Here is a 571,909-nt window from a genome sequence, read left to right as displayed (position 1 = left end):
GCTGTCAAAGTAAATAAATGTGAAACTGGGTCTCCAGTCTCTCCAGCTCACATTACCTTCCTAGAATTACTCCCGGCGGGGAGGAACCACTGCTGGGGGCCTCCCACAGAATTATCCGGTTACTAATGAAGCCCCTTTTCAAGCCCAAACCTTAGAGGATGCCTGCCGGAGTCTCAGGTGGGGGAAGGATGGCAAAACCCACCTCAGAGGACCAGATGACCGACCGGATCCTCTTAGTGACCAACGGGAGCTGAAATGATGACATTATGGATGCCTGGTACTAAACATGGCCACAGAATGGACACTTGTAAAAGTATTCGTGTTTAATGTGTGGTTAATTGTCACCCCTGAGGGGTAAAAGCCCCCACTTGCAAGTTGGCAAACTAGAGTTCTGACAGGCAAAGTGACTTGCCCACAGTCTCCTGCAGGAGGAGGGTGGCCATCCTGTCAGAGCAGACTAAACGAGTTGTTCTAAGTTTGACAGTCTGGTCTCCTTGTGCAGCAGGAGCAGAGACTTATGGGAAGGAAAATTTCTTGTCCAAAGTGATTTCATTTACTTCTTTGAAGTTGGGTATGCTCTGGGCTAGAATACTAGGTCTGCAGCTTCCTTGGGTAAGTTGTTCAGGAGAGTTGCTGATTATTTGGATCACGCCCTGCCTATTCCAGAAAGAATTTGAAGTAGTACCCAGTAAAATAAACACCACAAAATCTGGTGGGTCTTTGCCACAGTGACCCTCAATGTTTATTGGCTGGTTACTGTGTGGCAGGCATTTTGAGTCATTGGCATAGAAGGTGGACTCTGTTTTCATGCCCACCTCATAGGTGAGGAAACTGAGGCCGAAGAAGCAAAATACGTGTCAGCCTTAATAATAAAGGGGGCAGTGTTAAGATTAGTGCCGAAGCAAGCTGCCCTCAGTCCCTGGACTTCAGTGCTGACAAGTTCAACACCTCTTAGTCTAGTTTTGATCTTTTTTTTTTTCTTTCTGGGGGTTTAATCAGAATCCAGGTGCAGAACTGCATACAGATAAGAGTTTCTGCTCAGAGTTCCAAAACTCAGTTTATATTACAGTAAACAAGAGCACTATGTCATTTTCGTAGAGTTGCTAGGAGGATTGAGCGGGTGGCGCATGCAGAGCAAAGCTCTGTCACATAAATGGGAGTAATCATTGTCATGACTCTGGGAGCATGTGCTTCCAACTCCTCCTCGTGCGGTGGTGCCACCTGTTTGCTCAGCCACTGGAACTTTGCCCGCATTTCTCTACCTGGCCCCCAAAGTATGTAAATCTCAACTGCCATTTCGTTTTGTCTGGCCTTCCCTTGCCTAAGAAGACTGTGTACTGGCCTCTGGACTCTCCATGCCATTCAGAGGAGAAGAGAGAAAAGTGAGGAGAGGAGGGGAGGGGAGGGGAGGGGAGGGGAGGGGAGGGGAGGGGAGGGGAGGGGAGGGGAGAGGAGGGGAGAGGAGGGGAGGAAAGGACACAGTACTGCTGTTATTTCGTCATTGCCCATGAGCCAGAAGTCATCCAGGGCTTTTGGCAAAATATGGAAAGTGTGTGTGTGTGTGTGTGTGTGTGTGTGTGCGTGTGCGTGTGCGTGTGCGTGTGCGTGTGCGTGTGCTCACCATGAGTGATCATAGCCATGGGTATAGCCTAGAAATCAGGGTCAAAATCTCTGTAGGCAGTTATTAGTCATGCGGCACTATGAGGGGTGCGGTCTCTCTAAACCTCAGGGTAAAATGGGTAAAATGGGTACCAATAGGGAATGCCGCCTCACAGAGGAAAATGAGATGATGACTGTAAAATGCTTAGCATTTTAATGTCTGGCCCAGATTAAAGCATCCAAGAATAGTTGTGTGTGTGTGTGTGTGTGTGTGTGTGTGTACATATGTGCGCATGTACACACTTCACTTGCTTCCCCAGTGTAATCTCTTAATAGAAAAGACTGGCTCAGACTCCTTTTCTTTAAATGTCTGTGCCCAAGAGCAACAAAGTACTGGACTGCCAGGGCCGATGCCATTAGCTGGCACTGTGTTCTGCCTGCTTCTGTCCCTAAGGGTTGGGAGGTGGGTTTTCAGTATTGTGATGGTGTCTAGCCAATGTTGTCTACGTGTGTTTCTGGCTATGCCTATTTGTGCAGATGGAGACTGACAGCTGGAATGCTCTTCTTTGCAAAGGTGTGTGTTGTGTCCTCGTAAGGTGCCTGACTCACCACCTGTAGGAGATGCCTCATAACAGACAAGAGGTTACAAGGGGAAGGGGGGGGCTGGAGCTCTGTGGGAGCCTGGATTCTCCTGAGTATGGCTGTGTGTACACGTGTCAGCATGGTTGAGGGATGCTGTTTACATCTGTAAATGAAGGCAATTACAGAGGTGGTGGTCTGTGTGATGGGTGGGCTGTTGTTCTATGCAGGACTGGATCTAAAGCTGAGTGTGCAGAGTTGTTTTTTTTTAAGAAGGTGCATTTTTATACACTTCTCCAGCACAGTTTGTGTGGGGAGAAGAAAGATGAGTAGCTATAAGCGTCCATTTGTGTTTGTCAGCGTAAGGACCTCTGAGTTTGAGGGTTCTGTGTTTGTGGGCTGTGCCTCCCAGCAAAATGTCTGGGTCTCTGCCTTTCCCTCACTCTCGTCATCCTCAGAGCCCTATAGAAGACGGTAGAAAGCGAAGCTAAGTCAATCTTGAAGTCAAGGTGGATGTTCCAAGCAAGTCCTTCCGAAAGAATCCAGGGGAACTACCTTCCCACTGCCACTAGCAGTCTGCCCTGACCCCAATTGTATTCAGCACTTAGAAGCTGGTACACACTCTGTTATCGAGTGGAGATAATCTTTGCCTGGAGTGTGAGGGGTGTGTAGACGTCTGGGTCCTGGTCGGGGGTTGGTATGAACAGGTTACCATTTGCGCCCATATGTACACGAGTGTGCCAGGCTCAGCACTGCATCAACAGAATGTGGCTTCACATGGAATCCAGTCCTGCCAATGGGCTGACCACGGATTCCTCTCGCACTTACGAACTGCTGTGTGAGGGCGATGGGTGCCCTTGAGGGAGGGGCGGTAGCAGGAAAGGTTGTGTACCAGCCAGTGGCTTTGTATGTTAGCATGCTCCGAGAGTCTCTCTGTAGCGCCGAGTTTCTGTGTGTCTCTCTGTATGTGTGTCTCTGAGTCTCTGCCTCCTTGTGAGTGTCTCGCTTTTCTTAGCGGGGAGGGGATTGGTCACGCATGACTCATCTTGAACGGAGCGGGGCTCCAGCGGCAGGGCGGTCGTCGCTGCAGCTGGAAGGGGAGGAGGACGAAGAGGAGGGAGAGGAGGAGGAGGAGGAGGAAGAGGAGGCGGCGGCAGCCGCAGAGGCAGCTGCAGAGACCTCTCCAAGTTTGTCGGGACCTTCTTCGGAGGCAGTGGCGCCTACAGCTAGGGAGGCCCGGACTGCGCTCAGGCCGGGGGCGGGGGCTGGGGCTGGGGCTGGGCCCCGGGCGGAGGAGCCGGAGCCTCGGTTCTCCCGCTCACGCTGCAGCCTCTGCCCCCAGGGCGTCGGAGGCCCGGCTTTGCGCTGCTCTTCGCGCAGCGCGCCCACCGAGCCCTCCGCTCCTGGGCCCATGTACTGGAAGCATGAGAGCGCCGCCCCGGCGCTGCCTGAGGGCTGCCGATTGCCGGCGGAGGGCGGCCCCGCCACCGACCAGGTGAGCGAGCCGACGAGTCGGTGAGCCTCCGGGATCCCGGGGCCAGCGGGAGCCGGGATTTAGCTGGGCCCGGACCGGTGGCGGGCGGCAGTAAGGAGGAGGGGTGCTGGGTGAGCCTGGGAGTGTGTGTCTGCAAGTGTGTGAGCGCGCGAGCGGGCGGGTGGGGGTGGGGGGTCGCGGAAAGCGGGAACACATTATGCAAATGTTGGAGGAATTTCTCAAAAAGCGATTTAGCAAAGACATAGGCGAATCAAGAGGAGGCGAGGCCAGTATTGTCCGTCTGAATAGGCGCTGATAGCGCCGATGCGCCACGGGTTGTGCCGGCGCAAAGCTGAGGATCTCGATGCGGGGCCGGTCCCGGGCGCTCCAAGAGTCTGGAGGGTTCTCTTTCCTCCTCCAAGAAGCCTTTCTTTTCTCTTTTTGGCCTCATTTCACTCGCTGTTCTCGCCCTCTTTGGTTTGGGGCTTCCCTTGGACTGGCCCTCCAAACGCGTTTGAATCGGTGTCAATACCCCCGCTTCAATTTCCCGGCGCGTGTCGGGCGGGCGGGCTGATGCTCCCCGTGTTCTGGGTTTTATTTTGCTCAACCACCACCACTACCACCACCACCCCTGTCTCCTTTTTATTTTCTTTCTTTCTCTCTTTTCTTCTTTTTGCATTTTGTGCCGAGAGTAGGGGAAGGGAGGGGGTGGAGGGAGAAAAAATTCGATTTTTAATTACTACCATTAAAAAATCAAATTTGCAATTCTTTGGGCGGCCTGATGGATCTCACTGATTGACAGTTGGAATTGACACTCTGGCTACCTCTTATCTTGGGCATTCACGACAATTTCTAATTGCAGGTAGTTTGTGTGTGTGCGCGTGGTTTTTTTCCCCCTCAGAGGCTTGGATTGCAAAGGAACTAAGCGATTACTTCAAGAGCCACGGGTTAAGTGCAGGGAGAGGGGGAGAGAGAGGGAAAAAAACCCAATCCAAATTCAAATTGCTTCATTAGAGAGACACCGCTTTTGTGGGGAAGGGCTTTAAATGCCCACTACAAAGTTAGGACTCATTGTTCGGCGCCGGTTTATATAACAGGCGCGGGGAGGCGCTGGGCTCTGACAGCTCCGAGCCAGTTCAGCAGCCGCTGCCGCCTGCATTCCCTCCCCCTCCCCCAGGTGATGGCCCAGCCAGGGTCCGGCTGCAAAGCGACCACCCGCTGTCTTGAAGGGACTGCGCCGCCTGCCATGGTGAGTCCTTTCTGCTCGGCTTTCTGCCCTGAGTACCCCCAACAGCACAGGCCAGGGCTTCTTGCCCAGCTTTCCGGCTCCCAACCTCTGCCCTTGCGCGGGAGAACGGCCTCTAAGAACCGCCTCTCGCAGAGCCTTGCTTTTTTTTTTTTGGCTTGGAATGTGAGCTTTGGCTACTTCCTGCACCAAGGATGCGGTGTGTTAAAAGTTGGGGGCCGTCCCTTCTTCTCCAATAGGTCCTTTCGTTCTTGTCCTCCAGCCTAGGGCGCGACATTCCCAGCACATTTCGTTGTCAGTTGGTGCGCAGGCAAACCAGATTTGTCTTTGCGGCAGCAACTCTTGAGTACGGGACTAAGCGCTTCGCCATTCCTCTCTCCCATTTCAGGCTCAGTCTGACGCCGAGGCCCTGGCAGGCGCCCTGGACAAGGACGAAGGTCGAGCCTCCCCTTGCACGCCCAGCACACCGTCTGTCTGCTCGCCGCCGTCTGCCGCCTCTTCGGTGCCGTCTGCAGGCAAGAACATCTGTTCCAGTTGCGGTCTCGAGATCCTGGACCGGTATCTGCTCAAGGTGAGTCAGGGTAGGTGTTGCCTGCATGTCCGCGGGTGTGGGTTGCATCCCGGAGAACCGTAGGGAAGCAATGCCCTTGCCAGGTCCATTTTATTCGGGCTCCTGGTTCAATCGCTGACCCATCGCACAGCTTTGGGCAAGTGTGTGAGGGTCTCTTTTTGCCCCGAGTTCCAACAAAAAAAAAAAATGGAAAGAGTGTATTTCAATTTCCCAGCGCTTCTGTATTATAGAAGAAAACTAGGGAAGCCACGCGCCCCTTCTGAGCTTCAGTGTCTCTTCCTGCAAATGAGTCTGGGGAGACTGGGGGGGGGGAGGGCGTGAAAGAGGCCCGCGTTGAGCCGACCCCCCACCTCCGCCCCCTCCCCAGGTCAACAACCTCATCTGGCACGTGCGGTGCCTCGAGTGCTCCGTATGTCGCACATCGCTGAGGCAGCAGAATAGCTGTTACATCAAGAACAAGGAGATCTACTGCAAGATGGACTACTTCAGGTAGGCTGCGGCCGTCGGGCCTTGCACATGCGTGCCTAAGACATTTGTGCGGCCTACGGTCTCCTGACTCCAGAGCTCTGCGGTCCCGAGTGCACTACGTGGCTCGGCTCTCTGGCCCAGCCTCCTGCTCCGCGCGTCTTACACAGAAGGCTCTAGGCGGAGCGCCAGTGCCAGCACGAGTTCGGGCGGGCGATCTGCCGGCGGTCGGACTGGCCCTGTCCACGGGTCTGGCTCTATCTCTGGTCTGTTCTGAGTCTCAGGCTCCAGTTGTGATCTGTTGAGCTTTGACGTCCGAGGTTTTGGCACGGGTCGGTTCGGATCCTAGCCACCACCCCGCTGCATCTCTAGTGAGCTCAGCTCCAACTTGAACTCCAGTTGTGGCACGGCACGGCTTGTCCTGGGAGGGATCCTAAGCTAAGCTCAGGACTCTCATTTTCAATTCTGGGCTCAGATCTGCTCCAGCCCCAAGCGCCAACGCCACATCCGACTTCGGCCTTAGCCCAGATCCTAGCGCTCAGCCCAAACACCAACATTGATCTCTGCCTCCGCCTCATGCTGTGGCCGCCTTTTAAATCTGGCGTCATGCCTCGGTTCCAGGCTCCTGTTCCCGCCACTGTGGGGAGCCATCGTTTCTGCCCAGGTCTAGATCCTAGCTTTGGGTCTGCAGGACCCGCTCTCGGAGCGCAGTGTTGCGTTCCACTGAGCTACACTCTGAGTCGCGGCGTGTAAAGCGTGGTCCCCTGCAGCTCACGATCCATCTTTGCTGGTTTCAAGGTTCCGCTTGGCCCTGGCCGCTCAACATCTCGCTGGCACCTAGCTTCTAGCCGCGCAGCAGGCGCCTGCTGACCCGGTCATGGGGTCGAGGTCACAGCAGAGCCCAGGGGAGCTGTGAAGGATCTGCCAGATCTAGGCGGAAAGCCGAGAGTCCACTGGAGAATGGTGTGGTATTGGTTCTTGCAAGGAGCATTGCGTTCTTCCCAATGCTTTCTCCGGAAGTGGAGAAAGCTGCCCCGTGGTGTACAGTCTCCCTACACAGACAGACAGACAGGCAGGCAGGCAGGCAGGCAGGCAGGCAGACAACTGCATGGACGGACACACGGACACACACACACACACACACACACACACACACACACACACACACACTTCTTCAGGAGAAGAAGTCCTGAGTCAGTCTTCCGGAGAAGACCTCAGCCCCAGAAAGCTTGCGAGTCAGAGAATATAGTGGGTGCCGACCCTCAACCTCTTTGAACCTCCAGGGACCTAGGAAGAAGTTGGTATGTGTGAGTGCAGTTCTCTGAGAAACCTGGAGAAGCATGGTTAGAAGGCAGGCTCTTCCTGTCATGGGGATGCTGTGCTCTCCCTGCCGGTCCTAGGACTCTGTGAGCAAGCAGCCTGAGTGTCTATATGGTCTGGAATCTCCAGTGGCAATGGAGATGTGTCATGGGGCAGGGTCGGAGCATATGGACAGTGGGCATGGTCCTTTATAGAAAGACGTGTCTTTCTATTCATGTGTGAGTGTTGATAACACAGGTCTTACATGTGACTGCTGAAACTTTGTGGGGTGCATGTGTGTGATTTTTCCAGGTGCTCTTGACATGCCTGGACCAAGATGTGGGAGGGCAGGTTGGGGTGAGAGGACTCTAACGTTATTCTCTGCCTCCGCCTTCTTCTGAGGTGGTGAAGGGTGTGGTGTGAAGACAGTGCCTTTGGGCTGGCAACTGCTGTGCATGAAATAGACAAAGGGAGGTTATGCCTGTGTGGTGTGCAGCCAAGAGTACCAGGTCTCCTCCCACTGTCTCATCTGACAGTTTTATTGGTTTAGTTTAGGCAGGAAATGGATATTACAGACATTTGCTACTCACCTTCTACTCTAGGCCTAACTTCTAGGGACTGGGAGACACTGTTTGAGGGTGGGGAGGTCCTTTTGCAGGTGTCAGCTACCACGGAGATCAACACAGTGATATATATACACATACATACATACATACATACATACATACATACATACACACGTCCTTTTTTTTTTTTTAATGATAAAAGCCCAGGCAGCTTCATCGTGTGTCCAAATTCCTTTCCATCTCCCTCCATGCTGGATTGGGACTCCTGGAATGCTATGCTTTACCAGGCCATGAAGGACTAGTCAAAACTGGGCACTTGATTCCATCATTTAGAGCCTTCAGTAGTTTCCCGCCCCACTGCACTCTTGTGGTGGACGGCATGTGCAGCCAGCCTGGGAAGAGGCAGGAGCCAGAGCTAAATATGACCTTGGGCAAGTCACAGCATCTCTGCTCTGGATGTTTCTCTCCCAAGACAGTCTCTCTGAACTGCCAAAGAGGCCCCCAAGAGGGAGCAGTCTCCATAAAGGCTCATAAATGGCAGTGAATATGCTTGGGTTATCACTGTTCTGATCATTGAGAGGGAGGGTACCAGGCATGAACCTGTGATGGCATTTCCCCAGGCATCCTGGGGGGCTGGACCTGCCTGTCCAGCCGGGCCATTTTTGGGAAGAGGTTCAGACTGACGATCCTCTTCTCAACCACAGGAGATCTAGAAAGTTGAGTGAATAACAGTTCACTTTGTCCAACGTGAAGGTAAAAAATTTGAATTTTGTGAATGTTCGGGCCCTTTCTCTCTGTGCCCAGTCTCCAAGCAGGCATAAGTCATCTCTGGCAGCCTTGCCGCCAGTGACAAAAATAATAAAACCAAAGAAAGGGAAAGAGAGAGCCTGCAGAGCGTCAGGCAAGGACTATTGTCTGTCTGCCTGAGCAGCAACACAGACTCTTCCCAGAGAGGGCTGAATAGTGGTGTGTGGGAGGCAAAGTTCCCACTCAAGGACTGTGGCTTAGAGAAGGTGCCTATGCTTCTCCCGGCCTCTGCTTCCTGAGGCAGGGGCCAAGAGTCTGATGGGGTGTGCACTGAAGTACTCTGCCAAAGGGAAGCAAGGTCTTCCAACGGGGTGGAAGAGAGAGGTGAGAAGAGACGGCCAGGACTCCAAGGAGTGGACACTTTGGTCTCTCAAGGGCTTCTAACCTCTGACCTTGACCCTACAAAAGGGTGTTATCCCAAATTCTACCCTCCCTCCCTCTCTCTCTCCCTCTCTCTGCCCTAACCTTATCTTGTAGATTCCCCCCCCCCCCCCCCACTCCCCATTGGCCAAATAAGTGCTGGTGGCTTAGAAGTTAAAAGATTGGAAGAAACTCCAAGTTTAGCAGGGAAGGAAGTTGCAAAGCATGGAAGAAAATGGGGGTGGGGTCTGGTGCTACTCCCAGCTTATTTGCACTTGTGGGGGAAGGGCCACTGGTTCCCCCATTATGTACCCTTGGCCAGATTTCTGGACATTTTGCCTCTGGTTTTCCAACTCAGGCTCCAAACAGGGAACTCACCAGCCATTATGAGCTTAACTTGATTTTTCTGTCTGCCCTCTACTCTTGGCAAGTCATGGCAGAAACATAAAATCACCAATAGGGAAGGAGGGTTTATTTTAATTTCTTTACTTTCTCGATAGGATCATTTTCCCCATGACACCCCCTCCCCACCAAGAACTGAAGAATATTTTGGGGTGTGTGTGTGTGTGTGTGTGTGTGTGTGTGTGTGTATGCTCCTTTTTGGAGCATTCGCTGTTTTTCCATTGCCATCAGCAACCACATCCCAAGGCAGTGCTTTTAGCCCCTTGAATCTGCCTACCTGTAGCTATTGCCTGGTAGCCTCTTGGCAGTGCCCTCAAGGCTCTCTTGGCCTCCTAGAGCACTGTGCCCATTGTGTAGTAGAGAAGACCTGTGTGCCAGGTGGGGGAAGCCCCAGGGTCACCCAGAGATTGAGAGCACCCAGCGAGGCTATCAAACCCTTTATCTGCTGTATCCTGTATCTTATTTAATCACGTGATCCACCCTGTATGATCTTGTCAGCATCCCCATGTTATGGGAGGGGAAACTGAAGCCCTGAAGGAAAAGGTCAATGGGCCAATGAGTGGTAATGCTCAGGTAAGCCGGCATGGCCACCTGGCTCCACAACCTCTTCCCCTAAAGTCCCACGCGGCTTCTTTTACAAGTCATGATGCGTCTTGCCACTCTTTTTGCAACTGTAAGGCATATGGGATGACAAAGACTCTGCTGTTCCTATGGTTCTCGCCCAGTTTTCCTGATTCACACAGAGAGAGCCCACTGGATGCTCTGATGTGTCACTCTCCTTGTGTAGCTCCAGGGACACTAGGACAGAAGAAATCTCTTCAGAAGTCCGTAAACTAGCAACTTCCCTAAGACGGGGAACCAGGTCCCTATTCCTTTTCTCTTTGACCATGGGAGTGGGGAACAAAGAGTTATAGGGAAAGGGTTGGAGGCCTCAGAGCTCCGGGACTAGCTAAAGTTTCTGTTCCCTGCTTGGCTCACAACAGGAGACCAGGCTTAAGCCCTCCCGCCTTCTCTGGCAGTCCACCTTGAGTCCGAGCTCTGTCTCTGGGCTTTAGCCTTTCCTCAGAGCTAGGGTCCCAGGGGAAGCTGAGAGCCTGGAAACTAGCCCCCCACCACCACCACCACGTGCAGAGAGGCCCAGAAGCAACCAGCTGTTGGAGTGGGGGGGGGGGACAGCGATGTTGGGGGAATGGAGCGGAGAGCTGGAAAAGAGGGAGCCTCAGGCCAGGACCTGCAGACAGGCTTAGGCTGCTGCTTAACCTCTTAATTGCTGGTTCTGCACCCCTTTTCTTTTTAAGGGTTTTGTGTAGACAGGAAGTGGGGGAGGGGGACTAGGAAGGGCTTCAGTTCCAGTGTTGTTTGCCTCAAGAAATCTATGACTCTCTATCTTGAGTGTCTAAAACCCCAAATAAGTGAACCCTAGTTTCTTTCGTCTTAAATGTAGGAGACCCTACCCTGAACTTCGTTTCCCTATGTAGAACAGAGCAATTTAGCTGGCAGCGGCAGTGGCCAGTGGCTGGCCGGGATGTGGGGAGGATTCCAAGGGGCTCACTTCTAGAGGCTGTTTCACCCAACAAACAATTATGAGCATCTTCAATAAGCCTGACCTGATCAATGGTGCAGTTCCGACTACAAAACCCGCTTTCCGGATTTCTACTCTCCACTGTTGGTCTCTCTTTAACACTTCCTAGGATTCGCGGCATCGGGTACCTTTCCGTCCTCAAAGTGCGTTGCCCCAGCGTCTATGTCTCCGCCTCGTGGTATGCGCGCGCTGGGACCCAGACAGGGACGCGCACAAAATCCAGATTCCACAGCGTGAGTGAGGGTGCCAGTAGAATGGTCCCCCAATGCCTTTGGCAATTTCTTCACAGTTCCCAAGCATCCCTTTCTTGAAGTTTCGTTGTCTCCTCCAATGACGCTGTTTTTCGCTGCTCCCGGAATGGAGCGCGGCTGGAGCCTCTCAGCTTGTCTCGACAGTTTTGTCAGTTTGTTAGCCCTGGACGATAGCTTTCTTTCACTCTTTGTAAACTGCCAGTCCTGAGGACACTGTTACCTACACGCGTAATGACACTGCCACCTTTTCTCCAAGGATCTAGTTCGAGGAGGATGACTTCATTGACTGGGCCAATACAACTTAAGGCAAATTGAGATGATGTGCCGAGGGAAAGAAAGTTGCTGGTTACTGGCAGCACTTACTTAGGAGCTAGGGGATGGGAGCTCTGTGCAGGTAGGAATAGCAGGCATTCTCAGGGAGGCTGGGACCAGGGATCCCATGGAGTCAAGCGTGGGGACCGAATGTTCAAGGGTGCAGCATGGAAGCCAAAGGCTGCTGATCTGAAAGCCAACCCTTCCCTTCTCAGCTTTTCCTTCATCTCCCAAGCTGCACTTCTCAGGATCCAGGCCAGGAGTGGGCCAGCACTAGACCAGGTCCCTACTGTCCTCCAGTGGGGTGTCCAGTGTCCTCGGCTCCATTTTAGATGCTCTCAAGCATGTTCTAGGCCCTTCAGCACTTCCGGGGGACCTCAGGTCCCACCACACACTCTGTATTGTCTGGAATAAGTCATTTGCTGTTTTTGAACCTCTGGCTCCGGGTGTGAAAAAAAAACACGAGTTTCTGAGTCTGTACCTCACCAGTTTCAGCAAAGATGATGAGATGCAATGAAGGTATTGATCTAGGGGGCCATAATGGGAAGCCAAGGCTCTGGGAAGGGCTGGATGCTTGGCCACCCCAACATACCAAAGAACAAAAAAATGGAAAGCTGACCTCCCATGCGCAGCTAGAAACTGGTTCCTTTGGGGTTACCACCACCAGGGCTGGGATGTTGGTACAGGGGTATCATCTCCATTTTCTGAAGGATTAGGAACAGAGACCACAGACTGGTCTGAACTCTCCCAGAGGGAAGCCATGATTTCTGAGGCCTTGGAAAGCATCTACTTGAGTGGGCAAGAGTGTTTGACAAGGCAAAGGGGTGAAGCTCAGTCTGAGAAAAGCTGGGTCCCTGGGCTCTTCTTTAATCAGATAGGAGAGAGTGGCATTGTGGAGTTTGTGTGAGAGCCTGAGCTGACTGAATGTGCTGCATTCCAACACACACACACACACACACACACACACACACACACACACACACACAAGAAATAGCTTGCAAAGGCTCAGGGTGGGGGTGGGGGTGGCCTGGGACTCGGGTGGGAGATACTAAGGATTAGGAAAGAGGTGGGTCTGAGGAGGATGTGGTCTGTTGGGTTTTGTAAATCTGAAGCATCTTGGATAGCGTGGTCCCACCAAAGACTATAAGCAGGTGAGGGAACAAGATGCTATGTGCATGCTGAAATTTTTGCTGCAAACTGCGCTGTCAGTGATACATTGACAAACCAATACCAAAAAGCAGGAGGCATGGGCCAGGGTCATGAGAGGAGCCTGATGGCAACTAGGCCTGGAAGGGCAGCAGTAGTGAGGGAGAGAAAGGAAAAGGCAAGAGTGTAAGGTTCTGATAACCTGTGCTGGGTGGCTGGGCAAGTGGTGGCTGTGCTTCCTAAACAGAGTGTGTGCCAGAGGAAACAGGCTTAAGGGTTAGGACAGTGGCTGGTGAGTCAGCCACAAGAGAGCAAAGTTCCCTTGGTGCTCAGGGTCTGACCTGAGCATAAGGAGGAGTAGGCTCTGCTGCTTCCTGGAGGGGCTCCCAGTCTAGAGACCTAGGCTGTGGCTGCCTGACAGCCCCTTACAGAAAGGAGAGAAAGAAGGGGAAGAGACAGAAACAGGCAGAATGGAAAAGGAGGCATAAGAAACTGGGGACATTCAATCTAGGCTCCCTTCCTCCCTTCCATCCTTCTAGCCTTCCTTCCTTCCCTCCCTCTTTTCTTTCTTCCTTCTTTCCTTCCTTCCTTCCTTCCATCCTGCCATCCTTCCTTCCTTCCTTCCATTTAGTATTAGGATGTCATAGGCACCAGAGTCAGGGCTGCTTGGGTCCTTGGTTGACAGGCACTAAAATAGTGGCAGTCACTGCTGTGGTCATCTTCGCAGCTCAGGTCAAGGAAAGTAGAAAGTCAGAGCAATTCAATGATCTGTGTGAGGTCACAAAGCCAGTGAGCATGTGGAGGTTTATTCTAAGGAAAGCTAGGATCCTTATCCTTGTGATGTGTGATGGAGCCAAACTTATTCTTGGTCCTATATTCCCAATTTCCTCCTCTGTAGAATGAGAAATGAGATAAACTCTGTGGAGCGATAAAATCCTACAAGGCAGGCGATGTTCAAAATTTTCCGTTAGTAGTACTGTTGTGTTTTCCTAAAACTCGTGGTGTATTCTAACGAACAAGTATACAAATGGTAAGCGATTGTTGTAGAATATTTGAAAAACCTAGTAAAGCAAGAAAATAAATAAATAAATAAAAATCTCGCTCCCAATCATCTTCTTGGTGGGACTTGGATGCACAGCAGTAATGGATTCAAGTGTGGGGTAATGTGGGGGCGTGGGTGCCAGGTGAACTCTGGGTAATGCATGCCCTGAGCGATAGAACAGGAGAAAGACACCCCTGTTCCCTTTTGTTCTGCAGCCGATTTGGAACCAAGTGCGCCCGGTGCGGCAGACAAATCTACGCCAGTGACTGGGTGCGGCGGGCGCGCGGCAATGCCTACCACCTAGCCTGCTTCGCCTGTTTCTCCTGCAAGCGCCAGCTGTCCACCGGTGAGGAATTCGGCCTGGTTGAGGAGAAGGTGCTGTGTCGCATCCACTACGACACCATGATCGAGAACCTCAAGAGGGCCGCCGAGAACGGTACCCGCCCTTCCCAACACCAAGCCCCAGTCCTTCCTCCACCCTCCCTAGCACCTCTGTACGTGGTGCGGTTTGCGGTCCGGGGGGAACACTTTAGGGCAGCTGTGGTGGGGATGGAGCATGCGCTCTGGCTCCGTCATCATTTGTGTGGACCACTAAGTCACTACCGGTTCCTGCAAGGTTCTCACAACTCTCAGACAGCCCACAAGCTCATTGCCTGCGGGGTAACCCCCTACCACACCTCACCCGCCTGGGCAGTCCTGTAGCCCGCATTCTTCCCACTTCCTTATGAGGCACATCAAGCCAGAGGCTAAGGGTGGGTCATCCTGGATCAGGGGACCTGAATATCAAAGTTTAAAAGGGACCAGTCTCCGAGTCAACCAAAAGGTTTCCTTCTCTTTGGGCCTCTTCCTGTCCTACATCTATGTAAGATATCTAGACGTTGGATTAGAATATTCCTTGAATCTCCTCTGGCTCTGACATGATTTTCCCAAGACAGTTATCCCAGGGTCAGGGTGAAAGTCTTCCAGCATGTCGGGGTGGGCGGGGGGGGGGTGCCATATAAGGGAAAATGGGGAGATCCTAAAAGGGAGTGGAGCTGTGGGCACAGGAAGCAACCCTTTCCATGGCTCTGCTGTCATGATCTATAGATAGTGCTAACTTGCCTGGAACTTGCCTGGATGTATAAATTCTTACAACACTTTTAATTAGGAAAGAGGAAGAAGCTATCTGTGTCGTGCGCCTTGCCAGTAGGTCTGCTGGGGAGGCAGGGGTGAAGCTCAGTGAATTAACATACCATACCATATCGCATCACCTCATCCCTGTGCTCCAAAATCCCCTTTAACAGCCAGAAGGCTCCTGGGATGTGGCTGTGTCTGAGTTCTATCTGTCCGTCTAAAAAAAAAAAAAAAAAAAAAAAACTAGACACACCAACCCTTATCCTGACTGCTTTTCTTGGAATATTACTATTGCACAGCTCCTCTGGTGGTGGTGGTGGTGGTGATAGATCACCCTACCTCAGTTTCTAAGGCATCAGTAGGAGAGCTAGTCAGGGACCAAAAGGGTGTTACCGGCCACGGGCCACCCCAAGGTCCTCACTTTCTCCTACTAGGATCAGTAGTTAAGTGGGGAGCAACTGGACTTGGGCCACACTGAAGTTGCATGTATTGCTTGGCAAGTCAGCAGTGGGGCTGGGCTGGGAACTCAGGAGGCCGACTTCCCCTAACTGTGGGTAATCAGTGAACCGCAGGCTCCTTTCACTCCGGGACCACCCAGGGCCACCCTTAGCCCTGAAGGGGAACTCGAATACTTGGGGCTTCAGGTCACTGACCATCAGTATTAGCTATTGCTTTTCCTTTAAACAAAAACAACACACACACACACACACACACACACACACACACACACATTCATTATAGAAAAACAAGGAGAAGTGGTTTTTAAAAATCTTGAGATTGTTCCAAATGCCATAATCTCCCTGTTTACATTTCCATTTTCCCCTTTGTACATGTAGTTTTTCCTTCTGCATAGTTTTTCCCCCTAATTAAAACATCCCAACACATTGTGAGCAGTGGTTATCCCTGAGTAGTGGCGTCAGTGGCGACTTTCCTCCTTTTTTGTGCTTGTCAGAATTTTGAGCTTTTAATAAAAACAGTGTAACTTTTTTTTTTTTGAGACAAGGTTTCTCTGTGTAGCTTTGGCTGTCCTGGACTCACTTTGTAGACCAGGCTGGCCTCAAACTCACAGCGATCCCCCTGCCTCTGCCTCCCGAGTGTTGGGATTAAAGGCCTGTGCCACCACCTGGTTTTTTAATTCAGAAAAAGCCAAGAGATAAAAATGGCAATATATTTGCTGGTTTACAGTGCTACAAAACGGAAGGACAACATCTAAGATATATCCCAGTTAATAAATTACACTTTGGAGAAGGTAAAATGTAATTGTTTTAAATACTTCAAAAGTTGCCAGGCACACGCCTTTTGTCCCACCCAGCACTACAGAGACAGAGGCAGATGGTTCTCTGAGTTCAAGGCCAGCCTGGTCTATGGAGTGAGTTCCAGGACAGCCAGAGCAACACAGAGAAACACTGTCTCAAAAAAAAAAAAAAAAAAAAAAAAAAAAAAAAAAAAAGGAAAGAAGGAAGGAAGGAAGGAAGGAAGGAAAGTTACTAAAATAGTAAAAGTAAAAAGTCACCACAATCACATTCCTTGAAGGTAAGCCGTGTTACTAGAGCGAGCTACAGCCATAGCCATTTCCCTCCAGTTTAGCTAGGACAGACATTAGGGTCAGGCAGGTTCCAGATCTGAGACAAGGGATTTGAGCTTCCCAGTCAGGAGCTTTTTTTTCTCTCTGAGCCTTAGTTTCCTGTCTTATAAAGTGGGTGGTAGTACCCAGAGGAAGCTCTGGGCTGGGGACTAGGGCCCTGGAATCCCCGCTCCCTGCCACCTCGCTCCTGACCCTTCCAGGGACAAGCTCCCCCCCACCCCGTCCTTTCCAGGCTGCCACTAGAAGAGATGGGGACGCGTGGTCAGCCGCTTCTGTCGCCCCCCAGGGAACGGTCTCACGTTGGAGGGGGCAGTGCCCTCGGAACAGGACAGTCAGCCCAAACCGGCCAAGCGTGCGAGGACATCCTTCACCGCAGAGCAGTTGCAGGTACCCCTGCCCCTACCCTCCCTCCTCCCCCAGCACAGAGATATGTGGGCGGGGCCTCTGGATGGGCGGGGCTGTGCGGGACTTTTGACTCCACCCCCTCCTGCTGGGACCTGCGGGAGGCAGCACCCTTGGCTGAAGCTGCCTGGGGCGTGGCCTCGGGCCCAAGCCTCTGATTGGGCGGAGGTCTCAGGGACCTTGTGCGCCCCGCAGGTTATGCAGGCACAGTTCGCGCAGGACAACAATCCGGACGCGCAGACGCTGCAGAAGCTAGCGGACATGACGGGCCTCAGCCGAAGAGTCATCCAGGTGGGGCTCCCGGGTCTCGGCCTTTAGGTCTGGGGCGGGTCTCGGGGCAGGGTTGCGGAGGATTGCGGGTGCATGTGGCCGCCCCTCTCCGGTGTGGCCTGAGGTTTCCTGGAGGCAAGGAAACCTTTTTCTTGATTACTGAGACTGCGGAGGCTGTCGTTCCAGGTGTGGTTTCAAAACTGCCGAGCTCGTCATAAAAAGCATACACCACAGCACCCAGTGCCGCCCTCGGGGGCGCCCCCGTCCCGCCTTCCCTCCGCCCTGTCCGACGACATCCACTACTCTCCGTTCAGCAGCCCCGAGCGGGCGCGAATGGTCACCCTGCACGGCTACATCGAGAGTAAGTGATGGTGATTCTGGGGGCGCCAGGCCTGCGGGGAATGCCCCGGGGCTTTGTGGGCGTGCGTCTCAAGGAGCCAGCAAGGTGGATGAAGATGTGAGGGCGGGGTCAGTTTCCCTCCCTCCCCCAGAGAGTCAGGCCCTTGGTAGAGGGAACAAATAGTAAATCTTCAAGCAGCCAGTGTATACGTGCGTGGGATGAAGGGTAGGGACCAAGGACCCTGCATTCTGATGGGCAAGACAGCCTAGGACGAAACTCAGGTGTGCGTATGGTTTTCATGGCGATGATTCCTATAGGAAAGATGCTGGGTAGGATTGTCCGGAAATGCTGGGACCCGCCTCGGGGCAAGCTGAGCTCTGTAAAGCACGGGGGCGGGGGGGGGGGGGGTTACGATTTTCTGAGGCACATGCATAGAGTGAGGGAACTGAAAGAGGGCAAACCCTGGCTCAGAAGGCATTCTGACATGGGGGAACAGAGGCCAGAGTGGCATGACCACTTAGGGCTGTGATGCCTTTCGACAAGTCACAGAATCTCCTTCTGTTTCCTCATCTGTGAACTACTCTAGTAACCAATGCCTTTCAAAGGATGTTGAGAATTGATTGACAAGGGCATCCAGCCTCTGAGTACCTCCTGTGTCCTTAGCACTGAGATACAAGAGTCAACAACGAGGTCAGAATTGAACTGGGCTGGGAGACTCATTCACATTCCAATGGAGAGACAAATTCCTCTGTTTCAGTCTGTCTGTCTAATACCCCTTCTTCCCTCCCTCCCTCCCTCCCTTCCTCCCTCCCTCCCAGAGTCCATGTGGGCACGATAGTAAGTGCTATGGCCCAGTAGAGACAGTGAGCAGGAGGATGGATGGGTCTTGGATGAGATGATCTTAAAGCTGGAGCCTGGAAGAGTGAAGGCTCCGCCTGGATTCTGAGGGATGAGAAGCCAGTGACTCTGTAACTGACCAGGGCTTAGTTCAGAGTCTCTTTCCCTTGGGGGTTTGTTTTTGCAAAGCTGGATATGACTAAAAAAGGGGAGGCGGGGGACATACACACTCCTACTTTTCCAAACAATCATCTGTGGCTCCAACTAAAAAGGGGAAAGCAGGGGACCAAACCGTTGCTTACGGAGTGCCTGCCCTGTGCCAGAGACGATGCCACCAGAATCTCTAAGCATCACACAGACCAGGAAATCAAAGGGCCCACTGTAAGTTGCAGGGGCTCTAATGATTGAGTGTGGGCTGTGGTGTTATTGGCAGGGATCAAATTCCAGCCCTTGCCACTTCCTAGCTTGGTGACATTGGGCAAATTTCTTAGCTTCCTAGATCATCATCCAGGGCAGTGAGAGCAGCCACAAGGCAGTATTGCGAGCCTTCAACGAGATGACTGATTTGAAGGTTCCATTTAGCTCGTACAGGCTAAGGATTAGCTGCTTTGGGATGTGCTGTGGGTTTGTTTGGCAGAGCAAGGAGCAGGGTCCTGTCAGCTGCCCCGGCTGCCAGCTGGAACTGTCTCTCTATGCAGTTCCATTTCTGAACCTTCTGCTCATCAGGAGGGACATTTTCTCCCTTTTGTTTATAAACAATGACTTCATGTTCTGCCTGAATAGAACCTATTAAATACTGACTGAAGGTGCCAAGGACTAGGGACTCTGGTTACCAGGGGTCTTGGCAGCTAGCTAATACTTGGTATGGAGTTGGTAATGGGTCTAGGTTGACTTCTTTTGGGTCTGGAATAAGGAATCCGTTCATATAGTCTGTTGATCAAGCCTAGATCTGCTTTTGCTTCTAGATCCTTTCTTTCTCCTCCAGAGTCAGAACATACCTCTGCTGGGTGACTAAAGGGACAATGCAGCAGTTTGCTTTACAGTTAACTAAAGGCATGGAGGCTTGGGTTTCCTGAAATGTTAAAGCTGTAAACTCAGTACAGGGTTTAGAAGTAGATGGGGGGGGGCAAGGGGGGGCAGGAGCAGGGGGGTGCGGGGGGAAGTGGCCTTCTACTTGGCAGTCAGCTAAATTCAGTGTTTAGAATCTGATTTAAAATAATTTTTAAAAATCTTTGGAACTAGTCTCCAGAAAACGTGCAGACAGTTATCTGAGTAATTTAAAGCTGTTCAGAGATTTCTTGAACACCCAGGGAGTTAAGAATGCTCAATTAAATACAATTGCCTTACCCTGCAGAAGAGAGAATGACTTGTCCCAACTTACTTGTCACTTGCAAGTATCTGTCTAGACTCTCTCTGTGGGCCAGAAGGGCAGTCTAGAGCAGAGAGAGGCAAACGAATGCTTTGCTAGAGTGGAGGAGAGGCTGACGTGTGAGAGATTTGGATCGGAACCGATGATGAACTGTCCTCAACAGGGTTTTGGGGTTTTGTTTTGGTTGGTTGGTTTCGTTTGTTTTGTTTTGTTTCTGTTTGTGTTTGTTTGGTTGGTCGGTTTGGTTTTGGTTTTGGCTTTTCTAGACAAGTGTCCTAGCATTCACTCTGTAGACCAGGCTGGCCCTGCCTCTGCCTCTGGAGTGCTGGGATTAAAGGCCGGTGTCACCACTGCCTAGCTTTCCTGGGCAGTTTTAGTTGTTGGAATAGGGAACAGAAGTTCATTCAACAAATCTTTAAAGCGTGCCTTGCAGGGGCTTGGAGAGATGGCTCAGTGCTTAAGAGAGCTGGCTGCTCTTTAAGAGGATAGGGCTCAGTACCCAGCACCCACATAGCAGCTCCCAACTGTCTGTGACTCCAATGCCAAGGGAGGGATCCAGTGTCCATTTCTGCTCTCCATGGGCACAAGCAAGTGGTGCACAGATATACATGAAGGCCAAGCACCCATAATCCTAAAATAAAATTTAAGTTAAAAAAGAATGCCTTGTATATCCCATACCTCATCCCAAGTACTAGAAAACCAGAAAGGCTTGGGGGAGGGGACTGTCTGTCATAGAGCCTGCATTATAATTGATGATGAGACACTATTGAGTAAACAGTGAAATTACATGTAAGTCAGGTGATTAGGGCTAATCAAGAAAAAAATGAAGCGCAGGAGGAGGACGGGGCTGTTTGTTGGGATGTAGTTATAAGCAGGGTGGTGACACATAAGAACAGGATGTCCTAGGAGACAGTTCATAAACTGTCTTGGTGATGCTCTGGAGACCAAAATGTGTGGATAAGGATCTGCCTAGGTGGACACATCCTTGTTTGCAGGAGGGGGCTCTATACCTATTCATATAGGAGTGTTGATTTACCAGTGAGCTGGGCCACAACGCCCCGATAAAGCCCTTCACATGTACAGTACTGCAGCCAGCTCAATGGAGACCTTTCCCAGAGCCATCCAGGTGGCAAGCAGCAGAGAAAGAGCTCTGGGTTAGTGACTAGGCTTCAGCTTGTAGAGCATACAACAGGTGGGGATCCTGTGCGGAGCCTGGGCAATGGGCTCCAAGGCATCCTCTCGTCCACAGGTCAGGTACAGTGCGGGCAGGTGCACTGCCGACTGCCTTACACCGCGCCCCCTGTCCACCTCAAAGCCGATATGGATGGGCCGCTCTCCAACCGGGGTGAGAAGGTAAATGGAGCCTGGCTGTGTCTGGTGGGTCAGAGCCTTCCTGCTGGGAATGGGTTTCTGGCAGCATTCCCTATTACTGAGTGGCAATCATGCCATGCTGTGGCAGATCACTCAGGCCCCCAGTGTACCCCCAAGGCAGTCATCAGAGCAGGTACTTGTGTGGTTCATGTGCCTGACTTCTCTGCAGTCCTCTTTGTAGGCCAGCCCCCCCCCCACCTCTTTGCAGTGAGGCTTTCTTATTTATTCATGCTTTGAGGTTGAGAGGCTGGTTTCTCGCCCACACCAGTCGACTTCCTATCTTTTTCTTCATTTATTTCTGTCTGTAACTATTAGCAGTAACTGTCTAGGGCTGGTAGGTCCCAGGAAGAGCAGTTCATCTGTGACCCAGGGTCAACTGGAAGGGCCTTCTCTGTGGACACGAATCTGTGGATGCTCCAGGCATTATTAACAAGTATCCTGAAGGGTGTATAGCTGTACCTGGTCTGGTGGCTTTGTTAATCTTGTCCACATGACAGTTGAAAGTAGCTGAGTCTGCCTTAGGTGTAACCAGGAGTGGGTAGGAACCTCATCGCTTCCGTTCCGAAATACCACATAGTCCTCAGAGCCGTTACTCCCAAGCAGCTTTGTTTCAGATGTGAAAAAAAAAAAAAACCAGAGGCTCATACAGTAATTCAGGCACAGATCCTGAGTGAGGAGAGCGTGGTAGGATATGAAGCCGTAGGGATACTGGGTGGGGCGTTTGGACTTTCCCAGAGGCAGGGACGTGGTGGTGGTCCCCGGTGGAGCTGAGTGGGGTGATCACATGGGAAGCAGGGAATCTGAGGGGCCATGGCTCTCAGCAGCCCTTCACTCCAGCAGAGTCCCAGAGGAGGCTTGGGAAGGTAGAGCTCTCCAAGCCAGGGGAAATGAGGAACAACAGAAGTCAATGAGAGTAACTCTGGCTCTTTTAATTCTGGTGGGCTGCCCTGGGAAGAGGACATGCCTTCAGCATAGGCCTTCTGCCACTGTTTGCTTGTTCTTTCTTTCTTTCTTTCTTTCTTTCTTTCTTTCTTTCTTTCTTTCTTTCTTTTTTTTTCTCTCTCTCTCTCTCTCTTTCTTCCTTCCTTTCCTTTCTTTCTCTCTTCTTTTAGATGTATTTATTTATTATGTGTGCAGTGTTCTGCTTGCGTGTACACCTGCACACAAGAAGAGGGCATCAGATCTCATTATAGATGGTTGTGAGCCATCATGTGGTTGCTGGGACTTGAACTCAGGACCTTTGGAAGAGCAGCCAGTGCTCTTAACTTCTGAGCCATCTCTCTAGCCCCTGCCATTGCTTTCTGAAACCTGCTCTGCGCAGGCAGGGCCTGCTAGGTCATGGGTACCATGGAGCAAGGGCTGGAGGTTGGAGGTCCAGGTAGCCCAGTGGGACAGTATGGAAACACTGCATGAGAGTCTGGTGAGCAAGCTCCAGGAAGACGCCCTCTGAGCTGCTCAATCACAACGAGAGCTGCTGCTGCTGAGCGCCTTCTTGGTTTGAGGCTTTCATTTTACACACACCGGTTGATACCCCCAGCCACCTTTGGTATGGACATGACCTTTTCATTGGAAAAACCGGAAAATAAATTCAGAGAGGTGGCACTATTTGTCCTGGGAGAACCACGTATTGGAATCTGAAGTTTAGCCATTGCTGCTTTTGTGTGACACTTTACAGTTTATACTGAACTCTGACCTCATCTTCCTCAGCCTCCCAGAAGGGGGGGTTATAATGCTCTCCATTTCAAGTCCGTAGAAACTGGGGCTGAAGGCAAGCTCGTAGGAAGTGTGGCAGAGCTGACCGGGAACCTAGCACTGCTGACTTAAGGCTGGAGAACATTTGGTGCTGAGGAGGGAGAGTACATAACCTCTGTCTCTAAGGGCTCTGTGGTTGGGACCAGGGTTTGGGAAGTTATCCTATAAGATGATGGAGCAGAGAGAATGAAGGATGACCTTGATTCTGGAGGATTCAGGAGAGGGAGGGACAAGTAAGGGGAGAGACAGGGGAGAGAAGGATATCCATGTCAAAAGAACAGCAGGTGCGATGGCATGGAGGAGATGTGGGGAGGGAGGGGACTGGCAAAGGCCATGCCACAGAAGGCCTTGTCCGGGGAGGGAAGGGTTTGAGTCCAGAGGGAGCCTTGGGCACAGGGTTGGGCTCTGAGGAGAGCCTTTGTTTCTCAGATGCTGAGCTGAGCTGAGCTGTGGTTGAGTCTGGTTCAGCCTGAAAAATGAGCCAGGCTGGGTGATGGCAGCTTTGGCTCTGGGTTCTTGGCTTCTAGGTTTGTCTGTTGAGCCAGAACATCTCTTGTTGGTCTGTGTCCCCAGCTTTATAGCAGGAGCTGTGGTACAGTCTGTGTCCTTCCCTCATGACCCACTACCCTGTGCTGCTAGGCATGCTTGCCAGGTCCTAGGCACCTCTGCCAGCCACATCTGCTTACATCTGCATGTGAGTGAGGTCTGCTGGGTCATTAGTGTGGGGTGGGACAGGCAGCAGAGGAAGATCTTAGTTTTCTCCCAAGGCCTTCTGGGAAACCTGTGAGGAGGCTCAAAATCCCCTTGGTGCTGGTCCACTCATCTAGAAGTCTGGCTAGCGCTGATGCTGGGGCAAGGTGGAGAGTCCTATCTCCATGACAACATTTGGCCCACAGACCTGTTACGTGTTTCCAGAACCACATTTCTTCCTGGTCATATACGCTGTTCCCACAGCTCTAGCACTGAAAAGGGTCTTAGAAATCAGGGCAAAGCTGGCCCCAGTCAGGTAGAAAGAACACAGCCCTCGGCAGAGAAGGGTCTGATCAGAGTCATGGTTTTATAAGAGCTCACAGCCCAAAGGGAAACTATATCCAGGGTAGAATGTAGTATGAACTTCTGGAGTCAGGTGACCCAGAGTTCCCAGATCTGCCACCTCCTCCACCTAAATAAGACCTTCAAGTACGATCAGCTTCCTGCAACTCCAGTTTCTCTCTCTGCTAAGTAAATAGTCTCCGTCCTCCTGTGATGCCGGAGAAATGGGAAGCAATGTGTGTCAGGAGCCCAACGCCAGTGCCTGGTGCACAGGAGGTACTCAGGAGCTGGTGCTTATCAGCATCTTCTTAGTGGTCCTCTGTATATGGGGGATATGGATGCCTGAAACTGTGACTGGGACTGAACCACACACACATAGGCCCGTGGCAAAGCACAATCCATACCTGGGCACACTCAGAGAGTAATCAGTGGCAAACAAGGAAACAGATCAGTTGCAGTGTGCTGTAGTAACCGCGGCATAAACGTTCACGGGGTCTGGAGTGCAGTCCATGGTGGGGTCTCTGCTGCTGTCTTCTCCTGGGAGATTTTTGCCATCCCTATTTACACATGAGGACATAGGCTCGGAGAAGGGAAGTGAGCCATCAAGGTTTCTCAGCAAATAAAGTGAGAGCTGGGACTTAAGCCCAGATCCTAGCTCTGATCCCACCATTGCTCTCCAGGCCTCAAGGTCCCCCAGGGCGAGGATGGGGTGGGTGTGTGTGTGGGGGAGGCACCAGCTCAGCCACCTCCATTGCCCTTCTCTTCCAGGTCATCCTTTTTCAGTACTGACGCTCCCGGCACTTGCACATCTGTCCATGGGCACCGCACAGCTGCCCCTCAGCCGCTGAGATTCAGCATCCAGCTGTGGCCAGGGATCCACCACCTCTGCATACACCCTCACCCGCTGCCATCCTACTCTCTGCCAGTGGCCCCCTCGACCCAGGCGCGGTCTTTCCCTCTCCTGCTGAAAACCAGAGCCCACCAGGAGCAGCAAAGTCCATCTCTGGGAAGGCAGGCTCCCTGAAATGTGACATCGGGCGTGAAAGCAAGCAGCCTGTTTTTCCTCATCAAATGGGAGCCATCCTTAACGTCAGCTGATCACAGCAGCAATGGCTAACTCAATCCAAGTCACCAACAGCCTCCTACTACACAGGTTTTCTTCTCGCCCCCACATTGGCCTTTATTTGCTACTTCCTTGGAACTATCTCCGAATTCTGAATAGCCAACAACCCCCAACATTATATACTCTGTTGCTTTTGTCTGGAAAACTCTACAGTGTTTGTGGGATGTCCCCAAAGGAAAGCTGTGTTCTGACTTTATCATTTCCATCTGTCTGGTTATGTCAAGTTAACTCAGAAAAAGAAGAGACACTGACCAACCCTGAGAGGCCCGACAGGGCAGAGATGGAGTCCTGCCCAGATGAAGAGGCAGACAGACAGGCAGGGATGGGTGCCAAAGACCCCCCCCCCCCGTTGGCTTGGAGGAGAGGGACTGGGTATGCTGGACTTGGAGAGGTGATGACCGTTTCATGGAGAGAAAAGAGGAAACTTGGGGGAGGGAGGGGCTCCCCCACCTAATTACCCAGCAGGAGCCATGGCAAGGATGGCATCTGATCTGCATGGTGACACCGCTGAATGTTTGGGTGGGCTAGTATTTGGGACCCTTGTTGGCTACTTTTCAGTCCTGAGAGGAGGGCCTGAGCCAGTCTTTCTCTGGGGGGTGGGGTGGGACTGCTCACGAGGACCAAAAGGAACAGAGCCCAGTGAAATGGCAGCCAGCATATTAGTTCTGACTCGTCCCCAAAGGAAGAGGGGTGCCCATGGCCGATTCCAGCTGGCACCCCTGCAGTTTCCCCACCAACTCCGCACAGACCCAGCTCCACCCATTCCTGAGAGCAGAGGCCAACTCCAAATAAGGGTCTCAGGTTACACAGGTCCCAGACTTATGCTTTCAGGGGATGCCCATTTGTTCCAGGCTTATCCTGTAATTCTAGAACTACCTGGTGGCCAGATGCTCTTCTCAGTAGAGGCTGCCTAGCAGCATGTTTTAGCCAAAGTCCTCTTCCTTGCTTTGAGAAGACTCCAGGACAGGGCAGGCAAGTTCATAGAATGTATGGAGTTGCTGTCCCTGCTTCACCCATGGCAGACATCACTAATCGATCACAGCACTCTATCACACCGGAGCCTGGATAAGGTTTCAGAATTCCCATGCTTGAAGTTGGCACTTATGAGAACCACTGTTCTATTTGTTATGGGACCTGGAGGAGGGCTAGGTATGGTCGATGACCCAGAAGGGAACTTGCATCTTTTCCCTTCCAAAAATTGTCAACTGACTGAGGACAAATGAAAGCACCTTCCAGAATGCTGTGAGTGTAATTCAGTTAAGAACTCCAATACCCTGTGCCAGGCACTGACTCAAGTGGGAGGAACCTGGCCTGATTCCTGGCTTTGGGGAACCCAGATCTTTCCTTTGATTTTTGCTCCTAATGATCAAAACCCCAACGGCAACCATGTGGGAAGTGGCCAGCTGAGCCCGGGTCACTGAGCACCCACTCTGCCTTGAGCCTTCCTCCAGGGCCTGTTTCTTGCGTGGATCACGTGGCAGTAGCATGTTGCAGTTCAAACGTCTCCACTACCCTGTCAGAACAGCCTGGGAATGTACAGGCCACCAAGGCTATTTATTTAAACAGACACACACATACATGCCCACACACACACACACACACACTCACACATGCACACAAACATGTGCACTCACTCACACATACACACACAAAGGGGGGAACACACAAATGGAAAAATTGTAAGCACTTTTTTTTGTAAAACCAATGTCTGTTTTGTTACATACCTTTCATGTTGTGCTTTGTAAATGTCTTATTTGTGTAATAAATAAAGTTAATGCAGTAGAAGTCTGGCGCTTAAACCCAGAACACGATGGGGTTCCATTTCTCTCTTGCTCTTCCGTTAAGGGCTTAGGTCCCGGGCTTAGGCATGAGCTGTCGCATGGTGCAGTCCTAGAACACTGGTGCCACATTCCAGGCAGGTGGCTATCTGAGGCACAGTGATGAGCTTCTACTCTAATGCTCTGTTGTCCCTATGTGCTGACTGCTTGGTGGGAAGTCAGGCTGGTCTCTGACCTCTCTTATGCTGAATACCAACTTTCTGCTGTGTCTTGTGCTGCTCTGCAAACTCAGAGTCCTGCCCTGCATCAGAGAAGCCCTGCCTGCCAGTGCTGCCAACAGACATCCCTCTAGCATGTTGGGGGACTGAGGGGAGGCATGTGAGCTGGATCCAATCCAATAAGATACGCAGAATAGGTAAGACGGGGGAGGGCGTTGGGGGAGGACAGAGAAGAAGGCACAGGGATCTGTTGGGGGAAGAATCCAATATGATGGCTCCCGCTTTAGCACAGGACTGATTCTTATGGTGGCTTTGTCAGGTTCCAGGGTGGCCACATATGCTAGACAGTGGTCTGGTGCCTCTCTGATTAGTCCTCTGTAAAATCTTTTGTTCAAGGCAAAGCCTTGGGTGTGGAGAGTAGAGCTGCCTGTAGGGTATGACGTCATTCCCACCTCCCATAGCCCTGGGCATGTTGCTTGTAAACATTGCAGGAAAGCTCATGAGTGTGCAAGCATGCCCGTGCGTGCGTGCGTGCGTGCGTGCGTGCGTGCGTGTGTGTGTGTGTGTGTGTGTGTGTGTGTGTGCGCGCGCGTGCGCGCACATGTGTGTGCATATGCTGGGTGTACATAGAGGCCCTTACTTTCCTCAGTAGCTCTCCACCTTGTTTTTTGAGACAGTCTCTCCGTGAACATGGAGCTCACCAATTTGGCTAGTGTAGCTAGCCAGTGAGGCCCAGGGAACCTCCTGTCTCCATCTCCACCCTGGAATGACAGGTACACACTGCTGTGCTTGGCTTTCTACCCGGGTGTTAGGAATCTAAGGCTAAGGTCCTTGTGCTCGTGTGACAAGCACTGAGCCATCTTCCCAGCACCTTTGTTCTTGTTCTTCTCATTTTGTTTTTTTTTTTAATCTTCCACCCCTACCTTTGTTTCTGCCTCTCTCTATATATTCTATATTTTACATTCTATTTGTATATGATAGAGACTGTTCACTTAGCTGCATGCGTACATGAATATGTATGTGTGTTTCTTTGCTGAATGTACCTTCTGTTTTGAAAACCCAGTTTCAGACGCACCAGCAGAGCTCCACCTCATTGGTTTTCTAGGGCTCTGCTCCACGGTGCAGCCAGTTAGGGGGACCTACCCCCTCCCCCAACTTCAGCTGCTGGTTCTCCCTGAATCCTCAATTCCTAGTTTGAGGTTTTGGGTGTTTTTCTCCCCTCTGTAGATCTCAGCAGATTCCTCCCTAGCTTGACCCCTCTCTTCTCGCCACAGGGTAGCTCAGGGAAACAGGTGATCATAACCTGGGGTCTAAGGAGGAGGATTGGGTAGACTCCATGGACAAGTAGTCATGCAGCAAAGACACAGGATGCTTGAGGCCCAAGAGTGGCCCTGGGACATCCAACCATCCCCTCTTCTGAATTTAGCCAACAAATGTGATCTCTGGTGGTGATTATATGCACAGCGAACAGACTTATTTTTATTTCTATTTCTGATATTGGGCCTTACTTTGTAACCTTGGCTGGGCCTTGAGCTTGTGGTCCTTCTGCCCTACTCGTCCAAGTGCTAGGATTACAGTGGCACAAACTGCTCTTTAAAGTCAACACTGATTGCCTGCCAGGTGTCAGCTTCTTGAGCTATCTCATTTGACTCGCTGCCATGCTGTTGCTTTAAGCATCATTGTAATGGCTTTATAGCTGTGGATGCTGGGGCTGAGGGAAGTGGCTTGCCCAAAGTTGCCTGGTGGGTGGCAGTGATAGAGCTGAGATTTGAACTCCGTGTAGACAACAAAGCACCTTGAAGATCCAGTGCCCAGAGGGAAGGTGCCAGTGGGAAGCTGCTGAGACCTAGTGAGTCGCCCAGCAAGTCACTTCCAAGCCAGATTCCCATCTGCAGAAGGAGGCTTTCACCCCCTCAGTTGCTCATTCAGTTAGAAATACATGTCATAAGATAAGGGTTCTTGAGCTTTCCCGTGCATAAGAAGCAATTGGGGATGCATTTGCTAAGCCCCGTTTCCAGATATTCTGACTTGCAAGTCTGGCCTGGCCCCAGGACAGCCTAGGTGATACTGAAGCAGGTGACATGGGGGCATCTTCAAAGAAATTCATCTAAAGCACTCACCCTTGGGGTCATTCGGTGCAGAAAACCTTTATTCTGAAACCGAAGAGCTACATCCAGTTTCCTAGGCCAGCTGAGGGCAGAGGGAACTCCCTGGTGAGATGCCGAGGCCGGGATGCACGCAGCTAAGGCTTCTCCGGTGATGGTGATGCGGGTTTGGCCCAGCCCTTGCGGCAGGTCCTGACGATCCACTCATGCTCGTCATCGTCTGTAGGGAGAGAAGCCACTTACCCCTGGTACTCACGAGGACCCTCCGAGCCCTGGGAGCCCCCCAAGGGGTGATCTTGGGACCTTCAGTGCCTTCCAGCACAGACTGCTGGCCTCGGTGTTTGAGCCAGAATGGTTGAAGCCAACCTTTAACTCTGATAGGCATCCCTCAGCCAAGTGCCTAGGCGTCGGGAAACTGACCACTGAGTTAAAGAGCCTATGGTTTAAGAGTGGAGCCGATGAAGACAGCCTGAGAGTGTTTGGCCACCTTGAGTTGCTTTGATCCTGACAGGCAGAGTGATGGCCTTACACTCAGGCATCCACCTGCTGACCTCCCATACAAGCAGCAGCTCCAATGCACGAGGCCAGACCTTGGCAGAAGTACTAGGAGGCACGGAGGGAGACCCCTGATGTAATACTCTCAGAGGCCCAAATACATTCCTCTCCCTCCTGCACTCCATCGTCATGACCTCCACACACAGTGCAGATGAAAAGAGGCTCACGAGAGATCTGACCACTTGTGCCCAGCCTCTGGGTTAGCATGTGGGAGAGGCCGGGAGGATATGAGGCCATGGCTGCTGCTTTTCCAAGCCTCACAGTTGAGTGAGCCCCAATCTTCAGTTCATCATGTAGCATCTTCAGCTCTCTGTATGGGACCCTCTGTGGGGTTTTTACATTTTCTCCTTCCTTCCCTCTTTCACCTCTACACACACTTCCGACCCCTCCACAAGCACAACAGGGACCTACTCTAACATCAGGGCATGCACCCCTAAAAATGCATGCAGCTCTATAAAATATGCCCTCTTGTTTTGTGTGCAAATCTGTTTTTAATTTACGAAAATGGCATTGTGCTGTGAGCCGCATTGTGTGGGACTTCTTTTTCTCCATGGTATGGTTCACTTTGCCTGTTCTTTGCCTGTTACCGATGATGCCTCGTTGTTTCATAGCTGGCTGCACTCACAATGGACTCTGTCCTTCCAATGTTGCTTCTAACAGAGTTCAGGGGCTCCTGTCTTTGTGGATACATGGGAGAACTGGCCTGGCGTTTGTTCTGAGAGCAGCACCATGGGAGCCGCACTGATTGCACTCAGCCATGCTCCTACCCTAATGCCTTCCTTCCTGCCCTCTCTTGTCCCCTGGTCTTTCTGTGCCAACCCATGTGGACCCCCCCCCCCCCCATTTTCTTCAGGTGACAAGTGCTGGACTACTAGGGCATGGCAGAAGGCTAGTAAAAGCCTCCCCCAGCCGCCTCTGTGCAAGGACCGTGGCTAGAGGCGCCCTCTTAAGAAAAGCACCACATTGGGAAGAGCTCCGTGGATAGCTGAATGTGCCACACAAGCCCTGCATCTCACTGGGTCTCTGTGACAATCTGGCATGACTTGGGAAGATCACACTTACTTCACAGAACTTGTCATAGGTCTCCTAGGTCTCTGGTCTGTGAAATCTGAGCAAGGCCTTCAGGAGCTGCAGCCTAATGTCTCATCCCCGGGCAAAACCGATGATGCGAGGACCAAGGTTGCCTCCAGAACAGCTAGCCCCTACCAGCCCTCATTATTTCTTTGCACGGGACTCAAGGGGGAAAAAAAGCTTGTTGTCGAGCATGCTCTGGCCTCAGGAGACTGACCTAAGCAGCCAGTGGACCTCAGTTTCCCCTAGTAGGCTGCCCGGTTGTCCTAGCTGAGGCTGGCTACCCAAGTGTGTGTGGTGGTGGCGGCGGCGGCGGCGGCAGCAGGGGTGGGGGGTGGGGGGCGCTACGCTGATGTGTCAGCACACAAGGAGTTAACCGCTGGTGGAGCCCACTTTTGCCACACTGTGAGCAGCCTGGTTGATAATTACAGTTCTGAAGTCTCCAGGCTATTGGAATCAGTGCAGCTGCAGCCTCTTCAGCGGTAACCCCTGAAACCAGACAAACTGGGTGTATTGTGCAGAACCAGTGCTCGGGCCCCTCCCTGATCGTTACAAATTGACAGCAATGGACTTAACAGCCCTCTTTACTACCCTGTTCACTCTCTACCTGGCTGCACAGCCACCAATTTGAATCACAGATGCCTTCCCTCGGGCAGCTGCTCCTCCCCACCCTCCCTCCACCTCCTCGGTGCCTCCTCCTCGGCTCCTCCGCTGGCCCTGCCACGCCAGGGTGAGGCTGCCGCGGAGCACATTTCATCAATATTTAAAATGGAATTAAACCTGTAGCTTTGATTAATGCCTCCTGGAGCCGGGGAGTAGTGATTACTATTTTGCAAATTGCGATTGTTGGAATATGTTAATATGATTGTCTGAGAACATCTTCACCTTCTCGGGCAATTTTCCTCCTTTTTTGGCAAGAGGGGGAGGAGGAGGGGAAGAAAGCAAAAAAAAAATAATAATAAAAATAATAAAAAACAAAAAAATAAAAATAAAAACCACACACCCCCACGAACTCTTTAATCAATTGTAAATGATCAGCTTTGGCAGAGTTGTGGGTGGTGAGAGGGGAAGTGGGAGTGGGAGGGGCAGAGGGGAGGGACTGCTGGGTCCCTGCATTTAGCATCGTCCTAAGTTTTTGCTTCTCGTTGGCCTGGTAATGCCACTCTGGGACACTATCCTAAGGAAGTAATCTAGTTCTCTCCATGGCGTTTAGAATCAAGAGAACAGAAAACGACGTGCATTTCTGATGTATGGAATGGTGACTTTGTCTAGTCGTCATTCAACAAATGATTTCTAAATACCGTACACGCCAGCAACCTCCTGGCCCGGAGAGGAGGGCAGTGGCTCACAGTAAGCCACGGGGAGGGGATAGTTAGCAGTCAGCGAAAATGATAGTTGTGAAGTCTGTATGGGAACACAGGGGAAATGCTTTTGATGAGATAATAAACCAGAGTAAATGAGATGATCCCCCAAAACAACAAAACAACTCCCCCCCCCCCCCAGCAACAACAGTCATCCATGGAGTTTTTATAGATGGGATGCTCTGTGTAAATTTGAGGCTCGAAGAAAAATTAAAGGTGATAAAGTGAATTGTGGCAGCTTAGCAGTGTGATGAGAGGTTTTCCTTCCTGCTCTTGGTGTTCCCCAAATCTTCCTTCGTTTATGTGTATTGATTACAGAAGAATTTAAAAATAATCGTTGGCTTTTTAATCCTGCCTTCAGTGTAATGTCTTGGTGTTTTTTGGTGTGGTTTGCTCATTGAAATACAAGATTTCTAGGTTCCTAAAATACTGCTTTTTTTACTTCTAAGAAGTAAAAAATAAAATAAAATAAATTTAAACCCCTCCCCAGAAAAAAAAAACTAGTATAAAAATATTGGAAAAAACTGTCCTGCCATGTGCAGAGTGACTGCCTCCCAAAGGATGGAAGATGAAAACACAAACAAAAGAATAACTTTGTGGTGGAGAAACCTGGCCTCAGCCAGGTGTTCAAGGCTCAGTACCCTCAGGTAGCCTGTTCCCTTGCTGTGTTTGCATGAGAAAGGCCCTTCTCCTTTGTGGTCTTCTTCCTGGAACCTACAAGCCCAGTCCATTCTGAGAGAACTGGCTGAAGGTTCTGAACCAAGGTACATACTACAAAGAGCTGACCAGTGCTCCTTAAGTCTGTCTCCCCAAACAAGGGAAGCTGCACCTGGGGTGCAGCATAGTGGTAGGAGCACCAAGCCCAGTTCCTAGCGCTGAAACCCAAACCAAAACATGAGAAATCCTTGCCAGGCGTGGTGGCACATGCCTCGGTTCCCAGCACTTAGGCAGTGGAGGTAAGTGCATCTCTGTGAGACTGAGTCTAGCCCTGGGCTCCTGGTGAGCTCTGCACTAGCCAGGGCTACATAAAGAGATCCTGTCTCAAAACAAACAAACACAACACACTAAGTTAAAAAAAAAAAAGAAAGAAAAGAAAAAGAAAAAGGGGCAACATCTCACACCTAAAAAGAGCCTGTGAAGACACAACTACATATCAAATGATGTCCCAGAAGAAATCCTGGAACAGAAAGTGAATGTTAGGGAAAGAAATGGGGATTTGAATACGCCCTAGGCTTAAGTTAAATTAGCTCCCCAACATTAATGCCAATATGAATGCACCATTTCACCAAGTGTACCACACAACAGTAGCTATGAATAAGAGAAAGTGAGCATGGGGCGTACTGAGAAACACTGATTTTTGTGACTGTAGCTGCTCTAAGACAAATTGTGTTTTCAATGCATGAAAACCCAGTGTGCTCCTTGCAGATCAGACATCACGCTCTCCGCTCTCCAAGGGAAGCCAAAGCTCTCCCCACAGCCAGCTGTCTAAGCGGAAAGCATTCACTGCTTTTGTCTCCCATGGCCCCTCAAACCATGCTTCTTTAATCCTTTCTTAGACAATGCCTTCCCTCCCCCATTAAAGCAGCGGTTCTCAGCCTGTGGGTCTCAGTCCCTTCTGGGGTCATGTATCAGACACCCTCCATCTCAGATATTTACATTACGATTCATAGCAGCAGCAAAATTACAGTTATGAAGTAGCAATGAAAAGAATTTTATGTTTGGAGGTCATCATGACATGAGGAACCGTATTAAAGGGTCACAGCATTGGGAAGGTTGGGAGCCACTGGCTTAGAGATAAGTTCTCAGTGAGAGACCCCTCCACCCAGCATACATAAGTGGCCAGGTGGATCTGAAGATTTGCCCCAGAAGTCTGAAGCCAGAGAGTGAGGAAATTCCTGGCTAGCCTGGGCTACATAGACCTTCTATAAGAACAGACCAGGTACAGCTGAGTGGTAGAGCACCTGTCTCATGTGCTCAAGGAGAACTTAAATTCTGCCTTCAGCAGGAAAAAAAAAAATCAAGAAAGGCCTAAATGAGCTAATATCAAACTGTGCTATACTTTAAAACATTGAAATTTAATTATTCCTTTTAATGCAAACAACAGTTAATGTAAGTGTGATGCTTTGAGATTTCTTTCAGAAAAAGTCTAAGTTTCTATAGTAGTGAAATCTGTGGGGTTGGCAAAGGGCCTATGGATGTACTTGTCCGGAGACAAAGGTCTCGCCATCTGTGGAGATAGGGCTCTCCTGCCTCACAGGCCCTGCCTGGATGAAAGTCTTCCCTGATGAGGAAGCCAAGGTTAGGGTTGCTTCAGACAGAGTGGATCAGCCATGTCATCATGGGCTAGCACAGATCCAGCACATTTAAAGAACTTAATAACTATATGGTGAACTAATGAATAAAGAAATGTAAACTTGGGGACATAAAAGTGATACATTGACTCTGTGGGACTGAGATCAAAAGAGAAGAATATCCTCCTCCTTGGGCAAGCTTCTCAGAGGGTAGGGAGGCATGCCTAGTGCATGTCCAGGAGTGCCAGCTGCCGCCACCTTTGTGTCCTGGGGCAATAGGTTGGGCACCTTAGCACCTGGCCTGGGATCTTACCTGAGGTCTAACCACTTGCAGGAGGCTCCAAGCCTGGCTGGCCCATGGCTTGCCTCACAGCAAAGATAGAGAAAGGCCAGCCTGCATAGGTCAGATCTGGGCCAGGCCTGCCAAGCTGTGCCCAGGTCACAGAAGGTGACAGTGGGTCAGTCTTCAGGTCAGCATGACATTGAGGGAACAAGAGGACTGTGCAAGTAAACAGTCACTGCGCAGGTGGCCAGCAGGAAGGGAGGCAGTATGGCTGTACACTGGCTAAGAGTGTGGCCATTGAGGGCTAGAGCGATGGCTCAGTGGGTGAAGTGCTTGGTACACAAGTGTAAAAACTTGTGTCAGACACCTAGCTCCTGTGTAAGAGCTGGCCATGGCGATGTGTGTCTGTACCTTCATTGCAGATGGGGTAGACAGGTAGAACCCCAGGCTTGTTGGCGATGCAATTTAGATGAAGCTAGCTTGCCAGCTCCAGGCTCAATGAGAGACCCATTCTCAAAATTAATAAGGTTAAAAGCAATAAGTCACTGAAGTTGATCTCTGGCCTCCATATGCGCAACACAAAGAAAGCACACACATACACACACACACACACACACACACACACACACACACACACACACACACACCATACACATAAAGTGGCTTTGGGGCTCTGTGCCGCTACTTTGGGCAAGAGGTTATCACCTCCTTGGGTCAGTTTCTCCATCTACAAATGTCCCTGCCAGGCAGCTTTGCCATGAAGTCATTTTTGGAAACACGCTTAGAACAGCTCTTGGTGCACAGGAAATGCCAAAGACCCAGAAAGGAGCCAGAAGTTAGTTGTCCTCACAAGGTGGGATTTCTGGAGCCAGATAGACTGGGGGTGGGGGTGTAGGGGTGGGGAGAGGGGGGGAGGGAAGAGTAACCACCCGCATGCTGGGTAACCAGCTCTTCCTCATCTAGAACCAGGATCCCATCTGTCTGTGAGCTACACCAGACCTCTGTAGGAGGCATGGGAGGCCTGGCCAGGAAGAAGGATACTTCATGAGTCCCTAGGAAGTAAAAGCAAGGGCTGCCATTCTGATGGGCCTTTAATTCCCAAACAGGATGACTGCAAGGGAGTGTTCCTTAAGGGACTCACCAGTATGCCCATGGGATTTCTGGATTCCTGCCAGAGATAGGGTGGGGGAGCCCCAGGGAGGAGCTCCTTATATAGGATGGGCACCATGAGGATCAAGAGGCACAGCTCAGCTAATGGGTTCTGTTCAAAGCCAAGAGAACAGGCCGGGCAGGTGAGCCATGGTGGACAAACAGACAGGTTGGAGTCACTGGGTCTCCACAAGCTGGGCTCTTGGCACACCTTTGGGCTAGGCAACCCTGTGGCCACCACTCCTATGCAGATCCCACTAGGATGAGGGGAGGGTGTGGGCTGAGAAAGGGAGGAGACTCAGAATGAACAAAGCAGGGAGGGGACGAGGCTCCCAGCCCAGCCCAGAGCCTAAGGGGGCTGTGCCGTGTGTGTGTGTGTGTGTGTGTGTGTGTGTGTGTGTGTGTGTGTGTGTGTGTGTGTGTGTGTATTCATCCTCCCATAAGGATAGCTTAGGAGGTTTAATGATTTCCTTCTTTGCTCTATTGGGGCAGAGGGGGAGAGCTCAGTGAAGCTGCTAGCTTGTGTATGGGCACAAAGCCCATTTCTACCCAGGTATTCCCAATGTACAGTTGTGCGCCTGTGAGTGTGCCATTGGTTATGTTTGAGTGCGCAGTGTACTCACTGTAATGCCCAGAACTCTGCTGTATGTGTGACACACTGTGTGGGGATGGCTAAGTGTGGCAGTGGGTGTGTGTCTGAAGTCTAACCGTGTGTTATCACAAGTACCAGGAAGAGGCATTGCCAACGTGAGGAGCCAACCTTGTCATCCTAAAGGCCAGGCTGGCATCAGGTCAGGGCCAGACTAGGCTCCCAGGGGAAGGAAACTTCTGCCACGGGGCAGTACTCCTTACCCCTGGGGTAAGTGCAAACAGGAGTCCAGGCTGGGAGATACACATCAATTCAGACTTTAAGCCCATGGCAGGTGTCCACGCCATAGCTCTGCCCCACCTTCAGCACAAACGCACAAATGCCCTGGCATTCTTGTCCCAACTCCCAACAAAAAGGAGGCTTTGAACTTTTCTGGCAGTGGTGGCCTGAGGCAAAGGCCTCAGCACTGTCAATATTGACTAAGAAGTCTGCCCAGGCAGAGCATGCTGCAGGCAGGTGAAGGGCCTTAGGCTGCTCTTGTCTCACTCTGTAGTGGAATACCACCCTCTTGGGAGTGGATTAGGAGGAGCCATGCCACCCCCTGGGAAGCAGAGCTGCAGAACCCAGCACCCACAAGCTTGCCAAGGCCCATTCAGATGGGAAAAAATAAAATGGTAAGACTGAAAATAAAATAACTATTACAATTAATGCATTCAAACTTGATTAGTTATTAATTCTAGAAAGCAAAACAACTTTATTATCCTTGAAATCTATTTGCAGGCTCTTTTTTTTTTTTTACTTCACTAGAATTCTCTGCTATATATACTCCTCCCAAGAAACTATAGCCAGTGTAACAGAATTGCAGTCACATAACGGCCCAAGTAAAGCTGGAGAAACCTCATATCAAATTGATTTTGTATTTTGTTTTAATATATTGAAACAGTGATGCTAGTGGCAAGGTTTAGGGTGCACTGGGGGCTATCACTGGGAAAGGATGTTAAGAATTTTAGAAGCACTTCTGGGGTCAGGTTTGTAGCACAGCACGCATGCTGCATGCCCGACCTCAGTGGACCTCATGAATGCTTCTGAAAGCAAGCATGGCTGGTGCTGCCTGTGGTGGAGTTGTGGGTGCTCCAGTCGCTGGGCAAGGGGGAAGGTGCCCAGAGTCAAAAGGAACCTCAGAAGTCCTTTAGGAAGGCCCTAGGCCTTAGGGACACCTCACTGAGTGCCACACAGTCAGTGTTTGACATTGTTGGAACGAAGAACAGAACCCGTTGCTGAGGTGGCAATACACAGGTGACTTGGGCTTGTGGGTGATGCTAATCTAGAGCCACCATCTGCACCCCTTCAGGAATGGAGGCTGCTGGCCTGGCATCCCTACCACTCCAGAGGAAATGCATGCTGAATAGTGGGGTGCGAAACCCCAAACTGTTGGTGCCTGTTCCTACTCTTGGTTCTTACCATTTGAGGGCTGATAATCGGATTTGTGTTTGTTAGCCACATGCAGGCTGCCTGCCACAGCAACAAGACAATTCAGAGAAACTCAGTGCCATAGCCAAAGTCACTCTGTCAGCCTGATTTCACAGTGTCTCTTCATTTGCCCTGGTCCCTGGCTGTACATGGATGACGGAAACCAGTATACACTTGGCATACACCAAAGGCTGGATTAGGCTGGGGTAGTGGGGACATCCAGGAGGGATGGGACGTACTCTTTAACACTGGCTTTTGTAGGTCAGCTGCCATCTCTGGATCACAGGGAGGGGAGCGAGGCTCAGAGAGCAGAAGCCTTGCCCCAGGTTCACAGCGGTGCAGGGACAGAGCCCCTCCTGTCTTTCTCCACAGCTGCAGCCTGTGGCTGTGCGTCGTTTCCCAAGAAGTCCTTCTGCAGCTCCTGACTGACTGTTCGCTGTCTTGGGGATCAAAGCCAAACCCCCGAACCACTCACTCTTTTCACTCTGTCCCCTGCTTGAATGCACAGCTCAGAACCACTTGGACACACCCATCAAAGCCCTTAAGATGTCACTGCAGTGGGAAGCCGCCTTGAACTCCTCCCCCCTAGCCTCTAACACACAAAAAAAGTCACAGAGCTCCATCTTAGGGACCTGGCGTTCTGTGCTCCCACCCTATTGTTCCTTCTCTTACACTGAACAAACCCCATCTCTTTGCCTTTAAGGCCAACCTTACACCTCATCTTCTGGGCCATTATTCTCAACCACACAGGTGGGTCACAGGCGTATATCCAGCACACTATAATCCCAGCTCTGGGTACCAGAGAAATGAGGGCATTCCTGGTTTTGTAAGAAAGAATCTCATACTTACTATTTTAAATTAAATGTGAACATGGGCATCACAGGCCACGTGGAAGCATGTTGGACTGCTTTCCATATGTCATTTGTGCTTTATTTGAGCACTTGGGCTATCCTGAAGGCCCCACGCTTCCTGTGCCCGCTGTGTTGTCAGTACTCGTCTCTACTCTGCATTGGGGTGTTGGGGAGAGCTCTGTGTCCTATGAAACCCTCATGTACACTGGGGCTCAGTGAGGGCCTGAGTCTAGAGTATCAGGGGGTCTCTAGGTGGATAAAAAAGGACAGGGATGAGGGGCCCATGTTCCCAGACCAAACGCTAAGAAGAGATCTGGAAGCTGCAGGCTACTGGTTCAGTTTTGAACATAGCATCAAAGGCAGGTGGGTTAAGGCCAAAGAACAGCCTACCAAGGGGAGCCTGGGTCATTGGGTGTGTGGTGTGAAGGACACACTTGCTTTCGACTTTTATCCTTGGTACAAATAATCACCATTGTGGTGATCGCTGGCATGCACTGTGCCATGGGCAGAGCTATACTCTGTTCCCATTATACTGTCTGTATCAGCCTCATGCTCGCTACATGCCTACAAAATAAGTCCTCTACTATTCCCAATTCTCACATAAGGACTCTGGACATAGGGTGGGGAAGCTACCGGCTCAGAGTTGCCCAGCTTGTAAGTTGCAGCTCCAAGAGCTGACTGTGGGTCCAGCCGTCCTCAAGCCTGGGTCATTAGCCTGCTCTGCCTCTCTTGGGCCTGAGGTAGGGAATGGGCTTCAGCTGTGTCCCCGACTTCCAGAGCAGAACTGAGGAAGAGAAGTAAGGCTTCTGCCCTTGGGCTATGGCCTTGCACTTACTTCTACTAAAGGAGACAAAGAAAACCATGCTGGCCAGGCTGGTTCCAGCTGAGGAAAGGGAAGCCGCTGTGGCCTCTGGATGCCTCCAGGAGACTGCCATGGGGGCAGGAAGGTATTGTTACCAGGGTCCAAGAGGCCTGCAGCTGGAAGGGGGATTTCCAAGTCCTTTGAAGTGATGAGGTGACAGTGGGCAATTCTGCAAGCCAGGAAAGAGACAGCAGCAGGGCTGTTGTTACCAAGCACGGGTCTTGACAGGGACCCATGGATGGCTTCCCGATGGCCAATCTTACCCTTTTTAGGCCAGTTTCTCTTGGCAGGTTCAACAGTAACTTTCAGGGGAAAGGGTCCATAGCTTTACCTATAGTATTGGAGAGACCTGGGTTCAAATGCTGGCTCTTCCCTTTAACGGAGGCAATTAGCAGCAAGTAACACACTTCCTGAGCCTCGGTTTCCCCATGTGTTAAGCAAAGGCCAGGGATGGGGTAAGCTGCTGGCACAGTGGAGGTTGCAGTGTTCCTATGCCTTCTGCTGAGGCAGATACCCACGTCTGCAGGGAGGGCCGTGTGATCTGTGGGGGCATTTTATCTGGCAGTCACAGGAGTGATATTATCCCTCCACAAAGCCCTCATTACAGCGCTGCCGACAATACCACAGACAAAGCAGGGATGCCCCTGCATGCCAGCCTCCAGGTGATTATAACATTTGGGTAAATTGCCTTTTGTCTTGCTAGAGAGCTAGCAGTAGGAGGGGCTGTGCGGGGAGCCTCACTGGCCATCTTACAGAAAACCCCAGGGAGGCTCCATGGAGAGGTAGCATGGGTTTGGGGCAGGAGCTGTGTGATTGGCAGTGGGGAAATCAGGGTTCTAGCCCTGGCTGGACCACAGCTGGCGATGTGGGGGTCATGCATGGGATGGGCCCTCTTAGGGGAAGCAGCTGCTTTAAGATGAAAGCAGTCTCAACTGTCCGTAGCACTGGAGGAATTGCTTTCTGAGCCATATTGTGAGCACAACGCAAACAGAGGGCCCGGCTAAGTAGAAGTAGCCATCTGTAGTTCAGACTGTTTTTGTCTCTCTGGTGCTGGGAAGGCCCTTGGTCCTTTCACTAGCAATCCCCACTTTCTCACTCAGAGCCAGCCTGAATGCCATTGTTATTTAGCTTTGGAGCCAACTAGACATGGGTCTTGCTTCCAGCTCTGCTGACCTTGAACCAGGGATTTCGCCTCACCTGAGTCTCACCATCTGCAGAGCGGGCAACGGTCGGGAGAGCCACAGAGCTACTTATCAAGGCTGCTGGTGTCATCTGAGGTGGGTGCTCGGGCCTGAGACAGCAGGGGCGCTCAGTCACACCGTCACAAGAACATCCCACGCGGGTCCCCTCCTGTTGGACAGTTAGGATGTTTACAGATTTCAACTGTTTAAACTCCAGAAGACTAAAGTGGCCTTCCACCTTCAGGTATGCAGTCTGCAGTGGGCATTTTCTGAAGTTGGCAGGGGCGACTTGCCCGGGCCCTGTGAACAGGCCTGGCAGCATGGAAGGAGGAGAAGGCAGATGAATCTAAGCATGACTCCTGCGCATGCTGAACTTCCTGGGGGAAACTCCTTAACCTCACTGAGCGTTAGTTTGCCAATACAGCTGAGGGGAGGACCGCCCTCCTACAAGATGGTAGATTTTCAATCAGCTCACATCACTATCTTCATCTCCATCTTCCTCCCAAGGGCTCCAGACCACACGAGCCGGGTCACAACCCTTCTTCCCGCTGCCCACGGACCAAGCGTGCATTCAAGTGAGGTTCGTGGTCTTAATTTTGAATTCTGTCTGGGGCCCAGAGGTTTAAGAGTGAAAACGGTCCTCACTGGCCTGTGATATTTTTAAGAAAGCAAAGCCATTGTTTCTGATTGAAGGAAAGTCGGTGCTATTTTGAAGAGTAGCGCGATTAAGCGGTGGCGTTCTCTTTCACCACTGGGAATTAGATGTCGTTTGAGAGATGTGTGAGCTCCAGGACATTTGCCAGATGTGCTTGATTCTACATTTCAGACAACAAAGGGGATAATGTTGGCGGGAATCTTGACGGCACTGCTGATGATCGGGATATTCTTTGAGGATGGTACCGAGACCTTTCAGGGGAGGATTTCAGCTTTTACATAAACTAATTTGGGATGCTCACTCTCTGTCTCGCACAAAGCAAATTTAGTTCATTGTTAGCTGTATCTGCTAAAATGGTTACGAGGGTTTTTTTTCCTTGAATATTAATAATGTGCCTTTCATTGGAGATGCTCGCATGGGGTGTCATTAATTGGGGGGAGGGAGTAAGGATTAGTGGCACAGTTCTCTCGAAAGTGATTCCTACTAGTGCTGTGGAGGCAAGCAACAGCTACATGAAAGAGATACAGGAACAAAATGCCGACATGGCTTTGGCCTATCCTTCCTGAGAAGGGTGAAGGCATCATGTGTGGATGGGGCAGCCTTAGTTAATCTCTTGATTTTTCATCGTATTAAAGGTAATTATCCCGAATATCTTCAAATGCTCCCATATTGGATCACAGTGTATAAAGGACCTCTTTTCAAAATAAGGTTATGTTTAATTTGGGAGGCTGTGGTGGTTTTGTCTTAAGACTCGAGAGTGAGCCTTTTCATCCGTTTAGGAACCGCACTGAGCTCCAGGTGGGTGCCAGTGACTGTGTTTGCTAGAGGAACAATTATGAATCAGGCGTGTCCTTGTCTAAAGAGGAGACTGATGAGCACAAAATGAATTAGTGCACCAACTGGCAAGAAGAAAAGAATAGCGTAATTAACTAGCTTCCTGTGACTATAACAAAATAACTGAGGCAATTAACTTATAGAGAAAGAAAGTCTGTTTCGCTCATGTTGTAAAAGGTTCCAGTTCAAGAGTAGCAGCCTGGTTGCTTTGGGCCTCTGTTAAGGCTGTGAAATTGCAAGCAAGCCAGCAAGCCAAGCAGAGAAACTGGCATGGAGGTCTCACAGGCCCTTTAAATGGCATGCTCCCAATGACCTAAGGACTTCCCTGCGGCTTCACCTCCTGAGAACACCTGGGACACAACCCTTCTACATGTGTGTACATCTACATGAGGCATGATGTTCACATTTGAACCACAGGAAACAGGCTTTGGGTTTGGGTCTAACTTCATCAAAAGCTGTGTGACCAACCAGAAGCAAATTCTGTTCTTAAAGGCTTATTTTTATTTATTGTTTATTTATTTCTTTTTATTTTATGTGTATGAGTATTTTGCCTGCCTGATGTCTGTGTTCCGTGTATGTGCCTGTTGCTCACACAAGCCAGTGTTGGATTCCCTGGAACTGGAGTTACAGAAAGGGCTGTAAGCCACCATGTGGGGCTGGGAATTGGACACAGGTCCTCTGCACGAGCTGCAAATGATTTTAGCCACTGAGGCATCTCTCCAGTATGCCATAAGGAAGCTGTTAGTCTGCCAGACCCAAGGTATCACATTACAGACTACAGGTCATACAAGTTATCCACTTAGAGCAGATGTGAGGAGAAGGTCCCAAGCACAGGCCCTGGCCAGGCTCCTCCCCAGTGAGCACTCTTTCCCAGCCTTGTCACCCTGAGTGCTGCCTGTACAGGTGAAGCCAGTATCAGGCAGACATCTCGGCCTTTGGCTCTTTGCTAAGAGATTAGGAGGCCAGGGGCACGTGGAGGGAAGAAGGAAAGGCTGTCTGTAGATGCTCACTGATGGATGGCTGATGGCTGGACTTGAACACGGTGTTAGAACACGCAGGAGGGTGCGAGGTGAGCCCGGAGGGCTGAGTGCTGTGAATGAGGAGCTCGAGACCCTCAGCTCTCAGCAGCATTTCCTTTCCCAAGCAGAACCCAGGAGGCAGCAAGATTAGCATAGCCAATCACACTGGCTCCCAAGGGACTTCCTCACTCCTCAGCACCCAGAGAAAACAAAACAAGCCCCAGGGCCCACCTTCCTCCTCCTCCTGCAGACTGAGTCAGTAATCATCTCACTGATGGCTGCCTCAGGAGGCCATCCCTGAGCACATGGCTAGGCCAGGTGCTGGGCTGTGAAGTCATGCAGGTAAGCTCCCTTCTCCCCACAGCTCCTCCAGAGAGGTACTGTTGGCATACCCATTATATGGATGAGGAAACTGAGGCTCTTAGAGGAAAAGTGAGTTTTCCACGACCACACAGCCTATCTGTGGGGGGATATCAGCCCAGGGGTTCCAAGCCCTGAGTTCTGAATCACTGCACCACCTCGCCCAGACCTCATGCCTCCCATTGGACAAAAGGTCCTAGACGTGAGCCTGTTTTGTTGCATTTGCTATGCTTAGAGGGGTATACAATAACTTCGTCCAGTGGCTGTTGCTTACAGCTTGTTGTCCCCAAACAGAAATCTCCAGGAAAGAATGGAAAGATGACTGACGGGGGAAGTGGAACAATTGTACCGTTGTCATCCGACACTCTGAGACCTGACGTTCTAATCTCAGGACATCCCCATTCCAGACACGCGGCTCAGGGCACAGGAGAAGGTTTTAAGGTGGACAGACGTGATTGATGCCAGGAGGTTACACAGCAGGGACCTGAGTAGTGCGTGCCTCACCCAGGAGCTCAAGCCAACCAAACACAAGCTCTGCAGATCAGATCTGGCCCAGGAGCCACCTGTGAAGGCAGGAAAGATGGTCTGAAACCTTGGCACTACATAGAAATACAGTAGATTGTTTTTATTCAAAGTAGCACATTGTCTGTCTATTGTGTACAGGGAATTGAACTTTGAGTTTTTGTGGGAGACTATGTGAGACGTGTGAGGAAGTGCTCCGCCTGTCTGTTTTTCCTTTTACAAAGACTTGATCAGATTGCGGTGCCTGTGAGGTGCTAAGAACAGTGATGAGTTAGGCATAGTCACATAGATCCCGACCTCGTGAGCTCCCCAGTAAAGGAGCTCACGTCTCTGTCCCAGGCTAAGCCCTGCTTCAGAAGCTTCTGAGGCCACGGAGGAGAGGGAGGCCAGGAAAGGCTACCTCCAGCAGTCCTTGGAGAGAGCTATGGGATCAGCTTAGTGCGTGCCAGCCAGCACGTAACAATGAGCACAGTGGAAAATGCTGAACATTGCATGTGCAGAGTACACGCATGCACCCAGGCTTGTGTTATGTGTCCGGTCATGAGGAAAAACACTCCTGATGTGCTCATGGGCATGTGCCTTTCCTGTTGCTGTGATGAAACACCCTGACAAAAGCTCCTTAAGGGAGAGAGAAAGAAAGTATTTGGCCCACAGTTCTGGCTTATAGTCCTGGAAACAAGGTAGCAGGAGCTTGAGAGAACTGGTCGCTCGCATCACACCAAGTCAAGAGCAGAGAACGGTGAGTGAATGCATCTGCGGCAGTGCTCAGCTTGTTTCCTCCACTCGTACATAGTCCTGCCTAGGGGATGGTGCCACCCACAATAGAAAGGTCTTCTTATCTCAATGGCTGCAGACGTGCCCATAAGACAACCTGATCAAGACTACTCCACTGATACTCTCTTCCTAGGTGATTCTGAACTGTGTCAAGTTGATACTTAAAAGTAACCAGCACAGGTGAGGAGCCAGACTCAAGAGAGCCCAGGCTGCCTGCCTGACCTGCTATACTGGAGGCTTTCAAACCCAGTTTAATAAAAGCAAGGATGGATTTAAATTATCGCTAAAAAGCCTAGAACAGGCTTGCATGTCTGTAAAGCTAGCTACTCAGAAGGCTGAAACAGGAGGTTTGTGTGAGCCCAGGAGTTCAAGGCTAGCCTGAGCAACATAGCAAGACTTTGTCTCAAAAGCAAAGTTAATTTTCACAGTAATCCATCAATGCAGGTGCCACGGTTGTCAGTTAAGAAAGGTATCTCTTAGGGCTGGTGAGATGGCTCAGTGGTTAAAAGCACTGCATGTTTTCCCAGAGGACCTGGGTTCCATTCCCATCACCCTCAGTGGTTATCGGCAACTATAGCTCCAGGGGATCTATTGCGCTCTTCTGGCCTCTGTGTGCACAGGCAGGCAAACAGTGCACAAACGTACAGTGCTGGCAACACACCGTGCACATTAAAAAAGAGAAGAAAGGTATTTCTAAAGTCCATGTCCAGACAATGTGGCTCTTCATGTATGTTCATGGTTTAGCAACAGCTGGGGCCTCCCAGTGAAGCCTGAAGCTTGCTTCAGAGACAGGGAAGGAGCCAAGGCAAAACAAACAAAAACCAACCAAAAACAAACAAACAAACAAACAAACAAACACAAATCCACAGTCTTTACTACTGCCCTAGGCTATCACTTCCTTCAAAGTAGGTGTCCATAGAGGAACCAATTTCAAATTGAGCAGGAAGTACTTTTCCTGCTGGCTAGCCTAGATAGTTCCAGAGGGTGCTGGGCAGGCTGCAGGGGGAGGGAGGACAAGCCAGACCCTGCATGTCACAACACTGACCTCCCTGGGCAATGTGCCCTTTGGTGCAATAGTGGAACGAAGGCTACGGGGAAACCCGCCTGCTGGAATTCATACCTCATGCTGTAAACCAGATCAAAAGTCACTTCTGAGAGGATCGTGAAGCCTGGGCAGTGGCCGGGGGGGGGGGGGGGGGGTAGGGGGTGAAGGGGCGGGGGTTGTCGGTGACAGACAACATACAACAACACTACACGGAGGGTGAGGAGGACTGTGGCCTACAGCTGTTGTTTCACTAAATGGTCACGCTGTCAAAACTGCATCTAAATATTTATGTTTATACTCACATATGTGTGCTGCTCTCAGCTTTGGTCAGAGAAGCTTCTTTAAAGACTGGGTGGGTAATGGTTAACACATAGACTCATAACTGGTCCCTGTGCTGGGTATATGTAACTCTGAGAGCCCAGCTGTAGGTGGGTTGGTGATACCAGCCTTCAGCCTCAGGAAACTGTGTGAGACAGGTAGATGGCCACATCAGGGCCATAGGCCAGTAGCTCAGGCCCCAGGCTGCAAACCGGGAGCACTTTTTGGGGGGGGGGTTGTTTTGTTTTTTTCAAAACCGAGCTTCTCTGTGTAACAGCCCTGGCTGTCCTCAAACTCTCTTTGTAGACCAGGCTGGCCTTGAACTCACTGAGGTTCATTTGCCTCTGCCTCCTAAGGGCTGGGATTAAAGTGGTGTGCCACTTTGGAATGTAGGGAGAGGGGCCCCATGAAGACAAGGTGGACAAGAGCACATGTCATTCCTCATATGGGGAGGAGGGTCAGGCTAATGGCTAGTTGGCCAGAGAGATTCCCCCTTTAGTGGTTTTCTGGACACTCCAAACTTTATCTGTCTTATATCAGGACCAAAATACTCTTTGGTTCTCTTTCTTTCTTTCTTTCTTTCTTTCTTTCTTTCTTTCTTTCTTTTTTTTTTTTATTCTATGTGCATTGGTATGAAGATGTCAGAGTCCCTGGAACTGGAGTTACAGACACTTGTAAGCTGACATGTGGGTGCTGGGAACTGAACCCGGGTCCTTTGGAAAAGCAGACAGTGCTTTTAACCACTGAGCCACCTCATCAGCCCCTTTGGTTCTGTTTCTTTCCATTACAGACTCTTAAGGTAAGATGGACACTTGGGATTATCCAGCCCAACCATTTCATTTACAGACAAAGAAAACAGCCCCAGAGGGAAGGTTCCAGCATTCAGAGGCCTGGGGCTAGAACTTTAATGCAGGTTTGTGGGCTACCAGCCTGTGCCACCCAGGCCCTGTCAGTTGCCTACCCCTACCCACCGTCTTACCCTGCTGTGCTTCTCTCTTGTGTTGGCTTCAAAGATGCACTGTGAAGCTTCCCTGGCCCTGCCTGCCTCTGGGTTTGGTTAGGACAACTTTCTCACCTGTCTTTCCTGCTCCCTGGGAGAAGATTCTGCTATCATGCACACAGCCCAGATCCAGACCCACAGAGAGTGTCCGTAAACACCTGCCAAGCAAACCACTGGTTCTATCCTCCAAGTGCCCCCAACGTTTAAGTACATCACTGAGAATGGCTTCTTCTAGAACTTTCTGGTTCTCTGATCATGACATTCACTCTGCCTGGAATGCTCTCCCCTGACTGGCTCATGTAACCACTATGTATCCATTGCTTGTGTGTGCTGGCCAAGTCACATCTGGCCAGGCCAGCCTCACACTTGCTGTATACATGAGAACCATGCCCTCCTGGTGCTGCCGCCACCTCGCAAGTGCTGGGATTACAGGCGTGTGCCACCACATCTGGCTTATGTGTACTGTGCATATGAGAGGAACAGTCTACCGCCTAAACCACACCCCGGCTGTTCATTCTTTAAGACCCATTACCTCTGTGAGCCCTTTTCTCTACTTCAATCTATTTCCCTCTCCTCCATCTCCCGCTTACCCACTAATTCTGCCCACTACGGTCCATATCCCATCATCTTGCCATTGTGTACTTCTGTGTCTATCTTGAAAGTTAGGTTATGAGTCTTCACTGGACCAGGATGCCACTCTGGGGAGACAGGACTGGAACGCAACTCAAACCTTAAAAGCTTCAGATGAATCACATGCACTCCCACCATAACTTTACAGAGATTTAACTGCTATGCTGTGCTCCAGAATGTTCCAGAAGATATGTCATACAGACCCATTTCTGCCAAACGTTCTCACTGCCCCACTTCCCAGTGAACTTCATAGTCAAACACATTTAAGACGTGAAAGAAATACACGCACCCTCACCCCCAGTTCACAGTTCCTGTTCCTTCCTTGCTCTACCTGGGTCACATAGCCTTACTTTTCTTTGTCACCCTCAGGCCTCATGCACAGCAGACACCAGCCCAGCTTCCTACCTGCTGTGTGCTAGGACTGGGTTTGGTGCTGAGGTATGCCCGGGCAGGGTGTCGGGCTTTAGGGAGACTTTTTGCCCTACAGCTTTGATCTTTACTGGTTTAGAGGTCTCAGTTCTCTGGGGGTCAGAGGGGTGGGGTGAGGTGGGGGAGGGTCCTGTCAGGTGATGTAATGGTGGCTCCAAGGAGCTTAGCACGGAAGAGAGCACTAGACAGGCTGCAGTGACTGCTCCTGGCTGCTGGACTAACTGGGTTGCTGTTATAAAGTCAGGCAAAAGAACCACTATTGGGAAGCCAGGCGTTAACACTTTCACTGCTGGTAGAAACTTAAAAACAGAGCCAACCACTGCACAGCCAGATTGGTTCTGTTCAGACTTTTTGGGCAGGACTCAGATTCAGGCCCCTTGTAAATGACAGTTTAGGTCACCTTGCTAGATTTCAAACAAACAAAAAAGTAGGCCAGAGGGAAAGTAAAGCTGGAGGCTAATAGGACGTTATGTGAAAGCAGAAGAAAGAGTTTACAAGTGTTATCTTCAGCCTCATGGCCGGGCAAGGATGCAGCAATGGCAGCTCCTGCACCCCTCCCCCTCTGTGCAGGTTTATTTGTGCCCACAGCCTTGGTCTTTCTGTGCATTCCCCTAGCTCTGCATGCGCTTCCCCTGTCGTGTTCATAGAAGGACAGCTGACAGTGGCAGTGACTGGCTGGTTATAAGTTCTTCAGGCAGGACTGATTAGAAATTATTAGCTGAACATGGTTGCAGGGTGGGCGGGCTTTTATATCCGCTGAGGGGATGAGATGCCAGGTTCTTTGTATTTCCAGGAAGGACACTTCACCTCATTGACAGCGTGTGCTAGCCCTGTGTTTGGAGACGAGGCACAGATCTGGGACACAGAGGATACACCGATACTGGGAAGTTCTGGCATCTGTAGAAAAATGCACCTGCCCCAGGAGCATTGTGAGGGGTGGCTGGGCCAGGCAGGAGGCACTGCTGTTCAGTCTGCTCTGTGTGCGGTGGGGGTGGGGGTGCGACAGCAGAGGCACAGTGTGCTCTGATTCCATCTGTTTTGCTTGCTAGTGTTGCTCAGCATTGGCATTTCACATCCAGTGTCAGTGTGTTCTGCGCATCCAGAAACAGCATCGCTGCACTCCTCAGAGAGCCCACTGGGCGCTGCCCCTCAGGCCAGCTGCGGCCCAGGGGTGCCCCTCGCTGCAGCTCCTTAGTGCTTCCACTCAGTTCCTGTGACTCCACTGCCGCCCTGGGCCCTGGGCCTGGAGGTGCAGCTGCTTCAGATGTGACTGACTTTCTCACCTGGCCTCTTGGAACTTTCTCAGTGCTGGCCATATAGCCCAGGCTCTGACAGCCGCTTCTTCTGATTTTCTTGACCAGTCCTGACTGATGACACAGAGTTCCTTCTCACATGGACCTGATGGCCATTAAGCAACCGCTGACAGAATTAGGTATTCAACTACAGTTGATATAAAAGTGGGCGGGACATTAGCATGTGATAGGCCCTTTGGGAAATAGCCCTGTTGAGCACGGGCTGAGGTAGCTTTCTGAGGCTAACATCATCCTGAGACACAGTGCCTACAGAAGAAGGGACGTCACCAGGGAAATGTGGGCCTGAGCCCCTGGATCTAAGTAGTCAGCACATTCCTTTCAGAGAAGTTCTGAATTCCAGCTGTAGGATCACCAGATAGTTGCCTCAGCTCTCATGCCAGCCCTACAGGCGACGTTCTGACATCCCCACTGACTGAGGCAAGGGTATGCTGTCTACTGCCACTGGGCCATTGTTCCACTTGGAACTTCCTCCCCACAGAGAGGCTTCCCCACAGAGACTATAAATTCCTTTAAATTATATGCAGATCTCACTCTTGTTCTGTGTCTCTGTCTGTCTCTGTGTGTGTGTGTATGTGTGCACGCATGTGTGCACACACATGCCTGTACATGTGTGGACAAGTCTCTGAGGAGGCCCATAGCTGTTATTACCTTGAAGGGCCTATGACTCCAGGAAAACAAGTGTGACCCCACGCAACATAGAAACATCCACGTTCTTGTTTGTCCACTGTGCCCTGGGAGTCAGGTCACTGTAAGGTCTCATCAGCCTTGGGATTCTCTCACTCAGATGAAGTTCTGTGTCTGCCAGCTAGCTGAGAGCAGCCAGGCTTCCTGGACTACATGGAACGACTCCTCTCTGGCCAGGTCTATGCTTTTCCTCTGACAAACTTCCTCCCCATGTCCAAGGTCAATTTCTAGGTGCCAGCTGAGATGCCATGTTCTTCTCTAAACCCCTGATACCTTGGATCTGGACTAGGGACCCTAAGCCACTCCTTTATGGTGCCCCCCACCCTTCTCTTCCAGGGCCATGCCTTTCACTGACGGCCTGCTCCAGGATGCAGTCAACTATTTACAGTCCTCACGTCAGAGTATCAGCCCCAGTGGGAAGGGGCCAGGGGCCAGCTTCTCTCTGCTCTACCCAGCACCAAGCATGGCGTCTAGAACACAATAGGAGGCCACTAATGCGAGGTGAAGGGATCCATACAAAAGGCCGTGCCTTACTCTCTCAGCAGCACACTTAAGTGCTGTCACAGTTAAGCTATGAGTGTCCTTGCTCTCAAGCTGTGGCAGCAAACAGACTTGCCAGCCATGAGTTCAAGGAGACATCCAGATAACCCACATTTGTCTCTTTCTTACTAGATGCACAAGCACATGCACACATGTGTTTAGCCATCCCTGTAGGTGAAGAGAAAAAGTGTCCATGGTGTCAGCATACACCTACCAGCATTTCTCAGAAAGCGGTTCCGGTAGTCCTTGATGATCCTGGTGACGGGGTCATAGAAGCCGTCTCCGCAGTCATAGCAGCCTGGAGGGATAGTTCTGGGTGGGTCCATATTGGTGAGCTGAGAGATACCTTGAGGAGGCACAAAGGACATCAGTATATCATATGGCCACTCGCAAACCCAGTGCTCAAATGTCACCTCTGGCTGATGTGTGGCTGGCACCACTATGGAGCCAAACATTCCCTTAGCAGGGCCAAGAGAAAAGTCAGCAAGAACAAATCCCAGGGAGCTTTTGGCAAAGGGACTGTGGGAAAGGCCTCGGGAACTGGACCGTTGCCTTCTCTGCCTTCACCCTCATCCATTTCTTGGGCCACCACGACAAAGTTCTGAGGTCAGAGTAACCCTGAGGCAGACCAAGCCCTGCATCTGGACATTTTCCAAAATGGTCATGACGGTACCATTCACTGTTTCTTGTGTGCTAGACATTTGGCACCTCCAGTCTCAGGTAATCCCCAGAGCAGCCCCGTCTTACAGAGAAAAGAACTCAGGTCGAGTAACAGGCTCAGTGCTAGGAAGCTAGGAAGCAGTCTGGCCCTGGGACCTGGGGGCTAAGTGGGTCTGAGTCTGATTCCTAAGTCAGGGCTGCTGAAACCCCAGGAGGGAAAGAAAATCATATAGACATTTTAGGGCTTAGCATGTCCTGGCTGGAGTAAAGGGGGATGCTGGGATTTCCCATTGTTATCTCTTTTTAATTGTAAATTCTGGATTTCCCTTTCTCTGAGCAGAAAACTGAATGGCCCCCATGCCGTGTTTACAGGTCTGTATCCTGCAAAAGCAAATCCTCTAATCTTGTCTAACTGTACACTTGACCCTGACTCTAGACAAATCACCTGTGTATGGGCAGTGATTACTGACCGCCTTCTCCATGCCAGTGGCTTTGAAGCCATTCACAGTGCCTCAACCTCAGGCCAGTGGCCATCTTAGAGCAATGTGGAGGCGGGGGTGGTCATGTAGGGCACCCTGGACAGTCAAAGAAACAAGATAGGGACTAGAGAAAGCCTCGGCCAGGACCCAGCCCACAAAGCACAGCTTCCATCAGCCTCTCTGCCCGTTTTCCCACCCTCTTGCTAGCGCTTACATATTTTTAGCATGGCAGCTGTATGTACCCAACATGCATGTAAAGCACTGTTCTAGGTTCAAACTCTCTTATTGCCAATGGACTCATAAGGCAGAAAACACTGCTGCCCTGATTCAGGAGGGGAAAGATGAGGCACAGAGAGGCAGAGTCTCTTGGCCTCATCTCCAGGTCAGCCTGGTGGGGCTGAGGTGTGAGAGCTCTGGCCTCTGTGGCTCTCCTGGGTCTGTCTTCCCCTTGAGATGGTTCCGCGAGGGCCAGGGACGCATCCCTAACACCGCTGGTCTCCCACTCAGTGTAGGTGTGCTACCTGAGGGCTTCAGGCCGAAGCAGATCTCCGTGTAGAACCTCCGGTCGTAGCTGTCGCAGTAGTGCCAGTGTTTGTCCTCGTACTCCAGCCCATCCGTGAAGGTGTACTGGCCCTGGGAGGAAAGAAGCAGGCGGGCACCAGAGGAAGCCCAAGCCAAGGCCCTTCCGGTTGTTGCCAAGGCAACAGTTGGCTTCTCACTGCCACAGGAAAGAAGTGACAACTGTCATGGTGGCCCTGGTTGTGAGGATTAGGGGAGACGGAGACAGCACCGAACCCTGTGCTTGACACAGAAAGCATGGGGGCTTTGCACCGTGCTGGGCAGGCAACCTACTCTCTTGGCTCCTTCGTTTATAGGATTAGGATGATAGAGCCCGTCTATAAAAGGGGTGTCTGGGGATTTGGTGAGATAGGTACATGCCAAGCTATGCTGGGAGTCATGTGTGTGTGTGGGGGGGGGGTATGTGTGGTGTGTGTGTGGTGTGTGGTGTGTGTGTGGTGTAGTGTGTGTGTCTGTATCTCTGTGTGTGTGTGTATGTGTGTTTCCCAAAGAGATTAGCATCTGAGACAATGGACTGAGTACAGAGATCACTTTCATGCATGCGCTGTCTGTTCTGTTCAAGGCCACCTGATCAGAACCCAGGGCAAAGGAGGGACCACTGTGCTCTCAGCTGTGCTGGCATACCCATTTCCTCCTGGCCCTGGGCATTGGCATGGCTGGCCTCTGCCTGGCGCTCACCCCATCACCTCTCTAGGTTCTCAGCCTTTCCATTTGGACAAGAACTACAGTGCTGGCTTCTCCTGGGCCTCCAGCTTACAGAGGACAGACTGTGCCCCAGCTTCCACTAGCTCAGGAGCCAGTCTCTTTCTGTGTATCTGCTGGTGCCCTTCTCTGAGTCCTTAACACACACAGGAGAAGCACTCACACGTGCTGTTATTTTTCTCTTACTATTGTCGTAGCTAGAAAGGTCAGAGCCAGGAGCCACAGCCTCTTGTTCGGGCACGTGCTTTCTGTTCTTGTTGTTTCAGTGCTAGAGGGAGACTCAGGATGTAGGAACTGCAGCCGCAGAGCATCAGGAAGCATGGCTGGAAACTCCCACCGCACTATTTGTTCACTGTGTGACCTTGGGCAAGTCACATCCCTTTCCTGAGGCTTAGGTTCCCCGAGCTATAAAAGAAAAAGCACTAGCCTTTTTTTAGGTCATGAGTCAGGCCCAGCACACTCTCAGGGAAGCTCACGAGAGTGGAGTCATTTTCCCATAGAAAAACCACAGTTTCATATCCACGGGGGCTTTTCTTGTGTGTGTAAGTCAGGAGGTTCCACTGACCCCAAGTTGTGCTCTGCTCATGCCCTATATCTGCTCATGCCCTATAAACCCCAGGATCAGAACCTTCGAATTAGATGGCTTAGGAGACAGTGATACTTACTGAGTGCCCACCGTGTGCTAGGAAATGGCTCAAAAGCTGAGCACGTCTGCAGGAATCTGTGTACGTGTTCCCACCCTCCCTAAAAGAACTTCCCTGGAGTCACCCATTGTGAGCATCCTTACAAGAGAGAGGTAGACAAGTGAGAGGATGAGATGGCGGGAGCAGGGGAGAAGAAGCAACTGGATGCTGGAAGCAGAGTGTGGAGTGACTGCTGGTCGGGAGCCAAGGCATGCAGGCAGCTTCTAGACACCAGGGGAAAAGGCGAGGAGCCGGATTCTCCCCTGGAGTGTCCCTGCTGGCTCTGTTTAGACTCCCAGGCCCAGAACCATAAGATGGTGAGTGGAGGCGGATTTGAGATGCTGAATTGGGGTGTAACCCGTCATGGCGGCACTGGGTAGGCAAGGTGATTGTCTCCAGTTTAAGCGTGAGGAGCATGAATCTTAGAGAGGTAGAGACAGTGGCCAAAGATCAGACAGTAAGCAAAACAACAGGGGGGAGGAGAAGCCTAGACTCTTGGGAGAATGACAAGTGGGGAAAGGAGAGAGTGGAAAGAGGTGAGCAGTGGGAGAGGAGGGTCAGGTGCTACAGCAGGCAGCGGGGCTCTTCCTGCCTGGGGACCTCCCCCAAACCCCAGCTGCTCACCTTCACCACCAATCCCTTCTCCCAGATGGCATCGAATCGGCTACCACTGGGGAAGAACAGGGTCCCTTCTCCGTGGAACATGCCGTCCTTCATCTCCCCCACGTATCTTGTGTCAGTAGGGAGGATGTATTCTGCATTGCCCTCCATCCTGGAAGGACATGGGAAGCCACTGAGCTTGGCATGACAGCCGGGGGACAGAGAGAAAAATGTTCACACGTTTACCCTCTACATCTTCAGAGGTCATTGTCCCTCAAGATTCTGTCAGAGTTTTTCTGTTGCTCTGTTTTCATCAAAACCTCAAAACCTCAAAAAAAAAAAAAAAAAAAAAAAAGTGGGGCGTGGTGGCACATACCTTTAATCCCAGCACTTGGAAGGCAGAGGCAGCAGATCGCTGTGAGTTTGAGGCCAGCCTGGTCTACAAAGTGAGTCTAAGAGAGCCAAGCCTACACAGAGAAACCCTGTCTTGTAAACCTAGGGGAAAAAAAACTAAAAAAAAAAAATTTTTTTTTTTGTTTAAGATGGGGCAATTTTTGGTCGGCTCCTCTCCCCTCCCTAAAGCCTGTCCTGTAGTTTATACTGTTCACTGAAATACCTCCTCGCTAGATCAAAGCCACAAAGTAGACACTGTGAGAGACCAGCAGCTAGGGAGCAGATTCTGTGTCTCCTGGGTCCACTATGACTAGCCTGGCCTTGCCCACAAAGCCACAGCAGTCTTGCCTTTTAAAAGTCCTTGTTCTGTCAAATGTTACTTTGGGCAAGCTCTGCATCTTACCTTACTTCTCTCGTGTGTCAAATGGGAGTCACTGTGAGGAGGAGATAATACACAGCGCCTGCTACAAAATATGGATGGTCTTTCTTCTTTCCCTATGTTCTGAAACAGAATTATCTAGAACTCAACTGTGCAGTGCTCCCAAAACCAATCATGATCAAGAGGTCAGAGATGAGCGTTGTGGTGCATGCCTTTCATTCTACCACTCAGGAGGCAGAGGCAGGCAGATCTCTGTGAGTTCAAGGCCAGCCTGGTCTACAAAGTGAGTCCAGGACAGCCAAGGCTACACAGAGAGACCCTGTCTCAAAAAACCAACCCCCCTCAAAAGAGGTCAGAGATGCCATACATTATATCTTTATTTACTTATTTGTTTATTTTGGAGACAGGGACTCACTCTCTAGCTCATGCTGACCTTGAGCCCATGGCAATCCTCCTGCCTCAGCCTCTCAAATGCTGGGATTATAGGTATAAACTGCCAAACCAGGTTTTTCATTTTTATATTTAGATATTGTACAAGCAAGTCATGAATTTAATGTTTTGTTAAAATAGCTGTATGAGTGCCAGGCGCAGTGGCACACGCCTGTAATCCCAGCACTCAGGGAGGCAGAGGCGGCCGATCTCTGTGAGTTCGAGGCCAGCCTGGTCTACAAAGTGAGTTCTAGGACAGCTAAGACTACACAGAAACCGTGACTCAGGAAAAAAAACAAACAAACCAGCTTTATGAAGCATAGTTGACATGCAAAACTATATACATACTTAAAATGTACAGTTTGTAAATTTTGAGACATATCATGGAAACCATTATCACAGTCAATATAATTAGTATATTCACCACCCCTGGATGCTGGACACTCTTTCTTTAATCTTTCTTGTTTGTTCCTCCCATTCCTCATCCCTAAGCAAATACTGACCAGTTTTTCTGTCACCATGAATTAATTTATATTTTCCATGATCTTATATAAAGAGTATCATATAATACGATCTGCTTTTTTGGCAGGGACTGCTGATTCCTTTCGTTGAATATGATTCTTTTCAGGTCCTCTCGTGGTATTGTTATGCGAACCAGAATTTTAATTGCTGTGTACTATTCCAGTGAATGGATGTACCACACTTTTTCATCTACTCACATGTTGTAGATGTTTTGGTTGGTTCCAGTTTTCAGTTATTACAAAGTTTCAGTTATATAAAGCTGTTAGGAACACTCAAAAACAAGCTTTGTATGGAAATATATTTTCATTTATACCAGGTTAATACCTAGGAGTGAAATGTCTGTCTTACTTTTTTAAGAAACTGCCATGCTTCCCCCCCACCCCCACCCCCCGAGACAGGGTTTTTCTGTGTAGCCTTGGCTGTCCTGGACTCACTTTGTAGACCAGGCTGGCCTTGAACTCACATCGATACGCCTGCCTCTGCCTCCCGAGTGTTGGGATTAAAGGCGTGCACCACCACCACCCAGCTCTGCCAAAGCTTTTTTAAAGCACTTGTCCAGTTTTATTTTCCCACCAGCAATGGGGAGTCTACAAAACCAAATATCAAGTATTAACTTACCCTACATAAGAAGCACAGCCCATCATAAAGACACATGTGGGTTCTCCAATTTCTTTGACTAAAATGCCCCAATCATTCATCTACACCTGACAAAACTTTTGCTGTAGCAAGGTCTTGTGGGAAGAAATGATGTGGTTTAGGCACAAAACTGGGTAGAAATTCTTGAATCCCTCACTTTTTAGCTGCATATTCCAAAGAGTGAGCATGACATTCTGCTGAAGCCCAGCCACTTATTTGCAAGAACAGCCTGAACTGACTGTCACGAAGCAGTTACACACACCATCGTTGCCACTTCCTGACGAGTCAGACAAGATCTCTTTCCTCCTCTCTCCTTGAAGTTCAGATCATGCCATCTACCTTGAAACGCTGACTGAAGGTTAGAGATAGCATCCCATAAATATTACTACTGCTCTTTCTAGGAATCTATCCCTGTGCTTGGCTAGACCACTGGCCCTGCTCCCTCAAACTCAAAGCACACCACAGTCCCTCTAGCATGTGCGTACAGACCCTCCCGAATCAGGCCTTTTGTTTCCTCATGGTGTGCTTTACAACCTGAACAACTATCACTCATCTGTCAATTTGTACCCCCCTTTCCACCTCTGAAAAATGTTTATGCCATTTTCTTCATTCAGTGCTTCTGGCGAGGCAAAGTGGCCACCTCCACATATGCTCTGCCTCTCTTGATCACTTGTCATAACTGTGTTGTGCTTACCTGTCCCACTGTGTTTGCATGAGCTTTTTGAGGGAAGGGATTATGACCAGGGTCAAAGCCAAGATCTGGACATCGTGAACAATCAGCATTTGCTGAATAGCATTTTCTATTTTCCTTTGTGTGCATAATTTTAAAAATATTTACTTAATTTTTATTATTATTATTATTATTATTATTTTTTTTTTTTTTTTTGAGAGACAAGGTCTCTCTGTGTAGAGCCCTGGCTGTCCTGGAACTCACTTCGTAGACCAGCCTGGCCTTGAACTCACAGAGATCGCCTGCCTCTGCCTCCCAAGTGCTAGGATTAAAGTCATGCACCACCATACTCTGCTATTTTTATTTATTTAATGTGTATGTTTGCTCTCATGTATGTATGTGCACCACGTGTGTGCCTGGTGCCCACAGAGGGCAGAACAGCTTTGGCTACAGATGATCCTGAGCCACCATGTGTATGATGGAAACACACGCGTGAGTACACACACACGCACACGCACACGCACACGCACACGCACGCACACACACACACACAGGAGTCCCATCTATGTGGCTTAGTAGATAGGTGTGCTTGAGGACACCTTGAGTTAAGTTTTTGAAAGCGCTTGCCACAAGGTCCTTGGAAGAGGTCAAAGGGCAGCTGTCTCCCCAGCCCGAGAGTGGGCACACGGACGAATGGGTCCTTACCTCCCATTTACGTACGACCCGATATATTTGCTCCCGGTATACTGCATGTCAGCTAGTGTCCAGCAGTTAAGACACTAACTTCAGGGCCCTCCGCGTAACTATGACAACCAGAAGATGTGGGCGGAGCCTTAGATGGAGCCCCGCCCTGTGCTCCCGCTTGACTTCCTGGAACGGTGTACGCTTGGTCTTTCCCGGCGGCCACAGAACAGTGCGCTTGCGCGACGCCGGAGACGCATGCGCAGTTGGTGCTGAGAGGTCTGGGAGATCCAAAGGGGAATTGAAGGAGACGGGCGACACGGCCGAGGGCACCTGGTCAGGGTCGCGGCTGCCGCCGTCATGCCGGGGATAGTGGAGCTGCCCACTCTGGAGGAGCTGAAAGTGGAGGAGGTGAGGCTCACCCTGAGGGCAGGCGGGAGGCCCGGGACTGCAGCTGCCGAGTGGGCCCAGGCTCGGTCCCGGCCTCCGCGACCTGCAGGACCACATCCCGCCGTGGCTCTAGACACCCACACACACAACCTCCTCCCCGTGCCCCCCGCGACCCGCCTCTCCTCCTGGGGATCGGGGTGGTACTTTCTATTTAGTATCACCTAGCTCCTTGCTGTACCTCCCCGCGAGGCAAGTATGCCTCCCCAAGTGCTCACCTTCCAACAAGTCTGTCAAAATCTGCTTGCAGAGCAGGCCTGGGAGCCGCGGCAGCTTACGGTGCGTGGTTGGACAGTGAGTCTGGCACGGGCCAGGGTGTTTGATAATTGGACACATGTAAAGCATTTACTTCGAGAGACATTTAAATATTCGTTATCTGCACATGCAAGTAAGCGACAGCGCCCTGCTTTTATAGTTAATAGTTTTATAAGGAGACAGGTAAAGAGGCTGTACAGCACAGTGCATAGCGCTGTGAAAAGTGACGTAAAGGTGATGTGTTATTGTATTGCAGACATGATCAAGCCATTTCTAAAGGCCAGGGTGCTAATTACCCGCAACACACAATAAGGTAGGGTAGAACTGTTCTTCTTCCCTTGTAGACCAGAGGTAGGCCCCAAGAGTAGAAGTGATTTGTCCAAGGTCACATAGGCAGTGTGTGGATAGTTGTAATGGGAACCCAGATCTGTCCTGAAACCTAGGCTGTAGAAGCTATGAGCCAAAGTGCAATAGTGTGACGAAGGAGGCGTGAGCCATGTGTGTTGAGGTGGAAGCTGAGAGCGATTTGATGTCGGCCTAGTGTTATCTGTGCTGAGCCTTTAGAGAAGTTTGGCTTTATCCTGTGAGAGGCTGGGAAAGGATGGATGTGTTAAGGCAGAAGGACTAGTAGAAAAAACAAACTGGCAAGGCTAAGTGATATGCCGGGAATTGCACAGCAGGCACTGTGCTAAGTGTTTTCCTCATACTACTTCATGTACTCTCTTAGAAACCTGTGAGGATGGCAGCTGTTGCCGTCCTCAGATGAAGAAACTCGTAGCTGTACTCTTGGGCTTTATATGAAAGTGACATTTACTAAGAGGTGACAAGAAGGCTATTCCCGTGAGCCAGTCTTTTATTCTTGTCCCACCACGAAACTGGCTAAACATGAGTTGACATATTTTGTTACATTTTTAAATTTGGCTCAGCAAACATTTCATGCAAGAGCTTTTCTAATAAATTTATATTTAACTGGGCATGGTGGCACGTGCCTTTAATCCCAGCAGGAGGCGGGCAGGTGGATCACTGTGAGTTTGAGGCCAGCCTGGTCTACAAAGTGAGTCCAGGATAGCCAAGACTACACAGAGAAACCCTGTCTTGAAAAACCAAAAAAGAAAAAAGAAATCTTTAAAGTTTGCACAATATATATATGTAAATAACTAGTTTATAATAACTGATATATTGATTATGTAATTGGTATCTATAATTATGTAAATAACTAAAGATTATGAGACATAGATAAGCCCTGGTGATGTGATGTTGGATCAGAGTTCTGACCCTTTAGCTTAGGTCACTCTGAGTAGCACAAGGGTGTTTGGCTTTCAAGAGGAGGTGACCCTGGCTGTACAACTCTCTATGAGGATATAAAAGGGATAGAGAAAGCGCGTTAGGCGTGAGGCCTGAAGGTTGGCGTTGTTAATGGGTAGAGATGGAGAGAAAAAACATTAGCTAGAAGCAGGAAGTGAGCAAGATAAAGTCATGGGGGGGAAGTCAGGGGCCGAAAGTGCATTCTAGAACCAGTGAGTTACGTTGAGAGAACATCACAGGCTCCTTTGTGAAGTCAGGCGGGAAGGATGGGGAGATAGTTTGGGTCCAGAGAGCTGTGAACAGCAGCTAGGAAGCAAATGAGATGATGAGGCTTTACGTCTTCTGGGAGCTGGTTTCTGATCTGTTGTAACAGCAGAAGGGAACAAGAGCTGTCTGTTTAGGAAGGTCCCCTCAGCAGCTCTGCGGACACTAGGTGCAAGAGCAAGAAATGTAGGAAGACTCGCTCCAGGGGCTCTTACAGTAACCCTGGTAACCGGCAGCTGCGCTTAGTGGAGCCAAAACTTAAGTACCTCATCCGGAGTGAGTCCTACTCAGTATGGGCACAAAGGTTGAAGAATCCAGGTCAGGTTTGCAGTATGACAACAGACCGGGGAGGCCAAGAGCAGCAGCGGCTTTGCAGGGAGGTAAAAATCCATTCTGGACTTCGTTGACTGAGGAATCATGTCGCACCCCCATTGGAAGAACATTCAGAAGCTTTGGATTAAAAATTCCGTGGGTGTGAGCCAGGCGTGATGGCACAAATGCCTTTAGTCCCAGCACTCAAGAGATCTCTGTGAGTTTGAGGCCGGCCTGGTCTACAAAGAGAGCTCCAGCTCCAGGACAGCCAGGTCTATTACACAGAGGGGGGGAAGAAATTCCTTGGGTGCATTGATAATTTAGAGTAAAAATTAAACAGCCAGTGTTGATGTTCATTTTATGTGTCAGGCACATTCTTAGCATTTTCTACAAATATGAGCTCAATGGATCCTCAGGAGATCCTATGAAATAAGTACATCGTACTCGATTTTACACAAATAAGAAGACAGGCCTGCCATAAATCCATAAATTAAGTACTGTAAGAAGGGGTGTGGTCATGGTCATGGCTTATAGAGTCGGGACCAGTAGTAGAAGATTTGGGAGCTTTGCTGTGACCGTGCCTGGCTCACTCTGCACACTTGCTGTCTATAGCAGCTGGTCCTGCAGAGTGGCTGTGTGAAGGCCAGTGAGGAAGGATGCTGAACTCCTGTGCTCTGGAGACAAGGGATGCTGGATGTATTTGAGAGGGGACTGTTGGATATCAGCTATGAAGCAGCAGGTGAGGGGACACGGCTACATCCCTCAGTGATGGTGATGCCGTGCCAAAGGCCTGAGGAGAGGCCATGGCTTCTGAGGATGGCTGGCAGGTCATCTCAAGTGTGTCTGTTTATCCGATGTTTAGGAATTGGCTCCGTGAATGTGTCTCACCTTTGTTTCCCTATGACAGCATGAATTGTTCTTCATTTTGATAAGCTTGCCACCTGTGTAGGGAAGTAAAATAACAAATACTGCCAGCTTTGGGGGCCTGCTGTCTTGAGTATTTAAGTAACCAAATCAGCCATTTAAGGATATTTTGAGGCATTTGGCAAGCAAGTAAAATGGTACTCAGTTTTTTATTTAAATATTCCATTTAAGTTTATTTTATCGCTATGAGTGTTTTGCCTGAATGTGTGTATGTGCCCACACTTATGCCTGGTTCCCATGAGAACCAAAAGATGGCATTAGATCCCCTGGAACTGGAGTTACAGACGGTCGTGAGCTACCACATGAGTGCTAAGAATTGAATCCTGGTCCTCTAGAAGAGCAGACAGTCAGTGCTCTAAACCACAGAGAATTCAAGTTTTTAAATGTAGTGACCTAGCCGGGTGCAGTGGTGCATGCCTTTAATCCCAGCCTTCAGGGCAGCAGAGGCAAGCGGATCTCTGTGAGTTCAAGGACAGCCTGATCAACAAAGTGAGTTCAGAACAGTCAAGGCTACACAGAGAAACCCTGCTCGGGAAACAAAACAAAACAAAATAAAAATGTAGTGACCTTAAAAAAAAAAACTACTGTGAAGCAAGATTGGCAGCACATACTTGTAATACTAGCTCTAGGGAGGCTGAGGCAGGAGGATTAAGAGTAGGAGGCCAGCCTGGGCTACCTCAGAGTGTCTCCAAAACCTAGAAACAAAACAAAAGGGTTGACTACCTTTTATTCTCCCAACTGGCTATGGGCAGTAAAATGGTAAATGTATACTAAACTTAAATACAAAAATATACATATTTGGGATATAAATTTGTTAGAGTTGCCATGGCAAATTTCTCTTATTGTAAGCTTATCTTTGCTTTGATAGCTGCAACAGTACAATGTTGGTAGGCAGTACTAGCTCTAGTCTCCTTAGGGCAGCAATTCTCAAGGTATGGGTCATGACCCCTTAGGGGTGGAATGATGCTTTTATAGGGGGTCGCCTAAGACCATTAGAAAACACAGATTTTATGTTACAATTCACAACAGTAGCAAAATTACAGCTGTGAAATAGTAACAAAGATTTTTGTTTGTTTGTTTTTTTGGTTTTTGGAGACAGGGTCTCTCTGTGTTAGACTTGGCTGTCCTAGACTCGCTTTGTAGACCAGGTTGGCCTCGAACTCACAGCGATCCACTTGCCTCTGCCTCCTGAGTGCTGGGATTAAACGCATGTGCCTGGCTTAACAAAGATAATCTTTGGGAATTTTATGGTTGGGAACCTGCTCATATTCTGTCATGTTTCTCAGTTGATCAGGAATCGGAAATGTCCCTAGTGGGGAAACAGCAACAGTAAATAAAGCAGAAGCACACAAATCAGAAAGGCATGCCCCGAACAGGACTATCATGCAGCCCCGCCCAGGTGCCAGCCGTAAATACCCTGCTCTTTAAAGTGTAGGCTGAGGAAGTTACCATGGCCCAGCTGGTCATCAGTGTTCACCTGCAGGCTGTGGTAGAGCTGTAAGAAGTATTAGAAGAGAAACAGAGGAGCCAAAAGGAAAATGAAAAGTGAGAATAAAGATGAATTCTCCCAGATACCAGAACGCTTTGCTGGAAGTAATTGAAAAATAACGGCTTTGGCGTAGGCTGAGACTGTAGGGCAGGGAGCTGGGGCCTGGGCTCTGCAGTTCTGTGCTTGAACTGTAGGCTGTACCTACAACCGCACTGGGATGCTTCTCAAGAAAGTGCTGGAAGGCAAGCAAGGGAGTCTGGCATGGTCACAGTGCTGGAGTTAGCATCAACATGGGCAGATTCCAGGACCTTATTCTTAGTAATAATTTGTCAAGCTTTTAGCTCTTCTTTTCCCTCTTCTTTCTTTCTTTTTTAAAATTGTTTTGGTTTTTCTAGACAGAGTTTCTCTGTGTAGCCTTGGCTGTCCTGGACTCACTTTGTAGACCAGGCTGGCCTCGAACTCACAGTCATCCACCTCCCTCTGCCTCCCAAGCACTGGGAGTAAAGGCGTGTGCCACTACACCCTGCCTTTTTTTTCCCTTTTCTTACTCTATGATGCCCCAGCTCTCTGGGAGTTTTGGGTGTCCTTGTATGATTCATTTCATTCCTGGAGAGAAACTGTAGCAACATCGACAGAGCTGTTTTTTAGCAAGATCGGTAGGGTTTCCATCTTCATCTCTAAGAGAAAATAGGGATGGTTCTGTCAGCCTAGGAAGACACATGGGAGAGCTGGCTAACCCCACGGCAGTAGTACTGCCTCTGTGTCCCTCTGTTCCAGCCAGCTCAGGTGATGAGGCAGAGGTACATGGTGTAGTGTGTGACTCCCTTTCCGTTGCTTTCCAGGTGAAAGTCAGTTCAGCCGTGCTTAAAGCTGCCGCCCATCACTATGGGGCTCAGTGCGATAAGGCTAATAAGGAGTTCATGCTGTGCCGCTGGGAAGAGAAGGACCCAAGGCGCTGTCTGAAGGAGGGCAAGCTGGTCAACGGATGCGCACTGGACTTCTTCAGGTAAGAGGCACTTGAAGGCAGTGCCTATGTGAGTTAAACATCAAGGAATTCTGAAAGGAGCTTAAATGAGGAAGTGACTACCAGCCAATTGTTAAAAGTGTTCAGGTTTTGAAATCAGAGAGACCAAAATCAATTGTTTTTGTTGTTGTTTTGGATTTGGCTTTATAAGGCATGCTCTGTAACCTCCACGAATAGCAGTTTTCATCTGTGAAGTAGATATTTGAAAAGGTGTGTACCACCATCTCAGCGCAGTGCTTGTTGGCAGACAGTGGGCAGCTGTGACGGTTAGGAAGGTATTGAGTTTGACGTTCAGGTAGGCTGCTGTGCGCACTAAGCACAAGCCTGTGGAGGCAGGAGGCTCAACAAGGACAGCCATGACTACACATAGGGAGTTTGAAGCCTGTTTGGGCTACCTGAGATGCTGTCTCAGAAGAAGTTTGGTTTGATGCAGCCAGCCTAACTCACTGTGTGGGCCTGGAACACACAGCCCTGCGTCACCTGCCAAGGTCTGGACCTACAGTGTGCACGCCCTCACTCAGCCTTATAGAAATTCCTTTATACTTTTATTATAACAAAAAGGACAGAGCCTGACTCAGAGAGAGCTAGCTGCTTAACCATGAAGTCCAGAAATAGTCGTGGTGCCAGGCAGAGCTGGAGTCAACAGAACTGTGTGATTCTTTTTTCCTCTTCTCTGCACAGTCTCTTGGCTCAGCATTTTTCTGTTGACCACTTTAAGCTGTCTACCTCATGCCCCGCTAGCATAGGCAGAGTCCCCACACTGAGCTGATTAGCAGTACTGTCTGTGGACTTGTTTTGAGCCTTGGGAGGTAAGTACTCTAATCGGTCAGGCTGAAGTCAGCACCGCATCCAAGCTGCATCACTGCAAGACAGGAAGGAAAAGCAGAGGGCTGTCAGTAAAGCAAGGGACTGACTGCTGTCTGTGCAAAGATGCCACCACAGTGATGGCAGAGGAAAGAGCAAAATGCCGCAGAAGTGGCTACCGTTCTCCCTTCTCCCTGGGCTGTCACTGTGCGCATGCGAAGAAACTGGTGGTTATAAGTCTAGTACATATAATTTTTTTATCTGATTTACACTTGAAATTATTGGATACATTCCTTTGAACCTTAATGATTTTTAATGGGTTCATAGTAGTTCACTAGTAGAGGGGCCAACTGTAATGCATCCGGCCAGCTCTTCTTAGGGAACATCCATCTGTACTGTTTAGTCTGCCTGCCTTCCTTCCTTCCTTCCTTCCTTCCTTCCTTCCTTCCTTCCCACAGGGTTTCCAAGGTAGCCTGGCTGGCCTGCAACCTGCTGTGTAGACCAGGGCGGCCTTGAACTCACAGAGATCTGCCTGTCTCTGCCTTCTAAGTGCTGGGATTAAAGTCATATGCAGCTACATCTAGCTTTTTTACCCCGTAATTAATTCCTTGGTATACATTTTCTAGCAGTGGTGTCTGTCTGTGTGTGTGTGTGTGTGTGTGTGTGTGTGTGTGTGTGTGTGTGTTTAAGGCTTTGATCATTATTTTTGGCTTCTGAACTTTTATTGCTGTATTTAACAAAAAAGAAAGAAAAAAGAAAAAAAGAAAGAAAGAAAGAAAAGAAAAAAAAATGCCAGTTTCAGGAATTAAACTCAGGGTGTCAGGCTTGTGGGCAAACAGTTGTGTGGTATTTTTGTTGTTGTTGTTTTGTTTTTTGGGTTAGGTCAATTTATCCTGCCCTCAGCACTTAGATGGTGTGCATGTCATTTAAATATTTAATAAATAGAAGATGGTGTTTTGTGATGCATGAATTTATGTCCGTTTGACTGCTAGCAAGTTTGAATAATATTTCTTTACTTATTTGAGGGGATAAAAATGATTTTTAAAGAGAATATTGGCAAAGTAGTTTTCCTTAGATGCAGAGATAGAATGTTTTAGGTGGGAAATGAAACCTCTTGGTTCTAAGCTACACACACACACACACACACACACACACACACACACAGAGAGAGAGAGAGAGAGAGAGAGAGAGAGAGAGAGAGAGAGAGGGAGGGAGAGAGAGAAGCACTCAGTGCTAGAGCTGACCGCTGAGCATGAGAGTGGGGTCTGCAGGCATAGTGAGCAGAAGCCAGGCAGGCTCTCCCACTGCAGTGCTGGGCTGTGCAGCCAGGCTCTCCCACTGCAGTGCTGGGCTGTGCAGCCAGACTCTCCCACTGCAGTGCTGGGCTGTGCAGGCAGGTTCTCCCACTGCAGTGCTGGGCTGTGCAGCCAGGCTCTCCCACTGCAGTGCTGAGCTGTGCAGCCAGGCTCTCCCACTGCAGTGCTGGGCTGTGCAGGCAGGTTCTCCCACTGCAGTGCTGGGCTGTGCAGCCAGGCTCTCCCACTGCAGTGCTGGGCTGTGCAGCCAGGCTCTCCCACTGCAGTGCTGGGCTGTGCAGGCAGGTTCTCCCACTGCAGTGCTGGGCTGTGCAGCCAGGCTCTCCCACTGCAGTGCTGAGCTGTGCAGCCAGGCTCTCCCACTGCAGTGCTGGGCTGTGCAGGCAGGTTCTGCCACTGCAGTGCTGGGCTGTGCAGCCAGGCTCTCCCACTGCAGTGCTGGGCTGTGCAGGCAGGTTCTCCCACTGCAGTGCTGGGCTGTGCAGCCAGGCTCTCCCACTGCAGTGCTGGGCTGTGCAGGCAGGTTCTCCCACTGCAGTGCTGGGCTGTCCAGCCAGGCTCTCCCACTGCAGTGCTGGGCTGTGCAGCCAGGCTCTCCCACTGCAGTGCTGGGCTGTGCAGGCAGGTTCTCCCACTGCAGTGCTGGGCTGTGCAGCCAGGCTCTCCCACTGCAGTGCTGGGCTGTGCAGCCAGGCTCTCCCACTGCAGTGCTGGGCTGTGCAGGCAGGCTCTCCCACTGCAGTGCTGGGCTGTGCAGGCAGGTTCTCCCACTGCAGTGCTGTGCTGTCCAGCCAGGCTCTCCCACTGCAGTGCTGGGCTGTGCAGCCAGGCTCTCCCACTGCAGTGCTGGGCTGTGCAGGCAGGTTCTCCCACTGCAGTGCTGGGCTGTGCAGCCAGGCTCTCCCACTGCAGTGCTGGGCTGTGCAGCCAGGCTCTCCCACTGCAGTGCTGGGCTGTGCAGGCAGGCTCTCCCACTGCAGTGCTGGGCTGTGCAGCCAGGCTCTCCCACTGCAGTGCTGGGCTGTGCAGCCAGGCTCTCCCACTGCAGTGCTGGGCTGTGCAGCCAGGCTCTCCCGCTGCAGTGCTGGGCTGTGCAGCCAGGCTCTCCCACTGCAGTGCTGGGCTGTGCAGGCAGGCTCTCCCGCTGCAGTGCTGGGCTGTGCGGGAAGGCTCCCCCGCTGCAGTGCTGGGCTGTGCGGGCAGGCTCCCCCACTGCAGTGCTGGGCTGTGCGGGAAGGCTCCCCCGCTGCAGTGCTGGGCTGTGCGGGCAGGCTCCCCCGCTGCAGTGCTGGGCTGTGCGGGCAGGCTCCCCCGCTGCAGTGCTGGGCTGTGCGGGCAGGCTCTGTCACTGCAGTGCTGGGCTGTGCGGGCAGGCTCTCCCGCTGCAGTGCTGGGCTGTGCAGCCAGGCTCTCCCACTGCAGTGCTGGGCTGTGCAGCCAGGCTCTCCCACTGCAGTGCTGGGCTGTGCAGCCAGGCTCTCCCACTGCAGTGCTGGGCTGTGCAGCCAGGCTCTCCCGCTGCAGTGCTGGGCTGTGCAGGCAGGCTCTCCCACTGCAGTGCTGGGCTGTGCAGCCAGGCTCTCCCGCTGCAGTGCTGGGCTGTGCAGCCAGGCTCTCCCACTGCAGTGCTGGGCTGTGCAGCCAGGCTCTCCCACTGCAGTGCTGGGCTGTGCAGCCAGGCTCTCCCACTGCAGTGCTGGGCTGTGCAGCCAGGCTCTCCCACTGCAGTGCTGGGCTGTGCAGGCAGGCTCTCCCGCTGCAGTGCTGGGCTGTGCGGGAAGGCTCCCCCGCTGCAGTGCTGGGCTGTGCGGGCAGGCTCCCCCACTGCAGTGCTGGGCTGTGCGGGAAGGCTCCCCCGCTGCAGTGCTGGGCTGTGCGGGCAGGCTCCCCCGCTGCAGTGCTGGGCTGTGCGGGCAGGCTCCCCCACTGCAGTGCTGGGCTGTGCGGGCAGGCTCTGTCACTGCAGTGCTGGGCTGTGCGGGCAGGCTCTCCCGCTGCAGTGCTGGGCTGTGCGGGCAGGCTCTGTCACTGCAGTGCTGGGCTGTGCGGGCAGGCTCTCCCGCTGCAGTGCTGGGCTGTGCGGGCAGGCTCTGTCACTGCAGTGCTGGGCTGTGCGGGCAGGCTCCCCCTCTGCAGTGCTGGGCTGTGCGGGCAGGCTCTGTCACTGCAGTGCTGGGCTGTGCGGGCAGGCTCCCCCGCTGCAGTGCTGGGCTGTGCGGGCAGGCTCTCCCGCTGCAGTGCTGGGCTGTGCGGGCAGGCTCTCCCGCTGCAGTGCTGGGCTGTGCGGGCAGGCTCCGTCACTGCAGTGCTGGGCTGTGCGGGCAGGCTCTGTCACTGCAGTGCTGGGCTGTGCGGGCAGGCTCTGTCACTGCAGTGCTGGGCTGTGCGGGCAGGTTCTCCCGCTGCAGTGCTGGGCTGTGCGGGCAGGCTCCCCCGCTGCAGTGCTGGGCTGTGCGGGCAGGCTCCCCCGCTGCAGTGCTGGGCTGTGCGGGCAGGTTCTCCCACTGCAGTGCTGGGCTGTGCGGGCAGGCTCTGTCACTGCAGTGCTGGGCTGTGCGGGCAGGCTCTGTCACTGCAGTGCTGGGCTGTGCGGGCAGGTTCTCCCGCTGCAGTGCTGGGCTGTGCGGGCAGGCTCCCCCGCTGCAGTGCTGGGCTGTGCGGGCAGGCTCCCCCGCTGCAGTGCTGGGCTGTGCGGGCAGGCTCTCCCGCTGCAGTGCTGGGCTGTGCGGGCAGGCTCTCCCGCTGCAGTGCTGGGCTGTGCGGGCAGGCTCTCCCACTGCAGTGCTGGGCTGTGCGGGCAGGCTCCCCCGCTGCAGTGCTGGGCTGTGCGGGCAGGCTCTCCCACTGCAGTGCTGGGCTGTGCGGGCAGGTTCTCCCGCTGCAGTGCTGGGCTGTGCGGGCAGGCTCCCCCGCTGCAGTGCTGGGCTGTGCGGGCAGGCTCTCCCACTGCAGTGCTGGGCTGTGCGGGCAGGTTCTGTCACTGCAGTGCTGGGCTGTGCGGGCAGGCTCCCCCGCTGCAGTGCTGGGCTGTGCGGGCAGGCTCCCCCGCTGCAGTGCTGGGCTGTGCAGGCAGGCTCTGTCACTGCAGTGCTGGGCTGTGGGGGCAGGCTCCCCCGCTGCAGTGCTGGGCTGTGTGGGCAGGCTCTCCCGCTGCAGTGCTGGGCTGTGGGGGCAGGTTCTCCCGCTGCAGTGCTGGGCTGTGCAGGCAGGCTCTCCCGCTGCAGTGCTGGGCTGTGACTCCTCTTCTTCCACAGAGTGTGGAGAACACAGTAGAGGAGGAGTGGGTGACGGTCACACTGGTGAGTCCTAGGAGGGAAGCTGAGGAGCAGTGGGGCAGGCATGGGAAGTAGACTTTGATATGTGATTAGATTCTCTGAAAGACTTCCTGAGACATTTTGAAGAGGGCCATTCATTGAAGATCCTTGGGTTCTAGAATAAAACAGGAAGCAATTTCAGTCTTTAGTCTATTGGTAGAAAGGTAGTCTGAGTTTTTTCCACTGCCTTTAGCCTTTACTTGTAGGTTTCTAGGACCCTCTGGACAAGAAAATCATTATGACGGGCAGATCTGGGCCCAGGGATCCTGTTCAAACTATGGCACCAGCCAAAGACAATACGTGCAGTAAACTTCAAACCCCTACCCAGATCTAGCCAATGGACAGGACATTCTCCTCCGTTGAGTGGAGAGTGGGGACTGATTTTCACACAAACTCTAGTGCCCCATATTTGATCACGTCCTCTGCATGGGGAGGCCCGGTGGCACTCAGAGGAAGGATAGCAGGTTACCAAGAAGAGACTTGATACCCTATGAGCATATACAGGGGGAGGAGGTCCCCCTCAGTCACAGTCATAGGAGAGGGGAGTAGGGGGAAAGTGGGAGAGAGGGAGGAATGGGAGGATACAAGGGATGGGATAACAATTAAGATGTAATATGAATGAATTAATAAAATATTTTTAAAATTTTAGCCTTTACAGAAAACTGTGTTATAGTTTGCACTTGCCTAGCAAGCATAAGGCCCTGGGTTTGTTTGGGCCTCAGCTGGGGGAAGGCAAACGTGCATAAAGTAGTGCTATTTTATTCTTCCTTGAATTTGTATTTATTTAATTCCTAACATGTTTGAATGGAAGGAAAGGGGAATTTTGCTTTGCCATTTTCTCTTCTCTTCTCTCCACCCTTCCTCTCTCAGGATTGGGGGAAATAGGGTCTCATGTAGCCCAGGCTAGCTTCAGATTTACTCTGTAGCTAAGGTTGTCCCTGACCTCCTGGTCCTCCTGTCTCCACCTCCCACATAGTGGGATTATGGTCCTGTGCCCCACACCCAGTCTCCTTAGCCATGTGGGGTGTTTCTTGGGGGGTCTGTTTTTGTGTCTGTGAACATGTATGTGCCTGTATGTGCACATGTACCCACATTCACATAGAAGTTGAGGTTGATATCAGGAATCTTTCTTCTTTGAGGCAGGGTCGCTTAGCAACATAAGCTTAGCAACATGGCCGGCCTCAGCGGCCAGCTTGATTTGGGATCTCATCCTCATCTCCTCATCCTGCTCAGAGGATGGGATTATAGCAGGCTGCAGGGCAGCTTGGCACTGTATGTCGTCCTGGAAGCCCCATTCCAGCCCTGTTACTTAGGTGGCAAGTGCTTTAGCCACTAGCTGCCTCCCCAGCTTCCTCCAGCTGTTTGCTGCCCTGCTTCCTAGCAGCACCCAGCTCTTCTGCACAGAGAGGACTGCTTCTGGCCGGAGCGCTTGTGGGACGGAAGCCAGAGCTCTTAGGCTGGTGTGTTCACTTTTGAAGGTGTGTCCCCTCTGCGTCCGTCAGCATGCCAGCTCTGACGGCTCCCTTCTCTGCCGAGTTGCTCAGGCTGAGGTGGAAGAAGGGACAGGCTCCCGAGGAGCTCTCTTGAGTAAAAACAGGTATCTCAGGCCGTAGTCTTTTATTCTTGCTGGATAAAGAACAGCTTGTTCCTCAGAAGTCTTTCTGTGTTTTACTTTTCCTACTAGTTCTTCAGGTTCTTTTTTTCTTTTCTTTTCTTTTTTTAACTACAAAGTATATAGAAAATTAGTTTTACCCGGTGGTGGTGGTGCATGCCTTTAATCCCAGCACTCGGGAGGCAGAGGCAGGAGGATCGCTGTGAGTTTGAGTCCAGCCTGGTGTAAAAAGTGAGTCCAGGACAGCCAAGTCTATGCAGAGAAATGAAAAAGAAAAAAAAATGGCATTGTGTATATGTGCCACATTTTCATTACCCAGTGCTCTGTTGATGGACATCTAGGGCGATTCCATGTGCTTGCTTCTGTGAATGGAGCAGCAGCAGACAGAAATGATCTCTGGGTCCACTACAGAGTCCTCTGGGTGCAGGCTAGGAGTGGTGTAGATGGGTCGCATGATGCTCCTGGTTTACCTTTTTGAGGGCCTTCTTTCTACACTTGCTTTGACAGTTGCACTAGTTTACATTCCAGCAGTGAATAGGCCCCTTCCCACAGCCTCAGCATCTGCTGTCGTTTTCACTTGAGGTGGCGCATGGCCTAAGACTGTTAGTTTGACATCTGTGCCTATGGCCATCTCACTTTTGTGACGAGCTGTCCCTAACCTCCAGCCCTCCTTTCCAGGCAGATAAAGCGTCACTGCGCGGAGCCTTTCACAGAGTATTGGACTTGCCTTGATTATTCCAACCTGCAGATGTTCCGTCACTGCCGCAAACAGCAGGCTAAGTTCGACGAGTGTGTCCTGGACAAGCTGGGCTGGGTGCGGCCTGACCTCGGGGAGCTGTCTAAGGTAAGGCTCCTCCCGGGCCTTGCTCTGACCTGGGGTGGGCTTGGGTAGAGGAGGCAGGCCATGGCGTCCAATGAGGATGGAGAGGATTTACCAGACAGACAAAGGAACTTGGCACGTGTTAGCTAACAGGGAGCAGAGTTGCTTAACATGTTAGTGAGGTCCCGCCAGGTGAATTCACTGGGCCGGTACGGTCAGGCTGTGCCAGAGTCTTGGAACAATAAGAATTGAAAAGTCCCTGCCTGTAGTGAGAAGCCTGCCCTCCCTTCCTCCTGTGCTAGTGAGTTTGCTGACAACTCAGCTGTGGGTTGAAGCGTCAGCGGAAGCCTGTACTGCTATCTGTACTCTTGTGCTCTTTGTGACTGTGTGCTGGCGCAGTAGCATCTGAGTGTCATATCCCCCCACCCCCACCCCCACCCCCGCCAACCCACCCTCCCGCCCTCCCTGCTGTTACCTTCCTGGAGAATTCTTGCCGAGCTGCTTGTTTCTGGGGGGGGGGGGTTCAGGGTGCGTTTACTTGGGCTTTGAAGAGAGTTCATTCTGTGAAAGTGAAGAATTTAGAGCTAAAGCTGTCTTCACTGTAGGGATGATCTGTGTGGGAAAGGAAGACACATCCTTGAAACTTAAAAGGGCCTGTGGGGCCTCCCACCTGCTCCCACGCTGAGTGCTGGCTCCTGCGGCCGTAGCTCAGGTCCTTCACTCCCACTCCACAGAGCTTGGAGAGAAGGGCGAGACGGGATGGACACAGTAGTTCTGAATCTTGCTTCCTCACTCTCCTGTGTAATCTCAAACTATCTTAACTTCCTGCTGGCCCTGTCTGCCAGTACCGCTCAGGATGCTGGCTGTCCTGTAAGGGCTGTGCCCGAGAGCCTGTGTGAGGCCCTGTGAGGTACCTGCAGGCTGTTCATCTTAGTGCCTTTCCTTTGGGGCCAGCATCCATGAATAGCTTCACAAATAGACTGATAGCCCGGCTGTTTCTTCTTCTTCTTTCTCTTCTTCTCCTCCTCCTTCTCCTCTTCCTCTTCCTCCTCCTCCTTCTCCTTCTTCTCCTCTTTCTCCTTCTCCTTCTTTTAATGTGGCATTCTTAGTTTTACTTCAGACACATTCTTTTATTAAACTGAGGGAATTGTTTTAAATAGTGGCCAACTTAAAGTTGGAAAATAACAGGACTTCCACACTTAACCCTAAAACTGCCTTTTCTTGTTTCTACCTTACCACAGGGGAAGCAGTGAGCCAGGCTATCAAGACAGTGTGTTTATTCCTGAGTCTTTATATTAACATTTTTCAATTCCTCCCCCCACCCCAAAGTTACCATTTTAATGGCCTCAAAAGTATATTACTTAACATATATAATCAATTTTAGTTGTACTTCAACCCATTATTCAGTCTCTTTCTAGAAAGGTCATAACCAGCCAAGAGAAGCTTAAAGTGCAGCTTCACTGTCCTTTGATTCTGTCCCACCCACTCACTTCTGCCTCTGCAGAGCAAGCCGGGCCCCAGCCCAGATGCCCCGCCCTCCCTAGGCAGAGTTACCTCCTGCTCACACTCAGCAACTGACCACAGAGAGAGCAAGTTAGGGGCCTCGGCATAGGCATCTTAGTTCTAGGAATGGCTCTGAGGCGTTCTCGTCCCTTCTCTTTTGGGGCATGATACAGAAGAGGAAGTTGCTTTTTTCTTCCCTCCATCAGTTGTTCTTTCACGGGGGTCACTGGTTACTTTATGTTTAAGACACATATTTTCAAAAACAAGGAGTAATGGTTATCTAGATTGATTTTTATAAATATCTTGAGTGAGGCATTTGGAACTACTCTGTCATGTAGCAGGCACCTTGAGTGACAGGGACAGGGATCTGCGCTTAAAGGCTTGGGTTTTATCTCTAGCTAGGCAGCACCTGGGAGCTCTGGCACAGACACATGTGGACCTGGCTCTCATGCGTGCAGACGGCTTAGAGCTGAGACCACTAGAGTGAAAGCCAGAAAGTGCTTAGTGACTGGCCCGCTTGTAAGCGCCTGCTTCCTTAACTCTCACAGGGCTAAATTCTGAGCCACAGTTACTGCAGAGTAGCATAGCATTTACCTAGCATGTACAGGGACCAGAGTCTAATGCTCAGATCCACAGCAAAATTCAAAAATTAAAAACCAATTCTGGTCGCTTCCCAGCTGAGATTTTGGTGGCCATCATGGGGGCGGGGGTGTGGGTTAGTGGGATGGTGGTAGTGTAGACACTTCCATCCCCTCTCAGCTGCAGTTTGGAACCTACCATCTCTTTGGCTGTTGGCTCAGCTCTTCCTGCCTCCCGGCCTGCATGTAGTGACTGGTTGCTCTCCTCTAACAGTAGCACGTGTTGCCATCATGCTAAATCCAAGCATCACTGCACAGCACAGCATAGCCCTGTGCCCTAGCTGTGTGGGGCATTTATAAACAGAGCTGACAGACCTGGCTTTGTGTCCTAGCAGGGTAGCCTTAGTGACCCTCCGCAGAGTCACCTGGTCGGAGCTGGTAAATAGTGAGTAGGAAAGCATCTCAGCATGAGCGCTGTAACACCAGAGCTTGTCAGGGTGCAGTCTGCTGCTGCGCTGACTTCTGTAGATGTTCCCTCTGTCTTCGTTGTCTCTGCTCTCTTGCACTGTCTTCTGTATTAATCTTCCTGGCTGGTTCCTGATTCTCCTCAGAAATAGCCCAGGCTCCAGCCTTCAGTGTGTGTGGTTTATGCAGGATTCACCCTTGTCTGTTGTCATTGGGCAGCATGGTAGAAATCTTGCTTGATGGCTCAGTCTTGCTCACTCGCCAGTGAGTGAGCTCAGAGGACAGCGTGTGTCTTCTCCCTGCTGTATCCTCAACTCCTACCACACAGAGAGACAGAAAGGAGGCTTTCGGAAGTTTACCCAGGGGTTAACTGAGGATAGGGCATCTCGCCGGGGTTTGAGACTGAGGAGGAGTAGATGCAGCAGTAACAGAGAGAGGAAGTCCCCCCAGCCCCCCAGCGGGCTCAGGGTCTCTACTGCTACAGAGTCCCTTTGAAGCTCAACTCCTTTCTTTGCCCTTTCCAGGTCACCAAAGTGAAAACCGAGCGCCCTTTACCAGAGAACCCTTACCACTCAAGACCGCGGCCGGAGCCCAACCCTGTGATAGAAGGGGATCTGAAACCTGCCAAGCATGGCAGCCGCTTTTTTTTCTGGAACGTGTAAGGATTGGTCCACGGCCCACACTCAGTCGTACGCCCAGACGACAGACCGCCGACGAGAACACCGCTCTCGTGTTCTTTCCTGGATCACAGACATTAACAAAAACGTTAATTTATGTGACTTGGCAGTTATTCTATACATTTCCTGCCCATTAAACATTTTCAAGGAAACAGTTGTGTTTTATTATACTCTGTGTAACCTTTTAGCCTTTAAAGATGACTTCCCCTTGTTCTTTCTTGCACTCCTGACTGCCTTACTCGCTTTGCCCTAAGGAGTGCTAGTGTAGCAGGAGAGCCACGCTCCCACACGGAAGGATGGCCTGAAACAGCTCCTCAGCGGTGCCTGCTGTACAACTAGAAGCCTCAGATCTCTCTTCTCATTCAGCTTTCCAAGCAGATTTCTATAAAGTTATTCCAGAGAAACATCCAGGGCAGAGAAAGAAAGGCTTGAGCCTGTGACTCAGGCACGGGAGGGGCTGCTGGCTGCATCTGAGGCAGTGTTGCTTGAAGTTCCTTAAAGAAGCTAACTTCCACCATTTCCCCTTGCTAGCCCATCGTCCGGGTGTTGTAACCCAGATGTTTTTCCTGATAGACAAGGGAGGTGGAGGCTGAACTCCCAGCTCCAAAGCCAGGAAGTTGGAGGTCTGAGTGTCAATTCCAACCTTGGGTGTGTTCCTTAACCTCTTGTGAGGGGTTGAGTTTGAGGACAAACCAAAGGACACAGGCTTATCTACCTCCCGGGCAGGTTAGGGCCCTGGTGTTTATAAAGCTCCGGTTCAAAGCACTGTCCCCCCAAGACCCTTCGCCCCGTCCAGTTCCCTTTCATTTACTCGGCCATTTCCTTCACAGCTGGCTGGGGCTCTGCCCTTTCTGCTTGGGTAAGTCATCGGAGCCCTGTGGGCTTTGGGCTGCTCCGCAGAGCTGTGAAAAGAAGAGAGTGGGACAGTTGTCTCCTTCAGTTCATTACTCTCAGTGGGGAGAGTGAGGCATTAAGACAAATAAGGGGCAGGGCTGCTGTCCAAGGGATGTGAGGCCACTTCAAAGGATGTGGCATACCTCCCACCCCACGCTCACCCCACCACTGGGGGCCTTTGCACTGAAGCTCACACTTGGGCCACCCAACTTTCTTACTTTCCAACTCTTGAATGAGCTCTTGAGCTTTTATTTATTTATTTATTTATTTATTTTTATTTGTTTTTTTGAGACAGGGTTTCTCTTGTAGTCCTAAGTGCTGGGATTAAAGGTGGGTGCCACCATGCCCAGCTGCTCTTGAGTCTTCAAAATAGCTGAGGCTGAGTCCGTTAACATCTTGGTGGCTAAGTAATTGGAAGTAAGCAGGGCATGGTCACAGCTTGAAATGTATGTGGTACACTGCCACATTTTACGCCCTCAGTCCCCTCTTAGAGGAAGCTGGGTCTTGCACAAGTAACAGCACTCGCTGAGCACAGTGCTGCGCTCTTGTCCACTCCTCTGTTCAGAGCCATCTGTAAGGGACACAGTTGGCTGGAGAACACGTTGCCCTACCACAGGGCTCAAGCTTGGTTTCCAGCACCCACTTCAAGTGGCTCGCAAGCATCTGTAACACCCAGGGACCCCAGTACCTCTGGACTCCAGGTGCTCACACATGTGGCATGCTTATGATTTAAAATAGAGTTTTTAAGGAAAAAAAAAAGTGTCGGCCAGCCCATCTCATAGATAAAAGAACTAATGCTCAGGAAGAAGTAGAGAGGGCCCTGCCCCACTCGAGAAATACACACAGGGTAAAGGGCTTTCTCATTCTCGTGGCCATACTCGTCCATTAAAGCCATTAGTGGGTCATAGCCGTGGGGACACAATTGCACCATCTAGAAACCTTTAAATATTGACTGATAGCTGGATCACCCTCAGAGTGATTTCACTGCTCTGTGGTGTGGACTGACAGGGTTTGAAAGCTCCCTGATGAGCTGAGTGTGGTGGCGCACTCCTATAATCCCAGCACTTGGGGAGCAGAGGCAGATGGTCTTGGTCTACAAAATGAGTCCAGGACAGCCAAGGCTACCGAGATAAACTCTGTCTTGAACACCCACACACCCACTCCCACCCCTCACCAAAAGAAAAGAGAAGAAAACTCCCTGATGTAAAACCAAGATGGGAGGCTCTGGGCTGATTTTGTATATGAAGAAACCAGCGAGCAGGTCACACTTAAACTGAGTGGTAAGTGTCTAAGCTGAGATTTGAACCCAGTTGCAGCTGATAACAAAGCCTGTAACCATAGTGTAAGGCAGTGTGTATGCACCTCGGGGAAGCTCAGTAGTGAGACCTGAGGTTTATAATAAGCTGTTAAGCAGACTGCCAACTCCTTATTGGGTAACAAAGGCATAAACCACTTGTGGGCTGCAGGAATCTGACTGATGTAGCTTGCTTCAGTTGATCTGTGCTGTACCAATCACACCCCGGATGCTAATCCACCTTTGTAGTGTAGCCTTGGCTGTCCCGGACTCGCTTTGTAGACTCATTAGTGATCCACCTGCCTCTGCCTCGCAAGTGCTGGGATTAAAGGCGTGCGCCACCACGCCCAGCCTGGCCTGAACTGTTAATGTCTTCAAATTCAATTCTAGGATGTTTTAACTTTTACCCAAGTTGGACCGCAGCTGTGTCTTCCACCCTCCCTCCCCACCTTGCTTTGAATTCCTTGAACAAAGGAACCAGCTTTTGGCTTTCCTGTGCTCCTCTTGATGGGATCACACGGCACCATAGCCTTCTAGGTCAGAAGGGCCTAGGTAGCTAAAGATAATAACTTCTTACAACAAACGCATGTCTCAGTGTCAGTAGGTAAAAAGTTTGAAAGCAGCTGGCGTGACGGGCCTTGAGTAGGACTTCAAATAACAAGCTCACTCAGCTTAAGGGTAGTGAGACTAATTCCTCGCACTCACAGAGGAAACATATCTGCCCCCCCCCTCCTGCCAAGCCCGTTCCTGTCTTCCCTATCTGAGTCCACACTGTCTCCATCCTCCCCCTGTCCTTCCGCTCATCCCTCTTGCTCTCACAAGCCAACACCAAGGCCCCGTTGAGGTTCTTCTGTGGCATCTCCCGTTGGCTTCCTCTTTATCAAACTGTCCTCACCCCAGGCTGCTTTGTTTCCCTTGCCTGCATTATTAAAACAACTTCTTAACTTTGGTCCACTCCATCTCCCAATCTGCTGTGCGTGCTTCTGCTCCTTAAAACCTTTAGTGGCTCCCGAAAGCCTGCCGGGAAAGCCTAACTGCTGGCGTTCGGACACTCCATAATCTAGCTTTAGCCTAGCCCATTTCCCCACCATGAACCCTGCACTCTGTAAAAGGCCAATCCCAGATTGCTTTCCTTTTTTTTTCCCCTTGATGCAGTGGGTCAAAGCCAGGGCTTCCTGCATGCTGATTAAGCTTTCCCACCAAGTTACGTTCCCAATCCCATTTTTACTTTTCGTGTTTGAGACGTGATCTCAACTAACTTGTTCAGGCTGGCATCGAACTCACTGTAGCCCGAGCCTGCCTTGAACTTGGTGACGTTCCTGTCTCAGCTTCTCCAATAACTGGGATCACAGACATGCCAGTGCCCAGATAGTTTCCAACATTTAAGTCTATATGTCTGCTATCTTGACAGGAAACCATCCTTCTCCTTCCTCTGCCTCTTGAACTTCTAGCCATCTCTCAAGGAAGACACTAGTCCTGTCTTCCCCAGGAAGCGTCGTCTTCCTACATCCGGCCCCATTGTTCTCGTGGCACAGTGTATAGCGTGATAGCTGAGCACAGAGCTCTGGAATTCCGTTGTATGGGTGGGAATACAGACTGTACCACTGAGTGGCTGTGTGACCCTGTGCAAGGCCCTCAGCATCACTGGACTTCAGCTTCTTCACCTATTAATAAGAAGTGAGGAGCACAGAGATGGTACCTGATGTCTGTTGTGACCATGAGTATTTGCTGAACTACACACTAAAATGCAGCCCGCAGGGTGGACAAGTGGCAGCAACATCCTAACACATCCTCTGGGCATGTGTCACCAGTCACGCAGCACTGGGTATGTCTTACTCCCTCCCCACATCCTGAACTGCAAGGGCTAGGTGTCTGTCCTGATGTCCGCTGTATGACAGACATCTCAGAAATAACTAACTGACCACTACATTTATCTTTCCAAAGCTCAGCCCACCCCCTGTAACAAACAAATTTCTTTCCATGTAGAAATGTGCTTAGCTCATTCATATTAAATTGTTTCCTTATAGCTGGGCGGTGGTGGCCAGCCTGGACTACAGAGGGAGTTCCAGGACAGCCAGAGCTGTTATCCAGAGAAACCCTGTCTAGAAAAAAAAAATGTTTCCTTATAGATACCAAATCCTGGGTGAAATGCTCTGAGTGTAACCAAGGTTGCATTCTTAGGCCATGAAACAGGCTGTCAAGTCCTTGAGCTTTAAAACATTGTTTATATAGCTGAGTCTGGTGTCTCGTGCATGTAATCTCAGTGTCATGAAAGCTGAGGCACGAGGATCACTGCAAGGTTCACGTGTGCCTGTGCTGCAGGCCTTATTTCAAAATACAACACCAATAAAAAAACAAACTAACTAAATAACAAACGTTCCTTCTATCATATGGGAGAAAAAAAAATCTCAGTTTGGAGCTGTGATGTTCTCATGGGTCTTAAGCATTTGTAATAGAAATTCCAAGTCTTATATTTATTTATTTTGGTGATAATGAAGAGCTAGGTGTGTTGGCGTGTGCCTCGCATTACGTTACTTTGCTATTGCTGTGATAAAACACCACGACCAAGGCAACTCATAGAAAGAACAGTTTATTTGGGCTCACAGTTTCAGGGGCTCAGAGTCTGTCACAGCGGAGAGTCATGGCAGCAAGTGGAAGCGAGGTGGCAGAAGCATTAAGCAATGTGAATAATAACCATAGCGAAGCTTTGACACTGGGCAACATTGAGGCTTTTCTCCATCAAGGAAATTAGTCTGTCACTTATTAATTCAGCCTCGGGCGAGTTCTAAGGACAAGGCAGGAGACAGACAGGTCCTCTGCCAAACTATCATGGGAAGAATGCTGTACCCAGCTGCTGATAAAGTCCTTGCGTCCCTCTGAAACCTCTTGACCAGGTCCTCTTTGTTCTCAGCACTGCTGCCTTCCAGAAGCCTCCTATGATGGCCTGTGAAGTTTCTGCTTACAGTATCCAACCACTTTTCTAGTCCAAAGTTGCAAAGTCTTTCACATTCCTCCAACAAAGAGCATGCTCAGGGTCTTCACCAGGCCACTCTGGGGCGCCCGCATCTGTATTAGTTACTTTCCCACTGCCGGGATAGAGCACAGCGACCAAGGAAGCTTGGGGAAAGGAAGATTTTCCATGGTGGTGGAGAGGTGTGGCAAGCAGCAGGAATGTGAGAGTGAACTGGGAGTGGCCTGAGGGTTTAAACTCTCAAAGCCCTGCCCCCCAGTGACAGACTTCTCCCAGCAGGCCTGCACCTCCTCGGCACCTCTCCACACAGCTTCACCCACTGGGGCTCAAGTGTTCAAAAGCCTGAGCCCATAGGGGAACATTTCTCACTCAAGTCACCACCCACCTGTAATCCCAGAATTTAGGGGTTGAACACAGGAAGTGTACTTGTAGACAATCAAGGCCATCCTCAGCTGCAAGACAAGTTCAAGGCCCAGCTAGGCTAGATGAAGCTCTCTCTCTCAAAAAAAAAAAAAAGTTACTGAAATGTGCAAACATGTGGAATTTGCATCACATCCACAAAGTGGTAGATCTGAGAAGCCATGCTGGGTGTCTCCTTCCCACGGTCACACTCCTGCCCTTTGGAGTCATTTGGCTTCAAGCCCGGGGTTCACATTAAAAGCACCTTTTCCTCATCTATTCTGCCCTCCACTGTGCTACATGAGTCTAGGCTGTTCCAAAACCTCCAGGGGTTCATGAATGCACCCCACACCCCCAAGATAGTCTATCTCTTATCTTTGCCCATTTACCCCTCTCTACCTTCTACAAAACACCCCTTTTTGGAATATTAATATCTGTTTCCACCCCCTGAGATTCGGCTGTACTTGGTCTAGAGTATGGCTTGGACGTACGAACTGTGATTAAATGATGCCATGCCTGCTCATTTATCTTCATATATGCCCCGTTGACGACAGTAGAGTTGCAGCAGAATACATTAATTATTCCCCCAAACCACTGCTTTACAGTCTGCTGGTTGCCTCGTAGTCACTGGCAACAGACAAGACAGGCAGGGCTCCTGTTTCCGTGTGCTGGAGGCGATGCACAGGTAAACACGGAGACAAGATGGCTTGAGGTTAGGATAGCTGCGGAGGAGAATAAAGTTGATGGTGGGGAGGTTTTGGGGAGCCAGGGAAGATAGTGTTTGAGAAAGAGCTGGTAGAAAACCCCACCGCAGTCTAAGGGAGCAGCAGGAAACAGCCTCTGAGGCAGGAACTAAAAGTCCCTCTGACCGAAGAGTGGCCTGGCGTGCGAAACGCAGGTACGTGGATGTGCCTTCAGCTTACTTGCTTGCACTTTTATCCCGACAGACATTTCCTGTCGTGGGTGTCTCCATAGTCTGCTGGACAGAGGCCACATGCAGTGTGTGCCTGCTAGTGTCCCCGGAGTCAGACTGAAAACCTTCTGCCTCAGCCCTCCCCGCGGCACCCCGACATCCATCGGTGCCTTTCCATTCGCTGCAGCCTCTCCGCCCAAAATGTCTCTCCAGCTCTTCTCAGGGGACGATTCCATCAGGAGTCAGCTCAAGCCATGTCCTCTCTGTGAAACGCCACCTTCCTTCTCTTCAGGAACACATTGCACATGCTGCGTCCTCCTGCTCTGGATGGAGCCTCGATCATCAAGAAACATGTGCCATTCTGCAGGATATACACAGGGAAAGGCCCGGCATTGTAACTTATTAATTGGTATCACTGAAGAAGAGGGAACTCATTTTTTTTTTTGTCAAAGCCTAGAAATCCCCATGGCAGTCTCAGGAGAAATGCCATCTGTGAACCGAAAGAAGGGATACATAAAAGGTCAAAGTAGGCTATGGTAATAAGAAATATAATTGCCTGCCAGTATTCCTTTAATTTGAGGGTTGAATGCAAATGAAGCAGACATGGCCTTTCCGAAAGGCTCATTTTAATCAGTTCTGTTGCTCGGCTGGAAGGGTTGATGTTTAAAGGAAAAGGATCATAACACTCCTTTCTCTTGCCATCCAGGATGGGGGTGGGGACATTATATGATATGACGGCTTGATTTAAAGACATTGTTTATCTAATCGTCTGTTGGACATACAGCTCATGCTACTGTGGTCGAAGTCGAAGAATTCTCAGGAAAATTCTTTAATGCCTGACCTACCATAGCAGAGTGACAGACAAGGCAGTGAAGAGGACGCGGGGGCAGGGACTGTTGCCCACTTCCTCTCTAACTTTAGAACACGGTCCTAACAAAGCTACTTTCATCTCTAAGTCTTCACCTACAGAATGAAAGCCTGGCAGAAGCAAGCATCTGGGATTTTTTTTTCTTTTTCTTTCTTTCTTTCTTTCTTTCTTTCTTTCTTTCTTTCTTTCTTTTTTTAGTTTTTGGTTTTTTCGAGACAGGGTTTCCCTGTGTAGCCTTGGCTGTCCTGGACTCACTTTGTAGACCAGGCTGGCCTTGAACTCACAGCGATCCGCCTGCCACTCTGTCTCCTGAGTGCTGGGATTACAGGCGTGCGCCACCACATCCGGCTTTTTTTTTTTTTCCATATCAAGTGATTTGGACCTGGGGAAGGGAACTGGGGTTTCAAAGGCTTAAGCAAGCATGGGAGGCAGGGTACGGGAAAGGTTAACCAAAGCTAAGGATATATGAAAAGGCATTATGGAAACCCATTTCTGTGTGAGCCAACTAAAACATCCGCCTTTTTAAAAAATGAAATTTGAGTGGAAGTACTCAGCATGGATGGGCAGTGCTTCTCCCCAGAAGACATGGGGCTAGCAAACGAAAATCATAGTGCCAAATGTGGGATACCCCTATGAGTATTGGCCAAGGAGGTCCCAGAGTACCACACCCCGATATAGGTCATTGCCTAATACCACTCTTGGTTGCCCCCCCCCCCGAACTACACAGTAAGACCCAATTGCTGAAGACACAACACACTCTGGTTGTAGCATGTTGAGAAATCTAGTTGGACCTGACCTAGAAAGTTCCTCTTTGATGGTTAGCTTCTAGAGTGCCAAAGGATGTTATATAGGCTGCTGGTGGAAAAATGTCACCAACTGACTTACATAGTGATGAACCCTGTGCGCCATCTTACCAACCTGCCAGGCAAGATGTGCCTGCTGATGTAATAGTGGCACGGCTGTTACAGAGGTAACCAACTGTTTCCTGATTGTACTTGACGTCTGCTCCACAGGGAAGAATTCATGTCTCATACTATACGTGTGGTCAAAAGCTATGATTCAAGGGGCCTTAGGCGGGGGAGGGGAAGCTATTGCCTTGCTAACCAGACATGTTTGTCCAACTGCCTTCTAAATATTTATGCTGAAATCTGTAGATTAGTGTTGCTCTAAACTTTGGTTTGGAGAAGCTTCTTTATTTTTGTGTGTAGTGAGCAGCAGTCAAGGCAGAGATTTGTAAATGGCCACATGCAGAGACTGTTGCGTTCTTAGCTCTACATGAGATATTTATGTCGACCTCTACAAGGCTCGGGGACTATTGTGAGGAGCGGGTAAAAAGAATGTAAGAGCTGGAGGACAGGGCAGAGTGTGGAGAAATGCTGCCTTCATGGGCCCAGAGCAGCTCTGGCTTTCTGCACAAGATCAAGCCAGTCAGTAGTTCCAATGTGGGGCTGGAGAGGTGGCTCAGAGGTTACGAGCACTGACTGCTCTTCCAGAGGTCCTGAGTTCAATTCCCAGCAACCACATGGTGGCTCACAGCCGTCTATAATGTGGTCTGATGCCCTCTTCTGGCCTGCAAGTGTACATACAGGCATAGCACTGTATACAGAATAATAAATAGTTAAATAATGTGGAGAGGGAGGAGCTCATGAGGATCCACACCCAGCTGTAGGAGGGGACAACAGAGACATGAAGGCAGAAGACAGGAGCAGATGTGCGTGGAGGTTCACAGGTGTCCAAGAGGAGTGGAGGGAGGGTGTGACCAAGCTACATTGTATATAGGTGTACAATGAGTAAATAAAATATTTTCAAAAGGAGTTTCATGTAGCATGTTTTGTCTTTCAGCTAACCTGTTAGAGCTAACTGTGGGGTTCTGATGATTTTTCTCAGATCTAATCACTTGGGTGATTCATTTTGGAAATTTAAATAAGATAAGAAAGACATTTGGGGCTGGGCGTGGTGGCGCACACCTTTAATCCCAGCACTCGGGAGGCAGAGGCAGGTGGGTCTCTGTGAGTTCGAGGCCAGCCTGGTCTACAAAGTGAGTCCAGGGCAGCCAAGGCTACCCAGAGAAACCCTGTCTCGAAAAACAAAAAACAAACAAGCAAAAAAAAAAAAAAAAGACATTTGGGTGGCCATTTTATTTTTACGTGTGTGCACATGTGTGTGCGTAGGGAGGCCAGAAGACAACTTTGGATGTCATCCTCAGGGACACCATCAACTTCCTTTGAGATAAGGACACTCACTGGCCTGGAACTCACTAATCAGGCTAACCAGCAAGATTCACAAGTGTGTCATCTTGTCTTAGCTCAACAGAGCCAGCATCACAGGCACATGTCACCATGGCCAGCATGGCAGAGCCAGCCCACCTTTAATCCCAGCACTTCAGAGGGAGAGGCCGGCTGATCGCTGTGAACTCAAGGCCAGCATGTTCTACAGAGTGAGTTCCAGGACAGTCAGAGCTACATAATAGAGAAGCCCTGTCCCACAAAACCAAAGGCCCAAAACTAAGACAAACAAACAAACAACCTGAAAACACAAAATAAGTGCATGCTGCCATGCCTGGTGTTTTTACATGGATTCTGGAGATTAATTTCAGGTCCTCCAGCTGTGCTGTCCGAGCGTCTCCCCAGCCCTGCGCCTTGTTTAAAGAGAGCACCTGCCCTGGCATTAGAAGGACAAGCTGTGGCAGGATTTCTAACATTCCAATATCCGTTTCCCTCACTGAGATTTCATGGAATTTTGTTATTGTTTGAGGTTGGGTTGGTTTAGAACATTACTAGAAAGCTTTCTTTCTTTCCTCTTTAAAATAAAGGTCCTATTTGGTGGGGGGGAGGAACGGGAAAACAAGTGAGGGGAAAACAATTGAGATGTAATCTGAATAAATTACTTAAATAAAATTTTAAAAGAGATTTTGTTTTTGAAATGTCATGAGTGTATTTATACATATGAATGTATGTACACGTGCATGTGGGTGGTCATGGAAGCCAGAAGAGGGTGACAGATCCCTTTGAAGCCTCTGTCTTGTGAGCTACCTAAAATGTGGGAGCTGGGAACCCCACTCGGCTCCTGCAAAAGAGCAGCAAGTGCTCTTAACTACTGAGCCACCGTTCCCGCAAGGACGCGTTGGGCCTTAAAAGCCAACAGAGGAACTTCTTGGCAATCACCCCCTGCTTGAACGGCTTCTCACTGAGCAAAGCTGAGTTAGAGAAAGCCTCTTGGCTTCTGCAGAGGTGAGCCTGGAGGCTGGCACTCTGTGCTTTGGGAAGACGTGTGGCACAGCACATGAGGCAGCTAGAGATCTAGGCACAAGGAGCCAGCAAGGCAGGTGTGGGATCAAGAATGTGAGCGAGATCATGTGTAGGAGATAAATGTGACAGAGAGACATCCACAAAGGCTGCAGGCGAGAAGTTCGCAGCTCAGAGTGTTCAGCTCACAAGCAGCGTGCGAGCCGTCTAACCAACAGTCAGAACAATGCTTGTTAAAGCCACACGATGCCATTTTATTTGTTCAGCAAAACCGTAAAAACCTGCTTGCCTTGGTTTGGGTTTCATTGCCGTGAAGAGACGCCATGACCAAGGCAACTCTTATAAAGGAAAACATTTCATTGGGGCTGGTTTACAGTTCAGAGGTTTAGTCCAGTATAGCCATGGTGAGAAGCAAGTCAGCACACAGGCCAACATGATGCCGGAGAAGGAGCTAAGATTTCTACACCTTGATTTGTTGGCAGTAAGAAAAGACGGTAAAGCACACTGGGCGGAGTTTGAATATATATATCACACACACACACACACACACACACACACACACACACACACACACATTTTACCTTAAAGCCCACTTCCACAGTGACACATTTCCTCCAACAAGGCCACACCTACTCCAACAAGGCTGCACCTTCCTGATAGTGCCAGTCCCTACGGCTAAGCATTCAAACACAGGAGTCTATGGGGGCCACACCTATTCAAACCACCACACTGATAACATCACATATTGACCAAGATAATAACAGTCGTAAATGGATATATTGATGCATTGTGTCCAGAAGGTGCAGCTATCAAAATACAAAGTAGGCATATAATTCCACATTCTGAAATGCTGACTGATGTGAGCGTGGAGATGCGCTATGTGGGATTTGATGGAATATTATTGTTTGTAGGAACTAGAGGGGACCAATTAAAGGCCCACCAATAGCAGAACAGCACTCTGACCTGCAGTGGCTCTGTTCAACACGAGCCTGCATGTCCCTGAGAAGCTCCAAAGTGACTCTGTGTTGACACAGGAGATGTCTCTGGCATTTAGGCCTTGTCTGTGTTCATTACCCTGTGATTGTCTGTGCTGTTTGCCTGTCTTTATTCAGTTGGGTTTCTTCTGTCAGGGGCTATGTATATTTTATCTCTGACTTCACGCTCCACTCTTGAGTTGTGGGTTGTGGGTTGGTGATAGAGAGACGGGGAGGAGGGACCAGCTGGACAGCAGGCAAATAGAGAAGGAGGTGACTCACCCAAGATCGCACAACTCTAAGCTCATTTAGCAAACACGATCCAAATGGCAGTTTTCCTGGTGAGTAATGAGATGGTTTTATGTCCTCTGTGAGCCTTGAGAAACATTTCTCAGAGGTGCCGTTGCCTCCTCTGCAGAACAAGGACAACAACAACGGTGCTTTCCTTCTGGGTGGCTCTGTTAATTCAGCAACAAGAGGATGGCACACTGCCTGGCGCCAAGCACATGTGTAACAAATGCGCCCTCATCGAGGTGACAGGTGCACCCCAAAGTGGGGTGAAGAAACTACCTACAAGAGCAGCGGAGTGGAGACTCTTGAGGGGACGGGACACAGGGTTCACAGAACACAATGCTGCAGCCACAGGCCGCCTGAAGAGCGAGGGCCCCCAGCACTGTGCTCCCCGTGAGTCAGGGCTGGGCTAATTGGCGGACAATAGCGTTAATGAAAAGGCCATGTTTCTTGACAAAAGCACCCACCCAGCTCCCGAGCCTGGACACAGCTTGAACCACTTGTGCAGCTCCCTTCTTTTGCGGAGGATCCAATCTGGTGTTGGAACTGGGGACACCACCGCTGTCTAATGCTGGGTGTAGGCTCCAACTCACTCACTGGTAAGTTCAGCCTCAGGAGGACCAGAATGGCAGCACCAGAGTGGCCAATAAAGTCCCATTGTTTTACAGTGAGGGAGCTGAGCCCCATAGGTGGGAGAGGGTCTCTATTCATAGTGAAATTAGGATTGAACCTAGGTCCTGTCTCCCTCCCCCTGGACAATGTGGGCTGTGACTAGATAATCTTGTGTATAGCATGGGTGGGGCGACAGAGAGGGAAGGCTTGGAGGCAGGGGAACCCTAGCAGTGAAGACTAGAGAAGGGGGTTGTGGAGCCACTGGGGAAATAATAATAACAATGTTTTGGTGGTGGTCACAATCGCTGACATTTATTAGGTACTGGCCTTTTGGCCAGGGACTGAGCCGAGTGGCTAACACATCTTGTCTATTTGTCCCTCACGGTGACACCTAATGGAGGGTATTGCTGTTGCTACCTGACTTTGCAGGTAAGAGAAACTAAAGCTCAACCAGGACACATCATTGTTCCAGGCCACATGCTACCCCATGCCCTGGATCGCACCTACTCTGTTTCCATTTCTGTTGCTGTGATGAAACACCCTGACAAAAACAACTTTAGGAGAGAAAGGGTTTCTCCCAGTTTATAATCCCGCATTGCAGTCGATCACAGCCTGGGTAGGCCAGTGGCAGGAGCTTGCATGACACCCACAGTTATGCAGAGAGAAATGCATGCATGCTTGCTTGCTTGCTTGCTTGCACACACTCAGCTCAGTCTGTCTGCTCTTACACAGCTCAGGGGATAATGCTGCCCACAGTGGGCTGAGTTGCCCACAGGCCAACCCAGTGTGGACAATCCTCATTAAGACTGTTTCCCTAGGAAATTCTGGGTTGGATTGAGTTGCCAACTAAAACTAACCATCAATTTTGTTTGACGCTTAAGCTTTAAGTCTGACTCAGTCTTAACATAGAGCATACATGGATGATCACGTGGACACGGTTGGTAACAGTAGCCTTGAATAATGGCTTGACCAATCCCATCATTTAGAGCTAACTGGAATTGTCTGAATGACCACAAAAAAACCAGTTTCCAGAACGTGTTACCTGTGCCTACTGTGGTTAGCTGCTCTTGCTCTTCCTGTTTCTGTCCTCTGATGGCCACACCAGATCTGCTAGGTGAGGATATGTCCCCTAGTCTTCAGATGGGAAGTGGAGGCCCAGAGAAGAAGTAAGGCAGCTCATCCAAAGGAATGCAGCCTGGCTGGTGGCAGAGTGGGACATCAGACTCTAAGAGATAAGCGTAAAGGATGGCCTGGCCAGGTCTCAGGAGGTGGGGAGGGATGGGGCAGGACCAAGCACAGGGCAGCAGCCCCTTCCTGGCTTCCTGACAGCGCTATTGTTTGAAGCCGGGTTCTTGGACATCCAGGAAATGGGCGACATCACTTTCAACAAAGGAGAGGAAACTGCCTGAATGTTTCAACTCCACCTCCCAAGCCGGCCCTGGGGCTGGAGATGGGAGCTGGGCCAAAGCAGCTTGACCTGCCACTTGGCCAGACCACTCAGCCCCCACCCTGTGTCTGCACTGCGCTCTCTGCTAGCCGGTTCCAGACTCTGACAGTCTTGATCGTCAGGCCTTCCTGCTCTAGAAGCATCCACAAAGCTCCATCAATTCCCTTTCCTCTGAGAGCTTTGGCCCTCCTGTCTTGCTGGGAGAACAGGGCCTTCTTTCCCCTAAGCCCCATGGCTGGACAACACTGCCCATTCATTCTAGATGCCAGGTTGCAGGTTCCCCAGCTGTGCGGAGGCAGGACACACCAGGCAGGCCTCTTCAGCCTCTTCTGGGCTCCTGTTAGCTGTGAGCATCTTTCCTGAGGGAATAAAGAAGAAGAAGAAGAAAAAAAGAGGGGTCCCAGCTACAATTGAGGGTAAAGCAGAAATCAAGGATGGCTTCTCTAGGGGCTGTAGAGGCAGAGAGACCTGGGTTCAAATCCAGGCTCTATCTCTTATTAGCTATGTGACCTTGAGAAATCACTTTACCTCTCAGCTTTTGTTTCCTTTCCCGTGAAATGCGGGTTGTAAAAAAGCTACTTGGCTGAGCTATAGGGATTAAACGGGGTCTCGGGGACACAAGAATTGTAGCAGCGTCCAGTTTCTTTTTTCCATGCCTGGGCAAGAACTGGGGTGGGGGGGGGTGCAGGGGGGGGAGACGGAGAACCAGACATGGAGGGGTCCTGATTCAGAGAACTAAGGGTCTGGTGGAAGATGAAGGCAAATCGCGTTTACAGAACGGGTAGGAAGCAGGACCCATCACACAGCTGCCGAGGTTTGGGTCTGCTGCCACTTGCCTCACTTGCAGGTCCCCATTGTCCACCCCTGCAGCCACCGAGAGCTTGGCTGGATCTACAGTAGTCCCCAGGACCCAGGCTGGGAGCTGTGCTCTTAGAGTCAGGCTCCTGCAGGCCCAGGGATGGCAGGTGCTGCCTTTCCTCTGGACAAAGTAGGTCTTGTTCTGACTTGAGGGTCTTCCCACTGAAGGTCCTGGGATGTGAGAGGCCCCACCCCTGCTTTCTTGATCTAACCTAGTACTAGAGATCCAGGAAATAAAAGGGTGGCTGGGTCACCTGTTGGCTGGTAATACATGTTGCCCCTCCTTGGCAGCCCTTTTCCTGGCCATGCCAGCATCTCTGGTCATGCATAGCTGGTGGTCTTGGGTCTTTTCCTTTACCTCTCTGACTTTAACTTCTTCTTCTTCTTCTTCTTCTTCTTCTTCTTCTTCTTCTTCTTCCTCTTCTTCTTCTTCTTCTTCTTCTTCTTCTTCTTCTTCTTCTTCTTCTTCTTCTTCTTCTTCTTCTTCTTCTTCTTCTTCTTCTTCTTCTTCCTCTTCTTCTTCTTCCGGACTGATAGTGAGCCATCCACTTGTTGTAACCGAGGTAGGAAAACCTTGAAGCCTGATGAAAGCAAGAGTTTATCCTACACCCTTCCATTGCACAGAATATTAACAGAGCACGTGAGACATGGGATTTATTGCCCGACACTCTACAGAGACGCAGCAAGGGAGCATCGCAAGCGTGAGAAAATGAGGTGCAGAGAGGGGAAGGGATGTCTCTACCCAAGACCTTGCAAGGTGTGGGTGACTTATGCGGGGAACCAGAACTTGGTCTCTCAAGCTCCAGAGTATCTCAAGCCTGACTTGAGGATCCAGGAGAGGGAGGTCAGGCAGGGAGGGGCGGGATGGGGGGGACGGCTAAGAGGCTTCCCCATACTCCCCGTCCCCCCCCCCTCGCTCGCCCCTCCGCCTCCCACCTTCGGGAATGTATCTCCAGGAAGCCCAGCGGGTGTCCGGGTCCCAGCGCTGATTGCTGGAGATGGCACGAGGGCCCGACGGTTGCCATGGCGACTTCCTGAATCACAGAGCCAGTTCCCGCTGAGGCTCTGGAAAGTCAGACATACCTGGGCGGCCCCTGAGGCCCGCTAGGTCTCTCTGAGAGAAGGAAAGATTGGTGGAGACGTGGCTTGCCTGCTCACGGGGAGTAGGCACGCGCGCGTGCGAGCCACAGTGGCTACGGGAGTACAGCTGGGGCACACTTTTAGAGACACATGAGTCTGGGCGGAAAGCTCCCCAAACCTCACAGGTTGAGAACAAGAGAGCACAGGGGGGCGCTAGAGAGCAGGCCAGGGACGTGCCAAACACCCGGAGGAAGTTGGCAGAGCCTGGGATCATGCCGGGTTTTGCACGCCCAGCTAAAGAACTTGACCCTGAACCTAGAGGTGTTGGGGAGCCAGGGAGGGTTTTAAATCAGGAGATGGCCTGGTTAGACATGAGATCCCTCATAAAGGATGAGTCAAAAGGGCGAGCCTGAAGGAAGGGGTATCAGTGTAAACGGTGGTCTTCCAGCCTCCTACAGTCTTGTTTCTATTAGTGTTTGCCCTTCTAATACAGCTCCTTTGTTGCTCAGAATACCCGTGTCTTGTCTATCTTTTCTTCTAAGATGCGAGCTCACAACAGCATAGGCGCCGATAGCCTCTTTCACTGAGGTACTTACGAAGCTCCAAGGAGACACTTGGATACAGTGCCTAATCGGCGTTCCCTGGGTGAATGAATGGTGCCTCCGTGAGGGTAGTGACCAGTAGAGGAAAGGGAAGAGGTGCAGAGACGTGTACACAGGCCCCAGTCAGAAGGGAGATGCGTGTCCGAGGCCTCCAAGGACTCCTGAGCTGGTGGTTTGGGTCCCACTCAGAGGAGACGTCCGGTATCCCAGCAGGACGAAAGTGGAGGGCTGGAGAGGGTGACCAAGGCAGAGACCATAGGCCCTTCCTCCTGGACCTGAGTGCATTGGGAGGGCCACAAAGGGTGACTTCAGTGAGCAGAGGGGAGCTTTCCTGACCCTTCTGCAGCAAAGGTCTGTGGCATCCTCCAATAGAAATTCAGCATAGGCCTCAGGCAGCAAGCACTGGGTTTGCTTACATATTCTAGCAAGGGCTAGGGATGTAGCTCGTTGATGGAGCATGAACATGGTCTTCTGCATAAATGGAAATATATATATTTTTTAATATATATATATTTATGAGTCAGATATGCCAGATTAGTAACATATTTTACTTCATCCCACATGGGCCACGTGATCACCTCAACACGTTATCAACGGAATCACCCAGAAGCTATTCCACCTGCCTCCTTCGGAGTAGAGTTGTACGCGTGCTGTGTAGCACTTCTCAGTTTCCAGGAGTCACAGGCCAGGTCCTGGTAGCCACATGATCTGTGCTGCTGTATCAGAGAACACAGGCTTGCTCTGGAGGCTCTGGGTGGGGCTGAGTGGGCTGAGGGCGCTGGGGACACCGGCCTGATTGGGGTGTAGGCAGGTCCCATGAACCCCTCAGAACCCTGACGTGTTGCTTTCTTTGGCTCAGTCCTCATGTATCTGCTTGTGTAGCACATTTCTATCGAACCTTTGGCATGTATGAGGCGATGTGCTAGGCGCTAGGGCTGCAATACAGAGTACAGGAATTGTTTACTATTCGTGTGTGTGTGTGTGTGTGTGTGTGTGTGTGTGTGTGTGTGTGTGTATGTGGTGTTGTACACAGATGTGCATGCCCATGTGTAGGTGCTATCAGGTCCTCCGTTCCTCTCTGCCTTGTTATGGTTTTTTTTTTAATTAATTAATTTAGCTCTTGACAATTTCATACATGTACACAATTGCATTCTGGTTACTTCCCCACCCCACTCGCTCTCCCATCTCCCTGCACCCCCACCCCATTTTACCTCCTGTCGCTTTCCCAGATTCATGGCTTTTGGTTTTGTTCCATGACCCATTTAGAATAGCCAGGGTTAGCCCGGTGGCGGCGGCGCACGCCTTTAATCCCAGCACTCGGGAGGCAGAGGCAGGCGGATCACTGTGAGTTCGAGGCCAGCCTGGTCTACAAAGCGGGTCCAGGACAGCCAAGGCTACACAGAGAAACCCTGTCTTGAAAAAAACAAAACAAAAACCAAAACAAAACAAACAACAACAACAAAAAGAACAGCCAGGGCTACCTGGAGTGAGGCCATGTGTTCAGGTCCTGACTCCTCTTCTTCCTAGCAGGTGACCTTGGGAGAGGTGACCTGACCTTCTAGGCTTCAAACTGTACCTTGGTAAATGGGCAAGCCAGCCTGCCTCCCGTTGGGGGCACATTGACGGGCACAAAAGCACACGGTGCATTGGAAAGGGTGGCACAAAGCTTTGAGGAAAGAGCCATTTTCTAGGAAGTACAGACTATAAGTTTTACACTGAGAACGTGACTCCTGACCTCCAGCAAGCAGAGACCTGGCAGGGCTCCCTTGTAAATGGACATTGGGGTGTGTGTTGGGGGTCTCCGGTTCAGGGGTGCCGTCCTTTAGGCTTTCCTTCATCTTATCATGCCAAACGGATTGAACAGCTTTTCTTCACGCACAGAGAGCTGTAATGACACACTCCAGCCAGGAAGTAGCCATGCAGCTTTTAACCTTAGCTTCCTTGTTCAGAGCCCTCGCTTCTGTCTTCTGTCCAGCACGTGTGGGTGACAATCTGTCCCAGAGGTCTCGGGCTGGGGTCAGCATCATGCATCCAGGGATACTGGCAGGGGCAGGGAGGCTGCTGGCCAGGCGAGGCCGGATTCCCAGGTTGAAGACTGTTCCTCTGGGCTTCCGGACTCTGCCTCCCACTGCAGCCCCTTCCCTGGGCCACCTCCCTTCCTGGCCCGGTGCTGGGGGTGACCATCGGGTGGAGTAGCATCCGGGGTAGAGCTGTGAAGAGAGTGTCTGGGCGGACTCTTGATGGCCTGTCATCTGGCTGCCAGCACATCCTCAAATTCTTTGTCTCTTCAAGTGGAGACTGTTGGGGGTGGGGACAGAGACAAAGCAGAAGAAATTAGGAGGTTGAGGCAGCGTATATGGGGTTCTGGGCATTTCTATCGCCGGCTGCTGCAGTTGTTGGGTGCTGGGTGGCTCTGTGTGTGTGTGTGTGTGTGTGTGTGTGTGTGTGTGTGTGTGTGTGTGTCTGGTGCGGTGCTTGGGAGAGTCAGGTCCTGCTCTCCAGCTCTGAGGACAGACAGAAGGATGTATATGACTCTAAACCCTTGCCTCTGATCCTCACTGGCAGGAGCCCCTCCAGCCAGGCTCTTTCTGGTTTCTTGTCCCAGGCCTCTGTGCCTCCATCCAGGCAATGGGCCGGCAGATCTGACGTGTGATCCATGTAAAACTACAGATTGGAATATTTGGCCCTGGCATTCCAGAGAGACCTGGGGCGCTCTCTCAATAGTGTAGCGGGTGGGGGTGGGGGGTGGGGGGGGGCTAAATCACCCTCTGAAGGAAGAAGTGAACGGCTGGGACAGTGTTCTCCAAAAAACCTGGGAGAGGTGGAGGAAGCCAGGGGGGCAGCGCTGGCAAGGGGTAGACAAGGAGGTGAGAACAAGAGAGCAATGATGTGTCTTGACAGGAGCCGCCTACCTCTACACATGGTTCCCCTTGGATTTCTTGGACTCAAAGGTCCCCCTCTCCCTGGCAATCCCAAAGCCTAGGTTCCCGTCACAGCCACAGCTTGGCAGCTACAACCACCACCGCACCTTTCCATAAGCATGTCTGCACCTAGGCTTGTGTGGACAGACTTAGTCACGGCACATGAACACGGCCACCCACAGGCACAGGGCCCTGTTGGTATCAATGTCACACGCCAATTTGTAGAATTCCAGGCCTTCTAGGGAAGGCTGAAAGGCCACCAAGCACAGGACCCCCTCGTGCAAGCATTCCCCTTTGTGGGGAGTCTAGGACCCGGCTCAGTTTTCTCAGATTCCCTTGGGTTGTCAGAGGTGTACAGTAGCCCAAAAGGCTGTCTTGAGTGAGCCTGTGGGGATGAAGGACCCTCTGCAGGTCCCTGACACCCTTTCAAAAAAAAAAAAAAAAAAGAACTAGCCTGCCTGGCAGCATTCCCTAGCTCCCAGAGCTTCAGCAACAAACGCTGTAGCCATTTTTATTGTCTCTGAAGCTGCTCTAGTGCAGCCCACTAGTATGGGTAAACTGAGGCTTGGAATGGGGAGCAGGAATAGCCGTAGGGCAAGCCTGGGGGTCAGAGGCAGATTCAAAGGCGTGCTTGTGGGTTTCCCAGAGGCATGCTGTCAGGGAAGCCTGCGCAAGCCCCCTTCCCCCTTCATCCCATCACCCAAGGGCTCCCAGGCACAAAGCCACTTGGCGGCGCTCGAGAGGGCGCGCGTTGGAGCGCGCGCGACGGCCCGCGCCTTCGGCCAAGATGTTCCCTCTTGGCATGATTGACAGGCTCGAGTGCCGAGAAACAAAATTGTTTATGCGCTAATGAATAAGGCCCTGATTGCAAGATCCTGTTTGGAAAATTATAGTGCGGCGGCGGCGGCGGCGGCCGCGGCGGCCCAATTACAGCCCGCGCTGCATATTCATTTCGTCTCTCCTTTGCATGGAGATGAACGGGCGGCCCCGAGCCCTGCAAAGGCAACGCCAAATTTAGTCCCAGGTTCCGCACTCCTCCGCGCCATTGTCTGCCCGGACCACCTGCCTCCTGCCGGCCTGATTGCCCGCAAGGGCGCGGAGAAGGAGGCCAAGAAAGTTCTCCCGACTCCCTCCTCCGGGCACCGCGCACCCCCCCACCCCCAGCCACAACACTCACTCTCGTCGGGCTTTCCGCCCTGCCCTGTCCTAGACTTTCCTGATGTCTTGTCCCTCTCCTCCTTTCTTTCTCCGTGTGCCACACACTTTCTGACTCTTTTCAGCACTTGGACTCCGTGTCTGCCTCCCCTAGGTAGAGAACGCGAACTCTGACTGGGATGTAGCTCCACGGTAGAGTCCAAGCTTCGCATGCACTAGACCTGGCACCAAAAGGATGAGTGTGGAACACGTCAAAGAATGTCAAGCATCTCTCCTTCTTCCAGCTGCAGAAATTCCCTGGGTTCCCAGATTTCTGGGCCATAGAAAAGAGCAGGGGCAGTGGGAGGAGGGGATGGCTTTTCACTGCTCTCCGTCATGAGGCACATGCCAAGGCTTCAGAGGTCCCTCCCTGCCTGGTGCCTCCTTGTGTAGTCAGCCCCATCCTTTCAGCGTAAGGCACCCTTCCCGACACAGCTAACTTAGCCTTTTTTTTCCCCACAGGCAGAAGACAGCTCCCTCCGAGGAGCACCCTGTTTCCAAGCATAGAATACCTTCATGTCCTTTCTCCAGATCTGACCTGAGAGGCTCCAGGGCTGGCTGAGGAGTAACCAAGCATCCTGGGATAGGGCTCAGGGCTGAGAAAACCAATGAATCCTTTGTCATGTGGGCACATGAGCACCCACCATCTGTACTGCTGGGTATTGGTGGGCTGGGCTGGGTGTGAGACTGGGAAACAACACCTTGAGCCTCCAGCCTTTGTTGGCCCCATCAATCAGGTCAGCCTGGACTCTAGTCAGTGACGACTGCTTCTTCTTCCTCTTCCTCTTCTTTTTCTTTCTGCTAGGAATTGAACTCAGGACCTCTGGAAGAGCAGCAAGTGCTCATAACCACTGAGCCATCTCTCCAGCCCTACCTGCCCCCACCCCAAACTGGTCTGTCTTAAGGTCATTGCTCTGATAGACAGGTGCCTGAGACCTGGAAGTAGTCAGTAAGGCTCCATCACGTGTGTCCAACTTTTTTTTATTTTGGAGGTAGTCTTTTGCTCAGACTGGCTCATACTCCTTATGTTGCTGAGGGTGGCCTTGAACCGCAGACCTTCCTGTGGAAAGCTGGTATGGTATGCGTCACCATGCTCACACCATACTGGGTGAACAATCTACCAACTGAGCCACACTCTCAGGCTCCGCCCCCTTTAAAATAACATTTTTATGTGTGTTTGTGTATGCCTTCATGAGTTTAAGTTCAACACCCGTGCGCAGCTGCTCAAGGAGGCCAGAGGGCACCCAGTCCATCGGAACTGGAGACACAGGCAGTCTTTGAGCCACCTGGTGTCGGTGTTGAGAATGGAACCTAAACCCAGGTCCTCTGAGAGAGCAAAAAGCGCTTTTGACTGCTGAGCCGTCTCTCCTTTTCACATAGCTTCTGACACTGACATTGTCTGTCCTTTTGACATTGCCATATAACACCATTATCAACAAAGTTCATGCGCAAAATCACAGACTAAAAAAAAAATGTAGCTGCTGTGTGATGTGAGCATTGCTGCATGCCAGTCAACTCTGGAATGGCTCCTTCCGGTGAGAAAAAAAAAATGTAGCAACCACCTCCTCCAGGAGCCCCTTCATAATGTTTTAAAGACGTTTATAATTTTGTGTCTCTCTTGGTCACATGCAGCTTGCAGGCCAGAGCTGGACACACTTGAAAATGATGGCGGCACAGCCTCTCATTGCCTTCCTGCCTAGAAGTCCACAAAATGACCAGTGTTATTCTCCTTCCTGGTGGTGGGATTTGGAGGCACTGACGTGAGCAAAAATGGACAACACAAAGACCTAAACCAGGAGATGCACAAAGTAACACACACACACACACACACACACACACACACACACACAAACACACAAACACACACCTGATTCTCCTCAAAAGACCTCAATACCGAGACACAAAGACGAGCCTTCCCAGGGCAGTGCGTGGGGCAGCACTGCCCTCTGGTGGTTTTTCTGGAGTTCTGCTGTGATCAGACGGGCTTTGGCTCCCTAGAACTACAGAGGTGCCTGAGGTACCCAGATCCAGAGAACTAGGACTCCCGAGATCAAGTTCGGAGGGGACCAGGTACTTAAGTGCCTGGAGACTACACCTGTTCCTCTCATTCCAATTCTTTGCTGCCACCCCCTCAGGCACAGGACTTGCTCTTAGCCAGCCCCACTCAGCGGAAGGGCTCCCATCCCAGAGACGCTTGGTGAGTTGAGGACCTGAGCCCCAGTTTTATTGAGAAGCAGCTGGGTCTCAAGAGGGCCAACAGTGTCAATGAATTAATACAAATGTGGCTGTATAGGTGAGTGGGCTGTTCAAAGCTAGGGCATGGTTGGATAGAGAGGGCCACCATGGAGCGAGCAGCCTTCTTCCTCCATACCCTCTCGTCAGGACAGTTCAGCTCTGCCGTGGGCCTACAGCAATGGAGGCAGCCGACCATAGACTGAAACCATGTGCCCAAAGGGCTTTGTAGTTTTCAGGTAATTTGTTACAGTGATAGAAGAAGAAGAAGAAGAAGAAGAAGAAGAAGAAGAAGAAGAAGAAGAAGAAGAAGAAGAAGAAGAAGAAGAAGAAGAAGAAGAAGAAAAGAGAAAGAAAGAAAGGCAACTAATATAGGTTGTGTCTGGAAGGCAGGTGACGTCAGGCCTAGAAAACTCTAGAAATGTGCTGACAGGCTGCTGAAGACAATGAGAAGTCACTTAGGCTGTGTCACCAAATGTCCCAAATCAAAGACACTGACAGCTTTGGTGTTCTTGGTCTGAAAGTTCGATGTAACACCTGCCTGCCCGGCGACCCAGCTTCCAGTGTAAGTAAGAACAGTAGGCCATAGGCTCAGGAAACACCTAGAGGCAGGACAACAGAGAAGGACCAACCAGAGAGGAAAGAGGACAATCCAGGAGGCCAAGGACACGGAGGGTTCCAAGAGAGCCATGTCAAGAATAAGCGGGTGAGAAGACACGAGAGTTGGGGATCTGAGTCCTGAAACAGCAACTCTAAGCTGGTCCGTCTTCCCAGTTTACCTGCCTAAGGGGGGCAGCCTTGGGGGAGGACATTTGGGCAACTTTTGTCTTTGGGGACACTTCAGAGTAGGAAACAGGAAAGAGATTGGACCCTAGGGCAGAAGTTGAAGTGATTTAAGGAAGCCAACACAGAGATGGCAGGACAGACTGGGCTGACAGACTGAAGTTTACCCTTTGACCACTAGAGGGCAGAAAAGACAGGTTCTGCCTTGACCTGAGTTTCTTTAAATAAGGACTAGGTGGGTGGGTATTCAGATCTTGCCTTCACCAGCAGTGTGGCTTTGGGCTGCCTGAGCCTTTCCCCCCCACCCCTGAAATGTGAAAGGTGAAGCACTTGGACATGACGAACCAATCTGAAGCCTTCATTCTGCAGCTCATCTCTTCACTCAGCTCAGCCGGACAGCCCCACAGTCAAAGGCACAGATAGTGTGGACAAGAACAGAGCATGCTAGCCTATGGGCCCGTGCAAGCCTGGTGAAAAAAGACCAGATAGTCCGACGAGTTCCGGGTAAACCTATGGGTGACAGCAGTCTCCGAAGGTGCCTCTGGCTCCCTTACACAGGAGTTCTGGGGAAACGCCCTCCAGTGCTAGCATTCTCTGTGACAAGTCTACATTCCTGCCTTCTCTGGGCCTCGGGGCCTATCTGAACAACCAAGAGGTTTTTTTTGCCAGAATCCTCAGGTATCTGAGGTACCCAGCCCTATCCTTGGAGACCTCCCAGAGCTGCCTGTGTGTTCTCTGATGCCTGCTGAGGACAGTGGCATTGCCAAGGGTCAGGATGGGTGGTCCTGACCACAGCCTTGTCGTCAGATCTTCAGATGCTGTTGTGCCGGGGGCTTCTAGTGGCCTCACTAGAGATGAAGGGAAGGGATGGGCTCTCCTTGGTTGATCACTACTGATGACGGTGAAGTCACCAGAGCCAGCGTCTCCTCATGGGGAGACAATGCCTGCCTGGAGGGTGATGTTCTCCTCACAGAAGCTAACCTAGCAGAGGGCAGCCTGGGTAGTTGGCTAGTACCAGCTTTCCTGCTGTGTGACCTTGAACTGGTGGATAGTCCTCTCTAGCCTCTGCAAGGGAACATGTAGAGGATTCTGAACAGCATCTCTGGATAGCCTTAGGACTGGTACGCAGAGGGCCAACCCTGACTCAATCCTTTTCTTACAACACACTGGGGTTCCAGATTCGGGAGTGATGCAACATTTTGGTTTGAAGGGCTAATCTGACGACTGTAATCACAAGAGTGTGGCTGCTCCTTTTCAAGTGGCCTCAGGCAAGTACCTGCCTGTCCCATAGCAGACACTTCCACCCATGACCAGGCCATACCTCTGACTACCCCCACCATCCTCCAGGATCCACGTTGAGTTGGACGTCATGCCCTGTGTCCCTGAGAGTTGCTCTAAGCTTGTCCCTGCACGACCCCGGCCGGAGAAGGGAGCTGGTGGGTACTGGCCCTTGTGAGTCCCTGCCTCGGGACTCATCCGAGCTTTGAGAAGCACTCTGAGGGCCTAGGCAGCCGAGGTGTGGTGGGTGCTCTTCGGGCATCTAACAGCTCACTTGCTCACTCTCTGTTCTCACAGAAGCTTCTGCCCCCCAAGTCTACTGCTCTGGTGCCTGAGCCTAAGATGCTGGAGCCAGTTTGAGCTGCTCCACACACAGGAGGGAAGCAGTGCAGCCTTAGTCCACGGCCAAGGAGTTGGTGATTCCTCAGACCGGAGGCTCCTCTTATGGCCAGGCTGGTCCCGCTCACATTCTTGCACCTGGGCCTGTGCACACGTGGGGTACACCTTCCCCATCTGAGGCTCTGCACACCAGGAGTCCTGGGAGAGTAGATGTTGCCGGCTTGACATGGGAGCGACGGAGCACCCTCATGCTGCGCATGCTCCTGGGCTCACTGGAGCATCCTTATGCTGCGCATGCTCCCCGGCTCACTGGGTCACCTTCGAGCCGTCCCCTCTCCCTCTGTGTCCTTCAGGCTCTGCAGGCTCCGGAGCCTGTGGGCGGCAGCCTTGTTTTCTCTGCTGCTCACTGGTGCCATCTGTCACATGCGGTGGGTGCTGAGTTTGTGCCCAGATATGCCTGCAAGGCCTGGGCTTCACCACAACCACCGTGTACTCTGGCTCTGTGCCACAGAAAATATGTGTGTGCTGACTTGAGTGCAGGAGAGCCCTTTGGGCTAAGACACACACACACACACACACACACACACACACACAGAGAGAGAGAGAGAGAGAGAGAGAGAGAGAGAGAGAGAGAGAGAGAGAGAGAGAGAGAGATGGGGGGGGGGGCTCAGGCATACAGCTGTACCCCCAGGGTATAAGTGTAGTCAGAGGGGAGTGCATGCCTTTAATCCCAGCACTTGGGAGGCAGAGGCAGGAGGATCTCTGTGAGTTCAAGGCCAGCCTGGTCTATAGAGAAAATTCCAGGACAGCTAGAGCTGTTACACAAAGAAACCCTGTCTCGAAAAAAACAAAAACAAAACAAAACAAACAAACAAGAAGGCTGGAGAGATGGCTCAGCAGTTAAGCTCACTGACTGCTCTTCCAGAGGTTCTGAGTTCAATTCCCAGCAACCACATGGTGACTCACAACCATCTATGATGTGATCTGATGCCCTTTTCTGGGCTACAGGTGTACAGGCAGGCAGATCATTGTATACATAATAATAAATAAATAAATCTTTTTTTTTTTAAAGTGTAGTCAGAGACACATAGTGTTTGAGAACTGGTATATCTATCTATAAGGGCAGGTACATGTGGTCAGAAGCCTGGTCACCGATGGGAAATCAAAATTATACATGCATATATACATGTATGTATGTATATAATTATACCTATATCTCATTTGTCCATGCTTATACATGAGTGTAGGTGCCCAGGAACACCGATGCTAAGAGGTGCTTACAGGAACATTCAGGAACCAGGAAAACCTAATTTATTTGCTCAGCCCACAAAATCCTTCCTCAGGCCACTCCCATAGGCCTCCCTGGTGTGGAGTAGACAGGGAACTTTACCTTCCTTGGTCCCATAACAGCAGAAGGTGTCTTGTTCTTGCCCACCAGCTTGGGTAATTTGTCTGTGTCTTCAGGGCCTGAGGTTGTGTCACCCATAAAAGATGCCAGAGAAGACAGAAGGGTGAAGGACTGATTCTTCCCCAGAGCAGTCAATGGAGCAAGCTGGGTGGTCAGGGCTAAGGCTAGCCAAGGAATCCATACCACAGATAGAGTTGTGCAGCTCAAAGGCTGAGTCCTCTCTGCCTGACCTCTTGAGAGGACTCAAATGCAGAGCTTATGGGTGCAGCCCCCTACAGGCTATGGACAGACCCAGGTGAAAAGCATCATGGCTAGGAACACGGACTTGCCCAGGGCTGAGCTCTCTATGGGCCATGAGGGCCAGCTGTTACTCACAGGGAAGCTATCTAGCCCTGCGCTTCCCTGATGACTCCTTGAACCCAATCAGGGCAAGCTGTGGCCTTTGAGAGTAAGAGGACCCCAGTCAGACCCTGATCAGAGTGAGTGGGAAGGAACCTGGACCACAGCCAGGCAACTGGCACATACTTCAGTGGGGTTTTAAGTATAACCACAAAGTTATATAACCATTACCACCATCTAGTTCCAGAATGTTCTATCACTGCAAAGGAAGCACCCAGACCCATGAGAAGCCCCGCCCACCCACCATCCCAGTGCCCCAGGAATCTACACCCAAGTCCTATATTTTGATCAATGCAACCACACTGTGCATGGATTTCAATGTCTGGCTTCTTGCACAAAGGATTGTGTTTGCAGAGTCTGCGTTCCCGCTCTGTAAATAGGAAACTGTGGTCCAGACAGATGGAGTAACGACTCCAGTCAAACAGGAGCCCTAGGCAGGCTCCTACACAGTGTTACTCCCCCCCTCACCTTTTTTCTCTCATTCAAGTGTTTCAAGTCTCAGATTTTCATTTTTTAATTTGTGAGATATGTCTACGTGTTGGTATCTACCAATCAGAGCAGGTGCTTAAGGCCAGCAGAGGGCGTCATATGGCCTGGAAGCTGGAGTTACAAGCAATTGTGAGCCTCCTGGCTGGGTGATGCAAACAAACTGGGGTCCTCTGCGAAAGTGAAAGCACTGAAAGCGTTTAACTGTGGCACCAGCTCTTCAGCCCCAGAAGTCAGTTAAGCGTGTTAGCCTGAGCAGGGCGTGGTGGCGCACACCTTTAATCCCAGCACTCAGGGAGGCAGAGGCAGGCGGGCCTCTGTGAGTTCGAGGCCAGCCTGGTCTACAAGAGTGCAGGACAGCCAGAGAAACCCTATCTCAAAAACAATAAACAAAACAAAACAAAAGAGTGTTAACCTGGAATTGTGGGGCTGGGAGTTGGGGACCAGAGAAGAGCTCTCGGTCCATGCAAAGGGGTGGCCATTGTTCAATCCCTATTACTACAATACTGTGTGTGTGTGTGTGTGTGTGTGTGTGTGTGTGTGTACTTCCCACGTGTGTGTAAAGGCCAGAGGTTGACAACAGTGTCCTCCACGGTCATCCTTCACCTTAGCTTTTCAGACAGGGTCTCTCACTGAACCTGGCTGGCTAGCAAACCTCAGGGTCCCACCTGTCTTTGTGCACACCCGACTCCCCGCAGGCACTGTGACACCTGACGTTTCCATGGACACTGGGGATCAAACTTGGGTCCTTGTGCTTGTGCATCAGACACTTGACTCACTAAGCCACTTCCCTGGCCCCGTAGCTTTGTCGCGGAAAGGGAACGTGAAGTGAGCGCTCTCATGCTGCTCCTAGTCAGCGTGAGATAGGACCAATAGCTAACAACCTGAGCGCTTCTCCTGGACTTAGAGTGTCTTAAAATTTATTGACTATGCACATATGAGTGCACATGCATAATGTATGTGTGTGGGGGGTTGTGAATGTCATAGTGCAAGCACGGCAGTGAGAGGACAATCCTGTGGGTTCAGTTCTCTCCTTCTACCTTTACCTGAGTCCCAGGGCTCGAACTCAGATCACTGGGCTTGCACTACAAGCACCTTCTCCTGCTGAGCCATCTCACTGGCCCTAGAGCACTCTAAAAATGCGCTCTGTGGGTATTTTCTCATGCACTCTTCATGACAGACCTGAAACAAGGCCTTTTCTATCTTCACTGTGCATCTGAAGGAACCAGAGCACAGAGAGGCGAAGCCACTCAGCCAAGAACACACAGCAAGCTAGCGACAGAGCTGGCATTGAAACAGCCTGTCAGAGTCCTTGCTCTTATGCAACCACAGAGGTGCACCCCCTCCCCTCAGCCCATGGAGGACAGCAGGAGCGCAGGGCTAATGGGAAGGTCACAAGTGTTGGCAACCCGACTCAGTTTTTTGTTTGTTTGGTTTGGTTTTTTTGTTTTTGTTTGTTTGTTGGCACCATTTAGCCTGCAGGCCCTGAGCCGTCACAGCTTGTTTTAACACAAGTCCCCTCACCTCTGGCTTCCTCCTCAGCCTCACTGCCCTTCTATCAACTTCCTTGAGGAATTTTCTTTTTTACAGGAGTAAAGAGAGCCTGTGGCAGAGTTCAGGGTGCAGCTGAGGGCCATGCTACAGCGACCAGCCCCGTAGCCCAGGGGTGGTCTCCTGTACTTAGCAGGATACTGCACTAGTCCCCTTCCCTCCATAACTCTCCATTGTAGCCTGGGGAGGGGCTTTCTCAAGAGCAAGTGCTCATGTGACAGTGACATCGCTTTGAGACGCCCATACAGGTGTCCTTGTGTGTGTGTGCCTTTTCTTTCATTCAGAACAAAACACAAATGTGCTTGCTCCCTTGAACCCCAAGCTATGCTCAAAATGCTGGCACTCTGAAATGCTGGGAAATATTCATGGCTAACATTTGGGTAGCGGGGGTGGGGGTGGGGGTCGGGGGCCGTCACTGAGGCCACCACCACAGTCCCCAAGCATAGAGACAATTTCACACAGCACCGGGAGGGCCCACGTACCGCCTCACTCAACCTTTAGTCACCTAAACCAGGGGCCTTTCTCCAGGCGGCCCCTTCTGAACTCAGCTTTAAAGGCCTCTCTCTGCCCTCACTTGGTCTCGCTAGTTTGGTGGGGAAGAGAGCAAGCACAGGGGGGCTGGAGAGCTAGGTGGCTTGCTGACGGGGTCTCCTGCACTTCCTCTGCTGCATGTGGATCCTTCTAAGAAAGCATGCTCCTCTAGCACATGGCGCACCCCTGCAATCTCCTGGCCTCTCCTCCCCTTGTGCCTGCAATCCCCTGGCCTTCCCCCCTAAAACCCACCCCTGCAATCCCCTGGCCTCTTACCACCCCATACACCTACCCCTGCCCTCCAGCTGCCCCCCCCAGCTACTCCTGCAATCCCCTGGCCTCCCCCAAAATTCACCCCTGCAATCCCCTGGCCTCCTCCCCCCAAAACTCACCCCTACAATCCCCTGGCCTCCCCCCTAAAACCCACCCCTGCAATCTCCTGGCCTCCCCTTTAAAATCCACCCCTGCAATCCCCTGGCCTCCCCTTTAAAACCCACCCCTGCAATCCCCTGGCCTCCCCCCACTAAAACTTACCCCTATAATCCCCTGGCCTCCCCTCTAAAACCCACCCCTACAATCCTGTGGCCCCCCCCTCCCAAACCCACCCCTGCAATCCCTGAGCCTCTCCCGAAGCTGGAGGAACAATTGCTAATCAATCAGCTTGTGAGAGCGCTGGGAAGACAAGGAGCCAGTGAGCATCAATTACTGGCAGCTGGTCTGCTCTGACTGCCCAGCCTCAGAGCCTCTCCCGGTAGCCCTTCCCTGCCCAGTTCTTCCTCGGCCCATTTCTTCATGTCTTGGTGGAGCACCAGCCCATCTCCTAATCCTTCGCGTTATTTCTCTCCTCCCCCTAGCTAGCCAGTCTCAATGTCACCTCTGAGCTGCCATGCACCTCACCCTTTCTTCTACCTGAGAGTCTGTTGCCCATCTCCCCAAGTCAGCTTCCTGCTTCACGAAGCCCTCCAGGCCTTTGGTCTCCTCAAAGGCAGGGTCCCAGCAGTGTGCCCTTGTTTCTCTTCCTGGTTTTCTCAGCAGATCCCACCCACAGTCTAAACCCCAGTGCTCGGCTCTTCCCTTCCTATTATGACTCACTCAGTGTCCCTAGGCGCCACAGGGCAGCCGTCCTGGCTGCATGGCCACTGCTGCAGCCTCAGCGTAGGAGAGATCAATGAAGGAAGGAAGGAAGGAAGGAAGGAAGGAAGGAAGGAAGGAAGGAAGAAACGAGCATTCATCTTGAATGGGTGGCTCGGAAGAAAAAGTTCCTCGGTACTCTCTGCTCCCCACAAATCCTGTACCTCAGGTTGCACTCAAGCCATAACTACCAAGGAAACAAATGTGAACACAGGATTAGGGTGGCTTTACCAGTGAAACTGCAGGCCAGGCTGCAGGGGCGTGGCCCACCAGGGCTGTGGGTTAAGACCTCCTCTGTGTTGCCAGGGCCCATGCTGCTCCCACAGCCTAGCCCCCTGCTGAAACAGCCATGCCCACCTGGACAAGTTAGCAGATGGAGAGGAAATACAAAGTGTCCAAGGTAAATTGCGAACGTGTTTGTTGGTGATTGTTAAGAGTTACTATAGCCAGATGTGTGATGGCCCACACCTTTAATCCCAGCATTTGGGAGGCAGAGGCAGGTGGATTGCTGTGAGTCCAGGCCAGCCAGGGATACACAGATAAGCCTTGTCTCGGGGTGTGTGTGTGGGGGGGAGTTACTGTTGATGCCTGGTTCCCTCTGCATACTGCAGTTTTATTGTTTAGAACATGTTGACACTGGGAGGCGGGCATCCCTCCCAACAGTGCTCCCATGTGGCCCTCCCAGGAGCAAGGCTCTCCTGCCACCACCCCTGTTCCTGTCTTTTCTGAATGGTTCTCGTCATTACTCAGACTTCCAGTCATCCTTGACTATCCATCTGTTCCTGCCACCTACTGCTGTAGTGACCCCAAGCAGGCCACCGAGAATCAGAGGATCCAATACAGAGGGTCGGGGCTGTTATGGAACAGCTAGATGCCCCAACCCCATGGGAGTGAAGGAACCAGCCTTCCCCCAACTCCTTAAGGACCCCCATTAAGGCCAAAGTCTGGGAAAAATCGGCCTACCCAGTCCTCCCTTAAGGACCCCTATTAAGGCCAAAGCATGTAAATTTCTGGAGGGTCCAGCTTGACTCAAGGACAGCCAGCTTGTGTAAGGTCCAGCTTGAACCAAGGACAGACAGTGATATCAGATCACTGTGTGTGTGTGTGGCAGGGACAATAGAAACCTTGAAGAGTCCAGCTTGACTCAAGGACAGCCTGTTTGTGTTACAGCTTGTGTTTTAAAATTTCCACTACCCCCAAATTGTACTTACCTTTCCCCAGCTAAGAAAGTCCCAATGCTAGTCTATTAACCAATCAAGTTTCTCTGCTAAGTCTGCTTCTGTAAAAGGGTATAAAAAGCCCATGCTTCTGCTTCTTGGCATCTCGGAAAAAGCTTGGCAGACCTCATCACACTGGCTCAATAAATCCCTGTGCATTTTGCATCGACATCAGACTCTCACGGGGGACTCCAGGAGTAGACTAGAGATCTCTTCGGAGGTCTGAGTCTTGCAGGAGGTCCTGCCCTCCTTCTGCAAGTCTCTTGCTTCCTCAACAACTATAACTCGAATTTCAGGTCCTACCAGGCTGCAGACACCCAACTCCCATCCCCACGTTCCTCCTGCCCCTCTCCCTCCACTGATCCCTTAAAGACAACCTCACCCAGTGTTCTGTTAAAGGGAAACACAGCAAAACTTCCTTGGTCTCCTCTGTAAATAGAATGTGAATTAACCACAACAGAACTAGGTCTTTAGTCAGTCACAGCTGCTGTTGGGTAACAGTTTCCTCCAAGATTGAAACACTGCATCCTTAGGCTCCTTAAGCAGGAAGGTAACAATTCAAAATAGCTTCAGGAAGTCCCTGGAACCCACTAGATTCACACAGGCCCCCTCCCTGCCAGAGTAAACGGTAATGACTGAGGGTGGGGCAAAAGAGAGACCTCAGGACCTGCCAGACACCCACGCTGACGGCCTATTTCTGGGGGTAAAAGGATGTCTCCAGCTTAACTGGAACTCTTAAACAAGTATCAGGGTGCAGATGTAGCTAGGACATGCAGCCTGGCCCAGACAACTTAACCACCACAGTCCACGTCAGCTGGTCCTGGCTTAGAGGCTGACTGTTCCAAGACCTGTGAGGGAGGTCTGTAGGAGGCAGACCTGGCATCAGTGGTGTGTGCAGACGGGCAAATGGCCTGCCTCCTGTTGTTGTTGTTGTTGTTGTTGTTTTGAAGCATGGCAGGAAAGTTCCAGGCTGTCTCAGGTTCTAGCTCGTCCTGGGACTGGTGGCCTACTTTCCCTGTTTGTCAGTTGAGGATGGTCTGCGTGGCAACCTCACTGGACTCAAGTATAGATTCAGCAAAGGAGAGCGTGCCACATGCTAAGCAGAGCAGCAGGCGTGCAAGAGGCGTTCAGCATTGCTGCCTGTGCTGTGACTCACACATAGGTCTCCACGCAGGAGCTCGTGGCCATATTGGGAAGCTCCTCTACTCATGCCGTGGGTAAACCTGAGATCAGCATTACACGAACCTCTCCTTGGCGATAGGTGTCTGTTTACTCAGATAGGGTACCAATGACAGACCCAAGTGATGGTCCATCCCACTCCAGCCTGGCAAACGAATGAGCTTATTTGGCTTACTTAAAAGGCACTGGCGAGGGATTTCTTGCACAAGCATGGGTGACCCAAACCACTGACATCACTAAAAGGTCTCACCCAGCGTGGATGAGAACTCCTGCATAATGGCGTTCATGGAGTCCCTGCGCCCCCCCCCCCCCCCCCCCGCTTCAGATAACCTTCTACAATCTACACACTTTAGCACCTCCCAAGACCACGGGACCATGTGCTGCCAAGGCAGAGTCCATACAGATGGCAGGGAGACCCAGAAGGGAGGGACTGCAATCTCGGGTGAGGGTCTAATGACCCATCCGGAGCCCTTGCTCTGTCAGGGATCGTCAGCGGGCCTGATCTTCAGGGTGGCTTGTGAGTAGTCAAAGCTGCTGTGATAAAATGTAGGACAGCATTCTCCATGATGCGTGTCAGAGGAAGGAATGTGGAAGCTCACAGGAGGGAGAACATTCTGGTCCAGGCGGGTGTAGGGGAACATCAGCCTTAAAGAGGAGGAGGCCATAGCTCAGGCAGACGTTGGTGGAGGCTCCCGGGAAAGTGGTCTTGTGATGCTTGGGTGGACAGTGTGAGCTGCAGGTCTTGCCTGTACTCCGAGGGCCTAGCCCAGCCTCCACCTTTGGGGTGATATCTTTGGACCCTTGGTGTGCACAGTGAGAGCGAGACACTGGAACAAGACTTGGTGCTGTCTCTGTCCCTCGGTTTCAGAAAGACTTGGTGCCTGGTCAGCTGGCTTGAGGCAGGGGATCATCGTGATGGCTAAAAAGAAAGGAAACGAAGGGGCTCTGGCTGGCCCGAGCACGGCAAACACGGCTCTGGCCGACTTGCTCTTCACGCCCACTCCCTCTGCCTTGCTAAGCTGTGAGGTTACAGTGCTGAAGCTAGCCCCCAAGGTCCAGTGCTTTATTTGGCCACTTCCTCCTCTTGAGGCCGACTGCCAAGGTCCAGCTATCAAGGAATTGAAGTCCAGCAATCAAAAGCCCCCTTTGGCTCAACTAGTTAACATGCCCAGTTAAAATTAAACACCTCGTTCCCAACATGAACTTCCCCCTTTACCTTTATAAACTGCCATTTTCCTTACGGGCCACGTTGTTGCCTCTCTAGCCAGAGGCTGGCCTTTCTCTCCATTCCAGGACAAATACCCCTGCTCCCTCTCCCTTGTGCTCCCCCACCAGCCCCCCTCACCCTACACACACACACACACACACACACACACGCACACACACACACACACACACACACCCTCTATCTCCTGCCTCCTGTATCTCCTGTCTTTGAATCTTATTCCCCTTATTTGTCCCTTTCAGGCAAATAAATCTCCTTTGTGCTGAGAACTTGGTCTTGTGGGTCCTGAGCCGCAATACAGACCCTCTCAGGAAGGGACCAAGGACTAAACATAACCTTCCAAAGCACACCTCTACCAGGAGCCTACTTCCTTCTGCTGGCCTCACTACTTAAAGTTTTCACCATCTCCCCAAATCGCTGGCACCGAGGCTCTAACACGTGACCCTGCAGGAGACATTTCATGTTTAAGCCAAGAAGCCTCGGAAGAGCCTCTCCCTCGGGCTGGAGTTAGGAGTGGGATGGGAAGAGGGACACAGAGAAAGTGATAGGGCCCAGGAAGGAGGCATAGGCCTTTTTTTGTCACTAGCATCCCCCAAGGAGGAGCAGCCTGTCCAGTACCACCCACACAATTATAGTTTGAATCTGAGATGTTTCCATGGGCCATGTTTTGATCACTTGGTGTCCAGGTGTGGGAGGCTGTGGTGTTTTTAGAAGGTAGGAATTAGCTGTTCGAAGCCCTTGTGATGAACCCTCGTGGCCTCTCTGCTTCCTGACCCAGTGGGATGTGACCACTTTTTCCACCACACGTTTCCAACCCTCATGAACTGAGGCTTTTCACTATGCTGTCCCTGCCCGCCATGGTGGCCTGAAACAGAGACCATGGGCCAGAATGAACTTCGGTCATAGCTACACAAAAGGACCTGCTACACATACCGCCTACAGCCTGGCAGGTGGGCAGTGCTGAAGGGGTTTCAAACGCCACTACTGAAGGATTACGGCCCGTGCTAGCCCTGGAAGTTAGGGCCAATCTGCAGAAGACCTGCCTGCATTCCTAGTTTCGGTGGTTTCCTTTGGAAAGCTGCTTTGCCGTGATGGTAGAATACTACTGACCTAGCCTATGTCTCCCAGGCAGGTAGCCTGGTGAGTAGTGGTACTGGAGGAGCCCCCGTTCTCATTGTCTGGACCAGACTGACTAACACAGAATCAGGCAGGGGCAAGGCCAGATGAGGCTAGACTTGGCCTTTGTTCTAGTTTGGGTTTGTTTCTATTACTGTGATGAAACCCAATGACCAAAAAGCAAGTTGAAGAGGAGAAAAGGGTTTATTTGGCTCACACTGCTATATCATGGTCCATCATCACTGAAGGAAGCCAGGACAGGAATTCAAAACAGGGCAGGAACCTGGAGGCAGGAGCTGATGCAGAGGCTATGGAGGGGTGCTGCTCACTGGCTTGCTCTCCATGGCTTGCTCAGCCTGCTTTCTTTCTTTCTTTCTTTCTTTCTTTCTTTCTTTCTTTCTTTCTTTTCCGAGACAGGGTCTCTCTGTGTAGCCTTGGCCGTCCTGGACTCACTTTGTAGACCAGGCTGGCCTCGAACTCACAGTGATCCACCTGCCTCTGCCTCCCGAGTGCTGGGATTAAAGGCGTGCGCTACCATGCCCGGCTCTCAGCCTGCTTTCTTATACAACCTAGGGCCACCAGCCCAGGCATGGCCACACCCATAAGGGGCTGAAACCCTCTCATCAATCACTAATTAAGAAAATGCCCTACAGGCTTGTCCACAGCCCGATCCTATGAAAACACTTTCTCAGTTGAGACTCCCTCCTCTCAGATGATTTTAGCTTGTGTCAAGTTCATATAGAACTGACCAGCACAGCCTTTGAACAGATTCCTAAGTAGAGTTTTCTGACTCACACAGGGATCAGGTCTTTGCCTGAAGGATCCTGCCTGCAGGACAGGGACCAGCGGACAAGTCACCATGACCTGGAGGACTGCAGGCTTCTAGATGTCACACGCTCCTGTGCTTTCACAGAACCCATGCTGGCTCCCCCCTTCATTCTCCTGCACTATCTTTGACCTCAAGCTCCTCCTCTCCCTGGTGACCAACTGGCATCCTCACACCGGGGACCATCCGTTGTTCCCTTTCACCCAGTTGGTATCAGTTCCCTCAAGGGAGGGAGGAGGCCTTGCCAAGGGCTTGAGGAAGCACGGGCAATAACAGCATCTAGCCCCTGTGCAGGGCTGGGGACAGTGAGTGTCAGCCAGAAGGAGACGGTCTGGGGGATCCACTGCCTGTCCCTAGTGGTCCACATCTGTCCCTCGCGCCTCTGCTCTGACCATCTCCTTTTCCGGCCTCCCTCCAGCCCAGCTCCTACCCAGCTGACAGGCCTGGAGCCGAACAGGCTTCCCATGCCTTCTGCGGTTGGGCCCTAGTTCTTTCTTCAGAGTCCAATGCACTGGTAAAAACCAAATATATCACTTAGTGACTGACAGGTTACAACTGGCATGGGCTTTTTGCTAAGAACCTGACTGGACCTGACTGGTTTAGTCCTCACCAGCTTTACCAATTTTGAGACAGAAAATGTTCACAGGGGTCACTTACCTCCGTTGCAGGCATGCCCTGGAGGATGTTGCAGCCTGTGGAGTCCTCCCACATGGCTCCATATTCCTCTCCACACCCGAGTTCCCCTGACCTCTAATGTTGCTGAGGGAACAAATTCACACTGGTTCTCCTAGCCCACCATGCACACCCTTTCACGTCTACACCACTGGGCTCACCTGGGGACAGGACGTTCAGAGCTGGGAAAGTGAAAGACAGGGCTCCCAGCTGTCCCATGTTGTTGATGGAGATCCAGACCAGAAGAGTGTGGTTCTCCCATTCCTTGGGGTGGGGGGGGGCAGGGGCAGGCTGTTGGCCACCAGCCCACCAAGGCAGGAGGAGCAGAAGACAAGATGCAGGGCCCAGAAGGCCAGAAGCACGATGGAGATCAAACACTCTGGGAACCACTTCAGGAGACAGTGCAACGTTACTCAGGGAGAACAAAGGCTATAAACCCTTAGGGGGGCTTCCGGGACAGGCATTCATAACTGGTTGGAACCAGGCACTTTAAGGCTGCTTATTTTACATTTGGCAGCATGCTCCTATCATATGAATGGAAACACAGTACCTAATTATCCTATAGGCGCAGGGAGGGGCCATATAACAAATAACTTTTCCAACTGCTCAGCCATTCTCCCAACCTTTTTTGAAATGGAATACAGAAAGAAAGAGGAGGAGGAGGAGGAGGAAGAGGAGGAGGAGGAGGAGGAGGAGGAGGAGGAGGAAGAAGAAGAAGAAGAAGAAGAAGAAGAAGAAGAAAAAGAAGGAGGAGGAAGAGGAGGATGAAAGAAAGAGAAAATCCCCTCTGGGAGCAAAGCAGTAGAGAAGCCCATAGCAGCTTCTACTGCTGATGTCCTGATGTCCTGATGTCCTGATGTCCTGAAACAGAGTATCCCTTCCTTGTACCTACACCAGATTTCCCATTATGCAGACCCCCATGTTGGGCACTACTTGTCAGCATACTTTTGGGGCTACTTTATTGTGTTCCTATATCTACTACCTTCCCAACCCTTATTCTATCCTAATCGCTCACAACCCAACACTAGGCAGGAGAGAAAGAAGGTCAGAGGGACAACGGCACATAGACCTCTTCAGACTACTTCCTGCTCATTAGGGGTGTTAGGTCTCTCGGGGGCCAAGTGCAATCTTCATTGTCAGAATATCCAGCAACCCAGCAACCCAGCAGGAGAAACACAACAGCAAGAACCAGCAGCAGTGGGGGCAGCAGCAGGCGGATCAGCAGCCGCCACAGGCCCTCTCAGAGCTCTCCTATTTATACCCTCTCTAGAGTCCCCAGAATTAAAGTATCTGCAGCTGGCAAAAAGCATGCCCCTCCTAGAGCATGAGACAATCATAGTTAATGGCTGTGGACAAATTGAAGCAGCCCCATATCCCACACCTGGGATTAAAACAAAATCATATTCATATAACATAAATTATTATTATTATTATTATTATTATTATTATTATTATTATTATTATTATTATTATTGGTTTTTTAAAGACAGGGTCTCTCTGAGTTGCCTTGGATGTCCTGGACTCACTTTGTAGACCAGGCTGGTCCTGACCTCACAGCAAGCGGCCTGCTTCTGCCTCCCAGAGTGCTGGGATTAAAGGTGTGTGCCACCACAACAGCCTCATAACTGGGTTTTTAAAGGCATAAAAATTCTCGCTACAGTATGAGTTCTCCCCCCTACAGCACAGCTCCACTGATGTGTTTAGAATCCCTTGCTTCCATGACTGGGTGAGGCACCTCTTCTGAGTGGCTACAAATGATTGCTCCTTAAAATATTTTCAAGCTTCGGCAGTTCTCCAAGAAAGAACCACGTGTTAGGAGAGTGCATTGGCTTCTAATTTCCCTTGCCCTTTTCAGAGAAGTGATTTGAAATTTGATGTGTATTGTCTGCTTTCCCATAGTGTGGAGACAAAAAGGTCCTTGGGGCCAGCTTAAGCTAATTTGTGAGCCCTGGGACCCAGTGAAAGTCCCTGCTTCAAAAAACCCAAGGTGGATATCTGCTGAAGGATGACATCTGGGGCTGACCTCTAGCTTCTACATGTGTGCACATAAGCATACACATGTGCATCAACACACATGACCATGTTCACCTCATAAAGAATAATCGTGGGGCTGGGCGTGGTGGCACACGCCTTTAATCCCAGCCCTTGGGAGGCAGAGGCAGGTGGATCGTTGTGAGTTCAAAGCCAGCCTGGTCTACAAAGCAGGTCTAGGACAGCCAAGGCTACACAGAGAGACCCTGTCTTGAAAACAAAACAAAACAAAAAAAACCCAAAACAAGAAGAATAATGGTGGATGAGTTTACTACCCACCCTCACCAACAGGCAAATCATCCTGACTTAACAAATAGAGAAAAGTATTTGAGTTAGAAGACTCACTCCCCCAAAGCCATGATTCCCCTACAACGATGGTCTGTACCCTAAAAAAAACCTGTGTGAGCCAAAACAACCCCTTCTTCTCTCTCTAACTTATTTTGTCAAACCCTCCCTTCATCACAAGAATGGGAGAAGTGACTAATGCACACACGTTCCATTAAGTTGCAAATTTTAAAAGAAAAGGATGGATTTCTAGATGCACATGACTTACCAAAGTTAAGCCAAGTCAAAGTAAACAATTTCAAAAGCTCTATAACGGGTAATAAAATTGAGGTTGTAGTAAAAATCTCCCAACTAAATAGAAGTTCAGTCCCTGATCTGTTTATTGTCCAATTCTAGCAAATCTCTGAAGAATTTACACCAATGTTTCTTAAATTATTCCTCAAAATTGGAAACGAAGAAATGCATTCAAACTCTTTTTACAAACCAATTTTGCCCTGCTACAAAAAATTAGACAAAAACACACAAAAAAGAAAATTATAGGTCCATCTTTATGATGAGTACAGATAGAGAGTACTTCTCAATGAAGTACTACAGATTTTATCCAAGGACATAAAAAAGGTCACCGTTCACATGCTCTAGCTGACTTCATTCCAGAGATGCTGGCTTAGCTCAGCACACACCAATCAGATTCAAGGACCAAAATCATGTGGTTATAGCAATAGATTCAGAAAAGGCCACAGACAAAAACCCAATCCCCCTAATGGTCAGAGCCCAAAGACAGTCGGAACCGAAGGAACACACCTCAACGTAAGGAAGGATGATGGTACCATGGAGCCAACATCACCCTAGATGGAGAAAAACAGGCCAACAGGATAATGGTGGTGTATGTCTATAATCTCTGCTCTCAGGAAGTGAGGCAAAAGGATCAGGAGTTTGAGGCCAGCCAGAAACACAGAAGACCCTGACTAAAACAAAGATATTCGTCAGTTACTGCATTGAGCACTGCTGTTGTTGAACTGTCCTAAATAAGCCTGTTGTTTGTTTGTTTGGTTGGTTGGTTTTGGTTTTTCGAGACAGGGGTTCTCTGTGTAGCCTTGGCTGTCCTGGACTCACTTTGTAGACCAGGCTGGTCTCGAACTCACAGCGATCCACCTGCCTCTGCCTCGAGAGTGCTGGGATTAAAGGCGTGCACCACCACGCCTGGCACAAACCTGTTTGTTTTTAATGGAACAAATGGATATTAAGTCATGAGCAGACTAAGAATGATTTTAGAGAATCCGTCTTTGGGGATGAGAGATGAAGGACTCTAGGCTTTGGCGGTGGCCAGAGAAAAGGAGTTACTGCCAGTACGTAGCTAAAGTCGTGGCCAGCGTGAAGAGGAGAGAGTCCTTGTTTGGGGACTTGTATGTGGTACTAAAGACAGGTAAGACTGGATGAGGAAGGAAAGCGGTGAGCAAGGGGTGGCTGGGGAAGCCTGGGCTTCGGAGCACGCAGGAGTAGGAGGGTAATCGCCAAGAAGGGAAAGGAGTGGGTTGGAGATGAATTGGCGCGCCAGAACAGCTCGGCTTCAGGCAGGTCTTGAAGGGAGCTGAAATGGGTGGGCATGTGCTGGGAGTGATGAGGGCAGGGTGTGGAGGACATATTCTGCAGAGGCTGGAAACACCAAAGCGCGGCAAGTCTTGACTCGGTTCTGGAGGAAAGGCTGATGCCGTAGCTACACCGTGGGAACGCGGGAGGTGCAGCGAAGGAGGCTGGGCAGGGATCTAGCTGCTAGGGCATCACCTGAGCAGTCGGGATAAGGCAAGGGGGGCTTTCGAAGTCGGGGTTCTCTTTGTGGGAGGAGGGGCTGCGGAGAACCTGTTGTGAGGTGCCTGGTGAGAGAAGTCTGGGCAGAGGCGTGAGGAGGCCGGAAAGGGCTTTGAAGGGGCTCGCTGCTCACTCCTCGCCCACCTCCTGAGCCCTGGGGTCCGAGGTAAGTAGAAATCAGCAAGGAAGACGGTTCAAGGTGCGTGTGCACCACGCAAGTGTGGAGGACTTGCTCTGCTTGCAACAAGCTGTAAGACGTCAGGCTGTCAAGGTTCAACAGAGTCCTCTGACGTTTCTCAGTGACCACGCCTTCTGTCCTCATCAGCCAATGGGCTTGGAGACTCCACTTCCCCTGGCTTATCTTGGCCTAGTTTCCCTGCCCAACCCTGAGAAGTTGGGCGGAGCAAATATTAAAAAATGCTCCTCCTGGTTGCGGGCCCCTTGATCCAGTCCAAACGCCCCCCCCCCCCAGTAGCCAGATCTCTGTTGGAGTCCGAGTTACACAGGACCCTCGGCACCAGGGACCCCCTTGGCAACCCAGCCCTCGCCCTACACAGTCGCCGCTGGGTGACTCTTGGGTCTTCCAGTTCGAGGCTTGACGCTCAGCTTCTGCCTCCCCAAACCGGTGTTTTCCCCAGCTTCTGCCTCCCCAAACTCCCTGGGTGTTTTCATTGGTCATGGCCCAGACGTGTTTATTGGTTGAGTTGTTTGAAGGCAGAATCAAGAGTACAAAGTCATCCTTGTCTACGCGTCGAATTCAAGGCCATCCCGGTATATCTAAAAAACAAACAAAACAAAAACAAAAACAAGAGACCAGCGAGCTTGCTCAGTGGTTAAGAACATTTACTGCTTTGCAGAGGACTCGGGTTAAGTTCCCAGCACCCACAACCATTTGTGACTCCAGCTCCAAGTCGGACGCCTCTTTTGATCTTGGCGGGTACCAGGCATAAACGTGCACATACAAACACACGGGTAGGCAAACATTTATATATATACAAATGAAATAAATCTTTTTTTAAAAAGCCTGTTGTTTATATATTTTGTGTTGATTTTTTTTGTTTTTATTTATGTGTGTGTGTGTGTTTTCTGAGACAGGATATCCCAGACTGTATTCTTCCTGCCTGCGCTCCATAGTGCTTGGAATTGAGGATGATGCCACCACATCCAGCTAATTCCTCACTTCTTAATGTCTCACAGCCAGAAGCTGAGGCCCCGTCCACATCACAGGGCCGGACACGTCCATGCAACAATCCCCACCCTCACTTCTATCCTGGGAAGACCCAGGAAAGTAAGCCACACAACCTTCCAGCTCAGCTGGCTTTCCACGGCAAGCTCCGCCCCTCGTCAAGCCCCGCCTGTTCTGACCACTCCCACACCCAGGTTGTAGTCTCAGGACCCAGGAGCGCTCTTTTTCCTCTCCCTAGCTCCTGGCTCCGGTAGTTTGGGATCATGTGAGCAGTCCCTGGTACCTGTGTCTGGCCGGTGTGTTTTGTACCTGCAGGCTGGAGTCGTTCACTGGGGACACGGGCGGGCCGACTGGTCCCGTAGAGGTCTGTGATGACGCTGAACCCCTGCATCAACGCAAGGCTCATGAATAGCATCTACCCGCGGCGCGGCGACTGTTTTGTAGATTCCTTTATCAATGTGTTCTGGTCCCGTCAGAGTTCAAGTTGGCCAATGGCTTTGAGAAGATGAAGCCTTTGGTCAGTTGGAGGGCAAACGTGGAAGAGGTTGGAAGCCGATGCCAATGTCACCTAGTTGCCCACCAGAGCTTGCTGGGACTGTGTGCAGAACTGAGAAGCGAGTTTTTAGCGTCTAAGAACGGGAGTCACTTGATACCTAAACTCGCAGATCTTGAACCTCCTTTTCTCAGGCGAGGTTGAGGATGAGGAAAACCACCTGCGTGTTGAAAGTTGAAAGTTAGTTTTCATTCTTCCGTCTTCCACAAACAGGCTCTTTCTTGGAGCAAGTATCAGGCCTGCTGAAGTTCTGTTTTTTACTCTGTGTCCCCTCAGTGTCCTCACGGGGTCTCCAGGAGATTTCCCAAGACAGAAACCCTCCGGAGAGCCCCTGGTGACCAGTCATCCATCTGAGATGGAGGGAGGCCAGACTCCAAGTTAATAACGCCAGGCTCATCTTCCTGAGAGGGCACTGTGGAGAAAGAAGCACAGGAGAAGGGGTGCTGATGGCCGGGGACGGTCACTAGAGAGGGGCAGGATCCTCAGGGCTCCTAGGGACCCTCCTATAGAGGGTCCAGGGCCTCAGCTCAGAGACCAGAGCTACGGGATCCCAGCTTGACTGCTCTTTCCCAAGCATAGTCCTTGGGTGAGCTAAGCCTTGAAAAAGCTGGGTCATTTGGGGGCAGATAAGGAGGAGATGGAGTCTCATCGTGGGCTGGAAGATGCCTGGAGAGCCGGTGGTGGTGGTGGTGGCTGTGGTGGCAGCAGCAGCATTCTTTACCAAGATAGGAAAGGAAGCAGGTGAAACTCTAAAGCTTTTCCTTGGTACCTCCTTACATTCTGGCTTCCTGGTAGAAAGTGTGGCCCGCATTCAGTGCGGCTCTTCCCACTTTAATTAAACTAATCAGGATTATTCCCTGCAGATGTTCCCAGAGGCGTGCCTCATGGCGACGCTAGATCTCATTTTAGATCCCTTCAAGTCACCATCACAGTGAGCCTTGACTTCCGGCTTTCCTGCTTCCTTCATCTTTCTGGAGAAGAAACCTGACAGGTCAGTCTCTCACTTAAAACCCTCTCGGGACTTCAATCTCTGTGCAGAGGGGCTTATTTTGACCCTGGCCTTGCAAGCCTCACCCACCACATCTTAATATCACCACTCAAGCCCTGTCCCCAAACTCGCTTCCATCCCTAGTCATCGTCCTGGGACTTCTCCAACCCGATTGTCTCTGCCAGACTTTCCAGTCCTCATCTCTGTCCCCTCCTCAGGAGCTTCCATCCTACCCTGCCTGCTCCCAGCATGCGGGGACAGGAAGAGTTCTTTACTGTGCAATATGGCATTTTGCGAGCCCCTTCCCTGAAGCAGGGGCCACCCGCTGTGGACTTTTGCCTTGGGAACATTCCCCATTCTCACATCAAGTAGAGAGTGGACAGAGTGGGTCCTTAAAATGTGACGTCGTTTAAATTTTACTTTATTTTAAATAGTGTGTCAGGTGTCCTGCTATATCCTAAGGAGGTTTTGCAACCGGACCTTAACAAGCTTAACTAAGTCTGGAACTTAAGATGCTTAACCAAGTAGATGAGTTAAGTACAGTGAAGGGAGAGTGTGTGCCAGGCAGAAGCATTACCACCAGTCCCAGAAGTCTAGCGTGTGTGCCTTTGTGCAGAGACAGGTGGAAGCTGTTCATGGTACAGGCTACAGCGGCTGCCTTCCCTGTCCATCAACCGCTAACGCTTCAAAAGTAGGACCTTTAGCGCCACCTGGTGGCAGACCTTGACAGTAACAGAAAAAAAATCTGACAAAAGTGGTCCAAGCGCCACTCCCCTATACAGCCTCTTCCTGGTTTTCCCCTCCAGAAATGGTCGCGCTGTAAAAGTGATATAATAACAATAGCCAACCTTTATCTAACATTTTATTTTCCAGTTGTCAAAGGAATTTCATGCTTTTTGCAGAAAATTTGGAAAACATAGAAAAGAATAAAGAAGACATATTGATACACTTAATGGGTACAACCCAGAATAATCACGATTAATATTTGGAAATATTTACTTCCAGTGAACCTCTGTTTTGGTTTTTCGGGACAGGGTTTCTCTGTGTGTAGCCCTGGTTGTCCTGGAACTCGCTTTGTAGACCAGGCTGGCACCTAACTCACAGAGAAATCTGCCTGCCTCTGCCTACCAAGCGCTGGGATTAAAGGCGTGTGCTAACAAGCCTGGCTTGAATATTACCTCTCAATAGCTAATAATTAGTGTTTTTACATCTCCTACATACACTTTCTCAGGTGCTGGGAGCTAACCCCATGTTACAATCTTGTCTTTGGCGTTACTGAAAGTGTGATTTAGGCAAATGAGTACTCTGAGGGGCGATTTCTTCCACCATCTGTGAAACATGGCCCCTGGAGCTGTCCCAGGGATGACATGACAGGACATCTGCAGTGACCATCAGTCCCGGGCTTGTCACAGAGCAGTTACTCACCAATAATAGGTTATGATGCAAAGCTTTGTCTTTTTCTGATTCCTCGAAGCGGTCTCCAGAAATAGAATTGATTTGGGGGTTCAGGGGCATGGAGAGCCACGCTGCTACAGTTTTGCAAAGCTGAAAGGAAACACTCAAGCAAGATCTCATGTCTCCAGTGCCACAGCTGTTCCTATTTGTCTCCAAACTCTTTCAGGCTCTCTTTATGTTGGGCAGTTTTTAAACACAGTAATTACAGAGCTTTTTGCCGGTTCCCTTGATGTTACATCACTGACATTTTCCTCTAGGGCTAAAGCTGTCACAGATAGCATTTGCCAAATGAACTTAGCTGCTTCCTCAGGATAGAATATCTGAACCATGTAAAATTTCATTCATTCATTCACTCATCTATCCATCCATCCATCCATCCATCCATCCATCCATGCAACAGTTCCTGAGTACCTTCTCTCTGCCAGGAATTAGTCTAGGCACTGTGGCCAACAGGAACAGTGCCTTCCTCACTTTTTGGCTACTAGGCTGGCAAGACAGTCATGGAAACAGACAAGCAAAACTCCCACGATGGAGTTGTGAGGCATTCCCTCACCATGACCTGCTCTTTGCTCTCAGTAGCCACAGTGGACACTTCCTCCTACAGGTCTGGAATGGCCACTAACATATTCCCAGGGCTTTCCTGAGAAGTGATTACTATCTCCTGTTCTGACAAAAGCCTGGCAGTGGAGATCAAATAGGCCTTTTGTGCTCTGCTCTTCCTTCTCCAAGGCCTGGGTTTTACCTGGTCCAGTCAGGTCCTGGTGCACTGACCCCGGAGCATCTCAAGCAGAGCCAGGGGGTGTCCTCAGCTATTGGACGGAGCCTCCGTGGCTGTGGCTCAGTGGGCAGAGCATGCACTTGGTTCCTGCTTCGCTGGCTCTGGGCGTGGCCTCCACCATGGCCACACTGTCTAACTTTGCCTGCCCCGTTCTCAAGACTCAGCTTATAGTGGATGTGTGATGTGGAGCGTGCCTTTTAATTCTCAGAAAACTCATGTGGCCTCGCGCTTCATCTTCCATAACTATCTCACCTGGAAAGGTTGGCTTTAGATTGGGAGACCAGAGCCAACGTGTAAACACTGAAAGCTGAAGAGGTGGGTGGAGGTGGAGAATGTTCTAGGCAGAAGGAAGGGCGTGGGCAAAGACCCTGAGCTGAGGCAGACAAGATCATGAGCCTACAACTAAAGCAGGCTATCTCTGTGGGCTGCTCTTTCCAGATTGGATAAGTTGCAAATAATTCACAGTGCTTCTTGCAGACCACTATTTCTGGCCTCTTACAGAGAGAAATCAGTTCAACTTTGTCCTTGCCTAGACTGATGGAGGAGGCAGAGGTGACTTCTCAGTGGTGTCCTGGTCAGGCTGCGGTGGAGGGCTATCATGTACGCCATCAGTACAGTTCAGTAACTACTTCTGCCTGAGGGTATTGAGAACAGCTGCTCAGAAAGACAGCCTTTGAGATGAGTCTGAGGTTCTTGGGCAGAGGTGCAAAGGAAGGGTACATCCAGGCAGAGGGAACAGTGTGTGAGAAGTCACAGAAGCAAAGAGACTGTGTGATTCCAGACATGGGCACCAGAAAGAGTCTTGAGACAACTAACACGTTTGGAATTTTATCTAGAGATGCTGGGGAACCATAGGATGTTACCAAGCAAGGAAGGACCAGTTCTGGCTGCAGTATGAGTGGCTGGGCATGTAAGAGGGATACAAAGGCAGAGCCTGACCTGACAGGGAGGTAACAGGGAAGAGGCAGGAGGAACACTATCTCAATGTAAAAGCCACAGACAGGTCTTTAGGGTTGGACTGGCTTTAGAGAAGGAGGGAGGTGGGGCATTTTAAGCCTCGGCAAATCCCAAGCATCACGGAATGAAGGTGGTGACAGCTACTGAAACCAGAGACACCAGGATGGTCAGGACTCGGGGTGTAGAGGGAGAGAGACTGGCTGGGTAGAGAAGACCTCTTTCAGGTACCACGGACAGCTCCAATGGATTCCCCCCCCGCCCCCCCCCCAATGGCCTGGGGCAACACTCTGTCACGGTTCTTGACATTGGTGGGTCTAGAATCAACAGAGCAACTTTAATAAATCTCCCCCTATCCTCACCCCACCCCTAAACTACACCTAGAGGCTCACCCCTCTGTTCCGTGCCGCAGTCTATGGAGGAGGGGCTCAGGATTCCACTTTACACACAGCATTATAACTGCTACTACAAAAGCCGGGTGCTCCTGAAGCCACAGGCGGGCTTCTTGGCAGCTTGTTCACCCACTGGGGTTCCGGGCCAAAGACGTGAGAGAAGAGGCCGTTTTTCTCCAGAACCCACCCAAGTGCAGCCATGGTCACTGGTCAGTCCCGGGTTCTGTTACAACTTTCTAACCCCATTTCCTGAAACCCCCAATTAGCCCAAATGTGGCTCCCTCAGTCAGGGGAGCAGAGCCCTCTTCTTGATCAACTTTAAGTTTTTCCAACCTTAATTGGCTCAGTACTCGGCAGAAGGCAGAAGGCAGACAGATGTTTGTGAGATTTTGTGAGGCCAGCTAGTCTACATAGTGAGTTTCAGGACATCCAGGGCTACATAGAGAGACCATCTTAACAACAACAACAAAATGATGGCAGCCAAAATTGAGAGCAGGGGCACAAGGAAATACTTGTACATGAATGTTAATTTCGCTATTAGTCACAAGAGTGATTTTGGATTAAAATAATCCAAAGGTCCTCGGATAGGTGTATGGAAAATCCATGCATATGCACACACACGATATTTGTAAGTTTGAGATGGAGTGAAATTCTGACACCTGATATGATGTAAAAAAGAAGTCCAACAAGACAAACACAAGATGTACCCCAGTATTTAGATTCAAAGAAGAAACAGAACTGTAGTGGCTGGGGCTCGGGTGGGAGTGGGGACCCCAGGACTTAGTACATCAGTATGCTTTCAACGTGGAAAGTTCTGGAGTTGAGTGGTACTGATGGCTTGCGCAACAATATGAATGCACTGAGTATCCCTGACCTATGTATTAAAAGTAGTTAAAGTGTGGCTGGAGGGACGGCACGGTGGTAAAGAATACTGTTTCCAGAGGACCCGGGGTTCATTCCTGGAACCACGTGGCAGCTCACAACCATCTTGTCACTCCAGTTTCAGGGAGTCTGATGACCTCTTCTGGTCTCCTCCAGCACCAGGCATACACACGGTACACACACGTGTGCAGTCAAAATATACATACATATAAAATAATAAAAAAATAGTTAAATGGTAAAGTTTTTAATATATTTTTTACTATAATAAAAAAAAAGTTGTTGATGTCCTTCACACATCTAGCAATCTGAAGGGCTTCTCCATTCCGGCAAAGGTGGCCTCCTGTCTCTCAGTCTGAGGCACAAAGAAAAAGTGGATGGATGTGGGTCTGGAGTTGCCCAAGTATGTGTAGGGCTGGGGAAACTGAGTCTTTTGTTTGAGGAAGATGTCACTCCTCCTAAGTCCTTCTTCTTCCAGGTTCAGGAGGCGGATTGGAGTGCAACACCCTCACCATCAGGCACTCCTAGTCAGGCCCTGATGGCTCACAAACTTAGCAGCTTCTGAGAGTGTCAGGGCCTCAGAGGCTTGCTGCCCTCTTCAAAGATGGCCGCCGCCGCCTCTGTGACAGGCCTGGTCACGTGTTGCGCGCTCGCTTGTGAGGTCGCCGGGTCTTGGCAGGCGATTGTCCCTTGCCGGGCCCCGTCCTGAGGCGGTGACTTTCCCTGTCAACCGGAGCCTGAGCGATCATGGCAACGGGCTCGGGCGGGGAACGCGTGGCGGCGGCGGCGGCGGCGGCGGCAGCAGCGGCGGCGGCGGCGGCAGTTTGGTTGCGGGCCGGGACGGCGGAGCGGCGGCGGCGGCGGCGGTGGCTGTGGCGTCGGCACCGGCCCTGAACGCCATGCTGCGCGGCAGCCCCGAGCTGGAGCTCGCGGTGGAGTGGGAGGCGGCGGCGGCGGCGGCGGCGGCGGTAGCGGCGGCCGCGGAGAAGCAGCTGGGCGTGGACGCGGGCGCAGCCGGGGAGCCCGAGCACCCGGCGCGGGAGGAGCAGCAGCCCAAGGCCGCGCTCCCCGCCCGGGCGCGATCCCGCGTGGCCGAGGAAGGTGATGTCCGCGTCGCCCGGCGCCTGCCGCCCACGCTGCCCCTGCCCCTGCCCCCGCCGAGGCGGGCGGCGCGCTCCCCCTGCCAGTTCGCGAAGGCCCGGAGCCGGGGCCAGGGCCAGAGCTACTGGCGGAGCTCGGGCTCGGTGCGACCCGTCACCGTGGACAGCTCCAAGGCTCGCACCTCCCTGGAAGCTCTGAAGATCAGCCTTCGCCAGCTCAAGTGGAAGGAGGTGAGGCCCGGCCCCGCCGCGCGCGCGGGCACAGGGGGGCGAGCCACTTCTCAGGTCAGGTCAGCCGGGCCCCTGCCCTGCTCCCCCTACAGCTTCTAATGTCTGTAGCCGTGACCTCTTCAAGCTGTAGATCCTGGTTTCTATGTCCGACTTCTCCATCACTGACCCCGGGGCGAGGAGCCCACCTTTGATTGTCTTCATTTAAGTTATATGTAAAGTTTAGTAAACGTCAGTGCTTAGCGTGCCACGCTCGGGCCAGGGGTGTACTCGACGGGCAGGCGCCTCACTACCTCTTCTACTTAGCTGTGCGACCTTGAGCAAGCTGCTTTTCTTCTTTGGCCAGATAACCTCTGTAAAGTGAAGCTGGTTCTTTGCTAACAGGGGGCTTACCGCCTAGTGAGCGCACAAGTTTTCAGTAAGTGGCAACCTTTTCTCACTCTTGCTCACCGCCACTGCCGCCGCCGCCACTACCACCACCGCCACCACCACCACAGATACTGATGTGTGATTCAGGGGATGCAGCAGGTGACACTACGTGGGGGACGAGGTGCATGAGTGAGGAGATGAGTCATTCACCCTTGAATTCATTTCAGTCCTTTTAGAGTGGGGGCAAAGCACCAATGAAGCCAAGTAGTTTCTGTTGTCATTTGGCTGAGTAAATAAATATATTTACAGCCTTTGGGAGTGGCGCTGCCACAGAGAGTGTGAAGGCTCCGGTGCTGAGCCCTGCACTGAGGGAGTGGTCGAAGTCGTTTAATGAAGCTGGAAATTGTGGAGAGATGACACAGGAAGGTCCACTATGGTCAGAAAGTTGACGTCCCAGAGGAAGAGTTTGGTTTGGAGGGAACTGAAGAATCATGCGGGGAGGGGCACAGGTAGCTCCTAGAAATCCCAGGTGTCAGAGCCCCCCTCAGTCTTGACTTTGACACCCTGAAAACTGGGGGAGGATTGGGAAGGTTCTACAGTGTCTAAATTGGAGATCAAGTCCCATGACCAGGCCAAAGATAGGAGGACCAGAAAGACGAGCTTGGATTTGTCCTGGCGAAAAGAGTGCACGGATAGAACCTGGCTAGGAACGAAGGTTAGCCAGCTAGGCCTGTGCTCAGCTGAGCCCCGAGAAGGCTTGGTCTCGCTCAGCCAACCCAGCACAGATTCATTCGCTGATTTTGTCAATATCCACCGTGCTGATAGCAAGTTCTGTGCTGGGCCCAGGAATCACACTTAAGAAGTACACTTCAAGTGTTGATAGTTCAGTAGGGGGCATGAAACACAGCAAGCAATTCCAGTCCCCGCAGAACCACTGCTGTTGCCGCCTTACATCCCCCTGTCCTAGCTAGCTGCTGGCATGGCTTTCTCTGTCGCCTCTTGAGACCTCTGATCAAATGCCACATTCTGAGAGAGAGCTCCCAGACGATGCTCCCAGCCATCTCTAGCCTTTGCTGCCATTTGCTTCATAGCATGAGCCTCTACCTGACAGTGTGTTGTATCTGTTTGTTGTCTGTTTTGCTCACCAGAATGTAAGCTCTTCAAGGGCAGGCATTTTGTTTTGCTACTGCTGTACTCAAAGTTGTCTGGCAAACGGAAGTTGCTCAATAAATACTGTTGAATGCATGAACACACGTGGATGAGTGTTTCTATGTGCTGGGAGAGGCAGAGGAGGCCACCTGCAGCACACCTTCCTGGGGGAGGCGAAGCCCAAATGAGCCTTGAGTGTTGACCGAAGTTATTTAGCGGTGTGGACTTTGGGTAGAGGGAGTGTCTTGGGCCAAGCCGAGTGCGCTCCGTGCTTTGTAGTAGCACTGGCTGGCTGGATCACAGAGTGGGAGTAAGAATAGTGAGAGACAAGGTGGTAGAAGTGAGCCAGGGTCAGATAGTGTGATGGGCCTTGGGCCCGTTCTTGAGAGGAAACCTTGCAGGTCATTGCAGAAGCCCGAGTCTTCAGTCCTTCAGCTAGACTGCTGTGGGCAGGCGAGTGGGGTTCTTCAGGCCTCAGTCCGCTCAGCTGAACAATGAGGGCAGGCAGAGCAAATTCAGGCTCCCAGTCTACCACTGTAAACCCAGAATGACAATGCTAAACCCTTGCACCAGTGAGCCCAGAAGAGTAGGCAGTTTCGAGGATCCTACCTCGGCTGCCCCTCCCTATCCCAGGCGTGCCCTCTGCCACTTGTAAAACATGTTGGCGTGTAGGTAAAGATACTCATTCCAGCAAATTTGAACAGAACTCACTCCCAACAAAAAGCCTTCACTGTGACTTGATGACTTACTTAATGTCACCCTTCCTAAAGGCAGGGTGGGGTTTGACTTGTGACCCTGGTGTCCCTGCTCAAGAGCTACCCATCAAATGAAAGGTGGGATGTTCGTAGCACAACACACACGTCATCAGATGCACTAGGATGCGGGTTTGAAAACACCAGTGTCGAGATCCCTGCTGATCCTGCTGACTTTATCCTATGATCATTGTATTCTTAGCGTCTAAGACAAACCCGGATGCCCGACGGGTAACATACAGATGAACTTGGTACCAACGAAGTACAAATAGACAACCTCTGTAGGCTCAGTCTCCCATCCCTTACGGGAGGGGGCGGTGCTGGGAAAGATCCTCTCTAACTGGAGAACTCTACTTGGATCCTGTGGGGGGACTGCGCAGCAGTGTCCCTTGAATGGTTAGCTGTGCTGCTGAAGAGTGTGAGACTTCCCGCCGGCTGCCTTCGGTGGAGGTGAGTTGGTAGCCCAGAAAAAAAGATAGGACCATGGCCAGGAGTGGTGGCACGCGCCTCTGATACCAAGGCTTTGGGGGCCAAGGCGGGAGGGCTACAAGCTCAAGGCAAACCTGGCCGACATAGCAAGACTTTGTTTCAAAAAAGAAAACACAAACGAAGAAAGCCATGACTGCCAGTCAGGGTGAATGTTCCCTCTCTCCTTGCAGGTGTGTAGTAAGAGCTTGCTCATTGTGGTCCACTTCCCAGGGGCCTTGAGCTAGCCCATGGAGTCAGAAATATGCTCCGCTACCGAGCACATGTCCCCTGCTCCTTTTGGTTTCTTTTTAGTTCTGCGTGTATCTAAAACCACAGTGATGCCCACAGTCATAAACCCTTATGCAGCTCTTGCTCCATACCAGACAAGTATTCGAGCCTCCTAACCACACACTACAGAAAGTGCACTATTGTACCCATTTGATAGATGGGAAAACTGAAGCGCACAAAGGTTAACTTACACAGGGGCACAGAGTGAGGTAAGAGGCAGAGCTAGCGTCTGAAGTAGGCATACCAGGCTTCCGTTCTCTGCTTACCTGCAGATGGCAGTGTGGGTGTGAGTAAAATTAGGCCCCTTGTGCAAGAGCTCTCACCGAAGAGGCCCAGAGCTGCAAACAGATGGCCGCAGTCCTGTCTGGGATCTGAGTGGGTGAAGGACCAGGCAGGGAGTCTGGACCAGGTTTCAGGTACAGGAGTGACATGCTGGTGGCTTAGGGAACATGTGGAGAGCAGGGAGATGCAGAAAGGACCAGCTCAGCCAGCCAGCTGTAGACCATGCCAAGGAGCTTGCATTCCTGTCAGCACTGCCCTGCATCGTTGGCTGTATGTAGACCTTGCTCACTGTCCCTCATGCTAACGCCGATGGTTAAGTTTTCAGTCACCCAGTTCTGGGCAGGTCCAATTCACCTGTGTCCATAGCAGGAATTCGGTTCGTTTCTTCAAGCGTGAGTCCACAGATGGTAGCACTGTAAACGTGTAGGTGCAAAGAAAGTTATTCCAGGCTAGCAAAGTCACGCATCCAAAAATCACCACTGACGAACTGGGATGCTTCCCGGCTCACATTTGGAGGTTCCACAGGAAACTCGCTTCCCTTCTCCTACACGTTCTGTTTGCTTGCTTTTTTACTTGCCACCTTCATTAAAGGAGACCTTGGAGGAAAGACACCACAGAGAATAGACGCTGAGCATGTGACTGTCTTCCTTGGAGAGAGCAGTTATGTATGGGTGCCACGATGCCATGGACACCACATAACATGAATAGGGGCTCTGAGAGATTTGACAATAGGACATTTGTTGGCGATGATTTGCACAGCTCCCTGTCCCTGTCCGGCACTGGCCTTTCTTCAGCACATGCACTTGTATCATGTGAGTTACTATTTATTAGGAATATGTACTAGGTATGGTACCAAGCACCTGGTGCCCATAAAGATGGACTGGGGAGCTGTAGAGATGACTCAGCAGTTTAGAGCACTGGCTGTTTTCCCAGAGAACGTAGGTTCAATTCCTAGCACTCACATGGAGGCTTACAAGTGTAACTCCAGTGCAAGCAGAACTGGTGCCCTCTTCTGGCTCCTGTTAGCACTGTGTGAGCACAGTGCATAGATAAACATGCAGACAAAACACCCATACATATAAAAATAATGAATAAACACACATTTTAAAAAAGAAAGAAAGAGTGAATTGAGGGGCTGGCGTAATGCCTCAGTGGGTAGAAGTGCTTATCTCCAGGCCTAATGACCTGGAGATTGATGCTGGGATCCACATAGTGGAAGATGAGAACTCACTATTGACACCTGTAAATTGTCTTCTGTGTTCCACATAAACACCCGGGCCCACCCACATGTACATATGTGTATGTGCACACACACACACACACACACACACACACACACACACACACACACAGAGAGAGAGAGAGAGAGAGAGACAGAGAGAGACAGAGAGAGACAGAGAGAGACAGAGAGAGACAGACAGACAGAGAACAAATGGGGTTGGAGAGATAGCTCATCAGTTACGAGAACTGACTTGTTTTTTCCAGAGGACTTGGGTTCAATTCCAAGCATCCACATGGTGACTCACAATTGCAACTCTGGTTCCAGGCAGTCTGCTGCCTTCTTTCGGCTTGCATGGGCACTATGCATTCATGTGGTAACTCAGACAGACATGTGGGCAAAACACCCATATACGCAGAATAATAAAATAAATAAAATGAGCATAATTGTAGTAAAACATTTAAAGGCAGTGTATAGAGCACTTCCTGTCGCTCTTTTATCCCTTCCTCACAGTAAGCTCAAGCAGGTGCTATCTATCCTCACCTCCAGCTTAAAGAAGAGAAAGCTGAGATCTGAGAGAGATTAGTAAAGGCTAGCCCAAGGCTACCTCGGTGACAAGTGGCAGAGCCATCCAGGACTAGAGTTTGCCACCAGTGAGCAATCCTAAAGCACCTCTTTCGCTACTACTTTGCTAAAAGGCATCCTGCAAAGAGTTAGGCCCTAGCCCCACCATCACTCTCCGCAGGTAACATTGGAGAAGTGAGGCAGGCTCAGCATCTACGCAAGAGAGTCAGGTTAAGCAGCAGTTAGCAGCAGTGTTACAAAGCTCCTTCTGCGGGTGTTTCCCAATTCTCCACTTTCTTCCCTTTCCCCCATCCAACCTGTAACCCTCCAATGACAGCAGAGTCACTCAGAGCCAGGAGAGCAATATTACAAGCAGCACTTAATAAAACATGCTCAAGTGCACCCTGCTTGGCCGATGAACACTGAACGCCCACACTTTCCGAGTCCTGCCTTACCAAGGCACAGAGGCAATCCCCGGGCTATCTAATGGCCCCTCTGTGGGATGTTATACTGTCTGTGATTTGCATCTCTTTCTCCGAGTCCTTCTGGAAAAAGGCAGAGTACAAAATGAAAACCAGGGTGCTTTGCCCTCCCCCTCTCCTTTCCAGTTTCAATGATAGTGCAATTTATGTCGTATTTTTGAAAAGAGCATTATACTTGAGAACAGTTTATACCCCACTCCATCAAATGTTCTCCTTCAGCAGACATGTTATTTTAACGTCTAATCCACCAGAATTTCCCCTTTGCTAGTTAAACTTGTCATCACATAAAAATCACAATTCGCTACTGCTGGTATTTGAACAATACGTATAATAGCTTCGGCATCTAGACTAACTTCTTAAACAGCCCCTTCAAGACAGTAAATTCCAGGGTTCATGTTCAGGGTCTGTAACTACTGCAGATTAATTTTTTAAAAGCAGGTGCGGTATTTTCTGGGGCCGTTTTCTAAGGTGTAGAATGCATGCTGTGCACTGTCCCTCCATCTTGCCAGCATTTCTGGGTTCTGGTTTTCTGTCAGCTGATGTTGAATGCAAAAACCCACCCATATGTTTTAATTCCCTTTGATATCTAGTCCTGAAGAAGAGCACAGCGTAGAAATAATTGGCCTCTTTCAACTGTCTGCTCTAAGGGGAAGGAGCAGGTGGCCAACGGTTAAAATATTTGCCACTAGCTGCTTGGAGTGTGGACTCTTTATAGAGTCTCCCTGAGCCTCCTTAGCTGTGATGACACTTGCCCTGCCAAGTGTCTGTGAGAGGCCCTGCCAAGTGTCCGTGCACATCGCCGTGGCCCTCTGTTGGGCACACTGCTGGTTTTCAACTAGAGTTCTTTTCCTTCTGTGGGGCAATGAAGAAATCGGTCTGCATGTGTGCTGGTTCTTTGATCTATTTCATTAACTAGAAGACAAAACATGTCAGTCTGCTGGTTAAGCTTATCCCAAGCACCTATTCATCATTTCCCAGATATTTGTGACCCATGTGTAGCTCTATTTGGACTTTAGGGATGTGACAGCAGATCTGGGATTGTGACAGTGGCTGTTTGCAACACTGGGGATGGAGTGCAGGGTAATGTGCAGGGTAGTGTGTGTGTGTGTGTGTGTGTGTGTGTGTGTGTATGCATGTGTTATGTGTGGGTGTGCATGTGTGTGTATTTGTGCATTGTGTGCATGTGTGTATGTATCCATGTGTATGTATGTGTGCATGTGTGTATGTGTCTGTGTGAGTGTGGACATATGTGTGTATGTGTGTGTATATGTGTATGTATGCATGTGTGTATATATATGTGTTTGTGTATGTGTGCCTGGGTTTATGTGTGTATGTGTGTGCATGTGTCTGAGTATGTGTGTGCATGTGTTCATGTATGTATGTGTTTGTGTGTGTGTATGTGTTGCTCCATCCCTGACCTTCACACTCAGCTTCACAGTAGGTAACAGAACACTCAGAGGCTATGAAAGGAGCAACAGTTACATTTTGGGTAAAGGTCAAGTGGTTGATTTAATGTGGGATTAAAGGTTTTTAAGTAGTGTTGATTTTAATTTTTCAGATTACTTATATTTTGGGGGCTACAGGGTGCTTTCAGTCTCTAATTTGGGGTTCTCCTTTCACAAGCCTTCCCAAGGCTGGGATTAGAAGCACGAGCCACCACTCCTGGCATCAACTGTACTTTTGAGGTTTTGTGCATTCCCTCAGAATCTGGCTTTTAAAGACTCCATTCTGGACTAAGTGTGGGTCTCGGGCTTTGTGGATCATAGCAACCACCACAGGAAACTTACTGTAGCGTCTGTGCAGCGTCTGTCCCCTGTCTTTGGGTTCACAAACAAGTAGGTGTCGTCACCGGGGAGAGTGGAGGAATCGTGCATTTCCTGGGCTGGTTTTTGTTTTTTGTTAGTTTGTTTGTTTTGCTCCCTTCTTTCAGACCTTGCAAGGGGTCTTTAAAAAAAACCCAACAACCCATAAACATGGATTGGGATGTTGCCTCTATCACGTGGCTCTGCGCCCCCAAACAAGCTGTTTCCCCTCTCTGAAGAGGCCCCTCATCCCTAAAAATGAGCGTAGTTGTGAAGATTGTCACACAGCCTCAAGAACTAGGTACTTTGAACACACGAGGGTGGGATTAGCTTCTCTCTAATGAATTTCTGACATCTGAAATACACTTTATAGCAAATGTTGGCGACTTGAACAGGTGCATAAGCTTCCTGTTCCTTTTATTCATGTCGGGCCTCCCTTTTCCTCGTGTCTGTCCCCAGGGGCCCCACCACAAATGCCATTTGGGGCACTGGAGGGTACATTCTCTGTGTTTCTGTCCCTCTGAGTTGAAGGGGCATCTTTGAGCCCACCTCCGTGCCTTGTGCCCTCAGCTGCCTGTGTGCGTGTGCTTCCCTGGGCTAGACCTGCCACACAGTGATGTTTAGAAACGAGACCCAGCAGACCCCGTTTCCTCACTGCTTCTGTCATCTGAACAAAACTGGTTTTGTTGTCCCCCGTGCTGCACTGTCTGTCCTGGGTAGAGGTTTACATTTGAAAGTCAGTTCCTCATTTCAAGAGAAAAGTAATGAAGATAGCAACTCTTATAAATATTCCATGAGCGCTCGAGAAAATTGTGCATTCTTTACTTATTGAATGTAATATTTCTTACATGACATTTGATTCATTGGGAGTTGCACTATATAAATTTCATGGCTTTCATTTTGTGTCTGATTTATTTATTGAAGTTATGCTAATGTTACTCCCTGTAATTGTGGATTTCCTATCGTTATTTTTCTTTCCCCGTTTTCTTGCTGTACTTGCCTGGGAGTTACACGTTCTATTTTCATTCTTATAAAACTTTATGCTAGAAAATTGGTCATGCATGTAATTTCACATAGTTTAAAGCTAGAATCATGATGCTCTTTTAAATTTAGAAAAGACTTAATTTTATTAGTTTAATTTTTATTTACTTAAAATACAAAGAATTGAAGTAAATTGCATCACTTACCTCTTTTCCTTTCCTGTCTCCAATGTCCTTTAGCCCCTCCCATGTCCTCTAGCTCCTCCCATGTCCTCTAGCTCCTCCCATGTCCTTTAGCCCCTCCCATGTCCTCTAGCTCCTCCCATGTCCTTTAGCCCCTCCCATGTCCGTTAGCCCCTCCCATGTCCTTTAGTCCCTCCCATATCCTTTAGCCCCTTTCATGTCTTTTAGCTCCTCCCATGTCCCCTCTCCACTCCTTCTCAAATAGATGGTCTCTTTTTCTTTGATTATATATGTATATGTAATATATATGCACGTAGCAATAATGTACATGCATAAATACGTAGCTATAACCTACTGAGTCATTTTTGCTGCTTGCGTGCATATAATTTCAGGGCTGGTAACCAGTTAGAGGTTCATCCCTGGGAGATGCCTGTAATTCTCTGTCTAAGGTTGAGATCCTGTGAGATGTGCCTCTTCTATATTAGTATGTCTGTTGGTAGTGTCATTGTTTAGGTCATAGTGTTGTGGTATCATGAATGTAGTAGTTTCCCTGCCATTTCTAGGAGGCACAGCTTCACAGCAGACTTCCTGGTCCTGCCTCTTACAGTCTTTCTGCACGCCCCACCCCCGACCCCCCAGCTTTCTACTGTATTCCCTAAGCTTAAGGTGCAGAAGCTGTGTCGTAGGTGTATCCATTGAGGCTGCGTTCCCCATGGTCTGTTGATTGATCTCTGTGTTATGACCAACTGTGAAGAAAGTGATATTTTTCTATGGGTATAACGGCATGGTTATACCCTACCGATCCCTAAGATCTGTCACCTCACTAGCCCCAGGCAGTTAGCTAGGTTATTGTTATTGTTTTTAATTATGTGTATGTATTTGTGTGGGGGTTTGTGCATGTAAGTGCAGTGCCCACTGAAGGTAGAAGAAGGCGTTGGGTTCCCTGGAAATGGAGGCAATTGTGAGATGTCTGATGTGGGTGTTGGGAGCACAGCTCTGGCACACTGCTACATCTGTGGTGCTTTTGGTTGCTGATCCATCTCTCCATCTCTTCTTTCTCTTCTTCTATTATTATTATTATTTTTTTTAGTTTAATCAGTTCACAGCCTGACCAAAGCCGCCTTCTTCCTCTTCTCCCAGTCCTACCCTCACACCCGCCTCCCCCTCGGCCCCTTCTTCAAAGGGGAGGCGCCTCCATGGGTACCAACCCACCCTGCCACATCAAGTCACATCAGTATTAAGCACATCCTCTCCCACTGAGGTCAGACAAGGCAGCCCAGCTAGGGGGAAGGGATCCAAAGGCAGGCAACAGAGTCAGAGACAGCTCCTACTCCACTTGTTAAGGGACCCACATGTGCTATTTATATGTAGGGGTTCTAGGTCCAGCCCACGCATGCTCTTTGGTTGATGGTTCAGTCTCTGTGATCCCCCATCAGCCCAGGTTAGTTTATTCTGTAGGTCTTCTTGTGGTATTCACGTTGTTGTTGTTGTTGTTGTTTTTGTTTTGTTTTGTTTTTGGAGACAGGGTTTCTCTGCGTAGCCTTAGCTGTCCTGGACTCGCTTTGTAGACCAGGTGGGCCTCAAACTCACAGCGATCCACCTGCCTCTGCCTCCTGAGTGCTGGGATTAAAGGCATGAGCCACCATGCCCAGCCTCTTGTGGTGCTCTTGACCCCCCTGGATTCCTCAAACTTCGTTCCACTCTTCCACAAGACTCCCTGATCTCTGCCTATTGTTTGGCTGTGGGCCTCTACATCTGTTTCCATCCACTACTGGATGAAGCCTCTCAGAAGACAGTTATGCTAGGCTCCTGTCTTCAAGCATAGCAGAGTATCATTAACAGTATCAGGGATTGGCTCTTTCCCCTGGGGTGGGTCTCAAGCCCCATCTTTGGCCCTCTGCTTCTTGTAGGCAGGACAAAGTTTGGGTGGAAGGTTTTGTGGATGGGTTGGTATCCCCCTACCTCCCACTGGAAGTCCCACTTGGCTACTGGAGGCTCTGTATCCTCTGCCCTGTGCTGCTAGGAGTCTCAGCTAGGGTCAACCCCATAGCCTGCCCCCCCCCCCGCAGAGATGTCCCTCACCTATTTCCATTTTTTCCAGTCTTCCTCTACCCCACCCCACTCCCGCTCTCCCACACTTGATCCCCATCATGTTCCCTCCCACCACTTATTTCATAAGTCTGTTTTATTTTCCCTTCTGCATCAGGTTCAAGCATCCTCCCTTGGGCCCTCCTTGTTACGTAGCTTCTTTAGGTCTGTGGGTTGTAGCATGGTTATCCTGTACTTTGTGGCTACTAACCATTTATAAGTGAGTATACACCATGCCTATCTTTCTGGGTCTGGGTTACCTCACTCAGGATATTTTCTAGTTCCATCCATTTGCCTGCAAATTGCATGATGCCTTTATTTTTAATAGCTGAGTAGTGTTCCGTTGTGTAAATGTGTACTACACTTTCTTTATCCATTCTTTGGTTGAGTTACATCTAGGTTGTTTCCAGTTTCTAGCTATTATGACTAAAACTGCTATGAACATAGTTGAGCAAATGTCCTTGTTGTATGGTAGAACCTTTTTTGGGTATATGCCCAGGAGTCATATAGCTGGGTCTTGAGGTACAACTATTCCCAATTTTCTGAAACATTTCCAGATTGATTTCCACAGTGGTCATATAAGTTTGCATTCCCACCAGCAGTGGAGGAGTATTTCCCTTTCACCACATCCTCGACAGCATGTGCTGTCACTTGAGTTTTTGATCTTAGCCATTCTGGCGGTGCAAGATGGAATCTTAGAGTCATTTTGATTTGCATTTCCCTGGTGACTAATGCTGTTAAGCATTTCTTTAAGTACTTGTCAGCCATTAGAGAATCCTCTGTTGAGAATTCTCTGTTTAGCTCTGTGCCCCCATTTTTAAATTGAGTTATTTTGTTGGATGGTATTTAATATATATATGATATTAGCCCTCTGTCCAATGTAGGGTTGGTGAAGATCTTTTCCCATCCTGCAGTGTCTTTGCCTTGCAGAAGCCTTTCAGTTTCATGAGGTCCCACTTATTAATTGCTGATCTTAGTGCCTAAGCTGTTGGTGTTCTGTTCAGGAGTTGTCTCCTGTACCAATGCATTCAAGGCTATTTCCCTCTTTCTCTTCTATTAGATTTAGTGTATCTGGTTTTATGTTAGGGTCTTTGATCCACTTGGACTTGAGTTTTGTGCAGGGTGATAAATACTGGTCTATTTGTGTTCTACATGCACATGTCCAGTTAGGCCAGTTAGCACTATTTGTTGAAGATGCCTTTTTTTCCATTGTATGGTTTTGGCTTCTTTGTCAAAAATCAAGTGTCTGTAGGCATGCAGGTTTATTTGTGGGTCTTCAAGTCTATTCTATTGATCAACCTGTCTGTTTTTATCTCAGTACCATGCAGTTTTTATGACTATTGCTCTATAGTACAGCTTGAGATCCAAGATGGCTATCCCTCCAGAAACTCTTTTATTTTACTGGGTTGCTTTACCTATCCTGGATTTTTTATTTTTCCATATGAAGTTGAGAATTGCTCTTTCAAAGAATTGGGTTGGAATTTTGATGGGAATCACATTGAATCCGTGGATTGCTTTTGGTAAGACGGCCATTTTTGCTATGTTAATCCTACAAGTCCGTGAGTATGGGAGATCTTTCCATTTTCTGGTGTACTCTTCAATTTCTTTCTTCAGAGACTTAAAGTTCTCGTCATACAGGTCTCTCATATGCTTGGTTAGAGTGACACCAAGATATTTTTCTTATTTGTGGCTATCTTGAAGGATGTTGTTTCCCTAATTTCTTTCTCAGCCCATTTATCATTTGTGTAAAAGAGAGCTACAGATTTTTAAGAAATTAATTTGTATCCAGACATTTTGCTGAAGGTATTTATCAGCTGTAGGAATTCTCTGGTAGAATTTTTGACCTCGCTTATGTATACCATCGTATCATATCATCTGCAAATAGCGATACGTTGACTTCTGCCTTTCCAGTCTGTATCACCTTGATCTTACTGTCTTACTGCTCTAGCTAAAACTTCAAGTACTATATTGACTAGATATGGAGAGAGCGGTCAGCCTTGTCATGCCCAGAATTTCAGTGGAATTGCTTTAGGTTTCTCTCCATTTAGTTTGAATGTCAGTTATTGGCGTGCTGTATATCACCTTTACTGTGTTTAAGTGTGTGTTTAATGTGGGTATTGAGAGCAGAGCTCTGGCTCTCTACTAGATTGGTATGTGCTTGTAATTGCCGATTCACCTCTCTAGCTCCTTTTCTTCTTCTTCTTCTTCTTCTTCTTCTTCTTCTTCTTCTTCTTCTTCTTCTTCTTCCTCTTCCTCCTCCTCTTCCTCCTCCTCCTCCTTCTTCTCCTTGTCCTCATCTTTATCCTCCTTTTTGTTTTTTGAGGGTTTTTCTGTGTAGCCTTGGTTGTCCTGATACTCACAGAGATTCCCCTGTCTCTGTCTCCCTGAGTGCTGAGATTACAGGGCCTTTGTTGTACTTCTTAGTCTAGACACAGTATGAATTTTGCCTCCAGACTCTTTCGAAGGAAATTTTATGATAGGCGTCCTGAGGGAACCTTTTCCCTCTTATTTCTCCTTGCTTTCACCAGAGCAGGTTTTCTTCTAGTCCACCCACTGAAGATGTGACCTTCTAGGGGGCCTGGCTTGTATGAGAGGTTCTGGTCTGCTCACTTTGCCAGTGGGCATTTGGAAGCCAGAGCACATTCAAAGGCCAGGCCATCGCCTGAGCGCACAGAAACAAGACAGTTACTCAGTTGACTCTGCTGATGGTGGGGAATGGATTGCGGGGAGACTGGACGCAGAGAGGTAGGTTAGGATGCTATTGTGGACTCCTCAGGGCAGAACAGCTGCGATGGGTGGGAAGAATATCAATTAAGGGTGTTTCCCTGGACTCTTGGACGTTCCGTGGCAGCGAGGTCATCATGTTCATCTGCCAGTGCCTGGCACAGAGAGGCATTGGCAGTGATGCTGGGCTTGGACTGGCGTCACTCATGGATCTAGTGCTGTTTCAGAAGGACAATTCTTCTGGAAGGGAGATGACATAGAGAGACCCCAGGCAGTGTGCTCATTCCTGTCTCTGGCACTGCAGGGCTCAGGCAGCTGTTTGCGAGCCCTAAGAGCTTTGGGTCTGAACAGACTCATTTTCCATGATCACACAGTTTTCTTTAGCTTGTGGACTTGTCGCTTTCATTAGGAGTCCCAGGCTCTGTCTGAGCACGCTCACACAAAGCCTTACCATCTTCCTGGATTTTTATGACATTTTCTCAGAAACAACTAAACTTTATAAGTCTCTAGGCACCTTTCAAAGCTGTTCCTCTATTGGGTGTTATTGCTCGGAAAACTCCCCACTCCTAAGCGTTTTTGTTGGAAAAAGTGCCCTGTGTCTGGGGATCAAAGGGAGAGGCAACCGGTCCCTGCTGTGTGACAGTTTAATAAGCCTCGCATGGCCGCTGAGGGCTGCTGCTGTAGGAGTTTACGCAATGGTGTTCCATTAGAACAAGCAGAGCATTTCTAGGAAGTGGGCTGAGATAAAGGATGGAAAGGCAGCTTTTAAATCCCTGGGCCTGGACATCTTCAGCATCACTCAGCAAACATGGGTTGGATGTCAGCTGTTCCCCCAAGGTCTTTAAACCAGGACCAGAGTTATCTTATACTGTCATTTTCGGGAATTAGATGGGAGGGGGGAACTTCCTCAACCAGAAAAAAAAAATACTAGTCAATATACTATTTATTTTATTATTGACAAATTTATTAGAGTGGTGGGTTATTAATAAGTTAATCTTGGTTGTTAAATAATATTCTGTTGTGTTAACTGTTAATGTCCGGCTAGTGCTCTGGAGAGGGTCCAGGGTAGATTCTCTCTGGGGTTGGATCTGCGGATGCCCTTCTTGTTGACTTTATCTCTTGGGTGGCCAGAGCTGATGGCTCAGGCAACCGATCAGGATTGAAAGAAGAAAAAGGAAAGAAAGGCGAAAAAGAGCCCAAGGTTTCTTCTCTAGGGACTGGCTGTACTGTGGCTGAGGAGAACTTAAACTGACCACCTTTTTTCCTATGGCTGAGGCTGTAAAAGCAGCTTCTGGCTAGAAACTGCACGGGGTCGTAGAAGGAGGCTCTTTGATCTGTAGATAGGCCTCTTTACGGAGATCTCCAATAAGTTGGTGTAAACTTAGGCTTATTAGCTGTAGAAGGCTGATGGCCCTGAGTCTGCTAACTTATTTGCGAATCTACAGAGAAATAAGAAGTAAGAGAGAGATAGAAAATAAACCACTCACACACATACATTCAAGAGAAGAGGATCAGGAGAAAAGGTGGATGAAGTCAGGCATCTTAACTTCAACTGAAGTTGAGCTGCTCCATTTTTTCTCTCCAACTTTTCTCTCTCTCTCTCTCTCTCTCTCTCTCTCTCTCTCTCTCTCTCTCTCTCTCTCTCTCTCTCTCTCTTTTATTGTAGAAGACCATACTTATACTTCTGAGAACAGGGAATGACCTCATAGTCAAAACAGTACCACTAATCACAAAACAGATGAATTCTAAATTACAACAGGTTACATGTTTTAAATCTAAACATTTCTTATCTATGTATCCATTACATAAGTTCATGGTTAGTTCAGAATGACGAAGATTGACAGGGTCTAAGGTTAACAGGGTCTGAAACTTACAAGAGTATACAACTTATTGATTAGGATGGACCTGGCTATACATTATCCAGCTATCTCTTAGTTCATTATGAGCTCAGGACAATAATTTTGTCTGTCTTTCATTCTAAGAAACAGAGTAAATTCAGACATCTCTAGGTAACTTCATTCCACATAGGTACACATGGAGTTTAAACAAAGTTGGCTATATTTATGGTGAAATACCAGGATTCGTGGTGCCATCTGCGGTGGAGGCTTAACTGAAGCCACAAATCTGCTGGTAGGCTATCCTAGTGAGGCATCTGGAGGTCCACAAAGGTATTTATTGCAGCCATAAACTAACTTTAACTTTTAAAACTATTTGAGCCAAATCAGGAATTCCATAATCAGGGATTAATTCATCTAGATAACAAAAACTACATCTTCAATAAGATCCTCTAGGAAGTTTGCTCAATCAGAGCTGATCAGTACCCAGAAAATAACAATTCACACCAATGCCAGATGTATTTATTTTTGGTTTTTCGAGACAGGGTTTCTCTGTGTAATCTTGGCTATCCTGGACTCACTTTGTAGACCAAGCTGGCCTTAGACTCACAGTGATTCACCTGCCTCTGCCTCCCTGGGTGCTGGGATTAAAGGCATGTGCCACCATGCCCGGCTCTAATGCCAGATTTTAGAGAGATGCAGCAGTGCACAATTGACAGGGCAGTCACAGGTTGGAAGCAATTCTGGGGCACATCACGATACAGACTTTGCAAATATCGGATCACTTCCAGAGATCTCTCATGCCTCCTGGACTTTCCCAAATCAATGGCTCCTGACAGCATGTCAGAGGCTGGAAGCAGTTTCGAGGTACATCATGGTATAAGACCTTGCAAACACCAGATCACCTCCTAGACAGCCCACATGCCTAGTGAGCCCCCTTAACAGGGTGGCTCTTGGCAGTTAACTAAGGGAGTATTTGTTGATTTGAACTTGAAATTCAGAGGTAAACAAAAGATGATTGAGTTGAAATATAAAGTTTCAAACTTAAACCACTACACTGATTCTAAAGAGGGAGTTTTGAACAATTTTCAGTGTACTCCTCAGCCGTCTCTCACCTGGAAAACCTGGCCTCTGGGAACACGGGCTGTAGTTAGATCAGTAGGTCCTTCTGCTTGTCAAACCTGTCGTATTAGTTTGTTACAATAAGATACTTGATTGGCATCTGCCAAAAAAGCCTCAGTATAAATATCAAATCACCGAAATGGAAAATAATCTTGTTTGCTTACTAAGACGGAATGTTTCTCGGTGTGAGTTTAAACTAAGAAATCACTTTATTGTGACAACATGTCAATACTACGTAATAGCTATTGGTCACAAGCTACACGCTGTAGAGTTAGAAATAAAACAAAGTAAATTCTAAGCTGGTCTTTTTGGCCTGAGCCCATAGACTTAACTTTTCTGGATGTGGAGACAGGATGATCAGTTGAGCCTGGAGTTTAAGATCAGCATAAGCTGCTTAGGGAGAATTCCCTTCTCCAAAAGCAAACAAGACAATTCCACATTAACAAAAAGCCCGCACAGAAACAGTATGCTGAGAAGAGCCACCCAGGCCGGTGAGGCCAGTGATTGGTGCTGAGTTCTCTCCGCAGTATTAAATGTGCTGGGAGATAGGAGGGTGGCACAGATTGGCCTATAGGTATCTAGAGAGACTTGTGTGAAAAAACGGAGGATCCTGGGCAAGTGAGGTGCGCAGTCTTGTTGACAGCTTTGGCTTCTTTCCTGGTTCCTGCTCTGGTCTGGATTCATGGTGTGCTGCTGTTTTAGAGTTTGCTGCTCTTGGCTCTAACTCACACCTCCTTCCGGCTTCAGGTATCAGCTGAAATCTCACTTTCCAACGGAGAGGTGCCTGTCGAGGTGCCTGTCCGCAGTGGACGCTCTCTCTCTGGGCTTCTCTTCCGTAGCATGCGTCGGCTTTATTGCTATTGCTCGTTGTATTTTCTCTTCTCCAGGAGACTTCAGCTAGAGCAAGGGCCAGGCCTGCCTCACTTACTCTTGTTTATTACTGGACCCTCACACGCCGGTGCAGAACCCCTGCGATAGTCTAGAATCAGATTTTGATAAATATTGGCGGGAGTAACTTTTCCATTCCTTCCTCAAACATTTCCTCTGCCTTGCCTTTGTGCCACAGACCCTGCTTGAGCCCTGGGCAAACAAAGCTGTGGTACACTGTTGGCGGGGGCGGGGGTAGGGGGTGGGGGGTGGGGGGCTGTCCTTCAGGGAGCATGGTCTACTGTGAGACGGAAGGACAGGTAAAGGCAAGGGCGCCCTGGCTCAGGCTGGGGTCAAGAGAGGCTTCAGCTAGGTGACATCTCTGAGCTGAGCCAGCTAGATGACATCTCTAAGTTGAGCCTGGGGTGTGGGAGAGCCAGCTGTGAGCGGACAGAGCTGAGATGGTAGCTGTGCTTGGTGACAAGGTGATGGCACTGCGGAGGGGGACTGCAGGCACCTGCCTCAGTCTGGAACACAGGATGTGAGAGGAAAGTGACATGAATTGGCCTGAGATATATTCAGGAACCAAGGCAGAGACATGTGAACGTGAACTTCAGACCGAGAGTTGGGGGATCTGCTGGACCGAGGACTAGGAATAGAAGGGTGTGCGCATGCGCACGCGCATGCACTCCTGAGTAGTCAGATCCGTAGATTTGCAAATGAGAAGCACCCCCTGGCTGTGCTGGGGAGGTATCTTTAGGGGTGCGATGGTGAACAGAGTGAGTAAACCTTCCTTAGGGACAGAGAGAGTGGTCTCTTCCTAACATCTGAACAGTGGAGCATGTAGAGGAAGCCCTAAGGTGACATTTGGTGACAGAGCCAACTGTTGAGACTGGTAGAGGAGGATGTGTGTCCTCAGTACAAGGGGGACTTTATTGAGCCTCCATGCAAGTTAGGCATCTGCCCTTAGCTCCTTTTCACAGTCTGTTAAAATGAGGGAAAGCCAGAACTTACACCCAGGTCTTTGCGTGGTGCCAACCCAAGCACACTCTGACCTGCCCTAGTGTGCCTGGGGAGCTCGGGAGAGGCGGCTCCTCTTCAGAAATCGCTGTCCTCCTTTCTGATGATCCCAGGGCTCAAAAGAGGCTTCTCCGCCATCCAGCTGCAGAGGGCTGTTTCCCATGTCCGCTTCAGGCTGTGATGTGGTCTTTCCTGAGTGTCCTTTAAGAAGGCGAGGAGAAGGCGCAGGGGGCCAGCTGAGCGCTGTCTTCCCCGCCACAGTGGGGAGAGATTTGTGCCCAGCTCCCGTCCTCAGTGCTGGGTAGTTGGCTGCTGTTTAATAAAGGCCTCGTTGCAAGAAGGACCATTAAGCACCCAATGATGTATTTCATCTTTACTGGGGAAGAAGCTGCAGAATTAAATCAAATTCAGACCATGTGGAAATAAAACAATAAAAATGCTATTCACATGCATGAGCCTCTTCTCTCGAGGCGAGAGGGACCGGAAGGAACTACTCAGAGTCCACGCTGGTGGGAGGGCTGGGGCCGCTTTCTTACTGAATACTTGTAGACAGGCTCACTCCGATGTAGTGACACGTGTCCTTCTCCAATGGCCCCATGCATGCACATGTGCATGCGTGAAGGCATGTGTGGGTATGTGTGTGTTTGTCCATATGCATTCGTGCACATTGTGCATGCAAGTGTTTGCACAAGTATTCACGAGTGTGTGTGTATGTGTGGAGGCTAAAGGTGTCTTCCTTTGGTGGCTCTCACCTTGTCTTTTGAGACAGGGTTTCTCACCCCCTGGAGCTAGCTCATCAATTTGACCAGGTTGCTTAGCCAGTAAGCTCCAGGAATCAGCTTGTCTTTGTCACCTCCACCCCCTAACCCCCAGTTACAGCCACACAGAGCCACAGCCCTCATGCAAGGGCTTGACAGTCTGAGTCGGCTCCTCATCAGCCACCGCCCATCTCCACCACCTATTGGGACACTCCTGATGTTTTCCTGTCATGTGCAAAGGGCCACTTAAAAGCATTTTGAGTTCCAAGGCAGGGTTAGGAATGCTGCCAACCTCTCACCCAGAGCCTCCACTGTTCTCCAGCTTTTCAGCTGGTGTCTCCAAATCTTGGATTAAATTTTGATTCCGCCTACTGTTTTACCAGGAAGGGACTCATTTTTCACATGCATCTTTCTCTTTAAAACAAAACGACATCTTTATTAACTGTTGGTTTCCTCCTGCCATCATCTTTCTCTCTTATTAAGCTATAAATTCACTATTTCATTGTTTGTTGGCAAACATCTGTTAAGGGCCCACGTGTTGGGCCACCACCTTCATTATCTCGAGTTCCTGAGAATATTCTGGAAAGCAGGGCTGATTAGCCCCTTTGCAGTTGGAGAGAGTGAGGCCAGAGAGGCCCGTGGTTCATCTGTAAGTGCTGGGTCTGGGATTTGAACTTGGGTTGTTTCCAGATCCATGGCCTCTCCCCACTGAAGCTAGTGATTTCTTACGATCTGGCTGCTTCTGTTCCTCGATCCTGAGCCCTCGGTGTGAGGATGGGCTCTGTTCTGAGATGACATCACTTAAGCTAGAAAGAGGGTAAGCTCCACAAGGAATGGGAACAGGAAAGCAAGCAGCCTTTCTGTTTTTACTGTTGGATAGCTGCTCTCTACAGGGCTCTTTTTTCCCCTCCTGTTTGTTTGTTTGTTTCTTTGTTTGTTTCTTAGAAAGCTGAATGACTTTAAGGAATTCCAGGAGACTGGTGCTCAGTAAACTCTTAAGGTGCTGGGTCTTAGGTTTTCTGAAGACAGGACCTAACATTCCCCCAAACTTATCTGACATAGGAATCACTTGGGGGTCTTGTTAGTATTTAATTCCCCAGTAGAGGTGAGTTCTGGGGACCCTCATTTCTTGTTTGTGACAAGCCCCCTAAGGTGACTGTGAGCATCAGATTAGGTTGGGGCACATGCTGTCTGTGGTGTGCACTCTTTGGGTTTGAGACAGAGTTGGTTTGCTGGACAGTAGGAAGCATAAATCCTAAGGTCAGCATGGCACTCAGAGGCCAGCCCACTATCTAGATGGTGTCAACTCTGTCACCTAAGGTCAATATGGCACTCAGAGGCCAGTGCACCATCCAGACAGTGTCAACTCTGTCCCCTAAGGTCAGCATGGCACTCACTCAGAGGCCAGCGCACCATCTAGACGGTGTCAACTCTGTCCCCTAAGGTCAGCATGGCACTCACTCAGAGGCCAGCCCACTGTCTAGACAGTGTCAACTCCATCACACCTCCTTCTCTCAAGGCCCCTGTGCCATGGATTCTCTGTAGAAATGTTCTGAAGTCTCCCTCACTTTTCTCCCCTCTGTTTTCTGAACCCCAGTTGCCCTAAGATCATCAACATTTCTGTAAGAGTTTGCCTGTTAGTCCCTAGTGGACTCCAAACTCCCTGAACAAAGAACCAAGCCCCTCACACTTACTGTTCTGTTCCCAGCAATGGACACAGTAGAATGTGAGGGAACTCTGTCTTCATTTCATTTTTAATTTGTAAAATGGTGTCTATCAGCAGGAGTGGGCAGGAGGTGAAGGCAGTGAACACGGAAGCGGTCGTCGCTCTTTTGGTGCTGACCTTGTGCCATCACACGAGCAGACTAGCTCCTAACCAATGCCTCACAGCTGGCTGCTTAGCCAGCATTCTCAAAGCTTTATAACGTGCTTCCCCCCACACCTAACACACACCTCAAAAGACTGTCCTCCAGCGGTCTTTCCACTTTGTTCTGGCTGAGCCATTTTGAGGTCTCCAGTAATTCCACCTGATCTTGTGGCTAGCATAAGCTGAAGATTTCCTTATTCAGTTCAGCGCTGAGAATGAAAACAGTAGGATTGTAGGTTGGACTTAGTGGTTTAAAAAGATTATGGGTGGTAGGAAGGATTTCAAGGTAGCTTTCAGAAATCTCTGCCTGGAATTCTTTAGGAAGGGGATGCGATCACGGCTGAAGATGTCCTCTAAGCCGTTGTGAGATCCAGGCAGATGCTATTAAGTGATCTGAATTCAAAATTGTGTCTCCCTACCCAGTTGGGCATGAGTACCCAGAGCAAGGACTACAACTCAGAATTCAGGCTTACAGGAGGGACTTGGACAAGTGGAAGCAACAGTTCTTGCTGACTTGGCACTGGAGAGACTTAAGACTGGGACAAACCCTGGGCAATTAGTTGGCAGTCTGGCCCAGTTCACATGGTAGCTTGTTCAAGGAAGAGAGGTGACTGTGGAGCAAACATCAGTATTAGCATGCATCCATATGTGCGTGCATGTGTGTGTGCAGGTCAGGAGACAGTCTGCAGGTGTCAGCTTTCCTTTTACCAAGTGGGTCCTGGGATGGAACTCGGGTATCAGCTTAGTGGCAAGTACTTTTACCTGTTATGCCACCTCTCTAACCCATGAACATGTTTGATTTTTTAAAAAAAAACACGTGTTTTGGATTCACGTACCACATGTGTGTCTAATGCCTGTGGAGACTAGAAGAGGGTATTGGATGCCCTGAGACTAGGGTAACACATGGTTATGAGTCATTATGTGGGTGCTGGGAATTGAACCAGGGTTGCCTGGAGGAACAACCAGTGCTCTTAACCACTGGTCTATCTCTCCAGCCCAAAGAGTATGCTTAAAATGGCAGTTTTTCTATATGTGAATAGTGAGACCTCATCAGTTTGTGACCCATTTTCCAGCAGGAATTTGGACCAATGTGTTGTGGATAGTTTATTTTTGCAGGAAACATTAGTAGCAGAACTGATAATGCTTGAATCTTGAAAGCAATTTGGTTTTGGGTGTTTTTTTGTTAGCATATATTTTATACAATGATGGGCTTCATCATGACTTACTCATACATGAATATAATGCCCTTTGGTCATCTTTACCCTATTGCCTTCTCTTCTCCCTCTCCTATTCCAGATTGTCTCCTTCCTCTCTCTAATTAGCCCCTCTTCTACTTTGATATCTCTCTCTCTCTCTCTCTCTCTCTCTCTCTCTCTCTCTCTCTCTCTCTCTGTGTGTGTGTGTGTGTGTGTGTGTGTGTGTGTGTGTGTGTGTGTGTGTGTGTAAAGATGGGGGAGGGGGAGAGAGGGGAGAGAGACTTAGCGCCTACAACAGTATGGGTGAGGGCTATTTAGAGGCACATGGATGCTTCCCCACTGTCCACATTACTGAATGCCTGTCTTCACCAGCATCATTAACTGCCTTTAAGCCCTAGGGAGGGGGCTCCTCTCGCTGCTCCATGACTGTGAACCCAGTGGAGGTCTGTGCAGACCATCTCAGCTGCTGTGATATCTGGAACCTTCCCTAACATTCCCCTCCTCACGTGAGCTCTTTCCTTCTTTCTTTCTTCCTGCCCCCTCCTCTGTAATGTTCCCTGAGCCCAGTGGTTGGAGTTTCGTTTTTTATCCCAGCATGTAGCCCAGAAGCTAGCACATGCTAGGCACTTGATTAATGTTTCTTGAATGGATAAGTTAATTAGGGCTGGAGTCTTGGTCTGATTCTGTTTCCTACTGATCATCATTGGTAACATGGTACAGGTTTTTCCTAAAGTGACTTTACTGGCCAAGTTTCTTGAGGCTGCTCCAGGAACACGCCACTTCTGTGCAGTGTTACAAACATGGTGGTGTGTGTGCCACAACAGACCTGCATGCTGGGAAGGCTGACTGAAAGCCCTCCTGGCCTGGCTTTGTCTTACTAATTCCTGTCACTGATTGAGACGACAAAACACAACGCAACTGCCTCATTATCTGGTCATCAGGGAAATGCCAGCTGTCATAGCTGACTGAGCCGGGCTGTCAATCATGTTGTCCCAAGTTCACTGTGAAGTGAAAGGTCCTTCCTAAATGCTTTGCTTGGGAAAGGGCTGGGCGCGAGCACTCTAAGAAGTGAGAAGGTGGGGACCGGACCCTGTGGTTCCTCGTCAGGGACAAGGCATGGCTCCAGCAGCTGGCTCTGCCCTTCCCTTCCTGTCAGGGGGTTTATGATGAGAATTCCCTTAAAGTCCTTAGCAGAAGAGGGGCCTCAGTCTCAGCATCCTGGCAAAAATATTTCCGTCTTCACAGCGGCTTTGTTTGCCTATGGAGATGAACAAGTCAGTTCTTATCAACTATTAACAGGAGAGAAGAGGGACCAGGCCTGCTCATGACTGCCACACAGCCCAACAGCTTCACTCTGTTTTCTTTAAACAATTATTTTTATTGTTATGAGTATGTATGTGCACCATGTGTGTGCAGTGCCCTCAGAGGCCAGAAGAGGGCATCAGATCCCCTGGAACTGGAGTTGCAGACAGTTGTGAGCTGCCACGTGGGTGCTGTGGGAGGCTCAGCCCTGACTTGATGCATACCGATGCTAGCTTGAAAGAAAAAGCGAAGGTGGCTATTTTTATATAGGGTGTGTAGGAGAATAGAGAGTGAGGTGGGGATTTAATACAGAACAAAAGTGCCTTGTTTGTTTGTTTGTTTGTTTGTATACATATTTATTTGGGATATTGAGACAGGGTTTCTCTTTGTGGACCTGGCTGTCTTAGAACCAGCTTCAAACTCAGAGATCCACCTGCCTCTGCCTGTTGAATGCTGGGATTAAAGGTGTGCGCCCCCACTGCCACACAGCTAAAAAGTGATATTCTTACATCTTTCTCACCATCAGGAAGGAGAGATTGTTTATAAATATCCAGCTCTGTAGTCCTGTAGGCTCCCTGGTCTAAATTGCTGGCGAGAGGCTCAGGGCCTGCCCTGGTGACCTCTCGGTTCATTCGGAATACTTTCACTTCCACCAAGAGTCTGGCCGGGAGTAACTTGAATCTCTCACCCCATAGTTGAACAATTTCAATTTTTCTCTTTGCTGTGATTTTTCTCAGGGGGCAATCAAATTCAGCCCTCCCCGAATTGAACACAATTAGTAGAAGCATACTTTTGTGCACCCGTGATGGAAAAAAGTATGACAGTTCCCCCAAAATTGAAAGGTTGGCGAGATGCTGGCTCCATGGCTAAAGGCCCCCAGCACCAAACACGCCAACTTGAGTTTTGTTTGCATGTCCACAATGGAGGGACGGACAGATACACACAGTGGGATAGTGTTTTGCTAAAGAGGGAGTTAAAAATCCTAGCAATTTCCAACACTGTGGGTGGAACTGGAGACAACTGTACTAAGAGGAAGAACTCAAGCCCAGAAAGACCACAAGAACCTAAAAGCCATCTCCCAGAAGCTGAGCGTAGAACAGCAGTTACCGGAAACTGCCAAGAGTGAAGGATGGACGGGAAGGGTGAACAGCGGGTGTGAAGTTAGTCACAGAGGGACAGGACACTGGGCGGTTGTTGAGCAGGGTGGTGACTATAGTTAGCAACAGCGTGCTGGACATTTCAAGAATCTAACAAAAAGGATCTGGGAAAAAAAAACCACCATAAACAGTGTTTTGGGTGAGAGCTATGTTTAGCCTGATTTAAGTATTATACAGACAATACATGGCTCCCTATTTGCATGTATGATTCCTATCTTTTTATCTCAGTTGAAGACACATAAAGCGTGGTCCTTTCTGAATACCCTCGAGTGCAACGCGGGGCTGAGAACTTACTTGTTCCCAGCATCTGCCACCCCGAGTGGCTCGGAAGACATGCCTCTCCTTCTACAGCTCTGGCCTCCTCTTTCTCCGTGGCCACTCCAGGAAGGCGCCCTCCCACCTTTCAGTCTCCCCTCTGTACTTCCTGCTTGCTGCTTCTTCTTCTTTCTCCTCCCGTTCCTGTCTTCCAACTCTGGAGATTGGCTCCACTAGGGTGTAAGTTATACACATCAGACAGCCACGCAGAGCCAGATGCAGGCCTGCCCCTAGCACTCAGGGGCTCTGCTGGCCACTGACACCAGGGGGCGAGGGCCAGGCCAGGCAGACCCACTGAGGCAGAGATGCAGGTGTGGTGTTGATGCTCAGTTCTGGAGAGCTGCTAGGAGGGGACAGTCCCACCCCTGGTCCCTCTTTTACCTCCTAGCCTTTTAGCCTAGGCACTCAGGATAAGGTCACTAGAGTCCTATAGTGGTGGAAGGAACCCCATCTCTTTATTCCTGAGCTTAGGGAACTAAGGATTTAGTGGGACTGTCCTTATTCTACCCCTATGGCTCATTACAGAGGCTTGGTTGTCTAACTACCCTGAGTTCTGGTTTTTTTCACCGCTTAAACAGAAATATTTCTACACATTTCATAGCATTTCCATGAAGGTGAGATGAAATAGTACATGTGAACCACACAGCAAATACCATGAACTCAGTATGGAGTGGCCACTGATTTTAGTCTAGGAATTACTGGTGAACCGTTTATTCTTCTTAACATGTGACCTATGACATCACAGTGGGATGTCTGTGATTTGGGCTGACTTTTAGGGTCAGGAGGAGGAAATAAGCCCACTTACCTTTCTCTAACGAGTCCTCTGGGGAGCATCCCCCCCCCCCAGGGACATTTTTTGACAACACTGGGTGCTTTAGAATAAGCCCAAAACATCTTCAATTATTAGAAAGGAAAGGAAGAGCAGAGCTTTGCAGGTCCATGGAACACTGAAGACCTGTCTGTGGTGGGAAGGTGCCGGGTAAAGGGGAGTGGCAAGCCTGGCTAGGAACGCTCCCAGTGACCCTGGAGGGTGGCCTACAGGTTTGGAACCCCAGCTCATACTTTGCTCGGGCTTTGTTTCCTCCTGTGGGAGCTTTTCCATCTGTTTTGTTTTGCTTTTATGGATTTTTTTTTTTGAGATAGGGTGTCTCTGTGTGACCCTGGCTGTCCTAGACTCACTATGTGGAGATCCACCTGCCTCTGCCTCTGGAGCTAGGATTAAAGACGTGCCCATCACCGCCTAGGCCATCTCAGTTTTCTTGACAGCTTCCCTCCTCCTAAGAGATGTGCCCTCGAGCTCCTCACTCGCCAGATGCCTCTGCTGTGAAATGGGAAGAGGGTGGCTATTCCTCAGGCACTGGCCTGGAATTTGCCTAGTGGGCTAGGCTGGGGGGCCAGGGAGCCAAACACTAGGAATCCAGTTCTCTCTGCCTCACTGTAGTGTTGACAACTGAGCACCAGCATAATGATTTCTTACTTTCAGTGTGTGTATGTGAGTGTGTGTTACAGTGTGTGTCTGAGTGTGAGTGTGTGTTACAGTATCTGAGTGTGAATGTGTGTTACAGTGCACGTGTGAGTATGTATGTGTTACAGTGTGTCTGAGTGCTACAGTGCATGTGTGAGTATGAGTGTTACAGTGTGTGTCTGAGTATGAGTGTTACAGTGTGTGTCTGAGTGTGAGTGTGTGTCACAGTTCATGTGTGAGTATGTGTGTGTTACAGTGTGAGTGTGTGTATTTCAGTGCATGGGTATACAGTGTGTGTGTGTGTGTTACAGTGCCTGTGTGAGTATGTGTGTATATGAGTGTGAGTGTGTGTCACAGTGCATGTGTGTGTTTGTGTTACAGTGTTTGTATGGCTGAGTGTGAGTGTTACAGTGAATGTGTAAGTATGTATGTGTTATAGTTTGTATGTATATGTGAGTATGTGAGTGTGTGTGTGTGTGTGTGTGTGTGTGTACAGGTAGCAGACACTTTTGGGTCAGTTCTTTCCTTCTGCCTTGGGTACCAGGACTCAAACCTCAGCCGTTGGTAGCAAGTGTTTCTTCGTGTAAGCTCATCAGCCCCTGACATTTCTTTGTGAACATCAGTTCTGGGACAGAGCTCAGGTCCTCATGCCCGCAAGACAAGTGCTTTACCAACTGCGCCATCTCTCTGGCCTGCCCACACTCTCCAGACAGAGCAGGCTGCTTCTGGGAGCCGCTGCTGCCAGGAGAGTCCTGAGCAGCATGGGTCTGACTTGAGACAAAGCTGTTTCCTGGCTGGGAGGAAAGTGCTCCTGGAATGGAAACTTCCTCTGCTCCGTCTCCATCTCAGTTAATAAACACATTTAAAGTTCGGGTGAGGACGAGACTCAGTAATGTGGGACCTAGCAGTGAACTGATAGCTCAGCAGTGTGACGGAGTCAGGAGAAGAGAGATGGCTGCGGATGGCTCGCAGGGCGTAATGGACCACCTTATAGTTTATCACCGGTGTTGGATCTATGATGCGGCAGACTTGGAGACATTTAGCATGGTGGTTTTGCTGTTTGTGTCACCCTTGTAAATTGGAAAGTGGAGAAAGAGCATAGTGCTAAATTGCTATCTAATCTTTCCAGAGCTATTTGCTAAATAAACTGGAATTTTAATTAAAACTGTAAGTCAAGAGGTAAATCACTATGGAAGTTTGTGGACTTTTTTTTTTTCCTCCTGCCTGATATAGTCACCACTAATAAGATTCTTCATGGGCGGGAAAGTAGATAGTAGAGCGCGTATCCTGAGGGGAAGGCTGACATCGTGGGGGTGCAGGGCCACCCCCTCCTACTGACAAGGTTCCTTCCCACATTTACACAACTTGGCAACAACATTGATCTTATTGAAAGACTTGGGACCAGAAGTAGAGGTGAGGTAGATAGCAGACCCCACTGCAGCTCTGCCCACAGTAACTCCTGGGAGCCGATGATAACACGTGGGCTTCACATAAGATGCACCAAGAGGCATAGACTTGGCGAGCGATGAATGACACACTCACCCAGAGTGTCATAGTGTATCTGCAGTAGCCAAGGGGTGATCAGGAACAGGAAGCTCCATAGATCACAAGAATTGCCACTTTCCAGCAAAAGGTTGTTAATTACCCATCCTCGCACTGTATTTATTGGCTCTATTAGAGGGTTGAGTAATTGTTGTGTTCCCGGGAACACGCTGGAGCAAGACGACACTGTTATTAAATTGGAAGGCTCCTCAGAGCACTAGTTAGCAGAGTGAGAGCTTCTCCTGGGGAGTCTCAGCTGCCTGCATCCTCGGGGGAGGGGATGCAGGAACGGCAGGTCATGGGCACCTGAGAAGGGCCTCAGAGAAGCCCTTACACACCAGCCTGGGACTCCTCCGTGACTTGCCTTCCCCTCTGCCCAGTACATGCCTGCCCCTTGGCCCAGTCACCACACTGCCTTCCCTTTCTTCTCCTAGCTTTCTCATGGAGTCTGCTCCTGCATCTGTCTTAGGCTACTTTCTCCTTCCCTCCAGCTTGTACCCCCCGCCCCCCCCCCCGCACCTGCAGAGCCAAGTTCAATAATGGGTGCTCAGCAGCGTTGATGGGGGGGTGGCTGTGTGGCTCTCCATCCGTGTCCCTCCGTGCTCTGAGCTCCAGGCATGCAAGTCTCCCCGCTTTCCATCCAACCTCCCTGACTCTGACAGTATCACCTCACACTTGCCTCACACTCACCTCCTTGTTTAAGTTTTCCTAACCACAGCCATCAGGACTCACTTGCACAGCTGTCATCAGATGGCCCTGCTTCCTGGTTTCCTCAGAGGACTCCTGCAGGGGCATCTTCCCCTGTCTCTGTATGGCTAGGGAGGCCTTTCTCACCAGGGGACTTCATTAGCGAAGAACAGCCAGGGAGCCTTGTTCTTCACTGTCTCTACCTGGGCTAATTCAGCTCCTACTATGAGCCAGACCTTTGCTTCAGGGGTGTCCTCCCCCCACCCCCGAGGGGTTGGTTCCATCTCTCTAGCACCCCACTCCAGGGACACCAGTGCTGCTCATCTTTCTCAGATGATGAAACTGTAATCCATCACAGTTGGCAGGGCTGAGACTTGAAGCCAGGTTCTCAAACTCCAGGCAAGGGACTTGTCTGCAAGTCCATGCTCCCCAGAGGCCGCGCTGTGTGATGTCCCACCCACCTCCAGGGGTTTGCAAATCAGCCCCATTCTCATAAGTGCAAGGGAGCCTAGAGTCTCCTCGTGGTCCTCAGCTGGTTGCTGGTGCATCTCAGCTGTCTCGGAGGACTACAGGGCCATTGGATGAGATTTAAGTGGCTGAGAGAAGGCTGGGTGAGCTAGTCTTCCTCTTTCAGGCCTTGCTTTGACCGGCTTTATGTTTAGCCGATACAGCTCTGTTCAGGATTTGATATGACTGTAGGTTGGATCTGAAATGTCTGCAGAGAGCCATGCGGGAAAGGCCTCATCCCCAGCCCTTAGCCACGTTGTAGAGTGGTGGAACCTTTAGGAAACGCAGCCCAGTGAGAGAGAGAGTGCGTGTAGGCCATTTGGAGTGCACCCTTGTACATCAGTACCTTGGCCTCCTTTGCTTCCTTGCTAAGAGATAAATGGATTTGCTTCAGCATATGTTCCCTTGTCATAAAGTGCTTGTCTCACCTCAAGGGCAAAAGCAAGGCTGCTAGCCAGCCATGTCCTGAAACCTCCATGGCTGTGAGGCAAGATAAATAAATACCTTTCTCCTTAACGGCCATCATTCCAAGTATTTGTCAGAAGGACGGGCAGTGGACTCACAGACGTCTCCCAGCACTGCCCTTCTTGAAGGGTTTCTGTGCTACATTCTTTTTGGGGGGTGGGTGGCAGCGGGGGCGAGGGGGTTGAGACAGGGTTTCCCTGGGTAGCCTTGGCTTTGTAGACCAGGCTGGCCTCGAACTCACAGAGATCCTCCCGAGTGCTGGAATCAGAGGTGTGTGCCACCACTCCCAGCCTCTGTGCTACATTCTTTTCTTACCGAATGAGGGAATAAAACAAAGTGAACAAAACAGAGGCACTTATTACAGAAAGGGCAGGGGTGCCACTGGGGTTCAATAGGTACCCCGAAAGCTGCAAAGAACTGTGGGTGGGAGAAACCAAGGAGAAGACAGTGGGACCATTCCTTTCTTAAGGTCTATGGATTTATCCTCTAGGCTTTCTGTCCCAGGCTGTAGATGGGCTTGTTTCCAGAGACCAGGTGAGAAGGGTCTTAATAATTTATATTACCCCGATTTTGCACAAGATTTTCTGACCAGTTGAAGATGTGTTCTGGCTTTGGGTCAATAGGATGAAGAGCATGCATGTTACATCACAGACAACCAGGTGGGATGGCAAGGTTTGGTTAATGCAAAGGTGTCCAGGTACAATTCATTGGGTTTCACATTTATATCAGACCTAAAAGCTGATGCCAGGGCTGTAACTATACGAAGCACATTTATGACACCTTCCTTGAGATCCTGGGTGCTCAGTTTTGACGCAGGTTATCTGTCAAGCCATCTAGCTTAGTAGAATTAAGGAGCACAACCTTTGGAGAGAGATCAGCATGGCTTCCAATTCTGCCACTGGAGTTATATTTCTTTTGCAGAATGGGACAGATATGCAAGAGATCTGCCATAACTAGTAATGTTACATTCACTATAAGGACACGTTCAATTTTAAAGATTTTTTTTTTTTTTTGCTTTTTCAAGACAGGGTTTCTCTGTGTAGCTTTGACTGTCCTGGACTCGCTTTGTAGACCAGGCTGGCCTCGAATTCACAGGGACCCACCTGCCTCTGCCTCCCGAGAGCTGGGATTAAATAAAGATTTAAATTTTAATTTATATATGTTTTTGCCTATATGTGTGTGTGTGTTCACCATGTGTGTGCAGAGCCTGTGGAGGCCAGTAGAGGGCATTTGTTCCCCTGGAACTAGAGTTGAATTGTGAGCAACCGTGTGGTTGCTGGAAATCAACCCCAAGTCTTCTTCAAAAGCAATACACGCTCTTGGCCATTGAGCCTCCTCTGCAGCCCCTGACCACCGTTTAAAGCACCAGATTGGATGTACACAATAAAGCTTAAGACATGATTACATCAGAACTCTTCGTAAAGTACATATGACACTTTCCATAAAGATGGGTTCTTATCAATCTCCTGAGAAAAATGAGCTTGGGATGGGGGTGTAGGGAGGACCCAGTGTGGTCTCAGCCACACAGATAGTGCAAAGGTCTCCCACCATTTGCAAGACTGTTTTGGCCAATTAGAGATTCTTGTCATTCCATTCAGTTATAAAATTATCTTTTCTATTTCTTGCCCAAACCAAGTCATGACTGTTTTGGGTAGAGACACTGAACCTATAGCTTGCTTTGGATAGTATTGAGCTCTGAAATGATATCGTTCTCCAATCTGTGAAATGAGATTTCTTTTCCTTTATTTGAACTTCCATTAATTTCCTTGAGGAACATTTTTCAGTTTTCGCTGTACGAGCATATGCTCCCTTCCCAAGTCAACTCTTAAGTATTTTATTCTTTGAGTGTCGTCGTCGTGGTGGCTCTCTTCATTTTCTGTAAGCTTTTCATGCGGGCTCTAGGGTTTCCTACACATGGGGGCCTACCCTCTATAAACATAGGTCATTTCCCTCTTCACTTCTAGTGAGAGTGTCCTTCATTTCATTTGCCTGTTGCTCTGGTGTTGTTAACCCTGTGTTGAGGAGAAGGAAAAGACGGGCGCTCTCGTCTTCTTCTCAGTCTTAGAGGCTTAGACTGCACCTTTTTGCTGCTGAGTGTGTTCAGGCTCTGAACAGAGGGCTTTAAATTTGTGCATAGAAATTGTGCTCCTGCATAGAATCTGGAGCATGGTAATTATTGAACGAATGGAGTCTTTTACAACTTAGTGAGCTAACGGTATTTGTTTTTATTCCTTTCCTTGTTTTGTGCTTTTCTTGTTTTCTTGTTTGTTTTGTTTGCTGTTGTTTGTTTTTGTTTTTTTATAAGAGCAGGTCTTACTCTGTAGCCCAGGCTAGCTTGGAAACTCACTGTTAGCCCAAGCTGGCCTCAAGCTCATGATAGTCCTCCTGCCTCGATTCCTCAAATGTGTGTGTGAGCCACCATGCCTAGTTTTAAAGATTAGAGAGCAATGGCATGGATGGAAAGTATCACCAGGCAGCACACTAGCAAGGGGCCAGTGTTGGTCACTAACACTGGGCAACAATGCCACTGTAGTTACGGTCCAGTTGCTTAGACAGTCTGTATTTTAGATCCCCACCCAGTTGTTTTTCCCTTTTCTTTTCTTTTCTTTTTTTTAAAGATATATTTATTTATTGTGTGTACAGTGCTCTGCCTGCATGTACACCGGCAGGACAAAAGAGGGCATCAGACTGGATTGTAGATGGTTGTGAGCCACCATGTGGTTGCTCGGAATTGAACTCAGGACCTCTGGGAGAGCAGTCAGTGCTTTTAGCCTCTGAGCCATCTCTCCAGCCCCATTTTTCCCTTTTCTATATTAGCACTTAACAGCTGGAAGAAGGCAGCATAGGTTCCAACTCTTCGTGTTTATGGCTACTGAATAAATAACTTGCCATCCACTGGAAGCAAAGAAAATGAACAAAAAGCTGTAAATTATAGATAGAAGTTGTTCGTGCCCACAGATGTAATAGCACATGCCTCGCTGCGGCACAGTTTCGAAGCTACGTTAGCCAATTTAAAGGGCCTGGGCCTGCTGACCTTGGTTTTAATTTGTGATGGTTGGAAGCATCACTTACCGCCATTTCATTAGTCATGAGTGTAGCCCCTCAACTCACAGCAGATAAAAATTCTGATGAGGTGTAGCCTCGAAATGGAAACATGGCACGGTTTTAATGTACGGCCGTCTCTCTTCGCTTGGGCTTTTAACAAGCAGCTTCCAAATGGGAGTTAGCAGGTCTTCAGGCTCCCCTTTAACAAGGTCACCTGGGTCTCGTTTTAAAGAGCTTCATCTGCGGATGCAGAGCTTGCTAATGACATTAAGGGTGGCTGAACAGAGCAGAAGGAAGGACAGGCCTTTTTGTCTCAGCGAGAGGTTCTCTCCTTGAAAATAATTGAAAGCCTGGAGCATATGCCAAAGAGGGCCTTAAAACAGTGGGATGAGGATGTCAGGATGCAGGATGGGTAGCCAGGCTGGAGGAGTACAACAGGCCAGAGCGCCGGGGTAAGACATGGTCCTCACCGGTTCCCTCCACAGCTGCCCCTTGTCTCAGCAGACTGGCTGTCCCTTCTTCCCCCTACTCAGTCATCACCCGCTGTTCAGCTTTGTCTTTTCATTACTTGCGGGTCCAGGGGGCAGCAGAGGTCACCTGGCATCTCTGACTTCCAAATTCCCAGAAGGCTGACTCTCTGTTAGCTCATTTTGAATGAGGTGACCACGCATAGCTCATCCATTTATGAATTCAGACATCTGCACTGAGGACCAGGAGCTGTCTCAGCCACTGAGGATGCATCCTGCCCTGTGGGGGAAGCTGTGTGTGAGGCAGGGGAGATGAAGAGACGGGATGACTCTGGCTATTTGGGGGGTCAGGTAGAGGGTCCCCATTTTCAGAGAAAGGGAAGGAAATGTGAACTTAGGATTGGGGTTGTTTTATCCTAGGTTAAAACACACACACACACACACACACACACACACACACACACACACACCAGCTCTGCATGAACAAGGTCATATTAAGCAACTCCTTTCATCCTTTTAATCAGTCAACTAATCTTTTATAAAGCAGTCATAGCAAAACAATGCTTGCCAAACCAGGAGCGTGTTCACTACAACCCCAAGCAACACGACCAGCCCTGTGTGAGTCTGTTTCTCTACTTTACACGCTTGCTTTGAGGATTAAACTGTGGGGTGGTTACCAAGTGTCCTTTGTAAGTCTTGAGCCCCCAGGGCGGCTGCTGCATCTCTTTTTCTTACTATGAATCACATTTTCCCCTCTTTTTCTAGTTCCCATTTGGCCGGCGCTTGCCTTGTGACATCTACTGGCACGGTGTTTCATTTCACGACAATGACATATTCTCCGGTCAAGTGAACAAATTTCCAGGTATCTGCTGTTCTTATTAGCCTTTAGCAGTATTCCTAGGTCTGAGTGTAACAATAGCCCTTCGGCAAGAACACAGCAGTGTTTCTAGGGCAAACTGCTTGAGGACTCTTTTTTTTTTTTTAAATTATTATTATTATGTATACAGTGCTCTGCCTGCATGTACACCGGCAGGCCAGAAGAGGGCATCAGATGGTTGTAGGCCACCATGTGGTTGCTGGGAATTGAACTTAGGACCTCTGGAGGAGCAGTCTGAGCCATCTCTCCAGCCCAAGGGCTCTTAATTGAGAATCTCTGCCCATGCTTTGCTGTGCTGCTGTTGCCAAAGGGACGAAGTCAGCTGGGAGTCCTGAGAACTAACTCCTGAGGGTCTGAAGATGGAGACTGGCCTTCGCGGGTTACAGATGCGCTTTCTCCGTGTCGTTTCCACTGGCACAAAAACATGAGTTAGGGGATGAGGAAGCGGCTCAGTGGGTAACGTGCTTTCTGTGCAGACACAAGGATAGGAGTTCAAATCTCCAGCACTCCAAGCATGGTGGTCCACCTGTAATCCCTGCTCCCTGGGACTAGGGACAAAGGATCCTTTGGGCAAGCTCCTAGCCAGACAAGTTGAATGGGTGAGCTCTGGGGGGAACCTAAGTAAAAGAGTGAGGTGGAGAGTAATGGAAGAAGATGCCATTTAGTAACCTCTGGGCCTCTGCACATGTGTGTATACATATGCATATTCATCAGCACACATGTGCAAGCACACACATGCATACCACACACATATGTAAAAATATACAAAAGAACATGCTGTGAACTCGTTGAATTAGAGCTATAACAGGAGTCCAGTGATGGGACTACAGAGTCTACAGAAAGAAATACAGGTCTTTTCTACCAGGAAACCAGAGTTCTGTGACTGGATCACAGAAAGGAAGACCCCATCTGCTTTCTCTTCATGTGTCATATTGAAGGTGCCATCAGAGTGAGCTCCCCTGGTCTCCACTCCAAGTACCATAGGCTGGGAACAGCCTCTGCCCTTTACCCAAGAGACTCCTGGTGAGACTGACCCTGCGAGGCCTAGGTGGCGAGAGATGGTTAAGGCCACCTCTATGTCTGCTTCCTTTCTGTCTTTCAGCCTCTTCCTTCATTTCCTCTACAATCACTATTCCTGATGGTTGGGTGACAACGGAGACATAAGATAGTGGGATTGCTTAGGGAGGAGGGGACATTTGGTTGAGCTTTTAGAGTCAGGCCCCACACTTAGTTTGTTGCTGTGTTGTAACCGCAATTGCAGTGTTATACTCTAACACAACAATACACTTTAAAATATCATCCAAATTCCATCCCACAGTTAAGATTATATTTCCTCCCAAAGTTTGATATCTTTATTTTTATTTTATGTATATGAGCCTTTTACATGTATGTATGTATGTATGTATGTATGTGTATGTACCATGTGTGTGCAGTGCTCGTGAAGGCCAGAAGAGAGCATCAGATACCCTGGAATTAGCCTTACAGATTGTTGGGAGCCCCCATGTGGGTGCCAGTACCTGAACTTGGGTCCTCTGGAAAAGCAGCAAGTGCTCTTCCCTCCTGAGCCATCTCTCCAGCCCCAGTTTTCCCTGACTTTAGCCCTGGCTGTCGTTTTTACGCTGCAGCCTCCCAGTGCAGTTCTTGTAACAGAGCAGAGTGCCTTCTGTTAGTGTCACATTTTGTGATCTTGTCTTGAAAGAGAATCAGTTTTTCCCCTTTTCTTTAGTATACAGTCCCATATCTTCAAGAAACCCCTCTCAGCTAGCCAGATGTGGTGCCTCAGCTAGCCAGATGCGGTGCCTCATGCTTGTAATCCCAGCACTAGGGAGGCTGAGACAGGAGGATCACCATAAGTCTGAGGCCAGCCTGGGCAACATGAGGTGCAGGCTAGCCTGAGCCATGGAGTGAGACCTTGTCTCAAGAGCCAAAGAAACAAACACCCACCAGTCTTCAGTGTCCACATAGCACACACTGGGGAGTTTTGTCGCATGCCCCAGGGTTTAACTTAACCTCTCAGACACACAAAGCAGTTCACATGCAGGGTAGAGGGTCGAAAGCACAACATGGCGGCTGGTCAATACAGAGCATTTCTCTTTAGTAGGATATTTGCAAAAGTTCCAGGGACTTGTCTCTGGCCCTCAGTAAAATATGAGACTCAAGGGGACAAGCTCCGCATCTGTCTTGTATCTCTGGTAACTCCGCGGGCAGCATGCCCTGTTTTTTTGACAACACAGCAGATATCTCACCTTTATTGGTTTTTGAGGGGAACAGAGCTGGAAGTTATCCCAAGGCCAAATTCACCCTTCAAGAGAAAGGATTTTGTTAGAGAGCGAGTGAGCCTTGCAGCCAGGGCCTTTGCCCACTGCTATAGCAGGCTTGTTACTGTTATTTGTTTTTCTGTCTGGCAACTCACAAAAAGGCTACGTTTTATAAAAAGGACTTCTTGAGGTCTTGGGAGAAAACAGTTTGCACACAAACAGCATTCTGCACGGCACGGAGTTCTTGAGACACAACTCGCAGTCCATCCAGTGTGGCTGCGTCCAGAGTCTCTTTCTGCTCCTGTCTCCCCTGATTGCTGAGAGTGAGCGAGAAATAGCCGAGGGTCCTCTTCGGGGAACACGAGGTAAAGAGGAAGAAGGACCAGCTTTATCCAAGAACAGTCACTCCAAAGCAGCAGGTGTGCCCCATCCTATAGTCAACATTGCAGTGACTTTGCAAACTGCAGTTAATTAACAGTAATGACACAGCAGCCTTGGGAACCTCCAGGTGGGAAACAGTGTAGCCAGCCACACCCTCCACCTTGGACAGACAGACCCCACCAAGGCAGCGGGGCAATTCCAGTCACAACTGACTGACTTTCGGCTCCTGTTGTGCCTGGGTTTATCTCCTGCCCCACACACAGCCCATTATTCTAACTGTCTTTCCCGTTTGTGGCAAATGCCCCAGAGTAAATTCTGGTGGATGCTCCACAGAGAATGTGCTAGAAACAGCACAAACTGAGAACTTCAGTATATTCATATGAGATTTATCTTGTCTGTGTTACTGTTTTAGATGTTATTTGCTTTTCTATGGGTAATTTTCTTTTTCAAAATACATTTTATGTCACGAGTGATATATTAAGATTCTTTCGTTGAAATATTCTGGTTTAGATAGGTCTTTGCTTTGGTGAGATTTTATTTCTGTTTTTTTTTTGTTTGTTTTTGTTTTGTTTTGTTTTCAAGACAGGGTCTCTGTGTAGCCCTCACCATGTCAATCAGGCTAACCTCAAAATTGCTGTGATCCTCCTGTCTTTGCCACTACCCGCCCTCCCCTCCCTCCACCACCACCCCCCCCGCCCCCCCACTCCCTTACCCCCTCACCGCCCCCCAAGTGCTGAGAGTGCAGAAATGTACCACAACACCTGGCTCTCCATTTCCTTAAGGAAGTCCAAGATTGCCCTTTCTTAGCCTGGCTCTTTGCTGAGTTCCCAGGTCTGAGATGTGAGGTGCACAGGGCAGTCATGGGGGTCTCTCTCTGGTGGGGGGCTTCAGGGAGGAATCTGTGAGGACATCAGACAAACACTGGCCCAAGTAAGAGAAGACTCACAGTGTAAGTGCTGTGCTGGGGAGGTTAAGGGACCTGCAACCCAAATTTTATCTGCTTGGGATGCAAGCAGACTCGATGATCCTGGGGTGCAGGCAGGCTGGGTAATCCTGGAGAAGGGAGCTGAGTCCAGGAAAGGCGTGTGCCTCTTCCCCACTCCATACAGGAAGCTGAGCTGCTGCAGAGGTACAGACAGCTTCAGCACGTCACTCATTCAGCCCAGAGCGGGGGATAGAGATAGCTCCAGTGGGACCATGGGGGAGTGACAGCAGGGACCTAAGTACAGCACTGCTATAGCCTGGAGGTCGCTTAGAGCGACGAAGAATCTTTTAAGCCAGAGTGTGCCATAGGCCAGCCTGCATTTTAGAGAGGGCAGCCAGAGGGTCGTGCTGGAGGAAGCTGAGAGAGGAAACGGCCTCAGGTACAGGTTTGTGGTGCTGTCGGCCCAGAGAGTGAGCTACGATGATGAAGACAGAGGAGAAGATGGGCCAGGAAACGGGTACTTGCTATTTGGCAGTTGTAATGTGGTTCTTTGTTTAATGACAGGAATTATGGTTATAAATGGTACCTGGGTTAAATACTGCTTCAAGAACAGCTCAGCTTGTGGCATGGGCAAGACTAAGGGTCAGCCTGTACGCTCTGTGTTGACTCCAATGGGATAAGACCCATCAGGCCTTGCGACTCCCAGCAGAAGAACCAGGGGCTCAGAAGTGGTAGCCAGAGGCAAGCACTGGTTGGTATCAGTAGCTTGAGTCAGCCACAAGAGTAGGTGGCAGGAAGAATGACACCCGAGGTTGGCCTGCAGGTGTACAACCATGTATGCCCACCTATCCACATAAACACAAGCACACAGACACACACATGTATACACACACACACACACACACACACACACACACACACACACACACACACATCTACATATTTTAAGAGAAGCATTTCATTCCCCTCTAGGCAAATAAATGAATGAGAGCCGGGAGAGGTCCAAGCAGATGCCCCCTTCCATAGAGCGCTGAGCACTGCACTTCCTCGTGAGCCACACTATAAATTATGCTGTGGACACTTTCCCGCTTCCTGCCCTTGATCCAAGGAGAAAAATTTTTATGCTGAAAGGCGTGTGTTTTTCTATTTTATCCCTTCGATAGTCACGAAAGATTAAAACAAAGCAGCTTAATTAAGTTTCTCCTAATGTCACACCAGCCCACTAGATAATCCTCCCTGGGGAAGAGGATGGAAAGGATCCCGGAAATAGCGTGTGCTGGCCACGCATTAAAGACGGGGCTCAGTCTTAAGTGCAAGACAGAACTTCATTACCCGCCAAGACGACAAAGGATATTCTTAGACCCAAGGCTCGGACAGGAAGTGAAAACTCGTCCGTTCACTTTTTGTTTCTCCTTTTCAGGATTAATCCACAGTGTCTCCCTTCTGCCCCAGAAAAGTGATCATGGTGGGTGGGAGGACCCAAGCAAATGGCTGCCAGTGAGCTGGCGGCCTGGCCTGGTTCGAGCCTCATGGCTTCTCCTCTCCCCAGGCATGACGGAGATGGTGCGTAAAATCACTCTGAGTCGAGCGCTGAGAATCATGGAGAACCTGTTTCCGGAGGAGTACAACTTCTACCCTCGCTCGTGGATTCTGCCGGACGAGTTCCAGCTCTTCGTTGCTCAGGTAGATGGCACTGGCCGCCGGCCGGTGGCTCTTGAATGGTTAATTGTGCGTGCGACCGCAGCTGTGTGCCAGGTCCCACATGCTGGGTGCTGGGCCAAGGGGCGCCCGGAAGTCAAGCGCCTTCTCGCTTGTACACCGTGAGTGTGGGCAGCCATCAAGGCAGCTAGGTTAACTGGAGAAGACACCGGTGCTCGAGCTTGAGCGAGGAGACAGGGAGCCAGCAAACCTGGGAGATGGAGCAGGTGTGGAGCCCACAAGTCGGAATGGGCAGTCAGGAGAACTTTGGGGTGTGCACCCCAGCCACCAGCGCAGTGGGGCTGCTTAAAGGCCAGCAAGCAGGTCAAACAACCCAACAGGAAAAACCTTTGTATCCTGCTTTAAACTTGTGCCGGAATCCACTTTCCTGTGGTTCACCCCTTCCACCTAAAACAGTATGTTCGAGCCTTAAATACTCCAGCGCCTTGGGTACCAGTTTGAAGCAGCGGTGTTGGGCAGTGGGACTCAAAATCACTGTTTACGTTAGTTTTTGCTTTTGATTAATTCCAGAGTATTGCACAATGTTCGGCGAGTTCTCCAGACCCTGCTATACCTTTAGACTACAGGGGAACAGCCCCAAACCCTGGTCTCACTGAGCCAAGTCAGCCACTGTAGTGGCTTTACTGTAGTCTGGCCACTGTATCTGCAGCTTAGCATGATTTCTTTTGCCTCTAGAATAATTGTATGCTATCACTTTTATGAATATCCCCATTTTATAGATGAGAAAATTGAGGCTTTGGGAAATTATGGCATCTGCTCAAGACATGTGGTTTAAATCTAGAGCCAACACTGAGCCATAGAGTTAGTTTGAATGCCTTAATGTTATTTTTGGGTCTAATATAAAAACCTAGAACTTGAAATAAGATTACCACACACAAAAATGACTTGCTTATTTTAAAAGAGAAGTGCTGGAGCTAGAAGCTCAGACCTTGCACTGTGTATGCGAGACCAGGGGTTTAGTCTCCTGGATTGCAATGTGGGTTTAGTCTCCTGGATTGCAATAGGTGGCAGGTAGATAGGTAGGTAGGTATATAGACAAATAGATAGATAGATAGACAGACAGATGGACAGACAGACAGATGGACAGACAGATAGATGAAAGATGAATAGATGGATGGACAGACAGATAGATGGATAGATTATAGATGGTGGATAGAGGTGATAAATAGACAGATAGACAGACAGACAGACAGACAGATAGATGTGATTGATAGATAGTTGGATGGATATACGGATAGAAAGATAGATGGTAGATAGATGAGTGGATGGATGAATAGGTATATAGATTGAAAGATAGATGGATGGGTAGCTACATAAATGATTATATAGAGATGAATAGATAGATAAATGGATGGATGGATGGATAGATAGATAGTTATATGTAATTGGATAGTTACATGATTATAGATAAATATATAATATGTAGGTAGAGAGGTAAGTAGCTAGATAAATGATAGGTGACACATAGATACAGATAGATGATGGACATGTGGATCTGTGTATTTATGGACCCCAGTGTATTTACTATGTGTCAACTTCGCTTCAATAAAGTTAATTTGGAAAATAGCTATCAGCGCTTCCATTTTCCCTTGTGGCTCTGCTCACCCTTCTCTTCTGATCTCTACAACTCTCTATGTTAATGATTGTACAGTTGAAGTTAAGACTAAATCCAGCTGCTTTTAAGATCTAGTGAGATGAGCACACCCACCATCAGGTCCCAAAGGGCCTCGTGTGCGTCCTCGTGGTCAGTTCTATCAGTCCTCACCCCGCTCTCTCACTTCAGATGGAAACATAAATCAAAGAACCAATAGTGCCTTGAGCTCCAACGATGCTCATGCCACAACCTTGTCCACTGAATTCTTATCGCTGACAGGTGTTCCATTATATGAACACACAATGATTTGCTCGTCCTTCCTACATTTGATGGGCATTTCCATCAAATGTAGGCAAAGCCACCCTGACAGTCAGCCTGTAGGATACTTGTAGATGACATGCGCTCCTGGAAATGGTAGGATCATGCTATCTTTGTGAATCTCCATCTTTTTCACCGGCAACTCCAAACTGGCCACTCCTCATCTTTGACAGCTGTAGCTAGGTGTTCGGGTGGGTGTGATCATATTCCTTTTTAGTACCCGTGCCTCCCTCAGACGAGGTCTTGCTACCTGAGTGCTAGAATTACAAGCACGGCCAACTCTGCCCAGATTTAGTTATGTTTCCTCTTCGTGTACTTTTTGATATTTAAAATCTTGTTCATTTTTTTTTCTCCTCTTTATCCTTTTCCTCCCGCTCCTTCTTCTGAGATAGGCATCACTATGTAGCCTTGGCTGTCCTGGAATTTCATGCACTGGGCTTGGAGGTGTATACCACCATGCCTGGTAACATTCAAATATTAAAAAATACTTATTATTATGTGTGAGAATGTAAGTGTGTCAGGCATGACTGTATCATGGTGTTAGGCAACACCCTCTGCTCCCAGTCAAGCCTGCCCACCCCTCTTCAGTAAGCCAATTAAAAGAGACAAATTAAACATTAGCGACAGGAAAAAATATGAAAAGCAATTTATTCAGTGTGACCCGGCTGGGGGAGGGGCAGAGAGATCCATCAAACCCCACAAAGGTCCTGAAGTGAGATCAAAGTTTAAGTAGAGGGCCAAGGACGTGCACAAGGAAGTCGCCCTGTCAAACTGTGGTCTCACCCACCACTGACCCATCTCTGTCTGGGCTTCGCTTTCCTTCTGCGTGCTCCGTTAGAACTTTGTGAAATCTCTTTCTGAGAGATAAGGTCCCCCTCTGGCTGGCTCATTTCTTCCCCACAGAATGAGGTTCCTGGGGTGCATTGTGTCGATAGCCAGTCAGATGCAATGACCTGAATATCTCTTTAGAATATTTTCGTTTCTTCCAGATTTGTAGCAATGACTCACGTGTGGCCAGCAGAGTTGGCTCTCTCTTTCCACTGTGCTTTGAGGCAGGACCTCTATTGTATGGTTTTCTCCCAGCTGAGACCTTAAGACAATAACATTTCCTGTATGCTCTGCTTTAAATACATTTCAGATACTTTCATATTTTGCATTTCTATTATCACTTAGTGTCCTCTGCTTTTCTCTGAGAATTCTCTTTTGCTCGTGGGTTACTTATAAATGTATTGTTTAATTTTTACAATTATTTTTATATTTTCTAAATACTTTCTGTTATTGATTTCAATTTTATTTTGTTAATGTTGGAAATTATATGCTTTATTATCTTAAGCTCTTTAATTTTTATATGACATAATTAACATTTTTATAATATCTTTGTTTGTGTTAATGTTGTGGTGGAACACTCACATACCACTGGGTATATGCAGGTCAGAGGACAAAGCTCTTTGGGAAGAGGTTCTCTCTTGCTACCTTGTGGTCCTTGGAATTGAACTCAGGCTGTCAGGCTTGGCAGCCGTGCCTTCTCCTGCTAAGCCATCTTGCTGGTCCCTCAATCTTTTAAAATGCATTGAAAGCTTTCTTGTGTTCAATATGTTGTCTGTCTTGGTGAACATTTCATGAATACTTGAAATGATCTGTATTCTGGTGTGACTGATACAGCAGCCTATAAATGTCACATTGAATTAGTTCTTGGTAGCGTTCTGTCTTTCCTCACTGATTTACTGCATTCGGCTAATTACTAAAATTTCTACCTATGTTTGTAATTATGTTTCTTCTTTAAATTCTGTCCGCCTCTGCATGTATTTTGAGGCTTTCTTGGTTTAATGGTTAGACTCCTTAATGACTTCCTTGTCCTAAAGTCAGCTTTCTGTGAAATCGACAGGTGCCTTCCAGTTTTATTGGCTTTGTGTTTCCATGATAGACTTTTCTATTCTTTTACTTTGAAACTATCCACATTTAAAAGAGTTGTTGAGAGCATGCACGTAGGTTATTGTCCTTTATCCTGCTTGACAGTCAGTGCCTTTTAATTATTGTATATAATCCACTTAGACTTAGTATATAATATTGTCTTGAATTTGGGTCTGGACTCTTGCTAATTGACTTTCATTTACCTTGTTAGATTAATTAAAAATTTAAGAAAATGTTAATTTGTCTCTTCTTTATGTTTATTAAGTATATCCATTTAGAAATGTTCTTAGTTTTTAATCCTAATCCTGTAGTCTAGGTTTTTCAGAACATCTTTAACTTATATTTCCCATTAATTATTACCATATTCTTAAGATAATTCAAGCAGCTTAAAATAGCATAGACCTGGCCCAACCTTCAACCTACACGCTTTTGCTATATTTTACTGCTAATCCTGCAACATGTTATTATTTTTTATGCTTCAAAATTTAGGTGTTTTATTTATTTTGTTTGTCTCATAAAGTCCAAGTTGGCCTCAAATGCACAAAGGCCCCCGATGCTGAAATTACAGGTACGTGTTCCCATGCCTGATGAAAAGTTGCTTATTTAAAAAAAAATACTGAAAACTAAATGTATTTATTTGGCTTTGATACTTACCACATACCTTTAATATCCTAGCACTCTGAATTCTTTGCATAGGCCTGGGATCCCTCTACTTTTACTTTTGTTTGACCTGCAGGATTTTAATTAGTGCATTTTTTTCCCCATTAGTACAGGTCTGCAGGTGGCAAATTCCCTTACGTCTTATCTGAAAGTGTATTTTCAGTTTCTAAAGTATTTCAAAGTGATTTTAGGTTCATAAGATATTATAAAATGAGGGCAGAGTTTGCTTTCTTTTCCCTCCCTGCAACCTCCTCAGTGTTCAGTTCCCAGCACCGAGGCTGGGAAAGAACACTGATGTACTTTAAATGCATGCAATGTCCTCTTCTGGTACAGGGTCCATTCTGTGACCGCTGGTTTGATTTAGCCATCATTTCCTGCTGGCTTCCTTCAAGCTGTTACAGTTGCCTCAGTCTCTGTCTTTCATGACCTTGACTTTCTGAGCAATATTGCTAGTTCCTGTTGCTTCACAAGGCTCTTCAATTTGATTTTTATCTGAGTTCCTTCACAATCCAATTTAGATTACACATTTTTAACCACACACACACACACACACACACACACACACACACACACACACACGATGTTGTGACCTCCTCAAGTCAGCACACGAGGAGGTGTGGGGCACCAGTGTCATATTCCTAGCGGTGCAGGTTAGATGAGGAATTACAACGTCTGCTCTACCTCTACCGCAGAGACATTGTTTTAATCTTTGGAGTCGCTGAGTGTCAAGCAGGGAGATAGGTATTTTTAGGCAGCACAGATAGCCTGCTTGCATTAGAACCCCCTCCCATTGGAGACTATTGTCAATTTCCATATGCCACTTCCCCAAATCCCAGTGGGACTTTGAGTGAGATTGTGTTCAACCTTTATATCATTTGAGTAGAACTGACATCTTAACAACACCGAAACTTCTGATCTGTGGACATGAGCCATGCCTCCTTTAACTGAGGCCATCTTTAACTTTTTTTTTTTTACTCAGGTGGGTCATTTTCAGTGACCCCTGCACAATGTAAATGGAAGTGAGGCAGGCAGACATCCTCCTGGTTTTTGCTTTTTGTACATTTTGCTTATATGTTATTTTTTATGTAAAATCCGTTGTCACCTCGATCTCTTATCTTCACTATGGAAGCCTCCTTCCTCTCTGCCTCAGGTGCATTCTCTGTATGGCCAGCTTTGAACACTGTGATTAGAAGTGCCCTGGGTATAATTTTCCCTCATTTTTTTAATGTTCAAGATTCATTAAGTTATATGTGGATTTCTATTTTTCATAAAATGTAGAAAATATCTGACCCATTATTTTTCTGATTTATTTTTTCTGTCTCTTTTCTCATTGGCACTTTCATGCCATATGTTTAAAGTTGTCCCATAGTTCACGAATGGTTCATTTACCTAAAAATATTCTGGAATGGTAGGCTGGGGAGATGGCTCAGCAGGTAATGGTGCCACTAAGCCTGTCAAACCTGAGTTTGATCTCTGGGACCTATATGATGAGAAAAGAAAACCAACTCCTTCAAGTTGTCCTCTGATTTCCATATGTCTACTATAACATGCACATCACACACACACACACACACACACACACACACACACACACACAAACAAACAATTTGTGGCGTGTGGGGCATAGGGAATCTAATCTGAGTCCTGGAGGTTATTGCATTCCTACACAAATTCCAGTTAAGTGGCTTGGAGACAGATCACAGATTTTCTTTCTAGAGCAAGAATTTTATTCTTGGTCCACCCGATGTTCCATGCATCCTGGCTGGTGAGAACATACTACTTTTGGTACTGTGTGGGTGCAAGGAATTGCCACTTCTAATCCTTGTGCACGGCGCTCTCTTTAATCTAAGTTTCTTCACAAGGGAGCACTGATCTGTGCTTGGCGGAACATCAAGGGGGTTTCTCTGGTAGAAGTGATCCTGACACAGCTTTGCAGTGTTGTGTTCACCCATAGTAAAGCATTAGTCAAAGCCTGTATTAGCTATTTTTCTGTTGTTGTGATTAAAAAAAAAATACTAGGACTAAAAGCACCCTGGAGGGGAGAAGGGTTTATTTTGGTTTGACATTCCGTGGGAGTAGCACGCACCACGGTGAGGAAGGCCTGACAACAGTCAGAGGAGGCATGGCGGCAGGAGCAGGGGGCCAGATGACCACTTCCTAAGGCCTCTTTCCATGACCTCCGTAAGAGCACCAACTACGTGAGCCTGTGGGAGGACATTCTCACTCACAGGACCACACAGCCTAAGTAGCATGTACAAAAGCACTGGTCCATGAAGCAGCGTGGCACCCTGAAAACACGAGGGGGGAACTACAGCCAGGGAATGGGGATGAGCTGTTTGCGGTTGGGAGAGTTTCAAGGAGACGGTGTGACAGTAGACTCCATTCAAGGCCGTGGACCGTCTCGAACGTCACATCAAGGAACTTAACGAGCGGAGGCCATCAAAATAAAAGATGGGGAGGATGACGGCGGGGCTTTAGAACTGGAAGGGTTCTCTGTTGGTGTGTAGAACAGATGGAGGAGAGCAAAGAAACAAGAGAGAGGAAGGTGCCGACGGTCAGAGCTGGGGAGGGCGGTGCGTGCCTGTGACTCCAGGGCCCAGGGGGTAAAGGCACGAGGGATGAAGGTAAGGCCAGCCTGGCCACACCATGGTCTCAGAGAGCTCCCCTGCCTCACAATAAAACTCAGAACCTTACACTGTGACAGGGAGACAGGGCTGTTGAGGAGAGGTTGGATGTGTGGAAGCTTCACTAGGTGGCACCAAAAAGTGGGGCTGGAGAGGGCGGGAAGCTTCTGGAATCTGGTGAGGTGCTAAGATGGGCTGCCCAAGAAAAGTAGCTATTTTAGTGGAGAAGACAGAACATGGCCTCCCCGGGGCTGAGGAGGGGCCTCTGGCTTTCCTGTTAGCTGTTTGCATCTATCCATTCTCTGTGGTAAAAGTCAGCAGTCAAGAGATGGCCCCGGGAGCTTCCTGTTTTTGCTTTTTTTTTTTTTTGGTTTTGGTTTTGGTTTCTCAAGACAGGGTCTCTCTGTGTAGCCTTGACTGTCCTGAACTCACTTTGTAGACCAGGCTGGCCTCAAACTCACAGAGATCCACCTGCCTCTGCCTCCCGAGTGCTCTGTTTTAACATTTTAAGCCCTGTAGTATCGATGTCCATTGGACCGAAGCTGAAGTGCTTAGGACTGGCTAGTCTCTGATGTAATTTGTCGTCTTTTGACTTGGACCTGACATTCCTGTATCTGCTGCTTCCGGGGTCTCTGTTCCCATCCCCTTCCAGCCCCATTACTTCATCGCTGTTTGAATTAGTGTTCTGACACCATGACAAAATACATAAGGCAGTCAACCTGCAGAGGGAAAAGGTTATTTTGGGTCATAGTTTTGGAAATTCAAGTCCCAGTCAGTGACTGGTTGGGCTTTTTATGCAATAGCACACTATGGCAGGAACGTGTGTGTGTGTGTGTGTGTGTGTGTGTGTGTGTGTGTGTGTGTGTTATGTGTGTGTGTGTGTGGTGTGTATGTGGTGTATGTGTGTGTGGTCTGTGTGTGTGGTCTGTGTGTATGTGTGTGTGGTGTGTGTGTATATGTGTGTGGTGTGTGTGTATGTGTGTGTGGTGTGTGTGGTGTGTGGCATGTGTGTGTGTGATGTGTGTGGTGTGTGTGTGGTGTGTATGTTTATGTGTGTGTGTGGTGTGTGTGTGTAGTGTGTGTGTATATGTGTGTGTATGTGTGTGTGGTGTGGGTGTGGTATGTGTGTGTGTGTGTGGTGTGTGTATGTATGTGTGTGGTGTGTGTGGTGTGTGTATGTGTGTGTATGTGTGTGTGGTGTGTGTGTATGTGTGTGTGGTGTGTGTATATGTGTGGTGTGTGTTTGAGTATGTGGTGTGTATGTGTGTGTGGTGTATATGTGTGTGTGGTATGTGTGTGTGTGTGATGTGTGTGGTGTGTGTGTGTATGTGTGTGTGGTGTGTGTATATGTGTGTGTATGTATGTGGTGTGTGTGTATGTATGTGTGTGGTGTGTGTGTGTGGTGTGTGTGTATGTGTGTGTGTTTATGTGTGTGTGTGGTGTGTGTGAGTGTGTGGTGTGTGTGTGTGTGTGGTGTGTGTATATTTATGTGTGTGTGGTGTGTGTGTGTGTGATGTGTGTGTGTGGTGTGTGTATGTGTGTATGGTTGTGTGAATGTGTGGTGTGTGTGTGGTATGTGTGTATATGTGTGTGTATCTGTGTGTGGTATGTGTGTGTGGTATGTGTGTGTGTATGTGGTGTGTGGCTGCTCACCTCATGACAGTGGGAACCAGGAAGAGGAGACTGGCATTCTACAAGCTCCACTGAGGGCACACAACAAATAACATAACAGCCTCCCAGGAGGACTCACCTGTGGCAGCATCTCGGGCTATCAGTTAATCCTGGAATACCTGGGCCTCCGAGATCCAACAATAACATCTAAGTGGGAAAATGCTCCTAATTAGAGTGCATTTGGGCGTCCGGTGAATGTTTAATAATGGTATTCCTTATTAGCTGCAAACCTGGGTTTGAAGCAAGACATTATTATTTTTATTGGTTTCTCTGGTTTGCCAGAAAATGTGTGTTTAACATTAAGTATTCAAGCTGAGAAATTCCATGCCTGTAATCCCAGGACAGAGAGGCAGAGACAGGCGGATCACTGTGAGTTAGAGGCCAGCCTGGTCTACAGAGTAAGTCCAGGACAGCCAAGGGTACAGAAGGAAACCCTGTCTGGAAAATCAAACAAGCAAACAAACAGAAACATTAAGGATTCAACTAATATATGATAGTGTGAAGGAAAAAATGAGGAAAAAAAGTCTGTAGGTAGCAGGCCGAGGCAGGAGGCCATCTGTGAGTTTGAAGTCAACCTGGCCGACTTAATGAGCCAATGGTATTTAGTGAGACCTTATTTCAAAAAGAAAAAAAAAAGTCCCTACTTATTAGGTGAGATGAGGCATGTTTGGGGTGTTACTGCCACAGGAGAGTTCCACTGATTAGAAAGCAACAGTTTAGTGTGCATCCTTTCAGCTTTTTCCTAGCGACAAACAAATATGTGCTCTAACAGATGCAGACTCTTTGCACTAAACATTGTTCTTCAGCAGCTTGCTTGACCCTCACCCTGTACTTCGGACATTTTCCAGGTCAATGCTGCTTCGCATTTCATTACATGAAGAGATCATAACTTGTGCTGGGAAGTTCTCATACTTGTTGGTGTTCAACCAATAACACTATAAGGAACACACTCATTATACGGTGCTGGCATTTTCTAAATATGTAGGTCATCTGTGTGCTGATGCGTAGCATGTTCGTTTTCAACAGGCAAAGCCAAGTACAAAGCTATATCAGACATGGGATGGTGCCTCGCTGTCTCTGACTCTGTGTATATTAGAGTGTGTGTATGTGGGTGTTGGTGTGTTGATGTGTATATTGGATGTGTGTGTGTGTGTGTGTGTGTGTGTGTGTGTGTTGGTGTGTGTATATTGGTGTGTGTGTTGCTATATGTGTGTTGGTGTATGGGTAAGTGTGTGTGTTGCTATATGTGTGTTGGTGTATGGGTAGGTGTGTGTGTTGGTGTATTTGTGTTGGTGTGTGTTTATGTATGTTGGTTTTTGTGCATTGGTTTGCATGTGTGTGTATTGGTGTATGTGTTAGTATTGATGTCCGTATTTGTTGTTTTTGTTGTGTTGATATGTTGTGTTGATGTATGTGTGTTGGTGTGCATATGTATGTTTTGTGTTTGTGTTGTATACGCGTTGGTTTGTATGTGTGTGCTGGTAAGTGTGTTGGTGTGTGTGTGTTGGTAAGTGTGTTTGTGTTGGTATATTGTGTTGATATGTGTGCATTTGTGTGTGCATGTATGTTGATTTGTTTGCATGTATGTGTGTTTATGTTGAGTATGTGTTGGTTTGTATGTGTGTGTGTGTTGTGTGGTAGGGGAGGTGTGAGTAACTGTAAAACAATAAGGAAAACTGGAGCTTTGTGATTTCCTGTGTGCATTAGTAGGAAGTGCATTTCATCCATGCAAGGGGAGACTCAGACAAGTCCTTTCCCAAATGCAGTCAGCAGGTGGCGCCCGGCGGATGCACGTGGGCCTCTCAGGGAGGCTGTCAGTAAAGGCTGGCCGAAGATGCAGGCTTGCTTTCCAATTTTAGCAGATGGCCAATCAAAAATTCCTCAGAGTTTTTTTCTTTTTCTTTTTTGCATATGGTCTTCCATCTGGGTATTTGAGAAAAGTACAGTTTTGTTATCAAAACAGCATTTATTATGGTGAAAGAGTTTGTATTTCTCAGCAAAGATTTTTTTTACTTTTAGTGAATAAAGCCAAAAGCCTGCTCAATAAAGTCTTGCAGCTTCTCAGATGAAGCTATGGAGTGTGAGTGCTTCCATTTTCCTGCAGTTGCCACCCTAAGTTAGCTCTTGTGAGTCAGGGCCTCAAGGTGGAGACAGCACATTGTCTGAAAAAACAACAACAACAAAAAACAGAGAGCAGTATTCACCATTGAGTATAAAATGGGAAAAGTGGAATCTTAAGTGGGTCAGAGTAAAGGCAAGGAAAAAAAAGAAAGAAAAATCTATTTTTTCTTTGTTCAATAAGCTTCTGCTGACTTAATTGTCTGTGATGGTAGCTTCAGTTGTCACCCAAGAAGAAAGCCTCAGTGAAGGCCTGTCCCCATCAGGTTGACTTGTCGGCACGCTGGTGGGGAACTGTCTTGATTACCTTCATTGGTGTGTGGAGACCCAGGCCACTGTGGGGGGCACCATTCCCTGAGCTCGGGGATCCTGAACTGTGCAGGAGAGGAGAAAGCCAGCTGAGCAAGAAAGCAAGCGAACACGCAGTCGTTCAATTCTCTCTGCTTTGATGCTGACGTGCTGTGACCAGCAGTGCTACGTTCCTGCTGCTGAGACTCCCCCGCAGTGGCGGAGTGTGACCTGGAATTGGAAGCCAACCCCCTCCCTCCTCCATGTTGCTTTTGTCAGGGTGCTTTACCACAGCATTGAGTGAAACGGGAACAGTTTTCTTCACGACGTGGCTTGGCTTGGGTTCACCAAAACTTGCCTTAGAGAGTCCTGCCCACGCCTGCAACATCACCTCTCACACCCCTGACCCCTCCTGTTCTAGTGCTCCATGGCTTGCTGCTTGGTGTGTGTGTGTGTGTGTGTGTGTGTGTGTGTGTGTGTGTGTGTGTGCACATGTATGTGTAGGCCAGAGGACAGCCTCAGTGTCATCCCTCAAGCACATCCACCTTTGTGGGGTTGAGCCTTTCAGTGACCAAGCAGGCTAGGCTGGCCTCCAAGCTACAGAGACCCATCTGTCTTTGCCCTCCTAGTGCTGAGATTACATGTCATGTGGGCCTCTGTGCCCGTCTTTTTTATTTTTAATGAATTCTAGGGGTTGAATTTAAGTCTCCCCATTTGCAATTGAACTATCTCTCCAGCACCGTACTTGAGGTTTTGGGGTATCAACTTCTTGATCTCTCTTTGTGGTGGCATGTTTTTGCCTAGAGCTCCAGTCCCCAGCGCTGTCTTATTCCAGGTAACTGATGTTAATTTTTCTGGTTTCTCACCCTGTCTCTGTCTGTTTCTGTCTGTCTGTCTGTCTGTCTGTCTCTGTCTCTCTCCTCCTCCTCCTCTCTCTGTCTCTGTCTCTATCTCTGTCTCTCCACCCCCCACCCCCGCTGCTGTTTTGATACAGGGTCTCATGAAGAGGGCTGGCCTTGAATTTGTTAGCTAGCTGAAGATGGCCTTGAACTTCTGATTCTCCTGCTTCCAGTAACCAGGTGCTGGGATGACAGGCATGTGTCTCTACACCTGGCTCAGTTTTTATAATTCTTTAAACTCCTACCAAGCTTTTTCTTTCTCTACCAAGTCAGCTCTGCTGTGCGCATCTGGGCCAGACCTCAGTAGCATTGGGCTGTTTTCTTTATGGTTAGTAACTACATTCCCTTCTCTCTTTCTCCTCCTGGGAGGTCTGATTGGTCTTATTGATCACCAGCACATAGACATCACTCAAGTACATTTGCCTAATTGAATTGAAAGGGTTCTCTTGGGTGCATAGCCACTGAACTTGGCCTCTCTGATCAGCATGGTGTGGCCTGTCTCCCAAGAATGTACAAGAGACTTGAGCCAAAGGAGACTTCCCAAGGTAATGCCATCTACTGAGAGGGACTCACTCATTGTCCCAGCCTCCACCCAGAGGATGGGATGTCGCCTGACACATCCCTAGAGGCTGAGGCCTATGGTGGCAGTGTCAAGTGAGGAAAGGACTGGAGACAGAAGCAAGGGGAGCCAGATGTCAGAAGAGAAGAGTCAGATGATTCAAAGGCATGGCTTCATCTCCCCCTCTGCTTCAAGCTTTCTTTTTTTATTTCCAAAAATAGATTGTCACCCTCCCCTAGGATGGCTCATGCTGTCCCTGTGTCCCTTGCTTATATTTCCTAGGGTGATGATATCATCTCCAGCTCAGTTACTGCTCCTCTCTGGGCCTGAGAAGTCCTGCCTGGGCCCCTTGCTTTAGCACAAGTGACAGCTGGCACTTACATCATGATGCACTGCCTACTGAGGGCTTTTCATGCACAAGGCTGTTTTATCTTCATTTGGTGTTGGCTGTTTCTATCATCTGCCACTTGCGGAGGCAGAGATGAGAGGTCAGCATGGTGGCTTGTGCTCTTGTATATGTAAACAGGCGTATGTAGCTTCTCTGTACTCACGTAGCAGCCCTTGTGCTAGTTAGACATTTCCTGTGATAAACCTAGCTAGTACCAAGGACTAAGGCTACAAAACAATTTGAAAATGCCCTTGCCCTTGGGTCTTTGACTAGAAGGGTCATCATTCATCTATCCACCCACCCATCCATCTACCTACCCATGCACCCATCCATCTATCCACCCATGCACCTACTCATCCACCCATCTACCCATCTATCCATCCAACCCACCCATTCATCCATCCATCCACCCACGCATGCATGCATGCATGCATACATGCATGCATGCATCCATCCATCCATGCATCCATCCACCCATCTATCCATCCACCTATCCATCCATCCACCCATCCACCCACCCATCATCTACCCATCCATCCATCCACACATCCATCTATCCAGCCACTTATCCACTGACTCACCCACCTACCCACCCACCCACTCATCCATTCATCCACCCATCTACCCTTCCATCTATCCATCCATCCATCCATCCATTCACTTGAGAAGTTAAGATTCTGATCTTTCCATGAAATCATGTTCTTATTCTTTGCTACACAGAGGAGGAAGCTGAGGTTCTGAATGTTGAGTAGTGCCCTATAGTCTCATGGCTTCTGATGACATGTGGCCAGGACTTGGACGTACACCGGAGTCAGGTGTGATTTCCTTTAGTCTTGGCAGACATTTACTGAGTGATTTTTAAATACCCAGCCTCTGCTTTCGGTGGAGGACACTGAGTGTGCTAGTTAGTTCTATATGAATATGACACAAGCTCGAGTCGTCAGAGAGGAGGGAGTCTCAACTGAGAAAATGTCTCCATAAGACTGGCCTGTCCGCAAATCTGGGGAGTACTGCTTTGATTGAGATTGATGTGGTGCCAACCCCTGGTCCCAAAGGGCATAAAAAAAAAGCAGATTAGGAAAACCAGGAGGAGCAAGTCTGTAAGCAGTGTTCCTGCGTGACCTCTGCATCAGCTCTTGCCTCTGGGTTTCTGACATGACCTCCCTGGATGATGGACTACAAGCTGTAAGATGAAGTAAACCCTTTCCTCTCCAAGCTGCTTTGGGCCATGGTGCTTTATCACAGCAATAGAAACCCTAACACAGACCCTGCTGATGGATAGTTCAAAGGAGAGAGACGAGACAGAGTGCAATGAGCTCACACAGGCGATGTGCGAGCCAGGGTGATACAGGCTGTGGAGCATGGGACGTGGACACGTCAAGGAAAACTCCCACGCCGTCATCTAACCTGACATACAACAGTGAGCCAGACTCCAGGGACCAGGATTCAAGTCTACTCTGTCTTCACTAACTGTGGGACACTGGACAAGCCTCCTCACTGTTCCTGACGGCTTCACCAAAGGGCCAGCACTCTGATCTCTACCTCTGTGGGTGTGAGCTTTCCTAAGACTCACTGCTGGAACTGAACAGCTATGCAAATTTCTGTTGTAAGGTTTCAGCTGGGGCACACAGGACCTTGGGCAATCAATCATCTTGTTAATGGTGGAGTCAGTAGAGCCCGGAGCTTGCACAGCTCTGGCCAATGGGTGAGGGCTTCAAGACAGCTGTAGGTGGAGATGTACCCACCAGGCACCTCCTCCAGGGTCAGTGATTGGCTGAGAAAAACAAAAGCTGGCTGAGACAACGCATCCTTCCCATGGCTTCTCCCAACCCCAAAGCTTCAGGCTCTTCTCACCTGGGCCCCTCTCCCAGCATCACACCTCTCCACACTCCCTTCCCAGATCCGAACCCTTTTTGTGTTGAAGCTATAAAGGCCCTTTGCGGTACCACCTCCCCACATCAGTTCTGAGTCTGCAGCCACCTTGGCCCTCACTTGACTGCTCTGTCCTCAGTCCTGTACTCTTTCTCAGTGATAAGACCCCAAACACCCCCAAGCATTGTCAGAATTCCCCGTTAAGAGACAGCAAGTCAAGATTTGGTGTTGCTCTCGACCTGGGTTGAGAGCCCCTTCCTTATTCTTTCCTAAGCGTGTCCTCAGGTTAACCTGGCTAAGCCTCAGTTTGCTCCTCCTCTGTAGCACTACAGGGTTGCTGTGTGCCGCACACTGAATGTCTCATGGGAAATGCTCCCTATTCTGCAGTGCCTACTAACCTGGGGTGTCCAGGAAACTGTGTCCCCAAAAAGGGACATAAAGAGCATGCTCGGACATGTGTGAAGTGAGTGGCTACTGAAAATGGCTTTGCAGTGCTAGACGGAAATTTAAATCAAGAATGCTTAGCGAGGCTGGAGAGATTGCTAAATGGTTAGAGCACTGGCTTCTCTTCCCAAGGACACGGGTTCAATTCCCAGCACCAATATGGCTGCTCATAGCCATCTGTAGCTCCTGTCCCAGGGGTCTGACGTTCTTTTGGCCTCAGGCACCAAATATACAAGTAGTGCATGTGCATGCATGCATCCATAACAAATACAATTTTAAAACTTAATGCTCAGCATTCTGCATATTTGTAGCTTTAGGGTAGTAAAGAAATGGCCTTATCATTTTGAGATTAATTATCTCAGTTTTTTTTTTTCTCCCTTCACATCACTTAGGAGTGAGGAAAAGCAAAGCCGACATTTTGACCAAAGTGCGCCTTGGTTTGGCTTAGCTGTGTTGAGATCTCCACATCATCCCAAGAAAGCCCCCAACTCTGACAGCCCCTTCCCTACAATGACACTTATAATTGAAGGAGCCTTACTGGTTCATGGTCTCAACTCCAGTTTCCCCAGACACACTTAGTGTTTTACATACGACTAATATATTCACGCTACTCTGCAGTACTGCTCCATCATGAGAAATGCAGGGATAAACATGCTCGTCCGGGCCCTGCTTGAACGTGCCTTTCTCTCTCTGGCGAGCTTTTAGAGAGGAAAAGTGAAAGAGGTAGACAGTGTTTTTTTTCCCCTGGGAGAGACTGTTTTAAAGGTCAAGGAAACCCTGTTTCTCCAGTCAGCAAAGGTCATCTTTCACCCTTCAATTTCTATCCATTTGTCTCATTTTGGAAAAAATGAAACCTTAGTGATGGTGCCCGAGTCACGTGAGCAGCGATGTCTAATTTTCTGTAAGAAAATAGTGGTGCCAACCTTGACTTCCGTGGCTGTTTCAAAAGGAAATTATGAAAATTGCCCTGTGTTTTCTTTCCTCATCTCCAAAGAAATGAAGAAACCTCTCTGACTGTGACTCAGCCAAGGGTTGCACCTAGGATGGGTCTCATAGATGGAGAAATGCAGTTAGAAAGGTGATGCAGTCAAATTCCTGGGCTTACTAATGACAGGTGCCTCTGGTCCTTTGCCCTCACCCAGTTGTGCATCCCTCCCACGCCCTGAGAAAATATCTCTTATAGCTTCTGGTGGGGGCGAGAAGGTGATAAAGAGCATTTGTTTGGATAGAATGAACTTATGACAATGCTTCTCTCTGCTTTGGGTCTTAATACCTCTCTTCTATTTTCTCTTTAACTTTTCTTTATGCAGTGTGTGTGTGTGTGTGTGTGTGTGTGTGTGTGTGTGTAGGTGCGTGTGTTCACAAACAGAGGGCGCTGGTGTCCTGCTTTATCACTCTCCACCTTATTCCCTTGAGGCAGGGTCTCTCCTGAAGCTGGAGCTCTGTTTCTGCCTAGGCTGGCTATCCAGCAAACCCAACCACCCTCCCATCTCCAGCCCCGGCTGCGTGCTCAGGATCTGCAGGCAGTCCTCATGCTCACACAGCAATTATCTTACATCTAGACTGTCCTCAGCGCCTTAACTTTTCATTTTCCTGTAATCTCAGATTCACAGGAAAACCTCTAAGAATAATATAATAATTTTTACAAACCCTTCGCTCAACACCAAAGGTCACTATTGCACATTTGCTCATTCTCTCTTTTTGACAACAAGTTATTTGCACAGCATTTTCCAAACATTTCTGGATGCATATCCTCACATACGCAGGCATTTTTTCTTTTCTTTCTTTCTTTCTTTCTTTCTTTCTTTCTTTCCTTCTTTCTTTGAGAAAGGATTTCTCTGTGTACCCCTTGCTGCCCTTGAACCCAGAGATCCATCTGCCTCTGCCTCCCTAGTGATGGCATCACTCCTGGCTGTGAGTTATCACAGCTGTGCAATTGATGTGGACTCGACACTGTCCACGTTGTAATTGAAGTCACAATTAGTTCCATTTACTATAATTAGTTTTATTCATTTACTTTGATTATCATAAGAAATGCACCGGATATCCAAGTGGACACCTTTGGGAGGTAGAGGCAACAGGGTCTTGAATTTGAAGCCAGCCCAGGCTATCTAAAAGATCTTAAGTAAATAAAGAGAAAATGGACAACACCAGATATTTATGCATGTGGAGTACATAGTCTGGCCATAACCTATGACTATACAACACACATGTTTTCTATTAAGTTCTTCCATTAAACCTGTAAGGTACATAACACCTATCACCACTATTTTATGAATGAAAACATAAGCCCTGGAGAGTTCTAGCCACATGCCAAAGATGGTGTTCCTCTGGGAACTTAGCAGATAAATAACAGCCAATGAGTAGCAGAATTTGCTTTGAACCATGAATGATCAGAGACCAAAAGCCATGTGTTCTTAAAGATCACCTAAACATAATTCTGCACAAGGATAGGAATAAAATGCTTACTTTCGAGAAAATATTAGCAGATTCCAAGCTAGAGAGAATTACCTTGGAAACAATTAAATGTAAACACGGGGGCTAAAGATATGGCTCAGTGGTTAAGAGCACTGGCTGCTCTTCCAGAGGACCTGGGTTCAATTCCCAGCAACCACATAGCAGTTCACAGCTCTTTGTAATTCCAGTTCCAGCAAATCTGATGCCTTCTTCTGGTCTCCATGGGTACTGGACAAGCAAGTGGTATGCTTTCTAGGTTTATTAAACCTTTAAACATCTTTGACAGGGGATGGTCAAAGGCGTATTGAACATTGTTCCATGATGGGCACATTTGTTACTGTGATAATAGTGATGATAGAGCTGATAGGACTGCACTGTAATGTTTATCACATTGCAGCAATAGCAATGGTACCACATGTTTATTCTCTATGCAGAAGTTGGCAAACTTGTTCTAACAAGGGTAGCTAGGAACTGATTCCAGTTTTGCACATCACAGAGTCTTTGTCACACTCAGCTCTGATTTTGTACTGTACAAGATCCATAAATGAGTAAATGAGTATGGATCTATGCCAACAAAATTTCATAGAACAGCCAGGGGTAGACTCACAGCACGGGCCAGAGTCAGCCGTCTCACACGGCTGACTAAAGGAACCTCATTTCACTGAGGACACATCCAGTCAGAGAAAACAAATAGATGCGCTCAATGCAATGTCTGACCTTCCATCTTACAGGAGGTGTAAACATGGTTTATTTTCTTCATTGTCAGTTATGCTAAATGATGATTAGAAGGAAAGGGACATACATTGAATTACAAAAATAATTTGATATGTAAGAATATGCTGTGGCTGCCGGCGGTGGTGGGCACACCTTTAATCCCAGCACTCGGGAGGCAGGGGCAGGCGGATCGCTGTGAGTTGGAGGCCAGCCTGGTCTACAAAGTGAGTCCAGGACAGCCAAGGCCACACAGAGAAACCCTGTCTCAAAAAAAAAAAATAACATCCTGTAGATTGACATTGGAAATGCTCCTGAGGCATATTAGTATGTGCGGCAGGGCTTAAAGGGGGCAGAGTAAACACACACACACACACACACACACACACACACACACACACACACACACACACACACCTGTGTATTGACAGCCACGCAGCAGGGAAGTCTCACTGAAGAGATACAGAGATAAGAAAGGAAAGAAACAAATATTAGAGGATTAAATTCATGTGTTTATGTGACATTACATACGTATTAAAATTACTTTAATCAGGTAGCCATTTCTAGAGCTATCACCAATGACAGCCGACTGGCCTCCACAGATTAGGATTCTTGGCAACCTGAGATCACAGAATGGGAGCCTGCAACCTCTTGAAATAAGATGCAGCTGCTTGGTTTGTTTTGATTTTTGATTTTTTTGAGACAGGGTTTCTCTCTGTAATCCTGTCTATCCTGGAACTCACTTGTAGACCAGGCTGGCCTTGAACTCAGAGACCCACCTGCCTCTGCCTCCCAAGTGCTGAGAGTAAAGGTGTGCACCACTACCACATGGCATAAGCTGCAGTTTTGTTACAACAGTTTACTAGGAATCAGGTACTGGAGTATCTGTATATAGGTGTGTGTATCCACCCAGATGTATAAATGGATACATATATACATACATTGTTATTCTTGGTATAGTATACAGAACATGTGCATTGCATATATATACATATATACAATGTATACATAGCATTTATATAAATACTTCTATAAATAGAGTACATATATAAACATACATTACATACTTATCTATTTGCCATCTAGAAAATAAAGAACAATAAATAGTGTATTTGTAATAGATATCTACATTTGATTTAATTAAATCTTACAGCAAAAAGTTTAATTTTAAGGCCAGGTGTGGTGGCACATGCCTCTAATCTCAGCACTCAGGAGGCACTGGCAGGTAGATTGCTGTGAGTTTGAGGCCAGCCTGGTCTACAAAGCAAGTCCAGGACAGCCAAGGCTGTCTCAAAAAATCAAACACAAAAACCCAAAACCAACCAAGCAAACAAACCCAAGAAACAAAAAACAAGTTTAATTTTAAGGCTGGGGGCACAGTTCGGTGGTAGAGCACTTATGAGGCCCTAAGTTGATCCCCAGTACTGTAAAAAAAAAATACATAAATAAAAAGGTGAAAGCAAAATCTTGCAAGTTTTTGACTAAATAAAGATACTAATATATTTTAATGTACATCTAATCAATTGTTAAATTAAAATTGTATATTTATCATATGTAGCACATGTATGGGTTGAAGTATCTATAGATTACGGTGAAACAGAGTGGACCGCCTCATATATGTGTCGCTTTTTTAATGGTGAGAACCTGAAATCTACCCTCTTGGGGCTAGAGAGATGGCTCAGCAGTCAAGAGTGTGCGGCGGCTTTTGCAGGGGACCGTGTTCAGTTCACACACAAGCCTTCGGGGGTGCGGGGGGGGGGGGACCTGAACCATAGCCATCATGATGTTGTAAGGCAGACCTTTTGAATTTACTGTGATCTAATTCATGTCCTTTGCCTGGCATCTCCTCAGTCCCACCCATCCAGCCCTGTGCCCATGAAACCACGTGGTGACCATCTTCCCACACTTGGCTCATTTCACAGAGTATAATGTCCCACAGATTTACCCAGATTGCTGTAAGTGGCCGGGTTTTTTTCTTTTTAAAGACTGACTAGTATTCCATTATGAATGTGTGCTACTTTTCGTATCCACGCATCTGCTGATAGGCGCTTGACTAACTGCCTATCTTGGCTGCTATGTGCAGGGGTGCATCAAACGGGGAAGTGTGCGGGTAACTCTTCAGTGCACAGAGTCCACTTCCTACTGATATATATACCCCATAAAGGAACTGCTAGATACGTTTCTAACTTTCTGAGGAACTTTAACAACTACAATTGCACTGTTTCCCACAGTGGCCATATGCGGACGTTCCCTCGTCTCTGCCGCCTCGCTAGCACTTGCTCTCTGTTGTTTCCACAGCAGCCACTGACAGGTTGTGAAGCTTTTAGCTTGGATGGTGGGTGATAACAAGTGTTTCCCTGCGTGCCTGATACCACTCTGCACATCTTTTCAGAAGTGTCTGTTCAGCACCTTAGCCGTTTAACTCTATTTTCACTCTGTTTGTCTGTGTGCTGTTTGTCCTTGTGTTGTACATGCAAGCGTGCACTCTGGAATGGATGTTTTTCTTGACCACTCCGCCACCTTTTTTTTCTGAGACAGGATCTCTCCCTGAGCCTTAAATGCTATGCCAGGCAGACTGGTTCACTAGCAGTCCCTGTTTCTGCTTCCCCAGCACGGGGTCAGGGAGTGGGACATATGACGTCACACCTGACTTTCGTGTGGGTGCTAGGGATCCAGACTCAGAGTCTCATGCTCGCACTGGCACAGTTGACTTGTCTGTGGTCCTTCTCTGTTTGACACACTGCTCCTTATGGGATGTGCGGCTTGAAAATGTATAGGTGGCTGCCTCTCAGTCTAAGCCTGCCTGAGGTTTCTTCATTACTGGATTTAGAGCGCATCATTGGCCAGAATCCCACAGAAGCCCGGCTGCATCTTTCCTGGGAGGATTACATGCGGAAGTACCTCCTGTCCTTGTGCCTGATTATTGGGAACGATAACTTTAGTCCTTTGGTTGAGGTGATGTGTGCCAAGTTTCCAGTACAAAGATGAGTCCCCCCATGCTAATAATTAGTAAGCATCTTGTGGGAAGGTACTTGTGGAAAGCTCTGCTGCTCTGCCAACGTCTCCCTTCCAGCTTTAGCCTTTATTAATAATCCTTGCCTGGCTCTGCTGTGATGATAAATGTTGCCAAATGGTGATTGTCTAATGCTACCAACCCTTGATCACTTGGCTGGCGATGTGTTGCTTCAAAGGAGAACTTGGCTTTCTCACTTCCTTATTGATGTGTGCACACATGCATGTTAGTGGGGACTTGTGGGCTGTTGTTCTTCGGGTTATAATTCTTTACTATCATTTATTTGGATGCTTAAATTATCCAAGATTTGGCCAACAGAGAGCTGAGTTCTTTTAGCAGCCCTTGCTGGTGCTCTGTGCACTGTGTCGCTAGGACCATAACACACTCCGGGCCGCTCTTGTGTTTCCCTGCCCCAGCTACAGAGCCAGCCTCCTCTCCGTTAAGTCGTAGGGGTTTTCTATGGATTGCTTGTGCCATGTGCTTGTTCCTGTAAGTTATTAATACCAATTATGACCGGGGCACGATGGCACCTGCCTATGATTCCAGGACTTAAGACGTGGAGGCAGGGGGATGGAGAGCTTGAGACCAGCCTTAGTTACACAGTGAGACTCTATCTCAAACAACAATAAAGATGCACCGTGGTGTTTTCTTTGTGTAGCCTGTACACAGAGTTAAATCAATCAAACAAACCCAACCCTCTCTAACTGCACTCCAGAGCAGACAGATAGGGAAACATTCTTCATAAGCAAATGATCCATGCTCCAGTGAGTTCACACTGCTGTACCCTGTGGCAATGATGAAACACTCCCTGGCTGGCTCCCCACCTCTAAGGAGCAAGTTTGGATAGAAGGCAAATGAAGCAGTGCTTGATTAAGGACAGCCCTTCCCTCTGTTTCTCTGTATTTGACTATATCCTCTGTATTTATATATTTGACTATATTTTCTGTGTTTAAAACTATTTCTTCATAATCCCTGGATACTGTATGCATGACGGACCTACTATGCATCACCGTGCCATTAGTGAGGAGGTGTTCCTGAAGTAGTAAATATACTCTATAAAATGGAAAAAGAAAAACATTATAATTTTTCCCTCTATCTACCCAGTGGGTTTTTTGTTGTTGTTTGTGATACTCCATTCCAACCAGAAAACATCTCCCTGTTTCTACAGGACACAGAGAGGAAGGTTCTGGGCTGTTGTTATGTCATCTGTAAAACACCCTTTCACATTCACGCAGCCATGGCAGGATGGCTCAATACAGTGAGGTCTTTCTGGAACCCTTGGATCCTGCCCACACACCGCCAGTCATATGCTCCCGTCACTGTGACATGTCAAATGTCACCAGGAAGTTCCAAGGCCCTTCCTAGGTGGCAGTGCCAGCTTCCTCAAGACCATGGGCTGACCTATATGAGGCAAAAGCATTTCATCTCAGGACCTTAGAAATGCAAACCTCGTATATCGCTCAGAGGCATTTAATTTTTAATACAGTCCTAGAATTGTGTCTAATGCTATGCATTTGCCTGGCTCCCACTCTACTTTCTGAATCAAAATGAGCCTGGTCGGCTTCCCCGCCTGGGTGGGGAGACAGCTGACTTCACTGCCCCAGGTGGCCCAAACAGGTTCAACCCAGAGTGTCCCAGGAAGGTGTTGTGGCTTAACATGGAACCATCCTGGCAGCGAGATCGTCGTAACCAGCTCACCAGAAAGCATGAAGCATCTTGGAAGCTCTAAGCAGAAGAAATCTCAGCAGGGTCATCAGACAGACGAGGGAATTGAAATCCAGGGAGGGGAACAGACGTACAGGGAGCTGGAAATACTAATTAGGTTTACAAGGGAAGAAATTGGTATCAAAGAAATCCTAGAGACTGGAGAGACCTAAGAATGTAAGAGCCACTTCCCTTTCTGGATAGGTCCCTGAACACCGGGTGAGTGGCCAGACTCCAGCCTGCACGCAAGCCTTTTCATAAGTGGCCAATCGAATGTGTTTCCAGGCGAGTCACCCACCTAGTGGGGCCCTTCTAACTGTAAATAAACCTGAGTTGCACCCTTCGCCCTGTATCTCACCCTTCTGTCCTCTCCCTGGGCATGATTTGGCCCTCTTGGTCCCAGAGAGCATACATGTCCTCTGTAGACTCTGTGACAGCCCTTTACAAATAATTCTAAAATGACCTCCGCGTCTGCTGAGTGTTCTAAGCTAAAGTCTCTGCGCGTGCTGCTGCCATTACTGAGATGAGCAATGCTGACATGGCTCTTCTCTTTGATGGGCAAACATGACACAAGCAGGAACGCATGCTCTGCCCTCCAAGTCCTTACCACTGTGCCATAAACCACAAGACACCTGGGCTTGGGAGCAGCCTGCAGAAGACCAGGCACAGGTGACGTCTTTGCCTTCCGCTCCTAGAACATCAGAAGGACCCTCTCAGAGGACTGTAGGAAGGGTAGCAAGAGGCGGAGTTAGAGTAAGAGTGAGGTAGCACTCCCAGCACTGACGCTTAGTAAATATTTCCCTTTCCTTCCCCAACATGACATACTTGAAGCAACCTCCTAACACTTAGCACAGAAAATGGGATAAAAGCTCTCACGCCTGTGTCCTTGCTCTTTACATGTGGCTTAGATAGCTATGCAGTGCTTTTCAAAGTACATGGGCAAAGGCTGGAAGATGGCTCAGTGGACAAAGTGCTAGGCGTGCGAACATGAAGTCATGCTGACCCCATGTAAAAGCTGTAGTAGTAGCATGTATAGCCATGTAGTAGCATGTGTCTGCAATCCCAAGGGCCCTAAGGTGAGATGAAATGTAGAAACAGGAGAAGCTCACAGGCCAGGGAACCTGGCGTATTACAGTGGGAACAGGCAGCAGCGAGCAACACAGAGACGCTGTCTCAAACAAAATGGAAGGCAAAGTGGTCCTCTGACCTCCGTGCATGCACTGTGGCATGCACACAGCCACAATCATATGTGCACACGTCATACACAATTTCCCTGACTGTGACGTTACATACTGACTAAACCTAATGCCCCCATCTTGCTGTGTCCCATATTTTGAGATGGGAATCAGCCTACTTTGCTAAGCTCAAGGGACGTGAGTGCCTCGTTCTCACCAAGCACTCTGTAGTTAGAAAGTATCCCCCGGCCACACAAGCCTGGGAAGCGCAGAACCAGTGAGGTTCACTGCAACCCCACTTGACAGAGGAAGGCATCAACGTGGATGCATAGCAGACAGTGCCTCCTCTCAATGCGCGTTTCTTCTGTGTGTGGCTCACCCGTGGAGGCTGTCTGTGTGTGGCTCACCCGCGGAGGCTGTCTGTGTGTGGCTCTCCAGCTCACCTGTGGAGGCTGTGTGTGGCTCACCTGTGGAGGCTGTCCTATTGGGAATGACTCTGTTGCTCCGTCCTGTGGGTTCTGGGTGAGGCCTAAGGAAACCAGGCCAGCTAAGGCTCCCTGCTCGTTCCTGAAACTCCAGGACTTCCAAGGCAGGGGCAGGAGGACCAGGAGTTTCAAGGATGAGACTAGCCTGGGCCACAGGAGACCTTGTTTCAAAAAAAGATTCCTTTCTGTGTCTGTTGGCAGGGATCTTGGGGACCCAAGCCTTAGGGGATCTAGATACATTGCCCTCTGCCATCAAGGGTGAAGTGGAGAGCCATCCACGCTGAGGTTAGGGTCTCTAGTGAAGAAGTGTATGCAGCCGTGCGCACCTTTGCCTTTCCCTTGTTCTCCTTGAGTCGCTGATTACGTCATTTATACTGGGAAAGTAAGGGCCGGGGCCTAGGTGTGTGTGGTCTTGAGGCAAGCAGAAATCCAGCCAGCCCTTAAAGGGCCCTTGGATCCCAATGATGTAGTTTCCTGTGACTTGTGAAACACCCTCAAAAAGAAAAATGCATTTTGAGGAATGGTAGGCAAGTCATCTGTCACTCAGAAAGTGGTCCTCTGTAGCCCCTCTTGGGATCACCAAGGAAGAGGCTAGTTTTCTCACAGATGATCTAAGGTGAAGGTCCTGGTCAGAGGTGGGTGGTGGGGAGGGAGTGTTGGGGGACATTCCCGTTGAGCCCTCTACAGAGAGCTTAGCCCCAGCTCTGGTTGCCAGTGCCCATCTGCTACCCTTGAAATAATACCAGGCACAAACAGTGCTCATCAGAGGCAGCATCATCTCCTGCTGCCTTTGTGCCCAGCTCAGCTTCCAGCCTCGGCTCTCCTTCCCAGGTGATCAAAGGCACGTGAGAGCAGTCCCTTTCACGTCAAGGCCTGCAGACTTCCCTGGAACCCACAGTCGCCTGTGTGGGAACCAGATGCTTGCCAGGGCCTCCTGGGCTCACACCGTCCACCCAGGCCATCTCTGTGCAGGGTCAGAGTCTTCACAGAAGGTCCTGCCTCCTGTGCTGTCGCTGTCCACCCACTTGAGGCCCTGAGTGAGGCACACCCACCCAGAGGCTCTGCCACTGAAACTCAGGACAAGGGATCGGATTCATAGCCCAGGCCATAAAGTTGCCTTGATTTTGTTTTTCCCGTCCTTCTGGCCTCTGGCCTGTCAGTCAAGGCTCACTTGACTTCTAGGGGCCTCAGCGCTCTCTTTCTCTCCTTCTCTCTCTCTCTCTCTCTCTCTCTCTCTCTCTCTCTCTCTCTCTCTCAATCTCCTCCCACCACCTCCTGACCCCCAGCACAACAGTACAACAACAACAAAAACCCTATCTAATGCCGTAGATTTCTCATGGTGTGACTATTAGGATTAAGTAAAATAACAAACGTAGCGCACACTGTAGGCGCGCGGGAGACGCTGTTCTCGATGCGTATTGATTGCATCTTAAGCATAAAGCTGGGAGCATTCCTCCAGGAACTAGCCTGTAGATTCTGAACGACGGTGCAATTCAGCAGAAAAGGCTTTGGAAACTTAACCGCACACCTGTGTTTAGATAGGTTAGATACAAAATGCGTGACCTTGAAGAAATAAATTATCCTTTGAGACCCAGTGTTACAGCCAGGGGTGGTGGTGGTGCACGCCTGTAATATACCCCAGCACTTGGGAGCCAGAGACAGAAGGCGCACACACATACACAGACACACACACACACACACACACACCAAACATACAAGATAACATAAAATTTTAATGCTATATGAGACCATGTCTCAAAAACCAACCTCTCCCCTGCCCAAACCTACCAGTTTGGCATGTGAAGGAAATTAAAAATAGGCTACAGTGAGCCTATGTGTACATACACACAGAGAACTATATCTGGCCTACAAAAAGGGCAATTTCACACAGATCACCCTTACTGTTTATACGAGCTGAACACGCTGCGTGGGAAATGCTCACGCTCTCCGCATTGCAGTCTTCAGGATGACTTGGGAAACTGTGTAGTGATACAGGTGATGGATGCCCGTGTACAGAAGTAGGATGGATTGGTTGGTGAGTGTGTGTGTGTGTGTATGTGTGTGTGTATGTGTGTGTGTGTGTGTGTGTATGTGTGTGTATATGTGTGTGTGTATGTGTGTGTATGTGTGTGTATGTGTGTGTATGTGTGTGTATGTGTGTGTGTATGTGTGTATGTGTGTGTATGTGTGTGTGTATGTGTATGTGTGTGTGTATGTGTGTATGTGTGTGTATGTGTGTGTGTATGTGTGTATGTGTGTGTATGTGTGTGTGTATGTGTGTGTGTATGTGTGTGTATGTGTGTGTGTACGTGTGTGTATGTGTGTATGTGTGTGTATGTGTGTGTGTATGTATGTGTGTGTACGTGTGTGTATGTGTGTGTGTATGAGTGTGTGTATGTGTGTGTGTATGAGTGTGTGTATGTGTGTGTGTGTGTGTGTGTGTGTGTGTGTGTGTGTGTGTGCTATTCCAGATCTCTCTGGACATTTGTAGGTTGTGGCAGTGTGCACTGAAAATGTAAACACAGAAGGAATAGAATAGAAGAGAAAGATGAGCTCATTGGATGTACCACATGTCCTGCAGCAGCCCAGAACGACACTGTTCCAAAGAGAGCGAGAGTCACCTGCATCCGGGCCGACTTTAACTAAGGTCTAGGGAGTAGTGAGATTCACCAAGCTTAGCATTCACAGCAATGGTCATGTTAGGACACGAGGCAGAGCTGAACAGACAAGATGTCGGGTGGGTTCTAAGAGGTATCAGCCAAGTCCAGCTCTTCTTGTGTGCAAAGAAGTAGAAGGCAGGACAGAGCAGGCAGGAGATTCTCAATGTGTGGCAGCAGTTTCCTTGCCCTCAGGAGCTAGCAGCTACCCCCGCTTCCTGTGGGTCTGGGGGAACCCTCTAGCTGCAAAGCACAGAGTAGAGCCGGTGCTCAGATCGTAGAGTCAGATTTCACCTATACACGTGGAGGATGAGCTTAGTCCTGTGGCTAAGGCTGCCATTCTGTCCAACAGCGTTGAGGAGAAGGGCACCTGCTTGGAACGGCACAAAATGGCATTGATCAGTTTAATGTGTGGATCACTGCAGGAAGAGGAGAGACGTGCGAACCCAATGTTGGGCGGGAGGAAGACAACATGAGCCAGTGATCTGAAGTGCTTCTGACTGTAATGAAGTTGTATATACTTGGAAGTGAACTAAAGATTATTTAGCCTGTTCATTAGCAGGAAATCCTCGCAATTGGAAAAACGGCTTTGGCTAGAGGGCTATCTCACTCGTCAGTTGTGTGTTGGGTTCAGGGTGGGTGCAGCTGTGAGAGGTCTTCTGTTATCTCACAGGAGACTAACGGGGCCCGTGGGACCAGGAGCCAGGCTGGGGGCTTGAATCCTGGAGGGAGTGGGCCCAGGGGTATAGGAAACATGAGCTTGAAACTGCTAGGACTCAGTTGAGCGTCAGTAGACAGGTCCCCATCACTAACGCCCAGGCATCTACTTAGACCCCAGCCAAGGTGGTTGGGCTGCATCTCCAAAGGAAACCCAAGGAATATTGGGGAAAGCAAGGCAGGCTAGTGCAAATCAGAACAGAGTTGTATTAAAAAGCAACGTGCTAGCTTACCCTGGGGTATTCTCAAACTGTTGGGAACAAGTATCGCTCTCCTGTTGGACAGACAAGGATGGTAACATCTAGAAGGCAAACAGCTTGGTCTGGGTCCAGCAGTCGGTGCAGCAGTTTGGGGGTCGTTTGAGCCCCTACCCCCAAGGACTGCTGATGTGTTGGGAGCTTGGGTCCTGGTATCCCAGTGCTGGGAGGCACTGAACCTGGCGGGGAGTCCCTAGGTCACTAGGAGATTAAGGCGGATCTCAGGAACCTTGTGTTCTCAGAAGTCCACATTGTTACTGAGTGAGTCCTGAGTCACTCTTTGGATTCCGGTCTGGCCACGTGATCTCGAATAGGATGTCATCTGCCATGCGACCTTCACAAGAGCTGATGAGATGCCCTTGACCCTCTGAGCTGTGAGCTAAATTAAAGTTTTCTTCACAAACTACCCAGGAACAGAAACAGTCACATTTTCCTAGAAAGTGTGTGCTGAGATTTGAATCAACACCTGTCTGGCTTCAAAGCCTTGTGCCCGGTAATCAATCCTACTGTCCCCAGTAGGCACTCAGGCCTTGGCCACAAAAGGAAGCGGCAGCTTGCGGTCCTTCACGTACTCAGACACCAACCACCCCAGGCCTCTGGGACTGCATGCCTCAGGCCATGCAAGTCAGGCTTAGTGTGCACTTTTTAGGGAAACCAAGTAGGGATGGGTGGAGAGCTAACTGGGGCTGGAGCCATGGGGAAGTGTGTCAATAAAGGCAGGGAGTGACCTCAGGGCTGGTGTCCTCAGTGCAGCGATCTGCAGCATGAGGAGGCTGGTGTTGAGGGCAGCGTCAGGAAACCGGACAAACACACAATGACCAGTTCCTTCCTATTAGGCACAGTTTATGGCCCCAGTTGTGTTCTCAAGTGGCTTTTTGGTTGCTCCCTAACAATGGATAGATTCTGCCCCATGTAAAGTTGCACGCACCAAGAGTGCCGTCCACTAAATCGCCTTGACGGCAGGCATTGGAGGTAGAGACGGTGGAGGCCTCCCGGCTCTAGCTTCTCTGTGCAGTTTATGCGATACTGTGCCCTCTTCTCAGGTGAAACCGAGGGCATCTTCCAAAGAAAAGGCCGGGCTGCAGCTTCCACTCCATCTGCTGCCTGCGCAGCTGTAGGCTCCCTGCTCCTGCTCTAGGCCTGTTTCCTTGTCTTCTGTGGAACGGTGACTTGGAAAACACAGATTCCTCTGCAGAGAAATGTGTGGGACCACTCCACGGATGTCACATGTTGTTCCAAATGAGAGAGCTGATTCCAAAAAAAAACTTCAGAGTCCCCCAGTTCTTTCTGGTAGACAGAAACTCTGGCCTGGGAGTCTCAAGATTTTGTGTTTCAGTTCTGTCTCTGCTGCTAGTTACTTGAAAGCCTTGGCCAAGCCTCTGGGCCTCTGGCCTTGGTTTGTCAGTTTATAAAGTGCCCTGCGCAAATGCACACATGTGCAGTGACATTTCCTTCCTGGGTCTTGAAGGGCTGAGTGTGAAGAGATGGGACAGCTGGGGGCGGGGCAGCATGGTAGAGAGAAAAAGATCCATTTGGAGAGTTGCAAGCCAGGCCAGCACTCCCACGAGCTAGGCTTGTGCATGCTGGGTAGGAATTCTGCAAGCAAAGTGGGGCAGAAAGGCAAGCACACATGACGGCTTGAAAAAGGGACCGGGGTGGGGGGGTGGGGGGAGGCCGCTGGAGTGGGTGCATCAGGGCTGCCGCCAAAGGAGGGCCTCTCCATGTAAGCCATGTCACACATGAGTGGCCAGCAACAGCTCCGCGGGAATACTTAGCACTATTTCTTTTAAACCAATACTCATCCGTGATAATGCTCCAGGGCATTTTGTTTTCAATTTAAAAATTGCAATTTGGGTTCTCTTACCTGGGATCCTTTCAGAGCCAGTTACGGGGGGGGGGCACCCCCCTTTCCATGTGGTCCTTGGCTTCCGTCAAGTCAGAGCTGAGGGTGTCAGGGCCTACCCACCCCCCCACCCCCTATCCCCCCACCCTCCTACCCCCCCACCCCCCAGCAAAGCTATCCTGTATCCCAGCTTAATATTCCAGGTCTCCTCCTGCCAGACAGCACCTCGTATTTCCCTTTTTCCAGATTAGTGATTTTCTGCATCAAAATTAGTTTTCTTGAGGAAATATTGAACAACCCAGTTAAGGAACAAGGTTACAGAACCTGAAATTAACTTTGTGATAAGAGCTGATGACCAGTTGAGGATCACTCGCGTGGGAGGACCCCTCCCCCTCCACTTCTCCCCAGTGATAGCAGCTCTTTCCCGTATCCCCTCAAGCTGTGCCTGGCATAGCACCCCCTCCTTGTCTCCTGAAACCCCAAAGCCTGTGATCTTCCCCCCCTCCCCCGCACCTATTTCTATCCATCTGGTTACTAGGAGATCCCTGGCAACCCACCTCTTCTCTGTGTCATCCCTCGGTCTCAGTGCTACTGTCCCTGGCCCTGTCCAGGTCTGCAGGGCCCTCGTGGCAAGACGTCTCCTTGCATCATCTCAGATCTCCCACGTGGCAGCTCTCACGGGCACCTGTGTCTGTCTCTAGCTGAAGCTCCATCAGTCGTCAGCAGGCCAAGCTCTGAGAGGACGAGCCTCATGACCTCTGTGCCCTTTCCAGTTCATGGTCTGTGGCAGCTGGCATCATCTGGTGACCACACAGCTCTCTCCCAAACTCTGGACACCTAAGTCCGAGTGTGGGGATTTGTCGAGTGTGTCCTCCATAGGCGCACGCGTTTGAGCACTTGGTCCCAGCTGGTGGCGCTGTTTGGGAAGGTTCAAGAGGCACAGTTTGTTGGAGGAAGGGTCACTAGAGATGAGTTTGGTGAGTTGATTCATGCCATTTCTAGTCTGCTCTCACTGCCTCCTGCCTGTTGTTCAAGATGAGCCGTCAGCTTGCTGTGTCAGCCATCATGAACTCTTCTCTCTCTAGAACCCACAGAGATCCGCCTGCCTCTGCCTTCCGAGTGCTGGGATTAAAGGTGTGTGCCACCACGCCTGGCTCCACCAGTACGGTCTCTATCCAGCAACTGAAGGCTCTTTCTGTAACACACACTAGAGTTTCTTCCTTCTCAAAAACACTTTTGAAGTCCCCACCTTTGCAGAGTAGCATCCAGACTCCCCAAAGTATTAGTCAAGGTCCTTTTCAGTCTGGCTCACTCTCACACCCAGGGTAATTTATTCATTTTGGACATGGAGTCTAGAATCTACCTGCCTGAGTTCAAACCCTGGCCCCACATTCTATGGCCTGTGTTGCCTTTGGCAGGTTACTAGACATCTCTGGCTCTCAGTTTTCTGGTCTATAAAATAAGATGATTGTGAAGGGTAAACAAGACCAAGTGTTTTGAACAGTGCACACTTGACCCATAGTGTCGGGAGCTGTCCACCAACCCCCTCCCCAACCCCTACCCCCGCCGCTTACCTCATGGGTGGGAGTCTTGTGTGATCTCATGAGTGGGAGAGTCTTGTATGATCTCATGAGTGGGAGTCTTGCGTGATCTCATGAGTGGGAGTGTTGTGTGATCTCATAAGTGGGAGTCTTGCGTGATCTCATGAGTGGGAGAGAGTCTTGTGTGATCTCATGAGTGAGAGGGAATTATGAGTGGGAGGAAATCTTGTGTCTTCTCATGAGTGGGAGGGGATCCTGTGTGATCTTGTGAGTGAGAGTCTTGTGTCTACTCCTGACACTGGTGACCATTCCCTTGCTGGTCTCCATCAGCAGCAGTCTCCTGTCTCCTGCTCTCTCCTGCTTTGTTGTCTGCTCAAGTTCTTCTTTGCAACCACCCCAGGGCACCTCCCACTTTGTCCCCTCAATAGCCCTTGTTGCCTTCCCTGTTTGGCCTCAGCCACCTACATGACAACTGCTTCAGGTTTATTTGGCCTCAGAAGTAGTCTTGTATTGTCAAGTGTTGGAATTCCCTTGGGTACCAGTCTCAGACCCCACAGCTGTCAGGACTGGGCCCCTGTGTCCTGCCCAATATACACATTGTCACATCTATTTCTTCTATCAAAGCCTAGTTTGTCCTGAAGATCCACAGCCTGTGCCCATGACACCAAGGTCCTGGGTTGTTATATGACAGAATGCAGATCCTCCAGTGTGACAAAGCTTGACTCTAACCAGCTTTGACATCCCTGGCTGGTGTCATCGTAATTCAGAACATGTCCCCATGCCTGCCCCTCGATGCTTGTGGCTTTCTAGTTTAGCTGCTGACTCCTCCCTCCGAGTACTCTGGCTTGCTTCCCCCACATGCCCTGCCTGACTGCCTCAAATGCATTATAAATCTCCCATCCAAATCCCTGCTCTCACAGATCATCCCTGGTGCTGTTGGTAAAGCACAGCATGACCTCTCCACGTGAATAATGCTGCTTGCGTGCTGGTGACACAGCCTTCAGCAGAGGTGATGTCAGGATAAAGCCCTGCTCGGCACTTGTTAGCTGGAACCTGGGACCTTCTAATGAACCCTTGATTCCACAGATGAACACAGCTGAGCACGGAAGTCAGTCCAGTGACTATCCGGGGCCACATGACACTCAGAAATATCCTAGCAACACTGAAGCCAAAATCCAGATTTTTCTGGTCTTCAATTTTTCAACTTACTGAAGTCTAAGTGGAGTGAATATACATATAACAAAGTTCGCCAGCCTCATCACTTTTTCTCACATGTCGAGGGTGGGGGTGGGGGTATGTGTTTGCTTTCATGTGGAGCCCAGCACCTGCTGCCAAGTGTCTCTTCTGCTAGTTTTCCATGCGAGCTTTTCAGACTACCGGTTCAGCTGTGCTGGCCAGTCAGAGGACTTCCCCACCCCACCCCAACTCTGGCATTACAGGCACGCTGTACACGCCTAGCTTTTCACCTGGTTGCTGGGACTAGAACTCAGGTCCACATGCTTGCGCTGCCGGTGCTCCGCCAGCTGAGCTGTCTCTTCACCTGTAGCCTCATAATTTTGAGAGTGTAAAGTTCAGTGGTAAATACATTGCCACCACCCAGCTGTAGAGTTTATTTAGATCTGGAGTAGCTGAAATTCTGTCCTTATTAAATACTAACTCTACTAACCGTCCCCAACCCCTTACGCTTATTCTTTTTTTTCTTTTTAAAGATTTGTTCATTTATTATGTGTACGATGTTTTGCCTGCATGTATGACTGCACACCAGGAGAGGGCACCAGATCTCATTATAGATGGTTGTGAGCCACCATGCGGTTGCTGGGAATTGAACGCAGGACCTCTGGAAGAGCAGGAAGTGCTCTCAACCTCTGAGCCATCTCCCCAGCCCTATTTCAAATTCTTAAGAATTTGATTTCTTGGGGACCTTGTACAGTGGGATCTTACAGTACCTGGCCTTTTACGTTTGCCTTATTTCTCTGCACAGAGTCCTCAAGGCTGCGGTCTTGCTTGCGGAATGCATTCCCTTCCATTTTCACTCTAATAAAACCCTGCTTAAGCAATGTTGGAAATGTGAACAGGCTGGCTTTCTCAGCTGCCTTTCCACAATATCCACTAGGGGGCAGTAAAAGATGCAGACAATTTTCAACAGGCCTCCTGCGTGCCAGGCAACGCAGCCTGCATCTTCTGTGTATCTCTCTCAGCCATCCGTGTATACAGTTACAAGATAATGGATTTCACATCCGACAGCAGAGCTGGATAAACCAGAGATACCATCAGCTGTAGTTTAAGAGCTGTCCTCCTCACATCCTGGCCAACACTAAGGCATAGAACTTCATTTCACATAGTGGCTTCAGATGGGATTTTGGCTTAACCTGCTCTAGCCCGGGGGGTTCTCAGTGCCCACGTCAGAATCGCATATTCAGGTCTCAGACGAAATCAAGTCAGAACTTCAGTGGGAAGTGAGGGTGAGGTTGGGGCCAGAGATAGAAACTATATATTTAACATCAGTCATCGGAGGGAAAAAGGAGTCTATTGAGCAAAACCAGAAATCAGAGGATATTAATTCTGATTTTTTTTGTCTTTGCTAAAGAAGTGGCTGAGGGGCCCTCATTTTCTAGACCCAGCACTTGTGCATGCATGGGTGTGGGGATCAGAGGTCAAAGCCAGATGTCTTTCTCAGTTGTTCTTCACCCTTTTTGTTTTTGAGACAAGGTCTCTTCGGAGCCTGTCACTCACCAGTTAGCTAGGCCGGCTAGCCTTTGAGCCCCAGGTTCCTCCTGGCTGGCCCAAGAGCCCCAGGGATCCTCCTGGCTCTGCCTCCCTAGTGCTAGGATTACAGGCTTACACCAACCATGCCCAGCTTTCTTTATGTGGGTGCTGGGCATCAGACTCAGGTCCTGCTTACACAGCAGTTACTATGACGACTGAGCCAGGCTGTGGCACTTCTGGACACACTCGGAACCCAGACAAACGGTTTGAAGCTGCGGTATCCTGGACAGCTCAGAATCCATAGACACAGTTCCAAGACAGCCATGTTTAGGGCGAGGTCAGAGCCCAGCTATCCATACTGTCTGAGCTATTAAGAGAGCCTTTCCTATAGTAATCAGAAAAACAGGTCTTTGATTTCATCTTATACAAAGTAACCCTGGCACAGTGAACCTGAGGTGGGATCAAAAGACCTGGGTTCTCATCCTGACTGCCCCACTAGCCAGTTAGGGGACCCCAGGCAAGTTCCACCGCTTCTCAGTCTCAGCCTCAGACTCTCCTTTGAATTGAGTGGATGGGATGACGTCGGTCTCCAGGGATCCTTTTCGGTTCCGAAAATTCAGCGATTCTATTAGAATTAATAATCTTGATTTGTAATGACGACTCTGGCAAGGAGCGGAAGAAATATTTAACAGTGTAATGAATGACAGTGACTATTGACCGTGTAGTTTAATTTATTTAAGGCACACACCCCGAATTCAAAGGAGAAAATATCACTCCTGATAATATATTGAACTGTTAGTATCATCTGCCTAGCAAAAGCTTTCCAGAGGGAAAAATTACGCATCAGTGCAAACTTGACATTTTTCACTTGCTGATCCGTGCCTGCCATTTGCCCACAGCACTCATATTTACCGCAAAAGCCATGAATGTGGACATGCATGTGGACGCCTTGGATGAATATTAAGTAGCATCAAGGTCACCGTTGCAGGAAAGGCTCTATGGAGGGCCCAGGAGCCCGCATTGATCTCCTGCGAAGCTCCTTTCTGAATCCTGCTGACGTAGAGGAAACAATTGATGTGAACCATTATTAAGGCTTTAAGTGTTTCTCCATTGTTAAGGATCTTTTACAAGCCCAAGGAATCGGCAAATGCTTCAGTTAGAAATATAGGCCAGTCAAAGAGATAAGTACATTCCAGAGTGCGGATGGCCTGGGTCAGGCTTACACAGCAAAGGCAAAGGCTGATGGGAGGCCAGCACTGGACCATCACCGACTCTGCCCGCCTGCCAGGCACTGCCCTTGGTGACAGCTCAGAACAGCGCTTCCATGCCAGGAGCTGCAGAGATTAAGGTGTCCATCTTCAGGTGTCCCCACAAAAAAAATCTCCTCTCTTGACAGTTCTGTCCCTATAGTTTCCCAAAGCACCCAGTCTCAGGCCGTCTGTGTCCCTGAGCCTGGCTGGTCCAATGTCAAGATGCTGGTAGCTGGTAAGGGGGCTTCCAACTGCATTACCAGGTGGCAGGGAGCATCACAGGACAGAACACAGCAAATGTGCTAGCCAGCAGTAGCCCTTTCTTATGAAGCTGCCAGTGCTGTCATGGGGCTCCACTCTTACAGCTTCTCCAACTTTACCTGCCAAGTATCCACCTTGAGATGCCATCAATATATGCATATAGGGGTCAAGTTTCCAGCAAGTCAGCTTCAGGGGAGTACCTAGAAGCCATAGCCTGGAGGAATCAGGTACCTATAAATTATACACGACCACGGGTCCTAGCCAAGTGCCTAGATGGTCACGGATCCAGGAGGAGGGTAGCTGCTGCCAATGGCAGAACCTAGTTCCTGAAAGGCCCAGACAGATCTCGAGATAGGTCAAGCCATAAACCAAAAACCCATCTGTCTCTCATGTGCTGGCTCAGGCTTTGGTACTGCGCCCAGCCCATTGAGGGTTGAAAGGAACATGGAGGAAGGCACAGGGCTTTAGATCATCAGTCCAGGGCTCGGTCTCAACTCTACCACATCTCCCAGTTAAGCTGGCAAGTTTATTTTCTCACTGAGTCTTTAGCCCGCTCAGGTGCTCGGATACTTGCCTAGCACATGCACAGGGTCCAGCACCACATAGGCCAGGTGTGATGTTTGCTTACCTGAAATCCTAGCCCATGGGAGGTCAGGAGTTCAAGGTCACCCTTAGCTATAGAAAAGTTCAAGGCCAGGCTGGACAAGATACCCTGTCTCAAAACAAACAAGATCCAGAAAGAAAAAAAAACAAAGGGACAATCTTAGTTCTGCGTAACAGGTATGGAAGGCAGATGAATAGTTTGCTCTGTAAATGGCAGCGCCAGGGCTTGGACCCAGGGAGGCTTACTCTTTCCTCTCACACATAGCAACAGCAGCATCCCTTCTTAACAGCCATGTTTTCTGAGAGGGTGCGATGAGGTAACTAGTGTAAAGTACCTGCCACTTGGCTCATCACAGGTTCTCACAAACTATCACGCTACTGTGTCTGTTATTCATTGTGTGACTTGTACCAAGAATGCAACGAAGGATTGGTGACATGGCTTGAGCTCAGGTCTTCTGACTGTCCTTCTAACCCATGTTCCACCCCCACTCTCGAGCCACAGGACTGAGGACAAGTCCTATGTCACTGTACCCCCAGACAGTGTCACCTGCGAGGAAGGTGCTGGTGAGCGTTCAGGAAGGGGGTATCTCAGACACACACTAATGGCTCCTTCCCTCCTTCCCAGGTCCGAATGGTGAAGGACGGTGACCCCTCCTGGAAGCCCACTTTTATTGTGAAGCCCGATAGTGGTTGTCAGGGTGATGGAATCTACCTCATTAAAGACCCCAGTGACGTTCGCCTGACCGGGACGCTCCAGAGCAGGCCGGCCGTGGTCCAGGAGTACATCCGCAAGCCTCTCCTGATTGACAAGCTCAAGTTTGATATCCGCCTGTATGTCTTGCTAAAGTCCTTGGACCCCTTAGAGATTTATATAGCCAAAGATGGACTCTCTAGGTTTTGTACAGAGCCGTACCAAGAGCCCAACCCCCAGAACCTGCACCATGTGTTCATGCACTTGACCAACTACTCGCTGAACATCCACAGTGGCAAGTTCGTCCACTCTGACAGCGCCAACACAGGCAGCAAGAGGACCTTCTCCAGCATTCTGTGTAGACTGTCTTCCAAAGGTGTGGACATCAAGAAAGTCTGGTCTGATATCATCTCCTTAGTTATTAAGACTGTCATCGCCCTGACCCCGGAGCTCAAAGTTTTCTACCAGTCAGACATCCCTACGGGGAGGCCGGGGCCCACCTGCTTCCAGGTAACCATGGCACCATCCACCGTGAGTTCTGGCACTGACTGGGCTTAGGATGGGCTCCTTGTCCTGCTGTGGAATCAAGGATGGACAGGACAGACAGGGGTGGGCTACAGGTGGCAGCTGCTCTAGGCCTTGGTGTTAGATGTCCAACCCGACTTCCAGCTCTCTCTTCCTAGGTGACTGGGGGCGAGCAACTTCCCTTCATTTTATATAAACCTGGAAGCTTCTTGTGAGAGCACATACGTCATGCATACATTCTTCATTCATTGAACAGTTGTTTGCGCCTACTTGGTAGGAGGTCAGGCGTTGTCGTAGAACCCTTGCTGCCCCAAGCCGAGAATCCATAGTGGGAGAGAGCCATTAAGAAGCCGTCAATAGAGTGTCACAAGTGGTAGAATCAAATAGGAAATGGACGGGGTGCCATGGGGTGGTGGACTCTTCTGCCGTTCCTGGCTTGGTCCAGGAAGGCATGGTGAAAGAAATGGCAGTTCCCTTGGAAGCCGAGGCGAGCAGGGAGGAATGGCGAGGGATAGCCACAAAATGCTGCAGGTGGAGATGCGCTGCCTTGGCGTTCAGAGGGAAGCCTGGCATGTTTTAGGTACCAAAAGAACTTCAGTGTGGGTAGGGGTGGGCTTTGAGGCATAGGTGAGAGAAGATGAGGTGGGGGAAGTTGTGGAGAGGCTGGGGGGCAGCGGCAGCCATCAGAGGGTTATAAGTGGGTTGGGTCGGACTCAGATCTCTATATCCTCAAGCGTATGGTTCCGTGATCCGTGGGGTACGCGTTGAGCCAAGGCTGCCTTCGAGGAGACTGCCAATGAGATAAGTGCCTGTATACAAGCAGGAAAAGATGCTGGCGCTGAACAGGAAGGCGTCAGGTAAAGCCGAGTCCCATCTGAGGAGGTTGGATGGCTTGGTCTCGGTGACTCTGTGGTCCAGGGAAAGAGAAGAGATGGAGGCAGAGAGAAGAGCGGCAGCTGAGATGCAGACACATGTCTTGGGCTCTCGACATGTGGATCAGGCTAGCAGGGAAGGCCAGGAAATGGAGGTAAAATGCCTGTGTGGCAGCCAAAAGGAGAGGATATATATATGTATATGTGGACATTTGGGCTGGCATCTGGGAAAGACAGGGGTGGGCTGGAGAAAGAGCTGGGAACTCTTCCACAGTAGTGACTGAGGCATGAAGGGTATGGAGACACCTCCTGTGACACCTCCACTTACAGAAGGATGGACAGAGGCAGGGAACCAACAAAGACGGAGAAGCTTGGTCAGGGGTGAGCATGTGGGAAATGCCAAGGAAGAGGTACTCAGAGAATGCCTGGGCGTGGGCCTGCACCCTCAAACATTGTCAGGATGTCAGGCAAGACCATCCTTGGAGCTGTCTATGATGTTCACTGACACGTGTCTTGGGGACTCTAGCAAGAACTGACTTGAGCAACCAGCTAGTTTGTAAAAAGAAAATGGAAAATGATGTAAAAACAGCTTTTAAAAACAGATGTCACGGATGGAATAGAGGCATAGAGACCAGGCACTCACTTGCCACCAGATCTGTCAGACCAGAGAGGATAAGATGAGCCTCTGGGAGCCTCTCCACCCAATCTTTGAAATTGTGTGTGTGTGTGCACCCTGACCCACTGTTCTTCCCTATTCCGTCCCCAACTTGTCCTCTTCAGAAGCACTCTTCTGAAATGTTGACCATTCCCTCAGTTTTTAAACCTACACATGGTCATGTATGACTACTCCCCAGACAGGACACTGCCTTATCTGACCTGCTTCTGAGCATCATAAAAGCCCCAGTCTCCTGAAGCACCTGCCCCTTCATGGGCTACGGTTCAAAGGTCAGTCCCATTCCTGGGACTGCGCTTGCACTGGTGCATAGCACCTAAGTACGCAGATTTTTCTTTTTATGTATAGTTTTTTTTTCTCCCAGTCAAGGAAGATCTGGATGTTTCCTGACTGTGCTTGGAGGGGCACAGACAGGAAGGAGCAAGAGTGAGGAGAGGGCTCGGAGCATTGTCTCTCACGGGTGGATACCCACTCACAGGCGCATGCGCAGGCTGGGTAGCCTCAAATCCAGAAAGGCTGCTCAGGGCTAGTCCCTCATCAGCAGGGGCATCAGATGAAAGTCCCTGGAGGGGAACCAAGGCAGTAGGAGAAGCAGGAAGTGGTAATTGTCCCCTAGAGTCCCATCTGTGGTCCCCCCAGGCTCCCAAAGGCCTTCAGTTCCTAAGCACATGTGTCTGGTAGCCAATAGGAGACGGATAGAAAGGGCTGGTGAGGAAGACTTCAAGGCAGTGCCAGGGTAAAGAAGTCCTGGCCCAGGCCATTACAAAGTGAGGGCACAGGAGTCACTTGTGGTGTGGTCACACGCAGGGTTCATCCCTGAGTATGGCGTGGTCGTGCCTGCTTGGCAGTAACAGCTATGCTAGGAGTATCCCATGGGGCCAGGCAAGCATGGCCAAACCACAGAGCCCAGCATGATCATCGTAGCACAGCAGGGACGGGTGGGGACTGGGGTGGTCATTATGTGTGAGCCTTGCAGTAGACAGGCAACAACAGGCAGCCATCAGGGCTGGGGCAGGGCCAGCTAAAGGGGACTGAAAGCCCAGATCCAGAGCCGCTGGTTTGGTCAGGTCACATCTAGCAGACGGGCCCAGAGCCTCATGACCATCTGCCACTGCTTGACCACACTAAACGCTCCCAGGCCCAGGGTGAGGAGACAGGCTGGGAATGAAGGCCTTTCTAGGTTTGTGAGTGTTGGGGTCTTTCTCAGCACCCAGTGCTACTTAGACTCTCTCTGCACACTCACACCCGCGTGGGCGCGTCGGGAAGTGATATGGGTGAAAAGTGGTTTCTGCTTAGCATCTGTTGGCTGTGCATCTCAGACACACGGTGAGGGAGAGGAGTTGGTACCCCACCCCAGCCGAGTCCACTCCTGCTTGCTTTGTTTGAATTGAATCACTTTTTAAGATACTGTCAGCTCAGCTCCTGACACCTGAGCAGATCTCCATGGTGCGATTCCGAGGTCCATTTGCCATGTGTCCTAAGTCACTTAACTTCAGGAACTCATTTTCCTCATCTGCCTCACGTGAGATAAGGATTAGGAAGTGCTTTGCAAACCGCCAAGGCCCTGCACAAATGCAGGAAGCCTTTTCTTAGCTGGGTAGCCCCCCTTTTGCTTGTAGCAAGGCCCGGCCAGACGGCAGCACTGCAGAACATGAACTCTAGCTAACCAAACTGCTCTGAGTCTGAGGCGTGTGACTGTGACCCTGTTCTAGCCACAACCACAGTAATGACTCGGAGAACATGGTGGCCAAGCAACAGCTGGCACCCCTCCGCTGCGGTCAGATTTCCTGTAATCTGCCACGGAGGAACACAGCTGCCCTGTCATTCCAGCCTCTCCCTTGTCATTGACCAGGCAGCCGCAGTCCCAGAACCTCACATCTGCCGTCTTGAGGGCAGCAGTGTGACCCTGGCTTAAATACAGGGTCAGGCCGGGTGTAGCCCATCATGAGGCGCGCGCGCGCACACACACACACACACACACACACACACACACACACACACACACACACACGGAGGCCTTCGGCTTGGCTCTAAGAAAGTCTCTTCCCCACCCTGTGGCTTGGTCAGTATATTTCTCTTGTTCCTCGTGTCTATTTTTGTCCTTGGCCATGACCCTCCTATTGGATGTCTAGAGCTATAGCTTTCCTAAGGCCTAGCATGACCCTCTTGCTCCTCTGCTCTCTGCCTGCTTCCTTACCCCACAGTCCAGACACTCCACCAGGCAGAAACTGAGAATTGGTGTGTGTAAGTGTGTGTGAGGGGGCTGTGGTCAAGGGCTGGGGTTTCCTTCTCAGATGCTTCTCCCAGCTCCCGCTGACAGCAACTGTAGCTAGTGAGTTTGAGAAGCCAACCTTTCCTACTCCGGGTTTCCTTAGCGACAAGTAGTGCGCGTCGTCTGTAGCTTCTTCCCAGGGCTGCTGCATGCTCCGATAAGAGAGAGCTGTGGGGAACAGTCCCTAGCACACAGCGGCCACTTAATAAGTGAGAGTTTGCCTCTTTATTGCCCTGGCTGCTGCCTATGACAACACTTTTCACACCTACCCACGAGGAAGGACCTTGAAGTTATGATGAATTGGCAACTGTTCTTGTTTTAAGGTTAACTGGGATGATGGTGTTTCACATTTGGAAACCTCCCAGCCTGGCTCACCAGCTTGCCTGTGCCTCCGCCGTGGTCCTCCCATACCGGGTCTGTTTCGTCTCCCCTGGGCATCACCAGTGCTTTCCTGGTTGCACCACTGGTTTCTCCTCTGTCTTGGGCAGCCTGGTCTGTTCTCTCCTGTTCACCGGTTTCCACACTCACTGCCTTCCAAAGTGTAGCTCGAGACCTTCTTTCTCTACAAAGCCTTCCTTGGCCACCCCTTTGGAATCCAGCAGGCCCCCTGCGTACCCACTGAGACAAGACCTGAGATAGGTGTGTGGCATGCGGCCAAGGACAGGACAAGGCCAGTGCCTCCAAAGGGTGCTCTACTTAGTGTGGAAACATCACGGGGAGCATCACCGCCCCGTGGACGGCACACTGTCCAAGGGCACACACAGGCTGGGGAGAGTTAACTGCCAACCGAAGGCTCCCAGAGAGGGGAGGCCCAAGTGATTCAAGGCAATAAAGAGGACTTTCCCAGCAGGTGGTGAGGGGTCCCACATTCTCCTACTTCCCTGACACCTTCCTGGTTGCTCTTCCTCGGCCCCTTCCCCTGGACCCGTCAATACTGGAGACCCCGGGGAATCCCGTTTTGGAAATCTGTCTTTGTACATCTACCATCGCTCCCTAAGTGGTCCCACCCTGCCCTGGGACTTTAGGGGTCAGCCACATGCTGTTGAGTTCTAAATTCATACTGCTGATCTTGACCTCTGCTTGAGCTCCGGGCTGAAATGTCCCACCTGCCCACTTACACTTCCTACCGAGCTAGCTCCTGGGCACCCAAACACCGGGGTCAAAAGCAAACTCTCGCCTTCCCTCCCACAGCCTGCTATCCTCTGTCCTTCCGGTTCCAGTAAGCGAGCAGCATTCACACAGACCAGGAGCCGAAATCATCCTTAGCTCTTCCATCCCAGGCAGCCCACAAACAGCCCTGCGGTGGCCAACAGGAACCTTTAGAAGCACAGGTCAGGCTCCGTTACCCTCCCTTGCTCAACCCCTGCAGCGGCTTCCTCAGTGTCCTCCCAGTGCTGGCTGCTGTGTGCCGCGCTGCCTTATCCACCCTTCCCGTTCCCTCAGAACTCGACTCCTGTCACGGTCCTTCTTGCCATACACTTTGCCATTCAAAAGTGGCCTCTGCTCTTGATGATTTCTTCTAGAATGCTCTTGCTACCCCTTCAAACAGGACCTGCTCTCTTACTTTAGTCGCTGTTGACTTGTCACCTCCTGAAATTCACAGCTCTGGGCCACAAAGACTGACCTTAAACAACCAGGCTGCCAGAAACATATAGAAATGGATTATCTGAGTAAAGCGGTTCGGGCTTTGGGTGGTGGGTGTGGCTTTCCTCAGTGAGCCCCAAGAAAAAGAAGGAAGCAAAGCAGATCCTACTGCTGTCCCTGTTTTCTGCCTGGAGCATGGGACAAGGATGGGGTGCCACACAGACCCGGGTGACCTCAGGGAAAGTGACTGGTGCTGTGAGCTAGATCTTGGAAAGTCACTGGTTAAGTCAGGAATGAGCCCCAGAAATCTTCGTGTGTGTGTGCATGCATGCCTCTGTGTGTGTGTGTGTGTGTGTGTGTGTGTTTGTAGGGTCCATCTACAAAGGTGGGAAAGGATGACCTGAAACTGATCAGGTGACCCTCTGAAGGTCAGGACAGGGAGCAGTTCCAGCCTTGCTTGTTACTGGGAGTGTTCAGTGGAGACGGCAAAGCTGTTCTGCCTCCATGGGTGGGGGTGACTGTGGGCCATAAGCAACAAGATTTTAAGGAATCAGACTCTGCAAAGACTGATTGCAGCACAAAGCCCAGAGCCTTGAAGCAGAACTATGGTACTTTCACGGTGCCCAGCATCCAATGTAAGAAATCACTAAACAGCGCACATGGGAAGGAAAGTGGGGACAGGCATTCATTAATTCAAAGTCGGAGTTTTTTTTGTTGGTTTTTTGGTGTTTTGGTTTTTTTTGTTTGTTTGTTTTTTTGTTTTTTTGTTTTTTTGTTTTTTTTTTTGACACAGGGTTTCTCTGTGTAGCTTTGACTGTCCTGGACTCACACTGTAGACCAGGCTGGCCTCGAACTCACAGCGATCCACCTGCCTCTGCCTCCCAAGTGCTGGGATTAAAGGCGTGCACCACCACACCCAGCTTAATTCAAAGTCTTAATGACGATGGAACTAGCAGAAAATGAAAGACAAAATAATTATAATGATGTACAAAACTTAAGGAAAATGTTACCTTAATGGAGAGAGAGAGAGCTAGAAGTCCTTAAAAAGAGCAAATGAAACTTCTAAAGTGACTAAAACCCAAGCCAAGCATGGTGGTCCACATCTGTAACCTCAGCACCAGGGAGGCTGAGGCAGGAGGATGGAGGCCAACCTAGACTACATAGTAAAACCCTAACTTAAAAATAAATGAAGAAGCAGTGAGAAAACAAACAAAATAAAACCTTATTAATGATGAGAAATTTTCACTCACTGGGATTAACATCAAACAAAACAGTGAACTTGAAGACGCCAGCAGAACTGTGCAGAATTAAACAGAGAGGAACAGGAACAGGGGAAAGTGTGGACCACACCAAGGAGGCTACTATATGTTCAGCTGTGGTCCCAGGACAAAAGAGAAACGAACATTTAAAGAGCTGGTAGCTGAAACTTTCCAAATTTGGTTAAACCTAACAAAAGCTCACAATCCAAGAACTCCAAATAAAACAAAAGACAAAAAATAAGCAAACAAAAAACTCTCAACAGGGCAGGACATCACCACCACCACCACCACCACCATCATCCTCTCTCTGTCTCTGTCTGTCTCTCTCTGTCTCTGTCTCTCTCTGTCTCTCTGTCTCTCTGTCTCTCTGTCTCTCTCTGTCTCTCTGTCTCTGTCTCTGTCTCTGTCTCTGTCTCTGTCTCTCTCTCTCTCTCTGTCTCTCTCTCTGTCTCTCTCTCTCTCTGTCTCTCTCTCTCTCTGTCTCTCTCTCTCTCTCTCTCTCTCTCTCTCTCTCTCTCTCTGTCTCTCTCTCTCTCTCACACACACACACACACACACACACACACACACACACACACACACACCCCACACCCTAAGACTTACAATCAAACTGAGAATAGCCAGTCATTATAAGAGCATGTTTAAGGCAGCCATAGAGAAAAGACATTCCACTGAGAGGAAGAGGGGCATTCACGCCCCAGTGAGAGGGGGGTGTGAGTCCAAAGACAGAGGCTGACCAGGGATCCCGCCTTAGAAGGGCCTTCTCTGGCCTCCTACCAGGCCCCTCGGACCCCTGTGCCACGACCCCTGTGCCACAGTCTGTGTTCTTCCCTTGCCCATGGCCTGCCCTCCTCTAATATGGTGAGCCCTGGAGATAGCAGACGCGTTATTTTCAGTTGCTTTGTTTCTAGTGGCAAAGAAATAGTATTATCCAGAAAGGGAAGAGTAGTGGTGGGGGAGACACAGCGAGCAAACGCAAGCTCTGTAATTAGAACCCACAGTGAGCGGTCGTGAGGGAGGAGGTAAGGGTGCTGTGTGAGACAGGTTCCAGCCAGCCCTGGAAGCTGAGGGACGGCCACAGGACTTGAACCTCAATAGGCAGAGATGAGGCAGGGGAGTGTCAGTGTTCTATTTGCATTCTCGAAGTTACTCTGCCATCACGTGCCAGATGATTTAAAGGTGTGAGTCTGAAATCAGGGAAAGGCGAGAGCTGAGGTGGGGTACCAGCAGTAAGACCGGGCCAGACCTAGAAAGCGTTTCCAGGAGCTGGTGACCAGGCAAAGGGTAGAGGGAGACTGACTGATGGGTTGGATAAGGGATACAGGAAGCAAAGCAGATGTTAGAGGAAAGGGGTGCTGTGTTCCTTATCTATTGCCGTGGGACAAACTAGTGGCTCAAAACAACAATCGCCCGTTGTCTCACCAGTCCTGGTGATCTAGAATCTAAGGGTGGGGGCTGGAGAGCTGGCTCAGCAGTTAAGAACATTTGTTCTCTTGCGGAGGACTTGGTTTGATTCCTAGCACCTTCATGGTGCCTCACAGCTCTCTGTTACCTCAGCAGGCACCAGGCACACACGGTGCACACACATACAAGTAAGCACACTTACTCACACATACACATATACTCATGCACAGAGAATAATAAAATAAATAGATCTAAAAACCCCAACATGACAAACCTTTAAAAATCTAGGGGTGGGTATAATTCTAGCATTCAGGAGGCCGAGACAGGTGGCTCTCTGTGAGTTAGAGACTAGTGTCGTCTACATAGCAGAGTTCCAGGTCAGTCAGAGTTATATAGTGAGACCTTGTCTCAAAAGAAAAAAAAAATGAATCTGGGGGTAACTGATGTGTCTTTGGCTTAAAGTCCCTTACAGGCTGGCCAGGGCTTCAGTCCTCCCAGGGCCTCGCTGAGGAAGGTCCTCCTCCATAGTGGCAGCAGGCTTCAGGTCCTGCCTGGCAGGCGGCGGGGTAAATCAGGTCACTGTAGCCTTTCTCTCTTACATCCTGGTGGCTTCTATCAGAGTGAGAGAGAGCACCCCAAGGCAGAAGTCACTGTCTTTCTTTCTTTCTTTCTTTCTTTCTTTTTTTTTTTTAAACAGATCTTGTCTCTGGTGTATTTGTAAAAAAAACAGCATAGGACACTGGTCACCTGTAAATAGTGTGTAGGTAGGTGTGTCACACCAGTCCATTTGTCTTCACATTAGCAGAAGCCTTTTCTATGGGGCCTTTTCAGGGCCCTGGGCACCTCTGGGAGCCTGAGCTGGGGCTGCAGCCTGGGCCTTAGCTGGAGCTGTGGCCTCTGCCTTGGTCTGAACCTTGAGCTTTGGTTGGCAGAGCCTACGACCCTTGGCCATGTAGTTTCGAATCCTCTTCCCAAGCTTAGGGTGAGCGACGAAAGCAAGCCATCTGAGTTTGCGGTGGGGCCCTTTAGCATCCTGGGCTTAATGGCCTTAGGCTTCACAGGGGCCTTAAATGGTCTCTACACGGCACTCACTGCCTTTGCGTTGTTTGCCTGCATCTTCAGGCCTTTCTTTCTTTCTTTTTTTTTTCCTTTTTCTTTTTTTCTTTTTTTCTTTTTTCGAGACAGGGTTTCTCTGTGTAGCCCTGGTTGTCCTAGACTCACTTTGTAGACCAGGCTGGCCTCGAACTCATGGCTATCGGCCTGCCTCTGCCTTCAGAGTGCCGGGATTAAAGGCGTGTGCCACCACACCTGGCCCTTCAGGCCTTTCTTGTGCTTCTTGGCAAAGTGCACGTTCATCAGGAACTTGGGGTCAACCCCCTAGAGAGATTCATACCTTTGTGACCGCGGTTTCTTGACGCCACTTCTGTGCCGTTTGTGGGACTGGTTGTGTGTGGTGTGGTTCCTGGACTTGGCCATGTCTGCACGGTAACCCGCGGCTCCCGCAGCGCCTCGGACCCCGCTTTTCTAACTTGATGTTGGAAGTGACGTGCCACTGTTTCTGCCCCTCCCTGTCTGAAACAGGCACTAAATGTAGCTTACAATCAAGTGGGTGGAGGTGGGTGGGGTTGCACAAATTCCTGAACACTGGGTCATGGGACTCACTGGGACGCCTGAGACAAGGTAGTTATATGGAGTCTGAGGAGTCCTGGGTCTCCTGGTTGAGAATACTTGGCTCAGCTGGTCATGTAGCTCCCTCGGAAGAGAACACTCTGTGGGAAGCTACACTCTGTGGGAAGTTGCTGGAAGCCTTTGTGTGAGTCTACAGCTCAGGCCCCTCTGCAACTCAGTTTGAAGCTTCTAGCGGTCTGCAGTGAAGCGCAGATGTTTTAAATCCCAGGACACGCTGCAGGTGGGAGGCACTAGCTACGTAATTGTTGTACGGCTCCACAAGACACAATCGCATGACTGAAAAGCCACCTCTCCATCCGACAACCCTTTTTGTGCCACAACTGTGTGGGAGGCCTAGGGAGAGGTCCTCTCCTTTCCAAGCTGCAGCTTCCGAGGGTCCCCTAAGAGGAGGGACTAGGTGAGATAAGTGATTTAAAAAAAATAAATAAATGTCTCTTCCTGGAAGTATGACATATTAAAAATAGGCCAAAGTTGATCCAATCTGCCTGTCTTCCTTCTTCCAAAAGTACACCATCTTGAGAAGTTGTGGACCAAGAAAAATCCAGACAGTGTTTTGTTTTGGTTTGGTTTGCTTTGCTTTGCTTTGCTTTTTGCCAGTTCAGACATTCCCAGATTTTAAATGGCAAGATCCAACCCCGAGTTCTTCCCGGTCCTGTGACTCTGAGATTCACTGGTAACTGGGTATTTCATCATCAAACTTGTTGAGAGGAAAATAATTCAGATGTCCTTAAAGTTACAAAAATAAATAAATAAATAAATAAATAAATAAATAAATAAATAAAATATATAATATTGCTTGGCCTTGGTGAAACACACAGTGTGACAAGTACTTTGCAGACTGTATTTCACTGTGTGCCCTGCTTGATGGTGCGTGGTTGTACAAAGAATTGAGTAAATATCATACCAACGAATGAATGAAATTCCTTATCCCCCTTTTATAGATAAAGACAGTGGGACCTAGAGCCACCGAGAGGCTTGCTTTCTGTCGTATAAGTTAAAGACAGAGAACTAGAATAGGAGTGGCTCTGGTGGCTCCGCAGCACACCTGTGCCTCTTCCTGTGGATGGCGTCGCTGGAGACTGGAAAGCAAGCTAGCAGAGATCACCTTCTATACGGCGAGCACATGCTAGGTGCTGCCTTTCAGAGGCATTGTTGGTGATGCTGCAGGGCTTCTCTGTTAATGCTCATCTTTCAGTGAGCAGTGCTCAGAGATGCCTGCTAACAAGCTAGTGAGGGCAACTGAGCTGAGACGGGAGCCCAGGGCTTTCTTACTCTACAGCAGCCCATGTAAGACTCAGTACCCTCATAACCATGCACCCACGTTCAGGTCCTTGAAGCGTTGGCATTGCTGGGTGCTGACCAACTTGTCGGGAGAGGTTTCACTGTCCCCCTGCTCCAGTTCTTGGCATTCCTTCCCATTCATAGTCCCCTGGGCCTGGAACAGGAGAGAGTCTCCCAGCTTTGGTAAAGTAGGAAGTCCATAGAGCAGAAAGCCGAGGCAGACAAGTCAGGGTGTCCTCAGCCTCATCTGCAGCACGTGCCTCAGGCCGGGGCCCAGGTTACACGGATGATGTGACCAGGCTCTTAAAGGCCTCATCAGTCACATCCACTTGCCATTTATTATTAAGCAGATCCGTAATACATGCGGCAGCTTCTTACCAATTCCCATGCCTTCCTTTTCATGACCATGGGAAGAAAAATAGTACAAGGGTGATTTTTTCCCCCTGCTCCTCATCCTGATTGCCCTTCACTGAGACATAAGTTCATCTTGAATCGTTCCCAAAAATGGCCATCCAGACTTTGATTTCATTAATATAGATGAAGCTACAGTTTGATAATTGTCATTTAACTAATGCATATTCTATATGGATGAGCAAATGGCTCCCCCTCGTCTTTCCCTGTAGAGCCCATAGATGAAGAAGTAGTCACTGTGCCTTTTTTCCTCTTTTGTCCTCTTATCCTCTGCATTATTTTTTTGAGACTCTGAGGCTGTGTCTGTTTTTTCAAAAGTTCTCTGATGTTATTACCTCTTGAGATGAGGGACCCCCATCCCTGATCTGAGGTTCGAGTCTGAACCTCATTAGGAGGGATCTCAGGGGTCCATAGTTATCCAGGCAAAGGCCTGTGAGTGCAAGATGCACATGGCCTTGGCCTGATGGGAAGACTTGCAAGGAATTCAGAGGCCAGGTGGCTGATGGCTGAGCCGCACCCGGGCTGGTCAGGGCTGATTTCAAGCACAGGTGGTGCTGGAGTGAGGCTTGGGTACCACCCTGGCCTCTGGTGGTGCTCTGTGGAGTCGCTGCACAGGGTCCCATGCTCGGAGTGGCTTTCCAGCCTGGCTGTATGCTCTGCTGTCACCATCAGGAAACTTAATGCTTTTTGAGCAAAGAGACACAGACACATATCTTATACTCACACAATTTTGGTGTGAAAGCCAACAGGCTCGCTCACTAGGCAGCCAGTACTGAGGAAGCCCACAGTCCTTTCTGGGGCTCAAATTCTGCTTCCTTCTAAGAGTGTCTTCATAGGATCTAATGAGATTGCAAATCGATCGTGTGTTAGATAGTTATTGATGGTGTGTGTGTGTGTGTGTGTGTGTGTGTGTGTGTGTGTGTGTGTGTGTAGCATGCACAGCTGTAGGGGGTCCTAGGAGCTGCAAAGGGAGTGGAGAAACCTCTTCTACAAATTTGGTTGGTACCCACCTATGTCATAGTCTCTATAATAAACCTCTCCCTGTTCTCTCCGTCCTCCTTCTCCTCCTCCTCCCCCCATCTCTCTCTCACACACACACCCCAAGAGGTTATATCTGCCTCACTGAGGGGAGGGCAGCTGCCACAGTCTACTCTGAGTGACTGACTCAGATGATGTAGCCTGGAGAATGAGCTGCTTTGAAATCTTACAAGACACTCACACACACTCCAGGTTAAGAAAGGTGGCCTCAGGTTTCTAGAGATGTAGCCAAAAAGCAACTTAACAGAGGAGAGTGGAACAAAAGGCCAAGAGAGAAATTGATGGACTGCTAGTAATCCCTAACATAATAAAAAGCCTGTTAAAGAGGAAAGAGGTCATTGTTTTATGGCACTTGGGATGACACAGAGAGTGCTGCAATGCACTGTGGGAATGCATCCCATTACAAAGGTTTCCATAAAAAAAAAATTCTGCTATCCATTTGGCCCGACAAGTACACTCTGAGGAGCAAGGGCTGTGGAGGACAGAGATCAGGGTCAAGGCCAAGGTTGGAGACTGAGTTTGAATTTATTTTCCCCTTAATGGCCCTAATACGGTACTCAATCCCTGAGAAGAAATTGTGGCCAGAGGGAATAATTCTGAATTATGTTTGCTCTGCCCAGATTCTAGGCTTTGACATTCTTCTGATGAAAAACCTGAAGCCGATGCTGCTTGAAGTGAACGCAAACCCCAGCATGAGAATTGAGCACGAGTACGAAGTAAGTGGTTGTAGCTCCTCCTGGACCGTGCTGCTGCAGAGCACGGACCCCTCCCTCCCCCGCCCCGTGCGAGGCGGCGTCCCCTTGGCTGCCCAAGACTTGCTGTCCTCGAAATTTCACAGCAAAGTTCCGTTCAAGTCAAATAATTTTAGTTCTGTTGAGCTCCAAGCAGAGTCTATTAATATAAGACCTTCTGACCCATGGTAATTTCCCAGCATGCCATTCTCCTCATTTTTAAGGTGGGAAACTTAGAAGCAGCCGAGCTTTTCCATCAGTTTTGACATGAACTAATTAGTTAGCCTCAGGAGATGAACTAATTGAAATTCTATGACTATGAGTTAGCCACGTTGACGTGATCAAGCCACTGAGATAAACAGTACATTTAACAGTGTTTGCCACCCCCCAAAACACATTTAAAGAGCTAGAGGAAAGAGCTAGAGGAAATACCCTTGAAATTGCTACTGGGTTTGGAGGGGGGATTATCTGGATTCTTTTAGTTTTCTTCAGCCCTCTTCGTATTCCCAACTCTTACAAAGTGAGCATGTATAAATTTGATAATCTAAGAAGCACAGCGCTAAGACCAGACATGTAACGCACACCTGTCATCCAGGAGTCCAGACGGGAGGGAGGGCAGAATCACAAGTTCAAGGCCACCCTCAGCTACATATCAAGTTGGCAGCCAGCCTGGGCTAACACAATAAAATCACAACAATAGCAAAGAAACCACAGTGCTGTTGTGTCTCTTTGTGCATTGTAGATTTTACAGAAGGGAATTGCGTTCTAGTATGAAAGGAAGGTTTAAGAATTCTCTTCTCTGGATTGGTGTAGCCCAAATATCCAACTGCACAACCATTTGAGCCAGTTGGCCGCACCTAGGCATAAGCATCAGAATTGGGTCACAGTTCGGCTCTAACTCAGAATCCTTACCTTCCAAGCTCTCTCCAGGGGTGTTTGAAAATATCCCCAGCCTGGTGGATGAAGAAGTGAAGGTGGCTGTGATCCGAGACACGCTGCGCCTCATGGACCCACTGAAGAAGAAAAAGGAGATGCAGTAAGTCTTTATGGTGCTGCTTGCTTCTGCTGGCTCTTGGATTTCTCTGCTCTCTGTCCCAAGCAGGTGAAGTAAGGTCTTGAAATCTAAATGAACAGATCACTGTTTCATAGACAGTCCCATGCAATAGCAACTCAAAACCAGGAGTAATTGGGAATACAGCTCAGGGTAGAGCATGTGCCTTGCATACGTGAGACCCTAACTCCAATTCCCAGCTCTGCATTCAGCCAGCCAACCACTTGACAAGCAATTGTATTGATCAGGCCAAGAGTTATGTGACACTGGGAGTCAGTGATGCATTTCCTGCAGCCATCCAAATCTGGAGGTAACCACTTTTCCAGTGACCGAATCTGCACTTGCGTAGTTTGTCCCATTTGCTGCCGCCCCCCCACCACCGCCACACACATACATGTTGGGTTCCCACAAAGTGTTTGTTGACTGATTATTGTTATGCCTGGGTTTGGGCAGAAACCTGAAAGCTGGCACTCGAAGCAGTTGGCCTCATACCCACGACTCGTCAGATTGACCCAAGAGCTCTCAGACACTTTGGCACTTGCTGCCATGGCTCGAGGCAAGGAGGAATGCTGACTCTCCCGGCCAGCAGCCTTTGTTAGGTCCCTCCGCTGAGATTCCTCAACAGTGGGGCTCAAGCCCAGCTATCGCATGAGCCACCCCCCAACAGTGCTTCTCACCCTTGATTGCACATGAGAACCTTCCAGAGCAGCTTTCGAAAAGGCCAGCACCGGGGGCTCCGCCCTCAGCAATGCCGATCTCTGACTTTGGCTTGAAGGTCTGTCCACAGACATCTGTAGGTTCCCTAGAGTGCAGCGTCTGGGCAGCCGTGGTTGAGCAAGCACACCTTACAGGAAATGTTAGTTAGCCTCAAAGATTGGTCATCTCATGGTCCCACGAACATTCACTTCTATGGTTTGTGTCGCTCATTCTGCCGGAGTGTACTCCACAGACTTCTCCTTCAGAGATGATGTCCCTGGGTCACCAAGTCCTCTGAGCATCTCAGGCCCAACAGTGGGCAAACGGTATAGCCACCAGCTAAACACATGCAGCTACTTTTACTACTTACCCCTCAGAAAAAAACACTGGTTGGAGTTGCAGTTCAGTTAGATTAATTGCAGTAAAGCACACTCCTTCAAAATCTATTCCGTAATGGTTATTGATCCCAGCAACCAAGATGAGATCCCAGGAGACTTTGTGCTCTGTGCAGGCAGGAGAAGGTGGCTTTCTGGAGCATGGGGGTGCAGGTTATTTTAGGATGCCCTTGACACATTGGTATTCCGACTTCTCTGGGAACAAGAAGTTCAAGATCCATTGTGTGACCTGAGCATACTTCTAAAGCTTAAATGTTTTTCTTTTGAAAATTTCCTGCACGAGTACTGGATTTACATCCTTTCCATTTCTCACACAGCCTCTCACATTCCTCGTAAGCCCGTCCTATTGCTCCACGTCAGTATTCATGGCCTCCTCATCAATAATTACAGATATAATCTACCAAGTCTACTAGTGCTGCTGTTGTGTGCGTGTGTTTAGGGCTGACCACTGGGGATTGGATGGCCTTGTCGAGGGATCTTCTCTGGCCATGCCCCCCTGAAGGAGGCCTGTCTCCTCTGTGCTCAGAAGCTATACCTCAGGCCAGTTTGGTTAGTAAGCCGACGGAGGCCTGGGCATCCTTTAACCTCTGCTACCAAATACAGAGAAGCAGAGGTTCCGCCCTTCACAGTAAAACAGGACAGACAGAGCTTTCATTTATTTCCCCTGTCTCTTGTTTCACGTTACCTATACAATCCATAAACGCTGAAGATCTGAAATGTAATTGCAGTGGAGCCCAGGACCATTGATTGGGAGGATGAAAGAGGCATTTTATAACTTATCAAGTCATAAGCAGCAGCATCTCATTTTTAATTTAAAAAGCATTGACGTTTGTATCGATACCCAGGGACAGAATTTCAGGACTCTGGCTTCCCTGCTAAGCTAGAAACCCTCTCACTTCCCCCTTTCTTACCTGTAGCATAAGGAGGTGTGTGAATAGCTAAATGCCATTTGCTGATTTTCCCCCTTAATTTCACTTTTATTTTTAGCCAGCAATGGTTGATCATCCATAAGAGCGCATTGCAGTCTGCAAAGTGCACTAATATATAAGCAATTATGATTGTGGTAACTTTACCCGATCTGAGGCTGAAATTATTCTCAGTGACTACATCTCAAGATCACTGGACAAAGCACAGGATGGGGGCCATAGAAAATGTGCAGGCTGTGGGACCAAAATCTGTGGGCCACACCATTCCAACTGTATTGAGTGACGTCACAGTAGAATTCCAGGGCGGAATTTGTCTGTAGAAGCAGAGTTTTCCAGTTATTTTTGTTGTTGTTTGAATTAGGTCTCACTATGAAGCCTAGGTAGGCCCTGGACTCACAGTCCTTGTGTCTCTGCCTCCCTAAAGGCAGGGGGACTGTAGTGTGTGTTTCCATGGCCAGCTCCAGAGCCCTGGTCATTGTCAGTTCCCACTGGGATGTTTCTCATCAAGACAGCTGGGGTGGGGTTTCACTTGCCTCACTCAGTCTTAAGAAGCCGGGCATGGTGGCGCACAACTTTAATCCCAGCACTTGGGAGGCAGAGGCAGGCAGATCACTGTGAGTCGAGGCCAGCCTGCTCTACAAAGCGAGTCCAGGACAGCTAAGAATACACAGAGAAACCAAAAAAAAAAAAAAAAAAAAAAAAAAAAAAAAAAAAAAAAAAAAAAAAAGAGCAGATGTCCCAAGATCCTCAGCCCCACGACTTCCCTGGAAAGGTGCAAAAGAACCATCAGAAAGGTGACGACATGGGCCCGTGCACCCTGCACCTCCGTACAACCCTTGGGACCTTCCTCGGTGAGGCGAGAGCAGTTCACAAGGTGGTCTGTGGGCAGAGGAGTCTGGCCCCGCTGACTACCTTCCGAATATAACAGCACTTCCTTTGCTGGGCACGGTGGTTTATGCCTGTAATCCCAGCACTCGGAGGCTCACGGGGTTTGCCATAAACTCAAGGAAAACCTGCACTATCCAGTGAAGCCCTGGCCAGGCCTGGACTACAGAATGAGATGCTATCTCAAAAAACTAAAGTGCTTTCTTATTTTTTTCCTTTTTGATAATTTATTTAATTTTATTTTATGTGCATTGGTGTCAGACTCATTGGAACTGGAATTACAGACAGTTGTGAGCTGCCATGTGGGTGCTGGGAATTGAACCCAGGTCCTTTGGAAGGGCAGACAGTTCTCTTAACCTCTGAGCCATCTCTCCAGCCCCTTCTTTTGAGGCTAAGAGACAGCATTCAAGTCTTTACTCTGTGATAAGCTCCTAGCAAATGCCTCCGAGAGTTGCATAGCTGCCTTAAGCCTCCAGGAGCCTTTTCTACATGATAGATAATGACATGTAAATAAAACAATGATAACTACATTCCAGTGAAACAACATAGCAGGCAATTTTTTTGTTTGGTTTAGTATTGGTTTTTGAGGCAGTCTCCCTGTGTGGTGTGTGCTAGCCTGGAACTTGCAATCAGTTCTCTTGGCTGGGCTTCCTGGGTCTGGAGTCCCAGGTGAGGGCCACCAGGCTGTTGATGACAGGCTCTCTCTAATGCCCACATTACTGACCAGTTAGGAAAGAAACCAAAGTAACGATTGGTTGTCACCTATGAGTTTAAAACCACTGGTGTATCATAAATCTGAGGTAATGAGATCACCATGCACTGACGCTGTCGCTGGAGAGGGCTACTGGTGGCTGTTAGAAAGCTGCCTAGCGTGTGGGAGGCCTTAGATTTGGCCCCTGGCGCCCCTCCCCACAAAAGTGCCCAATTTAGCGACATTTGGTGCATCTCCACTGTTGTAGGGACATGAGTCCCTCTAGCTCCAAAGATGTTTGTCAGTCCATGAGAAACTCATTCCTGTAAGCACTCCTTGCATCTGCAGACCTCACCACCACCACCACCACCACCACCACCACCACCACCTCCGCCGCCGCTGCCGCCACTGCTGGCACACCTCTCTGCCATGGATTTCCTGTTCCTGGTAACTTTTTAAAGAGAATTACACAATACGCGGTCTTTTGTGATTGGCTTCTTTCATCTGCATAATGTCCATGAGGTTCAGCATGCTATAGCGTGTATTTGAGCTTTATAGTGAATGCTCTATTATAAAGATTAGACACACTGCTGCTCAGTACTGGTTTCTCAGTTGATAGACAGTTGGGCAAAATCTTTTTTTCCAACCTGTGTGCGCTACAAGGATTAAGTTCTGATTTGATTCTTCTACATTAGTTTTCACTTGCAGGGAAAAGTTTTCTTTTCTGCCACAAGAAGCCATTAGAACTCTGGTGTAATCTGACCCCTCACTTTATTGGTAGAGACACAGGGGTCACCACTCTGCCTGGTTCATGTCTCCCCCTCACCTGTGTCTGAAGAACACTGAGCTGGCAACAGTGACCTTGACCTCAGCCAGAGCTGGGTGAGGTCCTTAACCTCTCACCATGCTCTGAGCTCAGCCAGTCTGCTTCCTTGCCTGGCAGCACTGACAAGGGCTGGTTCCCGGGGTCACCAAGGGTCAATCTGGCTACATTTTGAGACTACCATGATGGTGACAGCCACTCCTAAGCTTCTGAGGTGGTAGATCTCAGTGACAGATAAAGTCATGCTAGATCTGTGCCTCCCCCTGCGCACCCCTCCCAGCCCAGAAACTAAGCAGGAGAAAGTATATGTGGGTTGTGCCAAGTCACAAGGCTCCTGAGTGGCAGAGTAGACGTGACCAGTCTCCTCACTTGGAGATACTTCAGTGAGAAAGGGTACTTCAGAAGCCCGTCTTTGTCTTGAGAAACCTATCAGATGTGAATGAATGAATGGTATTCCCCACTTGCTCTCGGACAAGGGCCTACTTTGGGGGAGGTCCTCCTAACCCCAGAAGGGCCGCTTTGCTGGTTGCTCTTCCTTCCTAAATGCCGATCTTTCTGGTAACAAGACTCTTCTTGGGACTTATAAGCCTTTGAGACCCCTGAGTTTATAAACTACAGCAGGGCGGTAGGCGTGGAGGAATCCAAGGGGATTTTTGTTTGTTTGTTTGTTTGTTTTTTGTTTTTCAAGACAGGGTTTCTCTGTGTAGCCTTGGCTGTCCTGGACTCACTTTGTAGACCAGGCTGGCCTCGAACTCACAGCGATCCACCTGCCTCTGCCTCCCGAGTGCTGGGATTAAAGGCGTGCGCCACCACGCCCGGCTCCCCAAGGGGATTTTATAGAGACTGAGATGCCTCCCAGGTTCCTAGTTGCTGGCGTATGGACCGCTTGCCTCTCTGATTCAATGACTGCTGTTTGGGGCATGACTTATGGAAGCCCAGAAGGCCCTTTTCCTACAGGAACTTTTCACAGTCTGCTCCCACTTTACTTACGTCTTACCACTATAATAACCCTGTTTGCTGTAAAGAATGGAGAGAGCCCGCCAGAGCCGCTTCGGTGCCAACCAGAGACGCCCACGTGACGTTTTGCTTCTTACCTTGACAAGCATATCCCCGGGATCATTTGCCATTAGAACCAACAGCTGGAACTCAAAACAGGTAGATGCTACAGGAACCCAGGATAAAGGTGAAGCATTCTGAGAGAACGGCAGGAGGGACCTCCCAGGCACCCACTGGGTAGACAGGCCTCTGAGCGTGACCAAGGGGTGTGGCTTTGTCCTGAGCTGGAATAGAGTCAGAAAGCTCACAGACTCAAAGTCCTCCTGCTGGCATTGGCAATTATGCCTCACTGAAGTCACCTCAATAATAGGAAAGGTGTGTTCATTTTTAAGAGGACTTATTATTCTTATTATGTCCATGGGTGTTTTGGCTGCATGCAATGCCTCTGGAGGCCAGATGAGGGTGTCAGAGCCCCCTGGAACTGGAGTTAGAAATGGTTGCTAGCCGCATGCGGGTGCTAGGAATTGAACCCCAGTGCTCCTAACTGCTAAGCCACCTTTCCAGAACCATGTACACTAAGCCAGCCAGCCTAAAAAGGGCAGCATCCTTCTGGATGGTGACCATGCTTCTGGCAACAGACTCTTCTAGAAGAATCACCTCACTATCCTAGGGACTGGTCCATCTGTGTGTACACAGCTGATCTTTAATTAAATCCTGAGGTTCATCTGATGGCAAAAAAAAAATCTTTATGCTGAACCCCAGGGACCAGCACACACAGATCCCAAGTCCCTCTGAAGGTCCCATATGCATAAAAGAAGTCTGGGCCAAAGTAAGATGACTCTTTGTATGTTCTTTTGCACCAGAGAGACAAGAATTCCTTTATCTTGAGTGTTTACTGAGCACATACTATGTGTCAAGAGGAGGACTCCAGGAGTAAGTTAGCTCACAGGCCGGAAGGGGAGGACAGACCCATACGTAAAGATCTTTAGGGGGGCTGGGAGGGGGCTAAGTACAGTGACTACAAAGACAAACCGTCAGGGGAGAAAAGTGTTTGGAGAGATCATTTCCTGGCAGGAAGAATTTCCAAAGGAGATGAAGAGGTAGCACTGCAGCTGAGGCGGAAAGGGTGAGTAGGGGTTGCCAAGGGGAAGGATGTCCTGGCGGAGGAAGCAGCAGCAGGAGGCTCTGCAGGAAACCCTGAGAGAGCTCAGGTAGGCTGGAGAGACAGGTGCGTGAAGTGGCTTAGAGAGAGGAGGGAGGCGGGAGGAAACACCAGTGGCAAGCCAGAGACCCGAGGTGGGCAGCCTGGGAATGGCAAACCAAAGAAACTGGAGCTTGGTTTCAGTGTGGACTGTGTGGGGTCTTGAGGAAGCCCAGACGTGAAAGGGACCTTGTGTATGTGTGTCATTCCTGGAGAAAAGGCCAGACTTTTATTATCTAAGGCCAAAGTGGGCTGTTATCTTTGGAGGCTCCACATAACCTGTCAGAGGTTGGGAGCATCGTGGTTTGCAGCTACGGAGGCTCTCTGGTCCTCCAAGGTCTCGGGCTTGGGGTGGGTTTTCAGTAAACTAGACACACGTGAATGTATTTCCATGGGAAAACAGACAAGAGGTGGCTAATGGTAATTGCACTGCTCTGTGTGAAGCGCGCCGAGTCGTTTGTGTCTGAAAAGGTGGAAACAGTGAGAAGTAACTAGAAAAGCCTCTTGTGTGTGCAGTCTTCTGGGGGGTGGGGCGAGCAGGGGGGCATTTTTGAGGCTGATAGGCAGAGAGCACTTCCTGAAGAGTGTAATTTCAGAGAGATGTTAGGCAGGAACTGGGTCTCTCCTCCATGTAGGTGCCCTGCCCCCTGTGTGAGGAGAGATGGGAACAGATACGCAGCAGTGCTACTCGGCAATGCTGACCTGTGCATGAGCCTTCCCGGGAGTCATTCCAAGTGAAAATGGGTTTGCAGTTTCCTCATGCGCTATGCCGGTGACCCTAAAGCCTTGGTGTGTTCTTTAAATCAGAAGCTGTGGGCTGGGGAAGGGTTATGGTAGAGGCCACCTGTCGTCCCAGAATTTGGGAGGAGGGACCTCTGGGAAAGAGGCCCCGTCTCAATGAACAAAGTGAGGAGCTGCCTGCTTCCTTGTGAGCTAGAGCAGGGCCTTGTCTCTCCATTGATGTGGGCTAAGCAGTGAGCAGGTGATTCAGAGAGCGAAAGAACCTCAGCCAACCAGGAAGCCACTTGGTTTTCAATAATGTCCCAAACCGGAAGGAATGAAGTGCAGGCTGACGTGTGGAGTGAGGTCAGATCCCTGGCAGACAGGTTTTCCATCAGTGGTCGGACAGGGCTTTGTCTCCCTATACGTGTGATTACCTTGTCATCTGAGGGAAGAGAGCCACCGAGGTTGGAGAGCCACTCACGGTTTCTGGGAGCAAATGGGAGCGGCATGGGAAAGCACAAGAGTTCCACATCAGATGCCTCAGGGGTGAATCCTGGCGCTGCCATTTATAGCCATAAATGGTTCTGTCTCCCCACTCTGCAGTGTTTCTTCATCCATAAAAGGGAGTTTTTCAGTTGGCTTTTTTTTTCCTTTTCTTTTTTAATCTGCAAAGCAATGAAAAGTTCTTGCTTTGGAGGGAGGGAGAATCTTGCCTATTCTTAGGAGAGCCCTTGCTATGGGAAATGTCCTATCTGAATAGTTTTAAATAGGTGGACTATTATGGAGAGAGAGAGAGAGAGAGAGAGAGAGAGAGAGAGAGAGAGGGAGGGAGGGAGGGAGGAGAGAGAGGATGTTATGTGTGTGAGTATGTGTGCATATATGTATGTGTGTGAGTGTGTGTGAGTGTGTGTGTGTGTTTGTGTGTATGAGAGGAGAGGCAGTATAGTGAGTAGGAAGAGAGCTACAGCAGTGACAGGTTAATCTTTGGCTGGGGGGAGGGATTTGATTTCCCTCTAATTATCTGCTAGATTAAAAGAAATGAAAGTTGAGAATGAAAGTCCGCTCCGGTAATCCCCAGAGCCCTGGGTTATCGCACCAAATGGTCGGCAATACTCTCCAGCTGCTCTCCTTTCTCCTCTTTTCATCCAGTTTCCATTTCTCCCTTCACTTTGAGCAACTCTCGAGGCAGAGGCTAATGTGCGGGGCGTGGGAGAGGGCAGGATCTGAGCAGGATCTGGCCCCAAGCTGCTCCACCCCCCACCCTTGCCAAGTCAGGGCCGCCCCATGAGTAGAGCATCACTGCACTCCTCCCCCTCCCCCCCCCCACCCCTGCAGCTGCAGAGCCAGCTAGCTCTCCCTGGCTGGTGCATGGCTTCCTTAACGTGGGGGAGGATCCCCTCTCCCTCCAGGCTGTGCTGTGCCACACACACACACACACACACACACACACACACACACACACACACTGCAGCACACAAGCTGTTAGCATGTCAGTGAATGCACAAGAGAAAGCAAGAATCCATGTAGACCTGCACCAGAGGCTGGGGCAGTTGGTGTACCTGAACCTGGTAAGCTACAGGAGGCAGCAGCAATGCCAACAAGAGGCATGCTGGGTCTTCCCCGTCCCCGCCCCCCACCCCTACCCTGGGGAGTGTGAGGCAGGGTGGAAGTGGTACAGAAACCTCAGAAGAAGCTCCAAGTGGGTACAAGGCAACCAGAAAACTGGGACTGTAATGCTCATAGCCATGTCACTCATGAAACTACAAAGCAGGGGGAAAAGCTATGCCCCCCCTCATAGAAGAACACGCTACAGTGTCTAGAGTAAGTTAACGGAGACAGGAAGACCCATCCTGAATGTAGGCTAGGATCCTGGCTGAGTCAAACAGGAAAAAGAGCACCAGCATTTCTCTTCCTGCTCCCTGGCTGCAGGTGCAAAGCGGCCAGCCACCTCACACTCTCGCTGCCACGGTGGCAGTGACATCTGTTTTATTCCTGTATATTTTGAGCCATAATAAGCTCCTCCCTCCTTAACTTTGTAAGTACTCCAGCAACACAGGAGTAGTATCCCGTGCATCATCCATATGGTGGCAGCTCACAGGCAGTCTCTTGGTCACACCACGGCACTTGGCTCCAGGTGTGCATTGCGCCCATGTCTGTCTTGGGTGGAGGTGACAAAGGAGCCAAACTCTACTACAGAGGTGGAAGGTTTCTCCAAAGTGCCTGCCTCCATGGCTCCTTCGCCAGCTCGTAATCATCATCACCGTCATTACCCACACACCTGCACGGTGTGTTGCTGACTTTCATTTGTCCCAGAGCACTTCCTGTCCAGCATCCTCCCAGCTGCATGCAATAGGCAGCCCAGGAGTCCTCAGTCCGTGCTAGAGACCAGACACTCTAAGATTCAGAGAGACTGTCCTCAGATCAAGGACCCCCATCTTTTCCTGGCAGGAGGAAGAAGCCAGTTGCCTGCCTACTAAATGGGCTGAGGTGGGATTTCTGCACACGATGAACCCAGTGCCGTGCTAAAGGGGACAGAGACTAGACCGTGTCCTCTGAGGCCTGATTAAGTAGAGGAGCTGGAAATCCTCTGCCAGGAGGGAAGAAAGGCAGCGAGGATGTCTCAGCCCAGCTGCGAGGATGTCTCAGCCCGGAGGCGAGAGCCAAGGGCAGAAGTTGTTTGTAGCTTCCAAGGCTGTAGTGGGAATGGAATAGGGTCTCTGCAGGTGCCGCACCCGCCAGTGGCAGAACAAGGGAGTGAGCTGAAGTCTGTGGAGACAGTTAAACTCAGTGAAACAAGGAAAAACAAAAGGAAGCCCAAAGTGTTAGGAACTGACTCAAAGGGGTCATGAGTCCCATGCAGCCGGAAGTAGCCAAGCCATAGTCAAGTAGATGGTGGCGTAAAGAACGCCAGCCTGGGGGGGGGCGGCTGGAGAGATGGGTTAAAAGCACTGTCTACTCTTCCAGAGGTCCTGAGTTCAACTCCCAGTAACCACATGGTGACTAACAAGCATCTATAATGTGATCTGATGCCCTCTTCTGGACTGCAGGTCCAGGCAGGCAGAACACTGTATATATAATAAATAAATAAATAAATAACTCTCTTTTAAAAATTAAAAAAAAAAAAAAAAAAAAAAAAGAACGCCAGCCTGGGCTGAGTACACATCAGCTCAGATCTTGAGCGTGTGACTGAGCAAATTACTTACCCTCCCCAAGGCCCGGCTTCCCATGCTATAGAGTGAGGACGATGGTGGGATGATGCCTGCTTTGCACATTGGTTGGACCATCAGTCAATACTTAAGGCAGACAACTCAAAGGAGGAAGAATTTCATCTTAGCTCTCGGCTTCAGAGGGCTCACAGCCACTTGGCACTACTGTGATGATTCAGAGCATCGTGGTCAGCGGGTGTTAGAACAAAGCCACTTATCTCATGGCAGCAAAGAGAAGGGCACAAAACAGCCCCTTGCGAGCATTCCCTCAGGGTCCTGCTTCTTCTCACCAGACCCTACTTTCTGCAGTTCCCCCTATATCCCAAGAGCTCAGAAAGTATGCACCCACCAATAGATGAGCCCATTGATGAAACCAAATCCTTCATGGTCTGGTTGGCTGGGCCCTCCTGAATTTTGCTACATTGGGGGCCACACCTTCAACTCATGAGCTTTGGGAGGGACATAGTAGTTATTAGGTGCAAATAAGGGGTCAAAACAGATCTCAGGGTCCATTCCCTTTAGAAGTATCTATTGGGTTCTTCTTAGGGGTGTGGCATGTATTACCTACATGTGGGGCCAAGGAGCTGTGTGACTAGGGGAGCTGGCCTGGAGCAAGAGTGAAGTTGAGGCATCTCCAAACCCCAAAACTCTCATCTTGAGACCAGCAGGAGTATGACTTCTCTCTCCCTGTCCTAGGCCTGCATGTCCTGGCACATGTAGCCTTATAGCCCCCACCTCTGCCACCCTTGAGGTGGTCATGCTGCCTGGTGACCAGGTTGCAGGTTAAACTTCCTCTCTTGTGTCCAGCAAGCACCTGGACTTCCTCTCCATGCAAATAAGATATTCCCAACCCCCCACCCTCAGTCAGTGATGCACACTCACCCTGAAGGCCTCTACCCACTCCCCAAAGGTTTAACTAGCTTTTGTTTCTGGCCTCCCCCTCAGTTAAATGAGCTGCCTGAGGTCTCCATCAAACCCCACTGCTGGCTGATCCTGCCTCACTTTCCCTCTCAGGCCACCGGTCTCATCGTGGGCAATTATGGGGAGCAGAGTAGCAAGGACACAGGCATGCCCATCAGTTCATATGCAGACCCACCCCTTGAACTTGTGATGCCCTAGATCGAGTACAGTTGAGATCCCAGCTCTGCTAGCCTCTCTTGTATCTTCCCACTCTTGACCCCAGCACTTCAGGATGAGGGGGCAGGGACACTTTAGTACACACACACACACACACACACACACACACACACACACACACACACAGCTCAATCCACAGTCACCTCTACCCCACTTGGTTCTGGCTCTCCTTGACATGCCCTGAGGTCCAGAGGGAAGACACCAGAAGCACCTTCTGCTTAGACAGGTAGATGCTAGCCCTGTAGGAGTGAGATTATAACTTCTAGGAATCTGGAATGGAAGTGCGGAGGGTGTGGGGTTTGGGCTTTTCTGTTGATGCGGTGTCTCTTTGATCTCAACAATCCCTCACCCAGCTCTTGAATTCAGAGCCCTGGGCAGGGATCCATGGCCGGAGTCTGAGGGCAAGCTTTCTTTGGGGTCTGTGAGTGGTGGTGTTTACTTGTGGTACTTGGATGTGTTCAATCATGCGCCATTGTGAGGCCTCAGTGGCATTCTGAGGAGAAGGATGAAGAGCCAGGGGAGCAAGGGGAAAAAACAGGGTGCTGGGTGGGGTAAAATATCAGGACAGGGCCAGGAGCTATGCTCTCCGTAGAGGCAGGTTGGACTCAGCTCTCTTCTGGCTCAGGCCTTATTTCTATAGTGGTGAAGGGAATCTATGAGCTGGGGCATAAGGAAGACAGGTCTGGGCAGAAGTAGAGGAGCCTCCTGAAGATGGAGTATCACCCGTGTGAAGGAACACACACCTTCCTCTGGATGGGGAGAAGAGAGAGTGGCCAGGATTAACCCTTGGCCATTTTACCTAGAGCTGAGGACCAAACCACAGCCCCTTTATAATAGCCAACTGGGCCATGGTGAAGGCAAGAAAGATTGCCAGGCCATGTCAGCAAGACTGCCCTCGTCCCCAGGTCCTTTGCTTTAGTGTCTGCTGAAGTGAGTAAAGGTTCTGGGCTGACAGGGCCAATCCCTGATACAGAGCCATAAAGCTGTTAGCAGCGGGGGTGTGGGGCCGATGCCACCCAAACTTGAGTAGGAGGTCACAGTCACCAGAGGGGCTGTGAAAGCCCAGACCGCGTAGCCTACCTGGAGTTTCCCACACTGTGCGCTTCTGATCTGCTTCTGGTGCTGTCCTTGCCCTGACAGGGAACAACACCTACCCTGCCAGTCGGTGCTTCAGGTCTGTCCCACCATCAACCACCCCCCTGGGAAGCAAGCCCCAGCCCCTCCTCTGGGGCTTAGGGCTGGGATAATCAGTATAACTCATTCTTATACATAAGAGGTGGACAGTGCCCCTAGGGAAGGACACCCTGGAGACAGGTTACCAGAAAGTCCAAGAGCAAGGGGTGCCCTAGTTCAATAGGGCATAGTTCATGATGCTTGCAGCCAGAGCACAGGGCCACACCATAAATTTTTTGTTTATCTGCTTCCTTCCCTTGCCTTTCTGTGTGTGTGGGTTTCTTAAGACAATCGAAGTATTGATGGTTGTCAAACCCAACCTTTAAGGCATCGTCACATCCACTTAAAACAATTCTAATGAGAGAGAAGTTGCAGATCCTCCTCCTGATCCCTTGCACTCTCCCGCAGCAGCTGGTTTGCAGGCGAAGTCCTAGATGCATTCTTAATTTTGACTCAGCCTTTCTCTCTAGCAGAACAAGTGGCAGGGAAAATTTTTTCTCTAGGCAACAGCAGCACTTCTGTCTCATTTGTTTGGTTTTTGTTTTTCCCACTGTAACATGGCAGCTTGCGAGGCTGCTGATTTGAACCTCGGCCCTTCTAGGAAAGCGTCCTTCCTTCGTGATCCATAAATACAACCTGCAGGTTTTAGCCATTTAATTATTGAATGCGGAAGTGCTCCTTCACTCCATGAATACTTTAAGATGAAACAGTAGACAAATTCGACCTTGCTCCCAAATTTCACTGGGGCCCAGGGAGCTCTGCCTACCCAAGTTCCTCCTACCCTTTAGTTTGCCCTTGGGTCTCAAAATGTCCTTGCTGGAAATAGAACCTGAAACAACACTTCTACAGACAAGGATGCTGTCCTCTGTGGTGCTGGAGGCAGAGGGTTTTGGAGTCCTCTGGGCCTGGATCTGAGGACAGCTCTTCCCCTGACTCCCTGTGAAACCTAGGGCATTGGCTTCCCTGAGTCTTGGTTTCTCCTTCGGTAAAAGCTGCTCAGCAGTATTGCAATGGTAAAACGAATCCCCGAGCCCAACCCGCAGCACACACACCGCCTGGGCGTGGGCAGCATCTTGTGACTGGTAATAGTTGGCTAATTCCCCTTATTGTTATGACCATCCACTATCGCAGTGCTGAGCGCAGAGGGCTAATATCACTAGCGTTATTACAGTTCTCTCAATTGGATGCACACCGAGATACAGCTGTCCTTCCCAGCATCCCCCGTAGTACCAAAATCTGTGGATGCTCGAGTCCCTTACATAAATCAGCAGAGTGTCTGCCTGTGACCCACACACCTGCCCCACACACTTTAGATTATGTGCAGATTCCTTGTAGTATCTAATACAACGTAAATGCTGCCTAAGCAGTTGCAATACTGTGCTGTTTAGGAAATGACTCTTTGTAAATAGGCTATACACAGTCGGAAAAATGCAGTCTCTGTCCCGAGTATTTCCCATCCTTGGCTGAGTCCTTGGACACAGACCTCACAGATGCAGAGGGCCAACTGTATACAGGTTTCCTCCATTCAAGTCATGTGTGTTCTATTTTTTGAAGACAGGAAGTTATCTAGACAAGCAGCTAGCATTAACAGCAGTAAGTCAGCAGTGCCTATGTTTCCAGTTTAATTAAAGTGGCCCTTGCCTGATGCGAAGCATTTGCTCTGTTTGTGCCTCACACTGGTCCCTCTAATTTTCATGAAGATTTTGTCACATCACATGGGTGGGGACCCTACATAAAAGCAGCCACCCAGGAAAGGCAGCCCCAACCCAGCTAGGAGCCGAGGTCCTGGGCTGCTAGTGCCACGCTGAACTCTGAAGCCGACCTTGGGCAAGCGTCTCCACTCTACCCTCGGCTCGTCGTTGGCTCATCTGTGCTGTCTGCCGTGTTGCAAAAATATAGGCATGTGTGATTTATTATTTGGAAGAGAGAGAGATAAAAATAAAAAGGAAGATTTCATCTTTTAAAAACCCTTGGACTCTGCAAGTTTTGCCGGTTGTTTTTAAACCATTAGGCATGAGGTGCCAGATACTCGAGGCCAGCCTAATTGGGAGTTGTAGTCCCTGTCTTCACTTGCACTGAGTGTCTCTGACAGTCTCTCACCACCCCGCCGCTTGCTTCCAACTACAGCGATCTGCTTCTCTGTGTGGCAGTCACAAGAAACACTTTGGTCCTGCTTATAAACGTTAATTAGTTTGAAGAAGAGAAACAGGATTTGTGGTTCTTAAAATAGTCGTGGATACAGAGTAGAGTTCTTGTAATCTGGATGTTTCATTAGGATGCCTCTGTGAGGCTTTGCATGGATCTGCTGCCCAAGCTCATGACGAGCATCTTCCAAACTGGGAAAGAACCATCTTCCACTCTGCTCTTAGCTACTGTAGATGTGACCTCTGTGTCCTCTGTGGTCTGACCGCACGCTGTACCTGCTGTCTGTGAGGCATCTTTTTGCACAGATGCTAGAAGCCTGCTCAGTCGGTCTGTGTGGATATGCAGTGTTGGTGAAGTGACCAGACAGTAGTGCTTCTATGGGTAATATGACAGGCGTGGTGCCTCATACACATAATCCCAGCCTTAGGAAGGCTGAGGCAGGGGGATTATGATGAGGTCAAGCCCATCCTGAGCTCTGTAGTGAGTTTTAGATCAGCAGGAGACTTTGCGTAGCAGCCCTGCCTCAATCACTAGCTTGCTTCTTTAATGCATGCTATGGGCCAGGCACCATATTGGGCGTGTGGATACAAAGATAATGTTGTGTGTGCAGCTTTCCACATCTCTCCATCAAGGATCTTGGGTTCCACTGCTGTGCTGTTGCTTTGGTGTGTGTGTGTGTGTGTGTGTGTGTGTGTGTGCCTTGCACCAAATGTGTGCCGTGCCCACGGAGGCCAGACAGGACCTTCAGATCCCCTGGTATTAGAGTAACAGGTGTCTGTGAGCCACCATGTGGGTGCTCAGAATAGAGCCTGGGTCCTCTGGAAGAGCAACCAGTGCTCCTAACTGCAGAGTCCTAGCCCCTGCACCCATCTGCTGGTTAGTGTTAACTGTCACTTTGACATCACCTGAGAGGAGCATCTCACCGGAGGGATTTCCTAAAACAGATTGGTCTGTGGGCATGCCTGCGAGCGCCTTGATAGTCAGCCGAGGTTAGAAGATCCAATCCTGAATGCCGCTGATACTATTTCATGGGCTGAACCCTGAACTGCATGAGAGTGATGAGAGCCAGCAGAGCATACGCACCAAGCAAGCAGGTGATGCCTTCTTTGCTCTTGGCTGTGGGTACCTGGGGACCAGCTGCCTAGGTTCCCGCCTTAACCTCCTCTCAGTGCTAGCTGGAACCTGGTCTTGTGAGTTGAATAAGCCCCTCCCTCCCCTAAGTTGCTCTTGTCAGGACATTGCATCCTAGCCATAGACATGGAATCAGAACAACTGCTGAGGGCCCGTCCTGTCCTACCAATCCATCGACTCCGTTTTTTCATCCTCGGCAGTCAGTCTCAGGCCATTACATGAGGCCTGGTGGGGTTGGGAGTTTGTCTGTGTACTGGGAGGACTGACTGGTCTCCACATAAACTGTTTTTGGCTCTTGCTTGATGGTTGGGGAATATCTGGTTAAACGCCTCTTCTCAGCACCTATTGGTGTTCAGGTTCCCTTACGCTGTGCCTTAGATTTAGGTCTCTAAGTTGGGGGAAGTTTAGTAGCTTCTTCATTGCATTCATTGGATTTGTGCTTTCCTTCTTTCACACTTAAGACGTTTTTCAATCTTGCTCTATCCGCCCCGCTTTTCCCACTAAACTATGTGCATTCATCTGAATTAAAGAAATTATCCTCGTACAGTATAATGTTTATTTATCACACACCTGACCACATGTAAGCCTCATGGTCAGATGAGACCATGAAACAGAGCCAGCGGGGGCCCTCCCTTCCCCCCAGCTTCAGCGTTATGTGAAAATGAGGCAAAGGAGTAAAGAGAAGCCCCAATCTCTCCTTCATGGTGGAAGAGACATCTTCAGGCAAACGAGCTTCCTGCCACTGACTCCAGAGTGTGGCTTTCCCTGCAGCCCACGCGAGGGCTGCGGGAGCCCGAGGCGCCTGCCAGCGGTAGGAGGCAGTGGGCGTCTGGACCCCTCCGCTCCAAACTCCTCAGTCGCCAAAGGCATTCCATCTCCCCAAAGGGAGGCCCCAGTGCTGCTGTGTCTAGTTCTGGGGTGAAATGAGGCTCAGGGAGCAGCGCCCCTCACAAACAGAAGTGGCTTTTGCTTTAGCCCCCAAAGTCTCGGGTTCCAATTCTAGTCGGCCATGTTCAGCGGCTCTACGACCCCAGGGGGCTCCTGCCCACACTGCACCTCCCCTGCAGAAACAGATCGTGGTGGGTCGCCGAGAAGTCTGAGGAGCTAACACACGCATGCGCCTCGCTTGTGGTGGGTGCTCAGTGTGTAATAATAAGTCGGATGAGACAGCACATACAGCCAACCTCGGTAAATGGTGCAGATTTATATAAATTGTCTCTATATAAGTATAAAGAAACACTGTTATGTTTTGTGGTGGTTATAGCTCATCTTGATTTTTTTTTTTCTGTTTGTTAGCACTTATTTCAATAGCCGGGCACCTGGCGCTGGTGTGTGTTCCCACCCTCCTCCTTGTTAGCTCTTACAAAGGAGGATCACAAGCCAGAAGGAAAGGAGAAATTAAATTAATGAGAAACCTCTGTGCATCGGATGGCCGTTCTCTGATTCCGGCTATTTTTATAGATCCTCCTGGAAGCTGTCACATAATTCTGTAGCAGCCGTTTCAAAGTATTCGCTTCAGTTAATTTATGCTGAGAAATCGTTAGTGAGGATTTGACACAGGCCCGGCATGTCCGTAAGCCGTCCGGCTTCACGGGATAGTGCCGGGTGCCACAGGCAGCCCTTGAAGAGCACAGGGGAACGAAAGAGCGTGGACTCGCGTGGTTTCTCTCTGGCTCCTCTGTCCCCGCTGTTATCATGGCCATTGGACTTACTGAGGATTGCTTTAGACAGGAACTTTCTGGTTTAATTTAGAGCATAACCCTCCCGAGTATCACGATGTCGTTTTACTGTTTCTATGTTCGCCCCAGGACCTGGGCAGCATCAGGGTTTGAACCAGGCTTGGCTCATGCCGGATCCCATGTTAGCTTCTTGCTGGAAGGTCCAGCAACTCTTCTCCCCGCTCAGAGGAGGGCCCGCGGAGGTCCTTGTAGCCTTCGTGCTGTAGTCGCTTGGTATTAATCACCAGCTTCCTGTTCTCTGCCAATGTGTCCCTCCAGCTTCCCTGCACTTTAACTTTTAAAATGATATTTCTCACCGGGCGTGGTGGTGCACGCCTTTAATCCAAGGACTTGGGAGGCAGAGGCAGGTGGATCGCTGTGAGTTCGAGGCCAAGCTGGTCTACAAAGTGAGTCCAGGACAGCCAAGGCTACACAGAGAAACCCTGTCTCAAAAAACCAAAACCAAACCAAAACAAAACAAAAAGACATTTCTCTTCTCTTCATGCTCCACAAAGTGTGAGAACCGACCCAGGTGGCAGGGCGTTCGGTGCCATCCGCACCACCTCCTGGTCTTAGGGAGGATTCTGTCTGCGCTCTGCGGATGTGCCAGCTAGTCAGCTTTCATTGCTAGAAAGAATCCATGACATAAGACCTTATTTTGGCTCACAGTTTTGGAGGTTTCACTACAAAGCGGGTTGGCTGTGTTGCGTTTGGACCTGTGATGAGGCAGCCCATGGTGGCAGGAGCACACGGAGGAGCCTGGTCTCCTGATTGGGGCTGGGGTCTAGCATCCCTTTCCAGAGCACATCCCTGGAAGCCAGAACGATGCCTCAGTGGTTAAAAGCTGCTCTTGCAGAGGACCCAAGTTTGGTTCCCAACACCCACATAGGGTGCCTCACAGCATCCTGTAACTCCAGCTCCAAAGGATCTGACACCCTCTTCTGACCTCTGTGGGTCACAGGCACTCATAAGCACACACCTACACCCAGATGCACAGGCCTATGCAGAATTAAGAATAAATAATTTCCTCCCACTAGACTCCTTCTCTCAAAAGTTCCTCTACTTTCCAGCAGCACTTAATGGAAGGCTGTGGCTTTTACATTTGACTTTTTTTTTTTTTTTTTTTTTTTTTTTTTTTTGATATAGGGTATCACTCCATATACCAAGACTGTCCTGGAACTCATTATCCTTCTGCCTCTGCCTCCTGAGTGCTAGGATTACAGGTATGCATTGCTACAACCCAGATGGAGATCAGTCCTTTAATACACAGGCCCTCAGGGGTCCTAACTAAAGTAGCAATTTTTTTTTTTAAGATTTATTTATTATGTATGTATACAGTGTTCTGCCTGCATGTATGCCTGTAGGCCAGAAGAGGGCACCAGATCTCATTATAGATGGTTGTGAGCCACCATGTGCTTTGCTGGGAATTGAACTCAGGACCTCTTAACCGCCGAGCCATCTCTCCAGCCCTAAAGTAGCAATTCTTGAAGGTAAAGGCACATTGGAATATCACTGAATTCTTTTTTCTGTTTTTTCGAGACAGGGTTTCTCTGTGTAGCCTTGACTATCCTGGACTTGCTTTGCAGACCAGGCTGGCCTTGAACTCACATCTACCTGCCTGCCTCTGCGTCCCAAGTGCTGGGATTAAAAGTGTGCACCACCACCGCCCGGCTGGGATATCACTGAATTCTTAAAACAAAAACAAAAGTCAAAACCAAGCCCCCAAAACAAAACAAAACAAAAACCCAACCAGCCAACCAACAACATAAAACCCTTACAAATCCCCCACCCTTTCCTGGGTCCAAGATGGGCAGCCAATATCCTGACGTGGTAAGGGTTCGGGAAGCAGGGGTGTGATGCTTACTACCTGTGCTAGGAGTGACTCCTGAGCAGACAGTTCCAATGCCATTTGCTGAGTGAGGCAATATAGGGTGCCGCCAGGGACACAGAATAGTAACTAAGTCCTGAGCGAAGTCTCTGGGAAAGAGTACCTCAAACATGGCATGAAGTCCAAGAGAGGTGAACCACAACAGACCCAGCAGAGGAAAAGGGGGCAACTCTGTGTGAACACGGCATCGGAGGCAGAGAAGGCTTGGAGAAGCTGGGTAAATTGTGTGAAGTTCCCTCAGAGTGGGGAGCTTTTGTGTATGTATTGTTAGGTGAGAGCAACCCTCTACTCATCCCAGTTAAGGTATTGGACCCAAGAAACGGTCCTCCCCAAGCGTAGGTGAGTGAGTGCCGTACAGAAGCAGTGGGTGAGTGCTGACTGACGGGAACACGAGGGACTGGGGCTGCAGCCTCAGTGAAAGTCCACTGCGGCAGGTGGTGCCACACGGAAGCTGTACCCTACTCCTGGAGCACCTGGCAGGTAGCTTCACTGGAGTCTCCTCTCCCCAGCAACTGCATTGCCGTATGACTGTGGAGATGGGACTTGGACCCTTCTTATGAGTCAAGACCAGGAGGGAGTGCTTCAATCTGGAAGAAAGCTCTACAGCAGGAGCATTATCCACTATGTCTGTGTACACCAAAATGAGGACTAGCAGATAGAACCTACCAGAAGACAGGGTTGGCTGGCTGGCTGGCTGGCTGGCTGGCTGGCTGGCTGGCTGGTTGGTTGGTTGGTTGGTTAGTTTTGACGAATACCAGCAAAGGCTTATCTATAATTCAACTCTCTTCTGAAAGTGGGACCCGGCTGTGAGGACCCAGCAGGCTTGTTCCTTGTCACTGGCAGGTTCAAGGAGATAGCAGACTTCAGAATGGTGGCTTTGACACCAGAGCCCCCCAAACCCCATATAGATCACCTGAGCTATCTGAACATCCATTTCTCTGTACATGCATGTGTATGGTGTGTGTGTGTGTGTGTGTGTGTGTGTGTGTGTGTGTGTGTGTGTGCATGTGTGCCAGAGGATAACAGTGGGTATATTCTCAATCAGTCTCCACCCTATTTTTGAGGCAGGTCCTTTACTGACTCACCAACTCCAAAGCCCTAAGGACCCCTCCCCTCCCCAGGGTCAGATAAGAGGTGCGTGGTCCTGCAGTCAGCTTTCTCTGTGGGCATTGGGGATCCAAACCCAGGTCCTCATGATTGTGCAGCAAGCCCTTTACCCCCTGAGCCATGTCCCCCACCCCTGGACCTCCATTTCTCACAGGATCCAACACAAGTGTGAAAGTGGTTCATAAACTATGATTATCATGCAAAATGTTAATTATTACGCTTGTTGTGACTCCACTGTAGTTACTAGTAAACATGTCATCCTACCAATCAGCCTCGGAGTCCCTAGAGTTTTTAGCTTAACGCTAGCACAGGAGAGTAAATGCATATTGAAGGAGTTAATTAACAGATCGTTAATTTCCTACAAAACTGACCCTGAAGCTAAGCCTTGGGTCTTATCCCAAGTTTGGTTCCCAGTAGTCCCCGACTTAAAATGAGGGAGTGAATGAGGGAGCCTTCCCGTGCTCATTGCTGCTGCCTAGTGTGATGGTCAGTGGGAGAACAGACATGCTGATTAGCGTTCATTTAATGTTACCCCCTCAGGACGGAGAGAGTGTGCCAGCAGTAGACGGCCATTAGCCGGGCTGACCTGTAGGCCACCCTCACTGCCGAGATGCCACATGTCTGGGACAGATGCTCTTAGTGAAAAATGACAAGGGTGGGCAATCCGTTCCCATTTGGACCACTGTGCCCAGGGGAGTCAGGTCATCCTCAGCTTGCATCAGGCGACATTTCTGCTCCTGTGATAGAGTCATGTCTGCACTCACGTCACACAGGCTCTGGGGCACTCAGAAAACGTACTCCTGGCTTGCCTCAAAGTGTCGTCTCGTCCACAATAGGCAGGTAGATTAGGGGCGTGGGTGGTGGAGCTACAGACCTTAAATCCAGCCTGCTCTGTCATTTCCAGCTCTGTGACCACGGCCAAGGTTGCCCTTTATGGTTCAGCTTCTGTATCTATAACTTAGAACAACACCCCCCACACCCACTGACTAGCACGTGGAAGGGCACAGAGCAAAGCAGGCTGACATCAGCATCCGCTGCCTTTTAGAGTCCTTATACTTGGACGGTAGTACTCAAGCAACGATAGCTACTCGGTGTAATTACTGTCATTGCTAATTACAAAAATGTACATAAAGTTTCCATTTTCTCCATCTTTGTAACATGTAGGCCATGCTCTAGTTTGTTAATGTTGAATAAATGAAGGTCGAGGTTCAAGTTGATGATAATCCTTCCTTTACTGTTATTTCCCCTGGTCAGGACAGAGAGCCGTCCCAGAGTCATTGCTCTGCCTGGCTCTTTCTCAGCACTGCGATGTTCTCGTTGGGTTAATGCAGGAAGGGCCTTTTCTCCTCTGTAAGATAGGGGAGACTTGTAGCTACTTCGTAGGGTCAGTGAGAGGCTTAAGTGAGTCACTGCCTCTAAGGGCTTGGTGTATAATAGCTATGGAGCAAGTGGCATTTGTGTGTCACACGTCCAATGACATCAAGGTCCATGCTTGGTGGTAAAGTAGGTTCTCATTAAACACACGTTTCTTCATTCATTTGAGTTCTCAGTCCTCTCAGTCAGTCCTCTGCAGCGCCACGCCACTGTGCCTGGGTTTCTCAGCTATGGAGCTCTGTGGATGGCACAACCAGGCTGCGGACAGAGGAGTGCCATGCCCTGAGCAACTTCTGTGAGTGGCACCTGCCGTTCTCTCTACCTGAAGGTTCCTACCAGCTCCAATACTGATCTCAGTGCACACAGGCAACCCAGTCAGGAACTGGCTCTCAGGCATTCCTTCCCGGAGACAATTTCCATGGGGCAGCAGTGCCTGAGATGGGGAACTCCCAGGACCCTTGTCCACCACTGTGTCCCTTTTTATTGTCATGAAATAACTGAGTCAAATTCCTCAGCCAATAGCAGCACACAAATTGCATCTATGCTCACATGGACGCCTCATTAAAACCACAGAATTGGACTTTCCATACTTTCACTGCTTCTCCTTCTGAATTAAAAACAAAACAAACAAAAAACCCTTTAAGTTTTAGCTATTTAAAATTGAAATCCCCACTTGTTTATCCCCCTACCCATGTTTATCAAGACAGAGTTTCCCTATGTAGCCCTGGCTGTCCTGGACTCACTTTGTAAACCAGGCTGGCCTTGAACTCACAGAGATCCATCTGCCTCTGCCTCCCTGAGTGCTGGGATTACAGATGTGCCCCACCATGCCCAGAGAAATTGTTCTCCTAATAAAGATTTTTTTAATATTTATTTATTTGCTGGGGGTGGGGCAGGACTTTGCTGTAGCATGTGTGTAGTGACCAGAGGATCATTTGTGGGAGCCAGTCCTCTCCTTCCATCCTGTCACTTGCCGGGAGTGCACTCAGGGAGCCTTCTTTGCTGGCTCAGTCCTCTCGCCAGCCCCCTCAGAATCTTTCAAAGTGTGCTGTGCACCTGCTTCCAGAAATCTGACATTTGTTTTCTCTTTCCCCGTTGCCTTGGAATGAAGAGATGTGCTAATAAACCGGCTTTCAAAATACAAAACAAAACACTCCACACTCTCTGGTGGTGTTTGCATAGTTCCCATGCTGCAAACACTCTTCCACAGAGGTTCTTAACAGCCAGCTGGGAGGGGGCTTGAGGATTGCCAGGCTCTGCATACAGAGTGAAAGCACGCAGCATGGCCAAGTGGAAAAGGATGGACCACCACACCCTTGGCAGGCCTGGCTTTGGGACTCATTTCACAGATGAGAGCTGGCTTCCCTGGGCCAGGGGGATCCTCGGAGCTTCCCTTCGTAAACAGCAACGAACAGTACGAAACAGCAACCTCATGAGGATGAGGATAAATACCAGAGAGAGTGACACACATCGGGAGTCCCTAACTCAGGTGCCACAGCTGCCAAGACCTGGGTTGAGGTGAGGACACGTGCCTGAATCCGCTGCTGTAGCGTGGCGGCACATGGGAGCCAGCAGAGAACTTCACTGGTGCCTACAGCAACCAAACCAGACTTTCTGAAGGTATAAAAACAAACAAACAAACAAATACCTCCCCAGGTGTTGGGCAGCTGTGGATGGCTAGCATTTCTGTCACCTCCCAAGTGACTAAACTGCTTGGCAAGTGGCAGTAGCTATAGAATGGCTTTCCCTGACCAATTTGCCTGGCACCGTGTGGCACCCTAGGTACTATTTGACAGGGCCTTAAAAAAAATCTTCCTCAACCCTAAAGGCTTGGCTTCCTGGCATCATGTCTCCAGCCTGAGTTCCTCCCTAGTTTTGTCTTCTTGTCTTCAGTGGGCTGCAAATGTATTTTATACCACTCTTGTCTCTTAAGGGAGGATGGTTCTGCTCGGGATTCTACAGCCCATTTCATTTTCCAGCCACGGGAAGCTGGTTGGAGACCATCCTTTTTCACGCCTTTGGCAGTGCCCTTCCCTCCACCCATCAGACTCGGCTGTTTTCACCCAGTGACCTTTCACCTCCCAAAGGTCACCTCTAGCTCATCTCCTGAGGCCCTCTTTGCCTCCCTAGGAAGTAGGGCACACACACACTTCTTGAGGGCTCGGGACCTTAATGGTTAATATTGCCAACCTGAGAGTTCAGAGTCACCTAGGAGACAAGCCTCTGGGTTATGTTAATTGAGGCGGAAGACCCATCTTAACTGAGGATGGCCGCACCCCTTGGACTGTAGTCCTAAACCCAAATAAAAAGGTGAAGGCTAGATGAATGTGGGGTTCACCTCTCTGCCTCCTGATTATGGGGGCATTATGCAGATGCCTCGCCTTCTGACACCATGACCCCTCTGCCGTGGTGGGTTGCACCCTTGAACTGTCAGCCAAGATAACTGGTTCTTTCGGTTTCTTAGGGCAGAGATTTTGTCTCAGCAACACATAAAGTAAAGCAAGATGTCTACGCCCACCCTCGGCACAATCCTGCCCTTCGCTGTTTAGCCACTTGTCTTCAGTCAGCAAGGATTTATTTGGTGATTTTTCTGGTGAAGCAAAAATGAGTGAGCTGGGATTATGGGTTAGAGATCCCGCTTGTGCCCTGCTGGGTCGGAGCTGCATGAGGTTCATCTGTGCCCTGGCTCTGCACAGGGCTGTGCTTGCAGGGTTGACTTTCTCTTGCTTGCTTCGGTTTGTTTCCTCATATTTGAGAGGCAGACGGAAGGATGGGTGGCTGTGAGGCATTTGTTACTTGTGTGTGCATTCAGGGGTGGACTCAGAGGGCTAAGGGGACTGCAAAGATGACTTTCTAATTAACTGGGTTTCCAGATGCTTCATAGGGAGATTTGGTTCCTATAGGTACTCATTTGTGGTCATTACACTGTGGGCCACTTTCTTTAAAGGACTTGACGCTGACTTTGAAAAAAATTTTTTTTCCTGAAAGTATCCAGGATGGAAGCAGTAAACTGAGCATGAGTTTGGGAGGTTGAAAGCACTTTGGATCATCCACGGTTATTTTCAGTTGTGTTTGCGGGAGAGAAACTGGCTGTCAATGGTTCCTAACTTTGCTCAGTGAGTGTGCATACATGTGTGCGTGTGTGCATGCGGACATGTGTGTGTATGCATGTGTGCACATGTGTGCGTACATGCATGTGTGTGTGCATGCACGCACGTGTGTGTGTGTGTGTGTGTGTGTATGTGTGTGTGTGTGTGTGTCTGTGTGCTTGTATGTTGTGATACAAAGTATGGAACCCAGGACCTTGCATTCACCGGTGCTGGCCAATTGAGCTTTCTTCCTAGCCCCATGTGTGTACTTGGAAAAGCAGGAGTCACACAAAGCTTAGGGACAAGCTGCTAAAATTATATCTCACTCGCAAACTCTGATGTTCCATCTCCCGGCTCCTCAAAACCAACATCCCAGGCTTTGCCAGTGCCTCATTGTCCCAGGACACTAGATATTGTTATTACTGATGACTGTTACCTACACCTGTGGTTGTCTTGTTGCAATCTGAAAGATATTTGCAAATGCTCCTTTTCAAAGGAGGAAATTCAGCCTCAGAGACTAGATCACTGCTGAGGCCATCCAGCCCTCCACAGGCCAGGCCACGCCCACTCTGTTTTCTCCTCCCAGTGTGCTGTGCTTCCGGTTACCTATGCTTGGCATGGACCTAGCTCAGGACCCTGTGTGTGCTGGGCAAGTGCTGGACTCCCAAGCTACACCCCAGATGCCTATGGCTAATCGTTAGCATTTTATGCCACAGGAATTTGTATTTTAGTTAAACAGCACATGGAAAATAATGAATGTAAGATATGCTTAAGAGCACTATAGATTTGTATTAAGTGCCATTAATACTTCTCTTGTATTGTGTAGCCTTTCTGAGTTCAATTTAAAATAAAATAAAATAAAATCAATGTTTCCCTGCTCTACTGGTAAAGCCCTAAATTCTAAAATTACCCCAGGGCAGGAGTGAGCTCTCCATTGGTTACTTCTGGTGTAACCAGCTTTCCCGGGCTATATTTATCACTTAGTTAATTTGGTCATAAGGTTTCTTCCTTCCAGGAAGATGGTAATTGTATGGAATCGCTTTGACTAGGGATTTATAAACGTCACATTAATTTGGTCCTTTTGTTCTCTCACGATTAGCTATTTATAAAATGAAGATTATAAAAATGAAGATTTATTCTTTGAGCAGACATGAGGAAAGAAATGGCTGGAACAAGCAGTTTCTGAGCTTCCTCTTGTATGGGGTCCATTGCGAGGGGAGCTTTGGAGCCACAGTGTCAACCTGTGTGGCCTGCTTTCCTGTATCTCACAGGCTAAAGAAAGGGTTAGACCTCCAACAAACTCAGGAGATTTAGTAGAGGCCACTGGGCTGTGTCCCAGCAGGTGCTTGCTGTTCTGGGGTCTGGAATGCCCCCAGAGGCCTAAGCATAAGCTCAGTTCTAAGCTTGACAGGTGGTGGAAGCTCTAAGAAGTGGGGCACAGTGGGAGGTCTTGGGCCTTGAGGACAAGTACTCAAAGAGGATTATAGCATTCCAGCCCCTTCCTCCCTCTTTTACTTGGTTGTCATGGAATGAACAGCTCCCTCCATCACACGGTGCTGCCTCCCCATAGGCTCAGAACCATTAACCCATATAAACCTTTCCTTTCCTTTAAGCTCATTATCTCTCAGGTGTTTGTTACAGTACAGGAAAGCTGACCGTCCCAGCTACCCACTTAGCCAGATGTTGTGGTTTATGTCCATAATCCCAGGATTTAGGAGGCTGGTGAAGGAGGGTTGCTGTGAGTTCAAGGCAAGCCTGGGCCACAGAATGAGGCCCTGCCTCAAAGCATAAATAAACATGAAAAAGTGAAAGCTTTCCAAGCTCACGGTTTGGGATGTTAAAGGCGTGGCGTCTGCAACAGCTGAGCTCTGGGAAGGCTCCTTTCGGCTGTATCACATCAGAGGGAGTGGAAATGGTGGGAGGAAGTGGTCACACCCCCATGTGCAGAGTGTGGGATGGAGCCAGGTTCAGGTTCATCATATCCTGCCAAGCCATCCCCCCCAACCAGCTGAAGGCCCTGCCACCAGATCCTGCCTCCTAAAGGCTCACCATGTCCCAAGCCACCAACACATTGGAGCCTCAGGGAACAAACCCCATGTCCAGACCGTAGCAGGACAGGACAGAGAGGGGAGCAAGCAGCCATCCTCTTGTCTTTGAGGCGATCCTTGTGCTGGAAGAGACAGATTCAGGCTCAGTCCTCCAGGCCTCTAAGGTCTAACGTGACCTATTTTAACCATTCTTGGAAACAAACCATGACAATTGTGAAACAGCAATTTTCATTTGCTACTCTGTGATAAACTACCTCTCATTGCAAAGTAAAGGGCTTTTGTTTTCTGCTAAAATAATTTGCACATCAGTGAGTTGTTGAGGTAAGAGTCTGAGGGAGCAAAGAGTCTTTCCTGTGCCCATCGGATTTTATGTTTAATAAAAAAACAATGATAATAAGATACCAGGGGTTTATTAAATGAGCATGGGGAGAAAAGGAAAGGGGGGAAGTGTACCCCAGAGAGAGACAGAGACAGAGAGACAGAGAAAGGAGGAGAGAGGAAAAGTAAGAAAGGGAAGAGTAAGAGGGAGGGGTGGGGTAGGACTGTCCTTTTATATGGCCCTGAGTAGAGCCACACCCCCGTGGCAGGTAGGTAACAACATCACAGGTAGGCAGACTGAAGCAGAATCCTAACATCAGAATCAGCCACAAAGATCCCAGTCCATCCCTTAATCCAGCTAGCCCCGAACAGTGTCCGTTTAAGGAAAGCTGGGCCAGTCCATCCCTACCTTGAAGAAGGGAAGATAAACAGCTTCATCATTGCTGGGCCCTGACGGTTGCAGGGCCGTGCACTCGCTGGTTATCTGTGAATTAACCATCGGCATTATTCTGTGTTCACTCCCTGAGAGACTTGTGGGGTAAGATCATACAAGATGTGTTATAGTCATCACTTCTCTGCTCATACCGCTGAGTGTCCTGTGACCTTCAGGACTGTCAAGGCTCAGGGACCGGTCTGCTGAATACCACTCCAAATTCCGTACCTGTAGCCTAAGTGGCTGTAGGGACTGACAGCTCACTTGCTTAAGGCCATCAGACTCACCTTTCCAGCAGTGGACAGAGTTGCAGGGGCTAACTAAGGGGCACAGGGTTTGATCTACGTTGGGGTGGGGGGGCATATAAACTGGTTTTCGGCTGCTCTGGGGCCAGCTGGTAGAGAACAGGCATGGCAGCGGCAGAGTTCTTCCTTGTCTGTAGCAGGAGCCTGAGGGAAATATGGGAGCAGCTAGCAGAAAGAGGAAGAGCTAGAAAGGTTCCTACTGACCCCCCAGAGATGACCACAGAATGAGGGTGAGAAAGACATAGAGGGAACTGGCCTGTGCCCTAAAGAAGAGGGTGACAGCCCCCAAGACGGGCAGGATCAGTGTGAGGCTTGGTGCCTTCAGGGCCAGCTGCTAGAAATAAAGCACTTGGAACAAAGGCCTGGAGCCCTGTCCCTGCTCCCCTCAGCCGGCTGGCATGGAAGTAGGACCCACCAGTAAAGAAGCCAGAGAACTCAGGGATGAAGCGTGAGGGCGGAACAGTTCTGGCGAGGGTGCCAGCAAGAGGGGCAGCGTCACAGGAAGAGACTCAGCACCGTTCTAGACAGGTCAGCTGTAAAGCACAGGTCGGCGCCCAGTAAATGTCACTATTATCAGCATGGTCACCATCACTGTTTCACAGCGGTCCCTTCATCCATCAGCAGCAGACATTGCTAAAGGTGAGGTCTTCTGGGAAGAGCGGAACAGCAGGGGAGAAGAGGGTATGAGGAGAACAGCCCTACCTCCATCTTAGAAGCCAGCACAGAGGCATTTGCCGGTTGCCAGTACCCAGGTCTCACGTTCGTGACAATGTGTCGACTTGAAAGGTTCTTCAAATTAACTGCAATTTTAGAAGTGAAGTGTATGCGTTAGTTATGCCTGACAACGCTGAGGTCCCCCACATGAGAGCTCTCTCTCTCTCTCTCTCTCTCTCTCTCTCTCTCTCTCTCTCTCTCTCTCTCTCTCTCTCTCTCACACACACACACACACACACACACACACACACACACACACACACGCAGACAGTGACAGGCACTGCATGGTGAAAATGTTTTAATGGAGAAAAATGGATGTGAACAGCAGAGCCTTAAACGCATTAGTTTTCGACATTGTGAAATTAATTGGCTTCCAAATATAGGCCTCTCCTGTAGTAAGTGGAGCTGAGGAGCCTCTGGTTTTCTTGCTGCCTATAGCCTGCATCTCTGGGCTCCACGGTGAATAAAGGCCTTTTCGTTTAATTAAGAGTCGAATAGTGTTTGAATAATTTAGTAATCCAATTAAAATTATATTTGCAGTTTATACAAAAAATTTTTTAAGTGACTTGTTCAGCAAATATTTTAGATGCTTGCTCTGTACCCTTCGGTGAGCTGGAGATGGGGTTTCATTGTGTCCCTAGGAAACAGGGAGCTTGGGACACCAGACCAGGGTGATTCCAGCACACAGCGACAGGAGGTGATGGCCTAGGACACTCTCGGGGCTCAGGGGAAGGAGGATGCCATTCCAAAAGGGAGTCCACTTCGGACACAGCAAGTGGCCAAGGGAGCGAAGAAGATCTGAACCAAAGTGCTGACAGTGGCGACAGGCCTGACAAGCACCTTGGCTGTCCCCGTGTCTGATGGGGGGTGGGGGGTGGGGGGTGGGGCGGTGGTGCCCGACCAGTGGAGGCAGCAGGAAGCACAGATATCAAGGACCTATAAAAGAGATGAAATACCAAAGAGGGTTGGGCATACAGCTTAGCGGAGAGCCCTTACCTTGCATGCACTAGGGCCTGGGTTCAGTCCTCAGCAAAACGTGGGGGAGGAGACAAGAAAAACATAGGTCAGAAACAGGGACTGGGAGGGGCAGATGGAGGGGTCAGTAAAGAGGGCCCTATTAGCACAAAACTGTATATCATTTTAGAAGAGGGTCTGTGACTGTCAACCACAGACTCAAGAAACAGCTTTCGTCCTTAAGCTATGCTTTCAGAGACTGGGTAGCCACCTGAGCCATTGCTGAGGTCCCCAGAACAAGCTTGGTGGTTAGGTCCACGGAAGTCCAAGACCAGCCAGGTGGCTGCCACCCAGAAGGGGCTGGGCCTTCTCCACAGGCCACTTTTTCCAGTAGTATAAAAGACCGTCTGATTTTCGTACCTACCAGGCAACCCCCACACCCCCAGCTGTCTTACCTGCTTTGCCTCTCCCTCCGGCTGATGCTCCCTGGGGCTCCCTGCATCTTCTCCTTGCTGGCCACCTTTCAGGGGGCCATGGTCGCATCAGCTGACCTGTAGTCCTCGGGCTGGCCTGGGCTCGGTGAACACCAGAGGGTTCCTGCTGCGAGCTGGCATTTTGTCAGTTTCCTGCTTTTACAAAATCAAACATCTATTTTATTAATCGTGAAACATTTTAGCTCTCCAGACAACACAATGGATAGCTATGTAATCCCCATAGATGAGCACAATTTTGCCTTATCTATTTCATATTTCTCGGGTTTTTTAAACAATTAATTACACGAATTCTTTGACAATTTTATACATGCATATAATTTTTATAACTATCTTTTCAAAGTCATTATGTAGTATTCCTTCTCTATTCCCCATAGAGAAGCATTACTCTGTTCATTTTGCTAAACACATACACACTCAGAGAGAGTCACGTGATTTTTTTACACACCAGGTTTTTTTTTTTAATCTAAATGACACAATACTATGCCCTGCTTTAAGCAACCTTTTCCCACAGCACTGTGTTTTGATGTTTACTGCATGTGACATATTTAGATCTCTGCCTGGTCCCTATTGTTCATTCTGCTGGCTGCACAGTATTTCATCTGATAAAGCAGGGGTTGTCTCCCTTCTTATTAGTTTACTCTGAGCAAAGAGAGGCCAAGCTGTTCCCCCCACCTTTGCTGTGACCAGCAGAGCCTCCCTAAATGCCCTTCTGTGCGTTGCTGGTTCCGGTGTGCAAAGATTGTCTCCACTGGAGCTGGTCTCGAAATGAGCTCTCTATTGATGAATGTTACTTTACATATGCTGCGCTGCTGTTATGTTAGCATGTCTTTATACTACTTAAGATGTTATTTTCTCACCTCAAGACTTTAGGGACCTGATTATCTGCTCCATCCCCCAAACCTAGACCAATACCTTCAAAACATATCTGTTCAAAGAATGAACACACTCACATGACACCCCAGGGAGATGGTACCAGCTTACGCTCCCACGAGTTTGTGTAAACACTTCCACTTGCGACGTCCTTGCCAACACCTGGTTGTGGAGCACGCTAACGTTTGCCAGTCAGATCCATATGGACAGCATCCTTGTCATCTCATTTGCATTCCTGCGACTGCTAATGAGCCTGGCTGTCTTCAGGTAGAGTTATTGGCCATTTCGATTTCCTCCTCTGAGTTAACCCGTCGTCGTCTCTGTCATTCTGTTTTCTTACTGATTTGTAGACATGTTCTCTTCCTCCTGGCTACAAAGTTCCTGATGGCTACTGGGCCATATATGGTGGCTTAGGCTGTACTTTATAGTCTGCTTGTTCACAAGTACAGGTCCACAGTTTATTTTATTTACTTATCTTAACTCTTTCTTTTTTTCCTCCCCCCCCCCTTTTTGGTTTGTTTTGTTTATTTTGTTTTGGCGTTGATACAGGAAGTTCAGGCTGACTTTGAACTCAAGGTGTAGCCCAGGTGGTCCCAATCTCAGGATCGTCCTGCCTCTGCCTGCAAGTCCTGGGGTCACAGGCATGCACACCTGTTCCCAGATTTTTAACTTTTCAGTAGCACCACTCATTTGCTAAGTTTGAGTGTCTTACATTTTTCTTTCTTTTTTTATATTTATTTATTAATTTACTTACTATTTTTTTGATTTTCTGAGACATAGTTTCTCTGTGTAGCCTTGGCTGTCCTGGACTCACTTAGTAGACCAGGCTGGCCTCGAACTCAGAGATCTACTTGCTTCTGCCTCCCGAGTGCTGGGACTAAAGGCCTGGCTTGTCTTTCCTTTTTAGAATACTGTTTTATCCTCATGCTCGCCATGCTGCCGATTTGGAAGGGATCCTCTAGCTGTTTCTAGGTGTGTCAGGGTGATGTCAGCTGTGGGCTCTGGCAGGTATCATCTTTGCAACACTAGGATAAACATTGACAAGTGTAGATCGTGTTTTTCATACTTTACTGGATCTGTTTCTAGACAGCGCATCTTTGGTTCTCAAATGTGTCCATTCCCTTAGGGTTTGGTTTATTCTCTGGAAAACTTTAATTGTCTTTAAATATTCTTAGGTCGGGATTCTGTGTTTCGCTTTGTCATTTTCTTAGGGCGCGGCATCTGTCTCTCCATGGTTTCTCCACATTCTCTTCAGTTTCCGTTAGTTTGCGTAGCCAAGGATCACCAAACATTTGGCATGCCACTCTTAGATGCCAACACAGTAGGGAGAGGAGACAGAGAGGTTTTGGAGTGGCAAACGCTGGTCACAGGGTTAGTGCTGCCATCTTCGAGGCCTTTGGGCATAATGAGTGGGTATTACCCTAGAGCTCAGGACTCGGGATCAGATGACTCTGGCTGAAATTCTGGCTCCATCAGTTACCGACCAAGCCACTGCCAGCGAGTTAGCAAGTAATTGACCTACATGTTTAAGGCCCCAGTTTATCCCTTAAAGCAGGACATTAATTGTGTACGCCACAAAATGTATGGGACTATATGTGGCATAACCAGCTTACAGTGGGAATTAGTCAGGTGGAGCTGCCATTATTTGTGCCCGTCTTTTCGTTTGTTCCCATAATTGCTTCATGAGATAGATTATTGTTCGCATATGACAGATGTTTCATGAGCACGCGGGAACACTTAGTAAAATATTGTAAAAATGTTGCTTTGTATTAATATATGTAAAGGGGCCTTGATGGATGTCATATACCATACAGATGGAAAGGAATGCCATTCTCTAGGGTGGCATTTGGAAGTGTCACTGCAGGAATTTAATATCAGGTATCACAAGAATCAGACGTCTGGAAAAAGGGGAGAGGGGTCAGATGGCAAAGATCATTCAGCAGGGATATCTAGGCATTACTATATTGGAAGAAAACACCAAGATCCATGTATGCGTGTGTGTGTGTGTGTGTGTGTGTGTGTGTGTTTGTGCATTTGTGCATGTGTGCATGTGTAAGTGCGTGTGCACACATGCTCCTATGTGTGTGAGTGAGTACATGTGGAGGTCAGAGGTCAAGCTCAGGTGGTGTTTCTTAGGCAATGCCCATCTCTTCTTTATAGACAAGACCCGTTTTTGCCTGGAACTCACCAGGTTAGACCAGGCTGACTGATGGAGCCCAGAGACCAACCAGACCCAATTTCTGATGTGGTTTGTTTGTTTGAGACAAGGTCTCTGTATAACTCTGGCTGTCCCGGAACTCAGTAAGTAGACCAGGAAAGCCCGGAACTCACAAAGACCGGCCTGCCTCTGCCTTCCAAGGGCTGGACTTAGAGGTGTGAGGCACTGTGCCCAGCTGCCTCTTTTTAAAAAATGTAGTTTGTGGGGTTCAAGCTCAGGTCTTCACACTTGAAAGTCAAGCACCCTGCCCTCTGAGCCATTTCCCTGCCCCCCTAAAGAGTAAGGTCTTAAGTGTGGTTGTGTCTTTGTGTCGGACTTGTAGGATTATAGATTCTTTTTTTTTTTTTTTTTTTTTGGATTATAGATTCTTTTTCTTTAAACTTCTCTGTCTATTCCAAGTTTCTCCTGTGTCCTGTTCTGGCGAGGAAGGAGAGCCAGCCATCAAGGCCCAGCAAACTCTCTAGGGAAGCCTCAACTTCTAGCCAAGGGCTTGGGCTGGGGTCTTCAAAACTCACACCCGACTCCTCTCTCCCCAAATCCCACGAGGTACACATGGCCTCAGGGTCGTCCTCTGTTTGTCTTTGATGACTGAGTGTGTTGCGTTCCTTTAGCTTGCTGGAAGAACCTGCTGGGATCTCCAGGCAGCAAGCCCTGAAGGCTTTGGCCATCCTGCCCTTGCTGGATCCTGCTTGCCTTTGACAGTCCTCAGCTTAGCCACAGCCAGGCCGTTGGAGGCTTTCTTTTGCCCGAGGCTGCTTTTCTCAGAAGTGGCCAGTAGAGGTCAGTGTATCTAGAGGCATCAGCAGCTTCTCCCTCTCCTCTGTGCTGGGCTCCAAAGCTCCAAGGCAAGTCTCTCAACTCTTCTAGGCACCTAAGCCAGAACAGGTACCCCTTCCATGAGCTCTGGTGAACCCTCTTTCCTGATCTTGGCATCTATTGATTCATCATTCTCTCCTTCACCACAGTTGCTAGGCATCTTCTCTAGTTTGGATAGCTCTGAGCATCTCATAACCTGTCTTCTTACCAGCTCCTACTTTCTTCTAGTCTAGTCTCCTTTCAGTCGACAGCCTCCTTTTCCATTTTCGTGCCTGCACCTGTGTGTGGTGTGTGTGTGTGTGTGTGTGTGTGTGTGTGTGTGTGTGTGTGTGTGTGTGTGCCTGCCTATGTGTATACATGTATGCCCATGTGTGCATGCATGTATATGTTTTGCATGTGTGTAGATACACATGTACCTGTGTATGTGTACGTTTTTGCTTAAGCATAGGTATATGTGTGTGCATTTGTGTGTGTACATGTTTACATGTGATGGCACAGCATAGATTTTGGAATACTCATTGATTGTTCTTCCACCTTATGCACTGAGTTAGGGTTTTTTAATCAAATGCAGAGCTCATCCACATGGCTAGCCTTGTTAGCCAGCTTGCTCTGGAGAGCACTGTCTCTGATTTCTGAGACTGAGGTCAGCTGTGGGTCACCAGTTCCACCCGGCATTTACTTGGGTTCTGGGGATCCCAACTCCAGTCCTCAGATAGCCATGGCAAATGTTTTAACCTCTGAGCCATCTCCCAAGGCCAGGATGATCTTTTTCAAAACTCCATTCTCAACAGGGTGGCTGCTGGCTTTTCACCATAGGATGAAGAGCAGACCACATCAAGTACCAGACAGGGGTTTGCACTGTCTTGCGTCCACGATGATTTTTCAGTCTGCAGTTCTTAGAGCCCCGGGCCTCCCCAAGACCTTCTCAGGGCAGTCGTGAGGCCAAAGCTGTTCTCGCCAGCACAATACTAAGACAATATTTAGTCTTTTTCATGGTATTGATGTTGGCCCAGCCACTGGAAACACAGTAATGAGCAAAACTGCTGGCTAAGTGCTAGTTCAGATGGTCACTGCCCATGGGTCACTGAGATGGCTCAGCAGGGAGAGGCCCTGGCCGCCAAGCCTAATGATCTGAGTTCAGTGCCCATGTGGAAGGAGAGAACAAATTCTCAAAATTGTCCTCTGACCTCCATATACACTGTGCCTGCACACACATAAATAAATGCAACACTTTTTAAAAGATAGTAACCATAGAGTGTACAAAGTCTCTGTAGTTTTCATGGTCATATGCTCTCTCACTGTGAGACTGGGCTGCTTCCCACTGGGCTGGCAAGGCACCTTCTGTCACAATTTAAAACAAACAGAACATCAGATTCCCCTAAGACAGTCCTTGATGGAACAGTTAAAATTTTTTTCAAAATAAAAATTTAAATCTCAGTGGTTGTTATACTGTTTCTGTTGGTGGCATTGATAATATTGTATGTGACAAATGGTCAGTGACAACAGCCAAAGTACTTCTGCTGCTATCTGTCCACAGAAACACAGAAAGCTCTTGTGTCTGTGTGAGTTGTAAGTGGCTACAACTGTAAAGGTTTGCCTGAAAGGAAAACTGTCAGGCAAACTATCACCTTGCAACAGAGAAGCAAGCTTCTGGCTGGAAGGAAAAAACTGTTGGAATCTTCAGGAAGCTTGCACCTGACACTGTGTGCCTACCAACTTTCCAGAATTTAAAGGGCTTTTCTACTGATGTCACAGGTCACACAGAGCACTGTGATGGCCTGACGACCTGTGCCACATGTGGGAGGAAGACCCACACACACCAGTGTCTTCCAAACACCCAAACCCCGACCCTGCCAAGTTCTACAGGATAGAGGTTGGTCAAGTTCTCGTGATGATGGGCAAATGTTTACCAACTGAGCTTCTCCAACTATCTTTTTATAAAGCCATCAAAGAGATTTGCAACTGTGCAGCACAGTTAATCTTTTGCAATTTCTTACAAAAAAAAATGCAGTTTTCATTAACATACTTGCTTTCGTTACTGTCTTACTGATGTATTGTTAGTGATGGATTGTTGTAAAAATTAGTATTTTTTAAAAGTGTGCTGTCTCACTTTATGCTATGGAAATTGATGGGTTGTGGGAGCGTGAGGGATTTCCAAGCGCACAGCCCTTGAGAGTCGCTGTTCTAAACTCCACATAAAGGTCCAGCTCTCCAGCCTCCCATCTCATCACCCTTAGTATTCCAAGAATGTCCCCTAATCCCCCTCTTTCTGTCCCACAGTCCGTTTCCTCAGCCTGACTGCCTTGTGCTTCAAGGCTTCTGCACACGCAGTTTCTGGTGCCCCCCAAAAATGGACACCTTAGTTCCAATCCTTGCCTCCCTCCAGCTGGGCGCACGCTCTCCAGTGCAGCCCATGGCTTCTCCTTGCCAGCATCCACTGAAAGAGCTTGCAATCCTCCCCCTGTAGGCTCCAATGTTAATGCATTTCATAATGATCTCTGCCTTCCATTGAAATGCTCGTTATGCTTCCCCTTTATCACTCCCGCTCTGCACCTATCTTACAAGTGTCTCCTCTGCCGCCCCTTGTATTGTATTAATCACCGCCTGTCTGATGGAAGAGAGAGGGAAAACTAGCTGACATTTTCAGAGTGAGCGCAGTCAGATCTACCTTTTCCCCCTCGTAAGAGGGTCTCATACACCTCTTAACAGGTGCTGGTATAATCTGCTCAGTGTTGTTGTTGGGTTTTTTTTTTTTCCTTCCTCTCAAGCCTAGGAAGAGAAGCATCTGGTGCTGGCTGTCATTAATGAGGCCAATTTTCCTGTGTCTCGTAGCTGGCAACCCCTGAAGTGTGCCCTTGTTCTGCATGCCTGCCACTCCTCTCATTTTCTTGGTACATGATCTTCTCTGAGCTCCAGCCCTTATGTAGACTCAGCCCTCGGCGAGCTCAGGATCAGTGGCAATCAGCTGTATTCTTTGATGTTCCTTCGCAAGGGAAAAAAAATATGGGTTATCTAGATATCTCATCCTGCTGTGGTCCTTCGAAAGGCTTGATAGGATTTTCTTATTGGAACCGTTAAGAAAGCTTTCCAAGAGCTCAGGCTATCTGTGCCCTTAGTCTGGTTGTGAAGCGTGTCCTGGTTCTAATGAGGCTCCTCTCTGGACTGGGTCTTCCCGCTGGCAGATGAATGCCTTCCAGAAAGGCCGGTAAACTCCAGGCTGTTCTTGGCGCCTAGGAGGGACACATGCCTGGGAACCACACCTAGCTCTTCTCTCCAAAGGACCCAGTGTCTTAGGTACCATAATGCATCTGTGAAATGATATCCACTCTGCAAGTGTGCATTTACACATTTACACATGCGTGTGTGTGTGTGTGTGTGTGTGTGTGTGTGTGTGTGTATAATCTAGACTGCCCGCCTCGTGCCTGGATGTGGTAAAGGCGGAAGAGCAGTGCCTGTCCACTCTGTAAAGAGTTCATGGGCTTGTGATGGAGCTACAGAGCGTGTGTCACTAGCCAGCCTCCAAGGCACCACTAATGGGGTCCTAGCCTGAAGGAGGGATGCAACAAGATGTCCCGAGGCTTTAGGGCAGGAGCTGTCCTGGGAGTGGGCACCAATTAGGAATGGTGACAGAAGGGTAACAGCTTCCCCTGAGGAACTTGAGGAAGGCAAGTGGTGTATACCTGACATCCTACATCTCAGGAGGCTGAGGTGGGAAGACCGCAAAATACAGCATGGGCTACACAGTGAGACCCCGTTTTATAGACAGGGGAGGGGAGGGGAGGGGAGGGGAGGGGAGAAAGAGTGGAGCCAGGAGATCTACCATCAAGTCTAAACCATATAGCTTAGTGACAAACACTGCAAGAATTCAGAGAGGAGAGAAACCAAAGTGCCCTAACCCGGTTGAGGAAAGGTTCTGAGGGGGACGTACAGAGAGAGAGAGAGAGAGAGAGAGAGAGAGAGAGAGAGAGAGAGAGGAGCCACAGAGAGAGAGGAGCCACTGTTCACACCAACACTTTTTGGTTGAGATTCCTCCAGAACCCTGCAGCTAACCCAGGCCTGAGCAGGTACCCTGCTGAAGGAACAGGGCCCTCCCACCGGGTCTTCTGTGCTCTTACCTAGAAGCAAGCTCCCAGCATCCCATCGCCCTGTCTCAATGGTCTGTGGGCATTTCAGGTCTGCCTGAAACAGAGATCTGAGCATTTCATAGAGTCTGGAAAGGATAGTCAGGCTGAGGAAAAAAAAAAAAACCTTGAAAACTTATCACTCCCTTTCAAATAAGAAGTCCAGTCAAGCAGCTTATTTTAAATTTTCAGCCCTGTAGCCTCCTTAGTAGTCTATCTGGGAGATGTCTGCATGCACGCCAGGGTTTCAGAGGCTGCTGGGAGGCCTGGTGCTGTTAGCATGTGCTCTTTGCCCCGGGCACATTAGATCATTACCGAGCACTCACAGCGCTTGACAAATGGGATAGCCGCGGCTCAGGCAATTTCCCAGTGAATGGCTGAGGCAGGTGGAATGGGAAGATAGGCGGCCTGACTGAACAGGGGAAGCTAATAGTAATCATTAGGTCTTTGAACCTTACCATGTTCCCAATTAATGGGCGAATAAAGTGAAACGAGTAATTAGACGGATTCCAACCCACTAGCTGTGCTTCCCCGCTTGAGTGCCTCCCACCTCCTTACCACTCAAGGCAGAGCAGCGACTCGCTTGCACAGAAGAGCGGCGTGGGCTTAGGCTACTCCCACCAGCGGTAACTACTAGCCACCAAGAACGGAAGATGGGCACTTCGAGTGAGCACGGCTTGGTGCTAAGATGTTGGCAGTTGAGCAGCAAAGACATACCCGCTCCATCTTTGAGACACAAAGGTCAGGCTGAAAGAAGCATGAAGCGCCACCAGGACCACGTGGCTGGGTGGCTGGCACCACGTGGCTTCAGGGTGCTTTGTTCTTAGCTCACAGCTCTCCCTAGCTGACTGGCCCCAGGTGAGCTATTTTCTTTCTGTAGCAGGCGACCTTCCCAGGCAGGAGCTCACGGACGGGAAATTGAATTTAAAGACTTTCACCAGCCAGTAAACTCTGTCATTTGATGGCGTGTTGCAAGCTGTGGGGCACGATTTTAGTGTTTATGTAGCTGAGAAAACACACCAGCTTACATCTGTACTGTGTTCAGAATGGTCCCTTTGGGTGGGTCCCTTGACTGCGGGAGTGAAGCTGAGCAGCTGGAGGCCAACCCTCAAAGGTTCAAAGCCCCGCCCCCTTTCTCTCTGGGGACATTGCATGTTTGGACCCATAGCCTACCAAATTAGAGAGATCTGTGCGCTGGGAGTCTCATTCTAACATCACCTAGTGAGTGCGCACATGCCGGCGTGCGTGCGTGCGTGCGTGCGTGCGTGCGTGCGTGCGTGGCCCACTTCGTTTCACCTCTACCTCCTAAACTTGCTCTACAGCCAGACAGGCTTGCCCTGCATCTCAGTTTCCTCAGAGAGGAATTAGAGGAGTCATCCGTAAAGGGGGCTCCCCTTGACTCTCATACTTCTGCCATCCTCTGTGTATTGACCTCTCATGTTCCCCCCCCCCCCCAAAATGAAATCCTGTCAGATGATTGGTGCACAGGTCACTCATCACACAACTCAAGTTTGGTCACTTCAAGTTGGGATTCTTTTTCTAGAAACAAGTATGGCTTTGTTTTCTAACCCTTCAGTGGTTACTGAAGTGATGTGGGTTCTTCATTTTGATCATTTCAGCCCCACTCTTCCAGGGACCAACCTAGAGTCACTTGTCACGGTAGGGCAGAGCGTGCGTGCTCGGCACTGATGAGCCCTGGTGCTCACGGCCCTTTGTCATCATGCATCACAGAGCCCAGGCAAGACCAAAAACAAGCAGGAGTGTGGGGAACAAAAGTTTGTTCCCCTCCTCTCCCCCCCCCCCCCTTTGCTGGGTGTCACAGTCTTACTTAACGCGCTGACCACTCCTGTACCACAAGCCACCCGTGTCTCCAGACCTCCTGAAGCAATACACCCACTGGAGATTCCATAGGCTGTGAGGCCCCTGGACTCACTTCATGTTTGAAGATCCTGACTTGGTCATTGAAGCTATTTAGACCCTAACTACCGCAAATACAGGTACTCACTGATAAGGGAAAAACGTTTTTTTCCAAATGAGTTCCTTTATGCTAATGAGACAGATGCATGTTGTCTCTACATAAAATTTATAAGAGATTTAAAATGAGATTTTAAGAGACTCAGTTCTGTGTGTGTGATGAATGTGTGTGTATGTGAACGCACATGGTGACCATAGGCGGACATCAGGTGTGGTTCCTTGATGGCTCTCCACCTTACTTTTTGAAAGAGGGTCTCTAAGTGAACCTAGAGCTCATAGATGTAGCAAGGTAGGCTGGGTAGCGGACTTTGGGAGCCCTTATGTCCCCCTCCCCTGCTGCACTGGGGTTACAGATGCATGCCATCATGGGTGGTCCCCATGTTTGCATAGCAGGCACTTACCAAGCAAGCCATCCCCAGCCTGTGTCTGTGATCTTGACTATGGGCTCCTGGGAATGTGTACATGTTTAAACCTGTTATTGCATAGTCTAAATATGTGAGAAAATTGTAAGACTTATACCCTGATGAAGCTGTCTATGTCTGCTGATTGTCAGCATCTGTCAGTTGTCAGGGTTTCCCAGAAGTAGTTCTGCTTTTCAAGGAGGAGCTGACTGAGAATTGATTCAGATAGCAGTTCTTGATCTATCTGGATCGCAGATTCCACATGTTGCTTGCCATGTGTGGGCGCCGCATCAGAGTCACATGTGTGGCCCATTGCATCCTTTCGGCAGAGAACACTCATTTCATCCTGCTTAAGAGTACCAAGGTTTTTAGGTAATGGGCCCCAAAGGAGGACCCATTCTCAGTCACACAGGACATACAAATTACTGAAATCCCATCTTACCACCTGCAGCCTCCTGTGCTGTGGTACCAAAGGTTAGCCCAGCCACCAGGCTGCACAGCCATCTATGTTTGTACTGTGGTGCCAGAGGATAGCCCAGCCACCAGGCTGCATAGCTGTCTATTCAGAATACTCTTTGAACCCTTTCTCTGCCCAGCTAACTCTGCCGGTGCCTGTGCGTCGTCCCACAGGGTCCTGCCAACAACTTCCCCGGTTCCCCTTCAAAATATGGCCCATTTCTCTGTATTCTTGTAGAACTTAACTGTTTTGTTTATCAGTTTACATGTTTCTTTTTTCACCTTCCTGGGTGCGAAGAAAATGGGCTTCATGCACTCTAGATTTCTTTATCTGAGAGTGCCTGGCTCTCAGTGAGAATGCTATCAGAGCCTTTTCTCAGATTTACCAGGTCAAAACGCTGGATCCGTAGTTCAGAGGGAGGCAGTTTATAGAGGATCATGGTGCTGGACTTTGTTGAACAAAATGGTAAATTCAAATCAAATTCCAGGGGGGATTGGAAAGTTGAGAGATAGTGACTTTAGTAATAATAATAATGATAATAATGATGATGATGATAATAATAATATAATAAAGCCATCTATCCATCTTGTAACCACATAGCTTGTAATACAGAGGTCACCCAGTGTAATACCAAGATCATCCAAATCGTGAGACCCCCAAAATGACCACCAGGACTCGATACCGATGCAACATACACAGGGTCCTGTATTAAGGGCTCAGAGCTTCAGATCACAGTCCTTCCTGACGAAGCAGGACATGAGAGTGACCCCAAGCTTCAAGGGCAGTGGGTTCATAAAGTGAGGCGGGGGCTGTGGGTCCCAGGAATGTCAACCTTTTGGCAGGTTGTGGGGAGGCTGGATCTTCAGGGAAGTTGTGGGTCACAGGAATGTCGACCTTTTGGCAGGATGGATGGAGACTGAGTCTCCAGGGAAGTTGTTTTATCTTAGAGGATCATTGGGAGTTAATTGTATCTAGGAGTTTCTGGAGACTGCTGGCAGGTCTAGTTTACGGCAGTGTGTGGTCATTCCCGGAAGGCAGGAAGAAGTGAAGTCACTTGGAGGACAAGTTCTTACAGAACAGTCACAGACCACGGCGTTAGTTGCAGAATATAGAATATGCATTAATTTTGCCTGTGCCTTGAGGCGGACCTACGCTGTATGCACTGTTTCCGTTACCGGGGAGGTCCTTGGTCAGGGAGGAGGTGGTCCTAACCCTGTGTGACTGTTAGCTTTGTCAACGTGACACAATCTGGAGCTTCCTGAGTGGGAGACTCAAGGAGGGATTGTCCAGGTTAGGTTGGCTTGTGGGCACACCTGTGAGGGAACTGCATTGAGCATGTTGACTGAGGGGGTAGGATGTGACCACTGTGGGTGGCACCATCCTCTAGGCAGGGATCAGCGAACTATGTTAGAGCAGAGAAACTGAGCAGTGTGTGTGTGTGTGTGTGTGTGTGTGTGTGTGTGTGTGTGTATACAGTCTTTGTTGTCTGTTCCTGACCGTGTAGTCCATGTGGACAGTTCCTTCAGTCTCTACCACTGTGACTTCCCCACCATGTCTGTCTGTCACCTGGAACCATGAACAGGGCTAAGCACTGTCCCCCTTAGGTTGCTTTTGTTGGGAGACTTTTATCTCAGCCACAGAGAATGGACCTCCAAAGCAGTGAATGGAATAAAGGCGGTAGAGCTTTGGAGTGATCATATCACAGGAGCAGACCCTTACAAATGCCGAGTGCCTCATGGGTCCCTGCTCTCCTTCTAAGCACCCTGCCACCAGACTCTGCCAGCCCTCCTCAGACTTCAGACTCATGAAGGAGAGACAACAGTGTGTGCTGACCATAGGCCACTCAGTCTGTGATCCTCCTGTGATCCAGCCTGTGATCAGGAAGCTCATAGCTTCAGTCTTGAGGAGAAAGGGCTACTGAGGCAGCACAGCGGCTGCCCTGGGAAGAGAAGCAGCAGCCCCTGCTTGTTGACAGAGGATTAGCTTGCAGTGTACTCTGCCACCAACTCGCTCTGAGATTGGCAGCAGCCTCAGATCACCCCCCACCCACGGCCTGTGCTACAGGGATGCTAAGAGCCTCACTTCAGGAGGCTGTGATACCTTACCTGGCATCTTAGGGAACAAAGGAATTAACGAACAGGAATCAATTCTTAGTAAACCACGTGGCATGGAGCAAGAGGAGGGAGGAGTTGTTTTCAGATTCTAAATGACTAGAGAGTATCAGCCATCAGGAGCCAGTGGAGGGAGCTTTGGTGCTCCTGCCTGGGGGGCGGGGGTTGCGGTCGGGGATTGGGGTGGGGGGAGGCTTGTCTGCTGGGTGGCATATGATACCACAGGGCAGTACCTCCCCAGGGCTATTTCTGGCCCTGAGCCCCAAACCAGGGCTCCGGAGAAGCCAAAATTTTGCATATAAAAACCAGGGCTACCTCCTGGCAGGTGCATAGGAAGAACTTCAAAGTACATGTCAGGACCCTCTTCCAGCTCCAAAGATTCAAACACCCTGTGAGAGATGGGTAGCCCTGGAGCCCTCACACAAGTAAACCCATATCTTTGTGAGAGGAACACAGCCCCTGGGAGAGATTGATAGGACAGGATCTTCAGAGCCCCTGCAGCACAAAGTGAGAAAGGAAAAAAAAAATGAATGCTTTATCTTCTAAAGAGCGGCCTGTGCCTTTCATCCCAAGATTAAGGCTCTTGCCCACCCTCCCCAGTACTGCTCTTGATCAAAAGACATCGTGGGAGTAGGACAGAGGGGCCATCTGTCCATCTATCCATCCATCCATCCATCCATCCATACATACATACATACATACATGTCACAAACCTGTCCAGGCTCTGGATTAGGTTCTGTGAACAGCAAGATTCAAAGGTTGAGTACTGGCTACTGGCAGAGGACTAAGAGCTGACATGGCAGCCTGTCGTGAGGAACTTGGAAAGGAAGCCTTTTGCCCTAGGAGAGTCTGAGGGCCTAGCCAAAGAGGAGCCCCGTATGTTCGAAGACTAGGTGTGTGTGTGATAAAGAGAAGGGGGGCCATGCCCAACACAGGAGATAGCAAGAGAGGTCCAGAGTCACCCTCAAGGAGACAGGAGGTGTGTGGGTAAGCACAGCTGGAAGGCTGCCAAGCCACAGCCGCCAGGCAAGCAGAGGACTTGGTCGTCTAGTCTGGGAGCCTGGGACCATCCGTAGGCTCTTGAGGAAGTATGGTAGTGCCATTGTGACAACCTTGTCCGTCGTCTTTGTGGTATTGCCTTCCCCAGTCCCTGACTTCAGCACTGGGTGGGGGACCCACTCTTCCTCCATCTGTCATGCACCTCAGGCATCCTGTCAGAAATGTCCCCCTGGAAAATTGACCTGAAATCCAACTGGCAGTCTCAGAGGTCTATAAAAAGGAGCAATTCAGAGGAAAAACGAAGAGCAGGACACGCATCTTGTCCCTTCCCTCCCGGAGCCTGCTCTGCTCTGTTCTCTTTGCGGCCACGAGAAAAAAAAAATCTCTTAAGGCCATACAATTGGATTCAAATAGGTAGCAAAGAAACAAAATCAATAGCTTTGTAATTTGGTTCACCACATAGACGCTCCTACACCCTAGCCTGCTCACGGCCACTTCGGTAAACTATTCCTGAGGGACGAATGGCTGTTCCAGCGACCTAAGATGTCTCTCATGCATTGGAGGAAATCTCTGGAACAAATTTTGGATGATAAAAGTGGCTGGGCTCAACGATTTTTCTCAGGTTTAAAAAAAAAAAGGAAAACAAACAAACAAACAAAACCCACATGCGTGTTGTCCCTATAAGTATTTCTGCAAGAAATTGCCTGGGCCTGGCTTTCTCTCTCCTCTCTCTGGAGGTGCCCAATTTCACTCTGACCTCCCCATTTTCCTTCAGGGCTAGACAAGAGCTGTTCTTCCCACCTGTGGCTCCCGTTTCATTTCCAGACTCAGAACCCTCACCTGCCCCTTCCGCCCCTGTGACTCTGCGGAGGCCTTTTCCATTTTCTGCCACAAAGCTTCCTCTTACAGATCCTAAATCTTCACTTGAATTGTAATAAAAGCAAGCCGACCACCACACAGCTGGCGGTAGACAGGTCTCCAGAAACGGAGACAAACCACGGCTGCGGTATTTGGTCCAGGCACTGTGCACGGCCATGTGGCCTTCAGATGGGAGTTGCCACTGTGCGCTAAGTGCCTAGGCACCTAGCCTAGAGGCACGGGAGAGCTGGAGGGGGCCTCCATTTGCTATGTACAAAGTGTGCAGAGAGCCAGTACCTCACGAGCAAGAAAGCAAATGTCAGTCCTTCGAATGAAAACTTGAGTATTTCTTCCTGGAAGACTAGGGAGATAGTATGGCGTCAGTAAGGAAGCTCAGGCTCCGGCCAGACACAAGGTCTGAACAGGAGTAGAACAAAACTGGATCTTTGATCAGTTTCTATACCTATGACACGAAGCATACAACACTTTTGGCCTTTGGAGGCATTGAAATGTATCTGGAACAGAAATGATTAAGATCTCATGGAGACCAAGCTGGTCTTGAACTTGGTATGTAGCCAAAGAAAACCTTGTCGAACCTCTGATCCTCCTGCCTCTCCTTCCTGAGTGCTGGGGTCACACATGCATATCACCACACCTGATTTACATGACACTGAGAGCTAGAACCCAGGGCTGCATGCATGCTGGGCCAGCACCCTCCCAGCTGAGTGTCACCCCCAAGCCTGAGAGTGCAACGCCCTAGAGAGCATTGACCTCACCTGTTGGGAGAAGATTCCTTTTGTAGTTTGGGAACAAACTGGTAGAAATATTTTTGTTTTGCTTCACTTATGATGTCAATGCAAAAAAAAACAAAACAAAACAAACCCACAAATTTGAGAACTATAAAGTTTCTACCAATGTCTACCTCCACCTGCAACTGTGGCCTTAACATCATCTCAGTGCACAGGCTACGGTAGGTCTGTTGGCTTTGGAGTGGCTTTAGGGCATAAATGTCCTCTCACACTGCTGTGCTGTGCTCCACCCTCCTCAGCGACAGTAATCAGGAAGTGTCCTCGAGTTCTGTCCAACAGTAATTTATCCCTGTCGGCAGAGGCTTGTGAAGGGCTCAATTCCGCTCTCCGGTAAATTGAGCAGAGCTGTGGGACCACTGTGTGAAGATGGTGGGCGTCTTCTAAGTTCCTGATGCGAGTGCTGCCCTGCTCTTGACAGGGATTGCAGCCACTGGTTACCGCGGCTGCCGTCCAAGTGCAACGTCTGGTCGTGGAGCTTGGCTGTCATGGGTGCCATCACTGTAAAGCTAGGTGTCAACTTATTGTGTGCTGGCTAATGTGGGTCTTTAATTGGCTATGTTTCTCTGTGGCCTTTTATGTTTGTTGCTTGTATTTCATTTTGTGGGATTTGGGACGGATGGGATGTTATATCCCTTAGGATTTGTGTGTGCACAGGTGTTTATGTGGAGGCCAGGAGATGATATTGAATGCCCGCCCTTCCACTCTCCATACTATTCCTTTGAGCCATAGTCTCTCACTGACTCTGGAACCAGGCTGCTGACCACCAAGCACCATCAATCCTCCTGTCTGTCCCCCGAACCCCACTCCCCAGCACTGGGGTGCTAGGAGTGTGTGCAGCCATGCCCATTTTTCTCACGGGCGCTGGGGATTTGAACTTGATTCCTCACACTTGCATTATCAACTGCTATTTCCCACTGACCTGACCCCTCCCTCCAGTCCCACACTTAGAATTCTGAGGTTTGATAAACACATACAGGGAGGGAGAAGGAAGAGGTGTTTTCCTACTGAGTGGGGCAGGGGAGGGGACCCAGAACAACTGGACAGTCGCTGCACTCCTCAGACTCCTTTAGCCTAGGGCCAACTCACGCCCAAGATGCTTGCCAGTGCGAAGCTGTCTAAAGTCAGTTTCACAAACTTGATAATCTCCATCCCCCAAGAATTCTTCCAGGGACTCTAGTGAAAAAGATGGCATTGAAAATTCAGTGGAGCCGGGCGTGGTGGCGCACGCCTTTAATCCCAGCACTCGGGAGGCAGAGGCAGGTGGATCGCTGTGAGTTCGAGGCCAGCCTGGTCTACAAAGTGAGTCCAGGACAGCCAAGGCTACACAGAGAGACCCTGTCTCAAAAAACCAAAAAACAAAAACAAACAACAACAATGAAAATTCATTGGAGGATTAGAGAGAGGCTCGCCAGTTAACAGCGCCTGATGCTCTTGCAAAGGGCCTTAGCTCAGTTCCCAGCACTGTCTTGACATTCACACCTGCCTGTAACTCCAGCCCAGGGATCCAGCGCCCTCTTCTCGGCTCCAAATGCATCAGCAAACAAATAAACAAACAAACAAAGAAGACTTAAAGAAAAAAGGAAAAGAATGCAACAGTGACATTGGAGGTGATGGGTAGGCTCCAGGCCAGGGGTTAAGCTGCACAAATGCACACAGAGGCGCCGCAACAGCCACGACACACAGGCTTCCACCCACATTTTTCCCAGGCTGGGTTCTCCCTTCCCCTCGCGCTCCCTAATTGAAGTGACTCATAGCTGTGGTTCCTAAAGCTGAAATTCTCAAGGTGCCGAAAAAGCATACAAATAAACCAGCAGGTGCCAGAAGTGCTCCTGAGGGGGGACTTGGCACTTGGGGGGGTAAGGTGGGGGGTGGGGCTTACTGAAGTTTAATTTACACAACAGCTGTGCTTCTAAAAAGGGTGCGTAAATCAGTCCAAAGGTGGTTGAAAGGCGATGGGATGTGGGATTGTTACTTTGGAGACCCCTGTAGGGAACTCTTTTGTAAAACAAAATTTAGCAAGCTCCGGGGTCTGCAGGCATCACTCATCCGTGGCCCCTCCTCCCCTCTGCCCAGGAGGATTAACAAGTGCCCTTTGGATTTTTATCACACCTCTACGCACCAACCTGGACTAAAAATAGTTCCTGGAACACACAGACACACACAGACACACATACACACACACACACACACACACACACACACACACACACACACACAGCTGGAAATCCATGTTTGTGGATTCAAGGAAAGAAGAAAGTGGCTCCCCGGGGAACTAAGCTCCACTCTCTGAAAGGAAGGCATATGTTAAGTGACCTCTTCCCCTGCCTCCCACCAGCTGGAACCTTCCTCCCCTATAGGCCAGTGACTACTCGGAGGCCTAACAACAAATTAGCCCCTCTTAATTTATCCTCTGGTAAATCCTTCTGTTGACGCAGATTAGTGTTATTAATTAAAGGTTATTAGGAACGTGTGTGCAGATGTCCGGGCAGTTGCCAAGCTTAAGGTTGAAAGCGCTCAGCGTCTGCGGCTCAGCAGGTGCCCTTCCTCCATCTACAATCCCCAGGCAGAGAGGGGAGCCAGGGAGGTGAGAGTGACCCTCTCAGTGAGGAATCCCTCTCCTACTGAGGCAGGATAGGAGGAGACGGGAAATGATGGGGCCTGGCCAAGGAAGGGACCCCTCGTCCTGGGGTCTGACTGAAGCCTCCCGCCAGCAGGTGTGCCAGCGGTCCAGACCAGCCAGTAGCATTTTCTGAAGGTCTTCTTCCTCTGTGGTTGTAATCCCGCAGTGTCCTCATCAGACTGTGAAAGGACGTGTCCTAGCCACCCATGCAAGCTCAGTGGCTCCTGCTTTCTCTTCTTAGATTGTAAGCCCTGTCCACGGGGCCGCTGGAGACAGATTCAGATCTCAATTGTTTGGGGAAGGGAGGAAGGAAAGGAGTTTTGTAGCATCCTTTGAGATGTCAGTTAAGAGCCGTGAAAATGGTGTTGTGTCGTCCACAAAGGCAGTCGTTGTTAGTGCTCTTTGAGAACCACACACCCATGCTCTCTGGCAAGTCTTACGTCCCAAATGCTTCTCTTTCTTAATCCTTGTGCACACATGTATACATTTCACAAATCCCAACTCTACTTTATACTGGCTTCTTCTGAAATTCTTTTCTGTGTCAGAGTCAAGGAGCTGGTTCACCTGAGTCAAGGCCCCTAAAGATTAAAGGATCCCCCCCACCACTCTCCACCCGTGCCCTGCAGGCTGCTGTAGGTGATAGCTATGTCTCTGTCCTTGCCACTACTAACATTATGAATGGTCATTTCCGGGATTCCTATCACATACCAGGCTTAAATGGCCACAGACATCCTGGGTGGTAGACATTTGGGAGCCGCCATCTTGCCTCTGAGTCTGTGCATCAAAGCAGACCTGGAAGTTTTCCAGTGGGAGATCTTGTTCATGTATTTACTTGGCCAGCATCTATAGACTTAAAGTACAAATCTGGTTAGATACCATGTCTTCAGAAAAGAATACCAATTCTACCTTTGGTTTGCCTGATTAACTTTAAACAAACAAACAAATAAATACACTCTACATGTGTAAGGCAGACCAGCTGCCTGGTAGCATCCATCATGACTTCCTCAGAGGATGCAGGGCTCATCCGCTTGACATCACGGGGTCAAGGCAGCCTGTCAGAGCTTTGCTCCTATGTGACATTATGGTACTTGGCCTTCTTGCCTTTACTCTGAGGCAGTACCCCTCACTCCCCAGCAGCGGGAGTCATGTAAGTCGCACAGATTTTAAACTCCCTCTCGCCTGTGGGGACCCTAGGCACAGTCCTTGGCACACAGAGTACTAAGGTGCTGACCGTTGCGGCTGTCGCCATCGCTGTCCTTGTTAGTGCGGATGTCAGGGTGCCATGGAGGGCATCTGGCACACAGCATGCACTGTCTCATTCCTCTCTGTGTGAGAAGCTAAACTTTCTCAGCAGCAGCTGCTACGTCTACTGAGCTGTGGCATCTGGAGACCGAGTCTCCACTTTCCTCTTTCCTTTGGCTTTTCCAGAAGCCTGAAGCCAAGTCGGCGTGCCTCGCCTTACCGACAGTGCAGACCCTCCACGCGTTTGTCTAGTGTATACTGAAGCTATCCGTGGCCTTCCCCCTTTTCCTTCCGCTTCCCGCTCTCCTCCTTATCCCTCATCTCAGAGCATTTTATACTGCCCCTCGGTCCCCTAGCGCCTATACCTGTCACTGATTTGTCATCTGCTATCTGCCATCGATCGACCGCTGCTTTCCTTATCGTCTCTATCACTGTCGTCCGTCACACAGATCTTTGTGTAAGACACTTCATGCTCTTTTTTTTACAAAGAAAATGTATGCTTCTTTTTAAAATCAATACTTTAAAGCATTTGAATTCCTCATTGCCGTATGTGGAGTTGCTCAGTACTGATGTTGTTAGAAACCAGAGATGGACAAAGTGGACAAAGATGGACACTCAGTCCTCTCATGGCGAGCCCCGTTTCCCCCGTCATTTACTCTAGTCTTTGCAAACTAATGCCAGCTTGACTGGATTTGCGATTTGGTTGAACATCCCAGCCACAGAGAAAGGCACGCAAGGATCAGATGCACTGCTCAGCAAGCTGGCACAGAGTGACCAAAGGTGCCCCCGCTGCTGCCTACCCCCTCCCCTTCACCCCCTCCCCCCCTCCCCCACCCCCGTTCCTCACAGGTAGCTGCTCTCCTGACTGCTGCCCCATAGGTTATTTGAGCTTCATAAGCAAATGTCTTTGTGCTCTGCTCACCGCATCCCTTTGCATCCGGCTTCTCAGTGATGCTCTGTGGTGGCCATCTGTGCTGGGGAGCTTAGCAGCCCTTCACGGAATGGAGAGCATCTTGTGAGCGTCGTCACCTCATGCCCTAGCCCCTAGTGCCCGTCTCTGCCTCTGTAACCCCGCTGTCAGTTGTCCCATGGTCTATTAAACATCTGCGGGCTGAGGGCTGGGTCAGCTGAGGCTCACCTCGGATTCCCCTGAGGGGGGTTACAGGGGACGGCTCAGTGGGTAACATTCTTGCCAGGGAAGGATGAGGACTGAGTTAGAACCTGAGAAACCATGTAAAAAGCTGAGCAGAGCTGCACACACCCCGAACTCCAGTGTCCAGCGGTGGGGACCAGAGGACTCCAGGGCCTCGCTGGCCATCCCATCTAGGCTCATTGGCAAATCTCAGGTTCAGTAAGAGACCCTAGCTCAAAAAAGAGAATGGGTTGAGAGTGACTGAGGAAGATGCCCAGTGTTGACCTCTGACCTCCATAAATGTGAGTGTGTGTGTGTGTGTGTGTTTGTGTGTGTGTGTGTGTACTCTTCAGTTCAGAGTGGCCTTTTTTTTTTTTTTTTTATAATTAATGAGGACAGGAGTGCAAGTTGGCTGTCATCTTGTCAAGACCCAAGGTGAAGGGTGGACTTCTCTCTCGAATCACTGCATACTTTATTATGTGGGCTAAAATCACCCAGTAGACTCTTTGGAAGAGCAGACAGTGAGTTTTGAGACAGGGTTTCTCTGTATAACCCGACCCTCCTGGAACTCACTTTTTAGACCAGTCTGGCCGTAAACTCAGAGATCTGCCTGTCTCTGCCTCCGAGTGCTAGGATCAAAGGCTTGCACCACTACCACCCAGCTTTCCCACTAGTGGATTTTAAGTGTATTTTGATTATTATTTTTTAAAATAGTGTCTTTAGAGAGTGCAGATAAAGTCAGGTATGATAGTGGGGTACACTTGTAACCCCGGCACCTGGGAGGTGGAAGCAAGGGCATCATACACTCAAATACTCCCTGGATTCCATGAGGCTTCTTCTCATTTAAAAATAAAATTAAAAAGAGGAGGGGCCTGGGGAGATGGCACAGAGGTTAAGAGCACCAGCTGCTCCTCCAAAGGTCCTGAGTTCAACTCCCAGCAACCACACGGTGCCTCATAACCATCTATAACATGATCTGATGCCCTCTTCTGGTGTATATGCAGGCAGAACACTGTATACATAATATATAAATCTTTTAAAAAATAAAGTAAAATGAGGAAAGATACCTTACTAGATCTTCTACCACATCACATTATCCAGAATTGGGTCACAGTCTCAATCATAAATTAGTATTATGAAGCAAGATTGGACCCGCAGCAACCCATCCCTGAGCAAGTCTGGACTTGGGTCAGCCCCTCCCTCAAGTATGTATCTTTGAAAAAGAGCATGGAACCTGAATGGAATTTAAGCCAGGCAATGGGAAGGGGCCAGAGCGAGCCGTCAGTCATGTGCACACCAGCTTCCTAAGGCCAGCATAAAGCTGCCCTCAGTCTCGGGACAAGAGACAGTACTCAGGTGTGGGGAGGGGAGCACATGTGTTTGAATAAGGAATCTTAACTGAAGATCTGGTTCTATAAGAATTTTTCCAGCCGCTGTCAGCTGCAAATCAAACCTTAATGTGCTAGCCACCCTGAGGGCTCCAGGAAGGTCAGGGTCTCTTTAGACAGGAGGCACCATCTCTTCTGTTCTTTCTTCTGTGTTTTTCCCCTCCCCCTCCCTTTTTTTTTTTTTTTTTTGTTTGTTTGTTTTTCGAGACAAGGTCTCTCTGTGTAACAGCTCTGGCTATCCTAGACTCACTTTGTAGACCAGGCTGGCCTTGAACTCACAGCGATCCACCTGCCTCTGCCTCCTGAGTGCTGGGATTAAAGGCGTGCGCCACCATGCCCAGAAGCCTACTCAGACTTCCCAAAGCCAGTGTGACTTTCCTTGGTGGTGGTCCTGCATGTAGTTACTCACCACGTACCAAGGCTGTTTTATTTGGAAATAGTCTAAAACTAGTACGAATCTCTGTTATAAATAATGTGAATGACTTATCAAGCCTGGGTTGTTGTTGTTGTTGTTGTTGTTGTTGTTGTTTTTGAGATTGGTCTCATGTCCTAGCTCTTCTCTAACTTGCTCCTGCCTAGAGCATTGGGGCCCTGGCTGTCCTCATGCTGGGATGACAATCACGTGGGCTCTTGGGTGTGTGCATGCTGGGGCTCAGACGCTGGGCTTCCGCAGGCCAGGCAAGCACCGCACCTCCCAAGCATCACCATTAGCCCTTCCGTCTATGTATGACCAGAGAAAACAAGTCTTCCCTCAGCCCCAGCCAGCACTTCCCACCGAGAGCCACTGCCCACCACGTGCTGGCTTCTTCCCAAGCCTTTTAATTTATTATTGAAACCTGCAAAGGCACGAAGGAACCTACTCTTGACTGAGTGATATGTCTGTCATCTCTGACCTGAGCTCTGTGCTCCTCAGGACACATCTCCACATGAGCAGATCCAGAGCCGGGCATCGTTGCTTCTCTGGCCTGTTTGCTCTTCCCGTCTGAGGAACTTCTCATTCTCTTTGTAACCAACCCCTGATTATGGGCGCGTCAGTAAGTTCCGATTTCCCGCATTTCTGCCAGCAACACCTTGGTGCCCACCCATCTGCATGCTGGATCCTCAGTAGTAAGATGGCTAGGTCAAAAAATAGGTGATTTTAAATTTTGGTAACTACTGCCAAAATTTATGAGGGTCTTTAAGGTCAGCTGCTGCTTGTTGAAGATAGATAATTTTTAGCTTTGTAGACTTTATAAACAATAAAGTGTGAAAACACACACACACACACAAATGAACTAACATAAAGTTGCCAACATTTTGTCTCCATGTAAAAGATAATTCCTAAATATCAGTTATCGCCAATTAAATGTGAAATCGGCACTTGCATGTGTCAAATATCTGTGATGTCACGTGATTTAATTTAATATTGTCAGCGTAGTTTCATAAAGGCATGGCCTCCATATGTTCACGCCAGCACATGCACACACATGCGTACACCCTTTGTGTTCCTCACTCAACTGTGCAGTGTGAACACTTCGGCCCATGTGTGGTACAGACCCTCCCACCCCTCCCCCAGAAGTTGTCTGCTCTGTAACCGAGAGGAAGGGCTGCTTACAGGAAAAGCGACGTGTTAGAGAGGGAATGAGATAAGTCACATGGTCTGTTCCAGGTCCCCTGCATGGCTGAGCCCCTACGGGGATGCTGTGTTAGTCATGAGCCTGTCACTGTAATAAAATAGCTGAAGACATGAGTCAAAAAGATTATATTATGATCATGGGCTCAGAGGTCACAGGCTCTGTGACTAACTAGCTCCATTGCTTTGAGACCTATGACAAGGTAGAAACATAATGGAAGAAGAGCATGGTGGGAGAGAGCTGCTCACCTCATTGCGACCACGAAGCAGAGAGACAGATGAAAGGGCTCAGACACAAGGCATCCTCCCCGAAGGCTGTGCTCCAGTGACTGCTTCCTTTATCTATGCCCTTCTCCCAGTTCCCATAACCTCCCCCAGAGTGTCAGCAAATTATGAATGTATCAGTGGGGGCCCTCGTGGTCCAAGCAGTTCCCAGAGCTCATCTGTCAACTGGCAACCAAGCCTTTAACACATGAGCCACTGGGGAAGGGCTGGGGGAGGGGGAGCATTTCATGTTTACATCACAACAGAGAACTTGAGATGGACGTTGATGAGTCTGGACAAGTGGTACCTTGTAGAAGAAGCAGGAGTCCAGGAATTGCAGGGGGCACAGGCTCCTGACCTCACTCTACCTCGCCATGGACTTGCTCTCCGTCCAAGGACTTCTGCTAAAGAGAGGAGGTGTGAATTGCAGATCCTCTTGCGTGATGCACAGGCTGCAGCCTAGCTCAGAAGCAAGGCTTCTCCAAGCATCCATGGGCAGTAGAGCTGGGCCATGAGGGCGTCTGCACAGACAGTGGGGTTAGGAGAACTCTTCATGGCGGAGGCTGTGGTGCTGGTTGGATGGGGAGGTCGGGGAGGTCAATGGATCTGTTGTAGTGGCTGAGAGCAGGGCAGGACTCTTGTTCCATGCCTGGATAGGTGGAAGGTTACTGAGATGATAAACAGCCAGGCTTAGCTTTATGTTTGACTACTTCTCTTTATCTTCCTCAACTTTAATTCCATGCCTCTTTCCAGCCCAGACAATGCTACCTCACAAACAATTTTGTTGTGACACACAATGTCTATACTTAGAGTCAGCAATCTACCCTCTCCTTGTCACGTCAACATAGTTCAGCTATTACAGCATGAAATTTAACTATAGACAATGCTTGAATACACATGGCTGTGTTCCAATAAAACTTTATTGACACCTGGGTGTTGGTGCACATCTTTAATCCCAGCACTCGGCCAGCAGAGGCAAGCAGATCTCTGTGAGTTAGAGGCCAGCCTTGTCTACAGTTCCAGGAGTTCCAGGACAGCCAGCGCTACACAGAGAAACCCTGTCTCGGAAAACAAAACAAAACAAAACACTTTATTACAAAAGCACATGGCAAAATGATAATATCCATTATTATGGGGCAAAGAATAAAAACAGAATTCCTTTGGATCAAATACTAGTTTTGGTGCTTAGAAGCTGCATCTCCCAGGCAAGCGATTTCAGCATTTTGAGACTTTGTTTCCCCAAAATATAAAGGAGGATAGTAATTGCTCCCTCTAGACTCATGAGAGCTGGCAGAGAGTGTGCAAGCCAGAGGGAGCGGCTAGCAGTGCAGACATGCGCAGATGCGGGACGGGCTCAGGAACGGCTAGTTTTAATGCCAGATCTAGATCCTGCAGCCCAACTGCCATTGCACAGCTCTATCCAGGGAATAACATGAAAGAAGAGGAGGCAGGATGCTGAAGGAATGACAGGATGAAATGCTTGGGACTTTGGTTTGATTTCAGCACAAACACCAGGCTAAGACACGATGTCCCTGGTCCTCCTCACATAGCCTTCGGGGGTCAGTTTGGCAGCGTCCTGGTTCTATTACATCCATCACAAGCCGCTTAAGGCTCCCAGAAACAGGGTCCTAGACAGATGTTGAGTCTGCCTGGGGATTAGAGATATCCTCTTCCATTAATCGTAAATTAACTTAATCACCAGGTTTGAAGGATAAGCAACACAAACAGTGTTCCCTGAAGCTTTCATTAAAATTAAAATTCTATTTAAAATTTAGCTTGTATTTTCTAGGACTCAACCCCTTTCAAAGAGATAGTGCCTGCTGTAAGTTTCCTCTGACAGCGTCAGAGATGAGAGCACTAGAGACAGCAGTGGACTGTGTAATTTGACTTCACCTCCTGGTCCTCCCACCAATGGCTGGATCTGGACAGTTTAGAGAAATGATTTGGCCGGTCAGGTCTGGTCTTTGAGCACTTCTCCCACCAGTCAGGCTGGTCCAGGAAAACAGAACTCAGAGGCAAGGCTACAAGACTTGGACTCATGCTACCGAAAGTGCACACATGAGGAACAAGCAAGAGGGAAGCCACCCGCAGTAAATCATGAGGAGCCTTTGGAAGGCAAGCTTCCCTGCTTCTGCTCGCTTGTCTGGGCTGAGCTGGATGAGAGGAGACCAGTCAGCGCTCGCTCTAGTCTGTATCAAACATTACCAGAGACACACATGGAAGGAATTTAGCCAAGTCTGCAAGGCACAGTAGGAAGAACATGGAAGGCAGAGACAGGTAGCCTCGGATTCTGGCTCTTTATTTTGTTTTCTGGCTGTAATCTTGGGCAAGTCTCATAATTTCTCTGAGCCATAGATCCCTAGTGTACCAAGCAAACAGAATAACTCCTTGCCCATAAAATCATCATGAGGGTTAGAAGAACTCTCAGAAAGGCCCGGAACGTCTCTCATCACATCCAAGGTGTTCATGTAATTAAGAAAGTCACTGGATACCCACCGTTTGTCAGGTCCTGGACCATGGATCTGGCCTGAGGCTCTAGCCGCAGACATAGCCCTGGCTCTCAGGATGCTCACAGCTCCAGCAGGGGACAGGTACCAACAAGCAGGCAGATGACAATTGAGGGTGACAAGCCCAACAGTGCAAAGGTGGACACAGTGCAGACATGACCCAGAGGATATGCAGCATATGTGTACTATGGCTCAGTGACAGCAAGGCTTGCTTGGCCCATGGCACAGAGGAAGATGTCCTGAGCAGAAGGGGGTTTGTGAAAGGCACTGAGTGGTGACCCAGGATTTGGAGGATCGTAAGCAGCATGGTATTGTCACCTGAAGTTGAGGAACAGGAAGAGAATTTGGAGAGTGGAACATCTCGATGTGCGCAAACATCCTCAGATGAACCTTCGGTGAGCCTCAGAGCTCAACAGCTGTCCCTAGACCAGAAGATGCCCCTTACAAAAGGAATTCCTACTGTTTGCTTTGACTGAGTGGTGGGCCTGAGGTGGAGCTGAGAACACAGAGCATGAATAAGCTTAGGTCCCACTGTCAGACACCAATTTGCCTTTTAAACCTGCTCCTGCACTTGTTACAAAATATAGCCCTGGATCTCAACCAACTCCCACACACTCTCTTCAGAAATGCCAAGACGCTCAAGCCACAGAGTTTTATTTGATGGTTTGCCTCTTTTCCTATTGTAAAGTTGACTTACTAATCAAAACAGTGATTACATCTGAGACAATCACGGATGTCTAGGCTCTTTCCTATGTAATCTAAAACACGCCCATTTAAAAGGGAAAATAATTAGAAGTTCCAGCTACTTATGAGGCAAGCGTTATCCAAGAGAAGGGGGTGGAGGGTGGAAGACATGCTCTCCTCAAACATCCCTAACTGTCTTGACAGCTCCGTGTCACTTTCCCCAGGAGCCCTCAGCCCTTTGTCTTCATGACAAATGTGTGCAGAAGGAAAGCCACTGGAGCTGGTGTCTCCTCGCGGAAGTCACAGTGACGCAGCACCACTTTCTAAAGTGCTACGCTCGGCTGGCAGGGGAAGCCGTGCAGGCTCTGGAAAGGCTCTAAAGCCTCCACAAAACACAGGGTGGCAGAGTGTCACAGAGCAGAGGAAGTGTTTGGAAGCTTGCTGCAGATAAGCCCCAGTGAGAGCTAAATACCAGATGTACCCCCAAAAGAGAAAGCCACGATGCAAGAGACGTATCAATTTCATTTGCAAACACTAAATAGACAGCTGCTGACCCCCACTGCTAACCCTGTGCCATGACACCTGCTGTAAGGCTCGGTGTCTGCAAAGCCCAGAGACTGTGTTGGTGAAGGTGATTTTTTTTTTTATAAGACAGCATTTGTTTCTCTTAGTTTCTCTCTTAGCCCGGCTATGGCACAAATAATTGAGACTTTCATATTTGTTCAAAAATAAGCTTCACAACACAATCTTGAGCAGTGTAAGTCTGTTCACAACCCTCAATGTTATCCTGACTCCATCTTTGCCACCACCCCCAAGTTACTTGCTTTTTAGTTCTTTCTCTGCTCCAGAAAAATCTTCTTCATCTCTCCTGCACCTCTCTGCCTGTGGCTGAATCTCCTACTTCCTCCTCTAACTCCTCCTCCCCTGGCCGGCAGGAAGTTCAGCCTTATGCTCTCCCCTGCTCAGTGATTGGCTGTAAGTGGCTTTATTGACATATCAGGGGGACAATTGGTGAGCAGTGTTTACACAGCATTGAGACAGGAGATTCTCAGAACAAGATATAGGGGGTATAGAAATCAGCATTTAAATTACACAATGACCTTATGCCAACACTGTGTGGTTTTGATTTTGTATCTGAACTTCACATTGTATAGGTAAAGTAGCCACCCCCATCTGAGGTTGCACATTGAAAGAATCCTGTCTGTTTGCTTACCTTACAACTTAACTCAGAGGCTCCCTTGGGAAACCTAATTAACTGTTGGACCTGCAGTAAAGGACTCTGGGGCATTGCTAGCAATCATGGGGCCGCAGGACCTGACATGCCCTTTCCTCTCTTTTCTACTTTCCCCAAACACCAGTGCATCACAGAGCAATCCTGAACTGGTCTGTACAGCCACCATTCAATGAGAAATCACAAACCAGGTATGGGCATATAGCCCCGGAACCTCAGCACTCAAGGCTGAGGCAGGACCTAGCACTTAGTGTTTGGAACCATCTCAGGCTGTACTTTAGACCCACCCAAGCCTGCTATCCCAGGAGCACTTGTTACACAGAACTCCTGTCCTGGATGATCCAGAAGCGATGGTCCAGAGGCAAAGTCCCTCCCCCACCTTCCCCTTCTCCTTCTCCTTCTCCTTCTCCTTCTCCTTCTCCTTCTCCTTCTCCTTCTCCTTCTCCTTCTTCTTCTTCTTCTTCTTCTTCTTCTTCTTCTAGGTCTAAAAAGATGGTTGGACCTAAGCAATTTCTTTAACACTTTCCAACAGTGAACTATAAATTAATGAGCACTTACAGTGTGGCCAAGACCGGCTGTCAGCATCATGATGAACCTTTGACTGTTAGAGACCCTTGAGAGCCTTTGGGATTTTCTGTTTTTAAATGACCTTGTGTGTAAGTGTCTAAGCATCTTGACTAATTAAATTAATTTATTTCATGCATTTGTCATCTTCTCTCTTCCCCTCCTTTCGATTCCATTTTCCCTCCAGGTCTCTCTTCCTGGTGGCACCCCCTCCCCCACTTCTTTCAGAGGTTCCCATGTAATCGAGGCTGGGCTCCAGCCCCTCCTTAACGCCCAATCTCCTTGTACGCAACCACACCCATCTCAGGGCTTTTTCTCTGAATGATGAATCCTATAACACAATTTAGGAACGCTCTCTGAAGGGTTGGTATCTGAAGAGCGTGACCTTTCCAGGTTGTTATTTCCTACTTACTTCTCTGTTTTCTGGCTCGTAGCTCTTTCTTCATCCTCTGCAAATCATGTGGCTATGACATCCTGTCCTTTCTAGTTTTTAGGGTATCCCTCACCAACACATTCATCTGAAAGCCAATTCAGCACACATATTAGATGTGTGGGTAAAGTAAGAGCAGGTGGGGGCCGTTGTTTCCCATATAGACTTTGACTTTAGTGGGTGGCTAAAGTCTGGCTTCCAGCTCCTCCTGGGACTTCTCTCCTTACAAGGAGCCAGCTAGGTCATTATTGGGGTAACTGAGTTAAAACGAAGTCATTTCAGTAGCTCCTGCTCCAGATCCTTGTCATGGCCAGTGTTCTTGTAAGGAGAGAAAATGAACACGCAGGGACACATAAAAAGAAGACAATGTCATGACATGAAGACAAAGCAAGACAGCTGAGGTGGCAGGCTTACAACACAGCTCCTAGGAGCAGGGCCGCACAGGAGCCTGCTGGTCACAAGAGACATCCTTACTAGCAGAGGAAAGTGACTGGATGAGAAGAAATGAGGGGATGAGAAGAGAGAGACACCACAGGACGGGAAAATTACATTATTAGTTACTACAATATCTAATGAATCCACAGCAACGCTGGGCTGGGAAGAGGGATCCCCTCCTGTTGCTTATGTGACACCAGCACGTGGTGGAACTACTTGCTCTGCCTGGTGAGCCAGGCCCACCGAGCTTTCTAATCTGGATTTAAAAGACTGAATGAGACCCCTACTCTCTGACCCACCGTCCCCTGCTCACACACGTTATAAGAAGGAACAGGAGGTCTGACGTCATGCCGTGGCCCTGGGAACCCACTACTCAATGCTTTTCCTTAGTGAATTTCTTCCATTTTGTGTTTGTGCATGTTTTACATGTCCCTGCACATGTGTGTGGGTGCAGGATCTCTCAGTCAAACCCAGTGCTCCCCGTTATGGCTAGCCTTGCCAGCCAGCTTGACATGTCGATCCGCTGTCCTCATCCTCCAAGGCTGGGACTTAAGACTGGCCGCCACACACCCACCTGCTATTCATGGAGGCTTCTGGGAACGCGAGCTCAGGTCTTCCTGCTTGGCCTGCAGGCCCTTGGCTCAGCCCCCAAGCCCCTCCTAATGAATATCTTCCCCAATCATATGTAGCATATGTTAAAGTATTTGCTCACTTAGAAGTCATGCCTTTTCTACAGCAGGACAGCACATATGTGACAATCCTCAGGGAAATCTGCAGTACGATTTAGCAGACTTCAAATGTCTAGATCATGTATACTACCAAATGGAAACAGCTGCAGGAGACTGGCAGCTGCCCGGAAACAAAACAAAACAAACCTTGTGCATCTTCCAGGTAATGGACGGAGGGTGGTAGCCCCCGATTGGTGGAAGAACACCCCCTTTACCCTATCTCCGGTGGTTTGCATACTCATGCCCCCCCTTGTATATAGATAATCACTGAAATGCCTGTGTCTTGTTGGGGTGTTCTGAACCCCAGGGAGGTAGAGAGTGAGGTGCATTCCTCCACATATCCCCATGCCTGAACCCAGAAGACATTCCAGAAGGATCTCCGAGGCACTACACATACGTAGGCAGGGTTTTAAGGACAGCTTGCGGGGATTAGTCCTCCCACCAGGTGGGGCTTAAGGATCGAGCTCAGATCAACAGCCCTGGAGGCAAGGACCTTATCTACTGAGCCATCTCACCAGCCACCCACTGACCTTTTAAAGTTCTTCTTTCTCACTGTTGTTCTGTGTGTGTTCTCTGGGCTACTGTAGGGTCTCTGTCCCTTTTCTGCCAGTCTCCATCCCCAAAACACCAACCACAGGCGCCCACTGTCAAACAGGCAAGCATTCCTCACGTGCCTGTGGTCGCCAGTTAGTTACCAATGGTTGAACTGTGTTGAAGAAACCTTGGAGTTGCACCTTCCGGGAGAGACACGCAAAGAACTGAAATTTGACAAAGAGCAAAGTAAGTGTTCAGTGAGGCCCTGGCAATGAGCCATGGGGTGGAGAATAATCAACTCTTCCTGCACAGATCAGGAAAGAATATGGACATTTAAAAAAATATTGCATGAATAGAACTCTGAGCAGCTGAGGTCCTAGGCTCACAGTCTACACAAGAAACTCAGAAGCAGAGTCCTATCTCCAGGTCTGACTGTGCAGGCTTCTGAGTCACCTTGAAGCTCACAGCTTTGAGACGAGCCCACAAAAGAATTAGAGATACAAATCTCAGTGACTGTGTCTTATTATTAGGAAATGATTGGGGTCATTTGAAAATATTGCTTAATCCCATGCCTTTCAGTTTCACATGCTTCCGTGTGAGGTCGTCTTAATACTTAATGTGGAAATTGATAGCAAAACGCGTCTGCCCTATTTTATTGGGATCACAGCCGTCAACTTCATGGCAAAAGATTGTAGGTGGAAGCTTTGGACCAGCTCCTGTGAGTTCATCCCTCGGCAACATACAGGAGCCAGATTCTATGTCAAGGGCCTTAGAGACCTGCTGACTTAGAAATTTCACTTCTGGGAGTTTGTTCTAAAGATATAATCCCCAAGTATGAGGACGATAGTTTGCATAAGTAAGTTTATCTGTTTGGGAAAGTTGGGAGCAATCTTAATACAGCTGGAGGCACACTCTTCCCTGAGGAGGGTGTCTAAAATGCAAACAGTGAAATAGCAAATGCGAGGCAAGTTGCAAGCTGGTTTGTACTGCATACTGTGCCTTTAACTATGTGGAGATAGGGTCACAGGAGAAGACTATAAGAGAGATGGTATTTAAAACACAGATAGGAGACCCTTCATAATGCAGCGTAGGCCTCTGGGTGCAGCACAGGCCAGCAGGGTGTGAGCTCTGAGGGTCCAGGAAGTGTGGCCCCGAAGGTTGCCTTAGGCTTTCAAAGCAAAAGACTGTGACAAGCCTTAGCACTCTCTGAGCCCAGAGCTGTGGGCCCAAGATAGGAGGTGAGACAGACATGGAAGGCAAGGCCTTGGTCCACTCTGGGAGCCAGGAGCTGGTGGCCTCATTATCACCTGGGTTCACTTCACGTCCATCACAGCTGGGCTCAGATAGGATGGAGTGACAGTGACCTGAGCCTGCCACCCTCATGGAAGAGGGGAGCACAGAGTTGAGTGGCTCCAGTCAGACGGGTAGAGATCACAGTCATGGTGTCCTTGTGGGAAACAGTTTCAAACAGACACTGAGGACAAGGCCAGTGCGATGGAACTGGCCAGCCAACCCCTGTGAGTGTGTGGTTGGCATGAACATGTGTTGGCAGCTGCCATTGGGGGTGTCTGTTGGGGGCCAGCATTCCAGGCTTGAGACAGAAGGGTAGCTGCAGTTCTGAGGAGCCCGAGGCTTATTTGCTGGGCTAGAAGCCACTCGGGGCCGAGTGGGTTGGTAGAGGTTTGCAGTCCTCTTTGGGACCCAGTCCGGGAGGGGTAGCTGGTATAATACTAGATGGACAGTTAACTAAATGTATTATATTGTGAAAAAGATAACCAAGCAACTATAAATGTCCACTGGCCCATCATTAGTGTGGAACTACCATCTGCTGATAGAACTTTCTCGAAAGATTGGACTATTTCCAAAGAGAACAAAGACGAGAGAGTGGCAAGGAAAGCCCTGAAGTTTGCTGGTCAGACTCCATCCACATGAGAAGCTGAGAGTGCTTATATTTAACCCACCCCGTGCTTACCATCCCCAGGCTAGTTGGGAAAGCCTGCAAGCCCCAAGCTACAGAGTGACAGGATAGACGTCAATCCGTACCAAGTGCAGAGGGAAAAATACAGCCCAGGAGTTTCTCTGAATGCTTTACATTTACCTAATCCTCTCCACCTTGCCAGCAAAGCCGTTCTTCGGATGGATTCATGAAGTATAGCGCAGCATGTCCAGACAGCCTGGGGAATAATGCCCATGCCCGCCACTGTGTGCACCTAGCCTGTGTGTCTGCAAGCGACTGATTGCTTGAAAACAGTTTTGTGAAGAGAATGTATAAACTTGGTGCATACAAAAGTAGCATGCATCTAATGTTTTTCTGCAGGCAGGGCCCTGCGGGTTGGACACGGGGCCTCAGGTACACCAGGAACAATCTCTGCCACCAAGCTGGAGCCAATCCCTTTAAAAACGGATTTTGAAATAGGAGTTAGACTCACTCCATGACCAAGGTGGGCCTTGACTCTCCAGGCCACCTGCTCTAGCTAGCCGGGTTGCTGGCATCATAGGCCAGCTCTGTGTGTTACGTGTATGGGGTGAATATTTGTATCTTAGGCAGTCTCAGACCCTGCAAGGGAGAAGTTACCCCTGATTTAAAGATAAGAAAACAGAAACTTAGAAGAGTCACATGGCTTACACACAGTGCCACAACATCTAAGTGGTAGTGCTGAGATTTGAACTGTTTTAGTTCCAAAGTGGGTACTACTTTCTTTTCCTTTGAAGTATATAATTCCTTTATAAAATTTTTATTTATTCTTTCAGCATGTCATATATATATAATTATATATGTGGATATATGTCCATATTCGTAGTACATACAAATTCTTTAGTTAAGTCCCTTCCCTTAATTCTCTTACTTCCTGTCTCACCAAATTTCTTCTTGTTCCCTTTTACTTCTGTGACTCTGTATGTGTGTGTGTGTGTGTGTGTGTGTGTGTGTGTGTGTGTGTGCACCCCTGAGTTTAATTAGGGCAGGAGCATGGTTGGGGAGTCATTTGCTTGAGTAGGGGCAATGCACCAGCACCTATATCACTGGGGGCTTTGACTTCAGCTATCAGCACCTCTGTGAGGGGCGGGGCCTTCAGAGCCCTTCCCCCTCCCATGGGAGAAGGTTGATGGTCACTAGCTTGTGCAAGAGGGTGCTGTTTCCAGTGACATCTTCAAGTTCTGCCATGCAGTGGCAGCTCTCAACCCCAGCTACGGGGACTCCTGAAGGTTTAACAGAGCATCTTGGCATGCTCATGGGGTACCCGCCCCCCCTGCGTCATCTAAACTCCCAGCAGTGGCATTGGGGGAGCTCAAGAACTGGGCTCTGGGCTCTAGGCTCTGCTATCTGCCCCCTACAGGATGTTGGCAAGCAACTATCTTTAGCGCTTGGTTTCCTTGTCTATAGCATAAGGTGATGACCACTTAACCTCACAGGGTAAGTGGCTTCCAGATCACATGTGTGAGACATGCAGCCTGGTTCCATGACCAGAAAGCCCTCTGTGCACCACCTCCCATAACTACTGTCCTTGTATTTGGTCATGCCTCTGAGCTTCTGGTGAGGGCACTGTGGCTCCAGCAGCCCCAAGAATGCTCCTAAGCAGTTGAGCCCATCCTGAGAAAAGGAGTCTCAGAGGACGACTGATGTAGATGCACAGGCATTCCTTACTGACCCCCCAGACTAGGAACATGCTCCCTACATTTCAGAGCTGCAGAGTCTCCAGACTCACCCCATAGATGGTCCATCACAGACAAGGAGGTCTGAAGAGAGTGGCTGCCACAGCTGATACCCCAACGCTGGCCCGCCCTGGGGCCTTAAGGCTGCTCTCAGCTCCCACCTGTGGCAGAGAAGAAGCGCATGGAGCCAGCTGAAATCTAGTGCACAGAGGACCAACCAATGACTTCCTCACGCTTGAAAAAGAGGCGCAGGAAAGGAGCATGAGACAAACCCATCAGCACCCTAGTGCAGCCCTTTACAAACACCTCACTAAAAACGCCAGGCTAGGCTGGGCAAGGTGGCACACGCCTTTAGTACCAGCTCTTGGGAGGCAGAAACAGGCGGATCTCCAGGTTCCAGGCCAGCCTGGTCTATAGAGTGAGTTCCAGCCAGGCTATGTAAAGAGATCCTGTTTCAAAAACAAAACAAAACAAAAACAAAAAAGAAACCTAGGCTAACTAGACCATGCATAAAGCAGCGCATATGATTAAAGAGAAGACATTGTGACAGTAGAGTTGAGTGTGGAGAATCAAAACAGACCATGAACAAGATTTTCTGCTCTGAGGCTCTTAACTGCAGTGATTTTGCTGAAGCTAAGCAGAGAATGCTTAGCTCAGAACAATGAAAACAAGCGTCAGGTAGACTTATATCCACATACCACCTCCACGGGGGCGCACAGCAGCACATATGTGCACTCCTGTCACTTAAAATGATGCTTAGAGCTGGGCGTGGTGGCGCATGCCTATAATCCCAGGCAGATCGCTTTGAGTTCAAGGCCAGCCTGGTCTACAAAGCGCGTCCAGGACAGCCAAGGCTACACAGAGAAACCCTGTCTCGAAAACAAAAACAAAAACAAAAACAAAACAAAACAAAAATGTTTAGAAAGACTAACAACTGTATTGGCATCCTATTGCCATAACAGATGCCCAAGGAACTAACTTACAGAGATAAGACTGCTTTGGGCTTATAGCCGTGGAACCTTTAGTCCATGATTGGCTTGATCTGACAAGGATGCATTTTATGGTGGGAGGTACACAGAAATCAAGACCACGTATCTCTTGGTTCAAAAGCTAAAGAGAAGAGAAAAGGGCCAGGGTCCCCGAGTTCTCCAGAGGGCTGTCAAGTGACCTAAAGACTTCCCATTAAAGCTCACCCTTTAAGGTTCCGCCTGTTCACAGCAGCAGCACCGGTCTTTACCGTATGGGCCTTTGGGTGCATACTAGGGTCTACAGTGAACCGTAGGAGCAGAGGCCAGGAAAGGATGCTCACTACAACAATGCCAGAAAAGCTCTTCTAAACAACCAGTCAAGAGGACACCTTTAAGCTGGGCGTGCTGGCACACACCTGTGATCCCAGAACTTGGGAGGCAGAGGCAGGCAGATAAGTTCAAGACCAGCAAGTCTAGGATAGCCAAGGCTACACAGAGAAACCCTGTCTCAGAAAGCAAAACAAACAAACAAACAAACAAACAAACAAAGTGACACATGAATACAGAAGAGAAAGTATGCACTAAGGCTGATAATTACTACTTGGTGGTAGGATTAGAAATTTATGTGTTTTCTATATCATCTGTTTATCCATAATTTTATTTTCCCTTCATAGAATGTTTTTATACACAGCAAAAAATCAGCGAGTGTAATATTTTGTGGAATCACACACTAGATCTTATATTTCTAAGAACACGACCAACTACACATTTGATGGAGTTCTCCTGATGTGTGCCGGAGAATATCTCAAATGATTTCTTATGGACAGATGAACTGGCAGTCAAGTAAGATAATGTCCCAGAGGTCTGAATGAGCAGGCACAGTACCAGGCGAAGAGGCTAGGTTGCCCCTTTGCACATATCTCTGCTGGCCTGGAACTTGGGCCCAGTGTTTAGAGAAGGGAAATAAAACCTAGAACCTAAGTGGTGAAGGAGTTAGGCCAGAGAAGCCACGTAGAGCTGGAGCCCTGTGGGTGAGCTGGAGAAGACACAGCGTGTGGGCAGCGGATGGGCCGGAGAAGACACAGCATGGTGGGCAGTGGATGACCGCTTGTTGGGCATGTTCTGGTCTTGGGACAAGTGACCCTACATTCTTAAGAATGCATAAAGCCCCTTGAATGAGCATTTGGGAATTAGAATTTACCTTCTCTGTGTGGCTTCAGAAACAGGACATTCACGGTCCAGTCACTGGCACTTTCAGGAACATGACTGATGAAACAATTTTATATCTGGAACTCAAGCAATCTCAAACCTAAATCTAAGATCCAAGGAAGGCAGGTCCCAAATGGAAAAGAAAGGGTTATTTAAAAACCTTCAGGAAAGCAGGCCCAATGAGGAAGAATATAGAAAAAATGACAAATTGATAACCAGCCACAAAAGGACTATAAAAATTAAAATTATTGCATACATACCACAGAATAAATACATTTAATGTCTTTTAAAAAAAATAAGGTTGGCAAGTTTGTAAAAAATAAAATAAAACAAGCAAACAAATCAACCTAGATAAATTGGATTTTATAAAAAGAAATCAGACCTTTAGAAATAAAAACTAGTATGTTTAAATAGAAAATCAGGGGACAGACAAACTAGCCTATTAGATCACATGAGGAGTAATCAAAGAACACGTTGAAGAGGTCACTAAGAATCTCCTGAAGAAAAGAGAATGGAAAATCAAGCTCCCTTCAGCAAGAGTTCCCAAAAGGGGCAAAGAAAGACTGAAGAGAGTTGGGATTTAGAGGGACTAAGGATGGGAATTTCCCAATGAAACTTAGAAATAAATGGTAAAATAATAGGAAAACCTACTAAATCCCAAGGAATATAAGTAAAAAGAACTTGATATGGTCACTCGGTCTGCCTGCTGAGGCAAGAGGCTTTCTGTGGGGCCAGCTTCATCTAAGTAGTGAGTTCCAATTGAGCTTGGGCGACAATGTGAGACCCTGTCTCAAAATAAAAGAGTTAATTGATTAAATTAAGCCAAATAACCACCAGCAGAAACATCAAGGTACCCAAATACCAAAGACAGAGGGACAGTGCATGACGGCAGAGTGAGGATCCGACGGGCAGGAAATTTGCTCCCTGACGGTAGAATCCTGCAGGGATAGCTTCAGGTGCTCAGAGAAATGAGATGGAACCATGTTTCCCACGAACTCATCTAAAAAGACTCCTGGAAACTCAGAGCAGCTGACCGCTTTGCTGAGGGCGCGAGGCCCTGCTTGGACCATGACTGTGGGTCACTGGCCGTGGGATGCGGGAGGTACCGTCTGTCTGTGCTGAAAAGAGCTTAACAAACACAAGCTATTCTGGAGTGAACTCCCACACGCTAAGTGCACGAACCTGTCTATAGACACGTTGTCTATAGAACAAGACAAGGAACGATAGAAAAGCCTCAGCGGTGTTTCTGTTCCCCATTGCTTTGTTCATTCATCCAGAGATACTGAGCATCTGAGGTGACCCTTACCCAAAAGCTGCTGGGGACGAACAAAGCGCAAACCTTAATCCCATGCGTTGTAACTTCTAGTGGCAGTGGTTATGGGGAGGGAGAAAACAGAGGGGGGAAAAATCAAAATATAGAGCAAGTAAGGAGAGCGTTGTCTGTGTCAGGGATTGTTTGGCAAAGCCTCCTGAAGGAGGGACAGAGCAAGGAAGCCAAACTAGGGAGGACAGGCTGGCTGAGCAATAGACAAGCTCATAGGTTCAGGGATTGTGCCAGGCAAGACCAAGATGGCCAATAGAAATGGAGCCAAGGGAACCAGAGACATGGGTGATGATGGCAACAGCTCTTTCACACAGCACGTCCCCTGATAGAGGGACTGTGGAGAAAGAGAGGAGGATGGTATATAATGACAGTACAGAGTCTTCCCTGAGAGCACCGGGGGCGGGGCAAGGGGACATCCAGCAGAAAGAGCTGACATGAGGGCAAACACTAGGTGCGCTTGACTCCTTCCAGCCCAGCAGCTTGCAGGACATGCATCTTACCTGTTCCCAAAGGACACACGCCACTGCAGTGAAGTGTCCCTGTCTCACCGAGGGCCATGTTCACTCATCTTGCCTCGCTGACCCCACAGAGGACACACATACCATTGAGTACTTGAGTAGGGACTGTGTGCAGGATGGTCAGGACCCTGTGTGGCCCGAGCCCCTATGCTGCAGCCACATTTCCCCCAGGGCCCAGCCCAGCCCAGGCCAACCTGCCTGCCATCATGGTTAGTTTTGTCAAGTTGACACAAAGCAGAGTCATCTGGGGAATGGCAAGCTCAACTGAGGCAGCCCCCTCAGCATCACCCCTACCCCATCACCTTGGCCTATAAGCAAGTCTGTAGGGGAATTTTATTGATAGATGCTCTATGGGGAGGGTCCAGCCCACTGTGGACAGTGCCACCTTTAGGCAGGTGGTCCGAGGTTGTATAAGAAAGCCGGCTGAGGGGGCTGGAGAGATGGCTCAGAGGTTGAAAGCACTGACTGCTCTTCCAGAGGTCCTGAGTTCAGTTCTCAGCAACCACATGGTGGCTCACAACTATCCATAATATGATCCAGTGCCCTCTACTGGCCTGCAGGTGTACATGCAGGCAAAGCCCTGTATACATAATAACAAATAAATCTTTTTTAAAAAAGAAAGAAAGAAAGCCCACTGAGCAAGCCACGGATGATAAACCAGTAAGCATCACCCCCTCTGTGGCCTCTTCCCCAGTCCCTGCCTTGGCTTCTCTAGGTAATGGGCTAAAACCTGTGCGTCAGACAATCCCTTTCCTCTGCCAGGATGGCTCCGGCTAGTGTTTTATCACAACAACATAAAACAAACTAAGACACTCTCTGAAGACTGGCTGGTCCCCAGCCCACCTCAGCCACCTCTGCTGTGTCCACCGCAGCACCTATGTACCCAGACCCCCCACAGCCTCCCGGCCATATTGCCCCCTCCCCCACCTCGGCTTCTCCTTTTTCTCTGCCATCCTCTCTGCCTCTCTGGGTCTCCAAGCTCTTGTTGCTCAGGATGACGAGGACGGTGCTAAGAGACTATGAAACAGTGGAAGGAGGGGAAGGGAGGCTGCTAAGAAGCAGAAGCTGGAAAGGTCACTGGGGTCACTGCAGAGGCGATGGCAGGCCTGATGGTAAGGCCTGCCGAAGGCTGAGCACCTGGAGGAAGGAAGGCAATGAGGCCGCGCTGGGCCTGCTGAGAGGAGCTGATTGGAGAGAGCAAAGGAGGGAAGACTGGGCGCTGGCTTGAAGTCTAGCCCAGGGAGATGCTGAGCCTCCCTGGGCCTGTGTCTTGTGTCACAGAGCTGACGTGAGCCTAAATGCGAAGTAGAAACTCAGGGTTTTTTTGAGTTTGTTTGTTTGTTTTCAGCCCAAGCACACAGCCTGTGAGCAGTGGCCAGGCATGTCTGGGCTCCTGAGGGAGCCCTGTCTGCGCTCTGCCATATCTATATGGCATTCTCGGTACTCAGGCTCGGTTAAAAAGTCCACTACTACTCGATTGCCAGGCCCCATTCAGTTAATATGGCCTGAGCCAAGCTGTTGAGTGAGCACTGGGTTGACACTGTCCTTTGCAAAGCTTCTTTACTAAGGAGTCGGAAGGAAGAGTCCCATAGTCTGCTGAGGCTCTCTGTGATCCACAGCTATGAACCTTTGGACATACTGTGGTTTCCTCCTGCCCCGGGGGCCAAGGGGATCCTCTGCAGTTGCCCTATCAGCTCCAGACCACTCACCAGGAAGGCCAGGTATCTGCAGGTCTCCCCCTGCAGGCAGTTGTTTTCCCACACTGGGGACGTGCGTGTGACTCATTCATTGGAAAGGTGAGGCAAAGAGGCTGGGAAGTGGAGGAAGCCAATGTAAGGGCATGGGATGGCGGCTCCCAGGAAGGCACAGCTGAAGACAGCATGGGCTATGGACTCGCCCTCAGAGGGCCAGAAGGAAAGTGGCACATATGTCCTATAGGTAGCACAGAAAATAGCTTTATATCTTCAGCACTTGCTCAGCCTGCATTCCTGCATCCTTTGTATTCCCAGCATTCCCTGTTTCCCCAGCACTCCCAGCTTCCCCAGCCACTCCCAGCAGTCTGTTTCTCCCACAGGTCTCAGGGGCAGAATTCAACAACCCTCCATTTATCAACTTAGCGGTCACTGAAACTTTAGACAATACAAAAATCCAGACACACAAACATTCACATAACATATAACTGCACACAAGCACACATCCACATACATAAGCACATGCACACACAAACATGCGCCTATGCACATACAAGCGCACAGACATGCACATAGGCAAACGTGTTCACACATAAACACATAGGCATACACATATGTTTGCATATACAAATACATGTGCCCATAGGTTCATACTCAAACTCACAAACATGTGTATACACAGACACACGGTGAGCTTTTGGGGAAACATCTGCAGGGAAACAAACCATTCCAGACGTCTTTCTTCCGACAGCCTTTACTGTTTGAAAAAAGAGCCCAAACACTGCCGAGGGAGCAGAGAGTGCCAGCTCACCGTTACTAAACTTAAGAAACGGGAGATGAAAAGAGACGGTGACTCCCTCCTCTGTCTTTCTGACTCTATTTCCATGAACATAGGACTCTAGTTAAACACAAAACCTTTAAACAGTTGGTTCCTGCTCTTGGCCCCTCCCCACCCCAGCTGTAACTCTCACACATGGATAGGTTTGTGGGGACCTGATCTCGCGGGGGTGGGGGGGTTGCTTATGTCTGGCTTGAGTGTGTGAGCTTTCCTCCCTCTCTTATACCTTAGCCTATGTGGCAGCTCCTCTCAGACCCTTTCTTCCCTACTATAAACTCCTGGTAGGAAGGGGGACACTGTGATGTTCATTCTATATCCCCTGGAGCCAGTGCTTGTCACATAAGCCAAGTCACCTCTTTCTCTGTCTGTGTCAACATAAAGACACTGAGTACCTTTGGTATTGTTTAAAGTTTGGCAGAAAGTGAACTCCAGGCCCTTCCTGCCCCTCCCACGCCAGCCCCTCTGGGCACGCAGACTGAGCCCCAGGTCGGCGACCTCTGAGCCACTCCACAGTATCTCTATAGAGCTTACTTAACTGTCTGATGCAAAGCAGCCGGCAAAAAAATAGTTCCTTATGCTTTCTGATTTCAGCTTTCCAGAAATCTGTATGGACAGAAAACACAGAATCCCTCCAGTTTCTGACAGAATGCCTTCATGGAAGCGTAAGGGTTCCTCGCTCTCCATAGTCAGGTACTGACTAGCTGAGTGGACATAGTGGGGCTGTCTCTTACCTGCCATTGCTCCTCCCACCAGGGTGTGGAGCAGGGCACGGGTCAGGGAACAAGGCAGCAAAACGCAGTGGAAACCATCCCCATGTAAGCCAGGGGTGGTGCCACAAAACCTGTAACGCCAGCGCTTAGGAGGCTAGCCCAGGCTATGTACCAAGACTATGCCTCTAGACAAACAGATGCCCAGTTCGCTCTTGGTGTGAATGTGAGCATGGAAGAAGAGGAAAGGACCCATGTTCCTGCTGTGTGACTCTTGATCCTCAGTGTCCTCACCATTTATGCTAAATCTGTCTGTCTGTCTGTCTGTCTGTCTGTCCCTCACCCTCCCCCCCGCCACACACATGAGGAAGGATAGAAACATGTTAGCAATGCCTGTAACATTTTACCAAGAGCCAAATGGTGAAAATTCTGGCCCCTTTGCTTCTGCTTTTTGGGATCTTTTCAATAATTTTTTTCCTTGAGCACATATTGACTTTATAATGAGGAAACTAGGAAATAAGCCCAAAAGAGTAAAATAGAGGGGGAAATGCACATTAAGAAGCAGGCGTAAGTTGGCACCGTGTAAATGGGAGCTATTTTTACTAATTAGTCATTATGCCTAATAATAATAATTAGGAGTAATGGTTTCCTCTGGGAATGAACTTGTGCATTCGTTGGTTGGAGGTTGTAGATGACTCACGGCTCCCTTGCCATGAGATAGGGACCAGGGTCCTTTCCCAGCCAGGCCACCCCTTACCTGCCTTCCTGACTCTCCCACAACCCCAGCTCTCAGCTCAGCTTCACCCCTGCCATTGCCTCCCTCCATCCACCCACGTAAGTGCCCAGTCTGTACAGAGCTCCTGTGCCCACACAGAGGACCATCGCTCCATGCAGAGTGGCAGAGACACCCCTCTGCTGATGGCAGACCGTTTTTCTAGAGGATACTGAAAACAAGAGAGTTGGGGAGCTCATCCGCTTTCTCTGTGTGGGAGGTTGAGAGGGTACCCACAGAGACCCTCACATCTGGAACCACCTGGATGCTGCTGACTGCAAAGGATGCAGGCTGCAAATGAGTTTCTCTTCAGTGATTCTGTTGGCCAAGATAAGAATTTAGACTAAAACTCTAGATTCCTTTAGGGCCCCACTAGAGAGAAGAGAGGTTCTGTGTTAAGGAAAAAGAGAGTGAAGTTCCTAACAAGATATGTTATATGAACAAGTCAGTCAGCCCCTTGGAATCTGTATTTCAGGTATTAAAAAAAATAATAATAAACAAACCAACAAAACCAAGGGCTAGGCATAACTGGTTCCCAAGGTCCTTGGATGTTCTCCACTTCATGACGTAATGATTATAAATAGAGTGGGTTCTGGGAAGAGAGTGGACTTGGATAGTTTCTGGGCTCCAAGGGCATGCTGCCAAAATGTGATGGGCAAGACAGGAAAGGACAGGAACTCTCTCTGGGACTGACACTCATCAGTCCAGCTCCCAGAGGGGACAATGTTGCAAGGACTTCTGGGTGGCTTCTAAAGGAGAGGACGCAGGGTTCTCCATGGATCCCATGATCCCAAGATTTCTCACATCGACCCCTTGTGCCTGAGCGCTGACCCAATGTCTTACTTACTGTTCTGTTGCTGTGAAGAGACCAAGCCATGCAACTCATAAAGGGAAGCATTTAACTGAAGGCGTGCTTACAGTCTCTGAGTGTTACTCCATGGTCATCGTAGTAGGGAGCATGGCAGCACACAGGCGGGCACAGTGCTGAAGCAGCAGCCGAGGGATCACATCTGATCCACAAGGATCAGAGAGAGGAGGGCCAGAGGAAAGAGGAGAGACAGAGAGACAGAGAGACAGAGAGACAGAGAGAGAGCAAGGTTGGGCCTGGTGTGGGCTTTTGAAATCTCAAAGCTCATTCCCATTGGCACACCTCTTCCAATGAGACCACGCCTCCTTTAATAAGGCCACACCTCCTAATCCTTCCAATCAGTTCCACTAACTGAGGAAGCAAATGTTCAAACATATAAGCCAATGGGAGCTACTCCTTCAAGCCAGCATACCAGACCTCTGGGGGAAACTGCCCACCCTGCACGAAGCATGGCAGTGAGGTTGCTCATGGGGCATGATTTGTCCAACCCAGTGGAGCACTCCTGGTGTTATTTCAGGAGGGAAAAGCTGAGATTCACAAGGTCAGCTCATTTCTCTTTTGGCTGACATTTTCTTGCATCCATGACAAGCTCAACCCTGGCACTGAGGATCTAAGAGCCACCAATCTTGTCACCATGGACCTGGCTGCTGAAAAACTGATGAAGACAGGTGAAGAGACAGCTGTGATGGAGTGTGTAGACTCAAGAACGGGTTTTTGTGGAGAATGGCGTTGTGAGAGCCTAGCGAAGGGAGCCACTGAGACGGCAGAGTGGTAGGCTGTGGTAGGAGGAAGGGCATTCCAGGCAGAGGTGGCGGTGTGCGCAAAGGCGCAGGTAGGCAAGCAGGACAGCGTGGCGGGTCACACACAGAGAGCTGCATTCTGCACAGGGGCTTACTGAGTGCTCCTCGGGGTGGACTCTGAGGAGCAAGTAGGCACAGGATGCCACCAAACCCCTGTCTTGAGAACTAGTGTCTTCTTTAGATGGGGAGGTGAAAAAGCAGGAGATGAGTGAGCAAGTGTTGTATAGAACCGATGCGGTCCGCTCATGCTGCTCCCAGGGTCGGCATCTTTGAGTACAGTCACACAGTGAAGGTACTCCTGAGTGCTGCATCTGTACTGAGCATGTGCAGACATTTTTCTTGTCGCAGTTTCCTAAACAACCCAGTGTATGCACTCTCTGTATAACATTTGCATTCTATTTGGTATTGTGACCTGAAGATGACGTCATATATCCAGGAGGATGTAAGCCCATTCTCTGGAAATATCATGTCATTTTCTATAAGGGACTTGGATGTCCTGGGCTGCAGGTTCCCCACAGCTGCTCTTGGACCATATCCCCATGAATCTCAAGGAATGAGAGTACAGAGTTGAAAATAGAGCAAGGAAAAGGCCCTGGGGTGCCCTGGGATGCCCAAGGATGCAGGTGACATCAAAATGCTCAGGGGACATCAGTCTAAGGAGGAGTCATGGGACAACTCTTTGAAAGTAATGATTTAGTGATTGAGGGGTAGAGGGAAGCCGGAGGAGACATGGTGGGCTATGGTTTTTGGCTGTGGTAGGAGAGATGTTTTGGAAAAGGAGGACATAAATAGTGACAAGACTGGCAGAGAAGTTGTGAGAATCCAAGCGTCTCTCGGTGGTGACAAATGGCATCATCTCATGGGACCTGAGGGGACGAGAGAGAGGACTTGGCCATCTCATGAGGGTAGGGGGAGAAGTTGGTTTTTCTAATGTGTAGCCACCAGGCAAGTAGAGACACATCACAGACACTGAGGCAGGCTAGAGGCTTGGGTTCAGGAAAGAAGGTGACTTGCCCAAGTGTACACATAATCTCAAAGACAGTCTTTACAACAGACAGATGAGCCAGTGTAGCCTCCACTACCATGGAGTACCCACCACTTCCTACCAAAAGGAAGGAAGTTCTGACACAAGCTGCATGTGGACCACCCTGAGGGCACTGTGCTAAGTGAGTACAGCAAATACTGACTCATCTATGCAGGGGAAATCCCAAGGCAGTAGTAGAGCAGGGGTGCACGGAGGGGGAGCAGGGTCCTTTGTCTCCTTTTAGAAGGAAAGGCTCTGGAGGAGGTGATGCTGATGGCTCCACAGCAAAGAATGTCCATGACATCACTGAATTTGTCACTGAAAAGAGTTAAAAGGCAAGGTTAGTGTCATATGTAGTTTACCAGATGTTAATTTCCTTGTTGAGGTCTTGGGGGTTGAAGTCAGGACCTCACTCACGGCCCACAAAGCACCCTGTTGCCAACCTACACTCGTAAGCCTTGGTTTACAAATTTAAAAAATAACTTTAAAAAAAACCCCAAACATTAAAAAAAAAAACAAGCAAATTAAAATTTCATTTGTTTAGTTTGTTGGGGCGGGTGTTATGTGTGAAGTGACAGGGCTACTTGTGTGAATCAATCCAACCCTGTGGATCCTGAGAATAGAACGCAGATTGTCAGGCTTAGTGGCAAGCACCCTTACCTGCTGAGCCTCCTCAGCAGCCCTGAGAGGTTTCCTAAGCAATTTCCTCAGTCAGGCATGCAGGGTAGCTGGCCCACACTGCTTCACATGCCTTGTCTTTGCCTCTGAGCTCTGTCTCTCGCTAGCTGGGTGTGGGCCGCCTGGAAACCTCACCTTGAGTCGAGCCGTGGGGCTGGGGAGAAGGAGGGCGTCCACGCTTCCATGGCCAGCACAGAGCAAACCCCTTGTCAACTGTTATGGCTATTCTCATGCCATCGTAGCTGGCCTTAGGCAGACCACTTGCGCTCCAGCACTCCTGAGCTGTGTGACCTCGGGCAAACCCTTTAACTTCCGGGTCACTCAGCTCCCAGCTGCAGAAAGGGGCTGGTAATTCCCCCCTGGCAGGGTTGAGGGTAGGACTTGCTAGGACTACAAACAAAGCCCCCAGGGCAGGGCGTGCTGGCCATGGCCTCAGGCGGCAGTTGTCACGTGTGAGCACAGAGTCACTGCTACGCAGGAAGAACATTAGCATGGCAACATGACATGGCATCTCTGGCTGTTGTATAATCCGTTTCCACATCTGCTTCACGTCCCAAGCAGAAACGGCTCCTGCTCAGAGCTCATCTGCAGAGTCCTGAAATTATCCCTCTGCCGTCCAGGAAATGTATCCAAGTCTGATATAAATATATATTTGCAAAGAGACAGGTTCACATCAGGCCAAAGTAATGTGTATTACTGAGCCACTGTCCTAGGCTGAGCCCCTTGCTTGCTAGCAGCCTGAGGGTCAGAGATGACCCCGAACCAGCTGCTGTCTGCAAAGAGCTGATTGCGACCCACGGGAGAGCTGGGGATGCTGTCACAGCAAACTTAAGATCTGGGAATCCAGGTTCCTCCTGGACAAGTCTTTTCCATCTTCAGAGCTCAGTCCTTGTCTGCATACAGAGCAGGGGTATTGGGCTCTGGGACTTCTGTGCCCAAAGCCTCTTCCCTGAGCCCCGGCCCCCGACCCCCTCTTGGAGAGCAGACTCCAGGATGTCAGAGAACTAGGGAAGTTATGCTGTAAGCTCTGCCTTCTGTACCATTCACATTTGGCCTTGGGATCTCACCTGTCAGCCAGGATGGGCTTCATGCCCATGCATTTAGAGATCGCAGCATCAGACTACCAAGGACAAGAAAGGCACGGGATCCAGGTAGAGCACAGCATACTGAGAACTAGAAACGGGAGTGAGACCAGAGACGCAGGGCAGTGGTCTTCTGGTGACACCACTGCATAGGGCTCGCAGCCACAGCAGCTGCAAGTCAGCAGAGGACCCGGGTGGCAGGAAGCAAGACCCACTCCAGACCCCTGGTTCACGAGGAGTTGAGGCCTGACTCCCAAAGGGCATGACAGACTGCTGTTGTGGTACAAGTAAACTGCCCTGGGAGGACAAACAGATGCTCTGAGCTAGCTCCCCTCCTCTCTCGCCCAGTCCTACCCCTGGTAGAGTCTCTGCTCTTTGGCTCAGGCCACTCCTCTACCTCTCAGACTGTGATTACAGCATCTTGCTGCCTCCTATTTGGATCTCTGTTCCGGTCCCCTCTCTATCTCATGCCAAGGCGCAACCTGCCCATTTCACGTGGGGCACACCACTCCATGCGGTCTTATCTCGAGCTGGAATTGAATCCAATCCAGCAAAGCCAGGTCCGAATCCTGGGCCTCATTGGTATGTGCCCCGGCATAGTGTATCCTAGTCGAATTCTCAGTAACCAACCAAAGTCGATTAACACTGGCAGAGAAATTGCAGGTTATCATTCAGCCATGGCTGCCGTCGGATGCGTGAAGCCCGCAGACCTGACTTCCTTACGGAATCAGGCACAGCCATTAAGAGGAACCAGTTTGAGAGACAGTGCTGTCTCCTTCCCCCCCACAGCATCCCTGTGAGCCAAGGTCAGGGTTGTCTCAGGTTTGTGGCAACAAAGGAAATGTCCTAGGCCTATCGACATGTCATCAGTGTTTGTGAAGAATTTGATGGGCCCCGGCCTCTCAGGAAATGGGTCATATTGGGCTTCAGTGATCATGTCCCGGCTTGTGTATAGGCAAAACATACTGTTATCACTAAAGCCGGCCCGAGACAACCAACTTGTTCCTGAAAACAGATGTTTTGTGAAACCCAATGTGACAGCCTCATCATCTCGGGTTGGAGCTAGGCCAGCACTTATTCGCGAGCCTTACAAGGACACAAACCGCCTCCGGGCCGTCCATTTGTCCCTGGCAGCTGGGCTCACAAGGGGATGCTCCACTCTCTGGCACTCAGGATCTGAAGTTAAACAGTTTACCAGTCTGGGAATGGAGGAGGCGGCGGCAGCAGCCAGCAGGTGTGCCTTGGGGAAGATGTTTCCAAGGTGTTGCCTGGGAACGTTCCATAAGAGCTCTGTGCACCTGACTTTCACGCAGGGCGCACTGCACACCAGGCCCTGTTGAAGCTCTTTCTCCACCACTGCAGAGTAACCCTCTGTGGCTACCCAATCCAGAGAGGAGAATACTGAGGCCTGCTGGCCATTAGCAATGCCTCACCCATCACCTACAGACAGGCCACAAAGCCACAGAACTGCATCCCCTTGTGGTTCCGGACCCAGTGTTCAAATGATGGGGCCACAGCTCTTCTGAGCCTGTGGAGGGAGGCAGCTTTGCGTTGCTCTGGTTTGTTGCTTGGTAATATGACTGCAACCCGTGTCTGTGCGTGTTCATATCGATGACCCTCTGTACAGCCGGATACCTGTCACTAGACTTAGGGGCCTCTCTCGGTCCAGATGATCCCGAAGACTTGAACTTGATGTTTTCTGCAAAGACTGGTCCTGGTAAGGGCTCAGACAGTCACAGTCTTGGGGATTAGAACCTGGAAATGTGTGGAGGGTGGGGACACTGTTTAGCCCCCCCCCCCAGAGTCCTTTAACTTGTAACTAGTAGTTTCTTCAAGGTCACCTTGCCAAGATACGGTCTCTCTACACCTAGTCAGTGTGACTATGGGTTACATAGCTCTAAGTGGGACATCTGTTTCATGTCCCTCCTCTCCAGATAGACAGACTGTAAGAGCCAGTGGTGGTGGGCGACGACAGGGAAGCAGTGTTTGCTGGCTACAACAGGGCAGTTGAACGTCTGAACTCCCAGTGGCTGGGACAGCACACACAAAGCCTACCCAACACCAGGCCAGGCAGAATCCCAGTACGGGCAGGAGCTGGACAAAACCCCACCCCTAGCTGAGGACTTTGGAAACTGATGGAAGAGAGTCAGGTTTCTTCAGGATACAGCCCCTGAGTGGCTACCCACGGCTCCCAGCAGATGGCCCATGAGCAAGCAGGCAACACTGAGTAGACTCAGGGTTTATAAAAGGATTCCATGAAATACAAAGGAAGTAACGGTGGGGAGATAGGGGAGGAGTTGGAAGGAAGGGGGTGGGGAAGAGGAGGGGAAGGGGGTGTGCGGATTTGGTCGCAATGGCGTGACATGCATGTGAGATTCTCAAGCAAAGAAAGAAGAGGAGAGGGAGGAAGAGGAGAAAGAGGGGGGACAGAAGTGGGATCCAGGTTGGCTGGCTCTGAACTAACACTCTCCATGAAGTCAGGTCCTTCCTCATCAGATACATGAGGCTAGCTCTAGTGTCGTGGTGCCAACATATAAACAGGAAAAAAGGGACCAAACACTCTATGCTGAAGCCAGGTGTGTTGGTGCACCTGTGTCATCCCAGCACTCAAGAGGCGGGGGATTGTAAATTCAAACCGAGCCAGTGCTATGCAGCAGGGACATCCTGCCTCACATAATTCAAATAAGGAAGGGATAGAGGGAGGGAGACGGAGAGGGAGGGAGAAGAGAAAAGGAGAGAAGAGGAGAGGAGAGGAAGAAAAAAGGGGAGGGGAGGGGAGAAGAGGAGAGAGGAAAGACAAAGCCACCTGGCTCCCTGGGAGAGGGTGTGAGCCCTGGAGTGAAGCAGAGCTATACTCATAACTAGTCCCACTCTGGATGGCCTTGGGCAAACTGTGTCACCCCAGTCCCTTAGGCGGTGTCTCATCTCCAAGATGGGGCATGTAACCTCCAAGGGTTATGGTAATGGTCAATGTCCTATGGATGCAAGCATGCACTCAGGCGGAGCCCAGTCATCCTGGCCCCACAGCCTTGACCACTGACCACTTCCCTCTCCAGAATCAGAGCCCCTGAATGGAAGAGGGTGTGGTGGCAGCCTTTAAAGCTCTTACCCAGAGACCAAAGTGAGGACAAGCAAGAAGCAGTTTGAGAGCTGGCTAACTGCACTGTGGAAGTTGCCAATAACAACATGAAACAGCAAGACGCAGGCTCTGGGAAACAAACTGTGTTCAACTTGGAACGCTGGACCCACTGAGATGCAGGTGGGACATCTGGGTGGATTTGTCTGACAGGTGTTGGGCTTAGAAGGTGACTTTTAAAAGCTATGTGGAGCCAAAGAGTGAGAGGAAGAAAAATCAAACCCGTTTGGGCAGATTCCTGTGCCATCTGCAGTGATGGGCAGAGAGCACTCTGGAAGAGGGAAAACAAGCTAGCTAGCTGGTCCATTCAGGGATGCGAAGCTGTGCTCTGAGCCTGGGACAGCTGAGGTGCCTCAAATGCTGAACAAGGCAGGAGAGCCCTTGGGAAGGTATACCAGCCTTTCTCTCTGATGCTCATGCTCCAGTAATGTCATGGTGGCCCTGATGACAGACCATGGATCTTCCCATATCACCCAGGGACGCATCTGTATGTTAGAAGCCCTGACTCCTCCCCTGACAAAAGATGTACTTTTGCTAATTTTGTTTCGTGTAAAAAAAAAAAAAAAAAAAAAACAGGTGCCAGTGCATCTCATGTGAGCAGCATGGAGTTCCATGGGCAGGAATTACCACTATCTCTGGGCCACCACTTTCTATAAATCCAAGCCTACTGCATGGATGTGGGCATGTGTGTTTGGCAGGATTAAGGGGAGGTCACTAGCTGTTGCCATGACAACCAAGGAAGAGGCAAGCTCTGACTTCAGCACCTACTTGTTAGTGAGGAAGCTGAATGGTGTAGACTCTGAGCCCCGACCTTGTGGAATTAGATCCACACCATTTTCCTGTTGGCATGGAAACCTCTGACTACTCATTGAATCCAGTCCAGTAGATACTAATTTATTTGAATGAATGTGTTAGAGGATGTTAGGAGGATGTCAAGGGGCCTGGGGAGATAGCTTCATTGGTAAAGTGCTTGCCAGGCAAGCGTGAGGACCTGAGTTCAAGCCCCAGTGCCTACGTAAACATTTGGGTGCACTGATACATGCCTGTGCTTTCTGTACCAGGAAGATTGGAGATAACTGGCAAGCTCAAGGTCAGTGAGAGATCTTGTCTCAGAAAATAAAGTAGGGAAGACTGGAGAGGCGGCGCAGGGCTTAAGAGCACTGGTTGCTCTTCCAGAGGACTTGGGTTAGATCCCCAGCACCCACATGGAGGCTCATGACTGTAACTGTAGTCTTAGGGGATCTGATACCTTCTTCTGGTACCTCCCACGGGCACTGTACATGTAGTGCGGCACAGACATACCAAACACATAAAAGAAAAAGGTGTTTTGTTTTTTTTTTTAAGGTAGACAGTTCCCGAAAACTAACCCAGAGACTGACCTCTGGCCCCAGATGTTCATGTACCCTGTGTGCCTCCTACACACAAAGAAAAAAAAAACCAGTCAAAATGTGATCTTAGCAAATGAGATAGTTGAAGAAGCAGGGGCTGGGGAGGGTGACAGCTTCTAGACCCTAGTCCCTATATTCACGTCCCTGAGACTTAAGCTGTCTTGTGTTGAGGGCCAGTGACACATATGGCATTCTCCCAGCTTCTCTGTGTTTGGTATTCTGCTCAGAACTTAGGAAATCCTATCGGTTCGGCACTGTCACCACTTGGCTGATGAGAAAACTGATGCCTGGAGGTTTACGTACCTTTCCTGAGGTCACTGGGCTGGTAAATGGCAGGGCAGGCCTGCTTGAGCTCCATCATGCCCACGGCTCTAACCGCTCCACTTTCCTGCCTTAACCTTGGCCTTGAGCTCAGTGCGGTCTCTCTAAAACCTCTAGAGCCACTGGAGTGATGTCACCTAAGAAGTGTCCTGCCATGACTAAACAGTCAGTACATCGGTGAGAAACACCACAGCACACTGTCTGGACGTCTGCTCAGGGAATTGAGCGGTGACAAGAGAAATTAAATACTTTAATGGATTTTGACAACAACTCTATGTTAGGGGAATTCAAAATCACATGAAGAAAAAAAAGTCAGACTTTCTCTCCAGACCTGATGTCTAATATGCATGCCTAATTTAGTAGCTGATTAAAACCAACAACAACAACTAGTTTGTTAAGGCCAGGGATCTTTAGGAAAAGGAGATTATCATGTGGAGGAGGAGGTGGACGCTCCTGGAGCAGGTGGTCTTGCACTGACCTTACGTCCCTCACTACAGAGTAGGCACATGATAACTATGTGTCCAGTGGGACATGACAGCACGTGCCTCCAATGCCAGCACTTGGAAGGTTGAGGCAGGAAGATCTTGAGTTCAAGACCATCTTAAGCTACACAGCAAGACTCTATCTTTCTTTCTTCTGTTTTTCATGCACACTCGTACATGTACATACATATGCACACATGCACACATGCACACACACATAGCCTGTGAATGGCAGCAGCTTTCCACATGCCATGCTTTAGCTAGAATGCTATCCCCTTGTTTCTGTGCTCCCATTGAGCTCTCCTGACAGTACTGCCCATCTCTGTTTCACTGAGGGGAAACTGAGTCTCACCACTAGCACACAGTGAGTACAAGATGGATCCAGAATAAGGTTGCTCTTCTCATCAAGCGTTATCCCAACATCACTGCTCTCAGGGAAGCCGAGCGCTTCCCGAAAATGACACCCAGCAAATGGCATGCCTTCAGCCCAACTCACCCCAGATTCTCCCTGTCGTTCCTGTTCAAGAACACATTGCTTATGCAGTCGTTCGCCAGCAGGCCTTCCTCGCAACATGTGTGAAATGTAAGAGACGAGGGGACCACAAATCAATTCGTTTCTTACAGTCTTTCAGGAGAAACAGCTGTGATGCAAGTTCAGACAATTATACAGTCCACCAAGAAGTACCATGGGAAATGCAGCAAGTGTACTCCTGAATGGACGGAGGGGAGAGAGGCCGTGGCAGGCCTCTAAAGATGAGGTGTGAAGGGCAAACAGGATCAGGGCCTAACTGGGGGTGAGAGGCACACAGGGCAGTAGCCTCCCAGACCCAGCTGCTTACATCCATCCCTGGGCATGAGGTGGTGTGGATCTGGAAGCCACAAGATTGACACTTAGCTTAAGGTGGAATTGCTGGTCCGTTGAAGAGGGACCAGAGGGACCAAATGCAGACACAGGAGCAGGATGTCCTTGCCTGAGAATGGCTTGTCCTATTAGGTCCCCCCTCGCATTAGGGCAAAAGGAGGTGGGGTGCAAATGCCATGATTGCCATGGTTTGGGGTTCAACGCCTGTCCTTCAGGGTGAGGGCAGGCATGCTGGCACCGTGAGATTGAGGGAATGCTTCAGGCAAATCACTCAGCGGGCAGAGTTGGCAGGAAGTCGGCCAAGCCCTCTCTGGCCTGGTGGAGTCCTGTGAAACCACTGAATGATGAGGCTGAGATCCACAGCAGCCAAAAGACGTTTAGGACCTCTGCAGACAAGGAACTGGGCTTGGGTGACACCGGATGCCAAAAAGAAAGCAGCCTCAGCAAAGAGCGCCATCTACACATGGCTGTCCCCATTTAGCCCGCATTCACACAGCCTGTACTTTGACGCAGAACTGTGTTTAAATACTAAAATGTTTTGTGTTTCAGCCTTGCACTGAGTGTGTAATTAAGAGGATCCCTTCATTAGCAGAGCTGCACAATGAAAGCTGGAGTTGGCCTTTTCTGCTAATTCTGGAGGTGGCGAAGCGAGCTAATACAACCGCTGATTACAATTGTCACATAGTCTCGCTGAAGCCACTAGGAAGCTTCTGTTCCCCTGGAATGCATGCAGGATCTGGCAGTGACTGAGAGAGAAAAGGAAGAAGAGTGTTTCGCTCTGGCAATCAGACGTGGGTCTGCGTAGAGTTAGGAATATGCAGTATGGCATAGAGTTTCGACTCGTGCCCAACCGTCGAGGCCGCCAGCTCACTGTCCCTAACTCTCAGGGTTGCTGGATGTAAACTTGGGCTAGTTGTATCTAGTTAGACTGTTATGAGAAATCATCAAATAGTGATTACACTCACGGCAAGACAAATGCACAACGAAGCTGGGTGGAGGAGGTCGGTATAGTGGTAGATTAAGCAACTATAGGACCTGCCCTTCTGTAATTTTTTTCAGAAAAAAAAAAACCAGATATCCCATGGACAGTTAAAAGAAATAGCCGTTTAAGCATGATAAACTCTTTGGGGGGAAAAAGATATCAAGTATACTGTGTTTTCTTGCACCATGAAAGTCAGAGTAAGTTCTCAGTGAATATCATGATAATGATGATGGTGGCAATGCAGTGATCACGGTGATACGATAGCAATGGTGCTGATCATGAAGATGGTGATGATAATGGTGGTGGTGGTGATAGTGACAAAAATGGTGATCATGACGATGATAGTGATGATGATGGTGATGTGATGATGATGAAAATGATGATGGTGATGTAAATTATCATTATCGTGATGATAGTGATGAATATGAAGGTGATTGTGAAGATGATGTCATGGTGGTAATGGAGGTGGTGTGATGACAGTGGTGGTGATGGAGGTGGTGTGATGACAGTGGTGGTGATGGAGGTGGTGTGATGACAGTGGTGATGGAGGTGGTGTGATGACAGTGGTGGTGATGGAGGTGGTGTGATGACAGTGGTGGTAATGGAGGTGGTGTGATGACAGTGGTGATGGAGGTGGTGTGATGACAGTGGTGGTGATGGAGGTGGTGTGATGACAGTGGTGGTGATGGAGGTGGTGTGATGACAGTGGTGATAGAGGTGGTGTGATGACAGTGGTGGTGATGGAGATAGTGTGATGACAGTGGTGGTGACAGAGGTGGTGTGATGACAGTGGTGGTGACAGAGGTGGTGTGATGACAGTGGTGGTGATGGAAGTGGTGGTGATGGAGATGGTGTGATGACAGTGGTGGTGATAGAGGTGGTGTGATGACAGTGGTGGTGATGGAGATGGTGTGATGACAGTGGTGGTGATAGAGGTGGTGTGATGACAGTGGTGGTGATGGAGATGGTGTGATGACAATGGTGGTGATGGAGGTGGTGTGATGACAGTGGTGGTTATGGTGATGATGAAGATGACAATGTTGGTAGTGATCAAGAATATGATGATGAATGGCATGCACTTGAATCCCAGCACTTGGAAGGCTTAGGCAGGTTGATCTCTAAGTTTGAGGCCAGCCAAATCTAGAGTCTGAGTTCCAGGACCGCCAGGGCTACACAGAGAAACCCTGTCCCAAAATAACAAAACAAACAACAGCAACAACAACAAAAGAATCTGATGATGTACAAAGTCAGGAAGGTTATGGATGAAGGAATGATTGTTGTTGGGTTTTTTTGTTTTGTTTTGTTTTTGTTTTGTCAAAAGTTGCAGAAATGGTTATAGAAAAGGAGGAACACATGAGTGATTGGGAAAGCACATCTGCCAAGAGAGGGGATGTAGATAGGGAAGAGGAGACAGGCAATGAGCAAATGACACCATTCAAGGCAAGCACAGACTTTGAAGAACTTCTCTGGGTTCTTGGGAAAAGTGAAGCCTGGGATGTGTCACCTTCCCTCCTGGCCAAAGTACCCAGAATTCATTTGGAATTCTGGCCATCATGGTGTTCAATCTCCAATTGAATGGACTTTTCCTCTTTGTTCATTTAAAGACTCTGAACAAGGCATCAGGAAGACTGGGCCTTGCCTCTGCCTTGCACTAGATGTCCCCTTTCAACCAAAGGCTTGGTCACTCCTTCCCTAAGTTACTTCAGGAAGAGTCAAGTCACTGCTGGCTCCCTCCAATTCCTGGGTTTAGCTGTTTTGAGTGTGGGGTGGGGGTTGGAACAATACCTCCATCAGCACAGGGTTTTATGATGGTGGTAATCCTGAACCAAGTTTGAAATAGCACACAAGACATGGTTATAGATATTCATTGACGGACCATGGAGTATGGTCTAGGCTAGGACACGAGGACAGTGGCCTAGGCAGCCTGACACGACACTCTCCCAGCAGCTGGAGCAGCAGGGGGGCAATCCTGTGTCTAGTTATGTGAGGTGGGGATACATCAGGAGCCCATATTCCCCTGGGATCTCCCTGGTGACTAGATGGCGAGCCCTCTGAGATGACGAAGCACTGGGTGATTATGATAGAAGTAGCCCACCAGATCGAGGCACTGTGCTGAGCTCACTGTTAAGTCAGGCCGTGTTACTCTGTCTTACATAAAGCTTTGGGGTTCTATGACTTGCCTAAGGTCATGTGGCTTCAAGCAGCACAGCTGATCTAACTGTTCATTGATTTACCAATCTCCACACCTATACCCCCAAACCATCCAGATCACCAGGCCTGTGCCCCACTGGAGAGGAGCCACAGTAGCATGGCTTTCTGAGCAGTATGCACAGAACATTCCATCTTTCAACTGTGCTGCAATATAGTTAGCAAAGGGGACATCAGGGAAGGCACGTGACACAGAGGGTGCCCTGCCAACCAAGAAGCGTGTTGGGAGGCCTGTAGAAAATGAGCTGTCAGGTCCTTCATCTGAAAAACGAAAACAAGAGGGCCGGGCCCAGTGACCCCTAAAGAGCTCTCCAGCTCTGAAAAGACTTGCTTTCAGGTCTGGGGGAGCAGCCAAAAGACTACGTCCTTGAGTTTGTCCTTCTCCTGATTCACTGTCTGGCCAAGCGAGAAAACAGTCGAGTGGCCAGCCCAGGTCATGCTTCCACGAAGCATCCCACAGCAAGGACAGAGATGGGGCTGCTGCCTCTGGCTTCCTCCCTGCTTTGCATTCCACACACGCTCTGTGTCATGAATTACAGGAGCCCAGGGTGGAAAAGCAACAGACTGATGTGTTTGGCAAACAAAGTGCAGCAACTACATCCAGATGAGTGACTGACTGTAGTGGAAGTTTTGGTTTCCTTAAAAAACTCGGTTATGTTATGTAAACATGTTTTTGTTTTAATCCCAGGTGTGGGGTATGGGGCTGATTTAGTTTGCCCACAGTTGTTAACTATGATTATCTCACGCTCTGGAAGGGGCATGATCTCTGCCAGCTGCAGATAGTTTAATTCTGAGGATTCTGAGAGGGTATAAATGTCAGAGCCCGGAGAGGGACAGAGCGCTCAAAGGAAGAAGGCAGCTGCTGCTCTCCTTGGTGCTGCCCACCAATGCCACTGTTTAGTCCTGCTGTTGCATTTGCTGTTTGCTGGTTTGCTGGTTTGCTGGTTTGCTGGATATCCTGACCACAAAATTGAACTTGCCCCAAGGAACTAAGTCTAAAGAGGTGTATGTTTTCTTTCCCCCTAACCGTCTTTCTCTCTTACCTAGTATCAGGGGATTGGAAAGGAGGTAGAGGTATAAGAACCCAAATAAAGTGCGTCAACAATCGACCCTCCCAGAAGTCACACTTAAGTCACTTAGAAGCCTCGCTAGTTCATCTTGGTGCCTCACAGAACACTTGAATTTAGGTCTTAAACAATACCGCATTTTGGCTGGCACAGGTTGTATCCATCCTCACCCATTCTCCCTTTAAGCTTTTCTTACCCAATAAAGTAACAGACTCTCTCCATAAGTACAAAGGAAGAGAAAACGAATTAAGCTAAATAATGACAACAAGCTGAGAAAAGTGTCAGTTTTGAACCCTAAATAGCTCTGGGTTCAAATTTAATAGCTGTGTTACTTTTCTAAAGCAGTCAGCTTTTCCGAACACATTTCCCTCATATCTAAAATGGAGCCACCCAAAATATCATGTGTTGTCTCTCGTATGGAATCTATGTTTACATGTATGTGAACATGTGTATACATATATGTCGATATATATGCATATTTTTCTATCCTGGCTCCACCATACATTGATTTGACTTCCTGTGTCTTGTAGGAATGTGATGTCCTTACATACTTAAAATGGGCTGAGTGACTGGCTGGAAGTACTAGTGTCACCAGTGTGCTTGTTGCTGGTGAGGTGAGAGTGGCCAGGCGTGGGCTCAGGGAATGAAGGGTCATTGCATGAAGAGGGACAGGTTGGACCATCCTCCGCTTTGGTCTGGCTCTTCAGTGGACTTGCATGTATCAGGCAGAGGCTTCCCTGAGTCCTGCCCTCATCTCTTGGGAACGTCTGCCTGGCACATCCGTCTATGTCTCCTCTTCAAATTGCATCATATCACCCATCAGGCAAATGGGGCTCCATCACGGCAGAGATTTGTCAAGTGACAGCACTGGGCTTTCTGGGAGTTTATTTTTAGGGACTTCATCCTGAGACGCTTTAAATTAGCTACAGTCCTAATTTGAGGCACTCTGTTGTGCGTGGCTAGCATTTCTTCATGAGCGATGGTGTGCTATGTGCACATCTGAAATGATGATAGAGTGATGGAGGGGCTGTGGCAAACAGCAGGGGAAGAGGCCTGCTTACAGCCCTCCGTCCTGTAAGATGTCCATGTCCCAGGGCATCCTGTCTGGCCACAGCTTTGCCAGGAGCATGCAACCTGGCTGTTCTCTGCCTCCTTATCCCCCCTTTTTCAAACAGTGGTTGCCCTGTCTGCCTGAAGAGTGCCTTGCAGTGGCTCCCTGGCTCCATCCTTATGCAGTGGTCCTGGCTTAGGAAGGCCTCATCTTCTCAGGCCTCATCTTCTCCTGTCTAGACAGCGAGTCACAGGCTCCATCCCGAGTCCAGACCTTCCAGAGAATTGGCCCAGCACACACAAAGCATACATGAGTGTGCCTTTCTGGCAAGTTCTCAGGAGACACCAATGCAGCAAGTCCAATGACCCCACTTTCAGGATGGCAGATGTGCCATGCTGGTTTATTTATTCATTTATTTATTATTATGTATGCAGTACTCCGCCTGCATGTATACCTGCATGCCAGAAGAGCATTATAGATGGTTGTGAGCCACCATGTGGTTGCTGGGAATTGAACTCAGGACCTCTGGAAGATCAGGCAGCACTTTTAACCACTGAGCCATCTCTCCAGCCCCCTGATAACTCTCTTACGTGAGTCTCAAGCATGAAATGTGTAGATATGACATCATGTCACAAAAATCACAAAGTCACAAAAATTAAACTCAAAACCTATGGACCATGAGCTGAACAACATTAGGTTTAGTGTGTGCCCTAAGACAATTCTTCCTTACCCCACGTGACTCAGAGAATCCAAAAGGATTCTAGTCTATTCCAGTTTTTGTACTGTCCTTCTCTATCAGTAATTTGTGCTACCAGCTGATTGCCTTCCCCTTGGCCGGATCTGATCATGCCTTCCCATGCATCAAAACCTCTGACATTCTCCTGTACTCCCAAATCCAACAAATGTCTCTAGAACTCAGAATCAAGACCAGAACCCATGCTGGCCTCCTGGACATGACACTACCAGTGTGGTTCACACATGGGACTCTCCCTGTCCCCATCCAGTCACATGCCCCTGGGCAGGAGAGACTCTGTCCACCCGACCCGTGCGTCCAGGGGCCCTGGGACATACCAGTGTGTAGGAGATCTCTCAGGCGTGGAAAATGGTTGCAGGTATATTTAATAAGAGTTGGAAGTCATTCCTCTAGAGAGAATTCAAGCAACTCCTGCGAAACTAGGATTTGATCTTGCTTTATATATCGCCCTCCTTTTTGTTCATCTCCGGGTCTATGTACAGCTTATACAGAAGAAAAAATGTCTCTGATTTGATTTTAATCAAATAATCATAAGAACTATATAGCAAGCTCAGCTTGGGCATGGGGGAGACGGCCCCAGGGTCAATTCTGATCCCTCAGCTGACCGTGTGAGGGTGGGCAAATGTCACCTGGTTGCCTTGCGACGGGGAAATGCTTTCCACCTACTTCAGAGACCTGCTATTGGAAACAAATGGGATTACTGAGGTAACCTAGCTAGCTCAATCTTGACATGTAGTAGGTCCCCAATAATCAGTGGTGATTTTTTTAACGGTGAGCTTCCCAGACAAAATGGAGATGGGTGGCTTCTCACACGAGTTTTAATGAAAACGAATTCTGTTTTGAAAAATTATACTAGATAAAACATTCCAGGATTCTTCCCCCTGTTTTAATGAATCGAGGATATACCAAATTCAATTTTTTTCCAGAAACGGTCCCAAAGGACCAGTAAGCTTGATTTATATTTTCTTTACTAGTCACTTTTATTCCATAAGCCTGACATTTCCATTAAAATGCTATTAAGTAAAACCAGGATTTTACAGTACTTGCGATGGTGTGGGTCTCGGTGTGATAATTGCAATTATCTCCAGCGAAGATGCCACTCCTCATCCTTTTATTTCCTCTTATATATCAGCTGCGTCGTTAGTGCTTCCCAGGTGAAGAAAACCACTTCCCTCAGAAGCTGTAGTTCTGCATCTGTGAAGGGACATCGGTGGCTGAGAGGGCCATCCGGAGGCACGCGCGCGCACGCACACACACACACACACACACACACACACACACACACACACACACAAAGCCCTTAGAGGAATGGGCCATGGCAGGACAGCCAGAAGTGACTCTGGAAGAGGACATCCTTGTCCTCCAGAGTCCCATGAGGAAGACCTGTCTAGTCTGAGCACCTTGGAAGGAGGTGATGAGGTCCCCCACCATGATGGCAGATCAAACTAAGCCCACCACCCTGACCACACCCTGTTTTAAACAGCCGGCTGCTGCGCAGGTCCAATCCTGTCTACCAGGGTTAAAATGTCTTCTCAGAAATGACATGGCAGCAATGATGACAAAGCCTTCATGAAAGTCCCAAATGCCACCGAGCGGTGCACTTTAAAATGGGTTAAATGGTGGCTTTTATGTGTGTTCCACCCACAAGGCATCCCTGGATGCCATGATCTCCAAAGCCACCTACAGCTAATATAGTGAGACATCTGATGCTTGTGAGAGGAGGCTGAATGCTAGGCGACTTGTCGTGTGACCACTAAATCTTTAACCAAGGAGGAACTGTAACTACGTCATAGATGCGCTTAATGCACACTATGTGCCTGTCTATGAGAAATATGTTTGGGGTGTGCAAACAGTCTAAACTACATGTCCTGACACCCTAATTCCAAATGCAGACATCTAAACATTATTCGTGTCTATTTTCAAGTTGTGGGATTAGGAACCATTTTAATTCCTTTATACTTCTCTCCAAAGATCTACCTCCCACCAAAATAAAAGTGCTTAGATGACTTTTATAATCTAAAACATAAAGTCCCTAGCTGAAGGTATGGCTCAGTTGTCAGAGGGCCTGCCCAGCATGCAGCAGGCACTGAGCTTGATGTCCAGCACACAGACTGGCTGTGGCAGAGCATGCCTGTAACCCCAGCAGTGGGGAGGGGGAGGCAAAAGGGCCGGAAGCTCAAGCACACCTTCAACTTGTACTGCAGGAGACCTCACTTTTAAAGAATAAAAGGCAGTCAAATTTTTTTTAATCTTAAAAAAAACAAAACAAAACCAAAACCAATAGTTAGTATTCAGAATTCTGTGGCCCCAGTATGAACCATCATGTGCTTTAGAATAAGGGTACAGGAAGACAGGAAGACCGCTGGAGAACTGATTTATAATCCTGGTTTAGTCCGAGGTGTTATGCCATGTTTAACCTCTGTCTCCCCATCTGGAACAGGGTTGTAGTCACAGGCTCCTCTGCTGGCCCATGGGGAACAAGTGAGCCGGCACCCTCAGGCCAGGCTTGTTGACTGAGTCCTTGCCTCAGCTGTTTCCACCCCTCCACGCATTCACACTGCACGCCTCCCAATCTTCCCCTTAACGAACTTCCTGAGAGCTTCGAATGTCGTCACAGCCATGTATTTTGTAATTTAAGAGCTAATCTCTGTTTAGAGTGTCAGTTTACCCCTCCCCCGCCCATTTTTCTTTCTACAAGTGTCGTGGGAAATACACATCACTTCACTTGAAAAATAACCACCTGGCTTTTATTTACTGCCTGCAGTTCAAGGTGATGGTGACAAAGGCGTTCCTGCTGCAGGAAAATTGCCCATCCTAGGAATACCCACCTCTCCCAAGGAATTGGGTCTACACAAACAGGCTGGAGCACACAACCTAGCTCCGCCATGCCATTACACTTTGAAAGAGATTTCCCTTTGTCCTGGCCTGGTTCTGTTCTCCTGCCCACCCTTGCTCTTGAGTCCAGAGTTAGGATCCACTTGAAAGAAACTGTGACTAGGGCCTTCAAGAACCTTCTACTCATGTCTTCCCTGGAGGTCAGCTCCTTGGGCTGGCATGAGAAGGGGCCACTTGGAGCAGAGCTTTCCAGCATGTCTGTCCCTCAAGCTTCTTTCCCATCCCCAGGGGCTTATGGTAGATGAAACATCGTGACCTGGAGAGTCTTCTTGTCAGTTTACATCATTACTAAAAGCAAACTTTCCTAATGTTTCAGTCAGGGTTCTATTACTGTGAAAAGACACTATGACCACGACAGCTCTTATAAAGGAAAACCTATCACTGGGGCTGGCTTACAGTCCAGAGGTTCTGTCCATTCTCATCACGGTGGGAACCATGGCAGCACACAGGTGGACATGGTACTAGAGAGGTAGCTGCAAGTTCTGCATCTGGGTCTGCAGGCAGCATGAAGAGAGAGAGACAGTGGGCCTGGCCTGGGCTTCTGAAACTTCAAAGCCCATCCTCAAGTAACACATCTCCTCCAACAAGGCCACACATCTCCTCCAACAAGGCCACGCCTCCTAATAGTGCCACTTCCTGTGGGCCCCTGGGGACCATTTTCATTCAAATCATCACGCAATGCAATGCAACAAACTGAATGAAAACTGCCTCCCCAGTCCCTGCACACAGGAACAATTACTACACGCCACATCCTACAGACATGAGTTAGCTGGTGCCTTCAGTGTGCTCACAGAACACCGAGCAGCTGCCCTGTGAGCCACTGTGGCGTGCAGGGAACACAGAGATCTGTCCAAGGAGCTGAGCGAGATGGGAAAGAATGTCATTGGTGTGGCCCAAGTGACACCTTGGGGTGGGGATAAAGTAGTATAGAACTGTTCTGCACAGCAAGGGCCAGGGACATCAGGATTCAGGATGGCCCAATGCAGGAACTACCTGAAGTGGGAGTGTTGTCACAAGGGCACTTCTTAAGGGAAAGTCACAAGTAGCCTGGGTTGAGCCTGGCAGCCTGAAATGCTCATTGAACTTCCGTGGCCCAGGTTTTCATAGGATTTGCTGGCCATGGTTTTGTCTTATGAATGGCAACAGAAGGTGCCAGATGGTTTTCCTTAGTCCTGGTTCTGGGCGGGACAGGAGCTGGAAAGGGTGGAGCTTGAAGTGGAGAGAGGCACTGAGTGAGAGAGGGGGCCGGGAACACAAGAGAGAGCATTGGCTCTTGGGTTCCAGACCAGACAGACAGACAGACAGCAAGGTAGAGGGGTGGCATTCAGAGCATGGAGGAGAATGCCTGGCCTAGCCAGTAAGGAACTAGAAACAAGGAGGCCCTGGGAGAAAGCAGAAATGCCAGGATGAAGCACTTGTACCTCAGACAACGTTAGAGAAGGAAGTAGCCCAATCAAGTGTGCTGGCCGCCATGGGGCCACACCTGCTAGCACGTGCCCATGATCCCAGCACTTGGGAGGAAGCAACGGAAAAAGCAGACCTGAGCTACATTAGTAAGTTTGGGGCCAGCCAGGGCTATATAGTGAGACCTCGTCTCAAAATTGAAAATAAATAAAATAAAAGCCGCTCAGGCGTCAGCATGGAGGATGGGAAGGTCAAAGGAAACATGGTGCGGTGGCTTGAATGACAATGGCGCTGTAAGCCCATAATGGCACTATTAGGAAGTGCGGCCTTGTTGGAGGAAGTGTGTCACTGGGGCGTTGGACTTTGAAGTTTCAGAAGCTCAAGCCAGGCCCAGTGTCACTCTCTCTTCCTACTGCCTGTGGACCCAGATGTAGAGCCCTCAGCTTACCCCTCCAGCACCATGTCTGCCTGCACGCTGCCATGCTTCCCGCCATGGTGATAATGGACTGAGCGTCTGAAACTGTGAGCCAGCCCCAATTAAATGCCTTCCTTTCTTGAGCTGGCCATGGTCATGGTGTCACTGCACAGGCATAGAACACTGCCTAAGACTACGGTGCTGCGGTCCAAGCAGAGCAGAGTGGGAGAACACTGGCCTGTGGGAGCTGATTTGGGAGCTAGAGTGATAGCATTGGCTATGGCGACAGAGGAAGGGTTGGCATCTATTCTGATTTTTTCCCCACCTGGGTAACTGGTTGACATCTGGTAGTGACACACCAAGGAGATGGGGACACAGACTGTGGGTGAGGGGAAGTGCGGTGTCACACTCTCAGGAGAAGGGACAGAGACCCTTCCCAGCTAGAGCTGAGTAGGGAGAAGTCTGTGGCTGCCAATTTTCCTGATTATCAGAATAATTTTCAGGATAAAGCACACAGGCTAAGGGGTCACAAAACTCATCATGTTTCTGTACGAGCTCCAAGGAAGCATTAAGCCAGAAAGTCGTCTGTGTCCCTAGGACCGGGGAATGGATGTGTCTTCCCAAGTTGTTCACTGAACTGTGCCTACGGCTTCTTGCCAACCCTATATGAGATTTTTTTTCTATTTCTTAATTATTCAATTACTAGCCATAAGTAGAAGCTTGAAATCAAACCCAGACTGCTCGCAATTCCCTTGTATCATGAGCGGAGCCGAGGAGGTCTCCCTTCTTGGAAGCCAGGTTGGCAGGACGGGGGAAGCCTGTGTCTCCAGTCCTAGCTCTGCCCTGGGGTCAGGCCTTGGCTTCATGCTGCAGAAGCCATGTGAGCCTTGCCAGGCCACTTCTCAAGAGGACAGTTTTCTAGCCTATTAAAATAGAAACAGTAATAACACCAGTCCCCTAGGGTTTTGTACACCTCAGGGGACGCAAGCCATCGGAGAAAGGCAGAACACCATGAGTGCCTTGCCTTGTGTATTTCAGGTCACAGCAGCTGGAAAAGCATTTCCCTGAGAAGGAAAATCTGGAATGTGAGCTGACTGGTGACCCCGACTGCAACCCCGAAGCCCACCTGCCTTCCATTTGCCTCAAGCAGGTGTTCCCCAAGTACGCCAAGCAGTTCAACTACCTGCGCCTCGTAGACAGGATGGCCAACTTGTTTATCCGCTTCCTGGGAATCAAGGGGACTATGAAGCTGGGACCAACTGGCTTTCGGACCTTCATAAGGTTAGTGAGACCAGCTTCCTCCAGATAAGGATTGTCTCATGAGATCAAATCTCTTGGATTCTGTTTACCACACAGGGGATTTGGCCACTTCCCCAGTCTTTTTGCTTGCTTGTTTGTTTTCTTGAAAGGGAGATGGCCAGCCCATCCCTTACAAATCAAGTCGGAAGACAGACATGCTGTAATCCCCACACTTGGGGGTGTGGAAGCAAGAGGATCAGGAGTTTAAGGTCTATTGTCTTGGGTTATAAAATGAATGTAAGGCTTGGTTGGGCTGCATAGCAGCCTTTAAAATAAAGAGTCTAGTCACTCATCTGGATCATCACATGACCCTTGACCACTCTCGGGAGACTATGGTATTGATCCGGTAGCCCATTTGAGGCTGTATTCACCTCAGGGCTGGCACTGATCCTGGCATATTGTAGGCTCTTGTCAACTGAGTTAAAGAGTGTTATGACCATGGCTTTTCAACCACAAGTTCATTGTTAAAGCCAGCAGCTGTGGTGAACAAGTTCAAGGACCTGAATTCAGACCCCGAGACCCCCAGAGAAGCCAGGCACAGCAGCGTGCAATAGCAATTCCAGCACCAAGGATGGGTGGGAACAGGGCAAGACAGGCGCTTGCTATAAGCTATTCTAGCAAATGTGCAAAACTCCAGGCTCAGTGAAGGGCTGGTCTCAAAAATAAGGTGGAGCACAGTAGAGGAAGACACTCAAAATCAACCTCTGGTCTGCATATACACGTGCATAGGTGTTTGCACACACACACACACACACACACACACACACACACACACGTACTACCATAGTATTCATTCTTTTTGTTGTTGTTGTTGTCACACAATGCCTGAAGTTGGATAGCTTTATAAAGAAAAGGGGTTTACGTAACCTACAATAGTAGCAGCTTACACTCCAAGATCAGGTAGCCCCCTTAGTTAGGACTTTGGTAAGAGCCTAACAGCAGATGATGCTTCAGGGGAGGCTTGTGCAGGAGAAGGAGAGCATATCCAGAGAGCAGATTGGAATCAGGCTCATTCTTATAACAGCTCAGGCTCCCACAAGAGCTAGTGCCCTCCAAGGGCGCATGCCCGGTGACCTAAAGAACTACAGGCTCCGCCTCCTAAAGACGCCACCCCCTCATAAGATGAGGTCCATGCTCCCAACACATGAGTCCTGGGGCGGGGCTGGGGGTGGGCGGAGTCCTAGCTAATTTTGTCAACTTGGCACAGCCAGAAGTCCCCTGAGAGGAAAGCCTAAATCAGATTGGCCTGGAAGTGTGTCTGTGGAGGCTTGTCTTGATTAGTAATCTAACTCCTGCCCTGACCTCCCCCAGAGATGGAAGTGACCTGGAAGTGACCTGGAAGTGGCCTTGAAGTGTAGGCCACACAGGCCCTTTCCTCGCCGGGCTGCTTTTGGTCACAGCAACAGAGTGAAGCTAGAACAGGGGCAGCCTCAGACTTTTCTACAGCAGCCGTTACCTTGAGCCAGGTCTTTAAACACCTAGTAGTAATTGCTCCTGGGAGTCCGACCAGCCTTGTGTTTCTTAGCATGCGTTTTCCTAGCAGGCCCGACCTGGCTCTGGCTGAGTTCACAAACGCATATCATTCCACAGTGAGTTTCTGGAGTAAGAAGTTTTAATAATTAATCTGATAAATCATATAGTACATTTGTTCTAATATTAAAACAGCATGCTTATAATGCACACTACACAAAATTTGCATAACTTTTAAAGGTAAAACATAAGAAAGAAGTTTCACTGTAGCTACAAAGTAAGCAGTTGCCTCGTAGAGTCAATCTTTGATTCATTCATTTGCCTCCACCCTTTGGAACACTTTGAGGGGCAACACAGGAGAGCTCACCAGCCGTAAAAACCCAGGGCAAGCCCATGACTATCCTTGGACCTGCAGATCTTTATCCTATAGTGTGCGCACACACGTGCATGTGTGTGTGTGTGTTCATGTGCACGCGTGTGTGTGCCTGCATGTGTGCCTGTGGGTGTGCACATACATGTGTGTGTGTGTGTGTGTGTGTGTGTGTGTGTGTGTGTGTGTGTTCCTGTGCATGTTGTATATAGAATTAATTGGGACTGCAAGGAAGTATATGGGAAGACATTAATGAATATTAGTTTCTTTCTTCAATGGTTAAGGAATGCCATGAAAATTACATATAATTCTATAAACACACACACACACACACACACACACACACACACAACACACACTCACTCACATAGAGCTAGGGTCTGTACAGGTCTGATATAAGCCTCCCAACCATGCCAAACCAATGACCCTAGATCTCGTCCACAAACTTGATGTGACTCCAGCAGGGAATTGCTCATTTGCAGTTCTCTGTAACATTGCCACCTCAAAAAGAAAACTCTCTGGCAGGCTTCAGCATTGCTGTCACCTCTTGTCCTTGGTTTTAACACCCTTACCCTGTGTCTCAAAGCCACACTCTTCACAGTTCTCCTCACTAAAGCAGATAATTAGCCGCTGTGAGTTGGAAGCCATGTTTTGCCACAGGCTTCTCCAGACACAGTCACAGAGACTGCCACCAGTCTTCTGGTCTTCTTGGTAAGATGGTAAAGCCAAGTCTTGGCCACTGTTCCCAGGTTAGTGAACCTGATGTCCTAGTTGCAAGATGACTCGAAAAGGACATTGCATTAGTTTTAGGATGGGAGTTGGGGCCAAGGAATCACATAGGCTTTGGGGTCTGATAGGTCTGGCTTTGGGACCAAGCATATTGCTCATTGGCATGTGGCTTTACCAAATCCCCGTTAGTCTCTACATCTGGTTCCCTCATATGATCAGCATTCCTGCCTTGGTGGTGTTATGGGTCTGGGATATAACGTGTTATAAAGCAACTGGCCCATGGCCTGGATCAATGGGGCTGCTTGCCAAACAGAGAACCTTTGCCTCTAGTCAGGACTGCTCAGGAGAGAGGGTACTGCCTTCAAGTGGCTTAAACCAAAAGGCCAGCAGGGGGATTCTAGGGCTGGTCAGCAACTCCACAATACCATCAATGTCCCGCGTCCTTTCTGCTCGCTCATGCTAAGCACGTTCGATGGTTTCAGGGTTGCCTTCTGGTCACATGATGGCTGCTCAAAATCTAGCCACTGTGGTTGAGCTTCTACCTTAGACCTCTTATTTAGACCTCTTAAAAGATACCCTGGATGCTATATGCAGTGATTTCTGCCTCCATCTTGTTAGCTACTTCTAGTTATGTGGGAAGTTAGGAAGTCAATTTTGTATTCTGCCTATTCATTTATTTTGTGCATATGAGTTTAGGTGCACACATGTCATAGCACACCTGTGAAGGTCAGAGGACACACATGTCATAGCACACCTATGGAGGTCAGAGGACACACATGCCATATAGCACATCTGTGGACATCAAAGGATAGCTTTCAGGAGTTAGTTCTTTCTCTCTCTTATGTAGATCCCAGAGATTGAACTCAGGTTGCCAGGCTTGGTAGCAAGCATCTTTATCCACTGAGCCATGTTGCTGGTCCCTAGTGGTGTGTGTGCGTGTGCGTGTGCGTGTGCGTGTGTGTGTGTGTGTGTGTGTGTGTGTGTGTATGTGTGAAAATACTCATCATCACAATGAAAAAGAGAAAGAAGACAAATAGCTAGGCAGTCTCTGTGTATCTCTTTGTGATTCTTCCTTGAGCTGTGGACCACAGAGGACGCTAATCTGAGGGCCTGTGGGAGCCCATGGGGACAGAAGTGAGGTGGGCAAGCTGGTCCCCTTCATTTGCACCGCATGACCATGGCTTGGACTTCCCAGAGCAAAGACAAGAATGTTCTGGGGCCTGCCCAGTTTCTGCACCATGGCACAGAAGTCTCCATTCAAAACTCAAGGGACTGAGGAGCCAGCTGAGCTTCCTGTGGGGGAACTGTCAGAGTGTGAGAGGAACACAGATCCGGTGACATCTGCCCCATGACCATCTCTTCCCAAGAAGCTGGATAGGACTTCAAAGACAAGTCCAAAGGCCTTCCTTCCCCTAGGACTTCCAGGCTGACAGCACTCAGGAACAGACCCTTCAGTGCCAGTCTTTGGCAAAGTCTGAGGTGGTGACCAAGGACTGACTCCCTGGCTGGAGCTGTGAACAGAGCAAAGAGCTGGAAATAAGGACACAGAGGTTTTATCTACCTGGTGGGATCCATGGGGGCCTCCTGGAGGAGGCAGGGTTTGACCTACTACTAGCTGTCATTGGCTGAGTAGCAGACAGACACACCACCGAGGTAGCAGGGAGAGCCAGCAAAGGGATTTCATGGGGCCCAGGCTGAGATGTGAGGGAAGGCATAGGTGGGTACTACAGGCTGCAGTAGACCTGCAGCTCTGTGAACACAAGGGCAAAGGCAAAGCGGAGGCTTCCTGGCCAATCCCGGGGAAAGTCTGCCCAGTCAGAAGACAAGGAGATTTGGAGACACCCAGAAGCTCCCAGTCTCAATTGCTTCCAGAGCAGGCAGGGTGAATAAAGGGACCGGCTTCCCCCTCCTCTCCCCCCTGCCCCCAAACACTCGGTGGGCTTTGATGGCAGGTGACTGAAGACGCTGTCTCAAGGAACTATGCACGCTTATTTTTATATAAAACCTCCGTGTTCACAGAATAGGTTTAGCCATGTGTGGATTCCATCAAAGCAGGATCACCCACAGTGACTGACACTTGGTCTGAGAGCCCAGGAGACCTCTAACAAGAGGAACTCCACACTTGGCACAGTGCTGAAGGGAAAACAGAATCGAGACTGTTTCTTACGACGATACTCTCAGGCAGGAATGGACTAATGACAAAAAGCTCCCTAAAAGCTCCCTAAAAGCTCCCTGGGTGTGACAGACTGTGTGATTCTTTCTAGCGTGAGAGGCATTTGCAGGAGAAACTGATTTTTCCGAGGTTAGGGACTGTTAGGGTCTGCAGCTTTCACTTTCCATCTGTGGCCGGCCATGGCTTTCCTTGGAGCTACAACAGAAAGTGTCAGCAAAAGAGCATCATCTTTAGAGCATCTTCAGGTGGCCTAGAGGCAGCTCAGGCAGAAGGACCCAGACAGCAAGGCCGCCCAGCAAATGCCTGTACTAATCAAGGATGCAGTTGGTGGGGGGGGGGGAGGTGGGGGGAGGCGGATGTAACACACGCCTCCTTTAAAGACGTCCCAAGAAACCCCAATGGCAACTTAATAGTAAAATATGATAATTCTCTGCTTTCCAATTTATCTGGGTATGTTCAGTCTTGCGGATTAAATTTCACCACCTGCTAACGACTGTTCTCTAGCTCTCTCCTTCCCACTTTGGTTTAAATGTTGCTTCGTTATGAATTAATAATATTTATGCCATATGCTGAATTGAACCAAGTGCCCTTCACAGGAGCGCTTCGAAGCAGGCCTGGTCCCAGAGCAGTGCACGCTTCTTCACGACTCCCACACAGACTCCCGAAGCTGAACTAGGCTTTCGCATCTACTACCCACTCTCTCTTTCTCTCTACGCTCCCTGAAGAGAGCGAGAAGGAAGAAAATAACAAACAGTCCACTCGGATTTATTTTCGGTGTCCATCTCTCAGAACTTGCAGCATAGATCAGCAGTTTTCAGAGCGAATTATGCTAATGCTTGCCCAGCCATCTCCTGCTTTCCTCTTCCTCTGAGAATGAGAAATAACGAACTGTCATTCTCTTGTCTAGACACCCTAACCAGCCGCAAGTGTCATTTTTCTCACGGGCTGTGTAACAGTTGCACATATCATCACTGTGAATTGAGCTCCTCTTTTTATTTTACTTATTTATTTTTTTTGGGAAATTTTATTTTATAATAATTGCCGGGGCGTGGAGGCTTCTATTTCTCCAGGAAATAAAGCCTGTCTAATTGATGCTTCAGCTTGGCAGCCTTCTTTGAGAGAAATGTATCTGTATTAGGCTCCTGCTAAAGGATTACTAGTTGAGGGGGGCGGGCGGGGAGACATCAGACGTAATTCATGGAGGTCACTTTTTCCATAGCGCTCCACGTTTTCCACCGAATGCAGCGGGGGATCCAACAGTTGGCCCCAGCCAGGCTCAGTCTTAGGAAACTGCAGCTCCTGCCTGTTGAGACCCTGCTTTGAAATCCCACTCCATCACTCTGGCTGCTTCTGATCCCACGTCTCCTTTTGAAATTAAAGGACACGTTTTCCCCTTTCTCTTTTTCCCTTCCACTTCCCCTTCATTGTGTGGAGATATTAATATGCTCCATAATGGATAGCTGTAGGGTTTTTTTTTTCTATGAGAGGCATGGTCTGTTAGAATGTTCTAGAATAGAATAAGAAGATAGCTTTCCTTGGTGACTTTGAAACTGTCCCCCTGTGACCATTCCTTCCCAGAAGTGCGGTGTGGTTCTCCGCCATGGCCTTGAAAAACGTGGATGCCTTAAAGCACAGCCACCTCTCTCCTCCCCTCTCAAATGCTTAGCTATTCCCGCCCCCTTTTGTAAGAAAATAAATATGGCTGCTTGGTTACCTTTTACCTTATAGAAAACTCTCCAGGGTGTGCGGAGAGCTGCTCTTTTTTTTTTTTTTTTCCCCTCTCTCCACAGAGAAGGATGAACATAAAAGAAATTCTATAAATAGGATTTTGTGGAGTGGAAAAAGTTGGTCCCTAAATTTCCCGAGAGACATAGGCAGTTAGGGGGAAATGGGATGATCATTTCAAATCTTGCCACACTTGGGTTCCTAATGAACTCAAATGATTTGTGATCTCTCCCATCATGTGGATTTCTTCCATTCTGAAAAAAAGAAAAAACAAGAAACACACCGGGATCATTTCTTTCACCTGACTCACCATCACGGGGGAAGGCTGTCATTGTCGTTGGCTTGTTTTCCATGTGTGCACGGGAGCATCACCACCAGGGCCTTGTCCGGTGGGCAGCCACAATCCAACCAAAGAAATGAGAACTTCTGTGATGCAGCCGAGGTCCCGGACCTCCGTCCTTTTTCTAGAAAATGTCACGTGCCCTACTTCTCAGAGCTCTCTTCGGCTGAAGAGTTTGCCCTGACACCCATTCGCTGGATGAACTATGTCCAGGCCTTAAGAGGAGATTGCGCTCTTTGATTGGAACTACATGGCTGCACACCCCACGTCCTACATAACCCTAACCAGCTGTGCCGCCCTGTCACTGGGCCCTCAACACTGCTACCCACCACGCCAGAAGACAAGTCCTGTATTTAGTGGCTAGATGGATGAAAAAACCTCCTTCCAAAGACTGGGTGTTAGCCTCGGTTTCAGCTCATTGAGAGCATCTGGCAGCCAAAGGGCGAGCCTGGGAGAACCTGCCCTCGTGAGACCCTAGCTATGTCCCAGAAGCCTTCTGTCCCAGAACTTCCCCCCAGGTGTCCAGCCCTGTAGACAGAGACTTTGTATCGTGATCGTAGGCTCCTCCAGGGACCCTGAGCTGGGCTACCTCCTCACAGCTGCCCTAGAGAGATGGGGTGCAGATGTGCACATGCGATCTCGGGCAAGTCCTGATTCTCCATGCCTCATCATCCTCCCCACACTGAAATGGGACTGGGGTTCCCTCCCTCACATGGGCTTAGACCTTGGGACAGGAAAGAACCTTGCAGACGGATAATGCCCAAGAAATACCCACAGAATCCAAATTCTCTTAAAGCATCTCCCGTCTGCTGCAGCTAATATGGACCGTCCCTTCTCGGCTCTGACTGCAGACATCGTAATCAACTGTATTTGTCAGTCTTGCTGGGGAGGATGGGTTACCTTGGAAAAGGGATAAATGGAGAATCCTCCCTGGTAAATTACAGCTTCAGCTAAAGGTTTGACACTTCTATTTTCTTCCTGTCAGGGGGAAAAAAATAACTATATACCAGTGGTCAGTTCAGCTTCCGTTTTTATCCTTCACTAACCCGTGGAGGAAGCCAGGCAGCGCTCCACCCTTCCAGGAGGCGAGTAGTCCTGAGGGCACTGATGTGAGCACTGGGAAAAGGCTATGGGCTTTTTTTTCTTAACGAAGCTTTGGAAATTAGCAGCTTGCATTGACAGCACAACTCAAGAGACTAGGGCAGTGTCCCTAGCAGAACTCAATAGAGATAGCCATCTTCATGACAGGTGACACGGCCAGCTCAGCGTCCACTGACATGTTACCGAGACTCGGGGACTCTGCGCTGACGCGCTTTGAAATCTGCCACGGCAGCTGTGTGATTGAAATGTGGAGTGGGGTGTGAACCGATGGTCTGGAAAGAAGGGAGGGGAGGAAGGGGCAAGCAAGTGGGCCAGCGCAGGGAAGCAGTGGCCTCATCCAAGCGCCGTGCTGGCCATACTCACAGCCACCATGGTTAAGGAGTGGACCCGAGTTTGGAGAGGGGGCCTCTGGGTGTCAATCATGTCTGCCAGTCAAAACTTCATCTGTCTGGCGCCTATGGGGACTGTTCACACAGGGGATAATGACAAATGGGCGATCAGAGAAGCACTTTATCATCAGCCGGGGTCATCAACGTTATACATCAGAACTGTCCAAAGAGTGTTCGATGTAGCCCTGACACCCTGTCAACCGGCCTACATAGCCCAGGCTTCAGGATTCCTAGGTAAATCCTTCCTCCCAGAGCAATCACCATCCGTCCGGGAGGGGTCTGGGGAGCTGCAGACAAGCCAGTGGCTGCCCTAGGCTCTTTTGACCTAGGTTTCATTACCTCAGAAGGGCAATGGAGGCTTGGTCTTGTGGCCTGAGAGAGGAAAATGGTGCGGGATACAATAGAAGGACTAAGGACTGCCAAGGCACTCCCACACACACAGACCCTTCCCCCCCCCAGACCCCCCCCCACTCCCGGACCAGCAGATGCTCACTGCTTCTGCAGCCATGTGAACAGGTATTAGCTTTGTTTAGAGATCAAAGTGTGTAGACATGTTCTCCATTGGAGCAGCTCGAGTTAGGGGGCGAGGGGTGGGTGCAGAATATGTACCGGCATGTCCCCCATTGGAGCAGCTGGGGTGGCTTAAGCTCAGAGGCTGGAGGCTGGGAGGCCAGAGCTGAAGTGCTCACACATAGGTGCCTGCTAAGGGCTCGCTCCTGGCTCGCTTCTGGCTGCTTTCTCTGTGGTGAGGAGCAGGGAGGCAAGCAAGCTCTCCTCCCCTCGGTGTCTTTGTAAGGACACTAATCGGTCTTGCTAGGACCCCACTCGTGTGATCTCTCCAGTTCCAAAGACCCCACCTATGGATTTTCTGGGGCCACAAATATTCAGTGTGCATCAGCTTGAAGGACAAAGAGAGCCAAGGTGTCCACCATGGAATGACTAGTCTTCTTCCTTGTCACGGCAGGAACTGCAAGCTCAGCAGCAGCAGCCTGTCCATGGCTGCTGTGGACATCCTCTACATAGACATCACAAGGAGGTGGAACTCCATGACCCTGGACCAGCGGGACTCAGGTACCCTGTGGCTGCCTTGCCTGACAGACATGCCTTCCATCCTCTCATGTTACGGAAGGGAAAACAAAGATGGATTGAGTGGGAGTTAAACCTCAAGGCACTGTCTGTTCCCAAGGCTGTGTTGCCCCTCCCCAAATTCCAGTTTCAGCACTAGCCTCTTGCTTAATTAAGGCTCTATCCCTGCTGAAGGCCAACAGCTGGCCCACATCTGTTTGCTGAGCACCAACAGCCAGGCCTTGGGTAGACCAGAGGGCTTGGCTCTTGCCTGGAAGGAACTGTGTGGAGTTGAGACATGTGTGACAAATGATGTCAACACAACACGGGGGTGGACTAGGATGGAGTGTTTCTCCTCCCAGGAGGACACAACAGGTCTCTTGAGGAAGAACCCAGTGACTAAGGTGAGGACGGATCTGGGCAGGAGTGTAGACCTGTCTACACATGAACACGTGAAAAAGGCCGTTGAGCCCAGGCTAGCCCAACTAGCTCCAATGGAGTTGAACAAGGTGGGCAATGAGACTGGGTTGTGGTAGACTTTGATGCCCTGCAATCCGTGCTTTGTTCTTTCTTTGTATTTGTGATTCTTCTGCTAGGAGAATCTACCTCTGCGTGGATGCGTTTCCCCTCTCTATCCTCTGAGCAGTCTAGTAAGCAAAGCTGACTTTTGTACAGCTCATCACAAAACTGCAAAGGCACTCTCATTAAGTGTCCCCGTGGCCCAGCACAGAGAGGATTAGGAGCCTCATTTCACAGACAGTAAACTGTAGCGCCAGTGCCTGAGGTTGCGTGGTGACTGCGAGCCGGGTGCACCCTGCTCTCTCCTGTGTTGTCACCCCAACACACGAAAGGGCCAAACCTGCTGGGGTAAGGTGGGGAGGACCTAAAGTCAGAAGCTGAAGTGGCGATGTCATCTCGTGCCGGTGTCAGCCTCAGAGCCGTGTCACCGTCGTTTGACTGGCCATCAGTGGCCAGTAATGCATTTGTGGTCACTGCCAACTCTTCAGGGTGGCTAACCTTATTAGTGGATTCTTTCTGTCTTACTGCTGAGGAGACTCTCAGAAGAGGCTATGTAACTGCCCTGCACCCCTATGGGGGCTTGAAATGCTAACCACACTGCCACAGCCAGCCCTTGTCGCATGGTGCTGACTTAGAAATCTTTGCTGCTTAGCTTCATGTTTAATAATGATGCTACCAGAGGCCACGCGTTGGCTGTTGCCTCTATGCCAAGCCCTGCCACATGCTTTCCATGTGTGGCACCAGCTATAACTCTGGAGACAGATCTGTTTGTGTCCATTGTACAGAGGAGAAAACTGAGGCTCAGAGTCATGAATGGTAGACTAAAACTCAACCATCAGCCCACCTGGGCTTCCTGTATGGGTCACTTCCTCCTACCTATTGTTGGGGTGTGGGGTTCTGTGGGTGCAGGTAAGACGGCTGCACTACCTGCTGCTCCCTTTAATTCAAAGCAAAAGTCAGGAGATGCTGACAGTCCTTTGAGTCAACCAAGTGAGAGTGCGTCTTCAGCTAGCAGGGCCTTCCAGCCTCTCTGGCATATTGGGGGGGGGGGGTTGCGGGGGGCACACCTGCAGGACACGTAGGCAGGTTAATTATCATTTCAAGGACCATGGGAGCCCCTGTGACAGTTGAGCTGCATCCCATTTTGCTGACATCCTCAGAAAGGGAAATGATGTTTGCTCCGTGAGCCTAACTCCGGGTGTCATCGTCGTCGCATGATCCTGTGGAGGGGACCAGATGAGTGGGTGGGGGTGGCAATGGAATTATTAAATATTGAAATTGATCAGGAGTCGCAGCAGGAAGCTATTTATCATGTTCTTTTGCTTCCAACCAGCATTACCATCTGGCCCATTGTTCATCCCGAATAGCTTTGCATGTTTTGTTTGCTTCTAAAATCGCTCCCTGTAAGCAGTATCCATGGAGGGGGCCGTCGGGGGGGGGGGGCGGTGGCATCCACAATATTGGTTCTGTGAAGAGCTTCTGGGGTCTGCCAGGGTCTCTCTACTTTGCTGAGCAAGCGGAGAAGACAAAAAATTGTCTTATATTTAGCACAAGTGAAGCTGGGACTGGAATCTCCCAGACTTCTGCATCTGCCTGCACCCAAAAGTGCAGAGCTGTAAGTACAGGTCATTTGGAGACTGCTTCGCACGCACTTTTGTTGTGGTTGCTTCTTGTAGCTTTGAGTTGCAAGATCACACGCCTCATTTTCCAGATGAGGATCCTGAGGTTTCCAAGAGCAGAAAGGATTTGTTCAGTCTCATAGCCAGTGAATGGCAAAGGCTCAGATTTGAACTCAGACCTCAGCTGCCTGGCCCCAAGTATAGCCTCTAACCTAGAAGCAATGTCCGGTCCCCTGTATGACTGGGGAGGGGACGGGCTTGTGTGGCAGGAGTCAGAGGTGATGCAGAGGCAAGGAGGTGTACTGACAATGACATTGTATGTTTCAAAGAGCTGGGAGAGGGGACTGTGCAGTCCCCACCACAGAGAAATGACGCATTTAAGATGACTGATATGCTAATTACCCGGATGTGATGTCACATTTGCTTACAGGTATTGAATGCCATGCTGTGTTCTATAAATGTGTATGAATATTATACTTCAAGATCATTTCCTTTTGAAAAATCACCTCACCCAGCACAGAGCCCACAGGGGACACATAAGTAGGATGTGTGAGTTGGGGGTGTCCGTCCAAGCTCCTATCTCCCCTACCCTCATCCTTGGAGCTTATTTTCCTGTGTCCATTGTTGCTGGGAAGAAACGGCAGGAATTGGGGCCCTAGGAAATGGAAGCTAGTCTGTGCTGATGGAAACAGCAACCCTGTTATGTCCCAGCTGCTGCCAGCCAGAGTTCTGCCTCCTCCTCAAGGTTGGTCCAGCTAGCACCCCTGACTCGGAACAAGAAAGAGCATCTGAAAACAGCTAGCTGCCTTACAAGAACCACTCAGGATGCTCCCAGAGAGCAGCAGAAATACCAGAGAGTGAGTGAGTCTTTCTGGCTGGTTGTCCTTCCCTCCTCCCTTCCTCCCTTCCCTCTTTCTGTCTCTCCCTTCCTCCTCCTCTCTCTCCTTCCCATCTGTCCATCTCTTTGCTTCCTTCCCCTTTCCTTCCTGGTGTGGAGCCAAGGGGTCTCCAGGCTTCCAGTCCAGTTTTTGCTGGCCAGTGTGTGTCTGTGTGTCTCTGCGTATGTATCTCAGTGTCTCAACTAGTGCTTAATAAGTTGACAAACTGAAATTAAGGATACCACTTACTCACTAGGCGTGGTGATGCACACCTTTAATCCCAGCACTCAGGAGGCAGAGGCAGGTGGATCGCTGTGAGGTTGAGGCCAGCCTGGTCTACAAAGCAAGTCTAGGACAGCCAAGGCTACACAGAGAAAACCTGTCTTGAAAAAACAAAAATCAAAAAAAGATACCACATACTCAAAACACAGAATTATGAGTGGGAAAATCACAGCCCGTAGAAGCAGAGGTCTCATTGACAAGGCCTTGCTCACCCCTGCACCGCGTCCCAATGCCCAGCATAACAAAATACACCAGCCCAGTTGCACAGGATTACCATCCTCCAGCTGTATCCAGGTGCTAACAGACCTTCCCTTTCCCCAAAGCCCACCCAGCCCCCATGAGACCATGCTCCATAAAGTGTAAACCAACCACATCCCTGGCACTTGAGGCATTAGGAGTGTTTGTTACTGATGTGGAGGAGAAAACTAGGAAGTGTGGCTTAGGAAAAAGCCAAAAGTAGCAAGGAAAAGTACTCATGCCATCCTCTCCCACAGCCTGGGCCGCACTGTGGGCTCCAGTGTGTGGGAGTGGCCTCAGCAATGTCCTTGGATACTGAATCACTTCCACCACGTCTGTGCCCAGCCTGCTCTTGCCTGGCCTTTGTAATAGCTATTAACATCTGCGTACAGGTGTGTGTGGGGAGGGGTGCCCGAGTGTGTACATGAGTGTGGAGGACAAAGGACGACCTCATCTCTCACAGCCACATCCTCTAACACCGGCTCTCCACCGTGGCCGGCTCCCTCTGCTCCCTAGAGAGGAGCACTGGATTCTCCCCCACTAAACAATATCACTGGATGTCAGAGTCTGCTCAGGTGTTTCATGGAACTTAACAATATGCAAGCTCCCACTCTCCACATGCCAGTGTAATTGTCATTTCCCCCAAAAGTAAGGATTTTAATTTCCAACCTTAGAATTTTCACCAGAACACAAAAGTCTGAATGTTAAGGGTATTATCAGCAAGGCTGGGATGCCTCGGCTTCTCCTGGGCCAGAGCCAAGTGAAGCGTCTGTGGGCGGAGATGCAGTGACTTCACGGTCATGAGACTTTGCTCTCTGCTCCTTCCGGAGTCCAGTGGCACATCTCTGTAGGGAGAGGTGAGGGCAGCATCCAGGCCAAGCAATGAAATATATCCCCGTCCCTGGAGATGCAGTTCACCTGATGGGAGCCCTTGGTCCCAGCAGCCGGGCATCCATCCCTCTAACACAGTCAGACACTTGGGAGGCTCTGCAACCACTGTTTACTCTGCAGGAACTATGCCAGGCCTGGCAACACACAACTGAACTCCAGCCTGTGCAAAAAAAGGGAGACCTGTCTCAATAAAATAGTAGACAAACAAACAAACAGCAAAGGGGGTGTTAAAGGTCCTCCCTGAGACTTAGAGAGGGAAATCTAAAAATGCATAGTCTAATATCTGATGTCTACCAGGGGCCTTTTCACCAAATACACAATTCTTCACCTCCCTTTTGAGCCCCTGAGTGTGCCCCTCAGGCAGCCCTAGGTATGGGTGGCTATCTTTTACCTTTTTTAGATTTATTTATTTTATGTGTATGAATGCTTTGCCTGTGTATATGTATATGTATATATATGTACACCATGGGTGTGCCTGGTTTCTGCAGGGGTCAGTTGGAACACCTGAAATTGGAGAGAGTTAATGCTGGTCGTGAGCCACCATGTGGGTGCTGGGAATCTAACCCCAGGTCATCTGCAAGGGCAGCAGGTAATCTAAACCTTTGAGCCGTCTCTTCAGCCCCTGAGTGACAATCTACACAAAGCCACCAGGCTCTAGACTCAGATGAGAGGGCTTGATAACTTGCCAGCTGGGTGGCCCAGAATGCACTGCCTGACTTCCTCCCACACCCCTGTCCACCATCTATGAAGTGAGCATGATCCTGGTGCCTTCCTCACAATTAAATGAAGTAAAATAAAATAAAATAAAATAAAATAAATAACGTTAGAGAGTGAAGCTGCCAACAGGGTTAGCCTCTATGCTCAGAAAACTAATCTGCTGCCATTGTGACGCAAGGTACTCCTCAGGAGCCCTTTTTCAAGGTGCCTGCTCCTTTCAGGTTCCTGTGGTGTTAAGGAGACAAGTCAAGGGGCTTTTTCAGTGCCCAACAGAGTCCAGGCCTCTCACCTTAGATGGCCTCACACTACACTGAGCTCAGACCAGGAAGAAGTCATGTACTTGCTGAGCTGCCTGCCTTAGGGCACCGCATGCACCACTGAGCTGCCTGCCTTAGGGCGCCGCATCGCATGGACCAGCTCTTCATGAATCATCTTTCAACTCAGAACTGCTACCAACTCTCGGAGTGGCAGGATCAGCATCCCACTTCTAGGGGGTGGGTATCCCCCCCTAAGCAAAGTGCCAGCCACTTCAGAGTTCTTCACTAGGGTCCTTGCCTCTCTCAGAGATCCCTTCTGTCATGCCCAAAGTCAGGGCCCACCTCTCAGTCCCAGGTTGAGCTTGGAACCCCTCACATCTGCTCCGCTCAAAGCCAGTGCTTGTAGCCACCGAGCCTTGGTGTGGTACCTGCCATCAGGTTAAACGAACCAGCCGCTGCTGCGGCTCTTCTGTCCTACCGAGGCCTCGTACCGTGCCCGGCGCATGGTTGACACTCCACACTACATGAGTGGCACGGACCAGACCCTGCCAGCCAGCCCACCCTGTGAGTGTCTGCAGCTCCCTGTCGTCTCTCACCAAATTTCCTCAGCCGACTTATGCAAATCATGTGACGCCTGTACTTTCTTCAGCTGGAACACGCTCCTACTGAAACGCATTTAGTTGATGATGCACTGAAATATTTAAAAGTATTTTTACTTGGCATGCTTAGCAAGACCTCCCTTATGCATATACATGGCTGCCCCACCCCTAGGCCGAAATCACGAAGCAACTACTAGAGGTGTCCTGGGAATGACCACTTTTCTTCAGCCCAGGACTTATCTCAGAGCCAGATGGGTCCCTCTGGATGGATGCCCTACACACCAACAAAATAGCTAAATTATTCTTATTAAGAACAAGTGAGCCAGGAGAATGCCAGCCTGTCTTCCTCCCCTCAGATGTGGGTCTTCAATGCCTTCAGGACACAAGGTACACTCTGAGGTGCCTTCACCTCAAGGCGCCCACCCTTTGACCCACTATCTCCAGCCTTTCTCACCCTCAGTCACCTAGGCAGAAGGGAGAGATCTGGCTGCCTCCTGGCACCTCCCTGTGCCTGGCACCCACTGCCTATGGCTCCCTTATCCTGCAGCAGTGTTCAGCATCACGGAACAAGCTGGCATTGGAATCAGGTTGCTGACTGTTGGGGAGCTGTGAAAGGAGTCACCTCCCCTCTGGGGCCTCAGCAGCCTCTACAGACAGAGCCTCTGACATCTATGAGCCTGGGCTTGGTGCTGTCGAGATTGATAAGGAAGCACGGATCCAGTGTGGCTCTTTCTTCCTTTTCCCAGCCAGTATCATTCCGATCCAGGTGTGCTGTGCAGGAGACAAGATGGACTCCAAGCTGTCAGCTGAACGCCCTGTTCCCAGGACGCTCCATCACGCCCCTGTTTCCAGAGGAGGAAAGTGAAGTTTGAGAGGTCTAGACTAAAGAGATGACTCACGCGGGCCATGGAGGACAAGGTCCACTCACAGGCAGGCCCTCAAAGACAGAGATGACTCATGTGGACCATTGAGGATGGCAAGAAGCAGCCTGAGCTCAGTTCCCAGACTCTGGAAGACACGAGCACCAGTCTTTCCCTCAACATGTTCCCAGTGCAGGAGCTGCGAGAGCAATGTCTGGTGTGCCAGGCTGGTCCCTGGTCTTGGCAAAGGCTGGTGGTAACGAAGACAGACATATGCAGAAAGCACTGCAACTATGAGGGCTCCCTTCCAAGCACCCCTCATCTGTCACTTGGCAGTCCTGGAGCAGCCAGTGGAATGTTTGCACTGGTGTTATTACTGTGACAAAAAACGCTCTCTGGGTGCTGTGGGTTAGGATTCCTCTTTTCTGTTCAAAGCTGGGGAGCAAGGACCAGACAGCTGAGGGGCCACCTCCACGGACACCCAGCTAACTGGAGGCAATGTTTAGACCTGCTAGATCTAACCAAAGCCTCTGCCTCGGGCCGCATCCTAACCTGACCTCAAGTGCTGGGCACGAATGTGAGCCACGTTTATCAGTACCTAGCATGAGCCAGGCTCTATAAGCACAGAGCAGACAGCACAGATTCCCCCCCTTTTCCTCATACACAGTCCTCAAAATGTGATCATTGATGAGCAAGCGTTATTCTATCAGAGATAAAGCCCACGCCTTATATTATGGTTACTCTTTATCTGTTTACTCTTCACAGTTTCCACTCTTTGAGGTCTTTGAAAGGTTTCATTATTTTTTTTTAAATTTGGTTTTGTTTTTATAAACTTCATGTGTATGGGTGTTCTACCTGCGCGTATGTCTGTGCACCACACGTGAGCCTGGTCCCTGTGGAGGCCGGAAGACGGTGTCAAACCTCCTGTAACTGGAGTTATAGGTGGCGGTGAGCAGCCAAGTAGGCGCTATGAATCACAGCCAGGTCCTCTGGAAGAGCAGCTGGTGCTCTTAGCTGCGGAGCCAGCTCTCCAGCCCGCATTCTAAGAGTTTTAACAACTGCGTGAGGATCTGTAACTATCAGCCCTGCATTGCTCAAGGGAGCTTGACTGCCCCAAGCCTCTCTGTGTCCTCTTCACCAACCCTGCAGACAGACGGACACTCTACCTGCCCCCCACGCTCCCTCTCTTCCCCCCCCCCTCACACACACACACACACACACACACACACACACACACACACAGCTGGAGCCCTTGGCAACTGCTGTGAGCTTTTGACTCTGTAATTCTGCTTTTCTCGGAATGTTGTGACAGCTGGGATCATAGTGTGTCTAGCCAGTTCAGACTGGCATCTTGCACCCAGCAATACGCTTTTAAGATCCTTTATGCCTTTTTTGTTTTGTTTTGTTTTGTTTTTCAAGACAGAGTTTCTCTGCATACCCTTGGCTGTCCTGGACCCACTTTGTAGACCAGGCTGGCCACAAACTCACAGCGATCCACCTGCCTCTGCCTCCCGAGTGCTGGGACTAAAGGCATGAGCCACCACGCCCGGCTCCTCTATGCATTTTTATTCCTTGATAGTTCATTTTTTAAAAATCTCTAAATAGCCATCCATTAAATGGGCATAATCACAGTTTGTGAGCATATTTACTTTCTAAAGGATTTCTTGATTGCTTCACAGTTTAGTAATGAGGAATGAATTAACTATAAATATTCATGTGCAGGTTTTGTGTGGACATAAGCTTTTTTTCATGGGCAGCCGAATACCCATCAATGTAGCTGTTAGACCATATGGTCGTGATGATTAATTTTAGGTGCCGACCTGACTGGTCTGAGGAACGCCTAGAGAGCTGGCAAGGCATCAGTTATACGCGCATCTGTGAGGCGTTTTCAGAGGAGACCAGCATGTGCGTCAGTGGGTTGAGTGGGAAAGAACTGTCCTCAATGTGAACAGGTCCCACCCAATCAACTGGGGACCCAGGAAGAATAAAAATGGAGGTGAGGGCAGAGTGGGGGGGCTAGCAGAATGACTCACCAAATAAAGTGGCTATTTACATGGTAACATACAAGTGCTGTGCACATGCACACACACACACACACACACACACACACACACATACACACACATGCACATACACTTAATTGATCGTAATGTTTTAAAGGCAGGGACAACTCTCTTGATTAGGTTCTTGCTCCCTCTTAGACACCGGAACTCCAGCCCTCCCTGGATCTTGGGTCCTGACCTTATGCTAATTTACTCATGTTTCAGGGCCCTTGGCTTTAGAGCAAGAGTTTAAGCATCATGCCCGTGTTTCTGAGGCCTTCAGACATAAAGTGAGCCACACTACCTGCCCCCAGGGGCTCCAGCTTTCAGGCAGCCAGATGTCTGTGAATCCGTGCCCTGATATCCCTGGTACATCCCCTCTCACCTGGCTAGATTAATCTATTATCTGTTATCTGTCTATCTGTCTGTCTGTGTGTCTGTCTAAGGACCTCCCTCCCTCCCACCTGTTGGTTCTATTTCTCTGGAAAATCCTGATGAATGCATATGATCATGCAATGTTTTAGTCTTATCTGAAACTGTCTGTCTTCCAACATGGCAGTGCCATTTTGTGTTCCCCCTGTTGTTCCGCATCATTGTTAACACTTTCTCTTCCTTCTGCCTTGGCCTCTTGGTGGATATGGAGTGGCGCATACATCACTGCTTTAATTTGAAATCAGGCACACACTTTTTTTTTTCCAGACAGGGTTTCTCTGTGTAGCCTTGGCTGTCCTGGACTCACTTTGTAGACCAGGCTGGCCTCGAACTCACAGCAATCTGCCTACCTCTGCCTCCTGAGTGCTGGGATTAAAGGTGTGCGCCACCACACTCGGCTCAGGCACACACTTTTTAACACTGCATCTTCTTACATGCTTCCCTGTCTTTGGTACATATTCTTAGGGGAGGCATCTGTTCAGATCTTTGGTCCTTTTTTAAAAATTTGAACTATTTTCTTATTGTTGAATTTTAAGAGTTCTTTGAATGTTGTGGACACAAATTTTTCATCATGTATGTATTTTTGTAAATATTTGTGCCGTCTCTGATTTGTCTCTTGGCATGCCCTTTTTAGGCCTCCCCTGTGTTGGGGGCTGAACTCAAGGTCTTGTACACAGTAGGCAAATGCTCATCTACAGATCTATACCCCCAGCCCCATTTTTAAAATAATATCTTTACCAAAACAGCTTTTAATTTTAAGTAAGTCCAGCTTTCCTTGTTTTGTTTTTTCTTTCATAGATTTTGCTCTTGGAATTGTAGCAAAAATTTCAAAGCCAAACACAAAGTCGCCTAGATATCTTTATTTCTCTGTGAAGTGACATATTAGTATTTGAAAATGGACTTATTAGCCAAACATGTGTTTATGATGTCACATACCTCTGTTCCAGTCTCTATAAAAAAGAAAGAGGAGGAGAAAGAGGAGGAGGGAAAGAAAGAGGAAGAGGTATAGGGGGAGGAGAGAGAAGAGGAGGAGGAGGAGAAGGAAAAGGAGGAAGAAGTGATGGAGAAGAATTGATGTGTGAAAGCAGAGAGAAAATGTCCATATAAAATGTTCTGTTTAAAACTAAATGTGGAAAAAAGAAACAAACAAAAATCCAAAGGTGGCAGATTTCAAAATTGCAAAAGAGAAGAAAATCACAGGCAATCAATAGAAAGCAGTCAGAAGTGTGACAGTAATCCAATTATATCAGCTATGAGTCTAAATGTGAAAGCCTCATATAAATATGTCAATTAAAATGCAGAACCTGTTGAGAAGAGTTTTAAAAACAGAAAAACAAGCCAGGTGTAGTAGCACAGGCCTTTAGTCCCAGTACTTGGGAGGCAGAGGCAGGTAGATCTCTGAGTTTGAGGCCAGCCTGGTCTACAGAGTGAGTTCCAGGACAGCCAGAGCCACATGAAAGAAAGAAGGAAAGAAAGAAAAGAAAGAGATAGAAAGAAAGAAGAAAGAAAGTTAAAAAATAAAAATATACAAACAAGACAACTCTATAGTGTTTATGAAAAGCCCATTTAAACCTTAAAAACACAGATAGTCGAGGAAAAAGATGAAGACAGACGTATGCTCTCACAGACCGAATCTGAGGTGAAGTGCCATCGTCAATTCTGGGCAGAGCAGGCTCTAGAACAAGGGAAATGGCCAGAGGTAAAGGTGGGCAGTAAGTCCGGGGTCAGTCCTCCAGCCACACATAACACAGGCGCAGCGAGGAGTAGATCCTCAGCTGTGCGGAGACCTCAGCGGCCCCCAACCGCAGCTGAAAGGGCAGGTGGTCCGGATGCGGGTAAGGATGCAGGTGGGCAGGTGGTCTGGAGGCAGGTATGGATGCAGGTGGGCCGAACACCTCATCCATGGGCTTGATCTTGTTACTGAGTTTAAAATGCTTCATGCAATAAGACCGGAATAGCATGCTTCTCCGTTCTCATGGAGTATTCACCCAAACTGATTGGGCTCTATGTGTAACACATTAACGTTTGTTTGTTTGTTTGTTTGTTTGTTTGTTTGTTTGCCTTGAAGCCTCCAGGGTAGCTGGAATTGCAGGCCTGCAGCATCAGGCCAGGTCACGCTGAGAAAGCAGGGAATTAGATAAGCTGCTCTCAGACCACAAGAGAATTAAGCTGAAGTAAGAACAAGGAAGCTCCTTGGGCAAATAGCAGGAGTCTAAACAATCTGTTCCTTCCGCATTCTAGAAGATTCTAATGTAACTTAACATCCAACGTCTAGGGGAACTCACCAGTGAGCCCTTTGGGGTCTGGTGCTTTCTTTTAGGGGAAGCTATAAATTATTTATTGAATTTCTCTAATAATAGATAATGGGCTTGTTGGATTATTGGTTTTCCTTATGTAAATTTTGGCAAATTCTTTCTTTGAAGAAACTGGTCTGTTTCATCTAAAGTTACCAGATTCACAAGCATAGATGTCATCCATGATAGCCATACATGCTCCCTAATCCTGTCCCTGGGGTCAGCAGGGACATTTCTGACGCTAATATTAGAAATCTCCCATTTCTGATATCATTAATGTATTACTAATAGTTAATGATCTCCTTTTTCTCCTTGGTTAGGCTGGTAGGGCTTTATCAATTTTATTGATCCCCCCCTCAAGGATAAGCTTCTCTGTTTTATTGATTTTTTCCTTATTGATATCCTGTGTAGTTTTCATCGATTTGTTTTCTGATTTTTACCATTTCTTTTGCCATTCTGCGTTTGCTATTTTTCCATTTTGTAAAATAAAAACTTTATTTCTGTGAGACAGGATGTCTCTGTAGCCCTGGCTGGCTTGGAACTCACTATGTAGACCAGGCTGGTCCAAAACTCACATGTGCCTCTGCTCTGAGTGCAGAAATTAAAGGCACGCACCACCACACCAGCCTGAAGAAAAAACAAAAAACAAAACAAAACAAAAAAAACTTTTTTTTATATTTCAGAACTTCTTGCCTAAGATCTGCATTTGATGCTGTAAATCTAACTACACCAGTGCTAGCACTGTGTCCCACACATTCCAGTGAGTTCGGTTTTCATTTTTATTTAGTTCAAAATATTTTTAACTTTCTCCTGAGTCGTCCTTTCTGAGAGTTTTATATTTATCTTGCCTGGGCCCTGGCTGTGTTGCCTGTGCTGTGGCTATTGGTGCCAGAGGCCTGGGTTTCCTCTCATTTCTTTGTCTTTATTTTTCTTCCTACATTGACTTTGGGTTTCTCTAAAAAAACTCCTTCTTCATTGGAGCCTTGTAATGCCCCACCGGTGTGCTGGAGTCTCGGGCTGAGGTCCTGCCTTACCTAAGGCTACCTTTGCTGTGATGAAGCATCACGGACCAAAGCAAGTTGGAGAGGAAAGGGTTACACTTTCACTGCACAGTCCAGGACAGGAACTCATGCAGGGCAGGAGCCTGGAGGCAGGAGCTGATGCAGAGGCCAGGGAGGGGTTTCTTATAGAACCCAGGAGTAGGGCTGGAGAAATGGCTCCGTGGTTGGGAACCCTGGCTCCAAATGACAATAGCAACCACGTGTTCCCCGTGGACTTCCGTAAAGACAAACCACTGGAGCTCCCAGAAAGTTCCCTGTGCCCCCACCATGGCTAGATGCCAGAGCTGTCATCCAGGTAAGGGCGAAGGAGGGGTGTCAAGCCTCAGAGGCACCAGTGGCCCCCTGGGAAGAGTGCACGCACCTGCTGGGGGAGACCTGACATCACCCAGGCGCTTCTTGGTGGCCGTAGGCGTCTCTGCCCCTGCTTTTCCTGCTTGCTGCTGAAAAAAGAGGAGGGAAGTCTTATGTAACCGCAGCCTCATAGAACCTTCTGTTATTTTGGCACCCTGGGGCTGGGAAACCCCCTCCCTCATGAATTCCCATGGGGCTTGTGGATTTTTTTTTTCTGTTCTAAGCAGGCCCTATAGGTCGTTCATCATCAGCCTACAGCAGAGTAAAGCAGAGCACCTTTGCTGCCCCACCCCCATCCCCCCACCCCCCACCCCCCACCCACCCCTATCCCCCACCCTGGGCATCATTATCAAGGCCAGCCTGCTGTTCCCCATCTCACCCCTCTGCTCAGGTGTTTCTACCTGTCCTCTGCTCTTAACAGCTTTGACCAGGGCCTCTGTGAAACCCTTCCTGTCTAACAGCGTCCATCCCTAGCACAGTCCCAGCATGATCTGCTTTCCTCTTTACTGGCACCCATGAGTGCCTTCCTGCCAGATCCTGGTTCTCTTTTGGGGCCCATGGCTTAGCCCAGTTGAAGCCTCTAGAATAAATGTGACTGAATGTCCACGTGAACCAGTGGCTCCTGATTCTCAGAGCGGGGGCTTCCAGGGCCCCACCACGGTTTCCTGGTACCCATCAGGCTGTCTGAGGCACATAGCCTTGGCTCTGCCAATTCTCGTTCTAGTGAAGAGGCTGTGGGGTCTTGAGGCAGTCACTTGCTCTCTCATCCCAAGCACCTGACAGCCACCAGCTGTCACCTAAGGGTGTGTGCCTAGAGGAGGCAACAAAGTCCTAACCAAGTTCAAGCACCTCCCTAACGTTCTCCCTGTGCTCTGGCCCTAACCAGCCCCAGGACAGGATTGCTCCCAGCCATGGTATAAGAAAGAAACTGGTTTTTCTGCTTTTTGTGCACTAATAAAATTACCCTCTAAAGAAGGCGATTTGCATGTTAATGTGTTGGGTGATTCTGTGCAGCTCCAATGCCCCCAGGGCTGCAATTTCTCTCTGACAAAGTGACAAAAATAAACTCCCTCATAAAGGAGCGAGTCTCCTCCCTCTCACTTGTGATCTAATGTGACATTCCTAATGTGAGTCAAATTGAAACTCGCTGCTCTGTCTTCTTTTTGACACCAATCTGCCTCCTTTCACCTCTCTAAGTGACAGACAGGCTCTGAAGGGTGTCTCGGGGGTCCCTTTGAGGACAGGGCTGGGTCCCCTTGTGAGTGGACATCACCCCCAAAGCCCACCTCTTCCCGGCCGAGCCTTTAGCTTCTCTAAATACTGGACGTAACAGGACAGCACTAACCATCTTTGGGAAGTAGAGGGTCACTACAAGGGTGTGGGGAATCCAAAGCCGCTGCCATCCAGGGGGACAGACTGTCCCACCACTTCTGATTGTCTTAAAGACAGCAACAACAACAACAACCAGGGTAGAGCCTCAGCAAACCAGCCAAGACCATCACCACACAGCCGACCTGGGCACTTCTGCCTTCACACATAGTGACCAATAGCCACCAGGCTTCTTCCCTGCCCAGGTAGAATGACAGCTGTGCGATGTGCCACACAGGTGTCGCTCCAGACATCTAGGCCCTTGTCTGGAGCAAGAGGCAGACATCTAACACAAAAGCAGACCTGTGATCAAAGCATTTTTGGTAATTCTGTGAAAGGAAATACATGTCAGTGAGAGTAACAGAGAGTGATCGCCCTTGGGAGGCAGGTCAGTTAGTACCAACTGAGCTAAGACACAGAGGGACTGCTGGGGGACAGAGAAAGTGGGATCATAGGAAGAGGACATTGCTAGGCCAAGCTTCTGGAGAAGTGGGCGACGGGCTTAGGAGGAGCTCCTGGAGGTCCCCTAGAGGAGGTAGAGTGTGGCCCCTCCTGACTGAAGTCAGGGGAATGCAGGGTTGACCTGGTCTCTATCAGGTGCTGTTGGAGGCAGGGGACAGATGAGTTAGGTACAGAAATCCTGGCATATGGAGAGCAGGGTTTACACTGCCTGGTGTGTAGAAGTGTGTGTGTGTGTGTGTGTGTGTGTGTGTGTGTGTGTGTGTGTGTGTGTGTGTGTGTGTGTAGGGGGAGAGGTCAAAATTACCCCAGGCCTCTGGCTCCTGGCAGGTTAGGTAAGTGGAGGTAACATTTATCAGGGTAGGTTAAAAAAAAAAAAGGCCAAATGGAAAGCCAGAAGCAAGACACTCATCCTCCACAGATTCTTTGAGATGCTAATGAGGTATCCCAGAGGCTAAAAACCCCTGTGGCCGGCAGATAAGGTTTGGGAGGAATTTAGAAAGTATTTAAAGCTCATCTAGTAAATGACTGGAGGAAAATAGAGGAAGAGGGATAAAGGAGGGGCAGTGGGGTGCCAACCCTAAAGACCTCAGCACCAGACAAGCAGGCAGCTGAGTGGCAGAGGGAGAAGAGAAAGTTGGGGCAGGTGGGGGATGCGCCTGCCACTCAGTGGGTGCTGAAGAGGGAGGCTGAGGAGAGGGGAGAGGTGGAAAGGGAAGGGCGCTGGTCCTTCAAAAAGCCACACTAGACTGGAGTGGCCCAGTCCCCTCCTGAGCTGGAAGGAGGAAGATGCAGAGGTGTGCCTGGGCAGGCCAGTCTGCACCTGGAAGGCTTTGCTGAGGGCGTGGGTAGGAGACAGAAGGAGGACCCAGGCTGGCTGGTGGCTGAGAGCATCCACACTGGAGCATTCACTCAAGGGACAGACTTTAAAGCACCCGCCTTTCTTCTCTTTGCTGCCCCACTTCCAAGGCCTCTTGCCAGACCCCAAGACTCCTGCACTGCCCGCCCCCCCCCCCCAACACCGAAGAAAATTCTTTCATAGCATTTGGCATGGCATGGCTTCTCTGGAGGATGGAGGTCATTTGGTAGAGCACTTGCCTCGAGTGCACAGCACTCTGGAGTTGATCCTCAGCACTGCAGAAGAACCCAAGGGACCTGTAATCTCAACTCTTGAGAGAGGAGGCCTGGGGATCAGAAGTTCAAGGTCCTCATCAACTTCATAGCAAGTTTGAGACCAGCATGGCCTACAGGGGACCTTGTCTCTAAATAAATAAACAAATAAAAAGAAGACCTCCCTGCGCAGTCTTTTCCCACTGCTCCTTCAGGGTCTTAACCCCAGGCAAGTTTGGTAGAAGCTACCCATATGACCCGGAAGTGTTCGATGGAAGGAAGGCATGGCCTCTTCAAGTACGCCACGTTCCAATGGGTGTGCAAAGATCATTGCCGCATCATGTGACCACAACACCAAGAAAAGGAGACCAAGAAGAAGAAGACAAAGAACATTTGAAGCATCCACCAGTGGGGGGGAGGGGCTTTAAAGCTTATGGTATGTACACACTAGTCTGGGGAAAAAACTACCTATGTATATGCAATACAGGGAGGTGTAAGACATGGTTAAAGATACGGTACACGCTCAGTGTGGTGGTCTGTGCTTGGAACCTGAACACATGGGAGCCTGAAGGAGTGTAGACAGCCTGGACTACGTAGTGAAAGCCTGGGAAGAGGGAAGGAAAGAAAGAGAAGAGAAGAAAGAAAGAAGAGAGAAAAAAAAGGAAAGAGAGAAAGAAAGAAAAGAAGGGAGGGAAGAGAGAGAAAAGGAAAAAGTAAAGGACAATACTTGGCCCAGAATTACACAGATACATTATTGGTGTCTGCAGAATCCTGTGAGTTCCATTTCACACGGATACGCCAGAGACAGCAGGCAACCGCGCGCTTCTGTGTGGCCATTGGTAGCAGCGTCAGAGAGGACAGCCTGCGACTCAGAACCTCCCAGGACAACACGAGAAGCCACGTTTCCCTCTATGTGTGCCCCATGTGCCTTCTTCCTGCCTCTCTCAGCAGTAAGATACCAGGAAGTGGCCTGCTCGGAGGGTTGTGCTCCATCGCCAGCTTTGCACCTCTTTGCCGAGGACCAAGTTAGACCCAACCCAAAAGGCTTGGAACAACCAAAGGAAGAAGCAGGGGGTGGGTGGTCTCAACGCATCCACCACCTAGAATTTTGTTTTGAGAACTAAATGAGATGTGAGCAGCGCTGGGACACCCGTAATTCTCCTTAGAGGTGCAATTGCCCTGTGAGGTCCTGGGGTGTGCTCTCTCTGGCGCTCTTTCTAAGCCAGAGAGACTCGGCAACTTGCTGAGGAGTGACCATGGAGCCTCAGGACGTCCACAGAGCCGCTGGCTGCAGAAGAAATATCCGAGGTGGCACGCAGCGATGAAGGAAGGCTGGGCCAGTCCTGCCCCGTCTTCGCAATGAGTCTGAAACACTCATCTGTCACGGCGGGAAGAGGCGTGACATCAGATGGGAGGGGCCTGGGACCTTGGGTCACTCTGCCCAGGGCCCAGCCTGTGGCCTGTGATGAACGAAAAGTGGAATATTTGCTTTCGCCTTTGATTGTGTCTGTCACTGGCTGTTCTAGCCTACTAGGGGCGATGAGTCTCCTGCAAGGTCTATTTATGGCTCTGGCTTGACACATATTCATTTCTCTACCCAGACAAGGACAAAGGTGGTAGCGGCTCCTTCCTGCCATGACACTTGTAGGCAGTGACTGTGTGTGCCGAGGGGATATTGCAGGAAAAGGCTGCCACCTTTCTTTCCTGTAAGGCTAGCCCTTGAGGGGCTTTCCTCCCCACCCCGGCTTGAGAGAAAGTGAGTAAGGAGCTATGGGGGGGACCTCAGTACTATCTCTATGTTGGTTAGTTTTTAGGGCCACTGGGAAGGAGAACCCCAAATGAGGACCTGCCTCCATCAGATTGGACTGTGGGCAAATCTATAGGGCAGTTTTTTGGTTGGTGTGATAGGTGGGCTCAGTCCGTTGTAGGTGATGCCGCGCCTGGGCAGATGGTCCTGGGTTGCACAAGAAAGCAAGCAGCCCCATGAGGAGCTCCAGTAAGCAGTCGGCTTTAGTCCCTGCCCTGGGAGTCGGAGGCTAAAATAAACCTTTTCTTCCCCTTTGGTCATGGTGTTTAGCACAGCAATAGAAACCTAAACTAAGACCCCGTCCATCTCTGAGATGTGACCTTGGCCAAGAGAACTTGACCTTGCACACCCACCTTGCACTCTCTAAGTTGAGCACTGAGGTCTCCTCAGTATGAAGAGATGAGTCCTGACAGCCTCTCCGACTACCTCAGGCCATGCAGGGAGGAGGCGTGTGGGGCCTAGCCCGCAGAACTTACTCATAATTGTAACTGGTGACTTTTTAGCTATCACTTGTTTTAGTTAGGTTTCTGTTTGCTATTCAAAAATGAGAAATCAACTTAAGGAAGGGGAAGGTTGTTTTAGCTCACTGTTCTGGGTGGTTCAGGCGGCAGGAGCCTGCAGCAGCTGGTCATGTGGCATCCAGTCAGAAGAGACAAATGAAAGCTCGTTCCACTTATACAACCCAAGACGTGCACATGTGCACATACACACACAAAGACGCACACACACACCTAGGGCAGATGTCACAGAAGAGGAGACTTAGACACAGAGAAAAGAAATACTTTGCATGGCTGGCAGTGGCAGAGCTGGGATGTGGTTCCAGAGTCCCAGTCACCATCCACTGAGCCCCTTGTCATCTCTTGGGAACTGCCTGGATTTGATCTACCCAGCATGAGACCCAAGCACCAGGCCTGGAGCACTGGGGTGACAGCTCATGGGTCCATGCAGCAGAGGGCCAGGCTTCTGGGCACCACAGGAACAGGGAGAAGGCTGGGAGTTGGGGATGGAGCACCTTCTGGGGGCTCTTCTGGGGGCTGTCGCAGCGTGCAGGGAAGGGCCACTAAGGTGATTCCAGCCAGACCCTCCCACTTTATTTCCTGGCAACGATTCTGAGCCAAACAGGACTGTGCGCGTACACTTAGGACCTTCTGTGAGGCACCATCTCCTCTTCTGGTTGAGTAAGGAAGAGATTTGAATACCGAGAGGAGAGCAGGGATTGACTGAAAGGTGGGAGGTAGGGGAAATCAATCTCATCTTCAGTGTGGGATAATAACTCTGGCTGTCAACAATGATTTGGATTTAATTACATCAAATATGCAAATGTGTTCTGGAAACTGTAAAATAATACATAGCCGTCAAATGCGAAGAAAGCTCAATTAGATTGAGACACGACTGCAGGTCTGAGCATGAGATGTGCCTGGGATGAAATGGCACCTCTTCTACCAGGGAGTCACCCTGCCTGGCTGCCTGGCCACTGGGTACGTGCCCCCTCAACCTCAGACGGAGAGCTCACGGCCTAGTAGCCTTTGCTGAGCACCTCTCGGAACCAGACGAGAAGAAAGAGACACCATGTGACCCGGAAAGCAGCAAGAAAGCCTTGGCTTTGTTTCTGCCCTCAAGGCCTCAGGCTTTCTGGGGAGCTGCCATGCTCGCCCCCCTCAAGTCAGATGTGTCCTACACTTCCCTGCGAGTGAGGAGAGAGGACCCTGTGCCAGCAGGAGCTAGTGGGCCCTCCATCACCCGCTGACTGACAGAATGAGGCCATGTCCTGTCAGTGGCCGCATCTCAATATCCAATGGCCACCTCCAGGGAGAGGCAGGAGTCTGCGATCAGAATGTTTCAAAGGCAGCTTTCTCCGGTGACATGTCCACCCAAATGAAGTTTCAAGTCCCGCTCCACCGCTTATCTTCAGGCGTGGGGAAAGCATGGCCAGAAAAGCCCGTGGATCTTGCCTGACCTTCTTGACATCTGGCAGAGATGGATGGTGCCCTACCGTTATCACTCCAAGGCTGACTTTGCTTCTGGAGTTTTCTCCTCTTTTTTAAGTGTTTCTGTTGTTCTCGGTGGTTGTCTGTTTGCAGTCCTGAGGCAACTCTGATGTGGCCGGATGCTTGAAGACTCAGAGAAGCAACGGAACGAAACGTTGAGAGGCCGTTGCTCAGGTCGTACCTGCCAGCCGTGTCACCTGCCAGCCATGTGCCTTTAGCATGTTTCCTGAATGTAAAATAGCATTGTGACCAGCACCTGCTTCATAAGATGATCTGGTTGAATAATGTACAGGCGATTTCTACCCGTGGGGCTTTCAAGACCCAATGACCTTGAACTAATGGTGCTCGTTGCTTTGGCTATAACAAGCGTGTAAAGGCATTGTTAGCAGGGGATGTGCCCAGGGATGAACCCAGCCTTGAGGGTCTCTCCCTTCTGGCAGGTGGGTGGGTGGAGGGGCACGGATTGAGGTGAGGGTGACTTAACCGTTTCCTAAGTAGCTCTGGGACTTGGAGACTTAGAGCATTTGAGGGTAGCCCCACATGGTAGCGCCTCCTTAGCAGAAATGAAGATTTCGGAGTGCCCCTCCCCCACCTCATATGTTGTGACCCCTGTGGGATGGGTTACGGACCAAAGAGACAAGGCCTCTAAGGAAGTGGCTGGTGTCAAACGCGGCCCCTTTCCAATTGTGTTTAGTTCCCTCATCAGAAAAGACAGCAGAGGGCAGGGCCACGTGCTCTCTGACCTATGAAGGCTGCCATCTGCCAGCCAGATGAGGCCCTCCCCAGAGCCTGGCCATGCTGGCACCTGGACTGGCATATCTAACTTCTAAGTGCGAGGAAGTTTGCCATTACCACTATTTGTCACGGAGTCTGTAGAACTCCACGGCATCCTGGGCAACTGAAGTCAGGGATGGGTGGCAACGAGCCTTTAAAAGAAGAGTTTCCCAGAATCCTCCAGGGCTCTTCACCGCCCTCACACCAGCCTAGCACATACAGTCCCGGCTCCCTCAGACGGCATCCTCTGGGCTTCCTCACTATGCTGCTCCCTGAAGAGTCCTTCAAGCCACGGCCACACTGGAGTGCTCATCCTAAAAGCCCCCAAATCCGCCGTGACAAGTGCACCTTCTGATGCTCACTGTCAGCAGGCCACACCTCCAGGAGAAGGGGGTGGAACACTGCGTCTCTGGCAAGGGCCCCCAATTAGCTGGTGCCTGAGAGATTTGAAAATCAAGAGAAGGCCTGTCTCCTGGACCTGGTGTCAGGTGCCCTGTTTTATCAGGACTCCGGCCTTTCCCTCACACCTACATGAGGCCGATGGGCAGATCTCAGTTCCCATTGGCTCTGTTCTTGCCCTATATCCAGCATCTGCTCAGCCTCATGCCTTCACCCACTGCTATGGCGATCCAAGGTGCCACTCTCAGCTTTTTTTTTTTTTTGACTGGCGCAGCATCCCTGTTCTCTCTCACGCACGCCCATTACCACTTGGTTCTAGCATGGAGACACAGCCATCTTGATACTTCAGAACTTCCTACTGGCCTCTTATCTTCCTCAGCCTGAAATCTTCTGCTGTGGTCGACAGGGCCGTCTGTGGCATAGCCTTCCTAGCCTATTACACCTTAGTAAGACTGATGGGGGCACGGACCAGGAGGGGTCATGGAACTCTCCCCACTTGGTGGCTGGGCAGGGAGTCCACAAGAACTGAGAGTGTGCAGCCTCTCGGAACCAAGGGAGGGCTCAGCATAATACTGGGACAGGTTCGTGGTTTCTCAGATCAGTCATTGGGCTTTAAAAATAAAGGTGTTCGGTTTCCCTCAATCGATATCTTCCAAGAAATGTCTTTTTAAAGAAATGTCTTTAGCCCAAAGTCAAGCTCCTCATTTCAAGGCGGTCAGAGTAAAGTTCCTCCAGACAGGACTCAGTCGGGGAGCAGGTTGTCTCCAAGTGAGGCCCCTGGTCCCTAGCCCTCAGCATCACCTGGGAATTTTTGAAGGCAGATTTTCAGGCCCCGCTTTGGAATTCTGGATTGGAAGCTCTGGTTTGAGGTGTCTTTCTGATTTCAGTATCCCTCTCCCCCACCCCCCCCACCGGTCAGGGGATCTGAAGTCCAGGAGCCCTTAGTCAGAATCATCCTGTTTTCACCCATCTGCAAATCTTCTCAGGGGCATTTTCATGGGTCTCTCCCAGCTGGTCTCGTGTCCATTCTCTACAGTAAGCATCATAACGCCTGTGTCTCGGGCATGCCTCGAGAACACACAGATCTCCTGTACCCATGGACTTAGAGCCAGAAGTAGGAGGAAACAGGAGCGAGCACTAGGAAGTGTAGTTGGCTCCCACAGGGGGTCCCACGGGGAGCCTCACAGAAGCAGTCAGTACCTTAGAGTCTGGTTGGGGTATTTTGTTAAAAAAAAAAAAAAGATCTTTCTATTTTTTTGTTTTTCAATTACTCTCCAGAGTGAGCACCCATGATACCACTTGGAAAATACAGAAAAGCACAGAAGATTGTAGTGCCATGGAAGGGCTGTACTGTGTGGAGTCAGCAGTGAACCACCCTATGAGAGAATGCAGTGTATTTCCTTTTTAAAAAAATATCTATCTATCTATCTATCTATCTATCTATCTATCTATCTATCTATCTATCTGCACATGTGCCTGCATGACAAAAGAGAACATCAGACAAAAGACAGCATCCGCTCTCATTACAGATGGTTGTGAGCCACCATGTGGTTGCTGGGAATTGAACTCAGGACCTCTGGAAGAGCAGCCAGTGCTCTTAACCACTGAGCCATCTCTCCAGCCCTGTATTTCCTTTTGGAAGTAATAATTTGTTTGGCCAATGTCTAGGTCTGTCATTATTGTGTTAAATGGCATCATGGCTGGTAAACTTCTGCCAAACTGCTTTTCTGAAGTTCATAGTGATTGTACCATGGCTTTAATGCTGTCTTGCCTGCCCATTCCTGTCCTCTGTCCATATGAGTACTTATGAGGTCAGAAGTATTTTAAATATGAACTAACTAATGCTAAATTAACCTGATACACACACACTTACACATATACATATGTGTGTGTCTGTGTGTGTGTCTGCATGTGTGTGTCTGCGTGTGTGTCCTCAACAACCCAGATACCTGGGGTTTTATTATTAGGAAATGAATGAGACATAAAAACAGTGATGTACCAACTGTTTTTTACCCCACTCTCCATAAGAGCCGACTAAGATGAGCACTCATTGTTCAAGAGGGAGTAGTGGAGAACTGATGCGTTAAGACCCAATTCCGATGCATTTGTCTGTTTGTTGGTTTCAGGGTCTCGCTGTGTTGTCCAGGCCTGTCTACACCACCTGCGCTCACCTAAGCCTTCAGCTTCAGCCTCCCGAGTGCTGGGGCTACAGGTGTGCACCGTCTCCCCTGGCCTTTTTGAAATGTTGTACTGACATTCCAATAGTGGTCCCGAGGGTTGCACAGCAAGGTGCAGTGCATCTGCTCACACCTATAATTCCAGGACTCAGGACACTGAGGCAGGAGGTTTGCTATGAGCTCAAGACCAGCTGAGCTACATAATGGGGTACTGGATGAGACCCTGCCTTAGAGGGGGGGCACAAGCAAAGCAGACTCCCATATGCAGTCTCACAAATGAATGGCACATGTCTTCCTGAGGACACAGCGGAGGAAGGGCAGTCAGTGAGGACCCTGGGGCTCTAGGGGTCGATAGGCCTGAGCATCACTAAACTTACTGCTGATGTTACACTGAATATAAAAAATAAAATAAAAGGAAGACGGAGTCCACCCACTATACATCCTGGGCTGGTTAGGAAGGCTCCCAGCAAGGCTGGTTTTCCAGCAGCTAGGAATTGCTGCTCCTCCTGAGCCCAGGCCCCACCCCCTTGCTAATGAGAACCCCATCACCCTACCCCTGCTAACCCTGAATTCGACCGTGACTTTTCTTGTGGGAAACCCACGCTCTCTTCCTCCCATCTTCAGCTCCATGAAGCCATAAAAAGGTTCGGTTCTGGGAAATCTGCTGAACACTGACCTTGGCCAGGCCATCCTTGTCTGGGCCACTTGGCAAAAAGAGGAGCAGTACTCCCGTGAGACTCAGATACGCGCAGCTGTTGGGGGTCAGCGGCCCCTGTGAATGGTGTGCTGTGCAGGGTGTGCCCCACTTCCAGCCCTCATGACCTTCAGTGGGATGTGCTCCTCAGGGCTGGGCAAAGTATCAGGGCCACTGGCCAACTAGAGGCGGCCCTCCTCCCTGGCCCCTAGCTTTAATATTTTTCTTTCATTTTGTCAGGTTTCCTCTCTCTCTCTCTCTCTCTCTCTCTCTCTCTCTCTCTCTCTCTCACTGTCATTCTGTCTTTTATGAGACAGGGTTTTACTATGTTTCCTTTGCTAGCCTGAGACTCACCAGGCAGACAACTTTGGCCTTTAAACTCTCAGCAATCCTCCTGCCTCTGCCTCTGCCTCCCAAATGCTGAGATCAGCAGGCATGTGCCACCCACTGGGCTTTTTCAGTTCTTCCTCAGGGAGTGAGTTGGAAGTATGCCAAGATCTGGGAGAGCTGCGGTCTGGTCCTGACTTTGTGGCTTACTGACTGACTCAGATGTCACGTACCATCCAGCTCTTGGGTAAAATGTTGGTGCTAGGCAAGGACTCCACAGTGATGATGGTGACCTTGTGGGCTGTGAAGAGCCAAGAGTCCTGTTGGGTGACCAGGTCTGGGGGGTGATGGGCTGAGAGCTGCCCTCTCCTGGCTTAAGAATCAGGATGGGCACTCTTGTGTGAGTCACTGATGACTGTGATCCTTTGCTCTTGTTTTCCCTATATGGCCATCCCCCTTATCCAAAGCACTGCTTTCCTGTTTCAGTTACTATCAACAGTTACTATCAATTCCAGAAGTAAGTGGTTCTTATGCTGTGAATTATGTATCTGAGTCATAGGATAGAATCCCAGGCTGATCTGCTCGTTCTCACCAGAACTGTGACCCATCTCCTTGTCCAGTGTGTCCGCCCTGTGTGAACTACCTGCCCATTAGTCACTTAGCAGTCATCTACATCAGATGGCTGTGACCGCACGGCAGTGCCGATGCTTGAGCGACCCTTCACTCAGTAGTGGCCCAAAGCACAGAGATTGGTGACTCAAACAAATATCAGTGATAAGACAGGAAGAGCTGAATTAATTCCGGTGCTGTGTTGTGTTGCTCGGGGCATATAAGGAAAATATAGGATGTACAGTACAGTATTTTGTATTGACTTCAGTTTTAGGACTTCTCTGGGGAGTCTTTAAACATACCTCTCAAGGATAATTAGAGAAGTGTGTGTGTGTGTGTGTGTGTGTGTGTGTGTGTGTGTGTGTGTGTTACTTTAAAATTTTTATCAAAGTAAAATGTGTGTGTGTGTGGTGTGGTGTATGTGTGTGTGTGCTCACGCATGTGTGCATGTGTGTGTGTCTATGTGTCTGTGCTGTATTTTTTAAAGTAAAGCATTAAGAAGCAGGCACCCTTCCTTGTAGGCACCTCTCTGCACCCACTAGAGTTTCCCGTTGTAAGTCAGGTGTGGGGTGCAGATGTGCAACTACAACCCTCAAGGACTGGGGCACGAGAATTGTACAAGTTTAAGACCTGCCTGGACTACAAGGCGAGACCTTTTGTCACCTGTCTCAAAAACAATTTTTGGTACATTTTTAATGCATGTTAGCTCTAGTAAATTAGAAAAAACAGATTTTTTAAAAAGCTAAGAGTAGTGAAGTAAGCACCCCCTCCTCCTCTCAGAATGTCCTCATCTACTAACTCAGCCATGTGCTCTTCCCCTGGTCATATCCTTCTGCGGATGGTGACAGCTGGAATCACAGGCAGGCACCAATGAAGGGAACAAAAGTGACATCCCAGTGAGCTACAGGGTGCTGTATGTTTCTATCCCACTGTTCTGTGTGGCCAGAGGCCAGCAGCCACCAATCCCGCAACAAGCACACCTCTGGCCTCACCTTGAAATCCACATTTAATTTTTTGAGACAGGGTTTCTCTGTGTAGACTTGGCTGTCCTGGACTCACAGTGATCCACCTGCCTCTGCCTCCAGAGTGCTGGAATCAAAGGTGTGCACCACCACGCCCTGCTGGAATCCACATTTTAACAAGGTAGTGGTGACTGGCATGCCTGTTAGCGCTGCTGTGTGTGGGCATTGGAAGTACTCAGAGCTGTGACCTGCTTGAGCCAGAGTATACACAGTTGGCCGCTTCCTTCCTTGGCAAACACTTGCTATAACTACTGTCAACACAAGTAAGCAATGTGATTGATGAGGTGGCTGATTATATTCTGGCCCAAGCTCCTTATCTCAACAGAAGTCAAAGATGCAGAGCCTCAGACACCGTCCTTGGTGGTCAGTGAGATGCAGAGCCTCAGACACCGCCCTTGGTGGGCCAGTGAGATGCAAAGTCTCAGACACCACCCTTGGTGGTCAGTGAGATGCAGAGCCTCAGACACCGTCCTTGGTGGTCAGTGAGATGCAGAGCCTCAGACACCGCCCTTGGTGGGCCAGTGAGATGCAAAGTCTCAGACACCACCCTTGGTGGTCAGTGAGATGCAGAGCCTCAGACACCACCCTTGGTGGGCCAGTGAGATGCAAAGTCTCAGACACCGCCCTTGGTGGGCCGGTGAGATGCAGACTCTCAGACACTGCCCTTGGTGGGCCGGTGAGATGCAGACTCTCAGACACCGCCCTTGGTGGGCCAGTGAGATGCAGAGCCTCAGACACCACCCTTGGTGGGCCAGTGAGATGCAAAGTCTCAGACACCGCCCTTGGTGGACCAGTGAGATGCAAAGTCTCAGACACCGCCCTTCGTGGGTCAGTGAGATGCAGAGTCTCAGACACCACCCTTGGTGGGTCAGTGAGATGCAGACTCTCAGACACCGCCCTTGGTGGGCCGGTGAGATGCAGACTCTCAGACACCACCCTTGGTGGGCCGGTGAGATGCAAAGTCTCAGACACCACCCTTGGTGGGCCAGTGAGATGCAAAGTCTCAGACACCGCCCTTCGTGGGTCAGTGAGATGCAGAGTCTCAGACACCGCCCTTGGTGGGCCGGTGAGATGCAGACTCTCAGACACCGCCCTTGGTGGACCAATGAGATGCAGACTCTCAGACACCACCCTTGGTGGACCAGTGAGATGCAGACTCTCAGACACTGCCCTTGGTGGGCCAGGCTTCGAAAAGAATGTTTAGACCACAGAACTGGGAGGTTGGGAGGTGACTGAGTTTCTCTGGGCATCATTCATTGTATCTATCTGACCCAACCAACCAACCATGACACATACATTCACATGCACAGACTCTTATGCACGGACACAGGCATAGAACAAACACATACAGATGCACACACCCAACCTAGTAAGCTTGTGTGGTGGAGCAAAGGCAGGGCCAGCATCTAGCACACCATGATGCCCTGACTCTGGCACAGTTGTCACCTCCCTGAGGGTCCCTGGGATATACATGGGCCCTGGAGTTCATTTTCATGTAGACACAATACAGTATGAAAACTGGCACAAATAATGAGGGCAGCATCCTCTGTCAGTGACCTTATGAAGCTACTTCATCTCTGTCTTGTTCCTCCCCTGTAGAGTATTCCTGACCTCTCGGGGATCACAGGAGGATCAGAGGCAGTTTCCATAAAGCACCTCGGACTGGCACATCATTCTCCCACCCAGCCATCTCCTCACAGAACCACCTGCCCATCCAGTCACGATTCCAGTGTGTCCCGCCCAGCCATCTGCTCATGGGACCACCCGCCCATCCAGTCACGATTCCAGTGTGTCCCACCCAGCCATCTCCTCACAGAACCACCTGCCCATCCAGTCACAATCCCACTGTGTCCCACCCAGCCATCTGCTCATGGGACCACCCGCCCATCCAGTCACAATCCCAGTGTGTCCCACCCAGCCATCTGCTCACGGGACCACCCAACCATCCACTCATGATTCCAGTGTGTCTTTACCAAGCATCTTCTGGGTTCCAGTCACTACAAAGCAGGACAGATGGGCTCAGCCAAAGGCCCGCAAAACAACCCTGAGCAAGCTGAGGCCCGTGCCATCAAGAGAAAGGCAAGGAAGGGTTGGAGGGAAAACGCTTCAAGGTGTAAGCACAGGCAAGGCCTTCCTGAACAGGGCTTCGACGGCGCGCATGAGAAATAAACTCAGAAGCTGACAACTGGGATTCCATGAAGTTAGGAAACTTCTGCACGGCAAGGAACTGTCACCAGAGAAAAGAGAGTCCACGCCAAGCCTACATCTGACAAGAGATTAATATCGAAGATAAATCGATTACAACAAACACAACCAGCCCCAAAGTATCCAACCAGGAAAAGGGATGACGGACTACCCGGGCAGCTCTAAAAGAAGACACATAAATGGCCAATAAAAACACTTGAAACGGTGTCCTTAGCCATCACGGGAATGAATGAAGGCTAGACTCGGATCCCCAGCACCCACAGGAAGAGCCAGCATGGTAGTGCAGGATCAGAATCCCAGCGCCGAACGGGTGGAGACAGGCAGATCCTTGTGTCCCTAGCCAGTCAGCTTAGCCTAACTGATGAGCCCTAGGTCCCAGTGAGAAACCCTGTTTCAGAAGTAAGCCAAGAGCGATAATGATTGACTGAAGAGCAGCACCCGAGGTTGACCTCTGACCTCCACATACAAGCATAGACACAGTCACTCATACCTGCAGACCACATATGTGCACTCTCACACACACATGAACATACACAAAACAGTAAGTTAACACAAATAAAATTGCTTTGAGATTTTATCTCACCCCAGGCAGAATGATGGTGCACACCTTTTATCCCAGGACTCAGGAGGCAAAGACAGCCAGATCTCTAAGATCAAGGCCAACCTGATCTACACAGAAGTTCCAGGCTGTCCACAGCTACACAGTGAGACTCTGTTTGTTTATTTGTTTGTTTATTTATTGATGTATTTATTTATTATTTAAATAAGTAAGACAGCAAATGCTGGTGAGGGTGTTGGAAAGAGAGTCCCTCCCTCACTGCTGGTGAGGTGTAAACTGAGGCAGCCACTATGTACCTCAGTACAGAGCTCCCTCAGCAAACTAAGCCCAAAGGACCCTTGCTCAGAACATCACAGAGATACATGCACATCCAAGTTTGTAAGTGGTTGGGAAATGGAAGCAGCCTGGCTGTCTATCAACAGGTGAATAGACAAATGGAGGCAGCCTGGATGTCCACATATGATGGATGAATAGATAAGGAAAATGGTTCATATATACAACAGAATTTTATACAGCCATAAAGAGAAATGAAACAATGACATTTGCAGGAAATGGATTCAATTGACTTGGGAAAAGAACTCACATTCCCTCTCATGTGTAAAGCCTAAATTTAAAATTATATGTGTGTGTGTGCGTGCGTGCGTGTGTGTGTGTGCTTATATATGCTTATTTATAAGCTACAAAGCTAGAAAAAGGGTCTTGAGAATGGAGGAAGAGACTTGAAGGAAATGGGAAATAGAGCCAATAATAAAATAGCCGGAGGGGGAGGGGAGCAGGGGGAGGGTAGTGAGGGGGAGACAGCTGAGAACAAAGTATAATAATGGAAGCTGTAAAAAAAAAAAAAAAGAAAGAAAATAATGGAAGCTGTGTTTGAAGTGCCCATATGGAGCCTGTCTCTTTGTATGGAGTCCTAAGACATTAATTTAAAAGAAGGGGACAAGCTAACAAACCACAGAAACCTGGGTGGACCACAAGAGAACCTGCTAAGTGGAAGAAGCCATTCTAAACAGGCTACAAGCCCTTCTGCCTCCATCCTGGGAAAGGCAACGCTATGGCAACGATGAAAAGATGAGTGGCTTGCCAAAGGTTGGAGGAGTGAAGGAGGGATGGGTGGGTGGAAGCTAGGAAGTTGGGGGCAGCGAAACTGTTCTGTGTGACATCACAAGCAGAGACACTTGACTTTCACACATTTGCCAAAATCATACAGAACGGCACAATACAAAGAATGGGCCCGGATAGGCACCTGTACTGCTCCATACTGTTTGACCAGTTGTGACAAATGGGCCACCACACTGGCAAGCATTGTGAGACAAGGGCCGGAAACCGCATCAAATTCTCCTCTGTCACTTGACACCAGAGCAGGTGGGACCAGGACATGGCTCTGTGGTAGAGTGCTTGTGGGACAGTCACATGGCCTGGCCTCCCAGGCTTCATGCCAGCACTAAAAAGGGCTTCTGTCTCGTGTTAACCTGGGTGTTTTGAGCTCGAATCTCAGGGATAGGTAGGAGCTTATGAGGTACCTCCTGGAGCATCCCAGGGGCAAGGGCACCGTGGGGATGGTACATCGTGCATCCCAAACATAACTGCCACTGGTGTGTTTGCTACTCTCATGTCTCTGTGACTGAGATGTACCCAAGAGAACAGCTCCGGTTTGCAGAGGAGTTAGTTCATGGTTGTTTGGTCCCATATACTTGGGCAAAGCATTATGGAGGTAGGAGTGTGGCAGAGGTCACCTTGTGGAGGACAGGAAGTAAAGGAGGGGTAGAGAGATCAAGGACCAGGCATTGCTTCAAAGGCATGCCCCAGTGAGCAAGCTCCTTCAGGTGGGCGCCACCCTCTGAAGTTTCTAGAACTTTCCCAAATAGTCCCATTGGCTGGAGACCAAGCGCCTGTGGCATGTGGCAAGGGGGATGAATCGCATTGCAACGTGACAACCAAAGAGATGGGGGTTGGGTGTTTTTACTCGGTGAGGTAAACTTTGCAAACAGGAAAACACATCAACTTTAAGATACAGTTAGTTGGCTGAGCACACCCACATCAGAATGGAGTAGGCTTTGTTGTTGGCTTGATAACTTAGCTGATTTTATTCCTCTAATGTTGAGATAGGGTTTTCATGGGAGCAGGGTTTTCATGGTAAGACGGTTTGTCATGGTGCCCAGGAATAAAATTTGGGGTAAGGTTTCCCCACTTCTCTGAGACTTAGATTCCCCATCTCTACGAGATAAAACCTACATCGTGAGACTGTTTAAGTGCAGAAGGCCTGGGCATGGAACGCGCTCTGTGCACTGGCTTTGTGTGGCATATCCACACTGAAGGCCCAGTGAGTAAAGGGGCTGACTGTTGCTAGCAGTTGTGCTTTGGGGTTGTGGCTCCCTGGGGTACCATGAGCTCTCTGACAGCAGCCTCTCTACCCACAGGGATGTGTCTGCAGGCATTCGTTGAAGCTTTCTTCTTTCTGGCTCAGAGGAAGTTCAAGATGGTCCCTCTCCACGAGCAGGTGGCCTCCTTGATCGACCTGTGCGAGTATCACCTATCCCTGCTGGATGAAAAGCGCTTGGGGTGCGGCCGGGCCCGGCGCACCCAAAGCAGTCCTCCCCAGGAGATCAACCCTACAACCCGGTCAGCTGCAGACAGCCCTGCACCCCGAGTGATAGGCGCTAACAAGCTCTCTCACTCCAGACACCCTCTGTCCTGAAGGCCACCTTGTCGTCCTGGAAGAAGGCATGCCCCTGGGCTCCCCACACCTGTCGGGAGTCACTGGGGTCCCAGCTGCAATGGCCGTGCATCCTCTCTGTGTTCTGCAGGGCTCTCACCTCACATGGACAATTCTTGCCCATCTTCCCCCCAGCACCTCATGGTGACCCACCCTGTTGAGTCATCAGTGGACATATGACATCTGAGCTGTGACAGATGGCACATACTATTCTGGGCTCCTGGGAAGCACCAACTGGGGCAGTTCTGCCGTGCTTGGGGCCGCAGGGGGATGGAGGGCAGGGGGGAAAGGACAGAGCATTTCAAAGCAGACAGATGTGGATGTGGTAAGCAGTCTCTCCACTGGGATCTCCTGGGGCCTCCAAGGGCCTGCTGGTCAGAGCTTAGCATGACCACACCCCGTTCCTTCCATCCATCCCCTGAAAAGAAGTCAAAATATCGAGAAGGCAGACACCCCAATCATGTGCCAAATGGGTGTACTTAACAGATTGACTTCGCTTATTTCATTAATTTGCCTGTCACTGAAATGTTTGATTTATTGCTAATTAAGAAATAACAGAGTAAAGTCCCCCAGTCTCCCTCCCTGTCCAGGGTCCAGGGGACCCCTACGAAGGTGGGGCGCCAACCCATAGGCCAAGAGCCACTGGCTACCTAGCACTGTGCTGTCAGCCCTTGAGTGAGGCGAGGGAGGCTGGGTTGAGAGCCAGGACCAGCAGGAGGATGTGTAGGGCCTGTGGTGGCCTAGCCCAGAACAATCAGTGTTCTCAAACACCTGCTGCGAGGAGCAGGGTTTGAAGACCTGGGTCGGTGCCTGCTCCTCAGGACCCCTTGGGCAGATCAAGTGGGTTTCATTGCAGATGTCCCAAAGGAGAAGTGTGAGGGGACTCTTGTTAACCAGCCGAGAGCTGGACAGCTGCAGGAACCTATTAAACAAAGCTGTGACTTGACCCTGTTTCTCTAAATGAGTCTTCAGAAAGTGCTCGCCAGCACAGAGTGGAGTCTCCGGGAGGGGCAGAGGGGAAATGCGTTCAAGAGGTTGAACTGCAGCCGCATTAAGGTGATGATAAAAAAAAAAAAATGTCGGAGCTCATGGCGAGAGACGGCCTCTACAGCATGCCTGAATCTAGAGGTAGGCCGTTCTTGGCTCCACAGTTACAGAGCCCCTCCATCCTGGGAGCACTGTGTTGCTCGTGACCTTAGGCAGCTCCCCACCCTTGAGGATTTGGCTTCGTGGAGACGATTACAGAACCCATCACTGACAAGTTGGCCCCTACCTCAGTAGCTATGAGAGTGAATGCCAGGAGGCTTCCACATCCCCTTCCATTTTCTAGAGGCACCACTGTGTATACTTGCTATGGGTACTAGCCCTTCCTTTTGGGGGGGGTTGTTTTTGTTTTGGTTTTGGTTTGGTTTGGTTTTTTGAGACAGGGTTTCTCTGTGTAGCTTTAACTGTCCTGAACTCACTTTGTAGACCAGGCTGGCCTCAACCTCACAGTGATCCATCTACCTCTGCCTTCCGAGTGCTGGGATTAAAGGTGTGCGCCACCATGCCAGGCCTTGCCCCTCACTTTTTGCAAAGTGTGACTAAAAGGAAAGCAATGCAGATGGGTCCTTCTTCCTAACAGTACCGGGACAGAGCCAGAGAGCCCAGGCAGGCTGGGGTGTGGGGCGGGGATGTGTGTGGATGTGTGTGGCTCCGCTGAGTGCTGCACGGTCTGTGACCCGTGGCCTAAGGACCCTTAAGATCCATCCCACCCCACAGTCTAGGCTCAGCTTTTCATGTTTGAGGCGCCAGCTGTGACCCATCAGCCTGGCCAGAAGGAAGCCTACAAGGACATAATATTCAGGTTAGTTGTTTAAATGCTGGTCCTACAAGATGCCCACCCCCAGCCACAGCCCTGGCAGAACAGGGCCTCACATAGCTCCGTGTTTCCATTTCCCAAACAAGTCTTTCAGGGAGGTGAGAGGGTTCCCCTTGTATCACCTTCCCCTCTCTTAGACCTCAGCGAGTCTCTCCAGGATATGCTCCACATCCTCTGTCCCTTCCTCTCTAACATCTGGAAGGAGCAAGAATACCAGAGAGCCCTCAAATCCTGTTGAAACTGACCCCAGTCAAGGCCTCTTGATCAAGCCCCTCCCTCTCTTCCCTATGAGCCACACGGACCCCACAGCCCTGGGTTTGCCGCTCTGGCTTCCTAGAACTCTTAGAAATCTGTTGTCAGGAAAACAATGAGTCATTTCCTCACTGGCAGGAAGACCCTGGCAGGCCTCTGCTCCAGGCTCCCCGCCCCACCCTTGCTGCCACCTCTACCTGGTCCATGTTGATCCCTCTGCCCAGTGGAAAACAACTTTCTTGTTCAAGCACCCTGCTCCAGCTGTCCCCACCCCCACTTCCCCACCTTCTCACAGAATGAACAGCTTCCTCCATATATGTTCAGGAACCCAGAAAGCCCCCTTCTTTGTCACACTTACCTGTGGGCACCCAGCTGTGACCTCTTTTCAGGGCCAGGCATGTGCTGTTGGGTCCCAGGCCAGCCGCTGGGTACAGAGCAGCGTTCCATCAGGGCTTGTTGAAGTGACTGGAAACTGATCAGCTCCAGGTGAGGAGATGCACGCCTCTCCTGATGCTCTTAAGAATCATGGCTTTGGGCTGGAGATATGGCTCAGGGGTTAAGAGTGCTGCCTGCTCTTCCAGAGGTCCTGAGTTCAATTCCCAGCAACCACATGGTGGCTCACAACCATCTACAATGTGGTTGGATGCCCTCTTCTGGCCTGCAGGGGTACATATACCTTAAAAATATATACCTTAAAAAAAAAAATCAGGGCTTTGGTGGCTGGAGAGATGGCTCAGCAGTTAAGAACCCTGGCTGCTCTTCCAGAGGACCCAGGTTCAATTCCCAGCACCTACACTGGTAGCTCACAGGCAAACACACCAGTACACATTTTTAAAAAATCATTTTTAAAAAGAACCACAGCTTTCTAAGCTTTACTGAACTAATTGACTGAACAGCCCTAGATCCCCAGAATCCCAACTGGCTGACCCCTTCCCCAAACAAGGTAGCTGTCTCATGAGCCCATGAGTAGACAATGACTTTGTTGACCCTGGAGTCTTTCCACAGCCAGATTCCATGTGGCCTGAGCTGCAGGTCATAGACCTAGGCCTATGGGGGGGTGGAGGGCACCCGTCTCCTTCAGCCCTGGACTCCAAGGACTGCTGGGAAATGGCCTTGGCCCTGTTCCTCTACCCTGTCTACAGTCACCGCACACATTCAGAGAAGGTAGTCTGCTGGGAACCTAGGTAGGTAGCGAGTTGGCTGGAGAGGCATTTGAAAAGTACTCCATGCCTTTCTAGATTATTCTACAGTCTCTTTCTCGTGTGAGTGAACATGTCCTCCATGTTTTTTCAGTTCAAAGGGCTCTTTTAAATTTGTTTTCTTGTCTGATCCAGCTACCCAGTGAAAGATGAGGACTGTTACCAGGCTTCCTAACACCCGTCGAAAGCCAGGTCGCCAGACACGGCAGCCTACGTGGCCAGGAAGCGGGATGTCCCATCAGAGCATACCTGGGAATTCTGGGGACATGGGACCTTCTGGTTATTTCTTCTATTGGGCCCCAAGAATCTGTGTGCTCACAGACTGTAAGGGCTCCAGGTCCTCTAAAACCTAACCAGGTGATCCCCTGTCTCAGTAGCTTGGGAACAAATGTTAGGCAAGATGAAGAACAGCATAGTCATCACAGAAGCAAGCACTTACACAAACCGTGTGCTGGCTGGATATTTGATTGCCTTCACACACTGGCTCCCGGATTCTAGCAAGTGTAACAGGACAGAAGTTAAAAGCTCTCTTGAATAACGCCCATCAAAATGAATGAAGCGGAAGTACTAGCTCCCTCCCTCCCTCCCTCCCTCCCTTCCTCCCTCCCGGCTGCCTTTCATCTGCACACACTTGAGACATTCATTCATTGCCACTCCTCAGATATCTGGAGTTGGCTTTGTGATTGGCAGAGTATTAACCCAAAATGGCTCTGACCAACCCTCCTACCCCCCTTTTCTTGATTATGGTCCCTATTCCTCGGCTCTAAGTGAGCGCTGGACTGGCAGTGCTTGGCATTGGGTGCCTGCTCTTGAAGCTCAGGACACATCCGGTGTGTTCCCAGCAGCCGAGAGCTGGCCATGCTCACAGAGGGAAATTCACCAGCGAGCGCTGTAGCCTGAAACCTACCTAGCCTCCGTTGATAATTCTGCTGCTCTCCCATTTCATTTGATGAATGTGAGTGAAATCTTCCCACGCACCATGTCCCACTAAATAAAGCAATACATGTTTCTTGTTCTCAGAAATGAAGAAACTCAGCAGAATGGACAGTTGTCTCTTCTCATGACCAAAAGTCTTGCTTCACTTTAACTGGAAAAAAACACATGCTGCCTCTGTTTATACTTACACACGTGTGCTCACACATACACATACACACCCATATGCATGCACACTCACACACACATGTGCTCACACACAGACACCCATTCACACATGTGTATGCACACTCATACGCACGTGTAAGCCCGCACGTGCACACCCACATTCATGCACACGCATACACACACATGCGCGAGCACATACATAAGTGCGTGCACAGGCATGCGCACACACTGCCACTGAGCTTCAGCATAACACTAATGTTCTCCTCATTTCCGGCTCTTTGCAGCCCTGCGCAGCAAGACCCGCTCACCTGAGGAGATCCTGAGAAAAGGTCCCTCCTGTGCGCTTGCTGTGACCAAGGCTATGGTCCCAGGATGCCATGACTCCCCGAGGCCTCACTTGGGCTGCAGAGATATTTTCCCTGTTTCACATCAGATTGGAGAAGGCAGACGAAGCCTGGTCTCGTCTGGAAGGTCCGAGACCTTGGAAGTCCGACGTGAGTCTTGAATTTGCTTGATCTGTTGCACTGTTAGGAAGTGGCCATGGCTGGGTGACCCTCCCTCCCTGACACTAGTCCCTCTTCTGTACAGAAGAGATGGTGTCAAAAGAGACACAGAGAGCCTGGCATGAGACTTGGCACCTGGGAAGCGTCTTCACAAATGGCTGCTGAGGAAAGGTATGGTCCCCATATGCTGGAAGCAATGGGTGCCCGCAAACGCTGCTGCCAGGCCGTGAGTGCCTGGGCGGCTGTCAGGACCTGACGCCCATCTCCCGCTGCCACTGCCACCTCTTAAAAGCTGCTCAAACTTCTTTATTAAATTTTCATGGCGCATGAAGTCGAGGCCCTGCCGCCACAGCCTCTTGGTATCTTCACAAAACGCAGTGATGAGATGAAGCGAGCACTGCTGAGCACAGGCTCGCTGTACAAACTGCTATGGATTATTGACAGCTTCCTTTGTGTGGTCATTTTTGATAGCAAACCTGTGGGGGTGGGGGAAGGGGGGCCGCTGACAATGTTTGTTCATTTTGGGTCAATTGGTATGCAAAGGGCACCTTTTAATTTTTTTTCTCCCTCCCCTTATGGTTGCTGTTTGCTTGAGCGCTGTTGACACTAGGGAACCGTACAATCCTGGGGCAGTCAGAGGAAGGAGTTTAGGAAATGCTCCAAACCTTAATCGGCCTGAGGACCAGACTCTCTGAGCAGGGAGGGCCCTGTTAGAAATCGCCCACCTTTCAGAGCCTCTAGGAGGGACACCTGTGTGTGAAGCCACCTCATGGAGCTCCTCCCAGGAAGCCTGAAGTGCTGAGGCGGCACCAAGGAGGCCACTAAGAGCTCTGCTGGCCAGCATTACCCAGTGGCCACGACTCCTGAGAAGAACCCCCTACCCCCACAAAGCTGCCTCTTCCCAGCACCTCTCCCCTCTCCCCAACCCCCTCCCCTCCCCAGGAGCAGCATATGTTCTCTCTGCATATTTCCCAGACTCTGGCCCACCCGGTGGAAAGTGGGAAGCAGATGGCCGAGAGTTAAAAATAAAGTGAGACCCCCCCCAGCTCCCTGGAAATCTCCACCCCCCACCCCAGTGGCTCCAGAGCAACATTCGGTTCTGCACAGCCCCTGTGCCACTTGGGAAGGAAGTCTCTCAGGCAGCCTGTGCCCACTGATGGTTCCCTGGCTCCCTTGGTCTCCTCAGTGTCGGTAAGTCACTGAATATTCAGATCCGACATAGGCCTTGTATTCCCACCGTGTGACCGCATCCTTGGCCCCAGGCTCCTGTGTCACAGGTCATGTGACTTTTGGGGGGTAATAGAGCTGTCACTTCGCTGTCCTCTTCTAGAGAGAACCAGGTTTGCCTACCAGGAGTCCCCACCCCCATCCCCCAACAAGTGGAGAGGGTGGTAGGACAGCATGCAAGGTCACCCTAGCATGGTTTTCTGGGTCTTCTCTGCACCAGGGCACAGCTTTGGGGCTTGAAATGGAGACCATCATGACCAGAGAGGCTCTTCAGCCTGCTGCCTTCCCTCAGAGCCCTGGGCTTTAGGTGATAATCCCTGGTGATCTGTCCCCACCTCTGTCTTTAATCCAAGCAGTTCCTGACATTACCCACCGCCACATAAAGGTTCCCTGTAAAGCCGTGTGTGTATGGCTAGTCTTTCACAAGAGAGGGCCCACAGGAAGGGTCGACTCCTTCTTCCTTGCATGTGAGGGAGGTGAGCCTCTTCATGAAGGAAGCTAGAATTAGGTCTTAGGCCATCACTTGGCCATATACCGCCCCCCGCATGGGGGCAGCCCGGGAAACTCCAGGCTGGACTCCACGGCAGCACCAACTCTGTATGCTCTGCCTCTGCAGATGCACCAACAGCCAAAGCCTCCAGTACTTCCCTCATCTCTGCAACTTCCTTGCGTGGGGGTGGGGTGGGGGTGGGGGGGTGGGGGGGCGTAACCTATCCAAGTTCGTGACCGCTGCCAGCCTACCAGAGTCCAGCCGTGACCAACACCCTCCAGCCCCACCTCTGTGAGACCCAGCCTCTTGCTGGCCAGGGTATACTGTCAACGAACTGGTCCTTGTCAGATCCCAAGGAAGATGCCTGGGCCCACACAGGATGAGTGACTGAATCTACTTAGCTCTCACTGTAGCAAAGGGCTGTAAGCGGAATGGTTTATAAACAACAGGAATTTCTTCCTTCCTCTTCTGGAGGCATCCGAGCTCAGGATGCCAACATAGCCGCACTCTGATGAAGGCCCCGAGGCTATTTGCTGCTGTCTTCTTTCTCACTGTACCCTTATCTGGCAGAGAGAGCACAAGAGAGCAGTCTGGGGTCCTTCTATAAGAACCCCAATTCTGTTCACGATCTAATCACTTCCCATAAGCCCTCTTCCGCGTGTCAGTCCAGCAGGAGTGAGGAGTTCGTCGGCTGAAATTTGGAGGGGTGGGACAGCTATCTTCAGTCCACTGCCACAGGCTTTCCTCTCCCCCAGGAGAGTAGATTTGGAGACTCCTGAAGCCTTGTGCTGAGGTCATCTCCCTGTCCCGGGTGGGAAGCACTGACGCTCTGCTTTCTGAGCAGCTCCTCGCTGAGCACTCACTCCTACATGGAGCCACCGGGAGCCGTTTCCAGAGCTGGCTGCTGTTGGCCTCACAGACCCCTGTGGGTCACGGGGTCTGTCCATGGTTGTATCAGGGCAAAGCACACATGCCACAGAGCGACAGGTCAGAGGCACTCGCTCACTGGAAACTTCATGTTTTTTAGCTTTAAAAGTCCTGTCAGTTTTGCATTCTGTTCAGCGCCATGGTCATATTTTAGTCAGGCTAGGTCGAACCAGAAGTGAACTAGCCTGTGAGTGTCAGCAGATTACCCAGGAGGCTTGTTTCCTGCTCACGTAGTTTGCGGGGGGGTGGGGGGGGCTAGGTGCCAACCCGGGCTCTTCCCTCTCCAGGGAGGTCCCAGCCGTGTGAGGGAAGACAGGGCAGGTGGGTGACTGAGGATGTTGCTTAGGCCAAAGCCAACTATCTCCACGTACACGCCTTGGCCGTCACCTTGTCACATGGCCCTGACCCGATTGCTGGTACGATAGGAAACACACTCTCCTGCACTCCCAAAAAGAGGCTAATATGGGGTCAGAATCACCTGCTACACCCCGTCAGCACAGTGTGAGGTTCTGCTCGACGGCAGCATGTTGGATTCTCCAAAAAGCTCTCAGCTCCATAAAGCCATTGAGGGAACAGCAGCAGTCCCTGCTGCCCGCAGGCCACCCTGTGCAGTTGAGTTTCTCCTACCATGGAGGTTAGAAGGCACTCACGGAGCTGTAGCCCTTGGAAATGGTTGAGCTTAGCTGCCAGGCGGGCCCTGAGGGGAATCCAACACGTCTAGAGCCAGCAATCCAGATAGCCCTGTTTCTAGCCAGAGTGTGCCCGGCTGTGGAGACGGGAAACATGAAACGTAAGACTGTCCTAACAGCCAGACTCATTCTGGGTGCCACGGTCACCCAGATGTCATGGCATTGCTCCCATGTGGCCCACGACTGGCCAGGTGGCCACCGGAGAAACTTTGAGTCCAGCACGTGCAAAGCTCGGCGTGACAGCAGACACAAGGAAACCACTGCTCCTGTTACTTCAGGTCAGCGAGTTTTCTCGACTCGAAGCGTTGATGTGTGGGCAGAGAGCATTAAGACACCCACAGTGTCGGCCCCCAAGCCTGGCCCCTGGCCCTGCAAACATTAGACAGTGTCCTCACAGCGCAGGCTCCCAACTGCTGTCGCCACGTGCCATTTCTCTCTCTGTTCACACACAGCCTGTGCAGTGGCACCCAATCCGAGGGGAAGGGCAAAGGTCTTGTTGAGATGGGTCTGCAAAATGTTCAGTAGGTGAAGGCACTGGCCACTCATGCCTGCCAACCTGAGTTCTACCACCCTCCCCCCCCCCCCAACGGCCCCACATGGTAAACAGAGGAAACTGACCCCTGGCGTGGTTCTCCTACCTCGACATACATCCCATGAACACGTGCACACATATGTGTATGCATACACGTATGTTGTTCTGCGTCTGGTGGGAACCTGGGCCTTGTCTAGTGCTCTCCGGGGAAGCTAGGCCCTGTAGAACACCAAAACGGAAGTGCACGCCCCTCTGCTGAAAGGTCAGAGCTACTTCCCGTTTCCAGGCAGAAAAGGGAGAAGCTGGGGGTCAAAGGAGCTCAGGGCTCTGAAACCCAAGCCGGGTGGCAACGAGCTCGGTAGCCTGACTTGGCTGCTTCAAGAACAGTGGGGGACTGAGGCTCGGAGCTCCAAAACTGAGAGGCAGTGGCAGGAGCTTGGGTTGGTTCGGGCAGTCAGAACCAAGCACTGGCCTTTGTAGATTATTTTGTGAACAGGGACATGATAAACCTTGGGTAGTGGTTGGGCTGGAGAGATGGCTCAGAGGTTAAGAGCACTGACTGCTCTTCCTAAAGGTCATGAGTTCAATTCCCAGCAACCACATGTTGGCTCACAACCATCTATAACAAGATCTGTAACCATAATAAATAAATAAATCTTAAAAAAAAAATAAAAAAACCTTGGGTAGTGGGAGGGTTTTCAGGGGTGATGTGCTTAATTTGTTGGAGCTAGGGGTGCTAGGGATACCTCATTTACATGCGGCAACACAGTCCTCTCATAAGAAGGAGACTGCGGGACTTAATTATCCTATGGGCAGACTGTGTGAGGGTGGGGGTGGGGGTGGGGTGGAGAACTCCAGGTCCTGTTAGAGATATCAAAAAAGGTCATTGGTTGAAAACTAAGGTACCAAGAACCCCATTAGCACAGAGAGGTATCAAAAAAGGTCATTGGTTGAAAACTAAGGTACCAAGAACCCCATTAGCACAGAGGATATTTCCAGGAATCCCCAGGTGCACGATGAATGGGTTTCTTATTGAGAAAGCGGTGGCCTGTGACCTCCCGGGGGCTACGGGACACTGCTTGAAGGATCTGGGAAAGGAAGGAACTCAGCTGAGGAAGGGAGTCAGTTCTCCTAGCACCAAGCTCCGGGGCTATCCTGCAATGCCGGACTTTGCCCTTAAGGGCAGGTCCAACACAACACACACAAACGTAAAAAAAGATAATTTCTTGTAAGACGAGAGGGGCCTCAAGGGCAGGAGCAAAGGGTTTCAGGCCACCCAGAAAATGTCCACCCACGTTCCATATTCTTTACTTGGTAAAACATGAGTGTTGTGTATTTCACAATGCTTCTCCTTAAAGATAACTTTTTAAAAGAGTTTTAATTCTTGCCATACTGGAAGACTTACTTCCATGGAAAGACATAACCTCAAAACCCTCGGTGGATAGAAAACAAGACACGAAACAGCTCAGGCTTCTGTCTTTGGTTGTTATAATAAAAAAAAAATGCAATCAATCAATATATATGTGTGCATGTATACACATATACCTCTGTAAATACATGCATCTATAAACTGCATTTGTGGCCTCAAAAAACACATGCCTTAGTTCACTTTCTATTGCTGTGATAAAACATAACCAAAAGCAATTTGGGAATAAAGGGGTTTATTAGGTCTACTGGTTTATTATATACATTCACTTCGCTAAGAGAAGTCAGGGCAAGAACTCAAGCAGGAGCCTGGGGGGGGAGGAGCTGACGCCAAGGCCACGGAGGGATGCTGCTTACCGCCTGTTCCCCTGGCTTGCTCAGCCTGGGTTCTTATACAGCCCAGGAAGCCCCGCCCAGGGGTGGCACCGCCGCAGTGAGCTGGTGCTGGAGGATGGTTTTGTGCACTGTATATTCAAATGCTGACTCTGCCCAGAGACCTGGTTGCAGCTCAGGCTTTGGCACCGTCATTTCTATGAAGCATCTCCTGCCTCAACGTTGTGTAAAACTTGTTCTCCGTCACTTCTGCTTGGTTAATAAAGAGCCGAACAACCAATGGCTGGGCAGGAGAGGATAAGGCAGGACTTCCGATCCCAGCGAAGGGGTCCCAGGTGGAAGTGGGGGCACAGGAGTCACTATAAGGACACAGATGAACAAGTAGCGGCCAGGGCACCACTAAGATGGCAGGTAACAGGCCACGTGGCTAGCCCAAGCCAGCATAGAGGAGTTAGAACAGCTCAGTTTCTGCCCAGCCACAGTGCCGAAATCTATTATTAATAAATGTAAAGGTCTCTGTGTCATTATTTGGGAGGAAAGACAAGCACAGAAAAGCCCTACTTTCATGTTTACAAGCGGGGCCCTCCCACATCTGTCATTAGCCAAGAAAATGCTCCACAGGCCAATCAATCTGATGGAGACATTTTCTCAGCGGAGGTTCCTCTTCCATCATTATTGAAGCTTGGGCCAAGTTAACAAAAAAAAAAAAAAACAACAACAACAACAAAAAAAAAACAATCCCAGCACATAATACACGGCTAAAACAAAAACTACAGTTTAAAGGCACACAGTGTCAGACTGTCCCCCATCCTCCCCTGCTACCGTTGGTGGGTTTCTGTGTCTTTTTAGGCAGTCCATGTACATTCAAGAACTCTTAGGTGTGTGTGTGTGTGTGTGTGTGTGTGTGTGTGTGCGTGCGAGCGCATATATACGTGTGTATCTATATGTATATGTACACATGTTTCTCTGCGTGTGTGTGCACGCGCCGGTTCTTCTGTTTTTGTACACACTAACTTGCACTCTGCTTTAACTCAACACTAGTTTTTGATACATACATGACTCTGCATCATGATCGTACATGGAAGTGGGTCTTGGCTTTTTAGTGATGTGGTAGGATCCATTACACAATGTATTGTAATTACATATTATTGCGTCCCTTTCTTCGGTGGTCCTTTATCAATGCATTTCCATCACGGCCAGTTCTGTTGCTATGTAGTGTCACAGGGATAGTTGTCACATACGCCTTGACTTTATATACAAGGATCATGTGTCCCGGAAGGAGAATTACCAAGTAAGAGGGTAATGATAAACCTTCCGAACCGGCCACATGCCGCAAAGCAAGACAAATTAAAGTATATAAATGTAGGCTTATTGGAAGCAGTTCTAGGCCGCCATGCGGGGGGCGGGGGGGGGGGAGGGGCGGGGGAGAAGAGACGAGAGGAGAGAGGAAATGAAGGAAGAAGGAAGAGAGTGAGCAAGAGAAGAGAGGGAAGAACCAAAATGTCCGGGTTATTTAGTGAAGGGAGAGGGGAAGCCCCGCCCCCCAGGCTGGGCTGGAAAGTTCAGGGTAGAGGGTGGGGTGTGCCATATGCCCTGCAGCAGTTAGGGACCGAGGGATGCTGGGAGAACCTGGGAGGCTGGTCTACCTTGGTATGGTCTGAAATCCAACAGGTACATGCATTTTAAAGTTGCATCACTCCGGTTCAGTTGATCTTCAAAGGGGTTGGGTGGTTTTTCAGCCCCATTAAACCCGTGTGAAAGTGCCAGGCTGGCATTATTCCCAACGCAGCCCTACAGGACGTATTGTCAGGACGCGATTGCTGGCCTGTTGGTGGGTAGGAAGCACAGCCTCATCTCATTACAGATTTAATTTTCACTTCGAGACTCTTATGTGTGCTGAAAGCTGTCAGCATTTCCTGTTCTGTCAGCTGGCTGCTCCCACCACGGCTTGCTTTGTCCATCATCTTCCCTCTTGACTTGTACCTCTTTACTGATGAAAAGAGCTGGCCTTGGCTCAGAACCTTGGCTGCAAAAACCTTCTCCTACATGAGCCATTTTCTCCAAGTCAGATAACCCTCACTGCCTCCGTCCATTCTCCACAGTGTCCCTTCTGTACTGTCAAGCCCCTCACGTTCCTCCCCGGGAAGATGTAAAGTGACTTCTGGCCCTGAGCTGAAGAGGGGCTGAAATCCCTCCAGTCTATGAGCCACACAGCCACCACTGAGCCTTTACTGAGCCTGTAGCACCAATGGCATATAGGGTAGAGTCTAAGAGCCACCCCTCTGTGGAAGCCATGAGCAGCCTTGTTGAGTGCCCAGAGCCCCTACCCCACCCCACATTTTCTGTCATTCCATAAACTCCCACCCCTTGCTGCTCACCCTCCCAGTGCTAGGTCCAAAGTTGTCCCTCAGTTCCTAATGCTCTTCTCTGCTATGGATCTGGGGGATTTGCAAAGTCCCCAAGCTAAGGATCACTAGCTGAGGCTGGGCATGGTGGCACACGCCTTTAATCCCAGCACTTGGGAGGCAGAGGCAGGTGGATCCCTGTGACTTCGTGACCAGCCTGGTCTACAGGTCTACAAAGTGAGTCTAGGAAAGCCAAGGTTATACAGAGAACCCCTGTCTCAAAACAACAACAACAACAACAAAACAAAACAAAACAAAACAAAACACCCCCTCCCCAAAAAAAGGATCACCAGCTGAGGCCAGGAATGGTGGTGCACGCCTTTAATCCTAGCACTCAGGAGGCAGAAGCAGGTGGATCCCTGTGAGTTCGAGGCCAGCTTGGTCTACAAAGAAAGTCTAGGATAGCCAAGGCCACACAGAGAAACCCTGTCTCAAAAAAGAAAAAGGGATCACCCAGCCCCAGCTGTGCAAGGCTGACCTCTCCTGCCCCGCTGCGCCTGAAACCCCCGTGTAGCCCTGTCACCCACTCAGGGTGATCCTCTTTGTTCCCCAGTGCCAGGACAGGTCTACACCGCTTCAAGACCCCAACTCCATCCTCAGCAAGAAGAGATGCTGGGAAATGTGTGGGGAGAGAGGGAAGAAGGAAAGCAGGGGTGAGTGAGAGAGAGACAGGTACCGTCCAGCTCCGGAACTCAGTGCACACAGGGGCAAAGGTGAAGGGCCCAAAGCCCCTCTAAGACTCCGATTTGCCAGGGTTGGGGATTTAGCTCAGTGGTAGAGCGCTTGCCTAGCAAACACAAGGCCCTGGGTTCAGTCCTCAGCTCTGAAAAAAAAAAAAGACTCCGATTTGCCCACCTGTTCAAAGGGCTATCCTTTCCCATAGACACCCATTAACACTTCTCAAAAGGCAACGTCTAAGAAATGTAGCAGACAGGCCCTTCCTACCCTGGTCTGTCCTGCTAGGCTACGTGGAGGCCTTTGACCTGGAGTGGCCTCTCCCTCCCTGCTCCTAGCACCCATTGTAGAGGGCGGAGAGGAAGTACAAAGGCCTCTGGTATTTGGACCTCCCAGGGCCTCAGGAGACAGTAGGATGCAGGCCTCAGACCATTCCTTCTTCCTCAGTGGTGGCTCCCATCTCCCGGACCCTCCTCACAGAGACAACGTTCCTGTGCTCCATGTCTGCACTCCTGGACACCTGCAACCTCTTGCTGTCCCATCCAGCTCTTGGCCTCTGTTCTTTCCCTTCCGTAGCTCAGGGTAGGGAGGACCCTCCCAGTCTCGTTATGCTCTATGGCCTCTTCTCCCTCTGAGGAAGAAGACCAAGTCTCACCCCTCACTGGGCTTCAGTCTCACCCCTACTGGGCTGTGGCCTCTGTCCAGGCTTTTCACAGGCCTCATCCAGCCCTCCGGCCCCCTATGCTTTGCTCAGTCCATGGGCTCGGAGTTCCTTCCTTCCCACCGAGCAATGAGCACTGGGCGCAGCCCTTCTGCGTGCCAGGTGGGCGCAGCCAGAAGGGGCCCCTGCGTGCCTGAGGCTGAAGGTCTAGGGACACTCTTGCTGAAGGCCCAGCAGCAGTCTCTCTACAGGAGAAAGGCCAGGCTTCCCAGAGCCTAGGGAAGGCTATGCCCTCAGCATCTTCAAGATCTTCAAGGTGTGATCTTTGACCCAAACTTATAATTCGGGTTCAACAGAAGTGAGCTTAGGGAGGCAGGGAGTACGGCGACCACACTGGCCATCACTCAGGAGAAAAACAGACGCGTTTTACAGGTTTTGTTGTGGGTTTGCCGGTTTTGCTGTTGTTGTTGGTGGTTTGCTTGGGTTTTTTTGTTTTGTTTTTCCTGCTACTACTGGGCATTGAAGCTAGGACCTTAAGCATGCTAGCACAGACCTAGTTCTACTCTGTGAATTTTTAGGGGCCGAAAGGACAGAGGTATCAAGGTGGTCGCCTAACTCCCTTAGGAACCAAAGTTCTAATTGTGCTGAGTTGACCTGCCTGCAGCATCCAGCCTGTACCTCCACAGTCAGGCACCGCAGGTTAGAGGGCCCAGTCAGACTGAGTGGCCTAACAGATGGGACGCATGTGCTCAGAACACGGAAGACGATCGTAGATCAGATAAAGCAGTGACAACCCGAGGCAGGGCCAGGGGCAAGACCAGAGGCTCCTGCCCAGACCCAGAGGCCATGGGAAATCCTCATCTCCTCCCACCAGGCTCACAAATACCTGTTTTCATTCCCCCCTACACCCACCAGGAAGAACAGGCCCTGTCCCAATAAAATAGATCCACGCCGGTTTTCAGTCCTGCCTGGCGTCCTCTGGAAGGCTGGGTCACGTGGCATCCAGCAGCAGCCCATTAGTCGGCAGGCTGAAGCATATCATATTGAATTCTATGGCCCACAGAGCCCCTGAGCACCCCCCCCCCACTGCCCCCGTCCCATGCCACTCTCAAATCTACACTGATTTATTGGAATGCGATTGCACAGTTTGTTTCCGGAAATGGGCGCGAGGCCCCCTCCTCCCTTTGGGAACACTCTTTCAAACCCCCGCAAGGGGAACAGAAGTTCGAGGTCCCTACTGCAGCTCCAAAGGAAAAGGCGGTGTCAGGGGGGAGATACAAGGGGAACCCTTGTCTGCCTGTGCCAGTCCTTGAGTCTTTTTTGGCCTCTGTCTCCAGTCCACTGACACTGCTGCCCCAGAACCTATAGCTGGGCCAGCCCAAGACTCAGCTGCCCAAAGCCCATGCTATGCTAAGCTAGCTCTGCTAATCCTCCTGGGAGCCACAGGGCTGTGCTTTTTGTCTTCAGCTCACAACACACAGTTCTTCACACTGAAAAAGGACACATACCCACACTGATACATACAGCCACAGATACCCACTCGCCAGCCAAGCTGTTGCCTGCACCGTCCCACTCTGATACACTACACACCCACTTAGTACCGTTATCCCTCACATTCAGGATGTTCAATGGTGTACTACCTGTAGACTGTGGACCAACTCCCGCGTGCTTTAACCCTCTGCTATACTATTTACAGTGCCTAGTACAATGGAAAGAGTTGTCACATACTGTTTAGGGAATAAAAAATTAACAAAATATATGTGGCCAACACAGATGTACTTTTCCCAAGTATGTTTGACATTTGATGATTGAATCTATGAATACAGAGCCAGAGGGTTTGGAGTAGGAGTACCAGTTTGTTATTTGATATCCAGTACTCGTATGTGCCTATAATACATGCTCTCTCCCTCTCCCTCTCCCTCTCTCTCTCTCTCTCTCTCTCTCTCTCTCTCTCTCTCTCTCACACACACACACACACACACACACACACACACACACACACACACACACACACACCCGTCTGTCTCTCTCCCTCTCTCCCTTCCTACCGCCCCCCAGCACATGATAAAAATAAATCTTTTTTTTTAAGGCCCATCTTATATCGAACTCTCTATACACCAAGCACCATACCAGGTGCTAAACATATAAAGCTGAATAAACTCGGAAGTTACATGAGCTGAGATTGACAACTTGACATGCTGCCACTGCCCAGTGAATCCCAGACTCTGTGTGTGTGTGTGTGTGTGTGTGTGTGTGTGTGAACATTTACCAGCTCTTCTTAGGCTGCTTTCCTTTTTGTCTCTATTACTCAGACAGGAACAGCCAAAACCAAAACCGACTTAATTGTTATTGCCATTTGCTTTTCTACAATTATGAGTGTGCACAAACAGCTGCTTGCACCTGTAGCCCAGGCTGTCTTCCAACTCTCTGTGTAGCCGGAGATGGCCCTGAACTCCTTGCTCCTCCTGCTTCTATCTCCCAAGTGCAGGGCTCACAGGTGTGAGCCACCACACTCGGCGTATACACCTTTACTGACTTCTTGTATTTCCCTTCCTACTCATCCTTTCGTTCCTTTTGCCTGAGTTTACGCTGGTCTGATTGATGGTCTAATTTTTTTTTAATTCTTCAGGTGGTGCTGGACCCCTTTGCACCATCATCAAAGGTGAGAGGTGAGTTAAGGTGACTGATGTTTTTAAGCAATGCAGTGCTGATATTGACAGACTGACCTTCAAGGCCCATGAAGAGCCTTTCACACGCCCTGCAGCTGCTGCCACTCAAGAGCAGTGGGCACAAAGCAAAACTCACCATTGGCCTATGGAGGCCAGGGATCAAGAAGGAATCTCCCTGAGGCACTCACTCAATTTCGTGTGTGTGTGTGTGTGTGTGTGTGTGTGTGTGTGTGTGTGTGTGTGTGAGAAAATTCAGATGCATGAAACTTTAGACAGAGGAGTCAACTCACACTTTCTAGCAGGTGTCTGTGTGAGAATGTACAGTCCTGATCTTGGCCAGGTAATACCATTTCCCAATGGTTGCTCAGAGGAACAGCGGATGCCATGGCTGAGCAGGGATGGTACAAGGGAGGGAACCTGGACGTCATGTCAGGTCAGACAGCAAAGACATGTTCAGAAACAACACTAGGGCATGTCAGTAAGCTAGGACACTGCTTGAAGAGGCTCCTAGGGACCACACCTAGAGCTATTCCCTTAAACAACAGGAAAGCATCCTTTCCACATGGGTGGCGGGGTAGGACCTTGACTGTTGAGGATCCTGGTTTGTTTGTTTTTTTAAGATTTATTTATTATGTATACAGTATGATGAGATCACATTATAGATGGTTGTGAGCCACCCTGTGGTTGCTGGGAATTGAACTCAGGACCTCTGAAAGAGCAGTCAGTGCTCTTAACCATTGAACCATCTCTCCAGCCTGAGGGTCCTCTGTTAAGTGGGCCTCACAGCTGGAAGGCACTTTCCCCAGCCATCCCTGCACAGATGCAGTCAATTAAGAAATTCCCCGTTTCCACGGCCTCCATTTGCCGCCTCACAGGCCGCTTAGTTACAAGGAAGACAAAACTAAAACGAAAACCAGTAGCTCCACGGTGGAGGAGAATGGCACACACTGATGAAGAGACTAAAGTAAACATCACTCAGGAAAGGCAGACAGGCCTCGGACATCTTGTGCCTCCAAATGGGCTACTGTCTAAAGGCTCCAAGAGAGCCAGAAACTGGTCCTAAAGACACATCAGATAAACAGTTCTGCTTCTGTCCTGTTATTGATGCTGTTTTAACAAGGAGCCAGGGGTGTAGTTGATTCTATTTCTCCTAAATACGATTGCCATAAAAGACCAGAAAAGCCTATGGGATGGTCCCAGATTAGAAGATGCTAGAGACATGACAACTGAACAGTCCCTGACCCTAGACTGGGCCGTTGGAGGGGATGGGGAAGGGATAGTAGGAAAGGACATAATTGGGTCAGCTGAGTAAACTGGAACCGGAATGTGAGGGCTGGTAACAGCAGCAAGGGTTGACCGAGGAAGCGGGTGGCACTGCACTCTGATGGCGCAGAGACCGCTGAGGCTTGGGAGGCTTATGGGAAGGCGCTGAGAACTGCAACCAGCCTTCAAGGCAATGTGTGTGTGTGTGTGTGTGTGTGTGTGTGTGTGTGTGTGTGTCAAACACAGACACAGACAGACAGACACAGACAGACAGACAGACAGACAGACAGACAGACAGAGAGACTATAATGATAAAGCAAATGCAATTAACCAGTCATGGCATTTTGGAGTAAAAGGCACATGGGTGATCCTTGTCCTTTTTTTTTTTTGACTTCAACAACTTAGCTGCATTATCGAAGCAAAAGTCCAAAGAAAAACAAATCATTCTGAATTCAAGGCTTCCAATTTTAAGTCGTATGCAAGTATAATTATTTTTTAAAAATTAAAGTAACAGTGAAAGATGATATTTGTAAAGACTAGTAGTGTCCACAATCTACTGCCAAGTAGAAAAAGCAAGCCTGTTGGCCCAATACTGAGAGCGTAGCTTATAAACATCGGCTACCCAGGAGGGTGCGAAGCAGGGGGTCTTGAAGGTGATGCTTGCCTGGGCAACATTTCGGTTAGGGTTGCCGTTGCTGTTGTTGGTTTGTGTTGTTTGGCTTTGCTGTGTTTGAGGCAGGGTCTGGGCATGGTAACCCTGGCTGACCAGGGGTTTGCTTCATACACTATGTAGACCACCAGCCTAACCTCTGATTTGCAGGGATCCTTTTGTGTCTGTCTCTACCTCCCAAGTGCTGCTATTTCAGGCACCCCCCAAAGATGTTTTGCAAAACAAACAAACAAATGAACAACTAACAACAAAATGGGGTGTGGGGGGCTGGGGGCGCTGGAGAGGATGCTCAGTGGTTCTGAGCAGGGACTGCTCTACAGCACCTTAGCAAGCAGCTCACAACTGCCTGTAACCCCAGCCCCAGAGGCTGAACTCCCACCACACCTACAAAGCACACATAGACAACACACACACACACACACACACACACACACACACACACACACATATGCATAATTTAAAACTTAAAACTCAAAGACTATTGCTAAAGATGGCTCAGCAGGTAAGAGCACTGGCTGTTCTTTCAGAGGGCCTGGGTTTGATTTCCCAGCACCTCCATGGCAACTCACAACCATGTATAACGCCAATTCCTGAGGAACTACACGCTCCTCTGACTCCTGGGAACCAGGCATATGTGTGGTACACATATATGCATGCATGCTCTCATCCACAGTCATTTTTTTTTTTGAGGCAAGGTTTTTCTGTGTAGCCTTGGCTGTCCTGGACTCCCTTTGTAGACCAGGCTGGCCTCGAATTCACCGCGACCCACCTGCCTCTACCTCCCAGAGTGCTGGGATTAAAGGCTTGCGCCAAATTAAGCATCTTGTTGGGCTAGAGAGATGGCTCAGTGGTTAAGAGCACTGGCGGTTCTTCCTAGAGGATCCAAGTTCAATCCCCAGCACCCACATGGCCGCTCACAACTGTCTGTAACTCCAGTTCCAGGGGATCCAGCACCCTTACACCAACATACATGCAGGCAAAACATCAATGCAAATAAACATTAAAAAAATCTTTTTAAAAATTTGCCTGCTGTGGTGGTGCACACCTTTAATCCCAGCACTCGGAAGGCAGAGGCAGGTGGATCACTGTGAGTTCAAGGCCAGCTTGGGCTACACAGAGAGACCCTGTCTCAAAAAACCAAAAAAAAAAAAAAAAGCATCTTTTTAAAATTGATCAGTATTTAGTATGATTCTATTTTGCCTTTATAATACTAGTCTGTGCCAAGTGTAGTGGTGCACACCTGTGATTCTAGCACTTGAGGGTTCTCAAGTTTGAGATCAGCTTCGGCTGCATATATAGTGAGACTTTTCCTCAAAATAATAAAATAGAAATTGGGTTGTATGGGCAGGAGCAAAGCTATCTTAATAGCTACAAGCAATAGATATATCTATACTGAAAGGGATTTGTAGGTAGTGGACCTCTTTCAACATTACCTCTTCCTGTTTATTATTGTTGTTGTTGTTGTTATTAGCTTTAAATTATGTATAAAAGTGTCTGCATGTGGGGTGGGTACATGCACAGGTGTGCAGTACCCATGGAGGCCCGAAGAGGGCATCAGAGTTCCTGGAGCTGGAGTTCACAGGTGATTGTGAGCCGCCCAGTGTGGGTGCTTAAAATTGAACTCAAGTCCCCCCCAAGAGCAGCAAGTGCTTTAAGCACTCTAGCCCCCTACTTCTGTTTTATTTCTAAAGCTGGTTTTAGGAAAATATATGAGATTTCAACACAGGTAAGATGAGTTAGCAATCGCTCAATTTGTAACTTGCTTCTCCTTGGCCTTGAATTTCTTTGGTGTAAGTTCTAAAAAAAAAAAAAACACTCTATGATCTTCATCCTACAAATTAGAATAAATGGTATCTGCTCGAGTGCCCTGGAGACAGACTGGTTTTGCATCTATTTGTAAATTTTTTTTTTCTTGAAATTTCCAATTGTCTGCACTACTCTGAATTTTCCTGAGTTGGCTGTGACGACTGACTGGTTTCCTCATTAATTAGTGAATTAAAAAAATACTAAACATATGTTCATCTTATATGTGTGTAAGCCTTGGTTGTCAAAAAAAAAAAAGAAAAAGAAAAGTAAAAAAAAGAAAAAAGTATGCTATCATATAATTGGTACTTTCTGTCATTCAAGGTAAAAGCTGTAAACACCTCGTGAGGAATGCTTCTAAGACTGAGGCCTTTTCCCTCCAGACTCTGAGAGGGTGGAGTCCCCTGACCTCATACCTGTCTCTGCACATAAAGCCAATCTTCACACATCAGCAAGCTGTGGACACCCTCAAGGGTAACTGTAGGGACCCAGCCCAGCCCTCAGAGCCTTGGGGCCAACTCTCTGGCTGGTGGGAAGGACAGGATGAAGGGCAGGTGGCTTCTAACTAGCTGGGCCTCCAAAGAGCTGTTTGTTTTCTGGACATTTCAAGATAGTCAGAAATAAATGCCAGCCAGGAGTCACAGAGAGAGTGGTCTGTTCTAAATACAGATGTGGAAGACACGAGCATCTTCATATGACTCTAGCCAATGGTATAGCATAGCTGCCGCAGGTGACAAGACCAGGGTCTCAGTGTGCTGGAGACCAACAGGCGGCATCCACCCTGGCCCGGGGTCTAGTAACTGCTCATCCAGACAGTGTGCAATGCTCACCGGGCCTCCCATCAACACCACCCACACCTTCCCCTTGACAGCCACTGCTGGCTGCTGGAGAAATGCATCATCTATCTTGTATATTTATTTTGTATTTAGTCCCTTTCCTAAGCGAAGACCATTTTTACCATGGGACAGTCTAAGAAAATCCCATTTTGTTTTGTTTCCTTGCCTGTCTCTCCCAATAAATATAATGAGCTCCTTTCCTGCGTTTTTGCATCAAAATGGCGGTTTCCTCACCTACCTATTACTTCCTACGCCATTGAGGAGGGTGGGTGTCTAATGCTTCCCTTTTAGGGATGATACTGGCTTAAATTTTTCTTTTTTTGTTTTTGTTTTTGTTTGTTTGTTTGTTTTTTTTGTTTTTTGAGACAGGGTTTCTCTGTGTAGCCTTGCCTGTCCTGGACTCACTTTGTAGACCAGGCTGGCCTCGAACTCACAGCGATCCGCCTGCCTCTGCCTCCCGAATGCTGGGATTAAAGGCGTGCACCACCACACCCGGCTAAATTTTTCTTTTTTCAGTGCTGAGAAATAACCCAGGGCATCATGCATGCAAGGCAAGGTATTTTTAATTTTTTTTATCACAAATGCAAAACATGGTGAGAGAAAGAGGAAGAGAGAGGGAGGGAGAGAGGGGAGAGAAAGAGAGAAAGAGAGAGAGTGTGTAAGCCAAGAGAGAAATTAGTACCACACTTAGCATCCATAGGTCAACATTTTATCAATATCTTGGCATTCATCTCTTTAATGATCCTAAGTATGATTTTAAGGTTTTATTGGGAAACAATGCATTGGTATGAGGGTGTCAGATTCCTTGGAACTGGAGTTACAGACTGTTGCAAACTGCCCTGTGGGTGCTGGGAATTGAACCCAGGTTCTTTGAAAGAGCAGACAATGCTCTTTAGCCATCTCCTCAGCCCCCAGGAAATTATTCTTTTAAAAAGGTTTCATTTTTAGCCAGCACTTGGGAGGCAGGGGCAGGCAGATCTCTGAGCTCAAGGCCAGGCTAATTTACAGAGTGAATTCCAGGACAGCTAGGGCCACACAGAGAAACCCTGGTCTTGAACCACCCAAAAGAAAAACAAAATTGAAAAATAAACCTATTTTTAATTGTGTGTGTGCCCACACATGTGCGTGCAGAATCTGGAAGGGGGTGTTGAAGCCTCTGGCGCTGGAGTTACAGGTGTCTGTGCAGTGCCTGGTGTGGGGGCGGGGCAGGATGTGCGCTTAGCCAGAGAGCCATCTCTCTAGCCCTGGAGAACGCTTAACACTCCTATGGTATGACTAGAGAGGACCTGTTTGTGCCTCAACTGTACACCCTCCCAGAAGACCTCCCTAAAGTGCAGATACTGCCATCCTCCTTTTATAGTGAGGAGACTAAGAATGAAAGGGCTTTCCCATAATACTAAGACCATGCTGCCGATCAATAGCCATTAAGACTCAACGCCCACTCTCAAGCTCTGACCTAACAACTGCCATCTTCCAATCCAGGTGTTTTTGGGAACATGGTTTAGAAGCTAAACCGGAACCCTCCTGGACATATAATTCTGTTATCAGCGTTTACACTTAATACATTATTTACATCTTTCAATGTCATTTATTATTCTTCTACAAATTTAATGGCTGCATAGCGTTTCATTATATTGGGTATGTTTTATTTATTTTTAAATGGCTCTGTATCAAAACGAGAAATAAAACTGGCTGTAAAATATTCAAACAACACAAAGGGATATAAAGTAGAACATGTAAGTTCCTTTCCCCCCTCCCCAGTGGGAGGTGTTTGCCTGTGGTGGCATTTATTGGCTTTTCTTTAAGAGAACGAGGGCACACTGATCGACTACTTACTTTCACTCAGAATGGATCAGGAACATCATTCTCCGTTAAAGCCCAAGAATCAAAAATTCACATTTAAAAGAAATCACATTTAGTACTTGGCCTGAACAAATGATAGAAACATTGGAACATTTGTGTGTGTGGGGGGAGGGGGGGACTGGAAACTGAGAAGAGGCACCAAGGTCAGTAACTCTGTTTCAGAAAACCAAGTTTGATGCCTGTGAAATCATCAAGTGAGGATACCAAGTGGGCACATGGCTCTGGGGACAGTGAAGTTCGGGGGGGCAGTGAGTTGGCTCTCCATGTGGTGACGCACATGGGCCAGGGGTGGTGGCGCACGCCTTTAATCCCAGCTCTCAGGAGGCAGAGGCAGGCCCATCACTCTTGAGTTCAAGGCCAGCCTGGTCTACAAAGAGAGTCCAGGACGGCCAAGGCTACACAGAGAAACCCTGTCTTGAAAAAGAAAAAATAAAAGTGACATCATCTACAGGGAGTGGATGGTATGACAAGGGCCCTGCTGTCTCTGGAAAGGGACTTTGTTCTTCTGTACATTGCAGTCCCCTCTTCTCCAGTGTTTCCCACACTGGGTCCAAGTGTCATCCGCTGTGGTTCCTGGTTCAGGCACTCACTGACAGACGGCAGGCTTCCTTCAAACTGCCTCAGGGTCCTTGGCTACACATGTGGAGATGCATGTGCACAGGCACAGACGTGGTCTGGGACAGTAGTGCTGTGACTCAGTCTTTTCATTGAGGAAACATCTACACAGCTCTCTGAAGGGAGCGAAGGGCTATGAGCAGAGGGAAGAGGCACCCACTGCGGACAGGTCCCCTCCCCCTTTCCTGGCTATGGGGGGGGGGGGCAGGGCTCTGCTTCCAGCGAGGTGTCCTGGCTCTGACGGCACAGCATATATGGATGTCTGGGCTTGGGGGCCCCCACATAAGCCTCTGGGGAGAGCATGGGGGCAAGCAAGCCTTTGTCATCAGCTCCCAGCTGACATTAACCGATTCTGTTACCTTCACTGTCCTCCTCCCACATTCATCTCGTCAGTGCAATGTTTGGGGAGGAAACAAACCACGTGATCAAGAGTACTCATTTAACTACAAGATTCATTTCCTTAAAAAAATTTTTTTTCTTCTTCTTCTGGTGGTGTATCTGTTTACTTATTCGGTTTTTATACAGTTTCTCATCGTAGCCTAAACTGGCCTCTGGACAGGTAATTTCTCTACGGCTCAGTTAGCAAACTGTGGTAATTTCCCAATTACAACCCAACAAAGGCAGGTTCTCACTAGGGTGACCCTTGATGTACCCTTGCTTATTAAAAGTCCTTAAAACTTTTATTTTAGGGGTTCTGGGGTGGGTGTTTTGTTTTGTTTTGTTTTAAGTTTGTCCTGGGCTTGTGGGTGTTCTTGTCCCTGTAGAGCTGGGCTGCTTGTGTTTAATCCCGGGTTAACATATCACAAGATGGGACCCCCAAATGCTGACAGATGCTGGGCAACACCAGGGATGCAAGGAACTCATTCAGGGGGCATGGCTAACAGTGCTTTCAGGCAAGTCCACTCCTAGCTCAGGTCAGTCTGATCGTGAAGAAGCTGAATTGGCCTTTCAAGCACTGGACACGGGGGACAGCCAGCCTTAGTCTTTGCTGGCTGGTAACCTTGGGCAGAGCTCGACCCAGAGCTCTGTGGCAGAGGCGCGGCAGCTACTCAAGCCCCCAGGAATCAATGGGGTCCCCAGCATGTGTGTGTGGAGGGGGTGTCAGGAGGGTCTTTACGAGGTCAGAGGCTCCACTCCCCAGTACAGGCTGATCAACAGAGAGAAGGGGTGATCCCGGGTCCCCCAGCTAGGGGTCTCATGGCTGGAAACTAACAGTATCAGCTCAGTTACCCATAGGTAACCCAAGACACAGGTGAATAGAGGCGAGTCAGGCTTAAAATAGCTAAATAAATCTTTAATATTTCTAATTGCAAATGTACAGAAATTGCACAGCCACACAGAGTCTTCGAACATCAACACCTTCTCTGTACATTATTACATGGTTAAAAGTCACGGCTGGAGGAAGGGCTCCAGCCGACTCTTGACATTTGCATTTTTTCCTTTTCACATACTTACAAAAGGGGGAGGAGCTGGGCACATGGGGGAAGAGGGATAGCCTTGTGGCTGAGTATATAGAAAAGAGGGGCTGGTTCCCTGGACAGTCTGGCTCCCAGACGTACGGGTGTGAGGGTGTGGTACCCCTCGGGCAGGTGCTGGGGTGCACATGGAGCTGGCCCTGGTCCCCATTGCCACTTCTGGGCAGAGATCTTGGCTCAAACGAAGTTTGGCAGTTTCCTTCACCCTAACATACAAGTTGAGCAGAAAGGCCAGGTGTCTGTGTTGGCAGAGGAGGGGCTGCTCTCCCCAGCAGAGCCCGGGTGTCAGTGGCCAGGGTCTTCCCAGAGTAGGGCCACCTTTCCCTTGGGGCCTCTGGCAACTCCAGCCCTTGCTGTAGGCAGAGCTCAGCCGCAAGGCTGTGGTCAGGAGGATGCTTTACTGGCCCCGTTGGGGCAGGTGCCCCCTCAGCCTCCCACCCCACCAGCATGCTGCAAAGCCAACAAATCTGTGCCCCAGGCAGAAAAAAGACAGACACCTAGACTGCAAAGCTCGCTGTCCTGCCCAGCACCGTTCTCTAAGCTAGAATATCAACCGTGAGAGCAGCGGTCCCGGCCAGCCCTCGCAGCACCAGGACTTTAGGACTATGTACATCCCTTGGGTGAAATAGTTCCATTACAGTCGAACACCAAGAACATTTACAAAAATCGGCAGACTTGCAATTAAGATAAAAATCTGTGGAGAGTCTGTACACTTTTACAGTTTTTGCACTAGGTAAATAAGGCTCTCGGCCTGAGAGCTAACAACCCCGCCAGAGGGGCCATTGCATCTGGCCCTGCGCCCTCCTGTCCAGGCCTGGGGACCTCCCCATATTGCTAGGAGGCGCTCAGACAGAGGTCACTTTACGAGGCATGGGCGAGAGTGTGGGTGGGGAGGAAAACAGGGTTCCCTGGGCAGTGGAGGGGCAAGACCCAGGCCAGGCCAGGCCAGGCCCCACTCAAGAGGCTACCCTGGCTGAAATGCAGAGGCGCAGGGGTGTGGATAGGAGTGGGGCAGGAAGGGCAGTGGCAGGACCTCAGCCCCACGTCCTTCCTTCCTGAGGTCTGACCCTTGATGGCCACGCCCTCTCTCCCAGCGTTTGTCTGCAGCCTAACTGGGTTGTAGGTTGCAACTGAAAGCATGTCCCAGGGTATCTACCCTTTACCCTTGCCTGTCCATGGGCTGAAGATGGGGTGCACCATGGCTGGGCCACACCTCCAGGACTTCCACCCTTCCTTATGAAGACTCTAGGAGCTAAGTGCAGGTGGCCTAGCCCCATTCTGTTGTCTGGGCAGAGGCCCTAGCTCCTGCCCTAGGTGACTCAGAACCAGGGCTTGGAATCTAGGGTGTGGGAACAGATGGGGACCCGAGAGACCCAAATTCCTGCCCATCTCTGTCCCACAAAAGGGGGGAGGGAGGGGCAGATATGCTACAGAACAGCCTAGAGCTGGGGAAACCAGCCCCAGCTGTGGGGTGTGCCCCTCCCTGCCTGCAGTGCCTGGGTCCTTGGCTGGGCCTGGGAGGGTGAGGAGAGGCGACTGCACACACGGGGCCTGGTGCAGGCTGCTGCTGTCTTGGAGAGGGAGCAAGTCTAACATCCTCCAGGGCCGCTATTTCCCATGCAGTGCGCACGCTCAATTTAAAAGGCCCCTGTGTTCCAGCAAGCGAGCAAGCGGGCTTTTGTTTCTAATGCATACTGTGAAAGGAAAAAAAATCACAGTTATCCACCTTCTCAGGGCCTGCAGGCTTTAGAGTTTTTCTTTCAAACCATCAGAGAAAAGAGATCACCTTGGCAGGGTGAGCGCCAGCTGGCCACTTCCTACAGGGCCACCGTGCTGGGGTGCACTGGGACCCTGGAGAAGGCAGCTGCAATGCATGGTGCTCTCTGGTGTCTGGGAGTCCAAGAGCATGAGGCAGGCCCACATGTGAAGTGTGGGACGCTGTGGATCCTCCCACAAGTACGAGGCCCCAGCAGACAGAGTGCACTGCTCACTTGTGTTTGGCAATGCAACTTAGGAAGGGACGGAGGTGGAGAGTCTGGGACAGGCCAGGACCAAGGTTCTGTTCTTCACTTCTGCATGGCCAGGAAGGGTCCCTGACGGGCTGCATGCAGTGGCAGGGCTCAGGGCAGAGGGGAGCAGGGGTCACTCTGCCTACCAATTACTCCACTGGGTCCCAGGGGCCAAGGGGACCTGTAGGAGTGGCCCTGGATCTTACGTGAGCCCTCGCCAGGTAGCTCCCTCCCTGGCAAAGGGCAAGGGGGACATGCACCTGGCTGTCAGGAGGAAAAAGTGACGCATACCAAATTCAACAACCAACAGACACATTCGGCAGGCCTCCCTCCAGGCTGTCCCCCGCTCCCCAGTGTGCAGTCTCTGCTGCCTCTACCCAAACCCGCTGTTCAGGTGGGCAGAGAGGAGAAGGGCCGCTGTGCCCTCAGTCTCACACTCCATCAGTCTTGTGCTCCCTCCACTGCAGGCTAGTCTGCAACTGTGGGGGAGCCTCCCGACCGAGACCCTGTCCCGGGCCACCACAGTCCCCCTCTCCTCAGGCAGGTTAACAATTGCTGCTGTTTCTGAACTCGCCGTTCTCAGTAATCTGCAATTTGGTAGGGTTGGTGGGGGAGACGCCGTTACGGGCTTGCATGCTGTACCTCTCTTTCAGCTGCGTGAGGGCGCTCATGAGGCGGGCATTGGCAGCATCCAGTGAGGCGATGCGTTTTTCCTGTGGGCAAAGAGGGCATTAGTGGGACATGGAATGAGCTCTAGCTGGCAGAGAGGGCCACGCTAGGCAAAAGACGCAGAAAGACTTGGTTGTGTAAGCGCCAAGTGTGGGAAAGGCCCCAGGCTGCGGAGTGGCTGGGGGCACGTGGGGAAGGTTTTACCCTTACACGGTATGAACGTGGAGCGGTGGGCACCTACGGCTCAAAGGTGGGGGGGGGGGGGCTTGTTTCCATGCATGTCAAACACCCAGAGCTCCTTCCCAGGCTGTGTACAAACCTGCCAACTCTTTTCTGTTTGTTTGGTTTTTGTTTTTCAAGACAAGTTTTCTCTGTGTAGCCTTGGCTGTCCTAGACTCGCTTTGCAGATCAGTGTAGCCTTGAACTCCCAGAGATCTGCCTGCCTCTGCCTCCCCAAATGCTGTGATTATAGGCATGTGCCACCACCACCCTGGCAAACCTGCAAATTCTTGGGGGCATTTGGAGGAGATGGACGTGGGGGCCAGAGTCCCTCTGTTAGCTTGCTTTCACCTCCCCAAGTCCTGTCGACTCTGCTCCTACCAAGTCCTACTGGTCAGCACCTTCAAGGCAGAGAGGCCTTGGCGCCTGGTCCTTGGCCGTCACAATGAAGTGTTACCAAGAATGACAGAGAAGCCAACCACACCCCCAAGCTCTCTAACACTGTGGCCAGAGCCCCAACCTGGGCATCAATGATCTTCTGTTTGGAGTCTACAGCTGCCTGCATCTCAGCATGGTCCTTCTTCAGTTCCTCTTCCACAGACATCAACCTGTAAGCAGAGCCAGTGATGGTCAGGTGCACCAGGAGGAGGTGCCTAGAGGCAGGGCTTGTGGAAACCCTGTCAGCGCTACGGAGGGGCTATCTCCAGCCCAGTGCATTTCCAAGACCCAAGGAATGCTGTGTCACAGGATCTGTGGCAGGGAATACAAAGCTGACCCTGGACGGCTCGAGGCCCACTGCCCCCCCCCCCCCCCCCGCCTCCCCATCATGTTTCCTAGGTGTTGTGGGCACCATGATGAGGGAAGCTCTGTCTTTTCCCTTCTGGGAGTCAGAATGCCAGGGACAGCACACTAGGCCTGTAACTACAGCCTGCACAGCTGCTGTGGTGGGACAGCTCACACACAGGGATGATGGCAGCAAGGTGGAGGATCTATAGGGCAGAGCCCCAGGCAGAGATGGACCCTACTAACTGCTCTCAAGTCTCTGTAGGAATCCTAACTCTGCCCTTCAAGCTGAGAACATCCGCCAGCTACACGCTGGGGAAGATGGCTGCCATAAGGGGCTGTGAAGGATTCTGGGAGGGCACCTATGCATGATACAGGCAAATGAGGCCACGTCTGAAGGCCTTCAGGCCTAAGTTCCAAAATGAGCCTGAGGATGCAGCTGACTGCCAGGAGAGTCGCGATATTCCAGAGCATATGCCACACAAGTCCTTACACAGATGACCCCCACCATCAATTCGTGTGAAAGTCACAATGCCTGGGAGCTCACCAGAGCTGCCAAGGATACAGAGATGTAAGGAAATTAAATCCATAACCAGGAGAAAACTAGTGAGAAAAAAGGTCAGAAGTCAGATGACAGAACTAGTAGGTGACGCCAATAAAATAATGACTATACAGCCATTCTATACGCCTAAAAGACACATTTTTGTTTTTGGAACAGGAGTTCTCTGTGTAGCCTTGGCTGCCTTGGACTTGCTTTGTAGACCAGGCTGGCTTCAAACTCACTGAGATCCGCCTGCCTCTGCCGCCCAGAGTGCGGCAATAAATGCGTACACCACTATGTGCAATTCTAAGACACACATTTTAAGCATGAGAAAAAAATAGAAGACATTTACTTCACAATGCAACTCTAGAGATGAAAACTACACGTGAGGCAGAGAGGAGTGGCAGCTCGCATACAGATCACCGCCTGCCACTTCAGGCCACACAGAAAGCCTCTCATGTGGACCAGGCTGGAATCGCAGCTACCTGGGAGACTGAGGTAGGGATCACAGCAAGTTCTAGGAGAGCCCAGGAAATTTATTGAGAGCGTTTTGACTCAGTTGCAGAGAACTGTCTAGCCTGCACAAGGCCCCGGGTTCAGTCCTCACCCAGTCATAGGAAAATGTATGTAAAACAAAACTCAGGCAACACTGGAAAAAGAAAACCATTTTCTTTGTTTTGAGCAGATGGCTCAGCAGCTGTGACCACTGCTGCTCTTGCAAAGGACCTGCGTCCAGTTCCCAGCAGCCCACGCTGGCTCACAAGCTCCTGTGACTCCAGTTCAGGAGATACGATGCCTTCATCTGACCTCCTTGGGTACAGGCACAGACATGTGCACAGGCAAATCACCCGTACATAGAAAAGAAAAGAGAAAGAGAAGGAAGAAAACAAAACAACAACAAAACTGGGAGACAGTGTAGAGCAGCCACTGACCTGCGCAGAGAGGTGACAGGTGTCACAGAAAAAACTAGGAAGCAGAATCATACACCTACAGATCTAAGAAGAGCTAACGCAAGAAAATCACACCAGGCATGTTATATATATATATATATAAAAACCATGCCAGTCAGGCTGCACAACGAGACTGTTGGCAATATTTAATGAAAAAATACTGGGAGGATTGGATGGCTGGCTCAATGAGCAAAAGCACTCGTCACACAAGCTTAATGACCTGAGCTTAAGCTCCAGAAACCACAGTGAAGAGTCCCCCCCCCCTCTCTCTCTCCGTCTCTCCCTCTCTCTCTCCCTCTCCCTCTCTCTCTCCCTCTCTCTCTCTCTGTCTCTCTCTCTCCCTCTCTCTCCCTCCCTCTCTCTCCCCCCCCTCTCTCTCTCTCCCTCTCTCTCTCCCTCTCTCTCTCTCCCTCTCTCTCTCCCCCTCTCTCTCTCCCTCTCCCTCTCTCTCTCCCTCTCTCTCTCTCTGTCTCTCTCTCTCCCTCTCTCTCCCTCCCTCTCTCTCCCCCCCCTCTCTCTCTCTCTCCCTCTCTCTCTCCCTCTCTCTCTCTCCCTCTCTCTCTCTCTCCCTCTCTCTCTCTCTCCCCCCCTCTCTCTCTCTCCTCTCTCTCTGTGTCTCTCTCTTTGTCTCTATCTCTCTCTCTCTCTCTCTCTCACACACACACACACACACACACACACACACACGTTGTCCTCTGACCTATATACACACAACTCCACACCTAACTTCCCCCCCCCCAGTGGCACAAATGTGCCACACACATACATCCCCACCACAAGTGTAAATAAAATTTAGAAACTTTCAGTATTAAGAATCCAACCTAGGAGCCGGGCGTGGTGGCGCAAGCCTTTAATCCCAGCACAAGGGAGGCAGAGGCAGGCGGAGATTGCTGTGAGTTCAAGGCTAGCCTGGTCTACAAAGTGAGTCCAGGACAGCCAAGGCTAGCACAGAGAGACTCTGTCTTGAAAAACCAAAAACCAAAACAAAAGAATCCAACCTAGGGCCTGTGCACGTCAGGTAAGCATTCCAACAATGACCACTGCTCTAGCCCAAGAAAGGTACCTTAAAAACAGCTGGAGAAAAAGCAGACTACGTAGGGCAATGCTCCTGCCATTGCAGCAGCCAGGGGAGAGGTCAATGAAGCCACTGCCTCCTGTAAACCTTCACATCACACAGCGCTGCTGTAACAGCAGATGAGATGGAGCAGTGAGATCACGGGGTCTGCAAAGCCTGGCGCACTTAGTATCTGCCCACTGAGGGAAACCTGCCAACTAACACCCAAAACCTTGGGGAGATACAGCATGGGAGCCAATAGGAGAGATGCTAGGGAATAAAAGATAGAGTCCAAGGAAGGCAAGAACTGCTTCAAACAGGAAGCCAGCCATGGCTTAACAACAATCACATTGAGAGTGAATGGATTAAACACTCCAATCAAAAGGCATAAATTGTTAGGTAATAAACAGATCCCACAACAGGAACCTGTAATATAAACTCTGTGCACAAAGACTGGTGCTACCGTCTGAAATGTGTGTGCACTGAAACTTAGCCTCTACGGTGCTAGCAGCTGTCCTCTGGGAAGTGACTAGGTCACAAGGCATTTCTGTCTTCAAGAGCAGGGTTAGTGCCCTTACCAAAGAAGCTTGCCCCTAAAGACATAGCACCAAGGCATCGTCTGTGAAAGACAGCTTCACTAAATCTGCAGACATGGCAACCTTCCAAACGGTGAGCAGCACACGTCTCTTGTTTATAATTACCCAGTGGAAGCGTCTTGTTATAGAAGTAAAAATGGACTCAACAGTGGTTTAAAAGTATACAGAGCATGGCCAGGCGGTGGCCACACCTTTAATCCCAGCACTCGGGAGGCAGAGGCAGGTGATCGCTGTGAGTTTGAGGCCAGCCTGGTCTACAAAGTGAGTTCAAGACAGTCAAGGCTACACAGAAAAACTCTGTCTCAAAAAAGTATATACACAGGGCAGAAGATGATACACCATGCTAACACTGGTCAGAGTAAGCTAGCGCGGCTACATCACAAATAAGATGGGCAAAGACTATAATTTAAAAGGTCAGTTTGTTAATAGTACATAATAATCCTAAAAGGACACCTACCCAAGACTAAAAGTGTCAATAACGCAAAAACCAACAGAAATAAAACAAACAGAAGACCCATGATTAGACAGCTCAGCATGGCTCCTCAGAAACACATAGAATAACACAAGCAAGTAGGCGAAGGAGCAGCCAGGACATAGAGACCCAACTGTCCTGATGATGTTTCATCCAAGGGGTCTTGGCTAGGCTCAAGGGAAGCCCAGAGCAGAGTGGGATGTCAGGCAGTCTGCAGGTGCACAGCTACCTGGGTTCCGCCTGCCAATCATCTGTAACGAACAGAAGCACAGCACAGCAAACAAGCACTAGGAGGGCAGGACGGGTGATCTGGGCAGGGTTTACACCGTGGACAGAGCAGAAAGCGAAGGGGGAGTTAGTTCCCTGTCTACCTCGCGCCTGCTCAGTCTGAGGTCTTGGCAAATGATCAGGCCATAGACCCACACTCCTTCCGCACTGCTGTGAGGTAGAACGCGCTAGGACTGGGACTCAGTGGGTGGCTTAGATACTGCACTGCCTGTGTGCAGACACCAAGGATAACACACCTACCTCATCCCTGGGCAGAGACAGAGGCAAGAGCTACCCACCAGAACCAACTGATGCCAAGAACTCTTCAGACAAATCACACACAGGAAACCCAACAGACCCCAATGTTGGTACTTTCTTCCCCACCCGAACTGCTCCCTACCCACAGTGGGCATACTGACACCCAGAAGTGTTATCTCCTCCATGCCCTCAATGGCTTCCTCATTATCTTGCTTGGCATTTCAAACCTAGCTTTCAAATTCCTCCTAGAGCTTGGAAAGACAACCCAGCTTCTGTCAGGCGCTCCAGACCTCCAAGGAGTGGACACTGGCCACACAAGCCTTACCCCTGCCCTGTGTGCCCACTGTCCCACTTCGGGCACCTGCCTTTCCTATTGTCCCTCAGAGGCTTCTGTGGACCAGTGGGCAGGCCACCTCACCTGCTGATGATGCCCTTCATCTGGATGTCCTTGTCCTCTTGCTGCCGCCGCAGGCGCTCCTCGCCCTCTTCCAGCCGCGCCTGGTACTCCAGAACCAGCTTCTGTGTCGTCTCCTCCTGGCACTTGAACAGAGTCTCGTATTCCTCCAGCTTCTTGGTGGAGATCCGCAGTTTGTCTTGCAGCACTGCCAGATCCTGCCAGCAGGGCAGCAGGCCATGGGCCAGCAGCACCCAGGACAGAGCACAACCTCATCAGGGGAACAGCCCAGTGACGGTAGCACTCAAGCCCCTGGGTGCCAAAGGTCTGCCCCTGCCTCTCCCAGTCCAACCTGCAGTCAGGAGCAGGGTGAAGATTCAACCCAAGCCTCAAAGACTGAGGCTTAACTCGAACTTTCTTTTTGAACACTTGAGATTTATTTTTTAAATGTGTGAGTGTTTTGCCTATAAGCAAGTCTATTCAGCACTTGTGCACCTCAGGTCAGAAGAGGGTGTCAGGTCCCCGGGAACTGCAGTTTCAGATGGCTATTAGCCACCATGTGGGTGCTGGGAACTGAACCTGAGTCCTCTGTAAGAGCAGCAAGTGTTCTTTAACTACTGAGCCAGGTCTCCAGCCCTGTAACCTTCACCTGTTTAGAGAAAGCCCTGGACACAGGAAGCTGCCTGACAGTGCCCTGAGAGGTAGGCAGCACCACAGGAGGGACAGTGAGGCTCAGACAAGCCCTGTGAGAAGCAATGCCCAACAAGATGAGATCCCAGTCCCCCACCCCCACCCCTATGTGACAGACTGCCACAGGACTGGGGACAGCAGGGGAGAGCAAGGAGGAGGGGAAGCAAAACAAGGTATGCTGGGCTCTCCAGATGTGAGGCAGCCTGTGGGGAGGAGGAGGAGGAGGAGGAGGAAGGGAGCCTGCGGGGAGGCTAGGCCTCCTTGCTGTCCTCCTAGCCATGGCTCTGTGAGCACCATGTTCCATGTCCCCAGGCTCCCCTCACACACTGGGGGAAGCAGGTGGATGCAGTGAGCCAAGGGGTGGTAGCAGGGAGCGAATGCAGCATGGAGATGGGCTCCCTTCAAGTCGGGGCACCAGGGACATTGCCACCCTGACCAAGGGGCTGCCCATGAAGCTGCAGCAGGCTGGCCTAGGATTCCGGGCTGAGACACCAAGGGAAGTGTTTGCTGTGGGGTCTTACTCTGGCACCTTGGTATCCTAGGAAAGGTAAGGACCGCCCACGGACCCAGGGCAGCCACCATGACTACTCAGAACTTAGGAGGGCAGCTAAAGCACGCTACTGCCCCAGAAACGGTAGCCATGTGGTGAGGTGAGATCTGGAACTCCTAGAACCCACTTCTCCCCTGGGAGGAAAGGAGCATCTCACCAGAAGTGTGGCCTCAATCCTTCTCTTGGTGACTCCGCTGTTCCTCCCTAAGCCCTAGGCAGCCTACACGCAGGGGAAGGAGCTGAGTGGGTAGCTCTCCTAGCAGCCATAGGACCCCTGCCTCTGGCTCTTCGTTCCCAAACCTCAGCTCCTTAAATGGCCAGCAGCAAGTTCCGAGCCATGTCCCAAGGCTGCGCACAGGCCCTCCCAGGTAACTCATGCGCATCCTGTAATGGGAACCTGGGCTCCAAGCTAAGGTCTTGCCGCTTTCCTCCCAGTTCTACACACTGCAGTCTCCACGTGGGCAGGGGCAGCGAGGACTGGCACGACAGAGCAGGAGCCGGCACTGTCACTCCACTAAGGGCTCTGGCGAGACCCCCACCCCAGCACTGCCCGCCCAGCCCAGGTCTAGGTCCAGGTTTACCTTTTCTGCTTGGCTGAGCTCCTCCTTACTCCTTAGCCTATCCCTGTGGGGGGGATCTGGGCCCAGGCCCTCGTCTTCTAACAACTGCGCGTTCATGGTCAAGAGCCAAGCGGCTGTGCGGTCCAGGGCATTGGGGCTCACGGGTGAAGGGCCCTACAATGAAACACAGCTGTGAGGGGCTGTGAGGAGGTAGAGATGGTGGGGCAGGGACGGTCACTAGGAGCCAGAGGTGGGAAGGGGGTGGACCTCTGATGCCTGAGCGCATACTCAAGGACATCAGCCTTCTAGACAGCAGCCAGAGCTAGATGAGAGCCCAGGTGGGCACAGAGCACTGCATTCTGCTAACCATCAGGTGCTATGGCAGCCTGGCTGACAGGTGGACAACCTACTGCACGTTAGCCCATCCTGGTGAAGCCTTTGTGGGGCAAGGATGGGCCACCCTCCTGGTAGCTATGTCCAAGGTAGGCTCAGCCTGTGTGAGTGCTTCAGGAAGTGGTGCCAGAAGGACAGGTGGCCTTGGGGTTCAGGTAAGAATTTTACTAGGCATGACTAGACATGAACAGAAATACTCCTTGCTTCCTGACCCAGCCTATCTCTGAGGAACTGGTAAAGGATCCTGGCTTTCCTTAAGGCCTTGGAGGTCCTGACTGCCAGAAAAAGGAGTTCATGGGCCAGTGGATGGGGCGGGACACAGCCCCCCCGATTCAGCATGGGATGACAGCTGGGTGCAAGTGAGGTGAAATGACCGAGGAAGAGCATGGCACAGCCTGACTTCTGACTGACCAAGAGCCCCGCCCACAGTGCTGACCTGCTTGTGCATGGCGCGGGGCTTCAGTTCTGGGCTGTCTCCCTTGGAGGAGGAGGATTGCTGCCGCAGCCGGGTGCCAGGGCCAGCCCAGTCAGGTGATGCTGAGGCCAGGGTTCCACTTGAGGGTCTTGGGTACTGTAGGGTGCTCAGCAAAGTAGGAGGTGTCCTGCCCCGGGGGGCAGGAGGAGGTGGTGGTGGTGGCGGTGGTGGCTGGTCAATCCTCCGCTGAGGGCCCGCACTGTTTTGCCTCGGCACTGTGGGCTGGCCACCCTTCTCAGTCAGTGACATCTGCCTCCGTGCCAGCTCACCTGGCCGCCTTGCCAGCTCCTCTGCAGCAGTGCTGAAACTTCCCAGTTTGGCAGCGGCTGCCAGCTCTTCACTATTGCTGTGAGAGCTCAGGGAGCTGTGGCCCTCAGAGCCTGAGTCACCAAGGCCACGGGGTGACAGCGGCAAGCCAGCCGCCATCTGGTATACAGGATTCTGGAAGGAGAGTGGGGCCAACAGCTGGGGCCGGCCTGGTGCACCCTCGGAGGTGCCTGGTGTGGTCGGTGTTGGCACTGCCCGCCGCACTGTGGCCAACCCTGCCAGACTCACTGGGGCTGCCCGGGCTGGCCACCCAGCCACGAGCTGAGTTGCAGGCACCTGCCCGTCAGCAGGTAGGGCATCGGGGCCCACTGGGGAACCTGCCTCCCCATCCAGTGTGCGGGCGTCCTGAAGGTCCACCATGGACAGGCTCTTGCTGCCGTTGGCCATCTGCAGGTCAGGCTCGTTGGCTTCTGAGTAGCTCGAGCTGCGGGCAGGTGAGGGCTGGACCCCGGAGGACCTTGTGACAAAAAACAAGTCCTTGTTTTCGGGGGTTGGAGACGGTAACCGGGTGAAATCTATCAGACTGCAGGGAAATAAGCACACACAGGGAAAGAAGGGGAAAAGAACCGTGAGTCCAGACTCATGGTCTAAACCAACAGTACCACCATCTGCTGGGCCTGGCAGCAGCTTCAGCTGGGGTCGCAGCCACGGCTGGGTGGCAGAGAGGCCAAGAGTCCCAGGGTCACTGACATTGAGGCTGTTCCAACAGATCTGCTCTTTAGGGACCAGCCCTGCAGGTGCATCTTGGGACAATGGCTGCCAACCCTGAGCGGAGAGGTTCTCTGCTCTCCCTGGGTTCTGAATTGAAACGCCATTTTCAAAGTTACTGGAGCTCCCCCTGCCTCCCCTCCTGTTCCTAGCCAGCCCAGTAACTCTAGTGGGGGACTAGTGAAACCTCCCCTGGCCTGCCTCCTGATGCCACTCTTTCTGAGTGGCAGGCGGGGGCTGACATTCCTGGCAAAAAACAGTATCAGAGGAGTTGTCAAGGGCATGAGACAAGCAGGCAGGTCTGAATCTGTGCTGCAGGCCACAGCCTCCCTCGCTCTGCCAAGGCCCTGACTGCTTCCCCACTCCAAGCCTGCCTGCAGCTTAGCCCTGGACCTTCCCAGACATCAAGGACGGCTGTGGAGGGGCCAGGTGGGCTGTGTAGGAAAGAGGCACTAAGCAAACAGGGCTTGCAGCCTGTTTGTGGGTGAGCAGCAGCAGGAATGCGCCTGATGTGCTAGAGTCAACTGGACAGCAGGTGAACAGTCCCCAAGACAGTACAGCCACTCAGGGCCACAGCACTCAGGGGAGGGAAGGCTGGACAAGAGCAGACGACCAAGCAAGAGAAACTAGATGTCTGCCTAGAGCAGGTCTCCTTGGCACATATGCCAGACTGCTTTGTGGCCTCTCAGTTGTGAGTTGTGAGTTGCCTGGAGACTCTGCTTCCTCACATGGCAGGTTAAGGGTGGAGCCTTGAGATGACACCTCTTCAGACCACACCCTCAGGCCAGGCTCTCACTGTCTCTCTCCACTTGCTTCAAAGCTGAGGCTACTACTACCCAAAGCGGGTCTCTCTCCTGCTCTGATCCAGCCTTCCTCACGAGTGGTCCCCATGCTTGGGGCAGAGAGGAGTGGAGCATGAGGTCTGACCAACGCTGCACTTGTTTGACAAAATGGCTCGCCCGCCTTACCTCCCCCCCACCCCTATTCTACTGTTTAAGGTACACAGAGTACTTGTGTCGGGGTTCAGTGCTCAGTAAAGCTGGGACTGGGAATCTCAAAGCCTGCAGCCAGGCAACTTTCTAAAACTCCAGAAATATAAGAATGGCTCTCATTTCTTTCTCTTCTCTTGTCTTCTTTCTCCCTCCCTCCCTCCCTCTTCCTAGACACGGTCTCTCTACCTGGCTCTGGCTATCCCAGAACTCACTCTGTAGACCAGGATGGCTTCAAACTCATAGCAATGCAGCTGCCTCGGCCTCCCAACTTTTGTGCCACCATGTCCGGCAAAAAGGGGTATGCTTAGCAAGCATAGGTCTTGTGGAAACACCTCAGGGACTTGGGGTAGGTTCCCTAACAGGCTTCTCAGCTCTTTGCTTGTTCTCAACTCTGAGTCTTTCCCAGAAGCAGAAATGACGCTTTTCCAAAAAGCATAAACACTCCTCCTCCGAGAAGCCTGCTCTGACTTATCCCAAATGGCAGCTCACTCCACACACTCATTAGGGGTCTCATTAGGTTTGTCCTGAGTGCTTGTATGGGCGCCATTTCTTCCCATGACACCTTGGCTGGGTTGGGCCTACTCTGCATGCAGGGTCCACTCTGCCCAACACAGCAGGCAGCTCTTACCCGGAGAGGTCATTGTCAATCACCATCTTCTGCAGCCCAGCTGAGACACTGCTGCTGCCAGAGCCTGGTGTGGAGGCCAGGTCATTGGTGCCAGGGAGCTGCCCACTGCCTGGAGTGCTCAGTGCTGTGTGGACATCCCTCAGGATACGAGGCAGGGGTCCCAGTTTGGACACAACGCTCTGTAAAAATGGAAGAAGGCAGTTGTCACCTACGTAACAGAAATGCCAAGCCTTGTGCCCCCACCAGCCAGACACATAAAGTCTGGTAAGGTATCACAGGTCTGCCCCCAACACTGGTGTGGAACCTCTCACCCTACCCAAGAGGCATATGGGAGCCCTTCAAACTATCTACTTTATTAAGGGGGTGGCTCTGACCCCTCAGCCTGTAGATACAGGCCAGATCCAGAACAGACACAGGGTGCTGGCCCAAGAAAGGACAGTGCCTAGGCCCTCCCTATCACAGCGTAGATGTGCAGAGGGCCTCCCTGAACTGAAGGACGCCTCCTTTGCAGTGGAAAGCCGTGGAAATAAGAGCCCGCAATCCCTACAGCAGAGCTGCGGAGGCAACAGTCCCACTTCAAATTCTTGTCACACCCTATCACTTGCATGGCTACACTGATCATTTTCTGTCTTTCCTGCCTAGTTCTGAGACCCGTCCGACAGTGACTGGCTCATGGGCTCAGGAATGGAGGCAGGCAGGAAGCTGTGAGCAAAACTGTCTCCCGGCAATTTCAACAGCAAGAGTGAGGAGTCAGTGAGGAGGTGGGACAGTGAGATGAACAGTGCTCCCACTACAGGATATTATTCTGCTGCCAGGAAAGGCCAGAGATGGTGCCGGACAGCATGATGTAGGAAGACACCCATGAAGTGGACGACAGGTCTGACAGCCACACACAGTTAAGTGCTCACTTGAAAACAAACTGCAAACATAGAGCTGCATCTGCTTGTGCCTGCGTGTGAGGACGGTCTACAGGACAGCATGGCAAAGTACCTCTAGGGATGGGACAACAGGCAAGGGACCCGCGTGGGTCAACAGTCGTTACTTTTGTAAGGTGAGGCCCTAGAGCCCTGGAAAGCAAGGCGAGTTAAGAAGTGGTTCTGGCAGGACACAGTGGGCTGGAGCTCCCGGGGACTCAGGACTGCAGGCTAGAGAGGGCTGCTTGGGCCAGTGACTGAAGCAATGTCAGGAGTTCAGGGACTAGTTCTGTCCACTGACAGCCAATGGCAATTGGCCTTTAATCCCAGCACTCAGGAGGCAGAGGCAGGCAGATCACTGTGAGGTCAAGGCCAGCCTGGTCTACAAGGTGAGTCCAGGACAGCCAGGACTAAAACTGAGAAACCCTGACTTAAAAAAACAAAACAACAACAAACAAACAAAAAAGTTCTTTTCTTTTCTAAATTAGGGACCAAATTCAGTGTCTTGTGCATACAGTATCAGCATGCTACTGTAAGCTCTTGCTGTACAGAGGTCCTCAAAATCTGATTTGACATGTGGAGAGACAGAATCCTTGGAGTATCTTTTCCTTCTCAGTAGCTACAGAACCAGGAGCAAGAGCATTTTCAGTAAAGCAACTAAGTCAGACCCATTTCTTATAGCACTTAGGTAAGGAGTGAGCATTCACGTGTGGTACCTGGCCATGAGCGCTGAGCACACAGGTGTAGACCTGGACCCAGTCCACAATGCCAATGGCCCTGCCCAGTGCTAAGGAGTGAGCCTGGCACTCATCCACAGAGATCCCTGCGACTGAAGGTATCCCACTGACTCTGTTGCAAAGGTGAGCCCTCCAACCTGGAGGATGCGCCCTCTAACCCAGGCACCAGGCACCTGATCAAGCTGGCTCACAGCATCCCAGAGCAGAGAATGCAGGCTGGAGAGCTCCCGGCCCAGGTCTATGTAACCCTCGAAGCCTGCCGTGTTGGAAAGGGTCTCAGGGTTGGAGATCTCCAGCAGGAAGCGCTGCATGTTGGTCCACTCATGCTCCAGGAACTGATTCATAAATGCCATGTACTCCTCCTTGCTGCCAAACCTGGACAGAAACAACAGCCAAGGTGAGTGTCCCCATCTCTGTCCCCACCATGGCTACTGCCAATCAAGACTCTGAGGCACCAGGGCCCTGTTCTCAAGGCCAAGACCACTCTACTCTTTTCAGGAACTGAAGTCAATAGAATGTTCTGTGTTCTCTCTCTATACTGACCCTCATGGGCCCCTGCCTATTTTCCTCCAGATACATAGGTCATTTTTAGATCCATACCTGGCCCAGGTCTCTACTGAGCTTTTGGAGTCATCAGGAACACCCCCAACTCCTGGTACCCTCCGCCAGCTTTCCCTATCTCAAGTGAAGACATCAGCATCCACTAGACAAGCCAGAGCTCGGCAGTGGTCAACTCCCCTTCCTCATCTCAGTGACAAGGCCTGCTGACTTCACCCTCTAGTCAGCCAGTGCTGTTCCTGGCAGCCACTGCCTCCGCTCCCCAATGCCTGTCATTTTTTGCCTGAAGTGTGGCTATAGTCTCCTCAGGCTCTCTTTACCAGTCACACCTTGCTCAGTGGACATCCTTTCAGGGTCCAGAGAAGGTAAGGGCCATGTCGTGTGGTACATCTCTGCACCATGTGGCCTTCAGAGTCTTGTAGCCCTCCCGAATCACTTCCTGGCTTCGTCTTGACCCTAGATTCCGTTGGCACTAGGCCCTTAGACTGGCCTTCCCATCTTTTCTCCCACAAGCGTTGAGCTCTTCTGAGACTGGGGTGCACCTTGGTCCCCATCCTTCTATCTACTACTCTTGCCTCCCCGGCTGCCTCATCTCTGTATAGTCAGGCCCAACACAGACAGATCTGGAAAAAGGCTCAATCACAACTGTGAATTAACAACAAGATTACCCAGCCCCAGCACTTTATCTACGCTCACTAACAAGGCAGCCAAGGGGGCTGGAGGGTTGTTAGCTCAGCGCTTGAGAGCACTGGCTACTCTTGCAGAGGACCCAGATCCAATTCCTACCAGGCCCACGGTACTTCACAACCACCCTGAGCCAGTTCTGGGGCATCTGATACCCTCTTCTGACCTCCACGGGCACCAAGCATGCATATAGTATACAGACAGACAGACATGCAGGCAAAACACATATAAAGTAAAATAAAACAAATAAATCTTAAAAAAGAATGTGGCCAAAACCACCAGAAATGCTTTATAGGCCGTTATGTTGGCAGCATTAACCCAAGTGCCCAGCTACTCAGGAAATCAGCCATTCACTGCAAAGTGGAGCTTGGTGTTAAAAGACATATGAGAGTCCTTATGGCAATGTTATGATAATATGTTAATTCAAAAAAGCAGAAGGAAAAAATATCTTGTCTTCCCACCTTTGAAATCCAAGGAAGCATACCAAACGGTATGTGGGCTACCGGGAGGGTGACTGTGGAGGAGGTTTTATTCTGAAGTAAGTGGCGGTGAGGAAACCGAGGGCGACAAGGGACAGAAGCAAAGCCACTGCACTAGCCTAGGTCAGGTGCAGACACACCCCAAGCTGCTCTCCTTGTGTACTGCAACCCATGGGGCCACAACACTCACTTGGCGAAGTTGGCCAGGTTCTGGGTGACTTTGGCGATGAGCGTGAGGGTGCGAGCTGTGCGGTCATCAGGGTACTCCTGAAGCAGGTTGAAGAGCGAGGGCGACATGATGGCAGGGCACAGGAAGCGCAGGAAGAGGGAGGCGCTGATGAGCCGTTCACTAATGTCTGGCCGGCCACGGCTGCTACACTCCTGCCGCCATGAGGCGAACACCTCTTTAAGCTCCCGTGGGAAGACACTGCGGAGAAAAAGACAGATGGGCCTGGGGTCAGGTAGGTGCCAAGGACAGGGCAGCACAGGGCCAGATCTAGTTCCGAGTCACATGAAACCCCATGTTCCAACTCCATCTCCATGCTGATGGCAGCATGAGCTCGGGGCTCCGCAGCCCAGACTGATGCCCAGCTACTGGGCAGGGCTGCTGGGCAATGGGACACGTCAGGGGACAGCAGCACAGCATGGGCTCTCAGTGAAGGGTCCACTTGGCACCGAGGCTGGCACCATGCTAACATCAGCGGCAAGAATGGCACTACAATATCCCTCACTTCCTCCAGGGGAAACACATTTTTCAGCTCCAACAGGGCAGGCAGACTGCTGTTCCTTGGGCTCCCCTTTGTCACTATTGAGACTCATGCCTTTGCCTGAATGATGTCATAGGAATCTGGGTTTTCCACTGAGCTTGTAAGGATGGAACAGGGGGAGTACCCTCAGCCAGTGAGAACACAGCTTGCCATGCGCGAGATGAGGAGAGGAAAAAAACTTTCTTGGGGTGACAGCATAAGAAGGCATTGACAGTTCTCGGCTCCCCCAGGTATCTCTGTAGGTAGCTTTCCTACCTCTTCGCCCTAGGGCAGAGCAGACCCCAGTGCTCCTTGGACCTAGCCCATCGCTGGCTCTGTCCTGGGCGCAGAGGTAGAAGCCTGACTAAGGCCCTGGGTTTCAGTTTTGAATGCTTTAACTTGAGAGGCCTACCTAGGCTCTCACATCCATCTTTAGACTAGATCAGCCTGACCTGCTCCCCATTCCCTTTGCCTTGCTAGCCCACAGCAGGCCAGCAGACAGGGCACGTGGCAACAAATGAGGCTGAACCAGCAGGGCTGCCTAGGGAAGTGAGGAAGGCAGCCCTCAGGCCTGTTGCTTGAGCCAAGTGATGTCTACTGGTGGCCTTGTCCGGATGAAAGAAGGTCCTATCCACACAGCGTCTTCCCCATGGAATGGAGAGCAAAGGCAGAGAATCCAGCTTAGCAGGGAGATGGCAGTGTATTCTAAAGGTGCTCAAGGCTCTACAGTTATTGCCTTACCCCAGGAGAGCACCTTTTGTGCAACACAGGTGAGGGACCTGGACAAGTGGGCACTACCCCCAGCACTGGCCACTGAGCCCTTCCTAAGGCCACTGTTCAGCCAGTAGGCCTGCCTCTGCCTATCCTTTGAGAACAGCAAAGGAAAATTTCCCATGCCAGTTCTGAGCTGGTGATCCTCGCTGCAAAGGTAAGATGATTACATGACATGAAGGTCACAGAGGAGCAGGTATAGAGCCAGACTGTGGAAGGCCAAAGGAGATGGCATGGGGGAAAACCAAACAAATGTGGGGAGTAGGTATGGTTTGGGATGGTTCATAGCTCATGTGGAAACAAACCCAGTACTCAGGCTGGCTGCAAGACCTACAGGGAAAGGCCCATGCACCTTAGCCACAACCAGGCTTAGTACCATGTCAGCCAGCCATCATACGTGCACCTCAGGAGCAAGCGAGTGCCTGGGAAACTGGCTTTATGTGAAGTTTCCCAGGGACAAATTCCAGACCCATCTTTGGCCCCAATATGAGTAGCCTCTTCTACTGTAGTGCCACCCCTTTCTTCTTTGCTCGCTCGTCTCAGCCGGAGGCCTAGCTAGTGCTTAGGCAAGTGTGATAAGGATTCCAGGGACAGACAGGTGTGAGCTGTGGGAGTAGGTGCCAGGACAGCAAGGCTCTAGCTCCATGCTGCACCTGTGCACTGATGACCTCTATATATACCCAGTGCTCACTAGTCACTGGTACAGATAAACTGCCGTTCCTGGCTTACATGCACACACGCATGCGCACACATACACACACACACAGGCACACATGCACACCAACAACGTGTCTCACAGATATTCTCGAGTGCTTTCCTACATTTAAGAACACAAAAAGGGCCATTACAGAACCTAGCCATCCAGCAACTCAGTGGAGTCAGATGCCTGGTACCCGGGGTGGGGACAGGGATAGGACATCTGACAGAAAAGGCAAGATGAAAGGACAGGAAAGCCTAAGCCCCATCAGGAGCACCTGGCTCCCGACAGGCAGCACTAACCAGTAGGAGTTGATGATCTTGCAGAAGGCCAGCTCGCAGCACATCTTGAGGTTGCCCTGGTGCTCAGGGAGGTCAGCAGCTGAGCACTTGCTCGGGTCCACTTCACAATTTTCATCTGACTCATACAGAGCTTTGATAAACTCGCCTGTGGTCGGGTGAGCATGGAGAAGGCAGTGAGGGTCTGATAAGCACTGCCCAGCCCTTGCCACCTGCTGGCCCGGTAATGTCCCCACTACCTAGTGCATCCTGCAGGTACTTCTGACCCACAAGTTTGAGGTATTCCTCGATGGCCTTGGTGGCCAGTGTGTTCTCCCGGAAGATGAGGTGCTCGTTGTCCCCACAGCGGTCCACCTCTGACATCATCAGGTCTGTTAGGAAGTCCTAGGGAGACAGGAAGGGAGCAGAGCAGAACCTGGGCTGAGCTGATGTAGCAGCTGAACTATCACTGTCTTACACTGACTTGGGGGGCAGACCATGGGAAAACATGGACAGGAGCTCAGCCACACCTCCCCTCTGGCTGTGGTACCACACAGGACTGCAGCTCCCTTCCTCTCAAGCCCAAGCCAATCTGTGACCTGGGGTAGGGGAAAGGGGCACAGCAGCCCAGCACCAGCCAGGGTGTCTGGAGCTCTGGAAACTCCTTATTCTAAGGTGCCAACTTTTGGGGATTCTTTCACATATGGAATTAAGACCTTGAGGCCAGACTGGCTAACAAAAGGAAGAGCTGAAAGATAGGCAGGCCAGAGGGGAAGCTACAGGTGGCCCCTGGAATCACATCTTAGAAACACCCTGGGCAGAGGTAAGGACTCCATGACCTCTGAAGCTCCACCGTGGCTGCTATTCAGAGCTGCAGACTTCCTGGCCTTCTGTAACAGGTGCTAGACCTGAGCATGGGAGTAAGACATGACTCCTAGACGTGGGCAGCAGGAGAGGGAAGACAACCTGCCGAAGGCCACACAGCTATCTGGGGCCAGGTATTGCGGCCACAGCTCCACAGCCCTCCAGGATCATACAGAGAGTTCATTGAGAGGGGAGTCCTGGGGTGGGATCTGGAAAAGCATACAGCTTAGGCAAACAGAACCTGGAGAGAGGGCAAGAGATGTCGGGACACAGGTTCTGTACCTGAGGGGTGCAGCTATCACTTTGGGAGAGTACCTACCTTCATTGCATAGGTAGCCTTCAACATGTGTTCTGTCTGGCTCAAGAATGGCCTACCCGTTCTAGATTGTTCCAAAGACATCAGTTACTTTCTATCCCATCACCTTTGGTATGCCTCTTGGCTACTTCATACAGCAGTAGCTTCCTAAGGCGCAGTAGCCCTTGGGCCTAGCAACTAAAAAGACTCAGCAGCAGGGAAGGGGTCCTTCCTTCAAGCCACCCTCTCCACAGGCCCCAGAATCTCCAGCCCATACCCGACCAGCAAACCAAAGTGCAGCTGCATAGGCTCGAGAGCTGGCTCAACCGTCAAGAGCCATGGCTGCTCCTCAGAGGCAGCTTTGATTCCCAGCACCCACATGGTGGCTCATAATCGCCTGTAACTCCAGTCCCTGAGAGCCAAAGCTGTCTCCTAGTCTTTGTGGGAAGCAAGCATGTATGTGAAACACAGACATGCAGGCAAAACACCCAAACATATAGAATAAAAATGTAAAGACAAGAAAACAACAAAAAACCATGTAGGACTTCAAGAGTTAGCCTAGCTGGCAATCTACCCAGCCAGCCCGAAGGCAGGCACAAGGGGAGGAGGGACCTGATGGTGTGGAGGAAGGCAGGACTATGGAGTCAGGGTAAGGGAGTCCGTTCCCCTTCCTGTCCTTCTGCAGTCCCAGTCAGCCCAGCAGGCTGAGGACAAGGGGCTTCCAATCAAAGCACCCCAGTACCCGACTGGACAGGTGAGCTGATAAGGGCTCATGGAGTCTTATACCAGTGAGCTCTACCCACTGGGCACCCAAGCCAGCTCCATGCATAGGTCTCTCTGACCACAGCAGGCTGAGGGCTCAGCACCTAACCTCAGGGTGGACCCCCATCCTCATATTAGTTCTCAAGTTGTATCATTCCGTGAGCCGCTACCTAAGGTCTCCTACAGTGCAGACAGCTAGGACAGCTTAGGCAGTGTCTCCCACTCTCTGCAGGCAGCGACCCCCAAAGGAGAACGAATGGTAATTGGGAAGCATCTCACCACACCAGCAAAGCCTACAGAACAATGCACTGTTGAGTCACAACGTGTGCCTTCTGGAGACACTCTGTTCTCTAAGCCATGTGGGTGGAGTCAACGGGTGTCCTTTCTGGACCAGGGTCAAGAGTGGCAGGCTTTGACAGGAGGTGGTAGTCCCAGGAGCTGGGCCCTCTGGCCCTGAAGCCCATCTACACGGCTCTCTGATCCCTGTTTCTGCAAGGCAGCAGGGCCATGGCAGGCTGTCTACACTCAGCAAGCGCGCACGCATGTGTAAAAGCTGTGTGTGAAGGAGTTGGCTGGGGCCAGGCTGTGAGGGTGCCTCACCTGTGGGGGATGCCTGTCAACTGATATCCCTCTGGGTATGTGGGCTTGGGCACAGCAGGGGAGGCCCACTCTGCATTACTAGTTCTGGTCCATTACTGCACCATGTGTCTTCAGGGCTCAGCACTGCCTCTGGTAGACGATGACGCGACCCCACCCCCCAACTCAGAGCACAGCGCTCAATTTCAGGGAGCCCCTCAGAAGTCCTCCGAAGTGAAGCAGGTTCTATAACACAGATCCAGAAGGCAGGCCAGTGTACGTTAGCAGCCTTTGTGCACGAGGGAGCCACACTCACCTTCACCTTGCCTGTGCTCTGCAGGATGTGCACCAGAGCGGACGCCATCTCCTCCTTGGTCTTGGCACTGAGGATGGGCTCGAGCGCTGCGCACAGCCCCAGGTAGTGATTGGTGATATGTTCTGCAAACTCCTTGTACATCTCCATGGGCAAGATGGTGATGGTCTGGTAGCGTGCCTTGATGCGGATCATGGGCCCAGGGCCCTTGCCACCCTTGGGATTGGGGGTCACCACTGGGTACCACTTCTCCACAAATTGCCGCCCAGCCACAGAGGCAGCAGGCAGGCTCACCAGGCCCAGGTAGCTGTTGCGTTCCTTTTTCTTCTTCTTGTCAGTCTCCCGGTACAGGTGGACAGTGACTGTGCGCAGAGGCGGCAGGTTGTGGAACTCGAAGTGCTCTCCCCAGAAGACATTGTCCGTCTTGAGCTTGCCCGTGGTGCGGGCATACAGCACATCGTCCAGGCACAGTTCACACAGGTACTTCTTCTTGGCTGGCAGATCCTTGGCCTCAATCACCCACAGCTTCAGGATGTGCTCCACACGCCGGCTGTTATCCTGCGTAAGAGGGGTCTGGGGTAGTCAGTGGGGGTGGTTACCTATCTACTGGCCAGCCCAGAGCCTAGGAGCCCTCAGATACCTGGGAGAAACTGAACAGGAGAAGCACCTGTGGACATGGCTTCATCTCGTCTGTCCTGCTGATCACTAGCTAGCTCACCAACAGCAGGCCCCTGGGCCCAGGCTTGCCCTCCTAGAAAGCAGAACTAAGGCAGCCCTGCCCTGGAGTGAGATGGGGGAAGGAATCCGGCACAGTGCCTCGCCCTCTATAGGCTGGGCACCAGTTCCTCAGTCTCCTGGTCCATAAAGCAACTTAAGAGGTGACTGGAGCTAAGACCCCCTCTTCTTTAGTGATGTCATGGTACCCAGGACTTAGCTCAGACCCACAAGTCATCTGGGAAGACAGGCAAAGGAGCAGTTATAGTCGAGGGACAGTAGAATATAAGAGGATACCAGGGGCCCCCATGTGGAGAAGGGTGTGAGTGTCTGAGGTAGAACTGAACAGATGAGTCACAGTGGTTCCGGGCAGGACACAGGACCCCACTTCTAATGGGACACCCAGCTCTGCAGCCCAGGCTCCTTCTTGGCGCACTGTTAGGAAGAAGTACCTAACAACTGTCATAGCTCAGTGACTCCGACTCCTTCCAGGTCCACTTAGCCCTGTCTCTACTCAGGATTCATGACTGTTCCCTCATGTCTGCAAGAGTGGGTGCATGCCTACCTTGTTGGGGTGCACTGCTCGCCTCAGGTTCTCCATCCACTTATCTCGTTCAGCTGCCGAGCGGCAGGAAAAGCACTTGCTTCCTGATGGCGTTGTCACCTGTTGGGACAAACAGGATGGTGCTGTAAGGGAAGGGACTGCAACAAGGCTGGACAGCTAGGGCAAGCCAGATGCCACCATGATTACAAAGCAGCCACAGGAAGGGACAAGGAGGAGCCGCCTGTGGGTGGTGCACTGAGTCCCACTGTGCCTCAGTGGGTAAGCAGCCAGGCCTCTGGTATGGACCTGTTTCCTCTTCCTGAACCCACCTCACTCCTGCCCAGTAGGAAAGCAGCTTCCTCACTATGGCCTCCTTCACTTCGACAGAGACAGAATCGGGTACCCTGCTAGAGTCAGAGTGCAAACTTACCCAAGCACAGTCTCCCTAAAGGCAGGCCAGAGGGTCCCAGGAGACAAGCAAGGGTAGACTTAGTCGTAAACTGACCTCTCCTGGGGGCTCCCTTTGTCCATCAACAGCGGCAATGATGGCCACAGAGACGTAACAGTGTGCTAGAGAAAAGTGAGCTGAGCTCCCCACAAGAGCCAGGCTTGAGACCTCCACCTCCCCTGCTGGTATGAATACTCTTCACCTCCTAGTTGCAATCTCCATGTTTTCCTGAGGTGGGGGATTTGGCCAGAATTGCCCTCACTGACCCTGCTGCTCTCCACTGGACAGACCAGACCCATACCTAGACCCTAGAAGGTGTGACCATTCTGTAGCTGCCTCTGCTGAGACAAGAAGTCAGTCCCAGGCATGGACACCTGAGTCCGGATCCAGTCTGACTTGGCCTGAGTCTTAACCCAGAAGAATATAGGGGCACAGAGTATGGCAGATGCCAAGAGCATGCCACCCTAGGTCCCACTGGCTTGCCATTAGTAGGCTCCCTCCTCTATCCAAAGTATGATTACTGGGGATGAGGATAGGATACAAACCTTCCCAGAAACACAGGAACTGGATAGTGTAAAACTTGGAGGAGATTCTAGACTGTTCCCAAGAACCTGTACCCTGCCAGGGCCACTGAGCCTGCCAGGCAGTCTGGAGCGCAAGCTTGGCCCAGTGAGCAGGGCAGATCTGTGGAGACGCCTACCTCGAAGCAGTAGTCCTGCCCCAGGATGCTGCTGTGAACAGGCTTGATCAGCACTTCCTCCTCCATGCTGAGGTCCAGCGCCTCCACTGCGCTGCTGGGGCTGAGCAGGGACTCGTGTGACCGAGACTCCTTCAGCCTTGGCATCAGATGGGACCTGGGGAGATGGGCAAGGGGCACGTCACACTGGGCCCGACGACACCTGCAGCAAACAGGCTTCCACCCATCACCTGGCCAACTTGTCTTGCTTCTAAAAATCCCTCCCTCAACCCCCACTCTCAGTCTTGCAACAGACAGGACTGGGGGCTGTTACAACTCTTTCCCCACCACACTGCAGTCTGAAGATGGTATTCCTTTGTGAGAGAGCAAGCTGCTGAGGTCTGTGTCCACCTGGGTCCAGGGCAGGATCTGGCCTGGCTCTGCAGTGTCCCCACAAACCTGCAGGAAAGATCTGTGACCTTGTAGGCTTCTGGGGCCTTTGTAACCCTGTCCCTCTGCCCTGGCCATTGTCCTAGCATTCATCCAGAGTGTCACTGACATCAAAGCCCTTTCCCATGCACTGCCCCAACCTGCCAGCACCACACACGGTATGGGGAGCTCCCACAGGCGCTGGGTAGCAGGGACCTCAGTTTCCTACCAGAACTAGAAACACACTGACACTAGGTAGGGGTCCGTATACCCAAGTTATGGTAAATGAGGCCCAATACAGGCCTTGATACGAGACACAACAATGCCACCTGCTAGCCAAGCAAAGACAGACAGGCCCGGATAGGCTTGGCCCTGGAAATGCTGTACACTTCTCATGCAGCCCCAGGTAAACCATCTCCATGCCCCAGCCCCTGTGTGAAGAGCTACCCAGGCAACTCCGGGAGACCCACTCAACCTTTTCACAGTACAAAGGGGGCCTCTGAGAGCTCCGAGGAGCTGGGCAGAGCCAGATGGGAGCTGAGGCAGGTTAGAGTTGGCCAGAAGCCCATTCATGTTCCTTCAGCATTCCCCGAGTGTGTGGCTCCGCCCGGCCTAGGCCCACTGGCTTCACAGGCTGCACAGCAGTGGGTATGCCCCTGCCACCCAGGTCCAGAGGGTGCTGGTCTCCTGCAGCCCATCAGCACATGCCTGAGAAGGCAACTGCAGCTCAGGAAGGGAAAATGGACACTTGTTCCTGTCTTGCACCTAACAGGTCATCCTGTCATCCTCTCCCAGGATGTGCTGTATTACAAAGGTAAACCATCGCCTCTCTGCCCTGCCAACAATCTAGCTGCTTAGACAGGTGTTTCTCCCCACCTCAGCACCGACCACTGCTGTCAGTCAGCAGCCTACCTCACAAACCACCTACCCTCATAACTCAACGGAAGAGACCTCCTGTCTCAGATGCTGGGGAGGTCACGTGGCCTAAGGAAGAGCTGAGCCCCACCACCCCTTTGGGCTGATAGCCAGGTCCTATATACGAGCAAGGTAAAATCAGGGTGCTTTCTGACCCAGCTAAGATATGATGAGGTGAGGAAAAGGGAGGAGCTGGAGACCTGAGGCCACCGTGCAGCGCTGGGGGCATGAGTGTGAGGTATGATTTCTCACCCTGGGCCTGCTCACACGAACCGAGAGCTGGAAGAGCCCAACAGGCCAGACCCCAAGAAACCAGGACTAGACCCAGTGGCTGGAGACCTTTACCTCCCCTCTCGTTCCCCATGCTGTCCCAGACATGCTCCAGCTGGTCTGAGCCTCCCAGGGAAGATTCCAGGGAAACAGGGCTGAAGGGAAGCTCAGAGCCCTGAAGGCTTCTGGACTAGCCCAAGCCAACTGGCCACAGTCCAGCAGTCCTGTCTTGCCTATCCCCAAATATGGCTCCAAGGAGGAGACCTGGAGCAGAGGTTACATCTCCAGGGTCTCCCTGGCCACCTGCTCCCTGGCAGGGCCCTGGTTGGTGGTGACAAGACTGGAAGGCTCATAGCACACATCTGTTTTCCCTTCCCTCAGAGCTGGGAGTCTGTCTGCCACCCCTCTGCGCTCCAGCTTTCTGACACATGCTAATCTCAGGCTGTCCCGTGCTGGCCCAGAAGGAGCTGCTGCGTCGCAAGCCTTAGGGTAAGCCTGCAGGGACAGTTGGTAAGATGAATAGAATTGAGTGAGGGAAATGGTCATTTGGTTCTAGATCCAGCAGGACCATCTCATGGCTTAAGAGGCACCATTCCAGGAAGCCAGCCCTGCCTATGTCTGCAGCACCTCTGGACACCTGCTCCATCTGTCCAAGCAGGTCTTTACCCAACCATGCCTTCCACTCACACATGATTAGGTTACTTTGCTCTCACCTACAGCCTCAGACATGCCAGGCTGATCAAGGCAGGGAGATGAGCACCCCAAATTATCCTGGCTCCAAGGGCACAGCCTCCCTATTGGGATGTTCGGGTGGAAGGAGGTAAGCAGGCACTGGCCTGCCTGGCTCCTTTTCTACTCCCTGGTGAGAGGTGATCTTAAACACTCCCCACCAGCCCAGACTGGACACCTAGCCGGTTCAGCAGCTCACCCTACCCACCTGCTTCCCCCATCCACCTACTTTACAGAAGGCTCAGGAGCTTGTTTGATCTGCCAGAGGTTTGCTGCTGGGAGACGCACTCAGTCCTGCCCTCAGCTGCCATGTGCAGGCAGTGTCTAGGGCCTCGCCCGCCCCCCACTCCTGGCTGTCCAAGGCCAGGTGGAGCGGGAGAGCAGCCAGCGCATGGCCATCTAGCTCAGGCTTCTGCTGACTTCCTTCCCTGTTCTCTGTAGTCGCTGGAGACCAAAGTCTTAATCCTTTTGGCAAGGTGACACTAAGCGAGGCAAAATGCCTCCAGCCAGGACCTCTACCTGGGGATCAACTCCACAGCCTGGGTCTGAACATCTCACAGGGGTTATACTGTGCGACTACACTGTACTCAAAGAAACTGTGTCACATGTCTATGACAGGCCCAGGTCTCAAGCCACATGCCTGCCCTCACCAGAGAAGAGCCACACCCAGGGAAAGACTGGCTACCAGCCAGATCACATACATCACCTTACGGACTCTTCAAAACCCCAACAGACAAGGCAGGGCCCTCAGCCCACAAGAAACAGAGGCCTAGATTCCCTCCTTCTCGTGTTCCTTGGGTCCATTTCCTTATATGAGAAAGGAGGGATTGTTGCCCCGAGTGAGAACAGTAGGACTGGGCATACACTGAGGAAGAACAAGAGCTGGGGACAGCCGCTACTTCCTAGGTCACTGAGTATGACACACGTTGAGGTGTCCCCTAAAGACTACAAGATTCGGTCCCAGCCCTGGTCCCACACTGGGCTGCTGGCTGGAGTCACTCTGCCTGTTCCATCTGTCCAGGCCCACTGCTTAGTAGCCTGCCTGCTGGGCTGCCCCACCCCAGGGAGTCCCTGTGTGTCCTCAGCAGGGCCCCAGCACGTGACTGCTCTGCCTTGGAATGACCACACTCAACATCCAGCATCAAGCCCTTCCTTCTGTCAAGTCTTCCCCCAGATTCCCTGAGTGAGCAGGGACATCTGCCAGGCCATGTTTGGAAACATCACACTGCTGTCCCTTTGCCAGGTACGGGACTCCTTGTGGGTAAGCTGGGTTTGCCTTAGCTACAGTGTTCAGAGCTTCAGAGTTCTTGGGCCAAGGCCCCAGCGGTCAAGTTGAACCTGATGGCAGTGAGGCCAGCAGGACAAGAACAGACCTCAGGAGTTAAGATGCTGAGGGGCCACTCCCTGGAAGTGACAAGGGTGATTCAAAGGGGGTGATCAAGGTACTGACTGCCACATACTCTTTCTCGGAGACAGGACCTGAGGGGCTCATGGCATTCTCTGTGGCAGTATTTCAGTCCGTCCACCTGGTCCTTCTGAGACCTTTTCAAACACAGCAAGTTCTCTAGCCCCACAGTGGCTCTCTAGGAACAGAGGCCTGTCACTATACACTCCACAGAATAGAGTCACACACTTTCTGGAAAGTAGATCCTCAGCTGCTCCTGGCCTGCCAGCCAGCTACTAAGACCTACACTGAACTCTACTGCTGAGAGCCAGTCTGATCAGGGCCTACACACCTGTGGGGAAGAAGAGAGTGACTCGATGGCCAGCCCACCTGGAACACTCCATTGGCTTTGCTCTTCTGCATAGCATGGTTTGATCCGTTTCTTCCACTCTCTCCAGCAGCCCCCCTGCTAATCAAAGCCCAAGCAAGTGGCCAAACGTGCATCAAAAATCACTTCAGCTATTGACCAAGATACCTGCTACTATCCTTCCTTCATTTCTGACCAAACCTCATCATTTCAAAGCCCAGCCCATGCTGTCTGTCCCTGGTTTCTCCAGGCAGATAGCCCATATCCACAGTGACTGCACCCTACTCCATGCCACACTGCCTGCTCTCACCACAGCCCTGTCAGGACAGAAGCACAGCACCTCACACAAGAGAAGTAACCTGCCTAAGATCTTACAGTAGCCAGCAACTGTGAAAGGTCCCACTACTATGGCTCAGAGGAGCCCAAGGCTGGTTCTACTAGTACATCTGCGAGTATATTGCACAGCCTTTCCATCACCCCACAGAAGCCATCGGGTCCGAGAGAGGGCAAGCGTCACAGCAGGGCTGACTGCTATTTGTGACTCACTCGGTCCAGGCCCCAGGAAATGTAGGAATGAGCAAGGGGGAGCCGCTGCTGGAGGCAGAGCCAGTCCGACAGCAGCTTATTGTGAGGCCCAGAAGCAGGAACAAGGGGACACTGTCCTGCTCCTGGGGCACAGCCTTATCTGATAGCCTCCCTGCCAGCCCACAAGCTGTTTTTCAACTCTGATCTTTTTCTCTTAAAAGGTTAAAGACACACAAGTTAGGCAAATTCCCCATTGTTTCAATGAAGGAGGGGGGCCCAAAAACTGAAAAACAAAACTTGTAACAACTGAGCAGCCCACTTGACCAGGAGTGGGTGGGTTTACAGTAAGACTGTTGAGCAGGGGGGCTCAAGGTCACCCTCTAAACCTCAGAGGGGACAGAGGAAGCTGTTGTGTGTGGCCCCAGGGCATGGCTGGGACTTGGAGAAGCCAGCTGCAGTTCAGGCAGGCTGTCTCCAAATGGGGCAGTCAAAGGACAGGAGCTGGTCTGGGGAGACCCTTTAAAACAGAGGGGCAGGGGAGATTCCTCACAGGTTAAGAACACTGGCTGCTCTTCCAGAAGACCTGGGTTCAATTCACGGCACTGACATGGCACCTCCCAACTGGCTGTCGCCTCAGTTTCAAGGGATCCAGTGCTGTCTTCAAACCTCTGTGGACACCAGGCGCACACAGGGTGTCCAGATACACATGTGCATAGAACACTCATACACACAAAATACTTTTAAAAGCCATATGGTGGAGGAGTATTTGCACTACTGGGTAACAGGGCAGACAGGCAGAGAGTGAGCCCTGGAGCAGACACACCCACGTGAAGGACACTACAGAAATGCCAGCAGGCAGCAAGCCGGAGCACTGAGGATCAGCTGCCAGCTGGAGCAGCAAGCCAGCATCTCCACCTAATACACACAGCTTTAAGTGCCTACGTCATTCAGCTCGCCAGGCCTGTTTCCCATGCACAGGTAGGAGGCTGGACACAATGCTCCTGGGGTCACTGTGAAGTTAAATGAGACAGTGCAGGGCAGGGTGCTCATGAGGACAAGTTAGTGCCAGGAGCTGCCATCATCCACTTGTCACCATGCTGCCTCTCTTTACCCACCTCTGAACCATGCAAAATTTGGGAGAGGAGTTAAGACAATTCCAGGATAGGCTACCCTTCTGGTATTTTCCAAGCTGTTTCTGTTCATTCCCTAACCACTCAACTTCCTCTGTCTGAGGAACAGGACCAATCTCAGCGGCCTAAGGATGCATCAAAACCAAAACAATACAACAAACGCCTTTTTTTTAAGGCCATGAGTTTCCTTTAGTGAATTTAGGGGTAAAGAAGAAATGCATGGGTATTCCAAACTAGGCCTGGGATAGGAAAAAGCATGAACAAAACATGTTTCCAGAGTTGATACCCACCCAAAGACCAGAAGGCCTACCAGTTCTGAATTGAGGACCCGGCAAACTCAGTAGGCCTCAGCAGGCCTCTACCTGTGCAGCAGACAGGCCCAGGCTACTTCTGGATGCAGTCCGGGAACATGTCAGGACAAGCGCACTGCCTCCTGGGAATCAAGTGCTGGACAGAAGCTGGGCTGTGCCTTGTTGGGAACACCTTTCCTCAGCTCTGTCAGGCCTGAGAACTAGCTGCTGAGGCCTGTACTCACTCCTGGCCCAGTTAAAACCCTGGATTGAGGAAGGAGAATACAGCTGCCTGGTGGCTCCCTGAACCCTGGGGCGACAAACAACATCCTAAAAAGGCAGAGGCTGGCCTGGCAGCCTGAGAAACTTCCTGGCAAGAAAGCCTAGAGGAAATCGTCCCTCTCAGGCCTGGGTTCCCCCAGCCTAGAACTTGAAGTAGACCCTAGCAGAGTCTTCAGGAAGCTGGATGACACCTCCCTTCATATACATATTAGGCCCTGGCCTCCTGCCTTCACACAACCCCTGGGATCTCCACACAGGTATGAGGATGTAAAAAGAATGCAACCAAATCGAGACAGCTCATGCCCAGCTACAAGGCAAACTGAGGCCCATCACCAGTGCTGTCCAAAGGATGCTGGTATGCTTATACGTCACATCATGTCTCAGCCTTTTCCAACAACCACACACAGAAGGTGTCATCCAAAGCAAAAAGGACAGCAGGGCTTCAAACAGGCCCAAGGAGCCCAGGCTCGGGGGTGATTCTGCCACACCACTCACAGAGGGCATGGCTTCGCAAATCCAGACTGAAAGCTGTGAAGCGGATGGCCTGGTCACCCTGTCAGCTGCTTCCCCAACAAGGGCCCATGCCTCCTGTCTCACACAGGAAGGGGAAGAACCAGGCCAAGGAGCCCTGGGTTTCCGTTCTAGCTCCACCCTTAACACCCCTGAGACCTTGGGCCAATCAGTGTTTCCTCTGAACCCACAAATCCTAAGCAAGCTCTCTCTCTTCTCAGGGTTGTTTCCTCACGTGCTGAGCTACCAGAAAAATCCTACATAACTCCCCAAATAAACCCAAGAATGGCCATTACTTGTAGGGCTGATCTCTTGTTCCTATTAGCAACAGTGCAACACCAACGCCTCCCTGCTACTTGGAGGGATTTGGGCCAGTGTTGGTCTCATTCCTGCACAGAAGGCAGCTTCCAGCACGCCAAGAGACCCCCACCCTGCCCTACAGGACTAGGCACACCCAGTGGAGACTGCAGGCCCCTGAGACCACTCTCCTTCCCTGAGTAGGGATGGGCAAAAACAAAGACGTTTTTATCCAGGTTCCGCGCCCCCACCCCACCCCCCACCCATCCTGCAGCTTGAATAATTTTGGGTTTTTAATCAATAGCTGTCAGACTTGTCAAATTACTTTGGGGACCACAAAGCAGTTTTTAAACATTCATAACCCTCAGTAGATGAGCGAAGTGCCCTGAATTTGAACAGAGACTCTGAGAACACTCACTGAGCAGGATGAGATTTGAGTAACTCCAAGGAGAACTGAGGCCCAATGCCCCCTGCTACTTAAGCTCTTAGCCCTCCCTGGTTCCCAGGAGGAAACTCCAGGCTCAGTCTGCCACTCAGAAAGACCAGGCAGTAGGACACTTCCAAGCTTTCACCATGCCTCCATCTCCCCAGGGAAAAGTGTCTCCACCTGCATCCCTGCATGGCAGGCAGGCATTCGGGGCTCTGACCCCAGCCACCTCAGCTTGTCACCCCCACCCCCACCTTCTCCATGCACTGTCTGGAGAAGTTTCAAGGCCCTTGACCAAGGTGTTCTGTGAACAGCTCAGTGGATCCCAGCCCAGGGACGCACCCAGATGTCCCTTCAGCCTGAGTGTGGGACAATTCCTGACTGGCCCTCAACCCTATCACTAATACTTCTAAGAGTATTATGTATGATTATGAAATAAAGGTCAAGAATCAGCTAAAATGGCAGCATTCCCATTCCATGGGAAGCTGGCAATCCACCTTGACTAGCCTAAGCCCCAGTCCTCCCCCTCAGGAAGTGGGGGCACAAGCAGCACACTCTGCCTCATCTTCTCCACCCAAGACCCAGGTGCTGTTCCAGGTGCGCAGCAGACACAAAGAGGAAGGAGAGGAGTGGGGGAAGATGTGGGCCAGCCTTCTCACCTGTCAAGTGGACTATCCTGTGGCTACACTGCACTGGTACCCACGCGTCCTGAGCACAGAGTAACAGCTGACTGCCTCCCTGATATCCTCCTTGAGCCTGCAGACCCACAGGGGGCAACAAAGCTACCATATCTCAAACAGCCTGTGGCAGGAAGCAGCCAGGAACATTCACCAGTAGCAGATCAGCGAGAGGGCAGCTGTGCTCCTACACTACAAGCCAGACTAGAACTCCCTGGAGGGACATGTTAAAGAAAAGTAGGGGGTGCTCAAGTCCCCACACAGCCATCTGCTGCTAAGCCACCCACCTAGGAAGTGCACCAAGGCACTGGCTTCACATTCCCTTTGATTCCTTTCATCTGACTACAGTTAGGGAAACTGAGGCTTGGAGATAGCCCTCACAACACACTAGCTGACTCTAAGTAACACTAGCATGACCATCTGCCATCTGGCCCAAGGCATCCCAGTGATCAAGCCAATGCACTTAACATCAGTGTGTACCAGGCCAGCAGCTGGGCCCTGTTCAACCCTTCTAGTAACCACTACATGGGCAGCCCACCTTTGCTCAAAGTGAGCCACTCCTGGCAGGTAGGCTCACTTCCTGTCTGAGCCCTGGCTCAGTGGTCACTTGTCCAGTGTGGTGACACAACCTGTAATCCAGCACTCAGAGGCTGAGGAAGGAGTTTCAGGCTAGCCTAGGCTATATAGCAAGATGTTTTTCCAAGAAGAGAGGGAGGAAGGGAAGGAGGGAGGGCGGAAGGGAAGGAGGGAGGGAGGGAGCGAGCGTGAGCAAGCTCTACCACCACAGGCTTCTGCAGTGCTCCCAGCGCACAGTTCACAGGCACAGGGCAGGGAGGCTTGGGCATATTAGCTCCAATCCCAAACTCCTGTCTGCTTGTCTGTTGATGCCTCAGGTTTTCACCAGCTCTACAGAAACTGGGTGGCGAAAGGAACTCCAGGTGGTGTAAGTGCACCTGGCCCTGCTTTGTCAGCTGGTAACCCTGTCTGGAACACCGCGAGAAGGTCCGGCAGGCAGTCTTACCTGCCCCTAGCATGGTAATGAGTGTGTGAGGGTAGTCACAATCAGACGAGAAGGCTCCCAGTGAAGACTATCACAGACACACTCTGCTTTCTGACAGCCTCTCCAGCTACCCCCAAAGCACTCAGCAGCAGACAGAACCTGGAGCTGAGGCAGAAGGGAGGGGAGGGACAGAGGGGAGGTGGTAAGGCCCAAGCCTGAGCACGCGCAGCTCCACCCCGCCCAGCTGGACAACCAGAGCAAAGGCCAGACTCCTCAGAGATCAGAGTGCTCCAAGCAGTTCCTGGCATTTCCCTGTTTACAACGCCACTGGGCCTGCAGAGAGCAGCCCTGCCACCAGGCCCCTGGCTCCTAAGCTAGCAGCACAGCAGCAGCAGTAGCAGCAGCAGTAGCAGCACTCTGCTGGTGTCCTGCTTGAGGTAGACCTATCCTAACTGCTCCTAAGTTCTGGGGCAGTAGTGACTACCTGGGTAGAGCTGCCATGGCTGGAGACTTAGGTCCCTCCCAGGCAGGGCACCCGTGACAATCACTCCATCTAGTACCGCTAGCAGCCCCAGCTCACCCAGGCTTCCCTGGGCCCAGGAGGACAAATGGCTCCCTTCTGCTCAGCCTCTACTGAGGCTACTCACCATGCCTGAACCCAGCTACCACTTTACCAAGCTGGAGGCAGAGGCGAGGCTAGCCACCAGCTTTCCCAGCCTCAGTCAGTCCAGCTGTGTTCTGGTTCTAGACATAGCACTCCAGCCCTACCCACTGGGACTAATCACAGCTAGTTAAACAAAAGCCATATTCCAACTCTCTGTAATGTTCTCTTAAAGGGGCAGTGTCCCGACCAGGTCTGCAGGAACTTAAAGGTACAGATCCCCTTTTCTGTACAGGAAGCAGGAAAAGTGAAATAATAGCCCATGAGTCATGATCAGATCAGCAGCCTCAGGCTTCCAAGGGAGACTTCAGGCAAAATTCCTAAGAGTCAACTTAGGAAACAAACTTCACTTTAAACAGAAACAGCAAGAGGAATTCTCATATAGCGAACATGGACAGTTCTGGGGGAAAAATCACTATTTACCAGGCACACGTGACTTAGCACTCAGAACACTGTCTGCTTTGCTCCTCCCACTGCACAGGCAGGCGGGTACCGTCATCTCCTCTTCCAGAGGAACAAGCTGAAGTCAAGAGAGGGCTTCTCCAGGATTACACAGCCAGGTGAGGGTTCAACCCACAGGCCAGAACCGCAAGACCCTCTGAGGTTTTTTCTGCTTCCTCTGAGGTCTCTTCTACTTCCTGTATCTTATATTACAATGCCCAAAAGGAGACGAAAGCTAGGAGTCATGACTGTCTGCAGGTTCTGCAGATGTACAGATACTACACAGACACACATCACCCCACGCCCTACCCCGCAGTTTCTTCACATGCAGGTTGTGTGGACAGAGACAACAGGTAAAGCCAATGTCTTTTTAGCCCAAGACTCAGACAGTCTGTCCACAGGGATGGAGGAGGTAGACCTACCAAATGGGGGCTCCCCTCCCCTTAGCTTGGGCAAGGGAAGAGAGAGGGAAAATGTTTGACTGCCTGGACCTGATCTGAGAAGGTGGCCGAAAAGGGTGGGCCACTCTGGCCCAGAATGGCTGGGTTTGACGGGTGCTGTATGGCTGACCCGGATGCCGCAGGCCTGACATGGGAAGGGCTAGGCTCTGAGGATTTAGGACTTCACTGTTTCAACAGAGCCTAGAAGTCTGAGAATCTGTAGCTGTCTGCACTCAAACCTGAGCTGTACCACTTGCTACCCGTGTACTCTTAACCAAGTTGTCCTGTCTCTGAGCCTCCCTCACTTTCCTCCTTTGTAAATAGGGCTAGTTCAAAACAGCATTTACTTCCCAGGATTCAGAACAAGCCTGGCATTCAGTGAGCGCCTAGCAAAGGCCGGTCTCCTGCTTGGCTGAAGGTGCTGGGCATGCTGGGAGGCACAAACCAGGGACAAGCTTCCAGGGTAGTGATGGAGGCAAGTCATTTTCCTCTGGGAAAGAATTTTCAGGGATCCCTTGCAGGATGACTGAGATGACTGCCCTTCCCTAGAGACCATAATGCCTGAGAAAAGATGGGATCAAGCCAAATCCTTTAAAGCAGCAAAGAGCCTGCTTGGTGTCCAGCTCGGCTGAGGCCCAGTGAGTAGGCAGAGGGCAAGAAGGAAGGAGCCCTAAGCCTGGGGTCTTGCGGAGGAGAGGCAGCATAGGTCAACTCCCCGGATGGAGCCTATCTCTCTCCTCATCTTTGGTCTCAGTTTCCCCCTTCAGGTGTCTCCCGAGCTTCCGACATCAGCAAGCCCTTACACAGAAAGCGCTGCTTTAATCATACAAGCTACAAGCTGCTGCACAAAGAGCCTTCCCGACAGCCACGAGTCCCCACTACACAAACACCCCAAGGCCTGCTCTGCTTGAGGCCTAGAGCTCCTTGAAGCGTAATGCGTCTGCTGGGTGTGGGACAGCACCAGAGGAAACAGGTTCAGGGTAGCAGGAATGCCTCCAGTCCTGGTACAGCCTAAGGCTGACTCCTGAGACGCAGCTCTCAACTGGGGGCTCTGTAATGCCTCAGCCACAATTCTGACCATGTTTCTTAGCAACTGCAAGGCCTTCACTTTCCAGGGCCTCGGTGTATAGAATTAAGTAATATAGGTGGCACAAGTAAAAAATAAAAATAAAAAACCAACAATGGTTAACCAAATGCAGAAAAGACATTTAGCCAAGCAAGTGGGATCCTCAACCATCTCAGTTACTCACTCAACAGACACTGCAAACCCACCAGGGGTCCGCTGTCTACTAGGCTAAAGGTTGTCCCTAACCCTGCACAAGAAACCAAACACATTCTAAACTGTCCCCAGAGCCAGAAAGGCCTTAGGACAGAGGTAAAGGAGCTAGCAACCAAAGTCTGCTAAGACTTCAAATTCACCAAGACATTTTTAGTGTAAAGAGGTCTACCTCTGCTCTGAGAAAGATCCCTACAGGCCACAGAGCCAGCAGGCCCAGATCCAGGCCTGGCATCCAGGGCAAAGCATGCAAGTAAAGAACGGGAGGCAGGGGCAGGGGCAGTAGAGTCACCAGGAGCCTGCAAAAGTGAAACACATCCAGGGCAGCCATAGAGCCATCCAGAGAGCTACAAGGGGAGCACCATTTGTTGTTGACATTTGGGGGGATGTATCCTGAAGTAGCCTCTCTGGATAGGCCACCAAGGTCAGACCTACTGAGGACAGCTGGGTCACCTGAAGCTCCTTCTATTCAATATGTCAGGTCTCTGACCACCAGAGGCCTTTGAGTTGCCTGAACCTAGGCCCTCCCCATCAGGGACCCCTCACTCTTCTTAACTTCCCTCCAGGCTTTACAGGGCTCTGATTTGGGAAGCAAAATGCTTCCCTGAGGTGATGTCATCCACTCCTATAGCTTTAAATACTCCAGTGTGCTCACAAATCCAATTTGTACCACAACCTCCCCGACTCCTATCTCAAGTGGGTAGCATTATCTTCAGCCTTTTCCATTCCCCAGAGAACCTCAGGCCTAAAACACCCCTTTCACCAACTCTGCTTCTCCTGTGGGAGGCCAAAGGGCCAGCAGTCTGTCCTGTACTAGACTTCCCCACTCCACTAAGAAGCCAGAAGGCCGTTAGGAAGGCAAAACTCTTAAAACCTTCCATTGGGGTTTGGAGAGCTGGCTCGGTGGTTAAGAGCACTAGCTGCTCTTGCAGAGGATCCAGGTTCAATTCTCAACACCTATATGGAGCCTCACAACCATCTTTAACTCCAGTTCCAAGGGAGCTAACCTCAGTGGGCACCAGGCACACGGTGCACACACATACACTAGGAGGAAAACACTCACACACATTAAATAAAATTAAGCAAAAAACAACAAGCTTCCAGTGACTCCTCGGTAAGTGCAGGAGGACCAGGCACACTCCAAAGCCCTCCCTCCCTGAGCCCGCTCGAAACCCTTCCATTTTTACTAGCGTGTGCCTATGCTGGCGTCACCTAGCAATGCCGAGGTCCTTGGGTCTCCACCTGCCTTGGGGGTGCTTGGGGACGGTTCTTGTTTTCTTGGAATAAACCTTCCTTCCTGGACTCCTCAGTCTATGCTAGGTCCTGTCCTGCCTCCTCAGCAAACACCTGGCTCGGTTCCTTCAGAGCATCTTGTGCATTCAGCCAACAAATATTTACTAGGTACTAAGTATGTGCCAGGTCTTGTTTTAGGAACTGGGATACAGGTGCTGAATAAAGTCAATCCCGGGCTTGCAGCCAGGTATCACTTACTTATTTTTACCTATGTCTTACCATAAGGGAAGCCGTGTGTGGCCAGCGGCTATGACTGTTGCGTCTGTCCTAAGAGAGTATTTGATATGATGTAACCTCTACTTATGAAGCAACATGTGCAAACCTAGGGCCAGAGGAGCCAAGGAACCAAAGTCAGGAAGACAAGAAATCCAGAGCCCCGCCCCCCCCGCCACACCCACTGAGGTGAGAAGGCAGGCTTCAGAGCCGCAGCAGCCTGGCAGCTTAGTCCTTCTTGGGGACAAGAGACACATGTAGCAGTTCCAATTAGCTGCTGGCACACAGAAGATGATGGCAGGCAGGTCCTCAAAGAAAGCCAATCTTTACCCTTCAACCCAGAGGAGACGCAAACTCGTCTTAGGTTCTGATGTTCTTTGCTCAAGCAGGAGAAGGAGAGGCTCTGCTCTGAAGCCCCTTGCTTGATTTCTTGTGTCTAGATCAGTACAAGTATTAGAACGAAAGACTTCTCTCAGCAACGAGAGAGACTCACTTTTAAATCTGTGTGGAGAGGCAGTGGCAGGGAGAACCGTGGGGGTGGGGATAGTACACAGCATTGCTGAGAGCCCAGGAAGAGGTTGCTCAAAGCCCCCAACCTCGGCTTCTCTGGGCCAGGATCAAGAGTCAGGGCACGGGGCACCCAGCTTGTAGGTGCTGCGACAGTTTCACCTGCTGGTTTCCTGGTCCTCGTTCCTCAAGGGCAGGGCTTGGCTCCAAAGGAATGGAAGCCCCATTCCTCAGCAGCCCAGCCCCAGGCCTATGCTCCCTTGCTCTTTTTGTTGAGAGTAGGAGGTATATGCAGCGGTCTGGGTTAGGCCTGTGTTCACTGTGGCTGGTGTCTGACCATTCCTCCTAGTGCCACACCTCCAAGGAGAATTAGCCTCCAGCCCTGCCCCACACCCCACACCTGGCTGAACACACAGGACAAGGAGCAGAAAACTGTGTCCTCCTCCCCCTTCCCTGCACATCCAAACACAGACCTTGGCAATGGCAGGAGTGTAGGCCTCTCTGCTGACCTGGGCACCTGAGGCCCAGGGGCCAGGTGAGGCTTCCGAGGATGGCTGGGCCTCCAGAGAGTAGCACCTCCAGACCTGCAGAGGATCTTGCCAAAGTTGTCACTGAGGAGTCCAAGGCCACAGAGGCCCATTCCTAAGGGTGGCACAGATCCAGGTGGCCAGGGTGGACATCTAAGAGGTGAGCCCAAAGGGTTCTCCCCTTAACACAGAGCACACACCGAGTCCATGTCCTCCAGGCTGAAACTCCCAAGAGTTTCTTAAGCACACAGAGGTGACAACATCTAGAGCTTTCCGGGTTCCCCAGAGAACAAGAGGAAAATTACAGTCTTCCACACAGGTAACCACGAGGCCTCCAGGTCCAAGAAATCAGAAGGGCTCTTGAAAATAAACAGCTTCTCCCAGCCAGCAGCAGGAAGCTCCCAGGGCCTGTGGCGGGACTAGCAGGCGCAACTCCAGGAAGCCAGAAGCCCAGAGGTCCCACAAGCACCTCCCCTGGAGTGCTGGCTCTGCCCTCTGGAGTCCCGCCCCTGGGCCTTTGCGATAGCCAATGCGGGGCAGCCCCAGTGGGATGCATTCTGGTCTCAGATCAAAAGATCAGCCTTGGGAGGGCCCTTCCCACCCTCTCCCACGCCCATTATCACCCTGCTTCGTGTTCTTCATAGCAGAGACCTGAGGTCATGCTGCTTTTCTGTTGTAGTCCCCCTCCCTCAAGAACCTTACCAGTGCGGCCCAGTAAGCCCAGAACACCTCGCTCCAGGCCTGCCAAAAGGCAGGGGCTTGATAGGCGGCTGGCACCTAAGAATGTATTTTCCCAGCTGGTCTGAGACCAGCCAGCCTGGACTAGATTAAGGAGGAGTTGGAACAATGGAGATTTGAGGGAATCCCTGGAGTTCTCACCCAACCCACAGCAGTCCAGACTCCCACCAGGCTACACTGCTCCCGGGAACTCTCTCCAGGCCGGAAGTAGCTGGCCCCACCTTCTCTTCTCCCAGGCCTGGAGTGGGCTTTCCCCCTCTCTTCTGTTTCAAATGACTGGAGGTAAGTGGCTGCCCTCTAGGGCAGGCTGGAGCAGGGGAGATGAGGACAATCTGGAGGTAATGGAGGGCTGGAACTGGGACTTGGCTCCCACGTGGCCTTGCAACAGCACCCACACCCATCCCAAGAGCACCTTTCAACTACTGCCCAGCTCTTAAACCATACTTTGGATTCTAGGTAGGGCAGAGGGAGGGGAGACAGAAACAGCGCCATCTTGGGGCCATCATCTAGCTCACACCAGCACAGCCAGACGTATAGCCGGGGCAAACCTTCCCCCCTTCAGCAACTACTGCATTTTAAAAAGCAACACAGAGAGAGGTCCCAAGAAGGGCAGGGGTTTGTCACAGGGAGAAAGCTTAGCTCCGCGGGCCATGGGAGTAGTCAGGAACCCTCCTGCTGAGAAGGTTTCTGGACTCTAGACAGGGCTGCAGTCTCCCTTTGAGATGGTTTCTCCCCTACAGAAAGTGTCTGGCTGAGCCAGCAGGGCAAGGGAGGTAGGCAAGCTGGGAGCTGGAGTTCTCACTTGAGAGGGCGCCCAGGTGTCTAGGCGCCTACCTGCCACCATTTGGAGATGTATCCTCAGGTCATACCATGTACACACAACCCTCATGATTTCAAGAGCTTCAAGTCCCCAAAGGAAAGAGAGATGAAAAGAGGCTGGCCCCTTGCCTGGGGCCATGCCCTCCCAGAATCACCGCAACCCCAGCTCAGTCCCTGGCAGTTGGAGTCCCTAGACTGTGTCTGTCTGGCACCTCCAGTGTGCAGGGGCAAGCACAGTTTTGGAGACGGGGCTATACTGTTGGCCCCAGATGAATCCAGATCTGGCTGGTCCGACAGCACCCATCTGGCCACATACGCACAGCCCATCCCTCAGAGGACATGGTCTGGCAGGCTCCTAGCCAGCTAGGCTTCTGGAAGCCTAGGCTTATCCTCACAGTTTCCAAGTGTTAGTAACATTTCCTAGCGTGAAGAGGTGACAGCACACTCACAGAGAGTATGGGACCAGAAAAGGGGTCCTGGCTTCACAGTGGCCAAGCCAACAGGAAACAAGGAAGCAGAACCCATCCTTTAAGCAGCAGGGTGCTGGCTCCAAGTCAGACCCCCTCCCACCAGTTCCTTGATTGCACATGCAACAGACAGCCAGGACAACCACTTGCCATGTGAAGTCACTTGCACATATGGCCCAACTACATCTGGAGGCAGATGTGCCTCGTTCAAATACTCCAACTGGAAGCCCTGCTGGATTTCTTCCAGGCAGGAAGCCATTCCCTGGCAGTAGACCTGTATTTTCATTCTTTCTGAGGCAAGACCACAATCTTTACCCCATGCTGGCCTCAAATTCAAGTCAAACTCAAGATGTGGCGGCCCCAGGTTCACAAACACTGGCTTACAATGGGCATCATGAGTGCATGCTGCCACACCTGTTTCTCCTGGCTCTACTATCTTCTTGCAGCAAAAAGGCCTCAGGACAGGACTTTCTGCTCTGTGTGATAGCAGTCCCAGGAAGAGGTCACTGCTAACAAAGACAGATGCTGAACTATATCCTAAGTTGGGCTCCCACACTTACCAGCTCTCTAGCTGCCATTAACCACTTCACCAGGACATACGTTACAGAGGCATCAGCATGCGTGCACGAACACACACACACACACACACACACACACACACACACACACACACACACACACACACACACACACACACTTTACAGAAGAGAGCACAGTCCCATCGGACAAACAACCTGTCCAGGGTACCTACCTAGCTAGGGTCCCAAGCTTGGGTGAGCAAGATACCTGTCCCTGCCCTCAGGAAGTGCACACAGCTTAAAGCAAACAGGCCAGAGTGCTGAGCCTTCCAGAATGGACCCTACACCCCAGCACACTCTTCCCTTCCTCAAGGCCAGCTTCCTGTCTGGATGCTCCACCTTTCAGAGTCCAGCTGGGCTTCTCCCATTTAGGCTAAGTCTTCCCCCAGCCACAGGGATATGTCCTGCTCTGCCTTTACCTTGCTGCACTCTTACGGGCCTGCATGCTACTTCTTGATCTGTCGGGTCTTCCTTGGGGTCTGATCATCTCTGGTTCAAGGCTAAGGACTCCATAATTGACTAGGAACACTCACACACCCCCTACAGACCAGTCGTCTTCTCACTGAACTCAAGGCCCTGGCATCTTCATCCTATCTGGAGATGTCCTTACCGAACAGGTAAGGCTCTCTGTAGGACTCTGGAAACCTGCCCTGAAAGTGTGATATGAGAGTGAGGCCACTTGAAGGCCGTGGCTGCATATCCCTGGCATATCCTCATAGTCAACATGAGTAGATTTAGACTGGTGAGGCAGGTACACCTGTGGTTAGGTCACAGGGCATTTCCAAGGAGGAGGCAGTGAGGGAGAGGAGAGCATTGCACTGGCAGAAAGGAGTAGCCATGTGTACCTGCAGTGCACACTTGCCCTCTGCTTTCTAACGGGCCATGCAGGAACACCCTGCCAGACTCTATCCCTAAGCCGATCTTGTCCAGCATCAAAGTAACAGCAAAACACATAATCCCTCCCTCTGCCTATGCCATGCACTTGGTCACAGCAACAGCAGCAGCAACAGCAACAGCAACAGCGTGGTTACCTCTTCTACTCTTGTCTCCATGGCTGCCCTCTAGAGGTGCTGCTGCTATAACCTGGGGGCCACCTCAGGATGAGTCTACAAGTCATGTGGTGCAGCACCAACGAGGGACCCCTGCAAAGCAATCAGCCAGACCTGTCTGTTCAAGGCCAAGGGCCTCTTAACATATCTACAGTCAATGGACGGTAGGATGCGAGCTTGATGTTAGACTGAGGGCCAACTCCAGGAGGCAGTCTCCATGCACCCCAGCTGTTAATTTATGTGAGCACATCTGTGCATGTGTAGCTTTATCATCACCAACAAAAAACAAATGTGTCCTGGCGCCTGCTCCGTGCCAACCCCAGAGTGAGGCATTTTACATACATTATCTCCTTAAACCTGCGAAGGCTCTAAGCACGGGTACCCACACAACATCTGCCTAAAACGGAAGCACAGTGGGGGTGGGAATGCTACCCAAGGTCACACAGACAGTTACTGGTGGGAGCTGGAGTCCTGGGCTCCCCAACATCCTTTCTTCCAGGGCCTACTGTCCCAACCGTGTGGGTGTTTATGGAGAGCTTCAGCACACAGTCTGCATTCCCCTCCTCTCCACCGACTCAGGAGCCCCATGTCTTCCAGGTAAGCCCAGCAAGTTCCCAGCCTCTGGCTACCTCTGCCCCCCACCAGCCAGGATGCATCACGCTCCTCTGCCAGGCCCCCACGCAGGGCTTTGCAGTGATCACTGTAGCTGGCAGAGAAGCCTGGAACCTTTCCCCCTACCAAGATGTTAACACATGTTGGCTCCCCAAATGTAATGTTTCCATTAAAGTGTTTTGTGGGAGTAAATTCCCAGCCATGTGACACCTCTCTGAAAAGACAGAGTAAATTTACTTGAACAAGCAATGAGACATGGTCAGCACTTCCCCTCCTTGGCTGTCACAACGCCAAGCCAGCACTGGGCAGGAATACATGGTGTGCCAAGGATTGGATGTGATCAAGAGGAGAAGCACAGAGTGGCCGTCAAGCACCCCTATGCTGGCACTAGCCGTTCTCAATGCTCCCCGTCCTTAAATCTTGTCCAGAGAGAGCGCCACTCACTAGGCTCTAACTAGAGCGTCATTTGTACCCCCAAGTCAGCTGTTACCTAGTCCACAGGTCCTAATCCCAGCTCCACTACTGCGGGCTCCAACCATCACCTTACATCCACACTGGGCTACATGTCAAAGGTCAAACATGCTTCTTAAAATTCAAATCCTGTAAGCTGTGTCCTTACCCCCAACCCTGGGGCCACCAGTAACAATGCCACAGGGGTGACTGGGGGAGCCTGCTACTCTCTTAGGTTGGGTGGCTGCCGTAAGAAGTCCGTCAACCTGGCCTCACTGCCTGGGGTCATGAAAGTCAGTCCCCTGCTCCAACGCTGGTCACTCAGAGCTGAGATCAGAGCAGCTGATTCTCATAGCACTCTGTGGCAACTGAGATGAGGGGGGCCCACGAGCCACTGCTCTCCTTGCTGCCGCATGCAGCCAGACAGCTAGCTGGTCTGTAGCGAGGGGGCATTCAAAATCCCTCTCAGGACTCCCCAGGACCCTGCCCTCAGACACCCCTCTTCAGGGATGAAAAAGCAGATTTGAGGCTTGCCTTCCCCTGACTTCTCAGGGTCCTTTGAGTCTATGCTGCAGGCATCCTGCAAAGTGCTGCTGCGAGCTGCCATTAACCACTTCACCAGGACACATGTTAGAGAGACATCAGCATGCGTGCACGAACACACACACACACACACACACACACACACACACACACACACTTTATAGAAGAGAGCACAGTCCCATTGGACAAACAACCTGCCCAGGGTACCTACCTAGCTAGGGTCCCAAGCTTGGGTGAGCGAGATACCTGTCCCTGCCCTCAGGAAGCCAACAGCTTAGTGGAAAGGCACACCAGATTGGTGTCAACTAAAACATGACAGGCTATGGGCCCAAAGAGTCACAGTCAGTGTCCAGGGTGGGTCTGACACAAAGGTGGTTGTTACCAGTATGGGGACACTCCAGTTCTGGGAGCAGGGAACTGGGTTAGGTTCCATGGAGGTGAGTAGCCCAGCTCACCCATCTCTGAGTCCTACAACTCCATCCAAACTCTTGTGCCTGACACACAAGACACTTCTCATGGCCAGACAATTAACCCAGGCTGGCCCGACATGCCACATCCTGTTTATACGGGGGCAGCCCAGCCCCATGAGGTAGGTGCCTTGTGTGATGCCCTGTTTACACAAGCACAGAGTAGGGCGTTCTTATTTTCCCAATCCACAGAGCTTACAGGGCCCGGTATGTGTGACTCTGACTCTGAGGCCTGCACTCCAGTGAATACTAAGCCTTAGTTTCGCCATCTGCACAAACTGCTGTTGGAAGCCTGGAGCCTGTGGACAGGTGCTGAACACCTGAAGCCTGTGTCCTGGAGGTGGAGGTCACCTGGTTCAGGGGCTTCACATATCACTCTTCTCTCCCCAAGCCAGGCTTGCTGAGGATGGCCAAAGATATAGAGTCGTAACTGGTGAGCTTAGTGGCACACAGCCAGCAGCAGACCTAGCAGTGATGATGGTGCTGCAGCGGAAACAGCTGAGCGCAGCAAATAGAGCCATTGACCCAATTCAGCTCCATTCTGTCTTCAGGAGAATGATCGGTTTAAATGAATAGGTTTCCCATGTCCCCAACGGCTTTGGAGAAATGGAAAGGAGAAGGGGGAAGCAAAAGTGGCCCCTGCGCCCACTGTTGGTTAGCAGTGAGCCACGGAAAGCACAAAGCCTTTCCCTGGAGACCAGAGGGGCTGGAAACAACTGGGAAGCAGTGATGTGAGCTGGACTATAGGATGCATCCCAGCTTTACCAGCAGCTTTGTGAGTGGCCTTGCTGGTCTCCTCTGAGCCCTGGGTTCCTTATCACTAGAATGGGAATCCTACAAGCTCCGCCTTCCAGCGCCACTAGCACAGACAAGGAAATGCATGCCAGGGCGAGAGGGGCCAGGTGGACAGGAACGCAGGCCCAAAGCTGTCAAGTGTGATTCCAAGAAATCTAGATAGAACTCTTGACTCTGAGGAGGATGTCTGAGGTAACCAATGAAGAAACCAGGAAACCGTAACACTATTCCACTCCATCAGGTAGATCCAGCTACAGCTGGTCACGAGGCACTGTGAGCAACCTCTAATTTAATGACAACACGTGTAAGCTAATATATGCTGTGACAGTGTCCTTCCAACTTACAGTAAGCTCAGAAGCCAGCCTAGCCTTGTGAGCATAAGAGGTAACTTCCCCCTTCAGAGCCTGGAGGGAAGAAGGCTACTGAGGGGCTGATCCCTACCCCTCAGCTCACCACCAGACTGGAGGAAGAAGGGTGTCTGCCTGGCCTGGTTTTACTTTAGACGATATGGGGCCTACTTCTCTCCTAGGGCAAAGCTCAGCTTCCTCTTTAGCAAAATTCTGACTTCCGAGAGGGCCAAGAAAGAGAAAAGACTTAGAGAAGAAAGAAGAGTGTCTCGCCAAGTGTCCCTGAAGAAGGAGTGCTCAGAGCAGAGGCGCCTACCTGTGAGGCAGCACTACCCTTTAGGCTCTTTACTGTGTGACGTCACCAGGGACGTCACTCGCCTCTCTCAGCCTCAGCTCATGCTCCTGTACACAGGAGATAGGGATCTGTGGGACACAGAGTGTTGCACAGATGAAATGGGATGGTGCCTGCCAAGCGCTTGGTAGGATGTCTGGCACACAGCAAGGGATCAAAAACCGATAGGTATTATTATTCCTGTTGTGCTATCTTTAGTGAAAGGCATGCCAGAGAAACTCTGAGTGGGTGACTACAATGAAGTAGCACAGCCAGGCAAGCTTGTTAGCAGCTGAGGCCACCTATAATTAGCAGTCATTACACATGCAAATGTGCCGCTCAGCAGCTAGAACCAGTATTGTTTGAAGTATGTTTAAATAACCCTTCCCCCTTCCTCAAATCTTGCTTATACTATTAATTTCATTAACAAACATTTACTTCATAAAGGCAGAGAGAAAACTCATACATATTTGAATCACAGGTTTTAAGGAGCAGGCATGCTCAAGAGCTTTGAGTTCCCTCAGAAAACAAAACAAAACACTAGAAAGGTTTTTAAAGGCTGACCGCCTGCCTCACTGTAGGTACCTGGGAGCCTGGTTCTAGGTGCTAACGTCCAGGCTGCCACTTATACCTTCCACAGCCTAGGTGGAGGCTACCCAAACATGGGCATCCGCCTCTTCCAGCAAGGAGCAGCCTTGGCTTGGTGCAATCCCAGTCATTGTGCCAACAGAGTACACACAGTGGGCCCACAGGAAGTACTAGCCAGGTAAACTTGCTACAGGCCCCTCAGGTCAATGGGGACAGATCTAAGCTCGGCCCCAGGAAGCACAGAACTGTAAGTCCCAGAGCCCGGCCACCAACTGCTCTCCCAACCAGGCTCATTAGAAGAACATGAATGGCGCCAGGCCCAGTCTTTCAACAGACGCCTTACAATGGCTGTGTCGAGAATCATAGGAAATGAAGTCATCGCTCCCAGAAATAGACTGATTAAGAAGACGTGAGGGTAGTGCAAACAGCAAGGCCGGACATACACACGTACACTTTCCATGCACATCTCTGGCCTGGGAAGCCTAGCCAGGCCTGAGCTCCTCTGGAAAACGGAAAACATGCCAGGAGCCAGAGCTAGCTCAAGGAGCTGAAGGTGGGTGGGGCGGTACAGCTGGTACCTAGGGGCGGTGTCAGAGACCACTCTCCTAGGGCTCTCAGTCTTGAGCTGCCTCAACAAAGTCCCTAACATGCAACACCCTGGCATGCTCTGACCACTGTGGTTTCTTTTATCACATCCTCCTGCGCCTCAGCCTTCATGCTCCAAAGGTAAGAAACCCCATCCGCCTCCTCTGTACATTCCCCTCTGACCACTTTGCAGGAAGGGCTTCCGGTGGCTGAGGAAGTGCTTTAGAGCAGGACTCCTACAGTGTGCCCCTGCAGCTACGGGATGAAATGAGGTGAGCTGTCTGGAGACACACAAAAGAGCAGGCTATAATCTAGGTGCTCAGACGCCTGGTCAAATGTGGGTAGGTACAAATGCACAGGGAGTAAGATGGGTGAGCTCACATCTAGGTTCAAGCAGGATGGAGCCTAGGATTAACACATGAATGAGACGAAGAAGCAAGGCCCAGAGGACACTGACAGGGGAGGAGGTGGGAACAGAGAGACGGACAGAGGTGCTCTCCGGGGCAGAGACCAGGGGCAGTGCAAAGAAAGAGGGCAGAAAGGCAGGCAGGAGCTGCCTCACAAGTTCTCCAAGCCTGATCAAATGTTGCCAGATATGGTAGTCATGTAATCCCTGCACTTGGAGGCAGAGACAGGAGGATGGAGAGCTTGTGGTCCCTGGGGCACATTACTGGGACCTTGTTTCAAAATACAAAAACCACCACTTGTTCTCACACTGACAAAGACCGGAGTAGAAGTGGAAGTGGGGAGACCACCCTGGGGTCAGCTACAGGCATGAGGCAAATCTCTTATAAATATTTCTTAATGTCCCTGTCACTCATTACCACCTTCATCTTCATCACCCCAAAGCTGTGAAGCTGACCCTCAAGAGAGCTCTTGGCAATGGGGTGGGCTCCAGGCCCACTTTTCAGATGACGAAGAACTTTGCTTAAGTCAAGGCAGGCAAGGCCAGAGGCCAGAACAGAGCTGTCTCACCGAACCAGACGCTTACGGTGGCCCCCTCCTGTACCCACAGCCCGGGGTTCTACCTCCCACCCAGCTAGACTTAATCCATCCAGTTCCAGGGCTCTGGCCAGGTACTCCTGGGAACCTCAACCTGTGACTCTCTTCCTCCATGGCCCACCCACAACCAGGCCACCCTCTAGCCGGGCCCGGGCCTCCTTTTGGAGCAGTGAAGAGCAGGGTAAAAGCTGTGTTGGCGACAAGCCTCCCAAGAGCAGCAGGTACCTCTCCACACCAGCGGAGGCAGGGACCACAGCTGATTTCTGGCCCTGTCCCCAGGGCCTAGCACAGGTGAGCAAAACCAGAAATAACTCAATCCCAAGGAATCCTCGAGAGAGTTCTGTCTGCACAAGAAAACGAGAGAGGCAACCTGCCTGCCTTGGAGTTTGTATAAAGCTGCTCAGAAGCCATGTTCAAGAACCCCTCCTCTACGGACTCAAATATTTGGAGAAATTCCCCAGCCCCAGACGCTGCAGGCTGAGGGTAAGGGCAGGAGTGCTCATAAAAAGGGCACAGAAACAGCACCACCTTCCAACCAAGTAAGCCAAGGAGAAGAGGAAGGTGCCTGGCCTTGGCACAGGGAGGGATGGCACTGTCCTGTGAGCCCCTGAAATCGTTCTGCAGAGCATAGTCTCTGGTGGTCTGGGTCAGGTGGGAGTTTTGGGGTAGCAGTACTTGGAATCTGCACACAGTGCCTCTGATTTTAATTATCTCTGCATTGAAAATAGACTAAGAGAAGATCAATAAAGAGAACGGGAGGGCAGCGATGAGCACGCTGATTAAGAGCAGGCTAATGTGACTCCCATCACCGCTAAGCGCCCAGTGCTGCCTGACCTCTGCCTGGGAACACACAGAGAGGGAAGGGCAGGGGAATACTCAGGGAGCCCCACCTCAGATACAGGCACTGGGGGTGGCAAACCCTTCAAGGCCACACAGGGGCGGGAATGGGGGCGCATTCTCCATACTGCTCATGCTTTTGCACATACTGAGGCTGGAAACCCTTGAGGGCTAGCTGCCTCTGGCTCAAGCCCTGAGGCTTTGCACACAACACAGGGATGGGTCAGGTTTCTTAAGCCTGGAGGACAATCTGAAGGACCAAGCACCAGGTGATCTATAAATCAAGCACAGACTGTGGAAGGTGTGACAGCCAGTGCAGAAAGAGAAAAGGGAACGTTATACCTATAAGCCTGGAGAGGCCTTAGCCAGACCAGAAGTGACCGAGGCTCTGAGAAGCCGGGGCCTACAATGAGAGGGTGGGGAGGGCAGCACAAGGTCCCTGTGAAGGTTCTCCACAGCAGCACAGGAAGGGACTGGCCTGTTGGCAGAAGAGCAAATGCTAACAGCAACAAGGTCACATGTGTAGACAGTGCTTTCCCACAGCTGTACAGCTGCACCTGCCCCACTGCTCAGGAGCAGGATACAGGTGTCACTTTTCTTCCCTGGCCAATGGGGCTTATTTATGTGGCAAAGCTGGGGGAAGTTCCCATGGGGCCGTGAACACGGCTGGAAGCTCTCAGGGCACCTTGGCTTAGCCTCTAGCTGACATGCTGGTCCAGGGCAGCACTGCACACCACTGGGACCAAGCCAGGCCACAACCAGACAAGCACGGTCCACCGACTAAATGGGAGCGGGTCCCTTGTTTCTGCCCTGTCCCTCTGCAAGCAGGTCTGGCCTAATGCCTTCTGGCCACCTGGACTTTCAGCCAACCTTACCATAAAGGACTCTTAACCAGAGGGCAGGCTGTATTTGGTCAACATTCGTGTTTTGTTTAACCACACAGTGTATGACATTTTTAAGTTCTGAATCAATTGCCAACATTTAAAGATGTGAAAATTTCAAATGTCACAAAAAACAACTCTAGAGCTTTCTCTTCCAAACCCAAAGTTCTGCCACCAAAGCCCAGCAGCTGCCTCTGACCCCAGAAGGGCAGAGCCCCACAGGCTGTCACAATTGTCACCATGGCTGTGAAGTGCCTCGGCCAGGGTTCCTACCTCGTGAGAGCTCCTAGTGTCTATCCTACCAGCTACTGGCACACAAGAGAGTTGCCAATGTGTGTGGATAGAGATAAAGCAGCAGATAATAAGATAAACACAGGCTTTACCATGCCCAGTACTTCCCCCCCCACCCCACCCCCACCCCCACAAGTGCAGACTCAGCCCTCATCCACTTCAGTCCTAGGCCCCGCCCACAGGTGGGTGCTTCTGCAGGACACGGATGGGACTTCAGGCTGTGCTTAGATCTCCGGAATCATTAATTATGTGATCTCTGTTTAAAGGTTAGGCCTTTTAGTGTCCCGGCAAGGCAAGCACCGCTACCCTGGCATCTCTGCACCTTCTGGCCAGCCCAGACAGATCCCCAGACTTCTGTCAAACTGAAAAGGAGAAAAGCAACAGCAAGAACTCACAAAGTCAAGGCTTCCTTGGATGCTGCCTGCAGGAGGCCTGCCCCTCTTTGAAGCTGGTAACCAATTCTTCCTTCTTTCTTTCCAGTAAATGAAACTCCATGGGATTTTCAAGGTCAGAGCTGGACCGGCAGGAAGGGCTCTCTTTGTTCTTCTACCTCAGACTTACCCCAAACACAGACAATTGTCCCCAACAACCAGTTCCTGCTGGGTGGAGACAAGGACCAGGCAGGTGCTTCCGGTGGCCCCCAGGGGTCCTGCTCCCCTGGATACGGAGTCTCTGTGGACCTGGTGTCCTCAAACTCCTTCTTGGCAGCATGTCGGTTTTTTTGGGAAGAAACTGCTGCCAATCCCCTGTGTACCCACAGCCCAAGGAGGGGTCAAGGCTCAGGATGGGCTTGGCCCCTTGTTGGTGGCTGAGGATGTTACCTCAAAGCCACTCTGTTCTCTGTTTCAGTCTCCTCACTTGGAAAATAAGGAAATAAATACCCAATTGGAGAGATTCAACCTAACGAGACCCAAAGGAGCTGTGGGAACCATAAAGTACCATGGCAGAGCTAATTGTTCCAGCCCTGGCACGGTGCATGGCATGCAGTGGGTGCTCAACGGCGCTTTAGTCGGCACTTGAGCTGTGCCAGGCTTCATACTGGGTGCCAGAGCAGAGGAAGGCTAGGCTGCCTATGAGAGGTCTGTCCTTCAAGAGCTACAGAGACAACGGTCATGGGCTCCCTGAGGCAGGGGTAAGGGATTTGGATCTTATAAACTCTACCCACTTGAAGTTTCATTTCTGTGTCATGTGCACCACACACCTTAAAATGCAGCAGGACTGCAGGCACCACGCTTTCACAGGGCCATGGTTAAGAGAGTAGACCACCTAACCGAGCCAAGAACAGGCTGTGGCCACCACAGGTTTTAAGAGCTGTGCTGCTGGCAGTTGCGTCTGGCTCTTTGGTTCTAGCCTCGAGATCCTGGATGAATTCAAGCCCTTCTTCACCCTTTTCCCAGTGCAGCAAGTTCACATCTCGGGCTTCTGACTCAAAAACAAAGGCCCTGGCGCAAAGGGGACCATACTCTGGCACACATCCTCTACCTCCCCCAGTGTCAGTCTCCTCTCCTTACCTGCTACCCTTTAGAACTGGTTCCCACCCTCCCTTGTCACCTGCCACAGCCTGCCCAAGAAGACAGAAATGCTCAAGCCCTCTGAAGCCTTATGTCCACACCCAGCTGATTCCCTCTGCCCATCTCAGCGCCCTTGTCCCTGCTTTGTCACCTGAGAGACTGGTTTCTTTCAAACCTCAAGTACTATCACTGCCTCATCCCCCACTGAAAGCTGGCCTGACTCTTGTCACACTCTGCACAGACAGCAGTAGGAAGCAACAGGGCAGTGGCCAACCCCTTCCTCAGCCGCCCCAGCATCTCTCAGTGGGGCAAATCTCTATAGCCCTGGGGGGCAGCCAGACTCCCGAGGAAGTCCTGCTGCTCCTGAGGCCCAGGTCCAATAGCACCCAAGTGAGCAGCTGAAGAGGCGGGCGAGGGGCATCAGGGAAGCCAGCCCTAAGCAAACGGTGGGGGCTTGTTGGATGGGCAGAGAGAGGCACCTGGACAGAGGGGACACATGGCAGGGGAGCACAGCATGACGGTGGCTTACGGGCTTCGAGCCCCTGCTCTGTGCCAAGCACTTCGCTGTGAAGTCCATGTATTCCTCTCAAGCCTCATAAGAGACAGGGATTGCTACTGTCCTCATCTCACAGGTAAGTAGGTGCAGCTGGGTTTGACAAGGACCCTGACCTGCTATGCACGAGTAAACAGGGAAGCCCAGGACAAAAGGGGGGAGCAGCAAGGGCAAGAAGAGTCTGGAGGCTCCGGAGGCTTGTTAAGCCCTTGAAGTCAGTTCTCTTGTCCCTGCAGACCCACCCTACTGTACATAGACAAAAGCCCGGGGGGGGGGGGGGGATGACTTGGCAAGAGCATGAGGATTTCCTGCAGACTCACAGTCTGAGGACCCCAGCCCCTCAGCCTTCTCTCACCATTTGCCTGGAGCCTGAAAGAGACTGCTGCTGAGAAGCCGGAGAGAAGCAGCCAGTCAGGAGGCATGCTCAGTGGCCACACCACAGGCTGGCGTGGAGCTGTTGCCAGGGCGGATGAAGAGTCTGCCTTTACAGGCAGAGCACTTTAGCACATGCTCTCTCTGGGCTGCCAGAGCGATGGCCAGCCGCGGCAACCTCAGCCATCGCCTCCAAGCTCATGAGCCAGAGAAGTCTGGTGACCAGGGCTCATGGGCACGACATCTATTAAAAAGGATGCCTGCTCCTCTGCTGGGGGGAGGGGAGGGCACCAGCACAGGGGAAGCAGAGATGAGAAGTCAGGGGAAACCAGGCCCCCCAACTGGGCTCCTACCAGACCTAATTGGACTGGCCCCTGGGGTGGTTATGGTCCAGAGTTCTGCTAAGGACTATATGTGCAGTCCAACCTGACACAGGAAGAGGAATTCCAAGTGTTGTGAGGAACACATGTGCCTGCTCTGAATCCACACAAGGGCAGATTCGCAAATCCCCTCAAAACCAGGAGCCCATGTGCAGGGGTGGCAACCAGGCGGCTAAAGTAGTTTACCCTAAAACTACACTAGGAAGGAGAAGCCTCACACTGACCACAAGGGTGCCACTACCCTGTCTGAGCCTGTCCCAAGACTCAGGCATGTCAGCAGACTAGTGCTGCCAATGACACTCAGGTCCTGTCAGGAGCACTGTCACCTCATGGAGCCTCTTGGCCCCTGAGGCAGTAAGAAAGCTGCTGGTCCCTGCTACGACACACTGCAGTACACTACGAATGAACGGACACTCCACACTTCTCAGAAGCCAGGAGCACAGGGAGCAGACAGTCTGCAGGAGTGCTTGCTCGGTATGTGTGTCCACAGCAGTCTGCCTGACGCCACTGCAATGCTTGTCCCGGAACTCGCTGCTTCCTACACATGGCAAATCCTCAGGGCTAGAAATTCAGCCACTGTGACTTATGAGTAAGACGCTGCGGCTCAGGTGGGCACCTGACACCAGGCTCTGAGGATAGCCCACTGTCTACTTGGACTTAACTGGTGTACACACACACACACACACACACACACACACACACACACAGGCATGGTGGCTAGGATGCCTAGCTGGGACAGAAAGAGAGAGGAAAGAATCTCAAGTCCTCTCATGGTCCAGAGAGAAGCAACGTGTGTGTGTGTGTATGTGTGTGTGTGTGTGTGTGTGTGTGTGTGTGTGTGTGTGTGTGTGTATAGGAGGGAGCCTTGACTAGGTAGGTATCTGCCACTTCACATTTTGCTAAGCCTGTGTGTGTGTGTGTGTGTGTGTGTGTGTATGTGTGTATGTGTGTGTGTGTGTGTATGTGTGTGTGTAGGAGGGAGCCTTGACTAGGTATCTGCCACTTCACATTTTGCTAAGCCTGTGTGTGTGTGTGTGTGTGTGTGTGTGTGTGTGTGTAGGAGGGAGCCTTGACTAGGTAGGTATCTGCCACTTCACACCTTGCTAAGCCTGTCACCGTGGAAAGCTGGAACATGCCCACAAAGAGACCCAAGGTTGGTACCCAGAGTCAGAGCTGCTATGTGATCCTAGAGAGCCCAGGTTGGCTGTGCTGGTCAGATCTTGTCACCTGACACAGTAGAGTCATTTGGGAAGGGTGAGCCCCACTTACAAGGATGCTCCACTCCGTCAGTCTGCTCTGTGAGCAGCGACATCCCTGGGCAGGCCTGGACCTTGGTGATATAAAAAGCAAGCTGAGCGAGCCAGAGAGCAAGCCAGTAAGCACCATTTCTCCATGGCCTCTGCTTCAGTTCCCGCTTCCAGGCTCCTGCCATGACTTCCTCCCTTCCTCCCTTCCTAAGCTGCTTTTGGTCACGGTGTTTATCTTTAGAGGGAGAGGTCTGGCTGCCCTCCTTGCTGCCACTTCAGTCTCCCTGTGGCTGCACACTGGGGCATCGAGCAGTCCCACGGGAGACCACCTTGCTGTTTACTTGAAGAACAAAGCACAATTTTCTTTGGAAATGGAATGAGCTGGGACAAAGAGCCCGACTGGGCTCTTTAACCGACACACATAAACACTTAGCCTCCAGCCGTGGAGGGCTGCAGTTTCTTTTTGGCAAGGGGCAGAGAACAGCCAGTCAGACCCAAGTTTGGGCTGAAACTTGGCTTCTAGCCAACAGCAGTAGCTAGCATGCCCAGCAAGGTCCTGCCTCTTCTGAGGCCCAGAGCCCAGCCGTCTCTGCCCTGCTACCAGCGTCCACGGGGACACACCGAGGCAGGCTCCCCTACAAGCAGGCCTGGCACACCCACACTGGTTACTCTGTGACTGATAGCTCGGTGCCTAGGGAGACCAGCGCACAAGCCTAGCCACAACACCATCATTCCCTGCCCTGAGCCTGGACTACTGCGGGGGGACTGAGGGGGGAGGGACACACGACGACGCAGGGCTCCTGGGGGTCTCAATGCTTAAGCAGATCTCTGGAGTACTTAGAACGTGAGGGGGGCACATCCACTCCAGAGCGGACCTCAGACACGACGATCTGGCCTCCTGCTGGGGTTCTTTGCAGGTTCTCTGAGAAGATATCTCCAGAAAGCAGGCAACATGGCCTCTGGCACCCTCAATACCTCTTTTCTCTGTGCTCACAGGAAAGGTCAACTGTCCCATCTGCTGCCACCACTTCCTAAACCCTGGGGAATCCAGAGATCTCCAACCATGCTCAGCTGACCACACCTCCACCCCTGCAGCCAGCTAGCAGGCCCCAGGTTAGCTGGGATACTAGCAAGGAGTAACCCATAAGCCTCATGGGAGGAGATGAGTGTTATTTACAAAGCCTTTCCAAGACTCTTTTAATATACTGGGCACTTAGAATACCTCAAAACTGTCAGGCTGTCATTAAGAGGAAGCAAAGACCTAGTAAGGAAGAAAAGTCTGGTTTGGGGATATTGAGGTCAGCACTTTGCTGGCATCCTACAGACAGACCCTCAGGCAGCTAGCTGGCAGCCTCCTGCAGCAGCATGCCTTTGGACTTGGGGTTATACAGGCCCAGGGTTAAACCCAGCCCATCGTTAAGGCTATATGACTTTAGGCAAGTCCTAAACTGTCTTCAGCCTTGGTTCCACACTTCTAAGAAGTGTATTTCCTAGACTGTCTGAGGTTTGGAGTCACACAGTCTTTCAGTCCCTAGTACCCAGGGAAGCTTTAGGAACTCACTGCTTCTACCCTGTCCCCACAGGACCAAACTCTTCAGGTCTGGACTCCTTGCCCTTGAACAGTGCAATTACAATGTGCCTGTGGGATGCTTTTATCCCAGCCTATGTCTCTTACTAGGGGAGGGCCAGGGCAAGTCTTACCCACCACTGCATATCCCAGCCTTGCCTGAGAAGTGACAGGCTGACCCTGGGCAGTGCCCATTCCCTCAAGATCAGGCTACAAAAGTCCCTGTGCTGTACGGGGCTCCAGCCCTTATGGCGTCCTGTTCTAGCAGGGATTTTAGACCTGTTGGCACCTCCAGCACCTCAGCACCCAATAGCTGCCTGTCTCCCCACTGCTTGGAACTCGGCCTTGCATGACTCTCCAGATTTCTCATAGTAACACCTTCTCAGAGTTTCGGAAGCAGACCAAAGTCATTTGCCAACTATTTTCTCCCATTAATCTCACAATGCATTTGCTATTTTCCTTCCATAATGACTCACTTAGCAGCAACACAGCAATTAGGCAGACCACAGAATATTGATTTTCTAAGTGGAAAAAAATGTCAGCACAAACATCATTTCCTGCTTGCCTTGGGCCATCTCCTGCTACATGATGGGGTGAACCCCGGGAGTACTAAGGCGGATCTACTATCAGGATTCTGGGGCCCCAGACAGGCTCCCCTGTGCAATGATACGACAGAACGATGACATGGTGTGACAGGATGATGACACAGGCCATCTCAGACAGACCTCCAAACCCAGGGGACCTGCCTCAACACACAAGAAAACAGACAGCCTGGTCCAGACACAGGCCCATGTGTCACAAAGCAGAATTCTGTTCATCCGTGAGGCCTGGTGTGGCTTGTTTTCAGTGGGATGAGGATGAAAGTCCCATTCCCATCTGAGATATATGGAACAGCTTGTCCTAATCCTGACTGATGCTCCACCGCAGCACAGTCCCCATGCCTAGCCAAGAGCATGACTGCTTGAGGCTGCCTGTCCAACCCCTAGGCTGAGGAGGGCCTGAAGGAAGACAAGCCCGCTAGACACTGCACCTGCCCCTCCTACCACTACAGTTCAAGTCAAATGCCTCACAGTTTTAGGACACTTCCCACTGCTCGACCCTTCTACAACACAAGGCAAGAGGAGGGAGAGGTAGACTGTTAGCAACAGCAGGGCGAGCAGGGCATCCAGCTAGTCTTGTGCACAATGACACAAGGTGCTGAAGCCAAGCCCTCAGTGGGACAAGTATTATCCTGGGATTTTGCTAATCTCCACGCCCAGATACTCCAAGCAGGTGGGAAAGACAGCTAGAGGAACAACAACTCCCCACAGCCCCACCCAAGCTAACAGACTGACATTCATCCAGGGAGTTGCAGGGGAAAGAGCCCAAGGTCCAGATGGTGAGTGTAAATTTAAAATGCAAACCAGCTGGTGGAGGTATGCAGACCTATAATCCCAGCACTCTGGAAGGAAGAGGCAGGCGGATCTCTGTGAGTTCGAGGCTACCCTGGACTGTAAAGCAAGTCCAGGACAGCCAAGGTTACACAGGGAAACCCTGTCTCGAAACACACACACACACACACACACACACACACACACACACACACACACACACACAGTAAAATGCAAACTCTGTGCCTTTGGTGTGGTAATTACTCTCTCTGGTCCTCTGTAGTTCATCTATAAAATGGATGCTTCCTGCCCTGTCATAGTACTAGCTGGTCTGCAAGCCAATTGGTGAATGATCTCGTATGCACACATGCACACTCTCACAACTCAACACACAGGCATTCACACCCAGCCACATGCACGTTAGGCAAGCTCAGCAAAGGAGTGGGGCATACCAATGATGGCACGTTCATCTGTAACCTGAGAGAGCATGGTCTGTTCCCTATGAACAGGGTGTCCCTTCTAGGGACACACAGATACTGTGCAGTCAGTGTGGGCTCCCTCTTGCAGACTCAGACACATTAGCACTTTAAGCTCAGGAAACCTGCTTCCTCTGGTTCACTGGATGCTGCCCAACCTGCGATGGGATTCCCTCAGTCCTAGCACACTTTAACACATGCAAGAAGTTCTGAGAAACCCTCCCACGGGAGCTTTGGACAAAGCCGGAGATGCAGAGACCAGGAAGTATCCCCAGGCTTGGAGAACAGGGCTTTCCCCAATGCCAGCAGCATGTCAGGGCAGTTCCATGCCTCAATTCCCATTTCCAGCATGAGAAGAAGCAAGAACTCACATACCAGAGGTAACATTCCCTTCAAGAAGCAATAGAAAGGACTGGAAACCTCCAATGGAATCTCCTCCAGGCTACTGTGGAAGTCCAGAAACTGGGAGCCTGGAATTTCAGAAGAGGGTGCCAAGCAGATATTCCTCCCCTCCTACTCCTGCTGCTGCTTGAAGACTCAATCCTAGCCAGAAGGGGCGTGGCCAGCACAAGAGCTCTGTGGGTACAACAGTAGCAGCTCCCCCAAAACACTCAGGGCCTCCATTTTTCTCTTAGAGGGCTCCTTGAAAGGTCAAGGACTCCAGGAACCATTGGCCCCTCCAGAAGATCTCCTGCAAACCCATTCATGGCAGATCCATCCATAATGGCGCAGACTTTGCTCCCAGCAAGGACAGTGCTTTATTAATTATTCAGAGGACAGTACAATTATGCAAATCTGTGGACAGCCTCTGCCCAACTACTTCCTTCAGCAGAGAGCGCCTGAGGGGAACGAGAGACCCAGAGCTGCTGTGTACAGGGAGCTGCTCATCCCACCAAAGGGACAGCAACACCCTAGATCCTGGCTAAGACTGGTCAAATCACTAACCCATGGATGGACAGACGGACAGACAAACAGAGGCAGACAAACAGACAGACAGACACACACACACACACACAGAGAGAGAGAGAGAGAAAGAGAGAGAGAGAGAGAGAGAGAGAGAGAGAGAGAGAGAGAGAGAGAGATGCGCAGGAGAGTTGGAAACTGCTTTGAAGAGTGGCTCTGAGTACCTTATAATAACTTTTTCCAACATGTCACCCTGCCACTTGAGCCAGCAATACCATTATGCAAGGCTTACTCTTGTAGGTCCTGAAGGCAGGGAATGCATCCAAAGTTCCATCTTAAAAACATGCTTCTGAGGAGAGGGAACACCTCAAGCTAATGTTTACCAAACGATGTTCTGCAGAACACTCCTGCAGACACCCACAGCTGCTCCTGTGGTTGGGGGTGGGGCAGGAAACCCTGGATTAAATAAACCAGAATGGTGCCCTTACTGCAGGATCTCTCAGAAGGCTCTAATCTTCTGGAGTAAAGAAACAAGAACTTCTGCAGAAGACAACGTGTGTTCCCACATTTAGGAACCTCGGAAAACAATTTTGGGATCACTCCGCCCCCAGATGGCTTTAGGCTAGGAATTTCTTCATTCCCAACTCTTTACTACCAGCTAGAATGTGGTGCTCTGGGGAACTTAATTTGGGAAACATTCCTATGGGCTCCGTGTGGTAGACAGGAGAACAAGTCCTTCTCCTAGTCTGAAGAGACAGTAAATGAATGCCACAACTTCCTTGTAGGCAGTTAGCCACAGGCTCTGAAATGCCTTGTAGTAGGTTTTCATGACCCCTATGCACAGCACCAAAGCTGCACATCATAAACTACAGGGCAAAGATGAGACCATCTCAGGGAATCTGGACCAGGCCCGTGGCCTACAGCCCACTCGGCAAGCCCTCAGCACTTCGCCCCCTCACAGAGGCAGAGTAAAGTGAGCAGGAGGGTGACTTTCCACCAGCACAGTATTCTCTGCCCTGACCCTCCAAGGCAGTGATCAAAGTCACATCCACATTCTGACTTGGGGAGTGGGCGGCTGGGAAAGCCAACTACCCAGCACCGCCAACAGCACCTGCTTATCAGCACCATCCCAAGAAGACAAGAGCTGGAAAGTTACTCAGAGCAATGGAGGAACCACAAACAGAAAGGACATACAGCAAGCTGCATTAGTCTGAGACATTCATCCACAGTACAATACCCTCCCGCAGAGGCCCTGGCGACCTAGAGACACTCCTCAGAACCCTCCTGGCAGCTCCTCTGGAGAAACCCTAGTATAACCCTGACTCCACTAATCAGTGGCAGGTGACTTACCTTTGAGAACCTCAGTTTACTCATCTATAAAATAGGGGGTTGGCAGCGCTACCCAGTAACTAAAGCTCAGACCCTTAAACAGGAGTGCAAGTGGCGTGGCCTGTCCTGAGAAGGAAGTGCTGAGGAAGGGCCTGGCCTGGAAGACTGGCTCGGCACGTGAGCCAAGGCACTAGACTCTGACTCTGCATGCAGAGAAATGCTGTCTCTAAGTCAATTCTGAGGCTAACCCTGGAGAAGACACTTATTGTCTGAGGCCAGTCTCTTTCCTCACTTACAAACAGTGAGGATAACAAGGAGCAGGCCAGAGCACAAGCAACATGTGTTCACTGCTTAATGCCTGGCACCAGGGCTTCACGAGCAGGGGACGCTTTGCTAACACTAACAGTGCCAGAACATGTAACATGAGCACGTGAGCGACGCCACATGGAAGAGAGCTGACGTAGGGTTGTACAGACAGGGCTGGACTGGACTGTGTAACGTGGGGATGGTGGTGGCACCCGTCCCTGTGCTTTTGTAAGGGTGAAACATGGAAATGTGTAACAGACTGAGCACAGCCAACCTTGAGCAGCCACTCAACGGTGGTGGGTGGTGCCATCCCAGCATCAAGAGATCAAAGCCAACAGCATCCCACCAAGCTACAAAGGTCCATCAAGCGCCACGGCCTTCACAACCCGAATGCAATGAACCCAAGCCCAGGAAAGAGATCACCTGCTGCGCTGCCAGTGTGCTCTCCCTCCAGCAATCCCGGCCCTGAGGTACTAAACCAGGGAATTTGGAGGGAAGCAACAGGTGGCTCTGGAGACGATGCCTCAGCATGTGGTAGTTGTGAGAACTATAGAGGACTGGGCCTGAAACAGGCGGCCAGGGGTACAAATTCCAAGATCCTGCCTCATAAACCAGCTCCCCTCAGCTCTCTCACTCAGGCACCATTGAGTCCGTGAGCTGATATGCTCTGTCTACTGGCAGCCACACTCCCCCCTCTAGGGCATGTTGAAAGAACCAGGGGAGGCTGGAGGTTATCCCTCCAGGTCCAAGACACTGGCTTGTCCCACCCAGGGGCTTTGACTTAATGGAGCTAGGCTTGAATTACACGGCTGCCACTTACTTCATCCTAGTGAGTGAAGCCACGCCTGTGCACCTCAGCTGCACACCTAGAAACAGGGCGCGGGAGCAAGGGATGAGCCCGGTGGCTGGTGTGGGCTCAACTCTGGACCTAGAGATAGAGACAAGTACGACTTCAGCTTTGCCCCCAGCCCCGGCCCTGAGCTCACTCACCAGCTGACCAAGGTCTCAATGCCTGCCCCTATCCAGGCATCCCAGAGCACTGGTCCAACAGCAAACAGTGTGAGAGACCCACCACAGCTGCCTTGTGGGAACACTTCATGGGGTGCAGGTGTCCTACTGTGACCCTGAGCTTATTTCTAACAAAGGTGCTCCCAGTTGGGATAGTCTCTCAGAAGGCCTGACAGCCTTAGAGCAAATGGCAGGACCAGGTGAGGGTGGACCTCAGCTCCGGTTAGGCTCTGGCCAGGGAATGAGCTGCCCGGGCAGGCGCTCACCTAAAGATTGACAAGGGGTCTCCTGCACACTGGGCCTCAGTTTGTATGTCTGTGAAATGGGAAACAACACCCCAGTGCTGTGAAGAATCAAGAACACAGCACCAGATGTGCTGAGACAAGCCACCAGGGCACAGCTGGATTGCAATCTTTGCACCTCCTCAACGGTTCTTAACTTTGGGCAACAGTTCTCAGACTTTGAGGAAATGTGTAATCACACAGGTCTAGAGTGGGGCCCAAGAACCTGTGTCAGGATATTCTACCCTGAGCATCTATACAAACTCCATCCCGGTCCCTTCAGGGAATGAGTTTCCCAGACTGCCGTCTGGGGGTCAGAGGGTGGAGCTGAAAAGAAGGCATAAAGGGGAACAGGAACAGGGGGGTGGGGCCAGGAACAACCCATTAATAAATCTCCTCCCAGCCAGAAACAGTAATTGTTGAGGCTTGGCCATCCTTCGCGTGCTAACAATCTGCAGCTGCAATACAACGCTCTGATTATGAATGTCAAAAAGACAGAGCATGAAATTAACTTCCCTTAGTCAGCGGGCACAGGGAGATGCTACACTAAGCCACTGCCCTAGCACAAGACCTCCCTATGACAACGTCACATCTCGTCAGGGTGCCACCCTGGCAGCAGCTGTAACTCTGCCCAATGTGTTCTTTCACCATTAGGCTGGGCTCACTGCACCCTGCTTGTTCAAGAAAGCTCAGAACAGCAGGCAGGAGGGGTTAACAGAGAAGGAGGAGTTGCCAGGGGGAGCTGAGAGAGGGTTGAAGAGCCCCCCAGCTCCCTAGTGGGAGAAGAGAGAGAGAGAGCTGCACTAAACAGCTCCCTTTACAGGTAACACATGTGGGAGATACCAGTTACTACAACATGAGCCCCAAGCTAATCTCAGAGCCATGCCTGTGACTAGTTCTTGCTCCAGCCTGGCCGCAAACACCAAGGTACCCAAGTGACAGCAGAAGGCTCCAAGGAGCAGGACCTTGAGGCTGCCCACTGGCCCAGTTCTCAGCATATGGAAAGTTACCCACTGGTGATACTAAATATTCCCATGCAGGACACAGTGTGGGCAGAAGCAAGACCCGTGCAGGCCTCCTGAGCAGGCAAAGGCATTCTTGGCATGTTGCTAGAACCAGGCTTAACCTCCAGCTTTGGCGCCATTTCGCCTAAAAATGTGCAGGGATTCCCCAGGAAGGGTGTCAGGTTGGGCATTCCCTGCCTCCCTCTCCTGGGATCTTACCCCACTACGTGCCTGGCATAGACAGGATCTGTAGTGCAGAATGATGGCTTTCATACCTATCTGCATCCCAAGTTCCCAAACATGCAGCACAGCACACAGGGTGGACAGCCACATGCCCATGAGGTTCAGAGGCTCTCTAACTCAGGAGGGAATGGGGAAGCAGGCACAGTAGGGCTAAGAGGGGAACTTCCGTGTCACCTGCACTACAGTCACCTCTGAGCCTTGCTTAGGTAAGAGACACATAGAATCATGAGGAGGAGGAGGCGGCTACTGAGGAAGATGGTTTGCTTACATACAGCACTCAAAGAACAGACGACAGCACATGACCTTACTCACGGAACACAAGTGACTCCTGTGTCTGAGGGCAAGGAGCAGGGCCCTTGGGGGAGCTTGGCCATGGTAGCTATCTAGGCTGTTTCAGGGCGAGTACCCCTTGCATGGGGTGGGTAGCAAAGGGCCAGTTTCACAGAAGGAAATGCAGCGAGTATGTAGAGGGCAAGTCTTAAACATGCCACCTGGGGGCTCTGAGAATGGGATTGCTTCTGTTCCAGGCCTGCTGCCCACACCCCCTGCAAGGCTCTAACCGGATGAGATGCTCTTCAGCCACCCCCTCCCCCGCGCCCCCAGACTCCTGGGCAGCAGAAACCTGCAGCCATCGGAGCTCCTCTGGGCAAGGGGCACTTTGTCCTTCACAGAGGGTACGGCTGACAGCTCAGAGCAGGGAGAAGCCAACCGCAGGCGGCCACCCTGGAAGGCACCGTGCCAGCCAGGGAGGTACGTGGTTTTCCTCTTTTCCTTTTCAGTCTCTCTATGATCTCTAGTTTGTTTCTGTGGTCTTCAGAAATAGCCGTTAATTAGAGCCCAGTAATTAACTTTCTGGTTCAAATAATATTTTGCAAAGGAATTCCATTAAAGAGTCGATTTGCATATCCTCTGATATGGGGCCTGGAAATAGGCAAGGCTGCTTGAGGGGAGAAAGCCCATGGTAACCCCAAGGCTGGCTGTCACCAGGACCTGGGCTCTACTCAGCACGTGAGGTTGAGAGGAAGTCAAAGGGCCACTGCTAGGGAGGTTGTCCCCAAGAAGTTCGGCAGCCTGTCCACTAAACGAGGCAGCATGTCCACACGCCCAGATAGAACTGCACAAGTAGACAGGAACACACCCAAGCACAGGACATACACTACACACTATACAGAATACACAGACTATGCAGCTGGGCACTACAGAGTGTATGTAAACATAAACAAAGACACAATAGTAACAGTGGCCAGAACTTACTGAATACTTAGATGGGATCATTTCTTTATATCTGACCTATAAAAAGCTTAAAACTTTCTATCATCTAATCCAACAGGATGCCAAACTGTCTGTTGCATTTTATATACAAGTATATGTATATGTATGTATATATGTATGTTGTATGTATATGTGTTTACCTTAAATACATATACAGCTAGGCACAGTGGCAAACACTTGTAATCCCAGCAGTCAGGGAGGCAGAGGCAGGTGGATCTCTGTGAGTTCGAGGCCAGCCTGGTCTACAAAGCGTGTCCAGGGCAGCCAAGGCTACACAGAGAAACCCTGTCTCAAAAAACCAAACTAAAAAAAAAAAAAAAAAAAAGTAGATAAAAATGCTTACGTGCTGTGCACATATACCTTCCTAAGGACAAATGCACACTTGCAAAATATATTAAAAATATGCAGATGTACATGTGCTTGTTCAAAGAAAGGCTTATCCGGCCTCTGTAACTTCAGCTGGGCAGCCTGGGGCTGATCACTAGCTAATTTCCACCATTCCTTAAAATATTACCCAGCTCAGATCTCCAGAAGGCACACAAGGGAGCTGCGGATATAAAAGGAAGGCAATAAAAATGAGAAAGCAAAAATAAATTGGTGTTCCATGCATCCAGGTTGCATTCTGTGGCTTCCCTCTCCTCTGGAGATGAAGCTCTGGTGAGGCTTGCCAGTGCTCAGGAGGCTCCAAAGGACGTGCTGCAGAGCGACGCCTGGCTGTGATGTGGCCTCAGTTTCCCTGGACCTTTTAGCCCCTTCTCTGCTGGCCTACCCTGAAGGGCAGACGCCCCCTCCAGAAGCAAGTAGACATGAGCTTCCTCATAATGATTATTGGTTTAAGAATTCAATCTGTAGTGGAAGGAGGGAGACGGGGGGGGGGGGGGGGGGGGGGGGGGGGATGAGAGCCAGGTGAGCCTTTCTCGTCAAGAATTAATGAATTTCCCGTTAAAGCTCAGCTAACATATAGGGCCCACCCACACAAGGCCTCCAGTGCTGAGGAAGGCCAGACAGGGCAACTGCAAGTCTTGCAAAGGGTCCTGTTGGAATATTCAGAACACAAGGGCAGAGAGGTGAGTCTTGCTAGCCACTTGATTCGGGAGAACAGCCAGTTCTCAACCACTAACCAGCAAATTAATACAAATAAAGAAATGCCATTTTTTTTTCTGCCTCTCAAAAATGAAAGAGATCATTTTAATGACAAACTGCTCATCTTGTAGAGGGTATGAAGAAACACCAACAGGTAGTTACTCTCAAAACTCACTAACAGAATATAAACATTATGGGATTTTGATAAGCTTTATTTTTTCTGGCCAAAAACTTCAAATTTCATATTCTTTGACTTAGTAATTCTAAAACGTTATCCTTTGGAAAAATGAGAGACACAGACAAAAATGAATGCTCAAGACTTTAAATTAATAATATTTTTTTTAAAATAAACCTGAATGCTAGATGATTTTTTTTTTTAAAGATGGCTCAAAAGGAGCTGGAACAACGGACATTTAACATAAATTTGTAAAACACACAGGAAAGGGGGCTGGGTGGTGGTGGTGCACCTTTAATCCCAGGACTCAGGAGGCAGAGGCAGGTGGATTTCTGTGAGGTTGAGGCCAGCCTGGTCTTAGTCTACAGAGGAGACTCCAGGACAGCCAGGTCTACATGAAGAAACCGTCTCAAAAAAAAAAAAAAAAAAAAAAAAGCAAGCAACTAAGCAAACGCACATACGTGTGCACAACGGAAAGATCTTCTCTGCCAGGTGTGTAGGACAGGAAGAAAGGGCTTTCCCCAACTTTCTCACTTTGCTTTGTTCAAGGTTAACAACGGCCTCCATTTTAACGCAGTTCTTCCTACCAGGTGCAGCAGCAGCTACCATCTCGCTAGAATTTTGGAATGATACCACATGAGTGATGGTTAGTCCCAGCCTACAGATGAGAAAACTGAGGTGGACCAAACAAGATGGCTGCCTCCTACTGACACTTGCTGAAAATGTACAGTTAGGCTAACTTCTTCACACATCATGGTTTACTTGGTCAAATTTTAGAAACACTTAAGAAATGCGCGAGACCTGGTATTACATGCCAAGGAAACTGAATGAGCTAAGACAGGAGCTTAAATACCGAATACATCAGTACCGGCGTCTCCATAATTTTCATTGTGCCCACTTTGTAGACATACAAACTGAGGCTCCCAAAGCCTAAATGACTTGCAGCTGCAGGAACGGCTTCAAAGCCGAAGCTCACATACTCTCTTTATACCTAGTAACTGTCTAAACTGCAGCTTGCAGTCACCATACTTTACAGACCAGTCCCAAGAGAAAGCAGACAAGGGTCTAATTGCCCATGCCCTGTGCTCAGCAGGGCAGGGACCTGCACACAAGCCCTGGCTGGCCTGGGTACCAACCCTCCTGAGCCTGGGAAGACCCAGCAACAGTACAAGCTCTACTTCCACCTCCTGTTTTTCACCCAGTTTCCTCTGTTTCTTCCTCCAAAGATGACCTCATCCACAGCGACAGAACTCATACCTGCCTCCTCAAGGCCAGTTGAGGGTCCCTGTCTTAACGCCCACCCTTAACTTCCAACTAGCCCCCCTCTCCCCGGCTCTATACACCTGGAATCCCTCCAAGAGTAACTCTCAGCTGTGGAAAAGAAGCGCTGCACATCGGAAGGGACGGTGCAGCACTACCTGCACACGCACCTGCCCGACCCTGCATTTTCCAAGCTAAGTGCTGCGCCCGGCCAAGTAGCAAGAGTCAGGAGGGCACAGCCACTTCTGGAGTACAGAGAGGACAGCTGGGGAAACACGCTCTCTGAATGTGTAGGGGGCCAGCGTCACCTAGAAATGGTGTCAGGAGAAAAAGGGGGTGAGGATGTCAGCTGACCTCCTAGCTCAGGAGCATCAAAATGAACTTGGTTCTGGGAAGGCAGAGCCACCACATCCTTTCTTGCTTTTACCAACATTAAAACAGCCCTGTAAATGCAGAGCAACACTTCCAGCCTGCACAAGGAACTGTTCTTCCAGCACCCTGGTCACCTGAAAACACTCTGGCCAGCACTCACTCATTTCTGCTATCCAGGAGAAATGATCACCTGTCTCTGGTAATTACTGCCAAAGCCTCCAAAGGAGAAATGAGTGTCTGAGAAGCCCGGCGATCACGGAGACCGGTTAGGAACCTTCCCTAAAGCCATCTTCAGTTGAACAAGTACAAAGGCTGAGCCTGTCTACCCCACAGCCCTTGAGCCCCCAAGTCCCTGTTGGCCAGACCCAAGCCTCAAAACCAAACAGCAGCAGCCCACACTGAGGGCAGACTTCTTTCCCAAGAACCCCAAAGATTCTAGCACAGAGCCACCTGGTTTCCAACCTCTGGATGGAGAATTCCAGAACAAAAAAGGACCGGACCAACACAGCAGTCTGCAGAGCACACAGACAACACCTCCTTAGCAGCCATACAAACCGAACAGATTCACCCACAGTTAAGACTCTCGGGTCTAACCAGACAGCCCTAAACTGTTCGTCTACAAGGGAGGGCCACTGGGGTCAGGGCTCATGACAACCCTGAAGCCTCCGGTCCTCTTCCCATCCTTGTCCCCCACGCATGCCAGGCGTGGTGTCTCTGTATTTGTCCCAGAGAGAGGCAGTGGGAGTGCCATGGAGAGGGGATTCAATCTCCCCTTGCCTGGTTCCTTCTACCCCACTCAGGCGACACAACACCCACAAGAATGAAGAAGCGCCTCTCCACTCACCCAGGTTTGACCATGAACTTGGGGGGGGGGGTGAGAAGTCACCCCAGTTGGCATTACTCACTGAACCCCAGAGGACTCCAGGGACTGCCCCAGGGAAACATCTGCCCATTCATTCAGCTGCAACCAACAGATCTATTCCTGAACAAAGCAACAAATCAAAGAGACCCCAGGCCTGACAAAACCCACCGCAGCCTCTAGACTGGGTAGAGGGATTCTAAGCCAGGCTCCATGACTTTCATGGAGAACGCAAAAATCTTCCAGGACCCGAGAAGCCACCAAGGCAGATTTTGTTTACAGAAAATTAGAAAAGACAATCCACACCACTGCCAGCGACATTCAGCTCCTCTTGCTGCCGTTCACGATTCCAGAAATGGATTTGTAGTTTCACTCTCAAACCCGACTCTACCTACCCCTCCCCCTGCTCGTAACAAGGCTAACCTGAGACCAGGCTGCACAGGGTGTTTCGGAGGTCATCTTAGCGGAGCCGGGACTCTGGCTACGGCTGCTAGCCAAGCGCTCGCTGGTGGGGCTTCCCAGAGGTGGAAGGTAAACACGACATGCACTTGGCTCTCGAGAGGGCAGACACATTCAGAGACCCGGGCTGCCTGCTGTCTCTCCTGCTCCCGGACAACCGCCACATGCACACAAAATGGGGGGGGGGGGGTACGTACACAAGCCCCCGCATGCGAGAACAGAGGGTCCGGACCCCTGCCAGGGAAAGCGCCGAGAAGGGCATGTTCTTGGGAGAGACAGCCGGAGGTGGGGGGCCGGAGGAGGGAGGAAGGCAGCAAACCGGGTGGCCCAGACAGACAATAATAACAAAGATGGGAATGGAGATTTTCAAAGACGCAGTGGCTGCACCCAGCACGGAGCTCTGACCTGGCTGCATCTTCTGCCAGGGAACGCCTGGTCCCCTGGGGGCACCACAGCCATCAGTGAAAAGCTGGGGGGGATCCTGCCTTAGGCTGGGCTTGGCAGGGAGGGGGGTTGGGGGGGCAGTGCGGGCGGCGGGGGGGGGGGGGGAATGTACTGGCAAACAGCTCTGGGCTGATGGCAACGAAAGGTCTGGTGGTTCTAATTAGGAGGTGTGCTCTGGGAAAGATGTTAGGTGTCAGCTAAACATCCCCCCATGTCGGGCAGGAGTTAGGGATAACTTGGGCTCCTTTGCTTGCTGGAGGCAAGGAGGAAAGGAGACACATTATTATTATTCTACTTGTGCCTTCCACACAAGAATTGCCAACTCTCCAAATGGTAAAACGGACAGAGACCTAGGGAAGGCAGATGCTTGTAGCATTAAGATGTTGAGACTGAATGCTGAAAAGGCTCCTGCACCTCCACGACACGTTCTAACTGGCACAGGAATCCATCATCGTGCCTGTGCCTAAGTGAAAAGGTGCCTGTGGCTTACACGACTCAAGGAAGAGAACCAGAGCCCCCAGAGGCTGTGCCCGCCCAGTGCCCCCGCACGGACAGGATGGCTTGCCCTTGCGAGCTGAAGCCTGCACGTTGCCAGTGACTCCAGAGCAGGCTCAACAACCTCCTCCCCTCCCCTCCGCTCCACAAGCCACCTCCCCCTGGAATTTCCACACCTGCTCCCGGCTTGCCCAAAAGGAAGCAAGGAATAGGAGACACCCTTGGGAGCGGGAGGTAAAGGCGGAGGGCAGCTGCCCAGACTGTAGGGGGTTAGGCCCATCTTCTCGGGTCTCAGGCTATGCCCATTAAACCCAACGCCTGGGCACTGCCCGCTCGGTTCACCCCAGCCCCCAGCGGAGCACGTGCCCTACTTAGCGCAGATGTGCCCCCTAAGCGGCCCAGCCCCCTGCTCCTCCCCTCCAGATGTTCACCCTTTTCCGCGCCACGAGCGCGCCGGGTCTGGGCAAAACCCAGCCGAAAATGCCTTTTGTATCGGACACCAAGGGACTCGGCAGGCCGGGGGATGGGTCCTGAGGGTGTGGAGGCGCCACTTCCGTCCCTACCTCCAGGCACCGCACGGCCCGGGAAACAATGCCCACCTCGGCCAGACGATCCAGGACCCCACATGCCCGAGAGGGCACTTGCCGCCTGGCCTCACCCCGGACCTCCCGCACCCTCCTCGCCGCAGCCGGTGTGGCAACGAAGGGTGCAAGCCCCGGTCTCCCGGCCCGACGGGGGCCCCGTTCCCGGAGTTCCCGGAGGCCGGCGAGGCGTCACTCCCGCGGGAGCGTGCCCTGCCCGGTTCCAGCTTTGCCCCTGCGCCCTCGGGGCGCAGCCCGGGCGGCGGCGGGCTCACCTCTCATTGTCCGCGGCGGTGGCGGCGGCGGCTGCGCTCCGGAACCCCGGCAGGATGTGGCGGAAGCTGTGGTTGCGGTCCAGCTTGGGCTGGCTCTTGGTGCGCTTGATGGAGCCCTTGAGGCGGCGGCTGAGGAAGCCCTGCGCGCGGGGCGACAAGAGGGGGAAGGGGAGGCGGGGTTAGCGCGGCGGCGGCGGGCCGGGACCCGCACCCTCGCGGCCCACGGCGGGCCGGGCTAGGCCCTAGCAGCTCGCGGCCCGCGCCGCCGCCCGCCCGCCGACCGAGCGCCGACGGCCCGGCCCGCGCAGCGCGGCCCAGCCCACCCCGCGCCGCCCGCCTGCCGGCCGGCCCAGCCCGCCACGTCGCCCCCGCCCCTAAGCCGCCGTTGCCATGGCGACGCTGAGCCGAGCGCCTCCGACCGTGACCGAGGATGCCCGAGCCCCCCACCCCACCCCACCCCCTTGTATCCAGAGGGCGGGGCGGCAAGGCTTTGGAGGGGCGGGGACGGGAGGGGGAGTGGGCTCGCGCCACCAGCTGCCCCTCACCTCCTGGCCTTCCTTCGCCACACCCCCCAACCTCCGGGAGGATTCCACACCCCGCCCCGTCGGGGGACTGACAGGAGCGGTTGCACAGCTGAAGGAAACTAAGGCTGGGAGATCAGGTCCTCTAGGAGGCTAGCGGCCAGCATCTAGTAGCACTCTGGCCATCTAGACCCCTAAGGCGGGCAGACGACGGCTGGATGTCAGGACGGAGGCTGAAACACTTGAAATCCAGCAAGGCCAATCCCCATGGGTACAGGATCCCTCAGTGGCCCCCTGTAGGGAGGAGCCCCCGCGGAGGTGAAGGGTTTGCTGAGTATCCCCAATTTTGGGACACCTGGCTCAGACAATGCATGGATTCACCAGGCAGCGCTGAGCTGAGGCTCCACCTGAAAACACCATCCCCAACTCACCCCACCCCACCCCAGCACTTTTGGACTAATGAAGAGACAGGTGAGGAGGCAAGCGGCAATACACGCAGCTTGGACTAGAGCTCCCTTGACAGATGCTAAATAGATGTGGGGCTGAGAGGGCACAGCTGAGTCTTACTGGGTGTACTGCCTGGTTTTCTCTCAACTTGACATAGGTTAGCATCCTCTGAGAGGAGGGAACCGCAACTGAGAAAATGCCCATAAGATCCAGCTGTAGGGCATTTTCTATTGACGCGTAAGGGCACAGCCCATTGTGGGTGGGGCCACCCCTGGGCTGCCGGTCCTGGGTTCAATAAGAAAGCAGGCTGAGCAAGCCATGGGAACAAACCAGTAAGCAGCACCCTTCCTCTGCCTCTGCATCAGCTCCTGCCTCTAGGTTCCTGCCTGGTTTGAGTCCTGACTTCCTCCAATAACTCGGACTAAAATATGCAAGTATAAACTGAATAAACCCTTTCCTCAAGTTCCTTTGGTCATGGTTTTTTTTGTTGTTGTTGTTTTTGTTTTTGTTTTCAGCAGAGCGTTAGGAACACTGGGCTTGGAACTTGGAGGCATCCTGAGGGAGGAGAGCTGAGAACTGGAACTCCCTGAGGAATGCTTGGAACTGAAGGGTTGCAGCGACCCACACCCACTCAGCCCCCATCCTGATTCTGTGGGATCCTATGAAGAAGTAAAGGGGTGTTAACTTATTTTGAAGTCAGTGTTTTTACTGTGATCTGAATGTGGCTTCTCATCCATTGTAGAAGAATGGGAGAGCCTGACAGCTCTCTGAGCTCAGAGGGTCAGGTGGACATTTGCTGCAGCCCCACCTCCTACACATGACAAGCTCAAGAGCACACAGAAAACACCAGCAAACAAACAAACAAAAAACCTTATCTGCAAGTGAAGAAGCCTTGTTCAGAGAGGTGAGGCATCTTGCCCAAGAACACCCAGCTCCAAGAGCTAGTGCCAGCCAGAGAGGTTCCCACAAGACGCTCCCTCTTTTTACAACACCCCAACTATCCTTCCTCCTTCCTCCTGCCTTTTTCCCCTCTGCATTTTCTTCCTCCCCCAACCTCCCATCCATAGCAGCCCTCTTCCAGTTGTCACTTGTCAGCATTCCACACGTCCCCCTAGCCCAGCTAAGATGCCTCTGCCTTCAGTGTCCAAATACACCACCTGACCCCTGTAGCCCACATCAGCTGCCCAGGTGTCCCCATGTACTGCAGCTCAGTAGGTATCCCTTGACTTAAGGGGTAGGTTGGAGGGAGCCTCCACCAGAGACATAATCCACAGGCAAGACAAGGCCGGCTAGGGGAGGGCAAAGCTCCTAGCAGACAGCAGGCAGGCAAGGACCTGCACGTCCATGTGAACTCTGGGCTCTCCCAACCTCAGCCCCTCCTGGAGGACCTCGTGGGCTCCCTCACAGGTGTTAAGCTGTGGGGTCTCTTCAGTGGGACTGGACTTTTTCTTGGTTTTCATTTTCTGCACTGACAAAAACTTCACAACGGTTACACTCTTAGGGTACAAAGAAGCACAGAGCCTGGTTTACAGTTTATGGAGCCCATGCAATAGCAATAGTGTCAGTTAGAAGATGGGGAGAAGGGGAGGAGGAGGAGGAGGAGGAGTGGTGGATTAGACTCTTGTCACTTTCCCCCAACATCTCACAAGGCTCCAACACCACAGTACAGGCCACCCGCTTGCTACCTACGCTTATCCAAGCTAGCAATGGCCTTGGGACTCAGTACTTCAAGAGCCTGATGTACTGGACCCCGGGACCACAACAGCCATGGGCACTATACAGGGTGACACTACAGGGTGGTTGTTGTCTACATTTCCAAAAGGCCCAGCAGCTCAGACCAGGGGAGATTGTTCAGGGGACCACGGAGAAGCCCTGCTAGTCCCCACTCTACCACAATATGCCCTGCAGACCTTGTGTCCCAGCTCAGAGCCTCTCAGATAGCAAATCCCAGAGGGAGGCTCCTGGCCAACAAGCTGTATTTCTGAGGGTGATGAAGGTCCAGAAAGGTGACGGGGCTTTCCCGAGGTCACAAAGCACAGTGAATCAAAGGCCCCCAAGCTGTGTTGGTTGCTATGCTTTGCCCAGATTCACAGGTGACTGTCCTTCACGAGGCTCAGGTGGTTGGTCCCTGGCCCCCGGGTGAAAGGAGATAAGCCTTCTCTCTTGTCCCTTCATGGGATCAGCTACAGCCAGAATTCATGCACAGTGGCTGGCCGGTCTTCAAGCCAGGAAGTTATGCTAGACCCAAGTTCAAGGGCCGGGAGGTGGCTCAGTGGTAGAGAACTTGCCTAGCATGCATCAGCTACAGGTCTGAGGCCAGTATCGAGAAAAACAAAACAAAACAAAAAACTCAAAAATATCACCAGACAAGGTTCCCGGTCTTTCTAGCTAGGCATGGCAGTGTACACCTTTGATCCCAGCACTCCAGAGCCAGGGACAGGCAGATCTTTGTGAGTTTGGGGTCAATCTTGTCTACAAAGGGAGTCCCAGGCCAGCCAGGGCTATGTAGTGAGACCCTACTTCAAACAACCAACAAACAGATAGTTCCTTCTTTCAGTAAAACAGAGTTCCCGACACCCACTTTTGGGCTGTACTGGAGCATACGGACAGTCAGTGGCTAAGAACTGAGAGGCGCAAGCAGGCACACAGGCCTCCAACGAAATTGTACCCAACCCCAGCTTGTCAAGGCCTGTCACCTCACTGTGAAATGAGCCGGGGAGGGACATGCATTAAGGATTAACAGGACACATAAGGCTGATCAGAGTTGAGGTTTGGGGGTGTAAAACAAAACAGAACACCCAACAAAAGCCAAGTTTATTCTCACCAGGAACCCACTCAAATACAAAGGTTTCATAAAAACTTGCAGTTTGTAACAGCATATGCTAGGGCTAGCTCATCTCTGAGGGCTACGCACGCTTTCATTAACCACTCCATAGCCTTCTCCTTTGCCAGCCCCCACTGCCTCCCCCATCACACACACACACACTCTCTCTCTCTCTCTCTCTCTCACACACACACCAGTCAGCTTTCTTGTGTGTCCTTTAAGAGACTGTCTTGCTGCACACACAGGATCTCGCCTTGCTAATCCAGCCCTGGGGCACGTCAAGCTTCTTCTTGGTGCCTGGGTTCCAATCTGTTTTTTAAGAAGGGTCTCAGCAAGTTATGTAGCCCAAGCTGGCCCTGGATTCATGATGTTCCTATGACGTCTGCCGTAGCTCAGGCTGGCCCCAGAACTCCTAATCCTTGTATCTCCTTCCACGTGTGCTGGGATTGCAGACAGGCAACACCTATCTGATCTGGGCTCAAATCCTAATTCAGATGACCTATGTACAGATTGCTGGCCCTTTCTGAGCCTCACTATCCTATCTGTGATACAAGCTAATGATGGAACCTCCTTTATGGGGTTACGGGGAGGACCACGGTCAGATACTACCAGTAAGTCAGCAGGTACTCAAGCCACAACATGCTGTGGCTGTTCTGTCACTATTACTGAGACTGACTCAAGGACAGCCAACTCTTTTTGTCCTGAGATGTGGGTGACCAACACAGGTAGGAGTCTGCAGGCTGCCCAGCAGTGGGGACAGGGACATCAATGAAGCTGCTCGCTAGATGACCCTGGAGCCACATAGTAACGTCCAGTTTAGAAGTGTTGAACTCTTTTAACTAGCACTTTCTTCTGAAGCAACCTCAGAGACTCCCCGTGTGCACAGTGTGCGGCCACGGGGCTGCTCAGGTGAGGGCCTAAGCTTTCATCCAGGGAGCAGGGACTGAAGTGTAAAAAGCAGCAGGCAGCCTCAAGTCCACAGGGACAAAGCCTGTTCCACCCCCCCCCACCCCATGCGGGCTCCCCGACTCCCTCACTCCCCCACTCCCTACCCCCCATGGGGCACCGGCTTCCATTAACACAGCAGGCAGCTGCGCCAGTGTACTGGGCTCTAAGGCTCTGGGACTTTTTATAAGGCTGCTTATTACCAGCTCTTGCCTCTGTCCCCTCTGCGAATTCCCTCCACCCAAAAGGAATAACTGCTCCCAGCTGATCCCCACTTTACCACTGGCCAGGCCCCAGGGCAGTGTGGAGGAGGTCAGTGTCTCTGGCTGAAAGGATGATGAGCCGCCAGGCACCCCACACACACACACCCCAGTTGCAGCCATTCTGTCTTAACATCTGGCCCACCCCTGCTCTTCTCTGGGAGGCTCTCCAGCAGCGCTCAGAGCCCTTTCAGAATTCCAGACGCGTGATTTCTCCATTCACCCATTTCAATCAATTCCAAGTGATGATGATGATGATAAATGATGGGTTATTGAGCAAGCTCCTGTTTTGCCAAGTTGCTGTGTCCATGAAAACTCAGAGCACATCTCTCAGCAGGGAGGGAGCCAACCCAGGAGGCTCAAGGCCTCGGCTGAGAGTCCTTGGGAGAGCGTGGGCTTTGCTTTCAGAATGTCAGGTGTTCGGAGTGGGAAGTGGAGGCTAGGAGAGGTTCAGATCCTTGCTCTGGACCAGGGGGTTATGTGGCATAGCTAGGTCTCTCTCAGAGAGTTCTAGAATGTGGGCTGGGCAGAGTATGAAACAGACAGCTCAGACTGTCCTCTGCCGACAGGATTCCCAAGTGAGAACCTGAGGGCTCAGGGAGGCTCTATCTGTCCTGTTCTCCTATGCATTGGACTCTCTGGCGTAGCACAGGTGTGCACCCTGGGAGCTCCTTGTCACCGAGGGACTCCAACCTGCTATGTCTCCTGCAGTGTGAAGTACTGGGCCCGCACCTAGTAGACAGCAAGTGCTCAGTCAAGGGCAGGCAGCCTTCCTCTACCCTCAGCGTCTACCCAGTCACACACCTTCCACCCAGCCCAGACTTCATGTCCTCCGCTTCCTGACCCTGGACCACTGCAGATGCTGTAAATGGCCTGGCATACCTCTGTCTTCCTTTTTCCATCCACGCTGGGACTGACTCTAAGACAGTGCTTAGGATGCAGGCAGAAGCCATGGATCTATGCTGGGCAGCACCCAGCTACACCCATACCAGTTTTAAAAGTCCAAACAGAGAAGCTTCAGAGACAAAAGGCTGTTTTCACAGACATCTCTCTCAATACCGCTCTAGGGCCCTGGTCCAAATGCCAAGAGTACACCTAAATAGGCAAAACAGATAAGGCAGGGGACGATCCCAGACAGATAACACATTCGACTGGCCCCAGGAGAGGAGAGATGCTGGGCACACAGGCAGGGACAGGAGCTGGGGTGGCAAGAGACATATTTCCTAGGTGGATGAGAGAGGGCAATAGGGCCCATGTGGTGCAAACAAGACACTCATGGCCCAGAGGGTGGCCACACTAGTCTCAGTTCCTTACAGCTTCGGCACCAAGCTTCCAGACTCTTCCTGGTAGCTTGTATGTACTTCCTTTTCCCAGGCCTCAGTCTTCCCACTGGAAACACAAGGAGCAGGGTGAGCGAGCAGCAGCCCTTCCCAGGACTGACTGGCACCTGCCAATTCTATGAAGTTACGATCAGTGACCAGATGCGCTAATGAAGTGACAAGCATGGTGACAGGTAAAAAAGAAGAGACGTTTTAAGCTGGGATCAAAAGCTGGTGGCTCTCTGATGGCCACCCACTTACCTACGGGCCGCCTTATGCCCACAGACCCCCGCTCTGACCCTAGCCAGTGTTCCCTTAAATATGAAAGACCCTCACATTCCACCTTCTCAGCAGAACTCATGGTCCACACACAAGGAGAACAGGACCACTGGCCCTGAGGTCCCCAAAGGAGGCGGAGACATCCAAGGATAAACTCATCTCAAAGTGCTGAGTGGCCAAGACTACTGGCACATTCATAATGCCAGCACGGAGGGAGGCCAACCTGGGCTACAGAATGAGGCCCTGTTCCAAACCAACATCCTGGTTAGAAAACCTCACCTAACACGTGGAGAAATATTACAAGGCCGAAACCACAGTCAAGTCCAAGGACAAGCATGCTGACAATGTCCACACAAAAGGCACACCCACAAAAGAAGGCAAGCAAAACACGCACATCTCCTCAGCGTCACCACACACGCACAGATACACATGCATACACACAAGCCGGGCAATGTTGGTGCATGCTCGGGAGGCAGAGGCAGGCAGATCGATGTGAGTTTGAGGCTAACCTGGTCTACAAAGCGAGTCCTGGACAGCCAAGGCTACACAGAGAGACCCTGTCTCGGAAAAAAAAAAAACACATGCATGTCAAACACACACACACACACACACACACCACACATGCACGCGCACGCACATACACACTCAGCTATTAACAGACAGATAGCCACAAGCGCCAATCACCAAAGAAAAAAAGGAGAGTGATCCTGAAGACCAAGCTTAACTCTGCCACCACCATCTTCCCCCTGCCCTGTGTGGGAGGTTTCATTTTGGGGGTGTCTGTGTGCACACCCTGTTCATTCATCATATACCCCCAAAACTCATCTCTACCGTTCCCAGATGCATGGCTCTCAGGGTCTTGTATCTTTGCTGAGAGCAACAAGCTCCTGCCCCCAACATGTCCTTCTGCCCTACAATTTAACATTCTCAAAGTAGAGGACAACGCCCTTCAAGAGCTACGCCACCTAAGCCAGTGGCTGGACACCATGGCTGCTCCCTTGCCAGTAAAGGGTATTGGGGGGGGGGGGGCAATAGCTATACAAATACACTGTTTGTGAGGACAATAGACCACGCAGGAAGAGGCCAGCTGCTGCCGCGCATGCGCCTACCTACAGCCCACTGTCTTCATCATCACCACCACTTTCCCTGCCCTTGCGTTTAGTGCTCCATCTGGCCAGCAAAGACTCCAAAGGGGCTACCTGAAATGAAAGTCCCCTTTGCCTGGAGGGAACTTCCCGTCCCTCCTTGAAGGTCCTTCTGCCCTAAGTCTTGGTCAGGTCCCTCCGTAGACATTTCCACTGACAAGGTGTTTAATGCCTCCCACCCATACTGGACTGTCACGCCCCAAAGCAGGGGCTGCAGCAGGCTGGTGAGTGAATTAGTTTCTGTGATATCAAAGAAGACTTTTTTTTTTTTAAAGAATCCCACTTAGGAGTAATCCTGGTGGGCTTACCAGCGGAGACAGCTTTTGAGACATTCTAGCAGGTGGGTCTACTAAGAAATGCAGGGCCAGAGCAACCACAAAGAGCAATGCAGGCGGGTCTGGGCTCAGGGAATGGTGTGAGGCAGGACAACAGGGTCGGCCTGCTTCTGGAGACCCCTAACAATGCTGCAGGGCCTCCTAGCCTCCAACTTCCACACCACCACCCCACGCTGGGCTCACGACAGACACATCATGAGGACATGCAAAGCAAGGGTCCCTTTAAAAAAAAACCTAAGCGCCTGGAGAAGGCAGGAGAAAGGGGTGGGGATGACTCAGGAAGTGGAAAAGGTACACAAGCGTGGCCCTCTGATTCCTCCCTCAGGCCTGAGCAAGCATCTATGTACAGAAATCAGACATGCATTCCTCAGGTCTCAGCCACAGATGTGACAATACTGAGCAGCCAGGAGTGACTTACTGTGCCATAAAGCCCCAGGCCTATGGACATTGACTTTAGCATAAAGTGTCTCAGAGGCCTGAAAGCGCCCATGTTTCTAGGCTGACCCTAGGCTAACAGAGAAGGGGGCTTCAGAAAGTCCACTGTGCCAGGGTGCCTTCCCTTGCATTTGGCCTCTCATCTTCGTCCTCTAGCCTCGGGGCTAAGAACCCATGACCAGACCAGTCTTCCTAGCGAATCACGGACCTTCCCTCCCCATCTGGTGTGAGCAGATGCTCCTGGCGGAGGCCGTCCCCCAGAGTGGCCACAACAGGAGCTGACCCAACACATGCATTCAGGAAACTTTCACCAGGTCCTTGGCTAGAGCTTTTGGTGACTCCTTTGATCCTCTCAACCCCATTATACAGATAGGAAAGTCGAGGCTCGGAAAGAGCAAGAACCTTTGCCCAGGGCCACACAGCCAAGGAGCAGTGGTGCGGAGTTCAGCCTGTGTAGACCACTCCACAGCCAACCATGAGGCCCTGAACAGGCACCTTAGCCATTCTGTGACTCTGTTCCCTCATTCCTACAATGAAAAGGTTGTCCTAGAAACTAGCTGACCTCTAAACCCTTTTGGTGTGGGGATGTTCCCCCATCATGCCGATGAGGATTCATCTGCTGTGATCACAAATGTATGAGACCTTTTGCGGACAGTGGCTAACCTAAAGGATAAATACTAGGTCAGACAGTCCTAGTTCCCAGACACCCAACCTTTTGGGCTAGCCCTAGAGCAAGGCAGGAGAAGGCTAACCAATGAGGAACAACAGAGAACCCAGGGGCCCTCTGGCTTGAGCATCAAGAAAGCCAAACTGAGAGAGCAGCAACATCCCTAAGTCCTTGAGCAACAGGGCTGCTAAATGCCTTTTCACCAGGGAAACGGCCACAGCTGGGGATGACAGCAGAGGCCATTGTCCTCTGGTAATCTGGCAGTTGCAGGCTGCACTGACCTGGCCTCTGAAGGCTCAGAGCAACTGTAGGCAAAGACTAGGCTAGGACTGATGTTCTGCTAGGAGTCCTGGGGAGCCGGGCGACCAGTCAAACCTTTCCTCTCAGAGTAGGTGGCCACAGTGGCCCCCGACACAGAGTGAAGGGCTCTTGGAGATTGAGGAGGGGAGGTGCCCCCCCACTTCATCCCAATCTAATTAACTTGCTCCCTGGTGTGTCCCCCTGGCCCCTTTTCATTTCACCAGCCCATAGCAGGTGCCCACGACAAGCACGGAGGATTCCAAGGAACCGGAAGCCAGTCCTGCCCTTGAGAAGGTCACTGTCAGCTGCTGGAAGAGAGGCACAGGATGAATCAGTGGATCGTTAGTGACAAGTGGAGAAGGGGAAGGACACGAGGCATACATCCTGAAGCTGGGGACAGGGATGTCTGCCCGGGAAGGACTTTCAGAGGGGAAGGAGTGCAGGTGGGTATAAGAATTTCTCAAAGCAGGGCACAGAGGGATGGCAAAGAGATCAAGTGGGCTCAAGGCAGAGGCCGAGACAGGCCTGAGGGTCCATGGGTACCAGAAATCGATCCATCCACCCCTACCAGAGGCCATCTATAGCACTAGGACAGGGGAGGGACACGGCTCCTCTGAGGTGTTCTCTAAGCAATTCCGCGGGCAGTTATTCATCGAGATGCGTGGACTTGTGTAGGAAGCAGATGTCAGTATCTGCCACTTCCACAGAAGGCCTCCTGGCTTCAGAAACAATTTCTAGCCAAGAACTCACATGTAATTATATCCGTAATCCAACTGGGTTCCATGTGATCACTTTGTATTCATAGCAGGAAAAAGTGAGGAAATGGGGGTGGGTGGGGGTGGGGCAGCAGTTGGTTTGGTGCTGGCCCAGTGTACACAAAGCCCTGGGGGTGGATCCCCAGCGCTGTATGAACCAGGGATGATGCTGTGTGTGTATGCCTGGCATCTTAGCACTCAAGGGGTAGAGGCAGAAGATCAAGAGTCCAAGGCCTGTCTTAAAAAAGGGGAGGGGCAGGGGGCTGGGGAGATGCCTGACAGTAAAGTAGATGCCACTCAAGAATGGGGACTTAAGTTTAACCCTGAGAAGCTATGGGAGGAAGGGGGGGGGGGGAACCAGGCTCGATGGCACATGCCAGGGGTGGGGGTGGGGGGACAGAGACAGACAAATCCCCAGGGCTCACTGGCCAGTCAGCCTAGACACCAGACACTAGGTTGATGGGAGAACCCTGTCTCCAAGAGAAGAGGGGAGGGGAGAGAGGGAGAGAAACCGAGGAGGGATCCCCAAGTTAACACGCATGTGTGTGTGCGCGCGCGCACACACACACACACACAGACACACACACACAGACACACAGACAGGGAAAGCAAGTGGGGAAATGAAGGCATCTGAACCTTGCCTTCAGCCAGGCTCCTGATCCGAGAAGGGGGTAAGGGCCTGCAGGGCCACAAGGTGGGGTGCAAAGAAATAACCTCTCAGACACCTGTAAGGGAAGTCGGGGAGTTGGGGGGAGCCTGGATTCAAATGTCAGTTCTGACCCTTACGGACTGTGTAACCCAGAACAAGGTGCCTCCCCTCACAGCCCTCACTCATGCGGAGGACAATGATACTGGGCTAGCACACAGTGGCCACAGGCAGCCAGCAAGGTCCATGAGGCCTTCCACATCCCAGTGTTGGAGGGAGGCCATTTCAGTGGGCCTTTGTCTATGCTCAGTGTAAGCATCTTGGAAAGTAAAGTGTGTGTGGCCCAGTGTTGTAAAGAGGAAATGAACACTACCCACAGAGTACCCAGCACAGGGCCTGCCTCACCGGCCTGCCAAAAATAGGCTTTGTGATCCTCTACCATACATTCCATACAGTCAGCCATGCGGAGCTTGGAACCCAGACCGGAGGACTTGACCCCGTCATCTGCCTCCCCTGGAATGACCTCCTTCTCTTCCCCAAAGTAGTGGAGAAGCTCACAGGGGGCCCAAGGAGCCTGTAGGCAGTCCAGGATGACAGGGTCCAAGTGTTTAGTAGCCCCGGCCTGGTGACTTCAGGGCCCTACCCTTCCTGTCAGCTCACCCTGAGCCCCTCCTGATGCAAGCCTATTGTGGCCCCAAACTTTAGTCTTCCAATGACCCCAAGGGTCCTTCTGCAGAGATCCAGCTGTCCGAACAACTCAGGCCAAGGCAGCTGAGCCACTCACACCATCCCCAGCTGTCATTAGCCAATTGGGTGCTCCTGACCAGTATTACTGTCACCACAGTTCACCCCATAACTCAAGGGCTCCCTGTGGCCAGGGGTACAACCAGGACCTCAGTTCTCACTGACAGTAGCCACCCAGATGTCCACTTGCTGCCCTCTGCTGCCCCCAACTGGTGGGAAAGCAATCTGCAGGCTGGCCAGCTCTGTCCATTACTGACCCCTCAGAACACTAGTTCTGGCTCCCTAAGCTCCTCACTCTCTCACTTCCTGGTCCCAGCTGCACCTTGGAGCTCTGTCAAAGCTGATGCTGCTTTAGGGCAGTGAGGGACAGCGTGGAAAAGAGAGATAGGTTCTGCGGAAGGTACGGAAAGGGTGTACCCTGAAAAACAAGCAGCAGGGCAGACACTGGCTAAACACCTACCTGTACCGTTCATGGGCCTCAAGCTGCCCTGTCTCCCCGGAACACAGGTAAAGAGAGGAAAATCCTCATGCCACCCCACCTGCCAGTCACTGAGCCTAGCTTCCACTCTGAATACAAGAAAACCTGTAAGGAGCCTGTGACACAGCCAAGGAGTCAGTCGTTCACACCTCAGTGGTCATTAGAGAGGGCCCTACAGAAAACAAGAGACAACCTGGAAGGTTCTGGAGCTGTGTTTATTGCCTTCCCTCTCCATGCTCCTATTCAAGCTGCCCAGGCTGGGCTAGTCCTTTCCGGGCCAGAGCAAGCAGGCCCCCACAAGGACATCTAAGTACAGGGACCAAGGGTCCGGTGAGACTAGCAGTCGGCTTACTCCTTTAACCCATCCTGAATGCCCCATCTGTCCTGGACTCTTGCTACTGATGGCACCCTTGACCTGTGCCATCAGGCCTGAGCACAAGTCCTGGCAGTCTCATCTGCCTCATGGCCCTGGGCTCCCTGTTCAGAGACCATTACTGCCCACCCCACCCCCACCATCCCTAGCCCATCCTGAACAGCTCCTGCATCTGGTACTCTGACAGAGTCCTACCTGGAACATTCTCTATCCTCTGACAGAAGGCACACGTGGCCAAAATGGCAGGCTCCCCAGCCAAGCCACCCTCTGCACCTCTGTTCCTGGGAGAAGGACGGTCCCCATGTGGGGACACCACAGGGGTAGTGGTGGGGCTGGAAATCTCAAGTGGGTACCCCAGAGACCCCTGTCCTTAGCCGTCACCCCCTGTGGCCTCCGCATGCCATGGAAGAGAGTCCAAAGGCTTCCATGATCCCACTAAGGCCCTCCTCACAGTTCTCACTTGGCTCTTGCCTTCATGCTCCCAACATTCCAGTCAGGACCACTGGCTTGTTCCTGTTTGGTTAGATCTTCCTCTAATTATTGCCTCTTCTCTTGGGGAACCCTTGCCTGTCCCTTAAAAGCCAGTTTTAAAGGTCTCTGCTCTAAGACTTCTCCCATCTTCCTCAGCCAGAGACCTCTCATTCTGGGTTCCCATAGCACCCCAGACATACTGAATGAGAAACACATAGTTTATGCACAAGCCAGCCCTAGTCAAAGTGGACCACGAAGGCCTGCTTCTAGAAGCATCAATCCTGTGCTGGGTTTATCTGCAGTGTCTGCAGCTCTTTGAGCCTTCCCCTCTCTGACACTTCTCCATCTCTCTCTCTCTCTCTCTCTCTCTCTCTCTCTCTCTCTCTCTCTCTCTCTCTCTCTCACACACACACACACACACACACACACACACACACACACACACACACACACACACAAAGCCCTGAGACCTAATTTCAGCCAAACCTTCAAATGTCTCCACTTTCAACTGTCTGCCCAGTTTCCCAGAGCCTCTGCCACCTCCCACCCTGACCCTGCTGGACTCTTCAAGGTCAGCAGCCTAGGGGGCAGAGGAAGGACTCAGCCCACACCTTGGGATGCTAAAGGCACAGGGACCTTCCAGCTGCCAGCATTTCCTTGTCTCCCATCAACCCGATTCCTGAGAACACACTAGAGGCAGGAAGCGTCAGGTTGGCCCTACATACCTGCAGCTCCAGAACCAGCCGACTGGATGTGCTTTCCTGTCTCCCCTTCCCGGTACAAATCCCAGAGACCTCCAAGAGAGGAGCAGGAGGCCACTGCTGTCACCTTTCTCAGACCCTCGGCCATGTGCTCTTTATCCCAGGTCCCCCGCAGCTCTGGACACACAATCTCCTAGGGGAACCACAGCCCCATGCTCACTGCCACCGACAGTGGGAGTCACACAGGAGAGCAAGAAGCACCTGCAACTCCCTCAAATCACAAAGCTGGCACCAGACCTTAAAGCCACATTAGGATATATAAGCATTTAATATATGCCTAACCACAGAGCCATCATGTTAATTTCACAGAAAGAAAAAGATTGAGGCTCTCCCAAGTGTCTAGGAGGCTGCTACCCATGTCCCACTGAGCCACCTGTGTCCTGTGAAATGGCCATAGGGATAGCTACATGCAGAAAGGTGAGATCCCTGGGAGGGAGTGAACAAGCCAGGCCAGAGCTCCACTCTCAGCTGGGTGGGGACCTCTGTCAGATCCAGTCCTCTCTCAGCCTGGAGACCTCCGACTCTGACACACAATCTCCCACAGGGCACCTTCTGCGAGAGACGGTGACATCCTGTCACCCAGGTTTGCAATGGCGGCCAACAGTGGCAGGTTCATTACAGGCTGTGGTATCTCCCCTGCCTCCCCCAGGCTAAACCATGTTCCCCAGGCTCCCTCGGGGTCTGCAGGGAGCAGCAGCAAGCTGAGAAGCGAGGATGCAAATGCATGAGGGAATGAGTGTTGAGGAATGGGGTGAGGAGGCTCTTCTCCCCAGCACCCCACATGCCGTGCCTTCTGTCCTGTAGCACAGTCCTCCCCATCCCTGCACTAGTCCTGAGTCAGAATGCAAACCCCAATTGGGAGTGTGGATCTAATGGATGAATATGATTGGTCCCCGTGCATCTCATCCGCTAAGCACCTGCCAAAGGGCAGGGGTTGCCGTTCCACACTGTACTGGCCAAAGTGCCTAAGGACAAGACACTAACATGGCCAATAGGCCTATCAGTGCCTCACTAGTTCAGGGGCCACATGACACAGAGATACCAACTGGGAACTTTGTGTTGCTTATGTGTGAAATGGCAATGCTTAGTAGCTCCTCACAGGGTAGCCAGAAGGTGGGTAGACAAATGGCTCGTGAACATGCCCCCTGCGCCCTGCAAACCACATCAGTGGATTCCTGGGTACTGCAGGCTCACAGGCTAGCACCGACTCCATCCTCAGGTGGCTTCTGCCCCCAAGAAACACGGAAGGAGGCACAACAGGAAAAAATGCCAGTCTCAGGCGGCAATTACCAAACCACAGATTACAGCGACATGGAGGTGTGACGGTGGGCACAATAAAGCCACAGAGGAACTGGCAGGTCACGGGACATTCCTATTCCCAGCCCGAGGAAGCCACACTCAAGTTCTGGGGCCAAAGACACAGGGTCTCATTCATCAGCCTGGGCTTGAGGATATGGCTTTACCGCAGGAGCCTCAGTGTCCTCCTCTGTAATGGGGCAATCAGCATCGGGGCTGCCTGAAGGATTACAAAAGCTGGGGTGCAGGAGAGCGGGCATAGTGCCTGGTGTACAATACGCATGGTGCCAGGCACACAGCAGACACTCCACCAATGGCAGGACCACAGTACACCAACCATTATTCCAAGGTCCCCAAAGGTTCTCCCTACCCGCTGTAGTCCAGGTATCCAGAGGAGAAGCATCTAGTTTCTGCTCCAATGGACATAATGAGCTCACCTTTGTAGAGCCCCTCGAAACCAGCTGGCTACATCTAGGGGTATGACCCTAGGCCCTCCCTGCCAGAGGCTGACCCTCAGCCCCGACTCTGAACCACCTCTTAGGGAAGTTTGTTAAGACGTCCATACCCAAGTCCTGCAAACCTAAAGGAACCTCAGAACCTAGTGTGTTTGGTTGGTTTGGTTTGGCTTTTGTCTTGTTTTATTTTATTTTTTCAAGACAGGGTCTCTCTGAGTAGCCCTGACTGTTCTGGAACCCACTTTGTAGACCAGGCTGGCCTCGAACTCACAGAGATCTGCCTCTGCCTCCTGAGTGCTGGGATTACAGGTGTCCACCACCACACCTGGCTTCAGAGCCTAGCTTTATACTATACACACCAGTAGGAGGGGGAGTGGCTCTGTCTTTTCAGTTTGGCATCCAAGGCTCTATCTGGCCCAGCATCACTCAGTGACTCTAACTCCATCACCAGACCCAGCAGCAGCAGTGGAGTGTAAACCCACACCTTTGCCACAACCACTCCCTGCCTAGCCAACTCCCACTGACCCTTCTGGGCCTAAGACACCTCTCCTTCCTGCTAGGGACAGTCAAAGTCAGCTTCCTTGGAGCCCCTGACTCACATAATGACAGCCAGGCCTGTATATTCTCTTTCTTCCCCCCCTACCCCCCCACCCCCCCACCCTCCCACCCCCCGCTGAAAACTGGCTGGCACCTCATCTTTTGTCCTCTAGCTCAAACACCACCTCATAGTCCAAATATGGTGGTACATACCTGTAATGCTAGCACTCAAATGGTAGAGGCAAAAAACAAAAACAAAAACAAAAAAACCCCAAAAACCCAGATTTCAAGGCCATCATCTGCTATATATAAGATTTGAGATCAGCCTGGGCTACATGTGATTCTGTCAAAAAAAAAAAAAATCGCCTTGAGGCCACAAACCCCTGAGAAGCTCTCTTTGGTTTTCCCCTCCTGGCTGCTCTTAGCACCAATATAAAGCTGTGGGTTCCTTGGCACTCTGCACGCTATATACCAGCTTTGGGCGTTCTTGCCCTCAGTCCACCCCAAGAACGGTACGTGGCACACAGCAAGCACACACATGGGGAAACTTGCTGAATGAACGGTCAAAGGGTCACACTCCATCTGGGATTCAGGCAGGAGATCCCTGGGGGAGGCGGTGTGTATCCTTACCACAGTGCCAGGTACCTGCCACAGCACTGTAGAAAAGCACGTACAGTCATACCCAGTGTGTCTCCACAGATGTGTGTTTGAGTGTAAATGCAGAGACTACGCATACAGGGCTGGAGAGGTGGCGCGGTGTGTTAAGAGCACCAGAGGACCTGGGTTCAATTCCCAACACCCACAGGGCAGTTCACAACCATCTCTAACTCCTGTCCCAGGGCATCCAACACCCTCACGCAGACACATAAAACACCAATACACATAAATTAAGTTATTAGAATACACAGTGCAGGGCATGGTGTGGCTCTTGGGAGGCAGCAGGCAGGTGGATCTCTGTGAGTTCGAGGGCCGCCTGCTTTACATAGTGAGTTCCAGGCTAGCCAGAGCTACATAGAGAGACCCTGTCTCAGGGAAAATAAAAGAAAGGGAGGGAAGGATCCATGGGAGTGAGAGGCATTAAATGTCACTGAGGTCTATTTCTGCGAAGTCATTTAGGCCTTTTGTGTGTGTGTATGCCTGCAAACTCACATATCCGTATGTGTGCGTGCAGGTACACGCACACAAAAGTGTGCACGTGTCTAGAGGCCACAGGACAATTTAGGGTGCCATTTTTCAGGGTACCGCTCACCTTTTGGGCTGTCTGGCCAGGGAGCCCCAAGGCCTACCTGTCTGTCTCCCATCTCTGTGATTACACATTCCTACCACAGAACCTGGAACCTCTTCTTTAAACATGAGATCTTGGGATTGAACTCGGGTTCTTATGTTTTCAAGGGAAGCACTATATTAACTGAGCATTCTCTCCGGGCCTTAGGCTTGGGAAAAAAAAAAAAAAAAGAGCCAAGTATACACGTCAGCTGTCTAAACTGAACAGCTATGCTATGGTACCCATGCCGTGTTGGAGTCCATCTTAAGGCATCATCAGCTGAAGGACACAGAATTCTTTCAAGTCAAGACAGAATCAAATTATGACATGCCCCGGACTGTTCCATGAAAGATACCAAAACACAGATGTACATCTTAGGGGTGGAAGGCACAGGGCACGCACATGCCAGGCAGCTTCTCATCCAGCCTCCTCTCTCAGCTCTGGTGGCCTCCTGGGCGCTGTCCTCCACCTGCCCCCTCCCTCAAAGAATGGGATCCCATGCGGCCCCCGGGGAGCAGGGAGCTGCCAGGGGATTGGATACCTAGAGCGAGGGAGGCTGGATGCTCTCCCGGTCCATGAGGCTCCAGGAATGGGGGTTGCGGGGTCGCAGAGCAGCCCCGCAGGGCGAGGTGGTGATGGTGGTGGCAGTGGCGGTGGTGACGCAGAGATAGTTACCGTGACCCGGAACGGGGTTGCAGCCGAGGGCTCCATGCTTGCGCTTTTCTCTGACAGGCTGCCGGGAAGGCTGCGCCGGGAGCCTGGCCTTTCTTGGGGTGACTCTGTCAAAGAAGGAGAGGGAAGGTAAGCAGGTTCAAAAGGTCTGAGATGCTGTGGCTTCTGCCATCCTCCCTCCTAACTTCCCAGGACAGTACAACAAATAGACTATAGCCATTGTGGGAAAGTACAGTGGTGTGCACCCCAAAAATCACCCGGGCAATTAATTACACTACTACGAGTACACCCAAAAGGACCGAGACCAGATTTGAATTCTTGTATGGAATATTGACAGCAGCGCTATTTGCAATAGGCACATGGCAGATACAATTCATTTGCCCATCCACAGATCACATGAACACTGTGAAACATCATTTACATGATGTGGATGAGCCCAGAATGACATCATGCCAAGTCACATAAGCCAGAAACCAAAGGGTGAAGACTCTCCTGGCCCAACAATGGGAAATACCTACAGTAGTCAAATTCATAGCCAGAGAGTCAGTTAAAGGTTGCCCGGGACTATTGGGAAGGGGCAGGGTTACAGCTGCTGCTGTAGGCTTTCTGTTTAGGAAGACGAACGGGTTTGTGAATGGAGAGTTGTACAACTGCACATTTGTACCCTTAAAAGCGGTTAAGATGGAGCTGGGGAGATGGCTCAGGTGTGCTTATAATCCTGGTGCTGAGAAGATGAAGACAAGAGGATCCCGGAAGCTTGCTGGCCAGGAAGTCTAGCCGTAAGCGAGCTCCAAGTCTGGTGAGAGACCTGGTCTCCAAAAAGGAGGACACCAGTGTAGCCTCGGCTGTCCTGAACTCACTTTGCAGATGAGGCTGGCCTCAAACTCACAGAGATCCACCTGCTTCTGCCTCCCCAAGGCTGGGATTAAAGGCGTGCGCAACCACACCCAGCTGACTTTTTTAAAAAAGATTTTATTTATCATTGTTATATGTTAGGGATGTTCTGCACCACACGCATGGTCCTATGGAGGCCTGAAGAAGCGTCGGATCCCCTACAACTAGAGCCATAGATCGTTGTAAGCTACCGTGTGAGCAGCCGACACAGAACCAGGGTGCTCTGCAGGAGCAGCAAATGCTCTCAATCACTGAGCCATCTCTCCAGCCCCTCACTATTGCCTCTTAAAGGCTCCTGAGGCTGCACTTAGGCTTGCAATCTTGTGTGTGCAATCACTGAGCCTTTTCCTAGAACGCCACACTAGATGGAGCCTGGACAGCCTGCCTCCACGGTCCCTTCAGGCAAGATAAACTGTGACCTCTGTCTTCCCATCTGGGTCTTTCTCTCCAGAAGCTTTGATTGGGAGGCCTGCCAGAGCACAGCAACAGCTGCAAGGAGATGGGGCCAAGGAGGCTACAGCTTCCATGGCTTTTTAAGTCTTGAGATACTTAGGTTTGTAACCAGCGACAGTCCAGGCAGGGCGGGGTGCAGGAGGAAACACGCTTGAGCCTGGCGCACACATTCCTATGAGGACCTGAATCCGCCCAATGCAACTGCTTCTTGCCCGCTCCCCTCAGACTATAGCTGCTGACTCTGCCTGCTCTGATGTGCTCCCCCCCCCAGGGTACCCCTCAAAGAAGACTTCCCCCCTCTGGGCTCTCCCACCAGCCTCACTATCCAGACAACCCTGAAGGAGGTCTCTAATGACACCACCGCCTGTCGTCTTACTGATCCTGTGAAAATGGCTGAGTCTGTCTCTTGCTGAGATGGTCACTGAAGTGTGTGTGCATTTGTGTGTGTGTGAGAGAGAGGGTGGGTGGGAGGCCACAACTCCCAATGCCCACACTGCACCTCCACATCCCCTGCACCCCACACACAGCCTGGTGTGTGTGGCCTTTAGGAAAAACCTGTTGACCCACACAGAAGCAAAGGACACTGTGAATGTCTCCCTGGCACTTGGGGCTCACGGGGACTTGGGAATGAAACCACTCTGGCAATTATGTGCACACACTCACATTCACACAAATCCTCCCACACATACAGCCCGGGGGCTGTATGCACACACAGGACAGAGGACAGAGGTGCTCTCAGGAACCAGCCCTTCAAAGGCAGGGCCATTTAGAACACCCTACACACACTTCCTAACAACTCCGCTCCCAGAAGTGTTAAAGGACAGAGCTTAGCCCCTCACTCAACCGTAACAATTCTGTACTTCTGAGCCTTGGCCACGGAGCAAGCAGGCCACCTCTGCCAGACTAGCTCCACCAGTGAGGTTGCAGCCATCTCCACGGTTCCTGTTTCCTTGCTGCTTGCTGCACTTCTCTGCTTAAGACTTACCCCGCCCCCGTTCTCTGCTAGGCAGTCAGTCAAGAGACACCCACTCTTTCTGGAGGTTTCCCTAGGAAATCTCTTCCCACGCTCGCTCACAGTCTGCCTTCACGTCTCTTCCCCCAACCGAGCCCCCTTCCCCCCACCCCCCCAGCTCCTGCTCACTCCCTGTGACAGCACACACCTCCTCCACCTGGACGGGTATCCCTGTGTCACGTGTCACCCCCACCAGGCAGATGTCCTATGAGCCCTGTGCTGGTTTACCCCACCTGAGTCCTGCAGGAGGCTTCGTGGCAGGCCAAGCAGGCAATGGAGACCCCACTTCACCGGAGTCGAGCCTGAGCCCCAGGTCCCATCACTAGCAAGCAGGTGCGTTTGCACCAAGTTCATGGCTCCTGAAGTCCTGGGCCAGGGCTGCAGGACCAGCCAAAGGATGGGGACACACAGACGGCCTTCAGCTCCATTCAGCGTGCAAACTTGAGCTAAGGCCGACTCCTGGGGTCAGCCACCTTTCCAGGGGCAGGGAAAAGAGTCATAACATGAAGTGCCAAGCCTGGAGTGGGCAGCCTCCACCCTCCTCGGTTCCTCACCCTGGTTCCTCAAGGTGCCATTCAGTGGAACCCGAGTACTGCCTCTGCCAAACCTGCCATGAGGCAGAGATGCTCCCCGTCCACACTTCACCCATGCTGTCCCCCCACGATGGACTGCATGTCCTTCTGTGGCATACAGCCATCGTTCTCCTCTTTAGGGTACCCCATTAGTTCAGACACAACTCGGTCCCACTCTCCATCCCTGAGTCTTGCAGACCTACTAAGTCTCTCCCCATCTCTCACAATGAGAGAGAGATCTGTTCCCAGGCTTACTGAGCCAGGCACTCAGGAGTACTGGGTTGCCCCGCCCCCTCTGACCATCTCCCTTCCTCCACCAACTCAGCTAACTCATACAAAGCACTCACTTAAACCCTGGGTGCCCAGCTTGCAACCCAGCCTCCTCCAAAGGTCATAGAATCCCTATGACAAAACAACTGAGGTCTCCAGAGTATCAGGGAACACCCCCCCGCCCCCCCACCCCCCCACCCCCCGTCAAATGACTGGCTTCCAAAGATGCATATGTTCACATGTGGGAAACACACAGCAGGGCACATGAGCATGTACACACACAGAGGCACACACAGTTACATAGACACACACACACACACACACACACACAAACACGCACACACACACACACACAGGCATATATACATATGTATACAGGCACATAGCCAAACGCACACAGGCACATAGACAAACACACACACACACACACACAAGTGCACACAAAAAGGAGCACACATTTACATACAGATATGCACACACATGTACACAGACAAACACACACTGGCACACATACATATATACACACATAGACACACACACAGGCACACATACTTATATACATAGGCACACAGACAAACACACAGACACAGACACAGACACGCAGGCACACACAGAGGTGTCTACACACATAGGCACACACACTCAGAAGTGTGCACACATACAGATGCACACAGGCACACACACACACATACACATGTAGGGCACCTGCCCTCCTGGTGGAACAAGGATGTTTGGAGAGGGGGGCTGCACCCTCACCCAGCTCTGAGACTGATGGCCTCCAGGACTCCCCAGAACCTTGCCTCTTGCCTGACCCAGAAGCTTCTCAGAGGCCACTTGGTCCAGCCTCTCATCTTATTCCAAGTGGTTTCCCCGGGAGCCTGCAGGCAGCCAAGCGTCAGCCAGCATTGAGGTAGGCACACAGGTGAGCCCCCCCACCCCTGCAGTGCCATGGCTCTGACCAGCACGTCTCAGCTGCCATCTCCTCAGTCTCTATTTCCCTGGCACCCACATACATTTGCAATAACAAAGGTAGATTCTGTTAGGTACTGTACATGTACTGGGCTTTATAATGAAAAAGAATAAGGTCTTTCCATCTCCTTGGGGACCCAGCTTTGGCCAGCTTGTGTATAATCCCCCTGTCAATACTGCCCCCCACCGAGAACAAGTGTTGACAGACTGGACAGCCATGGTGTGTACCTCTTTCCAGATGATGGAAACTAAGGCTGCAAGACACAAGGGTGACTGAGTCTCCTAAACCATGCTCCCCCAAAAGGACTCTCACGTTAGGGCCTCAAGGAAGGCAGAGGAAACAGAGTAGAGGGCTGGGTTTTCATTTAAACCCTGTCTGTGCTGTGTGACTCCAGCCCAAGGCCTTTCCCTCTCTGGGCTCATGATTAAACATCAGTGAGATGAGAGTAAAAGCAGAGAGCACTCTCCCAGTGCCCTCCAGCACCCCCCCCCAAGTAACCTTTATTCATTTATACAAGAAAAACAATTAAGGAGCTGACACCCATGCTGTACCCCCAGACTTAACAGTGCCTTTACTTCTGAGGAAAATCTCAGCTCAGAGCTTTAAACTCAGGGAATCTCTGCCTCTGGCCTCCGGACTCGGCAACACAGCTTTTTCCCAGGCCTGGGAAGGCAGGATCCCAGTGAAGACAAGAAGATCACAAAGACCACACAGCGCCAAGGAAGCATCTGCAAGGACCATTCATGGGAGGAAAGGCCCAGCCAGTCACCTTGCAGTCTCCCTCAGAGGACAGCCCAGCAGTCCTTCCTCATCTCAGACATGCTATGACCTCTACACAGGTTCCCAGTCTACAGAACTGAGCCCTGGAGTCACCTGACCTCAATCTCAATCTCTCTCTCTCTCTCTCTCTCTCTCTCTCTCTCTCTCTCTCTCTCTCTCTCTCTCTGTCGACAGGTAGAAAGAAGTCCCCATTTGGGGGGAGCGACCAGGCTGCCACCTACTCTTGGAAGCCACTGCCAGAACCAGGCATCTTAACCTTCGTGTGTTCGCAAATAAATAAATAAATAAATAAATAAAATAAAATAAAATCGGTTTCATTCAAATGCTGCTGGCTTGGTTGCCATGGATACCACCTAATCATGAAGGATGACTGTTACTTGTTCCCATGGAAACAGTGGCTGGAGGAACATCCTGTAATTTCAGCTGTCGGGTTGCACTGCCCAGATCTTAATGGTTGGAGGCAGGTGGAGGTGGCAACTACGAACATGGATGCTGGGAGATTCGGGGTCAGCGGAGGTACAGAAAGACTGGGTGTTAGGGAAGCGGGGGGTGGGGGGGTCCACACAGGGATACGAGGAATGTAAATCAGAACTCCCAGATACCATTTCACACTTCTCAGATAGGCGTTAGCCCAGTCCAAAACTGAAAAGAAACTAATTAAAAGAAATTAATAAGAAACCAGTCCTGGAATTAAAATGAGCAATGACTCCCACTGCTGGCAGAGATCGAATGCTACTCTTTCGTCTCTGCTGGTGGCATGAAAAGGCTCTGGGGTGCAATCAGACACACACACACACAGGGATGGACAGACAGGTGGGCAGACTCATGGGCAGATGAGAACTCTGTCCCTCTTACAAGTCCAGTACAGAAAAAAGGGTTCATCCCACATATACGATGGCTGCAAAGAGATGTACGCAGCAGCCCTGCGGGGAGCACAGAAGAGGAGTAAGCAGCATAAATGTCCAGAATAGAGGAGAATAAGTGCATCTTGGACTAGTCACCCAGTGGAATACTACACAGCACAGAAAAAGGACACAACTTGGGAGAACTGTAATGGAGCACAAAAGCATGTTATAAAATCTAAATCTATACAGATTAACCTAATCAAACAGTAACCGGATATTGAGTGGGGAAAAAAACAGTTGCTAAAAATGATGGAATATGACCCTCATATGAACATTTTTTTCTAAGACTGTTCTTAACAGCTTTATAATCATCCCAACTAGACACAGCCAAGTACCCTTCAATAGGAAGTGGCTAAGCAAACTAGAAGGCATAAGAAAAATGAATGATCTCCCCCAAAGAAACCTGCACCCTGATTCCTGGAGCCTGTAAACAAGCTACTCTGACAAGGCAGAGAGGGGCTCTGCAGATATGTGCTTGAGGATAAAGATTGGGGGGGCAGAAGTCTACCCGCAGGGGCAGTCCCACCTCAGGAGCCCTTAAATGTGGGCAAGGACAGTGGAAACTAGAGCTGGAGCCATGGCAGGAGGCAAGGGACAGGCTATGTCCCAGGTGGTGTTATGCCTGCATTGTGTGTGTCTGTGTGAAAGTGCTAAATCCCCTAAAACTGGAGTTACAGACAGTTGTGAGCTACCATGTGGGTGCTGGGAATTGAACCCGGGGCCTCTTGATGAGCAGACAATGGCTCTTAACCACTGAGCCATATCTGCAGCCCCTTGTTTCTGTTTTTGAGATGGAACCTTGTTGTCTAGTCTAGGCTAGCCTCAAACTTCCATTCCCCATGCTGGGACACAGCTTACACGAAGGGTGTCTCTAGGGTCTTCCAAGGGAAAGCCACTCACTACATTATGACTGGGCCTAGCCAGGCCAGTGCTAGAGTTCCATCTCCTGAACTGTCAGACAGTACCTGTGCTGTGTACAGTGACAGACTTTAATATGAGCAGTAGCAATGGAAATAGAATATTAGGGCTGGAGGGGTAGTGTGGTTCAGTGGTGGAATACGTCCCAGCAGGTGTGAGGCCCTAGATTTCACCCAGGAGCAGGGAGGGAGGAAGGGAGGGAGTCAAGGAGAAACTGAAACTTGAGGAGCAACTACATGTTCTGTAGAATACTAGTCAGCTATGAAAAAGAATGCACTATTGGTCCACGCTGTTGTGGATGGTCTCAAGGGCATCCTACTAGTGATAAAAGCCAGCATCACCACTCTCACAGACCTGACACCATTCCAAGTGACAAGACAAGGGCCGGTGATAGAGTTCAATTGGTAGAGCGTTTGCCTAGCATGAAGGGCATCCAAGGTTGATTCCCCAGCACCTCATGAACTGGGCATGGTGGTACGCACCTGTAAGCCCCCAGCATGTGGGAAGTAGAGGCTGAAGGATCGCCACATTACTGTCCTGGACATAAGTAACTTTCCAGGATGGCAAACTTTGTCAGGGTGACCCCAGGACAATAAGGGGACGCCAAACAAGGTTGTTTCCTAACTGTCTACGTAGTTGACAAAGACACGGTCATTGTCACACACAAAATGCCAAGCGTCCTCCTCTCAATGAGGGGTTGTTACTTCTTTATCAGTGGGGTTAGCAGCCTATGAATCACGTTTCCCAAGAGACAAGAAGCAGGACACCAGGGGTGGCAGTGAGGCAGGACCTCAAGTTCAGGACTAGCCTGGGCTACACAAGGGATCTTGGTTCAGTTAGCCAAAAAGAAAAGAAAGGGATGCCTTGTCTGACCTCCACTTGGTGACAATGCCAACCAGCCACTATCTCCGCCTCCCTAGACCACCCCCAGGCCACCAGCCCAGACCCTAAGGAAGGGTCTTCCTGACTCTGGTGACCAGGGTGCGCCTCATCACCTGGAGTAAGAGCCGTAACTTGGTTTCTAGAACGTTCCTGGTGGACATTCCTAAAGAGCAGTGTTATGCAAGCAGCTGCCAGGGGGAAGCAGTTCGCCCCGGGCTGGTCTGTACTGTTTGAACAATTGCCTGAAAACCTGTAATCATTTCCAAACAGAAGGCTTGCAGTGGACCCTTCAGGCTCAAATGCATCTGCTGTCCACGTGACTGAAGCGGAGACATTTCCCGTCTTCAGCATATGTGCACACAGTCACACAGCGGAGCAGCATAGAGCTTCTCTTTAGAGGGTTAGAGGGTGAGAAAGAATGATGCCGTCCAAACACTAACAGTAAAACGAAAACATACAGGTGACATGGTGGCTCGATACAAGCCATTCCCTCTGTATATATACGGTCTGAAGAGAAACGAACCAAAGAGAAATAAAATAAAGACCGCACACCAAGATTAACTGTAGTTTAGGTGACCCAACAGCAGCTTAGGTGACACGACAGCAAGGAAGGGCATGACAAAGCTCCAAAGGGCATGGCTCTCAACTGGGTTCTAGACATGCTTGGGCCATGGCCTGAGAACTGAGCAGAGAGCTTTCAAGACAGAGTTACAGCAGGGGGGTCCCACTGTGTGTGGCGGGAGGGATACATACATGCATTGTGTGTGTACGTGTGCCGTGTGTTGTATGTATAGGAGAGCATGTGTGCTGCATATGTGGTGTGCATGATGTGTGCTGTGTACAACATGGTGTGAATGCATGGCGTGTGTGATGTGTGCTAGGTGGTGTGTGTGTGTGTGTGTGTGTGTGTGTGTGTGTGTGATCCATCATACTGTTCTCAGGTGGTAGCTGTGAAAATACCACAAGCTGGTAGCCTCCTGCCTCAGACCACACATTCTTCCTAGTTACTAACACTTCCCCTCCCCTGTGAGGCAAATACTGCTTCCCCCAAAAAACCACATCTTGACCCCTGGGGCCTGTGAGGAAGTGTTTCTTCATGTGGCAAGATGGACCCTTCAGATATGATTAAAGGCCTTGAGAGGAGAAGGAAGACCACAGGGCGAGCACACCGTGATAACAAACACTTTCCTTTTTTGTTGATTTCATTTGTTTATTGAGACAGGGTGTTGGTATGTAACTCAGGCTGACCTTGAACTCATGGTCCTACTGTCTCGGTATCCCGAGAGCTAGGGTTACAGACATGAGTCACAATGCCCAGCCACATAAGGAAACAGGTGAGAGAAGGCAGAAAGACAGTGCCACCAGCAGGGCAGAGGTGAAGGAGTGAGCCAACGACTACAGGCAGATTTAAGAAGGCAAGGAAACACAACCACCCCAGGGCCTCAAGGACCACAGCCGACAGACCCTTACACTAGCCCGCTGGAGCCGACTGTAGACATCTGACCCTCAGATCTGCACATTATACATCTATCGACGTAAGGCGCAGTGACTGCGGTATGTGTTACAGCAGCCACAGACACCAACATGCCCACCACTCAAGGTTGGTGTTCGTCTAACTACATTAAAGGTGAAGGCTGGAGACTCGGGTGGAGCTCACCAGCCAACACGGGACCTCGGTCCCTCACCCCTGCCTAAGGAGAGGGGCTTCATACAGCAGCCTAGCAGCATGCAAACAGTGCAGATTTGTCAGGAAACAACATGTGAGAGGCTGGGAGGTGACTCAATGGGTAGAGTGCTTCTATGCAAGCATGAGGACCCGACCTCCAACCTTCAGCATGGACATCTGCAGCCCTACACTGGGGCAGGGGCACACATCTGCAGCCCTATGCTGGGGCAGGGGCACACATCTGCAGCCCTATGCTGGGGCAGGGGCACACATCTGCAGCCCTAGGCTGGGGCAGGGGCACACATCTGCAGCCTTACACTGGGGCAGGGGCACACATCTGCGGCCCTATGCTGGGGCGGGGGCACACATCTGCAGCCTTACACTGGGGCAGGGGCACACATCTGCGGCCCTATGCTGGGGCAGGGGCACACATCTGCAGCCTTACACTGGGGCAGGGGCACACATATGCAGCCCTACACTGGGGCAGGGGCACACATCTGCAGCCCTAGGCTGGGGCAGGGGCACACATCTGCGGCCCTATCGCTGGGGCAGGGGCACACATCTGCGGCCCTATCGCTGGGGCAGGGGCACACATCTGCGGCCCTATCGCTGGGGCAGGGGCACACATCTGCAGCCCTAGGCTGGGGCAGGGGCACACATCTGCAGCCCTATCGCTGGGGCAGGGGCACACATCTGCGGCCCTATCGCTGGGGCAGGGGCACACATCTACGGCCTTACACTGGGGCAGGGGCACACGTCTGCAGCCTTATTGCTGGGGCAGGGGCACACATCTGCGGCCCTATCGCTGGGGCAGAGGCAGAAGCCAGGGGCTTCCTCTGGTACCCAGTCCAGATGAAAGAGGTGAGCTCGGAGTTCAATGAGAGACCCTGTCTCTTAAAAACTATGGTGGAGCAGTGACTGATAAAGCCGTCTCAACACCGACTTCTAACACTCACACCTGCACAAATGTTCACCCCACCCCTACCCCCAGGGACACACAAAGTAAAATTCGAAACTGAAAATAATGCATCGCTGTATGCATCACAGCTATATGAAGACAGCCTTTCATCCACACCCTTTATTTTATTTTATTTTTAAATTTTGTCAGCAGGGGTGTTTTGCCAGCGCGTATGTCTGTGTACCACTTGTGCTCTCAAAGGCTAGAAGGTGTCAAACTCCCTGGAACTTGAGTTACAGAGTGAGCTGCCATGTGGGTGCTGGGAATTGAACCCATGTCCTCTGGGAAAGGAGCCTGTGTTCTTAAACTTCTGCGGCTTCTCTCCAGCCCAATACTCTGCATATTTTATCCTTAGACTACAAACAAATTACACCAAGAAAACTTTAGGGCACAAGGTCCTAATTAAGGCATGCCAAAGAACAGTCACAACACTAAACTCATCTCTTTTCCACTTCATTCATTAGGAACTGTTTCTTTTTTTTTCCCCCCAGTATCACACCTCAGCACTTAATGTTCTGTAATGTTTTGCACTTTTGTTTAAAAATTGTATCAGTACATGAGATTATTATGGCTGTGTGATAGAGCAGACTTATTTCTTGCAGCAAGCTGAGACAGGCATAAAGTTAAGTGTGTTCATTCATCTTTCACAAGTTTCATTTTCAATTACGTGCATGTGGGTGTCAGTGAGTGCATGTGAATTCGGCTGCCCATGGAGGCCGGAAGTGTCCAATCCCCTGGAGCTGGAGTTACAGGCAATCCTGGGTGCTGGGATTCAAACTCAGATCCTCTCTACAAGAACAGCAAATACTCTTAACAGCAAAGACATCTCTCCAACCCCTCTATATCCATTTTTATGTATGATGTTCACACTTTATTTACCTTTCTGTATTTAGCAACCTGGAATTCAATTCTAATCATCTCCACATTTCTTGTTTGTCTTGTTTGCTTTTGAGACACGGCATCAGGGAGCTCAGGCTGGCCCCATACTTGCCAAGGACATCCTTAACTCCTGACCCTCCTGCTTCAGCTCGCAAGAGCTAGGACTGCAGGAACCGGCCGCACCTGGCTCAAACAACGGATTTAATGACGTCATCTTGCCACAAGGCTGCACTTCAATTCCTTGTGTAATTTTAGCCTAAGGAGCAACTGACTCATAGATTGTATATTAGAACCCATAAGGGACGAGGTTAAGGCTGGAAAAATCTCAGAGCACAGCAGCTTTTGTTCAAGAACAGATCATCCTGCGAGTCTGTTCTGTTCTTGGTGCTTGATGGAAGGGCACCACTGGGAATGTGACACTCAAGCCGCCTGCCAGGGCAGGCCACGAATCTGTCCTCTATTTCAGACCCAGGGGTCTTGTCAGCCTGAAAGTATGGTGAACTTGCACAGGTGCACACACACACACACACACACACACACACACACACACGTGCACACACATGCATGCACCTTTTAAAACATTAACACACAAGCTGGAGAGATGGTGATGCCCCGAGGTGCTGGACCCCACAGGCGGGGAAAAAAAACTAGATACAGTAGCTTGAATCTGTCATCACAGCACTCTTTCAGCGAGATGGGCGATGGGGAGGAAAACCAGTCACCCGGAAGTTTGAGGTCCAGATAGGCCAGAGTATGCAGCAAAGCAGAAACGAGAGAGACCCTGCCTCAACCAGGTGAGAGAACCGACTCCTGAAAATGGTCCTCAGACCTCCACACATGTACCGTGTCCCACACGTGCCTGAACTCACCTCTCTCTGATCCATATTTAAAATTTAACATGTACAAGATTAATAACCAAAGTGCACAACTTTTAGTCTGAAGAAATGAGCAGCCAACATCACGCTGCAAAACCCAATACTGTTCAGGTGACATTTCAAGTGACCTACAGAGTCAATGTAATCCCAGTCAAAATCCCTGTAAGCCTTCCAAAGACTCCAACGAACAGAATTTTAAATTCAGATGGCAAGGCCAAGGAATCAGAATAGCCAATCGGACTTGAAGGTGTGGGAACGGGCGAGGAGGGGACTTCCGTTGCCAGTGGGTTTCAAGACATGGTTTAGAGTCTGGAAATATCTAATGTAGACAAAGACTGTGGAATTAGCATAAGGATAAGACGTGTAGATCAATGGATCAGGATGGAGTCCAGAAATAGACCACGTGCAGATGGCCAACCGACTTCTGAAGAGAGTGCCAAGGGAAAGGCAAGTTTTCTCAACGAGCAGAGCTTAAACAACTGTTGGCCGTCTGAACGTAAGAAAACCAGACCTCCAGGAACCAGCGAGAGGCACTACCTGTGTGCTGCCAGCTCTGACCTCAACAAAAGGAAACTGGGTCTGAACGTGGCCACTCGGTTAGGAGCACTGAGGCGAGATGTAAGCCTACAGGGTCCCAGAATCTGAGAGGGGATGAGCGAGGGGTTGGTGTCACACAGTCCCTCCAGACTCAGAGTGTCCGCCCCAGCCGGGACCCTCTCCACACTCCCAGACAGTCAAGTTCTAGCTGAAAGGGAGTTCGCCATGCTGCCATGCACGTGTTGAGTCCATGGGGTTTGAGGAAGGGAAGGAGCCATGGCTCTGCACTGTCCCTCCCAGGCACATGCTTTGAATGCTCAGTTCCTAGTTCGAGGCACTATTTTGAAGACTGTGAATGAAGACTTTAGGAGGTGGCATCTGGCTGTCGGGGGCGGGGTGGGGGGGAGCAGGTCAACTAGGGGTGGGTCTTCCCAATTCTGGTACAACCCTGTTTTCTCTGTTTCCTGGTCTTCTAGAACGTGCACAGCTTCCACAGGTTCCTACTACTACAAGCCAATTACCATGTCTTCCCAGGGGTGTGTGTGGATGTGTGTGTGTGTGTGTGTGTGTGTGTGTGTGTGTGTGTGTGAGAGAGAGAGAGAGAGAGAGAGAGAGAGAGAGAGAGAGAGAGAGAGAGAGACTGACTGAAAGCCCTCGGAAACCATGCGCCAAAATAAAGCTCTCCTTCCTTTATGCTGTTTCTATCAGGTATTTTGGAGAGAGAGAGAGAGAGAGAGAGAGAGAGAGAGAGAGAGAGAGAGAGGGAGAGAGGGAGAGAGACAGACAGACAGACAGAAAGCAAGCCCTCGGAAACCATGCGCCAAAATAAAGCTCTCCTTCCTTTATGCTGTTTCTATCAGGTATTTTGGTCACAGCAACGTAGAAGTAATTAATTTCAGGCCATTAACTGTGATGTTTCAGTGTCTCTCATATACACAGAATTGAAATTCAAGCTGTCTCCAAGTTCCAAATGTGGTTCAGAGCCAGTGGGTATTGTCCACTCCTGTGGGAACTCTGCTAGGAGGAGACAGGGGGACGCGCAGAGGGCTCTCTGTTCAGGGCACAAACCACAAGCCTGAGGACTGAAACCCAGAGCACCAGGTGGGCACAACTGCTCCTGGGGTGGGGCTGGGCCTGGGAGGAGGAGCCATGTGCGTAGCTAGTTCTTAGAAGACACAGTCTCACTCATGGTTCGTCCCAGGCCCCTGTACAGAGCCTGCCCGTGATGGCCTCCTTATGGCCCCCTACTCAAGACAGTAAGCAATTGCTTCCACGCCACCTGCTTCCTGTGCCTCACCGAACAGTTCATGCTTCCAAACCGCAGAGCAGGCCTCCAAAAACCGTCTGGCCGTCCTGCTCTCCACAGACTAACTAACCACCCAGAGACTTCTCACTCCCTGAGCCTTATCTCCTCTCAAGACCTCTGGTCATTTCAGTCTGCGGGTCACCCTCACCATTTTCTTTTTATGGTTTTTTTCCTGTATCTCTTCTTTGTAGCTTCAGGGCCTATGCCAGGCTGCCAGAGAAAGCACACTGCCATCTCCTCTGCGTTACTGGAATTTGGGGAGTAAGAGGGGGGGCGTTCTCTGCATAGTGTTTGCTCCTCTCCGCTATGTGAATCTTCTCTGTATCCATTTTCAAAGCACAACATTGTTACATATTTTGAAGCGTTTATAGCAGAAGCATTAAAGGTGCACACACTGCAGGGTGCTCACACCTCTAGCAGGGTGACTGGGCAGCAGTATCCCAGGGGTCAGTCAGCAAACTTTCCCCATAAAGTGCTAGCAAATAATTTAGGCTTGCAAGGAGTCAGAGGCAAGCAGGTGGGTTGTTTTTTTTTTAAGAGTTCAAGGCCAGCCTGTTCTTTGTAGCAGAATTTAAGGAACAGCCAAGGCTATTTACTTAGATTGTGTCTCAAAACAGGAAGGAGGGAAGGAAAGAAAAAAGAAAGGAAGAAGGAAGGAAGGAAGGAAGGAAAGAGGAAGGGAGGGAAGGAAAGGAGGAAAGAGGAGAAAGGTGTGGCCCATTCCTGGTGTCCTGTTTCCTGAGGACTGTCAGATACACAGGGAATGTTCCCAAGAGGGGGCATCCTCTCCCCTCTAGCCACAGAGCACACAGGCTGAGGAGAAGGTCCCTCCCTCTTTAAAAGTCGGGGTCCAGAAGATCTGAGAGACTGCTGTCAGACAGAGACAGGGTACTGGGGCTACCTGCATCCTTTAAACCTACAACTCTCGGCTAAACCTACTATGGCGGTGGGGGGTGGGGTGGGGGGCTGGATTCTAGATGGTACAGACGGCACAAGTGATTTGTGGAAACCCAGAGTTCTCCCAGACCCCATTCTCACCAGGTTTCTCCCATGGTGCCCAGTTCTGCATGTCACCATCCCCCAACTACTGGACCCCCAGCAGCCTGCTAAGCCGCCATCATTCTGCCTCATCCCACCCGTTATCACCCAGCAGCAGCAGCATCGGTACCCAGCACCCTCTTTCCCTTCCTTACTGCACCCTGCCTCACCATCGCCCAGCCCTCTTACCATGAGCCTTGGCTTTCCCCAAGTGCCAGGCCCCCAGCCTTTGGGATTCTGGGAACCAGTTCAAATGTCAGAAATAAAAACTCCAGAGCTTAACCGAGACTGGAGGGACAAGGCCCCAGCTTTTGTCCCTGCTGAATCAAGTGCTGAAACCACAGTGGCCACCATCTCCTGCTTCCTAAACGGAAATGTTCAGAACATAAAGAGAGTCTGGGGGCTGGAGAGATGGTGCAGCAGTTTGGAGCACTTGTTGCTCTTGCAGAGGACCCAGGTTCGATTCCCGTTGCCCACATGTTGACTCGCAACCTTCTGTTAACCCCAGTTCCAGTTTCAGGGGCTCTGACGCCCTTTCCTGGCTTTCTCGGGCACCAGGCATACATGTGGTACCCAAACACACATGTAGGCAAAAACACCCACACACATAAAATATATATCCTTCTTAAATAAAGAAAAAAAGAAGTACGTGCCATGGTAGCCTTGTTACATGGCACTGCTGTGCACAGACTAGACATCACCACGGGCCAGGCCCAGCACCATTCCTCAAAGGGATGGCAGCCTCCGCTCTTTCCCCTACTCTGCCCTCAGAGCAAACAACGCCCTAGAAGACTCCAGAAGTGTGTGACCCTGCCAGCCTCCAAGCCCTTGTCACCTCTGGCTCCTGCTCCCCTATACTGCCTTGAGGTCTGAGGCTGCCCTGCTCCACAGGCTGTTCCAATCCTCCTCCCACTGTGCCAGTCCAGGTGTGGTGTGGAACGTCTCATGCCAGAGAGTTAGCCCGCGACCACCGACACTGTGCTCTCGTCCTTTCCCCTGCTCCTCGCATGTCTGCCTGAAGCTCCCAAGTCATTTCCCCACATGACAGCCCTGCTGAGGACAGAGAGGGTTCTCATGCACTTGGCCAGTCCAAGCCTTGGCTTTTTCATCTACAGAGTCTGGGAGCCCCAGGACCGGACACACTGATACATGTAAAGGGCCCACAGAACACATGCTCAAGAAACGAAGGCTGCCCCTGTTCTTATCACTGTCCTCTTCCAAACCCTTCCTTTGGCACCCTGTGCTTCTGGGAGGCAGGGGCACACTCCTCTTGGCTCACTGTTTAAGACTCTGCCAAGCTCTCTGGCCACGCCATCTGCTGACCTGGTTATGTGGCCTTCCCCTTACTTAGCTCAACTCCTTCATCCCTAGGGCTGGGGCCACTACACCGCGGAAGCAGCCCATGCCCACAGCAAATACACAGTAGCCGCTAACTGAGCTCTGTTTACTCACATAGCAGTTGCTGGTGAGAGGGGGTAACCAAGGAACCCTTGAATTGATACCAGTCCCCACAGACATCATACCGTCCTTCTACATCAACAGGACAGACTTGCGATGTGGGCAAACGGACACTAATAACAACACACACTCAAGTTTGTGACATATCCTACATCGTGTCATGACTACGTTAAGCCTGTTTTGGAGCCCAGAGATGTCCAGTGATTTGCTTGAGATCACACAGCACTTATCATCCATCCAGGAATCGAGTCTTGGTTACGCTCCTGATTCAAGCCCAAAACAAAGGTGTACATAAATAGAAAAATCAGTTATGTCTGAAACTAGTCTGGATTGCCAATTTAATGGTTTTTAATCTCTAAACCACCACATCCCAGGCTGAACAGGAACTCTAAGGAGTCCTAACGGCCTGCCAGCTTCCCAGGGTCTCAGCTCTCCTCCCCTCCCCTCTGCTGCCTCCTAGGCACAGAAGGGGGCACAGAGCCTCTCAGTCCCATCTGCCCGCCTGCATTGTGCTTTTTCATTTCACAGTCGTGTCAAGCATCACCTCCAAGGGCCACAGAAAAAGAAATCACACAGCTCGGGTGCTGACAGCCCTCTCCTGCCTGTCAGAGGAGGGAAATAAAAGCTAACAAGACCTCCAAAGGCAAAATCCCCAAACCTCCACTAGGTACCCAGCAGCTGTCAAAGAGAACACGGGGTCCACAAGAAAGGGGGGGGAACCCACCCCAGATGAAAACGACAGCTGCTGCAGGTGTGAGCTGCCCAGACAGAGCAGTCTGAGGGTGGCACAGGCACTCTCAGCACCCCTGCGATGTGCAGGGTCTGTCCAGAAGGAGGAACCAGGTCTGCCGGTACCCAGCGCCGAGCCTCCTTCCCCCCCCATGCCGCCCCGCCCCCCGTTATTATTATTTAGAGGGCTGTTGAGATTCTCTTGCTTCCTTATTTATGCAATCAGAGGAAATCACAGCACAGACCTACTTCCAAACTCAAGGCCACGTGGGCCAATTTCAGATGGATAATTAAATATTGAACAAACGCTGAAATGCCTCTACTGGAGGAGAATAGCTAAAAATAACGAGCCATCACTCCTGGAGCCGGTACCTGACATGGGGGGGGGGGGGAGGGCGGCGCTGGGGGCGGCGTCACAGCAAAGCGAGGCAGGGTGGGGGCTGACTCCCTAAAATCCTCCTGAACAGAAAACAAAACTTCAGCTCCCAGCAAGCTCTCAATGTTCCTGACCAGGAAATACTCTCCCTTTCCTGACATTTAAGCAAGTGGCCCCAGAGGAAGTCACCGGAGAAGTGGCAGGCTCTGCTTTCTTTAAAAAAAAAAAAAAAAAAAAAGCAGTCAAAAGGGTTCAGGTTATTTCTAAAGCAAAACACGCATGTGGGTCCAGGATGTGAGCGAGTCTGCATGGAGACGCGCAGGGGCTCCATCCCCCCCTTTTCTATCACCAGACCTGACAAGGAACCCAGCTGTCTCTGTTTCCTCATATGAGCTAATCTAAGAAAGGCAACCAGCAAAGCTAACATGTCACTAGGATGCAGAGAGACCCAGAACCCAGCTCTATACCTGAAGCTACCATCAACACTGGCAGTAACCTTGGGCAAGTGGCCTTGGCTCCAGGAACCTCAGTTTCCCTGTTGAGCATACAGCTGCTGCAAGACATCCTAGTGTTATATGCTCCACACTCTGCTGCAGCCACTAAGAGAAGCAGGCTCCTGGTGTGCTGTGAGCCTCAGTGGCAAACTAGGTGCCTGGGAACCAAGCTCTACCCTGACTCACTGAGCTCAATGGCACCTTGGTCCAACCAGTGCTGAAGACATACCAACCAAGGAGAGAGAGGCCAGGGCTTCCGGCGTGGCTCCAGGTGAGCGGCCCAGCTCTACGTCCCCAGTGCTGGTTTTGTATTTTTGTTTGTTTTTTGGTGTTTGTTTTTTCGAGACAGGATTTCTCTCTGTGTATCCCTGGCTGTCCTGGACTTGCTTGTAGACCAGGCTGGCCCTGAATTCACAGCGATCGCCTGACTCTGCCTCCCGGAGTGCTGGGATTAAAGGCGTGTGCCACCACCACCCGGACTGGTTTCATATTTTATTTCATCCCTCCCCAGGGATGGCAGTAACAGCAGCCCTACCTTCTTGAAGGGCTGGGGGAGATGGGAGATAAGCAGGGGAGGCCCAAGGCATGGCACCACACTCAGTTGGTGATTATTACTTAATGACTAAATGTGAGGAAGCCAGCCAGGAGCGCAACCACAAGGCTGACGTTCCAGCAGATTAACTGGTTGGTGCCTCTCGTATCCCTGAAGGACCTGAAGAGCTCTGTCTAGGGAGAGAGCCTCAGGCTGCCTGCCTGCCTGCCTCTGAGGAACTCACCACCCAGTGCACAATGACCCATACCCACTAAAATACTTAGAGGATAAACTTGGCTGGGTCCTGAGACCAGAGACCTGTGACCTGTGACCTGAGACCTATGACCTGCCAGGGAAATGGCAAAGGTGACGTAAGAGGCCAGAAGGTGGGGGCAGCAGTAGTCGGGGCACATCTATGTAGGAAGAGAAGCCAACTAGAAGGAGCGATGACACCATACCGATGCCAGTGGGGCTCCAGCTTACAGGAGCCATGCCAGAAAGCCCTGGGGCAAACAGTTTGAACCTATGAGTTGCATGTGCCTGAGAACAGCTGTGGGGCTGGGAGTTGGACGTCCCATGTGGCCCCACTTCCTCAAAAATGGCCCCTGGGGACCAATGACATGCTCCTGACTCTGTCCTGGGGGAGACCTCTGTAATCCAATTTGTCTTTTCCTCTCTTTCTCTCCTCTCTTTCTCTCCTCTCTTTCTCTCCTCTCTCTCTCTCTTTCTCTCTCTCTCTCTCTCTCCCCTCTCCCTCTGTCTCTGTGTGTCTGTATGTGTGTCTCTCTCTGTCTCTCTCTCAATCTCTCTCTCTGTCTCTCTCTCTCTCTCTATGTCTGTATATGTGTCTCTCTCTGTCTCTCTCTCAATATCTCTATCTCTCTCTCTGTCTGTGTCTCTCTCTCTCTTTCTCTCTGTCTCTCTCTCTCTCTGTCTCTCTCTCTCTCTCTCTCTCTCTCTCTCTCTCTCTCTCTCTCTCTTCCTGCTGAGACACCCAGACCCTATGGTGCACTTTGCCCCCCCCTTCTCTTCACCCTTCAGGCCCCCTCCCTTCATGGGGAATAGTATGAGTGGAAACTGTTCACGTTGCCTCTGTTTGCCGAGTGCCTGTGCCGTCCCAGCAGCGAACTCAGAGCTCACCTTCACATGGAACATCCATGGCCGCACACTGCTATCGTCTTCATTTTCCAGATGAATAAACTAACCGCCAGAGACTGAGAGCCTTGACCGAGGCCACACAGCTTGGGAGCTTGGACAGTGGCGCCCAGCTCTTCCCCGGTCTCTGCCTTACTATCCCATGGCCAGGTGGAGCTGGAGGTCAAGTCTTGGCTGTCACAAGGTGTCTCCCCTTTTCCTATCACATTAACACAGCCAGCTTCATGGCGAGGTCTGCGGCCACCTTCTCCCACAATCCTCCAGCCCCAGCCCTCCCTGTGCTGGGGGGGGGGGGGTGAATGGGTCCTTCTCTACCCACTGCCCCCATGACAAGCTGATGTGACAGGCCACAGGCACAGCCATGCTGCCATCTGGAGTGCTGGGAAGCCTGAATCATACACCCGGCTGGGCAAAGGTGTGCACCCATCTGGACTCTTAACGGCGGCTGACCCAGATGCCGTGCTCGAGCTGGTCGTGGGGAAAGCCACACTCTAGGGGTCAGCCCCAGCCCTCTGGGAATACATTCACTCTTCGGAGTATATTGGGGGCTCCTGGGAGCCCAACTCCTGATGTCCCATAGACAGATTCTAGCAGTCCTTGCAGAGAAAGAGACCCAAGTAGGGCTGGGACACAAGCAGCAAGACAGAGAAATGAAAGCAGGACACAGGAGCTGGGGAAAGACCTGCCCGAACCATTAGAAAGTACTGTGCGGATCTCTGGCACCCAGCAAGACCCAGCATGGGACTGGAAAGCTGGCAGGACTTGCCTGCAGAAGACCCCAGGTCTCCCTGGGCATTACTGTGGGCAATCAGAGTGTCCACGCTCAGGGGCCGACAGAACAGGGTCAGCTCCTCATGACAGAAGGGGAGACGGAGAGCTTGGAATGGACCCAGTGTTGGCAACCAGTTGGTCCAAAGCGGAACAAGGACCGGAGCTCCCTCACCCACTAACCGAGGCCTGTGCTCCAGGGTGCCTGATAAGCAGGCCTCTCCAGCCAATAGGACTCACTCCTGGTGAGGTGCGGCTGGGAACAAGCGCCACACATCTCCATATTCCCTGTGACTAGGCTTGAGCGTACCGAATGGCAGGCCAAGGCTTATCAAGGACGGAGGAGTGCCCTGTTTCTCTAAGGAAGCTGCTCTTACTCCCGATACCAGGAAATAGGAAATGAGGCACCCTGACTGGTGACACCCTTCTCGAGACAAGACTTCCCCCAAAGCCACAAGCCGAGTCCAGCATTCAAGAGGCCCGGAGCCACACAGCACAGTACAAAATGCCTAGCCGACCTCACCACAGGAAGCTCACTGCTTCCAGTGAACCTCAAGGCCTGTCTTGCCTGATCTTCAGACGGGGGTGGGAGGGTGGGGGTATGGGGAAGTGGGGTTAGGGGTATGGGGGTGGAGACAGAAGCCAGAGAGAAGAGCCTTGTTTAGTGTCGCACAGCATGTAACTCTGGGCACTGTCCTTCCCTCACAGCTTCTCTCAGGAGGGCAGTGGGCCTCAGTAGGAGGAGGTGGCCTAGCTAACACCCTTGCCTGGCCATCTGTGGGTCTCTGTTACCAGCCACAGCTCCTCCATGCCCTTTCCTACGTCTGAATACAGAACCTATGTTCTTTTCCCTCCTTGCTAGTAGCTGAGGCCAGAAATGAGGTGGAGCAAAAGTGGACCCAGGGGCTGCCCACCACCCCTTTGGGTAATGCTTCCATTAGGGGACCAACCCCTAACCACACCAGCACTGACACCTAGGTCAGAAGGGGGTGGTGGCTCAAAACCTTCCCACTAGAAGGAACACCTGCCTACAGGAAGAGGCGTGGCCAGAGCAGCAGGATGGAGCCTGTGGGTTAGTGGAAGAGCGGCCACCCTGCATCCACACCTGAAACTCTGCCCATACCCATAGCGAGCGCGTCACTTAGTGACCCCACATCAGGCCCAAACTGCTGTCTACTCTACATACAGGAAGAATCCACTCTGCATCAAGGGCTTTTTCCTTTTCCTTCCCTGTTCATAAGCACAGAGTGTCCCTTCCTGCCTGGTAAAGGACAACAGTGCACCCCAAACTATGGTCTGAGCTGCAGGTACCGGCTTCTAGCTTCCCGGGCAGCATCCTGTTGTCACTGTCACCGTTTCTTGTCACTGAGACTCACAGAGAGAGCTGGCAGAAAGACAGTTTTCTTAAAGCAGGACCTGGACCTACGAATGACTCAGTCAGTCCCAGCAAAGGAAACCCCTCCCAGCTTAGCAGACACAGTCAACTCCTCTCTGAAGCCTTCCTTGATTTCCCCAACTAGCATTTCCACCAGGGATGGTCGCCTCCCCACCCTTGGCCAGCTGTGGGTTCCTTCCAGGCTGACACACGAAGCGGGGTGCAGCCAGGAGCCAAGCTCAGACAACAAGTCTGATCCATTGGACATCGATCATCCCTGGCCTCATTAGCTGAACAGGAGGCAGAACTCCCGCCCTCGGAGAGCCTCTACAGTGGGTACAGATGAGGGTATGGTCCGGCTGGGCACTGGAAGGGCAGGGCAGACTGAGTTCAGGAGAGGTCCTGGTGGCACCCCAAAACACGACTGTTCATCCCTCCCAAACCCCTTCTCACAACATGGCTCTGTCACAATAACACCTCCTTCTACAGCTAAGAAAATAACAAAGGCTCAGGAAATGGGGCGGCCTACCCATTCACAAAGCTTGAACCCAGGTCTCTGGTTCCCTGGGCCAGCAAAGGCAAAGGATGGGAGCTTCACGTGCTTTGGGAAATCCACGTGAGAGCAGGGTCAGACAGCTTAAACGTGAACTCTGCACTGGGAACTCAGTACTTCCTAACTGAAACCATGCACGTTGTTTTCGGCTCAACTGGGGGGTGAGGTAGGGTGGAAAACTAATGTGTCCTGCCTGCCTGCTTCACTGACGCTCACCCTAACTAAAACAAGGGGCAAATCACAGACCAACACCTCTCCAGACCTGCCAGGCTCTGCCTAAGGTGAGGCTCGGCCAGAGCCAAGGCCAGGCTTCCCAAGCCACGGGAACCTCATGATGTAAACCAGCCCAGCTGCTGCATCTTGGATACCTTCAGTGAGCCTGAGCCTCAGGGAGACACTATGGCCTTTCCCGGAATCCAGGGCAGGGCCTCTCTCTGTGTGGAAGCCCCTGCCCCTTCCTCCTTACTAGTCCAGCCCAAGGCAGCCTGAAAAATTACTGCGTCTCTGGCTAAAGATCCTATTATTAGAAAGAGGAAACGACTGTATACCTCCCACCCTCCCCTGTCTTGAAAGAGGTATCCTTCCAAGGATCGCTCAGAAGAGCCACAGGTTCCTACAAACATGCCCCCCCCCAGGAAGTCCACTTCAGCTCTCCATGCAAAACGTGAGGGGCAATACAGGACAGGAAGGAGGCTAAGCGAGTGAAGGCAAGCCAACATCCACTTCAACTACTTTATGGCCTGGGCGCTGGAATGGGACACGGATCTTGCGACAGGGATCTGAGCCCTAAGAGCAACCGGATATCAGACCCTCTTCTCCTTACTCCTGGCATACGGGGGACTTCAGGGACCCAGCTTCCCCAAGAGGCAGGATCAGCAGAAGCTGGGGCTACGCGGATGGGACAGTCACGGTAGCACCAGATGAGGGGCCCTCACCCACAGACACAGGCACCCCAAAGCAACCGCTGGTGATGGTGGTAGCGAGGAACTTAAGGGTCTGGGGTCAGGGTGGCGCCTACCCCTGGCGGGCCGGGTCCGGCTGCGGGAGCGGCTCCTCTGTCGCTGCAGCCGGGGCCGCCGCAGCAGCCGGTAGTAGTAGGACGGCCTCCCGGTGCTCTTCCTGGCGTTGCTGCCCGCGGACATGCTGCCGCCCGCCGGGCACCGGGCCAGGCCTGGGCGCGCTCACACGGGCCCCATCGGCCGCTCCGGACCGCCCGGCGGGCGCCCCGCACTCTCCCGCGCTCCGGTGCAGCAGCGGCCGCCGAGGCCAGGGCTGCCCTACAAAGTAGCTCCAACTCCTCCTCCGCCGCCTCCCGCGCCCCGCCCCGAGCAGCCGGCCCCTCGGCAGGGGCCCGGGACCGGGAGGCCGGGCTGGCAGCGGCCCGGAAAGTCAGTGTGGGCAAAATCCTGGCCTGGAGTCATCGGGGCAACAAGGCAAGGGAGTGTCCCCATGCCGCCCGAGGGACCCCAGGTCCATCATATCCCTGACGCCCATGCCGCAGACTCACATCCAACCTGGGGTGGCCGGAGCACCTCCATCCCGCAACAGGTGCAGTGGTGCATGTATATTTGCGTTGGCACCAAGGCTAGGCACGTAAATTTAAGGTCTGAGGGAGGGGGTCCTTGTTGATGACTGAACTGAGAACATGGGCAGAGCGGCCAGCACACTGCTCTTCGGGCACCTCTCAGTCAGGTCGAAGTCCTCCCTGTCTCTGTCGCCTAAGATACTTAGCCATTCTTTACATTTAGAAGTCAGTCCCGTCTGGTAAAAATATTACTTTCATATCATTAGGGACCTATCATATCATTACTGTGTGTATGTCAAGTACACATATAGAATATAAATATATACATATAGAATATAACCAGCAAGCTTTGCCAAGCCATTCTGCCCCATTTCCCCCCTGCCCCCATTAAATCACCAGAGGTGCCTAAATTTTTCCTCCCCTCTGACATTTTTAGTAGCACTAGCAAGTCTGAAGGCAGAAAGATCCCTACCCTATGGTGGAGAATAGAAACTGAGGCTTGAAAAAGGAATGGTCAACTGTCTCTACTACCATAAGCTGACAGCCTTTCTCCTAGTCACTCTGCAGCTCCAGAAACTTCCATGGCTCCCCAGACCCTAACAGCTACAAGCCCAACCACCTCTCTTTGGTATTTGAGGCACCAGAAATCTGGCACAAATCAAACCACCTGCAGCCTCCCCGCCACCACCCCTGGGCCCCTCCACCCTGCTCCACCAACAGCTCTCACGTCAGTCACTTCTCTTTATCGCCAGCCATCTTCCTGCCTCCTTGTCCCCTCCTCTCAGTTCTTACTTCCTCTGCGGGGAGTCCCTGACCCTCCTGGTCCTAGATGATCATCTCCCGTTGTCCCTCGTTCATCTCCATAGCAACATAATCTTTTAAGTTATTAAGTCCACACCACCTGCCAGGCTTTCATCCCTGAAAGTTCAGAAGGGGAAACTGAGGACCTAAAAGGTGTGCATGCATGCATTGATGTGTGTGAGTGTGTGTGTGTGTGTGTGTGTGTGTGTGTGAGCGAGAGAGAGAGAGAGAGAGAGAGAGAGAGAGAGAGAGATGCTTCAATCACTCAAAAAGTGTAAGGGCCCACGGTCTTGGCCAATGGCTGTTGTGTGAACTCTTAAGGGCAGTGGGGGTGGGCTATTCACAGGGTGAGCTTGAGGCACTCTGGAGTAGGGTAGGGCAGCCTAGGCAGCAATCCAGGCCAGGTTTTTCTCTTCACAGGGGAAGCCCCTTCCTAGCTCCTCAATCAAGGAGGGAGGGCCTCTAAATCAGTGGAGGGGGGCCGGTGGGCTGGATCACAGCTGGAAGCCAGGCGCCATTCTGGGACATGGCTGTGGTGGTTGGGGGGGAGGGGGGTAGAAGGTCTCCAAACCCAGCTGCAGAGAGTCCACTGCTTCCAGTCCTCTGATCCCTCTTCCCAGAACACTGGCCCCACAGGAAGCTGGAATAGTGTGGTCAGCCAAGAGACAGGGATCGGAATACCACTACAATCATCTGTACCCAGTCACCGGATTCCTAGCCCAGTTGAAGGCTGACCCCGCCCCCGACCCTTTGGAGCACCTCCCACAAAGGTGGGCTTTGGGCCACCCTGCTACACCTTCTCCTTTCAGGGGGTGAATTAGCTCCACTGCCAACCACCCTACTTTTAGACGCTGAAGAACATGCTAAGTTTTGGTGTCAAAGCACAGAGTCTGCCTGACCCACTTTGCTTCCCTTTGGGCCTGCTTGGCTAAATTCCCTGTAGCTTCTACAGTCCGGAGGCTGCAGGCAAATGATGACACGTGGGAGAGCAGGCTCTTGTCTGGCCCCCAAAGGGCAGCAGTAGTGATGTGTGTGGTAGCACTGGAGGCGTGGCTCTAACGTTTAGGACCCCATCTGCACACAGTGGGACTCCAAAGGTCTAGCATGATCTCAACTTCTCTCAACTCCTCTGTGCCTTAGTATCCCTGACTATAAGTGACGTTATGAGATCTCCCACCTGCTCATAGAGTTGGATGGTGAACCACAAGCTTCTAAATCCCCAGCCTTTGGGAAGGAGTAGCCATCAACAGCCACCATGCCCAGAGCCTCTCGAGGCCCATGGTGGGGGCTGGGGACATTTGAGCTGGGCGCTGAGGAAAAAGGTGGCCCGGCAGCAGCTCAGAGACTAGGGAAAGGCTTAGCTCCCTGCCACCAATCCTGGTCTAGACCTTGGGACCAGCAGGAAGACAAAAGCCATTTCCTGCACCCCAGGAAAGCATCTGGAACCAATCCTTCTGCAGCTCCTGCAGCCTTCCTACCTCCTCCTGCGAACAGGGCCCGTGTGGCCTCCCCCAACCCACCCCCCTCGGAAGGAGAGCAGCCTCCCAGGCAGAGACCAGACTGGGGGAAGGGCACATGAAAAATGCCCACCTCCCCACTATGACTGTTGGCCTAAACTTACAGAGGACTCCCACCAACCAGCGGGGAACCCCTCAGTGATCGCCCCAGGCAGCTAGGCATCCCAGCCCCCACCCAACTTCCAGAGGGACACCTGAGTGAGGAGGTGACACGCCCTCTCCACCTGGGTGGCTGGGTAAGACTGCATGTAGTTTCCAAGGAATCCAGCTGATAAAGCAGGCATCTCCACACCTTCCCCCACCCTGCCCCCCACCCCCCCTTGCCGTCAAGGTGCTTGATTCAGAAGATGTGGGTGGAGCCTAGAAATGGGCCCACTCAGGAAGTGCCAGGCTGGAAACAGGGCTTCCCAAATCAGACCTCACCTAACCCCATTATTGACACCCTCCCTTAAGAGAGCCACCAGTTGGCTAGAGGGGGCAGGACGCATGTGAAGGAAATTATCTTCAAGAAGCTTAACAATGTCAATGGAATGCCAGGAGGGGTCACTCCCATGCTGCAGCTGAACACACAGCAGAAGGACCTGGCTTTTGCCAAGGGATCTTTTTTTAATTTATTTTTTTTTCCTTCAAGGAAGGAACCATTTGCCACTGAGGTGGTGGTGTTGGGGCTAGAGAGCTCTGCTCGGCCGTCAAGAGCACTGCTGCTGTTCCAGAGGACCCAGGCTGGATTCCCAGCGCACACAGATGGCTCATACAACCATCTGTAACTGCAGTTCCAGGTGACCTAATGCCTTCATCTGGCCACCTTAGGCACCACACCCATACATTGGAGAGGAGATCAGAAACCACAAGTCACAGCCTGTCAGAAGATGGAGTTTGGATTTAATGCTAATTGGGGTAGCTGGCCCACCTTAGCAGGCAGCCTCTGCAGATCCTGTTCTCAGCATCCCACACACGGTCACTCATTTAGTTTTCTGGTGACCCCAGCAGCTAGGAGGCTTACGGTTTTTCCAAACAATATTGGGGACAAAGAGAGTAAGTTCCTTAAGAGTGCAAAGCTTGCAGTAGGATCTGAACCCAGGTGACTGGATGTTGCCAAAAACCTAAAGCTGAGTGAAACTTAATGTACATGACGATGGGCAACAGTCCAGGCCTTTCCTTCAGAGCTAGCATTTTCCAGGGACAGAAGACGCCTAGGCACCGAGGAAGTGAGTTTCTCACAGTGCCCACTCCAGACGCCATACAATCACGTCTGGAAAGCTCAGACCTGACAGGTTTCCTGTCTGGATCAGGGTAGGCAGCACTGAGCAGGGGAAACCTCTAGGCAGGCAGCCCTGCACACATCCGTCTCCTAAGCCAGGGTCTACCTCTAACTCATCAGAGGCCTAGGCAAGGTCTGGACGGGGTGGCTGAGCACTCACAGCTAAGGTCACAACCTCCCACTCAGGATGCTGTCTGTCTAACAGGCAGTGACGGCTTCCTGCATCCACTGTTTATTCAGGAATGAGGAGGCTGGACCAGGAGCAAGAAATCTACTGGAGGTGTGATGGGAAAGCAGAGCCTGGTTCCATCCTCTCAGAGGACGGCCAGAACCAACCAGTCCTACTTGAGCACCCTAAGCATCCACTGTGTCCCAAAACTTCCCTCCTAAAAGCCACCCACAATGTCATCCTTTGTAGGAAATGGCTAAGGCAGAGCAGGTACAGTTCCAGGCAGAAAACACCCTGGCTCTCTCCATACAAGAAGAACTAGGGACCAGCCAGGCACAGAGTTTTGAACTCACACAGACAGCTTGCCTCAGGAATATCAAACAAGTCACCCAACACTCAGCAGGTAGTCACGGGGGCGGGGAGGGGGGGGAGGGCTCTAGAAGAGGCCCTGGGTCTATCCAGAGCAAACTGACAGGGTTTATGGCCTCTGTCTATTCCTGAGCCTCATGGAAATGGCATGGCTAGGCGGAGCCCACACCCCTGAGGTTTTATGGGTATCTACAAACATTCTACAGGCTCTAAACCGCTTCCGAAGCTCCTGCTCACCATCCCTGCCCACTCCTGTGAAGGGCTGGTTCGGAAGACAACTGAGGAGTGATGGGACCTGGAAGCTGAGGCACCCACAGGAAGGCCCTGTCGTCACTGAGGGTGTACAGCATCCCTCGGTCCTCCCATCGAGCACTGGGCCTCAGTCTGAGTGGAGGAAGTGACCTACCCACATTGGCTAGGAATTAGGCTGGAGCTTCCCCAGGCAACCCCCCCTCTGCTACTGAGGCTGCTCTTCCTTCCCTGACAGAACCAGAATGCCTAGCAAGCAATGCCTCCCAGATGCCAAGCTCCTGCTTGTGGGGGGGGGGGTGCCCAAAGCTAAAGGACCAAGAGAGGCTGAGATCTGCTCTCCACTAGCAGCAGCCTCACGGTTCCCCAACTCTTGAAGCCTGTGCTTCCTGGTAGCCCAGATGGCCAGCCCTGAAGCTACCCTCTCTTGCTTTGACCCAAAAAAAAAAAAAAAAAAAAAAAAAAAAGAGCAAAAACAAAAAAACCTGCCAAGCTCCAGGTGGGCCCCAACCCAGCCCACATGCTCTCTCTTCTCAGCCCCACCAAAGGCCCGGGCTCCAGCCTCCAGCTTCTCCCTCCTGTCCTGTCCAGTGATGGATGCAGACTGGTCTACGCCCACCAGGCCACCAGAGGAGGTGCCATATGGTCTCAGTGTGAGGCCAGAGCGCCTCCTCCTTTCTCAGGCATGCCTGCCTGAGCATCTGAGAACTCTGGTGGGACTGGCACAGGCCTAGGTTCCAAGAGGAGGGGCCTCACGGCTTCCCTGCAGAGCCCATGGAGGGGGACAGCCAAGGCAGGCCTGTGGTTGACTCCAAGGGAGCCCAGGCAGGAGCGGCAAGAGCATAGGCTTCAGAGTTCAGAGTCAGCTCTTCCATGCTGAGGACTGCCAGCCAGAGAGCCAATGCTTGGGCGGGAGAGCCGAGGGCCTCCTAGGAGAGTCACAGAGAACAGTGGATCACAGCCTTAGGTACACACTCGTCTGTGGGATCTGAGTGGGGACAGACAGTTCCAAGCCCAGCCCCAGGGCAGAGTCATCAAGTTTGGGAGAGGTGATGGCAGTCCTGGAAAGATGCAGAGAAATCCATAGTCAGAGCAGAGAGGACTGAGGTGGGGAGAAATCCTGGAAGACTGTGCAGAGGAGGGATCACAGACACTGAGCTTAGAGGGCTATTACAGGAACTGACAGGGGCCAGGCGTGGTGGCGCAAGCCTTTAATCCCAGCACTCGGGAGGCAGAGGCAGGCGGATGGATGTGAGTTGGAGGCCAGCCTGGTCTACAAAGTGAGTGCAGGACAGCCAAGGCTCCACAGAGAGACCCTGTCTCTGGGGGGAAAAAAAGGGAGCTGACAGGGGAGAGAGCAGGGCAAATTCTGAGAGAGGAAAACAGCCTAAAGAAAGGGCCCTAAGGAGGAGCCAGTGAAACATCGATGTGGATAGTGCACAGAGCTGAAGCTGGAGCAAAGGACTGGGAGCCAGGCCTGAACACATGAAGGAAAGGAGAGGAGAGCTAGCGAGAGGTACCCCGTAAGGGTAGGGTAGGGCCAGGCCACTCCCCTTGGGGCCCTGGTATTACATCCAGACTTGAAGCTTAATTCAATCACTGCATGGCTGGGCTACTTTGAATAAGGTACAGGCCCTCTCTGGTCCTCACTGGGCAACCATGAAAGGGCTGGGCTGCAGGTGTGGGGCTACAGGTGAGGGGCTGCAGGTGTGGGGCTGCAGGTGTGGGGCTGCAGGTGGGGGGCTGCAGGTGTGGGGCTGCAGGTGTGGGGCTGCAGGTGTGGGGCTGCAGGTGTGGGGCTACAGGTGGGGGGGGGCTGCAGGTGTGGGGCTGCAGGTGAGGGGCTGCAGGTGTGGGCTGCAGGTGAGGGGCTGCAGGTGGGGGGCTGCAGGTGAGGGACTGCAGGTGGGGGGCTGCAGGTGAGGGGCTGCAGGTGGGGGGCTGCAGGTGAGGGGCTGCAGGTGGGGGGCTGCAGGTGAGGGGCTGCAGGTGGGGGGCTGCAGGTGAGGGGCTGCAGGTGAGGGGCTGCAGGTGGGGGGCTGCCCATTCAGGAGTACATTCCAGGGTGCCAGCAGCACCGGATTGAAATCTTGGGGAGTTAAGACCCAAGAACTTCTGAGTTAAGGGGCTGAACTCAGGGCCTTGCACATGGTATGCCTAAGAGCTCTATGAACGAGCAAGAACTCCAGCCCACTACTCACCTATTTTTAACCCACCTGCCCCCTAAGAATCTAGGCTGTCTGGCTACACAGCACAAGCTGGCCTCCAAGGTACGATCCTCCTGCCTCAACCTCCTGAGCAGTTACAATCATAGGCGTGCACAACTCCCCCCTCCACAGCCATGCCTCTTTCCAATCCACTGGCCAGCCCCACGCACCCCCACCCCAGGCATGTGCTGCCTGCTCCCACTCGCTCCCACCAGAAGTGTCTCCAGCTGCTGTGCTCTGCCTCAGCCAGCACACGGTCCCTGACTGCCTTAGCTCAGGGCCGGTTGCCCCAGTCACCTAGGATACTCATCTGCTCTCTTTTATTTTCTTCAACTTTTGGGGCCTCCCGAAATCCTCTCATCTGTGTATCCGGGCGTTTCCTAACTGCTTCACTCTAAACCTTAATAAGGGCTGTGGCCTGATCGGTCCCTGTTCACAGCCAGGTCCCAGTGCAGACAGTGCTCAGTGTCTGACAACAAACGAAAGAACGAAGGAAGGAAGCTAGGCTCAAAGCCGGCATTCTTAAAGGGCAGCTGCTGGCCCAGGGGCAAATGACTTCGCCTCTCAAGACCTGGGCTTTCTTCCAGGTGACATGTGGCTGGCCCACTGGAGGGCTTATGTTCCCATGGCAGCCTGGGGCTGGTCAGGCCAAGGAATATTCTTGATTCTTTACAAGGCTGATTGGAAGTCAGTATTTTAGTGAATGAGTGAATGAATAAATGAATGAATGAATGCCTTTCTTTTGCCATTTGCCTCTGATCAAACCTCCAGGTCACAGTTCCTGCTTCCCTGTTGGCCCAGCTACACTTGTGGGGCTTGTGCACAATGAGCGGCTGTGCCAAGTCCCACAAGGGAAGGGGGAGCCACTGAAGGTGTTGAAGTGGGGGGTGGGGAGGGCGGAGCAAGCATCACAAGAGCCATGGCTGTTTCCTGGAATCCCCCTGAGCTGGCATAGTGAGACCACGTAGGAGCTAAGGGCAGCTTCTGCCTCTGTCACCCTTCAGGTCCCCCTGAGAGGGAGAACAATGAAGGCCTGGCCCCCAACCTTGGGAACAACATTTTGCCTGGAAACTCTACCAGGGGCAAGAGGAAGGGCTGGGGCCCTACGGTTTCAGTGCCTGCTCAAACAGGAAGGAGCTCAAAGTCTGGGCCAAAGAAAACAAGTTCAAGGTCACCCTGGAAACCAGCAAGCCCATGGCTGAGCTGTGTACATTTCCCCCAGATGAATCTCTTCTGGTGATTAATGGTTGACGCGCATGAACACGGGGGTTCAGGACCACCCACAGGGCATGAGAGAAAGTAAAGCTTGCCCGGCCTCTTCTGCCATACCCACAGCAATAAGAAACTGGCCCCTCTCCCAGAGAAGTTGCATTCCACACCTGGAAACAGAAAAAGGTCTGGACTGACTCTGTGGCCACCCTACCCTCTAGCCAGGGAGCAGGGCTGGAGGCTACCAAGGGTCCGCCCTCTTCCCAGCAACACGCTATTGCTGTAAGTCCTACAAGGAGCAGCCAGCAGTGGAGATAGAGAGATGTTTGGGCTCCCAACCCACCGTCCTGTCCCTGTTGACTGTAATGCTGAGGCAGGGGGCTGAACTCTGGCTAGCCCTCGCTAAAAGCCCAGAAGACATAGGCCCTGACATTCTCAGTGCCACTGAGTCCCTTCACACCCTGCATCAGGGACTTCCTTGTCACTGATGCCTCAGAATACCTTTGACCCCTCCTCTTCCCTAAAATCTTTAGCCAAGGATGCTAGAAGATATTTCCAGAACTTTCTGAGCCAGCACCCTCTGACCTCACCTTAGTGAGAGCCACTCTCTGAGCCCACTGGTTCCTATGCATAGTTCTCCACCCCCCTCACCTGTGAGTTCTTTCAAGGTCCAGCCAGGCCAGCAACTACTCCAAAGCCAGGAACATGGCCAGTGCATCTCCCCTTGCCAGGTGTGGTACCCTAAGACAAAACCTCTGTTTTGTACCTCAGTCCTAGGCCTCTAAGACAGTCTAGAAGTGAGTGTTAGAATGCAGGTGCCCAGGCCCACCTCAGAGTCTAGTTTAGCCAGTCTGGGGAAGGGTCCAGGAGTCTGATCCTCGCCTCCACCTTTTTTTTTTTTTTTTAAGACAAGATCTCATTCTGCAGAGCAAGAACTTCCTGCCACTCCCAGAGACCCTGCCGTACCACTCAAGCACTGAAGATTAGAGACACAAGCCCTCATGCTGGCCTGGAACCCAAGCTCTCCTGCAGCAGGACATGGACCCACGGAAGATTCTGAAGGGCACATCTGTTGCCCTCTTAAACCCTGTGTGGCACTCCCAACAGTTAATATACAGCCTTTTCTCCACCTGTGCCCTCAAGCAGGCAGGGTTTCTAATAGACCTCACAGCATAGAAGGGCCAAGTGAGGCTGAAACAATTTGCAGAGCTACACACACACACACACACACACACACACACACACACACACACACACACACACACACACACACACACCCCAGGCTCCTCAAAAGTGGCTTGAGTAAGGGGCTGAGCAGGTCAGCTCAGGCCGGGAAGCACCCTGACTGGCCCTCTTTGTCCTGGCCTCTGTGTTCCCTGCCTTGGTCCTAGGCTGATTAAAATATCCCCTTTCGGCTCCGATAGCCATGGTGTCCCCTTACAAGACTAAGAGGAACACAGTTGCATCCGAGACAGCACTGCCAAGCTTGGCCATGTTACTCTGGCCACCCTCCTCCTGAGCCGAACACAGCTGGCACAAGGGAGGTCAGGCTTGCCAGGAGAAACCAAGGCCCAGAGGGGATGCCATGCACCGCAGACTCACACAGTCCCTTTCTGCCAGGCTTTGCCAGGCAGTGTTCATTCAGTGAGCCCATATACAACCCTCAGGGGTAGACACGAGGACTCTTGGTCATAGACAAGAGTGCTGTCGAGTGACACAGCTTCTACAGCGTGTCTCCTGCTAGGGCCCCGTGTTGCCCCAATAACTTTGTCATTTGTCCCCAGGTTACTAAGCTGCTGACTGACTATCAAGGGCAAGGAAATGTCATTGCAAATCCAACATCTTTTAGCAACGGGGCTGAGGCCATCCAGGTCTGGTCCTAACCAGTGGTCAGTGGGTATCGCTGCAGCCTCCATTTCTCCTCCCAGCTGTCTAACACTTCCCACCCCCAGGCCAGCCCCCACCAGCCAGCCAGCCAGCCTCTCCTGCAGTCTCCCTGTGACTCAGGACACAAGCGAGGCTCCTAGACTAGACTCTTGCAATCTGTAGCAACTAGCTGAAATCTATCAGCCTCCGTCCGTCTTCACAGACATCACCCAGGGCCGTGGCGACGGGCGACACCATGTCTAGCTCTGGAGATTCCCATAGCCCTCAGTTGTTCCTCTTAACCCCCAACCCCCTCCCCCCCGCCACCCCCCCCCCACCAACCTAGAATTTATTCTGCATCGAATCTATTCTGCATTCAGCAAAGAGAATAGGCAAGTATAGAGCCCTCTTGTCACCCCACCCTACCCCCCCACCACCACCGCCAGGCCTACTGGGGCCCCTTTTCTGGCACCCTCCCTCAAGATACCTGACTGAGCCCCACTTTCCACAAAAGCTACTCCTTCCTTTGCAAGTTCCCTCCCTCTCCCCCCAGCCTCCCTCCCCCTCCTCTCCCCACCCCCACCCCCTACCCCCCACCCCACCCCCACCTCTTCTCCCTAGTTCTTTCCTCAGTGCATTTACAGTGAGATTCTTCCCACATCTGTCTCTGCCAGGCACAATGTGCTCCCCCTGAGGGTCAGGTCCCTGTCTGCCAGGCTCATTCCGGCAACTTCAGGCCCCAGTGCTGAGTGTCACATGGCCAATATCATTTAGGAAGTGGGTGAGCCTATGGGGTACATGTGCGTACACATGCATGTGTACTTTGGAGCCCTCTCAGACCTCAGACCTTCAGCCCTGGGCACTATCAACCCCCCCCCTCCCCCGAGCTCTTAGCAAAGCCAGGCCAGAGGCTCTGCACCGCCACCGCAGCTCAGAAATTATTCGTTTCCTCCTCTCATTCCATGATTCATAACCCATCAAATATACTTCCCCATTATCTTTCACGAGAGTGCCGCCTTTCTGCCATTTAATAATGCTTCTCTCACAGGAGAAATCGAAGGCTTGGCTCCCGTTCCACACAGGCCAAGAGCCGTGTGTCATTCAGGGCCTCGTTTCAGACCTCAACCTTGAGCCCCACATTTGGGCTCACTGGGCAGGGCCCCACGGCTCTCACCTCCCTCTTGCATTCCTCTATTTTCAGCTGAGACGCCCTGGTGCCCACAGGTCTTTCAGGGCTTGTTCCGAGGCAGCAGAGTCAGACTCCGGTTCTTCCTGCACCCGGTCCCACACAGGCCTAGGTTCAGATGCAGGGAGAGACACAAGGCATTGCGGCTTGCGTTGTCTTGTTTCGTCTCCACAAGAACCTTTAGAAGCCAAAGGGCCTATTGTAACCATTCTACAGATGGGGGAAATGAGGCCCTAGAGACAGACAGCTTCCCTGAGGCTGGGTCTACAAGCAGATGGTGGCTTCCTGGGGACAGGAGGTGGAGGCTTACTCAAGGAGGGAAGAGAGGGTCTGTCCTGAGCTGTGAGGCAGAGAGAGCCTAAAATATTAGGGGCCGGCAGCCTGAGGCCTGTAACCTCAGCTCTTGTGTTATGTGGGGCCAGGCCCCTGAATCACCGGCTGGACTCCCCACTCTGCTCCAGGGACAGGCTTCCTCCCAGGACTGTCACGTGACTCGAGGCAACACGTGGGAAGCCGCCTTGTAAACTGTCCAGTCCCAGGTAACGTCACTTTTTTGCATGTCAGAACGGTGAACTCAAGACATCATTACGCAAAGACCCGGCAGGGGAGCCCCAGCTGCTCCAGATGGCATATGACCCAAGCAGAAGAGGAGGCCCCTCCTCAGGCCACAAGCAGCTCCTCACCTGACACCAAGCCTTGCCTAGTACAGGTCCCTCCCCAACTCTGCCAGCTACTGGGTCTGGTCCCCTCCCCCTCTTGCTCTGCAAAGTTTCTGCTTCTACTTTATAGTTTCCGTGGCAACCGCCTCTCGTTCTTTTTATTGTTTTCCTCTCCACTGTCACTTTGGCATCTTGGGCTCAAGGGAGAAGGGTGAGTGGGACAGGAGGTCTGGCCAAGAGAAAAAACACGGCAAGACACAGGGCTGGGGATGACCTCTGACCCTTGAGGACCACACTTGAGAGGATTCCCAGAGATGCCTGTACTAAGAAGTGTTATGTGAGACCCTGAAGGCAGCCCACTGCCATGCCAGGCTTCGCAAACCGGCATGCCGCTGGTGTGTCTTGACCCCACAGGACACCTTTCCCCTACCAAGGCCAGACAAGTCCCCCACTCACAGAAGTCCTTACTGATAGATACCCCGTCAATACCACGCCATCGTGCCACCGCCCCGCCACAGGCAAGGCTAATGGTTCCTCTCTTCACTCCCGCAACTCCAGGGGTCTTCAGGAGCCAGCACACCACAGGTCCTCAGGTCGCAGTCCGAAGCCTAAAGATTCCCATCCTCACGGTCTACACTAGCCTCAAGCCTTCACACTCACTCCACAACTCGTCATTCCTGGTGAAAAATAAAGACTGGACTTGGAACCCACTTCTCCATAGGCTATAGGAGGCTGAAGCGAGTTCGTGGGGGGCTAAAAGAGCTTGGCATATTCTCTAGTGCAGTGTGGAATCTGGTATTACGTGTAGGGCACTAAGGCAGGGCCATCTAGTGAACAGCCCAGAGGCCTCCTTGACCCACACTCTCACAGTGGCTCTCTTTCTCCACCTGCTGACCTCCTGAGGCATTGATGCCAGCCTGCAGATAGCTCCCTGTCTGTCTCCAGCCCTGCACTCCAGCCCGCCTCCTGCTCGCATACACTTGTGCACGATCACACATTTATACATGGATACACACATGTGCGTCCTAGCATTCATACATGCATACATGTATGTAGACATCCACAATGCACAGATAGTGACTAACATGGCAGAACCCTGTGGCTTCACCAGAGCGGATGTGAGCCCTCTTAGGGTAGGGGCGGGGGGCGGGGGGAGTGCGGGGGGCATAGCACTCTGAGGCTCCCATAAGCAACAGCATAGGGCAAGCATGCTGACAGAAATAGTGCGCTCGCCTGACCAGAACATGGGGATGTCCTTGGTCTTCTCAGGCTCTCATCATCTGCTTCCTCTGAGGCTGAAGCACCAGGGCTCTTCCTCCTGGGTCTGTCATTCCCCAGATCCTCCATCAGAGCCGGGCCGCCCCTCCCCCCTTTTTCCCTGTGGGGCCGACCAAGAGTCTCACCTTCGCAGCCAGCCCAGACCTGCACATCACACTTTCCAAACGGCTCACCTGCCCAGGCTTGTGCTAGGAGAGGTGTGGCTGGCGACAATGCACAGGGGCTGCCCCCCCACCCCCGAGGCCCATAGTGTCTCAGTCTGGCGTTTCTATGCCGAAGGAACCCCCTTCCAAAGACCTCCAGGGTCAGACGTTAGCAGGCCCAGAGAGAAAGGTAAAACTACAAACATGAGTCAAGTCAGGCCCAGCCTGGCCAGTCACGGCCTCTGCCCCACACTTCTGCCTGTCTCTCCTCAGAGCTCAATGGTCTGGGATTCCCACAACTGCCACTGGGAAGCCGGGCCCTTTACCACCTACTCTGAGGTGTCTGGCAGCAATTCCCAGTCAAAGTTCTAACGTGGTCTGAGAAGGGACACTATGTGTCCCCCAAGAGGGCTCCAATACAGTTCCTGTCCCTAGAGAGCAGACAGTTTAGTGGCATATGAGGGCTCCCACAGGGGCAGGCAGTCAGGGCCAAGGAAACAGAAGGAAGAAGTAACTAAAGGTGACTGACAGGCAGGGGGTGGGGGGTGTAATCCAGTAAGGCTACCAGCATCTGGGCTCCCTGGCTGGGACTCCTACAGGCAGTGGGTGTGAAAAGTAAGGTGAACGCACTGAGATTCCCCAAGCTCCACCCCCCTCCCATTTTGACAAGGTTTCATGTAGCCCGAGCTAGCTTGAAATTCAGCCTGTAGCTGAGCATAACCTTAACCCTGAGTGCCTGGGCCCACAGGCATAGAGCACTCAAGGCTGATTTTACGCAGTGCTGGCTAGACCCCCCCCTATGTAAGCACTTTATCAGCAGAGCCGCATCAGCAAGCTGGGGCTGAGGTCAGCTGAGATCAACTGCCACCCCCTTCCAGACTGCACGGAGGGTCTGGGCTTGCGGGTGCCAGCCTGGTCTCAATGGTTAACTCACTTAGGGCACAGGAGTGCTGACTCTTCTAGAATGAAGCACTTTCAGACCAAGTCCTGAGGTAGCTACCTCCGCTGCAGGCAGTAGCCTGAGGGTAGCGCCTGACAGGCTTGAACTCCTACAGGAAAGAGTCTTTGAATTACCTGTACAACCTATCCCAGTGTTTCTCACACCACCCTGTGGTCAGCCAGGAAGTTCTTCCCCCTATCTAACCTACATCTCTCTTGCTGAAACGTACACCCACCTCGCTGTGGAGACAGGACCAACAAAGGGCAGAAGCTGAAATGCCTCACTGGGCGGTTGGAGCAGGGAAGGAGGGCGGGAGCGGGGGGGGGGGGGGGGGGTGTTGTGTGGAGTCAATGGGCAGAGACACAAGCCCTGGCGCTGAGGAGAATGGACAAGGCCCTCTTTGTGTGCATGATTAATTTATAGGCCTGGGGAGGGCCACGGAACGTCCTGCGCCTCAGAGGCTTCCCTGACCCAATTTAGAAGCCGTGTTTATTGTGTTGCTCGTGTCAAACCTTCCCGGCTGAGGTCTCTATTCCCAGCGTGCTCATGAATTTTCCGGGGGTTTAATCGCGCACAATCTGAGAGCGATTTATTAAGAAGATTAAAGCCCCCGTATATGCTTCTGCATGGCCTACGAAACGTGGCAAATTGATTGTCCGCCATGGGCTGACTCCCCACTCCCCACCCCCCACCCCCAACCCCAGAAAGATCCCTCGGCAGAGTGAATGTGGGAATGTCACTACCAGGAGGGAGAGAGGAGTGTGGGGCATGGGGCCCCCTGGCCACAGTGTGGGGAAAGGTGCATGAAGCCTGCAGGCTGAGGATGGTAGAGATCTTGTCTAACTAGATGCACGAGGCTCTGGTCCCATGCCCAGCAACAAATAAACCAAGAGTCATCTCTGGCCACACAGAGAATTTGAAGCCAGCCCGAGCTACATGAGCCCCTAGCTCAAAAAAACAAAACAAATCAAAAGAACTCCAGAAAGCTAGGGTGTGAACAGTGCCTGGAACCAGGCCCTGGATTCTAAGACCTTACATTACTACATTACTCAGCCACTGTGCCCAGTGTTCCTGCTCCAGGAAGCTCCCAGGGGGCCACTCACCGTAGCACAAGGATCTACGCTCTCCTACCAAAGCAAGGGTTCTTAATACTGAGCCCTTTCTCTCCCCACTCTGACCCTGGGGCTCCCGGAGAAGAAGACCAGGGCTAGGTTCCCCTACCAGAAGGGGAACTTTTCAGTCCCACCTTTCCTGGGATACAGGCGTGGGGTGGGGTGGGGCACATAGAGCAAAGCTGAGGAAGAGAGGTGAGGTCCCAGCTGGAGTCCTTGAAGGGTTTAAGGAAGATGGAGCCTGGGAACCGGATCTGACTTCAGACGCCAAGTGTACAGGTCCCAGCCTCATCTGAAACCTCAGGCCCGGCCTTGCCTCCTCGCCTGACCCTCCTCTTCCATCTAGGATGCCGCCAGGAACACCGTCTGTTTATCTCAGACAATGAATGAGCTGAGCTGTGGGGACCCTGCGTTTCCCCTGAGCCAGGCTCTAGTGCCCATCTCTGTTCACGTGCACAGTCTCTCAGGCCACGTGCCGTTTCCACGCAGACAAAAAAAAAAGCTAACCCTCCCATGCATAACTGATGTACCTGAGGCATGAAGCAAGAGTGGCAGAGCTGGGATTCAAACCCAGAGCCTACCCCAGTGGCACGAGATTTGTGCCTCTGGACCTTCCACCTCAGTCCTTAGCTGGGACGCCTCCTTCCCCATGAGGACTCTTGGTGGGCTCAGATCCACTTTCCCACATCCCTCCGCTAGCCCCCAGCCTCAGTCTCTCCTATTGTCCTTCAAGACCAACCATCAGGTGTGACCTTGAACCAAAAGTGACCTCCCGAAAAGCCCCAGACTGCCAGGCCAGATGCAAGCTTCTCTGCCTGGCTTTGGGGGGAGCTCCACTCTGATTTCTCCGTGGTCTTCTCTGGAGCTGCCTGCTCTCTGGGGTCTAGTCTCTTCATTAAATATGCTTAGGCCCCTCCCCCCATGTTTCTTATTTCCCAAGTCTCAAGATCTAAATCCAGTGCAATCTCCACAAAGCCTTCCCAGGACAGTAAACCAAGTCACTGCCCGAGAGGGGGGCCTGTCCCTGTCCTCACTGTGTCCACTGCAGGAGCCCTTGTGTATGTTGCCTCTCGCTCTGTCCCCCACCCAGGAACAGCTCCTGGGAAACAAGGTTGTCACTCTTAGCAACTGGGTCCAGGGAGCAAGCTTACTTGGTGCCCACTGTGGTCCGCCTGACAATGACATGGTTACTCCCTGAGGGTGAGAGTGACCAGAGGAGCCTAGGCGCAGCCTGTGGACACACTTCCCTGAGCACAGTGAGAATACTTCATCTGTGCCCCTGTTGTGGACCACTTTAGCCTCTGATAAAGCCTATGGACCTCTTTATAGAAAAACCTACTTAAAATGCATAAAATACTGGGAACTGGGGACTGTGGGGATGGTTCAGTGATAATCAACATTTGTTGTGCAAGACTGAGAACCTGAGTTCTGGTCCCCAGAAACCATGTACTAAGGAGGGTGCAGTAATACAAGCACAAGCTTCTGTAATCCCAACACCTCTGTGGAGAGATGGGAGAAGAGGTGGAGAATACCCAGAAGCCCCCTGGGCCAACTAGCCTGCAGTGAAGAGATCCTGAAATGTGCTTATCACATTAGTCAAGAAGGAAAAGGTGAAGACCCACACCCAAGGTATCCCCTGTTCCCCACACATGGGCTGGAACACTTGGGCATCCATTCTACCCCCAACATGAACAAACACTCTCACCACATACACAAACACACCATACCACATGCACACTCACATCACTTATACCACACACACAAACACACCACAACACATACACACTCACACATATGCACACACACACACACACCACAAACATCACACACACTCATACTATATACACACACCACTCACACCACATACATTCACACTACTCATAACACACACACACACACACACACACACACACACAAATACATGCACACTAGAAAGGAACCCATTGGTGCTGAAATTTGCTCATCAGGCGCTCTCCAGAACACTGTAGTGCTATGTGCCCTTTTTCATTTGTACCTGAAGTGCCAGGATCTAGAGCTAATAACGATTGTCATTTTGAAGTGTGATGAGCAAAAACAGTATTATTTCCAGATATCCACAACTACCCTATGACACAGAAGCCGTGATTTCTATAAAGACGCTGCATGGAGAATGCTAGGGCGGCTTATCGCCTACTACGATAATTGAAGGGATTGCTGTGTGTAATTGTAATTAGAGGTTGGGGGAACAGAGGCGGGGTAAGAATTCTCTTTCCTGCTCCAGGGCTCAGTGCTCTAGAATTCATGCGGAGACTCCCTGGGACCCAGGACTCTGCCTGAGAGCCCTGAGGTAGCATGTGCGGGGATTGGACTTGTCCTGGCCCACATTCTGGCTGTGTGACCAGCAAGCCACTGCAGTCCCAGCACCGAGGGCCCACACCTGTGTTTATGGGATGGCTGCTCAGGTGGTCGCCAGAGCCCCTCAATGACTCTGGCTTGACTGAGGACAGGCAAATCATCCCTTGGAGGAGCTCTGCCTGGACAGCCCCTTCCACTTCTCAGGGAACTCATTTTATGTCCCCAAAGAGCAAGGCTGACAGGGGATAAATTGCCAAGGAAGGCTGGAGTGGGCTCCGACTGTCTGCACGGCGCCCGCCCAGCCGTCCCGCTGTACCCACTGCTGTCTGCTCTGTGGAGAGAGGAGCGCACCATCAATTATCCGGTGAGAAAGGGCGCCATGAGGACGTGCCCAAACACTGCACAAGGAGTGAGTCCCTGGCCCCCTGAATGTCAGGCTTTGCTCCTCCTCTTTGATGCCAGCAGGGTCACCTTCAACCTGGAAGCTTGGCCATGTCTCTACGCAGATGCTCTTAACAGAGAGCATTCCCCAAGGGAAGGGCCATACACATACCCTCCCCTTCCCACCTTCAGCCTGCTTTGAACCCTACAAGCTATACTAGGAATGCCGTCTCTGGCTTCCCTGAGACCCCACAGCCCACTCTAGCCATCACCTCAGCCATCACCTCAGGCCCAGATGCTTAGGCTGCCTTCACAACGCCTCCATGAAAACTGCCTAATGTAAATCTGTCTCAAGCAACCGTCCTACCAGCCCTGAGGAGGACACTACAATTACTACATTTTTATGATACAGGAGTACCAGACACGTTATGTGGCTGGCCTAAGGCAGCACCAGCTAACCTCTGACAGAGTCAGGGTCTAAGCCCAGTTGATCTGACTTCAAATCTCTCCATCAGCAGCTTCTAAGAGCTTACCTTGCAACTACAGGCCACCAGAGTATCCAAAGAAAGTGAGCTGGTCCCCTGTACACAGGCCTGTCAAGGGTCTCCTCAGAAGCTGGAGACCTGGCCTTCCTTTGTCCTTATACCTCCCACAGACCCTAGGCCTACCTGTTCCCAACCCTCTGCATAATCCACTATCCCAGGGCTGCCTAAGCCTTGGCAGAGTTCAAGGCCCGAGTCATCAGTACTCGTGACTTTACCTCATCACCTTCCTTCCTACCCACTGCCACACCCAAGCACCTACAGGTGTCCTTTCAAGCCAAAAGAGCGGGTGGGAAATGGGCGACTCTATAGCCAGATGCCATCCACTTCACGGATGGTTTGATCACCCACAGGCAGGAATATCTGCTTTGAAACCGTTGCAATGCGGGGCCACCCGAGCCAGACCACCCTGATGCCAAGTGAGCCTAGAAAGGGCATCCCAGATGCTGCCGGCACTAGGAACATCCCCAATCCAGAGTCTCAACCCAGCTGGAGCTCCCTTGCAGCCACCCAGAGCTCAGGAAGCGCATAAACAGGCCAGGAAGATGGCCCAGCGGGCAAGGCACTTGCTGCCAAGCCTGATGACCCGAGTTCGATCCCTAGAACTTGAATGATTCTTAAACCTACACAACAGAGGAGAAAACCAATTCCTATCCGTTGTCGTCTGACCTCCGCATGCATGGTGCCTCGGCATGCACACATACAAAAAAAAAAATTTTTTTTTTTAAATTTACTGGGGTCGGGGCAGGTCCAAGTTCAAGTTGCAAGACCGACTTCTACTCCACACACACTCCAGATTAAGATCGAGGCCCGTTCCCGCTGACTTCCCCACAGCGACCACTCTCCTAGCAATGTGGTTCCTCCAGACGGTGGGACGCTGGTCCCTGGGTCTGATGAGACCCAGAAGGAAGACCCCTGAAGCCCTAGGGGGCTGGTCAACCTCAGGGTCCCAATGCTCTAGGCCACAGGCCTTGCCAGCGAGGGAGAATTCCACGTCCAAACCAGGAAGACATCTCCAAACTATCTTGCTGAGTAAAAGGTGCCACCTTGCAGGGAGATAAACTTATTATTCAGTAGGAACCGTAACAGAATCATAGATATCGTGTGGTTTTACACGTCTACGAAATTCTGAGACCACAGGGAGAAAAACAGTTCTTGAAGGCCTCTCCCATGGGGTGGGTTCTGCCTCCAGGCATCACGCAAGCCCTGTCCAGGCCTGGGCCAGCTGCATTTAAGTCTGTGACCCAACAATCCTTGTCCATGCCCATACGGGCGAGAGCATGGAGGGCAAATAGGCAAAACTTGAAAAACCACAGAAGAAGGTATAGTAAGATCCCTAAAATGTGTATTTCAGAGAGCTGGACAATTGGTGCAGGCCTACAATCCCCCTCCCCAACACTCCCAAGGCTGGGGCAGGAGGATCGATATTATTAGTTCAAGGTCAGTCTGGGCTACATTGGGAGACCCTGTCTCAAAAACCCCAAGCGGGAGCTGGAGAGATGGGCTCAGGGGTTAAGAGCAGGTCCTGAGTTCAATTCCCAGAAAACACATGGTGGCTCACAACCACCTATAATGAGATCTGGTGCCCTCTTCTGGCCTGCTGGCACACATGCAGCAGAGCACTGTATAATAAATAAATAAACAAATAAGTAAATAAATAAATAAATCTTTGTTTAAAAATCCAAACACCAAAGTGGGGGAGAGTAAGATCAATTTAAAATTCATAAATCCTCTTTTACATGCTATCCCTCAGGTAAACTCTCACAATCGTGTGTGGCCGTGTAAGGATGTCTGTGTGCTCCTTCCTGTGTGTGGCAGCAGGGAAGAAGAGAGACTAGCATCCAGGTTACTGGTGTCAGGGTCACTCCTAAGGAGGTAAGGATGCATGGAGCCACGCACAGGCCACCGTAAAATGCACATTGGATCCAGGACATGTGCCATGATCTGCATGGACAGGCCTGGGGGCAGGAATTAATCAGGGGCAGGCTTGGTTTCCGGTGTGTCGTGTTTATTTTATTTTATTTTTCCAGTTCTGGGGATTAAGTTCGGGGCTCTGTGCCTGTTAGGCAAACGCTCTACCCATGCCCACACTCCCTGGCCTCGGTCCCTAATGTTTGATTTTATTTTAAATAAATAAGTCATGGACTATACCAGAAACCAGACTGTGATGGGGGACGCTGATGGTGGGGAGGCTGTGATTGGGGGAGCGGGGAGAGAAAAGCTCTCCGCACTCCTTGCTCATTTCTTTTGGGAACCTAAAATTGCTATAAAAGTAAAATCTAAGCCGGGCGTGGTGGCGCACGCCTCTAATCCCAGCACTCGGGAGGCAGAGGCAGGTGGAGCACTGTGAGTTCAAGGCCAGCCTGGTCTACAATGCAAGTCTAGGACAGCCAAGGCTACATAGAGAAACCTTGTCTCGAAAAAACAAAAAACAAAACAAAAAAAGTAAAATCTATTAAAAGAAAAAATGAAGGACTGAAAATTTTTAGAAATTAAAAAACAAAAAAGACACAAGACAGCACCGCCCCCAAAGTCAAGGCTGCTGGCTGGATTTAGGGGATTTTGCATTCTACGGCAAGCCCCAAACTTCAGTCTGATTCCAGCTTAGAAAGGAACAGGAAATTGGAACCTTATCCCAAAGCTGGAACCTGGGTTCCACTGAGGTCTCCCTGGAAAGTTGTGTCCAGCGCATGCTCATTTCTGTCCAACCGGAGCACCCCACACATTCACAGGACAATGACCCAATGTCTCTTGTTTCGTTCACAAGCCCTGTGCCCTGAAGCGGACTATCTGGAGGGCAGTGTGGCTCCCGCTCGTAGATCGCTCTGTAGCCTCTGGAACTGGCCAGCGCCTGGCACGAGGCAGGGGCTCATTAAACACACACGGAGCCAATGGATGCCCTTCAATCCACAGGAGCATCTCTGAAAGCCATTGAAGCCCATCTAGACATCTCCATGGGGGTCTCTCACCTGGCCTTGAACTATAATCCCCACGCAGCTCCTGAGCCTACACCTTGATAGGGACCACCAGTCTCACAGCCTGTTGGGCTCAGAAGCATAAAAGCATAAAAGCAGAGATGAGCCAGGAAGGACCAGACCAGACTTATATGAAGAAGAGTGAACCCACCCAGCTACTCCGGCCAGGAATGCCACTGAAGAGAAGCCGCCAGATTGAATGTCACGGTCTTCCTATTGCTGTCATGTAGATAACGAATTCTCATTTAAGACTAAGCAATAGGGTCAGACAGTGGTGATGCAGGCAGTAGTCCAGGAGCTGGACACAAGCCTAGACTACACACCAAAAACCCTGCCTCAAAATAAAGACCGGGGAGATGGCTCAGTGGTTAAGAATATTAGAGTTCCCAGGTTCTCCAGAGGACCCAGGTTCAATTCCCAGCATCCTAGATGGCAGCTCACATTTGTTAAGTTTGGTTTCAGAGGGTCTGATGCCTTCCTCTGGCCTCTACAGGAACCAGGTACACACATGCTGTACACACCGAACACCCATATGCATAAAATACACATACAAACAAAACCAGCAAAACACCCATATACATAATTTTTTTTTAAATTTTTTTCAAGGCAGGGTTTCTCTGTGTAGCCCTGGCTATCCTAGAACTTGCTCTGTAGACCAGGCTGGCCTCTCCCTCTTGCTTGCTGGGATTAAAGGCATGTGCCACCAACCATCCACTTTTTTTTTTAATACAAATAAACAGAAGTAGGTGTACAGCTCTGTGACAGAGACACTTGCCCAGCATGGTTGAAGCCTTTGGTTCCACCCCACACAGGACACGCAGAGAGAACACATGCACACACACATACACAAACTATATGGGTCCCATGACGCAGGGCTATGGGCCTGATTTAGCTCAGACCACAGCCAATGGTAGTCTGGGGGATGATAGCTCAGAATCCTGAGCAGACACCATTTAATTTGTGTGTGTGCACGCCCGAGGGCAGGGAGGTGCCTCTGGCTTGACAATCAGGAGTTGGCCTTGGGCATGCCCAGCCATTACCATCTGCAAAATAGGGCTGTGCACGGCTAGCCACCCACCTAGCAAGGACCACACAGAGCTCAAGTTAAGCAAGACAAGACTCAGGCAGGAAACCATCTCTCCAACACCAAAACCTTTTTTTTTAAAGACAGTCTCTTTATACAGCTAGCCCTGGCTGGTCTGGAACTTTCTACATAGACCGCCCTGGCCTCAAACAGGGCCGAAAGGCATATTGCCACTTAAAGCAGCCTCTTTGCTCCCAAGATAGACACTGGTGCCTAGGGCAGGGTGCTCAGACACTGATCCACTCTACTCTCCTGGTTTGGACACTCCCAAGTTCTGTGTCCTGGGAACCCCTCCCTGCTGGCCTGGTCACCCTAGCCAAGGGGCTGGCCTTTCTGAAGGTGAACTCACCTAACAGATGCTTACTGAGAACCTTGGACAGGTAGAAAGCCAGGCAGAGAAAGGCCCTCAAGAGCTTTCATCCCAACGGGGAAACAGAAAGCCACCTTAGGAAATCAGGAAGCAATGACTGCCCCAGAACAGGCAGGTTCGCTGAAGGGGCCTTTGTGTGCCGCGGAACTCTGAGCTACACTGTGGCTGTGGTAGGAAGGCCAGCTCAGTCTGTCCCCCATCCTGGCTCTCTACTCCTTCCCTTAAAGGGGGGGGGGGAATCTGTTAAAGTAATAAATGGATTTCTTACCATCCCATGTTCATACAGATGAAGCTCATTTTGGACTTGAATCAGGAAAAATAGCTAAACCCGAGAGGAGAAATGGCACGCATGATACAGTGCAGTGGATATATATATATTTGCATGGGGATTTGGTTTAGTGTTTTGTAAATAAAGGACAAATCTCTAGGCAAATATGTATAAATGTAAACATGTGTATGTGTGTGCGTACATGTGCAAGCTACAAGGAGAAAATCAAAGTTTTATGTAAAGACTAAATGGAGAAGAAGGCTCATTGTCTTTTAAATTCATTTTATTTTATATCTCGGTTTGTTTGTTTTTCAGACAAGGTTTCTGTAGCTTGGGCTGGTCTCCAACTCACGACTCACCTGCCTTAGCCTCCCAAATACTGAGGTGGCAGGTGTGCACCACCATACCTGGCTAGGTCAACATCTTTTTGCCACATGGTCAGGGAACCTCCCCAAGGGAACAGTCAAAGGTGGCAACTGCTACGTGGCGTGAAGTGGAGGTCAACACCCACACGGTCTTCCACATGTGAGCCTGGAAATGTGGCGCTTAGCCCTGACCCAGGTGGTAGGGCTCCGTAGCCATTGGCTTCAAGCCCCGTCACCACTACCACCACCGCCATCATGAAGGCACTGATCCTCATCGGGCCAGGCACTATACACAGGCTCAGCTTCAACAATCAGCTTCAACAATCAAACTATAAATCATCCAAAGTCCCTAAAGGAACGTCCTCCCAGGAGGCAAGGAGCAAGTAAGAAACATAACCAGCCAGGCTCTCCTGGCTATAAGCAGGGGTTAGGCCGAGAAGCCCCGTATCCCTGCTGCCCCCATCCCCACCCCGCCCCCAGCTGACTTTGAGAAGGCAGGAAGTAGCTTTGCAGGCAAGGGAACTCGGAAAACATGGGGGCACACAGCTTCCTGGGACTACAGAAAGAAGCTGAGGATGGCGGGGGCGGGGGGAGAGGGGGGTTCTCCTAGTGGAACTCAGATCACCTGAACATTGGCTGAGGGGTGGGAAACAGTGACCTCCCTCCAAGACTTGCAAAGTTCCCTTGGAGCTTTTGAGAAGGGGGTGGAACTGGCCCCCTGAGATTGAGGCAGAGGCTGGGCTATTCCCGCTGCAGCCACTGAGGTCAGGCTCAGAGGTGCAGGAGGTGGTGTCCAAAGGGAAACTAGCTGTTTGCTGTTTGCAGGGACAAGAAGGAGGGGAGGAACGAGAGACTGGCTGGCTGAGGTTCCCTGGCTGGGGTGCAACAGAAAGCATCGCTCCACTTGCAGGAGGGGAGCTGTCCCCGAGGAGGGGAAGTGATCCGCAGAGGGAAGCTACAGACTTCCGGGTTGATGGTGTGGCAAGCACCACTTTTTACCATCTGGAGTCCAGAGGGGTTAGCAGAAGAGAATTAGAAGCGCGAGTGCGTGGGAGTGGTCTTGGTTCAGGGACGACTCTGGCAGCCTGGGCACACACAGACTTTTCAGATGAGGGCTGGAAGAGGGCCCCAGACAGAGTAGGGCCCTCAGTGTCAGGAGATAGGAGCCAACGGGCATCAGCGAGCCTAATGGGAGCCGTGGCTGGGAGGGCAAGCAGTGCCTCCAGGTTGGTACTCTGGCCTGCGGAGGAGGCCAGCTGGGAACGGCACCATGGTGTTAGCTCCAGAGTCGTTTCAGCTAACTGCAGGCCTGACACATATTAGCCAGCTACCGGCGCCTCCAAGAAGCCAAGGGGCGAGTAAGAAACATAATCAGCCATGTTCTTCTGGTTGCTGGCAGGGGCTAGACTGAGAGGCCTTGGGTTCCTGCTCCACCTCCCCACCCCCACCCCTACCCCACACAACCCCCACCCCCACCCCCCCATACCCCCACTAGCTTTGGGAAAACAGGAGGTAGGTAGCCTTGCAGGCATGGGACCTCTGAAAACTCTTGCTACTGCCATCCCATCTTGCAAATGGAGAGTCAGCCAAGAGCATCAGCTGAGCCCACATACCCATTTAACCGCCTGGGGTGGGGAGGGGTGGCCAGGGTTTGCTAACTGGCCTGTTGGGTCTCCTAGGGGGGAAATGTCTCCTTGGAACTAGAGGTGACCAGGTAGAGACAGGCAGGCAGGCCTCCAGCTGGGCAGGGTAGGAGGAGGGGAGTCTGGCCTGGGATCCAGCGACTTCCTTTAGCAGCTGGCTGGGGCAGCCAGTGTAGGGGCCTCCCATCTGACCAGAAGGCTCTGGAAGGCTGGGGGGGAGGGGCAGGGCCGGGGAGGATCTTTAGACTTTGTTCAAAACAATGACCACCAAAAGGATTTGGTGTCTACAATTTTTTGACTGTTGCTAAATTTAGCCCAGAGGGTGGGGCAGGTACAGGAATATGTAGGCGGGGCCAACTTTGATTTCACATTCTGGTCTCTTGTTTAACTCCTTCTATTTACACTTCCTACGCAAAAGCAAAACAGGGACCCGCCTTCTGGGGGCCCTGTCATGGGAGAAAAATCAAATTACCTCCAACCCACAAGGGCTTAGAGGTCAATAGAATAACCACTCATTATCTCTATTAGAACTTCACACCTAAGCCTTTCGGAAAGGGCTCAGTGTAATCGAAAGATTCAATCGCTAATAGTGGGATTCCAGAGAGCAGAGGTGAACCACTTGAGTTCATAAAGCCGCGACCACGGTCTACCCAAGTGTAAAGACGGGTGGATTCTCAGCAAACCCTTGCTAAAACAAAACAAAACAAAACAAAACAAAACAAAACACAAACTTAAGTTCTGCCTCAGTTTCCAGTGTCACCTCTCTCACAAAGCCTGGCCTTGAGGTGTGTAGGTCTGAGGCACAGCGGCACCCAGCACAGAGCTGACACTCAAAGAACATAACTTGACGGGGTCATCCAGACAGTATTTCCCTCTTGTCACAGTCAGAGGACTGGCAGGTATCCCTGGTATCCTCAGAATGCCAGGGCCACCCCTGCAGAGAGTCATCCATCACCAACCAGCACAACAGGCCCTTTCTCTCTCCCTTCCTTCCTTCTTTTCTTCCTTTCTTTCCTGAGACAGAGCCACTGGATAGCCCTGATGGAGTAAACCTCACTATACATACTGAGCTGGCCTTGAACTTGCAGCGATCCCCCTGCCTCTGCCTCCCAAGCGCCAGGAATGCATGCAGGCACCATCATGACCAGCAGACTAGTTCCTGACACTAAAGGGCAATACGATCTGGTCAGCGGGTTTCCGGGCACCAGTACAGAAACTCAGAAAGAACCTTTCCACATTATGTCGTTTTGACTTGGTTGTTTTCTCTACCCCACCCCTGGTGCTGGGGGTGGAAGCCAGGGCCTCTGGCATGCTGTTAGTAAACACATTTTCCCACTGAGTTACATTCTCCAACCTGCTTTAAAGCACTTGTACATCACCAGGATTCAGACAGGACTCAGCTGGATGTACCAACAGCTAGTGCCCCACCTCCCGTCACCCTACCACCGGGCCAGGACACCGACAATGTCACCCCTCCCTGCTGACACACCCAAGGAACCACCCTACGCAGAGAAAGGTGCTTTCTTTAGTTTACAGAGTCTGGAGAGCATTTTGGCTGCTTTGGTGTCCACGGTATCAAGTCCCAATTCAAGGAAAATGTTTCTACACATACCCACTAAATCTAATCACTATGTTTAACATTTATTTCTCTTTAAGCTTTTTTTTTCTTTTTAATGAGTGTTCTGCCTGCAGGGCGTGTGTGTGTGTGTGTGTGTGTGTGTGTGTGTGTGTGTGTGTGTGTGTGTGCCTGGAGCCTTTGGGATCAGAAGAGGGCATCGGACACCCTGAAACTGGAGTTACTGATGGCTGTAAACCAGCATGTGCGTGCTGGGCAACACACCTAGGTCCTCCGCAAGAGCAGCAAATACTCTTAACTACCATGGGGCCGTCACGCCAGCCCCAGATCTCACCACTATCCTGAATGGGTTTCTGGGTCTCCTATTCCTATTTGCCCCCCCCTCCTTCCGGGGTTGGAACCCCTCCCCAGCTCAGGGGAGAAGCAGAGCTGAGAGAAGATGAGAGAGGCAGACAGACAGATGGACAATGTCAGTCTGACCAGCTGATTTGAGGGAGCCTTTGGTCTCTGATGTCAGAAGGCCCTTGCAGAGCCCCCACACACACAAAGCACCAACTTGGACACTGGAGTTGAGGAGTGTCTCAGGATGACAAGAGGTCCCCGAGGTCCCAGGGGTCCCTGGAATCTCAGGAATCCCAGTCCCGAAGCTGGAGAGATAGACACACACTCAGGTGACATGGTGCCAACTCCAGTTGAGAGTCAAGTGGAGCGAGATGAAACTGCCCCTCCCCAAGCACTTAAGACTCCAGGAGCCCTACATCAGGAAACCCAGAGGCCTGTCCTGCTCTACAAAAATTACCCCAGGGCCTCCAACTCCTCATCAGTAAAGGAGAGGTGCCGGGCTGGGCGTGGGGGTGCACGCCCTTAATCCCAGCAGTCAAAAGGCAGAGGCAGGCAGCTCTCTGTGACTTTGAGGCCAGCCTGGTCTGCAGAGTGAGTTCCAGAACAGCCAGGGCTCTGTAGAAAGACTCTGTCTAAAAACAAAAACAAACAAAAAAGTAGGGGTGCCGGTGTCAGGTGATGACCAGGCCGAAGCCCATGAAGAAAGTTGCAGTGTCTAACACTGCACACAAGGAATGATGCTCTTTGCGAGACCACATGGGCCTGGAGGCCCCTTTCTCTTAGTTGGCGAGGGAAGGACTCCACAGGATCCCCTTCATGGGATCTTGAGAGGACAGAGTTGAGGAGCTTCAACTGGAAGCTCTGCCTCCCACATCAGAAGCGATACTGTGAATGAAGACCGGGCTATTCACTGGGGAAAGACTGTAGAGGAACTCCACCCTCCAGCCATGGCAGAGCTTGGCCTCAAGCCCTGCCCATCCCCTGTGGAGCCAGGGGTAATGGTCTGCTCTGCCCTCCCCTTCCAAGGAACCGCCATGCCTCTAGCAACGGGTCCAATGGCTTCGTGTGGGTCTGAGGCCAGGGTCTGTCCAAACAGCTGCTTTCCTCAAAGCTCTCCAAGGACCTTCGACTGACAGACGGGAAGGGCCAAGGCCGGGGTCAAGCCAGAGTCACTGCCCAGCAGGGACAGTCCTAAAGCCCATGGGAGCTGACAAGCTGCCTTCCATGTTATTTCCCTGAGCTGACCTGCTCAGGGCAAGAAAGTGCTGTGCAACCACCCACATACCTTCAGTGTCAGACGGGGAATTCCAGGTCTAAAAAGTGCATTATCCAAGGTCTCCATTCTGGCCCCTCAATCAGCAGCTGCCAGCAGCAACACCTTCACCAAGAAAGGCCTTGACTGGCAATCCCTGCCTCTGTGCCGGCACACTCCCCTAAGACAATGTTCACCAGCCCTGAATTACCCAAATCAATTACTCCAAGGAAGAACTCAGGCAGACAGACATTAGAATAAAAATGGCAGGTAATTCCCGCTGGCAGGTAATTGGTCCCTTGAGAATTTCAAATAATAAAAGCAGAATTGAAAAGAAAGCACTCCCCCCACCACCACCACACACACCCCAGAAAGGCAGGGAGAGAATGTGTGTGGATAAACAGAAAAGTCTCCCCTTCCCAGATGCCTTCCCTAGCTGAGGAGAGCCACCACAGAGCCACCTGGGCTCAGAAGGTTGGGGTGGGGTGAAGTGGAGCCAGTTTCAGGGTGCTTGGGCCTGAGGGGACAATCCGTTTCCATGTCTTGGGCTCAAGCAGCCATTAGTTCCTGTATTCCAGGGGACCCAGCCCTCTCACTCAGGACAAATGCTCTTCTAGAGTAGGACCACGGCTGTCACTCCTTTGTCCTCCCTGCACCTGAAACCTGGCAGGCTTCATACGGTGACAGAAGGACAGGTCTTTTGTGTACCTGGAGCCGGTTATTGCACCCTCCGGGCCTCAGTTTCCTTAATTGTAACATGGGGAGATGCCATCAGACTGTTATATAAATAGAAGTGGCCTACAGTGCCACCTCAGGGGCGTCACAGAGCCTGCCTGTTGGCACTCCATGAAGAAAGAGTCCTGTAGTCAGGATTTGGAGATTTCTGGAATACACAGAAGTCAGCCGCAGTAGGACACCTTGAAGCCTTTAAGTGGCTGGTGCAGACCACGAGGAGCATGGCCTTGTCCTGACCAGCCAACCATTCATGACACAGACCAGGCTGACAACGGTGGCAGGCACTGGGCCCAACGAGGACAGAACGAGGCATTAGGAGGGGGCTGGCAGGTCACAGGAAGCTTTCACAAAGGGCACATGTTCCATAAGTTCCTAAGGACAGGATCTGTTGGGCAGACACAAGGTAGCCCAAAGGGAGGCCCCACTGGGTCCTGGTTGTCAGCTGCTAAGGAGGAGGGAAGCCGAGTGGGGGAGGGGCCTGGGGGGTAAAGAACGCGATGGGAACTTTGCAAAAAGCCTGGCTAAAAATAATGTCCCGCTTAGGGCTCTTTTCCACGTGCTAGGCATTGTGGGAAACAGCTCTCAAGTCCTCTCCTGTGCTCTGCTCTTCATCCAAGAGACGTGGGTACTTCAGTTCACAAGGGCTAAGTGGCAGGGCAGAGACTTGGGGATTCCAGTACAGTTTCAGACCAGTGTGCTTAACCACTGCGAGCAAGGACACACACACACACACACACACACACACCATGCCATGATGCAGAGCGGGAGCTAAGGCCACCAACACCGTCGGTGTGGACAGGCGTCGCCCATCCCTCGCCATGTGAAGGCCGCTTGATTTTCTATTTATATCCCCACTGAGCAGCACTTTCCATCGGTCGTTTTTAAGTATTTAAAAGGAGCCTTCTCAATGATCCATCCGGGAGCAAGCAAGGCTGCCCAAATGGGCAGCTGGCACTGAAATAAACACGTGGCTGAACCCATCAACACTCTCAGCAAGATGGATGCTTCCCAGTGCACTGTGATTCACGGGGCCTGGGAGCTGTCGTAGACCTGGGGAGGGGGCATCACTGTCACTTCCATCAGAAGGCAGAAGTCACCAGACCCTTCCTGTCCCTGGACTGGAAAGGAAGCAGGCTTATGAGCCTTAATTCAATTAGGTAATTAACTAGACAATGGGAAGAGAAATTCCAGCAAGGATATAAATACTCTAAATGCAGCCCTGGGTGAAGTAGATGTCAACAACAAACAGGAACTCTCTCAGCAACAGGGGCGAGGTCGGAGGCAGGGTCTGAGGTGTGTTCCCTCCAGGGTGGTTTATAATTACCCAGGCCAGCCCTGATAAGCACTTTGCAAGCCTTACCTCACCTCAGTCTTAAACAACTCGGTGATGAAAGTGGGACCATTTGATAGAAACCGAGGCAAAGGTATTGAATGGACCTGCTTGTGGGCACACGGTAGCCAGGACAAGGCCAGCCTGCAGGATCCCAAGTCCCCACCTTCCACCTTCCTGTCCTCAGGGCATGCCTAACATAAAGTGGGCTCTCTGACTGGAGTCAAGTGGGGAAAGTGAGGCAGGATTTGACACCTCCTGGGTTCCCCACGGGTCTCCCTTGTCAGGCCAGGCCTGGGCCTCGCCATATCCCAACACTATCCAGCCGAGGGGTGGCGGAGTACAGGCAAGCTGTGGAAAAGTGATTTTTGGGCAAACCTGCTTGCTCCGGTTTTGGCACCTGTCCTGGGATGGCACCCGTCCTAGGAAAGGCCTACATCCTCTGGGAAGCCCATCTGACCTTTTCCCTGCTCCACTGTCTACACCAACTGTAGAGGCCCTCTAAAGGCAAGGCATGCTCTCTCTCTCTGAGGGAGAAAGAGAAAGAAAGAGCCAAACCCTCCCCACAGCTGCTAGGCTTCAACCCACCACCTTTCCTCACAGCAGCTGGGGCACAGGTGGATACAGACCCCAAAACTTCAAGCACCTTAAAGAATCTTTGTTAACTATTTTCTCCACTCTCCAAACTTCCTTGAAAACCCACATTTGGAAATCATTTTGTTTGGCTGACTTAACCCTACGCTCACCCCAAACCAACCCAGGTAACTTTACAAGAAAAATAAGATTATTTATAATCATCATCATCATTATCATCATCTCTCAAACTCAGACTGTCCTACCCAGGACTTTGATGGAGCTGAAAGTGCAGGAGAGAGGCATTGGCCAGAGTATCCTACAACCACTAATTGATCTTCTTTAAAAAAGAAAAAAAAGCAAGACAAGTCCCCAGGGAAGAACAAGCAGTGACAGAAGCTGTGGTGTGTGTCACATGCCTACACTGTGCACAGTGGACTGTGCTCTCTCTCTCATGTCTATTTGGAACCTGACCATCACCCCACAAATAGGCAGTGCTGTTCCCAGTTCACAGCGCTGAGGAGAAGTGTCCGACATGACTGAGGTCAGCATCCCAGTTGCAAATCCAGGAACAAACCCAGACCACTCTCTACTTCCACTCTGGGGGGCACCCCTTAGTACCTCTCTCCTAGGACTCCTGTGTGGGAACAAAAGACAGCTAGATCTGCTCCTATCACAGACCCATTCCAAGCCCAAACTGACACCTTACCATCAGAAAATGAAAAGACTCAACACCATCCCTGAGTGCTGGGTAACAGAGATGGCTAAGGGATTGACACCAGCTCCCCAGCAAAGCCAGCAAACTACAGGGATGGAAAAAGAGGGGCTGGGGCTGTGAAGCCATGGCCTCTAAGATGCCCTTCCTCCTAGGACACCTGGATCCCACCTGACTGGCTCTCCTCCAATCAAACTCTGCCTACCCAAGGACAGTGTCAGACGGGCAGACAGAGAATGAGGCTACCAAGAGAAGGGACTTCCTGCTTAGCCTTTCCTGCTGCTTCCTCTATTTCCCCTTCCACGTCCCTTCAGGACCCCCCCCCAACCCCCACGAAGCAGCACTGTGGCTTTACAAAGACCTGGATTCAAACCCCGCCCCTGGCGCTTCCCTACCTGGCAATCTTGAACAAATTCCAAAGATCTCAAAGTCTGTTCTGAGACTCAATGAGTTCAGGAAACCTAGTGCTCAGCCTGTAGGAAGTGCTCAGACAGCATGAGCTGCTGGGTATTTACTTGTGTTATAGCTCAGAGAGGTGGTGTGCCTTGCCTGGGCTCACGCGGGCAGCCGGAGGCACAGCCAGCGTTGACATCAGGTTCCAGGTCTGAGCCGATCCCTTTCCTGACACAGAGCCCCTCTACAAGGAAGCTACCAGAAGGCATAGCCCAAATATTTACTATGCCCCAGTGGGCTCCCTGGGCCTCCAGTTCATAGGCTGAGTACAAAGTCCCAACTAACAGGTTTGTTTTCCTACACACACACACACACACACACACACACACACACACACACAAAGTGGAAGTTCCCAAACCTTGGCATGCTCCCCAGTCCAGAGGTGAGCTAGTGAGCTCATGCCTGTGACTAAGGCAGGCTGACGCCAGGAGCCCTCTCTGGGAACCCAAAGACTTGGCTTCTAGCCCCAGGAGGAGTCACACTGCAAAACCAGGGTTCTTCCAGAGATGGGGATCCCTGGCTTCTGTTGCAGAGATTAGGACGGTTCTGCCAAGCAGGGAGGCCTTGCAGCGGAGGGCCAACAGGGGCCTGGAGGTCAGGGGTTGAATCCCAGTTAGACAGGAACTTAGACAAGTTTTAGGCCAGCCTGGCCTCTAACCGTAGCTCTAAGGATAAGTGGGTGCCTGTTGATTCTGGCGGTCCATCCACTCAGACCCTGCTCACCTGCAGCCAGGGATGAACTAGGGAAAAGACCAAGCTCAGGTAGGCAGAGAGAAGCAGAAGAGAAGCCAGTGCTGAGGGAGGGGGCAGGGCAGGCAGCCTGAAGAAGCAGAGGAGGGCCCGGGGCTGGAATCCTGTCACAGAGTGTCCTACACCGGTCCCCCAGAGTCAGGTCAGGAGAGGAGAGCCTGTGGCTACAACCCCATCCCTGCTCCTTTCCCTTCTCCCGCCTCAGGAAGTGGACAGACAGACAGACAGACAGACAACCTGGACCAGCTAGTTTAAAAACTAGACCGATCTGAGAACATCACGAATAGGCCTTCCCCAAAGCTGTCTCTCCCCAGAATTCAAAGACCGCAAAACATAGGGTACCTTGATGCAAGGCAATGGATGTAGGAGGCAGCGGACTTTAAAACAGTCAGTTTTACAGAAGTGCCTATACCAAAGGCAAAAGATATGCCATGGGCCTTGTAGAGCAGGTCACTCCTTGTGCTCTGTGGCCCTCAGAGGGTCCGCTTTGCCCGCAAGACCAGATTCACAGTCCTTTCGGATCTGTTTATTGAGAGCTGAGGACTGAACCCAGGCCCTTGTATATCCTAGCAACTGAGAAACATCCCCACCCCCCACCTCTTTTCTTTGTTCCTTGGTTTCTGTTTTAGATGCAGGGTCTCATCTCACTCGGCAGCTCAAGCTGGCCTAGAACTCGTAGGCTGAGCAGACTTTCCTGCAGCCTTCTGAGTTCTGGGATGGCAGGTATGAACCGCAAGCCCTAATAACCCACAAGCCTTATCACATCATCATGAGTTTGGGGTCTTCATGGTACTTTTCTGCCTCGGTCTCATCACCACCGTCCTCTCCCTCCCTGATGTAGCAGGTAACAGCTCTCTCACCCTGAGCCTCTGCCCCTGGAGCCTTGTTTCATCTCTGAAAAGTCTTGTCTGAAGGGTTTCAGCCGACCCCATCACTCCTTCAGTCCGCTGGCCTGCACTAGGAACAGGCTTGGATTCTGCCATTAACCTCTGGATGCAGTGTCCAGGTCCAGCAAGAAACTGGGTGCACATTTGCCTCTGGGTACTCACGGGAGCAGGCAGCCCAGCCTCCACCCCCTTCGACAGCAGCCACAGAGCCACTCAGGGGAGATAATGGAGGCAGAGGGCTCTGCAGAGCCTCAAGTGTGACACGAACCCAAGGGATTACGAAGTCTATTTTTAACTCCCCACATCCTGACCGAAAAACAAATCCCTCACACACCCCACCAGTTTCTCTCAGGGGGGTGACGGCGGTGTGGGGGGGGGGGAGCTTTTTAAGAATGCTCTCCTCCTGGAAGTAGCGCCAGCCAGTGTTGACAGTCCCTTTGCCGAGAAAAGCCCTGAGACCTCTGCTCCCACCACTGCCAGCTTCCACGAAGTCTGGCTGGGTCCTCACTGCTCCTGAGCAAATAGACATTTCCTAGTGGACTCAGTTGTCATGTATTTTTCCATGACAGCCAGATGTGATCAGAGCGAAGGCTGAGAAAGGACACTTCTCCTTATTCCTTCACCCAGTGCCCACTCCCAGCCCTTATCTAATACGTGAGCTCTGCTCTGGGGCCACCTACAGGAGTCAGCCCTGAGGCACCTGTGGGTGCAAAGGTGGGTGAGCTGGCAAAGCACCTGAGGGGAGCATTCATTAGCAAAGACAGGGATGGGGGGGGGGAGCAGGTCTTGGGACTTCAAGGGTTCCTACTTGTGCAGGGTCTATCGCCTATCCCCCCCCCCCCCCCCCCGTATCCTCAAGACAGTGTTTAATGGGAACCAGCCATCGTAACCTACAAGGAGACAAGACCTTCCTCCCTCAGGACCCAGCTTCCTACCCAGCTCACTTTGTGTAGGTGTTAACTACATGCTTTTGTATCTCATGCTGCAAAGGGATCTCAGGGCTTCTTCACGCATGCCAGGCAAGCACTGTACCACATGGTTACAATCCCAGCCCTAAATTCACTCATGCACTGTCCATCCTCCCAGGCCTACCTCAGCTAAAGCACCTCTGCTCGCATTCACCGTCATGAGGAAAATGGGCAGGAAAAATGGCCCAACCGGGTTATCTCAAAAGACAAACCCCTGGCTGTGCTCCTGGAGCAGCGCCTGCGAACAGCCTCCCTCCCCTAGTGAGGTGCCACTGAAAACCAAGGGATCAAGAAATTGGGGGAGATGGTGGGGTGGGGTGGGGTGTTAAGGCTGCCTCTCTCTGCCTGAGTGAGCCAACCAAGTGTCCCCTTTCCCAAAGCCTTGGTTTCCTTAGCAGAAAGTCACCAGGAGACTGAGGGAGGCCTTGGTTAAGCCAGTCCTACCGGATGAATGGACTTCACAAGTCAGGAGGTTTAAACAAATGCCGTGCCCAGCATAAATCTGTCTATGCCTTTGCTTCTGGCCTCTAGGGTTCCACAGCCCTCTTTCAACAGAGACAAACCTTTCCAGGGAGGCTGTACAGCCCAAGAAAATCATGTGAACCCCCTCTGGTGCCTCCAGGACAATATCCATGAGCCTAGAATAATCCCCCAACCCCCAGCAGACACTTCATAAGCCCCAAATGCTCTCTCAAGTCTAAAGGTGGTTTGGACTTTGTCGTTCGGGACATGGAGTTCAGCCTGCAGGAAGGGGCTGACAAGATGGCTCTCCTACTCATGTTTCTATACCTGTCCATCTTAGATGCCATAGGGCCAGAAGGGACTTTTTTTGAAAAGCATTTCAGGACTTGGGTGGAAAAGGGGGGCAGTGGCTTAGTGGCAGAGCACTTGCCTTCCACATACAAGGTCCCAAATTCCATCTTTAACGCCCCCAACACACACACACCGAGGGGGGGCAGAGGAGAGGGAGAGAGAGAGAAACAGACAGACAGACAGACAGACAAAGAGAAAGAGGTAGCAGACTCAGAATAATCTTAAAGAGACACAGACATCTGCCCATGAATCCAAAGCATCTGTCTGTCCCTCAACAGTGGTCAGCCCAGCCCAAGTGCAGACACAGAGGCTCCTGTCTGGCTGCGCTAGAATGCAGAACGCAAAGAAAATGTTCTGGGCCAGGAGCATTGGCAGGGCACTGGCTAAGCTGGATGAGCAGTTGCCAGGCATAGGAAGGCCCTTGCTGGGCTTACTCATCCTGTGGACACTCAAACGAGACGCACCAGGTCTGTCATACTCCAGAAGTCCAGGGCTTGTCTTGGGAGACAGGCAAGTCTGTATCATAATAGGAGCTGCAATCCAGGGCTAAGATGAGGCTCAGAAGCCTTGCAGACATGGAGCCCTGGGTTCCACCCCGGCACAGCACAAACCAGGTAAGACAGCACGTCCCTGGAATCCCAGCATTTAGGAAGTGGAGGCAGGAGAATCAGGAGTTCAAGGCCATGCTAAGTTACATAGAGAGAGTCTACAGCCAGCCTGGGATACAGACGTGAGACAGTCCCAAGCAGGGGTGGCTCATGCTTAAGTGATGAGACCCTGCTGGGCAGTCAAACAGTAATAGAGAAGGAAGGGTGGTCTAGAAGCCTCAGGAACAGACCAGGATGCTGGAAGCCCGAAGAACAGAGGGAAGTGAGCAGAAATGAACATCAAAGCCTCGCACCATAGCCCAGGGTTTAGGCTCTGACGCTGTGGCAGGGCACAGACAACCACTATCAAAGAGGAACAAGATTCATGACAGAGACAGGGAGTAGAAGCTAACAAGGGCTTCTTCAAGGCGCCTGGCTGCTGGGCACCCCAGGCACTAGCCCGTGTGCACGGTACAAGGGGCTGGGATCGCTTGCACCCGGAAGGGCTTAGGGCACTGGGCAAGGACACTGGGCAGAAGTAGGAAAAGGCTGAAGGGAGAAGAAGGTAGTAATTTGAGAGGAAATCTAGAGGTGCTATACAGTGGTTCCCCCACCCCCAGCCAGGCCTCTTAGCCTAGGCTACTCCAGCCTGAGGAGGAGACTCCAGCTGGCTTGGTCCTAAAGCCCCAAACTCCCTTTGGCTCTAACTCAGGAACCCCAGTTACTTCCATCATCACTGCCTTGCAGTCCTGTGCATAAAAGCCTGTTGGATTCTGAGGTCAGCAACCTCACACGGGCCCTGGACCCATCAGGGTACTCTTCCTCAAGAGAGGCAAGGGGAGGTTGTGGCTGTAAAAGGACTTTAGCCATTTAGCTCAACAGCCCTACCTCTGTCCCCTTTACATCTGAGGAACCTGAGGATATGAAGGACACTCCCAGGATCACCACCTGCCTTACAGCCCAGGCCCTCCAGCTTCCCGGCAAGATCTCTAACATCAAAGCCAACATCAGGTGGGCAGGAAAATCATGAAAGGCATAGTGCAAAGAAGGCCTGTGTATACACTTGGAGTCCCTGAGTTCAAGTCCTGGCTCTACCATTCTCTGCTCATTCTTCCCATACTATATATGGACTTTCGATGTTCATATGCTTTTCCCAGACTCCAGGGACCTCATTCCTAAAATGCGTGTTAAAAACCCTGAGCCTTCAGAGGGACCAAAGGGTTTACAGGTAGAACAAGGCTCTGTCTGCCTCAGAGCTGGGAGGGCAGAAATGGGACGTTGGAAAGGTCCATATGAGAGTGCCCTTCCCAGCATAGATAGCCCCAGCCCTCAGAAGAAACAAGTCCCCAGAGACGCCCTCCAGGGAGGATCAAAGTACCAGGAAACAGATCTACCCTGTGGCCACCTCCAGAGGCTCAGGCACAGAGCCCCCTGGCTGGAAAGGTCCAGGGTGCCCACAATGGAATGAGAAGAAAGGGAGGGGGTCAGGCTCACCTCTCCAGCCTTGCCTCTGTAACTGAACACCAGAGCTCCAGGGTCTCAGCAAGGTGTGCCAGTCCTCCCAGAAAGCTGAGATCAACGGTCTGCCCTTACGCATGCGCACTTTGAAAGTCACTGGACTCCCCTCTGTCTCTGACCTGCCTCCTATCCCCTGATTTCCATCACCTCAGAGAACCTGAGGGTGACGGTTCTCAAGCTAAGCTCTGCGGAGAGCCTGGAGAGCCGTGGTAGAGGAGGTCAGAAGCAGAGATAAGAAAGTTGCATTTCAACAGGTACCCTGGGTGCTTGTGATAAAAGCATCCTGGCACATATAACAGCCTAGATACAAGTACACACACACACACACACACACACACACACACACACACACACAGAGCCATGGCAAGCACATTCAAACAGGGTCAAAAGTAACAAGACTGTCTGGGGTATTGCTGGGTTTAGGATGCAACCCTAAACTGACTGTATAACCTTTGATAAGTCCCTTCGTCATGCTAAGCCCATTTCTTTATATGTAATATATGAGGAAAGCCTCAGCCTCATAGGGGTTCCCTTGAGAATGCAATGACAAGCTGGGCAGTCAGGCGGACCTCTGTTAGTTCGAGGCCAGCCTGGTCTACAAAGTAAGTCCAGGACAGCCAGGGCTACACAGAGAACCCATTTGGGGGAAAAAAAAACACACTCCAAAACAAAAACAAAAGAATGCAACACAATGAAGTGTGTAATGTCTCCAGCACAGGACTGATACATGATAAATAATAAATGGTACTGTAGCCACTGCCAAACTCAGTTCCACTACCTGGAGTGCCTAAGAAAAGGCACAGAAAGCCAGGACTGAGGGGCCATAGAGAGTACTTGAGCCAATGAGAGACGCTTGAAGGTCTGTGCCAACATTCAGTGGGTGGAAATAACCAGGGCACAGATTTCCACTCTGGACAGCAAGAATGTTTTAGCTGACTAGAGATGACCAGTCAAAATACCATCGCCTCCAGAGCTCCCATCCCTGGAGCACCTGAGCTAAAGAGACTAGGATGTGTACCAGATATGGATGCAGCGCAGAAACACTGGCGCAGGCGCAGCATCGACTGGGCCCACCTCTCCTGCATGCTAGTTGGCTGGGCCCTTTGCTGTTCCTCAGAATGCACAGTAGTCACCTCCACCTTCAAAGGCCTAGCTTCCCTACACGTTGACAGCTGAGGAGGAAAGTAGAGGGTCCATTTGAGATCTGGGACCTATAAGCATCTGCCCTTATGAAGTGTGTGCACCTTTCTCAACGGCCTGGGTGGGGAAGGGCTGGTGTGTTTACTTGTTCCTGAGAGGAGGGGAAACCGAGGCACGCAGATGCTGAGTCCCATAGGCACCAAAGCTCAACTTCCAGGAGATCTGGGTTTCTCTGACCCCTGTGAGCAGGTGCCTTTCATGCCTTACCTCATAAAAGCCCCACTCGATCCTCCTGGTATGGATCCCTTACGCTTGGGGAGGCTAGGAAGACATATTTAGTGAGCAGCAGAACCTGGGATTTGAACTCACACTCTTTAGATTCTAGAGCTGGGTGTTAGGTCTGCTTAATTCTGGTGCACGGTGTTTAGGTCAAGAAAACAGAAAGGAGTTAACACGAGGAAGAATAATGTTTTCCCTTATGACTCTCACTGGTGACCCACTGACAGTTAAAACTGCGGTGAACCTCTACTGTGCCCTCCAAGGCTGACGGAGGTGGGCTAAAGCAGGGTGCGCGCGCGCGCACACACACACACACACACACACACACACACACACACAAATATCACAGAAAGCTCAAAAGCGCCAAACCCAGAAAAGCTTGAAATCCTCACCAGCCTGGGACCTGGAAACCAAGTTGCTTGTGTCTCTCTCCCCATGCCGTAGGTATGTAGCTCAAGGTGTGTTCTGTTAGTGGAGGGTGGGGTTGGAAGCTGGCCAAAAAAGAAGAGCAACGTCTCTATCTCCGTGTCCACCTGCGTCCTTGGTAACAGCACTAGCTAAGAGTGAATACAAACATCCCGAAACTTGATGGACACACAGGAGGAACAGTGTGTGCCTGCGACAGGGTCTGAAGTTTGGAGGGGGGCGGGGTTGTCACAGGCAGCCTCTGGGATTAATAGACTGAAGAACCCTGTACCCCAGCTCCCGTAGACCCCAGCTGAAGGTGCTTTCCTGGTGACACCTGCACTCTCCTTCCCAGAGAAAAGCGTCAGCCCTGCACCTCGCTGCGGTCCCAGATGAGAGGCAGAAGATGGCAAAGTTTAAAGAGTCTGACAAGGCTCAGAGGTCCTGCGGGAGAGCAGAAAAGAGAAGTAAATAAAGCGAGGCGGAGGCGCACTCTTAGGTCCTGTACCTCTGCAGGTTCCCAGGGTCGTCAAGGAGACCCTGCTGGGATTCCTGCAGGTGTTAGGGTACCCTCAACTTGGCCCGCGGTGCTCAGCCATTACCTCTAGGTGCTGGCCTGGCCGCTGAGGAGTCGGGGCAGCCCAGGGCCAGGATCGTGTAGCCACCAACTCTCCGGATCGCAGAGTTCTGGGCTGCCAGTTCGGCGGCAGGAAAGTTTCCGTGGGGCTGCCTAGGCCGAGCGGAGCGGGCCGGGCTGGAGCGAGCTCCAGCCGGCTCCGCGCCTCCCGCGGCGCCGCGGCTCTCTGCCGCCGGGCCACCCGGGGCCTGCCCTTCCCTGCCAATCGCAGGCCGGGCAGCCGCGGCTCCGCCCGCCCACGGGCCCCAGTGGGGGCGGACGGGGAGGGGCGGGGGCGCACCTGTTTGGTCAATCGACCCCACATCTCCACCACCCGCCGGGCCGGATGGGCAGGGCGAACCCCTAGCTGCCAGCGCTCGCCCCCGCCCGGGCTTGGCCCGGATCCAGGTGGAGCCACACGCCTCCCTCCTCTGGTCGGGTCCAGCTCTCACGCATGGCCTCAGCCCGCCCTTCTAGGTCCTTCCCCGCCTCTCTAGCTATCGTCCAGGGTCACAGAGATGACCAAGGCTTCTCTTTCCTAACTCCTCGGTCACCCTCTAACTGCCCCCTTCTATTAACATCGTCCTCCTCCCGCTGAACCCTTAAAACTTTCCCATTCGTCCGTCCAGCACCATCTCCAACTTCAGTCTTAAAGGCAGGGACCACACAGCCTGAGAAAGGGACTGCAGCACCCCCATCCGCATAAACTCCGGAGTAGGTCTCCCCAACTTCCTTGGCCCACACAGATTCCATCTCCCCGTTGTCCGCGACAGAAACACTGAGACCAGAAGGGGGCCCGAACACTTTTCTGATCTTAGGGCAGGTGAGTTGACAGAGTTCGCCTGGCTCCTGTCCCCGAAACCGGTGGATGCCTGGGTCAGCCCCGCCTAGCCCCGGGGGACCGCGAGTGGCCGGGAAGGGGAGGATCGAGGAGGAGGCGGGGGCCCGCGATGGCGCGCGCCGGGCCTTACCTCGGCTGCAGAGCGTGTCCCCGCAGAGCGCGCCCGCGGGAGGCCCCAGCAGCGGCAGGGAGGCCCAGGCGAGCGCTCGGGAGGCCGAGCGCCCGGCGCCCATCCCGGCCGGCGTCGGACCGTCCACCCTTCGCGGCACCTGTGGCGCCAGCGCTGCGCACGCGGCCAGGGCCGGGGGAGGGGGGTCGGGTCCTGGGGTGCCCGCGCTCCCCACAGGCTCCGCGTGCCGTCTGGGCTCGAGCTCCCAAGGCGGTGGCGCGGGCCCGGGCGGGTGCAGGGCGCTATTTTTAGTAGGAGCTGCTCTCCCAGTCGGACAGACAGAACCAGTTAATTTGGCCGTTGAAGAAGGGCCTGTCCTGGGAGCTCCCCGGAAAGGCAGCCGGGCTCTTTTGAAAGCTGATCTTGCGCATTCCTGCCTCTCGAGGCGGGAGGGCGGGAGGACGCTTGTAATTCCAGGGGGAAGCCTGGGTCCTCTCAAGCTGTGCCTTGGGCCCAAGTAGGGCCCGAGACAGAGGGCTCTTGAAACTGACCTTGGACTATGGACTGCACTTGGGCCCAAGCCTCAGATGTTGGGACATGACATGCCTACCTTACTGAGAGTTCTCACTTCTGTGTAGAAAGAGCCTCTGCAAAAGGGAATCTGAGCCCCAAAAGAGCAGGCAGTCATCGCTCTGAAGTAGTGCATGTCAGATGCAGGCCAGTGATGTGCCCTGGATGGACCAGGCGGCTTTGAAAGCCCAACGCTTTTCAATGCTGTGGCCTGGGTAAGACACCTCCATTCTGGATCTATCTCCTCTTCTTGCAAAAAAGGAGTTCTTAGAGCCCCAGGACAATATTCCAGAAACCTTGCAAAACCATCACATACATGTCTCTTCCGTGAAGATGTAAAGATTCAGACACTGATCTGCACTCAGGAAGTCGTGGGAGGAGCCTAAAGAGGTACACGTGGTGTTTGAGTAACAGTAAATAAATAGGCCGGTGGATTAGAATAGAGGCTGCAAAAATAGACTCACACATGTATGGAAACTTAATATTTGGCAGAAGCGGTGCTTGGGGTCAGTGGAAGAAAGAGAACAATCTATAAATGGTGTTAGAGCAATTGGACGTCCACATTAGAAAGAGAAAGACATGGAACCCATGTTTCACACATTCATCAGTTTCAGGTATACAAAAAAATTAAATATGAAAAGAAACTGGGTATGATGTCTCACTCAGTTAAGCCCAGCAATTGGGAGGCTGAGGCAGGGGGGGACCGTGATACCACGAGTTTAAGGCCAGCCTGAGTTGTGTAGGGCTAGGCCATGTGCCTGAACCAAACAGTGAGGCTCAGACTCTAAAGCAAAGAAACCTATCAGAGGGCAGGATTTCCTGAAGACCCACAGACCAAAAGGGAAAGATGGACGCGTTTGATTAAAACACAAACCCTGGGTTTATCAAAAGAAGATATCTGAAAGTCAAATGCAAAATATACAAAGGCCTCCCACAAACCAATTTTCAGAAGAAAAGGGAGAAGGCTGGGGGTGTGGTTCAGCTGGTGGGGTGCTGGCCTGGCATTTGATCCCCAGCACCATGTAAACCAGATGTGCTGGCAAAACCCTGTAATCCCAGGATCAGAAGTTCAAGGACATCTTCATCTACAAAGAGAACTCAAACTATGTGTGTTCGGGGCAATGGGCAGAAGAAAACAGGACCGCTCGTTAAACAAATGCAAAGAGGGCTTTACCGTAACCAAGGAGACACAAGATCAAGCCCCTGGAAAAGTGCTACATCAGATCGGCCCTGTCAGATGGGCCCCCCAAACAAAAGTGGGACAGCAGCATATGGAGTGTGGAGAACACCCATGCCAGAAGGGGAAAATGGGTACAGCTGCTCTGGAGAACAGCCTGGAAGCACTGAAAAACACCCAGCTGTCCAGTCACCCCTATGGTGACACACCTTGTGAGGGTCTTGCTCACTGCTGCAGGGCAGCCTGCGGCCAGCTGCAGAGCACACAGATACATTGTGGATGCTCTGAGAAATGTTCCGCTGCAATGGGGAGGCCTAGAGAGGTCTGTGAATCTCTGAGGAAGGGAGAAGACAGCAAGATGCCGAGGAACACGCAGCCTGATATCATTCATTTGGATTCTTCAAGCACGAAAAACCAAATACCCATATATCACAGGAGTATGCACAGATGTAGAAGCGGAAAGCGTGCAGAGGCATGATAAATGCACCTTTCAGCAGAGTGTTTACCCCGGGGAGGCAGAGGGTGATGACATGGGTGGTAGCAAGAGGCCGTCCATTTAGGTAAGGTTTTATTTTTTGACTGGAGTGCTAAGTACATAAATGTCTGTCTCGTGTGTGTGTGTGTGTGTGTGTGTGTGTGTGTGTGTGTGTGTTGAATTGGGAGATTGAACCTAGGGCCTTGTGAATGCTAGACAAGCTCTGAGCTATGCCTCTAGTCCCAATTAATTTTTTTTTAAGACCCAAAGGAAGCCTAATGGATGTCCCTTAAAAAAAAAAATCCAGTCCTGATCTAAAGGGGGCTTTCCACCTTTTAGTGATGTCATCACGTCTAAGTGCGGATGCCTGAACATAGCCCAGCTTGTGGTGACGTGCTCAGAGAACCCAAGGAATGCCGGCAGCTTCCTAGTCATCTCCCCTGAAGCCCTGCTGGACTCCCCCTGCTTCAGCCCACCCTATGAGGGAGGCTTCCAAGGCTCTCAGCTCCTTCATGCTCTCGTGGGTTTGCACAAGCAGTGTGTCCTCCTAGCAGGCTACTGTCTCTCCTTCAGTATTTGTCTGATACCATCCTGCCATCGGATACCCTGGGTGAGGGGGGTGGGTGGGTCCACCTAGCACCTGTCTCTCGCTGCCTGTGTTATCACAAGACTGTAGCGTCACAAAATGGATGGTGACACTGTAAATAGTTTCTGATTTGTCTCCTTGTTCTGCTTTTTGCTTTTTTGAGACAAGGTTTCTCTGTGTAGCCTTGACTGTCCTGGACTCACTTTGTAGACCAGGCTGGCCTCGAACTCACAGCGATCCACCTGCCTCTGCCTCCCGAGTACTGGGATTAAAGGTGTGTGCCACCACGCCCAGCCAAATTTGTCTCCTGAAGCAATTTTTTGGTTTGTTGGTTTGGCTTGGGGCAGGGTCTTGCTACTTCGTTCGTGCTGGTTTCAAACTTGCAATCCTCCTGCCTCAGTTTCCCTAGTGCAAAGATGATAGATCAATACCACCACGCCTACTCATATCACAGAGCAGGGACACAATTAGGACAGTTTACGAACCTAAAAGCCAAGTAAATCCAAATAGTCTGAAATCATGAGAGAGGCCATGCCAGACTCTCAGAAGGAAGACAACCCCACCACCTGCCTGATGGACTGCTTGGTCTTCATGAATGTTCTTGAGAGTAGCATAAACTTTGAGGTCAGAGAAAGAGAGCTGCGTTCATATCTGGGCTGAACTATTTGCCGGCGGTGTGATCTGATGTCATTTCATTCATTGGAGCCTCACTGTTGAGGTCTGCACAGCCAGGATGTGGTAAGGCTTGTCTCACGGAGAGATTAGGACGAGGCTATGAGATCACAGAAGCCAAATGCTCAGCCCCATTCTTAGGTCAAGCAGCAATTATATGAACGTTGGCCAAGAGGAAGATGTTTACAGAGTAGGGTGGAAGGAACCCAGTTGGGTCACTATGCAAATAGAAAGCTGGTTTAAAAACAACAACAAGGGCGTGAACCAGTTCTGCACAGAAGCATGCACCAGGAGGCTGGTCCACGAGCTTGCTCTAGCATCCTTGCTCTGGTTCCTCCTCCCAGCATCCCCCTTCCCAGGTGCTGAGCTGTACAGCATGCCAGCCTTGCAGACCCTCCTCTTTGTTTTCCCATAGCTACCCTGTTCCCCTCCAATCTGTTCTCACATGTGTCTCACGGATCTCAATCTGGACCTGGCTTTTCCTTGCCAGCTTCCATCTGTAGGGGCGACAGAGCCTTCGGCACCTTCCCCGGGGACACGTCTGAAGTGATTTACCAAATGCATCATCAGCACTTGTGTATGCAAAATCTACATATGTCCTCCTGTCGGGAGCTTCCAACAAGGCTTATGGTCCAGACTCTATAAGAGGAATCGGCCAGGGTTATATGTTCTACGTGCAAACAGAAGCATAAAGTTGACAGGGCTGGACCGTCACTGGAAAGGAACATCCTGTGCACTTCGAGGGATGTCTCTAAGCTAATAAACCAGTCTCTTTGGTTTAAATCCCACCACACAATGTAATATCACCCTGGTGACATAAACATTAGTCACCGAAGGTCCTTTGTCTCGTGCGAATGGCCATGAAAGGCAACTTATAGTCTGCCATCATTTCTCGAAGACAGGGTCTCATGCTGCCTAGGCTGGCCTCAAACATGCTGTAACTGAGGACAGCTCTGAGTTTATGATCCTCTTACCTGCACCTCCTTCCTGGGTGCTGGGATTACAAGTGTGCCCTAGCCTGATTGTTTTCCGTCTGCTTTGTGTGTATGCACGGCTTTGTGGGATATGCTGGGCACCAAACCCAAGGTTTTATGGAATGTTAGGCCAGCATTCTCCCAATAGCCACACACCCCAGCCCTTAGCATCTTTCTTAACGGCTGTCTGGAAGACCATCTGTGACCTCCCCATTGGCAACACTAAAGGATCTTCCTGTGCCTTCATCTCCCCCAACCTCTGGCCGTGAGTGGTTCTGGGGACAATCCTGCTCCCTTCTGTCTCATCACATTCTCCCAGTTTCTCCCCTGATTTTTCTGGGCTGCTCCATCTTACCCCTTGGCCAGCTGGAAGATAAGACGCCCAGAATCTGACCGCCTGTAATGTTCCAAACATTGGGTTCAGAACACAGCATTCTGAATGCCCATAGCATTCAAGTGCAGGAGCTCAGGGCTTCACCTGCTGTATCCTCACACCAGTGCCTCCTCCAGCCCAGTAGGAACCGTGGTCCTTTGCCCAGGCTTCCGTGAGCATCAAGCTACTTCCCCGCCTCTGTACCCTTCTCCTGTGGATTCTGCCCATTGGTGCCTCATGAAAGATTGGCAGGGGGCTAGAGAGATGGCTCAATGGTTAAGAGCAGTCTGCTCTTCCTGAGGTCCTGAGCTCAATTTCCAGCTCAGAACCATCTAGAATGAGATCTGGTGCCCTCTGCAGGTGCAGGTATAAACACAGGCAGAGCACTCAATATACATAAAATAAATAAATAAAATCTTTTTTAAAAAAAGAAAGATTGGCAGAACACAGATCCAATCACATCCCTCCCAACCCTGCTGAAAAGCTTGCAGGGGCTTTGTGGTGTATTTGGGTGGCTGATTAAAAAAACAAACAACCAACAACAACAAACAAACAAGACTACAAAGGAGTTCACCAGAGACTGGCCTGGGAGCTGGAAGGGTCAGAACCTCCGAGCCTCACTCTGTGCCATTTCCCCTTTTCTCCTGATAAACAACAGTCCTTCCTCAGACCTGGCTTCTGCACACCAACTTGCTTCCAGAACATCTTGGTCTGTCCTTTCCTGTTCTGGCCTGGTTAGCTTCTCCCAGTGACCGTTGCATGTCACTTCCCTAGAGCAGCCTCCCCTTGCTTTCTTTCCCTACACACCTGTACCTAATAGGGTTCCTTCATGGTGCTGATCGCGGTTGGTGCTGGGGGCTCCCGGGCACAGGGATCACCTCCCACCCTCAGCAAGGGCTCCAGCACACAGAAGGGAGAGAGCCCACTATGCGCTCAGCGAATGTGGGCGGAACGGATGAGCCCAGGCCCTACGTGCACACCTCCACCGATGGACTCTCATCATGGGACACTGTTAGGTACCAGAAGTTCCTGCATTTCTCTTGTGGATGCAGACGAACAAATCTGAATGCCTTGGCGGGTGCTTGTGTGTCCGCTCACTTAATTCTCACAACAAGCTCTGAAGAAGCTCTGTATTGCACTGTGTATTTCTAGTTGGCATATAAGGAAATGGAAGCTAAGAGAGTGTGAGAACGTTGCACAGGATCATGCGGCGTGAAAAATAGCTGCGCCAGTAATTCAAAGCCATGCCTGTGTGATTCTAAATCTAGGTCTTTGTGGCCGCTGCCACATCACCGTCCTTCTGCATACTGTGGCTACAGCTGAATAAAAGAACTAATGACTTAGGCTCGGGGCAGTCAGACCCTTCCTTGTTAATGGAAATGAGATTCAAAGCATGTTAGAGACATGGCTTGGTATAGAGTGTTTGCCTAGCATGCACAAAGCCGCCATGTTCGCCCCCCCACCCCCCAGGCATCATATTCAGTGGGCATAGTAGTACATGTCTTTGGTCCCAGCACTTGGGAGGGGAAGGCGGGAAAATCAGATCAAGGTCGTTACTGAGTTACATAGAGAATTCCAGGATGGCCTGGGGTACCGGAGGCCTTGTCTCAAAAAAAGAGATAAGCAGCTGTAATTCCATGCCTGGAATCCCAGCACTCTGAGAGGCAGAGGCAGGTGGATCAATGTGAGTTTGAGGCCAGCCTGGTCTCTACAAAGTGAGTCCAGGACAGCCAAGGCTATACAGAGAAACCCTGTCCTGAAAAACAAAACAAACCAACCAACCAATCATACAAACAACCACAAAGAAAAACCCAGGTCCCGAAGCATCCTTGGATGTACGCTCAGGCTCACAGGACTCCTAGAGCAAGGATGACAGGTGTGATGGGGAGAGATGAAGAAGGAGGAGGAGGAGGAGGGAGAAGAGCGAATAAAGTAGAAGCCTACTTCTGCTTTGATGGGGTCCCGGGAACTAAACACTGGCATGAGCCGCTGAGCACAGAGGAGGGGGTGAGCGATGTTGGCTCCCAGGGAGGACAGGCTTGGAAAAGAGCAGTCCTGTGGGAGTCTGGTCAGGCTTCCGGGCTTTGATTCTTCCTCTGTAGCTTCTCCCCTGTTGCTTATGGATTCTTTGAGTCGACGATATGGGGCCCCCTCTGAGCAGTTGCTGAGCTGAGGGCTGGTGACAAAGGTGAACAGACCTATGAGCTGCTCCCAGGTGCTAGGGAAACAGGCAGGCTATGATGTCAGCAGAGCTCCTAGGGAGCCTCCCTATGGCCCATGTGTGAGTCCCTCCTATTAAATACTGAGCATAAGCTAGTAACTATTAAGACAGAGGAGGGGTGCCGGGCGTGGTGGCGCACGCCTTTAATCCCAGCACCCTGTCTCGAAAAACCAAAAAGAAAAAAAAAAAAAAAAAGACAGAGGAGGGGGCTGTGGGCCCTGGTGTTAGCCTGAATAGAAGGGTGGTTCCCAAGGAGGTGGCCTTTCTTTGTTGTTGTTGTTGTTGTTGTTTGGTTGGTTGGTTTTTTGTTTTTGTTTTTCTAGATGGGGTTTCTCTGTGTAGCCTTGGCTGTCCTGGACTCATCTTGTAGACCAGGGTGGCCTCGAACTCACAGCAATCCACCTGCCTCTGCTTCCCAAGTGCTAGGATTAAAAGCGCATGCCACCACCGCCAAGCTTAAGAGGTGACCTCTAAAAGCAGCCAATGAGGGGACAGCTGATGCAAAAGCGTGCTACAGCCTCATGTGCTCACAACCAACAGCTGAGCACCACTGGGCAGGCTGTCAGCCACAGGCAGGAAAATGAAGGAAGGCTGGCGCTTAGGGCCCTGAATCCCATGCCCAGAACCTTGGGCTTCTGCAGGAGGCATTGGTCAGGGTGATGCTGGCCAGGGGAAACCTGTAATCTGGAGGAGGGAGATACATTTAAAGGAAAAGACAATAGGCTCTCCTGGAGGCATAGTCCAGGACAGACAGACAGCCCAGGAGGGTTTAGCCAGACATGAAAGATCTGCTGGATGGGTACTGAAGGGAAACGTTTGTGGGAGGGTATGTTTCCAGCCCTCTTCTAGGATGAACAGCCTCTTTCTGAGGCTGGGGAAAAGATGCAGTGGTAAAGTGCTTTCTGTGCACGCTGGAGACCCGAATTCCAGTCCCCAGCACCCACATAAGAAGCCAGGTACAGCCAGCACCTGCAGTCCTGTCACTTGGGCAGGAGAGACAAGTGGATCCCTGGAACTCAACTTATAGGCCAGTTAGCATTGCCAGTGGGTGAGTTCCGGGTTCAGTGAGAGGGGCCCTGTCGCAGGAAATAAAGTGAGGCCAGAGAGAGCCTAGTGGTTGAGAGCACTGACTCTCTTCCAGAGGACCTAAGTTCAATTCCCTGGACCCACATCTAGAACTCTTAAGCCCAGAAAATCTCACACCCTCCGCTGGCCTCCAAGGACACCAGGAGTGCACATGGTGCACAGACATACATGCAGAGGAAACGCTCATACACGTGAACAGAAGTTCAAACAGAACTAAATAAAATAAAGAAGCAAGCGAGAATGGCAGGGGGGAGCGGGCAGGGCCCCAGGAAGACTGCAAGTTACCCTGAGACACGGGCAGAAACTGGAGGTAGTTTGAGAAAGAGATGCAGCCAGGAGGCAGAGGGAGTGATAGCTGTAACTTTTCTTTTGCTCCCAGAAGCTTAGGAAATGAGCAGGAAATAAAAATAACAACACCAGAAAAATAATGATCATAGCGCATGGCCAGTATCTGCACAGCACGGGTGAGAGGTGAGGGACGGGGGCGGCTTCTGCTTGGCTATAGGGATTTGCTGGACCGTGTGCCCATAGAAGAAAGACTAGGGAGAGAAGGAGGCTAGCTGGTGATGTGAGGGGCTGTGGGTTAGGTTGCCAGATGAAATACAAGATGCCTGGTTTTTAAAACGTTTGTATAAGCAGTAACCACTTTTTAGTGTAAGTACGTCCTTTGTGATATTTTTAATATACTTAGGCGAAGACAGTCCCAACCCATCACTTCATCCCTTGTGGCTCGGTTGGTAGAATGCTCGCCTAGCACATAAGAAGCTCTAGAGTTCACCTCTAGCGCCTCAGAAACTTGGTGGTCCATGTCAGTAATCCCAGCCCTCGGGAAATGGAGGCAGAAAACTCAGATCTGACTAGTCTGAGGCCAGCCTGGGGCGGGGGGGGGGGGGTCTATGTCGGAAATAAACAAACGAATAGTAAATGATAACAAACTGTGTGGGATTCTTGTGCCGCACAGTTTTATGTTGGCTTCACACAAGCCAAAGTCATCTGAGAGGGGAGCCTCATTGAGAAAGATGCTTTAATGGGGCTGGAGAGATGATGGCTCACTGCTTAAGAGCACTGGCTGCTCTTCCAGAGGACCTGCCTGGGTTCAATTCCCAGCACCCACATGGCAGCTCACAACTGTCTGTAACTCCAGTTCCAGAGGATCTGGCACCCTCACACAGATATATATCCAGGCAAAACACCAAATGCACATGAAATTTAAAAAAAAAAAAAAAAGAAGAGAAAAGAAAATGCCTTCATAAGGTCAGCTGCAGGCAAGCATGTAGGGCATTTTCTTATGGAGATTGACGTGTAAGGGCACAGCCCATTGTGAGTGGGGCCATCCCTGGGCTGCCGGTCCTGGGTTCAATAAGAAAGCAGGCTGAGCAAGCCATGGGAACAAACCAGTAAGCAGCACCCCACCATGGCCTCCGCATCCGCCCCTGCCTCCCATTCCTGTCATGTTTTGAGTTCCTGTCCCGACTTCCTTCAGTGATGAGCAGCGATGATGAAGTGTAAGCCAAATACACCCTCTCCTCACAAGTTGCTTTGGTCAGGGTGTTTCATCACAGTGGTAGTACAGTACCACACTCCTCTTGTGTTTGACTGAAGTATCAGAAACACTCACTGGTGTAACAGTGCCCCAGCCTATGGCCAGAGCCCTGCCTGGAAGCTAAACCAGCGAATTGAATTAGCACTTTGCGATGTGCTTGCTTCTCAGAGTGATGAGACCCAACAGTGTGTGTAAAGACTGGGAGAAATGAGAATGCGGCCATTTTAATCCTAACGACATAATGGGGTTTCTCCCCCTCTTGTCAAAGGGCTCCGTTTGGAATCAGACATGGAGCCCAGGCTCTGCTGCAGGAAGAATTCACTGCTCACATTTCTGTTTCAAGCTCTCCCAATCCCAGACCAGAAAGGTGATTTTTTTTTTAAAGTCCCATTAGCATAATTGCCTGACTGCAGCACTGTAGAGAGGCGATTAGATGGGACTGCAAGCTCTGTGTGTAAGTCACCTGATGTTCACCCGCCATCAGGATCCATGGCTGCCTTCTGTAATCGTGGGGAATTATTTAGGAGTGGAGGTACCTTGATCTAATTTAGTTTTGATGCCAGGAGGCGCCCTCCCAGAGTCATCGTCAGCCTCAGGGTAATTCTAACTTCCAGGGTTGTTTCGCTTTCTGGCGAGGATTCCATTCAAGGCACCTGAATTTCTTTCTTTATCACCCAGAGTCATCTAGGGTGGCAATGGATCCTACCTCTGTGTGTTGAAAGAAAAATGCTAAGAGCAGTAGGACCGCGGGAAGCCAGATGGACACCCAGCTAAGTAGAAGCCCTGGATGGAGTTTGACCCATCAGATATTTCCTGGGAGAGCTCTAATTTCCCCTCCCATTTATTACCTTGTTTTCCAGCAAAACCCAGACTCTGCTGTTATTTGGGTAAAACCTAGTGATGATCATAGACACGAGCCAATTTTAGCTATTTTAACACTTAGTCAACCATCGCATCCTGTGGAGGAAGTGGCTGCTGCTGTGTGTAAAGACGGGGACACTGAGGCTCAAGAGGGTGTGGTATTTGCTGCAGGTCGTACAGTGGGAGAGCTGTTCGGCAATCCTGAGCCAGGCATGGTGATGCCTGCTGTTGTTAATCTCAGCACTCCGCAGCAAAGGAAGACAGATGTCTGTGAGTTCAAGGCCAGCCTGGTCTACATTGCGTTTCAGGTCAATTAGGCCGTGCAAGAAAGAGACCCTGTCTCGTTAAGAAAAAAAAAAAATCTTAAGGAAATGTTCAGTTCCTTTAACCACTTACAATTACTCAGAAATGGGTGTTGCTATTTTTTATTTTATTTATTTAATTTTTTTTGAGGAAGATGATGATCAAGCCAAAATGGATATAATGAGGAGATGGGAGAATCAGGAACAGACCAAAATTCTAATTTTAAACCCAGTGTAGCCTTGGCCATGGTTAGACTTGTGAAGCACGTGGACAGCGCAGGAAGAGGCTGGGTGCAAGGCTCTCAATGAGGCATGACCAGCCGCCCAGATGCCAGCTCTGTTCTTTGCTTCCAGCTTCTGGGCTGAGCTTCCTTCCACCCCCGGCTCCTTCTCATTCAGAAGCCAAGGGTCTCCTGTTGTCATCCCATGTGTCCTAACAAAACTGACTTGAGATGCTCATTTGTCCACATCTATGCTTCCGGCAAAGGGTGGCCTGGCTCCACAGAATGGGTCAGGAGGTGGACTGGCCATCACCGTTCTCCCTGGGGACTGAGGCCACACCCAGGCCTCTCAAGGCTTTGTCTTCCCTCCCTACAACAGAAGGGGTAAGGTTCTTTTATTGGATCTTCGGCCTGGAACTCAGCCGTCCTCTTGACCTCCTGTTACCCAGGATTCCTGTTTCCAATTTTAAAAAACCAGCTCTTAAACCAACAAGCTGCAGAAACCCTGGCTTCTCATTTTGTGGGGAGGGTGTGTGTGTGTTTTGAGACAGTCTATCTTAGTTGCTGTTCTATTGCTTGCTGTGACCAAGGCAACTCTTATAAAAGGAAGAATTTAACTTGGGGCTGGCTTACAGAGGGTTAGTCCATTATTATCATGGTGGGGAGCGTGGCACTGGAGCAGTGGCTGAGAGCTACACATCCTCATCTTCAGGGAGAGACTGAGAGGCGAGAGAGAGGAGAAGGAGGAGAGGGAGGGAGAGACAGACTGAAACTGGGGCACCTAGCATGGGCTTTTGAAACCTCAAAGCCCACTCCCAGTGACCTACTTCCTCCAACAAGGCCACACCTCCAACAAGGCCACACCTCCAACAAGGCCACACCTCCAACAAGGCCACACCTCCAACAAGGCCACACCTTTTAATCCTTCCAATCCCTTCAAACAATTTTACTCCCTGGTCACTAAGCATTCAAATATATGTGCCTATGGGAGCTATTCTTATCCAAACCATCACAAAGTCTTATACAGCTTGCCACAATGCCCAGCTCCGAAGTCCCATTTCAAATGAAACCCATCAGTCAGAAGTAAGATCATCTGATGGGAGCTGGGGTAATGAAAGGGCTCTCTCTCTCTCCAGCTCACAGCCTGGGTGTCTCCTCAGACAGGGAGTCTGTGGTCTGTTGGTTCCTGGGGTTCCCCAAGCCTGGGTCTAGTGAAAGCTAACACTAACTGCAGTCCTGTGTGGGCTGAGCTGTCCTCCCTGGGTCCTGCCTCTGAAGACCTGTTTGTCCCTGTGGCAGCCTAAGAGCCTCCACAAAGCATGCTGCTGCCTCTGGGCTGTGCACTGTCTGGTAGTTCCTGTTCCCAAGCTCCAGGCTGCAGTTCAGAGTGCCCTGTGCATGCCCAGTAGCCAGAGGACAGGCTGCATCCTGACTCTGCATGCCCATTCTCTGTTGCTATTTTTTTATTCATTCATTCATATTACATCTCATTAGTTATCCCATCCCTTGTATCCTCCCATTCCTCCCTCCCTCCCATTTTCCCCTTACTCCCCTCTCCTATGACTGTGACTGAGGGGGACCTCCTCCCCCTGTATATGCTCATAGGGTATCAAGTCTCTTTTTGGTAGCCTGCTATCCTTCCTCTGAGTGCTACCAGGTCTCCCCATCCAGGGGACGTGGTCAAATATGGGGCACCAAATGGAGGGATCTCCCTTGTTCATGGATCAGGAAAATTAACATGGTAAAAATGGCCATCTTACCAAAAGCAATTTATAGATTCAATGCAATCCCTATCAAAATACCTACACAATTTTTTAAAAAAAGACATTGAAAGGTCAATTCTCAACTTCATATGGAAAGACAAAAAAAACCAGAATAGCTAAAAAAAAAAAACAGTCTTATCCAATAAAAGATCCTCAGGAGGAATCTCCATACCTGATCTCAAGCTGTACTATAGAGCAACAGCAATTAAAACAGCATGGTACTGGCACAGCGATAGGCTGGTTGATCTCTGTTGTTGTTTTAATGTTATTTTAATGCTCCTGTCCTCTCTCACCAACTTTCAAGCAGTGACACTCTGTTACCACTTTCTGTTGCAGGGCCAAAGCTGCAGAAGGTGAAACAGCCACCATGTGCTTTAAAGCAGACCTCCTCCTTCCCCTCCGGACAGCTCCTGAAGTGGCTGGCACCATCCACACCCCTGGTATTGTCACTAGGCTGAGAAGGCTTCCCAGAGGATATGGGGACACCAGTGAATAAGTAGGAGCTGGCAGGTTGGGGCACTGCATGTGAAGAGGAAGCGGGGCCTTTTTAGGCCCAGAATTGACAGGCAGAAAATATTGAAGGAGCCTTTAAATATTGTTAGCCACTCAGCCTGGACTTGGAGACCCTTGCAGGAAGGTAGCTACCCTGACTCGTCAGGGACCTTTAGGGGGCTGTTTGAGATCTGGAGATGAATCTTGAGGGCTTTGAGGAGCCACTGAAGGCCACACCCCGGGGAGGTGATGATGGATAAGGCCTGGATTTGGCAGCTCATCTGACCGTACGCAGAATGGGGGCCTGTGCGCTTCATGACCCCCGTCTCTCCTCGCAGCCCCACCTCCAACACACACACACACACAGTCCAGACAGCCTGGCTCCCTCTGAGGCACCCCATATGGACATAGACATGGAGCAGGGGGCTTCGGGCTGCCTGCTATCCATCCCATACTCGCTGGTTCTCAGCCTGGAATATATGGCCCTCACTTCTCACCTCTCACCTCTCACCTCTCACCTCTCACCTTGGGGCAGGACTTCAACACTCTGCCTCCACTGTGGTTTGGGGTGTGAGAGCTGTGGTTTGAAGACTGAGCCTGTGCAGAGGATGGCTCCCCCTGACCGCCTCACTCGCACCCCGCCCCTTATCTTTTTTTCTGCTCCTCACAGCCGGTCCTCAGCCCTGCAGCCCTGCAGCCCTCCCTTGGCCCCAGCTAATGGTCCTCTCTCCAAATACAAGCTCTTTTGTTCACCAGGCAGCTTAGCTTGGCCCTCAGCCCTGGCTTGGTCTTAAGGAGCCCTGGGTCAGCTGAAGGAGGAGGTGGTGCCATCAAGGGTGGAAACACAGAGAGGCTTAGGCTGTTGCTGGCTACAACCTGCTGCCCTGTCCTTCCCCCTCTCAGACTTCTCTTCCAGGACAGGGACAGTGGCACACTAGCATGCTCACTCGCTCGCTCGTTCTCCTTCCCTTCCCTCTCTCTTCACCTCTCCTGTAATTCATGAACCTCTCCCTGCCCTGCAGCCTCCTGAGGGTTGGAACACTGAGAGGCACTACCACACCCAGTGACGGGGGTACTTCATTTGGCTATGACGAGGGACATCTTTGTCCAGCTGGACTCTACAAAGAGGAGACTACAGTTCACGGGGCAGCACTGCCCTACCCCAACAGTTGTCATGAATACCGCTGAAGGTTAAAGGTCGAGGGCTTCCTTCAGCCTCTCCTGCTGTTGGGCCCAGGTTCCCAAGGTAGGCCTCACTCTTGTCAGATGAGGCTAAGACCTATCTACGGAGGCTCCAAAGGCTGCTTAATATCACCCCGTGTGCTGGATTGTCAAAAAGAGGTCCAGACGGGGCCCTTTAGAGCCTGCAAAGTGCCTTTCATCACACACTGGGCCTTTCGGTTATTCCTTATTTACTTGACAAACATTGTAGGGAAAGTGTTTTGCCATAGAGCTGAGGCTCCAAGGTGTGTGCAGCAGGAAAAGGCCACAGAGTGCGACAGGACTGCCTTGGGGATTCTGCAGTAGAACATGTGGGGAGACGGGACTGAGTGTGGGGTCACACAGGAGACAGACCCCCGGGGTCTAGGGCAGGACCTGGGGAAGAAGAGCCTCCCAATGGAGGCTGGCAGAGGCCCAGGGAGGGGAGAGGGGGAAAGGAAGGCATCCTCTGAGGTGGGTACTGGCTGAAGGAGGAGGAATCTGGAGAAAAGGGAGGTATAGGCTATCAGGGATGCCAGCAACTGTTAAGTACCAACAGGGGCAGCCTAGGCGACCTGTCCTCGCCCTATGTAGCACAGCTCTGAGGTTCTCACCAGAACCAACACTTGCCCTCTTGTCACCCCCATGCCACACAAGGACCAGTTGGGGCCATCATACCTCTCTAGTCACCCATGTGCCACACGAGGACTGACTGGGGCCACCATCCCATCTCACAAGTAGGAAATTCAGACTCAGAAAAGTCTTTCCTTAGCACCACACACCTGGGGAGTGTCAGAGAGGGGATGTAAGTTCCCTGGGGCTCCAGAGACTCTCAGTCCAAAGGACCCAGCAGATGGCGGGGGCCTTGGAATCCACCATCCAGGCTCAGGACTGGAATTGTTCAATGCCATTTGAGGGAAAGCAATGCTGAGGACTCTGTGGGAAAGCGGAGACCAGGGCTGGGAGACGGGCCTGGCCTACAACAGGAAGGGATGGGATGGGGGAGATTTTGAGAGAGAGAGAGACTGCCAGTGGGTCTCCAGGCAGTACAAAACCCCAAAAGCAGGACTGGCCTCCACTGGGGAGGATGGGGGCGTGCCCCGCTGTGCTACTGTTGCTTTGCGTAGTAGGCCTTCAACAATGGGATACCCCTGTGTACTGCAGAGGGAGGCAGAGGCAGAGACACACAAAGAGGAGTGGAAGAGATAAACACACCAAGAGACATAGAGATAAGCAAGAGAGACAGAGACAGACCAAGAGGATGACAGCTGGGCAGCAACAAGGAGCAATCTCTGGAATGTGCTGGTACCTTCTGAGGTGTGCGAGGGCGGCCTGAAAGAAGAACCCACAAAGGTGGACAGCTCCCCACTGCCCTTTACAGAGCTGGAAGAAGGAAGCAGTCAGAGTGTGGGGTCTCTCAGCAGGACACAAGCCAGTTCCTCACACAGCCCCTCCTCAAGGACAAGCCTTGATTAGGAGTGAAGGCGTCCTTCTGCGTCATCCCCAGGGTGAGGATGCCCCCCCTGGGTAGCCCACAGAGAATACCTGTGTGGCCCTGAGCCCAACCACCTGTGCTTCAAGGCCAGACCCCCCCCCCCAAGCCTTTCCCTCTGAAGATGACCCTGTGGAGGAATGTCTTGAATGGATGTAACAACTGTCAATAAAGCGTTGCTTAGCCAATAAGCTGGGCAGAAGGACAGGAAGTGGAAGGTGGGACTTCTTGGAGAAGGGGGGCGGGTGGAGCCAAGTTTGACAGTTGAGAAGGGAAGATGGTTGACAGTGGACAAGGACGGGCAGAGAAACGGCCCAAGGATCATAGTAGCAAGGGCTTGGGATATATGCATGATATGAGGTTTAATTAGTTTATGTTAGTTTATGAGTAGATTTGTATCAGTTTAGATTCTGCCCAGCGTAGTGTTGGCAGCTTTAAAGTATATTTCAGACTCTGTGTCATTTATTAGCCATCTTAGGTCAAACACATACATTTTTACTGTAACACTACCCCTCTCCTATTTCCCGCCCTCCGATGCCAGCTCTAATGGCGACACCTATCACTCCGTGCCTGTATCCCACCAATAGCGAAGAGCAACATAAGACCACTCAGTGGGTGAGTCCCGGACAGAGCTGCGGTGTACCGGAGACAAGTACCTCAGCCTTTTTCAGCACTCATGGTGCCTTGGCCTGGCCATTCTGGACGCAGAATTAGCCTCGAGGGACTGGGGTAAACAGAAAGATCCTTCACTCCTTCACGTGTCGACATGAGGTTTTCCACAGCCAGAATCCTTTCGCTTGGATGCTGTCCCTCTCCCACGCGCCCTGTTCTCCATCCACGCTCATCTCTCCGCACAGGGAGGCGCTGGGGAAATGTAGGTCACTAGCAGGAAGTCTGGCTTGTGGTGATCCAGGCAGCCCAAACAGCCATCCGATTGGATGGCCACTTGCACCCATTCACCCCTTCTGCCCTGCTTCTCCTGGGTCAGTGTGACCCAGGCTACCCTCATGCCCAAGAGAGGGCAAGACAGGCCTCGCTGTTGCTGGCCTCTTCTCTGTAAGATTGTCTCTCTAACTGGCATCTCCAAAAGATGAAGAGCTGCCTTGAAGCACTTGCAGACATAGCCTATGGGATATCCCAGGGTAAGAGGCAGTCATGACCACAGCTGGTTGGGCTAGCTTCCCAGGGGAGGGGTGTGAAACATGAATGGACACAGGAGAATTCCATCCCTCCGTGCTGACGCAGGGGTCTCATCTGGAAGAATTGTCCCTGACTCCTCATAAAAAGCCACCACGTGGCCCTAGCAGACACAGACATCATCACCCCTTCCACTCAGAATCTGCCCTGCCATCTGTGCCACCCTTCTCAGCGTGGACTCCCCCCCCCCCCCCCGCCCCATCCCATGCACCAAGGCCAAAGGTTGGGACCCATCCGGCTCTTCCTCACTCTACACTCTCAGTGTTTAGTGTTATCTGGCCAGGCAGCTCACAGCCCGGAGGCGGCACCAGGCAGAGTAGCAGCTAGACTCATCACCATTTGGGGATTACTAGGAAGCCCAGGACACCCAAGCGGCCTATGAGTGAGACAGACTGGAGTCAAAGTGAGCTGAGATGGGAGACCGCCCAGAGCAAAGGTGAGGAAGACACATGGAGTAATTAACGGTGGCGCTAGTTAGGGAGAACGTGTGGCACTGAGGACAAGTGTCAAGTAAGGGTCAGACCATGGCCCACCTTGAGCCCCTGTCAGTGACTCTGGACTTCATACTACCGTCATGGCAGACTAGCTGTGCACAGAGCTGAGGACAAGCCCAAGGCCGGTGTGAGGCAGCTGCCTAAGGCGTCCAAGGCTGAAATGAGGTGGGGCCAAAGAGGTAGCGTGGCTCTCTGAACCTTTATGAGGCAGGCTGAGGCTTCAGTGGACCTGGTTCTCCCTTCCCTGGCTTCCATCTTCCCATCATGCAGTGGGTGCCAGACAGGAAGATCGTGGCAGATCTCCCCCTTGGGTTTCCATACTCCTTGGGCTGCCTGCCACCTACTCCAGACTTGCTGGACTTCTGAAAGAAAGTTCTTGAGAACGGACTCAAGGCTTAGGGCACAGCTGTGGCTCCCGAAAATCTGGGGGAGGCAGGCCCACAGCTTATCTAGGAAGCGGAAACAAACAATGAGGCTAGAGAGTGGGGAAGTCTGGACTCATGGCCTAGGGCCAGGCAGAAGAGAGGCCTGCTGGGAAGGGGCCTGGGTGGGAATCAGGACCTGTCCCTTGCTGGGCAGTGCTAAACTGTAGACAAGTGTCTGCATTTTGTCACCCACAAAATGAGAACGGGACCTGTGCCAGGAGCCTCAACAAGGCCACCAGGGCTTAGGAGAACTGAGTCAGGCTCTGGCTGGTTAACACTGTCTGTCATCTAGTACCAGGCCCCGTGAAGATGCAGCCACCGGGAAGGGACAACATAAGAAGAAACCAGCTATACTGCTTAGTATTCACAAGAAGAGGGGCCCTGCTGGTTGGTCCCTCCTCTCCCATCCCCCACCCTACCCCACTCTCACCCACCTTGCCCCACCCCCAGGAGCTCACAGACAATAGCAACAAAACACAAGAGTTGGAAGAGGAAGAGGGGCTTCCAGAAGCTACGTATTCCATGAACGTCCCATGTCTTTGCCCTAGGCACACCTGGGTATGAATGTTCTCCCTCCCTCCTTTGGTTGCCTACCCAGAGTGCCTTTCTCTAGGGGACCAGCTGCTGTCCTCTGCAAGGGCGTTCTCCTGGCCCTGCCCCAGCCAGCTCACCACAGCCCCCTCCTTCCCTGGTCCCCAGCCTTCCTGCCTAGCTAGCTACATAGGCCCGAGTGCACCAGCAATGCAAGGCCCTGCTCTCTGCTTCTTTTCTTTTATTGATCTTTCTTCCTGATGGCACCTAAGTGGATAACAGGTGTGAGAAGTAGGGTGTGTGACATCACTGTTTCCCTGCCCTGCTGGGAAGGCCAGAGGCCAGAGCAAGGCTGGCCAGAGGTTTCCTGGGCAATGAGACCAGGAGACCCAGGGTTAATGGCAGCTGAGAGCCGGCCAAGGAGCGCAGGCACCTGTTTTAGTTTCATTTCTGTTGCTGCGATAAAATGCCTGACAGCAAAACAATTCTGGGTTATAGTCTATTTGTTATGGGAGGACAAGGAGCGGGAATTTGATGCAGTTAGTCCCAGCCACAGTCAAGAGCAGGACACAGCATATGCATGCTTCATTGCTCGCCTCCCCCCGCCCCAGTTGATACAGTCCAGGACCCTAACCCAGAGTACGGGGCCACCCACTTTGAGGCTGGGTTCTCCTTTGTCAATTACATAGCGGAGATAGTCTCCCCACAGACCAACTTAGTTCAGATAACCCCTCAAGGAAGACTCTCCTCCCCGGAAATTCTACAAGTTGACAAAACTGTCACAGTGTCTAGGATTCCCGGGTTGAGTTACAAGTACCGTCAGTAGCCGTCTATCCTGGGGTCCTTCCGAGCCTGGCGATATCTCTCGAGTGCAGGCAGGGGCTTTTCATTGCTCCGTGGAAAGTCAAGGGCTCCATTCAGGATGCAGCCTGGTGCTGAGGACCAGCTCTGCCCACCCTGCCTCTCTAGTAATGAGCAACCAGAGAGATGTCACCCCCCACACGCACGCACGCACGCACGCACGCACGCACGCAGAATGAGAGGACCCGATTGTGTTCCCTTCCCCACTTCGGGCACACCAGGTTATTGTTGCCTCACCACAGATGAGGAAACTTAGGCTATCAGAATTAAGAATCGGCCTGAAAGGCAGGGCAGGCTCAATTAGAGCCTCCTAGGCCTGAACTCACATATTCAGGCTCTTAGTGTGACCGTCGTTAGCGTCCTCATCTCTAGGGTGATGGTTGATAGGGAAATGAGATGAGGAGCGGGAGGTGGGGTGGGGTGGGGTGAGGGTGGGGGGCAGGCACATCCACGGCCATTAACGTTAGCCTCGCTGCTGGCTAGCTGAGGCAAAGCCCTGGGTGACATCTATGGTCTCCTCAGCTCAGGAGAAGGTCCAGGGCATCGTGACATCAGGCCTCTGACAGCTTTGAGCCCAAAATAGCTCTGTCTTTAGACCAGCCCCATCCTGTCACAGCTGTGCCTGCCTTTCGCTGTCCCCTGTTGAGCTGACACGGGCTCCTGCCATGTCACACAGTCACGCTCAGTCCTGAACTGGCTCAGCCGACAGTCCCCAGAAGGGGAGATTTTCCACAGCAAATGGAAGGACCCAGGGGTGACAGCTTGATGCTGGTGATGCCTCTTACTTCTGTAAGAGAAAAGTCCCAGGCTGCGTACTCAGCAGCCTGGGTTTGGTCACCGCACTTAGAGTGTGCTCAAATCCCTTGAGCCTCAGTGGCCTCTTCTGGCTAACAGCAGCCTACTGGATGGTTGTGTGCATCCAAGTGGACCGTGCACAGCAGGGACTATTCCTGGTGCCTGACTCAGAGCAAGTGCTCCAAAAATAGTGTTATTAGCCGAGCCCAGTGGCACAGGCCTGCAGTTCCAGTTGCTCAGGAAGCTGAGGCAGGAGGATTGCTTCACCTCTAATACTCGGAACACAGCAGAAACATGGCCGCCTCCCTGCCACAGGACTCCCAGTGCCCTGGGCAAATCTCTTGCCGGTGACCAGAAGAACAGAACTGTAAGCCTGTGTCCCACCCGCAGGAGTCACAGAACAACCAATGCGTCCCGGCATGTTCAGTATGCCCTACTCACCTCTTGGAGTCTTAGACCCCCACTGGGGTCCAGCTGCGCCCACTTTCACTTCTCTTTGAGAGTGCATGGGCAACATGGCAGCGACACGAAGAGCAGGGCAGGACCTACCCATTTGTCTGCTGAGGAAACTGAGGACTGACCCAGCACTAGGGCCTGGCTCCAGGCTGCCCAGCAACCCATAGTGCTGAGAGAACCTTAGACGGTTTGAACTGGAACATTCTACCATGGAGACAAGCACCACAAGTGACAGATGACCACACAGAAGGGTAGGAGGTCTGGTTCGAACTGGGCAAATTAACAAGGGCTCCAGCTGCTGCCGTTCAATGACGCAAGTACATGTCATCGGGCCAGGTGCTGCTAACACGAAATCACAAGGAAACAATGCAAGCAAGGCAGCCTCTGCACTCAACATCTTATGGTCTCAAATAAGAGTCAGGATAGTGACCAATATTCTGAGGGGACACTGAGAGCCAAGAACAGTGTGCGGTGAGAGAGATGACAGGAATCATGAGAAGACTGCAGAGAGCGGTGACAGCGTGAAGGGCTTCCCTCATCACTGGCCACCACCTGCCTCGTTCATCCCACTCTTTGACACTCACAAGGACTACCAGAAGGATTTGCTTTTTTTGAAGGATAGACCTTGGCTAATACTTGTACCCACTTACAGATGGAAAAACTGAGGCTCAAAAAAAACATAGCTTTCTTGGCAGGTTGAGCACAGCCCCTAAGCCCTCTTCTTCCACTGGTCTTCCTGCCCCTGATTAGCTATTCAGTCTCCCATTACCCCCAGGCCTCTTGGGTCTTGAGGTAGGAGATTCTCACATTTAGTGGTATTAACCTATCTGCGTGTCTCTCTGTCTGCCTGCCTGCCTGTCTGTCTGTCTATCTACCTACCTACCTACCTACCTATCTATTTAGACTAGCTGTCTTGGAACACACTAACTGTATAGACCAGGCTGGCTTCAAACTCTTGGAGATCCACTTGCCTTTGCCTCCTGAGTGCTGGGACTTAAAGGTGTGTGCCACCACACTTGGCATAGACTCACTTCTCAACCTCTTCTGCTAGCTTTCTGCACATCCATGCCAACGGCTCTGACTCCCATGCTCAGTGGCCAGGCCCCTGAAAACCTGTGAACAGAAGCCCAGTTCAGTACGTCCTCCAGCGGGTGGGAGGGAGTCTTACACAGCTCGGAGAAAGAAGGAGAGCCTACAGTTCCAACCAGCTTCATCCAGCTCTGTTCCCATCAGGTTCCCAGGGCCCTTCAGGGAGCTTGCTGTGAGTATCACTACAAGCAGAGAACCTTCCAGAGTGCCTGGGCCCTCAGGCCTTTGCTCTTCTGTCTGCCTGGAATGCCTTTCTTTGTATCTGGCTGGGTGAACAGCCCCTTGCTCACTCAACAGTGTATTTGGGCACCCACTAAGGCCAAGCAGAGAGCTGTGCTCCAGGGATTCAGGGAATTTAGAGATTAGAAGGGGCTGTGCCGCTAATCCCATACCAATGAAATCCACAAACCAGCACAGACTGGGCGAGAGACAGGAAGGTGCTGGGGTCTGACTCTATAGGACATGGTCCAGAGCAAGAAGACTTCTCAGAAGAGACAATTTTCTCAGCGACCAGGAGAAGAAACACAACTTAGGTCGCTGAATAGAAGGAGGAAAAATGCCTCAAATAGAGGGAACTGCAGGAGCAAAGGCCCTGGGGAGGGTCAGGCCGGCATGGCTGCTGCAGGGGGGGGGGGCAGGAGGTGTGGTCACGTGGCTCAGACCTGGAAGGCGGGCCATGTGGGTAGTCGGGAAGAAAGGTCACGAAATAGGAGGAAGGCACAGCGTGGCCATCCTGGAGGCCAGGGGAAGGAAATGTTTCAAGGAGGGAGTCATGGAGGATCTAGGTGACCTGCTCCTATGCCCATGGCTGTACACGGTGATGAGGCCTCAATGGACGAGACCAAGGGTGAAGGATGTGGCTCCCTGATCCAGCAACATCACTGTCACTACAGGAAGGAAACCAGAGCATGCGTCTTCTTTCCCCAAGCACAGACCGGGGGCAAGACCACATGGACTCAACAGAAGGGAGCCATCCACAAGCTGGGAGCGGGGCACTCAGCAGAAAGCAGGTCACCTGGAAATGGCGTTAAGACTCCTAGCTTCTGGGACAGGGAGGATGTGGTTTCCGCTGTCATTTCTGGCCAGCCTATAACATTGTGTCATGGCCATCCACACCAACAGGGGCTATCAACGTCATGAAGTCACCTCTTCCAGGAAACCCCCTAGACAGCGGGATCAGGGGGTTCCACGACACCTGGGCCCCTTCCTTGGAGCAGTCCCCACTCACAGACTAACCTGGGAACTTTGTAAAGGCAGAGGCAAAGTTGGGGACCCCAAAGCCTCAGCTCAAGACCTGGAGAGCAGGGCCAACAAATGAATAAACGGATGTAGAATGCCGGCTGGAGAGACAGCTTCCTTTCTCGCCCTGGCCCAGGATCGGTTTCAGCTGTGGACCTCGGAGGCTGGCTCGGTGGGAGGTCAGCCCATGCTCAGCTCTACAGAGAACCATCCCAGAGAAAGTGTGTGTGCGAGGGACTCCTCCCGTGCCCTATCTGGCCTTCTCTGGACTCTCCTGTGTACCTAAGGCCACTTTCCCAGAGACACACACGCCCTGACACGACAGACTCCAGTCTAAGACACCACGGAGATAGCTGCCTCAGTTTCCAGCCCCGTCCTTCCCACAGCCCGCTGTTAGGGCACTGACAGAGAGGGGCTGCGGGCTCCTGGGGTGTCCCTGGATGGGGAGGAGCTCCCAGGGACTGCCAGAGCTCTGCTTGGTCACGTGGGTCCCTGTCACTGCTCCTCATCCTCACAGATCTCCAGCTTGCACTGGGTCTATGCCTTCCTTGAGCAACATGAGGGAACCTTGATGGGTCACGCCAGGGTCACGCCCAGGCCATGCCACGGTTGAGGTGGACAATTCTGGAAACAGCAAGCCTATCTCAACAGCCCAGACAGTGTGTCCGCATAAAGATACATCCCTCTAAAACAGGCCTTGGGACCAAGGGTAGCCTTCTATTCCAGACCCAAACCTCTTCCAGAGCAGAAGCTATAAATCCCCTCCCCTCCCCCACTCTCTGAGGACTGATTGTTCCTTGGATGCAGTGACCCACAGGTCACCTGACTCTCTGAAGATGCCAGGTCCTAGGTAGGGCCTGGCCCAGCTCCCCTGAGTGCTACAGCTTGAAGCATGGCAGAAATCCTCCTCACTTTCTCTCTGGATAGAGCTGAGCTGCTACAGGAGGAAGGGAATTTGGCCTTGACTCTGGGCCAGGCGGTTAGGCCCAACTGAAGCAAGGCAGTCTGGAGAGAGACGAGCTTTTTTTTTTTTTTTTTTTTCGTTTTCTTCAGTACAGTGTGTGGTCTCCAAAGGGCCACAGCCCTAAGACTCACAGAAGTCATTAGCCACAGAAGACTTCCTTGCCTGAAGCTAACTGCCCCGTCTCCCCAATAAACCCCTCAACCTCCACTCCAACCTCCCTCCCTCAGCTCTACTTTCTGCCCTCCTGCTTCTCTCTCTCTCTGTTGCTGGGAGACAGCCGCTGTGTGCCAGCATCCAGGCCAAATGAGCAGCAGCAGCCTGGCCAGCCAGTAAGCTTGGGTACCTGCGTCCCTGGGGTCCCAAGCCTGCTGAAACCTCCCTAGAAGAACCCAGCCTGTGGTTTCCAACCCCCAGCCCCGCTCTGCCTGAGCGCTCACCCCAGCAACTTTCCTCCAGCTCTCTGCTCAGGGCCCCCAGTGGTCCAGGGAAGCTGAGTAGCATAGCTCCCCAGCTGCCAACAGCCTGGGGGCCTTGTGTACCACAGAGGGGAGCTGGGAGCTTTCGGCTCAGCCCTGGCCTTTAATTACAAGGTACATTCAGTTGCCTGCTCATTTCTGCTTCTCTGCAGACCTCACTAATTGAATTTGCCACAGCAGTAGGCAGACCTGGGGGACTGTGAGACCAAGGAACAGGGGGCTATAAACTTAACTTCCTTTCCTTCTTGGCCAAGAGCAAAGTCCAAGAAGCCAAGAAACTCTTATCCTGTTACCCGGACCACGCCAGTGCCACGACTAAAGGGACCCTTCAGACCCATGACCCATGACCCAAGCCCAGAAGCCAGGTGGCACCCAGATGCCTGCCCCCTCCCACCCCCCACCCCCACCCAACCCCCTTAAACTCGGATTCCCAAAGCTAAGCAAAGTCTGCTAGAGCAGTGGGCTAAAAATCCCAAACTCTGCCACTTAGCTGGCTCGGCTCACCTACCGTAGGAGTCGCCTGGGTCCAGGAGGGAGTCGGGCTCCATGGTGTGTGGGCCCCTGGGCCGCGGCCCCACCTGATTTATGAACCGAGGCCGTCTCCATGAGCGCCTGCGCCTCTCCTTTTGTATTCCATCTGGCGGCTTCTCCAACTAGATGACTGGGTATTCCTGCAAGCAGGCCCCTTTCCAGCCCTCGCCTTCATACAGTACATTTAAAGTAGCAGTAACCTTTTTTTCCTCCCCCCGCAGCCTGCCTGGAAACATTAGAAGGGACCGAGGCGGCGAGATGTCTAAAATAGGAAGACGCTGGGGACGGCTGGCCTGGCTGCCCGTGATGCTGGCTGCGGGGATCCGGTCCGGCTGTGCAGATGGAAAAGCTGGGAGGTAAAGCTGACACGGGGCTTAACATCTGGAAGCCGGTTCTGGGGCCCCCCAGGGGCCTGTGCGAATGGATGGGGATGCTGACCTCCTCGTGGGAGGGGAAAAGGGTGTCTGCTGTTCACCACCTAGGGCCCCAAAGCCCAGGGGCTTCTCCCGGGCCTTGCAGGAACCTCCCACTCAAATCTGTTCTCAGACATTTCCTGCAGTGTGGGATGCAGAAATTGACTCATCCATCCATTCAGTCACTAAATATTTTTTGAGAATCCAGTCTCTTGCCAGACACTGCTGTGTTGAGTCTGCGGCAGAGAGCAAGGTGCAGTGACTGGCCCACTGCAGGGGCATTAGCACCCAGTCTAGTCACAGCAATGGAGTGTGCAGGACAGCACCTCAGGAGCATAGGGAATGCTCCTGGGGGGCCCACTAGAATGACAGGGACGGTCATGGGGGCTGCCTGGAGGAAAAAGTACCTCAGCTGGGGCCTGAAGGATACACAGGAGTTAGCCAGGAGAGAAGGATCAAAGGCCTGCACATGGGACATTGGATATTTGTCAGATTTATTCTAGTGATTAGAATAAATAGAGCTGAAAGAGAGTTGGTGAGGGAGGCCAGAGAGGGGCAGTTGGACACCTGGTCAGTGACATGATCCCAGTGGCTTTAGAAAGGCCTCTCTGTACTGTGTGAATAGGTCAGGAATGGGATTCCTGTGTGTGTGTGTGTGTGTGTGTGTGTGTGTGTGTGTGTGTGTGTGTGTACACGTAGCTTCAACAAGAGCAGCTGTGGTCACAGGACAGGTTGCTAAGCCCTACCCACCGTGATACCATTCAGAGTCTCCCATGAGCCACCCAAGGGTGACTTCCCGAAACCCATTTCATAGACAAGCACAATGCAGCTTAGAGATGTATCCAGGCCACAGCCTGTGAGTGACCACCTGGCCAGGTCCGGGGCCCCAGGGAGGTCACACAGCCTTGATGCCAGCCAGAGAGTGGGAAGACAAAGATGCTTTCATTAGCTCAGCGGCACCATGGTCTGGCTAGTGTTATGGATCTCGTAGCAGGAAAATCTTCCTCTGAGTCCAGCAGGAGAGAGGTGAGGAGGGTTTGGATGGGTTGAACAGGGAAGAAGGGAGGGAGTGTGGAGCGAAGTGTGCCGAGGCAGAGGCAGAGGCAGAGGCAGGAGCAGAGACCCGAGCTGACAGGGGAATAGTTGGTGGGGAGCAGATGACCATGCGGCTAGAGGTTAGGGTGATGAGAGCGTAGAGACAGGTCAGAGGACCAGAGGACCAGCTAGAGTGTGGGCGGGCTCCAGGGACCACAGGAGCTCGAAGCATCTGTTCAGAGGTTGACCTCCTTTCCAAAGGATGCCTGGGTGATCCTTTGAGATGCTCTTTCCCAAACTCCTCCCACCCCACCCCCACCCCCACCCACAGTACTTCCTGCTGAAGTAGAGAAGCCTGCTGCCCTCGGCCTTGCTGGATGCTAGGAGCTGAGCGGCAGTGGCCTGCTTTTCTGGAGGAACTGTAGAGTTGGGTGCACAGACCAAGAGGAGAGAGATGAGGGACAGGCCATCTACTGGACTGAGATGAAGCTTTTTTTCTGCTGAGTCCATGGTACTGGCCTGCACTGGCTTGGACCAGGGTGATGCTGAGCCCATGACACGTCTATACTGGGTGCATCCCAGCTGCCAGCTGCGGCCTAGCTGCTTCCAGAAAGCCAGTGGCTGCTGATGTGGTCCCCCTGGCCACAAGGAGGTTCCTCCTGTTCCCTCACCCCTCCTCCCCACCTCGGATGACAGGATCCCGGATCCCATCCCCCTGCTTAATTACAGGGAGATCAGGCCCTACCCAGGCCTACTGTGGGCTCCCTGGATCTCCCTGGATGCTTAGGGAGGGGTGGGAGTGGGAGCTAAGTGTAGGGAACAGGGCCTTGTTTCCTCAGCCAATAGGTGAGCTCTCCTAGGGCATTCTGGGAGCTCTGGGACTCATTGCAGATTTGCAAGCACTGGGGAAGTTGAGGCAGGAGGGTAGTGAGTTCGAGGCCCACCATAATCACATAGTGAGACCCTAAAAAGGACTGAGTTTGATCTGTGGAACTCACAGCAGAAAGAGAGAAACAAGTAGGGGCCAGAGAGATGACTCAGAGGTTAAGAGCACTGTCTGTTCTTCTAAAGGTTCTGAGTTCAATTCCCAGCAACCATATGGTGGCTCACAACCATGTATAATGAGATCTGGTGCCCTCCTCTGGTGTGCAGGTGTACATGCAAGCAGAACACTTTACCTAATAATAAATAAATAAAGTTTTTAAAGAGAGAGAGAGAGAGAGAGAGAACTGAAATTTGTCCTTTGACCTCCACATGAATGCAAACCATTTATGATGTGCATGTCTGTGTGTGTGTGTGTGTGTGTGTGAGAGAGAGAGAGAGAGAGAGAGAGAGAGAGAAGAGAGAGAGCGCTTGAGTGCACCCCTCTCCACACACCAATAAAAATAAATAAAAATAAAAAAATAAAATAAATAAAAATAAAAAATAAATAAAAATGAAAAATAAAAATAAAAAATAAATAATAATAAATAAATAAATAAATAAATAAATAAATAAATAAAAAAAAAAAATAGCAGTGCTTGGCTAGGATACATAAAGCACTCGTGGGTTTGGTCCCCAGCAGCACTTAAACCAGGGATGGTGGTACATGCCTACAATTTCAGCACTTGGGAGGTAGAGGCCGAGGATCAGAAGTTCAAGGTCATCCGCAGCTATAAAAGGAGTTCAAGGCCAAGTTGGGCTTCCATGGGTCTACCATTCCCAGCTGAGTCCTTGTCTTTAAGAAGACAAGAAAAGAAAAGAAAAGAAAGTGTGATCTGGGTGCATTATGTGAAATTCCCAAGTCATCAATAAAAGTATTATGTTGGAAAAATAGAAAAGAGAGCCAGGCATGGTGGCACACACCTTTAAGCCCAGCACCCATGAGGCAGAGGCAAGTCCAGGACAGCCAAGGCTACACAGAGAGACCCTGTCTCGGAAAAACAAACAAACATACAAAACAAAACAAACAAACAAACAAACAAAGAATGTGATTGTGATTGGTCCCCTTAGCTCATAACTAGCCTAGGCCCTTAACTAACTAGCTGGACGGCTCTGAGTAAACAGCCATCCCTCAGGGTCACCAGTACGCTGAAAGAAGGCGACGGCCTTCAGCCCAGATGACCTCTGACACACAGGAGAGGGTGTGGCTCTCCAGCTCTCCACAGCTTACGGAGAAAACAGGGGCAATTCCGTAGCCAAGGAAGCTGAGGGATTTGACTTAAGCTTTTCACAATGAGGTCCAGAGCAGGAGGGCGGCCTGGTAGGAGGAAGACCTGGGCTTCCATGCTGCCTGTGCCTCCATCGTACGGTGCTACCCTCCGCGGCCTCTTTCTTTTCCAGCCAAGGAAACAGAGCTTGATTCTCTGGCACTTTCTCCATCCATAAGGAGACATATTTACCGATGCAGCCAGAGTTCCTGCCCTCCAGGGCTCCTTTACAATAAATGTGTGTCACCACCACATACTCCCTTTCCTTGGTGACATATCAGCACTGTCGGGGCCGGCTCCTGTTGCTGCCTTTGGCTGTGATTGTTGAATCAATCCCTTACTCATCGTTACTTCCGGTTGTCAAGCAAACAAGCAACCCTACAATCAATCTTTCTGCCTTTCTCTCTCTCTCTCTCTCTCTCTCTCTCTCTCTCTCTCTCTCTCTCTCTCTTCTCTTCTCTTCTCTTCTCTTCTCTCTTAAATACAGGAGCTCTGGTAGCACCTGGCTGGTGATGAATTCGCTATGAAGCCAAGGAGAGCCTTGAAGTTCTCGTCTTCTGCCTTGAGTACTGGGCTCACAGGTGTGTGGCACCATGCCTCGTTCTCATTTCACTGCTGGAGACTGAACCCAGGATTCCGTGTGCTCTAGATACACACTCTGCCAACTAAGCCACATCCCCAACGCTGTAATGAAAGTCTCAATGTACCCCAGGCACATTTGCCTAATGACTTTTGTAGGGTAAGCCTGTTAGTACACGGTTGATGAGACAGGAAGGCCTGCAGGCTCTAACAACAGTTAATAAGCCCTGGCCTTGGCCTAGGCCTGGTACAAGGCCTGGTGAAGCCAGCATCCCTACTCTTGTGGATTTACAATCCAGCAGAGACAGATGCTATTGAGAAAACAAACAGGCCCAGAGGGACACTTTTGAGCAGTGACATGATGGACCCTGCTGTGCGAAGTCTAAGGGGGCCATCATGCATGAGTGGGCAGAGCTGCTGCAAAGGATGATGGTTCAAGAAGGTTCTAGCCGATGGCCAGGGTGCCTAGAGTGGGTGGACAAGTGAGAGAACGGTTCAAGAGAAGAGAGAAAGATCAGAGTCAGTTTGTAGGGAGCTGGGGAGTCTGGATCCATAGCAACGGAGGGAGCCAAGAGGCACCTTGGCTGCTGCATGGAAAGTGGCCAGAGTGGCCAGGTAGGACGCCGCTATTATTGAAGGTAATGACCCTGGGAACTCGGCAGGGGTTGGTAGTGGAGGGAAAATGCATAGATTCAAGACCCCTGGGGGGGGGGATCTTGGGTGCAGATGCACAGTCAGCAGAGAAGAAGGGAAAAGAAATGTCAAGAGTGACTTAGAGGCTTTTGTGTTGCAGTTGGTCGGCTCCGGAGAGCTGAGGGAGGGAGGGAGGGGGGGGGCTGGGGTTGGGCACAGGAAACTCTGCCTTAGCCTGTGACGTTTGAGAAATACAGACAGATGCACAGAGATGTCGGGGAGCTCAGAGCAGCATGAGATGGGGTGTCAGTCTCACACCCACAGTTCCGCCCTCAGCCTGTTAGAGCAGCCCACCATGAGACCTGGTGGCTCCAGCCCCCAGGACCTACTGCTCTGTGCACAGAAAGGAGTTAAGTGGGGGCTGTGGGTGTGGCTTAGTTAGTAGCTCACGTAGCATGCTGGGAGTCCTGCTCCCATCCACGGAGCATCCTGATCCCAGCGCTTGGAGATGGAGATAGAAGAATCAAAAGTTCAAAGTCGTCCTCTGGTACACTGGAGGCCAGTGTGGGCTACATGAGACCCTGTCAAAAGAAAGAAAGGAGGCAGGGGAAAGGGAAGGAGAAAGAAAAGAAAAAGGGAAGGGGGAAAGAAAGAAAGGAGTGGACTGAGATTTCAGTAGGAGGGGAGAGAGTATAGCGCCCTGAAGAGGACATGGGGGACAGAGCACAGGTGCCTGGAAGCTAGCTTGATCATTGCTTGCCTCTGGGAAGGTCAAACCACCGGGCTAGCATGGAGGCACTGCTGCCTTTGTCAAGTCCTGGGCTCGGCCAAGCAGGAAGCACAGACACCCGAAGGTCAGCAATCTAAGCGTCAGGAGAAGGAAAAGAAGGTAACCACGGGGCCAATAGGAAGATGAGGCTACTGACCAGCTCAGCAGATTCAAGAAAGCGTTTCCCAAGGTGAGGTTGGCCAGGTGGGACCGTGAGGGATGGAGAGGAGCTCACAGGCTAGAGGCCGCAGGTATGAGATTCTATTGCATACACAGGGGCACGGTGCGCTCCAACAGCCTTCAAGTTGTTTCCACATCCCACTGAACTGTCTTCTCTAAGGCTAAAGGGAAATCAAGGGGAGCCCAAATGGCCTGCTCCCACTGAGCTAGGTGGCGTGGAACCTGGCCAGGATGAGTGCTCTCTCTTGACACTGCCTGGGTACAGGTGGCAGAGCTTAAGACCAGGAACCAACCTACCTGCCTGCCTTGGTTCAAATCCCTCTCCTCTGCTCCCGCTGGGGGACCCTTAGCGCACAGGCTCCCTTCTTAGTGCCTTGGTTTCCTCGTCTAGAGCTCTGGAGGGTGAGGCTAGGCCCTGGAGGGCTGCTGGGAGAATTCATAAGTTGGGCAGGGAGAATAGGGACAGCACCCTGACCTCTCAGGGCCATAACCCAGCCCCAGGAGCCTATGTCAGCTGCCCAGCGTGGCTCCATGCACACTCGCTCTTTTTCCCCTTTTCTCTCCCTCCATTTCTCCCCCCACCCCCACCCCCGACCCCGCTGTCTTACTCACTGTTCTATTGCTCTGAAGAGACATCATGACCAAGGCAACTCTTAAAAAGGGAAGTATTTAATTGGGGGCTTGCTTACAGTTCCAGGAGGGTAACCTATCATCATCCTGGCAGGCATGGGGCGAAGGGCTACATCCTGGAGGGGGGGGGAGGGAGGGCGGAACAGACAGACAGAGATAGACAGAGAGACAGAGACAGAGAGAGACAGAAAGACAGAGGGAAAGAGGCTGGACCTGGCGCGAGCTTTTGAAACCTCAAAGCCCACTCCCAATGACACACCTCCTCCAACAAGGCCACACCTCCTAATCCTTCCCTAACTGTTCAGCTAGGGGCTAAGCATGCAAATACGCTTATTCTCATTCAAATGACCCAGCCCTCCCCACCCCCCACACCCCCACCCCCACCCCCAGCCACACATGAGCCTCTTGGGTTTTGTTTTGTTTGTATTGCTGTATGGCCAGACTGGAGCTTAGCATCCTCCTGCCTCAGCTTCTGGAGTTCAGGGACCGGAGGTGTGTTCCACCATGGAATTTGGCGTTCTCATTCTCGCGACAGGGCTGCTACAGCACCTCTGTGGGAGTAAAATCTCCTCCCATCTACCCCAATCCCTGCTCTGATCGCAGGCCGATGCTTACTTTCCAGAGCCATCCCACAAGCCTTTGCTCTGACCCCTAAGGCCCAAGTTCACATCTGACATCCCTCTGAGCTATGTCTCCCTGTTCCTGCATTAAAGAGTTTGTTTTGTTTGTTTGTTTGTTTGTTTGTTTGTTTGTTTTTTAAGGCCTTGAATCATCCAACTGACTCGGCCAGTATCATCTGACAAGGCCTGGGCCACACCAAGCTACCCTGTCCTTGACTGCAGGGAAGCAAGGAGATGCCATGCATGGATAGCGAGTTCCTTCTACGGGCAGTGGCTCCCATAGCCATCCCGACAAGGGTCTGTGAGGGAGTTCCCAGTCTCAGGGAATCCTACAACACTGTCCCATGAGGCCAGGCATCAGGGAAAGGAGAGGAGACAGTGCAGGGAGGAAGTGGTAGGAATACAGTCCAATTTGGGCCACAGACATCCCCGCCACTGGCAGGGATCTGGCTCAGCCGGCAAGGTGGAGTTGGGCTCCCTACAACCTAAGTGAAAAACCAGGTAGGCGTGGCCCAAAGACTAAGAAAGGGGAGCCTTGGAAAAAGCTAGCATACCAGATGGTAAAAGCTGTCCAGGGGCCGGGCATGGTGGCACATGCCTTTAATCACAGTGCTTAGGAGGCGGAGGCAGGAGGATCGCTGTGAGTTCGAGGCCAGCTTGGTCTACAAAGCAAGTCCAGGACAGCCAAGGCTTACACAGAGAGACCCTGTCTCAAAAAAACCAAAAAAAAAGAATAAATAACTAAAAGCTGTCCAGGGTTAGTAAGAAAGTAGGATATTAGGGAAAGGTAGAGAGCGTGCTCAAGACACCGCAGCCTCAAGCTTTCACATGCCTCCCTGCATGAATATGTGTACACATGCACGCACACACATACACAAGCAAAATACATTTTTCCCAAAGAAAGACATCAGTCATTTGGGGTGCTGCTGAGGAGGATGAGTCACTGTCCTTCCCAACTAGCTGACCCTGGGGCCAGCTCTCAGCCACAGCGCCCTGTGAAAGGTCATCAGACAATCCTAAGTCTTTCCAAGACAGCTTGGGAGGATTTTTTTTTTTAGGGTAAAGGACCAGAATGGTGGTCTGGGGTCCTCCAAGTTCTCCAAAATCACAGAGAACCAGGAGGCCTGCCTTAAGGTTCTAGGATTTGGCTGGACTGTGTCCTTGAAAGGAAAGGCCCTGCATAACCAGTGACAGTCCCACAGTTGGCCCGTGTTGGCTCGGTGCAGGGATGGTACACGCATGTGTACTCTCCAGTGGTACTTTTCCATCCACCAAGCATCAAAGGGCTTGGCCTTGGTCACCACCCAAGAGAACTGTAAGTGTCCCCAGGTTAGCAGCCACTGGAGACCCAAGCCAGGAAACAGTCCCACAAGAGAGCAGTCTCCCTGACTCCCCGCCCCCACACTCTGCTGGATTGCCTCTCAGAAAAACTCCCGCTCTCTTCTAGGCAATGCCCAGCTGTTACACCGTGCCTGATCCTACTACTGCGGCCCACTTGGTCTTGACTATCACTTCTGTGGCCAGGCAGGGTAAGCGTGCCCAGGGAAGCCCCTGAATTACAGGTCATCCTGACATGAGCTCAGGTCTGTGCAGCCTACCTGACCTCCCCACGCCTGGCCTCTGGGCGAGTGTTCAGGCGAGTCAGGAAAAGCCACAAGAAGAGTTTACAGAGGAACAACAACAGCAGTCTGCGCAATTCAGTAAATGCTGTCTGAGGATCGTGCCAAAGGCTGGAGACTTCGGAATGAGTCAGCCAGAGTGCTAGCCACGGAGATTGCCAACTATGGGAGAGGGGGCCCCCAAAGTGTCACCGGGTTAGGAGTCTGCTCACCATTATTGCAAGAAGGCTTAATTTTTGTTGTTGTTGTTTTTTTGTTTGTTTATTTTACTGTGGATCTTTGGAGAGTTGGACACTCCAAAGAGTAAAGTTCTAAGTGCCAGCTGATCCATCACAAAGCAGGCAAGTTATATACCAGAGGAGCCACACAGTAAAGGTTTCAGGCTTTGTGGGTCTACTCACTTCTGCCATTGTAATTGGAGAGCAGCTATGGGAAGCTCCCAGGTGAGTGGGTGTGACCACTGACTAATAAAACGTAACTCTCGGGGCTAGAGAGATGGCTCAGCAGTTAAGAGCATTTGATCCGAATTCATGAGGAGCCCAGTTCTGATCCAAGCAGCCGTCTAGCAAACAGAATGTCCCCACAAATGCCTGTGACCCCACCTCTGAGGCGGGTGGAAATAGGAGGGTTGCTGGGGTGTGCTGGCTCCCAGCTTTGCTGAGAGGCTGTGCACCCCAGGTTCAGGGAAAGAGCCCACCTCAAAGGAAAAGGAAGACAGACAGCATCCTCTTCTGGTCCCTACACAGGCATAGGCACCCTCACACAGGCATGCAAACACACACACACACACACACACACACACACACACACACACACACACTACTTTTGACATTGAAAGTGGGGCCTCTTAGCATTTTCCCATTTTTTTTTCCTCTTCAGCCACTTGAGCTGTAAGGACCAGAAGTTGCAGTTGGCTGACCTGTGTCTGTGTGGGGATCCTGGAAGACGGAGTTAGCCTGGGTAGAAAGGGGCCTTGGCTGGCAGAGCCAGGCTCTCAGGCTGATGGGGCTGGAGGCTGACAGCGGACAGCACTCACTGCTCAGCTGGTGAACCAGCTATGGTCCATTCCTCTCAGCCTTCTGTAGATCAAACCATTGCTCGCTGTGAAGCTCAGAAGCCATGGGTGAAAAGCTGAGGCAGGAGCATTGCAATGAGTTTAGGGACAGCCTGAGCTACATAGTGAGTTCCGTAGAGAGGGCTAAAGAAAAAAAAATTTTTTAAAGAAATAGGTGACTATTATTATAGAAGAATATGAACTTATTAGCTCAGTAGATAAAGAATCAAGAACCTAGTTTCCTTTCCTGTTTCTTGTCTTTCCTTGTTTGTTTATTTGCTTGCTTGCTTGCTTGCTTGTTCGCTTGAAACAAGGTCTCTCTATGTAGCCCTGGCTGTCCTGGAGTTGACTGTGTGGACCATGCTGGCCTTGAACTCACAGAGATCCACCTGCCTCTGCCTCTGGGGTGCTGAGATTAAAGGCGTGTGCCACCAAGCTGGGCAACATGAGTTTTCTTTCAAGCCCCACTTCCCACTCTGGGGTGACAGCAATTAGGAGGTGGCTAAACGTGATTCCAGGGTGTTTCCAGTGTATACACTGTAGAACCACAGGCACACCCTCCCTTCCAAGGCTCTGTCATTCTCACGGCTTGTGGCTGGTCCCGTGCTTCCTTGCAATGAGGTATCTATTGCCACTGAGTGACTAAGCCAGCATCTTCCCTTTTTTTGTGGGGGGAGTTTATTTTTCTTTTTTTGAGACATGATTTCTTTGTGTAGCCTTGGCTGTCCTGGACTCACTTTGTAGACCAGGCTGTCCTCGAACTCACAACAATCTACCTGCCTCTGCCTCTGGAGTGCTGGTATTAAAGGTGTGTGCCACCACCGCCCCGGCTTGCATCTTCCTCTTTGATCTTTTCTTTCCTGCTGTCACATCCCTTATTGGTTCCCGGTTGGTGTGGTGACACACAGCACCATGGAGACCCACACCTCCCACCACACCCCTGCACTAGGCTTTTGGCTGGGGAATCTCAGAAGCACAGTTACTTTGCTAAAGGGCCTGAGAGGTTAACATATGCATTAACGTGGCCCCCTGGAGCCATTCCCTGCATTGCTGGCAAGAGGCAAATCCGTTCTCCAGGGGCAGGGGGTGGGGGTGGGGAGGGGGGGTTGGGGGGGTGGGGGGGATCCTACCAGACAGAATCTGGGGCCATTATCTCAGGAGATCCTGAATGGCAAACATCTCCAGGGTGGTTAGGCCTGCCTACTCCTGCACACTCAGGCCAGAACACCTACCCAGTGGCAGCCCTTGGCGACAGTCAGTGTTCTGGCCCATATATCCAGCCATTCATCCATGTAGCTAATATTTACTGAGCATTTCTTATTACTTGAGTCCCAGGCTATGGTGGTAAGCACAGGCATGCCCCTGCCGTGCTGTTTTGCCGTCACTGTCTGCTGAAGATGGACTTGGCTATCCATTGGCTTGGCAACTGTGTACTGAGAGTCCTGCCATACGCCAGACCCTGTTCTAGGCACAGAGACTCCAACACAAGAGAACACAGTAGAAAAGAAAATGCCTGCTCTCCTAGACTTAGAGTCTGGTGGAGGAGACGGATAATGAACGCGTAGACAATGTGTCAGAGGTGGTGAGTGAGCCAGGGAGGAGATGGAAAGTGCTGGGGAGTGGCTTTGTGGCTACATTAATCCAGGGAGACCTTGCTGAATAGAGATCTAAGTGGAAGAGTGGGGCGGGGAGTCTGTGCAGACACGGGGAAGACAGTCAGAAGCCAAAAGGATAGCCAGTTCGAAGGCCTTGAGGTGATGAATAGAAGAGTAGGGAGCAGGTCAGCTCCTGAGGATCTAGGAGTTGAGGGGTGGGTGGGGGGGAGGGGCAGGGAGGTGGCCCAGAGAGGGTCTAGATCGGAAGAAGAAGACATGGCCTCACGGTTGGCTTCCCCCACAGGGAATCGACCGCAGAGGGGCAGAGCTGCTGCAGGGATGCTGGGAAAAGGGACCTAAACTTGTCCCAACAAGAGATCTAGGACCAGGTAGTCCCCGTGGGGAGGTGGGAAGTTGTGGGACTCTGGTCTGTTCTGTAGGAAGCCACGGGCTTTCCTGATGGGTTGGCCGTGGGACGATAAGAGGAAGGGAAGTGGGCACCAAGGTTCCCGGGTCCCAGGGCGAAGGATGTGGTCTATGGCGAGGAGGGCGGAGTCGCCGAGCTCCAGGCGTGCTCTGCACTCCGAGGGTTGGGATACCGTAGAGAGTCTGGTAGCCTGGGGTTGGGGGGCAGGCTCATGTCCTTCAGGGGCACATGGGAGTGAAAGGTATATGCCTGGAGGCAACACCAGGAGACTGAGAAGGTGGAAAAATCTAAGGATGCAAGGCCAGCCTTAGAGGGAGGGAATGAGGAAAAACTGCCCAAGGAGGAGAGCCAACATATGAAAAGAGATGGCTCAGAAACAGGGGACCCCCAAATCCTGGAGATTCCGTAAGGATGGTGCACTGTGGGGGATGGGGAGGCAAGAGGCACAAGGGTAAGGACCAAATGTTAACTGTTGGCAACAAAAAGGGAGGACACCAAGCTGGGGATGGAGCGGGGGACATGGTGACACACCCCTGTAATCCCAGCACTCAGAGAGGCAGAGGCAGGAGGATCTCTGTGAGTTCCAGGCAAGACTGGTCTACAAAGTGAGTCCAGGATGGCTAAGACTACTCAGAGAAATCTTATCTCCAAAACCCAAAACCAACCAAGCAAAGAAAGGTATGACACCAAACCACGGAGGGTTTCCTGGAGGGAAGGGTGTACAAGCAGAGACTGAAGGAGTTTGCATTTGCATATGTCGCTTAGGAAACAAGGCAATGGGGGGAGGGGTGGCAGGGCACGGGCGGTGGGGGGATTGGGGTGTGTGTGGGGGGGGACAGTGCCCAGCCTGAGGAAGCAACGTGAGCACTGGACAGGAAGAACAGCTGTCTAGTGCCATTTGAGGAACTGAAAAAGGGGCAGTAGGGAACGAGGTTACCTTACGAGATCCTAAGAGTCAGCAAGCCCTTGGTGGTGGGCGATGGGAGCCCACCCCATACATGCTGTGCGGAGAAGCAGGTTGGGAGAAGACACAAAGTCATGTGACAGGATGCAGGGAGGTTTTCTGGAAGCTGTGCATCATCAGTAAGGCACGAGGGCTAGAGGCTGGGGTCTGGGAGAGACCAGCCAGCTGGGCACCCATTCACGTCTTGACGTCAGCCTAGTCCAGCCAGAGCTGTGTGCAAGGGGCCCTGGCAATGCCTTCACCATGCTCCAGCTTCCCCTGAGGGAAGCCCCCGCCTCCCAAAGCCAGGCAATGACTGCTCTCCAGTGCAGTGCCATGTGAGTGCCTGCGGAGTGCCCCAGGTCCTGGCACATGGGTGGGGCGATGATCCAGGCAGACAGGCTCTGGGCTCTCATGGGGCCCCGCCCAACATATGGCCAGAATCTAGTGTCGTGTTGGGAAGGGAGGGAGCTGGAGAGAATCCCAGAAGGGTGCAGTCTTTAAGCTGCCGGAGGTGGAAGAGCATTTGCAGCATGAAGAAACTAAGAGAAGGACAGGCCAGGCAGGAGGGAGGAAAGGCGTCCAGGAGGATGGAGCATGGGGTATTGAGAAAAGATAATTGCCGGAGAAGGTGAGGGGCTCGGTACAGTCTCAGAAGCCAGCTTAGGAACTTGACCTTCTCCTGAGGGTGGTGGGGAGCTGTGGGAGGGCCTGAGAATGAGGTCAGAGCAGTCTCATCACAAACCCGCTTCTCTTACAGCCCCCCCCACCCCAGGTCACGAAGGCTTGGGCTCCTCCAAGACCTTGATACCTCTAGAGCGGACCCCAAAGACCATGCAGGTATGCCCGGGACTTGTCACCGAGACGCGAGGCTGTTTGAATCACAGCAGCAGAAGCCACCCACTGGGACGGCTGCTTTATTGAGAGTTTGTGCTCCCGATGCCACCTAGTGAAGAAGGATGGAAGAAATCCATCTGTTCACTAAGACTTCCCACCACTTCCTCCGCGGTCCAGGGGCTGGAAGCAGCCTGCAGCCTCGCAGCGCCACCGTGTGGAGGAGGCGGGCCAGCGCAACAGGAGCCTGGGATATCGTTTGGTTGGTTGCTTGGTTGCTTGGTTCTGAGGCTTGAACCTAAGGTTTACCCAACCAGGAAAGCGCTCTAAGCCCTGGGCTATGACCTCAGCTCTCTTTTTAATTTCCTTCTCCTTGTTCTTTAAAAAAATTTTTTTTTGAGACAGGGTCTCCTTAAGGTGCCTAGGCTAGACTTGAGCTCACTCTGTAGCACAGGCAGGCCTTGAACTTGAACACTTCCTGCTTCAGCCTTCAAAGTAGCTGGGATTAAAAGCCTGTGTCACTAGGCCCAGCTAAGCACACTTCATTATATACACATTTTATGATGTATTTTTAGTTTACTTTTTCAAGATGAAAACATCATTGGTCTGTTGGCAATTATTAAGTACTACATATCTAATGAAATATGTATATGACATGGATCCTATATGTGACAAAATGGGCATATATATTGGTTTTTTGAGATAGGGTTTCTCTGTATAGCCCTGGCTGTCCTAGAACTCGCTCTCTAGGCTGGCCGCGAACTCACAGATACTCACATGCCTCAGCCTCCTGAATGCTGGGATTAAAGATGTACACTACCACCACCACCGCCCAGTGATAATTTTTTTTCAGAGTTATTACCTCTTATGCAAGGTAAACATGGATTGCATTTTGTCAATAGGCTTCAGCACTTTTTCTACTGAAAGCGGTATGTGTGTGTATGTGTGTGTGTGTGTTCCCATATGTGGATGTGCACCTTTATAGGTGGACATGTGGAGATCTGAGGCTGACACGGGGAGCCTTCCTTCACCAATCACTCTTAATCACAGAGGCAGGGTCTCTCAGCTGAACCCCGAGCTTGGCCATATGGTAGTTGGCTTAGGCAACTTGACCCAGTGATCCCCTGCATCCACCTGCAGAGCCTGCCGTTACAGGCAGCTGCCCGGCCCACCTGGCATCTGCGCAGCTCCATGGATCTGAGCAACACCCTCACACTGACAAGCAGGTCCTTCACTCACTGAGCCCTCTCCATGCCCGGCGATTGAAGTGATTTTTATTAGCAGTTTTTTTTTAACCTTTGATGTTTCTTTATGCTTCATGTTTTAAAAGTCAAAGCATATTCTATACATACATACATACACACATACATACATACATAGCCTTTTAAAACTTCATTTTGGGTTGGTTTGGTACTTATATTGATCTTGTTACTGCTTTGTTAACTGGTCAGTGGCTGTGGGAACACCAGCAGAACACAGCACACCTGGACTTGTTCAAACCTAACACTAATGGACATGGTCATCTTCAACACTGGTGCAAAAATGCAGGGACCTCAGGCAGCTGAAAACCCCTTTTATCCCTCCTGGCTTGTGTTCTGGTGTCACCTGGTACCGTCTCATACGTGAGTTCTTTCTGTATTTCAAACTCCACATGCCACTGTTGTTACTATTGTTTTGTACAGATAAGCTTGCTTAAATGAACAAAACCATGGTCCTCACTGGCTGTTATGCCTTCCTTACCTTCATGTTCCTGTGTGGGACTTCTCAGCCTGGAAATTCCTGTCACTAACAGTGGCATGTGCTGGCGATACATGTTTGTTTCTCATTTGCATGAAAGGCTTACACTTCACCTTCTCTTTTCATTTGGTAAGTATGTATATGTATGCATGTGTGTTATGTATGTGAATGCATGTCTGTGCGTGAGTGTTTGCATGAGGACGAGCATGTGGAGGTCAGAGGTCATCATCAGATGACTTCCGTTATTCTTCTCCACTGTTTGAGACAAGGTTTCTCAATGAGCCAGCACCAACCAACTGGCTAGGCAGGC

The 571,909-nt window shown here is 50.7% G+C and overlaps 5 protein-coding genes and 1 long non-coding RNA gene across 28 annotated transcripts; 4 read left to right on the top strand and 2 right to left on the bottom strand.

Moving 5' to 3' along the window:
* Positions 1-3,323: 3,323 nt before the first annotated feature.
* LHX6 (LIM homeobox 6) lies at positions 3,324-26,673 on the top strand (the record flags this gene model as incomplete). 3 transcript variants are annotated; one of them, XM_084799878.1, is made up of 10 exons in its annotated part: positions 3,324-3,673; positions 4,830-4,901; positions 5,287-5,469; positions 5,837-5,958; positions 13,917-14,137; positions 16,686-16,786; positions 16,997-17,092; positions 17,258-17,432; positions 20,867-20,970; positions 24,541-26,673. In XM_084799878.1, 10 exons carry the CDS (start codon positions 3,590-3,592, stop codon positions 24,559-24,561), a joined length of 1,179 nt encoding a protein of 392 aa, XP_084656004.1. In that variant the 3' UTR covers positions 24,562-26,673. The 3 variants fall into 3 exon arrangements, with proteins under 3 accessions (XP_084656004.1, XP_084656005.1, XP_084656006.1); XM_084799879.1 differs by lacking the exon at positions 20,867-20,970; XM_084799880.1 differs by lacking the exons at positions 3,324-3,673; positions 20,867-20,970 and adding an exon at positions 3,977-4,027.
* A 2,349-nt stretch (positions 26,674-29,022) lies between these two features.
* Positions 29,023-58,421, bottom strand: MORN5 (MORN repeat containing 5). 2 transcript variants are annotated; one of them, XM_084798156.1, is made up of 5 exons: positions 58,220-58,421; positions 54,510-54,657; positions 52,443-52,554; positions 50,997-51,128; positions 29,023-29,216 (listed from the first exon to the last, which is right to left on the bottom strand). In XM_084798156.1, exons 1-5 carry the CDS (start codon positions 58,264-58,266, stop codon positions 29,134-29,136), a joined length of 522 nt encoding a protein of 173 aa, XP_084654282.1. In that variant the 5' UTR covers positions 58,267-58,421; the 3' UTR covers positions 29,023-29,133. The 2 variants fall into 2 exon arrangements, with proteins under 2 accessions (XP_084654282.1, XP_084654283.1); XM_084798157.1 differs by lacking the exons at positions 54,510-54,657; positions 58,220-58,421 and adding an exon at positions 53,389-53,707.
* An 8-nt stretch (positions 58,422-58,429) lies between these two features.
* On the top strand, positions 58,430-75,456 carry NDUFA8 (NADH:ubiquinone oxidoreductase subunit A8). The gene is made up of 4 exons (XM_084798158.1): positions 58,430-58,606; positions 64,034-64,197; positions 71,940-72,105; positions 75,152-75,456. The coding sequence occupies exons 1-4, from the start codon at positions 58,556-58,558 to the stop codon at positions 75,287-75,289; spliced, it is 519 nt and encodes a 172-aa protein (XP_084654284.1). The 5' UTR covers positions 58,430-58,555; the 3' UTR covers positions 75,290-75,456.
* Positions 75,457-124,191: 48,735 nt separating this feature from the next.
* TTLL11 (tubulin tyrosine ligase like 11) lies at positions 124,192-357,592 on the top strand. Of its 8 annotated transcripts, none has more exons than XM_084799159.1 (11): positions 124,192-124,878; positions 158,608-158,704; positions 163,833-163,966; positions 201,354-201,929; positions 215,048-215,143; positions 216,079-216,194; positions 288,575-288,673; positions 311,918-312,160; positions 321,440-321,546; positions 352,495-355,389; positions 357,488-357,592. In XM_084799159.1, the coding sequence occupies exons 1-10, from the start codon at positions 124,447-124,449 to the stop codon at positions 352,770-352,772; spliced, it is 2,178 nt and encodes a 725-aa protein (XP_084655285.1). In that variant the 5' UTR covers positions 124,192-124,446; the 3' UTR covers positions 352,773-355,389; positions 357,488-357,592. The 8 variants fall into 8 exon arrangements, with proteins under 8 accessions (XP_084655285.1, XP_084655282.1, XP_084655283.1 ...); XM_084799156.1 differs by lacking the exon at positions 288,575-288,673 and having other exon boundaries at positions 124,221-124,878; positions 352,495-353,918; positions 354,552-355,389; XM_084799157.1 differs by lacking the exon at positions 288,575-288,673 and having other exon boundaries at positions 124,221-124,878; positions 352,495-354,636; positions 355,299-355,389.
* A 20,470-nt stretch (positions 357,593-378,062) lies between these two features.
* DAB2IP (DAB2 interacting protein) lies at positions 378,063-556,449 on the bottom strand. Of its 13 annotated transcripts, none has more exons than XM_084798135.1 (16): positions 556,320-556,449; positions 466,583-466,686; positions 448,651-448,790; positions 402,880-403,033; positions 401,753-401,851; positions 400,477-401,031; positions 397,924-398,068; positions 397,688-397,832; positions 395,362-395,598; positions 393,624-393,825; positions 391,800-391,978; positions 389,106-389,994; positions 388,298-388,450; positions 386,501-386,694; positions 381,682-381,769; positions 378,063-380,986 (listed from the first exon to the last, which is right to left on the bottom strand). In XM_084798135.1, exons 1-16 carry the CDS (start codon positions 556,357-556,359, stop codon positions 380,819-380,821), a joined length of 3,492 nt encoding a protein of 1,163 aa, XP_084654261.1. In that variant the 5' UTR covers positions 556,360-556,449; the 3' UTR covers positions 378,063-380,818. The 13 variants fall into 13 exon arrangements, with proteins under 13 accessions (XP_084654261.1, XP_084654259.1, XP_084654258.1 ...); XM_084798133.1 differs by lacking the exon at positions 556,320-556,449 and adding an exon at positions 531,298-531,554; XM_084798132.1 differs by lacking the exons at positions 448,651-448,790; positions 556,320-556,449 and adding an exon at positions 530,313-530,524 and having other exon boundaries at positions 378,063-379,958; positions 380,916-380,986.
* Positions 556,450-556,564: 115 nt separating this feature from the next.
* Positions 556,565-566,679, top strand: LOC311606752. Its single transcript, XR_014782424.1, has 3 exons — positions 556,565-556,698; positions 560,467-560,560; positions 564,838-566,679. It is a non-coding gene; the product is annotated as an uncharacterized lncRNA (long non-coding RNA).
* Positions 566,680-571,909: the final 5,230 nt, after the last annotated feature.

This window comes from Acomys minous, assembly GCF_964271855.1.
Source record: "Acomys minous genome assembly, chromosome: 10".
NCBI classification, from domain to species: domain Eukaryota; kingdom Metazoa; phylum Chordata; class Mammalia; order Rodentia; family Muridae; genus Acomys; species Acomys minous.
Note: the sequence above shows the minus strand (reverse complement) of the source record. Positions and strands in the feature narration are given on the sequence as shown.

What these genes read in the sequence shown, in the direction of transcription:
- NDUFA8 (XM_084798158.1), top strand. Translation starts at nt 58,556, where the DNA reads ATGCCGGGGATAGTGGAGCTGCCCACTCTGGAGGAGCTGAAAGTGGAG. An exon ending in AGGAGCTGAAAGTGGAGGAG is followed by an intron (nt 58,607 to 64,033) that starts GTGAGGCTCACC and finishes GTTGCTTTCCAG; the next exon opens with GTGAAAGTCAGTTCAGCCGT. An exon ending in TGCGCACTGGACTTCTTCAG is followed by an intron (nt 64,198 to 71,939) that starts GTAAGAGGCACT and finishes CCTCCTTTCCAG; the next exon opens with GCAGATAAAGCGTCACTGCG.
- MORN5 (XM_084798156.1), bottom strand. Translation starts at nt 58,266, where the DNA reads ATGCAGTATACCGGGAGCAAATATATCGGGTCGTACGTAAATGGGAG. An exon ending in CTTCGGCCTGAAGCCCTCAG is followed by an intron (nt 51,129 to 52,442) that starts GTAGCACACCTA and finishes TGCCTCCTCAAG; the next exon opens with GTATCTCTCAGCTCACCAAT. An exon ending in CCGCTTTCTGAGAAATGCTG is followed by an intron (nt 29,217 to 50,996) that starts GTAGGTGTATGC and finishes CTCTCCCTACAG; the next exon opens with ACGATGACGAGCATGAGTGG.
- DAB2IP (XM_084798131.1), bottom strand. Translation starts at nt 490,076, where the DNA reads ATGTCCGCGGGCAGCAACGCCAGGAAGAGCACCGGGAGGCCGTCCTAC. An exon ending in AAGATCATCAACTCCTACTG is followed by an intron (nt 395,599 to 397,687) that starts GTTAGTGCTGCC and finishes TTTTCTCCGCAG; the next exon opens with TGTCTTCCCACGGGAGCTTA. An exon ending in ATTGACAATGACCTCTCCGG is followed by an intron (nt 389,995 to 391,799) that starts GTAAGAGCTGCC and finishes ATTTCCCTGCAG; the next exon opens with TCTGATAGATTTCACCCGGT.
- TTLL11 (XM_084799159.1), top strand. Translation starts at nt 124,447, where the DNA reads ATGCTGCGCGGCAGCCCCGAGCTGGAGCTCGCGGTGGAGTGGGAGGCG. An exon ending in GAATTGAGCACGAGTACGAA is followed by an intron (nt 215,144 to 216,078) that starts GTAAGTGGTTGT and finishes TTACCTTCCAAG; the next exon opens with CTCTCTCCAGGGGTGTTTGA. An exon ending in TCCTCGCTCTCCATAGTCAG is followed by an intron (nt 288,674 to 311,917) that starts GTACTGACTAGC and finishes TGTGTATTTCAG; the next exon opens with GTCACAGCAGCTGGAAAAGC.